The 532,606-nt window shown below is 50.1% G+C and overlaps 13 protein-coding genes and 10 non-coding genes across 43 annotated transcripts; 15 read left to right on the top strand and 8 right to left on the bottom strand.

Moving 5' to 3' along the window:
* Nucleotides 1-2,092: 2,092 nt before the first annotated feature.
* Nucleotides 2,093-8,717, top strand: B4GALT2 (beta-1,4-galactosyltransferase 2). 2 transcript variants are annotated; one of them, XM_038144504.1, is made up of 7 exons: nucleotides 2,093-2,256; nucleotides 4,477-4,863; nucleotides 5,221-5,456; nucleotides 5,528-5,718; nucleotides 5,987-6,109; nucleotides 7,174-7,278; nucleotides 7,412-8,717. In XM_038144504.1, exons 2-7 carry the CDS (start codon nucleotides 4,548-4,550, stop codon nucleotides 7,560-7,562), a joined length of 1,122 nt encoding a protein of 373 aa, XP_038000432.1. In that variant the 5' UTR covers nucleotides 2,093-2,256; nucleotides 4,477-4,547; the 3' UTR covers nucleotides 7,563-8,717. The 2 variants fall into 2 exon arrangements, with proteins under 2 accessions (XP_038000432.1, XP_038000433.1); XM_038144505.1 differs by lacking the exon at nucleotides 2,093-2,256 and adding an exon at nucleotides 2,284-2,379 and having other exon boundaries at nucleotides 7,412-7,562.
* A 495-nt stretch (nucleotides 8,718-9,212) lies between these two features.
* On the bottom strand, nucleotides 9,213-28,304 carry SLC6A9 (solute carrier family 6 member 9). Of its 6 annotated transcripts, XM_038144501.1 has the most exons (15): nucleotides 28,147-28,304; nucleotides 26,583-26,713; nucleotides 24,021-24,167; nucleotides 15,463-15,619; nucleotides 15,174-15,305; nucleotides 13,862-14,114; nucleotides 13,650-13,782; nucleotides 13,084-13,218; nucleotides 12,901-13,004; nucleotides 12,586-12,823; nucleotides 12,363-12,497; nucleotides 11,961-12,060; nucleotides 11,612-11,712; nucleotides 11,251-11,421; nucleotides 10,621-11,038 (listed from the first exon to the last, which is right to left on the bottom strand). In XM_038144501.1, exons 3-15 carry the CDS (start codon nucleotides 24,048-24,050, stop codon nucleotides 10,826-10,828), a joined length of 1,902 nt encoding a protein of 633 aa, XP_038000429.1. In that variant the 5' UTR covers nucleotides 24,051-24,167; nucleotides 26,583-26,713; nucleotides 28,147-28,304; the 3' UTR covers nucleotides 10,621-10,825. The 6 variants fall into 6 exon arrangements, with proteins under 6 accessions (XP_038000425.1, XP_038000429.1, XP_038000428.1 ...); XM_038144500.1 differs by lacking the exon at nucleotides 28,147-28,304 and having other exon boundaries at nucleotides 26,583-26,779; XM_038144502.1 differs by lacking the exons at nucleotides 26,583-26,713; nucleotides 28,147-28,304 and adding an exon at nucleotides 24,462-24,599.
* A 29,903-nt stretch (nucleotides 28,305-58,207) lies between these two features.
* On the top strand, nucleotides 58,208-61,842 carry KLF17 (Kruppel like factor 17). Of its 2 annotated transcripts, none has more exons than XR_005257887.1 (3): nucleotides 58,208-58,452; nucleotides 58,728-59,861; nucleotides 60,480-60,613. XR_005257887.1 is itself a non-coding variant. In XM_038145155.1 (3 exons), exons 1-3 carry the CDS (start codon nucleotides 58,360-58,362, stop codon nucleotides 60,653-60,655), a joined length of 1,245 nt encoding a protein of 414 aa, XP_038001083.1. In that variant the 5' UTR covers nucleotides 58,208-58,359; the 3' UTR covers nucleotides 60,656-61,842. The 2 variants fall into 2 exon arrangements, 1 of the variants encoding a protein (XP_038001083.1); XM_038145155.1 differs by having other exon boundaries at nucleotides 58,728-59,703; nucleotides 60,480-61,842.
* Nucleotides 61,843-67,145: 5,303 nt separating this feature from the next.
* DMAP1 (DNA methyltransferase 1 associated protein 1) lies at nucleotides 67,146-96,688 on the top strand. 3 transcript variants are annotated; one of them, XM_038145152.1, is made up of 10 exons: nucleotides 67,147-67,246; nucleotides 67,619-67,774; nucleotides 70,323-70,414; nucleotides 70,803-70,998; nucleotides 75,293-75,451; nucleotides 76,571-76,738; nucleotides 77,669-77,854; nucleotides 80,747-80,818; nucleotides 91,283-91,355; nucleotides 93,193-96,688. In XM_038145152.1, exons 2-10 carry the CDS (start codon nucleotides 67,673-67,675, stop codon nucleotides 93,537-93,539), a joined length of 1,395 nt encoding a protein of 464 aa, XP_038001080.1. In that variant the 5' UTR covers nucleotides 67,147-67,246; nucleotides 67,619-67,672; the 3' UTR covers nucleotides 93,540-96,688. The 3 variants fall into 3 exon arrangements, with proteins under 3 accessions (XP_038001081.1, XP_038001080.1, XP_038001082.1); XM_038145154.1 differs by lacking the exon at nucleotides 67,147-67,246 and adding an exon at nucleotides 67,253-67,446; XM_038145153.1 differs by lacking the exon at nucleotides 76,571-76,738 and having other exon boundaries at nucleotides 67,146-67,246.
* A 3,307-nt stretch (nucleotides 96,689-99,995) lies between these two features.
* Nucleotides 99,996-229,701, bottom strand: ERI3 (ERI1 exoribonuclease family member 3). 3 transcript variants are annotated; one of them, XM_038145157.1, is made up of 8 exons: nucleotides 229,640-229,701; nucleotides 219,888-220,162; nucleotides 206,108-206,224; nucleotides 199,951-200,010; nucleotides 197,654-197,745; nucleotides 177,928-178,000; nucleotides 136,158-136,257; nucleotides 99,996-101,575 (listed from the first exon to the last, which is right to left on the bottom strand). In XM_038145157.1, the coding sequence occupies exons 2-8, from the start codon at nucleotides 220,137-220,139 to the stop codon at nucleotides 101,493-101,495; spliced, it is 777 nt and encodes a 258-aa protein (XP_038001085.1). In that variant the 5' UTR covers nucleotides 220,140-220,162; nucleotides 229,640-229,701; the 3' UTR covers nucleotides 99,996-101,492. The 3 variants fall into 3 exon arrangements, with proteins under 3 accessions (XP_038001085.1, XP_038001084.1, XP_038001086.1); XM_038145156.1 differs by lacking the exon at nucleotides 229,640-229,701 and adding an exon at nucleotides 229,614-229,636 and having other exon boundaries at nucleotides 101,455-101,575; XM_038145158.1 differs by lacking the exons at nucleotides 99,996-101,575; nucleotides 136,158-136,257 and adding an exon at nucleotides 159,760-166,362.
* Nucleotides 229,702-249,302: 19,601 nt separating this feature from the next.
* On the top strand, nucleotides 249,303-469,871 carry RNF220 (ring finger protein 220). 7 transcript variants are annotated; one of them, XM_038143853.1, is made up of 16 exons: nucleotides 249,303-249,440; nucleotides 255,831-256,571; nucleotides 340,298-340,372; nucleotides 387,791-387,920; nucleotides 401,187-401,232; nucleotides 410,603-410,698; nucleotides 414,790-414,832; nucleotides 422,324-422,445; nucleotides 423,462-423,594; nucleotides 438,734-438,830; nucleotides 439,840-439,926; nucleotides 441,228-441,283; nucleotides 443,008-443,086; nucleotides 457,992-458,100; nucleotides 459,237-459,311; nucleotides 466,864-469,871. In XM_038143853.1, exons 2-16 carry the CDS (start codon nucleotides 255,947-255,949, stop codon nucleotides 466,933-466,935), a joined length of 1,845 nt encoding a protein of 614 aa, XP_037999781.1. In that variant the 5' UTR covers nucleotides 249,303-249,440; nucleotides 255,831-255,946; the 3' UTR covers nucleotides 466,936-469,871. The 7 variants fall into 7 exon arrangements, with proteins under 7 accessions (XP_037999781.1, XP_037999782.1, XP_037999784.1 ...); XM_038143854.1 differs by lacking the exon at nucleotides 249,303-249,440 and adding an exon at nucleotides 250,168-250,479; XM_038143856.1 differs by lacking the exon at nucleotides 249,303-249,440 and adding an exon at nucleotides 251,462-251,606 and having other exon boundaries at nucleotides 422,324-422,367.
* Nucleotides 469,872-474,838: 4,967 nt separating this feature from the next.
* TMEM53 (transmembrane protein 53) lies at nucleotides 474,839-479,100 on the bottom strand. The gene is made up of 3 exons (XM_038144974.1): nucleotides 479,017-479,100; nucleotides 478,428-478,540; nucleotides 474,839-476,599 (listed from the first exon to the last, which is right to left on the bottom strand). The coding sequence occupies exons 1-3, from the start codon at nucleotides 479,072-479,074 to the stop codon at nucleotides 475,937-475,939; spliced, it is 834 nt and encodes a 277-aa protein (XP_038000902.1). The 5' UTR covers nucleotides 479,075-479,100; the 3' UTR covers nucleotides 474,839-475,936.
* Nucleotides 479,101-484,985: 5,885 nt separating this feature from the next.
* Nucleotides 484,986-485,100, top strand: LOC119704284. Its single transcript, XR_005257917.1, has one exon. It is a non-coding gene; the product is annotated as a U5 spliceosomal RNA (small nuclear RNA).
* Nucleotides 485,101-485,182: 82 nt separating this feature from the next.
* LOC119704136 lies at nucleotides 485,183-486,669 on the top strand. The gene has a single exon (XM_038144920.1). It carries the CDS (start codon nucleotides 485,359-485,361, stop codon nucleotides 485,923-485,925), a length of 567 nt encoding a protein of 188 aa, XP_038000848.1. The 5' UTR covers nucleotides 485,183-485,358; the 3' UTR covers nucleotides 485,926-486,669.
* On the top strand, nucleotides 485,989-486,104 carry LOC119704286. The gene has a single exon (XR_005257919.1). It is a non-coding gene; the product is annotated as a U5 spliceosomal RNA (small nuclear RNA).
* On the top strand, nucleotides 486,526-486,640 carry LOC119704285. Its single transcript, XR_005257918.1, has one exon. It is a non-coding gene; the product is annotated as a U5 spliceosomal RNA (small nuclear RNA).
* Nucleotides 486,670-489,021: 2,352 nt separating the features above from the next.
* On the bottom strand, nucleotides 489,022-505,787 carry KIF2C (kinesin family member 2C). Of its 4 annotated transcripts, XM_038144916.1 has the most exons (22): nucleotides 505,579-505,787; nucleotides 505,378-505,472; nucleotides 503,924-504,025; nucleotides 503,649-503,703; nucleotides 501,880-501,921; nucleotides 500,902-501,021; nucleotides 500,032-500,148; nucleotides 499,536-499,636; nucleotides 499,186-499,281; nucleotides 498,241-498,295; nucleotides 497,988-498,150; nucleotides 497,622-497,712; nucleotides 496,067-496,130; nucleotides 494,856-494,947; nucleotides 494,482-494,624; nucleotides 492,879-493,083; nucleotides 492,298-492,408; nucleotides 491,731-491,798; nucleotides 490,408-490,510; nucleotides 490,214-490,330; nucleotides 489,735-489,861; nucleotides 489,022-489,544 (listed from the first exon to the last, which is right to left on the bottom strand). In XM_038144916.1, exons 1-22 carry the CDS (start codon nucleotides 505,640-505,642, stop codon nucleotides 489,468-489,470), a joined length of 2,208 nt encoding a protein of 735 aa, XP_038000844.1. In that variant the 5' UTR covers nucleotides 505,643-505,787; the 3' UTR covers nucleotides 489,022-489,467. The 4 variants fall into 4 exon arrangements, with proteins under 4 accessions (XP_038000844.1, XP_038000845.1, XP_038000846.1 ...); XM_038144917.1 differs by lacking the exon at nucleotides 501,880-501,921 and having other exon boundaries at nucleotides 505,579-505,785; XM_038144918.1 differs by lacking the exons at nucleotides 505,378-505,472; nucleotides 505,579-505,787 and adding an exon at nucleotides 504,253-504,636.
* A 335-nt stretch (nucleotides 505,788-506,122) lies between these two features.
* Nucleotides 506,123-506,237, bottom strand: LOC119704267. The gene has a single exon (XR_005257896.1). It is a non-coding gene; the product is annotated as a U5 spliceosomal RNA (small nuclear RNA).
* Nucleotides 506,238-507,785: 1,548 nt separating this feature from the next.
* On the bottom strand, nucleotides 507,786-507,900 carry LOC119704278. Its single transcript, XR_005257910.1, has one exon. It is a non-coding gene; the product is annotated as a U5 spliceosomal RNA (small nuclear RNA).
* A 621-nt stretch (nucleotides 507,901-508,521) lies between these two features.
* On the top strand, nucleotides 508,522-513,232 carry RPS8 (ribosomal protein S8). The gene is made up of 6 exons (XM_038144316.1): nucleotides 508,522-508,574; nucleotides 509,412-509,518; nucleotides 509,858-509,957; nucleotides 511,325-511,500; nucleotides 512,443-512,572; nucleotides 513,069-513,232. The coding sequence occupies exons 1-6, from the start codon at nucleotides 508,571-508,573 to the stop codon at nucleotides 513,176-513,178; spliced, it is 627 nt and encodes a 208-aa protein (XP_038000244.1). The 5' UTR covers nucleotides 508,522-508,570; the 3' UTR covers nucleotides 513,179-513,232.
* On the top strand, nucleotides 509,259-509,343 carry LOC119704271. The gene has a single exon (XR_005257901.1). It is a non-coding gene; the product is annotated as a small nucleolar RNA SNORD55/SNORD39 (small nucleolar RNA).
* On the top strand, nucleotides 509,675-509,778 carry LOC119704274. The gene has a single exon (XR_005257905.1). It is a non-coding gene; the product is annotated as a small nucleolar RNA SNORD46 (small nucleolar RNA).
* LOC119704272 lies at nucleotides 511,741-511,813 on the top strand. The gene has a single exon (XR_005257902.1). It is a non-coding gene; the product is annotated as a small nucleolar RNA SNORD38 (small nucleolar RNA).
* LOC119704273 lies at nucleotides 512,815-512,886 on the top strand. The gene has a single exon (XR_005257904.1). It is a non-coding gene; the product is annotated as a small nucleolar RNA SNORD38 (small nucleolar RNA).
* A 574-nt stretch (nucleotides 513,233-513,806) lies between the features above and the next one.
* Nucleotides 513,807-513,936, top strand: LOC119704282. The gene has a single exon (XR_005257914.1). It is a non-coding gene; the product is annotated as a small nucleolar RNA SNORA35 (small nucleolar RNA).
* A 2,930-nt stretch (nucleotides 513,937-516,866) lies between these two features.
* LOC119703865 lies at nucleotides 516,867-519,097 on the bottom strand. Its single transcript, XM_038144314.1, has 2 exons — nucleotides 519,040-519,097; nucleotides 516,867-518,759 (listed from the first exon to the last, which is right to left on the bottom strand). The coding sequence occupies exons 1-2, from the start codon at nucleotides 519,056-519,058 to the stop codon at nucleotides 517,552-517,554; spliced, it is 1,227 nt and encodes a 408-aa protein (XP_038000242.1). The 5' UTR covers nucleotides 519,059-519,097; the 3' UTR covers nucleotides 516,867-517,551.
* Nucleotides 519,098-521,640: 2,543 nt separating this feature from the next.
* Nucleotides 521,641-530,129, top strand: PLK3 (polo like kinase 3). The gene is made up of 15 exons (XM_038144312.1): nucleotides 521,641-522,646; nucleotides 523,439-523,546; nucleotides 523,633-523,749; nucleotides 524,173-524,302; nucleotides 524,390-524,477; nucleotides 525,002-525,097; nucleotides 525,773-525,968; nucleotides 526,318-526,444; nucleotides 526,837-526,946; nucleotides 527,025-527,142; nucleotides 527,246-527,329; nucleotides 527,531-527,693; nucleotides 527,804-527,933; nucleotides 528,156-528,266; nucleotides 528,651-530,129. Exons 1-15 carry the CDS (start codon nucleotides 522,482-522,484, stop codon nucleotides 528,843-528,845), a joined length of 1,938 nt encoding a protein of 645 aa, XP_038000240.1. The 5' UTR covers nucleotides 521,641-522,481; the 3' UTR covers nucleotides 528,846-530,129.
* A 233-nt stretch (nucleotides 530,130-530,362) lies between these two features.
* DYNLT4 (dynein light chain Tctex-type 4) lies at nucleotides 530,363-531,768 on the bottom strand. Its single transcript, XM_038144313.1, has 2 exons — nucleotides 531,452-531,768; nucleotides 530,363-531,117 (listed from the first exon to the last, which is right to left on the bottom strand). The coding sequence occupies exon 2, from the start codon at nucleotides 531,106-531,108 to the stop codon at nucleotides 530,464-530,466; it is 645 nt and encodes a 214-aa protein (XP_038000241.1). The 5' UTR covers nucleotides 531,109-531,117; nucleotides 531,452-531,768; the 3' UTR covers nucleotides 530,363-530,463.
* Nucleotides 531,769-532,606: the final 838 nt, after the last annotated feature.

Raw genomic sequence — 532,606 nt, 5'->3', positions numbered from 1 at the left:
GACAAGTGAAACTTTTGCTCCTTCAAAGGACATCCTCCAGCCAGAAGCTCCCTGGTGTGGCTGGTGGCTGCAGGCTGGGGCTCTCCACTCTGCAATGCCCCTCTGTCCAGGTAGAGGTCCCAGGGGTGGGGACACTTTGTGCTGGCTCTCTTCCCTGTCCCTGGCTATGCTGAATAGTGTGGGGAAGCTGGCTGTGGACAGCTGGACCTGCAGCTCATCTGCTGCTTGGGGGAAGGGAAGAACAAGGTCCTTCTGCATGTTCTCTGCAGAGAGCCTGGAGGCTGCTGCATCTGCTGTATCCAGCACAAGGCCCTCACACTGTTCTTCTTACCAGTATACCTTCGTAGAGAAAGCACTGATCTTCCAGTGCCGTGTCAGGGCAGATGCACGCTTAAAGCTGCCCTTCTCTCTTCCCGTGTGGATGCCACAGGCTGGGGCAGCAGTGAGACTGCTGGAGCATGCTGATTCTTGCCCTTGAACTAGGGCAGCTGCCTCTGCATGACCCCTCTGAGATCTGCTGCTCTCCTGCCTCTGTTCCAGATTGTCCTATGAGTTTTGGGGCTGCAGTGAATTTCAGCCCTGTGTGCATAGCAGTTGTGGGGGGAAAACTAAGTCACTGCCTCTGCTAGCTGTGATGAATGTCCCCTGGGGCTGGAGGCTCTCACAGGAGCAATGTGAGACCTGTGTAGTGGCAGGACACAAATTGGGCCCTGCCTGTTTTGAAGAAAGAGTGTCAGGTGTGGGCAGACTTTTGCCTGTTCTGTGTGGGAGCTGCGAGAGCCATTTCATCAGACCCACACCAAGCTCAGGAAGGAGATTCCTGGGGCTGGAGAGGCTGTGCTGTGCTGGATTTAGAGAAACTGCTTTATGGGTTAATCATCTTCCTGGTTAGCAGCTATCTTGAAAGACTCACCCACTTGTTTTTCAGGGATGGGCCTTGCCCTGCCCTGATAGAAATGCATCTACTCCCAATTCTGCCTGTGTATATCACAGCTTTGGCAGGGGAATGGGCTCCAGACTTGCCCACAGGCCCCTTACAAGGATATGAGACTCATCAGGGCTGCTCTCAGGGTGACCCATAGCCAGCAGTGATAAGGTAAGCACGCCCTGTGGTTCTAGGTGTGCACTCTTGGATTCCAGGACTTGGACTAAACAGCTGCTGCTCAAGGAGAGAAAAAAAAGCTTAAACAAAGCTCCAGGATCTTAAACCTAGTCTCATTTGGAAGCAGCAGGAGTTAAAAGATATTTTGGTAACCATGTGTAGGTATTGATGAGAAAAATGCCACCTGCTGAGGAGCCAAACCAAGAGCTGGAGAAGAGTTGGACTGCTTTCAGCAGGGCTTGTTGGCAGGGGTAGAACAGGGCTGGGCTCAGTAGGTGCTATTTGGTCCTCTTCTGAAAGGTTGTCTGCTGAAGGGAGCTTCTGAAGGGAGCTGGAAAGCCCTCGCTTGGGTGAGCAGCCGGGCATGGGAGGAGGAGGGGGCTCGAGGGACAGGGTCGCTCTAAACAGGCACAAGTGCTGGGGAAGGGAGCTGAGCGGGTGGCAGAAGGGAAAGGCTGCAGACAGTGCAAAAACTACTTGTGGGGGGCCAAACTTACGGTGGGACCAAACCACGATCTTTCACAGATACCATTGTGGTAAGGAGAGTGAGATTCCCGGTGTTTCCTAGCAATGAAACGTAGCTAGGAAAGGGCGGTGTGGGGGGGAAGGAGCCGCAAATAGGTTGCAACGGCCGCTGAGCCAGCACCAACGGCCGGGAGCGTGGGAGTCGCCGCAGGTGGGTCCGTGTAAGCGCTGCCTTCCGGCGGCACGGAGCCAGGGAACGAAGAAAGGCCGGGGCGCCCTGTGCCTGTGTCCCGGTGCTCGGCGGGTCCCCGCTGCCGCGCCTGGGGCCAAGGGCTGAGCATCCCGCGGTGGAGTCGGAGGCATCGCGCACCCCCGGGTGTGTCTGCATCCGTGGGCCGCGGTGCCTGCGGGACTGCCCTCCTGGCCCCGCGGCTCCGGGGCGGGCGGCGGCGGCGGCCCCGCCCGGTGCGGCGGCGGCGGGCGGAGCCGGCGTGCGGGCGCGGCCCCGTCTCCCTGCGGCTCTCGGCGGTGCGGCGGCCCGGCCGGCTGGGCCCCCCGCAGCCCCGGGCATGGGAGCCCGCGGGCCGGCGGCCGGGGCTGGAGGAGGAAGAGAAGGAAGAGGAAGAGAAGGAGGCGGCGGCGGGGGCCGCTGACCAGCGCCGGGGCGGCGCGGCAGCCCCGAGGCCGCGGTGAGTGGAGCGGCGCGGGCAGGCCCGGCCGGGCGGGTGAGGCCCGGGATGCGACCCGGGGGATGCGATCCCGGTCACTCATGGGCGGCACCACTCCGGCTCGGGAAAAAGCCTAATTTTGAGGTTGTTTCTCATTTTTAAAATAAGTTTTTGCATGTGTCGGGGACTGGGAAAAATTAGGGGGTGGGGGAGTGTTAGTTGTGCTGAATGCGGCCCCTCGCCCCGCTTTTGGCCGGGAGGTTGCCGCCGTTAGGGCATCGGGGCCATTGGCTCCCACCGTGCCTCCCTTCTCCGAGCCCTGGGATGTCTTGTGGGAAGAAGGATTGAGTGCACGGGGTTGATTATCCCCTGCAAAACGAGCATCGCCAGCCCCATGGCACATACTGGACTGGCTTGAAACCCTGGGGACCAGCTCCCCAGCCCCAGGTTACTTTTGGCCTCTCATCCCCTGTGGTGGCGGGAGATGACATCATATTTCATAACCCCCTCCTTAGCAGTTTAAGCCCACTCATGTTCGTGGTGTCCTGTAGCCACTGCTTGATGGAGTGTTTTGCTTTTGTTCTTGCTGGGTGTCACTCCCTACTTGCCTCATGGACCATTCTACCAAAGGGCCCCTAAAAGCAGCTCTGATTTTTCTCTATTGCATCCCCATCTGGCTGTTGAGGCACCACCACTCCATGCACTGCACAGGTGTTTTGGGAGGGTTTCTGGCAGGTGTTGGGGGCAGGCAGATCCCTGTGTCATGGGCTGTGTGGGGTGACAAGGCACTGTGATTGAGGGGAAAGTCTGAGCAGTAACAGCTGCGCCAGCTTTTCTTCAGAGGGCTGCTTTCCAGAAGAAAAATGGATGTGGGGTTGTGCTGGTGACACATGCCAGGACCCCCCTATCCACAGGGGTACTGCTCTGCATCCTGCAAAGGGAGTGTAGACATGACTGGGGCGTTGGGCTCAGAGCCTTTTCCAGCACCTCTCTGCCTCTGGTGGGTTCCGGGGTCTGCCTGCCAAGGTCAGTCCTGCGACTGGGAGAGGACACTCCAGAGCAGGATTGGGCGAAGGATCCTCCTTCACACCTCGGCTCCGATCCCCGTACCCATCCAGTGTGGCCATCACTGCCGACTCAGTGCCCTGTGGCTCCCTGGGGAGCCTCACTGGACAGGGCTGGCAGCTGCCAGTGACCAGTTGCCAGCACTGTTGGGTGCTCCCTGCAACTCCTGCTGGGGGTCCTGCTTCAGACCCCCAGCCACCAAGGTCCCCCAGGGACCATGCAGCAGCTCTGGCCTGTCCCGAGATCCTCACTTTGTGAACCTCGGTGCCTGTCCCTTGTAATTGCTTTGCCTAGCAGCTTCCCTAAAAACAGGGACTAGCAGGGCAGGGCTCAGGGCAGGAGCTGGGGTTCATGGCTGTGCTGTGGCCTGAGCCCTGGCAGTGGCAGGGCTGGGAAAGGCCGGATGGTTTGACTTCTTTGGGACTCTCTAGTGACTCTCCCAGCTGGCTTCCCAGCAGGGCTCTGGCCCAGCTCCAAGTGTCATGTGGGAGATAAGGGGACCCTGACTTCCAGCAGTCCAGTGTCCCAGGAGGCCTCACCATCAGGAGGAGGGGAAAGGATCTGCACCACTGGCTGTGTGCCAGATCCCCCTGGCTGTGGCTGGGAACCCCCCTGGGGGGGGCTGGGATGTCCTGCTTGGCTCAGCCTGGCATGACTCTCATTGCTGCCCCACTTTGGTGCTGCTGCTGGGGTTTAGCTCTGTGGGGAGGGAGCAGGATGGGGAACAGGGAAGGGGGGTGCCTCAGAAAGGAGTGGTTGGTGGGGACACATGTGGTGCTCTTGTGACATCCCAGGCTGGCCGTGTTGTTGGAGAGCGTAGCCTCTCTAAAAGGCTCAGCCCCCATGGAGGCTCTTTGTGGCATGTCTGGAGGTGTCTGCATATTCTCTCTGGGTGGGAAAAAGGGAAGGGGAGTGGATCTGTCCTGTTCTGGTCTTGGCCTAGGAAAGCGAGGAGGTGATTTGCTATGTGTGGCTGAGGACGTCTCATATCTTCGTGGTTGTGCCTTCAGAGCAGGGATCCAGGTGCAGCATTCCCTCTGGGGTGCTCTCTGGCATGCCAGCCTGCAAGCCCTTCACGTCTGCATCAGGCTTGTGCTGCTGCTGCTGTCCCAGTGTCATTTGGGCTGGGTTGGGGGCTCAGACTCGTGGTGTCCTGAGCATGAGGTGTCTTGGCAGGATCAGGACCGTGGCTGGAGCCGCCCCCCTGCCCCGCCAAGCGCACATGTCCGCCTGCCCGTGCCCAGAAGATGACCAGGCTGCTCTTGGGGGTGACCCTGGAAAGGATTTGCAAGGCCGTGCTGCTGCTCTGCCTGCTCCACTTTGTCATCATCATGATCCTCTATTTTGACGTCTACGCGCAGCACCTGGACTTCTTCAGCCGTTTCAACGCCAGGAACGCCTCGCGCGCCCACCCCTTCTCCAACTCTTCCCGCCCCAACGGCACCGTTCCCAGCTACGGGCCAGCTGGTGCTGAGGCCCCATCCCCCAGCACCAAGCCCAGCACCAACCAGTCTGCCACTGAGAAGCCCTTGCAGCCCTGCCAGGAGACACCTCCTGGTTTAGGTGAGACATGCTGGGTGAGCTTTGGGGATCAGTTTGGGCACTGACTCTGAACATGGGGCTAAGGTGGGTGCTCATGGCTGACATCCCTTTCCCCTGGGCCCTGGTATGGCTTTCCTGTGAAATGGTAGAGAAACCCCAGCCTGGAACTGTATCAGGACAGCTGGTTTCAGGTTTTGTTAGCTCAGTCTCTCTGCCCGGTTTAGGAAAGGTTCTGAGCTCTCTCTGCCCTCAGCAGTGCCGGTCCCCCTTGCAGGTCCCCCTCGCTGTTTGCTTTACCACTCTGGGCAGGAGCGGCAGGTGACCGTGACCCTGACCGTGTCCTGTCCTGTGGGCATTGCCCGGCCCTCCCTCTCACAGTTGGGCGCCTGCTCATCGAGTTCAGCTCTCCCATGAGCATGGAGCGAGTGCAGCGGGAGAACCCTGATGTGCGCCAGGGTGGCAAGTACACCCCCCCAGACTGCCTACCCCGCCAGAAGGTGGCCATCCTCATCCCCTTCCGGCACCGCGAGCACCACCTCAAGTACTGGCTGCACTACCTGCACCCCATCCTGCGCCGGCAGAAGGTGGCTTATGGCATCTACATCATCAACCAGGTGAGGGGGCAGGGGCAAGGGGTGGCAGGGCTGGGGTGGACAAGCAGGCATTGCTGAGCTTTGCCCTGCAGTTTGGTGAAGACACCTTCAACCGGGCCAAGCTGCTCAACGTGGGATTCATGGAGGCACTCAAGGACGACGAGGAGTATGACTGCTTCATTTTCAGCGACGTGGATCTCATCCCCATGGACGATCGCAACCTCTATCGCTGCTACGAGCAGCCACGGCACTTTGCTGTTGGCATGGACAAGTTTGGGTTCAGGTGGGTGCCCTGGGGTGCTGGGGTGTTTCTGCACAGGCAGGGGTGGAATGTCTCTCCGGGATGACATCAGGGCAACCACCCTTGCTTGCCACCTGGGGCAGGCATGAGGTCGATGGCTCGAATTGTGGACCTGAGATGGTAGAGAGCACAGAGCCCTGGGTAGGAGGGTGACACAGGAGAGGGTTGGTACTGGTACTTGGGGGTCCCCATGGGGCTCACCTCCATCTTGCCTCTTCCTGGGGCTGACCCATTTGCTGTCAACCTGCAGGCTGCCCTATGCCGGCTACTTTGGCGGTGTCTCTGGGCTGAGCAAGTCCCAGTTCCTGAAGATCAATGGCTTTCCCAATGAATACTGGGGCTGGGGAGGAGAGGATGATGACATCTTTAATCGGTAGGTGCCCAGCCCCTCACTAGCACTGACTGGTTGGGGTGTACCAGGCTCCCCAGCGAGCACTGAATTAGCACTCTTACAGCACTGGTGTTCTGGTTTTGTGGGGGATGTACATGGGCCGTGCCACATGTCAGGAAGGGATTGAATTACACTCCAGCTTTGGGGTTGATGACCCTCATGGATGGAACTGGCCTTTCCCAGGGTGCTGGGGGGCTGCAGGACACCCCTCTGCCTCTCTTGTGGCTGAAGCCTGCAGCATGGTGTGCCTGTGGGCTCTGCTCGTACAGGGGCTAGACTTGGATGTGTCCAGGGCTGAGATTAAAAACTGGGAAGCATCTCAGTGGTGGCTGTGCAGCAGCCACACAGTCATTCCTGCCAGCAGCCGGCAGGCAGCAGTACAGCTGCAAGCTGAGCAAAGCCCAATCCCCCCACACCGTGTTGGATGCCAGAGCTGGACAGTGGCCACCTCACCTCCCATGAGTTCCCCCATGGTGCTGCCCAGGGAAGTAGTGTGCAGCCAGTGGGGTGTAACCAGCCTGTAATGGCCAGACTAGCAAAACACCCTTGTGGGAGCCCTGGACACGTGGCACGGTTGTGATTTCCACACAAGGTGGGCTCAGGATGGGGGATGAGAAGTGTGTGGAGCTCTGGAAGAGCTTCAGGCGGCACTTGATCTGAGGGGAGGGCTCCAAGGGAAGGGCTAGGCAGCGGCATTCAGAGAATGTAAAGGGCAGGGGCCACAGAGGGAAGGAGGAAGGGAGGGAGGGATGGATGGCTGCACATGGATGGCTGCCTGTGTGCGGCACAGGCTGAATGCAGCTGCCGGTCCCTGGATGGGAGTGGTGCTTTGGGCGCACTGCCGTGGGGCATGTGACACCCTAGGTCACGACACTGGCCTGAGTGGGGCCTGGCTTTGCTTATCTTGGCTTATCTTGGCTTGGCACAGCTTTGTTTAACCAGGGACAGGTTTATTTTGCCTGGGGTCTGACCCTGGAGGTCTCTGGGCTGGGGAATGTCCCACCCTGGTGCCTGCACACTGATCCCACCCTTCTCCTGGCCCCCAGCATATCCCTGAATGGCATGAAGGTGTCGAGGCCCGACATCCGCATTGGGAGGTACCGCATGATTAAGCATGAACGCGACAAACACAATGAGCCCAACCCGCAGAGGTGAGTGAGCCACAGGGCTGGGGCAGTTGGGGCACTGGGTGATCACTTGGCTGCTCACCCCCACAGAGGTCCAGCACTGCTGGCACTACAACAAGACATACCTCCATCCTCATCCTGCTGTTCTTTCCACCAGATTCACCAAGATCCAGAACACCAAAATGACGATGAAGCGGGATGGGATCAGCTCGCTGCAGTACCGGCTGGTGGAGATCTCCCGCCAGCCCATGTACACCAACATCACGGTGGAGATTGGCAGGCCACCGCCCCGCCTGGCCCGCGGCTAGTGCTCCTGTCACTGGGAACCCCTGTGCCTCGCGTTGGCTGGGCATGGCGGGTTTTGCCCCAGCTCAAGAGCCAGGACTGGACAGGGATATTTTCTCCCTACTCTGCTGCCTTCTGGAGACGGCTGCCCCCCAGCCGGCCTTTTGGTCCCTAGGATTTCTCTGTCTCCCCCATCCCCACGAGTGTGTTTGCAGGACCCCTGCCCCATACGTGGTGTGTTGGTGGATGAACCCAGCTGCCCTGCAAGCAGCTCCTGGCACAGAGGGAGGGGGCAACCCCAGGCCTAGCAAGGAGCCCCCAGTCCATGCCAGCTCTTGCCTGCACCCTTGGTGGGGAGGGTGAAATCCCACTGCTCTGTGAGAGCTGGAGGGTCCCCACTAGCGCTGGGAGAAGTGGGGTGCAGGCTTCCCCCTTTACCAGCACTGGAGCCACTGCTGCCCCAGCTGGGGATGGGAGCAGCCTGGGGCCCCCAGGCAGGCAGGATCAGGGCGAGGTTGCTGCCCTGGCCAGGCACTGCCCATGCTGCTGGGCACACAGACGTGGCTTGCTGTCTTCCTCTGCTTTAGTCTGGTGCTTAGAGCCGGGCCCTGTCTCAGCTCTGCCAAACAGAGACCTCTGATTAGTGAATGCCCCTCGCTGTGCCTCAGTTTCCCCAGGGCTGGGGGATGGCAGCTGTATCCTATCCCCCTTCCCCAAAGGCAGGTGCTGTGTGTGTGTGCAGCCCCTGCCTGCGCCTGCCCTCACCTGCCCTCCCCCTTTTGGTGGGGAAATAGGGCTGATTTGAACCCCCCAGCACCTCTTGGTGGGGGCTGGTGCAGCCCCCCTCTAGCAGGGGCGGAATCTTCTCCTTGAGGTCTCCCCTTGTCTGCCTTCCCGCTTCCAGGCCAGGGGCAGGGGGGCTGCAGGCAGGAGAGGCCGGGACCATGCAGGGCAGGAGCCCTGTGCCCCTCCATGGGACTGGGAGCCCCAGCACCCTTGACGCTCCGTGGGAGCTGGGAGCAGTGGGGTTGGGAGCAGGGCAGCTCGCCAGGGCTGGGGGGCACCGGCGACTTTTGTACATTTGAATGTCTGACCCTTTTTTTCAGCGTACGTTGAATGCAGCGTTCGGTCATAGAGACCGGGGGTTTTGTATTTAATAAAAGTTTCAAAAGTTGGCAGGCTTTGTGGGGGTGGGAGAAAACACCATCTGATGAGGAAGTGGGATTGTGGAGTATAAAAGGGAAGGCCTGTCTGCCACCTCCCGCTGCTGGCTGGAAGGCAGAGCCCCTGAGTCACCCCCTCCACCCCTTGGGGGATCCCTCAGCTCACTCAGCAAGCTGGGAGGCCTAACAAGGCGCCCACCTAGGGCAAAGTGTACAGGGCAAAGCCAGCTGCCCTCACTGTGCCATGGGTATTTGCTGCCCTCCCATCCATTTGGGGACAATGCTTTCCCCCAGCAGGGACAAGCTTGTCCTCCATCCTCTGCCTTACCTCCAGCTGGTTTTGTACATCCAGGTAGGTCAAAGGAGAATGCCCCAGGACCTAGCTGGCTGTTGAGTGCCAATACCTGGCATCAGAAGGGAAGTGAGCTGCACCCATTAAGTGTGGTCCCGCACTCTTCAACCCCTCCTCCCCCAACGTGGTTCCCAAAGAAGGGCACAGCAGGACGCAACTTCAGGAATATAAATCTCATTAAAATCTAGGATACTTTAGAACTCTACACCAGGAGAGACACTGGCACAGGCAGCGCTGCCCAGGGACACTGGCACAGGCAGCGCTGCCCAGGGACGCGCGCGTTATTGCTAACAATTAGAGGTGAAGAGTAGCGGCGTGACTCGAGGGGCAGGGCACGGGCACCATGCGGGAACCTGCGCCCCTCGCCGCGGCATGACGGGGGGCTCGGGACGGGGAGCTGGAACATCCTGCTGGGGCTCGCCGCCCACTGCCTCCCGCCACTGTGCCAAGCTGTGCCATGTCCCTGTGCCAGCCTCGGGGCTGCAACATAGGGAGCACAGGGTGCTGGCTGGGAGGGGAGCAAGCGGGGTAGGAAGGGTCTCATCCCATCCACCCCAAATCAAGAGCTCCAAGCCCTTTGGCTGGAGCTGGAAGACAGATTTAAAACCGCCCGGCCTTTGCCAGTGCATCCTGTTCCACTAATACTGACTGGGGACTGAGCATCCCCAGATGGCTCGGAGCGAGTGGGCTGGTACAGCCCTTCGTGTCTCCGCTGGTTCCTCTTGCTAAGCAGCAGCTGGGGGAGGCCGGTCCATCCTGCTCCCCCTTAGCACCATGGAGGGTCCTCCCCTGCCAGTGCTGCGGCTGCCAGGGAGAGCTGGACCTCATCCCTGTCTAGTTACCCCCCGGCCAGGCTTAAGTACTCCCCCAGCCTCCTGCCCCACTGTGGGGCAGGCAGCAGCACCGGGCTGTGCCCACACTGCTTGTGGCTGTGCCCAGCTTTGTAGGCGATGCCTGGCCACCCAGAAGGGCACCCACAGACCCCAGTAGGGCCACAGGGTGGAGGGGTGCATGGAGGGGAGCATCCCAGCTCACTGCCTGCACAGCCCCGGCGTACTGTGCATATGTGCGTGCCCACGTACGCCACATCTGTGCCCATGCTGTGTCTGTGAGGGACACACACGTGTACACACGTGTGCTCTAAGTGCTTGTGTCTAGTGCCATCAGATCCCCCTGCTGGTGCAAGCAACATGCTTGCTCCCATCTCCCTGTGCTGGCCTCGTGCCTGGCAGCACCCCTGGGTATGACCACCTGGGAGACCCAGGAGGCTCTGAGCCACAGTGGGTGTGCACCCAGGCTGGGGTCCCCGCAGTGCCAACCCCTGCCATGATGGCCTTGTGCACACACAGGCCGTAGGAAAACCTGGCATGCCCAGCCCTGGTCCCACCCCACGGGAAGGTCAGGAGGGTGCCCCATGGCAGGGCAGGCTGCCTGGCTTAGGGAAGGGGGGGGTGGGAGCCTGGGAGCATCCCACCCCCCCCATCCTGTGCATACCCCCAGGTCAAGGCTCCTGCAAAGTGCCTCTGGCTCCCAGCCCTCCCGGGGCTGTGCCCCCTCCTCTCTTGTCCCAGCGTCGAGCACAAAGGTTACCGTAAACACGAGGGTTAACAAACGCCACGGGGGCAGGGGTGGGAGGGGTTAACCGGCAGGGAGTGGGTCTCGGGTCTCGGGGATGGGTGCTGAGAGCCCCCATGGTCCGGTGCGCCCGGAGCCAGGCTCCGCCAGCGGAAGGTGCAAGAGGGGTTAGAGGGGGTGCGGGGATTGTGGGGGGTCACAGTCTGGAGTCCTGGCTGTGGGCTGAGCCGTTGCTGCCCTGCACGGGGGATGCAGCCGCTGCCTCACTCTGGCCCTTCTCTGGCTGCAGGGGCTGCACCTCCAGGTGGGACTCGGTGGAAGGGCTGAATGCCGGCGCGTAGCGCCCGCTGCGGTGCTCTGGCAGAGCTGGTCCCCAGTCCTTGCTTGCCTTGGTAGCATTTTTCAAGCGCTAGAAAGGGAGAGGATGAAGACAAGATTAGCATCCATCATGCTCTCCTGCCCCCGTCTGTACCAACATGCCAGCAGCTTCCAGGGGTGCACAAACATGTGGTGCCCTATGCACGCTGCCTGCACACAGGCACTGCTGACAGCTGCAGTGAGGTCAGGGACAGCCTTGATGGCAGCCCCAGGTAGGACACAGTGTAGCCCCTGACCACCCACCTCAAGCAGTGTGTCCCCCTCAGAACGGCACACTTTGTAGATGGCGTAGATGGGAATGCAGATGACGGAAGAGAGCGCCATGAGGAAGCCGATGCTGATGGCCCAGGTGGGGTAGACATACTCATTGTAGGAGATGGGCCGGTACTGGATCACTGTGAAGACCAGGATGAACTGGGAAGGGATAGGCAGGATCAGCCAGTGGGGAGCAGCCAGCTTGCTCTGTGCCCCCACAACTTCCTCGCTCTGCCCTATTGCTGATCTCCTGAGCCCAGCACCCTCTCCTCCAGGGAGTGCCGTGTCCAGTGCCATGCTCCTCACTCCCTCCTCCCACAGCCCAACGCCCCATGGTTGCAATGCTCACAAATATGATGGCAGGCGAGATGAAGCGCCAGCAGATCTGGAAGAAGAGTGGGGGAGGAAAGCCCAGCATCATCTCAATGTCCTTGAAATAGTTGCGGTGTCCTGGGGAGAAAAGTGACCATAAGCCGTGCTGGTGACCTCAGCCCCCTCACCGCCCAGCCGGCTCCAGCCCCAACGCCATCGCGGTGGGACCCACGCACCTCCTCAGGCCGCAGCGCCTGATTGGGCAACAGCCTCCCCCATGTCACACAGAGCAAACTGCTGATTGGCCAGCTGTTACGGCAAGCCCTTCCCCATTGGCTGGCTGGATCAGCCCTACCATCCGATTGGCTGCAGGCAGCTGCACCTACCATAGATGTACATGATGGCCACACACATGATGCAGGAGATGACCACCAGGGAGAAGCTGGCGGCGTAGTTGTCCATTAGCAGGAGCCAGTAGATGCCCGCCTGGAAGACAGATGCATTGGCACAGCTGCTCCTGCGGCACCACTGCTGCTGGCAGGGCACCAGCACACCATGCTGGCTGTGCTGGCAACACGCGGCTCAGATACCACCACCACAGCTGGCACCGCAATGCCTCATGCCAGAGTCAGCATGGAGACACTTGATTCTGGGTACCGTCCCCAGTGTTGGCACGGCAAGACCAGGCCCTGCCTGTCACTACCATCACAGTGGCAACAAAGTGGATGTGGCTGATGAAAGTGGCCGTGGCAATGGCACCCCGTGGCAACACTCCCATGATCACCTACCTGTGTGGTGAGCGGGACGCCCAGCAGGAAGCCAGCCACCGCCACTCCCAGCGTTACGAAGGTCTTTTTGCGGATGATCCACTCGTTGCCCACCTCATCCACAATGGCCGTGACCAGAGTCTCCAGCAGGCAGAACTACAGAGGGGGCAGAGGGGGCAGCATGTCACCACTTTGGCCTCACCACGCCACCCCATCTGAACATGCTGGGCCCACCATGACCTACCTGTGTACCCAGCCCCAGAAGGATGAGCATAAAGAAGAAGAGAATGGACCACAGTGGCGAGATCGGGAGCAAGGTGAGGGCCTCAGGGTAGGCGACAAAGGCCAGGCCTGGCCCATGGTCAGCCACCTTGGAGACATCCACACCCAGGTGGTTGGCCATGAAGCCCAGGATGGAGAAGATGACGAAGCCAGCATAGACGCTGGTAGCACAGTTGGTGATGCTGATGATGATGCTGTCCCTATGGGAAGAGGAGTCAGGGCCAGCAGTGGACACGAAAGATGGGGCAGGGCTGGGGGACTGTGGTCGGGCACTCACCGGTAGCAGTTGTTGTTGAACTTGTTGTAGGAAGCCATGGTGATGAGCCCGCCCCAGGCACAGCCCAGCGAGTAGAAGATCTGTGAGGCCGCGTCACCCCACACCTGTGGCAGTGGGATGGTCAATGCTGTGCCCTCAGCCCCGCTCAGCCCTGGCTGCCTGCCACCCTTCGTCCCTGCTCACCTTGGCATTGAGGATCTTGTCCCACTGGGGCGTCAGGTAGTACATGATGCCAGTGACGGCCCCCTCCAGCGTGATGCCGCGCACGAAGAGGATGGTGAGCACCACATAGGGGAAGGTGGCCGTGAAATACACCACCTGTGGGACAGCACCTCAGTGAAGGGGGGATGGGGGCAGGGGTTGGGACACAGGCAGGTGTGGCTAAGGTTGGCTGTGGACTGGGGTTATGGCCCAGAGTGTGAAGAGACAGACCAGGAGGAGAGGATAGGTTCCAGAGAAGGGACTATCCCAAACCAGGTGAGACCATGGCCACATAGGAGGAACTGTGTCCAGAAGGGATGCGGCCAGGTCACAGGGGTGTGGCCTTCCCCAGAGTGGGAGGAATACATAGACGGCAGGGACAATGCTGAAAGAGGAGGAGTTGTGCCCAAAAGGGATTGAGAACATGTCCACAAGGGGAGGTTCATTCCCAGTAGGGGTGGGGCTATGCCTAGAGGGGACATGACCATCTATCCTGAAGGCATGCCCACACCCTCAGGGAGGGGCCCGGAGAGGGAACACACAGGTACCTTCCCCGAGGATTTCACGCCCTTGATGAGGCAGAGGAAGACAACGACCCAGGAGACACCAAGGCAGCCCAGGAGGGGCAGCCGCACCTCGCCCAGGTTCCCGATGTCATCCGACAGGTTCAGCACATACCTCCTGTATGGGGAGGGGGCAGCAGCGTCAGTGGGGCCCAACCATCATCACCTCCCCCATCCCCGATCCCAGGCTCTGGTACCTCCAGTACTCCTCGCTGGGGCTGGTGCGCTTCTGGGTGGTGTTGAGGAGCTGGGTGATGTTGAGGGCAGCACGGCTGGAGAGGTTCCCGTCCAGCACCCCCACACAGTCGGGCGTGTTCCAGGGGTTGCTGCAGTACGTCCAGGGCAGCACGCGCGTCATGGACACAAAGAAGTAGTAGAAGGCAATACAGATCACCACGTTGTAGTAGATCCCGATGTATGTGGACACCACCATCATCCCGTAGCCCACGCCTGGGAACAGCACCGGGGAGGGGTGAGCGGCAGGGTGCGGCGGCACGGGCACGGCGCACAGCACCAGGGGTTGTGGCATGGGAGAGTGGGTTGCATGCGATGCTGTCAGCAGCCTTGCAGCCCTGCTTGCGCTCAGCACCTGGCTTTGCCACAGGTGTGTGGGATCCTGCGCATGGGATCCTCTACCTCCAAACAATCCTAGTGGTGCTGAGGGTCCCCCGGGACACATGGCAATGTGTACAGGCTGCAGGCAAACCCTTGGGGTCTGCAGCCCGAGAGAACAACTGGGTGGGGGTCACTCCTGGCTACAGTGACTTTAGGCCTGCAGTTATCTGGTGGCATGTGACATGCCACATGAGCACAGTGAAGCGCACCCCAGGCTCAGCATGCCGCTGTGTGTGTCTGAGTGCATGCATGGGCTGCTTGCACTCAGACATGACATTGTGGGCATGTCACCTGGCAGGCAGCCTGCAGGTGTGGGCCAGGGGAGCCAGCAGCATGGGAGCACACCGGTAAGCCAGGAGATGCACCTGGAGCAGGGTCCAGCCATGGCAGGGCAAGCATGTGACAACAGCACCTGCTACCTATGGTCCAGGGAGATGACTGCAGAAGCATGCCCACAGCTGGACATGCCACAGTGTGTTCAGGGCACCCGAGTGGCCTCTGCAAGAGTGATGCGCTGGGGACACGTGTGGCGTATGCAGGGATGTGTGTGTAATGCCTGCAGTGGATGCCAGCGCAGGGCTGGGGTTTGCGCAGGAGATGCGACGCGTGTGCAGGGGCACGTGTAATGCGTGCAAGGGATGCCAGGCAGGCTGTGCAGGGCAGCGTAGCCAGGGAGGGCGTGTGCACAGGGGACCAGTGCAACGCAGACTGTGCTCTATGTGCAGGGCACGTGTGCGCAGGTCTGCACAAACTGCGGGTACCTGCACTGGGCCATGTGATGTGCCAGAGGTGTGCATGCACCCCATGGTGTGAGAGGGTCACACCAGCTGCCAAGCACTGTGACAGCAGGTGTCCCAGGCTGGCCTGTGCCAGTACGGACAGGCAACTCCTTACCTTTGAACATGGGGCTGACCCTCCAGACGCCAAGGCAACCCTGGCTGGCAAACTGCCCAAAGGAGAGCTCCATGAAGAAGAGAGGGATGCCGCAGAACACGAGCATGATGAAGTAGGGGAACATGAAGGCACCTGGTGAGCAGGAACCAGAGGATGAGTGAGCACTAACCCCAAGCACGGCTGTGCTTCCCATGCCCTGCACCACCCCAAGAAATACCATGCGGGGCTGGGGTGCACACCCCCACACCGGCCCCAAGGAACCCCACTCCCCTGGCCCCCCGACACCCACCTCCCCCATTGCGGTAGCAGAGGTATGGGAAGCGCCAGACGTTGCCTAGGCCCACGGCATAGCCCACGCTGGTCAGCACAAACTCGATCTGGTTGCCCCAGTTGCCGCGCTTGACGCTCTTCTCCTGCTTGCCCTGCTCCCCGGGCACAGCGCCATTCTGCAGAGAGATGCCATGGGATGTGTCAATTGGGGACCCCCCTGCTGGCCCCATTGGAAGGGTGACAGCCGCCAAGCGGGGCTGGGAGGTCCCCGGCATCCTTCCACATCCCACCCCCTGCCTGTCCCCGCCGCCCGCCACGCACAGGCAGTGCCAAGGAGGGGGAGGGCAGCGGTGTCGGCCCCCCCACAGTGAATGGCTCTGCCCAGAGCCCGGCTGCAGCAAAGGGAGAGCCTGCAACTCATACAAAGCAGGTCCAGGCGCCAGAGCACAAAGGGGCCTCTGTTCTCGTGCCCCCCCTCCCTGCACCCAGTGAGAGAGGTCCTGCTGGGTGGCCACTGTCCACGACTGGGAGGGAAATTGCGGGACCCCCGGGTTGAAGCAGAAGCCCCTCTCGATGGGAAGTGAGGTGCAGTGACTAGAGCTGGCAGGGCCCTGGGTACCCCCCTGGAAAAAGCACCCTGCTTCAGCCAGGGTCCTGCTGCCAGCTCAGCACTAAGCAAGGGCACCATGCTTGAGGCAGCTCACGGGGGTCCCACACAGTTGGGTCCCTTGGGTGGACAGCCCCAGTGCCCAGCTGTCTCTCACTGCAGGGGATGGGGGGGCAGGGGGGCAGAAGGGGGCAAGAAAGGGTGCTTTGTGCAGACTGCCACACAATGTGAGCTCACACCAAGGAGGACAACAACAAAGGAGATGAGTGCCTGTCACCCCAGCAGGGATGGCACCCATCACCCCATGGCTCTGTCCCAGCACAGCCCTGGGGTCGTACTAATGCCCTGCATGGATGCTGTGGAGCTTTGGCGGGTTACGCTGAGGGTAGACAGCATTTTGCGATGCAGGGGTGCCCCGAGCCCTCCCCACCTGAGGCCAGGTGATGGACGGGTGCATGGGGCGAGGGTGCTGGTTGCCAGTCCACAGTCCCACAGCACCCATGCTCCTACAGGTGCAGCACAGGGGGCAGCAGGCCGAGGAGCCTGTTGGAACTCCACAGTGCTGGTCTCACCACCACGGACACCCCAGTGCCCATGCCCACCTCATGCCTCTCCCCCAGCTGCCCCCCACAATGGCTGAGGCCGGCGGTGAGCGGGCCGCAAATGGGAGCCGTCACTTTGGATCTGCTCACGCCGGCGGGGCGCAGGCAGCAGGCGCGGTGCACCTAACCGTGTCATTTGATTAGGGCCGGCACAGCCGGGACGTGATGCCCAGCGACTCCGGCACCGCGCTGCCAAACAAAGCCATCTGCTGCGAGCGGGGCCCGCACGCGCCGTGGGCTGCGGGGGGGCTGCAGGAGAGGGGCGAGGGGGGATCGGAGGGCACTTTGGGCAGGGCTGTAGGGGCAACATGCTGCCGTGCCCAGCCGGGGAACCGGACTGCCCCCACCTGACTCTGTGAGCCACGGGGCCATCAGAAACAAGCTCAAAGCAGCTCCAGGTGCTGGGGGACCTCCCTCCCAGCAGAGGTTCTTATTGTGGGGTGCTGTGCAAGAGCAGGAGTCAGAGGTCCCCAAAGCGGCAGACAGGACACCGGCAGTGTCCCCATGCCAGGGCACACTGCCCACTCAAGCAGACTGATCTGATCGGGAAGCCTCGGATTAAGCTGCTCGTATAACGAGGTTCCTAATGAGCAGCACAGGCAGCAGGAGTGGGGGCAATGCTCCAGCCTCCCTGACCAAGGGTCTGGTGAGGGGACCAGATACACTATATGGCCCCGGCTCAGCCAGGAGCCCTGGTGCCCATGGGGGACCTCATCCCTGTTCCAAGCCATTGCTCTGCTCATTGCTCTGCCCCTGGCTTCACTCCCAAGTCTCATGGAGCACCCCGAATTTGAGTTGCTTGGCACCAGTGCAATGAAACTGCCAGGCCTGTGCTGCTCCCTCCTCCTTTCCTGCAGCACTGGGCTTTGGTGCGCTTGTCCCCAATAAGGGGGCAGCCACATGTGTGTCCATGCATGCACAAGCGAGCACACGTGCGCAAACACTTGCATGCTCACCCATCAGCTCACTACAACCCCCCCTCCCCAAATCTCAGAAGGTCATCCTGTCCTTTACACTCATTAACCACCCTCCCAACCCCACATGGTAAAAAAAGGAGGTGGATAGAGAGAACCCAGACATCTGGGAAGATGAAACTACCCCTCTTTCCCTGCTATGGGAAGGGGACAGAGCTGGAACAAAAAGGGAGAGCTGCCACCCAGCAACAGTGCAGTCTCTGAAGGGACCGGGTCCTGCTCGCAGACTCCAGATTTTCTGTGCATGTAACCCAATGCAGTTTCAAAGGATGCCTGGCTTGGGTGATAACATCAGGGAGGAGGAAGGATGCCACAGGCACCCCAAATGTCTCCAGAAGGGAAGTTCCAAAAGGGAATGTCCAAAACATCCCAAAAGGGGACGTTCGGGGTGTCCAGGGCATCCTTCCTCCCCCTTCCCCAGGGAAGCCCCCATACATCACGGCCAAAACTTCCCCAGCCCAGCAAAGCAGGCATCATCCATCACCCTGCCTGGCACCAAGGTCTTTCTCATGCTAAGCAGCATCGACTCACACAATGACAGCTTGGCTGGGGTGCCCGGATGCGCCCCACTTCCCTAAGGGGCCCTGATTTATGGCTGCTAAGCTTGTGATGGTGGCAGGGTCGATACTGGAAAGGGATGTCCTCGAGGGAGGCATCTCCAGCATGAACCCTCTCCTCTTTTTTCCCATTCAAACTGTCCACATGGGTATGCCAGCCCAGCTCTTTGTGAGGCACAAACCTTATCCAGCCCCCATGAACCAGTGAGGGACCCCCAATTTCTCAAGAGGGTGCCCTGCAGCCTCAACTTAAGGGCTGTCAGGGCTGCTCCTGCAATGCCAGCAGAGGGTACCAGTAACCCTGATGTCATCAGCCTGATGTCATTGTTCATTGCCATGGCGATGGCAACAAACTCATGGCTGTTTTAGGCAGGGGCTGCTGGAAGATAGAAAAATATGCTAATTAAATCATCTGCCACAACAGTGGCTCTTCCAGGGCAAGAAAGAGGGGTGCAGGATGTTGGAGGCAGATGAACCCCAGCCTGAGGTGGGAGTCCCAAGGGATAGAGGGATGGCATCACTTAGAGAAGGGGTGTCCTGGGTACCCTTGCTGACTGTCAACTGATCCTGGGTGCTGGGGCCCTATAATCAGGCCCTGCACTCCTTGGCCCTGGTACACGGGGTAATGAATCCACAAGGGTCATCCCTGCACCTGAGGTTGCTGTGCCCTGCGCATCCTGACTCCGCCAGCCTCACCAGCACATCCTAACTCTCCCTACCCTCTCTCTTTGCTGCTCAGCCCCATGTTTGCTCCTGTCCCAGTGCAGCAGAGACATGTTGTAGGAGAAAAGGCATCTGGCACGGTGCTGGGGACAGTCCCAGGGCTGGGGTAATGCAGTGATGAGGGGCACGCCCAAACCGCAGGACCTCCCAGGAGTATTACACTGCCTTCACCACCTCTCAGTGCAGAGGGCTGTCCAGCCCCAGGGACAGCCCTGAGCATGCTCTGCCAGCCACCAGTACTGCCCTGGGGTGCCATGGGGGAAACGGGGCAAACTTTGACATTGCTCACCGATGCCCATGAAAGGGAAGAGGGGAGGGGGGGACAAGGAGGATCTTTGCTACACTCTGCCCCTGCAGCACTGAGCTGCAACTCAGGTGCTGTGCACCTCTTCCGCAAAATCAGTAGATTCCAGGGATAACAAACACACAACTGTCAGGCAATCTCTTCTTGCTCCCAACACAACTGAGGCTGTGGAGGGGTTTGGTGCCACACTCTCCCCTCCCTCCCTAGAGCACCCCACATCAAAGGCTGTAGGGCTTGGGGGTACCTCTCCAGCATGCCATGGCACAAATCTACAGCTTCAGCTCCCTCCTGCAGAGCCACCACCCCAAAAACAGCACAAAGGGTTTTGGAGACCCATGAGCGGTGGGGGGACAGCACTGGCATGGCCACCACTCCACTTGGTCCGCCCCCCACTCTGCCCCCCAGACCCTGCTCTCACCTGCCCACTGACCTGCTGAGAGGGTCCGAGGGGGCCTGGCTGCTCGCAGCTGCCATCCGGGGGCCCAGGCTGGACGGCTCCGTGAGTCCCCAGCTTCATTGGCACCTCGGGCTCCGGCGCAGCAGCAGCCACCCGCCCTCCCGCCTTCCCCCGCCCACTGCCTCCAGCGCTTGGCACTGCTCCCCACTTGCCTCCCAGCCAGGCTCGGCCCCCTGTTGCCCGCCCTGATGCAGCACCGGCACCCCACCATGCCACCTGCCCTGGCACCATGCCTGCCCGGCCCACCCCGCAGGCACTGCCGTGCCTCTGCTACCCCCCACGAGCTGCACCCCCGTGAGCCAGGTGCCCTCCCTGGCTCGCATAGGCAGGGCAAGGCAGAGCAGGCTGCACAGCGGGCTCAGCCCTGTCCCACTTAATGAGGCCTCATTAGCGGGGTCCAGCTGCTCACAGCCCTGCACGCTCCAGTGGGCAGCACTGCCCTCCCTGCGGGCACCGCTGCCCGTCTGGTCGGGGCCAGGAGCTGCTCTTGGAGCATAGCAGAAGATGACATTCCCTCAGAGCCCCCTATTTCCATGCCTCAACATCCCAAGCCCCACACATGCATTCCTGCCCCTCTGCCCATCATCCACGCAGCAGCTGGGCCTTGAATGCCCAATCCCAACCCTGGGCATCCCAGGGCTGCAGGAACAGGGCACGGCCCTGCTTGGGGACAGAGGCACAGGGACAAGCCTTTCTGCCGGCACATCCCCAGCCTGGTGCCATGCTACTTCACTCAACCTCATACTATTGGTGACATCATGGGCCTCCATGGCAACCCTCACAAGGTCACTGCCCCGAGGGGGACCATCTGGCTGGCAGGAGGGCTATGCCACGACCCTCTCACTGCCCAGGCACCCCACAGCCTCCCTGCTCACCCCTTTGCTAGCGCGAGGTGGGACCCTGGTGGGGTGGCGCGTCCCATAGGAGGCCGGGCAGAGGGTGCCCTGAAGCCAGGCTCGGGGTGCCCCAGCTGCTCCCAGCCCTGCGTCCCGGCTGGGGAGTGTGGCCAAGGTGCCAGAGTCGCATGATGGTGCACTGAGGGCGGGGGGACAGGCCGGCGCTTTCAGGCGACCATCTGGGGTCTGGGCAGCAATGGCCGAGGGCGCACACGTGAACAGCACACGTGTGTGGGGTGGGCACTCAACCTCTCACATGCCAGCAGCCAGTGCTTGTTCCTGTCCCCTCCTGCAGCAGCCACCCAGTAGCTTGGGACATGTTCCACCCATGGGATGGCAGCATTCAACTGTGCCCCCCAAGATGGGCAAGCCAAGAGCCACCCCATGCTGTGCCAGCCCCAGTGACCCCAGCCCTGCCCTACACGCAGCCAGGCAGCTCTGTGCCCAGACACCCTGCAAGGTGTGTGGGCACCTTGTGGGCATCCCTCCATGATGCAGTTCAGCTGCAAGACTTTGTCTGGGCCACCTGTGTGCCAGCACCATGTTTTGCCCTGGTCATATTGTACCCCCTGCCCCTCAAAGCAGCCTGAGCACACCACAGCAGGACCCACCACCCTGCTCTGAGGATGCCAGACCCTTTGCCAGCCTTGCTCTGCGGGAGCAAAGTGCTGCTTCCCTGGCAGCCCAGCCAGCAGACAGAAGGGACAGCCAGCTGCATGGAGGCACACTGCTAGAAACAAAGGACCCTCACCTACCCTGGCATTCTGATTCCCAACCTGGCTGGCTCGTGGTGCTGAGGCTGAACTAGAGAGACAGGGGTGATGGGCACATGGGGGGTGGTCCACAGGTCTTCCAGCCCCCTGACACGGCTGCAGGGTGATTGGGGTAGGAAAGATGCCCAGGGACCTGTCCCAGTGCCACTATCGCCTAGCTGAGTGCTTCCCGACAGGGCTGCCTTTCTCCGGCCCCATTCTACCAGGGCAGACATGATTCTCCCGGGGCGTTCAGGCAGAAAAATCCCCCGCCAGCCCCCCCATCACTGCCCCTTGGTATTCCGGGAAGGGCTCCCGCAGCCAAAAGCCACTTCCGCAGCTCCTGCCGCTGGTCAGTGGCACCGCGCCGCTGGGGGTGTCTGGAACAGGCAGGGACCCCCCAGCCCTTACCCCCCAGCAGGGCAGTGGGAGCAGCGCCCCAGGGTGTAGTCAGGGTGGTCTGGGGTGACAGCAGGAACCTACCTGAGCTGGGCAAGCTGCAGCCAAAGGCTGCCTGGCCGTGCCAGGAAGGCAGCCCTGGGAGTCAGGAGCCACTGGCATTGTTGGAGTCTGAACAAAGCACCCCAAGGACAACAAAACAAAACGTCCTTAAAGGCCTGGGAGGGAGAGGCAGTCAGACCCTCCCCTCCCCACAGGGAGCCCCTCTGCCCAGCTACACAGGGACTGATCCAGCCCCTGGAGCTGTCCCACACTCCGCTGGGTATCCGCAGTCAGAGCATTCCTGGGGCTTGGGAGAAGTAGGATGGGCACAGCCCCTCCCAATTGCCTCCTGCTCTGGAATAAGCATTCAGAGCTTCACAGAGGCACCCAAAAACACAGATCCTGCAAAAGCAGTACACATCACTTTGTTCTCCAGGCCCCAGGTCACAGGTGGGGAAACTGAGGCACAGCTGCACATCACCCACCTGCTGCCTCCATCACCCCTGTCCCTCCCCAGGTGGGGCACAGCAGGCACTGTGAACTTGTCCAGCCCCAGGCACTGCACACAATGCTGGGCAGGGGTTGCGTGGTGAGAGCCCAGCTGGACTGGGGGTGGTGGGGGTGGGAGCTGCACCTGCAGGCAGGGATGAGAGGACAGGCAGGGACCAAATTTACGAGGTTACTGGCAGGGCCCTGGAGGCAGGCCAAGGAGATTATGTTCCTTTCCCAGGGACTCAGGCAGCTCGGGGGTCAGAACCTGGCCCACTGCAGCTCCTCCTGGTGCTCACAGGACGCGGGAATGGGGATGCTTCAGGAGCAGGGATGCTCTCACAGGAACCTACCCTTCTCCCCACAGACCCCATAGCAGCAATGCCCTGTGCAGTGGTATCCCTGCACCCTGCAACTAGGGGAGGCCCAGGAAGAGGTCTGAGAGCCAGGGTGGCCAACACAGCACGTGTCAGGCCCTGTTGCCTGTGACGCCCTGGCCTTGGGGTGGGCTGGTCAGGTAGTTCTGAGAAGCGAGTTAAAGATTTATGGGGAGTGGGTGGGCACTCCAGTGTCTGGCTCCTGATATGGGTGTCAGGCTCAGCCCTCGCCCCAGTGCGATGCTGACTGCTCTGGTCATAGCAAGAAAACATCAACAGCAGGGAGTCATGGCAAGCGCCATGTGCAGAAGTGCCATGACAGACCCCTGACTGCCCAGATATATCCTCAGCACCTCCCTGTTACCAGCCCAGGGCTTCTCCAGAAGAAATCTGCCTTCCTATCGCACCGGCTGCCCCAACCCCTTCTCTGTTGGGGGCAGGATGGGCGCTGGGCTCCCTGCTGCAGGCACAGCCGGCGGGGCCATGCTGGGACACACAAGCAGAGGAACTGCATGCACGCTGGAAGCACTTGCTGGAGCATGCCGCTCCCCCGGCTCTTGGCTTCCCAGGCAAACCCTGGCTCCCAGCCCTCCAGCTGGAGTGTGCAGCTATTTCAGGAAGCCCCCCGGGAAGGGGAGGGCCCAGTGACCATGTCAATCTCAGCATTCAGCTCCTATCCTTTGGGAAAAAGGGAAACAGCCAAGCCTAGCCTGGGGGCTCACCTGCCCAAGGCAGCACAGCATCCTGTCAAAGGAACCTGAGCTGCCACAAGCATGGGGCTACCACAGGCTTCCAACAAAGACATGCGGTGGGCACATCCCACATCTGCCCGCAACACCAAATCCACCCCTGGCGCAGGCAAGTGCACGGCAGCTCACAGCACCCTGCAACACAGCGCTAAGTGAGGATGGAAGGTCAGGCACTACACTGGTGCCCAGAGAAACCTTTCTCTGCCATTGCACCATCCTACCAGCCCAGTCTCAGAGAGCCCACTGGGTGAAGGCAAGGAGAAGCACCCTCAAAGTGCCCCTCTGGAGGCACCTGGCTCGGAGGAACACCTGCACCCTTTGTTGACAGCAGGCTATAGAATCGCCTGCCTGCAGAGCTGGGGTGGGTGATAAGGCTGGGCAGAGCGCCTGAAAAGAGGCGATAGCATCTCCAGGCACAACGAGACACCACACCCGAAGAGCCCCACAGGCAACAGGCTCATGGAGAGAGAGCATCAGGCCAAAAATCATCATGCTGGGAGAGCACCATGCTGCCACAACCCCAACTGGACAACCCAGGAGGGCACACCAAGTCCTATGACAGCCCCAGTGTCTCGCTCCCTGCGCCAGGCTCTCTAGGTTCTCGAGGCAGTGGTGCACACCAGCCCGCTCCCCACACCCCTGCACTTACCAGCAGCCCCTCGCTGCACTTATCGGCCATTCCTGGAGGCTGGAGCACGGTGCCAGCTGCCCAGCGCAGGGTCCCGCGCCTGCCCGCTCTCTGTCACGCTGGCTGCGGCACCAGCACTAGTGTCCTTCAATCCACCGGCAGAGCAAGCTGGGCAGAGGGGAGAAGACACCAAGAGAGATGTGACTGGTGGGGTGGGCACATCCCCGCCCCGGGCCTCCCCCTCCCTCCAGGAACCGGGGGGCTGTGCCAGGCAAGTCGCTCCCCTCTACCTGCCCACGGGGTAGCAGGACTCCTGGCGGAGGACGCAGAGCCTGGGGCTGGGTGGGTTGGCGGCGGGGTCTCTTTCTGCTGGCTCCCAGCCCCTGCAGCGTCTCTGAACCCCCTGGCACCCACACGAGCAGAGGCTCCCAGGTGTTTCCCAAGAAGCAGTTAAAGATTTACCCGGTGTGGACAGACGACCTTGTGGACAGCTGGCTGCTGGCCCCCCGGCAGGTGGGCGTCAGGGGCCGCGGGCAGGAGCGGGGCCCCTTGAGCTCTCCCCCAGCGAGAGATGAAGCTGAAGTGGCTGCAGCACACGACAGCGCCGGGACTGGGCGCAGAGCGGGGCCAGTGCAGGGCTCAGCTGCCGCGCAGGACACAGATGGGAAACGATTGCCTTCTGCCCCGGTGCATCGCATGCACGTGCAGCGCAGGGGGGGCCGAGCCGCTGGGCTCTGCCGGGTGCCAGGTGCTGCTGGACAGTGCACGGGCACAGGCATCTGTCTCCCCGGCCCTCACCCCGCCCCAGCCTGGGGCTGCTGGAGGCCCCAGGGGAACACTGAAGCCTGACCTCACTGGAAGGGACAGACGCTCTTGCAAAACACCAGTTTGATTGTCTGTGCAACAAGCACTGGTGTTTGCAGATCCCCAACCAGTGCTCAGTACCCTTGTTGGCTGAAGAAGGACCCCTGACCCTCACTGAGGGTTCTCGACCACCACCAGTAGCAGTCAAACACCCCAGGGCCTATCCCTAGGCTGCCATGACTGTGAAGCAATCAGCAGAGACCTTAAGACATAAAGAAGGAGCATGGGCAGTGTAGATAAGAGGCAGGAATCCAGGGGCTGTGGTGTGACCCCCAGCCCCTCCAGCGCAGACAGGCTGCTGCCAGCAGATACCGCAGATGCTGCACCCCATTGCCAATGCCCTCCTCAGCACTGCCTGCATTTCCAGGGAAGCTGAGATGTCATCACCGGCGCAAACCTGGCTCCTCGAATGGCACAGGGACCTCTCAAAGGTGAGAGGTGCAGGCTCAGTGGGCAGACCTCCTCCCCATCACACACCTATCGCCAGCCAGCCAAAAACTGCCCACCCTCCTTCGGCCCTGAATTCACACTGGGAACTAATCCCATGCCCTGGGAAGAGGGAGTACCCAGGGGGCCGGACGGCTGCCACTCCCCTCGGGGTCTGCCAGGTGCTGATAAGCCTACACGAGCACGCAGGTGCCGCTGACATTGGCTCCCAGCCTGACAAGGACCGAGCGCGAAGCCAACGGTGGTGTGGCAATGGAACGGATGCAAGGATGCCCGAGGCTGCATCATCCCCTGGGACAGTCCAGCCGGGACGAGGATGCAAAGCACTGGTGCCACAGGGTGGCTCTCCCACAGCTGCGGGATCCGTGACAGACCAGAGGGCAGTGCAGCTCGTACCTAGAGCCGGAACGAGTGACAGGCACCCTGGAAATGGGGACAACTGGGCACCCACAGGGGCTCCCGTACAGCATGTCACACCTCCGCGCGGGGACGCAGCACACGGCACCCAGCAGAAGGCCACGGATGACCGACCGAAGGATGGAGCCCCCGTCCCTATTCGCCCGGCGGGAGGGCGGCCCGATGCACCGGTGCAGCCGCTGCCACCTGCCAGGCCATTTCTTCCGCCACCATCCGCCGGGCCCACCGCAACCGGGGTTCCCCGGTGCCCGAGGAAGGCGGGAAGCGGGCCGGCCTGCCGTCGCCATGCTCCCCTCCCGCCTCGCGGGGGCGGCTCCGGCGGCGGCCCCGCGGGCAGCGCCCGCCGCGCGTCTCCCCGCCGCCGCCGCCGCCCGGTGCAGTACGGTGGCGGGGGGGGCCCGGTTACATCAGCCGCCACGTGGTGGCTGCTCCGCCGCCCCGCCCCGGCACATGCCCGTGGAAAATTACCGCCAACCCCCCCGGCCCGCCACCGAGCCGGACCGCCCCGGTGCCCGGCTCCCTCCCCGGGAGCGGCGGCGGTGGTCCCCGCGCTGCGCGCCGCGCCTCCGCGCTCCGGCGGCACCGCGCCGCCGCGCCGCAAGAGCAACAGATGCGGGACCGCCCCGCATCCCGTTATCCCGCTCTTCCGCTCCCGACACCATCCTGACGGGTGGCCGCTCCCGGTGCCGCCACCGATGTCCCCGACCCCGCCGCTCCGGAGGCCCTCGCCGCCCTCGTCCCCTTCTCATCCCTCTTCGGCAGCCCACCCACTCCTCCTCCCGTCCCATCCCCACTGCTGCTACGGCTGCTGGACGGGCCGGGCACCCGGTGCCGGCGGAGGTGTGCGCCCCTTACCGTGCCCATGCCGACGCCCGGCCCCTCCCGCCGCGCCGGGTGGGCCCGCGGGGACGCCGCTCCGCCGCGCCCAGCCCGGTGTCGGTGTCAGTGCCGGTGTTCCACCAGGCCCGGAACCGCCGCCGCCGGTGCTGCCGAGTTAATGAAAGTTTGGAGGTCGGTGGGGGCTGGCGCCGCCTCTCGCCCCCGCCGCCGTGCTCCGCCCCCCGCTTCGCCGCGCTCCCCAGCGCCCCGCCTCGCCCCGCCTCGGCACCCGCACCGCGCCTCGCCGCGCCGGGGGCACCGCGGGCACCGCGGAGGGCGAGAGCGCACGCGGTACGGCGGGCAAACGGGCTACCTATGGCGCACACACACACACGCGTGGGCACACGGCTACACGCGGCACACACGGGCATGCTGCACGCATGGACATGCACGGGCACACTCTGCACTTGGCGCACTCGGGCGCGCACATGGCATACTTGGCACCCATAGCCATCGGTATCCCACAGGCATGTGGACGTGGAGGGGCATATGCAGGCTTGCACAGGCATGTGGCGCATGTGAACGTGCATGGGAGGTACGGTCACACAGAGGCTCCCGCCGGGCACACATGTATCCCCGCACACACGCGTCCCTGCCACACGCGTTTTCGCTCACAGAGGACCCGCCACACGCAGCGTGCACGCACTGCCAGGGCACGGTGCCATGGCGATCCCGGGCAGCGGGATGGCCGCAGGCTCCAGCCAAGATGTGTGAGGTCACTCTGTCAGTTGTGCATGTGTGCGTTGTGGGGATGTCTGTTGCACACGTGCGTGTCACACAGGTGTGTGTCAATGTCCATGTCTGGGCATGCTGCAGCAGGTGTGCTTGCTGGCACATGTACACACACATATATGCATGCAAATCTGTACACTCACCCCTGTGTGGCTAGGGGTGTGTACTCATGCAGTTGTATGTGTTTACATCCGTGTGCACACACTTGTCTGGGGGTATCTACGTGTGTGTCCAAACGTTCATGCCTGTGTATGTGTGTCTGTGCATGTACAGGCACATACGTACACACGTACGGGTACATGGGCACACATGAGCATGCATGTACAGAGGTGTGGGTACATGTACTGCAACACACGTACCCATAAATACCCATACCCATGTGCTTGTGCACACATGTGTGTGCAGCCAGTGCACGCCCCCACATCCCAGGCCAGATGTTTCCAGTAATGCATGACGAGTGCACCAGGGGCCACCCCTTGCTTGGCCTCTCGCCGAGGCCTCTCTTCCCTCCCCTCTCCATCCCGATGGGCTTCCCACGTGCTGGGATGTGGGCCCGCTCTCCAGCACCCTGCCCTGCTCCCTGAATGCCTTCCAGTTCCTGCACCTCAGGGCCTTGGCACTGCACCCTGAGTCTTCAGGAAGGAAATGTTTTGGGGAGCTTGGCAGGGGTGCAGCGCAGCACCCCAAGTGCAGCAACAGCACATCCCTTCCAACATCCCACTGAGAATCCTTTCCAGCTCCACAGCCCTGCACACTATCCTGGGGCTGACCTCGCAGTGTTCCAACCAACTTGGGAAGCATCCCTTACCTGTCTCTCCACGGATCCCTGCTCTGTCCCTGTGGGTTGCTTCCTGGTTAGGGAAATCTCTGCAGGGACGGGGCAGAGGTGGGGGCAGTGACAGAGCGGTGCCCCAGGTGTGTCTCTCCAGGCCCCACTGCAGCCGTCTCACCAGCGTGCCGGGCTGCAGGAGGTGAGCACGCTCAGGCACCAACACTGCTTTCGTTTTGTAGCCAGAATGAGGGCTCCCACAGCAGGAAGGGGAAGGCAGCAGTGAAACTGACGGGTGCTCAGGTCCTCCCACACTCTTCCAGCACCTACGCATGGCTGCTCTATACAAGGAGCCAGGTTGCTCACTAGCACCCTCGCTCCCGGCAGCGTAAGGCCTCACACTCCAACCCTGCAGCCCAAATCCTGCACCCAGAACCTGATCCAGCATCCCACACCCCTGCTTCCTGAACCCATCATTCCACACCCAGCGTCCTGTGTCAGAGCCAGAATGTGGCTGCAACCCACACCCCTGCCCCAGGATATGAGCTTTGAAGAGGCGCTGCCAGCTGTGGAGTTGCAGACTTGATCCTTAAGGGATGGATTTCCATGGATGAAACACATGCTTTCAAGCACCCTTCACAGGATCTCTTGCACTTTTTATGCCTCTCCTTTGTGCACTCAACAGGAGCTCAGGGGATGGGGAAAGAGCAGGAGGGGCCCTGCAGCCCCAAGTAGGTCAGCAAGGGGCTGCTCCTTCTCCTCTGCAATCTCTGAGATGCTGCAGTGCCTTCTAGCAACCTACACCTGGGTGCAAACACCTCCTTCCCAGGAGCCTGGCTGTTTCGTGCACCCATGGTCATGGTCCTACCATGCCAGTCAGAAGTTTCCTGGGCTCTCCTGGTGCCCAGATATGCAGCAAGAGCAGAGGCCAAATGTGATCTGTGGGGTGGGAGGCTGCAGTGCCAAAGGGGTTTAGGAGAGGTGCTCCAGCCTGTACTCAGTCCTCTCTCCCCCTCTGGTAGCAATCACGCCCCTATTCCCCATCTTGGCGCACTCGTCTCTTTCCTTCCTCACTATCCCCCGTCATGGCTGACAGGTGTCACAATGTCCCCCAAATCCTTGCAGGGTGGTGGGGCCAGAGCACCTCTACCCTAGTGCTATTCAAATCTGTGAGGCTCGAAGCTTCCGCCTCTGTGGGCAGGTGCAGCAACCTCCTGGCGTCAGTGCCATCTCTGTGGGAGACATGGGTCAATTTGCGGGTGGCACGGCTGCCAAGGCAGCACAGCCTCTCCCCTCCTATCTCCACGGGTGCTGTTGCCTGGGAAACCATGGGCAAATGCGGGCAGGGATCCAGAGGGCTGAAGGGTGGAGAGGAAATGCCAGCTCCCGGCACCTTTGAGAGGGATGGGCTGGTTGAAACACCAGCAATCTCTGAAGATTTCCCATGCACCAGACGGGCAGCACAGGCTTGTGATAATCCCCAAGTGGTTGAAGCCCTGACGTGGTCCAGGGCTTGTCTTTGAGTTCAGGCGTGCATCAAATGCAGCAGGACTTTATGCTGTCCCTGCTGTGTGCCTGACATGGAGGTTGGCTCTCCACCTCCCCAGACAGACCCTGTAGTGGTTTCCCAAGCACTTCCAGAGCACCATGAGCCCCAGGACTGCTGGGTCTGGATCTGGCCTTGAGGCCTCCCTATGGTGGGATGCTGCATGCAGAACTGGGGGCTCCTGACCCACCCCTCCTGGAATGACAGCTCCAGTGCTTGCATGTATCCTGCGGTAGGAGGCAGAGGAAAGTTTAAGTTCAGCTTTGGCGTGATAGTCCATCACCAAAATCAACCAATTTTCTTTTAAATAATCTTCTTAGAGGCAGCTTACAGCTCCCCAGGCTGCAGGTCAGCCCCAAAGGGCATCAGGCTGCCTGAGGAGCTGCAGAGACTGGGAGACCATACACTCTGGAGTGGCTGTGATCTCGCTCCCCCAAATTTCCACCTGTGCACTGGAGCCTGGAAAGGAAGTGAGCTGGTGTGGAACAACCTCTGTCTCCAGGATGGGAGGAATGGGATAGAAATCCCTACACAGGCTGGCTGTGCCCACTCTGGCGATTTCACAGCTAGCCCTGTATTATCAGGAGGGATGCTGCAAGAAGAGCAGCAGAAATAAATACCACAGAAGAGCCACCAGCTTGTGTTTTGTCCTCCCAGCTTTCCCATATTTCTTTTCTCTCTGGCATGTCATCTCCATCCTGCCTGACACATTCAGGGAGACTGAACTGTTCTATGACACCATGTCATCTCCTGCCCCAAAGCACCAATGATATCAAAGCTCTTGGAAAACCCCCCAAATTGTCCCTGATTTGCCAGCAACTCAAAGCCACCTCGTGAGAGCTGCCTTGCTCCCCAGCATTGATCTGGTGTTTGCAACTCTGTGAAGGCAGTGCCGTGACCCTGCTCTGGCACCCCTCTGCATCCTGGCATCCCTCTCCCTGCTGTGCCAAGGGCTGCCCTTCCCCCAGCCCCAGGCTTTACCAGCACCTCACACTCTCTCCAGGTTTCCACTGAGTGCCCACAGCCTGGCTGAGTGCCAGGACAGGCAAGTGACATCGGGAGGAAATACCACAGGCATCATTGCTCGTGGTCACAGGGAGCTGCATCCCCAGCAGCCACAGCTCTTGGGGACTTTCCACTCCCGTGCCTGCGTGCCTGCTAATGACCTAGGAAAATTCCCTCACAGAGTATCCAGACAGCCTGGGAGAAGCCCTGGCTTGGATGGGCAGCGAGATGGGTGTGGATGCCCAGGGGACAGCAGCCACAGGGGTTGAAGCCAGGCTCCTACACTGCCTCATTGTGCCCTCCCTGCAGCTTTGGTGGCACACACAGCACCCAGCTCACAACACAGAGCTTGTGTTTAACACCACGGTTACGTGTGCCTGGTGGGGACAGTCCTGGGTACAGGCAAGGATTTCACTGCTGCGAGCTCACACTTTGACTTCAGTTCCCAAGGCTGTTGTTCCTCCCTCTGCCCTGGTGACACCTGTCTGGGAGGCACAGAGCCATCTGGATGGGTTCAGCATCACCCAGGTCAGCCCTGCACTTGGCTACCTCATCCCTGGAATGTGGCTCTCCCCAGGGCATGGGGGGCAACAGGGTGCTGGGACACTCGTGGGAAGCGTGTCCTCCTCTCCGAGGGCAGTGCCCAGGTCCTTGCCCAGTGCACTGTGCTGCAGAGAGCATGACAGCTGTGGTGCCTTGGGCTGCCTAAAATAGCTGTCCCTGGTCCCCCACTGCCTGGTTGCTGGAAGCTATCCCATGACAGCGCCCCACGGACCTGAAGCCAGCTGGAAGTGATCACTGTAATGCTCAGCCTGCCACCCACGGGCTGCAGAGCACCCTGGGCTGGGACAAGCATCACCACAGGGCCTCTCTCCTTACCGAAACCCGGTGCCCCCTTGGGCACTCTGCCTGGGGAGGGTGTGTGGCTGTAGCCCCGAGCCTTGTCAAACCCACCTTTGCCCCCCAGACAGGGATAGCTGGTGCCTGGAGGTTCAGCAGGGCTTGCAAAAATGCTCCCATCTCCTGTTGCAACTTGGCAGCCAGCCACCTGCTGCAGGGTGCACACCCTCCATCTCCCAACCCCCATCCCCTTCCCCATGCCGTTCCCTTTTTGCCTCAAGCACCTTCCTCTCCCCAGCCTGGCCAGCTGGCTCTTGGGTCCTGGAAAAAGGGGGTGGCATTGCTGCCTTGCCCGGGGCTAGTGCTGAGTCCCTGGGGAGTGGTGGGCAGGCAGGGACCCAGGCATAAATCCCACCTGGCTGCTGAGGCTGGGCTGCGCAGCATCCCTGGGGTAGTGGCACTCCCACAGAGAATGGGTTGAGGGACAAGGGACAATGGCTGCAGCAGCCTGGCCAAGCAGCAGCCAGTACTTGCCCCATATGACATTTGCCTGTGCAAGTCCCTGGAGAGAGGCCCCAAGGCTGTCTCCGTTGCATCCTCAAAGGCAGTGAGCAGGATGAGGTGCTGTCCACCCAGCTTACAATGCAGTCCTCCACCCTGCGTGACACAGGGGTTTCAGTTCCCCTCAGGGCATGAGTTTCTCTTCACCCACCACCCATGACTTCTGCTGAAATTCCCTTCGGGGAAATCAGCCAAGCATCCCCGTGGAGGAGGGACACAATGATATAGTCAGCCCTAGGAAACAGCCCATTCCGCTGCAGCTCTGACAGACTGCAGCCAGGGTGCTGCTGTGGCCCTGGGCAGGAGGAGTTAGTGACCCATGGAACAGCAAGTCTGCACAGGCCCAGACCCATGCTGTGGGCATCCCTTGGCTCCAGGCTAAGCTCATCCAGGTTAGAAACCAGCCTGTAACAGAGGAGTCTGCAGGGAGCTCATAGCTGGTACCTGCCATGTGCGTATCTGTGCCGTTATCTGAAACAACAACAAGAAGTTCTCACATCAGCATCTTTGGTTTTGGCAGTAAAATACTGAAGAGAGCTGTTTTCTTCTGAGTAAATTCTATAATAGCTGAAATGACTGAACTGGCATCACGCTTTCTACTGACAGGGTCTGCAGGGTGTGCTGTGTGTGGACTGGAGGTCTCTTCAATGCTGGGCCACCCGGGGTTCCTGCATGTCAAGGGATCTAAGAGTATATACAGTAGTCACTTTATAATGTGAGCTCTATTAAACAGCATTTTAAATATCACTTAAATAATCCAAATGCCTTTCTCATTGGAATCATGACAATCCAGCACATTCTGGTGCAAAAAGGCCACCAACTGCATTAGGAGTGGAAAATCCCAGAATGTGAGAGGGCTGGAGAGCTCCATGGTTGAAGCCCATGGACCTCAGGACTGGTGATTTTAAATATAATTCCTGGTGCTGGCAGAGATGAGTGGGTTCTATGGCTGTTGCCATCAGGCATGTCCAGACCTGAAGGCTGGGGACCCCCTAAGCGGCTGGTGAGGGAGGATCTCCCCGGCACATATCCAGAGAGATGCAGCCATGGCGCACGGACAGAGCTCAGGTGGGACCCAGCCTTGCTCAGAGGCTCACCTCTCTGCCTTCTTCTCCCCGTTCAGTGCAGGGGACGCCGGGGGATGCTGAGCACTCACACTCACGGGCAGAGGGGGCTGAAGGGAAACTGCCGGCAGGAGGAGGAGGAGGAAGAGGAGGAGGAGGAGAGCCGGGAAGGAGCCGCGCTCCCTCTGCGGACAGCTGCTGCTCACTGCAGCCGCCGGCAAAGCAGCGGGACCCCGGCCCTGCCTGGCTCCTGCGGCTCTCTCAGGGATACTGTCCCCCACAGGCGGTGGGCACAGCCCGCCGTGGGTCCCTTAGCCCTCGCTGCTGGCAGGTGCGAGGGTTGTCTCCCCCTGGGTTGCGTCCTATGCCGGTGTGTGCCGGTGCTGCTGAGCACCCATCACCCCTGGAACCACAAGGGCTCATGTCTCCCTGTGGAGAGCTTGTAGGAGCTGCATGCGTAAAGCTGGAGGGAGGGAGAGCAGATAAAATCAGATATCACAGCAGATAAAATCCAGATATCCCTGCTGAGAGTGTCCCCAAGTCTTAAAGCAAGCTCTGGAATGTCTGAGGACAGGGATAAGCAGCCTCCAGGCAAGGCCAGGCTCTGCCATGCCGAGCTGCCTGTCCTAGGGACACTCGCCCCAACGAGCCCCACCGTGCAGCTTTGCAGCTGTTAATGTGACTTGGCAGCAGTAAGGGAAGCAGGGGACAGAAGGGACAGCTGGAAAAGACTGAGAAGGATGGCCCAGGCCTGGGGCCAGCTGGGTACATGGTCCTCGTGGGGTGGGGTGAGGTGCTGGAGAGATGAGCATGCAGGCAGGCACTGTTCAGGCTGGCCAGCCCTAAGCTCCCACTGCTCAGAGTAATTTAGGACTTCTTTTGATCTGTGAGGCAGGGATTTTAGGACAAGCTGGGGGTAAAACGCTTGGTGTCAGAGTAGAATGAAGAGCAGCACATTTATGGAAAGACACAGGGCTGGCTGTCTTAGCTGTCAAGGACAATCACAGGCTGGTGGGCATTGCATTTGTCCTGGAGAAACAGCAGAGTTTGAGATGGGATCTAATTAATAAAGACTGAGTGGGTAGGAATCCTAATGCACGTTGCCTTTGCCTCGTGTAAACTCAACCTCGCCTGTCCAAAACTATTGAAACCTTCCCCAAGACAAGGAATTAACTTGTTAGAGGCACTGAGTAGACCAGCAAGGAGTCTGGTGAGATGAGCACGGTGGCACGTCCACAGAGCACAGAGCTGCAAGTGCCAAAGGGTGCTTGGCTCAGTGCCCATGGCACCGCACAGAGGGTCCACATGGGACAAGGGGCAGCCAGGTCTGTGGGTGCCTGGACACTGCTCTGTGCTTCACTGCAGAGCAGGGGAAACACCAAACCTCTTCTCTCCAGATGATGCTGTAGCAACCAGGACAGAGCCACGCATGGAACAGCCGGAAACTGTGGGAGCAAAATGCCGCATTTCACCTAAAGCTGGGTGAAGGGGAAGAAGGGAGCAGCGGGCCTGGCTGGCAGGGGACCGTGCTACCTCGGCGCGGAGGGACCGCAAACCCCGCAGCTCCGACAGCCGGGAGCGGCAGCGGGGAGCGCCGGGTGTCCCGCTGCCGGCAGAGGGAGGCAGACACCGCGGCGGCGGCGGGGGATGCTCCGCACGGCGCCAGCGGCCGCAGGGACAGCAGCGCGGGGGCACAGCCGGCTGAGTCGGGGTGGCACAGCGTGCCCCACGGCTCTGGGCTGCCCCGAGCCCGCCCGGCTGAGCTCCGGGCTGTAATTTCGGGATGTAGCGCCAAGATTGTTTCTGACCCAACAAGCAGCCTCACATGGCACTGACCACGGGGATAGGAAGGTGTCAGTCTGTGTCACAGGAGATGTGGATCTGCCCTTGGTGGCACTAGGGTCCTCACTGCACAGAGGGCAGGGATGGGCGTGGAGCCTGTGCCATCGTCTTTGGAAACCCTGTCCCTCTGGGGTGCAGCCTCATCCTGTCTCATGAGAAGTGCTGCTGTCCCCCCAGCCATGCTCCTGTGCCTCACACCCACAGTAGATATCAGTCCGGGAGGTGACAGTTCCAGGGCACATCTGGTGCTGCTGCTGTACCCACTGCCTGAGTCGGTGTGCCAGCTCAGACTGCACCCGGAGCTCCCCACGGCCGTCAGCACTGGATGGTGCCTGGGTGTGTCCCCAGCTAAATTTAAAGGCCTTTGCGGTATAAATATCCTCAGTCATAAATAAACAGAGGCTAGATGTTTATCGGGGCCTTCCTGGCAGCCCCAATCCAACATGCCAGGCACCCCACACAGTCTCTGCGGTCCTCCCCAGGCTGTCCCCTCTGCCAGCAGCACAGCTGGGTCCTGCACAGCCCTACAGGGACACAGTCACAGGATCCTGCCCCACGCCATGGCCCTGCTCTGATCCCACCAGGCCCTCAGCGGTAAAGTTCCAGCAGGCACTTGTTCCTGTGGGGACGCTGATCCCTACAGTTTGCTGGTGGGAGTGGGGATGGTCCCAGACCCTGTGCTGTCACCTGCCACCAGCACTGTTTTCCTGGCTCCCTGAGAACAAGTTTGTGTGGGGACACTGGGGTTGGCATCCTGGCACCTGCTGTTGCTGGTGTGGGCACCACTGTAGGGACCTGTGCCACCAGTGCTGGAGCCCTGGGGACCCTGCGGCCCCCTGGGCCTAGCTCCAGAGCTAGTGCCTGGAGTGTCCCTGGGCTGGGCTGGCACTGCCCCTCGGACACTGACCACCATGGGACCACTGTGGGTCCAGAGCCACTGCCACCATTAGGGGTGAGGCCTGGACCACAGTGGGGGAAGGAACCAGACTGCAATGTGGCGTGGAGTTCGAGGTGTTGTCGGAGAGCCAGGAACACATGAATGGGAGGTGAGGACCAGGCAGAGCGGCAGGAGCCGCTTCTCAGCAGTGGCAGAAGGCTCAGCACCCATGTTTCTCCTAGTTGTTCCTGGACTACCCTTTCCAGCCCCTGTCCTGCATGTCTCAGGATGTCCCGCTGTTCACTTTCATGGCCCTCACCAACCTGCCCAAGCCACACTGCACAGCCTTCCTACCCACAGCTTCTGTCATGAGGCCTCTGAAACCCTCCTGCAGCACACAGGGGCTGGAGCATCCCTCTGCAAGAGCCAGCATCTTCTCTGCACCCCACAGCTGTGCCAGGAACATGGACTGAGCTGAAGAGGGATGCTCTAAAGGAGACGCTGCTCAAATCAAGCCCCATTGTGCTGTACCGTGGGATGGTGTCAAGGTTTAACCCCAGCTGCCAACTAAGTACCACACAACTGCTTGCTCACTTTCCCTTCCCATTCCTCCACCAACAGCATGGGGAAGAGAATCAGGAAAGAAAATAAAATAGAACTTGTGGACTGTGATAAGAACGTCAGCCTGTGGCTATGCTGAGCTGTCAGCAGCTTGGCCGCACCTTGCAGAGGTGTGAGGGGAAACCTCTGGCACATCCGCTCCTGGTAAAAGGTCACTAGAATTTGCCCAGAGCTGGTCTCCAGCACTGTCAAACCATTCCTGGCTAGCTCAGATCCATCCTCCTCACCATCTGCAGCCCAAGGTTAATGAGTACCTCCAGGGTACACAACTGGAGGGTCATTAAACAGCAGTCGAACAAGATGGGGCTGCCAGCAGCACTTGAACAAAGAGGGCTGATTCACTGTTTGCCCTGCAACAATATTTACCATGGCTGGGAGTGAGGGAATGTTTGTGTGGGACAGGACGGCGAGGCGACACGGGGACCAGCAGGGGAGTGTGACAGCACTGGGCAAAGGACGGCTCACGCTGCTGCAGTCCCACCCACTGCAGGCAGGGTGCCTGGCACGGCCACCTCTGCCCTCAGCTCAGCAGGGTGTCCCTGTGTCCTCCTGGTGTGTCTGTCCACCCCGGGGAACAAAAGCCACCTCCATGGGTGCCCAGCCTTCCCCATGGTTGCAGCCTGCTCCAGCATCCTTGCTGGCATGTTGTCCCCATCATCTCAGCTGGTTTCCCAATGAGGCAGAGAGCTGGAGACAAGGACAACAGGGATGGATGTACCCGGCTGAAGGTGGGGAAAATCCTCCCCCAGGAGACCCTGGTGTGAGGCTGCTTGTGGCTCAGGTGTGGCTGAGAGGGATGCTATGGGGGAGCATGTGTCTTCACTGATCCTCATTTGTCTTCTTTGCTGTCCCCAGAAAGCCAATGCTTTCAGGGTGATTTGCTGATCAGCTCACTACCTAATTAGCCCTGACTGAAGATGTGTCACGTGCACAGCCAGAATGTTCATGCTCAAACATATGTGTACACACACACACACACACACACACACACACACACACACACACGTGTCTGTGTGTACTCAGCAGCCTGAAGGCCAGGACACCCTTAGAGGAACACGCTGCCTCTCCTGGGAGATGCTAAGACATGAGAGGTGTTCAGCAAAGACGCTGCTTCATGCCAGGGCCTGCCACACAGCCGGCTTCCCTAACCCAGCAGTGATGGGCTGGGGCATGCAGGCCATATCCTCCCCGTGAGCCCTCCAGCCGCTCTGGCTCCCAGCCTTCTCAGCGCTGCCTGGCACAGCATTTTTCCAAAGTAGTGCATGTACTGCACCTTGCTGGGGGCTCTAAGCAAGCCACCAAGATCCTGCCCCCACCCGTATGCCAGGACGGGAACTGCTGGTTCCAGGCTGTTGGTGGCCAGCAGCTGGTGGGATCAAGAAGCCCCCTCCAGCTCATTCCAGCATGTGCACCCAGCACAGGGACAGTGCTGGCTGTGGTGGGTGTGCATGTTCAGCTGCAGGGTGGGTGAGCAGCTGGCACCAACCCCAGCTTCCTTCCCAGAGTCCCATCAGAGAGTCAGGACTCATGTCGGTGGGGCAGAGGGGACCCTTGCAGATATGGCAGTGCTGCGGGTGCCCTGCCCAGCGCAGGGTGCTGCCTGCCCTGCCTGTCCAGGCTCACAGTGCAGCAGCCCACCTGCACACCCTGCCCCTCTGGGCCCTGCAGCCTCCTGGGCTGAGGGCGGAGGGGGGTAGATTCCTTTCCAGGTGGAAGATTTCTCTCCTTAGGAGCAGTGAATTATCCTCGGCCTGTCGCACACAATCTGTCTGCTTCTCCACTCTCCTGCTTGCCAAGGTGCAGGCACAGCACCTCTCCCATGTGCTGGCTGCACCAGGGTCCCACTGCAGGGTCCTGCCTCTGCACACCATGTCCATCCTGGGTTCCCCACATCCTTGCGGCCTCACAGGGTGCAAGACCCCAGCAAGGCTGAAGTATGACCAAGCACAGGCTGCAACCTTGGTTAAAGTGGGGACCCACATCTCTCTCCCCCAAGGCCTGAGAGCACCCTCAGCATGCACAGGAGTGGGAGTCAGTCCCACTCTTCTCCTGGTTCTGTCCTGACCTCTTCCAAGTACAACACCCAGCTCAGCCCCCACAAGAACCAGATCATGTTCCTGGCTCCCAGCATCCATGGGCTCCCATGTGTCTCCCAAACAGTGCTGGCCCTGCACAGGTGAGCAGCGCAGGGGGCAACTGGCCCAACGTGCCTCTGCAGCCCGTGGCACAGTGGCCCAGGGCTGAAGTGAATTGGAGCCTGCTGTCCAGGCATCTGTCCCATCCTGGGTAAACCCTGGCCACTAGAAATGTGGTGTCCTAAGACAGGACCTGATAGCTGGATGAGTTTCCCAGCTGGGACCAGGATCCTCAGGTCTGAGGATGGCAATGCTGGGATGTCCCCACAGCTGACACACTGGGTCTGGGCAGTTGAACTGGAGCCAGAACTCCTGTGTCCCCAGCCAGGCTCTGGCAGCTGAGGTATTCCCTTAGCAGGACACTACAGAGGAGTGGGAACAGCCAGGACTTGCTGAGTTCAGCCCTTTGGTACCCACTCCTTCCCGGGGCATCCTCATCCCCCTGCCTCTGTTGGGAGCAGGATCAGAGGGGACAAAAGCCTGTCATTATCTGGGCCAGAGAAACCTCCTGTGCCCAGAGTCAGCCCCCTGCCCTGCTAATCACATTCCCCTCATTAGCCAGCCCTCATTCAGTCCTGACGAAGGGGAACAGCAGGGTATCTAATTAGAAACAAAATGACAGGCCAGAGCAGGGATCCTGCTCTACCTGTCCTGGCCCCAGGCAAGCATCACTCATGGGGTGAAGGCTCTGGTGGGACAATGTGGGGGACAACAGGAACATGGTAGGTTTGTTTGCTTCTTAGTGTCCAGCACCTTTGCTCTGGACACTGAACTGATGGTACTAGAGCCAGGAGAGGAGTCACAGGTGCTGCCCACATGCTGCTTCAGGGAATCTGCACATCTTTGCATGTGTGTGCCAGGCATGTACAGCCCTGTGCACAGGTGTGCCAGGCTCTGACACCCTCAGGAATAGGTTCCTCCAGTGATGAAATTGCTGCTGTCCCTTCTGGGGCAATGCACTTGGCTTCCTTACACCACAGCAGGCCCCTGCCTCTGGCTGCAGTGGCAGACCTGCACCCCAGACATGCACTCAGGGGGCAGCCTGGCCCCTAACACAGCCCCATCCCTGCACCTCCACCCTACTGCCTTGTGCAGTCCACAAGGTCCTTTGGGTCTCTCCAAGATGACCTTCCCCCAGGCCATCCCCCAGGATACTGTGGGGCTGGGTGGCACCAAACAAGCTGGGCATATCCTGCCTCTGCTAGGGCACCCAGACTTGTCAATAGCCCTGAAGTCTGGGTTCCCTATGGCTGGTTTATTCTTACCCTCCAGTTGCCAGCCAGGAGAGGATACAGGGCAGGCTGTAGCAGCCCAGGCTGGGAAGGGTTACAGCCACAGAATGACAAGGTTCCAGCACCTTCCCAGCAGGAGCTACAGGGCTCATTAACCAGATGTCTATGGCAGGGGTGGGAAGGAATTCATTAGGGATGGAGAGTGGAGCTCAGTGGCCCAGCCTCTGGGCACTGAGGGGCTCTATCCCACCTAGATCTGGCCTTGCTTGCCAGGGAGGAGACCCTGAGTCAGCAGTGGTGCTGGTCAGCCCCACTCCTCCATCCTTTGGGCTAAGCCAGTGATCCCCATTTAATTTGCTTCCTGCCCCTGGTGTCCTGTGCAGTCGCTGGTGGGACACCACAGCCAAGGGGCTCCTGGAAACACCAGGAATGAAGAAAACTCTTTTTCCCTCCAATGGGGATGCAGCCCTTGGGCCTTGCAGGGTATCAGAGGGGACTTCTAGCCTGGGGCTCCCTCTGGCTCCCTGCAGGGGGATTGTCCCACCAGGACCACGCTCCTGACATGAAGAGCTGTGGATAATTACAGACCCTGGCAGCAATGCTAATCACAGGTTGTGGGAATAAATGGAACAGGTCCGAATGCCTGAGGGCCTGCACTTCCCCTGCCCCAGCCAAGAGCCCGTGTGGCCAGGAGGGCACAGAACCGCAGCTTAGCATGGCTTGAGGGGCATGTGCCCAGGGCTGTCCCCTGGCTGTTGGGGACACTGAAATGGATTTGGCATTACCACAGTACCTGAGCTGCACATTCCAGCTCTCCCCAAAGGATGCTCTTGCAGCGTGTGGGGTTGGGCAGGGCTGATGGCTCAGTGCCCACAGAGTCTCTGGGACTTAACCCAACATGTCTTTTCTGCCACACTCTCTGCTTCACTTTTCCCATGTGCAGAAGGAGGGGTGGGTGAGCAGGCATGTGAGCTGTCCTGCTGCCAGGGTAGGAGTGGTGGCATGGCGCGAATTACCTCGGGCAGGCTGCAGGGACAGCAAGGCACAGCAGGGCTCAGCACAAGAAGCTTCCACGAGCCTGCCTGTGGCCACGGCTACACCCTCTGCTCAAAAGTGCATCCCCTGGCACGGAGCTGTGAGTGGCTCCGGGCAAGGAAGGGATTTTCCATGGGCTGTGTGAGATCTGGCCTTTCCCCAAGGCTGAGCATCCCCATATGGCCGGTACCATCCAGCACAGTGGGAGGGAGAGCCGAGCTCACTGGAGCCGTCCCAGCCCGGCTCTGCCTGCCCAGCTCCCGGCCCCGGGCAGGCCTTGCCCTCCTGCCCAGCCCCGGGCACCTCTCCCCAGGCTCCAGCCCCAGGAGGTGCCCGTGCCCACCAGCGCTGCTCCTCCCGGCACGTCCTGCAGCCACAGCGGCGAACGAGCGGCGCCCGCGCTGCCCGCCCGAGCCCGACTCGCCCAGCCAGTCCGGCCGCCCGAGCGCCCGGCACAGGCGGCAGCTCTGTCCCCGTGCCTCCCGCCCTGCCGTGACTCAGTGCCGCCCGCAGCCAGCGCTCGCAGCCCCGCTGCCTCACCACCCCCCTCAAATCACCCAGGCCGGGAGCTGGCCAGCACTGGGGAGACATTCTGAAGCCAGGGCACGGAGGTGGAAAGGCAGGGCAGGAGCCAAGGAGATGCGTTGCCCCAGCCTGGTGCTCCAGGAACTTGTCCATCCGGATGGGGAAGAGGAAGGTGCCAAGCAACCATCCGGGAAATCGCAGCAAGACCCAACATGACTGGCCTGACAGGCTGGGAAACAGCCGGAAAGAGACAGCCTGGCCCCTGTGTCACGGCTTGGAGCCACCGCTGTGGGGAGAGGCACCAGGAAGGGCTCAGGGCTGTTCCCCAGCCACCTGTTTGCACGAGAGCTCAGTGGTTGCTGGCACCAAATGAGCCAGCGGTGCTCCCTGGAACACTGCTGAGTGCTGGGAGCTGCTGCTGTGGACACTTGCACATGTTTATGTGCAGCACAGGTGGACAGACACACACCTGACATCGTGCGCACCTTGCAGTGCACATGCTGTGTACACACACACACACACCCCCACCACCCAGGAGTGAGGCACATGCCTGGACATAGATCCCACAGGCCTGTACGGGCCTCCCACACTCCTCCAGACATGCTGTGCATACATCAGTATCCCCCCCCTGCATCTGCACCGCACAAATGCCCCCATGGGAATGCACGCGCACCCCTCACACACATACACACCCTGCACATGCATATACATGCCTACACATGCCTACACATGCACATATCACATACACACTCACCATATCCGTGCATGCCTGGATGAGCCCTGACCCCACACCGTGTGTCCCCCCACATTCCCCATGCCCCTCACATGCCAACCCCCATGTGCCCACTCACCAGCCCCCTTCACCTCACTCCTTCCCTGGCCCCCAGCCACATGGGCTCAGTTTGGGCTCACGTGTGCCTGTACATCACACGGGGATATGGACGCACGGCCCACCACCGTGGACAGCCACAGACCACACACATCCCCGCACTCCTGTACATGCAGCACTCACACTGCTTCCCCTCCTGGCTGCTCCCCCGGGGGCTGTGTCACCGTGGGGCTGCTGGGCTGCTATGGTGCGCTGATCATCCTCTCCTTCAGCCATGCAGCCACACTGCCCTGGGCTCAGCCACGGCCTGGCAAAGTCACTGCACACACTGGCACTGGTGTGACCCAAAGGCCCATGGTGGGGTGGAATCACGTCCATGCTGGGGGTCACATCGCTCTGGTGCTGGGTCTCGGCAATCCCTGGCACACTTGAGCCAGGCTCCACAGTGGACTGAAGAGACAGGTGACAGGAGAGGCATGTGCAGTCCTTGCTGACAGTGAGCCATGCCGAGGTGCTGCCAGGGCATTGTGGGTGGGAGCCCCACACATGTCAGCCTCTGCACCCCACCCCCACAGCCAGCACACAGTGCCCCTTGTCAAGCGCTTCCCGTGTGCCTGAGCCCTGGTCGTGGCTACTTTTGCAAATACTAGTCCAGGCCCAGAGCTGGGGGGTGGCACTCACTGCTGGCATGTCTGCATGGGCACATGGGACAGTGCACATGGAGCTGAGCAGGGGCTGGGGCCAGGGCAGGCTGCCTGCCAGCAGGGTGAGGTTGCTGGCAGCACTGCTGCAATCTTCAAAAGAGTCAAGCACCACGGTGAGCTGGGACAGGAGGCAGCAGCAGGTTAGTGATGCAGTGCCTGGAGCTGGGGAGCTGGGGAATGGTGGCAGAGGAAGCTAACCCCTTCCCTGGGATGCTTGGGCCAAAGGGTACAAAGGTGGCTGTTCCCCATGGGGCGCAGGACCTCCAGCACCAAAGCTTCCCCCGGGGAAGGCAGGAGCATGCCTGCAATTCTCCTGGGGCCAAGTGTGGGAAGCTCATCTCTGAGGCAGGGGAGAGCGCCCTGGAGCAAACACACAGGGATAGGTGCCCTCACCTTCCATGGAGCCATGCACGGCCACTGGAGCCAGCCCCTGCCTGCTGGCACAGCCAGGCACAGGTACAGGTTTTGGCAGCAGAGGTGTCGATGACTCAGAGTGGGGCAGAATGTGGAAAATGCAGCCTGGCCGCAATGCCACGTGAGAAGCAGGCAGGGCTGGGCCTGCCAGCGGCCGGGCTCCAGTGCCGCGTGCGCCGCGCCGGGCGATGGCCGCAGGGCCGGGGCAGCGAGGGCACTGCTGACGAGGCACTGCCAGGGCCCTCATTACCCGCGTGGGCCGCGAGGACGGGCTCAGCTCGCCCTCCTCCGCAGTGTTGAGCAAGCCTGCGGGAAGCTGCCATAGTGTGGCTGCCCACACCTCCCGCAGCAGCAACCAGACGGGATGCTCTGGGAGCCCAGGGGCCACCAACACAGCCCCAGCCCACTGCAGCCCTGTGCTGGAGGTGGTGGTGGGTGGCAGCTCCAATGGTGATCACCAGCACGTGGGCTGGGTGAACAGGTGCTGCCTGGCCTTGCAGGGTGGTGAGGTGTGGAGAGTAGGGACCCCAGCTCTATGTTTTTGTCCCCCCGTGTGATGTGCCACTGCCCTGGTGCCCATGGATGCTGTCTGTGGCCACACTACCCTGTGGCACCACAGCCCAGGCCTCCCCAGGTGTATTTGCTCCCAAACACACATCAGGATGCTCGAAGAAGCTGCCCAGGGACACTTTAGTCCTCCCTGGGTGTCATTTGGAGGTGGCATGGGCTGTTCTCTGATCCCAGCTGCCTCCAACCACCCCAGGACAGGCAAAGCATGGCCCTGGAGACCAGCTACTGCTGGCAAGACCAGAAGCACCGGCATTTGCAGGTGATGTTGCCTTCAGCCAGGGATGGTGACAGCAGCAGCTCCTGCGTGGCCAAATTCTTCACCCAGGGTAGAGCTTGCAAGTCCCTCTGGGCAGGGCCAGTGTGTGTGTCCAAAGGGAAGTGGCCAAAGGATTTCATGCCACAGGGAGAGGAAAATGCTGCAGAGAGGTGGATTCCGGACGGCAGCTTTCCTGAAGCATCCCAGGATCACAGGCAGGACTTGGGTTGGCAGCAGGGATAGGAACGAGACCGGCTGCCATCCAATTAACCATGGTGCTCAGTCACTGGGTCAAACGCTGGCTGAGTGAGGCCATTGACTTCGTGGCATGGGTTTCCAGGCTGCAAAGTGTAAGTTGGTCTGTTGGCATCTTCTACTTAAGCCTGTGCTGAAGACCCCATCTTGGACAAGGGACAAGTCCTTGGGATCCCAGTGGGGTGCACATAGTGTCCAGAGACTGGATTTGAGGGGAACAGCCATGTGACACTGCTTCTCCTCTCCTAAGAAGGGACAATTTGAAGAAACCAAGTCCCAGGAGCAAAGGAGTTCAGGAACCAGGGAGCACTCCCAGTGGAGTGGTCTCAAGGTCATGGAGGTGTTTACAGGGAGGACTGGTTTGGGTGTCTGGAAAAGGGGGTGAGAGTCAACAGGTGAAGCTGTAGCAGTTAGGAACATCTAGGGACAGAGAGCACCCTCTGGACCACAGGCAGTGAAAGGCAGAAGGGCAGGAAGCTGTGGGGTCAAAGTGACTCAGGTGCAAGTCATGGCCAAAGAAAAGGTGAGATGCCTGGATAAGAACCGCAGCTGACTCAGAGTTTCCACCTCTTCCAGAGGGTGACCACAGAGAACGGCCAGGGACTATTTGGTACTCCCTTTGCATTGAGGCAGTGTTGGGAGGAGGTCGCTATTGCACCCCAATGCCTTTAGGAACCCAGAGTCCAGATCTATGGTGGGGAGCACCACCCACCGACGCCCCAGGACCTCTATCCAGTGTCAGTTCCCGGGGGAACCCCAGCAGGAGCCCAGCAGCCAGACTGGGAACCTGGGCTGAGAGCCCATACCTTCCTGGACTGCCTAGGCAGAGGCTGTTTGAATTAAATAGGAGAGATTTCCCCCTTATTAGCAGGCTATTAATCACGTTCAGGGTTTTGGTTTTTTTTTTTTTTTTTGGCTTTTTTTTTTTTTTTTTTTAAATTGAGCTGTTGCACAACAGGTTGAGTAACAGCCTAATAACAGGCTGTAAATCTCAGTTTGCTCTTGGGAGATTACAGATGCTAATAGCAGATAATGACCCACAACTCACGAGCTTCTCCACTCCCCCATCTCTTTGATCCCTCTGCTCCTCCCCTCACTGTACGCAGCTTCCCAGCAGGGCTGCAGGGAGACCCCCAAAAATGCAAATCACCCTGTAATCCCCCCCATCAGCAGCACCCAGCAGAGCTGATGTTCAGCTTCCTACTTCTCCCTGCCTACCCCACCAGTTCCCACCAACCACAACGTCTCCGGCAGCTCCCAAACATCACCTGTGCTGTCACCCCACACTTCCCTGGAGCGCTGGTTCAGGGGCTCCTCTTGGGCTTGCTGCCACCCTGGATGTGGCAAGACCAGAGCACATCACACGCTGCAGGAGGCTGTTGCTCTGTAGGGACCCACTTGCTGCCGCAACAGCTGGGCAGGGGAGCCAAACTCTACAGAACCTCCCGGGGAGGGTTCCAAAGCCAGTCCCCTCCCCACCTCCTGCCTACTGCCTCACCCCTTGCCGGGCCCATCTGCCCCTCCCACACCCACAACCCCTCTCCCAAAATGGCAACTTACAATTGGGACACATCCCAACATGACTTTCCGTTCTCCCTGGACGCATGCAAACGTTGCCTGCATCCTTCCCCCAGGATGCACACATTCCCGGCGAGCCCTGGGGCAGCTGGGTGAGGAGTTGGCTGAGGAGGGCTCAGCTCAGCCCCAGGTACTGCCCGGGGGACCAGAACAGTCCCAACAGGAGTCCCCCTCTCCCTGTCCCATGCACTGGTTGGGAGCAGGAGGATGGAGGGACCCTGTGGAAGAGATTGGGGATTCCCCTTGAGAGGGTGGAAAAACAGGGAAAAAGGAGCGGAGGATGACTTTCTTTTTCCCCTGTCCTGAATCTGGCACCATCAAGCCAGGGCACAGGAACAGGGTGTCAATGGTGCAGCCTTGACCATGGGGTGTGGGGTCCCCCAAGCTCAGGGGTTATCCCCCATGGGTGGCAGCCAGCCCGGCCTAAGGATCTGGACCCATGGAGGGTGCAGGGGCTGGCAATAGCAGTGGGATGGGCTGCAGGAGGAGTCACCCAGCAGGCAGGGCTGGTGAGGGTAGTGAGTCACTGCCAGCTTTCCCTGCCAGGGTGGGACTGCCACAGCCACCTGGCATCCCACTGGTTGCACTGGGAGCACCAAACCACCAGCAGGCATGAAAAAACCATGAAAAAACACCACTGTGCCCCAAGAGCTCCCCACCAGCATGGGGGGAGCAGCTCTTGACCATGCCAGGAGCCCATCTCCATCTCCAGCAGGCCAGATCAGACATGGCTCAGGCAGTGGTCAGTGCCCATCCCTTGTACAGGCACTTGAGGGCCCCCACCCTGCTCCTTGCCAAAGGGTGCGGCCATTTGGAGGGTGCTGAGTCCCCCCGAGGCCAGGCAGACCCCAGTGCGAGCGCTCCTGGCACACTGTGTGTACCCAGGCTCTGTGTACACATCAGCACCATATGGCAACAAGCCTCTGGCGCCACGAGCCGGGCATGGAGAAGGATGGGGAAGCAGCTGTGTTTGCCATGAGCCGTGACTGCTGGCCAGAAGCTGCGGGCCAGCGCCCTGGATGGCACCGAGCCAGCACAGCCAGCACCCCTGTGCTTTTGAGTCGGCGTCCTCATGTCCCTCCAGGAGCACTGTGCTGTCCCTTCAGCAGACCTAGACCCTGCTGTAGATTGACCCGAGCAGAGCTGTAGCCAGGAGCCCACCCAGGGAGGGCACGGTCTGCAGTACCTGCCTGTGGCAAGGATTATGCAGCGATGCAAGGGTGCTCTAGGGTCTGCCTGAACAGGAGGAGCAGGGCCACCAGCCCACGGTGTGGGAGTACCCAGTGCATGCCTCTGGATTCAGGGATGGCTCAGGTCTGTCCTGCCTGCAGGTGCAGTGTGATACACCTTGGGCAGTGTCCTCTCTGCTCCCAGGGAAGGTTCTCTGTGGTGACCCTGGGGGTGCAGAGGATGAACAAGGAGGAAAGCACTTTCCCAAGAGGAGGAGATGCTGGCTGGTCTGTAAGCACGCCTTGGGGGATGTAGCAGCTCCGACCAGGGCACCCTGAGGTGCTGGCTGAACCACCCAGCTGAGCCTCCAGCACCCAGCACCCTGTACATGGATGCCAAGCAGCACTCTCCCTGTCAGTACGTGGCACCAGGGCTGCCAGTCCTTTCTCTAGGGACACCTTGCCGTGGGATGAAGATGGTGCCACTCCCTGGTGCAGAGAATGTGGGGCAGGGCTGCCTCAGCCAGTTTCCTTTCGGATGTTATTTGTAACCCCATTAATGAGTCAGTGTTTGTGGGTGCTCCTGTCCTGTGCTGGCCCCATGGTTCCCTCGAGTCACTGGTGGGGGCTGTGGCCCCCTCCCCAGTCTCTCCACGGTCATGTTCCTCCACAACATAAATGGGGACAAAAGAAGTCCTATAGGGAAGGAGACTACAGCAGCAGGGGAGTGACCATGCTGCATGGGGCTTTAAGCAGCCTGGTCTGGTGGAAGGTGTCTCTGCCCATGGCAGGCAGGTTGGGACTAGATGGTCTTTAAGGTCCCTTTCAACCCCAAATCATTTTATGATTCCATGAGAGGGGTTCAGGCAAGGATGCAGCAGTGGCCCCATCCTGCACTCAAGGAGGCCTTTTGGCCCTTAATCATTCCTGGTTCTTGGACTTCCCCCAGCCACGGCTCCCCAGGAGAGGGGTGACAGCCACTCTGGCAGTGATGAAAGGTGGCCGAGGGGAGGTTTGTGGCCGGGAGCCTGCTATAAGGGAGCCGGGGATCTTTGATGTGCAGAGCCCCGGCCCGCTGATTGCATTAACGGGTTTAGTGCCCGAGCAGGCTCCCAGCCCCTATCAGGAGCAGAGGAGCCGCTAAAGGGGCCAGTTCCCATTTTAGATGCAAATGACCCTGCAATTGTGTACTTGGAGGGCAGAAGAACCCCCACACATCACCCTCCGTGGAAGCAGACCCGGCTGGAGACTAAAAGTTCCAGATGGCTGGAGCGGCCCGTAATGGTCCCACTGATGGCTCCGGTCCGGGGTGCCTTCCCGGAATCAGCCTCTTTACGGGAAGTGCAGATTCCCGGAGCAATCTCCGACCATCCCCACCGGCAGCCGGGGCTGCCTGGATGTCCCCCTGCCTGACACTAATGTCCCCAGGGCAGGCGGCCCGTGCTCCTGCCCCGGCTTTGAAGTGCATCAGATTGGGCTAGCGGGAAGGTAGAGCCACCTGATCCACACCGGAGGGCTGGAGGAGCGATTCCCCTTCCCGACGCACAGATGGTGTGGGGGAAGGTAACCAGGCACGGCCGGGTACCCCCAAGTCCCTGTGCCCGTGGTGGCCCCGTGGGCACCAAGTGAATTGGAACAGACCTACTGGGGCAAAACCGGGTTCAAGTAGTTTTAGGGGCATCCTGGCTTCCTAAATCCAACCAAGGGCTAAGAGTGAGGTTGAGCCACTAGGATGTGGCAGCCTTGGGTGGGGGGTGAGCTGCCCACCAACCCATGGATCCTGTCCCCCACCCCTGGGCTGTAAAGTTTGTGAGGGCAGGCTCCACAAAGGGCTAAGTGTTGGGGAAACCCTGGGATGCAGGGCTGGGCTCCCCCCATGTGATCCCTTGCCCACTGACCCAGGAACAGCCCAACAAACAGTCCGGTGGAGTCCCCCAGCTCCATGAAGAGAGCCCTGCAGTGCAACAGAACCTCACTTCAGCCCCTTAGAAACTCCCCCTGCCCCCCAACATCCTCCCCTTCAGAGCAGAGGGAGGGGTGCAGGGTCATGCATGGGGGGCAGCAGTGGGTCCGGGATAGACTTACAGCTCTAAACCCCTGAGATCCCCTCTCCACCCCCTTCAATTCTTCCCATGCTGTAGGCAGAGCAGCCTCCTCACCATCACATGTGCCACAGGTTCAGTCAGGCCTCATTCATTTTACATGTCTGGGAGGGGAGATGGATTTAGGGTAATCACTGGGAAAGGCCCCAGGCTCCCTGCACCTCACAGTATGTAGGATGCTGGGGGAGGCAGGAGGGGCTGAAACAACATGGTGTGGAGCAGGGGACTGCGGTATCCTGCACAGTGCCTCGTGGTCACTGCAATTTTCCAAAACAAGAAGAAAGGCAGGCAGGTGCACAGGACACAACCTCCATGTCCGTTCCTGTAAAATCATATGGTTCTGCTTTGATGTAGGTGGAAAATTCCCTGTTTGGCTGTGAATCTGTGGGGCTGGGGACTCCAACATTGGCTATGCTCAGTGAGGGATTAAAAGGGTGTTTTTTGGGAAAGATTTTTCCACTCTTGATTGGGGAGGTGACATCCGAACTTTATTTTCCTTTCCACGCTGGGACACGTGCCAGTGGGGCCAACAGGTCCCTGGGGAGCCACAGGATGCTGCAGTGAGCTGACATGTGGGAGGCAGTGGCAAAGCGGGACTGAGGCACATCAGGGAAGATGGAGCCAGGGAAAATGGAGGCCACTGGAGGTTGGGTTTGGGCTCGAGGCCGATTGCCCGTAGCCAGAACACGCGCTGAGGTCGGGCAGGGAGCCGGCTTGGCTATGGGTTTTCAAATAGAACCTTGTCTGCCAAGGACCCTCCTACTGTGCCACGGGCTGGGTGGATCCTCGCCCCGCTGTGCACCTTGTGCTGCTGGCGAAGCGCTGCACGCCTGGCCGGCTCCTCTCCAGCTGCAGCTGCGGCGGGGCCGGGAGGCAGGGAGCGGTGTGCTGGCTGTGCCTGCCACACGCCTGGCCGTGGCCGTGCCCCAGCTCGGCTCAGGGACAAGCAGCCTATGGCCACCCCCAGGCACTGTCCAGCCAGGGGACACTTATCCCTGGTCATCCTCTGGGCAGGGTGTAGGGCTTCAGCTGGAGAGGAGCATCCCCATCTCCTGGCATTGTCCCTAGCAGATGAATGTTCCAGGGACCGTTCACTGGAGTGGTCTCTGCTTGGGACCATAACTGTGGGATGTCACTGCCCTTTCTGCCTACTTCCCACAGGGAAGGAGCTTAGGGAAGGAGCAAACAGGGTATGCCATACCAGAGCCACCCAGGGAGCGAGGAGGAGAGTGGGGTGTGAGTGCCAGGTCTGGAAAAGCTCAGGCTTCCCCTAGTCTCTGTCCCAGACACTGGCCCACTATCCCACAGGTTGCAGAAGGCAAATAGGTCCCATCTGGAGCAAAATCTTATGAGAACCAGCCCTCCAAGAACCATGGTGCCCTGCCAGCCCTGTGGAAAGATGGGAGATTGAAGGCTGTAATAAGGACCTTCCTTGGTCTTTTTGGATGTGGGTGCTGCTCTGGGGGGACACCAGCAGTGAGCCACGGGCTGTCCAGGAGTTGGGGTGCTGTGGCCCTCACTTGACTGCCTGTGGCACTGTGTGCACACTCCCCTGTGGATTTTGCAGACTTCCTGGGAATTACGCTCACACCATGAATCTTCAAAACTTCATGGGTACTCCAAGGCAACCCCTCTCTATCCCCAAAAATGGCAGTTGCCCCAGGGAAGGGGAGGGAGGCATTCCAGCTCCGGGTCTGCAGCAATCCTTCTTCATTCTTCTCCTGCCTGAACTGACTTATCTCTATCCATCCTTGGATGAAGAGCACCCAGAGGTCCCCTCCATCCCCACTGTCCCCAGTACACACAGGCACAGCCAGCACTGCCAGGGAAGGTGACGCAGCTGGTTCTCTCTGGGTGACTCATGCTGAAATACATGATGTTCACCATATTTCAGGGCTTTCAGCTTGGATGAGAAAAACATCAGGGCGTAAGAAAGTTTCTTTGCGAACTGCTTTTTAAAACACTGGAGGGACTTCTCCTCCCACTTGCTCACACTCTACGTTTTTGGGGGAGAAATGTAGCCCGTTTAACAAACAAATCTTTTTGATTGTTTATAACATGGAAAATAGATGATTAAGTAACAAGTTTTGCCTTGATTTTTAAAAAAAAACCAAATCCCAAAAGACCATCTGGGTCCATCCTAAACAACTCCTGGCTGCACACAGTAAGCAGCTAGTGCATGGCTCTTCAGCTGGCCATGGTGACCCCACCACCTCCTCCCTTTACCTGGCCCCTTTGGCTGAGCTTTCGTGTAGGGCAAGGGAGCCATGTGGCCACTGTGCCCGCTTGCTGCCAGCCTGCCCACAGGGCCATGCCGTGGCCATACCCAGCAGCGCTGCCCATCCCGGCACAGCTCTCCCAGCAGTTCAGTGTGGTTTCGCTGCTGCGTTTGCTCGCAGGGTTATCTGCTCTGGAACTGGTGTTGGTTTTGGCACACAGCACCGGGACCACACCTAGTATTTAAATACCGCAGTCAAGGGCTTGGGGGGGAAAAAAAAAGGCAAAGAAAGAAAACGAATATGAAATATTTGTTGCGGTTTGGAGATATACACACACATGTACACACAACACAAACACACCAGCCTGGCTCCAGATCGCTGGCAGTCGAGGAAGGAAGACTCTGGCTAAGATTGTCTTCAAAACCACCCTGGCGGCACAGTCTGCTGAAGGGAAACCCTTTGGGCCAAAATTAGTGCCTGCCACATGCCAAGCTGGAGCGTGCATTGGCCTGGGCTGGGGAAGCTGGGGCAGCCCCAGTGGCGCAGCCGGGGCTAGGGAGCCATGCCAGCCCTTCCCGGGTGGCTGCCCTCCTGACAGGCTACAAAAAGCTGGGGAAAGGGTGCAAGAGATGGAAATCCCCAGGGAGGCACTGCTCATGGGGCTGGGAGGGTTTTTCCCCCACAACATCATAGAATCTTGTCCTAGAAATGCCCGGTGGGGTGGCAGCACTTGCAGTGAGTCTGGGAGTGGAGACAGGCAGCACTACAACTTGGTGCTGGCTTGGGATAAATGGGTGCCCAGTAGCTAAGGATGGGCTGGGGCTGGAAACAAGGAGGATAGATGTCCCATGGGAGCAGATGTCCTTACTGGGACAGGTCTAGCTGTACTCTTTCCCCATGTTGGACCTAGTGAGGCAGCTTCTGGCATGAAGCCACAGCAAGGTAGCCCAAGAGGCGCTGAGTGGCTGTGACACACCATGCCATGCTGTGCCACGTTGTGCCATGCAGTGAGGCCTGCCGAGGCGGCTGAGGCAGGTGGATTACTGCACCTTCCTTTCCCCAGGCCCCTTTGTGGAGAAGTTTTCCTGATGATCTCACTGGATGCACATTTCTAAATCGTTTGGTTGATTGTTTCATCATCGGAGGTCAATTAAAAGAAGGCAAGTTCCTGTCACCCTGCTCCGAACCCCTTCACTGCCAGAGCCCCAGAACAAAGGGAGGAATTGGGCTTGGGCTCAGCAGCTTGGATTCCCATTTGATTATTTCCAACAAGGGAGTGAATCTATTTTGGAGACGGTATTCCCAGGGGATGAGCTCACCGGCGCAGAGCATGAGCAAGGCTGGGGATAAAAAAAATGTAATACAGCCTTTTGTAATGTGTTGGAAACATATTTACTACCAGGAGGCTGGGTAATTAAATGCCACTTCCTGGAGCAGAATGAGGCACCCTATGTAATGCCAGTGCAGAGGAGTTTGCTCTTGACACAGGGAGGCCACTGATCCTGCCAGACACCCCACGAGTGTTGCGGGTGGGAGGACGCAGTTTTGTGGGCTGCTTCTGTAAAACCACTGCAGCAGCCACATGTGGCTGACTGTGATTGATTCCAGCATCCTGTGCTATAGTGGTGCCCTTGGTGCAGGGTCCCAGGGGCATGGGATGGTGGCAGGATGAGTTTTCCATGCAGTGTGCAATGGTACGTGATTTACACTGGCGGGGTGGCTCTGGGCAGATAGCTGCATGGGAGGAATAACAAAATCAAATTACCTGGAAAACAGTTTCCACACGGAGTTCTCCAGCTCCCTGCTTGTTCTGCTGTTGCCTGGGCTGTCCCCCACTGCCTCACACCGAGCTGTGTCCTCATGGGTGCCAGTGACTCATGGTGCAGACTGTTCACTCAAACTTATCCCACAGCTCCTGTTGGAAAATTGTTCCCCCACCGGCCCAGCAGTGCCTGGATACTGCAGCCACACCAGTGCCCAGGTTCCAGGGCTAGCCAGGCTTTCTCCAGGCTGGGAAATGGTGTATATCTGAGTGGATCAGGTCTGACCAGCACCGGCCTCAGCATCCACAATTTTCCTGCCTCTGTGCATGGCAAGGGAGGTTTTCCCCACTCACTGAGAATCCAGGTTCATTGGAAACTGAATACCTTAGAGTATAGCTGGGAGGAGGGATGGACACTGCTTGGAAAAGAGTGGCAGAGATGTTTACCTGGGCCATTTGGAACTTTTGTAGACAAATTGCTTTTACATGATGTACAGCTATTAATCTCCAGCGTGTGGGAGAAGGGTTCTAACATGCACGTCCTGTGGGCACTGCAGCCATACCATGATATCCTCTGCAAAACTCCCTGTGCAACTCGCTGTGGCACTCTGTGTTGTGGCTTCTTTTAAAAGATTAAACCAGAAATCTTGGAAAAATATCTTGTGTTCCTCCTCCTTGCAGCTCACAAGGAAAACAGCAATTCCTGCTGTTACTCCTAGAGCTGCTGGGGTGTCACAGGTCTTGTCCAGCACTTTCGTGAGTGGCAAAAGGGAACGGCTCCCATGGCTGTGGTCCAGTCCCAGCTGCTGTGGCTTGGGCCAGAGCTCTTGCCGGGCCAGAGGGAAGGAAGGATGGGCCCCTGGACTGGCACGTGAGCACACGTGTTTGCACGTGAGGCTGCTGCTGCGAGGGCTGTCTGGATGCCTCCAGTGCATCGTACTGCTGATGGAGCCTGTGGTGCGTGCTGTGGGGAGGGACATCTTCTGGCACCATGCTGAGTGCGATGTCCCTTCCGAGCGGGATACCCTGTCTGCTGTGGTGCTGGACCTTGTGGCTCTATGCAGAGCCTGGAGCTTTCAGCTTTCCTGTACCAGTGAAAGTTAAGAAGTGGAGGAAAAACGTTGCTGTATGTTATAGAGGAAGAGAGGTAAAAAGGGCAGGAAATTTGCACCATGTCCATTTCCCCTTGGCCCCCGGCCGCTGCTCATTCCGGATTCGGGATTTGCGTAGGCAGAGTTAAAAATAACAGGGGTATATAAAGAAGGACGGAGAGGGCTGCACTGGCCTCGCAGCCACCAGGGCACAGCCAGGCAGCAGGCAGAGATCAAAGCAGGATGCGGTCCAGGCGATGCAGTGGGGCTGGGAGTGTGCGGGGTCTGGGGGTGCCGCTGGGCTGCTTTGCCAGGGGTGGGATGCCAAGATCTGCCAGCTCGGCAGCCTTCTGGCCAAGCAGCTGGGCAGCACCCACAGAAGATGAGGCCGTGTATATTTCCATAGGCAAAGACATCTCTCAGGGACCCTGTCCCTCTGTAGCCTTCACTCTGTGCTGACATTCACTGGGAGCAACCTCACCCGTCTCCTGTGGCCAGAGAGCTGTGCAGGGAGGCTGGACATGGCCTCCAGCCAAAGCACCCTGTCCTGGGACTGAGCTCCCTGTCGGTGCTGCCGGGGTGCTGCCTCGGGTCTCCCCAAGCCTCTGGCAGCCCCGGTCCTCAGCCGTGCATCCCGGTGCTCCCCAGACCCCAGGGTAGGCAGGGCGGACACAGCAGCTTGCTGGGCCGGTGCAAACGAATCTGCCCTCTGTGCCCTGATAACATTGTGTTTGTTGCGGAGCGGGAAGAGCCTGCCAGCACACGATAAGAGCAGATGACTTTACTCTGGACCCACTCCGGATTGAATTATGCTTTAATTTCATTTTCAGTTCCTCTTTTCTTTTCAGGAGGGGAAGGGGGCTTTGGGGGTACAGGCGGGTCTGGGGGCTCCTGGACCCTTCTCTAGGCAGGACAGTACCATGCAGAGGGGAAGACAGAGAGTAACACCCATCCAGATTAATTTTCTGCTCTCAGGGATGTAACCCTGGAGTGTCACAGTTGTTTAGGGTGTTCTGTGGTATGGCTCTCCCTGGCATCTCTCATGGGGTCCCCTGTGGAGCTTTTGGGACTTGGGTTTTGCCTCACACTGAAGCAGAAGCTCTCTGGGCTGTGATGCTGTAAGTGGTGTTGGGGAGGGGGCACTGGAGATGCTTTGAAGGAGAATCCTTGGGTTTACTCCAGTCTCCCAACTCCAGGTGACGGCACAGAAAAGGATGCAGGGCAGGTGTTTTTCAGTCCCCGATGTTTAGTGGGGAAGGGGACCCCTCTGGGTCCCCTGGGAGCCCTATTGAGGAACCTGGGCACCAATTCCACCTCTGGCGGTGCTGCAGGGCACTGTCCCCCTGCCTGTCCCACCTGTGCTGTGTGTCATTGGGGAGGGTGCCATGGCACTGTGGAAGTGTTGGCAGGGCTGACAATGCTCTTGTTTTGACAGGGCCACCTCTGGCACACCATGCTGGGCAAGCCACTCTCCTCATTCCTCTGCTGCCAGATGTGTCAAAAGCAAGGATAACCATTAACCCTTTCCTCTTTAGCCGTCACCTGGGTGGGTGGCCCTTCCCACTTTCTGTTTGCTCTCTTGCCTGGCTGCTGTTTGATCTCTTGGGATGCCAGCAACTTTACAGTCTGCTGTAGTGGCGCGGGAGATAACCCACGTTTCCTAAATGGGCTTCTGTCAACAGTGGGCTGTGCATGCACTGTCTGCTCCTGCTTGCCTCCCACTCACCTCAGAGGGGGCTTCTGTGGCCAAGGGGCTGACAAGGCTGTGGCAGGGACCCCCTGTGCCCACCCCATGGCTCAGAGCAGGAAAACCCTGCCCGTGACGCACTGCTGGCTCCCTGCACACTCAGCGCTGGCAGTGCTTGTGTTGCTGCGGTGCCTGGCATGCTGCCGCTCCCCGCCACGCCGGCCCTCCCACCAGAGCATCAGTAAAAAGAGTTTCCTGGGGAATATCCCACATTTGCAAGAAATATTGGCCGTAAAAATTAAGCTGATCTGTTGTCAACGCCTCTCAAAATAAGTCAGCGTGGGTCCAAATGCCAAAACTGCCTGGAAAGGGGGAAAACCAAGAGGAATTAGTCTGTCTTCTATGGCATCTTCTCTCACTTATCTGTAAAAGTTTGGGGCAGGAACTGCCTTGCTATTAATTATTATTTGGCCAAGAAACAAGTAATGGGATTAACTGGTGACTTGAATAAACTACTCTGGGAGGCAAGCTAAAATTAATTTCAAGCAATGCCCACAAGCTTCTTTGCCGCTTTGGAGGTGACTTTTTCTGAGGAAGGACTTTGGAGCCCGTGTGTTTTGACCCAATAGATGCCATTAATAAACCTGCTGCCTCGCCAGCAGACAAGAAGATTGGGCCCAGGCAGCAGCCCAACATGTGCTCTGGAAACCAGGGCAGGGATTCTTGGTAAAAGGGGGAAGATCTGAATTGTTGTTGTTCCACTGGATTACTGAAATAATTTATTGCAATGCTCCACCCTTATAATTAAAGCGCGGTGATGAAAGCAACTGGTAGAGTAGCTTTGGATTCAGAAGCGGCATGTGCGTGTGGTGTGTGTGCACACCTCACCTTTGGTGTTTATATTTGTTTTTTTTTAAATTGACTCCTTGCTTCTGAATAGAGCAGGCAGCAGCCTCAGTTCTTAGAAAGGTATCTGGAGATGGACAGCTCCAGAAAGCAGGGAGACAGGCTCCAAGAGATAAGGGACATTGCTTCTTGAGCGCAACAGCAGCAGGGCCATTCCTGGTACTGGTTGGACGGGGGCCAAACGGAGAAGATCTTGCTGTGAGCCGGACAGGGAGGCAGAGAGCCCCTGGGGAGGCCTGCCCAGTGCCCTGGGTCTCTGCGCCATCATCCAACTAGCCAGAATAGGGTGGGTGACTTGAGCGTCTCCTGCAAAGCAGGATAACCTGCTGTCCTTGTGTCCCCTGCCATGGGAAGCCCTCAGGAGGACAGCACTGTCCCAGGGGCTGAGGTGAGACAGCCGGCCCATGCGCTCCTGTGCCAGAGCGGTGGAAGACTCAGCCACAGCACTGGTCCGTAGGGAGGGCAGACGAACGTCTTGTGGGGGCTGTGGGGCGAGATGAGGCGATGCCGGCAGGGTGCCAGCCCCCGACATGGTCGACGAGCAGTTATCTCGGCTCGCACACGCACCCTGCACGCAGCCAGATGCGAGCGGGTACGCTCTGTGCTGCTGATTGCCTCACCGACAGCAGCAGCGCGGGAGGACGCGGCTTCACGGGTGCGCTTACATGAAACGAATCGCGTGGGGGTGTGGGGGCACCGGGGCTCGGCTATCTGGTTCAGCTCCTGTGGTGGCACAAGCACCCCTTTTTGAGACTGCACCTTCGTTCCCTGACGCCGTCGGTGGCCCCCGTGGCGAGTGCAGTGCCCGGCACACTGACTGAAGTGCTTTTTACCTATACCCCTGTGCCAGACCTCTCCGGCACTCTCTGCCTCCACATAGGGTGCCTGTGACAGAGCCATTGCCCTGCCCCACTCGGGACAGGGTGCCGGGGGACCTCCGGCTCTGCCACCTACAGCCCCCCTCCCCTCTCGTAGTGTGGGCAAGGCTTAAGGGCGCCGCTGCCCCGTTCACGTCGCGGGCAGGATTCCGTCCTCCGCGATCCACAACAGCACCCTTGTCTCTTCTGCCCTGTGGGACAGTCTGGCAGGGCAGGGCGAAGCGGAACGCGCAGACCCCGCCGCTCTGCTCTGCCCCGTCCCGAGCGGGCTCCGAGCGCGGTCCGGGCAGCGGCAACCGCCGACCCCCGCCCGCCGGGGCAGCCCCGCCGGAGGGGGTGTGGCTCGGGCCGCAGCAGAGCCAATGGCAAGCGGCGGCGGTGAATATCAATGCAGGCCGGACCAATCGGGGCGCAGCCATGCTGTTAACAGCTTAGGGGCGCGGGGCGGCGCAGAGCAGCGCTGGTGGCACGGGGAGCGGAGCGGCGCCGGGCTCCGCGCACCGCGCTCCCCCAGCCCGCCCCGGCCCCGCTGCCTCGGCCCGGCTCGCCATGGCGGCGGCCGTGGACGAGAGCGCCCTGCCCTCTATCTCCACTTTCGCCAACTTGATGCCGCTAGAGGAGCGGCCCGCCGACATGCTCCACGTAAGCACCTGGCACCGGGGAGAGGGTGGCAGGGTGGGTAGGGGACAGAGCGTTCCGGGCTGGGGCTCAACCCGGCCAGGGAGTGGGGGGCGGGCCGCCTTCTCGCCGTCGGAGGGCGCCTCGAGGGCGGCGCAGCGCAGCCGGAGTGGTGCCGACCCGTCGGACGGGTTGGGGGGAGCCGCCGCCCCGAGCGGGAGGCGCGGGCCGCGGTGTTGGGACGGCGGGAGCCGCCGCAACCGTCTCCCCGCCGATCCTGACGCTTCATTTTCCCGCAGAGGATGCTACAGCAGGACGGCCCCGCTGCCGTCAAGCGGGAGGAGGACGACTTGGGCAAGTTCGTGGACTTGGACTTCATCCTGGCGCACACCAGCAGTGGCGGGCAGGGGCCGACCGGCCCCAACTATCCCCTGCCCGAGACCCCCGAGAGCTGTGGCACCACCTACGACAGCGACGGCTCGTACTCCACGCCGGGCAAGTTCCCGGCGCCTTACCCCGAGGGCCAGGGCCACAGCTACGTGGCTGAGCTGCTCACCCCGGACCTGCCCGGCCACTACGACCCGCAGCGGAGGGAGTACACGGAGCTGCGGGTGCCCGGCGGCCCCCACCACCACCCTCACCCCCATCACCACCCGCCCCTCCACCCAGCCCTAGCCCGCCCACTGCCCCTGGACCCCGCGCAGTCCTTCGGGCCCCGCATCAAGAAGGAGCAGCCGGAGGAGCGCGCCTGCATGCTGGGGATGTCTGCTGCCGAGTACCTGGGACCGGGCGGCGGCGAGCACAAGCCACGCGTGGCGCCGGGTCCCGGGCCGGGACCGGTGCCGGGGCCGCCGCTGCCCTACCCGGGCTTCCCCCACGGCCGCTTGGGGCCCCCTGAGGAGCCGCTGCCTGGCGCCGATCCCCACCTCTTGGCCGACCTGCCGCCCCACTACGCCGTGGCCCCGCACCGCTATGCGCCCCACTTCGCCCCCCAGCCGCCGCCACAGTTTCATGGACATTTCAGTGTTTTCAGGGAGCCCCTGAAGGGGCCGGGCCCGGGCCCGGCGGGGCTGCCCGGGCTGCTGGTCACGCCACCCAACTCCCCGGTGCTGGAGTACTTCCCGACCGGGGCTCCCCCCGAGGACTGCAAGCCCAAGCGCGGCCGCCGCTCGTGGGCGCGCAAGCGAACGGCCACGCACAACTGTGAATACCCGGGCTGCGGCAAGACCTACACCAAGAGCTCCCACCTCAAGGCGCACATGCGGACCCACACGGGTAAGGGCGCGCCGGGGCGGGGACGCGCACCGAGGGTCCCGGGGCGGGCACCGCGGCACGTGGTGAGACCCGCGAGCGTGGTGCCGGGGCTCTGAAGGGGCGTCGCGGGAGGTGACACCGGAGGTGTGGGGATGTGTCCCGTGGGGAAGACCCCTGCGGTATGTCAGGGAGTGCACGGCGGGTCCCCGTGGCGGGGGTGTGTGAGGGTACCAAGAGATAGCCCGCGTGGAGGCGTTCTGCGTGTGGGGCAGGGGGCAATGGGGATGGACCCCCGTGGTGGCGCTGGGTAGGGACACGGGAGGACCTGGCATGTAGCGAGATCACTCTTGTGGCGCCTCCAGTTGCTGGTTTTGGGGCTCGGAGGTGCCTGAGGTGGTAGGACTTAGGGGCATGGAGAAACCCTCCACTTGGGCTAGGGACAAACAGAATAGGGAGACAGACTGGGGGTTGTATGGTGAGACACTCTGGCCGAGCTGGGACAGGGCACATGGTGCCAGCTCACCACAGGGATGAGCAGGGGACCACCCACAGTTTAAAGTGAAGCAGGGACACATAGGAGGGGTGCTGTAATAGGGCAGAGATGCCCAGAAAACAAACCTTTGCACACGGGGGAAGGGCAGAAAAATGGGGGACACAAGGGGAAAGTTGGGCAAGCCGAGGTGCGCAATGGGCCTCCCATCTCCTTGAAAAGGGGGTGCTGGGTAGGGTAGCACAGAACTGAAGTCACAGGGAGGGTGGGAAGCTACAAGCCCACTGACACCCCCTCTCCTCTGCAGGCGAGAAGCCCTACCACTGCACCTGGGAAGGATGTGGCTGGAAATTTGCCCGCTCCGATGAGCTGACCCGCCACTACCGCAAGCACACAGGGCACCGGCCGTTCCAGTGCCACCTCTGCGAGCGGGCTTTCTCCCGCTCAGACCACCTCGCTCTCCACATGAAGCGGCACATGTGAGCAGTGGCTGCGGCCGGACTCGATGTCCCCGGAGCCAGCTCACGGTGTAAATAGCGTCGGGCCAGGGATGGCAGTGGGGAGCAGCCTGGCCACCCAGCCCCCTCCGCTTGTAGTTGATAACTAGTTTTCTCCTCCTGCTCCTGTGAGAGCTGGCCCAGCCAAGTGGTGGGGAAGGGCTGCTTTGGGGATGTACGTGGGGAGCAAAACTGCAAGAAACATCTGCCCAGTCATCACCACTCAGCTCCCCATGCCTGGAAGGTTCCCCCCAGCCAGGCACCCAGTGAGTGGGGGAGCTGGTGCATAAGAGATCTGTCCCCACAACTCTTGGCTTGTATTTGGCATCAGCTTAACCTTCTTCCCCCAGATTCTGGCACCCCCCTGGCTCTAGGGGCTGCGGTGGCTGACTCTGGCTGCTTTTTGGCTGGAGAGCCATGCCAGTTGGGCACGTTGGTTGTGGTGTTGGGAAATGGGTTGCTGGTTGTCTCGGTTGTGATCATCAGAACAAACCTTCTGACCCAAAGCCCAGAGTGGATGGGGTGAGGGTGGGATCTGACTGGCTTATGGCTATAAAGGTTTGCAGGTGTTGGCAGCACAGCGTCACCTTGCACAGAGGACAGGGATGGTCCTGTCATCAGCCTGGGACCTCACTGGGCAGTCCAGCCCTGGCCATTCCCAGTTTTCCACTCAGGAGCCTAAAATGTCTCTCCTGGCTCTTGTCTGCTTTATTTTGTCTTGTTCTTCCCCTCAGGATGACACCAGGTACTGCTGCAGCTGCCTTCCCCATGCTGCTTTTTAAAATATAGTATGTAAAGGACAGTGAGTCCAGCTATGAATGCCCAGGTCTCTGCTATACTTGAAATTTTTGTAGAGGGGGGGGGACAAAAAAGAAAGCTCAAAAGAAAATGAGTCTTTTTATGTGCAGCTTCTGCAAAGCAAGTTGTAAATTAAACAAAGCAGTAATATATAATGTTTCTGGTTTTTTTAATATATTTTCTTCCAGCTGGGAGCACAGATGAGTCTCAGCTTTGGGAAGTGCACTGTTCCCGTCTGTGTATATTGTTAATTAACATTTCTCTGCTTGGGCACGTTAGGTCTCTTGCACTCTGAAATGTTACTTTTCTTTATATGCAAACTGTTGAAATATTGTGATCTGCTGTATAATAAATAAACAAGATGTAAACATGAAAGAGCCAGGAGAGTTTACTTTAAAGGTTTCTTCTAAGAGGAGAGGGTGAGGCTGAGCTTGTTTGTCAGTAAATATTTACATCGATGTTCATTTCTGCTTAAGTTAGCTGCGGAGGATCGATGGGGAACGCCCAAGCCTCGGCATCTGAGTAGCATCTCCTGTGCAACAGCTCTTGAGTCACCTCACTTCCCTGTGCCTCAGTTTCCCTAATCTGCAGATGGGGCAATTGCGGCACTGGGATGGTGTGACTGGTCCTGCGGTGAGTCATCTCCAAGGAGAATGGCAGCCGAAACTCAACTGAGAGCCTTGCTGGTCCTGAATTCTTCCCCAGCAGTCCTGTCCCGCTGTGCCTCACAGTGGGAGCTCTGCAGTACTGGCCTTGTGGTCACAACCAGCAGGTCAGATGGTGTCAGCTGGCTGGTCCTGGGTGCTGTCTCTGCTGTCCTCCTGGGGATGGCCCGGCAGCTTGGCGGGGTTCAGGTGCTGAGGTTTCCCTGCGTTAATAGGTGGTGACTCAGCACAAGCATGCTGGCAGGTCCCGGAGCTCAGCGAGCAGGTCTGGCTCCATCCCTCCCTCCCTCCCACAGCTGATTACCTGTGATGCACGAATCCCTCTGAAGGCAGGAACTTGTCCAGACCTGACACCATGCTGGCAGTGCAGGGAGCACACAAGCTGTATGATGCCCTGGCCCAGGGTGGCGGTGGCAGTGGCTGTCTCTTCCTGCTCATCTCTGCAATCCCCAGTGCCTGGTCAGAGCTGGAGGGTGCCCTGGGGCTGCTTGCCCTGCAAGTGGAAGTGGGATGTAGCTGGGCTGATCCCACTCTTTCCTGCTCAGATGGGAATGGCAGAGCAGGTCTGATGTTGCCCTGAGGAGTGGCTAATATTTTGGTGTTGGGCTCTTTGTTCTGGGACCAGCACCCACCCTTGTGGTCTGCCCTCGAGCAGGTACAAAAGCATGGGTGATTCCAGGCAGGGTGGCAGCAGCTTGGGACATCGTGTTCTGCCTGTAGGCCTGAGATCAGGACCATGGGGCTGCATCCACAGGTGTCACAGATCCATCAGGCTCAATCACTTGTCCTTTCCACTGCTGCCTCCACCCTCTGCTTGCCCCACTTTCTGAGAGGTGCTTGTGCAGGGGTGACTGTGCTGGGACACGCGTGGCCTGTGATGAGGTACTGGGGAGGTCTTGTTCCTGGGACCACCAGAATCCAAGGACAAGGCTACAATGCCAGGGGATAGCTGGGGCAAAACTTCTGCCTCTTCCTTGGAAACTTGTTCAAAACGTCACATGGAGGGAGAGAGAAAGGTGTGGGCTGTTTGAATTAGCGATGAGTCAGGCTGGCAAAGCCAGATGGGGAGAGTGCGTGCCTGCGTGTTTGTGTGCGTATAAGTAATCTCTGGCTTTGTGTTTTTATTATGATTATTATTTTTATTTCCAGGGGAACGATGAATTTCTCCAACCATCCTGTCCCACTGGAAAGGCTGGCTCTGCTGTCCTGTCCTCCCTAAGCATCCTGGGAGCTGGAGTGATGGTTCACGGCTGTTTTGAGGTTCAGCTCTGAGATCAGAGCACAAACCAGTTCTTTCTCGCCTTTCATCATTGCTGTGCCAGGGCAGGAGTGAGGTCCAGGTCTGCTGCCACTACCTACACGGGGAGGCGAGAGCAGGGGAAGGTGCTTTGGCTCCTCCAAACAGAGCTGCTCCGGGTTTGCTCCCCTGTGCCTGGGGCAAGGCACTCCTTCAGGCACATAATGGGCCATGGCAGTCAAATGGACCAGCATGGCTGGGAATCACCGCATGGCTGGGGAGAGTGGCTGTAGTGGAAAAGACAATTACGGTTAATTTGTTGTTAATAAAAAACACCCTCTTCCAATTGCCTGGGCCAAGACACACTCTCTATTGGAGGAGGAAGGCCAGTCCTGTCCCCAGCAAAACCTGCCCTGCAAAGTGATGAGGGCAGCAAGAAAACACCTTTGGCAGCACCGAGGGAGGCACAGCTGGGGTGCAATCCCTGTGCTGCGTGCACCTGCAGTCAGCTGGAGAACCATAAGCTAGGCCATGTCTCACTCCTTTCCTTTTCCACCTTGGTCACTTCCTGTCAAAAAGGACCCTGGGAACTGTGCAGAGCACCCTGAAACTTCTGTAACTCTTGAGCCCCATGGTCTTAGGGTACAGCTGACCTGGTCCAATAAGGAGGCAGGGAAGTAAAGGAAGAAGCAAGGTATGGAGAAACACGTCCCAGCAGAAGTGTGAGTCATGGCCACAGTATGGCCTGGCACCTGCCAGTTGGAGCAGGGCCCTGGGGTCTTCAGAGCTGGAGAGGTGTGAAAGAGAAGCTTGAGTAGGTTTCTGTTGTCTGGGGATGACCCAGCTCATGGGAATCCCCCATAATACAGCCAACAGGTCCCATAGCTGGTCTGGGATTGTTGATCCATAGGGAGGAGTGTTGCAGATTTGAGGGTTCCTTAGCAAGGGCTTGACCTTCGGGATGTTGTGGTCCACGGGGACGGCATGGAGCTGGGGAAGGGACAAAGAGTGCTGTGGGTGGGATGTAGCCTGGGTGCTCCAGTGTGGGAGGATAGTTTGGGGGTGCTTGGACAGGCTGACACAGACCATTCCTCACCATGAGGTCAGAGCTTGGGTCTCAAGGACCAAGGTGTCCCTGCTGAAGTATGCTCCCGGGGCTTGAGTCTCCCACTGAAGAAGCAGTGGGTAGTGCCCTGTCCCTGCCATGGGGGGAGGTCCAGCGACCTGTCCCCGTGTCCATGCTGCTTAGGGTGGGCCAGGTGCCACGATAACGGGGCTGTGGCTGTCACCGCACCCTTAGGAAACATTTGGCTTCAGGCACCTGAACCCACGGGGAAGCGATAACTCCCGGCTCCCTTGCCCTGCCTGGACCCACACCTGGCGCTGGTGTGCCTTAGTCACACACCGAGAGTTTTTCCACTGCCGGGCCCCAGATAACCTTCTCCTGCCCCACTGGCCACAGTGTTTGCACTTGTCCTCCTCCGCTGGTGCCAGGCTGGGAGACACACACACCCTGAGCCCTGGTCAGAAGGCACGCACACCTCTGGCCTGGGGCCACCTTTGGTCATGCCTGGCAGCCAGGGCATGGGTAAAGGGCATCCTTCCCCAGCTGGTGAGGAGCTGGCTTGGAGGGGGCCTTCCTGCCAGGGCTAAATCTGGGGGCACATCTCTCCCCCAGTTGCTTGGTGGCAGATCGCCCAGGCTTGGTACCCTGGACATCCCTGGCATCCAGGATAGCTGGAGGTGGGTGATGGTGTTGCAGTGACAGGACAGTGATGCCAGGGTTTCAGGGCACAGAAACACTGGGCTCCCTGTCGCCAGCGGGCTTTCCCTGATTCCCTGCATTCCCTCCATACTCCCCATGCCCTGGCGAGGCAGGACCCTCGCGGTCAGATCTGGGCACAGTCCCAGTACAGGACTCTCAATGACGGACCAGGTACGTGACTGTGACTCAGCTTTCCAGCCTTTCCAGCCTTTCCCCTTCGCTCTGTGCTAGCTTTGGGATGCAGTGGCCATTAACAATAACTCCAGGCCAGAAACAATAACTGCAGGCCCCCCTGGAGCAGTGCTAATTGCTCTGCTGATGAGCCCATTAGCAGAAGCACCCGGCTAATGTGTTTCACCTCCAGGTCCATACAGCTCCAGGTGGGACACAGCTCCCGGGGCTCACAGAGGTATGGGGGAGGCAGGCCAACAAGTGGGAGATATAATCAAAAACCAGCACTGAATGGCTCCATCTGTCTCAAGGCTTTATTTTTGGAGCTGGTTTTTGTTTTCTTTAAGTGCCGTTTTAACAGGATGAACGGACTGCGAACAACCGAACAAACCGTGGCAAAAAGAGAGGCCCCTTTTTTGGTCGTACAAAGCTCTCCAGGAAGCCGCAGTGCCAGGCTTGCCAGGCAGGCAGAGACTGCAAAAGTTGGGAAAGCCTTGTCTCCTTCTGCAAGGCCGCCTTGGGGGAGTGTGGACCCCACTTCCAGGCCAGCTGTGGCAAGAGAGCAAGGAAATGTGCTAGAAATTATTAGCAATGTCCACACACACTGAGGGGGGAGGACTTTGGTAGATGAGGCAGAGCTGAGAGCAAATAGGGCAGGCAAAACCTCAGGATCAGCTCTGTCCTTGTGGGAAGGGTGCTAAAAGCCATCCCTGGTAGTGTAGAAAGGTGTAGAAAAGGGATTAAATTATTTCTGGGGACAACAGATGGTCCTCTGGGGGTGTCACCAGTTCCCATTGTGGCACACGGGGATTGTTTGGGCCCTGAAACAGAGGTGATGTGCCAATCCTCATGGGAAGGGCTCACCGGCAGGATGGGGAATGGTGGTAACTTCAGCACAGCCTGGCTGGCATTGAGGGATTCTGTGCAAGAGGAAGTGGGGTTCAGCTCATCCCAGGGCTGCAAGGAGAAGAGATTCCCCTCAGAGGCACCCCCTCTCCTGGGCCATCCGAGGCGGCCGGCAGGTCCCAGTGTGTCTCTGTGCCCTGTGCAGAAACCATCTGCTTCAGGAGAACCTCTGCCAGGTGCCCTTGCCCTGCCTCGATCTCGCAGGAAGGTGATTTCTCAAAGTCCCTCCTGGCCCCGCACCACTGTTTTCTCCCCCTTCCTTGTTCCCGTATCTCTTCCCACAGGGAAGAGGAAACAGCACAGTCTTATTACTAAAACTCTCACTCCGGGCTGCCTCATGTGAGCGCTGAAGCTCTGGAGCTGAGAGCACGATGCCGAGGAGCGCACGCTGTGGCACACGGAACCAGGCCGGGCAGCCCGAGCGTGCCGTGAGGTGCGGCTGGCACCGGGCTGGGCCCTGGCACGGCTGGTGGGGAGAACGGGACAGGGCAAAGCCGCCAGCGAGCCTCGGGAAAGGAGACGACAAAACTCCTGATGAGCTCTGCGGGAAACTAGGGTCAGCCCCTGGGACCCCGGGAGAGCAGCGACCCGTCTCAGAGTCCCCGAGGGAACGGGGTCACGGCAGCTGGGGGCACGGTGGGCGCCATGAGCGCGTTCGCGGCGCCCCCTCCCCGCCGCGCGGGCCGGGCTCGGAGGCGCCGGTCGGGCGCGGCGGTGCTGCCACCTCCTGGCGCGGGAGCGAGCCGCGCCTGCGGCGGGCTGCGCACCCTGAGCGGGGCGAGGGGGGGCCGGGACCCGGCTGGGGCCGGGCGCTGCTACGGGGCCGTGGGGACAGCGGCGCCGGCGGCCTCGGGCTGGCCGGCCACGACCAGCCAGGAGCGGGACTCGAACCCGCCATCCTTCGCCCTCACCCCCGCGTGGTGCGTCCCCCAAAGCGCTCCGGACACTTCCGGGCGCCTCTTGGCGGGAGCGGAAGCGGCGCTGCCCGGGCCGCCGTATGCGCCGCACGTCCCGGTGGCCGCGGAGCCGGCGCCGGTGGGTGCGCGGGTCCCGCTCGGAGCGGGGCGGCCGCGGCCGCGCGGGGAGCGCCGCGTCTCGCACGGCCTCCCGCGGGCCTCCCGGGATCCCCCCGCGGGGCCGCGGGCCGCGGGCGCGGCGTGCGGAACCCCCGGGACCCGCCGGGTGCAAGGCCCCGTTGTTGGGCCTGGCGGGGGGATGGGAGGCGGCCGAGGGGGGTGTGTGTCTATGTAGATATAAGTGTGTGAGTGTGCGTGTGCATGTATATGCGTGTGTGTGCGCGGATATACGTGCGTGTATGTGTATACACACGCACCTACGCGTGTTTGTATGAGTCCGGGATACCCCCGCGGGAGTTAACCCCCGACCCCCGGTTTCCCGCCCTCCCAGAGCTGGAGGGGACGGACAGGACGGCGCAGAGAAGGCCAGAGGGCAGGCGGAGACATGGCGACGGGGGCAGATGTACGGGACATCCTGGAGCTGGGAGGCGTGGAGTCAGAGAACACGGGCACCATCAACAAAAAGGACATCATCAACTCGGATAAGGTGAACTGCAGTGCCCTGAGGGGCTGCTGCGCGATTTCTAGGCGCTCACTGGCCTTGCATGTGGTGTTTGGGGTGAATATTGGAAGAAAAAATGGAATTAAGCGTGTACCTTCTTAGTTACCTGTGCCGTGGCATCTGGTGTGGGATTTAAGCTGGAGCTGGGTAAGCCGTGTGCTGCTGAGCTGGGCCAGGCCCTAGGACACTCTCAGCTGTCTCTAAAACTCTCATTTTGTGAAGTATCTAGCCCCAAAGCAAGTGGAAATAATACAATACAGTCTTGTTTTAGATGAAAGAAAATATTGTCTGACTCGACTGAATGACAGAAGTCTTCCAGCCTGTGTGGGGAAGGTGTGTGGCTGTGGTTTGGGACAGCTGGGATGCTTTGCCTGGGGGAATGTGGCGAGTTAGTAAGCTCTGTTAAGGATGTGTGACATGATGTGCTGTGTTCTGTGTGGTAATGTGCTACAGCATCTTGTGTTCTGTGTTTTAAATTTGGGCAAGGTGATGGGTGTCCCATGTTTTGCAAGGTGTTGGGAATGTCAACTTAGGAGCAGTTACGAGATGTGGAAGTGCTTTGAAATGAGCCCAGGGAGCTCTCTGGTACAGAGATGGTCTGATTTGGAGTAAAGCCTGTGTATTTGGGGAAAAAATCAAACCAAAACTGAAATGTTTGTCTCTGAAGAGAAACACTGTGGTTTCCCTGCCTTGCCGGGGCTAGGGCACACAGTATAATTGGTGTAATGGAAAACCAGTGAGTGTCAGTCATTTAAAGGCTGAAATGTTGAAGTTGCTGGTCACGGGCTGTGTTGGTGAGCAGGGTCTGGTGAGCAGCCTGTTGGCTGGATTCAGCCTGAGCGTTGCCACTGGCTGTTTGGAGTTGTGAGTTCTTTGAGTTAAATGTGTTTGTGTGCTAGGCAGCAGGGAGCCAAAGGAGTCCTGGGTGCTGGCTGTCTCTTTGGAACAGGGACCAAGATGGTTTTCTCCTCAAGTTTCCTGTAATGGGAAGAGAGGGGAAGGGAGGGTGCAGTGAAAAGTTTTGGGAGCATGCAGGAGAGATTGAACAAAACATTCTGGATTTCTACAAAGTACAGAAACGAAGCCAAACCAAAGGTGTAAGCTGTTGTCGCATGGAGAGTGCAAAGTTGCTAATAACAGTGCAGTTCTCACTCAGGAAATAGATCTGTTCTCAATTAGAAAAGAAACAGATTGATGTCTTGAAATCACAAGAGAACCATGAAGTACTTTTCAGTCCATTAGTGACTGAGAATGTTAAAATAAAAATTACTAGGCATAAAAACATTTAAATCAGCATGACCAAGTAATTTGTTCTTGATTCCTAAAGAGCTGATCTCTGGCCTGCTGATATTAACTTTTAATAAATCTGGGAACTTTAGGGGAATTCCAGAAGCCTGTGTTCATACAGGGTGTGTGGTGACCTGTGGGTAACTGCCTTGGTTGGCCTTACGTTGCTGCTGGGCAAAGTGATGGACACACGAGGAGAAAGGTGCTCGATTAGGGATGAAAAGGTGCTGATACAATGCATGTCTGTCATGAAGTTTTATGGAAAGTAGTTGTTGTCCAGGATGACAGGGACTTATTTTTTCAGTGGAATCTTGAATTTGCTTGATAAAGGTGACTGTATGGATTTAACACAATTTGTGATGCAATGTTAGTTTTACTGCTGAAAAAATATTCTGATTTAAAATTTGGTAGTGATATAGTAAGGAAGTATGTAATAGTAGTGATTGGGGCAGTAGTTATAAAGATGGTACAGTTTGACCAAATGCTCAGTAAACTTCTCCTTCTTAAATGAAGTGTAACTTCTTAGTGTGGCTGTTACTGTACCTACCCGAATCCCAAGCTGATTACCTGATACAGTTGATTACTGATAAACTTGTGTGTGGGTATGAGTTGGGCTGTGTCTTAGAGACCACAAATTCTGTCAAGGGTTTAGGGGCCAGGTTGAGTTGTGTACATTGAATTCCTCTTATGAAGAAACTGTCAACAATTTTTGTTTGCTGTGTAAATGGGAGAGCAGAATTTTCGGGACCAGAGAACTTTGGTAGGTGACACTGGGGGCTTTGCCAAGGGGCTGCTGCAAGGGTGTAATCACAGGTGATAAAAACTGAAGCTGCTGCAGAACAAAGTGACAAAAACTATAAAAAAAACCTGGGAAGACATTTCTTACTTGAAAATGTAGAGAATCAGGTAACTAAATGTATTAATACCTCTGAGGGAAGACAGTGCTTGCCTAGTAAGAAAAGACTTAGTGCACCAGCCCCTGCAATCTACAGCCAGATGTTCAGCTTGGAATTTAAGTGTGTTATCAGCAAGAGCAAATGTGGATACTGGTGAGCCCTATCACTGAAAGTGGGTACATTTTGTCTGTCAGTGTCTTCCACCAGGAATAGGCACTTTCTTGGAGAAATTCAAGGTGTCTAAAACCAGATAAAAGTAAAAACCATCACAGGGCACCGGGTTATACAGTTTTAATGTTCCCTCAGGAATTTCTGCTTCTGAATCTAAAGTGCAATTTTTTTTGTTTCAGAAAAAATCCAAGAAATCCTCAGAGACATTGACATTTAAGAGGCCAGAAGGAATGCACCGAGAAGTTTATGCACTTCTCTATTCTGACAAAAAGTAAGAGCACATGGTCATCTGTGCAGGTTGTGGGGTGGCCTGGGCTTTTGGTGGCAGGGCAGCATCCTCTTGAAACCAGGGGCAGTCTTGCTTCCCAGATTGATTCCCCTTTGTGCTTGCCCCATGCTTGTGCCCTTCTCTTAGTCATGGACAGTGTCTGTTTTCTCTCTTCTAAATTTGAGGAGTTTGCTTGATACAGAAAGTTAATTAGATACAGGCAAAACAGTCTAATGCAGACAAACCAGTGCTCTTAGCCTTTGTATCGAATTCTTTCTTAATCTCATCTGGAAATAGCACCTGCTTTTATATCTGCAAAAAGAGTTCTGAGCCTGAAATCTCTTTGGGTTTGCTCCTTGCTTCTCATCACCAGCACTTTTCTCCACCACAGGGATGCACCTCCGCTGCTGCCAAGTGATACAACTCAGGGTTATCGAACAGTCAAAGCAAAACTGGGCTCCAAGAAAGTCCGGCCTTGGAAGTGGATGCCTTTCACCAACCCAGCGAGGAAAGATGGAGCAATGTTCTACCACTGGAGGAGGGCAGCGGAGGAAGGGAAGGATTACCCTTTTGCCAGATTTAATAAAGTAAGTGGGAGCACTTTCAAACAAAAGCATATACTGGAAAATACCCTTCAGTCAGTTTCTTGGCTGTCGAGACAGGAAGTTGATTCTTTCAACACTTGAAGGCTGAGTTAGATTTGGTAATTGCATTTTGAATTGCAGCATGACCTGCAGCCATGTGACCATGGACTGATGTCTTCAAATCATTCAGGCAAAGTAGGCTTTGTATGTGGTCAGAGCTTGGTAGACAGCCCAGTGTTCTAGGTGTGCAGCCATGGATTTAGTGAGGAGAACTCGTGATATCTACCTCTGTTCCTGACCAACAACCTCCCCCTGATTACGGGCTCAGGGTAGTAAAAGGTATTCTATTCTGAGACATAAAAGTCAGAAATCTTGCTATTTTGCTCAGTATGAAAAAAACGGCTTGAGCTTCATGACCAAAAAGGTGGCTTGCAACCTCTTGGCCAGATTCCAGCACAGATGCTGAATTACTTTGCGTTCCCTCTGAAATTGCTCTCATGGTATCAGTGTGGTGCAGTCCCCAGTTCTTTGCATCTTACATTAAATTGTCACAATGTGTTGTTGTAATCTCCTGCTGTCTTTTGTCCCAGATGTATCTGCTTTGAGTGGCTGTGCCTTTTATGTGTATGCACAAAGAAAACGACATCAAGATTTATACTTCAAAGTCAGGACCTCCAAAGTTAGGAAGGAGCAGAGTTAGGGTGCTTCCATAATGTAATTTAACTCCCTTCATGATGCAAATATGAAAGAGTGAGAAAACCGTGTGCTAACGTGATTCCACAAAAGCTCTGCTTGTGTGTAACCGTATACAATATTTTAAGTTTGTAACCCACAGAGCATCAGCTCTAACAAAGCTTGGTTTCCTGCAGAGTTAAGTGGTTGGTTGACCTTGTATGTTAGAAGGCTCCAGCTCTGACTGATGCTTTTCCTGTAGCTGGGACATTGGTAAGAGCCTCCTGTGGTATCTCTTCTCTGATGTCTGGGGTGGAAGTCTGAAGTATGACTCACTTAGTCGAGGCACCTACCTAGCTGTCTGAGTGAAACTTTGTGAGGCTAATTGTCTCTAAGACTCCACTGCTGGAGCTGGTTTTGGCTGAGTTCAACCGAGTTTATCAGAGAGGGCCACACATCACATCTGGGTGTTTTAATTATATGATTCTCGTTTCCTTAACTTTATCAGGTACTGTGAGCTGACAGACAGAAGAGCCTTCAGCAAGGCTGCAACCTTTAGATTAGTGGTAGGGACCTCTGCCATCTGAAATGCACAATTACGTAATATCAGGAGCAAGTTGTTATCCTTATGGTGCTGTAGTTGAGAAAGTTGAAGGCACTGATGAAAAGTTTTGCAGATATTTGCTTTATCAGAGGAAATTTACTTAACTTTTCCAGACTCTTTTGAGTGTTTCTTCTCACATACTTGATACCTCTACCTGAATGTTTCTCTCCCCTTGTCACGAGCCTGTTTTCCTGTGTAGTCTGTCCTGGTGGTCATTCAAGCTCTTTAACCAAGCTCCTGGGTCACTGCTCAGTTGCTTTCCCTTTTCTCTGTGCTTCCAGTCTCCAATACAATTCCCTCCTCTTTGCTGTGAGATCCAAAATGTGAACTTGGGTTTCACCACATACACCGAGCCTTGTTTCAGGGTGTGAAATAGGAGTATAAAAGCAGCTTTGCTGGTGTTAGAGCAAAGCCCTCTCTCAGCCAATACTGGGTTTTTTGACTACCATCAGTAAAGGCTTAGTGAAAGAGTATGAGAGTGGGGCAAATATTTATTTTCCTACTTTCTGGTGGTCTTTGGCTTAAGGATTTCTTAATTAGAAATTTGCATTTGATAATTCTTGCTAGGTGCATTCAGGGCAGAAAGCTGCTTTGTGAGTAACCCATGCTAATGAGTTCTTCAGGTTAATTTTGTGTGGTGTGCAAAGGTGCTTTCCTCTGCTCATTTCAAACTGCTGCCTTGAGGTTTAGTCCCTCGGAGATCTTGTGTTACATGATGTAGTAAATTGTCCTTGCTGTGTACTGTGTTCTCTGTAATGTGACATGCCCTCCTGTGCACTCTCTTGTTCTCAAATATCCTTTCTTTTGAAATGTGTGGACTAGGAGTGAGTGTTCTACTTATGAGAGCATGGTGGATTTATGTGGGCTGTTTTTCTCTATTTCCCTCATAATTTTTACTGTTCAGTTTGAATTTTTACCTCTGTTAGGCATTGTACTGATGTTTTCACAGAACTGTCTTCTGGCTCCAGGATCCTGAGCAGTTTCAGCTAATTTAATACTCATAATTTTGTGCATTTATAGTGTGAAATGTTGGACTGGGAGAGGTTTTCTGGGCCATTGAGTCCTCCTCTTGGCTCTTTCAGGTCCTCCCACAATCCAGTCCCTGATCAAGTTCCTTTTGAAAAGCACTTGGCTTTTCTTGCCCCTGTGCTTCCTTGGGAAGCTCTTCTAGACTGTCTTTGCTCCATTTCATTGCCAGGTTAAATTTTCCGTGTTAAATTGGCATTTCTTTGCAAGTCAATTTCTTTGTTCTTATTTCAGTTGTTCTTTTCTTCCCATGAGTATTCCTTTCATTTCATCTAGCATACTTGAAGCCTGCAGTCAGATTCTCCTTCAGACTTCCTTTGCTAGGCTGTGTTCTCTTCCAGTCTGCTGTAGGAAGACAGGCTCGCCACCCCATTACTCATGCTCTTCTCTGTACTTGTTTCCATTTCAGTGCATCTTTCCTGACCAGGGATCAGTAGTGTTGTAGTTGGTATTCCTGCCAGTATTCTTGTTGTGCAGTTGAAACACTGCCAGTTTCTGCTGGAAATCCCTCTCTGGGGATCATATTTGCCTTTTCATGGTTTTGTTGCATTTGAATATATAGTCAGCCAGTGGTTGGCTCAAGCTTTCTGTCTGTTCCCACCTTATGATTTCTCTCAGTGGTTCTCATCTGAGCAGCCATGAATGGGGGCTGAGGAGGTGTTTTGGAAGTGTCTTTGCTCTTGTCACATTCTGTTGTCTGATGAGGCATCTGCCACCTCCCCTTCTATCCACTGCAGAGGGCCCTGCTGGCTCTTCTTGTGTGTGTGTTCCTAGAAATTATTTTGTTTCGTGATGTGCATGGGACATCCTTACAGTGTCTGGTGAGATGGCTTTGCTCCTGGTGGAAGTGGTACTTGAAGGTTGAGGTTCAGTGCATCCCTAAGAGATCTGCTTCACCTTTGCGTTTCTGTGTCGAAGTGATAGAGGAAGGGCAGTAGACCTAAAGAAGCTGTTACTTGGAGGCTCAGAAATGCTCCTGTGAGCTGTAGGGAATTCATGAGGATGACTTTCCTGATGACAGGACACAAAACCACAGAGGTGGTGAAGCACATCTGCTTGCATGCACACTGTTTTCTTCTGGAGGCAGGACCTCCTCAGGCTGAGCAAAGTTTTGCTGCAGGAGGAAGGGAGTGAGAGGCAGTAAGGGAGGAAAGCACAGGCTTATTTACACTTTTGCTTTACCACATGCTAGGATTTCCCCTAATGTAGTAAGTATTTTTGCTGTTTCTTTAGTACTCATGTGACACAACATGTGTTTTGGATAGAGCCCTTGCAGAGCAGTCCCAGGCTGGGGACAGTAGTGTGGGCTTGGTCCTTTAGGCACCTGGGACACTGTGAGAGTTGGACTGTCATTTGGCTCTGTCATTCTGCTGGGGAAAAGATCTATGGGGAAGGGAGGGACAAAGTTATTTGCCAAGTTTATGGCCTTCAGTTGTACAGTACAGAGTCTTTCAGATCTTCATGATACTGTCTGCACCAAACATGAAAGAAGTAGTCTGAGTATCAAAGCAGAAGGTGTGCTAAAGGCTGAGGATTACTGCCCCTTGCCTTTCCTGTTCTTCCTGTACAAGTGAGCGTGTCCCAACCCAAGTAAAGAGTCAACTGTCAGAGCACTTTGTGCCAAGGTATTGGTTTTGCTGTATGGGAGGAATGCAGGGAGTCTGGCTGAATCTTGGTTTCACTGTCATCTTAGCCTGAAATTTTGAAACCCATAGTCAGGATGTGGGTTGCTGACCTCTGCCTGTGTAAGCCATCTGAAATAGGTTTCAGCCTCCTAGGCAGTAGTTCCTGGTAGGCTTCCCTGAATGCCACATTATGGCCTTGGGATCACACATTGCTCCATATCAAGTCCTCTGCCTGCTCATCATGTTTCCTATCAGGACTCATTGCTCAGGGTCCTGGCAGCGCTGTGCTCATGCTCTTGGCTCAGCAATTTCGGCAGTGAGGAGGGCAGTGCTGCAGGAGAGCTACCATGGTTTTCTCTCCTCTCCACAGACAGTGCAGGTTCCTGTCTACTCAGAGCAGGAGTACCAGATGTATCTCCACGACGATGCGTGGACCAAAGCTGAGACAGACCACCTCTTCGACCTGGCTCGGCGCTTTGATCTGCGCTTTGTAGTCATTCATGACCGCTACGATCACCAGCAGTTCAAGGTGAGTCCTGGGGGCCAAGTTGCTGCTAGCAGCCTGCTGCTATGGCATGTGCAGGGTTTTCTGCACTTGAAAGACCAAATTACCCTTTATATCAACTTAATTAGGGGGAAATAATGAATTATTGGCAGCAAGGAATATTGAATTTCCAGCACAAGGCATTGCTGTTTGCTTTGTTTGTAATTAAATCCACTGTGACTTGTTCTCATTCCCTGTTGTGTTTTATTAGAAAGTTAGAAGGTTTGCACCTGCCAGGAGAGCAGCTCGTTGTTGCTTGAAGATAAGGCAGCTGGGGAGTTTATTTGAGCAGGCTAGGTGTTCTGTATTTCAGTCTAGGCCCTTGGAGAAGGATCTGCCAGTGAACCCTGGGGGCTGGGACTTCTCCCTGGTGCTGCTTCTGGCTTGTGGTCTGACATGGTGCAGGTTTCCATCATCTCTACTGTGAAACAGGGACCATCGGTGGTCTGAAACTGCAACCCTGGTGTCATGATTGTTGGTCTACTATACTGGTTCCGTGCCTCCTGGTGACATAGGGAATGATGTGACATATACAGAGCAGCTCCTTGTTATCCTCTGAAATGCTCACATGAAGAGCAAAGTAAAATAACAAGAGTATGCCCAGCTCAGCAGCCCAAACATCTTCTGGGCTCAGGTTAATGGAACACAGCTCAGTTCATGAAATCATGGGCAATGAATTGATGCTGTTGACACCTTGGCTGTGACTTGAATGACTATTGTCTGGAGCAACTCTGGGACCTGCACATTTGTTGCAGTTTCCTGCTTGCAGGCTTTCTCCTCTCAACTCTCCTTGCATCCTTTTATCTTCACTGCTCAGGATGCTCCACTGCTGTATTGTCTGTAAACCCTCAGCACTGCTGGATGTTTTGGTGGGTATTTTTAAAGTGGTAGCTGTGAACCCATGGCAGTTAATTCATGCAGCTCTCTGAGAAACTCCTTCTTCCCTGTCATTCCCCCAGCACCTGCAAGGGTCCTTGCTAGGCCTTCCTCCCAGGCACTGTCTCTTGTACTGTGTGTGACATCCTTGTGATCCTTAGGTGGCTACTTGCACAAGGTTTTGCTTAGTTCTTCCATAATGTTGTCATCCTGTGATGTCTTCCACAGAAAAGGTCAGTGGAGGATCTGAAGGAACGGTATTACCACATTTGTGCCAAGCTGGCAAACATTCGTGCAGCTCCAGGCACAGACCTAAAAATCCCAGTCTTTGATGCTGGCCATGAGAGACGAAGGAAGGAACAGCTGGAAAGGCTTTACAATAGGACACCAGAGCAGGTAACTTGGGGAAGAGAGCATCACTTCTCCAGAAGATTGATAAGTTGAATCAGGAGGTGTATGATGCAGGCCAGAGGTCGGGAAAGGTAAAGAAGGGCTGGACCAGAAAAAAGCAGCACCTGAGTACCGCTTTTGTTGTTGGGTTAATGTCCCTTTAAGGAATTTAAAAGGACAGTTGTTGAGAAATCTGACTCTCCAGGAAAAAGGCCTACATGAGCAGAGTAATGGTCTCTGGTAACTGCCAGGACCTTCTCAGTCCTCTGATAGAAGCAAATTCTCAATGCCATTATGAGTACTGGAGTCTCGTGGAGGGAGAATTATTTATTTGAGAGTAAAAATCTTTCCAGAAATCATCAAAGACTAAATCTACATGCTTAGTTCTTCTCTATGGTGAAGCTATATAATGGTCCTGCAGTTCAGAGATTAAGAAAGTGTGTTCTCCATAGGCTGGGGGAGAGCATTCTTTTTAGTTAGTTCCCTCCAAGGACAAGTTCATATGTGACTTACTCTGCTTCTTCACCCCATTGACAGGCGTCAGTATTAGGCATAGCTGCTCTAGGTTCTATATGCTATGACTGGGGAGGGGAGTTTTTTTCTTTTCACAACCTTGTATTTGCAACTACAGCATATTCGGGCTTTTTAACCCTTCTGTGCTTTTGGTCTCTGGAAGATGGGATTAGTAATTTATGAATTGTTTAAGGGTGCATCATAAATGTTGTGATGCAGTACCTGCCAGATTGTAGAGTGGCTTTGCCGTGGGTGCAGGGTAAGGTTATGGAGTGTAACATGCTCTTCAAATCCAAGAATTTAGGCAGGAGCATAAAATCATTCCCGGGCTGGCCCAGGGCAGAGCTGCTATCGGTAGATGGCCCCCTTGCCTTGCCAGGCTTCTTCTGCTCTCTGACTGCCCTGACATGCTCTGGTCTGCAGGTGGCAGAAGAAGAATACCTCATCCAGGAGCTCCGTAAAATTGAAACCAGGAAGAAAGAAAGAGAAAAGAGAACCCAAGACCTGCAGAAGCTCATCACAGCTGCTGACACCACCACTGAGCAGAGGCGTGCTGAGCGCAAGGCTCCCAAGAAGAAGCTGCCACAGAAGAAGGAGACAGAGAAGCCTGTAAACATTTATCTTTCTTTTTTCCCCCCTTTATCCTGTTTATGCTCTGGCTGGGTAACATTTTCTGCAGCAGTCCTATGGGGATCAGACCCTTTCTGGGTGGTGGGAGTGACTGCTGGCTGCCTTCTGGCAGACGGTTTTTGGTTACATCTTTGAAAGGCAGATTGGTGTAAGGCAGCCATTGTCAGAGTCCCCTGGTGTGCTCTCAGTCTCTCTCCTGTTTGAAAAATGCTGGTTTGAGTCCTGTTTCTCTTTCCCTGCCTGAGAAAAGGGATGAAATAATGCCAATTGTTAATGCATCGTGGCACGAGAAGCATCTGTCTTCCTGCTTCTTCCAAGTGTTTTCTGTTACTGCCGTGTAGGGTTGGCCCATAAACCCATTGTCTTTCACGTGCCTTATTTTTCTAGTTCAAGTTTTCCTTTCCTCCCTGGCTCCTGGATCTCAGCAGCATCTCCCCAAGCTGAGTACATGCCTCTCTCCTGATCCTCAGCTGTGATCAGAGCAGCCCTGCTGTGGGACTCTTGTATTCTGTGAGCTATTGCTGTTTCTCCATGAGCTGAGCTGCAGTCTAAGGAGCTCAGAACACAGCTTTCAGTTCACATTTAGTGCTACCTCAGTTTCCCTTACTGGAAAGGGGAGGACAGCATGGACTGATCTAAATTCAGCACCTTCAGTAGGAAAGGGCTGTTAAAAAAATATCAGATGTTTCCAGTGAGTCCGTGGGAATCCCTGTCCCTCCACCTTGCGAACAGAGAGCACTTGAGTCATTTTTCTCCAAAAGATTCTGTGCAGAGAGTGGGGAGAAGCAGTGAATTCTAGACAGTTATTGCTTGAAGTGTGCCTAATGGCCACCACTTCCCTCGAAACACTCTTTTGGTGTGTCGTGTCCCATGTGTGCCCCTGCTGTGTGATGAGTATAATACCACTGGGCACCTTGTGCACTGAATTCCCTAAAGGGTTGTTCTGGGAAAGCTCAGCCATGTCTGGCATATCTCCCTGTAAAGAAAGCAGTTTGTCACTGGTGGGAATGAAAAAAAAGAGGACTAGAGAATGGGGCTGGAAAGATGCTGAGGATGCCAAGGCAAGGGAGTGCACCCCTAAATGTTGGCTGGGACCTGTCTGCAGGCATGTAGTGCATAGGCACACCACGGTGGGCAGAGAAGCAGTTTCTGTTGTTGCACTAGCATCATTTCATCCATGACAGAGTCCATTAGGAGTCAATTACCAACTATAGCCAGGAAATGTTAAGAAAAAAATTGCATTTTAACTAAGAATTTGAATCGGGAGCTGCATCAGCATCATTTCAACAAAGGAAAATCATTTAGCAAGGAGTCAATTGAGGTTGAAGCGTTTACAGCATGTACAGGCTGTACAGGCACATGAGGCAAAAGAACCCATTTAATTGCTTATTGCTGAATGCAAGTCAGAGTTGGCTTGGCTGAGGCAGTGATGCTGATTTCCCCACACTGCTCGTGTCAGGGCGTTCAGCAACAGGCTGAGGGGCAGAGTTCAGGGAGTTTGGAAGCCAGCCTTCATGCAAAGGAAGCAGAGAGGATTGGTTTTTGATTGCAGCCTTGTTTGTCTCTAATAAGGCAAACAGGGAGGCTGTATCCTACCGAAGATCAAAGTGATCTCTACAAGTTCATTAGCCCTGCTGGTAATTAGAGAATACTTTTTCCTTCATGGTCATGTTAGGAGTCTTTTCCCAGGTCCTCTCTTTATCGGACAGACAGCAGATAATTGAAATAATCTTAATGCGTGGCCATGCAGAGTGGTTTGCAGGGTGCCACCTCAAGACCAAGACCTAGAGATAGCTGATAGGGATGTGAGAGTTATTGGCAGGGAACTTGAGAAATTGAGTCACCGTCCTTCAGCATCTCTTATGATCTTGGGGCAGCCCTGGCTGTCTCAGCCCTGTCTGGAACAAAGAAAGAGCAAGCTGCAGAGCCTCTCTGCAGAGAAATCTGGGAGCAGCCAGGCAAATGCTGTCTCCAAAGAAATGGGGAGATTTGAGGTGACTTGGGTTTGGAAAAACGCAATTACACTTGTGTTTTGCAGATGTTGTGGCTATTCTTAGCTTGAATCATAAATATTGCTGATCTTTTCAGGGGAGCCCAAACCATTCACTGCACAGATAGCCTGGTTTAATAGTTTAAAAGTCTGTTCACCTTTTGCTTTGCTCATCACCATAGATTTTTAAGGGATTGTATTTGTTTTTTTCCATTTCACTGAAATGCAACTATATGCTCTACTGTTAGCAGCAGAAACATGGAAGTTTGCTGCATTTTAATGCTGTGTTTAAAATATGAAGTAAGGAAGAGAACTGTCTAATGAGTGGACAAATGGCAAAACATGTATGAACAGCAGGCCTCCCTGGGAGGGGGCAGTCCTTGCATCCTCATTAGTGGCCTCAGGTCTGTATAGATCAGAGGTTTCTCAGCTCATTCCTTTGAGAGTTTACAGTCAAAAGGCAAGATTTAGGGAAGTCCTGGGCTGTTTTGATCAGTGAAATGGGTCAAAGTCGGATAAGGATGATACTGTGCAAATATGTATAAATACCATGTAGGGTCAGGGTTTCTGTGTGGGGGGATGTAAGTCTCTGTGCAGAGCAGTGCATTTAAACCAACTGACCAAAAATGTTTGAGCTTTCCAAAGCTGCCTTGAACTGGAGTGCCCTACAACACTGGAGTAGTTTTCTCCATGAATTGCTTGGGATTTTCCCACTGAATCCCATTGCCTGGGATTTTCCTCTTGCCTCAGCTCTGACGTGTGGCTGTGGCAGGTGGTTCTCTGTCATAGGAAATGGTGTTTCCCTTTCAGATAGTCTCTATATGAAATGTTGTGTTTCTTGTGTTTCCTCCATCAACACATCCTGTTTCAATCTCTTTCAGGCTGTTCCTGAGACTGCTGGCATCAAGTTTCCTGACTTCAAATCTGCAGGTGTCACGCTGCGGAGCCAGAGGGTAGGCTCTTGTCCTGTTCCCATGGGATCTCTGTTAATGTCTTTCACTTTGCCTGGCTCTCTCCTCATCCTTTTATAGCTAAAGAAAATCAAGTTCTTGCCTCTAAAATAAGAAAGGAATTCCATAAATGTGGAGACTCAGAAGCCTGGAATGCTGGCTCTGTGGAAGCCAACTCATTGCCTTGCAGAGGCACCTGAACTGTCTGGTGTTTGTCTCTAGTGTGCCTGCTCTGGTGTTGGACACCTGTAACAGAACCAAATGGAGCTCTCTAGTCCAAACAGAGCTCACAGCCAGAACTAATGGGCCCCTTGGAGCATGTGTGTTACTAGCTGAGAGGTTCTTTTGGAGTGGTTTGAGCTGGAAAGGACCTTAAAAATCATCTAGTTAAGATGATGAAGAACTGCATGTTCAGGTTGTGTCTTGAAAAAAAACAGAAACACAAACACATAGAATTTTTAAATTTTTAACTTTTCTATTTACATTATCTTAGAAGATATTTTTTGGAAAAGCCCCCGTGTTCAGTCTGTTGCAGATGTACTCCTGAGTAAAGAACTTCCTTGCTGTTTTGTATTGCTTTCTTATATCAGCAAGGTTTGACACCTGCCTCTTTGCCATAGGTTTTGAGATATCAAGTAACATAAACCTGCTTGGTCAACTGAATGTTTTCAGAGAGGTTTTGATATCCAAATCCTGTGTGCCCATACCAAGTCCCTTTTGCTTTTTTCCTAGGCAAAAAAAAAAAAAAAAAAAAAAAAAAAAAAAAAAAAAAAAAAAAAAGATTTTTAATTGCTTTATTATTGCAAAGTTGGATAAGTACATTCTTTTCCTGGCATCCTCACTTGGCATAGTAAATTTAAAAGACTGTTTTTATGGAATGTTCTTTTGATATCAGACCGGTTTCAGATCTTGCTGGCTGTTAATAGAAATGTGTTTGGGATAATGCTGCTTTGATGTACTGGTGCATGTGTGTGTTAGATGTGGGATGCCTCAGCAGGGTCACTGTGTACCAGTGCCACCATCTGCAGAATTCCTGTTGGAGTGAGGGGCCTTGAGGAAATCACAGTCCAGAGACAAGCAGGATTGCAGTGCAGGTGTTGAGATTTATTGAGACGTGGCAGATGTGTTCTCCAGCACTAAGATAAATAGAGTAATTTATAGAGATTGATTTGGATTTTGAAAACTAATAAGTAATGGTTGATCTTTCCTGGTTTTTTTTTACCCCCTCTGGAAGAGAAGCTGAGCAATAATGTATCGGTGATGGAACCATCTGGCAAAGCCAGCAGCCTTTTTGTGCGCCAAACCGGCAATTCAAATCCCAGCCTTCATGAAAGTGGGTGCTACATGCTTTTATCTGTTCCCTTTAATGCTCACAAGATGCAGTGTTAAGCTGAGGCAGTCTGATTCAGCAACTTTTAGCCTGCAGTATCCAAGCTCCTAGAGCAACTTTCTATGTTCTTCTTGAAATTTTTCAGGAGATAAATGCTGTTCTTATAATTGCCAGTGCTTTGTGAATTAAAAAGATGGTTCATCACTGATCTAGGTGAAAAAACAACACCTTGCTGTTTGGAAATGTGAAACCTACCTCTAAGCCAGAAAAATGAATTCATTTGTGACTTTTAGCCAGTCACCTGGCTTCCTTATCCAAGCCTTCCCTGTTTTTAAAATGGGAGCTCTTAGACTCACTTGCTTCAGAGATGCATGATGGGGAGAATTAATTACATGAGGTCAGTACAGGCCTTTTGAACTGGCAAGAGGTGCTGAAGTGCCAAGTGTTATGGAGTTGACAGTCCATGCTAATCCAAATTATTTTACTTGTGGGATTTATATGGCAAACCCTCTGATCTCCAGTGATGTAGAATTAATCAGGGTGGAGGCTGACTAGGACTAAGTGAGGAATGTGAGTGAAGTGCTGGAAATTCATACAGTGGCAACATCCAGCATAAGATGTTGTGCCCTTAGCACATTGAAAAATGATTTCTAAAAGCTTGTGCTGTCCTGCAGTAAGTTCTTTTGCCTGAAGGCCTGAACAGTTCCTCACCTAAAGGCTTCTGTTTTCCTCCTTTATTTCATACTTTGCTACTGTGCTTTATGCCTTTCGTGGTTAGGTGAAGTTGGATTTTGCAGTGAGATCAGGGCTCAACCTCTGTCATGTGTGAAAAATGTACCATATCATCCCCAGGATAATAGCACTTACTCTTTGATTAGAGATTTTTTTTTTCCTGAGGATTTACAATTAGTCTGAAATCTGAGTTAAAATTAATTTATAGAAATGAGTCCTTGAAGAAAAAGTTAGAAATCCATATTCAACTTAATTTGTTCCCAGTAGTTTTTATGACAATAGCCATGGCTCTTCAAATTCCCCGTCATTACAGCTTACACAATCTTATGGACAGGCTGAATTTGAAGACCGTTTTTTTTTTTTCCCCCCTGTGAGGATTAATGGTCACTTACAGCCATTATTCTTCATAACTGAAAGTTTCTCCTTCAGCAGACGCTGAAGAGTAATCTTCTGCAGTGACTTCGACAAGCTGGCTTCTGTCAGACTGGCCTCAGTCTCCCGTTGTTCTCCATGGGACTGTGGCCACAGGCAAAGGAGGCTGCAGCCCCCGTGCCCTTGCCCTGCATGGGATTTCCCTCTGCCTCCTGACAGCACAGACTGCAAGTTTCTCTAAGGCAGTGAGAAGCTGGGCATTATGAAAAGCTTCCTCTTAATTCAAGGCAGTGTATTGCCTTGGTGCCACTGAGAACAGGAGGCTGGAGCAGATGTTTGGAAAGGAGTGAGCCTTCTGAGAGTTTCTTGAAAAGAATTTTAGACCTTTGCATTTGATGTTAGTAAAACAGTGTTATGAAAATAATATTAGAAGTGTATTGTTAATCCTAAGCATTACTTCTGGAAAACTTCTGTTATACCAGCTCTGCTCACTTGGGAGGTCAGACAGCCAAAGAGCCAGAGGAAAAGAGAGATGTGTAGGGGATTTGACCAGCGAATGGTGAAGAAAAGACTAAAAGGAAAGCAGGGAGCTATGAGGAGGGAATGCTTTGCTGTGGATCTGCCTGAAGGAAAGGAAGATGGGAGCTGTTGAACTTGCATCTTTTCCGGGATTCAGACAAGCAAACAGTAACCACATGTTTGTGATCTGGGCATGATGTTGCTTCAGCAGGGCAGAACTGAGTTTGTTCTGATTTCACCACAGTGTTTCTGTACCTTGTATGTTCAGCTTTCTTTTAAATTTAACCTTTGGCTTTGTTGTGTTCAGAGCACTTGACTCTGGCATACTTACCATCTCTGCAGAATGTTTTGAGTTCTCTCTCAGTCCTGTCAGTGGATTTTAACTTACAATTTTGGTAATGCTGTTGAATTGTTGGAGCAGTGCTTTTAAGAAAGAAGATGATGCATGGGAAAGGGTGGATGTTTGTACCCACTCCTGCATGTTGAGGTGCATGTCTGTGTCCTCGCTCAGTTGTCATGGGTTTGGAAGCAAAGGAACTGGAAGAGAGTTGATTTAAGTGGTGTCTCATCTGGAAACAAAACAAAACCTTGTGATGACAAGATGTTTGTAGAATTCTCAGTCTGCAGAAAGGACTGAGGGATGCTCCAGCTTAGTCATTCAAAGCTGGCCTCCTCCCCTCAGAAAGGCTTCCAGCCAGCAGCCTGACTCCATCTGCTTAACTGGGATCTTCTCACCAATTTGCCAGCTGAACGAATTTAGAAAGAAGTAAAGGAAGGAAAATTACAAGTAGAGCTTTAGTACCCATTGATTCAAATATTCACACTCACCCACTTTTAAATGTTTAGTAGCCTTCTGAGCACCTTTTTAGCACTGATTGATGAATAAGAATTTACCGTGGTTGTGTGGGGAAGCATGTGTGTGCGTTCTTCCTTTTTTTTTCTCTTGGAGTGAGAACTAAGTGCTTCCTGCAAGTCTAAGGTGAATGATATTTCTAGAGGAAGATGGGATTGTATGTATGTTTTTAGACATGTTTATTCTCTATATTTGATCTGACCAATAATTACATGGCCAAGCACGCTGGCTGTTTACCCTGCATTGGAGGCTGCTGGCTCTGTTCCTTCCCTGTCATTAATGCAAACCCAGACTCCATTGGTAGTGAACATATGACACATCTGTCTGTCCTCCTGTGATCAATACTGTCCCTTCAGAGGTTCGGCTTTTGAAAGCAGTTCCATAAAATACCAGTTATTCGTATTTGGATTTGATAAATTTAATTACTTGAAGCAATTAATTATTTATTTGCTTTGTATTGATTGCACTCCAAGGCGTTCTGACATCAATCTCATGGAGATCAGCACACCCTTATTAGGTGGGGAAAGTTTATGTTTCCAGGTCTGAACATCCCATGGATTAGTTAGCTGAGATGTGCTTGTTGCTTCTGCTAGCAATTTTTCATTAGTGAAGTTGTATGTTTTGCACTCTTCAAGAGAGTGGCTGGGAGTAATTTCCACAGGGAGTCTGACAGGTGCAGAAGGGAAGTAGTTCTCTCATTTCTGTGAATAAAACTTATGAAGAAATGATGCAGGTTGGATCGAATTCATGCTGTGGCATTGCCATCTATTTGTTGTACTATATGCCCTTTAATTAGGGCCAAGAGAGTGCTGGTGCATTTCCTAATCAAACTCCTGTCTGTAGAAAATGAAAGAAGATGAAAATATCGGTGTATTTATTTTTAGAGAGAACTGCAAAGGATACAAAATCTTGAATGAACTAGAGAAGGTGAATCCAACACGTCTTTTCCTCCATTCTTGTTTCTAGCGAAACCAAAAGGCACTTAATGTTAAATTGCAGAAAGAAAATCCATCCATCACTTTTTTTTTGTGGAGGTCATTGATGTGGGAGAGCATCTGGACCAAAGCTTTAGTTCTCAGGTATAAGGAGAGCACTCTGGGTACAGGAGTGGGATCACTCTGGGTGCAGGAATGGGATCTTTAAAATAAATTGCAGCTCTGGAAAGGACACTCCATGTTGCTGCTTCTGTTGAATCATCCAGTACCAAACAGTGTCCATGCACTATGAGGCCTCAGGGACCTTTGTCAGTCCTGGATTTGAGAAGCTTTTAGTACCTTTGTGTGCCTGTAGTGACACAGTCTGGGGTGTCATTCATCAGCCAGTTTTATTGTGTATAGCATGTGCAGAGCTCCATATATATCACTTTTTTCTTTCATTAGTGTAACCAATATAATGACTGGACTGTAATTAGTCACTGAGGTTGTTTGTATTTGTTTAAGTGGAGATTCAGTTAAATTATTTAAGAGAAAAGCAATATCAGTTGCTTTTCAAAGTCTAGATGCTGGTGTTGCTACACTTTGCTGTGTCTGATGGGGAAGTTTACATAATGTTCTTGTACTGTGATAGTGTGTCCTTGGAATTCCCCGTCCTGTGGCCAGTCTTAGGGTCCTCCCTGCAATCACAGCACACACTGCTGGGCCCTTGGTTTGTTTCTGTCAGATGCAGCTTGGAGGCTGCAGCCATTTCCATTTTGTGCAGGTCTCAGCTTGGTCTTTGTGCCTGTAGTGAGAGGCAGGGGTAGGACTATCTGGGAATCTGCAGATCTGCTTAAAGCAAACTACTGTAGTGTCATTCTGGTACTGTACTTTTAGCATAAAATACCCCCCAGTAAAAATGTCCTGTGCTGTTCTTTCTTCTGCAGCACTTCAGTTCCATGCAGTGAACCACTTCAGAATTTCAGAAATGTGCAAGTTCATATCTAAAACTGAATTTTTCAGCGGAGGTTTTTCAAATTCCAGAGCTCTAAGACTAAAGGACTTAATGTGGTTCTTTCCTTCCTTGGGTCTTAAAACTGTACAGGAGCGGAGGCTCTCTTCTCCTGCAAACTAGAGCCATGCAACTCAGGAGTATTTGACCTTCAGGCAGAAAATGCAAAAAACATTATTCATCTGAAACTTCAGCACTCCTTCCTGGAAGTCCACTAAACCATTCAGTACTCTAAAGATATCCATGAAGAAAGTGCCTAATGAGAAAGTTTTCTTGCTGCTGAAATCCATAAGGAAGGTAGTTTTCAATGTCAGTGAGCTGTATTATAATGCTGAACAATACTGGTGCTGGTGCATAAAACCATAGGTACAGCTGTACAGGCACAGGTCAGATGTGTGGAGATTTTAGGGGTAATGTTTTTAGGACAGTTATATTGTTTAGGGTTGGGGAAGGCTGATTTTAAGAAAAAAAACTTACCTTAAAATTGAATTAAAATGAAGTGCAGCATCAGGGAGGGTACATGTGAAATATTTAAATAACTGCTGATTAATTTTAAAAACCTTGTATTTTGGTGATAGACCAAACAAAAGGTTTCAGTACAAAAGAAGATTTTTTGAGGAGGAGTGGGAATTTGGGAGCATCAGAAAAGGAGCATTTACATAGAAAGTGATGAATTGAGAGCAGGACATTTAAGATGACCACACAAATACAATCACTCAAAAGGCTCTGACTGAATGTATGGATCCTGCAGACCTCTTCCAACCCTACTGCAGATCCCCATGACAGCCTCTACCTGCCAGGTGGTGATACTGGGAGATGTAACAGGACTGTCTTGCAAGCTCTGTTATTATTTAGACTTCATTACTCTACTAAAATAGATTCAAATACATTTACAACTACGCTTAAAAGTATTAGCATAAATCACAAAAACTGAATGGCACACAAAAATAAATGAACCAAGTCTGTTTGGGGAGGCTATATCTTCAGTTATTTCTTATCCTGTTTGTTAATTTAATGAATTTTCACAATTAGCAATTAATTTGCAGTAGGTCTCCTAGTCATTAGTGTGAATTAGCAAGGTTTTGTTGGCGGAATGCCTCGAACATTAAATAAAAACTCTGTATCATGCAAAACCTCAAGGGTACTCCATGGTGAGATCCTGTACAGAAATTGAACTGCAGAGAGTCCACCCCAGTCCCAGCCCTTGCTGTGAAGGTGTGGAGGGTGCTCTGGTCTGGTCTTTTTAGACTGCATGACCCAACTCTGGGCAATGTCCTCGTCCTTCAGGGGAGAGCAGGGCAGGCCAGTGCCCTGTATTCCATGTCTCCCAGACCAAGTGCATTCCAGCAGAGGCTGTGTATCCCAGGCTTCTCTCTGCACAGGCAGGCTCTGGTAGTGTGGCTTTGTGGTGTTGACTCACAGTTTTCTGTAGCTCTTTATTTTTCTCTTGGTACACACAGTTCATGTGTTTAATGCAGGTTGTTTATAGCAAGGACAAAGGATTACAGTCCTTAAATCAAAAGTGATGTTGGTGTAATTATAAGCACAGGCTGGTGTTGCAAAGAGGGCTGTAGGGAGAGGCTGTCAAAGGAGAAGAGCATCCAAAATATAGTAACCTCAAAAATCCCAGCTAATCAGTTTTCTGACGGGAGCAATCTGTTTCCCAGGTATTATTATTATATGGGGACTTTAAAGATAATAAATAACAATAATAGTCTGCTATGAGGAAGGAAAGAAAAGGGCAAATGCCATTCACCTCAGAAGCTGTGGTTGCTCACTGGAGTTCTCTGAGGAACATAATTTTCCTCAGCCTCTATGGAGGCCTCCATCCATGACAACACCAAAACATCCCAGGAGCTGTGGTGTCAGCAGTAAGGTTGCCTGAAGGGGTGTTTTCATTAATGCAGGGATATGGCCCACAGAAACCACATATCCCCGTGCAGACATCATGAGCCAGAGAGCTCTTCTCTGGGCTGCTGGCTGGGACTTGTGGCTCCAGCAGGATTGCTTTGTTCTTTGGGAACGAGGGGCAAGTGAGCACCACTTCCAGCACTGTGCTGCTTCCCTGGATATCTGCTTGAAAGACCAAAACAAATAAGGGCTTCCTGAAGTAAGCTTGGTCTTATCTGAGCTGTACAGAGCATGAAGACTTCTCTCTTGCAACAAGGCAGCCCAGCTAACGGACCTTGGCTAACAGATTATCAGCAGCGTTTGAGTAATAGACTGCTCATTTAGTTTTAATACATTTTGCATAGAGAGCAATCAGCCTTCATCAGTCTTAGAGATGAATTGGCTTAGCCAGCTAAATTCTAAAGATATTAGTCCGACAGCAGCCACATAAATCATAACATTTTCTTAATGATGGTAAAATTAAAATATACTCTTGCTTTGAGAAACCAATGAAGCCTTCCTGTTTGCAGGCCAGATCCTCCTGCCTGAATTAAAAGGAAGCTTAATTGATGTAGTTTTAAACTAAACTCACAGTACCACTCTTCCTCAGCATCTTAAGTGTTCCTTTCTTTGAAGTTAAATTAATTTGTCCTGCCTCTCCCTGCTCCATCTTCTAATCTTCAAGAGTGTCAGTGAAGACCAGACTCCTGTGGGACATGATCCAGATGTGCACAACATCACAGTTGAAGGCTTTGCCAGGTTGTTTGCGTTGCCAGTCGTTGCTCGAGCTAGTGGAGGCCTCCCAGAAGGAAAGTTTGTGCTCTTCCTCTAACCGACAAACCAAGACCTCCTGTCTGTCTACCTAGCCTAGCCAAGGATGAATTTTTCTTGTCCTTTGTTCATGAAGCTAGCTTGGTGCCCCGCGTGCTTTTGCCAGAAAGGAAATTAACAGAAGGGAATCCTGCCTTTGGCTAAAAAGGCTTCAATGTCTGATGTTGGGGCAGGAGTGAGGACACTGTCAGGGCTGTGATAGTCACACAAGTATTGTGTGTCCACAAGCTTTTCAGTGGGGAGATGATGGGCTGGTTGTGTCCCCCAAACTAAGGGTAGTACCTTTTGACTAGGTCAGCCCATACATCCCCAAGCTGAGGCAGAGCTGGGTATGTCACCCATCTAAATGTTCTGTATGATTCCTCATGGCCCAGAATTGTTATTCTTTGGGCTGAATCCTCTTGCTTTCAGGGATATCCTCCTGATGTTCTAGACTGACTACTCAGTCTTCTGCTAAGCTGTGTAAAGTGACCTTTCCTTTCTTGGCTTCCTGCTGCTGGCTGTAGCATGGCACCCATGGAATAAACAAAGCATCTCCTGTCCCAGTGCTCTGGGCTGCTTTATCTTAGGGCTCTACCCTCTTCTTTTCAGCAGAGCCTGTGCAGGTAGTCTGTGCAGCAGAGCTCCTCAGAAGACCTCTTTTAGTGAGGTTCTGCTCAAGTTGAGACTCTGGGCTGAAGATTTGACTGAAGTCCAAATACGTGATTACTTTGACAGCCTTTCTTCTGCTAAAACAATCATTTTGTGGTGAACTGTAAAGAATTGGTTTCTTTACAAGTAGGAAAGAAGTATGGAATTGCCTGCTTTGGGCAACTTCAGCCTGTGGCTTATGGGAAGGAAGGTGACCACAGGCCCTCCCAGTGAGCTCTCCTCAGAGGCCAGTTTTAAGGTGGAGTGAATAATGTTCCTTCCTTCAGGACATTCCCAGCCACGTTGCAGACTCGTGGTTGATGGACTTGCGGCTGAGGTTTGGGCCCTGGTCAGTAAGTGGCGTGTGCAGGATGGCTGCAGGATGCTCTTGCCTCCTGGCTGCTCAGTGGCCTGCCAGGCAACTGGGGTTGGTGATTGGGATCCCCAGGTTGAGGTGTGAGGTCACCTTTCCAGGGTTGGATGCGGAAGGGCAGCCTGTGCCTGTGCAGGAGGGTGTTTGACAATGCAGTATTGAGAGCCATTTCTTTCCTGGTGCGTCTTCTAGCATAACCGAGTGCTTTCATTTTTTCTTGAATATGTCCGCAGGGCTTGGAAACCTGTTCTCCCTGCCATATTGTGCCAGCTGCATTTGTGCTGCTGGCAATCTAATAAATGCTTGGTCTGAGCAGCTAGCACTCCTGCTAGAGCCCAAATGAATGCAGAGGAAGGACCCTGCTAAGTGTGTGCATTCTTCCTCTCCTGGCCAGCTCCAATTCCCTTTCATAGCTCACATCTGATGCTTCCTCTCTCACCTAGCCCCTTAGCTCCGATGTAAATGTGTGTGCACACTTCCGCCAGTCAAGTAACTGTGCTCTCTCTGTCTCTCCCCTTTGTTACAAAGCCTGCTCTGTAAATGAATCCCACAGGTCTGGGGCTCAGCAGGTAAAAGGAGAAGTGAGTCTGTTAGCGCATGAGTCTAATCAGGCCGGCTAAAGCGAATAAAGTAGGGCAGCATTGCACATTAGCCGCTGTGTAAATGAGCCCTTTGATGGGCTGGGCACCGCGGGAGAGGGTTTGAAGCCAAGAAGAACTTTTGTTGTTAATTCAGTGACACATGGAAACTGTAAAACAGCGTGTCTTGCACACACACGAGAGAGAAAATAAAAGCCCTCACGACCGGGCTTTTCAATACCTGCCCTCAGACCTAGTCTGAAAACTTTCAGCCCCTGTCTCCCTCTCTTACCACTTGATTTTCCTTTCTCTCCCTTTCTTTTTTTTGTTCCCCCTGCACTATAAAAAGAAAAGCTCTCTTGCCTTTTGAACTAGACGGCTGTGAGTGAGGGCTATCTCTGAGCTGTGTGGCTCTGTTACCTTTGTGTTCCAGATGAAACTGCCAAGCTCGGTGGGACAGAAGAAGATTAAAGCCCTGGAGCAGATGCTGATGGAACTCGGAGTAGGTGAGTAAAGGGGGCACGCGAGAGAGAAAGAGACACACAGAGCTAGCCTTTGTTCTCGAGATGGGCTATTTTTTCCCCCAGTAATACAGCCAGTTTCTTGAATAACAGTATGTGAATGGTTTTTAAAATATTTTATGTGTTTAAAAAAAAAGAGAGGGTAAAAGCCAGAACAAGATGCACAGGGTTTTTTTTTTTTTTTTTCCTCCCAGTAGAAAAATCTTTTAAAAGAGCCTTTGTTTCTCTCTTGTTTGGGCCTTTTTAACCATCAAGAGAGGCAGCACAGTATTAGGAAGGCAAATCTCAGCCTTGCCGGGAGAGGTACTTCTAAGTGTGTTAGTGACCACGGCACGCACATTGTTCAGGGCTGCCCTGTCTTGCTTTTAAGCTTCATTTCCTCTTAATTTACTGCTCACGGTGGCAAGTCCAAAATGCATCTGGGACTGTTCATCCCCCCTTTATAGGTTGCATGCTGTGTGAAAATCTGGAGCATCTATGCTGAAAGGCGAGTAAACACACATCCCTCACTCTTGAACTCGAGTGTCTTAGCAGCTGAAAGAAGGGTTCACTTAACATGTACAATACCTGCTCGTGGCTAGAGGGGGAGAAGTGCAGCCTATGGCCAGCGGCTGCTCTCCATGCAGCGGGGACAGTTTGCAGGTATTACAGGTCCCAGCATGCAGTGTCTCTTGATTAGACACCTGATGATCCCTTCTTCCCCCCACTGTGGCTGGAGAGACATTTAAAGGTAGGAAAAAGAGAAAAATAGAAAGAAAAATAGAAGCCTTATTAATGATTTACAAGAGATTACTGAGCCTGTTCCCAGCACTGACTTCTGTTAAGTCTTGTTAGTTTTTTGGGCCAATTGGTTTATGGCTTGATATGTTGTCTCAGAGACTGTGCCATTCTGAAGACCTCCTGTGGCTGGTGAAAGTGGCTCAGCCAGGATGGTTTCCTCTCTCTGCTGTAGAACCAAGGGAGTTGCTGTTTGTGCTTGCTAGGGAAGCCTGAGGGAAGCATGAGCTTCTTAGAGCTCACTTTCCATGAGGGTAAGGAGGGGTTCCTGACTCCCCACTCCTGCCTCACAAAACTCACATATCTTGAGGGTCTCTTGGGGCTTTGGCCCTGCTGTACCTTAGAGTGCAGAACCACACCTGGGCTTTGTGGGGGTAAGCACAGTGCCAGCAGGAAAGGGGTCATGTGGGCAGCCCTGCAGACTGGGGCCACTGCTGTGTATCAGGGCAAACACGCAGAGCTTCATCCTTTACTTCTGCAGAACTTGCTGCTCTTCCTGGCTCTGTGTGAGTGCATGGTGGGGTGCAGCAGAATGCAACGTGTGGGGAGGTGATCTGATAGTTGCTGCTACAAACAGGTCTGTAACACAGCAGCAGAGCAATTCTCTGCCTTGGACCTGCCCTGCGAGGAGCAATAAGAGAGGCAACAGAACTCAGCCTGTCCACCTGTTGTTGGTGAAGGTGTAGGGAGCAGCAGGAGCTCTTCTGCCCTTTGCAGCAGTGTGGATCCGATCTCTCTGCAAGACAGAGCTCCCTTCATGTGACCTGGTGGGTGGCAAGATTCAATCATCTGTTCTTCCATCATCCTTCACTTGCTGAGTCCTGGACTTTGCAGGTTCACCCTTAGTCCTTGGTCAGAACCAAAGGACAGCCTGAAAAATAGGAGTGCAGCCCTTAGGGATACCAATTGCTAGTGATCCATGTTATTGGAGCGAGGCTCCTGGCGTACCTTTGTGGGAATGAAAGAGCAGCCGAGACCTTTATAGGGATTTTTCATTGGAGGGTTGTAGGCCTGGGTGTTTACCAGGGGGTGTTTTTCTTCCTAGATCTTAACCCTATGCCCACAGAGGAGATTGTACAGATGTTCAACGAGCTGCGGAGCGACCTGGTGCTGCTGTACGAGCTGAAACAAGCCTTTGCCAACTGCGAGTACGAGCTGCAGATGCTACGGCACCGCTACGAGGCCCTGGCCAAAGCTGGGAGCATCGGCCCTCTCAGCGTGGAAGGTGCCCATCCAGATGGCCAGACAGGGCTCGGCATCGAGGAGGGCAAGGGAGATACCAAGGACCAGATCATTGATGTAGTAGGAGCACCACTGACCCCCAACTCGGTGAGAAGGAAGGTCGGGGGGGCAGAACAGGGCGCACTCAGGTCTCCGACGCAGATGCCCTGACAAGCGCTGGGGATGCTGCCCTGCTCTCCTTCCAGGCATGCGCGTCCGAGGGAGCAGAACACGCCTGTTCCCCCCCAAGTCCCAGTGCTGCTCTCTGGGCTTGTCTCCTGTGCTGGACAGTGTTCTTGGTGCTACAGGTGGGGTCAGCAGGGCTTTCTACATCCTGCATGCAGGCAGATGGCTTGGTGTGGGTGCCACTGTGGACCAAAGCGGTGAGGCTTTGGGTGATGAGAGCTTGTTCTAAGGCAGCAACAGTACAGCTGCAAACCTGAGGCATTTTCCCTCTAGACGCAGCCTCGTAAGGGTTGCTCAGCAGAGGGAAGCAGGTGGGGAAAGCAGTCTTCAGGTGATGAGACATGACCTGCCTGAGACCCTGGAGTCAAGCAGTAGCCCTGCCTGGAGCAGGAGGCTTGGGAAGGACAGAGGTGTTTGAAGAGCAAAGGAGGGTTTTTATACCCTACTTCCAGTGCCAAGAATGAAAAGCCTGGCCTAGGGCTTCTTCCAGTGCAAGCCCTGTGGCAATGTTCTGTGCATGTACCTCTGCAGGATGTGAATCACCGGCCTCTCCTCCCTGCCTCCAGGAGGGCAGGTTGCCCAGCCCCTCACCACTGCCTCAGGGCCAAGGGTAAGCCTGGGGATCAGCTGAGGCTGCTTTCCCCTCTGTGCAGTCCCCTGGCATAGCTGAGCTGAACTGCCTGATGAAAGCTGCCCATCTCCACACCGTGGCATCCCCGACGCCTCCGACGCACTGCCCCTGGTAGCGGCACAGACCTTTACTTTCTAAAATGTTTAATGTATTGCAGGATCTTGAGAACACCTTATCTGTCAACGGCAGAGGCGACACGTTAACCTGGACTTGAGTAATGTCCTATTTGATTGTGACAATGTTGAGTCGTAAGGAAGAGTTCCACTGAGACAGGTTCATGTTTGTAAAGGAGTCTTTTGAATTATTATTTTTTTTCCCTACTGCATTCAATCTGGAATCTCACCCCTCCCTCCCTGCGGTCTGGAGTGTCCTGGTTTGCAAACTCTTTGGGCTGATTTACAGTACAGTTGGTCTCCCTTGAGAACTGGCTTGTTGGGAAGGTGGGAGAGATGGTGGTGGTGGCCATACCTATAGGAGGAGGGAGCCCATGTGTGTGTTTCTGACCACATTGTTCCTCAGTGCCACCTCCTGGAATTGGAAACAAAGGCATGGGCCCAGGCAGCACAGAGAGGGTTAAACTGACCTGGTCTCTGACATATTTGAAAGAAATATAATCAAGTTAATTCACTGCAAGGCAAATTCAGTACCTAAAGGGCCCCCATGTTAAATACAGCACTGACCTTTACCGGCTGATTACACAAAGACGACACAATTAGATTAGTCCAAGACAAAAGGTCAAGCACATTCACACTGTGACCATTTTTTGCTACCTTTGGGGGGGGGGGGGGAGAATTACATCCCAGCTGGAGGGGTATTTTGGAGAGGAAGAGAATGGGGCTGCTGTGCCATGTTCTGCCTGGTTCAGATATGTTTGGAGAGTCAGGCAGGGCCTGGCAGTGTGCTTGCCCTGAGCCTTTCTACGGTTGTTGGGCTATGTGGTGATGGGAGAAAGAGATGAACACCCTGCAGCCCAGAGCCAGCTTTTCCCAAGATAGGCTGAGCTGGGTAGAGGTCATGTCCTGGAGATCCTCCTTGCCCTGCCCAGAGCTGGCAGATGCAGCTCCAGTGCCTCTTGTCCAGCATCATGGCTGAAATTTGCCTCTGGAAGATGGTTTGGCTTGGTCAGTGCTAAGGGGGATGGCTGGTGGGTGCATGCATGTGTCCCCACGCTGCACAGGGATGGCCCCAAGGTGTCCCAGGCCATGGTGGGGACAGCAGGGCCAGGACATGGTGCTGAGGAAGCAGCCTGTGGAAGCACAGCGGAGCTTTTTGATGGCCGTTCCTTCCCTTGCCTCCTGCAGCTGTGGGTGCTTGGCCATGACACCTGCCCTTGTCCTGCTGCAGGGATTTAACCCTGCCATGCCAGCCTTGAACTTCCATGTTCAAGTGTGTGCTTTGCCACTGAGCTGCCAGGGCCTTTGGGGAAATAATTTAATCTCCCTCCTTCAAATTCCTCTGAGTTGGAGAATCCCTTGGTGCTGTCTAGCACTGCCTGTCCATGGCACTCTACATGTTGGATTAAGCATGGATTAGTTCAGCCTCCAAACCAGCTGCTCCCCTGAAGCCAGATTTGTTTCCCTGGAGAGAAGTACCTTGCTCCATATGTTGGAGGGAGTGAGTGGCAAAGCCAGGAATAGGACTAGGAGTCCTGACTCCTGAGCACTGCCTGGCATGTCTGGATTCCTTTCCAGGAATTGGAATGAATGGGCAAAGGCACACCAGGGTCTTTCGAGATACTGGTTTTGTCAGCAGCTGTCTGCCACCACCCTGCTTGGCCAGCAGTGGGGATGGGGGACGTGTCAGCAGGTGCGTTAGCCAGGCTGGGAGAGGCATCTGTCTCAGAGCCCATGGAGCAGTGGGAAGCCTGCTGCTGTCCTGCCCTGCTGTGTCCACCAGTTTTCTTCTACCCTGGTACCTGTCCATGCTCTCCCAGGGACTGCAGTGCCCATTGCTGACCATTAAAGCTGAGCTGGGATCCCCCCAGTGCTGTTTGAGGCTGACCCCAGTAGGGACTTTACTCGGGGCCTTTGGGAGGTGAAAGGTGAGCCGAACTCGGAACAAATTAGTTCCAAGCAGAAGTTCAGCCAGTTACTCCAGATTGGATCCTTTGATTTCCGCAACTCAGACTCCACTCAGTGATCTGTAATGAGTGACTCTCAGAAATCCTCACATTGCAGCACTTTGTTCCTGAGCTCACAAGTCAGCCCATTAATGGGTAAAGGAAAGGACCTTGAGTCTAAGAAGTCTCGGGTTCAGAGTCAGAATTATTTGACTTTTAAGCTTCCTTTATCTGAACTCCTGCTGACTTCTTGTTTTCTGAGCCTGTTTGAAAGCTAGAAGTTACATTGTTAAGATCAAACATTCTCTCTTTCCAGATGGAGTTACAATATCTGTCTTTTATATATATATATTTTAATATATATAGTGTATATATACCAGGGTGTATATATATTCTTCTCTTTTTTTTAATCGTTCTTTCCATTAAAAGAAACTAGACTTGTAAGCTCTTGTAAATTATAATGTAAAACATTTTTTTTAACCAGACAGTTCCCAATTTTGCCCGAGGCAACTGGAATAGCTGTGCCACGGAAGGCAATAGGAAGGTGATTAATATGAATTTGTGACATATTTGAAAGATGGGTCTTTTGCCATATAAAGATTATCAAACACATGTGCTCTTCCCCATTAATTCTGCAGCCCTCCCAGGAAAGCCACAAAGCCCAGCTCCTTTGTTTCCAGGGTGGGTTTTTGTTTTTTTAAATGTACCTTTCGGTCCCCTTGATTACCCTGTATTTGATTTTTATAGGGCATCTGCTCACTCTGCTGTGCGGGTTCTCTGGCCCTTTTATTTCCCCGTTAATCGGATCCCACGAAGGCAGCGGTGCCAGGGCCTCTGATGAAATCCGTGTGTGTGTTGTATTTAACTTTCAGCCGTGCAAATTCCATGCTCTGTTTGCCGTCTGCCCGGCGGGAACCGGGGGCCGCTTCCCGCCAGGGGAGGCAGCGGGGCCTCCCACGACGTGCTGTGCCATGGGGAGCAGACGGGAGCAGGGATGGGCAGGCCCGGCTCCTTCCGGCTCCCCGCTGCCTTGTCCGTCCCCTGGGCGCTCGTGGGCTGGGGCAGTGGCTCTGCAGGCCTCGGGAACAGGGGAGGGCTGCGGGGCTGGGCACAGCAGGCTGCAGTTCCTGTGCCGGTGCAGCGCTGGCCTGTGCCACTGCCTGCCGTGCCCTGTGCCGCGGGGACCCGGGGCTCTGGCACCTCGTGTCCCTGCAGCAGCCCGCACACGGGTACCTGGTAGCTGTGCCGTGCCTGGGGCACCAGGCACAGAGCCCAGCTCCGGGTGCTGGCCCTGCCACGGCTGTGGGCATGGCACAGTCTCACTGCAGTGCAGTGATGGGGCTGGGGAAGGTCCCACTTGGTGACAATGGCCCTGGCTTTCCTAGGGCTGGATGCAGCCCTGAACCTTCTCTGTGGAGTTCCCTGGAGCTTGCCAGCCTCATTTGGGTGTATTGGGGTGCACTGCCCAGAAAAGGGCTGGGTTTTTTGAGGAGCTCTGGGTTTTCTGTCAGCCTCCTGATCTTCCTCTGGGCCACATCACAGCAGGTCTGGATGGCAGAGGAGCATTTCCAGGCTCTGCTCTGTCCCATGTCAAGCATCCCTGGCACAGCTGCCCATAGCACAGAGCTGTTCTGCCCCTCTCTGAGTCCTGCTCCCTAGGGCTTGGTGCATGCTGGCTTGCTTGGTCAGGGCTCCTGGGGCCACTGAGTTCTTGCAGAGCTCAGCCCCTTCCTTCTGACTGTCCTAAAGCCCTGTTCATGTCAGGGAGGTAACATCCCCTGTGAGGGTGCCATCTGACCCCCTTGTCACTGCTGGATTAGCTCTGTCCCTCCTGTCATGCAAAGACCTGGCTCTGCCTTCAGCCAGGCAGTGTAGTCCATTTGGCACTGCCTGGAGTGATGCTGAAGCCCTGGGGCTCCAAGACAGGTGGATGTGTTTGCCACAACCCAGGTGCTCCCACTGCTGTTCCTTTTTTTCTTTCCTGTCTCCCTTTTGGAGCCGAGGAAGTGAAGGGAGTTGGCCTCCAACTCCTTCTCCACCAAGAGGGTGAAGAAGCCATGAGCACTCTGCAGGGTGAGGAGGTGCGGGGGCAGTGCTGGCTGTCCTGGAGCCCCTAGGGACAGCTGGCTGCTTCCAGCCATGGGAGAGGCCAGGGGCCTTGCTGGGACAAACGCTGCAGCGCTCCAGAGAAAAGTGGGAGCTATCCCCTGTCCAGTGCCATTGTCCTGACCCCATCTGACCTCTGGAGCAGTGCAGCCTCCAGGCACTTGTAGCAGGTGCTGGAGAGCTGCCAAAGGGATGTGGAAAGCTCTGCCCGAGGCCACCCATGGCTGCCCTGCGGCCTCTGGCCCTGGTGCATGAAGCTCTCTCGCCCCTGTCCCGGGCAGGCTGGGTGCCACTGGCCCTGTTGGGAGCTGCTGGCTGTCCCTGAGCCCATCTGTCTCAGTCACCAGGTGACAGCTGGAGTCACTGCAGCCCCTGCTGCCTTTGAGGCTACCGTGTCCTGAGCCAGGCTGTCCTGTGCTGCCCACATCAGGCTGGAGAGCTCCTTCCAGCATCCCACCCTTGTGCAGCTGCTCTCTTCCAGTAACTCTTGCGTGCCCAACACCTGCAAGAGCTGCCTTGCCTGCGCAAGGGGCTGCCCCTGCTGGAAACACTTGTGTTGTCCCCAGCTGTCAGTAGAGCTCCTCCTCCTGCTGCCCCGCCCAAGGCTTCAGTCTGTGGTGGGAGGGGTCCCTGGTTCCTGCATCTCACCTTCTGCAGGGCCTTGGAGGGGCTGAGGCATCACAGTGGGAGCCTGGGTTTATGGGCTGCCCACTGTGGGCACTGGTGGCCCTGGCTGTGGGCCCTGCTCTGGGCTGATGCCCATCTGCCCACCCTGTGTCCCCTATGCCTGCCTTCCCAGTGTAACTTGCCATCATCGATCCACCGTGACAATGTCCTCTGAGTCGCATTCTCGCCTGCAGGAGTAGAGGGCAAAGGCCAAGTTCTTAGTTTTCATAAAAAACTAATTAGATGACTCCCATCGAAAAAGGATCAATAAAGCTGATCGGGGGCTGCACGGATGGAACTGGTGAAACCCCTGTGACCTTTGCATGGAGCAAGTGGGCTGGACTGCCCCTGCCCTCTGGGAGCTGCCCACTCGGTGCTGGCTGGATACTTGCATCGCTGTCACCCAGTGGCACTCTGGCACAGGGCAGGTCCCTTGGGCACCTGGATGCAGTGGTGGTTCCTGCACAGCTGGGTATGGCTCCTGCACCCCGTAGCGTTGCACTTGTGGGGCAGAGCAGGTGCCCCAGGGCCCAGCAGAGCCACGCTGGCTCCGTTCTGTAGCCAAGATGCTCCAAATGCAGTGGCACCTGTGTGGGTAGGGTGTGCCAGGCTGCAGAGTGGGGTTACAGGTGCCAGTGGGATGTAGTGGTGGCCGTCACCCTGCACTGGGCAGAAAACTCTGTGGGGTGCACCCGTGGGTAAGGCCCAGCTGTGATGGGCTGGTGGGATCCTCAGGGCAGAGCTGCCTCAGGGCACAAGCAAACCCGAGGTGGTGGTGGTGCTGGAGCCCACCCACAGTGCCCATGCTGGAGAGTGGGGCAGTGCTCCCAGCAGCGGGGAACCTTGACTGTCCTTTCCCAGCCAAAACCCTTGCCTTTTATGGGGAGCATGGATGTGCCATACTCCAGGGAGCACCCTACTCCCACATATCCAGGTGGTACTCCCCTCCCTCTGCCCCCCACACAAACTTGCACATGCATGGGCACAGCCCGGGCTTCTTTACCCCCAAACTTTATTCATGTGGCACATTTACAGCAAGGATTGGAATAACTAGACAATGAAAATGCTGGGGTTGCATTATCGGTTGGTTTAACTGGAACACCACACACCATGCAGTCATGTACCGCCAAGTTCAGTGCCTGTATTGCCCTTCTGGCTGCCGTCACCGGCTTCGCTCCAGGCCATGCATGCACGGCCCTGGGGCTGCAGCCTCCCTGCAGGTCAGTGCCCGGACGAGGGCTCCGTTCAGCAGGGTCCTGGGGCCGGGTGACACTGAGAGGACACGCGCCCTCAGCTCCCCCCACGGCTCCCCCCAACCGCCCTGGCCAGCCGGGAGCCCACCCAGCCGGAGGGGATGTGCTCGGCAACTCTCTCAGGCAACAAGCCAGCTGCTGCTGAGCGTCCGCGGGGACCTGTGAGGGGCGCAGCACGCGGGGGGCTGAGCCTCAGCTCGGAACCGAGGGAGGTTGGTGGGGAGCGCGCTCAGGGGCCTGGGGCAATTTGCAGCTCCCCTGCTCGGGTACCTGTGGGCCGGGGGCCAGCGCGCGCTGGCACGTCCACCACCGGACACGGACGCGGTGCTGTGGCGGGCCTGTCCCCATGGAGCTGGAATTGATCGGCAGGGACGAGGCAGGGCTGGGCATCCCACCCAGCCCCGCAAGAGGCACGAGCAGACGGAACGGGGATGGGACGGGGCTCCGTGCGGACACTGTCACCTCCCTCCTGCCGCCCGCCTGTCCGCTGGGCCCCTGCCTCACTGAAGGGAGCCCTCCGGGACCCTGCAGCCCACGGTGGGACTGCCAGGGGCTCTGCAGCGGAGAATACAGGCACTTCACCTTGAACATAAAGAGACGGATCGCGTTTGTCACATACAGGAGTCAGAGAGGGGTTAGTGTTGACTCAAAAAGGGGAAAAGGCGCTCAGGGGAGAGGCGGGGGGGAGCTGGCGGGGAGGGCGAGGGGCCGTCTCGACACACTGAGCCTCCGTGAGCGCTGCCCGAGTGCAGGCACACGCCGGCATCGCTGCAGCAGCTGTTGAGGCCCGAAAACATAAAACCAGAGAAGAGAAAGAAGAAGGGAAGGTGGGTATGGCCCATGCCAGGGTGGAGACGGGGAATGCTCTGGCTACGGGGTGGGAGAGGGAGGACGGGGTGGGATATGGAGGGAGGGACAGAAATCAGGAGCCAAAGAAAAAGAACGAACTACAAGTCTAAAATGTGGTGCAAGCGCCCTACGCGGCTGTCCGCTAGCATGGCATAATGTCCGGAGCAGCCCAGAGAGGGAGTCACATCAGGTCTACACAGATTTGCCTTCCCATATATACAACCTCTACTGGAGTTAACAGCTGAAATTGAGATTTTTTTTTTGTGTCGGTTCCTCTGGCCTCGGTTGCCGGGGTTTTTTTTAATGCTGGAGCCCGTCCTCCCCGCCTCGCCGGCACCGGGCACATGCAGCCCTTGCCTGGCTTGCCTCGGGGATCAAAAAGGTTTGGAGGTCTGCTTGAAGATGAAGCCTCTATGGGCCAGTGTCTTCATGATGTTGGCAATGTTCTTGCAGTCATCTAAGGAGAAAGCACAGAGATACTGGGTTAGAGGCATGATCCAAACAAGAGCTGCTGGAGCAAGTTCTGAATCCCATGCCGGGCCTGTGTCCTCACCAGTCCAGGCACTCTGTCCCAAGGACCTTGCAGTGATGTGGTGTGATTGCAGCATTCCCAGTCCCAGCATCAGCCACCTGCATCACAGAATGATCCAGTGCTGCGCTCAGATGGATCCATGCCCTGGACCTAAAGGTCGGGGTCATCCACGTCCCCACTGGAGCCAGCACGTGGTGCCTCCCTATGCTCACCGACCAGAGTGTGACAAGTGGCAGGTGGCTGGGATGGCAAGCCACAGCCACTCCTGGTGCCGGGCCATGGCAGAGCAGCAAGATGGGAAAGGGGAAGGCTCTGGTGTTATTTACCTGGGACTAAACTCAGGCACCAGGCACCGTTTGCTAAAATAGAAGCTGGGCTTAAATTGATTCCTAGTGTCTATATTTCATGTTGAAAATTGGCTTGTAAATCCATGTTTTGATCTATGAGGGCCGTCTCCTTAAGAAAAAGCAAGAGTAAATGTGTAATTTCTCCCTTGACAGCACACGGCGCAGAGGCGATCCTTCTTCCCGCTCCCCTCCGTTTCGGGACAGCTCCACTCGTTCCGATTACCACTCTTTCTTCCTCGCCCCACGCCTTGATGTCTCCATTTCATTACTGCCCGCCCATTTATCAAGCTGTTACCGTAAGGGTGACTTTGCCCACTTGCGTGTGGCAGCGGGGCCTGGCTGACACGGGGAGAGGGTGCCCCGGGAGGGGGGTGCAGGCAAGGCCCCCCTCTCCCCGCCGCTGCTCGATGGATGTTGTGGTGGAGGGAAGGCTGCATCATTACTGATGTGTAAATGATAAAGAAGCCTCCACATCCATCTCCCAACTGTAAATCCAGGGAGTGCTTTATAATCAAGCTACAGCGATAATAATGTGAAATTAGGTCTCTCTATCAACGGGAGGAGGCCTTTTAATCACAGCTTAAAGGGTGCAAACGCTGTTTATCATAATTGAACTGTATCCGGGCTAATTGTGGCCATATTTCACTGTCTAGGAGACAGCAGGCTGCCTGCTGACAGTGCCGCGTGCCGGATTGAGGGCCCCCCGCAGCCGGGCAGCACTGTCCTGCTGCCAGGCACCTGCCTGCAGGGACGGGGCTGCCTGGCCTCCTGGATGCTCCCTGCCACACCAGCAGCACCGCCCAGCCCCGCTGTGCCCAGTGACCCGCTGGCAAAGCCATCTCCTGTCCCCCCAGCGTCTGTTGGAGGTTCAGGACTTTCCCCATGCACAGCTCCCCGAGGGGCTGCCATGAGCTGTCGGGGACCCTCCTGGCTGATGGCTGGCAGCGAAAGAGGTAACGTCCCCATCAGTGCCACGTGCCTTTGGAGTGTCCCCTGAGACCCTCTCGTGGCACCCCTTCCTGTCACTCGTGTGCCAGACAGGGGACAGCAGCTGGGCATGAGGACAGCCCAACAAAGGAGGGGTTCCCCAGCCCCCTGGCTGGCATGGGGGCAGAGGTGAGCCCATCTCTCTGTGCCTTTGTCCTCTCTGCTGCCCAAGGTGACACTGATGGCTGCATAAGGCCTCTGGAGGTGACAGGTGTCCTGCCCAGCCATGCCACAATGCCACCTCCTGCTGCTGTCACTTGTTCCCATGCAAGCTATCCCCTCACTGTCCTTAGGATCACCTGCTCCATCTCATCCCCCAGACAACTGAGCCTCTTGGAAAACCCTCAGCCCTTGGAGCCAGCTGCCAGTGGGATCTAACAGGGTAACAGTGGCTTGAAAGCTGGGGAAATGGAGGTAAGAGGAGTGCAACTGCCTGTAGCCAAAGTACCCCTACCCAGCCAGCCCTGGCCTGGTACCCCTAAAAAGTAACAGCAAAGCAAATCCTGGAGCTGTGGTTGGTGGGTGACAAGTGAGCAGTTTGGATGTGAAAGCACAACCCCAGGTGTCCCACTGCCAACCTCACAGCCTTCAGCCTTGCCCCAAGCTGGAGTGGGCACTGGGGCTTGACTTGCTCCATATGGCTGAGGGGGAACTGCACAGAGACCCGGGCAGCTGCCAGACAGGCAGCGAGACCCCATGGCACTTCCTGGGACTCCCAAGCTGGTCCCTGGGGACACCGTCTGTGACTGCTGTCTGCTTCCTGCACCCCATATTTGTCTCCCCAAAACCCCAGTGTGCTCTGTGTGCCAGATGCCAGCGCTGGGAGACACCCTGAACTCTGCCACTGTTGGCTCAATGCCATCCACATGCCCATGCCACCAGTGCTGTCCTTGCTGTCCCAAACGATGCCACGGCCCCTGGCAGTGAGTGTGCCAAGCTCGTCATACATCATTTAGTGAGACTCATTCCAAATCAGCGCTAAGGTAAACACGCTTATTATAATTATCCATGTAAAAAAAAATCAACAACAGCAGAACAACTTTCTAATATGCAATTACAGCCATCTATTGATTTTACAATGTAATCCGCTCCGATTGATTTAATAACACAATTATAGGCTGGCTCTCGGGATATTAGAGTGGGAGATTTTCATAAACTCCAAAGCAAAAAACTAAGCGGCTTTTAAAACAACACAGTCAGATGGCTGTTTGGGGAATTATTAACAATATGAAATCCTCTAAATCTGGCCGTCGTTACCTTGTGAAAGGAATTTCTATTACAAAAATGGCAATTGACAGCCTAAGAGAGCGCGACCGGGATTGCTCTGCTGCTTTTCAGTGCTTAATCCGATGCAGAGGTGACCACGGGGCAGGGGACAAGCAGAGTCCGAGGCTGGCAGGAGGGCACAGGCAGCCCTGCCCACGCTGTAGCCCCCACCCACCCCAGCTCTCCCTGGGGGGCACATGGCTGTGGCGGTGCTGCCCCGGCACCCAGGCTGGCACCCACCAACCTGTCCCGTCTGGTGCCCCCACCTGGGGCCGGGGAGGCTGGCAGGTTGCGGAGCCCCCCCAGCTTGATCCCCATGCTGGCACACTCTGTGTCCCAGCCCCAGACACCTCCAGGGGCCTGAGGGGTGCCCAGCTGTGTCCCAAGGCTGAGCAGGGCGATGGGGTGAAGGTGGTCCCACGCTGATGGCCAGCATGGCTCTGCACAGGCGCACACATGCACGCGCGCCCCCGCTCTCCTCCCGCTCACTCCCTCAATGTATTCCCGACTTTATGGGCACATTTTTCTTGTCAAGCTGACAGGGTTGCTAAGTGGATTTCTCCCTGATATGCGGACGGATTATCACATTACTCCAATGTCCTACACAAACATATTACTTTATATTCAATAGCCCTAATGAATATAAACTGCTTTTTCTTTTTTTTGGGGTGGGGGGTAATCTATAGATTTTTAATGAGGGCACTATTAACTCCCTCCTCTTTAAAACAGACTTAGGTGCAGCCTCTGAGTAGAAAATCAATGGTGTTATTGTAGGAATATTGTATATTGATATTGTAATAATAAGATGCAATTGATTTAGGGGTGTTGTGCTGTGTGTGTGAAAGGGGTGAGCCCGGGGTTATCATGCAAACAGAGCAGTGGCTCTGCCCTGCCTCCCTGCCCCTCACCTTGCTATGCTGCTTCCAAGCATTGCCCTATGTCCCCGTGCAGTGGCCCAGGATGGCTGGGGCTGAGCTTGCCCTGAGGTGCTGGGTTCCAGGGCTGGCTACCTCTGGGACTCTCCTTTGGTCCAGCTGCCAGTGCAGTGTGGGGTAATGTGACACCCCAGCCTCCACTCGCCCTGGCTGGCTTAGCCCACCAGGTTTTAACCCTCCTGCCCCTGTGTTTCACCATTACCCGCTGTGACACCACACTGGCCCAACACCCTCATTTCAGCCCTCTCCATGTCCTGCCAAGCTCTCGCTGCAGTGACAGCCAAGGACAGCGACACGTGCAGGCGCATGGGGCAGCAGGACACTCTCCGAAGTTTAGGCTGGAGTTTGTGGCCGTTCAGCATCACTGGCTGCCTTGTCATTGGAGAGGCACAGACGTTCCCATTGCACTCCTCTGCTGAGATGGAGCCGGAATGCCCCCTGCCCATGGCACCGGGCTGACTGCCTGGTGTGTGCCCTCCCACCAGCCACTGCACGGCAGCACTGCCGTGAACCCAGCACGAGCTCAAGGATTCCATCAGCAGGAGTCTGTGCTGCTGGATCGGGCTGCCAGGAGCAGCAACGCTCACTCCGGGAGAAGATCACCTCCACACCCAGCCCAGGCACTGGGGAGAAGGGTAGGGGCTATGTGTGCTGCCCTGCCAGCATTTCTTCCACCTCTCCCACCTCCCCACAGGAACAAACCACACAGACACCTCCGCCACGGGGGCTCAGCGCTGCTGCAACCGCCGTGCACTGGGCCGAGACGCTTCCGGAGCACGGAGGGAGCTTTTTCATCCCAGCAGCTGCCCCGGGGGGCTGTGGGTGGTCAGGGACTGCAGGGCCCCCCCAAACGTGCTCATTTGGAGGCACCCCCACTGCACCTGTGCTATGGCCGGGAAGACGGATCACCCCCGGCCCGAGCTGAGCAGGTCCATATTTAAACTGTCCCCATGCTTTATGGGCTGTACCAGAACTGATGCTCAGGCGCCGAGGGGCCATTTGTCAATGTTCTAATGGCAGATTACTGTTAATGAATAATATCACCGCTGCCTTTGTATAACAGCTCTCTGCAAAGCGGAAACAGGCCCACCCGGCCACCGCCACCCGGAGCGTCCCCACCGCCACCCCTGGGTGACAGCAGGTGGCCCTGTGAGCTGTGGCAGCTGTACGGACCTCAGAGATCTCATGAAGTCTGGCACTGCTGCTGGCGTCCCCAGCAATCATGACTTGAGCACGGGGTGCTGTGTCCCCGCAGTGGGCTGTGCTGCTCCCTGTGAGCAGGAATGTCGCTGTCAGGGCAGGGAGTGACAGCATTTTCTCAGCACAAAGAGCCAGGCTCTTGTGTCATTCACTGTGTCCACACTGGAGCTGGGGGAAGTTTGTGTCTGATCTGAATCCATCCCCACCGCGACATGCTGGGCAAGATGGGGACACCAGGATGCCCACACAGTGGCGACAAGGATGTGTCAGAACCAAGTGCTCCCGGCTCCCAGGGATCCACAGGGATGCCAGGGATGGTCCTGCCGAGCTGCTCCCAAATTAATGGCCTCATAATCCAGCGCATGGGGCAAGGGGCTGTGCGTGTCCCGCACAGCCGGCAGGTATATTAGGTGGAGCTGACAGCGACGTGCAGAATATTAAGAATAACTTACCTCATTATCTGCAATTACGTTACTGCCACACACCTCATTTCTTCATGAAGAAAAGAAAATTAGTTTTATATTGACTTCATCCCAGTGCCTCCCTGCCTGCCCCACCACAGAGCGCCCGCACAGGCTCTGAAGAGCGGCTGGACACAATTCATACTCATCCTCCCTCAACCTGTGTCTGTCCCAGAGGGACATGATGCCTGTCCCACTCCCTGCACACTGGGGTCAGCAAGACCTCCAAATCCAGTTTACCCCAGCAGGGACACTGGAGCAGGGAGGGCCCATCTCTGGCAGCTCCCAGATCAGTAGGAAGCGCAGCAAAAGGTAACCAGTCTTGACCATCAACCTGCTGCCTTGGGCACTTTCTTTCTGCCACCCAGGCTGGTCACAGTCACCCTGTGGAAGACAGGATGCTTCCTCCCATCCTCTGCACTGGGAACCACTCTTCCCATCATGCACCCACCATGCTGGCCCCCTGCCCGGGCAGAGCTGGGGGGCTGTGGCCTCTGCACGGCAAGACACCCAGCTGCCGAGACACCTTCCTATCCAGTGCCCACAGGCTGCTGGATAGCCTGGCACAGGCGATGTCACGTGGGCAAACCATGACAGCTGGGGCATCCCTGCTGGGGGGAATGGGCCGCAGGGGCTGACCTTGCAATGTTCCCAACAACTCCTGGGGCCCATGAGCCCAAAGGGCACCAATGTTGCTGGGGCCAAGCGTGACCCAGGCTGTGCAGAGACCTCAGCTTGTCCTTCAGCCTCTGTGCCTGTTCCTGCACGTGCAGCATCCCTGGCTGGCAGCCTTCCATGAGCAAACAAAGCGAATGCTGCCATTACCCTGCTCCTGGCTGTGGCCACTCACCGTCCAGGAGAGAAGGGGAGCAGCGTGCACAGCAATACAGGGAAAAAAGCCAATTTCATCTTTATTAGAAGGAGATTTCTCTTTTAGTAATAAGCACACTTCAAATAATTAGCGTGTTTTACGTAATAATGAAATTATGGAAATGCAGGCCACTTATTCAAACAAGTCACCATTACCATATTTTTAAATATTAGACTTAATTAGAGTTTATCACTTCAGAGAAGTACGAGGAGTGGAGATTTTTTTCCTTTACAAAAAAAAATCCTCATAAAGTGTTTATTAAGAGCGGGTAAGAAGGGGATAATGATCTGTTTGGAAATTAAGGCAATCAAACATTTAATGCTCTGCACTCCTGTAGGCAAAAGCATTCAAATGAGTCAATTATACATCCATTATCCAGGCACGATTAAACAAGGCAGGACGGGGAATTTGTCCTCCGCATCATGCGATTGTCGCGAGGACTTATGTCCACTTAAAGGCAGCTAATAAAACACTAAACTTGGGAAGAAGAGGAAAAGACGACTGAGCCAAGGGAAGAAAAGGGAAGAGAGGCGGCGGGTCAGCAGGACTGCAGAGGGGTGAGGGTGGGAGGTGGGCAATGATAGAGCTGTGTCTACATCCCAGCCCTTCATAAATCAAAGTAATTAAGTTAACATGAAAATCAACTTCACCATCCCGTTAAATTACAGCATTTGCATATTAGGACTCAAATGAAGTAGGTAGCAGGCAAGGGGGCTGGGAGGGGAGGAGGAAGTGGGGGGGTCAGGGGAGAAGGATGGGGAGAACAGTGCACCAAAAAGGGAACCATTTATTACGGTGAATAACTAATTTCAGAATTTATAGCGCTGGATTTTCGTTCCCGTGCCATTTATATTACAGAAGGAAATTAAGGGGCGGGCAGGAGGCTGGCTGGACATCTTTCTGCGTTATTGCTTGTCTGCCATTTGCAAATCATTATTAATTGTGGCCCGTGTCGCTGGTGCAGCAGGGCAGGGTGCCTGGACAGCCAGAGCAGACACACATATCTCTTCATCAGGACCCCAGCCGCTAGCCCTGGAGAGCCAATTACCCCTCCCTGATTGGTATCAGATAAGGAGGGAATTTTTACAAATTAGGGAATAAATAGAATTTCCACACGTGAAGCAGGGAGGGCTTGAGAGGCAGTAATGAAAAACGATACATCACCATCAGCCAGACAACCCTATTCATACGCCGATGCATTACACTCACTACTCATAATCCCACCGAGTGACAGACAACCGCCGAGCCGGCCGAGCCGCAGGAGCACATCCCGATGGCCGGCCCGCTCTGGAGCACGGTCTCCAGCCACCAGCGCCCTTGTGGCAGGCCAGGGAGGTTCCCGTTCCACCAGCCCCATGGCACAGCCTGTGCCGTGACCCCGAGGGCAGCCCACAGCCTGCGCGGCATCGCTCAGCTGTGCAGGCAACCGGGACAGACCTCCTGATGCAGGAGCCATCCCTGCTCCGGAGCCCAGCAGGACAAACCTCTAAACTCAGCCCCAAGTTTGGAGGTTAAAGTCACCCAGCTGAATTCAAGCCTCTCACCAGTCTCCCACATCCCTGTTGGGTAAAGCACATCTTCCCCAAAATTATTCAGTCCAAACTGTGACCTGAAGAAGACTGCCCCTCCTTGCTGGCTCATGGCAGCATCCTGTTATTACAGGATCCCTACCTAATTATTGAATTGTACTTGCCTTTTTGTACTCTTCAGTCCCCAGATCAGCCCCTACAGCTCTCAGCTTTGCTGCTCAGCCACTCCTGGGTATCCCAGAGCAGTGAAATCTTTTTGTCACCTTGTGAGCAGCGCTGGGCTCAAAAATGCCACAGGAGCAAAGGATGCGCTCCTATATGGCTCTGTTCCATTAAGAATGGGCTCAGGATAGGATAGAATATCTCCATTTCCCTTAAGCTGCTGAGGCAGCCCCAACACCAGCCTTTGCTCAGGGCAGACCTCAGAGCCACCAGCTGCCCGTGTCCCCCACAGCAGCACACCCACTTCCAGACCATGGCAGCTCCCCGTGGCAGCACAGTCCTTTTCCTGGGCCGTGACAGCGCTGGATGGCCCTGGGAAAACAGCAGGCATCCAGCTAACGGGGCCTGGCATGTGGCTGGCCTCAGAAAGAGCAAATCCTGCAAGTGCAGGGACCCTGCTGACATTGGTGAGCCCAGTTTGCTGTGCGCTCCCCGGCGCCGGAGCTGCGCGCCTCCGCGCCTGTAATTAGCTCTCCCTTATGACAAGCACGTCACTAAACAAAATGCTCGGCAGATCAATCTTGCCTGTAAGTCACGCAGCCTTTAATTTATTCAGCATACAATGTCGCTCCACCGCTGGCTTCCTGTAATTTATACCGTACACTGTCGTGTATTATTTAACTCGTCTGAGTGTTTTACAGCTCCCCTCAAAGTCGCCATGCAAAATAAAGTCACGGTGGGGCACTGGCAAGGTGCAGGCAGGGTGCAAACTGCCCTCTCGCTAATACGGGACCCCTGGCCTGGCTCAGGGACAAGGTGATGGTGACAAGTTGCTGCAGAAGTTGGTGGCTCGGACTCTCCTTGTGGGTGGGAACGAGAATGGAAGATGGAGCCCCAGAGGAGCCCAGTGAAGGGTTCCAATACTGGTGATTCCTTAGAGGAGGAAAGAATGCTGGCAGGGGGGAGAGAGCAGCAGGACTCTTGTCTGGTCCTGAAAGCGGGAGGGAGGTCCTACCCCAAAACTGGGGTTAGACTGGCCTGAGAGGTGGCCAGTAGCTGGTGCAGCTGCTCTGAGCAGTTCAGCAAGAGCTTGTCTTTGGCCGTGCAGCTGAATGGAAACAGTCAGTGATGTAGAGCTGGATATCCTCCGCAGGGAAGGTTAAAACCTCTGTTCAGTGTAAAGTTGCCATATCTAAGCACTTATGATCATGATATTTATGGCCAGTTTATTCCAGGCTGTTAAAGGCAGCAGTAGTTATCCACAGATAAAGGGAATTCGACTCCCTTGACACCTTTTCTCCCTGCAGTGAAGGCATGCCTGGCGGAGCTGGGTGCTCCTGGTGCTGTAACTCAGCTGATGGTCCCTGCCTGAGGCGGCACAGGGCCAGACATGCAGATGCTTGGCATGGCAGGGATGGTGGCTCTGTTTCTCCTGTGTGGGAGCTGTGGGCACAGACATGGGAGATACTGTCTCCCTGCCCCTGACTGATGGTGCTGGGGCCAGGTGGTCCCTGGGCTGCAGGGAGCAGTTTGGTTTGACCTCCACCACTGCTGTTGGCTCTGTTCCACATCCAGCTCCTGACATCCAGTCCCTTCACTGGGATTGGGACCCTAATTAGGGAGAAATTTCAAGGTAGAGATGAGTGAGTTTATAAAGCTGAGTTTCTCCTGCCTGAGTGACATGAGATGTCAGAGAAAGGAAATAAAAGGCAAGAATGCAATTCCAGTGCTGCCAAGAGTGTGTCGCAAGTCCTAATGGAAAGTTCTCCTGCTCTTTAAAGCTTGGTCAGATGGCCTAGTTATAGCTTTAAAAGGACCAAGAATCAAACTGCGATGCTGCACTCGAAGCCTTCAAATAAAGCGAGCTGTGTTTCTGCAAGTCCGGCGAGGCAGAGGCAGGCGATTACACAGAGGAGGGCAGGTCTCTCTATCTTGGAGGGAGACCTACCTATTTTTAAACATTAGCTCTAAATCAGCAGCTCACCTCTTTGTCTAACCCAAACCCTCTCTCGCCTTCTGGAGGAGAAATCAAACACGAGCCCTGCTGCCATTGTTTCTCTCCCAGCGAGATGGATGCGGGACTGTAATCTTCCCACAAAGCCCCACACTTCAAAGGTATCAAAAGTGCTTATTAAAAGTCCTTGGGAAGTAATTTAATAACATCCCAAAAGGCTGGAAAAATCAGCGCTGGCAGCTCAAAATATAACCTGGCAAAGGAGATGGCCCCCTGTTCAACATGACAGTCTGTGGGCAGCTGCACACAGGGCCAGGGTGCTTGGGCACACAGACCTGCTACCTCCCTGGGCTGTGCCTGCTCTGGTGCTGTCTGGTCTCCTGTCAGGGAGACAGCCAGGTGAGCTGGAGTATGGGGGACTCTGTGAGGCCACATGGGACTGTGTCCCCACCAGGGGCTTTGCCGGGCCAGAGATGTCCTCATGTGGTGTGGACAGAGTGCATCTGTCTGCCCCAGCTCTGCTCCCCTTGTTGAGCTGGAGAGCGCTACACTGTCCCAGAGGCAGGATTTCAGGCTTGCCCCTGGAACATAAAAAGTACTCTGTGTGTTTTCCAGCCATCTCAGCAGCCGCTGGAGCAGCAGCTTTGTGCAAGGTTTGCCCAGACTGCTGGGCTGGAGAGAGGCACCTGCAAAGGGGATGTGTGACAGCCCTTACCCGGTGCAGACAGGGATGTCAGCCAGACCTGCAAAGCCACGTAAGAGAGCCGTGTGCTGTGTGAGACAGAGCTGCACATCTCTGCAGGGCTGGAGGTACATGTGCCTTCCCACGAGTGCATACGTGCAGCAGGCACGTGCTCACAGCCACAGCAGCATGAGGGCTGTGCTCCTCTCTATCCCCCCCGAGCCAGTCCCTGCTCCCTACCTCAGGCAACACACAGGACCCTGGGGCTGCGTCCCATCTGAATGGTGCAGGCTCCTGTGGAAAGGGGCAGGGGATGGAAATTAACGCTCCAGCCTCCGTCTCATCCTGCCCATTAGCAGGGCTGTTTTACTCCGGATCATTAAATATGTATATCTTATTACACGCCTTGTTACAGTATTGAGCTCTATTGACTGATAATAAATTCCAAACATCATCCTGGTCATAAATTTATCTGGAGATGATGAAGACTCAATAATCTAGTCATGCAGATAATATGATAGGGCCTTAAAAAAGATCATTACATTATATGCCAAAATTAAAAGTGAAATACACTTTATTAACACTGTTTCCACACTTGGGGCCATTACTTGTTATATCCCCTCTTGCCCTCCCACCCACCTGCATACCATCCCTCAGGTCAGCCGGAAAAGGCGACACAAGGCAGAGCTGCCACAGCTCTACCCTAGCAGGAACCCGGCAGAAGGGTAAGGGGTGGGGCAGCTGGCACAGACAGGACGTCCCAACTTGACTCCAAAGATGCTGGGTCCTGCCTGGTACAGCACTGCTGCCCTGCCCATCGGGCAATGGCTCCTGAGCATCCAGGTATTTCAACAAACCCCTGATGGGGCCTGCAGGCCCTGGCTGCAGCCATTGGGATGAAAGACAGCCTTGTGTCCCACATCTAGAAGGAAAAAACAACTTTCTGCAGCTTCAGGTCTCCTGAGAAAGCTGCCCACTCACTAGGGTTAACCCCACAGCTCCCACCTGGCAGCTCCTCTCCCACAGGGCAAGCTGCAGAGCCGAGACAGGGGTTGCCACTCCTGCCTGGCCACGCTGCAGTGTGGCACAGAGAGGCGCGCAGCAGAAATGGGGATGTGGGTGTGGTGGGTGACCCCTCTGAGAGAGCAGGGCGCCCCGCAGGCTCCCAGCACCCCAGTGCCAGTCTCATCGAGCTGTCCCTTGGTGAGGTGGTGAAGGCTGGGCAGCTCCCAACCACCTGCCCCAGGCCCTGGGGTTGGCCCCCTCCTTCCGCTGGTCTTCCAAAGACATTCCTCTCCTTCAATAAGAAGGTCACAGCCATTTAAACTCCTCTGATGAGGGCAGGTGGCTCGTGCCCTCCTGCCTGGCAGGGCTGGCCTGGCCGTGCTCCCGCCTGCAGATCAATGGCACACAGCAAGTTTAAAGCATCCCCACCCCTGCCCCCCTTCCTTGAGCCACCTTCCTCTCCAGACACGCAAGGTGACAAGCGCTGGGGGGCCCACGGATCAATGCTGCGACACGGATCGGCTGCCGAGAAAAACCAATTGCAGATCAGATGGAAACCGACTTCTTCTTGTATCTGCCCGGCTCTCTCAGGGATAGATTGGCTGGAGAAATCCGATGGTGAGAAGAGACAAAGGGGGAGGTGATGGGGAGAGGAGGAAAGGGCTGATAATGCTCCTGCCGCAGCTCTAATCTGTGACAGCCCGAGGATTTGCTGAAAACCATTATCACACTGCTCTCCCTTCTCTTGTCCCTGATAAAGCCTCGGCTAATCTGTTTGTTGCAGGTATCGAACAATGCATTTAGCGAAACAAGGGGTGTGTGTGCCCGCCGAGCAAGTTTTTCCCCCCTGCACCTCTGGCCTCACTGAGAGGTGAGAGCAGGGATGGTTTTGGGTGCAGAGTTGGTGTGGAGTGTGGGCTGAAGTACCATGCCTGACACAGAGAAACATCTCTGCTGACTGCCCTTAGCGAGTTTTGGAAGCATTCCTCTAGGCACCGCGTTCCCTCGTTAAAACGCAATCGCGGAGGGCGATAGGCAAAGCCCTGACTGTGCAGCAGTGCCCTGACAATCCCAGCAGGAATTCCACCGCACACCCTGCCGCACTCCCACGGGGCACAGCAGCCGAGATGCGGTGACACAGGGAGTCTGTATCCCGGGAACAGCTCCCGGGCCACTCAGCTGCTGGAGTTTGCTCAGCTAGTGCCTGCCTGTCCCAGTGCTGACCTCATCCCTCCCCTTTGTGAGAGGCGCTTTCTCCGGGGAGGAGAGATAATTCAGTGGCTGTGAAAGCCCAGACCTGGGGCTCCCGCAGCCGCCTGTTACAAACAATTCTAGTGGAACATTAATTATAGTAATTTAGCCGTGGAACACTAACTGCAGCCAGTGCAATAGCATTCAGTACATTAGTGGCTATAACCCACTCCTTAAAAAAGACATTTGGTTACTGACAGCTGATAAAATGAGTTGTGAAGCATAACCAAAGGGGAAAAAAAATAACCAGAAGTGCGCTGGGAGCGAGCTGTGGTGCGGAAGGGCGGGGGGCAGCACCCCACAGGGTACTGGGGTCACAGGAGGTGCGGGGCGGCCGCAACAGGCACCGTCCCGCCCGGCCCAGGGGCTCGCCGTGCCTCGGGCGGGGCGAGGCGGGGGCACGGCTGCGACTCGGCAGCATGTCAAACAGAAGGACATTTCCTTCTATCTCCCAGCCGCCGCCCCAGGGCACAATCCACCTACATTCAATCTTTACTCCACTACACGTGTTTCCTTTCCAGCCTCGGATTATTTTTTATCATCAAATTACTGTGGTGATAAGATGGAGTAGATGTGATAGCGAGCGGAGCGTCCGTCCTCCCCTCTTTCCCCCGCCTCCCGCAGCATTCCTCCTTCCTCCACCGCCCCAGCCTCCTGCCCTGAGCAGGCAGAGTGGTATCCAAATGCCAGGGCATGAGGAGAGACCCCCCTGCAGCCGGATTCGCTGGCTGGGACCAACCCGTGGCTGGCGGTGAGTGCCCGGGTGGAGGCAGGCCGCAGGTAGCCATCAAGCTGGCAGGGAAAACTCGCAGGTGCCCTGTCGTGGTGTGGGACCCTGCCAGCAGCCAGAGCCCAGCATCCGCTCCCCAGTGCACCGCTGCAGCACCCTGACTCCCTCAGAGCACCCAGTGCCCCAGCCGGCACCAGAGGTGTGACAGCACGGTGACACGGGGGAGGCAGCGGGCACGCAGGGAGCCCTGATGCAGGGGTGGCCAGGAGAAGTGTGGCCGTGCTGCTGCCAGCCCTAGAAGCGCTGCGAGGCCCCGCTGTGATGAATCCTCCCCTTCTCCTTGTTTACTCCAGTCTGCAACAAATGAGTCCCTGTCTGTCCACGGATAGCTCATCTGGAGGAATGCTCTTTCAGACCTCTCCCTCTAATCCCTATTAATTTAAATAATGCTTTCCCACTCTTCTCAAACTATTTATTATTTATCAGGTTTGTTTATTTGTAGCTAACAGGTAGCGCTCAGCATGCATCCCCGGCACAGGGACAGGGGCTGTTCATCACGCTGGCTCCCCTGCCATCCACCATCCGTCAATTACTCCTGCTTCCTTTAATTAGTAATGAGGACTAATATCTCTGCCTGGGATGGTGGCTGAAGCGGAACTTCCTCCGGTGGCATCTGAGCAGCACAAGGGAGGGGATGAAAAATAAATAACTGCGCCAAGCTGTGGCTGCTGCTCCCGACCGAGTAGGGGTGCTCGCCAAACCCACACAGCCCTTCGCAGAGAGGGTCTGGTTCCCTGTACACCAGAGGCTCCTACCCAGCAGGGCAGGGGAGGTGATGCCTGCCAGGTGCCAATCCACGGGTGCCCTTTCCTGCACAGCAGGGCGACCCCAAACCACGAGGCAGCCCCTGCTGAGTCCCAGATGCTGAACTCTGCATGGGTATCAGCATGGGGAAGCCTAAATTAAATGCCTATTAGAGCCTCTGGCCTTGTCTGGCAGGCCCGGGGAGCTCTGTATCAGAACATGCCATCCAGAGGCAGCCTAATAGCGAAGGCAGCACATGATATAAATGGAGCCCCTTTGATTTATTGACTGGGAGAAGTTTTTACACGATAGCCCATTAAGACGGACGGCTCTGTTTACAGCCAGGCCATCTAGCTATAGGGACCCTGCACTGGATGGTGTGTTTTGCTATTGCTCTTCAGGCAGACATCTCATTAAGGGGAACAGCATATGGAGCTCTTTGGATCTATACTTCACGAGTCCTGAGGGAGGCTTTTACCATTTTTAATAAGCGGGCAAGGTTAGCAAACCTGCAACACAGTGACCTCCCCTCCCTGTGCGATGGATCTCCCTGAAACACAGAGAGCTGGACTCACCGGGTGCATGTGGGACTCCATAAATCACCTCCCCACTCCCGGCCAGGGAAATCAGCTCGGGGGGATGGCAATGGGAGTACGGAGAAGGCGACACCACAGCCAAAACGGGATGGCAGCCATGCATGGCTCAGCCAAACACACTGGGGGCAGGCAGCTTGGTGGACAGTGGTGTGGAGCGTGCACCTGCTGACCGTCCTGGTCAGGTGATGGGCATCACGTGGGTGACTCAGCTGGCAAAGGTGCTTTAAGGAGAGAGTGTTAACATGATAGTCCACAGTGAAGGAAACAAAACCCCCAGCTGGATGTTGAGGGGGGATTATTCCATATTCAGTAACACGACTGTTTAGGAGAACAAGTAATCTCTGACAAAGACCTCTGGCTCTTCTCCGATCTGATAAAGCCTTGCAGCCTACAGGCAAGCTGGTCCCTGCAGGGACTGCCATGGATGAATGCTGTGGGCTGGAGCTGCTAAGGCAGGAGGAAGATTGGGAAGGCAGGCACATGGGGTGAGCCTCCATGGGACGTGATGGACATGCTGCAAACAGCTCACCCAGAAGAACACTTTCCAAAGCAGAAAGGCTTATGCAAGGTTTAGGTGTTACTGCTCAGGCACCTCTTAAACCCCCAAAGCAGTAGCACAGAAACGTGGCCTCAAGGCAGTGGTGACACAAGCTAATATCAGAGCTCTCACCATATACTCCTGGCCTGGATACACAGCTGTGTGCCCACTCACTCCCCAACAACACCTATCTGGCCCATCAGCCAGACCCCAAAACCCTATTTTCCACTCTTGTAGTACCAGCTGAGCACTATAATCATCACCAATCACTGGCATTTAACTTAGACATGCAAAATTCACACCAGAGAAAAACTATCAGAAAAGCAGGGAACTGAGAATGTGGTTATTTCCTTTTGAGAAGTCTGCTTAACTCTGGTTGGGAAAGAGGGAAGGCAAAGAAGGACACACAGACAGACGTGGTGGCATATTTGGGTTGCTTTCCAGCAATTCTCTCACAAACAGTCTGAGCATCTTTGAAATGAAATTTTGTAGGCGATTAGCTCACAATGTGAACTTAATTGCTTTTGGTATTTAAAAAAACCCATTAAATTAAATGGCCGAGATATTGAGGCTTAAGCGATGGCTGCTTCTGATGCACGGTAACTACCAGCCTCATTACAGGGACGCCACATCCAGCGGCACAACGCGCACACCCGTGTGACGTGACCGGTGCCGAGCAAACGCTCCCTCCCTGCTCACACTCTGTGGGCCACAGGATTTCAACAGCAATGAGAGGATGGCTCAGAGCAAGGCAGGGAGCATGCCAAGCTCCTGGTTCACCAAACCTTCCTTGCTGGACAAGACAAGCCAGACCTTGTCTGGAAGCCAAGGGAGTATCAGCCTTCTTCAGCTTGACAAGAGGAGCGGCTGGAGTGGCACAGTGCCACGCTGCAGGACATGTGAGTCCTGCTCCTCCAGGACATGAAGGGAATCTCCACCAATCCCTTTGATTACAGCTCCCTGGGGATCCCACAGCGCTTGCACTGCTCACACTCGGAGTGCGGTGGATGCACAGCTCCTACGGGTGACTATGAAGTGATGGGAGCTTGGTTGGTACCATTTGTCCCCACAGACAGCCCCTAAGCTGCTACCTTGCACCTCTTTATGACAGTGCTGTGTAAAGAAGCTCTCCTTTGCCACAGGACTGGCAGCACTGCCCTGCCTTGCATTTAGTGCCACAACACAGCAGTGCTTTCACCTTACTTTAGTTGTTTGTTTAAATTATTTACACTCCTTAGATGCAAGACTGCTCTCCAAAAGGAGCATCCTTTGGCTGCTGCAGCTTTAAAATGACTTGCATCCATCACTCAATCGCTTTCAGGTCAAACACACGCTCCTGACTTAATGACCACATTTCCGCAGCAACAAATCTGTCACCACTGTTTGTTTAAAGCCAACAATCTGTAGGAGTACTGTGTGCAAGGATTGAATTAACTCAGCATCCGAATGACTGTGGTGCCAGATCATTCAAATGGCACCTTTCCTGAGATCTTCCAGCAATGTTAATTAATGTTCCTTGGGTAATGTGCAACATGCTGCAGTGCACAGGGTTGCTGGAGAGAGCAAAGCCCGACCCCTGTAGGCCTAGAGACATGGGAGCTGCGTTCCTGGCTGCCCCGACCCCAGGAGCACATGGGGGATGTGTGTTGGGAACAAGGAAGGGCTGGTGGCTTGCCCTTGCTCTGATGTAACCTATAGTGATTTTCCCCAAAATTTAGTGATTCAGCTGAGACATTCAATGCTGGATGTTCAATGCTGGATGTTCAACTCACACTGAATTCTTTTCCCAGGAAATTCCAGCCCAAACCATTAATACATTGCCATCAACAAGAACGACAAGAATCTCACTATTTCCCTTAAATTCCAGTTACTTGCCAATGCAAGGTTTTTTTTGTATTTGCCATGATGTTTCAGAACAAAGCCTTGACATCTGTTGGGAAGGTGATTTTTGGAACCCAGAATGTCTTGGATTTCCCATCAGAATCAAGCCAACTTTGGGCAAAGACAGCTGCATGTGGCCCTGGGCAGCTGCACGTGCACTGACACTCATCCCAGTGCTGGCCCCTGCTTCCAGCTGCTGCAACCCCCCTGGCACCCACTCTACACACCTGCGTGGGAAGGGGGGGACCCAGCTTTCCAGGTGCTCGATGACTTCCTCAGGAAGTGCGAGGGAGGAAACTGTTTCATTGAAACACTTGCACCAACAAGAGCTGGAGTCAAGGCACAGACAAGCAGGAGGAAACAGTGATGGGGAGCTAGTGGGGCTGGTGGTGGAAGCAGCTGAGATGATAGCAGGACATGGGGGAAGGGACTGGGACAAGAAAACAAGGACAAAGAGCTGGTATGTGGATGGAGAGGCAGATTGAGCTTGGCAAGATGTGCAGAGAAGGAAGGAGGGAGTGGGATGCAATCCAACACCAAACCACCTAGGTCTTCTGCTACCATCCACAGCCTCCAGCTACTCCAGCCCTTGCCCACCAGCAAGTCCTTGGCACAAAGTCCCCATCCCAAGTCCCTGGCCATGCTCTCTGTTTTGTCTGGGGCATTCACATCTCCATGGACCAGAACTGGGGTCCAATGAGGGGTCCAAACCTGGAGAGCTGGAGGCCTCCCCCAGCTTCCACCTGTCTTGCTGCAGTTAATTGGGCCACTGCTCTAATCTCTACCTGCCATTGATTTAAATTCAGCTCCAATTTTCTTCTTTGACCTTCTCTCCTCCAGACCCTGACTGCAAACAGAACACAAATCCTCAAACACTCTCTTCATTTTTCCGTGCAATATTCCAGCATGCCCCAGTCCCAGGGTGGGGAAGGCGATAACCGGCGCCTGTTTGAGCCTAGACACACACACAGGGATAGGCACACAGCTGCCTGTAGAGACCTTCCCCAGGGCACACTCACCCCAGCTCCAGCAAGGAAATGGAAGTGGCGATCCTCTGATATCATCCAAATGGCAAAAGAAAAGCATGATAAGGGGACTTCCAGATGGTTTCCTAGAAAGGACAGCTGCCTTTTTTCTAGGATCATGTGAATCCAAGGAGGGCATGTGGGAGTGGTCCTGACTGTACCTGGGTCTCAGCTGTTAGTTTTGCATCCAGCACCCATCCAGCTCGAGAGATCTTTGCTCACCTGAAAACTGATCTTTGTGCTGAGCCCCAGCCCTCTGTGGGCTGGGATGCACCAAAGGCTAGTGTAAGGAGATAAGCCAGCCATGAGCTCGGTGAAGATCGTTCCTCTGCTGTGTCTCAGGCACAGAGACCAGGAGCACCTGCTCCCAGCTCTGTTATGCCCCTGGTGCTCTGTGCTGTGATCTGGAAGGGCAGCCAGCCACTCGGAAGCAGTTAAAATCATATTACAGTGTGCTGGTGCAGACAAGCAGGGGAGGTGAGGGTCCAAGACAGTGCCTTGGAGATGTCCCTCGCAGAGAGGCACTGCCAGCACCATGAGGAATGTGGGAGGACCTGCCAGGGGGGTTCAGGATGGGAAAAGCATCCTCCCTTAACACCCACGCCTTCCTGGCCCCCAAATAGGTGGAAAACCTCTGCCAAGGCTCCTTTCTCAAGAAATCCTAGTTGCCAAATTTCAGAGCTCCTGGGGTCCTTCTTTTCCTGGCAACAATTCACTATGTAAAGAGGCTGGATATTTATAATTATGCTCAAAGTGGCTACTTTGAAAATCTATATATCTCTAGGCTCCTTGTACATCATAATGTCAAGTCTGTGAATGGAGGCATCCATCAGAGGCCTCACATCACAGACCTCGGAGCTGTGATAAACACTTGGGAAATGCTCGCTGAACCCCGGTCCCACTGCTGCCTTCTGGGCCAGAGACTTGGTCTTTGGGGGGTGCCCCCATGGTGACTCCTCCAGGAGGGATGCCACTGGGTGCTCCTGAGTCACTGCTCCCAGATGGGGATGGGAGCAAGGTCTGAGTTCCTTTAACCCAAAGCCTTTTCTTCTGACCCTTGCTGTCCTCCAGGAAGGGGGGCTTTCCTTCCGGTGGGACCATCCAAGCCATCACCCCATTTCCACATTGTGGGCACACTGTCTGCAAAAAGTCAGCTTCCAACTCTCTGTCTGGGAAAGCCTCGGTGCTGGGAGGGTGGTGAGCTACAAAAATAAGACAGACCCTTCAAACGCCAGCTCCACTCTCGGTCATCAGATCCCCACCTCTTGGCTCTATCAACCCCAGGATTTCCTAAGTCTGACTGGCAAAGACTAGGTCAGTGACAAATGCAGGGCCCAGACTCAGCAGGGAAAACAATGCAGGGAGCTGAGCTCTCTTCACCAGTGAGATGCCTGCTGGAGAACAGGAATGCCCCTCTCTGCTGACAGTGTGAGAGGACGCACAGCCTTTGCTGACGCTTTGCCCAGGCTGTTTTTAAAAATTTATTACTCTGTTGCAACATGAAAAATAAGACAGAGAAGTAATCATTAGTATAACTATAACTCCCCGTGCAATAGTCCCACTTGTAAATTGAGATTTATGATTGCAGCTGCCGATATTTTAGAGGCCGGAGCAGGCAGCGGTGGCAGTACAGCCCAGCTACGCGCTGCCCCGCCGCAGTTACAGTTTATCACAATCTGCAGAGATTATTGCAATGAATAATACACAACAGGCTGGCAGTGAAGAACTATTCCCGATCAAACGCTTCTGTAAACAACTGAATAAATAATATTGCTCAGCCCCTCTTTAGAGCCCTCGGAGGCCCAGGGAAATCTCTCATTACTCAGCAAGAGAGGCAGCAGGGGGCTTGGAGATGCCATGAGGAAGGGATGCAATGTCTCTGGGCAGGCGCTGGACGTGCCAGGTATGGGCACTTGTCAAGCAGACAACTCACTCTCTCATTTTCTGTCAGAAAAGGAGACCGAGACACTGAAAAGACCTGCTCATGATCCCATGGTTTCACATGCAGCCATGAATAACTTGCTTGGACAGACTAACGCATGCAAGATGAGAGGTATTGCTGTCCTCTCTTCTGCTTGGCAAGGCTTTTGCTCACTTCTGATATTGAGTTGGCAGCAGGTATAGAGCAGGTTGTGGGGCAGCCTGGCCCGCAGGCAGCTGAACCCCATCCACAGCAGGGACGGGACATTTGGGACCGAGCCCACTGGCAGCGGGGCTCCATGTGCTCCCTGAAATGTCACTAAGTAATGCAATGTGATCAGGGTTGTGTGCCAACAGCTGCAGAAAGGGCATTTCTTACACAGCTTGAAAGGATAAAGTTCAGCTCCACAATGCCCCAGGTTCCCCCACCACAGTGAGCTCTGGTTTGGTTGCCACACAGTGCTGCCACAGGTATCAGGTCTGCAGAAACTCTCACCCAGAGGGGGAGGACGGAGGACTCATCCCTTCCCTAGCACCCATCATGCAGAGGTGCTTTATTTACTCTCCAAATGTCTACACTCAAAATACAGTCAGCACAGGAGGAAGGACTTGAAGGGAGCTAACAAAGAGCTATAATCCTCCTTGTGCTATAAAATCTAGCCCTGCAGCAGCTCTTTAATGTTTCAGATCCTTCATACTATGCTTTTCCTGTGGGATGGGTGCCTATGTGCCTCTGCCCAGACACCTGCAGGCAGGGAACATCCCTCTACATCTGTGTCCTGCCTGCTTCAGAACCAGAGTCTCACCTGTGTTGTCCCTACAGGCTCTACCCACAGCTGGGCCGGGGGAAAGGCAAGAGGAGAAAAGCAGGAAAGTTTGCATCCCCACATGCACCGCTCTACAGTGCCTGTATGTGCAGCAATCAGCTCCAATTAATCCCCCCTCAGCTTGGCCCGCCCGCTTCATTACCTCCCCTTGATGAGAACCATCAGTGGGGCCTGTAGGATTTTGCTAATTAGCCTCACTTCGTTTATCATTTCCATTTTCTCCCAGAGACGCTTGGCTTGCTGGGCGACAGCTTCATCTCCTGCTGAAACAATGCGGCCCCTTCTGTGCCTGTCTCACTTAGCGCTGTCACCGCAGCCATTATGAAATTGGGGTTTCATTTACACACTAATTAAACATTACAGCTTGTTCACAATTACAACATGGGGATGAGGAGGTAACTAATTACTTAAGAAATGAGCTAACATTTATCTCTGATTCTTCCCCCCCCCCAGCCCACCGCCCTCCTCTCCAATCAAGATTAGAAATTGTTGTTGGATGGCGGCAGCCCAGCAGGCCCCTGCCCATCTCTGCGTGTGCCTCGTCCCTTTTAGGGAGCTCTACTGAGACCCTGGCCTGGGGACAATCCATCAACCCCTAATTGCAGCCGGGATTATGGGGGGCTGTGACAGTGGTGTGTGGCACTGTGCCAAACGGGCTGCACAGGGACAAACTGCGATGCTAGGGACGCATCCGTCCCACCCAAATCTGCCCAGCAAGGAGGCGTCCCTGGGACAGCCCAGCCACAGTGGTGACAGGGAATGAGGTATTCCCTGGGCATCACCTTCCAGGTTCTTGCCCATTGGGTGAAGGCCTGGCTCTGCACAGATGTTGGGGATGCCAACACACCCTCCATGTCTCTGCTGATGGGCAACTCATCCTGAAAAGACATTTTCTTCAGGGAGGAATTAACATTTAGAACTGAGAACCATTAGAGTAAATAAAGCAGGCTGTCACTCAGATCAAAAGGCAATGCAAAGTGTGGGCTTGGGACAAAACGGGCCCTGGGGAGCAGGCGAGGAGAGAAAGGGGCAGGCATCCCTTCATCCATCCTTCAGGGTAGGGTGGATGAGATGGGAAGACCAGCACCTCATGTTCAGCCCAGCAGGGTTGGGTGCTGTCACCAAGAGAACAAGAGCCTCCTTCCATGGGCAGCACGGGGCTGCCATGTGCTGCTGCTGCAGGCCAGCAGCCTCTTTGGTCCTCCTCTCCCTGCAGTGCATGCAGGTGGCAGAGGCTGTGTGCAGTGAGCAGAGAGCTACACATGGGTTAGAGGACAGTGGAGATGGGTGACAGTGACTAGGATCATCTTGAGATGGATGCATGGCTGCTTGCAAGGCAGCTAGCCTGATGGTGGGAGACAGGCTGGAGAGGCCAGGGATGCTGCTGCAGTGCCTGAACACTACTACAGGCTCTGGGAAAAGGATCCACAGCATTCGAAACACAAGAGGTTCCCCCCACAAACAGCCTTAAGCACTGGAAATGCCTTCAGAAAAAAAATCTAGTTCAGCACCAGACAATTAAGGTTCTTTTGCAACTCTTAACCCATGATTTTGAGACAAAGAATTTGGTGCTGGCATAATTTGAACTGCTAATTGCTTTCCTGATCCGCAGTCAGTGAACTGAGCAGAAGTGGACACAGAAAATCACGCTCCCTGTCTGGGGGAAATTCAGAGCTGCTCTCCAGGGGGAAAGGGATGAGCTCTTCTTCCCTCTGAGCAGCTTAAAATATAATGATCAGGAAACAGTTAAGCAAAAGGGGGGTGAACTGGTGGTTTAAAAAAAAGAAAACTCACACCACTTTATAATAATAGAAACAACTCATTCCCATAGTTTTTATCCTTCCTGTCTTTAGCCCACAAAAAAAAAAAAAAAAAAAAAAAAAAAAAAAAAGAAATCCTGAGCTAAACTACTGACACTGGCTGGGAGCTTAGAACTGCTGCATCAAACAGAGCCCTTGAATCTCCTGAACATAATTGTGCTGCCCTCTAACCTCAACCTTCAATCAGTGCAGTGTAACTATCTCATTTTAGCCTACAGGACACACCCCTCTGCTAACTAGCAGCCATATTCTTCTCATTAGGAGATTGCTCTGGATGGGAGCACGGAGGCAAAGCTGGCGTCTCTCCTTTTCTCTCCCCCTCTGCCTCTCTCGGCTGTTATGTATGTACTTTCAGAGGGGGAGAGCATGAGCAGGGGGTTTTGTGGGTGCTGGAGATGACCCAGCTGCCAAGCCCTAGGACTCCTGGGCATGCACATAGAGCCAAATCAGTGGTTCTTGGCTGAAAGCATACAGCACAGGAGAGGGGACCCAGCCCAGACACCCCCGGCACTTGGCAGTTGGCAGCTAAGGGCTGGAGTGGGCTTCCTGGTAAGGTGGTGCTGCTGTGCCCTCCTTAGGGCAAAGGGCTGGGGGTCCTGCTGTCTGCAGGCTCACCCCATCCACAGAGCCCCGGGGGAAAGACTCCTGAGGTAGCAGTGGCGGGCGCCCTTCCCTCTGGGGCCTGGCTGAGAGGTGGCAGCAGGCAGGGAGATGCATGCCTTGGGAAGCTAAGGCAACCAGCAGCACCAGCGCCACGCCTGGTGCTGAGGTGGGCAGGAGACAAAGGGCAGTGCAGGGTTGGTGCACTGCAGGAGGGTCTGTGCAGAGGCAGCCCCTCCGTCTGCATGGATGCTACCCCTGCACATCACATCCCTGCAAGTAACTAACAGTGAGGCTAATTATAGTGGGAAAAGTGACCCAGGACTACCAGGAACTCTCCATCACTGTGGGGTTTGGATCACATCTCAGGGTAGGGGTATTCCATGGAAAAATCAGCTCTGTGCCATAAGGGGATAAGGGAGGACAGCTCTGCAGCCCACCTGGCATGACAGCCCAGCCAGCTGATTCTGCTGCATCCCTGGGCCATCAACTGGCCAAAAACTCATAGGAGCTCCTTCATCCCTCCTTCATGCCATCTCTTCAGAGACCTCCAAGCACACAGGACAGACACGTCAGACTACAGTACTGAACATGGTATCTTGGTCCCAGCAGCGTGGACTAGTACACCCACCCTTAGAGACCATGACCCTCCCCTCCTGCCTCCCCTCCAGGTCCTGTACACTCGCAGGCCAGTTCAGGGCCCAGGCTGGGAGAAGCTGCTTGGGCTCTTCTGTGTTAGAAGAATGCAGCTTCCAAGCTGGAGCAGGATTGCCCATGACTCTCAGGAACAGATGGAAACACTGTCATCGCAGTGCAGCCCACTGTGGGTCTCTCCTGCAGAATCAGGAACAAGCCAGAACTCGGGTGATTAGTGGCACAGCTGGGATCAACCTGTGCAGCGGCAGCTTCGCCTTTGGGAAGAGTCTCAAGCTATGGAGGATATGAGCAGATCCCCTCTGATCCCACTGCAGACCCACGAAAAGAGCAAGGCCACGCTGGGAAAGGGCAACAGTTTGGCTGGTGCAGCTTTCCCCTCTGGCCAGTGCCCTTTGCCCTGGGATTTCAAAATGTTAGCAACTTGGGAGTGAGGGAATTACAATGGTTTGTGTAAGGACAGGGAAAAACACATAGGTTTTTTATGGATAGACTTTTATGTGTCAATGCCTGTCTTCCCCACCCAGCAGCATCTTCCCCATCCAGGCCTTGTCCCTAGATCCTCTGCTGAGCTGTAGCAGCTATTAACACACTCTGAGTTTGTTATCTTAAACAGGCCGCTCAGGACATGGGGCCACGATGCTGAAACCAATTAATGTGATCCTTTGATATCAGGGGAGAATGAAGAGGGGACTGTCAGCACCACAGCGAGGCAGGAGTTACGGGTCAGAGCCTAACAGCACAGAGGTGCCCCTTAGCTCTTCACAAGAGGTGGGGGTGGAGGGCAGCTGCCAGACCTGGCTTCTGTCAGAGCCCTTCTCTGGCCTGGTGCCACTTCCCAGGCTCGGGGTACAGCAAAGGAAACAAGCACCATGGCACTTAATGGGGGTCCAGATGCCAAAAAAACCACTGCTGCCCTGTGTCTGGGTCAGGGCTTCCAAGAGGAAAGCAGTGGTGGTACCATATCTCAGTGCTCATCCCGACACAGCAGCACATGGCATGGAGGAGGCTCCCCTCTGCCATGGTGGGAATGGCCACGGTGCTGGCACTGCTCAGGCTTAAGGCTCCAGGCACCCTGGAGTGCCAGGGCCAGTATCATCCTGCAGCCCCCAAAACTTCTGTCTTTCTTTCTTTCTTTCTTTCTTTCTTGCTTAGCTGTTTTTTAAAAGCAGAAGTTATCTTAGCGAAATCTTTTGGGGGAGGTGGAAAGAGAGTAGGAAGTCAAAGAGAATCGTCTTGCTAGTCAAAGCCTTTAACAACTATTTTTAATATCAGGCAGAGGAGCAGGATTTTGAAATGAAACAGACAGTGCCTCTTTGATGGGCGAGCTATAGATCTTGAAACAAGGTCCATTCCCTCCTCCTTCACTAACTAACAGCCATATTTCTCTCATTAAAGACAATCTGGCTGTATTTTCAAACTTCTTAACAAGGCGATCACCGTAATTTGAGATTTCTATTATCCATGCTCCTATTACAACAGTCTTTTAAGCAGCCAGCTTTTTTTTTTTTGCTTTCTTTCCCTGACTTTGTCTCTCCCCTCAAACTGCCATTAGTGGTAATGACGTGCAGGAAACGAGTGCCGAGAACCACCTTTTTTTCCCCTCTTCTTTTTGGTACTAGGTTGCGTGGGGGGAGCAATAAGGAACAAAATAAAAAGCAAAATGAAGTTTGGTTATCTCTTATCTGGAGTTTGCCTTTTAATCCACCCAGGAGTGCAAAGGAAGCCAATGCAGTACCTTATCTCCCCTGTCGATCATGGACCCCCCTCCCCAAAGACCCCCATCTCTCTCCCCTTCCCAAAGGTGTCTGGTCCTGGCCCCCTCCCTGCCCCATTAGTCCTTTACTGGGCTCTGCCAGATGGATGCAATTTGCATAATATCACCAGTGGAGGCTGGCAGATCAACTGGGGTCAGGCTCTGACATCTCCAGCACAGTCTATCTCCAAGTGCTAATTTGGACTGCATTGATCTCTCTTTCTGATTTCTTTGTCATTTACGTCTGCCACGGTTTGACAGGAGATACAGAGACAGACAAGAAGGGAAAAGAAGGAGGGGGGGAAGAAGAGGAGAGAAACAAAGATTGTAGTTACAGATGTCTTTAAGCGAAAAAACAGATTAATCCAAGGACTCCTCTGAGGGTCGCAGCTTTGAAACATCCTAATTATCCTATTCTTATGAATTCCTGTACAGACTTCGAGGGGGGTCTTATCAGGGAACTGAGGGGAATGAAAACTTGTTAAATTGCGGTGGAGTCTCTCTGGCTGACTGCTACCCCCTGCCCTCCTGCACCTTGCAATCGGTTCTCATTAGGTGAAGCGGGGCAGCTCCAAACCTGGCATCCCTTGCTGACACAGCCTTCCCTCTGCACCTCTGCTATCACTCTCCTTAAAGGCGGATCCTTACTAAAACTTGGGCAGGAGTCTCTCCTCCTCGCAATGGCAGACCACAGTGCTCACCAGCCCTGGACATTCTAGGGAGGACAGAGAGGGGACAACATAGATGCCCACACTCTGTGGAGACAAGGGCTAACCTGAGAGGGACAACAGCATGCCGGTGATCCCCCAAATGCAGTCATGACAAGGCAGATTTGGGGACATTGCTGTTACAGGGCAGTAGGACATTAAAAGACACCTTCCACCAAAGTCCAGTGTGGAGCAGGGCAGGCAATCCGTGCTCTTAACTGAGAGGTTTATGTTCATTAACAGGAAACTCTCCCCCTCCTCACAGGTAAGGGAAGACACGCCACCATTTAGCCTCGTCTGGGACATATTGCAGAGACACCAAGGCACCAAAAGAATCTACAGGAAATCAAAATGTCACTCGGTGTTTTACGTTGCTACTTTCTACAGAAAAAGCTCTGTAGAAAGTTAATGATCTTCCAGGGCTTCTCACCTAACACATCTCACTGTGTCAGAGGGTGCATCACGGCGCTTGGGAAGTGCTGTCTGTTACAGGGGCAGGAGAACAAATGCCAGCAAAGATGTTCTACCTGCCCTGCACAATATTGGACACGGCTTGGGCAGTGCAAGGGTAGTTCCAGTAGTGTGTGAGGGGGATATTTTGTGAAGCTCAGCCACAGACAACTAAAAATACTGGACAAATAGCCAGGGGTGCGATGGGTACAAGGCAGTGCAAGGGTCACTACAGCACGGATCAGTTCAGGTCTGCACACTCCTGGTTTTGGGACTGGCTGATCACTAAAACAGAGCAGACATAATACAAATACAATACAAACCATCAGCCTCCCACTACAATCGTTGAGAGTGATATGAAAAATGTATTTGAAACGTTTCTCATCTATAACTGGGGACAGAAATTGGGCCAGGTATTGGGCTGAGGATCACAACTGGCATGGGGGAAGGGAGGAAGGGAAGGACAGCCTATCTTGCCAAGGGAGACAGTCCCCACCACTACTCCTAAAACCAGAAGCCAGAGGAAGAGGGCAGAGCCGCTGTTGTGCCAAAGGGCAGCTCTGAGATGATGGCAATGCCATCCTGCTGGGGATCAGCCAGATCTGAGGCTTGAGACAGACTTGCCCCGGTTTGCAGCTGGGCCTCCCAGGCACTGCAGCACAGCAAACAATCCAGAAATCCCTCTTAAATCTTCAGTCTACCGCTGGTGCTGCAAACAACTGCTTCCAGACAGAAGAGAGGGACTCGAACATACCTTCCACACATCCCCAGGGAGCAGACACTGCCACTGCCTGCCTGGGGGCTGGGAGAAGCACATGGAAGCACCCTGACTTTTCTCAGGCAGTAGAAGTCCCTGCAGCCATCACACTTCCTCCAAAGGCTGCTCTCGGGGGACCTCGAGCCCTCAGCCAAGGGCAAGGTGTGACAAGCCCATCACACCCCTGTCAGGCAGTCAGGGGTCAGATGGGCACACGACCAACTTTTGGCAGGGTAGGATGGAGGGGTGAGTGCAGTCAACACAAACACTCAATCATCCTTCCTTTCTTTCTTCTGTGCCTCCTTTGTTAACTGCAGGAAACAGCTGAAAGACCTTGAGTTTCCCATTGTAGCATGTATGGGAACAGAGCTGCAGTGATCAGAACATACCCCCTGCTGCTCCAGGGGAAAAAGGGAGAGCAGAATCCTTTCTAAAAAGGGTTTACGATTAGAAGAGTGTTCTGTCACTCTGGCGCGCAGTAATCCACTGCGCCACCAAGTCCCTTCAGAGAGATGTCGAAAACTTAAATGACTGAAAGCAAAAGAGCCCCGGCTCAGGTTCCCAGGCAGCCAGACATCCTAATTATCTTTAGATCCACTCCCACATGGAGGGGAGAGAGCACACAAGAGTAAAAAAAAAAAAAAATAAAAAAAAGGAGAAAGAAAAGAAAAAGAAAGAGGAAAAAAAAAGACTGTCACATTGCTTTTTTCTTTTTTTAAAAGCTTGTCTCTGCTCACTGCTTTTCCAGCTGTGACACCTCTCACGGTAGTTAATTAGAATCATGTCACCGCGTTAATGTGCTCTGACTGGACTCTGACAGTTGCTTGTCCTCTAACCAGCTGCCCCGGCCAGCCCTCCCTCCCCGCCGCTCCCCAGGGATTTGGGGCCCGGTGCTCGCAGCAGGACCCGTCACCACCCGCCAGCCGCGCTGTCCCTGTGCCCATGGCCCAGCGGGTACCCCGGAGTGGCTGTGCCGGTCCCCGCGCCCTGCCTGGGTACCGGGACACGCCGCCTGGCTGCGACACCCGGCACGCAGCCGCTCCACCTGTTCTGGATCTGCCTGACCTTTATGAGTGCTAATTTAAAATGACACTGCTCATTTGGTGACATTTCTGTTGATTTTTACTTAAGTCTCTTTTAATTATTTTATTCAGAGTCCTTCCCCTTCTGCCTTGAGCAGGGGCCACTGTGTGCAGGGCAGTGCCCCATTCCACAGGAGCGAGCCCCGTTCTCAGCTCTCCCTCTCAGGATCCCTCAGCAGAAGGATGGTGCTGTGCAAGTGTCGCCTCTGCTGAGAAGCAAAGAACTGAAAAAGAATGGGGAATGCCTGCTCTGGGGGAGCACAAGGTTCTCTGGGGCTTGTCCCACACCCCTGGGATGGACCAGGATGGTGGGACTGGCTCTGCCACATGGGGTGAGATGAAATGTAGTCAAAAACATGAAAGGAAGTTTCACAAAATGCTGTCCACCTCCTTGTTCCCCCTGCCCTGATGCAGAGGTGGCAGGTGGGTACCAAAGATGACAGAGGATCCCACAGATACGGGGAGAGGCAGGAAGGATAGGATAGGAAAGGAAAACAGGGAAGAGTGAGAGCAGGTGGAAATAAAGCCAGCAAACTGCCAGGACCACACACCTCCAGCCCCTTGCAGGGTGAGGCACAGCCTCATCCGCCCCTGCCGAGCTCCAGGGGGGAGAGCTGGCGCTGACAGCCCAAGGCCCCATTACGGTGGGTGGCCCGTCACCTGCCACCGCGCTTGGCGAGCGCGGCCCTCGCCACCCTCTCCTGCAGTGTCGGCGCGGGGAGCAGCCCAGCACCAGCGAGACACAGCGGCAGAGCGAGGGATGGCTGCGCCGGGCAGGAGGCACCCTGGCAGGCGCTGCCCCGGCTCCCCACAGCGGTGGCAGCTCGAGGTAGTTAATTAGAATCGTGTCACTAAGTAAATGCGCTCTGACTGGACTCTGACAGACGCTCACCTATGACATTGGGGGCCAGGAGACAATCCACATCAAACTACTGCAGTGTGACCCTTTTAACACAAAGAGTAAACTCACTGCACATCAAGTTGAAGCTCATTAAAACTGTCTACTCTGCGAGCATCCCATTAACCTCACTGTTAAAAACACGCAATTCCTCTTCTTCTTTCTGAGGCCTAATTAATGCTCTGGATCAGGAACAATATCACACCCTAACCTTCCGAGATTTCCAATCAGTAAATGAAAAGAGAGAGATGGAGCCAGGAAGGCACGGTGGCTTGCTGGGTCGCTCACCGCACGGGCTGCTGGCCTGCCCACGCAGGTGGGGCTGTTCTGTTTGGCACAGGCAGAGATTCCCCCAGAGGGAGCATGGCACCGCCCCGGCAAGGGAACTGTGGAACAGAGAAGATGGTGAAGCCGTCTGTGCAGAGGCTCAGAGCTCACAGGGTTATGACAGCTGGTGTAAAACAGCCCAGTGAGGGCACCATGTCAAGACGGGTGCTACTATGGGACCAGATCTCCGGGTGGAGGGTTCACTGGCAAGAGACACAGCAGCCTAGTTACTGTCTTTCCCCTAAAAAGAAAAATAAAAACCAAACAAACCCCAAATCAGATATTTACATCTAAATCTAAAATCACAATAATGTCTGTGCTAAATCCTAAACTTTAAAGATTCAATTACATTCAATTAGATTCAAAAAAGATCAGTAGCAAGGAGTAATGTCATATTTTAAAGACAGACAATGCACTGGAGAGGGAAGCAGAGCTGACAAATGAGAATAAAACTTTCCCAGTAGGAGCTGCTACTTTTGCAGTTTTGGAAATTTTTTGCTGGTTTTGGTGTATTTTCAGTTCAAGAACTGGCTAGTTCAGAGCTGAGAAACAACAAAGGATTGAAAATAAAAAAAGTTTGTCTCTTATTTTTCCATAATAAGTGAAGACAAACAAACCAATGAACTAAGGTGAGAGAGGATGAGATTTACTCATTCTAATACCTTGAAAGGCTGGTTCCAGAAACACTCCTCCAGCTCACTGATCACTTCTTGCTTTGGTTTCATGTACTAAGGTTTATTTTACCTAAAAAGTATTCTGAAATTTACATTTCCTTCTGTAGTGAATATTTGCGAGGGAAAGAGGATTTTCTTAATAAAATCAATTCAAACTACTGCTGAGGTACTTTAGCATGGCATTACAGTTTTCATCCAAAAGAGCAATCATGAGTAATAATTTAATCACCAACACTTCAAGAACAAACAGTAATTCACCGTTTTTCTAATGTAAAAAATATTTAAAAACTAAGACTGAAGGCATATTATGTTACATAATCAATCAAAATAAATGTAGCAAAAATAGAGTATTGGATGAGTAAAAGAATAACCAGATTTAACAACTGGGCAGTAGTAAGGAAAGCTGCACTTGGTTTGAGAGGTGCTGTTCAGTAAAATTTGACCTTTTTTTTCCAGGGAAACACATTAAAAAAAATCAAAACTAGAAGAAAATCAATTACTGAATGTAGGGGATCTGCTGTCTGATTTAAATCACAACTAAAACCTGAGATTTTAATCCTTCTGATTTGTATGAGTCTCTGACTCCCAGCAGAGAGAGCCCAACACAGGTACCCAGCTCCACTGGTGTGGAGCCTGTGAATGCTGGTCTTTGCGTGCAAGTGCCAAGACTCCCATTAAAAGCTGCAGCTTGTTTTTGGCAAGCACCACCTCAAACACATGTGTTAAGAATGGCAATGTCCCCATATATGTAAGACTGAGTAACTTCTTGGCAAGACTCAGCTTCATTTTGCTGAGGGCCAAGAAAACAGCAGACAAAGAGAAGTTTCTCACCCCAAGATTCTACAGCCCACTCTGGAGCTGACACATGTCTAACCTGTGTTAGAGAAGAGATGGAAATTGCATAAAAATATCATCTCTAGTCTCCAGGGACACATTCAGCCTAGAAGGAATCCTTAGAGCTGAAACATCAACCTGGGAAAGGGCATGAAAGAGCAGACTTCATACTCCTTTTACTCCTTTCTGATCTCCCAAGGAATTCCTGCATCCTCACCCTCTGGAGCAGGACTTTTCTATCTCCTTATCCTGATATATTTACATTTTCCCCCTTCCTTTGCCTTTTCCCTCTCAAGAACACAATGGCACCTGACCTGCACCCATCCCACCTGACCTGCACCATCCCACCCAAGGCAGCTGTATTTGCAGTGTATGCAGATACATTTTGGTGTATTTGGGAACACAAATCACTCTTCTAACCCCTCAATAAGCTTTGCAGCTCACTTGCTCATGAATAGAAACCAGACAAAAGCTACAGCATGAGCTCTGTGCAGCAGCTTGCTGTATGTGCAGCTGAGTGTTCCAGGGGATGTAGGGAGACTCCAGTGTGCTCCAGCACGAGCCCATCCTGCCTGTATCCACTGGATGCTAAAGGTGGTTCCCATCCAGAATCTGGCCTTGGCCCTGCAGGGTGTCAAGCACCCTGAACTCTGCAGATATTGAACACGATGAAGGAAAGAAGATGAAGCATAGAGCAGGACTGGTCCCAGAGCATGCTAAGTGCAGGGATTTGGAACCTGCTGAGACAGTGAAACAGAGAGTGATTTGAAAACAAAGCAATACAGAATCCATCAGGCAAGACGGCAAAATTCCTTGCAAATTGTTTGCAAAAACAAGTGGCTATCCACTGCAATTTTTCTGTCAGATTTGAAGGGAAACATCCGTGTTGTGCATTCCTGCGTAAGTGTGATGAGGCTCCCCAGACTGCCAGGAAAGGAGCTGCACAGACACTCTTACACTTCATGCTACCTGTGAAACTGGTGAGACTGGCTATCAAATCTCCTTGCTGCTCCCTTCTCAGTCCTCTTTGGTTTGCAGATTTTTGGCCATCAGTGACCCATGAGGGTCATGAAAATCAGAGGCTGACCTCCCCGTTAGATGACCCAGGAAGCCTCCTCTCAGCTCTCTAACATTCCCGCAACACAGCTGCACCCCAGGGCTGAGCACAAAGAGGAGAGAGGCTCTAGATGGCATGGGACCATCCCCAGATCCACAGCCAGCTCCTTGTTTCACTGTGGGCAGCGAGAGGCTGGCAGTCCTTTATTCAGCTGAGAAGTAGGGCTGTGTTGGGATCAAGGCTTCCCACAGTCAGAGAGGGAGAGGAAGGGCAGCCCTGAGCAGGTAAAGGGATGGATGGCTCCTCCCAACCCTGATGCACGGGCAGTCAAAAACATGAAGAAGAGAGAGGTTAGGGAAAGGCAGGTTCATTGGGATGGAGTGCTGCAAGAAGGGAGCTTGGGTGCTGGGCCTTGCTGGCTCACCCTGTACTGGCAGAACTCCTCCACAGAGGGAGTTTGACTAAACTCTCCTAAAGGACTGGAATGGGGAGGGACATAAACAGCAAATCCCTGAACTCTGTCAGGCAGAGGATTCACACCTGTGCAAGACAACAGTACTGAGATAAAGGGGCAGAAACCAACAGCAGCCAAATGATACTCCAGAGAATGGGGACACTTTGTTGGAGTGAGGGATGACAGCAACAAGAGAGCTCATCACACAAATAAAATGAGGCAGAAACCAACTCTGCATCTACTAGGAAACCCCAGAAAAAGCCCAAGTCCCCAGAGCAAGACATGCACACACAACTCCTGCAGTTCCTGCTCCCTCCCCATGATCCTCCCAACATGGCACACAAACCTGCTCCCAGGCAGGGAAGCAAATTTTAATGCTACCTCTGTCAATAATGCAACCAGATCCATAGTTCAAAAGGACCCTGCTAATTAAAAGCTGGTGAGCTTTAAATAATTCATCTCCTTAACTTGGATTGATTGGAGAGTTTAATGGTTAGAGTCTTGAAACAATATTAAACAGCCTCTTCAAGGCCCAGGTAGCCAGTGACTTTTCCAAGTAAATCTTACCTCCTTGCAAACTTTAATGCTCAAAAGTCACTGTGGATGAAGGGCTGGGAGGCAGAGAAAATACCTGACCACTGGTCTCCAAGAGGTGATCTACTGCTCCACAGAGAAACAAGACAGACAAGAGTGATGCAGCCCTGAGTCACAGCTCTGTCTATAGCCCAGTAAATCTGAGCTCCTGCCTGTACCACAGCCTGCTGCTGTACCAGCTCTGCATCCCCAGTGCTAAGCAGCAGGCAGATATACGGCCTCAGTGTCCTGGGCCAGGTCTCCCTCATATCATTTTGATCCCTGGTGCAGAGGAGTTGGGGGATACATGGAACTCTGCATTTATCTCAGAGCACTGTTGATCACTTTATCTTGGAGCATGCTGCAGGACCACAAAACTCATCATATGTGTTAAAAAAAACAGGACAATGACTCAGTTCTCCAGCTGGGATCATGCATCTTCACTCTGGAGTGTGTTTCCAGCCAGCTCCCAAGCCAGGCAGCACATCCTCCGTTCCAAGGACTGCAGCATCCAGAGCAACTGGAGGACTGGTCTAACAGGGAGAGCATCCCACCCAGCCTGGGGACCCTTGTGCTGTGCTCCAGGCACCTAGTGCTGACCACATCCAACCCTAACCAAGCACTGCTAGTGCAGTCTAGGAGAGAAGCAGCTCCCCAGCCAGAGGGACACGCAGGTATCTCTGGCACACCATCATGTGCAAGGGACAGAGAAGTCATCCGTGTGCCCATTCTGCCCTGACACATCTTCATCTCTTCCACCAGCTGGGGACTCTTCAGCCCTTTGGCTTGTTCTCAGCACCTCAGACTGGACAATCTCTTAGAGCTGAGGCATGTCCCACGCACTCGGAGTGGCGGCTGTGGAGATGGAAATGGCGCGGGGCAGCATCACTCACCTATCCCGCTGTGAGGCCTCCCTATGTGCTGTAGGTTCAGTCCTTTGTTCATGTCTAAGAGCCCGTTCTTTGGCCAACTCCCCATGGCAAAGCTGTACGCCTGGAAGAGAGAAGCAGAGGGTCAGACATAGCCCATGATGCAGGCATGATCTGTACTTGCCCAGGTCTGACTGCTCCTGGGGCTGGAGTGGGTCTGTGTTAAGGGGCTGGTGTGTGTCTGTGCTCACCGTGTTCAGTGTGGACCTGCACATAACCCTCAAAGCTGCTCTTCTGTTATTGCCCACACAAAGTGCTCTCACCCTGCCCTGTCCCACCTGGTTCTCCTTAGAGGTATTCAGAGCCTCTGGTGGTATCCTGTACACATGAAACCCTTGTGATGGAGGGATTTGCATCACCCAAGGCCACCTTTGCCATGCAGTGGGGAGCAAGACAGGGGCTATAAGCTCATCCCCTACGTCCCTTAGTTGCTCCAAAACCATCCACCCACTCCTGCCTTAACAGGGTCACCAACCGGGGTCAGGGGGTTTGGAAAGGGGTGTTCATTCCCAGGCTGGCCTGACCAGCAGGCCCCTTCTCTTCTGGCAAGCATAGCCCTCCCAGCTCCCTCTCCTTTCCACCCCCAAGCCCCATTTGCCTCGGTTCCCTCCATCACTGGGACAAATTCTACTGGGAGCCAGCACTGTTCACCCCACTGCACAGAGCCGGCAGCATGGCCGGAGGGAGCCTGCTTCACACCCACGGCATCCCCTGGCAGGGTTTCCAGAAGGAGCCAAGCAGCTGGGAGCCCAAGCAGCACAAAAACCCACCGGACAAGGCAAACATAAAAGCAGCCAGGCCTCCATGTCACACGCACGGCTGTAATTACAGCCTGACAGCCACGTATCTTCTTCATCTTGAGGAATTAAGCTCAGAATGCATTGTGAGCAGTAAGAAGGGTGCGTGGGCTTAGCGTCGCTCATGCTGGCGCTATCTTTGCTGCCGTGAGGGCCATTGTCCCCAGATGAGATCAGGTCAATCTAGCAGCCCCTATCTCCCTCCTGCAGCGGGGGATCATCGCTAACCTCAGCCACAGTGTGGCAGGCATTGCTGACACCCTCCGCAGGCTGCAAATGCCAGGGAGATGCTCTCTGCAGCAGGAATGGGGACGGACTGGGTGACCAGAGCTGAGAGAGGTGTCCCCCACCAGCCCACCAGCCACCTGCCTGCTGCTGGGACCTCCTGCCAGCCCCTCTTTCCTGCTACCTGCTGCTCTGTTTAGAGCAGGCAGGTCCAGCACCTGCGCAGCCCCTTCTGCTGGCAGACCCCCAGGAGCACGGGGCTTGGGGGAGTTAATTTATTAGTGGCCCATGTAGCCATTCATGCTGCTTTGTTACTCCTGCCTTAGCAAAACAGAGGGCTCCACAGATAATTAATAGACAGCATTGCTAATCCTGTTGGGAGATGATTAGCAATTAAAACTCCTAATTAAGTCTATGCATAATTCACTGAAATTACACTTTGTGTACACAACGGGGAGATTTCCTTCGCCTTCTGAGCTCGACAAACATGCTCTGGTATGTTCCCTGCCACGATCAGGATGCAGGCCAGCCAGCCATGGGGTGGGGGGAGCCCGAGGTTGGGGTGCAGGATGGGACCCTGCCACCCAGCTTCAGGGTGGCAGAAGTGGTTCCACATGTTGTTCCCTCTCCTGGACTCCATCTCACAGAGCAAACCCAGGCAGAGCATAGGAAAGCTCCCATGCTCAGCTCCAGTGGATCGACAGCAGTGGGGGCCATCCCTGGGGAAGCAGTATCCCTGGATGGGGAAGGACCAGAAGTGTCCCTGCCCAGGGAGCTACCATATCACAGGCTGCCTTCCCAGCCCAGACATCCCTTGGACTCTGGCCAAAAGCAACTGAGGTAGCACAGAGGGATGCTGTCAGGATCCCGGGAAAGCCATGGGGACAGCTTTGGAAAGCTCCTGGCAGCTGGGTGCTACTGCCAGGCTCAGCCTGCCTCCCCTGGCTCTGCAGCAGCAGCAGCAGGGAGCTGGCAGCACGTGCCCCAGCCCCCGGATCAGCACCGGGCCCATCTCTGCATCGCGTTCTGCTTTCCTGATCAAGGTCATTCGGTACAGCCGCAATACCTGAGCAAACTACCTAAGCAGCTGGGGTGGAAGTTGGCCTGACCACTGAAGGTCAAGTGTGCACTTATGCATATTCAAAGCTGCCTGCAGGATCGATCGGGTTTTAATTGTTTTTCCTGGGGTTTTGGAAGGAAGTGCCAGGGGCATTGATCAGTCCCAGACAAGGCTGCTCACACTCCGGGGCTGGCAGGGACCATCACTGCTGCAGGCACAGGCAAGTGCAAGCAGCGATGATGAAGGGATGAAGGCAGGGGAGAGGTCAGCCACTGCTGGCCGAGAGGAGGAGCCACTGCTGGGCTGCGCTGGAAAATAAAGTTTTTTAATTAAAAGTGGCAATTCTGAGCCGCCTGCTGGCAGCAGCCACACAATCAAGAGCAAGGAGCTTTGCTGTTTAATATTTAAAGACAACGTTTAATCTTTAAACAGGAAAGTTCTTCCTCTGACTGTTAAAGTGAGGCAGAAAGCGCTGGTGGCACCTCAACACCAGGGGTACTCAGCCTGCAGGGGTGGCTGTGGCTGCTGGCTCACTGGAGCTGCTGGGACACTGGTGTCAACCCCTTTCCTGCCAGCTCTGTGACCACACAGCCACCAGCAGTGGCGCAGACCCCCATCCCTTCAATGCTTATCCCTGTGGCAAATTGTGAGACACAAGTCTGAGATGCCCCTGGTTCACTTGCCAGCCAAAGGATTTTCTAAAAAGCCATGAAACCCTTCCTGTGAGGAAATGGCACTACTTTGAACCTCCCTCTGGCTCAGTCTTTGTGTTGCAGAGACTGGGCTGCTCCCTTTTAGGTCAGATGCTGAAGCAGGGCCAAGACCCTGTGTTTTTAAATTTTTATCTGCATTTTAATTGATAAAAATGCAGGCATCTTTTAGAAAAGCTATTTTTAAATGATTCTGACCAAAATTCCAATTTAGAGAGAAACTCAGTGTTTGTGATCTGCTTAAAAACCACTTAAACAATTTTTACAGAATAATTTTCAAGCAGCCTGAATACAATTTTTTCATTCATACCATCTCCTAGGAAGGTTTTCCTTTTTTCCTGATTTTGTTTGTAATCCTATGAAGGCTACATTTACCTCCCTGCCAATGCTGCTCCGAAGTCAGATGATTATTAATTATATTTATTTACTTATGCAATCCCATAGGCATACACAGCAGTTCACAGACAAATACCGCCCTGGGTCCCTGATGGAGGGATCTCGAATCAAAGGTAAGCAGATATTCCTGTGATAAATGTGAGCTAATAGCAGCAGGAGATTAGGAACATACTGTGTTTCCATGCATAGAGCAAGCACCACGGATAATCCACACCTTGTTAAACAAGTGCTGGTGTGGGGAGGTAGGTCATTAGGTAACCTGCAGCCCACATATCCTGCAGAAAATCCAAAAACCAGAAGTGGGGATAAAACATGGGGCATGGAGATGATGCATGCACAGAATCACAGTATCTGAGGCTGGCTTTATAACAGAGCAAAAAAAGGTCTGAAACCAACCTCCTGTTGTACCAGGTCACAAACCTTCCCAGTAACTATGACACATCTGCCTCAGATGGCAAAGAGACTGAAACAAGAGCTCTGTCCCCTGTTTCTGACAGCACTGGGGTACAAAGATGGTCCCCTGTGCTGGGACAGAGGGCATGCCAGTGAGGCTGGGCAATCCCATGGTGCTGGTTGCTTGTGCAGTTTGGCACCGAGTTTGGCTCACCCGCCCTTGCTGCGATCCCAGTGCACATCAGCGCCCATCCCCTGCAACGCTGGGGCCGGCAAGGCGACAGCACCAACACAGTCGGGTCCTGATGTGCTGCTCTCTGGAGTTTGTCTAGGCTGCACACCATGGATTATAAGCAGCACAGCTGCAGAGAAGATGTTCCAGGGGGTCAGAAAATTCCCAGAACTGGAACCTGTCAAGCTGATGTATTGATCTAAGTGGACTGAATAATGCTCCATCATTTATTTATGGGAAGTGCCCAGCACACTTCACAAAAACTGGTGTTCAGCAGTCAAATTAAGGCAAAATTAAACACCCCACAGCATATAAACAGGCACCTGTTCAGAAGTCAGAATAAGGGAGCCCCACAAATCTTCCCCACATGCAGAGGGAGGAGCAGAGCTGGTCCTCACAGAGCTGCTGGAGCTCTGCTAGGGCAAATCGCTGATGTTGGCAGAGCCAGCCTTGTTCTTTCCACATGTGTCCAGGCTGTGACCTGCTGGCCAGCTCCTGGCCCCTCTGCCCTCCCCTACAGCTGCTGGCATTGCATCACCCTGGATGCTTTAGGGTGGAAGGGCAGGAGGGAAGAGGACCTTTGTGCTTTGCAATGGCATGAGCATGTTCACAAACCATGGCTGCAAGAACTGCCAGGACCGGCACAGTGTCCTGCCCTGACCAGCTGGGAAACTCTGTCATTTTATTTTACATGTCCTACCAAGAGGTTTTAAATGCTATGTTTCATCTGGTAATTGTAATTTTAATATTAATACAGACACTTCCAGGCAGGGAGAAAATATTTCCTTTCAGAAAAAATCCTCCCAGGAGCAAAGGGGCTTAAGCAGTCTGAGAAGATGCTGAAGAGTGGGTACCAAGGAATAAGAAAAGTGGTGGGTTTTGCTAAAAATCTCCATTAAGAATTTCAAAAAGACACATGAAATATACATGGTTTTAAATACACAGAAAGAAGGTGTGAGAACTCCCAGCTGCCCTTAGCTTAGGCAAGCAGCAGGTACCAGCTGTGCTCCCCCAGGATCAGGATGGGCACAGCTGCCTGCTGATTGAAGGTGAACCCCCTGACATTTCTGCAACGGAGAAAATGTCTTTGGAACAGCAAAATCATCTTCCTCCTCCTGTCATGTCAACTGTGCACTGCATCCACCCAAAAAAAGCATTTCCCATCTAACTGCCCTTATTCCACTGCTGCCACAATGAGGTGTCAAGATTTTATATTACCGCATATGGTGGGAAGAAAAAAGAGGTCATGTCTATGACTAAGTGGGCTTTTAAACATGGTTTGAAATGCTTTTAGTGACGGTAAGATTTTGGGGCTGGGACTGTCTTGCAGGACATCCCTGAACAGCACCTAGGACACTGGAGGTTCCAGAGTGTTCCCATTTTAATTGCATGCCAGTCCAGGAATGGCAGGTGGACATTTCTTGCTGGGGTTTCTTGCCATGCAAATTTACCAGCACGATATGAAGCAAATGGAACACCACTGAGGCGCTGACCCCACCGCCAAATCATTTAGTTGGAGGCTCCTGAACAGGGCTGAATGCAATTAAAGAAGAGTCAGGTAATGAATAAGCTCGCCAAGCCACAGCTGACAACAGCAGAACTCCTCTGTCGCAGGGAAGGCACAGACGAAAGCTTGCCTGGCAGGATGGAGGCACGGAGCCTGGGATGGCTCCGGCAGCGCTGGAGCCTGCTACCCTCGCTGGCTGTCAGCAGGCAGGAGCTAAGCCCAGGTGTAACGTGTTCCTTTTAAGCAGTTTAGTCAGAAGTGTTGCCACATTCACAGCTTTTCAAGTATTTTTAAATCACTTACAAAAGCGGGATTAAATGATCAGGAATTCCATTTAATAGGACAAATAAAGAAATAACAATCTACTCCATCAGCCCTGTGAAAGGCAGGTTTGATTTAAGAAGAAAATAAATAAAAAAATAAGTATAAAAGAGGGAGACAAAAAAGGAAAGGGAGGTGGAAAAAAAGGATAATGTGTGTTTACTCAAGCAAAGAAAAAAATATTTAAGTGATGTAGGGGAGAAGATTGCGGTAACTAGTGAAGAATAACATCGTCTGCTTTGCTGTCAAATCACACAAGAATTTCAGTAATAGATTCTCATTCTGACACTCAATTCAATTCGAAGGTGATCCTGCTTTATCCCAACACATCAAATATTAAACACTCGTATTAGCCAGGGTGCCGTCGCCTTTCCCGGCTTAGACGCGGCAGGAAGCTTTTCCCCCTACTTTCTCTCACTCGCTATAATATTCTCAATGTTATCTAAACATGCCTTCATACACTGGGGTTCCTTATCAATCCCATTTGGGGAGGGAGGGGGGGTGTACTTAAAACGGTATTAGTTTGGGGGGCTTTTATTATTATTATTTCCAAAGCTTTTCAATTTTGTGTGGAAAAAGCTTAGAAAAAAGAGGTGGAGGGAGGGGAGGCGGCGAGAGACGGAGAGGGAGCGCGGGAGCGAGAGAAAGTATAAAAAAGGGAAAAGCAGCCAGCAGCTCTTGTTTGACTGATGCCTTTCAACAAGGGCAGTCTAGCTTGTCAAAGCCTGGGCTCGAGATGAATTGGCATATCTATTCAGCCTGCCTCTGGATGTCATGCAATACAGTTTCATATTCCCAGATAAGGCACGATAAGCAATTGCTGCCCTGACACCAACTCCATCCATCCCTGCCTTTCTGTCCACGCACATTAGAGATCTCAGCTGCACCACTAACAAGAGGCATTTAATTTTTACAAACACAGTGGTGAGAGGGGCCTCCAGACTGACCAGGTACAGCATCAACACCACTTATGTTTAATTAGTTTCTCTCAGTGCACTGAGAACACTCATGAGTGGTACAGGGTGCACAAAAACAACTTTTGCCAAATGTAGGACCTGTGAGCCTAAGCCTTGAATTACACATCTGTGCCAATCATTACTGGGTGGGGGTGACAAAAGCATTTTGTCCTTTGCCAAATACATCTGCAGTGCCACTGCAGGACATGGTTTGGCTGGGGTTTGGACATGGGAGGATGCTGGGGAAGAAGTGAGCAGTGCCCTTTCCCAGGGAATATCCCTCTCCAGAGCACAAACCCTCCGAGAGCTGTGGGGGGAAGGAGAGCAGCTGACACACTGAAAAAGAGACACCATGCATGAGGTCTGGCCCCACTTGAGTGGAAGTAAGGGAAAATTGGAAATTCCTGTCAGTGAGAGAATGAGATCTGGACAAAGTCCTCTAAGATGCTGAGGCTTTGCCTGGTACTCTGTCCTCTTCACACAAGGGCTTTCCACAGATCAGTACCACACAGCCAGCTTCCCTTGTGTCCTGGATGCAGGGAGCCTTTGGCAAGCCCAGCTGGTGTTCACTTCAGTCCATTTGCAAAGCTACTTGTTAGAAAAGAAACAACTTTATGCCTCACATCAAGGAGTAAATTAAACAAATAAAATTATGAAGTGTCTGTTTTTTGAAAGGTGAGCACTGACCACACAGGAGCTGCCTGGCTCTGCCCATCTTTGGGAAATGCTTTACAGAGGGTAAGGGGCACCCAGACCGTGGGAGGAGGACAGGTCCATTTTAAGGGAAGGCACAAGATGTCAGAGCAGATGCAGAGGATGCAGCGTAATTGAATGTGCTTTCTCCTCACTAAAATAACCAGTCCATGCTATCAGAGCTCTGTACATAGGACCTGTGCAAAAAGGAAACTGAGGCACGCTGTGATCTCTTGCCTTGCCTATTCCCATTCAAACACATCTGAGCAGCCTCATCCTGCTTGTGTCCTGGCAATATCTCAACTCAGCCACAGCTGTACAAATACACTGCTAAAACTCATCTGAACTTCAGGAGGGGCAGAAGGGACCTTGCAGCCACCAGGAGCCCCTCTCCAGGGTGCATTTGGATGCTGTGGTCCCATCAGGCAGCAGGAAGGTGTCCCTGCTGTTGTGAAGGTTTAGCATGTGCCCTGGCTTAGGCTGCAATAGAAACACGCTGGTGTGCCTGACTCCAGGGTGTCAAAGTGCCAAGCGGTTTAGGCTTCACATTTCCCTGTGTTTGAACAAGAGCAGTCTTTGCCTTGCTCCCAGGCTACGGATTATCCTGGATAAAATGTTCTCTACCGTTGTGTGCTCTGCGGCTGGAGACACACTAGGTTAATGCCGTGGAGATCTGGGTCAGAACCCTAGGTTTGGTCACAAGCAAAACAAAACTACAGGTCTGGGTTCCTGGAGGGCTGGGAAATAGAGCTGCAGTGTGCACAAGCCAGTGCTGGCCCAGGAGAGGGGACAAGCAGAGCCATAAACCACCAAGAAAGCAGCCCAAGGATGGGGGCTGCTAGCATGACCAGAGACCAGGATGACCAGGTCTGGGAGACACATGCCCAGTGTCCTTCCCAGGCACTGAAGTGGCAGGGCTGACTTCTCATGGTGTCCCTGTGTTCCTGGCGGCACTGCACGGTGACAGACCCAAGCTGGGCTATTCTGATGTATGCAACTGGCTCCCAGCACTAAGATACACAAGCAGCTCCCGATTAGTGCCTGAAAGGCAGAGACACATGACAATGGCAGACAGCTTCCAGGGAGTACCTACACGTGGCTGATTTACCCTCCCAGCCCTGGAAGGACAGGCTCACATCCTGCTGTGCTATCCCCTGACCACCCCAGCCCCTGTGGGGCCAATTCAAGCAGGAAAGCAGCACTAAGCCTTTCCCTACCGCAGCTTTGTGGCCAGCAGAGCGGGAAGCTGGGTGTGATACCAAGGAAAACCCACAAGCACACTTCATGGATGATTCACCACAGGCACAGAAGCCTCTCCATACAGACAGGAATGGATCAGTTCAATTCTGGCTGCTCCTGGGGAAACTGGGGGTTCACAGGGAGGGAGAAGATGCCTCTAACTATGCTGGAAAACACAAAAATGTTGTCACTGCCCCATAATCAGACCCAGCCTCAGCCCCTGTATACATGAAGACAGAAATGAGTATGATGGCCCCAGCATATACACCTTGCTACAGAACTGAGATGTCAGGGCAGCTGCAAGGAGGATACATCTCACCCTCCTTGGATTTAACTGGAGATGAACAACCACCAAAGAGAGCTGCATTTTTGCCATGTCACAATACAGGGGGTGATAGTATCCATCCATTACTCTTCTCTTTCCAGGGTCAGACCATGGCTGTGCTGCTCAGACCTCCCCACACACCCCTTTAATCTAACCCCAAGCCTTTCCCAAGCAAAGCTGGCACTGGGCTTGCTGTTAAAACCTTCAAGCCATTCAAGAGGGGGTATTTCCCCCCCTCAATTTCTATCTTTACAGACACACACGCTCGCCTCTCCCTCACTCGCTGTTTAATTTCCGTGTGAGAGGGAAGCAGGTGCCCGTGCTCCCGTGAGCTCTCCCTTCTCTAGGTTTTTTTTCCCTTTTTGGATCCTGCCCCATTAGTTTAGTGCCCAGCCATCTGCGACGTCTCCTGTAATGCTGTCCCCCTTGTGTACCAGGGAGCTTTTCCATTAGCGCCTTTAATATTCTGACACCTTAGCACAGGCTGCTATTACATTCAAACACTGATCGCCCTGTGAAATTACATCGCAGGGCTTGCTAAAATGGAATTGTGTATAATCAGGCTCCTCCATGCACTGTCAGTCCCATCACAAATACAACGTAAAGCAGGCTTATGGATGGGCTTAGCAGCTGCTACAAGTGTATTTTTTTTAATAGATGAAGTATCCCTTATTTAAAGCATTTCCTTAAGAAAAAAAAACAAAAAACAAACCAACAGTGAAAGACAAATCAAGAGCTGCTGCATTATGTTAACCATACCACTGGTCTCTTAAAACATGTTATTTAATAAAGTAGCTATCTGTTTATCTATAACTATATCAAACAGAGAAGGAGGGTGAGATAAAGATAGTTAAACAGACAGCCGAGGAGATATCTGCCACTGGGAAATAATAGCTAAATAAAAAGTACCATTATTTACTCCAGAGCAGGGAGGGGGAAGAACCAGCAATTTCCCCTCAGTGTTCCCAGCTTCTGGCTCATAGGGGCAGCCTGTGCCAGCCTGCACACACCCCAGTTCACCTTGCTCCAGCCCACTCATCTCCCCACTACTGCAAAGATAAATCTGTGGGGAAAAAACTCAACTCAGGACCCATGTACTGAGGGTGCAGTGCAGGAGGGGCAAGAGAGTGCAGGAGAGCCATTCTGCTGCCAGGAGCTGGCCTGGTGGGGCAGCCCCCCACTTCCACACAGACTGAGACCAGCTCAAATTAAGGTAAAAGCAAAGGCTCTGGGTGCATTTCTGTAGGAGAGACTAGCTTTTGTGTGGTCAGCAGACAAGAGACCAACTGCCCAGCTTATTTTATTTATTTTTTTTTTTTTTTAATTCTAGCTAAGGAAGTGATGGATTAGGACAAAGGTATTTCAGGGGGATGCAGGAACCGGCAGGGACACAGATGATGTGTCAGAGAAATGAGCTCTTGAGCTCCCCAGCTCAGAGTTCAAAACGCTGCCTCTTACCATGCCCTAAAGGTTATTCTGTCTGTCTGCTGTGAAATGCGACGGCACATCACCTGAAGGGAGATTTCCAGAGGCGCTGTGACCCTTCTGCTATCTCCTCCGAGAAGCCTCCGCAGGAATGATGAGATTGTAGCTCATTTCCACACACCTTGAAAGAGACGGGCTGGATCAAACGTGCTGAAAGCTGAAGCAACACATCCTTGGCAGGGAGTGTGCTCTTGCTGTAACAGGCTGGGAAACTGCGTCCACCCCACTGAAAGACCAAAGACATTACCTTTGATCCTAAGCCAGGATGGAAAAGCCAAAATATTGGCTCGTTTCACTGTGTGGGAACAGTTCTGCTTGGGAACCACAAAGTAAAAGCCAGTGACAGAACTGCTGCCCTTTGGAAAGGGACAATCTATTCCTGTGCAAAACACTACTTTGACTTTTTGACTCCAGTTTTCCCAGTGCAAAACAAAGCCATTTGTCCAGAGCAGACACACTGCTCCTTTGCACCACACACAGCACGTTTCAGCATATGGTGGTCTGGACATTTTTGGCAAGGATGCCTTTGGTGATGGTTCAGCTGCTGAGCACAAACATGCCAGATGGGGAAAATGGGACCATAGAGGGCAGAGACCCACGGACAGGTTACCAAGAGAAGAGCACAGGGGAGATAATGTACAACTGCACATCCATTCACAGTGCAGGTGCCAAACAACTGTCTGGCAGGTTCAACTGTCTGGTTTCCACTACCTGTCATTGCCAAGGTTAGGTGCTTGCAAGGCGGCAGCAAGGGAGGGATGCTGGGTGACCAGCATGTTCACATCTCAGTTTCATAATCTGTTTGGAAAACCCAGGCCCTGGAGGATGGAAAAGAAATCAGAGTTATCCTGCAAGACCTTCTCACCACTTCTCTCCTGCATGTCTTATCACACACCTCTCCCTCAGCTCACATCCTACAATCCCTTCCATTTTCATGTCCACCAGGTCAGGTCTTCTTGGGACAGATACATGACCTTCTCTAAAACACCACTGGCATAATGCAGAGAAACTGGTCCATAACAGACCAGAGGGGATGGAGATACCTGCCCTGTTCTTTCTTACTTCCTCCTCCCAGACAGCAAACACACAGCAGCAAAACCCAAGTTTTCATTGCAGAGCAACAATCTAACAGTTGTTCCAGTCTCTGAGTGCTGCTGCTGTGCAAGAATTGAAAAAACCAGAGTTTCTCTGCACTCCCACAAGATGCAAACTGCTCAAAGGAGAGGCAGCTGGAAGAACGAGAGAAAAGCAAGAAATACAATGCATGAGACATCAGGGAAAAGATCAATAAAGATTACTAGGGCAGCAGCCCATCCCCTGCCCGCATTGGAGGCTCTCATGGCTGCGGTAAAGGAACACCAAGGAAAGCTAACAAGGTGCTGCTGTGCCAGTGCCTAGGGATGATACCTGTCTAATCAAAGGTAGAGTTTACACTGGATCATCTAAGCATCAGCTCTTCCTCATGATTATTGACTCAGGTCAGGGTTAAGACTGAGGAGGTTAAAGCAGAGGCGACTCTGAGAGCTGTGATGGATGCAAACACCAGGCAAGCAGCCCAGCTAGCAGTGCCTGCTGGGGCACCAGTGACAAAATTGAGGTTTCCCAATTTCAATGGAAGAACAAACAGAAGGAAATGGTCTGAAGGGCTGGGCAACACATCGTGAGAGAATCAAGTTGGAGAGAGGTTACGAAAGCAAAGAATAAAGGGACCTGCAAGGAGAACATGCCAAGGTCCTGAGAAGAGGTTATTAAAGGAGACATGGAGGGGATGAACCACAAAAGCTACAGCCAGGCAGGAGTCTGGGGCAGGAATGGCTAACTGGGCTAGAAAGGGGGCACCAGCATCATGTTATAGTCCTGAGAAGGTGACAGAGAAGATCATGTCACAGTTGACAGAAATGAAGGGCTTTCGGTCCTCAAGAGCTCAACTCATGTCTTCCAAGAGAGCTTAAGGCACCTCCACAGCTCTTTGGTGCCATCAGGCTTCACTGACCTCCAGCCAGGCTGGGCCCCTGCAAGGACACAGGGAGCCACCTGCAGCCAGCCAAGCAGGGTCTCCTTACTGGGCAAGCTGGGACACTCTCTGGCTGTGGCTTTTAACCATGTCTGCAATTCACCTGTAAGGTGCTGGGAAGGGCTGTGACACCCAGACACGTGGATGGCCCTGGGTCCTGCTCCCTGTGAAGGCACCGTCACTGCTTGCCACTGCTGAGGCCCAGATTCTGTAGCATGGCTGGCTCTTTGCGGCCAGCGAGCCTGGGAAACGCTACAAGGATTTGCCTTTCTGCCTGCTGGTGATACAAGACTTGAGGAGCACGCCCCTGGATCTCTGCTCAACGTTACTGGGCATGTGTAGCAGAGGGATGGTCCCCATGCAGCCATGGCGCAGGAACAGAGCTGTGGGGTCATGGAATTCTCCTCCCACCCCCTCAGCACCCTTCAGCTGCCCTCTGAACCCATTCCTAACCTACGTGTGCTGTCTCAGCTCTGGCTGTGGCTGGTGGAAAGATGAGAAGCAAGTAGGACCAAATGTCCCCAGAGAAGAGCTGGTCTGCAGTTGGCTGTTGGAGGGCTGAGATGGGGTGAGTAGGTCCATGGGCTGCCCAGAAAGCACTTGGCTGTGGAACCATGGCAGGCAGCCTGCCCACTGCCAGTGTGCCAGCCAAGACTAAGAAGCTGGTACGAAACAAGGTGTCCCAATTAGTTTACCACTAATCTAATTAGATCTCCATGGGGAGGACTAGAGCTGGCAAAATGACACAGCTGCCTTCTTGACCAGACACTCAACCTCTCCTGCCGGCAGCATTTTATTTTTCAGATTTTTAACCCGCAGTACTGATTTTTGTCTGGCTCAGCAGAACCTGCCCTGCCTTGGGTCCTATTGCTTCTCACCAGCAAAGCACAATTACACGGGTACACAAACTGGCATTCAGTGATCACACACAGCATCCAAGCTCGCTGCTCCAGTGTCAGGAAACAGCTGCTGGGGCTGCAAATCAGAGGTATAAGGAGACATGGGGCACCAGAAGGCAGAGCTGATCAGGAGGACATGGCAGAGTACACCAGGTCCCTCTGACTCCCTCCCTGAATGACAGCAAGCCATGTAAGCCTGCCTGCCCTCCCCACTGCTGCCCCGCACCACCCCAGAGAGCTGGCAAACAAGCTTCAAACCAGACCGCTCCTTGTAATCGGAGTCAGTCAGTGTGTGTGTTACGCTTGAGTTGATGGCTGGTGTTAAATTCAATGCCTTGAGTATTGATTTCCTTGCACATCCCGGACTTTGTTAAAGGGTTAGCTGTGAACTGAGATCAAAGGGAGGTTAACTCGTTTCTTATAAGTGGTAAAGCAGACCTCTAGCAAACCGGGCACCAGGCCTCCTCCGCAGAGGATGCTCCATGCATGTTGTTAGCTACCCCAGCCACCTCAAAAGCCAGATAACGCCACAAAGCTGCCGCAAAGCAGGGAATAAAAATGATCCCAGCGACTCCCCATGGACCCCCAAGCTATTATGAGTGCACACTAGGGACAGACAGCATGGGTTAGCTCTTCTTCTCCCCAGACTGCCCCCCACCACAGGGAGCTGCTCCCCTTTCTTGGCCACAGAATAAAGGGGGGAAGCAAATCTTTGCTAGCTGCACCCCCAAAGAGGCTGCCCCTGGGAGGCTCCAGAGAGGAACAGAGCCCTCCCCAAGAAGACTGGGGTGTCCTAAAGCTATGGGTAGTAGAGAGGGAAGGCAAAGTTGCTGTTCCCCAAAGGACCACCTGGCAGAGACATGGCACCCTCCCTGCCACGGCCAGGTATAGAGGACAACTTGAGCCAACACTGCCATCAGCACCACCTCAACCTGTGTGGCAACATGCCTGCTCCATTTTACTTTACTCTCTTCTTGGCTTTCCCTGCCTCACATAAAGAAATTTTGGCACTGACAGCACCAAAATCAGCAGGTTTTGCCAAGGCAGTAAGAGTTAAGTACACAAATAACATGACACTAACAAGCTTTACCTTTGTAATTTTCAAGGGATGGAGGCAGGGAAAGAGGTGTAGGAGACAATCTGAAATTGTTATCGCTAGTATTAATGAATGCCCAGAGGCACCGAGCAAGAAGCATCCATTTCAGATGAACATCTGTCAACAGTAAGTGGTAAAATTTCAGAAGTAGCTAAGGTACTTCAAAGCCTGGATTGCACCAGCTTCCCAGGAGGCTTAAGCACCCAAGTAATTTCTAACAGTAGGGCCCTGGCCCCTAAGTCATCTGGTTACCAATGTTATTTCTCAACTCCTCTCCTCCAAGATCTACTTGCAGCACAGTACAGCCTTCCAGCAGCCACATTTTATTTCAGACATTCCCTGGGTTCCACTGGCACTGTACCTTCCACCCCAGGGTGGCAGCATGTCCAGTCCTCACCTCTCCCAGTAGCCAGAAAGCTTCAGTTGAAGAAATTACAGTGCAGTTTGCCCCCACACCCTAAAAATCTCAACCCAAAGCACCCAGCAATGCTGGTAGCATAATTCCCCCTGTCCTGCAGCATTGGTAGGGAAGAGGAACCCATCACAGCCCATCTTGGGGGTGAAATCCTCAGTGGGAGCTTCATTCCTCGGCACCTATAGTCACATTTAATTATGAGGTCCTCTGTATAGTGCTAAACAGGTAGTCCCCTGTCCCTTCTCCCCTCTCCCAAACTCCTGCCACCCAGCACTGCCCCAGCAGCCTATTTGTTTTTAAGTGAAAGGTTTATACCAAAGTGCTTAGGGAATATCTGCTCAGTGCCCAGCATACCAAGTGCTGAAGATTTCACTTAAACTCTCAGCATCTGTGTATCTCAACTAAATTAAGCTATTTGCTATAAAAGAGCACAATGACAGTAATGGAATAATAACAGCATTAATAAAACACAACAATCCTCGAATGAGAAGTGGACGCATCAGCTAGCTTCAACCAAGAGAAGAAGGCTATTTTAAAATCACACACAAAAACCATCTGGGGGTGGAGAAAACCAACAAAAGCTCCGAAACACAGAGGTCAGACTGAAATTATGTTTTTAACCTCAAAAGAAAGATGCTTGCCAGAGTCTTCCCAGCCAGAGAGCTCCCATGCCAGTTGGAAATTAATTTCCACAGCTCCTAGCAAAAAAAGGGCTTAGAATGGGTATGCTGGCTACACAAAAGAGGGGTGGGAGCACTTTTTGGGGGGAGGACACAGAATTGAAAGCCCAAAATAGAAGTGATCCCTCAAGCATCAGCAAGGTTTGTTTTTGGGGATAGACATATTGGAATAGGGGGTGATGCTGTGCTGAACGTGTGAATGATGAGCTAGTGACCAGGGCCAGATGCTGCTACATCATTATGCAAACATCCAGATGTCTCAAGCTCACCATACTGCCATTCCCCTCTTGGTGGAAAAGTCGTCTTGACTCTATCCACAAATTCTTCCTTTTTGTTTTGGACGAGGGCAAGATTAAACACATCCCCTTCAGTTTCAAAGTCACCTAAACACTGTCTGTTGCAAGGATAAAATAGCCCTGAGACCTGCAGTAGAGGTGGAAACAGGTGTACCTGAGACAAAATCACATCTCTGCCCCTTTTACAGGATGAGATTTAGTGCATGGTGATAATAAGAGCAATTAAAGAGCATTAAGTATGCTGTGCTGCGTCTCTGAGTTCTTGCCACAGCTCAAATTCTGTCTAAAGCAACATCCCAAACTTGCTTTTTGGGGGACTGGGAGGGTGGGTGACTCTGGGAAGGGGAGAAGATGAAGGAAAATGAGACCTCTGTGTTCACCACCAGCTTCTTATTGACTCCCATCTTGAGAAGTAGCAGGTTTGAGCCAGCAGCAGGCAGTGTCTTTGTGTTTCTCTTGCACATAAATTTCTCCAGCTCGGGCCTTGCCCCACGGGCAGTGAAAGCCCAGTCCCTTCCCTGCCCAGGCTCCCTTGTAGCTGGCTGCCCCTGCAGAGGGTACATGAGAGCTGCTCCTCTCCTCACCCCTGCTGCCCAAAGCCCATGTGCAGATTCCCTCAAGGATAACATGGCAGAGACAGATGTCACCTCTTCTCACTGACATGGAAGGAAACATGACCCAGGTCACAGTTGTGCAGGTGAGCTCACCACTGCCTACCCTCCCTCTGTGGCACAGCCTGAGCCACACACGAGGCAACGGAGTTATCCCTGACTCCAAAAATGGGTTAGGCAGAAGGCGGGGAGTGGCTGGCTGGCTTTCCCACAGCACAGTGAATACCATCTTTGGGTCCACTTGCCGTTTAAAAAGGAGCCCAGCGGGACCAAGAGGTCAGAGGTACAGCGCCCACAGTGCCAGGATTGTGTGCTGCAAGATGGCTGGAAGCCTTCTTCACATAGCACATGTCCTCCTGCCGGTCCCCTGAGCAAACAGGTCCATCTCAATCTCCAGGTGATCCTCCAAACTTGTGCCTTTCTAAATTCCTATGGAGAAAATGCCAAAGCAGCAGCTGCCCCACACTTGAACAGGCTGCAAATTTCTTTGTTTTCATTACAAATTCCAATCCTGATGCCTTTTTATTTTTTTTTAGCCATTTCTGCTCTGGCCCCCGGAGGTGCTGCTGTGATTGAATGAAACACAACCCCAGGCTCCAATAAGTGTATTTCAATTACATCTGTCACCATGTAACAATGTAATGATATATCATGTGATATTAAATCCATGGTAATCATATCAGCGATTTTTTTAATAGTGCACTAATCACATTATTACATCTCAATAATTAACAACAGAAGGCCTAAAAATCCCGGATACAAACCAGAAAGCTCAGAGGGTGCCCAGCTCCTGCCTGGGAGAGCCCTAGAGAAGAGCAGGATGGCAAGGTGCTGCCTGGTGGGCATGGCACGAGGGAGCAAGGGCACAGGAGTCTGGCACCAGCATTGTTGTGCAGAGCATGCAGGTAAGGCCAGATTCTTTCCCAGTCACAGAATAAAGGAGAAGCAAGTATTTTGGAGCTAGGAAGAGACACTTGTACATCCCATCTTGCACAGCATTGCTCCTTTCTCTTCTGCTGCTCCTGCACTGCCACTTTTCCTCCAACAAACCAGCTCCTCTTCTCTGGTAAGTGCCTTGGGAAGGTGTCATCCTGAGGCAGACAAGCACTGCTGGTGCCCCACTGCAGAGGGAAGGACAGTGTCTTGAAAAGGAAGGATGATCCTACCAACACACCCTTACCAGGCTGCTGGAAGAATGACATAATATTACCTCTCCCCTTGTAGCAGCTTGAGACGTGATTGAGAGAACCCCCCCTCACAGAGCCACTTGCAAGGCTTGAAGTGACTCTGATTTATTTAGCAAAACAAATCTGTCAGCTTAAAACTGAAAACTGCTGGGAGCCCTTTGGAGGGACAGTGGTTCTCTGGCTCACCACCTCCACTCAAGCTCTTGCCTGAATGGCTGGGGCAAACTGGGGCTGGGGTCCAAAGCACTGACTGACATTCCTTGTGTGGAAGGGAGTCTCTCAGTTTTGTGTGAGCAAGCTGCTCCCCACAGCTCCTAGCTGTATTTTGCTCCTTGTAGGAGGAGGGCAAAGGCAGCAGCGGGCAGCAGCTGGCAGAGAGTGCCGGAGTGTGGGGAGTCCCGTGCCGTACCGTCCCCGGCTGTGACAGAGCTTTCTTCCAGTTGCAGCCTGGTCAATCTAGCACTTTCCACATCACAAGCTGATCTGAAGAGAGCCTCATTACCTGCCTTAAAGTTCCAGCCAAGCACTTATCTCTTAAAGACAGGATTTAAGAAAAATTTGACTGATCATTTCTCTCCTCATTTAGTTTGGCTGCTCTGAACCAATTCAACCTGTGAAGTTGAAATAGTGAGAACAGGAGGAAAAGTGTGGGCAGGCAGTCACACCAAACACCGCACACAGCGTCCCAGCTCCCCTGCCAGCTCTTCCCAAAGGGTCACATCCTGGCTCAGCCTGATTGACACAGCCTTCTTCAGTGCCAGGAGTGGCCATGGAGCATTTCCCAACACTGATGTGCAGACATCTCTTCCTCCCCACCCACAACAGGACAAGCATTTGGGAGATCATTAAAACCCTGCTATCCAGACCGTACCTTTATGCTTGGAAATGCCAACTGCATCAATCCCAGACCTGGGAGAAAAGGATGAAGAGAGGGATGAGCCAGGACTGACAACACCACCATCCCCACATCTCCAACTGACCCAGGACAGGATAGTCCTGTGTTCTTAATCTCATTGTATGTCTTCCTGCTACCCCACTTTTCAGCCTCACTGTCCCCAAAGCCATGCCACACAGCAGCAGGTATGTGACACCCAGCAATGCCCTGCTCTCTCCCCACTGGGCCCAGAGCCTCAGAGAGGCTGGGGAGAAGGTCACAGGGAGGTGACGGGGCTCTCAGGGCCAAACAGGAGTTGCAGCAGCAAGTAAAGAGGCCGTGCTAGTCATTTAGGGGTGATCCTGCCAAGGGCAGGCAAGACAGATGGATGCACACCTTGCTGGCCAAGGCAGTGCAGTTGGACTTTCTCTCCTTCCCTCATTTCTCTTTTTTATTTTTCCCTTTTAATTTTGTCTTGGAAGCCACGATCCTTTAAAGATGTGCACGTCTCATTAGCTCTACCTTGACAATCATTACTGTTCCTGCCAAGGCAGGAGCAGAGCTCAGCCTGAGCGCGGGGGAGTCCATTACCTTGTAGTTAAAGGGACATTGACAACTCTGGGCTGCCTGGTGGTCTGACTCCCCCTTGGAAGCTAGATTGCTTCCGCACACTGCTGTTCCCCCTCCTCTACTGAGCAATAACCCCCTGCTTAACCCAGGCAAGGTGCAAACCTTGCAGTGATGGGTTGTCCTGCAACCACCAGCAGGCACATGGATGGGGACTTCTAGGGCCAAGTCTATACCCACAGCCTCTGGGGCAGAGGCACTGAAGAACCCAAACCTTCCCAACACACTGCACATGGCCTTCACACAACCACACCTCACTTCAGTAAATGCATGCTCTCGGGTGGGACCACAAGACCCAAGCCCAGCCACGACCAAGCAGTGAACCCAAGACATCCACAGAGGTCATACTAAGGGGGCAGTAAGGACTCCCACGAAGGACCCTGGGACAAGGGCACAGTCCCCACATATGAATGCCTGGTGGCATAACTTCAGCAAGTTCTGTCCTTACTTCAAAGTGCAACATAACCTACACCCATGAGTTTGTCCCTAGCTTTTCTGGCTCTGCAGGGTGCAATGTGGGCCACCACATACCCAAAGGTGGGGCTGAAGAAGGGTTCAAGTGGGTGAGTATGCAGTGATGGGTGATGCCAGAAAAGAACCCTACTCACTAAAGATGCTGTCCAGAGAGTCCTGTTTTGGCCCACAGCTGGGGGCTGTTACTCTCTGTGGCTGCTCCCAGAACCCACTTCACCCCACCCCCAGGTTGATAACAGGGAACCTGGCTCATGTTATGCAAGGGGAGAAGAACCCCTCACTCAGGAGATTTCAGGGCAAAGACTCCAAAGCAACTTTTGATGAAATAGCCCCTGCTTTCTTCAGCTCCACAAGGGCTTTGAAGCCTGGTGCAGTCCTCAGGAGGCAAACACAGCAGGGTGCAGCCCTATGAAGACGATCCTGCTTCTTTGTGCCTTGCAGGATGGGAGCTCTGCTGCAGCCACACTAACTCCTCACTGCTCTCCGCAAAGCCACGGCAGGAGACAATAACGCACGGCCATGGCTCCGAGCCACACTCCAAGGAAGGATCCTACCTCCACACAAGGCTGTCCAAGAACTTGACAGGACTCTGTTTGAAAAAGATGTTGAAAGAAATGATCTCTTTAAGTGCAATGGGAGATATTTGTCTCTGATTTACCCTTGGCTTTTTGCTCTGGTTCAGGTAGGAGCGGTGTGGGATGGCTGGCAGATCTGAGAGCATGGCACGCCCCAGCGGGCAAAGCGAGCAGTGCGGAGGAAGGCGCGAGTCAGTTTGGAGTGCTCCCCATTTATCAAACTCACGCAGCCCGCCAGCAGAGCGAGTCTTTCCATCATTACAGCTCTCAAAATCCGATTCATACCACTAATCCTGCCTTCATTCTCCCAGATTAATAACATCTCTTTCAACCTTCACAGTGTGATAAATAGACAAAGAGAGAACAAAAGGAGAAACAGAAGTGAGAGAAAGAGCCAGAGCAACTCCACATAATAAAGAGAACCAAGAAAGGGGAAAGGAAAAAAAAAAGGGAAAAGAAAAGGGAAAGAAAGGAGCCGGCACACTTGACTCTGCCATTTACTTTAGCAGATTCTCCCCAAGAGCACCCTGCCATCCTTAAAGAATGTAAAACATTGCTCAAAGGAAAGGCTCGTTAGCAACCCTGGCCAGCCCAGGTTTGCTGGAAATCTTTTTACTTCCAACCTCTGCTCAGGTCAGCACTGAAAATGAGTTTGTTGGTTTCTTGTTCTGCTCCTTCCCAGACTCCCACAGAGGCAAAGCCTCCAGCACAGGCTTGTTCTCTCCTTTATTTAAGGCACCAGCTTCTTGGAGGTGAACAGGAGGCCTTGGATGGTGTCTGTTCCAGGGGTGTCCCAGCAGCTCAGCAAGCCCAAAACAGGCTGGCAGAGCAGCAACAGGCTGACACAATAAGGGCTGTTCCAGAAGCCGGGACCATGCATGGAGCTTGGGATGGGGAGGATGACCAAAACCGTGATGACAAGGAGCATCATGCCATCAGTCTGGCTGGAGGGCCAGAGGAAAGGAGACGCCTGCATGAACAGAGCAGAACTGCAGTGGGGGTGTCACAAGCCCAGCTCCCCAGGCTACACTTCTCTGTCCTCTGCCTTGTTCCCTGGGAGGGAGCTCCTAACCCTGCCTGTCTTGCACATCCCAAATCCACATTTGGGCCACTGGAGTCCTGCTGATGATTGTGGAGCTGCAGTCCCCCTGTATGCTCATGCCTGCTCCAAGCAAGGAAATGGCCCTCACAGGTACCCCATCCCCAGCACTCCTCTACTCTTATTTGTTCAGAATCAACTGAGCCCTGGGAAATGCTGATTCTACAGCCCAGGAGCCCAGAAAACCAACCCCACTGGCCCTGAGGCACATGGAGAGAGACATTTAGCTATTTCCCACCCACAGCCTTCACCAGAGCTGTGCTGTTCTGCTTTTTCACTCTGCCACGCTGTATTGAACACTCTATACACTCTCCAAGTTATTTTAATAATTAAATGTTTATTGGCACATTTTTCCCATACTGCTTCCACATTTGCCTGATTTGCATTCCAGTGAGTGACTTCCCTTGGCTCAGTCCTTCCACAGGAAGCACACCTGCAAAACATTTCCTCTGTTTTCCCTATAAGGAGCATCCATCCCCCTTGCAGCCCATCCCTGTGGACTCCTGGCAGGTGCTGTGCATACTGAACTCCATCATGCCAAGCCCAGATGAACAGCTCAGGCACAGCTCTGCATTTCTGGCCAGGATGGCTCTCTATTATGGCACTCTCAGCCCCCGTGCAGAGGCTGGGCTAGGTTGTTTTTTTTCCCCTCTCTTCTTTTATACTGTTCCATATTACTCCAGGCTTTGAAGTACAGAGAAAAGCAACACTCAATGTGCCTTTTTTTTTTCTCCTTAAACCTACCTTTATCATAGCAAATCTTTTCCTTCTCTGCTGTGTCGCTGGAGATAGATATCAAGCAAAAAAAAGTCTCCCCTTCTAACAATGGGTTTCCCTTCCCTTCTGAACTTCAAATAGAAAACTCTTATCTATAGCCACAGTTGACCAGAAGAAGAAAAGAAATGAAAACAGACATATGAACTGAACCCAGGCTCTCTTTCTATTCACTCGGAAAAGCTGTGCTGGTTTCTTCACACAGAGATGCTCTGAACATGTTTATAGCAAGTATTTACTCACTTCACTAGCTATCCACCCACCATGGAAATCCACCTTTCCTCAAGAACAATTGTCCTCTGCTCCATGTACCCTTTTCAATCTCTTCCTTGCCTAGCAAACACCCTGCACCTGGGCCATCCAGCACAACACCACCTACACCAAAGCTGGGGACAGAAAGAGCTCTTCAAACTCAGCTAACAGTGGTGTAGCCACTGGCACACAGAAAGCATCACTTCTGTATAGTACAAGTTCTTTAAATGACAGGATGGATCATGGGTCAGACCTTGCTGGCTGTACTTGCACAAGATGCCTTGCACAGTCTGAGACCAGGCTGCTTCAGCCACCCATGACCTACCCACACACCCCCCATGTGCAGCACCCGTGTGCCATTGCTGGTGCCAGCCAGTTCCTCCATGTGTTTTAACACTCTTTGAATAATCCTCTTGCCTGTGACCAAGCTGTTCCAAGGAGAAACATACAGAACCACAGAACTTCTTTTCCTTCCCCACTTTGGACCCTGGGTACAGACCTCTCCTGTCCTGGCTTTCCTCTCCTTCACTGGCTTGATCTCCGGAGAAGCACTGCCAGGTCCCAAGCTGGGTTGAATACCCACAGACTGGGACTCACTGAGGTCCTGCTGCTGTCAAGCCACCCCTCTGGGCTCTCTGCCCAGTTAACAGAAGTTAAAATGTGAGCACTCTGCTTGATAGATAGTGTTTCTCCCATGTCACAGTGCTAGGACCAATACACACAGCATGAAACACAAGGAGGCAGGCACTACTGCCTTCCCCACCTCCCATTGTGTCCTGCTGGGCTACATGTCCTTCTTGAACCCTTCCTGCTTTCAGCCTTGACAACCTTGTCACACAAGCCTTGGGGAACCTGGCCTTACAGCCCTGGAGCACCTCCTGGATATAGCCACAGAGCTCCTATTTCTTCTTACCCTCTAAAACCCTCCCTGAGTTCAGCCACAAATTCATTCACAGGAGACTGCTGGACAGACAAACTGCTTCCTCACCATCATCATGGGCTTTGCCACCAGAGATGGACACAGCTACTGCCACATGTTGTCCCCCAGCCTGTCAGGGGGACCAGAGTCAAAGAGACTTGTTGCTGGAACTGGAGTCCAATTCCCAAATCAGCTGGGGCAGAGGACTGGAAACTTTCCAGATAATTCTCCATTAAAAGAAGAACTCTCCTTCATCAAAACTCAGACCTCATTCTCATCCAGGGAATTTGGAGCTCCTGGCCAAAGGGAGGATGAAATCCCACCTGAGACATGGGCAGAAATCCTTATCAGTCACACTTGGGGACAACATCCAAGTCCAAGCTCTAACTCATTTGGACTGGAGACAGTTTTGGTAAGTACCTGGCTCAAAGCAGGCCTCAGCCAGGAGAGCCCATCCTGCGGCCCCAGCTGCCCAGCATGCTCTGCTGCAGTACCCCACAGAGCTTCCCAGGCAGCAGCATTATTCCCTTCATGTTAAACTCTGTAAGAGTCCCCAGTGCTCTTCCCATGGGGCAGTCCTGGTGTTGCAGAAGGCTCCTCCCTGTGGGGCTACAATGGGAAGATCCATCAGACAAAGCACCTTCTCTTCAAGCTGCCTGATGACAGATGTTCAGCCAACAGAGCAGTGGGATTGGCAGAGCACTGCAGAAGCGCTTTATAATTCCTGCTCCTCTCCTCCTTCCTCAGCCTCTCCTGGGAGAGAGGCGATGATGAACGGTGACATAACTGACTGTTCCCAATCAAGGTAATGTAAGTAATGACAGCTGACGTGATTCCTGGAACGTGCAGGCGCTACTGGCCCACGTGCCTTGCCTACCACAGGCAGCACCGCCAGAGCTTGTGGAGGGAGAGGAGACCAGAGCATAAAGTCTGGCTGGGGTACAGGGGAGAGAGAGTCCCAAGACAAGAGGCTGTCTCCAAACCAGCTGCAAATAACTCATTACATCAGTCTGCAAACAGAGCAGGAGCCAAGGGGAGGTGGATAGCATCTATGTCATGGATCAAACCCTTCCTGGCCTGTGTACAATGCCTGCCCCATACCTGGACACCACACCAGAGTGACAACTGAGACTGCACCACCCCTAGTCCTTAGGAGGTGGTGTGTGGGGAGTCTTGCTTAGTCTCTCAAGGTTCAACAAGGCTTTTATTGCTCCAGTGCTGCCCCTGCTCCCCCCATCATCCGTGACTATCTGGAAACTGGAACATTACATCAATAACCCAGACCTCACATCCTCATGCAGCTGCTGCACAGGCAGAACTATGTCATCTGAACTCAAAGCAAAGGGGTGCAGCAGATTGCACACACGGGTGTTCAGAGACTCACAGAGGGAAAGAAAATACTGTGCAATCTCATACCCACAGTCCTCTTCCAGAGCCTCGAAATTAGTAGGCAAATTTAACATGCAGAGAAACGACCGATTAATAACCCAGCATTGACTCAAGAAGACCCTGAATAATACATAGTGCTTGTACATGGAAGGGGAAGAAGTCAAGTCCTTCTGCCTGTCAAGTGTTTCTGCCTCCCAAGCACTGACACCTGATGAGAAACCTCCCTGCCAGCCACACACAGTTCTAAGCAGCTCTTCAGAAAGGGCTTTTGTTAAAATGAATGGCAAAACTTTGCACCAAGTTAGGCTGGCACTTGGACAGGTCCAAATATGTTGTTATTTTAAATGTAATTAGTACTGCCTGTTGTTAAAATGCCTTTACACTTGCAGAGGATGCTGCTGAGCATTTGGAGCCTTATCCATGAGGCTGCCCAAACCTCTCCTCCACCCTGTCTGCACTGCAATCCTCCCAGCAGCTCAGCCATGTCAAGAAAAAGTCAGATCCAAATAGACAAAAGACTGGCAGAAGCTCAGTTGCAGGTGCTGGGCTCCACCACACCATAATGACAGCAGATGAAGCTATGAACGAACTATTCCCTTCCACAGCCTGATTCCAGCTTCTGTTGTTTAATGCTGGTTTTGGTGTGAGACACTTGAGCAGTGGCATCAGTATCCCTGTGTGGTGCTGTCTACTTTCCTAAATAATGATGGCTGGAGAAAAATTTGCTCCCTTTTTGAGAATATTCCTGTCCTAGGTTGACTATATGATGCTTTTATCCCTGTTCTGTTTATGGTGAATAATAATTTTGCACCTTTAAGACTTGCTCCAAAGAGTGAAGGGGGGAGAGAAGAAGTGCACAGTTTGTTTTCAGACACTGCTCTCACTCCTCCACATTCCTGCTCCTGGACTGTTGTCTGCGGATGGACAGACAGCGGGACAGAGCTCTCCTTTGTTTTAGTTAGTTTTAGCTAGCTGAGGCAAAGAAGTTCCCTGGACTGTGGTTTTTTCCCTTTTCTTTGGACCTTTTTAAACCTGCTCTGGACTGAACACCCAGAAGAGCAGCGGCAGCTTGCACCTGTGGCCACCGGGCCGGGCCTGGGCCGCGGCATTTCCAGCGCCGGAGGGACTGATAAAGACTAGCAGGAAAATGGTGTTTACCTTGGCAACAGCCATTTTTGTGTAGGGGCTACATACGAAATGCCCATTCTGAAAGGGGTGAAAATGCTGCAGAGCACCAGGGATTTGTGTAGGCAGCATCAGGGAAATACTGTGTATCTCAAGTGCTTTAATTTTTGAGAAGGGGAGAAAAACTGAACAGCTGCTCAGGCAGAGGCTCCCAGCAACTGGTAGTTCTGACTCTTGTGGCTGAGTGACCCTCCTGTGCAGCCAGCCCACGAGGATGCTGCGTGGATTTAATGCCTGCAAAGCAATTTGAAAGTGAAAAGCCTCACAAACAAGCCTTGTGGCTGAAGTCCAGAGGCAGGAGAGATGAGACCTAATTTCTGTTTCAATCTTTGATATGGATTCACAGGAAAATCACCAATCCCCCATGCCTCAGTATCCCCACAATAATATCTGTTGAGTGGTATGAGCCTAAATTCATTCATGTCCTTAAAGAGCTTTAACATCTACTACCTGAAGACTAAAGGACCCTCACTACCAAAACATGAGCTGTGTACAGCACAAGGTCAGAAGGCATTTTTAAAAGAAGCCACCCAGTGCAAAACACAATGGAAAAAAAGTGAGCAGGAAACAAGATTTGCCTTCTTCAGATGTAAATGAGTGCCAGCTAGCAGCAGAGCTCCAAAGACACCCATTTTAGCACCAAAAAGAGTTTCTACAAAGGGACCCAAGAAAATAATTTGATAAACAGGCTCAGTTCTCAGAGTTTGATTCCCAGAGTAATAAGCACAGAAACTGAGCCCAAAGAAAAGATCTGTATTAGAATCCAAATCCAATCATTCTGATAATAAAGAAAAGACATCTGAACTGGTGCAGAACTATTTCCAGAGAGAAGTTTGTCTCCCCATCCCTTTAAGATCCTGCAGTGGCTCAATGGAAAAATACTTAAGAAGTTGCAAGTTTGGTCATAATGTGTAAAAAGCCCCTGAAATGCGACATCATTTACTCTTCTGTGGTATTGCTCAGCAGAGCTAATAAATCTTGCATGAGCAGAGCTGATTCTAATTTTCTAATATGAAAAGGCATTTGGATTGAGAGAGAGGGGAAGATAAAAGTGATTGAATCTCCAATAGCCCAGCGTCAGTGACAAGAAACATCCTGCTATGGACCCCAAGGAAGAATGGCTCCCCCTCCTCCCTGAACCACAGGCACACTCACCTGCTTGCACATCCAATTCTCCCTGCTTTCTGCTCGCCACGTCTCAGTCTCCCCTATTGACAGGACGTGGTTTTAAACACAGTTACACAAGTTATCATTTCTGCCTTTTGATCAATCTGAATTTTCAGGACAATTACCCTCTTAATCAATGATTGCTATCAGCAGCCCCTTGGATTCTTCACCGAGGCAATCGTGCCGCCGGGGCAGACAGCGTGTGCATATGCAATGAAGCTGCGGGGAGGCACAAGTCCATCTTCCCCTGACGTAGTCATCGGCTTAAAGGGTGGAGAACTGTGAAGGCCACTTCAAGGAACATCTGACGTAAAAAATAAGTGGAGGGAATTAAGAGGGACGTTGTGTGAGGTATCTGTGGCACAGCTGGGCTGGGGGGATCAGGGACCTGCCGAACATAACATCGAGTTGAAAAATAAGCCAACTAACCCAAGAGATTTAACATCCACTGAAACCATACATTTAAGAGCTATCTATAGCCAGTACTAACCATTTCTAATGAGGCTAGAAAAGTCAGTTTCCAATTAGGGACTGAAACCCTAGAAGAAGGAAAGGCAGAGAGGCAGCTTTTAAAAACCTCTGAAGATGTGGGATTTGGATATGGGGCTTTCTTTATTTTTTTTTTCCGACAGAAATTACTTAATATCACCAATATGCCCCTAGGATTTACACACACAAAGCAAGCCCCCTGCTGCTGTTCCCTGGCAGAGGATGTGTTTCAGTAATTGATGTTTGCACAGAACCTCAGCTCTTGGAGGATGTGGCTCCTTTGAGGCATCTCTCAGCACCACAGAAACATGGCCCCAGATCTTTAGACACCACAGGAAACCTCAAAGCAGCCAAAACCCAATTGCAGGGGCTGTGGGCTGGCTGGGGGATGAGGCTTGGTATCCCTGCTCTTGCAAGAGCACCACCAGGCCATTGGTAGGTTCATGACACTTGGCTTGTGGTTCCAGATGAGGCAGGACAAAAGAACGCGTGGCTCCCACCCGCACATCTCTCTGGGCTGCTCCCTCAACAACCTTAAGTGCTTCCCCATGGCACGGGACTCCTTAACACGGCATTCTGCCCAAAAATACCTCAGCCAGACCTAGGCACCATTGTGTCTTCCTGAGCAGGTCAGCAGGTAGAGAGGCTGCATCTTTTCCCAGGCTTGGAAAGCATCCTGCACCTCTCACGTGCTGTGTCAGCAGGAGGGAGCTTTGGGATCTAGATGGCAGCAGGAAAATGCTGCTGGAAAACAGTTGAGCTCCTGCAGAAGAAGGCACGGTGGTGGCTTCACCATTTTGACTACCAGATCGGGCTGGCAGAAAGGAACAGAGGCAGTGCCAGGTGAGGCTCGTGGGCCAGCTGCCTTTGCAGGCTGCTGGCTGGAGGAGCTCTCGGAAAGGCACAGTATTTCACTAGCTATTTTGCATGGAGAATTGCCGACCAAAGATATCCCCACTGTGTACTCCAGAGCAATAAAAATAAAAAAAAACCACAAGAAGAATTCTTTAGGCGGGTAATGGGCATTTTATTCCTTTTTATGACACTAAACATAGGCAGCTGGCATAATTACACCACAATAAAGGCATAATGTGCACCTAGCAGAACAAACTCATACTTTTGATAATTAGGCAGAGCAAACACAGTCTGGTATTCAGTCACATGGCTTTACTGTCTCCTGGATGTGTCAGAGCCCCTATTCCCACAGCAAGTCAGCCCCATTCTTACAACTGCATTTAGCTGGGCCCCATAGGGAAGGTTGAGCAAGGAATGTGTCGCTGGAACTCTCCTGCACCAAGAGGAGAGCACCTCCACTGCTTAGAGCAGACAGTCCATGTGCAGCTCCTGGGAGATCGCTGGAAACTGCATGTGGCAGAGTTACCAGTAGAGGATCAGTCACCTCCTGATCAGCATGGACTGTCCCCACAGGGGAAGGAACAGTGCAGCAGAACCAGCTCCATGTGGGCAAAACATACGTGGTACAATGGCAAAGAGAGACCCAAAACACAGGAGAGACTCAGAGCTGCTTCTGGTTCAGCAGCTGTGCCAAGACCAGCTCCTTCCTACCTGGAAGGGCTGAGCAGAGGTGTGGGGACACCCCTCCACTGCAGTGGCCAAATACAGTCAGCGCCAAAAGGCAAGAACAGAATGACATGTCCCAGGGAGGCTGAAAGACCTTCACCTACAGAGATAAAGGTCCAGTCTGGACCTGCTAGAGGCTAGCAATTAGCTCTTTGAAAGTTCTGTGCTATCCTTAGTCCTGGTAGACCTGCCTCGTCCAAAACACACTGTCAGGCAAGAAGCGCACTCCTCTGGCAGCTGCAGCATCCACACAGGACAGCTCTTCCCTGAGTGAGGAGCGCAGCCAAGGCAGAGATCCCAAATAATCTCTCAAATATTTACAGCATCAATCAGGGCCGGGCTGACAGAGGTTACCACACTGGGAGAGCACGGAGAACAGGCTTTCCTGAAACTGGCACAAAACCATACAATAAGTATCTACAGTTTGTTTAAAAACACACCTGCAGGATGCACGCAGGAGGAGCACGGGCAGAACAGTACCTTGACATTTCATCTCCACACAACTAGAACCATTGCGGATGTCAACCAATGCTTGGAGGAGGGGCAACAGCTCAACTACAGTCCATCTTGCATGGCTTAATGTAAGTAATTTGCTTTAAGGTATTTTGAGTGCAGTGTTGAAATGCCAGTGTCCTGGCTCAAAAAAAGGTGAGGTGGATGGAGCTGATCCATCAGCCATAACTGGGACCTACAATTTCAGCTGGATACGATGTCCAGGAAAACATTAAACAACATGATTATGAGGTTTTGCAACACAACATCAAACACAAGGAAGGAAAGGTGCATGTTTGTCAGTAAATAAAAGCATCTTGTCCCACCACACCTACTGACACCCAGAAGGGACTGCTGAGAGCTTGATGGGTACTGAGCAAGCTTGGGAATGGCCATTTGCTCAGGAGCTTTGATGCCTTATAAAGGTGGCAGCAGCACTCCTGTCAGAGCACCCAAGGAGAAGATGGTCCTGGTCTGTAGGAGACAGTGCCTAGGCAACTGGGAAAACCAGGCACTATGGGATAGACCCTGGCTGGGCTCATGCTTCAGAGTGATGAGAACTGCCCTCCTCAGCAGGCTACAAAATAAGAGAAGTTTATGCCCAGACAAGGGCAAAAGATGGGTTGTTTTCTAAACAAAAGTGGATCATATCTGTAGACTTTTCAGCCAGTTCTTAGAAAAGCCACTTTGATAGATTCAATCCTTGGGCTGCAGGCAGAGTTCAAGCACGGAAACCTGCAAGTGGAAAGAGCAAAAGCCAGGATGAAGCCAGAAGTGCTATGCCAGCATGGGGGAAGGGTGACAGGAGACTTTTAATCCTAACTCTGAAATCAACTTCCTTAGTAGCCTTGGGGTTCTAAGGGATTTAATTAATTATTTTAATGAGTGTGAAGTACTGCAAGTTATTAATATACAAATTCCACTACCGTATCTCCCGTCTCGCTGCTCACCATCTCTGGCTCCTTTATACTGAGCCCACAAGAAGCCAAAGCCAAGCCCCGGTATGCTTCTGTGCAATGGGGCAGAGGCTGCACACCCACACTTTCCCAGCCAAGACACCAGTAGCAAAGTCCCAACCCTTTCAGTAGGACAGTGCATCACACACAGCACAGAGGACCAAAAACATCTCATAAAAACAAAACAAAAAAACAAAAAAAACAAAAAAAAAAAAAGAAAAAGAAAAAAAGAAAAAAAAAAAGAGAAAAATAAAAAAAAAAAGAAGTTCTGTTCTTCTCACTTACAGGTAAGCCAATGGTTACCATAAACCAGCCTGCTGCTGCTGGTGGTGATGGCAGCACTCTCCCTTTTGTAGCTATGCTGGCTTGGTTGACCAATGAGGACCAAACCAGGTAGTGTTTTAATCCCCAAAGCTAGAAAATCTGATAGCCCATCATGCCTTCCTGGAGAACTGCAAAAGTCTATTTTCATGCTCCTGCATGGAGCTCCTGTCTTTCAAATAAATGCTGAGAAAACCAGCTCTTTTCCCAGGCACTGGGCAGCTGTGCTGGTACTCAAGTAAAGCTGTAGACGAAGAGCTGGGATGCAAGGATGCTCTGTCCCTTGCCTTTCCCATGGGACTCTAGGAATGGCCATTTTTCATACATTTGTGCCTTCAACTCCCAGCTCCTTCCTCAGCCTGCAAGCAGCAACCAGACCCATGGAACAAAGGTCTGGGCAGTATGTTTAACCTCAGCAGCAGCAGCAGACACACACACAGCCAGATGGAAACCAGGAGGCTCCTCGGTATAGGGGACAGATGTTCAAATCCCCCAGCACAGGGAATGCAGGCACAGTGAGGTGCAGCTGAGCAACATGGCACTCAGCAGGAAGAGTAGCACACAAGGTCTGAGCAGCTGCCTTTTGCCTGCAGCTAAAACAATGTGCATAGAAAAAATCACAAATGCCAACCTGCCTCCAACCACTTGCATAAACAAGGATGTTTTCGGTAAAGTGACTATGGCAGTGTGCTCAGGAAACCACTGCTCAGAATTTCACTTAAAAGGCAAATCTGTTGCCCTGGTTAAAAACAGCTCAAAGGCAACAAATTCTCCTCTCTGCTTTGTCCAGTAGCTGCAGGCTACATGGGGCCAATGAACATAATTGTGCTCCTCAGTTTCTCTTGAATCAATACCTTCTGACCTCACCTGAGAGCCCACTGCATCACATGTGGCTACAGGAGGCCGTGGTTCTTACTTGAAGCCCAAAGGCACTGCCAAATAATAAAGTCTGCCTTGGGATTTTCCCTGCTCAAACATATGGGACTTGGGCAGACAGCATCAGGAGGGGAGTGGAGATTGTATCCTTCTTTCCCTGCTCACATACTCTTGAGTTTCTGTGATGTGTCCCAAGGAAAGCAGACAGCCCAAGTCCCACTGCAAGGGCAAAGGAAGTAGTGTCATAGCACACAGGGCAAGCAGGAGGGGAGAAGTGATGACTGACTATCTGCTTCAAGGCAGGACCAGCTCTACCCAAACCATCCCCATCACATTCTTCTGAACTCACAGGAGCTAGAGGTCCCATATTCCTGCTCTTATCTGTGCACACTGCTTACTGATCTTCCTGCTGCAGGTAAGGATGTGATTGAGAGCCATACACCACAATCAGTCAGAAACTGAGCACTTCTGTTCCTCAAAAATTATTTCTGCTTAGTCTTCTCTAGGCTGAATATCCCAGATCACAGAAGCAATTAGGTTGGAAAAGACCTCTGAGATCATGGAGTCTAACCTATGACCTAACACCACCTTGTCAAGCAGACCATGGCACTGAGTGCCATGTCCAGCCTATCCTCAAACACCTCCAGGGACGGTGACCCCACCACCTCCCTGGCAGCCCATTCCAATATCTAATCACCCTTTCTGTGAAGAAATTCTTCCTAATGTTCAACTTAAATATCCTCTGGTGCAGCTGGAGGCTTTGTCCTCTAAATCCCTCATTCTTCCTTTGGAGGTCATGTCTTCCAGTTCTCTGACCCTTCTGTTCTTCTCTGGGCTTTTCCACCTGTGGCAGGTCCTCCCTGCACTATGTGAAACTCTTTTGTTCCAAAGGCTAAGACCAGGCTGCAAAACACCCTGCCTAGGAAAAGAGATGAACTTCAATGTGCACCTAGCAGATTTTAGTATGCATTGGCAAAAGAGAATGTAGGAGACCCCTGATGGTAATGAAGTTAATGTGTGTGTGAGATGCCATGAGAAAACATGCAGCATAGCTATAAGGACAGAAGGATGGAAGGAAGTTCCAGGAGGAGTTTGTTGTTAATAGGACCAAAATACTAAGGTGTCTGCTTTACCCTGGAGTCGATCTAAGTAGCTTCCACATAACTTACATGAACCCTCAGGGGATCACATCTTTCCTGTCTCTTTGTACAGACACAAGTTCCACAGAAAATTGTTCCTGTGTTTTGATGATGTAATTTACAAAAAAAACCCAACAAAACAACAAAACAAAACAAAAAACCAAAGGAGAGGGAAACACAAAATCATTTGATTTAGGCAAAAATGGATATTCTATTTCTGCCCTCCTGAGATGGGCATGTATGTTATCGTTCAAGTCATCCAAAACCAGTGAAGCCTCCAGGCTGCATCTAGAGCCCCTCTCAGCTGTAGCAAGACCAGCTCCTGAGACTTCAAGGAAAGGAAATGAAATGTGAGGCTGGGATCATTACATTGAAACTATAAGCTCGTGTCACTGAGCCAAAGCCTCTTATATTGACATGGGTTTGTGCCACCCAGCAGCAGACATCATTCTCTATCTCTGCCTGCTCAGTTCTCATCCTCCCAGGACAGCTGGCAGCACAGTCATCCACAATGCTCTGCAAAGTCTAGCTACAGAAAGCTCCCAACACCTTGCCCAGCAGGTTAAGTTATAGGACTGAGCTATTTCCATCACGTTTGGAAGCTGCTGGCAAAGCACAAAGTGTAGAGGAGTAAATAGCAAAAACCTTAAGTTCCCTTCCCTGGTACAGAGAGCCCAGAGGAAGGTGTTGTTTAAAGCCTCCAATGTTTAAAAGTCACTGAATTTGTACCTCTGCTGTCACAGAAGTTACTTCTACTCTGTGTCTCCAGTCACCATCTTAGGCAGGAACTCTGAGGAAGGGAGACAGCCTTGCCTGGCAGTGAGTCCCAGGCTGAGAATGCTGGGGGCACAGCCCTGAACAACAACTACTGTCCATGTAGCCCACATGCCATGCCTGTGCTTTCTTTGTTTTATGTGAAAGAGGATGTCAAAATCAACCCTGATGATTACTCTATATTATGTAAGCACTCAACCTTAGCATGCATTGCCCAACCCCTTGGCCCATTTGGTTACAACTTGTAGGGAAGCTGAGACATCAACCCATGCTGTACATTCTTCTAATGAATCCAGGAAGACAAAAGGAAAAGACTGCCAAGAACTTCCAGAATCCCCTGCTTATTGGTTTTCCTTGGAAGTATGATTTTACCCAGCACTCCTTATTAAGTAAGAAAGGAAGGACAGGTTGCTCTGCAGAAGGACAGAAAGGGCTGCTCCTTTAAGACCTCTCCTGGATGCCCTTTCCCGTTGAGATGACTATCCTCAACTCCCTCCTCATCTCCCTCCCTTTGATTTAAGAGTTCCTCTCCTGGCCCTGACAGTAAGGTATTTCTGTCCCACAGATTATAACTCACTCTGGGCTATTATTCAACTCCCAAGCCCTGGCCCTGCTGCATTTAGTCCAAACATAATATCCTTCATGCATATATTATCTGTCTCCCTATTATCTGGAATCATTTCGGAATTAAATTTCAGTCCCGCAATATTGGCTTGAAGAGCGGCTCGCTTTATGGGCTAGTCAAAGGTTAGAATACCAATCAAAATAACACTGCCGATGCAGAGAGACATTTTAATATTCCAAAACCCGGTAATTGTAAAAGGACATAATATTTTTTCCCTGATTACCCCAAAGGCAACACATGTTAACAAGGCGAGGGAGAGAGTGAAAGAAATTTCAGAGTTCAGACAGCTGCACGACAGATTTAAAGGAGAAGTCGTGGATGGCTGCTGTGCTCCAGCCCCAGAGCAGGAGGGCTCCTCTGACCGTGCCAGAGGTGCCAGGTTCCCCGGGATGCTTCCCTCTCCATTCCCAGCCTTGTGTTGTCCGTGCTGTCTGTGCTGCCCAAGCCAGGAGCCCTCGAGAGTGCACTCACTGCAAGGGAATAGAGCGGCCAGAGCTGTGTGAGACGGACGGGCAAAGATCATCACGGTAGAAGAAACAGCCATGCTCAGCTGGCCTGACCTGCACAGGCCACAGCACTGCCCCAAGTTCCTGTCTGAGCCACAGCTGATGCTTTTAGGAGAAAAGCCTTCCCTCCTGAGCTGGATTATCCACCACAGCCCTCGGTGAGTTGTTCCAATGGTTAATTACCCCACACTGTAAAGATCTGCACCTGAATTACCTTGCTTTGGCTTCCAGGTACTGAACTGCTGATGCTTTTGTCTGCTTCCATGAAGGAACCTCTTGTCACATCTTGGCTGTCCCTTTAGATATTTAGCAACTACAGCCCTTACCCTTCTCTGGTACCCTAAATGGCTCCCAGGGTTGTTACTGCATGGTGAGTGCTCCTCAGGTCTTGCAGTTCTCATCCAGTCTTCAAGTTTCTAAAATTCTTTCTGATGCAGATGGGATCCAACACCCCATACTGGTCAAACGAAACCCAAAAAAAGAAATGATCCAGCCCCTCTGCTCCTCCTTACCATTGCCTGTTTATAAATCCAACAGCAGCCACCATCTAGATGCAGTATCTGCACATGTTATCGAAAATGATTTTTATGTTTTCTTTCAGGGCATTGACAAAAGTGTTAAATACAAGAGGTCTGAGAAATAGATCCCTGTGGGACCCCACTAGGAAGACATGCACTCCATGATGATTATCCATTTACAATTAAATGCTAGGAGCTGTCAGTTTGCTCTTTCTTAATCAATGTAATGTGTGCCATGCTGATTTTGTATCACTCTTGTTTCTTAATCAAAATGTCATAAGGTACCAAGTCAAATGCCTTCTAGAAGTATATTACATTGACACGGTTACCTTTATCAACCAAACATGTATTCTCATAAAAAAAATATCAAGTTAGTTTGAAAAAGATCTAGTTTCCATAAATCCACATTGATTGGCATTATATTACCCTCTTTTCATTCTTTATTAATCAACTATGATATCTGGCTTTTCATTACTTTGCCCAGAATTAATGTCAAGATGATAGGGCTATAATTACTTCATCGGTCATCCCATTTGCCCTTCTAAATTACTGGTACAACATTAGCTTTCTTCCAGTCCTCTAGAACTTCCCCCATGTTCAAAGACTTATTAATAGTCCAGGGCATCTCAGCCAGCTCTTTAAAACTCCTGTAAACCAGCTATGCAGAATGCCAACCAATTCACCACTTGACTTTTATCAGAAAATTGTGTTGTAACAGCAAACCTCTTGCTCAGCAATAAGGCAACCTCTGCCTTTCTGTAAATACAGAGCCAAGTATTTATTAAACACAGTCATTTTGCTGTTATAAGCAATTCCTTTCATTTCCTTCCAACTACGAACCAGTGCCATTCCACAGACACTTTCCTCATCTCTGTGAAAGAGATATCCTTACTTCCCTAGCCCTGGAGTCACACTTCTCCTTGTGTTTCCTTTCACAACTTCTCCCATTTCTGCCATCTGAGACTTTCCAAAGCCAAGAGCTTCACCGATGAGGTGAGGAACCAAGCAAGCCAGGTGCCACTGAAGGAAGGCTTGACAGGGTCTCAGAACAGGCACCCATGCTGCAAGCCAGCAAAGCCCTGGGCACGGTTTTTCGCAGTTAGGAGGCATGTGCTCGATGCTCTGGCCATGAAGCACTTGGCCTGAGGAGCCCTCCTCTGGCATTTCTAACCTTACCAGGCATTTTATATTCCCTGCAGCCAGTAACTCAATAAACAGGAAATTGATAACAATCATTCTAAGTCCTCAAGAAGTTAGAGCTCACAAAAACAACTTCCAAATATATGAGTTAACACATAAACCATTTCTCACCCATTTCAACAATCTTCATCTAAAGCACTCAAGACACTTCAGCACCAAGTGCCTGAGAAGTACTCACAGCCTTGTCTCCCACCCCAAAGGCAGAAGGAATTATTAATTCAGAGGAGAGACAGAAAGCTGTTAGCAAATCTTTGTTTGTTTAAGATATGTTTATTTCTAGTAGCCAAATATTAACAAAAACATCCTATTACATGCTTCCTCTGATAGATTTCACAATGCAAGTAAGTGACCTTAAAACATTTGTGGATGTGTATTAACAGTTCACTTCCAAACAGGAATATCTACAGCTCAGTAAAGGCTAACCCTGGAAAAGGCCAGCTCTGTGCACAGCCACAGCACCCCAGCATGGTCACACTGCACTCCCCAAGGCTCTGTCAAGCCTGTTTCATCATGCCCAGAGAGGGAAAGCTGCATTCCTCCACACACATCATTCAACTCTTGCCTTTCATAAAAACTTCCCTGAGTTTCAGGAGGCTATCAAACTAAGGCCAGTTTTCTCTCACTCCTAAAGCAGCCACTATTACTGTATCTAAAGACGTGCTGCACCCTCTGAACAGAAATCAAAATTGGTCAAAGATGCCAGGATAGCTGTGCAGAGAAAGGGACAGCTCTGCGATAGGTATGAAGATTGTAGTCTTTAAAAAAAAAAAAAAAAAGAAATATAATTTGAGAAACAAGAAATAAAACAAACCCTTAGTGGATACATAAACCTCTCCTTTTATCTTTTAACTGCAAAACATCCAGAGAATAAATGGAAGACCAGGAAGGATAGTGCACACATGTTAAGAATTCCACAAGCCAGTTCTAGAGTTACAGAGCCCACAAGTGCCTTCGTGCAAGCCCTCCAACAAGTTTTGCTGTGCTGGAAAAGACAATTGAGCAAGAATATGACTGAGGCCTCAAATCAAGAGTAACACCATGAAGAAGAACTAGAGATACACGTTCTTTTACACAATGCAAGACCTAGGTCAAAGAAAATGATCTGACAATAGGTTTAAAAGAAACAAAGGGAACTGCATCTTCACACAATGTATGAGTAAACAGAGCATAATTGATGCATAATTAAATAGCAAAAGTCATTGCCGCAGGATGCTGTAGAAACTGAAAGCATGAGCAGATTCAGAAAAGGGTGTACAAGTTTCTGGTAGACAGACATGGTAAAAACAGTGGGTGCTAGATACAGTGGTCCAGGGACAGCTCTCAGTTCTTGAGGAGACAATTGCTGGGAATCAGAGAAAGCTGACTCAAGCCATGCTCTCCCCGTTACACCCGCGAGCATCAGCTACTGGCCTCTGGCATAAAGATCATTTGGGTTACATATTTGGTCTGGCCATTTTGATACCCTCCCCATCTTTCTAACATTCTTCTTGCACAAGGTCATTGTAAGAAAATCTATCTTCACCTCTCTTCTTCCATCTCCTCCCTCCTTTAAACCACTCTTCCCTTCAGTGATATGCTCCCAGCCCAGTGGTGGTGACAACTCCTATTGCCTGCTGGGTTTCCCATTCCCAGGCTCTTGGACACCCTGTGACTGCAGGCATTGTGTCCTCAGCCAAGCACTGGTTCCAGCCTCAGGGGTGAGGATTCATCACGGGACCAACCATGCTGCTAACTCTAGTGGGACCTGGAAAACAAACCACAGAGGTTCCTGAAAGAGCAGAGGGTGCACAAATAGGAGCTGATCCTTGTGTTAGAATAAGCAGTAATGGGTTTATCCAGGCTACCTGAGGATACTCTTGGGGCAGCAGCCTGGTTGTAGCTTGCTAGCTGCAGCAGTTTTCCCTTTTCCATAAATCTTGACCCACGGCCTTCTGCTTTCTGCACACATTACTCCACTGGTGCCCCTCTCTCCTGACATGAAGCCCTCTCTGTTGTTTCCACCCTGAGCATCCAGCTCCAGTGATGTAGCTCAGGTTCTGCACCTCAGTCCTAACCCCCAGGGCCTCTGCAGATCAACATGACAGGTCCCTAAGGAGAACTGGCAGATAGGATGGTGGCTCTCTATTGAGATGGTTTAGGGGGATATCTGAAATGTTGCAGCATTCAAAGAAAGCCTCCTCTGCTTTCTGCTCCCCTCCCACAAGGCTGAGCTAATCGAAGTGAAGAACATGATAAACTCTCTGCCCCGAGTCAGCTCCACACTGACAGTTCACTAGAGATACGAGATCGCTCAGTGACATTAAAAATGTCAGCAAACACCGACCAGGCTTGACAGAAGGGATGCATTAGCAGGCTGGGGGGGACACAGGGCAAGGTAAAACTTCAGCAAACATGGTCAAGTGCACAGGCAGCTTTTCCCCTGCCACCTCCTCCACAGAAGGCGTTTTTACAGATCCCAAAACACTGTGGCCACCACTGCAGCAGTCAGATGTGGAGCTCACCACCACCTGAACGGCCAGATCAATCCAACAAGGTTTGCCTGAGGCAAAGTAATCCTGACAGCTACTGGGGGCAATTCCTGTCTCCAGCTTGCCCGAGAGGCAGGTCTTGGAAATTGTGAAAGCTGCCTGCGGGCACAAAGTTCTCACTTCAACTGCTCCTGCAGTAAAGCAGTGAAAAGGGACGTTTATTGGCAAATGAACTCTGAGAAAAGACTCTCTCACCACTGCAGGAAGAAGATCTGCTGAGCTCTGGAGCATCCCATGCTCTGGCAGAGGGAGTCCAGACAAGGACTGGTTTTTAAAATGAAATGAAACAGAGACAAAGAGGACCTGAAGCTGTGTGTGTCTTGGCAGAGGTATCTGGAACATATTTTGCTACTACTGCAATACACATAGGTACACAAAGTTGTCTGTATGTAATCCTACTTCAGCATTGCCTGGTAGTTGCAGCAGGAGCTCCCTAATTCAGACAGGTCCTCTTGTTATCACTGCTTATAAGCAAAGACTCAAAGAAGATACAGCAGGTGCAGGTGGGGCCACCCTTCAGGAAACTGCTCTCTGTCATATGTGTCTGTTTTCTTGAGATCTGAAACATTCAGGTCTCTGCATTATCCATGACCTAGAAATCATCAGTTTCACACTCAAGCCCTACCCACCCTCCAACACCTTCACTTACTTCATGGATCAGGTCAGAGGCAGATTCATCCTAGGAGGTATTTCTAAGTCAGGAATGTGCCAGAGGGAGGGGAAAAAGGGCCACCTGAGCTATGCAGGACGAATGGAAGGGCAAGTTACCTGTCCACTCTTATCTGTTTCACACTGGGAGTTCATTCAATAGAGACTTTGTCTCCACTGGGTCCATCTGCTTCAAAAGAATGCCTAGTTACCTAGGCAGGCAATTCTCTCTTGTGAAAACAGGCAGTTGCCCTACAAGCACCTGAAAGCAGTGCATGGCATAGAAAGATCACCACCCCAGGGTAAGAGTAAGTCCCAGGAGAAGCAGCTCTTAGCCACAAGATAGGAGAGGCCCCCGTTCTTCTCTGCAACATGGGTCACTTCCCAGAGGGACGCAGGGCCCCTGGAACCATTCTGTGTTCAGAGAGTGTCAGGTATTACAGTGTCAGAAAAGCTTCATTGTTTTTAAGGGACTAGAGGGGCTGGAAGAAGATCAACATTTCTCTCTCACATCCCCTTTCCTGCACAATCTGAAGGAGGTTGAAACTTTACTTTCCAAGTAACACATCTGCAGAGGAGGACAACCCAACCCACATGCCCCATCCTACATGCTTACCATGCGACCCTTTCAGGGAGCTGGATAGGGGAATATTTCACTCTAACAACTTCCCTCCTGCCCCTGCCTTTAGCTCTATGCTTGGGACTTCATGGATGCTTAGCAGCCCTCAGCTTAGTGTCACAATATTTGCTGACATGCAACACATGAATGCTCACCTTGAAGAAGACACACTTCTTTGCACATCTACATAATGAGGAATCCCAGCTCCTAACACACTAAATCCAGAAGCCTTGAACTATGGGAAAGTGCCATAAGTCATTCATCCTGAGGCCCAGAGGAGGAGCATGGCTGGATCAACCTACTTCTTAGCAAACATCACAGTACACAGGGATTTTTTTTTTTTTTTAGTATTATTATTCTGCAGCCATCAACCTGCTGGTTATATAGCTGCTATCCATTCACCGGAAGTTTAGTGAACTTCAAATGGCGATCATTAATGGTCACTGAACTGCAGAATGCCCCAATGTGCTTTCAGATTTCATTTACCAAGGACCAGCAATCAGCCAAAAGATTTGCTCTGACAGCAGGGAAATACAAGACCCTTTGACAAGTTCAGCCAGGAATGTGCTGCCAGCATCCCTTGTTAAGTTCATGTTCTACCCTATTTGACGGAACAGATCATGCAAATTGTCCTTCTGCGGCCGCTCAGCCTGTCACTCACGCTTCCATTTAAAACAATAAACAAATAAAAGAACAAAAGAAAAGCCCGCAAGAACAACGAGCTGTTTATAAGAAAATTCACTTACTGAGACCCTTAATTACCAGGAAAAGGCATAGAAACCCAAATAAAGCACTAAATTGGATGGGGGAAGGGAATCTTACTCATCTAAAGGTTTAATCAGGAGGGCCAACCCAATTTCTCCTGTGCACAGACTGCAGACTCCTCTGTCACCCTGCTCCTGCTTGTAATCACACTTGTTCTTTTCTTCCCACTTTGGTTTGTGACTTATGGCATCACCATGTTTTTCTGTGTAGATGAAGCAGCTGCGCCAGGAGTCCTCGTGGATGCACAGCATGCTGCTCCTTAACCACCCAGTGAAGGTATGCAGCAAAATACAAGGCACCAGACAGGACTCAGTCCAAGGCATTTTGCTTAGCAAACTGATCACTGATCTCTTAGGTGGATGTGCTGCTGAGACAGCTCCCTTTCCCCACGCCACAAAGAGAAATGCTGATTTTTATATTGGAGTATTTCCACATTTATTAACTGGAATTTCATCTGATGGGAACCCTGCTCCTAGGAGCCTTATATGGCTGCAAAACAAAACAAAGTCAGCAATACTGGCGACAACACAACCTTCACTGTAAAGGGGTCTCACAGTGTCCCAATATTATGCAGACATTGCACTGTGCCTGCCACAATGGGATTCTCCCCAGCTGCAGAACACATCCCATCAAGTACAGTAAGACTCTATTAGAGGTGATACAATAGGGAGCTGGAGGACTCGCTCAGCCCAGCTTCTGAGAAAATAACTCATTTCAATGCAAAACAGCAGTAGTTATTAGACACCTCCTTAAAGAGGAAAAGTGAAGGACAAGGGGAGGAGGGAGATAGGGAGATTGGGACCATGGCAGTTTGCACAGAAGTACCTTTTTCAGATTAATCCACTGTTTGAAGTAATCAGCAACCGGCAGCCCTAAGTACTGGCATTGTCCTGGTAACCTGTAAGAGAGAAGAGAGAGCAAGTTTGATTCAATCAGTGCCTTGACAACACAAACTCTGTTTTCTTAAGTGCATTTTGTTCGGAGATGGAAAAGACTCTCAAGTCTGCTGTAGCATCATGCTGCACATCAGAAACACTATAGCTCTTGGCAAAAAAATCTCATGAGAGTACAGCTCGGCTTAAGACCTACATACATCCAGGCACATCCAGGCTGCTGAAACCTTTTAGACTAAACATTTTCAACAGCTGTATACCGAGCAGCACTCAGCCCTTCTCCACAGTGGCTAACACACAAACATAACTGGAGTATCCAGGCTCTCCTTGGCTAAGTTAACTCTTCACAAATCCCTGCAAAACCATCCTGCACTGCCAGCAGCTTACAGGGCAGACAGAAGGACTGACAATTCACCTGTCATGCCCTGGTGCTTCTCCATTTGGCCTTTATGTTAAAACATCAAAAGAGATACGAAGGAGGGAAGGAGGCACCAAATCATTCAGTTTTTGGACAGCAATGCTGTAGGGCTAAGAAAGCAGAGGCTGTTTTCCAAGCAGGTGCTTGGAAGAAGAGAGCAGACACAACTCTTAAGATACAAGGTGGTGCACACTGTCTCACTAGGGATGTGAGCACAGCAGCCAGAGCTGTGAGCACACGTATTGATTCTCCCCCTTTCTACAGCAAGCCGATGGAATAGGGCTCAAAACAAAACAGCATCAGTATGGGAGGTGGGCCGCTTGAAGGGACAGCAGCACCTCAGGAAAGCTGCTTCTCCCATACTGTGCTGATCCCAGTGTGTTTGCAGGGGAGCGAGGATGTGCCCCTCAGCCGGGGAACGCTGAGTCGCAAAGCGTGTGGCCCCAGCCAAGCCCGTGCAGGGACATGAGTTATGTGAGTATTTCCTGGGCACTTTGATCTGATCAAGAGTAATTGATGGATCTTGTTCATTCACATACTGCTGAGCATGCCTGGGGCACTGGTCACAAGATCTTTAAGTGAAGCAAAGGAACATCCCAAATAAATATGTCAACTAAATAAATGACTAAATTAGTGCTGTTTGTGCATGTTAAAAGTCACAACCCCAGAAATCAGCTTTTGCAAACAGAGAGAGTGGGGAATTTCCCAACTTCCTCAGGCACATGGGGGCTGTAGGAGGAGATTGTACGGGAGGAGGAAGAGCTGGAAGTGCCAGCATCAGCTGCTCAAACATCCGAACACAGACCACCATGTCCAGGGCAAAGTCTTCTCCTGCTCTCAAAGGAGGAAAGAGTGAATAGTCCAGACTAGCCTTCAGATTCAAGACTGAAATACAGGAACAAGCTCTGGTGAGAAGTGGATACAAGGTAAACACCCCAATGTGCACCATCAGTATCCCAGGCAGTACCTAGAGTGGTCAGCCCAACTCCAAACCCTTTGGTGAACAGAGAAGCATCTCTCCAGACATTTCCCCAAGTAAAGAGATGAAGGAGCAACACAGATAATGCACTTGCAGATAATGTGAGACCCAGGGTAGTGCACTGCCAGAGCAGTCTGGTTTTGGTGACTCCTCCATCTCGAGGCAAAGGAAAGGAAGGAAGCTAGGAAACATATTCAGGGGAATCTCCTGGGAATATGTTGCCAAGAGAGCCAGCACACACTGGGACCCATCTGTGTATTACCTTTGCCCTGCTTAGGCTAAGAAAGTAATAGACTTCCTATGCCAAAGTCAAATGCCTGGTCCTGAGAAGATGTACATGTGATGATTCAGGACCAATCATTTAAGTCATACAAACATATCTGAATAAGAATGTCCAGAGGAATCTCTTTGAAAGCAGGAAGGCTGTCAAAAGAAGGAGCTTGCAAGGAGCAGGGCTACAGTGATTTGCAGGGCAAGTAGTGCCAAGTCGACAGCACAGTCCCATCCCTGGGCACAGCTGGTCTGACTCCACTGTGCTGAAATAAAGCACCTGGAATCACTCTTCACAACTGCACACTGCCACACGAACAGCAGCCTGGCCCATGCACTTTACAGCCATTACACAGATGTCCATGACGTCCCTTAGTCAAACAGACCCAACCAGCCCCAAGCAGCATGCTGAGAAAGCTCTTTCTCCAGGAAAGCTGCTTTTTGCTGGTGCCCAAATCAAGAATCGCAAGAAAAGGAACCATCTAAAACAAACAATTGGTCTAAATATAGGCACTTGATTAGCTCAACCTCTTCAGTCTATTCACATTTAGCTAGAGAAAATGATAACAGAAGTTAGCAAAAGGTATGTTACAAAAAATTAGTTTCTCCTCCAAACCCAAGAGGCTTTCATTAATACAGGTCTCAGCCTAGCTCCAGTTAGAAAAAAAATTATCTTTTTACCTAACTTCTGGATAGGGTCCAGAAGAAGTGAGAGCAGCATTGTTCTTGTGAGCCACAGGATTGACAGCAAACCACCCACTACAACGAATGGCATCTGAAGCACTGCCATCCCTGTGGGACCAAAAGGCCCAGCAAACTGGACAGTCTGGTTCTATTTTCACCCCGAGACTGATGGCAGTGCGCCCTGGGCGCAGGACAGTGGGTCTTTAATTGGAGAAAATAAATGCTCCAAATAAATATGTCAACTAAATAAATGACACATTTTTGCAAACAAGTAACAACCCCAGAAACTGCCTGTGAAGCTGTGTGACCTCAGGACATTCCCCCTCCCCCTACAAGCTTGTGCTCCCTTCATTTCCTGTCAGCAGCAGAGGGGCTTCAAGTTTTTCAAGCGCCAGGAGACCAACACTCACGTTATAACCCGGGCGAGTTATCACCAGCACAGACCAAAACATAAGTCTATCCCTGAGCTGAAGGATGCAGTCCTGGTGGCTCCAGGCCACTGGGGTCACAGGCACTGAGCAAGGATTAGCAAAGGGTTGCTATATGGGTCTGGTCTAGTCTGAATATACAGCATTCCTGGCACAGGGGAGGAGGAACAGCACTCCAGGAACCAGGTCTTCCGTTAGCTACGGGGAGGAAAATACCCCTGCAAAATCTTTTCCCCAGTCCCAAGACTGTCACCTGCAGTGGTCGCCCCCAGTCATCAGCCTGGTGACCAGGCAGGAGTTTCTCTATCATCTTTACCAGGCTGGACTAAATAAGGCACATCTGTGGCTGTCCTAGGGAACAGAAGTATCATGGGCTGTAAGGAAGTATGTCTATTTATCAGAGCCACCATTCACTTGGGCATTCACTTATTTGAAAAATAAGCTTTTATGCTCAGTCTGGCTTCTTGCTCTTGCCAGAGCCAAACTTGCTCACAGAGGGCAGCCTTGCTTTAGCAGAGAGCTCAGGATTTGGCCCTCCCTCAGGTAAAGGAGAAATGATGGCACATTTTGTTGCGTTCAACATCCCATGATCCTTCCAGTTTTTGAATAAGGTCTAACTGGCTTCCCAAACACTGAAGCTCTCATTCCTTAGGAAAGCTGTCTTTCAAAAACCACCCCATCAGCCAAACTGCATTCAGTATGGAGAAACTTGAAAATGGCTGTGGGATTTTCCAGCCTCCAATGCAGCTCTGATGCTCTATCCTCCCTCCAGAGATGGGAGCACATAACTTCTGCCTGCTCCCAAAATGCAGATCACCTTTGCTCAGAAGAAAAAGTAACATCACGTAGCACACTCTCCTCCACCAGCTAAGCAAGTCTAAGTCCTTCTTAGGCCACGGTCAGCAGGGGCAACTCTGCACCATTTTCAGAGAGCTTCCACCACCTCAGGCTCAGATTTCCATCCAGCCCTACTTCACCATCCTGCAGGGTAAATGGAGCCTGGAGATGAACGAGATGCAAATAGGAGGTGAGGTGACATGGCTGCATTTCTGCTGTTGAAGCCAGCTCACTCTAAGGCAGCAAGAAGCGCACAGCTCGGCGGTGATAAACGGCCTTGCTTTAGTTATCACTTTCCTTAAGTTAAGGAGAGCAGCCTAGTGATGGATGGGCTGGAATTCGGTTATCAGGGAAGGCTGTCAGCCAGAGTTGCCTATCTCCACACACATTTAGCAGGGAGTCATTATGCGATGGCATGGAGTTAAAATATGACCAAGGGTACTGAAAGAAAAAGAACAAGATTAAAAAAAAAAAAAAGGCAAATTGAGCAACAATAAAGGAGCATGAAGCAAGAACGTTATCATACTAGTGACACCTTTTATCTCAGTCTGGTTAGCTAAAGCAGGGCACAAATTGGTCCTTCCTCCACTATTGTATCCTCTTGTACAAACAGAGGCAGATAAAATGTGTCACCAGTGCGATAGCATATCAATTTAACCCTAATTATCTAGAGGGTCAAACGAAGAAATAGGGGTTTCTCGTTTCAACAGGTCCCTCCATCTATGCTCAGAGCCAACACATTAATATGGAAGGGGGAGGGGCAGCCATAATTGATTTCCGTCACTCAGGTGGTTCTGGTGTATAAAAAATTAATGCTCGATTCTCCCAACTAATCAGAGCTGGTTAACGTCCATCTGCTTCTGGGTTCAGGATGTCAGGAGACAAAGAAATTGGGCCACTTGCTACACATAGGGTGTATTGATATCGAGGCAGTTAAAAGAACGAGTTCTTCTATGGGAAGATAAAGGGACATTAAATCTTGGGGTTTACAGACCTGATCTTAACCTTCCAAAAAAATCCATTCCCTAGAGACCTTGCATTGTAAGAGATGCAGAACATTATAATTGTGTCCTGGCCAACACTTGTGCATTGGGCTGCAAAGGAGAGCACTGGCAGGCTCCTGCCCTGGAAATCCTCCACTGATGAAGGAAGCTGCTTGGATGCTGAAGCAACAACAGCACGATGGTGAAAGAGAGGAGCTGTCAAACCACCTCAGCTGGGTCCCTTCATTCAAAGTAAGGCTGGTCAACACTCCAGACCACACAGCTCAGAGGTTCTCCTCTGTTTTGATGTAGAGTGGCATGTCTGCCCAACCAAGAGGAAAGCTTAAGTGTCCTCTCCCAACAGAACAAGCTAGCAAGGGAATAACATCCTATGCTAAGGCACCTGAGCTGATTTAGCACAGAAATGGCACTGCAACAGGCAAAGCTGCACCCGTCTGCACTTAACCTGCACTTACATGAGATGGGGCCAAGCTAGGAATTCAAAGCAGTTTAGGTAGATCCATATACTCCCAAAGAGGCAGCTGCGGACTGCTGAAACCACAGTGCCAAACCAGGAGGCCTCTGCCAGGGTGATGTCACAGCACCCACACACAGCAGAGTGGCCCACACACAAAGAACAGCCCAAGCCACACCACAGCCTACAAAAACTGAAGCATGCTGACATACACCTTCACAAAAATCCCCAAACCCCAACTCCCTCATCCCAGTAATTCAGATTAGACTGGGGCAACTTTCTAGTGAATCCAAAAGCTTCGGCAGGGAGGTGTCTCCTCCTCAGTGCTGGAGTCACTTTGCCACTCAGTGCAAACATGCTTCTGTCCAAAATGAAGTACAAACCCTGTGCCAGACCTCTGGCTCTCCACTCACAACTTCTCAGTCCCACAGACCAGCCAAGAGGCCAGAGGAGCCCACCCTCTCTTGCTTTCTACTAGATTAGCCCTCACCAAGCACACACAGTGCCATCTCTCTCTGCCCCCTCATCAGTGCCAGACAAACCACACCTGCATGGCTGTTCTTAAAATTCACAAGCAGTAGCTGTGGAAAGACAGTACATCTGGAGAGGGTCTGAAAAGCCCTGGGCTTTCACAGAAACCCTGAGACAGGTCCCATCTCCCTCCCTCTTTGCTTTCCTTCCACCCTCTCAGTTCTCTCAACCACCCCCAGACTTGTCACAGTGCAACAAGCCTATGAGCCACACATCAGCTTTAAATATCAGCGTGCATGAAGCAGGGACATGAGAGCAGGGAAGTGGGAACAGACAGAGCAAGCCTCCATCGCCTGTCAGGTAACACTAATGAATTTCAACACCAGCAGCCATTGCCTCAGACGGGCTGGTGAGAGGAGACAGAGTTACAGTGAGAAGCCTTTGCAGGAGCAGCCTGCCTTTTTTCAAAGCCCCCTCTGTTAATAAATGTCATTGTTGAGCAGGCTGCAGCAGTCCTCAAGCCAGGACGGCGTGGGCTGGGGGAGAGACAGGCAACTGACAGCACTCAGGATGCCTGGGCAGCACAGCCTTTTCTTCTACTGCTTCCCCAGACAAGAGCCAGGAAAAGGAAGAAGACGGGTCATTGCTACTGGCATAAAGCTGTCTTCCATTAAGGCCCCAGTACCCAAATAACAAACCACCACAAGGAGCCACAAGTGCAACCCCAACACCCTCCAGTCCTGTTCACTGGGATGGATGGAGGCTCTACAGCAACCAGTCCTGGAATGGGCAGAGGGATGCAGAGACATCCAGACACACTGCCTGCACTCCTGTCAGCAGCAAAGGGTTACAGAGCAGTCGGTCCCTTTGCTAACACAAATGCATTCCCGAGGCAGCACGGGGAGAAGCATCCAGCACAGGGCACTGTACGACAACCGCACCGATGCACAACATGAAGGTCAATGCAAGTCTTCTTTACAAATGTCAACCTGTCATCTCTGGATATTAATGAGGGCTGACCAGCAGCTAAAATGCATCCATGCTCCATTAGTAATAAGAGAGACACAATGCAGGAGAAGAGCACACACCATGGCACACGGAAGCACCAGTGGGTCTGCAGGGCCTGAGGAGGTGTGGTGATGCACAACATAACTTAGGCCACTCCAGATGCCCAGGAAGGAAAGCAGTTCCCACACAAACCCCTTCACTGGAGTGTGCGTTATCTTTTCCTATCAACCTTTAATTGGATTAGTGTAATGAGGCCAAAAACACAGGCTAAGCAGCAAGGCTAATACCTGGCACTTCCAGATCTTTTCTTTTTCTATGATGCCAATTCTGGACAGACCTGCATTCTCCCTCTACCAGACAAATTCCTGCCTAGGAAGCATGAAAGGCAAACTGCAAGCCTTAACACTTGAGACTCATAGCAGCATTGGCTGAAATATCTGAACACTCATCATATGCTAACAGTGTGATCCCTATTCTCTAAATTTTTGCTGGATACTAAGAAACTTGATAGAAGCTCAAGATCCTTGCTTTCCAAGCCGCTAGCTGGTGAATGGAAAAGGGTGTTAGCCTTTTGCAGCCAGAGCAATGTATACACTAGGGACATAATTCTGCCACAAAAAGCACATAGGGCAAGTGGCTCGTTGTGACTCGCTCGTCCTGCAAAGCACTGTGTGCCTTCCACTGCCATCAACCTTAATGAAACATGAAGGCATTTAACACCAAGAGAGATCTGGCCCTTTTATGAGTATCTGTCTGTGCATCAGCAAGATGCTGGCAGAGATGCTATCTCAACATTAAAAGCAAGGCTGTAACACAGCAGGTATTCAGCCTCCAACAGAAGATGTTCATCAACAATTGCACACACATGATGCTACAATAAATCTATGTGCTACTTGTTAACAGCTTCTCTTAAAAAGATTCATAGCTCTATTTACTGGGCCTGATTCCGCTGCTAGGCATGTGGGAGTAAATCTAGAGAAACTCTACCTGGAGTTTGTAAACAGACAGGGATAGTAGGATCAGAACTGAGCTTCCTGATTTTTAAATAAGTACTTAATTACCGTGCAGGAAACCAGAGCTTGCTGGTTCCATGGTTCAGCTGAGATTAGAAGTGCAGCAGGAGGAAGATTTGCACTACTCCAGATTGGTGGAGGGGTAAAGCAAATGCTCTCACCATCCCTTCCAGACATGGAGAACAACTAGATGGACTCCCCTTTGACATCAGAAATGCATGACACTGCTCCCAAGAAAAGCGAAACTGCAAAGTCTCCAAGGCTGAGGTTGCCTCCCCAGCCATCGGAACCTGACCCTATGAAAAACCCCTACAAACAGATTTTTACACACAACCTTGGTGTGAGAGTCTGTCTGCTTACCAAACACGACATTATACAACATCTTATGAAGAGCAGTGTACAAAATTGCATACTGTGTTCTCACTGAATGTCATGCATCATGACCACAGGTTGCAGCAGGTGAATGCCCAATCTGTCATCAGGAAGAACTCTTCACCATGCAGGTAATAAAGGTCTGGAACAGATCGGTGGCAAAATCTCCTCCCCTGGAGACATTCAAACTCATCTGGAGAAGACCCAGAGCAACTCAATCTAAATTTGAAGTTAGCTCTACTTTGAACAGGTGGCTGGATTAGCAATCCCTATTTAAATTATTCTTTGAATCATGCTCCAGCAGATCCTGATTACACATGCATGTGTCCTTTCTCTGTCTATATGGCCTCTTAATAAGCCTTTCATACAGACACTAATGTAGTAATCACCTGGTTCTCTGCATACCAGCTGCTTTAAGAGGGAGCATTCAGACTCCTGCTGCAGAACACTGTAATTATGCACTGAGTAAGGGAATATTTCTGATGAAATCAATGTACCCATCGTGTCTAAACCCCCTTAAAACCAAAATACGCACAAAAACTAAGCTAAAATTAAATATTATTCTCCTTCCACTGTACAAATCCCATTGCCCTAGGAAACCTGAACACATGAGACCTAGAGCCAATGGTGCTCCTGTAAATTAAGAAGACATGTCCTGTCCATGCCTTCCTTAGATCTGCTGTCTGACAGGCAGGAGGAAACCTTGCCTCTTCCAAGCCTTGTCTGTCCGGACCATTTAGTGAATAAACTCTTCAGGACAAGGGCTTCTCTGCTATGAGTCATAAACTGTTTAGTGCCTAATGGTAAAGCCTATAGACGCTTACCATAATACAATCATGTCACTTAAAGGCCATTAGTCTCCAGTCTAAACAGCACTTTTCCAGTCGCAGCGGGGACCTGCCAACCCAGGAAGGCAGGATAAGGGACGTGGGTGGTCAGTCAGGTCACTGGACTTGCAGACACCTGATATGAAGCCCCAAGCAGGACAGAGCCTAGCCAGAAGGCATGGGGGAAAGCCATGGTAGCTCTAGCAATCAAAAGTTTTGTCTTTTGTGCTTTCTTGAATCACTCGAATCAGCTGAAAACCTGTCTGCCAGGTCTGTCTCCACCTTCAGCCATGGCTGTACCACTTGCAAGGGGAAGAGCCCCTCATCCACAGAGGGAGCCTCCAGCCTTCTGCATCACCTCTCTTTCCACTCACTGAAGTAGACCATTTATCTACAAGAAAAGATGCCACTCTGTTTTGTGACTCTGTTTGAACTTCTCTTCTTTCCTGGCATCATCTCTGTCTTCTTCTGGCACCAGATCACCCAGTTCTGTTCTTTCAACTGACTTCTGAGATGGCTTCTTCTTCTCACTCCCCACTAGAGGGAAGAGAGAAATCCTAATAGGAGCCAGTGGGATGGGGTAAACTGCCCCCAGTGCCCTCTGATGATACACAACACAAAACTGCACGCACAGCAGCTTCATGGGCTCTCATGCTGTCAGCACTGGGGAGACTGGCACGCTGGGTAACAGGGTCTGAGCACAGGTTTCTGTGCAAATTACACAGGCACAGGGGAAAACAAGTTTATGTTTTCCTTGTGGGGAAGAGACCGCTCCCACCTCCAAGCACAAGCTGCCATTAGTATTTGCTTCGCTGGAGAGAAGGAGCAGCGAATCCTCCAGAGCAAAGGACAAGTGCAGCAATTAGGATGCAGGGGCTGCGGGAGCTGTTTAACAGCACGACCCAGAGGTCAGTGCCGCCGACTCCCAGCCCTGCATAAATATTGTATGAGTCGGGGAGAGGGGCTGTTACGGCCACCCTCAGCGCCAGCCCTCCCCCATCCATCGCCACTCTGCATCCAGCTAGATACGCCAGCAACATTATTTACAGATGTGACAGTCAGGAAAATCACTTTAGTAACTAAGGGAATGGGAATGAAGACTGCACAGCAGAGCAGGCACCTGGGAGCAGGCTCCCATCCGCACCTTCTGCCTCCCCTTACAGCCCTGCCAAACGGCACAGCCTGTTCTCAAACTGGCGCAGGAAATACCACCAGGAACAAGGAGGGGAGGGGAGGCTGTGAGATCCCTCTCAAAGCTTGCCCAGGGGTTTGATTATCAATGCTGCTGAAGGACACTTCAGCCAGCAGCTGCCTTCCAGTTTCCTATCAGTATCTCTGCTAGACCCACCCTTTGGAGGGAGCTTTATATCAATATAATGAGATGCTTTAGAGGGAGCTTCCCTCAGACGCTGTGCAGACCTGCAGGAGGGCCCCCACTCCAAAACAGCCACCCATGAACAGGGGTTCATCCCTGCAGAAACTCTCCCAGATGCTCTATTTGGTATCAGCCACCTTCCTCACACATGACCTGTTCACCCCTTATTCCCTGAAGGATTGCCTTCACCTGCAGCTTCAGTCGCACTGAATGGCACCACCTCTACTGTATCTTGGAACATCCTCATTCTTCTGCTCACTTTTTTTGCTGGACATGCCAGGTAACTGCACATTTGCTGTGATGCTCTGCACAATTACAAACCTATCTCAGATTCACTGAGACTGAAGGTCCTGAGGACAAGGACATGGGCCATTCTCCAACTGCACCAGCAGCACATGAATTCCTAGGGGCACACTGCTAATAAACATTACTGCCCAGGGCAACACACGAGAGCTGCAAGATGGAAAACACAGCTTGGATGTGCTTCTGTCCATGATACCTCTCCAGAATTTTTCTCATTGTTCTGTGTCTAGTTGCTGAATCCAGGGAAGGCAGAAGCCCTGTCTTACCATTAGCAGCTTTTCTAAACTCACTCTGCAATTAATGGGCTTAATTATTGATGGCAAAGGCAGGGAAGGGAGGAAAGAAAGAGCCAACGAGGAAGGAATGATGTGGGGGTGGCAGGCGCCAAAGGTCTCCGAAGATCTTCCCTCAGCCTAGAGCACAGAAAGAGCCCCTAGCCGCTCTGCTGCTCCCACGGCCCTGCTCTAATGCTCCCTGACATGCCTCTGAAGACAGCGAGCTGTTTGCAGTCACCACCGTGATTTGTTAGTAATTATTTTCACGGTGTCACATTGCTGTCACTCTCTTAACAAAGAGACAGGCAGCCTGAGGCTGCCTGCAAGAAAGAACCAACAGAGAAAAGCAATTGTCAGGCACCCAGGGATCCTCTTTGCTTCCTGGGTTTCACAACCAGAGCCCTTACCAGCTTCTGAAGCAACTTCTGAGGAGAAGTGGCAAGTCAGAACCATCTCCCATCCTGGTCACAGGAAGAGGAATTAATTACTTAGCACCTTCTCAATTTCACCTTACCTGTAAATCCAGTGCAAGACCCAGGAGCTTAGAGCCCCTTAAGCCAGCAATTTGCTTCAGGCCTGCAGCAAACGCAAAACAACTTTGCCAATTGATGACTTTTAGTGCTCTCCTTGCAAGTCCCAATTTCTTTTTATGTGGTCTTGCCATTAGAACGTGCTTCCCAAACACAGCAATCCTGATGACAAACCCCTGCCTAAGTCTATCATCCTCAGACATTAACCCTCCAGACTGTTCACGTGTGCTCTTCCTACACCAGACTCATTAATTCCAACACACTGCTGTGCTCCACATGGCAGTAACATTTCACTTGGCATTTCACAATGCCAGAGGACCTCAGCAGCTTCCTCACACCTGAAATACACAGTCTAATGGCTTGCTGCCTCTGTTTTCTCATACACAGCACAGTGACTTGACAAAGAACTTCCCTGCTCGAATCACCTCCAGTCCATCCATCCATCCAACCTTTGGCTGACCTGTCAGTAAGTCCAAGGTAATCACTCCTTTCCCAGTAAACATGGTGCTTCCTTGGGCCCCCAAGGAATGGAGGCTACTTTGGCACCTGAAGTGTCACACAAAATAAGGATATAGAGATGAAAGACTGAGACACCTGGCCAGACAACCCTTAAAGCACTCTTGAGCTTTGTGGAGAAACAAGTGGACTTCCTCCAGAGCATTTCCAAGTCTGAACTAGTCCCAGAGTAAGTGTTCTTCCTGTGTCTGTTTACTGATGGTGCACAAGGGTCAGTCTCTGCAGCCGTGGGGAAACCTGGGTACTAACTCACCCTCTTAGCATAGGGAGAGTTTGGAAATATTAAGCCTCACAGTCTAAGGAAAACCTTCCTGCAATTAACTGCATGGAAGAGCTCTGACTCAGAGGGCAGCTCCTTTTCAGGGGTCCTTTTAATAACCAAGAAATGGCATATACATGCTGTGAAGAATTAGGATCACCACTGGGAAGCTAAATGGTCCATAAAATGTAAAAGTTCTCTTCAGAGCTGGGAGCATTGTGAGCTGGAGGAGAGGTCTTGGCAACCTCCCACCAGCCTACTCCATCCACCCAGTTTGCAGGGACAGACGTGACTCCAGGCAGGGATGAGGAACTGAACTCAGCTGGTGCCCAGGCACCTTGGGCATGCTGGCCGACAGTCAACACCGAGACCTGGTTCAACATTCACATGGAAAAACTGGAGCAAGGAGATTACAGATGACCAAGAGGCACCTACAGAGGAAAAACAAAGGGTGCCAGGCAGAGAGGAGGAGAAATCCTTGTTCCAAGAGAGGCAAAGCTGGTAGGACCAAGGCAGGATAAAGTCCTGGGCAGTATGAGCTTTCCGGACACAACCCTGCCAGGACATTGCCCTGCTTCCTCTGTCTTCTTCCCACAGACTTCTCTATTCTGCTTTCTTCTACTACCACCTCCATATGCCTCACATCATTGCTAAAACCTGGTCCACATCAATGTCTGAGCACGTGACACTACCTTTGGGGTGCCAGGCTGTGGATGGCAGCACCTGGGCCAAACATGGGAAACGGTGACTCCCACATGAAATGGACTCGGCTCAAAAGGTTGGTCTGCAGCTCTGGTGTCCTCCCAACTCCTGCACGCACCCCATCATCCACTCCTGAGGATACAGAGTGTCACTGGACAAGGCGCAGGAGAATATGCTGGAGGGAAAATACCAGGGATGACCTCAAGATGGCCCAGTAGGTCTTTGCCAGCCAGGAGCTTCAGGAGGAAAGGGACTGAACCCATCCAGGAAAATGGCTCCCAACAGGAAACAAACATCCCAACAAAATAAAACATTTTCAAGAAAGCTATAGACTCACACAGCAGAGCAGGTGAAAGAGGAAGGATGCTGCTCCCAGGCTGGCAGTATTCTTCAAGCAGAGCTCTCTAGGCAAAGATGCCATAAGCACATCTCTCCCAGCCAAGCCACTGAGAGGGCAGCACTGGCGCCAACACGCAACTGCTTTGCTTCAGCTGCAAAGTAAGAAGAGCTGGGATCCAAAGGAAGATAGCTGACATTTCAGACCCAGCATGAAACACTATGGCTGTCTAACACTAGAAAAATTAAGCTATTTTAAGAGAAAACGAACACTTTGTGGAGTTAATCCTGTTTTTCACACACACCACAAACAAAAAAATTCAGATGGCAAACAGCTCTCCAGTGATTGTCCACTGCAGTCCCAAGCCAACCAGCTTTTCAATTCCCCAAGGAACACAATCACCACAATCCTGAACTACTATTAGAGGGCTCTCATACAGACAGAGGCTAGGTACCCGTTTACCAAGTACCCATAATAGATCCATTGATTTTGAAACCATTTTGCCTGAATTCATTAAAACCCTGGACACAGAATTCACCCTAGTGATTCCTGGTGCAGAGGGCATTATGGTTCCCCACTCTGTGAGCAGATGACATTGAGACCATTGATTCACATCCAGTTCAGTGTGACTGTTTTCAAACAGCTTACGTTAAGTTATGCAGGGGTAGAAAATCTACCTTCTCCACTTATTACTCCATCCCAAAGATTCAGTGCTGGAAATAAAGTACAGGATGCAATGCCCATCTCATTCTCCCCTAGACTGCAAATTTATTTGTAAGTTTCTCCAGACTCTTTTCATCGCTGCTTCCAATTTCTTTGGTCTTAATTCCCAGGTAGAAGAGTCCTGCTCCCCAGAGTGCACCAGGGACCACAGCTCAGTAAATCTGCAGCCACTACAGCCCTGATATGACAAATGTCTTTGCTATCATGTGCTAGATAAGGAACAGACCTGAACATGACAGTCCATTGCACGATAATCCCTATGCAAAGATTTAATGTCCAAAGCTTAACCCAAAGACATTCCCAGACATCAAGGACAATGTAACTTGCAGAAGCCCAAGCCACCAATTATTTCAAATAAAGACAAGAACAGGAGTCAGCCAGGGTAACTGGTACATACGGATAACAAAAGTCAAGTCTGGTATATTCATTTTAAGTAAGAGTGTACAGAGGGGGAAATCTTAACATCCAATTTTTTATTTTTTTTTTGCATAAGTGATATCATTTTCTTTAAAAACAAAAGCTGGACTGCAGGGTCGCAGAAGTGAATGGGGTCAGTGCTATTCCCTGTAAGTGCTCACAAGGCTCCCTTGCTTAGCTCTGGCAAAGCACTTTAGGATGTAATTACATGAACAACTCCATCAGCAAAGCTGACTCAAAAGGTTCCTGACCCTGGATATTCAGTCCCATCCCTTCACTGTAGTTCACACCACACTCTTTGTTCAGCCAATGTAACCGTGTGAAGAGATACAGCATAGGCTTGTTCAGCAAAATGATCCCCACTAAAAAAACACCACCAAGCTAATCTAAAGATCTGAGTTGGAAAGGAATTGTTTTATCAGCTTTAAATGCAGATGACTACATTATCTTTCAGTTACCAGATCTTTCTTGTTACTCTCAACTCTGAATATACCTCTTGCCCTGCTGCCACACAGCCAGCCCACCCCACACCTTCTCCTGCCCTTCCTCATGACTACCCAAGCGTTCCCACTCACTCCAGTCAGTGGCCATCTGCAATTTCTCTCTGAGGTAGAGGCTACCAGCCTCCGCCTGGTCCTGTGATAAAGAACGGCATGTACAGAGGACATTAACACCAACAATTCTTTTCCATTCATGACCTAATTCTGATCTCAAAAATGTCGAGGATAGAAGCCCAGAAAGAGCAACCCACTGCCACATTTGGAGCTGGTCTGAGAAGACAAGCATCCTCCCAGTCTGTGTAACTTGCAAGAAAGAATTAAAACAGTAAGACAAAATTAAGCAATGGTATAATTTACTGCTCAGAATTTACTAATATCCAACCTAGGAAGAGCACCAAGGGCTATAAACATTTCAAGACACTTCACTATGTTTTATCACTATATTAGAGAGTACTTGCCTTTTAACACTTATTTAAGAAAATAAAAAACTTCTGAGCAGTAGTTTCCTGTGAAGACATAAATTATCATGTTCTGATCAGCTACACTAAGGGCAGTTAAAGCATATTCATGTCAGAGCTATATAGACCAAAGCCTACATGTACTTTGGGCTATGCTCAGTGCATTTACAGAACAATCCAAATCTGGAAGGAGAAGGATTAACTGATGCTTCTGACATCATGGTGCAGGGCTGAGATTTGGGACATAAGACTTCAGCTCTGTCTCTGCCTGCCTGCACAGCCACAGGCATCTCACTTAACCTCACTGTACTTCAACTCTGTATCTATGCACGCATGGTAAAAATGCCTCTTTCGTTGCCAGGATTAATACACATTGTGTTTAAGAGCCCACAAACTGGTTCCACACACAGGGGAAAGCAATTTGACATTTCAGCAGAGATAAACTACACTAAAGAGCTTATATTACAAGGGCTCAACTCTGGCAGATACTAAGTACCCTCTTTTCCACTAAACCCATCTCCTGCAGTCAGCAGCTCCCTCAGCCCTTCAGAGGCACGTTACCCTCACCACCCAAAGCCACATCAATGCTATTTGCTTAATGACTAGCGTCAGTTCCAACCTAGGTGCAGAATGAGGTCCAAGCACTAAAGCAGACGACATCAGGTATCTGAATCCATCCCTAGAGCTGTTAAACTTGGACTATAGCTCCTTGCAACAGGCTAAAGGAATCCTCCCACTGAGCATGCAGAGGCCTGAGGACCGTGTGTCTAACGAGGCTGTATCCCCACTCATATTTTAGCTTGGCAGGTCTGGTGCTCCTTTCATCTTTTGCTTCAGGTAGCTCTCTTTAATTAATAACATTTCTGAGTCGACACAGGGAACTTTCCACTCAGAATGAATGGCCCTCTCTCATTAGAACCATGACTTGTCATGATGTATTCAAGAGCAGAAGTGTGATTCATTCCCTTGTCTGGGAATGAGGGGTGTTGCTGGGGGGTGGGGGGGGGAAGAGTCTCTGTAATGAGTGACTGATATTTGCTGAAGTTGATATGAGACTCTGTCGGCTTGAACTGCCTTGTCAGGACAAGCCTTCAAGAAAGGTGATGTTCCTACTCAAGAGGTTTTCCTCATTAAAGAAATTGCATCTTAACAAGAGGAAAGGGGAGGGCTGGCAGGAGAGCTGCTGTCTCCCCAACTCCAGCCTGATTCACACACTCCAAGAACTGAAAGCAGGTTGATCCAAGCACAGCCAGTAGAGGATCAGCGCTTCATTTAGGAGCCCTCTCACACAACGGACTCTCTCCAGCAGCAACCAAATCCCTCCAACAGGTGCACCTTCTGATGGTGCACCACACCCATGACAAAGCCTTTGGCAGCATGGCCGAGGACCTTGACTCATGCTCAACCTCCATAAGCCCTTCTCACGTGCTTGGTGTTCTGGGCACCCAGCTCCTTGTGACTAATGCTCCCTTTGTCTGAGGGAAGACAGACAAGCAGCTCTGTGGTCTTCCTAGGAAGCTCCAGTGTTCAAGAGCAATCAAGTCTGTAGCCACACCGTGCCTCATTTTCTGAAGATCCCTGAGCCAAACAGAAACTTTACTGATCCTTTAGCAGCTGAGTTTACATCTTGAATCCTGCAGACTCAGCAGTGCCAGACACCATCAGCAGAGAGCAGCACCCTGACAATCACTATTTCTCTGGTGCTCAAACGAGCCAGGAGAGCTACACACATTGCAACTCCTGGCTTTCCCCACCTTATCCCTACATCCAACATTGACAGGCTTGAAGATTCCTCCTCCTTGTTACAGCCACTTCCCCACATCCAACTTGCTCATCCCACTGTGCCTCCCTGGCACCTACCAGTGGCACCCACTAGAAGCCCTCACAGTAGACAGGCCAGTCTAGAAGACACCATGTCTCAGCTCTAGAACAGCACATGCAGTCAGAAGCCAAACTAAATGCCCAGGTCACTGCTGGAGAAGCCAGGAACAAAGCTGCATAGTTTACCAGCCAAGCTAAGGATAACGGATGGGAACTCCAAACCCCTCAAGATCTGGGTAAGAGGACTGCAGCTATGCAAGCAGCTGTCATTACTAAGGAAGCTGAGAAAAGAAAGAGCAGAGTTAGGAGTAAACCTGTAACAAGTGGTGGCTCCTTAAGCCAGGAAGTGTCGCACTCACCTCAGTGTCCTCAATTCCTCTTGAACCCAGCCAGGTTTCTACCATGCAATGTTCCAACAACACTCCTCCAAAAGTGGACAAACAGCACCACCTCCCTTCCTACTGCCTTTTGTGACCAGCATGTGGTCTCAGCATGGTAGCAAAGGGCATCAGCTACACCACAGGTCTTGTAAGGAAGCATGGAGTGATTCCCTGGAATACCTCATGGATGTTCCATGTCTCTGAGGCTCTGCCTCCCTGTCTGAGCAGCCTTGTTTCAGCTCTCCGCTTTCTCTCTTTAAAAAGAGATGCTCAGTTCTGCTTTGCTAAACCCTATTTGGCAATGTGTCTAAACACACGCAAACTTAATTAGTTCAGGAGGGAGACTCGGCATTTGTGGTGACGGATAAAAAAGTAATGGGAAATGAGACAAGTCAGAGCTGGCAGGGAGTCCTCACTCCAGCCTCATCCACTGGCATGGTGCTAATCAGATGTGACGCTACGCGCTGCAGCACCCAATCGGCGACGGAGCAGCCTGATGTGCTACTCACCAGGCGGCTGCAGCCAGACTCCTGCTATCCATGTGCTTAGAAACACAGAATGCATTTTCTGCTCTGCCCTGAAGATGCTTCAGGATTGAACGCTGAAGTTAATGGTTTAAAAAAAAAAATTAAAAGGAAGAGGGAGAAATGAACCACTCTCAACAACCTCATGGCCAGGAGTGGAGTCTTCTTTTCCAGCTGACTAGTGAGGGACAATCCATGCGAGAGACCACTGCAAACGGTGAATAGTGTATCTCTACTCTAGAACAGCATGTCCCTCTGAGCCAGCCCACCTCACAACCCCTATGGCTCACCACAAATGGGGCTCATCTTTACCTCTATTTGCCCACTGTAGAGCTCTGAAGAAGAAAAAAAAAAGCCACCCAACACATCCAGGTTGCTCTTTCCATATGAGAACCAAGTTAGGATGTCATTACCTGAGAATCTTGTCAGCCCACTGTTAAAGCGATGGAAAGATGGGCTTGGAGCAAAGATAACTGTTTGTCACAACCATCAACAAAGTGGTAAATTGGACTCTCACAACAGCAATACAGGAGTAAAGAACAGAGAAAATAGAATACATGAGAAACAGAAGTTTAGCACAGCAACTGTGCTGGTCTCTAACAGCAGCTTAAATATGATATATAATGAAAAATAACTCACTCCTAATTTAAGCAGCTAACACAGGAGCTCTGGACACAGCCTGAGCAAGGACCAAGATTCTGACTCAAAAATTCAAATATCACCCCTCTGTCTCTGTCTGGAGCCAATTTCTCATCACCACTAGTGCTTGTGCTGAGCTTTGGACCCCATATTTCATGTTTCACTAATTACGCAAAGAAAAGGCAAGGAGCTGCCACTCTGCAAAGACTGCTTGTCAGGGAAGAACTGGTGCTGATTGCTCCTAGACTATGTGCAGTTTATTTAGGCTTCCAGCTTGGGGAAACCAATGTCACAGTGAAAACCAAGTAACACTACTAACGAGTTGTGGCTGTCAGTTTAGGATGGGATGTGTCAAGCCCATGCTTTACTGGTGTGATAACAACAGGAGTCTTTATCCAGCACCAGAGGGAAATGAAAAGCTGAAGCAAGATTATACCAATCCAAGTGAATTCAGCTGTATAGGACACTGATCTGCAAACACTTTGGAGATTGAACTAATTTAATTTTTGGACATTTAGCTCCATTCTTACAATAACAGTTTTAGGTTGTGGCCTAGCTATTTTTCTAACAAAACATGCACATACACTAACATTTGGAGATCCCAGAGTAGGCCCCCACCTGGTACTTGCCAGGTATTCACCCAGCTGATGAAGATGACCTTAACGATAAGAACATCACTGGAGCATGCTAGACCTGCCTCGTATTCTGCTTGTGTTCTGTTCCAAAGACTACTCTGTGATTCACATTGACTTACTGTGGCAAGATGACAGAAAAACCCTTAAATGCAGGAAGTCAGGTAAGGATCATCACTTGATCATCCACGTATGCACTCAGAAATATCCATCCCTTTGGAAAGTATATTGGGTAAAAGGCAAAACATCACAAAGCTCCATTTTAAACTTTTCTTGGGGTTCCGAAAGGCTTCACTCACTACAGGGCAGTGATCTTGCACCATGCCCAGCGCCCATCTGTCTTCTAAAACAACTCTCCTCTCCCAATTATGCATGGCAAACTATTTCCCTAAGAAACAATGACTAGGGACAGTTGGAGGCTTGAAAGGACAAAGACATATGCACTACAAGCAAGCATGGAGCAATAAAGCCCAGAAAAATCTCCCTCCCCTCCCATACTCACATCACTTTCAAATCCCAGTCTCCACAGGTCACAAAAATCGACTTGACGCTGGGATCTAAGAGGCCTTCCTTTGCCATCCACTCGTCAACCCTCTGAAAGGAAAGCAAGAAAAGAGGATGAGTTTTGCAGTGACAGGCCGAGCCACAAGAGTTAAACTCAGATAAGCTGCTTGCAATCAAGAGAGAAGAAAATTGTGATCTTATCCAACCTCCCCCTCTCTCTCTTCTCTCTTTGCTTGCCATCTCAACAACAGCACGTTTGGACCTTTGAAGATTTCTGATAGGAGACATCAGGCAACCAGAGGAGAGATGATCTTATCAGACACCACAGCAGCTCTGCTTGTGGAGGGATGAAAGTTGTGCAGCATTAACGGGACAATACAACTGTGCTGTTACCTGGCATTTCTCCTCTCCCTGTACCAAAGAGGCTCATAGAAACATAACTTTTGTCCCCTCCAGTGAGGAGAAAACACAGGTATATTGAGATGGCATCCATCCCCTACAGCATTTATCACATACACTAATTCACATAGCACCAGAGGGATATGGGAAGGGGAAAAAATTGGAAGGCTTGGGCACACCCAGGCACTGTGTGGCAGTAACAACCAAAGCCAGGTGGCCCCTTCCTCTCCAGGATGGATCCTTCTTTTCTTCTTACACTTCTGAAGAAGTGCTTGTTCAGGGTAGTGTAGATTTAAAGTGGATCCACTATTCTTGATCAACTTCCCACAGATGTTCTGGGTCCTGAGCCATGTTAATCTGGAGGATTCTATCCACCTCAGGGATTAAGGAACCATCCCAGACTAGAAGCCCTGCGTAGACAGAAGCCCTGCATAGACACTTAGTCCAGCTAAAACTAGCAGATGACAGGCCATCAACTTGCAGTGGCAGGCAATCAACTGTTATTATGCAACCTCACTAGCAGCATTTTCAATGCTTCAGCAACAGAAATCCCTTCTCTTTTCCCTGCTTGACACCTTTCACTCCTGAGTAAACTAGCATGCCTCAGAAGCTGCCTGACCTGAATCTCATTTTGACCTAGAAACATGCTGCTGTATGAACACCTCTTCTGTCCAAATTAAAAAAAAATTCTACATAAGTGTTTCCACACTCTAAGAAGCTTCCATAGAAACAGAATGAGTAATTTTCTGGAATACTCCAGTGGCGATCTACATTCACCCATCCAGGCAAAGAGGGCTCTCTCCCTCCTGGGGGCAACAGGCTCATGCATCCATATGTTCACAGACAAGCTAAACAGCTGTATGCTCTCTGGAGCCCTGGGTGTTTGCATGGATGCGAGACATCACCTCTGCAGAGCACCATCTTCAGTCTCATGGCACCGACACAGCCTTTCCTGCCAGGGGTCGATGCTTCTTCCTGTGACTGATTGTACAACATCCCTCTGAGTAAAACTCCCCAGAAAAGCAGCATCCAGCCTCTCAGCCACACTCCCTTTGGCTGACAGCATCTCCTAGCCAGTCTCACATGAGCCTGCCTGGAGTTGGGGACAGCAGTGGTAACCTTTCTAAACTCCCTGATGTGAGTGCCCATCAAGTGCTGTCTCCATGGAGGATTTTAACACCTTTGATTTGATTTCCTCAGATAAACAATTGTTGCAATTATTCTGATTAGGAACAATTAGGTAACACAGCAGTGGAAATCCTGACAGAGATGACGCATCAAACACCAAACTGCAGCCCAAGTAGGCTCTGCTTGAGGAGGTTTCCTCCACTGTCTGACTACCAATGAAAGCTATTGATGGAGAAATACTTCCAAGCTAATTATGCCTTAAATGCTCTAGGAATTCCACATTAAGCAGAAGGTATTATTAGGGCTGCATCTGCATTCACACATCCTTTAGATTAGATTTCAGAGGCATTTTCTTTCTATACTACATGTATTATTGAGCATTTAAATAGGTAGAAAAAATAACTTAATAAAGTGCTGAGGGAGGGGAAAAGAAATGAAAGCAGAATCTCCAGGAGCAGTGGTCTTGAGCAATGTCTTGGTGCTTTAAAACTGGCTCAAGAAAGAATCGCCTCTTCTCCTATCTACTGGCAGGAGTTTGGATATCTTGTCAGCACCCCTGACATGAACAGCTGGAGATGACAGATCAATGGTTCAATAATCTCAGCAATGTGTCACCAGTGTGACAGCAAATGTTATTCTAATGAAGCTGTAATCATAGTCAAATTACGCGGTTCGATTCTCAGCAAGGGGAGGGTGCAGGGAAAGAGATGAAGAGGGGACTGCAAGACCAGAGGTCAGAGTTTGAGAACTAAAGGTTACTCTGCTTACCTCAAGCACTTGCTGGAGGCTCGGCTGCCCATCCACCATGCCTTGAATAATCCCAGTCAGCTGAAACAGGGACAAACGGAAAGCAGTCACCAGAGCAGCACTCAAAAGATCATTAGAGAGGTCTACTCTCCTGTCCACCTTTCTGCAACCAAAACATGCTCCTGTGACCCACATGAGTGTTGATGAGGAACCAGCCACAGCAGAGTGACCCTGGTAGCTCCCCAGCCACAGGCAAGGGCACAGCTCCGTCCCAAACACAGAAATGTAGCAGGGCTCCTACTTACACTACAAAACTGCAAATTCTCAGCATGGCAGGATCCACTTGGGGAGCAGTGTCATGCACCAGCATGATGCCCTTTTTCAACATGCCCTTCAGCAGTTTTGGTGTTGCCTTGATGTACACAGGCAGTGGTAACTACCAAGGTCTCTGGACATTTCTCTGCTGTCACAGTGACACCACAATTTCAGTGTTAGATGACCCAAACAGAAAAGTATTGGCAAGTGAGACCTGGAGTGGACCCAGTCATCCTCTCCTGAGCTGGGCAGACAGCATGTGCCTGTTCCCATAGTACATCACGGCATTCCTCAGCAGTTCAAAACTGTATTCAAAATAATGGAATGAAACCTGAAGAAAAGCACTTTCTTCCAGGGCCCTGTCTAGTCTATTTTCCAGTAGTTTCCTAATAAGAGGTCCTGCCAACAGATACTTCTACTGACTGCTCCTCAACTGCTTGGCTGTTCAAAGCTAAACATGTGCATTAAAAGAGGCAGTCTCACGGGCCTCTGCCTATGTCTGCCCAGGAGAGCTTGAGGCACATGAAAAACAGATAATTTTTCTGTCTGCCTTCCAACTGACAAAACTGTCTTTTAACATATTGAATATCGGAGTTCAGTAGCTTGCCATCAATGCTCCCAAGTAATTAAAAAAATCATTATTAAAACAAGTGCACACTATGGGATTTCACTTCATATGGCACTTTCCTGAAGCTACACATCTCACACGTTTTCATAAAATAAAGGTCAAGCACAACCTAGAAGCATCCATGCCTCTGGAAGCCATAGCATCCAGCTGAGAGATACTGATGGCCACACCATCACCCAGGAGTAACTCTTCCATGCAGACTAGCTCAACCTACTTGTACAACCTAAGTCCTTTCACAAGCCAGAGGGCTCTGCTTTATTAAGTATGTGGCAACTGAAGAAGGCTAAATAGTTTCTATCTTTCAGTTTCTTTGGCTGCTTGGCTTACAGCACTGAACTTGGAGGACAGAAGAAGAAATTATATTAAACTCCAATTAGACTGTAATTACATTTAATGAATACCAAATACCTGACTCACTGAATAAACTGTAAGTGGAAAGATTATTTTCTCATAGTGACTCCCATGAAATGGCAATACATACCTTTTAGGGAAAGTATTTTAATTTTAAGAATGCAGAGTTCCTCTAGGTGTGTTTCTCAAGTTCATCAAGCCATTATGAAGTGGAATTTTAGGAACGTGGAGGGACATAGACACTCTTTTATATTTCAGAAACTGTTTTTATATTAATCCGTATTTTAATTGCATTAACAGTTGCTACCTACAGACTTCCATACTCTGAGAAGCAAATAGATTTGAGGAACTAATGCATGGCTCTTTAGAGCAGTTTTTAAAGCTAACTGGCATGGTTTTTGCTTTTCTTGCCATCTTTCTCTCCATGTATTTTCTGGCAGAGGTGGACAGTTCACCTATTGCAAAGTGCTGGTTTTGCCTTTCAGACAGCAGCTCAACCCAAATCTCTGGAAGTGACTGAAAGGTGTGTTCGAAAAGGAACACAGAATCATAGAATAGTTTGTTTTGGAAGGGACCTTTAAAGTTCATCCAGTCCAACCTCCCTCACAGTGAGCAGGGACATCTTCAACTAGATCAGGTTGCTCACAGCCTCATCCAACCTGACGTTGAATGTTACCTCTCTGGCAACCTGTGCCACTGTTTCACCACTCTCAATGAAAAATCTTCTTTTGTACATTTAGTTGACTAGTTTAAAGTCATTATTCCTTGTCCTGTCACAATGGAGCCAAGCTGAAAAGTCTATCTTATAAGCCCCTTAAGTACTAAAAGATCACAATAAGGTCTATTTGGAGTCTTCTCTTCTCCAAGCTGAACAACCCCAAAGCTCCCAGCCTTTCCTCACAGGAGAGGTGTTTAATCCCTCTGCTCATCTTCATGGCCCGCATCTAAACCTACTCAAGAGGTCCAAGTCTTTTCTGTGCTAAGGATGACAGGCAACCTTTCACTATCCCAGCCAGAACTGATGTAAATGGTTTCTACCATTCCAGGCACCCTTAGGACTGTATCTGTGGAGCACTGCACCCCTCATGCCATGGGAGGACAGGGTACAATGGCCTCATCCAGACATTTCCCACCAGGAGAAAGGAGGGATATGAAGGTGGATGCAGAGGCGCCACCAAGAGTCACCGCTTATTCTTTTGTCCTTCCCTGCCAGGCCAAGCAAAGTACCAGCCTGTCTGTACAAGGACACATTGCCAAGCATATGCACACAAGATTCACGCTGCAGAAATCACACATATGAATACAAAGGAATGTATCTGCTCCAGAGGTACATTTCAGTATGGGTCAGAGTGCTCAGTCTGGACCAGATTTCTACCCTCTCATCCTTTCTGATACTTTTTGTTATCAGTTATGTCCATCTGCAACATCCAACCTAGTGCATTGGATCTCTGCAGCATTATCTGGTCTTGCAGCTTTGAAAAAGTATAAAAACATAAAACTGCACAATTGTAAAATTTCACTGGTTATCCCAAGAAGCTTGAGGTACTTGGGAACATAAGCAAGCTGTAACACCTTTATCTTTTTGTATTTTTACTGTCTATTCCTTCAGGGAAAAAATCAATAAATATTAGTCATAAAAAGAGAGCAAAGTATCGTGAAGAGATCTGTACAAGCACCTTGCGTGTAGAGGGAACCTCTCCTTAAGCTCCTGGCAAGAACTTTCTTGGGCACCAGAAAAATCATTTGCACCTTCCAAAAAGACATGATGAGCTTTATACACCTAGTAACAGCTTTTAACAACTTCTCCACCTAAGCATTCAGCTCACCCCTCACAATAACCAAGGTTCATGACCTGCTGTTTTACAGAAGCAGGTCAGGAGAAAGGGGAGGAGGTGAGGTCTCAGAACGAGCCAGCACTGGAAGACAGCTCCTGGCCATTGATGCAGGGAGTGGGAGAAACATCCTGTAGCCAGGGGGGAACACAGACACCAAAAGGTGAGCGATGTCTCGAGGGAGGCAACAAGCTCTCCACCCTTCCAGGCACCCTTCCCATGATGTGCTGTTGTCTTCAAGAAGGAAGAGGGATGGAAGAGGTAATCCAAACCCAAGGAGTAATGTCAAGCAACCTCAGTAAGCCTTCCACAGAGAGTCTACACTAAGCAGTTCTACTGCTTAGCAAAGGCAGAGGAGAGAGGGGAAATCAGCAGCACAGCAGACAGGCTCCCATGTAATGTCAACACCAGTGCTCTTGCTAGAGAGTTTATCTGGAAAATCATCGTATTTCTACTCCAAGACAGTTTGCTGATTACCTAAGCACTTGTCTCTCGTGTACCATCTGATAATCAGGCCTGGTCTTTCTTTGTAGACAAAGAGGCCAATAAATCTCAACCTTTGTAAGTAGAGGTGCCTAGACAAAGCCCTTTACTGGCATTTAGCAAAATTAGTATTTTTCACAAAACATAAACCAGCAGAAAGTCGATAACAAGTGCTGGAGCAGTTCAGGCAGCAGCTCTGCAAGAGCACATCCTGGCTGTGTCCCTGGGGTCTCAAGCAAACCTACACCAGTGGCACAGGGATGATCTCTGCACCTACCCAGCAGCACCCCACTATTTAGTAAGGTTCACCAGTGGTTCTCAGGGTAGGGTTTCAAACTCAGCCCCACACATGGGCCCCAGGGACAAGCACACCTCCAGCCACAATCCCACTCTTGTACCTCTTGGCAGCCCCCTGCAACAGGTCACGGGACTGCCAAGCCAGGAAGGACAGGGGCCATGCTGGGCACTAAGTAGCAAGGGGTACAATATGGGGGTGACCAGGAGCCAGTGATGTCAAGACTAGGACTAAAACCAGCTTCCTAATCCATGCTGTTAATAACAGAGGACTGGCCAAACCTGGCAGTACAGCCTTTTTGTACCATTGATACACACAGGTGGGGGTTCTGCAATCATTTTGCCTGCTGGCCTCAGTACTGCCTATTTTCACCCAACTCTGGACATGATGCCAGGCTGAGGTTCACGGCAGAGTCTGCAGCAGAATGCTGACCTGGGACACCTGTGCCCATGTGCAAAAGCACAGCCATCACAGACACACTTAGCTTCATTTGCTTCAAGGCTTCACACAGGAGACACAAGCACCTGGTCCAGACCCCCAAGAGGAAGAGAAAACCAAGAAACTATCACTGCAGCACAGGAGCATTAGATGGGCTGACTGTTGGTCACGAGGTCATCATCTAGAGAACCTCTGAATGTCCCTAGATTGCAGCAGGCTGGAGGCTCTGTTCAGCTCACGAAGCTGAACCACAAGCACGCACCAAGCAAGTCATGCAGACTCTTGTGCAAGAACAGAGCTGCAGTCTTTAGAAACAGGGGAAAGAATGCAATAGAAAGATTTCCAGAAAAAGGAGTTTTGGTGGGAGTTAATGAGACAACTTCTCTCCAGAATTCAGGTGACTTGCAAGGCCGACATTTTGGTGTCAGCTCTAGAAGATGACGTTGTCTTTAGCAAAGATCAGGTGCAAGCTGTGAGATTTATCACATTTGCACAAGCATATGTCTAGCAAGTCTCATGGGGATAAGGACAGCCAAAGTAGTTGCCCAGCCTTCTAGCATTAAGGTTGCAAAACCATTTCCATTATAACCCTCTGTTCTCACACATTTATGGGTTTCTGAAAGCTCTTCTCTGGGGAATAATGTTTTCTGTGCTTAGTCTTTTTTTTTAAAGTTTAAATAAAATACCTTCAGACAGTTTTGAGTTACAGCAGAATAAAAATAAGTATTTGTTTTTACAATGTGAAAATATGGAAGGGGTTGGTTGGTTCTGGAGGGGACTCCACCTAACACAGAGGAGTCATTTTTCATCAGGCTAGTACAGGTGGGACAAGCCCTCCATGGGCTTAAGCCTGTAGCCACAGAGGTAGGGGAAAACACACCATGGTGTTGATGATCCTAGACAAAGAGAGACAGAATGAAGAACTTGAATACACTGATTCTCCCAGTCAGTATTTTAGTGATTGAGCTGGCCAAAATTGAACCAATGGACTGACAGGAAAAAAAGCTCAAACCAAAACGAACTTAAAGTTTCTTTTGGTGATTATGGCAAAGAGGGAAAACACACTTGTAAAAACTGTTAACTTTTTAGGTTGAATTAAAAAAAAAAAAACAAACAAAAGAACCACCCCAAATCAACAACAAAACCAAACCCCTGCTCCTCAACTCCTCTGTACCCTCAGGGATCGCATTTACCATCTTCATTCCATATCTGGGGAAAGGTGGCCACAGCTCAAGAGCAGCTGTCCTGGGCAATGAGAGTAAGCAAGTAAAGAGCAATCATTTCTTCTCTAGCAATCATTTCAACGGGCCCACAATTACAACACCAAAAAGAAAGCCTTAAAAATGCAAACATGAATTATCCTACCACTCTGAAGGACTCCCCAGATCATAACATGCAGGCCCTCAGGAGAGTCATTTAGTGCCTCTGAACCACACATCTGCACAGCACTGTCTTTCCTCAGTCCATGTTCTCTTCGACCTTCCCCACCACAGAGGAGAACAGCAAAATTGCAAGAGCTCATAAAGAGGTTACAGGATTTTGAACATCGGCTAACACGAGTGTGTTTATTTGGTGGTCACCCAATTGAGACTTTTTTTAGCTGTAAATACAATTATCTTAGTCAGCAGATCACAGCTAGAGTTATTTATGAATCCAAACTGAGGTCTTTACACATTACTGCGATAACAAAAAATTATTCTCTTTGTCATTAACTCAAGGCTGGCATGACACAGTGCCTTGCAGCTGCACCGTGAAGAGGCGATCTGAGTCCCTGGTGCAATGGAAACCTGCTTCCCAGAGAGACTCTTGGAGCACCAGGGAACCTTTGCACTTTACCTCTGTACAGAAGGGCGTAAGCTGGGGATGCACCACAGGCTGAACATACATGTGAAAGGTGGATTCGATCTCCATCGTCCTGCCATTCAGCTTCAGGATAGGGAATTCGATGATTTCCTGAATAGGGCAAAAAGAAAAGCAGCTGTTCATTTAAAACAAACAAGAAATGAAGCTGGAAATTATCCCATCTGGCAAGGTGGCCTGATAGTCCCAAACAAAATTAAACTCAACACAAAGCTCTGCAGAAGTGGGAAGGTGGTGCCACAGCACAGAGCACATACAACACCACCAGAACAGATGAGGATGGTGCTGATGCTCAACGCAGCCAGGACAGACTGCAAGGAGGTCTCTGTGCTGAGCTGCAGCTGCACACATCACTGCCTAAGCTGAACCTAAGGAAGGTGGTCTCACACCAGTCCCAGTGCTACCCAGGGAATATGAAGCGCTACTCGCAATGGGCTCACAGCTGTTTAGCAAGGACATCGCAGGGGCTGTGCCCTCCCCAAGACCAGTCTCAACCTTTCCAGCCCACCATCCTTTCAGAGGATACCATCAGACAGACAACAAGGACTACTGCACGAAGCACCTCCTTCTCTCGAGAGACTGAGGAAGACTGCCCTCCTACAACAGACTGGGAAGAGGAGCTGAAAGCTCTCCCCAAATCCATCCCCATGGGATACAGCACAGCAGCAAGCCCTGCTTCATTTTCCTCTTTGTAGCCAATTTATGCTGATAGGGAAATAAAAACGTTCCTTCATCAGAAGAATGTTCAATTATTTGAATAATCAGCAATCAAAAATTTACATGAACCTGTTAATAAAAAGTTTAAACAAATCCAGTTGCGATGGATTTCTCAATTATTAAAAAATATACATGAAATTAAAAAAGCCGCCTACTGAATAAAAGCGATAAAATCCTTTGTGTTCACCCCCCTCCTTCTCCACTCCCTTTCTTCCTTCTAGTTTAATGTAAGAGGAGAAGTGACAATTTGTTTGGTGTCTTTAAAGAATAATTTGTCTATGTTATTTAATAGAGATCCATGGCACCAAGGTTCTGGAGTGCAAATGAGCCTGCTGAGTGATATCCATGCAACAAGCCTCTGAAATCACTTCTGGAGAAAAACAGAGAGAGGGAGAGAGAATAAAAAAAATATTGCTTTTTAATATTCAAAAACAGTTTGCAAAATTTAATCAAAGCAGAGCAAAAGCTAACATTTTTACCACTTTGACATTTTTATTAGTGCTTTCATAAATTTTTAAAACATGAATGGAATTAGTTTAACAACAAAAAAAAAAGTGCCTGAAAACATCTGGAAGAGACAAATAAGAAATAATAAAAAATGAAAAAAAAATCCAACTCCTGTGAGTAAAATTAGCATGTGAAAAATGCAGCCGCTGCAGAGGAACTAACACACTTTTTTGGACCGTGGTTGCAACCCTCATGACCTGCAGGCGGAAATTATCGTGAGGTTACACATATGAGCTGATGACATCACCACCCCACCAGACAGCAGGAGGGCAAGAAGCTGGGTGGGTAAATGGAAACAACAGATAATTTAAATAGCCAGAAGAAACACCCAATTTCTATGGTGGGCAGAGACCAGAGACAGAGCAGAGCAGCTCCACAGTGCAGCAGGGGCACAGCCCAGACCAGGGCACATGGAGAGCACGTGCTGCTGAGATGGAAAGTTAGAAAAAAATGTAAAAATCAAATAAAATGTTAACAGTGGGGAAATGCCCAGGTGTAGACATTGAGCAGTGAAGCTGCACAGGACACATGGCTTAAGCATTTCCTCACGGTCCGCTGTGCCACTCCCTGTGTATGCTGTGCTGGATGAGGCAGAGCAGACAGCTGGGCACATCTTTCCCTCCTGCCATACCACCCTACTGGGAGACATCAAGTTTTCCCAGGAAAGAGAGCAAACTTGACCCAGGGGCTCCAAGGGAAGAAGACACATGCCAAACACTTGAGTTTTAGCCAGATTGCCTATTGTGGTGCAGCCAAACTTACCAGCTTCAGCCATCCAAGAGGACCCATGGAAACCCAAAAGAGTAAGAAATGCTGGATACAGCTGATCCTCCCCTCAAAAGGGTCACCACAGACAGGCTATGAAAGCAGCAAACTTATGGGTCTGGGGCATCTCACTGCCCCTTAGGCCTGCATCCCACCCAGAGGGTGATCATGGAAGCAGGCAAGCTCATGGCAAGGCAAGGCAAGGCAAACATTTCCCTTTCCAGAGAGGGACACACACCGACTGGATTTCATAGCAGGGCTGTGTTGCAATGCCGGGATGTGCCCTAAGGGACCACAAACATCCTCAGGGGCCATCAACTGGCTGGATGCAAAACGAGACTGAAGGACAGCCTGCTGCTGATCTGATACACAAAGGCGTCGCTCGCCTTCCAAAACCAAAGGCAAAAACCACTTCCAGGAGGGTCGGATTAAGACAGACGGAGGAAATAAAAAGCCATACTTTAAAAATGTGGAAAATTTAACAATATCCAGAATTACTGTAGGTCTGTGGGAAGTGCATGGCCAGAAGCAGGGGTGGAACCCCAGAGGCAGCTAGAGCGTCTTAGGAGAAAGTGCAGCCACTCTCTTGGGCTTGTTGGGTCAGTTTTTGAAACAAGTGCTAAAGAACCTTTCCCAAAAGGCTGTTTATCTGCACGCTTCCTATAGCGGAGATTTTTCCAGTCTCTGGCAGTGTTTGCTCCACTGGTATCTAAGGCAACAGATACCAGCCCCATGAAATCAGCCCCACTCCTCACTAACGACGTTAGCCAGTCCTGCAATGAAATTTAACCTGTGACACTGCTGTACTTTTCATTTAAACTTTCATTTGGAGAGAAGCAGTGTTTGGAGACCCTGCAGTTTGTCCTGCTAATAAAGACAAGTGTTGGGACCTTTAAAGGTGCCATTCATCTTTTGCCTTTATTAAATTCAATTTTCTTAAGCCCATGATACATCATGAAATTAAGAGTTGACATTCCTGCAGAAACAAAAATATCTATCAAACATAAACAGAAAGGGGGGAGAAAAGAGGCCTCTATTACCAAGAATTTATGGCTTAAAGTAGATCTGTTTCCACTTTTTTTCTCTCTCTCTCTTTTTTTTTTTTAACAAGCATATGGTTTGTTTTAGATATCTGAAATGTTATTACAGATCTAGAATTTCATTAGTAATTATTATGAACGGTGAGCACTTAGACACTCATGCACACAAACCCCAAGAGACTGTGATGCAGGAAGGCAGCCGGGTGCTCGCTCATGTTTCACAGCAGCCCAGTGAGCTCAACATGCTCAGCTCCATCTCCACCACTCAAAGACCCTCACTGCTTCTTCCCAGGCAGGAAAGGTGGAGGAAAGCAGCATGAGGGAGTTAAGGGCAGAGATTCCCTGACACTTCCTTTCTTCTATCAGAGCCTGATCATCCGTAAGTGTTACCTTGAGATTCTCACATATATCCACTCCAACACTGAGTAAATGTTCCAACTTCGGCAGTGATTTGTGCCAGCAGCATTTGGGGCTTCTAAGCCTTCCCTCTGCCCCCACCGCCAGCTTTTCCTTATAGCACAACCAGGAGTTATGGATGTGCTAAAATAATGCTGAGGGTGTCCAGAGGCTGCAAATAGCCGCGAGCTACCAGAAGAACAAATGTACTCATTTGAATTTTGCGAGCACTGCAATTAGGTATTTTATTTAGCACTGCAAAGTAACTTGAAAGGAAATCCAGGATTCAAACCGCCACCAATAAATAAGCGGCTTTTTATTTTCCTTTCATTGTCAGAGAAGTTGAACATGTTTTCTGTTGAGAAATTCTGCACAAGGCTCCCAATTACAGGCATTTGCATTTATATTGTTGGAACACAGAGCTTCTAAAATCAATATTAACACGCTTAAAGAAAAAAACATTGGCACCCTGTCCCTCCCCTCAGCTGTGCCCCCAAACACAGTAACAATAGGAACCTACAGAGCCAGAGGCTTATACAGATCCATTACCAGGTCCACTCTCTTTATAACACTCCTACATTTACTATTTCAAGGTACTCCAAGCAAATCTATGTGACAGCTTCCTCAGAACTTTTGTCCTTCTGAAAAACCAAGTGTTTAAAAAAAAGTTCCAGGTAGAAGTCTCCTGTGCAACCTGGCTGTCCCTAGCCAGTGGGTTGAACAGCAGCAGGGTAACTGTGGAATGGCTAGGGACTTTCTTCTAAGAGGGATTTGAAAAATTCTTAATGGCATGTGAAAGCACTGCTATAAACCCAGCCTTTCCTTACCCAGTTGTCCTGCATGAAACTCCCCTTTAACACCAGAGCAGGGATGCACCAATTCAGCTGTCTTGATCTTCTTGCTAATAAAAGAAACGAACAAGCACAAGACTATACTTGCTAAACAATTTCCAGTCAGAGAAGAAAGCACCTGAAATTACCCTAATTCCCATTGAGGAATCTTATTGCTTATCATTATAGAGAAAGAACAAAGTGCCCAGCAAGAGCTTCCCAGCTCTCAAAACCTTTTAATCCAGATGCCTATGAACAAAGTGGACAGGGCACGCTTCAGGACACAGAGTTATATATTTGAGGAAGACCGTATGGCCCACTCAGTTCAAAAACTACCAGAGAATAATTTATCGCTCACTCTAACCCCCATGTGAAGAAGTTTAATAAACACAAGAATAAAAGATGCCCATAAAAATCAGAGCTGACTGTTCAAAATGCAATAAAAACAAGCAGAGGCTGTTGAAAGAAACGGATTTTGTCTGATAAGGAAAAGCATAAAACTTCTTACCAAAAGAACCGTTTACACCTTCAAAAAAAGTAAGGGCAGAAGAGGCAAGGGAGTGTCTGTGGAGGGACAGAGCTTCAGCACCAGCTCGTTTTGTTCAGGGATGGTTTCCCCCCCTTCTCTTTAAAGAAAAAAAAAGTCATTTTATGCACAAGGAGCTTATTTCTTAAACAAACACTCGTGTTTTTGATTTACACCACGGGCTGCTCCTAAATAATTTATGGCGGGTTAAATTTATTGCACAGCCCTGGCCGGCTGCAAATTCGAATTGCCAAATAATTAGATTTTAGGGCAATGCTTATAAATTATCCGCCGATTTGTCCGGACTTGTTTGTCAGTTGCTTTGTGCTTCGGGTCATCTTTGGCATTTCGCTGTTTGTGTTTTAATTGCTGATTTACACTTTGACAGATGAGAGTTGATGCCTCCAAGATCGGGGAGAGGGTGTGGGGGCGTTGAAGAGCAGAGAGAATCAGAGCTTTTAAAGCCTTGTGATTTTCTTTTTTTTTCCAAGGCAATTAAAATCGAAAAGGGACATAGTAAGGACAGCACTAGCCTAACAGATCTGCCTCCCCAGTTTCCATCCTCTGCCTTAATTATTATTTTAACTAAAGCCATTTCCAAGTGAGCAGCCTTGCACTGGCCCTCAGGGGCAGTAACCAAGATGACCTCATAGGTCTTTTCCCCACTTCTAAATTTTTATTAAACTAACCAAAACAAGTACCATAAAGGCAACACCTCTCCAGTGCAGAACAGCAGGACTTCTGCTGAATCAGGGCTATGCTGGCTTTCCAAAGGATGTCTGCCTGCACACACACTGCGGAGCCTCTCAGCACCTCAGTTCTGGCTACGGTATTCTGTGTACTGATTAAACCTCTCAAAAGGCCTTTGGGGAAGCAGCTGACCTCCAAATTTATTTTTTCCATCACTACACCTAGCTTAAAATACACATAAGCACACACATAACAATTTGATACATTTAAAAGTACTACTATATCCTAGAAAAGCATGAATGGAAATACACATCAAAAACAAAAGTCAAGAGAACTGGAAGGAATATGGGACAATCATGAAACACTGGGATAAAATGACGTGAAGAAAAATTCTGCTGCCTGACCATTGATTATCCAATGTTTCTTCTTCCCCCTGCTCTCAGGTGAAACCCTGCCTACCCCCAACATTCAGGCACTGAAGTCCAATGTCAAAGGCTGGATTTCCTCAAAGATAAATTTTGAGTTGTATTTTGGGTTCTGCACTGACATCAAATGTGGCTCTTGTTTCCCAGTGCTGCCTTACAACTCTGAGGGTGAGGGACCATTTCTCTTTCTTTAATAGAAGCTGAAATCCCCATCTAATCACATGCCTCCAGGAGCTTCAGCTTTAAAAGAGACATCTAGTCCATGCACCTGCCTGAGGGCAGCATCATCACCCCCTAAATAATTTCTGACTTTGTCTAGGCTGTTTTTACCGACTCCAATAAGAGAGACTCACATACTCCCCAGGCACTCACTCTATCCTCCTGTTTCATTAGTCTTATCATTGGAAAGTTTTTCCTAATGTCTAATCTGAATTTCCCTTGCTGTTGTTCAAATTCCCAACTGCTCTTCCTACCCACAGCAGACACAGACTAGAACATTGCCTTTCTCATTTTTGCAACAAAGACCTCATCTTATATCCACCTCTCATCACCACATTTAACACAACCCCAATGCCATCCAGCCTGCACTCACAGCTGTATTCTGCAGGCCCCTGGTCACACTCTTATTCTCTTATTCACTCTCTAGAAATAGTAATTTTTTTTTTCTTCTAAAAAATACGGAATACAAAGTGAAGTACTTCATCAGCTCAAGTCCCTTCTTAGAGGGCCAACAAAAGAAGGGATCCACCTCTTGCAAACGACACTTTTCTAAACTTACCACTGTGGTCCTTGGGAGTTTTTCATGCCTGCCATTGCACCTGAAATCTTGACAGCAGGCTCACAACCCTTGTCCTGCCATCCTTAACAAAACTTTCAGTAATCATTTTCTCCCAGGCTGGTTCCTACCCCTCACCACCAGCATCATCTCTCCCTGCCAAAATCCACTAAGCTATTTTGATCTTTCCAGCAGGACCCAGATATCAAGAATAAGGCAGAATCTCCCTCTTTTCACACATGGGATGAGAAATATAGACCATCAGACACCAACACTTCAATGTGTTTCCTCAAGCACTATTGACATATATTTAACCACCCAGAACATCTCTACTGACACAGCCAACAACAATTTAAGCTTGACAGTTTGGGGGAAGTTTAGCACTCAGACCAAGTTAAAAACAGCACGCACACACATTTCCAAGTATCACCCTTCCACTGCAAGACGGCAACTACACTCTATCCTTTTTTACATCCACTCCTCTCTATGGCAGACAAACAGCCTGTGCAGTCCCTGTTGCAGAATTATCAGATCATTCCAAGTCCCAACCTCTTCACCTGATATTGAGCAGGATAAATGATCAATGTTCCCAACGACACTAAAACATCTGGGATGGGTAGAAAGGGCACATTAGTGCATGTAAATGAATACCCAGGGTTTTACAGACATCACAACTAGCTGCTGATGACAGCACATTTCTGCCTGACAGAAAGGAACTAAATAATGTTATGAAGAGTTATTTTGCCAGCTAACAAGTGCACAGACAAACAAAGACAACAACACAGGGGTGGTTGCACAGCAAGCTTGGCATAAAGGGGAAAAAGCCCACAAGATTTAAGCATGTCCTTCTCACTAAAAGAGCTGAGTTGCATTGCTTCTTTATCAGGAAGGTTTTGTTCAAAGCTAAGACAAGACCACTTTAAGACAGCAAAGACAATTTCCCAGGAACGACAGCAGCCTGAAAAGCACCATCCCCAAGTAGCACTAGCTGGGCACCATGCCATGAAAGAATACTGCCTAGTTTTAAAACATTATGCTGGGAGTGATGCAAAATACGTCCTGTGCCTCAGAGGCTGTGAAAGAGCAGCAGGCACACACTGACCATCAACAACCATACCAGGCCACGCACATGGCAGGACAAGCACAGCAAATATACAAACCTGGGACACCCATCCCCTTCACTTCAGAAATGCACATGATGGGAGTATTTCAAGAAGCACACGTAGCCCTCATCAGTGACTTTATGGAGAGGCAAACAATCCAGCAAGACTTGCACATTCCTGAGCTAGCTTGGATCTTTTCCTTTCAGGGTGACTGCCACTCAACTACTTTCTGCTGTAACAACAAGTCTACTTAACTTTGCAACTTGTCACCTAAACGATGTGTAATGTTTGCACAGCTAAGGATACAGTGTTCAAACAGCACAGGTGGGAAATTGCAGGCCGGGATGCATAACTGATGTGGGGTCTCCGCACACTGTGAGGGAAAGGGCAACATGACTGATTGCTTTAAAGTAGTCATCTCATCAGCCTGTCAATAACCAGCCAAAAGCCGAGCAGGTTAGGTCAGGTTAGGACTGCAGCCATTGGCCACCCGAGTGCCTTGGTATTTTAGACTTGTTGCTATAATAATGCTGGGTTTATATCTTTAAATAAAAAATTGCTTTGATTTTTTTTCGTACATCACTTGTCTTGCCTGGTGGTCTCACAGTTATGCTCTCCAGGAGACTTGGGTTCAATAACTGTTCATGTTCTCTAGCTCATCAGGTTTAAAATAAATACAGCTAATTCTGTTGCCTGAAGTCATAACCCACCCTGTCAGATTGATATGGGTCACAGCAAGGTTGTCCCCCCTTACTGGGAGAATGAGGGAGGTCTCCAAGTGCAGGAATGAGACACCAGGCGCAGTGCAACCCTCTAAAGCTACAAGGCCTAAAGAAGTTTGTTCAAAAAACTCAATGCAATCAGGAAAATTCATTTGAAAGGGCTCTTACATGAACTGTTTCCTGCCACTCTAGGAATTTAAAGCATTCTGATGTAAGAACAATAGCATAATAACAGCCATAACTGGCAAAGAGGTGATAAATATATATATATATATTTACTTACCTGTAGTAAAAAGAAAAAAATACTTTTAAGTCACTATGTTACATGCATTTTTAACTGCATTGTAAGAAGCTGAATGGAGAAGTAGGTAATTAAAACTATGCCCAAGCCTAAGATGCATGAACATAGGTAATTACAGATTAATATTCCACTGTAATACTTATGCTGAGTTAAAGTTGCCATGGGAAACAAGTCTGAATTTCTTTATTTTTCAGCAACCCATGATCATCCTCAATACAGGTTTTGGCAGGTGATTTCTAGTGCATTGAGCTTAACAGCCACACAGAAACAGTGCAAGAAGAAAGCTGCTACGTGGGGATGTCTAGATAGAAAGGCAGGCACAGGCACACACAGGTCCTTTATCTGCCTCTGGGTAGGACTGGGACAATGTCTGTTACTGTGTGAGACACCTGCATTCCCATCCTGGCCTTCAGCTGGGATTGCCTTGATGCAGTCTCCACAGAAAACAACGTGGAAAGCACACAGAAGGTACCTTGCAGCCTGCTCCCCAGCAGATGAGCGATCCCTCCATCGCCTCCTCCTGCAGCAAGGTTGTGATTTCAAGGACATATTCCTCCTACAAAGTACCTTCAGCTATGGCTCCCAAGGCAGCTTCCCTATCCTCTCTCTAGTCACCCTACACAGAGAGCTTGGCAGGGACCGCACATCTGTTGATATGGCCTAAATTTGGTGGAAATCAGCATCCATCCCCATTACAAGGTCACTCTATCAATCACAGCAGCTCAGCAGCAGAGACACACGACTCAGTTGTCTCTGCTGCGGTAACAAGATCGCAGATAGAGCAGGACAGGCAGCTGTACAGATCATCACAGCCACTCCAGCTGTACCTGCCCGTGACTGTGAGCTGGACGTGAGACTGATGTTCAAGGGAAAACACATGTAATGCTCTTCCACAGCAGCACTCAAGGAAATACACACTGAATCTTATATAACCTTCTCCTGCATTTGTACTAAATATTATCTTACAGAAAGACTGGCTCCTATTTGTTAATACACTTTTGGCAATCACAATATGTACTATGATCATCCAGATTTGTTTGAACACCTAAAATAAATTAGTAACTGAACATCTGCTTAGTCTGTGTCAGTGTTTATGGTTTTATGTTGAAAGGGTGAGTGGTTTTACATTTATTAGTATATCCAGTTTCATTTGACAGCAATTATACTAAAAATTCTCCCAAAATAACAATCTAAATGCATGCTAAACAGAGTTGAAGTATCTAGGATACACTAACAAAAACTATCAAGATACTTTTGCATTTAAAAAGTACTGTTTAGGAGGACACAGAAAACCATGTCTGTAAACAATTTATTCTTCTGCTTCTGGTCCTTCTTCAGCAATGAGAAGATCTGAACATTTCGTATTTTCCCTTTACAGAGAGTTTGAAAGAGGCCAATAATTACTTCCCAAATGATTGCCAATTTGAGTGAATCTGAGACAATGAATACCTGGAAAAACTGACATGAAAAAATGCAACTTTATCATTACCAAAAGCTCATTTAGCAGCTCAGCTACTCCTAGATCCAGCTCCCTCTACCAGGTCAGAGATCTGATACTCATTTCTATGCTTCCAGGCAGCAGACATACAAAGCTTGAATTTTATTTGATTTTCATTTAAGTGGCTTTAATAAATGAGAGTAGAGATTAACATCATACATAGAAGGCTAATGTCAAATTCAGCTTTGAACAGATCTGATTTCTATCTTCAGATGTTTTATATTTAAAACAAATCATTTATCTTCATCCAATGAAGTTGAAGGCAAGATACTTGGCTTGCTGACTGAAAGAGGCACACCTTCTTACTGCATTAATAAAGGCAGCGACACATCTGAGTCTGTGGAGCTGCTTAACACAGTCATTGAAAGCACTGACCATCATAAACATGATGTCTACAAGGACAAGAAGGGACAAAAGAGCAAGACTCCCACTCATTAATGCATCTTCTCATGAAGCTAAAGCTCCATATGTACCCAGCTCTATAGGCTGACAGTGTATAAAAGCAGGTACTTATAAACTCTTACCAGACAGTAAAAGAAAAAACTCAGAGCTGAAAAATGAAATACACCATCACTGTTCAGGGTCCATCGACCTCCGCAGAATGACAGCTCCCAACTGACCCCACTGGGCTTCGGATCACATTCCAAAGGCACAAGGTAAGCTTTAAAGAGATGTGAGAGGCCAGCCATAAACATCTCTTACTGCCAACCCCTAATGACCTTTAGCTGGCTAAAACACTACATGACACGGACTGTGCAGTTAAAACCCCCCACACCTTCTTTTCTCTCTGGGATGGTCCCATTATTCATGCATACATCCAGAAAACCAATAAAGCTGAGCTGCTTCAATGTGTATATAAACAAGCACTTTGATGGAGGGGCATATCTTCTGAAAGCAGTCAGAAGTCAGGGCTGCAAGGATGCTCCTGTTCCTTTGTGGGTGTAGGGCAGGGAACATGAAGGACCCTAGATGCCTGACACAGGAGCAAGTGGTAAAGCACAGGGCAGCGGCCACAAGGCACTCAGCCAGCAGTCTCAGCCACCAGAGCCACAACGCAGATGGCTTCCCAGGGGAGTACCATTGTCCTTGACCCTCCTTGATCCCCATTACAGAGGCCATAACACGAGACCTCAGAGAGAGATCGGGCAATGTGAAAAGGAATGGAAATGAAGGGGTCTTCAGGGCTCACGAATGTGCATGAAGGACTTCCCCAGGGATAAAGCCAGCAAGGCTGCCAGTTACAGAGGAGCACGAGTAAATACAACAGGATGGGGGAGCAGATGTGGCAGTCACACATCTTAGTGTACATAAAAAGATAGCTCTTTCAGTAGTTTCTTGTAAGAAGCCAGAATATTTTGAAGAACAGTGGGTGAGAAATGTGAAATGTGCTGTATGGTGGCAAGTGAACTCTTGCAAGATTTTTAGGCTGAACTGGCTAAACTTACAGCTATGCCTATCCACCTAAAGTAACGTAGATCACAGCTTGGCTTAGCTCTGTATACACAGCCTTCTCATCAAATCCACTGCATTTGAATTTCTTTGTATCTAGGCTTCTATTTTGCAGGTATTAAAAGCAAAAAAATTATCAGTATCACAGTGAAGATCAGCACATGACAATTTCTAGCTCCTCAGACCAAACCTCCAAAACCTGTCTATCAATCCAGCACTGAAAAGAGCCTGTCACTAAAACATTGCAGAAAACATCACTGAAATGCAAGGCACAGTTTGCTCACCATGACATACAGCCTAGCAGTGAAGAGGACAAAAGCCATGCTGGTCAGCAACGACATAAGAGGTATGTAAGGGCATCAACTGAAGTCTCATTTTATAATGTTTCCAGATTTTGGCAGGCACCTTCAGCCTTTCTAGCTACATCGAGACCCATGTAGCAAAAGTAATTTCTTTATTTGTCAAACTAATTTGCTGGTGAGGATGTGAGGGACTGACAGCCCTTTCAACACATTATATGATGCAGACAGGCACTGAACACAGCAGACTGGAAAAACAACACTGAAGAACATCTCCACCTTAAAGGTGCTATCTCACCAACAAAATATATAGCAGATCTGCATTGGCCCAGACCATTACTTTCCCTGGCAAGGACTTGGGGACAAAGCTCCTTAAAACAGTAGTAATCATATTCCACTCATGCTCCTTTTTACTGCCAGTTGTAAACTAGCTCCACATGCATCATGGTTTTGCATCAAAATGTGCACAGACCAAGCCCATATCCAAAGGGACAAGGTAGATCCAATTTACAGCTTTGACAGGTCTGTGCACCCGAGGCGGAGCATGCAGGAAATAGCCTGATATCTCACTTGGGGAGCGCTTAAGAGCCTGCTAGTAGAACTGGATGCAGAGCCTCCCACAAAGAGCCAGAAAAAGAGCAGGGAATTTGCTATCCATTTTTCAAGAAACATGAAGAACAGGCAGCAGCCACCAAAGCACTACTGGGGAAGGCAGGAGTCAAATTTGATCCCAGTTTGCAGCAACCCTTTGTTGGGACAAGCTGAAGGGAAACCACAGCAGCACTGGGAAATGCACATGCTGCATTGAGTCACCTCAGTAAGGGGACACCACACTGAAAACTGCTTAAGCCTTTCATAGAGTTGAAACAAAGCAAAAGGAAGTTGTCGTGACCCAATGCAGGTATTACCAACACATGCAGACCAATTACTTGGCAGAGGAGGTAGAGTCCACTTTAGATCCAGAAATTCTGTTTGTTTGCTACCAACCTAATATCAGGGTTTTTTTTCTTTTTAGTACAGTTTTCCAGTTAAAAACCTAGGCCTATCCTGATGACAGCTGAGAATTTTTTTACTAATCTGCTCTACAGTACTGTGGATGAACTGTTTGCAGGTAAGTTCTGTACTTCATCTGGATATCTGTACGTCTCAAGTGGCAGAGCACTGGAAGATCTCTCTGAAGCTGAACTCTTACTGTCTCATTACACTCCAGAGTTAAAACCCAGGCAAGATATCTGAACTTGCTGAAATTATCTAAAAACTGTTTTTCTTCTCTATTAGAAATACCATTATGTTGCACATACTCCCATCATTCAAAATATTCTTTTCCTAAAGCTGTTTGCTACCAACAGTAGAATTTTTCCTTGCAGAATCAAACACGGCTGCCATCTATTAACACAAGTTTCCAGCGAAAAACTTTTAGACCCTTCCCAGTTCAGACAAATGACAAGTATACATGACTTAAAGTTGTTTTCAATAACACATGAAGTGTCACTTCCTGATGGAAATCAGACTCCTTTATTCATTCCCACCAAATAGTCCTGGCATTGCTCCTGAGACAGCAGGTGACTGGCAAGTGCCCTGGGAACCAGCAACAGAAAGGAGGTGGGACAAATCAGAAAAAATTAGCGAGCCAGCACTGTGTTTTTTCCCTTTTACCTCTCAGAAGAGCAGCAGCAACTTGCAAGGCAATAATTAACATGATTAACTATTTACCTGAGGATGAATCTGCGGTTTATCACATGTAGCCTCAAAATCCAGCACTAAGAAGTAGTGATATCTCTGTGGAGGGAAGGATGACATTGCTGCCATGGAAGCTCCAAAGCCGTGGGACGCCAGTTTCCTGCTTACGATGGAGCAGAACCCTTCGAGAACACCAGCTGGGAAGAGGGGGGACACAGCTTGTCTTGACCTTGAAAGTAAGTTTGGGGGAAACTTTGCTGCTCCAGTATGGAGAAGTGCTATCATTGAACATCCAGAGGCATCTGAAACTGAAGAGAGACTCATGTTACTCATGCACACCTACATCTCATCTCTACTGGTATCTGTTCACTGTCTTCCTCTGACAGGGATTCCCTTTGTGCTTCCCAGTGGAGGTTCCAGCATCACAAACCTGAAATAACACAGTAACCTGCTCTAAGCACAACAGATGACATTTGGATTGAGCTTAAGGTGTCCAGAATCACAGGCAACTGAAAATTAATCTCTGCAAACGACTCTAAATTAAGAACTATGAGATACACAACAGTCATGGCTCCAGGCACCAGATCACCCCACTGCTGAACTTCATTATAGCAGAACATAACACAAATCAACTAAAACACAGAATATCCAATCTAAGCCCTGTTTAAATTTCTTAGGCCTTTTATCTTTTCATGTACAATGCAGTTTCTGATACATGGTAAAAATTAAACATAGCAATACACATACCAACACTACAACTTATCCAAACAGCTTGAACCTGAAACACCTGCCAGTTGCACCAAAACATGGCATTTCCATTACAAATCCATGTGGCTGGTGGCTGGAAGGCTCCTCCCCAGGAAAGTTTTCATTTGCTCTGTATACAAGGTTTCTCAGAGATGTGATTTTAGGGCTACACTCCATTTCTAATTTCAGGTATTTCTCTCAGAGGAGGCTATCAGTTCAACTGATCACATGCAGGCACTGCAATAAGTGTAAAATGCAAGCAGGACTCTATAGGCTACAGTCTTACTCCCAAAGAAATACCTCACTCAGCCATCACCTTCTGATACTTTCATCTAACAAACACTATTAAATAAATTGCATTATCCAAGTTGAGACTACCTGGATTTCCCCTCCTGCTACTTTTCTTCTAAAACTTTGCAGGAAAAAGTTGCCAGGATTGTCACTATCCAAGACGGGTCAGCCTCAGGGCTGTTAAGAGATCTACAGGAGGGAGAATTCAAGACTAGTTCTTGGTGTTAGATGGGTGGGTACAGGGACTGATAGCTAAACAAGCAAATTGCACCAACTCAGTCCTCTTGAACAAGGATAGGGGTACCCCCTCTAATTGTGTATGCATATATATATACACACACATCATGCTACATAAGATATTTAAATCTATCCCCACAGCTGGTCCCACTGCTCGTGGAAGAACTCCATCACTTGACATCCACCTGCCCTTTTATGAGCATGGCCCCCCACACCTGTGCTGGCTTTTTGCTCTACCATCAAGGGATAGAAGCACCCACCATGAGACATGGAGACAAAGTGGCCATGGCAGAACAGGAACTTGCTGCTCATTAACAAAGTCACTGTTTGCACAAAAGACAGCATTTGCACTCTCCCATCCGTTAGTCTGTCAGGTAAATAATGCACGTGCCAAAACACACACTTAATGAGGTAAATAATATGCCTTGAATAACAGCTAAATCTGTATTTACCTGCGAGACCAGAGAAACTCGGAAGGACCAGATTAGGAGATAATTGCAGCTAAGCAGGTTGTGTGCTTCGAGTAAACACACATTTGGTAACCTTCTCTTTCCAAGCTTTTGAGTGAAAGGCAAAATCAACGAAGTTGAAATGTTTAAGACCAAGCCAGTGCCCACACTGCCAACTCCACGGCATATATGCATTGCCCCTGCCTCAAGGCTTTCATGTTTTGAAGCTGTTTGCTTTATTAAAGCAGTGTTCCAGACAGCAGGTTCCTTGAAAACTGAAAACTCCAGTTGCAGAACCAAAAATGAAGAGCCCAACATGGCATTTATCTTAAAGGGGCTCAGTTCTACCAATTGCCTTTTCATCTACAGCTTTGGTTGTCATTCATAAACACATTACAGCCAAATAGAAGTTATATTTTCTTCTAACATGTGCCAGATAAAAGATATTTAAGGTATACATGCTTTAAATCTTCTAACTATAATGAGTCTAAAGGCCCATAACAACAAATATAATCTCTCAGAATAAAGCAGCTTGTAAGTTAGTTGCAGGAAAACCTGGTCTTTAGCCTACTCCATCAAATAAAACACACAGCTGGAGTGGGGGAGGCAGACAGGCTTCAACCCCTATATCAGACACAGGCAATAAAACATGTATTATCCACCCACCCACAGCAAGATCTGTTCTCTAATGTATCTTAACTGGCAAGACCAGGGTATCTGACACAGACCCCATGAATCTTCAGGGTGGGTTGCGCTACACACAGTGGTGCAGAGGTTTCCAAGCCACTGAGTCCATGGCAAAGGTAAACCAGCCGCCTTGGCAGGATTCAGGCACGTCCCCACACAGACACAGCAGCACCACGACCTGGCATGGCAGGTCAGGGTCACAGAAGTACCATGTGACATCCCTGGAGGAAATCAACAGCCAACATCCAGTGCCTGTTTACACTAACAGCTTCTGCAGTGGTTCCCGTCTAGCAACAGGATCGGGCTCCCCATGCTAAAAGCAGCCTCCCTCCCCACTCTCCCGTGCAGCAGGGAGCAGTGCTCCGAACAAAGGTGTGTGAGTGGGGTATTGCATGATTTCCCTACACAGGCAGCATACAAACAAGGGCAACCCCACTGCAAACTCTGCACCTTCAGCCAAATGAAGTTTTAACGGTATGTTTACCCAGCCACTGCTCTGGGTGCCCTGGGAAGACCTCACATCATCTTCTTTGGCAAGGTCAGAGTGCCTCAGAGCACAAGATAGCTGGTGAGCAAACACACTTTATTAGATGTCATGTAAAGCATTTATAATGGCTATGACAATGCAAAGCACTAGTAATTATCCTGTACTTTTTTCCAAGAGAAAATGATGCAAGCAATGCAGCTTCAAAAATTAAAAACGCAGCTCTAGCCATATAAATCCACATGTTCAGTGATTCCATTTCCAAACCTACATAAAACACCATATATATATTTCTTATACACACAGGATCAGATTATAATCTCAGACAGTGCAAGCTGTCACATCTGGCAGTCAACCTTACTAGGTTAATATTTCATATCACACAGCTCAAATTCCTCACACAGATATGTATGAAATGTAATGGGACCATGAACTGAGGTTGGACCTCAGGAATTATTTTGACAGATTGTACACAGACCTAGGAAAATGTGACAGCACTTTACATTTGCTACACCCAGCAAGATGGGAAATGGCCGTATGTGGTGGGTTTCAGCTGGAAGATAGTTTGTGTTCTGTGCTGTGTAACACTGTGTGTCCCATATGACAGTACTGGCTAAAATCATCATCTATATTTTAAAAATAAATTAAGAAAAAAATGTTCTCTGGACATCAGCTGCAGGTACCCATACAAGTTCAGGCTGACCATAGCTCTTGCTTCTTTAGCAGTCCAAGCACATGGTACTAAAGCACGAGAGTTTGATCACCAGTAAGGAAGGAAAGCCAAGAGAAAGGCAAGTGTCAGCTGTAGCCATCAGCTTTGCCAGGGGCCCCACTGAGTGTGAAGCGGAGACCCTGCACTGGCGGCTGTTGCACGCCAGGCTTCCCACTGGGAAAGTTGCTTAGGGACAACCAAAGCGGCAAGGAACAAGACAGGGAACTCCTGCCACATGAAGAATGCTGATGACAAGAGCCAGCAGGGCAGTGCAAATGCTGTCCCCCTGCCTGCATGGCAGCCCCGAAGCCACAGAGAGAGATGTGCACCACACAAGCTCCAGAGGAGTCAAATTCATCAATAGCAGGACAAATTAGCCTACTAAGAACTTGAGCTTAATGACTCTTGGCACATAACATAAAATGAACTTTTTACAACTACATCTAATTAAAATTACAGTTTGCCTTCGAGCCCAAAATATTCCCTTTTACTTTCCAGTTTGATAAGCGGAGTAGGGAAGGGGCAGGAAGACAACACCTAACTTCACATTGGCGGGGTGACCCAAGAAATAACATTTTATGAGAGCCTTCACTTACATGTTAAATTACTTCATTATGACAAGACAGCCCTCCACCATATTACAAAACAAACAAACAAGAAAATCCCCCACTCACCTAGACTACAAGAGAAACTGAAATTAAAAAATAAAAGCAAGCAAGCTCTGGGAGTAAAATGCTTCAGTTTATTATTTGTGCAAAACCTGGGTAGGGGCAGCTGTGACTCCTGGCCTGCAACAGACAACTGAACTCAAGGCTAGAACAACAAAAACCAATCAAAAATTTAAGTCAGGTTTGTCTATTTTATTGAATTATGGAGGAAAAAAAGTTAGGGTAATAGATACGCTTTCTGTAGAACAAAATTGCACACATTTAGCGACAGCTGGAACACAGTATAACAAAAAATGCAGGACTTCAATTTTGGTAGCTGTTCAAATGCATACTTAGAGGTCAAATGTGAGCCCATATTTCACTTGTGTGAAAATATAACTGAAGAACAATAGAGATAACTCAGGGTGTTTTTTAATCAACCTTAACCTAAACTCAAATATTTCATTAGATGAACTACAGTACAAGAATGACAGCACCTGGCTAGCCTGTGTGAGGCAGGAAACAAGAGACTAGGAACAAGACCAGCTTATCCACTCTCACCACTCAAACTTGCAAAAAAAAAAAAAAACAACCAACACAAAGTAAAACAAATAACAAAAGACAAAGCTTTTAGAACTGTTTAATAAAGTAACACAATTTTAGACAGGTAGATTTGCTTCTTTCTTTAATTTGTTAACCTCACAGTATCATCACTTGAACATGAGTACAGTACACTTCACGGCTGCACTCCCTTCACCTTTGGCTGGGTTTGTGTCTGGCACTGCTAGACAACCACGCCTGTGTTTTGGAAAATTTGTAATGTCATGGCACATCTATATGCTGCCCCATCATTACTCAGCTCAGATACAACTTGGCATTCATCATTTTGTTTTTACAGTACTCCACAATCACACCCAGGCTCTTTCCACTACAGATGAGGAGGTCCCTGTTCTCAAGAACTTACAGTCTAAAATTAGAAGCAATACAAGTGAGGGGAACAACAGAAAAGAATGAGGGGTACAGGAGGAGAGTTGGGCAACTGCTCATCTGGGAGAAACATGCATCTTGGTAGGTCAACTGAAAAAAATAATTCACCCTATGCAGGTACTGTTTTCCCTCTGTATGGTCATTATGGAAGAGATAAGTGAACATGGAAAAGGCTGACTAAAGGATGGAGGGCACTCTTGGGTTAAGGAAGGTCTCTCCCATTTCTTGAGCTCATTCTTGCCGCTGGGTTCCTTGGCTGATTTGTCAAAGGCACGACCACACATGTCAGAGCACCAGAATCTCTTCCATTGTGACATCACAGACGCGATGGCTTGTGAGATCACAATGTGCAAGGCCGAAGGCGCTGATTACTTAGGGAAGCACTTGCTGGAGCTATGGCACCCTACAAAGCTGGGAAACAAACACATCTCAGTTCACTTGACAACACAGTGAAACCCACATGAGACTCCACACCAGCAGGACACGAATTTGTCTGAACAGACCACCCAGAAGCCGTCCCAAAGATGCACAGTACAATTCCACTCCAATTTTATTAGGCCACCTCTGCTAGGCAACCCACTTTCGTCAGCTCCTTGACTGGTCTCCTAAGACAGGCTTTGCTGTGTATTTTTAAACCTTCTCCAAGAGTAACTGCAGATGAGCAAACGGGTCTAAGCTGGAGTCTGAAGAAGTTCCACACAGCAAAGGACTGGTCACTTAGAAGAAATGTAGAGAAAGGAAAGAACAAAAATTAAAACAAAGAAGCAATAACAGGGACACATACAGCAAAAGCCAAAGAGGAAGAACAGATTTGCTATTAAGGAAAAGAACAGTTGCACAGGATCAGACCAAAAATCCTCTAGTCCAGTCTCCTGCCTCTGCCTGGGAGCCATAAGAAAATGCATCAGTGTGAAACTACACAAAATGAGGTTAACCAAGCCAACAGTCCTGGGAGGCCAAAAGGAGGCAGGCCTGTCCTTCCCTCTCAGTCTTGCTCTCCTGCTGATTACGTTACACCAGTTCCTGAGCTTGTCTGGCCCTTCTGTGAGCCGATTCAACCACAGGAACCTATAAAAGGACTAACACAGCCAGAATAAAACACAATTAAAACAAGATAGTTTCTGGCTGGTTTAGTGAGACAAATTAGCTCAGGGCCAGGCTGGATGAATACCAAAGCTCAAAGAAGAGGATGAGCCCACACTGGCAGAAGCAGCAATGAGATGAGCCATTGGAGCTGTTGGTAAGCTCAGCTGCTCACCAAACCACGTACTCAGACCAGGACAGAGACACCTGGGATGACATGGCACTTTGCAGAGAATGGAAAAGTTATATTGGCTCTAGCAGCATGGACACATTAAACTTGAATTCACAAAGCCCACCAGACCATCTGGTCTCAACCTCATGTAATGCTGGCCCTAAAGTTTCCATTTCTTTAATTGAGCCCAAAGGCTTGAACATCTTTCAGAAAAGTTTCTGGCCTTGAATTGCAGCATGAAGAATGGAGGTTCCCCTCTACCTTCAGACAGCTCGTTCCAATGGTCAATCCATTTGCTGTCAAAAAATAACATGTCTTAGTTTTCATTCAAACTTTCCCAGCCCTGGTCTTTGAGATAAATTCTGAAATTTATGGCACTTCAGTGCTCTCAATCCTCAGCACAGCTCCCAGTGCCAGGAGCTAGAGATTTGCAGCTACTACACATCTAGTCAGTAAAAGCTACTATTGCACATTGGCCTAATTTAGTGGAAAGGAGACATAGTCGGCCACCCTTTGTTTAATGGTATCTGGCACACATAATTACTTCATTTTCATACACATGAATGCCAGTTGTTCAAACCACTTATACAGCTGCACACCTTCGTTATCTGAAAAATGAAGGTTAACACCTGAGAGTGCCAAATGAATCTTAGCCTGGATTCGGGAAACAAGATTTGCATTGCTCAATACACCAGTAACTTTTGATCTTCACAAATGAGCTCCAAAAGTGTTAAAAGAAAGCCAGTAGTCTGGCAAAGCTGTGTCTTGGTACACTGGCAAAGGCTCCAAGCAGGGTAGCAGCTACAGTGGGGCATGGTTTCCACACAACCCAGTCTCAGCCCAGAAAATCTGCCAGGGAAGATGTTGACTCTAATATTCAACCACAGGAAAAAAAAAAGATTGTAACAAATACAGCTGAATTTTTTTTTTTTTGGTTGGAAGAGAATTATCTTTACCTATGCAACACATCTAGGGATAACATAACTTTTCAGCTGGCCTCAGGCCAGCTGAGATCACTTCTCCTATGGAAGGGAAATGGTCCAAATGGTCCCTAGCACAGCCAGCACCTCTGCTCTAGGTTATGTCTTGACAGCCTCAACTTGTCCAGTTCTTCCCTTACTCCTCCTCTTGCCATGGCACCATGCTGGTAGGTTAGCTCATCACTGCTACAGTGAAACACCAGGAGTCTCAGCAGGACCATTTCTAGCAAAAATACCTGCTTCAGATCCAAGAGAGGTTTGTGACAACAGCACCGCTGCTTACAGCCTTCCACGCTCCCCTGTGAGCCCGGGCACAGCGGGCAGTCCTGCACCACTCACCTGGATGTCACCATAGCTGCACTCTACAGCCTTGGGGCCTCCCACTGCAGGCGGCCACAGGACTGACACAGAGACAGGTAAAATGCAAATACTTCACGCATTTAAGGATCTTCCAGAACTCTATCTCCAAAATTTAAGAGGGTTAAAAAAAAAGTCAAATCAAGGCCTACCAAAGTTAACAGAATCAAAACAAGATAAGCACCAAACCAGCTATAATCAGGCCCTCTACAGAAAGCAAACTGAAGTATCTTTTAAGTGCAGAACAGAAACTTTAGGTCCTATCAGTGTTTATTCAATCCAAGGTCTTCTTTATTTAGCATCAGGCACATAGGCATTTTTAAAAGGCTTTAATCACTTTCTTCTTTTGGATTTTGGTACCACTCAAATCTGTCTAGACACACTAACTTTACAAAAAAACCCCAAACCAAACACACTATTCATGTAGAGCAACCCAAAGTTTGAGATGAACAAGAATGCATAAAAGGGCCACAGGGCCACTCTTGGAAACAAAACAAACATTTAGTCCACACTGCAAATTAATGTGAAAATTCAGTTGCAAAGGGCAGAATTCAGTGCTTCAAAATGGAAACAAAAATATCTGAAGTAAAAAACACCATCTGAAATAAAATTTCCCAAGCCTACACAGTGGGGACTAAACAATTAGACTTTTAACATACTACTGAATTTCAGAATAATTCATTCTTGGATAAAACTTCAGATGCCAATTTTAGTATCAAGTGATATGAGATGCTACAATGTTGCAAAAAGACACTACAGGACAAAATCTATTCAAGTTTCCATTAGAAAGAAATCAGGTAAAATCCTCAAACAGCTGTTAACAGCATCTGATGGGACAAGTGCTTTGGAGATGTACCTTCCTGGAGTCCCATATAACTCAACCTTCCTGAGACACAGTGCAAGCATTAACATATTAGAAAACTTGCTGGTCCCCTTGCATCACAGCTGAAAGAATATCAAGCGTTCAGACTAAACAGCAGCTGCCAATCTACCATCTCTGGAACCAAAAGCTCAATAAAGAAACTAGGTAAGTAAAGAGGTAGCAAAACAAATGTCACACTTATTAGCAAACAGGCCTGCAATGACCACGTAAATCCACCAGACACAAGACTTGTAAAAGACAGAACATAAGCAGTAAATGACAACACCTCTTCATACATCTCAGTTCGGAAGAAACACCTGTAACAGCATAGCAGCAAGAAAAGAAAAGGAGAAGAAATTCCTACTGCCACTCAGGAAACAAGTAAACAGACTGTACTCCTAAGCTTTCTCAAGTTTACTTCACTCTCCAGATCTGAGACAGGTGAACTGTTCAATCTCACAGGGTAAAAAATACAGGAAAAAACCAAACCAAAACAAACCTCCTACTCCCTCATTACCTCCACCTATGAACCTCCACATCCCAAAACATTAAAAAAATCCTTGCTGCTGCTGCCTCCAGCTCAGCCCGTGCCCAGCCCCTGGGCAGACGGGCTGTTTTCCCTTCCTCGAGCCCTGAAAGCCATTGATCCCGCTCCAGCTGGGATCTGGGGGGCTCCTGCCACAGGCAGCCTCAAGACCTCCCCTCCGGGCCGCGCCGGGCCCGGCAACCCGGGCGTCGAGCGGACGAGGCGCCGCCACCCCGCGCCCTCCCCTCGGGCCGGGGCCGACCCCGGTCCGCACCGGCACCGGCACCCCCGCCCCGCCCGGGCCCGCAGCCCCACGCCCCCGGTTCGAGCCCCGCCGCCGCGGGGGGCCGGGCCGCGCCGCGCCGGGCCTTCACCCCCCGCCCCGGGCCACGGCGGCCCCGCGTCTCCGCCAGGCCTGCGGAGCCCCCCGCGCCGGCCAGGCCCCGCAGGTCCGGGCCGAGCCGCCGCCCGCCTCCCGCACCACCCCCGCGGCGGAGCCGCCCCGGCCCGGCCGGGCCCCGCGCCCCGCACTCCGCACCACGAGTGCCCGGCACCGCCACTCACCGCCCGCACTCTGACCCCCGACCCCGCGCTGAGCGGCAGCGCCGCCGCCCAACCGCAGCGCCGCCCGCCGCCGCCGGGGGCGGGGCTTCGCACCCGCCGCGCCCCCTCGCGCACGCGCGTGCCTCGCGCCGCCGCGCGGGGCACGCTGGGGGTCGTAGTTCTCTCCGGCCGGCCCCGCCGCGTGGCCGCGCCTCGACGCCGCGCCGGGTCCCCGGTTGCCACCCCCGCGCCCCGCGGAATCTCATCCTCTCCCCGCCGACCTCGTCTGCCCCGGGGCCAGCACTTACCCGCCTTGTGTCCTCAAGGGCCATCCCCCCGTGTCGCCAGGACACCTCCCCCAACTCCTGATGCCTCCGGCTTCTGTGTTGGCTCCTCTCTCGCAGCCGAACCCCGTGTCTGAGCCGTGCCTGGTCCCTGCCTGACTCCCCCGAGCTGTGGCACCTCCTCCCCACTCACACGGCTGGCACCCTGAGCCAGCAGGTGTCACATCTCACTGGCTGTCACACTCTGCAGGGGTTCTGAGCCCCGTGCCTGCCAGCTGGGCAGGGAGCAGCGGCCAGGGCTGCGAGGAACACGGCACGGGCTGCCCGGGGAGGCCATGCACTGTCCCTCCCTGCAGACATTCCAGACCCACCGGGAAGCGTTCCTTTGTCACCTGCCCTGGTGGCCCTGCCTTGGCAAGGGGATTGGACTGGATGAGCTCCAGAGATCCCTTCCAGCCCTAACAATTCTGTGATTCTCTGAACTTACCTGCAGTGATACCTAATCTTTAGCCTACTGATGCATCCATAGCGCTTGGAATCTCAGCTGCAATGACAAGTGTTCTAGCTGGGGCCATTCCCTGCTATTCATTGCTTCCTTCCCCGCTTCTCACATTCACTCACACCTCCACACTTCAAGCCAGCAGCTCCTTTGCCCACCCCTGATACTCCTCATGTGTGTGATGAACAAACTCAGAGCACTGACTCATGCAAATAGGACTGTGAGGGATTCTAGAGGCCGCCTCACCCTTCCTTAGCCTGCAGGCAGGAGCAATCCTACCTGTCATGCTCTCCTCCTCAAATCATTCCCTAAGCCTTTCTCTGGCTCCATGTCTCAGAATACTGGACAAAGGTAAGTACCAGAGTGCAGAGATCACTGACTGATACTCCACGCAAGGTGGGCTGGCTGCCTGACTGAATCTGCCTGGTTCTCCTGCCTTTAAGTGAGTTGCTGGCTCTTCAGGCTGGATTTATCCTTTCCTCTGTTTGTGTGCAGCCTTGAACTTGAGAGGCCTGAACCATGAAAGTATCATGTCAGAACTATAAAAATACCAACAGCAAACCATTTAATAATAGTAAGAGTTCCTTTAAGCCCTCTTAGATTTGGCATCTCTCAGCTTCCCACCCACATAAGCAAGGATAATGTGAAATTTTACTTCTAAGCTTAGCTGTATTCCTGTGATTTGTCAAGTCATTGGTGACTGATGTATGGTTTGCCAGGAGCCCAGGAGGGTGAATTGAAGGCCTTTGCACTGTGATTCCTTCAGCAATCTGTCCCTGGCCCTCCCTTAGCAGGGATGGAACCTTGCTGAAATTACACTGCAGTCCCAAAGCTTGAAATTTAGGGCTCACAGCCTGCCTGTGTTTCTAAGAGGATGAAAGAGAAGAGGCCTTTCCTCTGCTGACCTCTGCATCTTGCAGTAAAACGTAATTCCTTGGTCTAGACAAACGATGAATGGCTCATAGAAGTGTGCATACCCTTTTTTCACTGGCCAAGCCTTGTGCTGTTTCCCAGCTTTGCCAGGCAGTACAGCAGGCGGATTTCCTCCAGCCCAGCTCTTTGGGGAAAACCCCTTTTCCCAGCTGAGTTGTCTGCAGTAAGCAGGGCCACACCTTGGCTTCTGCCAGCCTCTGTGACCCTTGTGAAACCCATACACGTTGTCCACCAAAGACTGCAGGACAGCAATGAGATTTCCTTCAGCAACTGCACTTTCAGAGGGCCTTTTTTTTCTGGCACAACTATCAGCACCCAAACCAGTTCAAAGAGAGCCATGTTTTATGAAATATTGTCACTGTTTCTGTATTGTTCATGCCTGAGCCTGTCTTATGCCTCAAATGAACACCGCAGGCCACTGAAAATGTCACCTACAGATTAATCTGGCTCACTCCAGGCTTCTGGAAAAATAAATGAGGGTGATCAATAGATATCCTGTGGCGTGCCCTTCAATGCACGTGGCCCCTGTAGCATCCTGACTGGGAACAGCTCTGCTCCCCAAGGGACTGTGCCAGTAAAGGCAGTCAATTGCCATGGGGCTCTAGGCAAGGAATGCTGGCAAACTGGGTCATGCAGGTGGGGAACAGTGGTCAAAAGGGCTGATAGTTGCTCATTAGGGCCACCTTATTTACTCCAGGTAGCACAGCCCAGACAGTCCTGTGACCCCATTGCCTCAGGTCCAGCTCCATCTGAGAGCAAGTGAGTGTGTCTCGGGAGTCACTCTGGTGTCTTAATTGCTTGCCCTACTTTACAGATTTTGAGATGGCTAGAAGAAGCCCATAGGAAATAGGGTCCATGCTGGGGCAGTCATTGCTCTGTCCTGATTTACGTGAAAGACTATCTTCAAACCTTGGGTGGAAATCAGCTCAGATTCCAGCTGTGCCCTTCTCTCCTGTGGCTGGATCCTTCTGCTGCTGCCAGCAGATGCAGCAACTTGATCTACAGTTACCTGAAGTTTTATTTGTTGTAAAACCCCAACAGTCTCTTTTTCATTAATTTCATCATTTCATTCAGCACAGATGTTAAGCCACCACTGGGCTGATGGATGGACAGAGCTTGATTAGAAAGCAGCAAACCAGTGGGGCAGGGTAAGGCAGAAAACACAGAATAAACCCCCCCGGCCCCAGTGGCAGCTGCAAGGGATCCTCTGTGTGAAGACAGGGCTGAGCTTATCCTAACCCAAGATCAACTATCAGGCCTCTCTCTGCCTGCTGCTGGGTCAGCACAGAGAAGGAGGGACATTCCCCAGCCCTTCTCCCAGTGCCTCCCTCCCAGGGGTCCGTGGAGCACAGCTCCTTTTAAAGCAATGGGATTTTACATTATTATGGCACAAAGAAACATCAGATCATTTTAAAGGCAACTCTGTTAATACCGTTCAGCTGTGCTGAGTGAAACTTTTAAATGTCTTATAATACACATGACAAGTAGTTTTGTATCACTGTTTTCTACTTAACAAGTTAATAACGTGCCAACCCAAATCCTTCAGTTACTAACGCCACCGGTGGGACTCATTAACCAACGTGAGTACATATTTAAGGGAATACTAATATTCACAATGTACATTTTTATATTCATGTTGTCATTCTTGAAACCACAGCTCAGTTCATGTATTGTTGAAACATTTGTTTGCAGAGGATTTCTCTCTCCCCTTCCCTCCAAACAGAGACACTATCACTGGGGTGTCATTCTGGTGAATGATATTAATGACAGCCTGTCATCATGGAAAGCTATTTCAAGCTGTCAATTAAAGGGTGTTTTGAAAGAAAGCAGCTCATTCAAACCCCGTGGGAGCAAGCGTGTCTCATTGTCTGACAGTGACCCCCTTGATGAATTTGGGAGCAACAGCAGTTGTGTGGGGCTCAGAGCTTTGCAGATGCAGCACCGGGCTCTTGGATGACAATGACAGGAGATTTTAAAGGTGCCGATGTCCTCAGCAAAGAAAAGGCAAAAGAGTGTTTCAGATGATAAAAGCAATCCACAGGTAGGGGTATTGGTCAGGAAAGAAGTCCCAGGGATGCTGAGCCATTCTCCTCCATCTTGTAATATAATTTCCTCTCCAACATCCCAATGTATCAACCTCCACCTTCAAATATGTTATTTTACTTTCCCATGCTAACCCAAGTAGAAGGCTTCTTCAGCTTTTCTCTACCTGGTAGATGGAAAAACCCCTAATTCCCAGATAAAATGTAATTATAGCTAGTTTAATTTATTCTGGAAAAATTATCCTTTGATGTAGCTTGTTGGTTTCTTTCCCTCTCCTGGTGTATTCATAGGCAGCTCTCAGATCCCAGCCATTTTTGCCATCTTTACTTTGCTGGCCTAAACAAGCCATTTTTTCTCATGTCTCCTTAGCATCTTATCTTTCCATTTCCCACTCCATCTTAGTAGACCTCCTCTGCACCTGCTTCAGTTTCAATTAAATTTTCTTGAGCATGAGTGCCCAGACTGGTATGTGGTATTCCTGAGCTGGGCTCCAAGGCCTCGTACAATATATGTCACTTGACCCTATAAATATCACTCATATAAACATACTTGATTTCTACATTTCCCCCCTCAACAGGGTGGTCCACTCTCAGGGCTTTCTCGTTCCTTTTATTTTCCTAAGCACTCCTTGCACAGTAATAAAAATGTACAGACTCAGTGGGGATCTGTTTTAACTTCAAATGTGCTGATTCAGTTCAAAAACCATTAATTCAGCCAGAATCAGGGCCATAGGGTGGAAATCCTTTTCCAGTTAAAACAGAGGTGAGAGGGACAGCCTTTGGCAGGCTAGGAAATAAAGTGCATTGGAAAAACATTGCAGGACATCAGAAAGTGGCTATTGACTATGGGCTCTGTTAACAGAGGACAAGGGAGTCTTGGACATCTCACATCAGGATGGGATGTCTCCATAGGAGATCTGCTTGGATTTGAGCAAACTTCTGGGGTTTGGTGCATGTGAGCATTTTCTTTTTCTAGTCTGTGCTTTGCTGGAATGGTCAGAATGGTCCCTGCTGGACCTTCTATTGGCTGAGCACACAAAGCTAGTCAGACAGGCTGGTCCTGTCTCCAAAAAATGCCACTTTAACCACAAGTGCAAGAGGATGCAGAGAAATGCAAAGCAAACGTAAACGACCATGTTTCCCGGGCTGTAGATCAGTGCTCTTGCCCTCTGCATGGGTCCCAGTGAAAACAGCTTTTGCCCCTCACTCCCATTTTGTACATGGGATGAGCAGAAAAACTACGTGTGTCAGGAAGGCATCAGCACCAAAACACAAAATAAAATGACCCATCGTCAGCAAAGGATTTCCCCAAGGATTTCCCCAAGTTATTTGACCAAAGGAAAAGAGGCTGAACATCAGGAGAAATTTCCTGAGGCTATGATGCATTAAACTGTGGGATCGCCTTCCGAGAGGAGCGGTGGGAACCATGAAACCAGCCACTCACAGCACTGTAAAATGTCCCATTGGTGCCAGCGTGATTTCAGTCCAAGGGAGCTGCACTGAATCATCTACCATGCCTTTTCCAACTCTTGCTCCTAAAAATCAGACCCAAGAAGTACAAAGAAAGGAGGGCAAACAGTGATGTCAATTTGCTAAAGAAACACAAGCTTTTCTACATTATTGTATGCCGTAAAACCCTCATGCTCGCACCGTATACTTAATCTTGATATTTCAATGCCATCCGCAAAGAAATTCAGGCTTAACCCTGGTAAAAAATATTGTGCAGTTGGGTGCAGTTTATTCTTTATATTTTAATAGCTATAGCAAAACTCCACTGCTAACTCGTAAAAAAAAAAAAAAAAAGGAAAAAAGAAAAAAAAAAGAAAAAAAGAGAAAAAGTTGAATGTGTTTTACAGCTATGTTGTCATGGGAAAGCTGTATTTCAAAGTAAGGGCATCAACAGCAGTGAAATGGGAAATTTTAAAACATTTAAAACATTTTTAATGCAATGTTAAAAAAAAACAACAGCTCTTCACCAAAATGTCTTTGCCAGTATTTTGGCTAATAGGGTTGCAGTGTATAAGGGAAGGGTTCTGACGCCTGCTCAGGCCACCCAATACTGAGCTGCTCCTCAAGTGTCTTGAACTCTAAGTGTAAATGGAAAAAACATCTAAAATTAAGCATTTCTCCTGGAGGAACACATTGCTGATAAAGCAAATCTTCCCATAGGACAAGCACACCTGCTGGAAGGTAGAGAGACATTTTTATGTGTGGGATTTTAACTTGAGATAAAATACTTTTCACGGGCAGTCATATGGAAGACAGCTGGCCAAAAATAATAACAGAGGAATTTGTGTCCCTTGGGAAACTCTGAGGTTTCAAAAAATATGATTTTTGACCTAAGTTGGGACAAACAGTTTAGTGCTCAGATTTTTTTTGGTTGTTGTTTAATGACATATTCCCAAATAAAAATGTGTATTTCTTTTCACTTTACCACTTTGACATTTCTTTTGTTTTATTATTACATCATTCTAGAAGCCCAAACCATCCATTACACCACCCTGTTTCCTTTCCTCATACTGTACATTACATTGACAGGCATAATCCCCACCCTTTTTTAAGATTCCTATTAAACCAGCTAAATGTCTTTGTGAAACTGAAGATCAGGAACAACAAGGATCCCTGCCCTAAGCTGGGGCTACAATGGTTTTTAACAATTATTTTTCAAATGTGCCTTTAAAAGATGGACATCAGAGACTAGAGCAGGGGGAGGAGTGCCTGGCACAATGTGAACAACCTCAGGGCACATGACTGTTCCTGAAAAACCTGAACCAGCTCTTGGTCTGATGGCTGGCAGGCAAAGGGCCTGGCACAAACCTGTGATCACTTGTGGTTTGTTTTTTTGCTATGAGCAGGGAAGCAAAACTTCACAAATGAAAAATATTTTACCCAGAGAGCACTTGGAGACCAGCTCAGGAGATCCCATGTTTTAGGCCAAATGCTTGGACCAAATTGGGTATAAATGTAGAACAGGAATAAAATCATACTCTCAGAAGGAGATGAGGAGGGAAAAAAAAGAAACCCCCACGTATTAATATTTTTAATAATTTCTCAGCAAAAGCTTGGATAATGTTGATACACTTTAATAAATATTCCCAGTTACTCCAATCAGTGTTTTCTGGTCAAAAAAAAAAGACAAATTTTCTACCAAAAACCACTGATTTGAGTAACTGGGAACTAGAAAAAAAGTTTACTTACTCTACCATGAAGTCTCTTAGGTTTATTATTTATTTGAGCTCAGTTGTGATGCTTTGTGCTATGGAAAACTTCCACTGCTATGGATTCAACATTCCTCTAAACTGCCCCATTGAAACTAAATAATTACTTGGATAGCTCTACCCCCTGCTGCTCCAAGTGTCCAGAGCTGTGTCTTTGAAGTAGTTCCTAAACTCCTGACCAAAGCAGCTCCTTTCACCAAACTTATGTCTCACCTTTATCTCCAGAAACCCACACCTCCAATGGACAGCTGAATTCACCGGGGGGGGAGTAGAGGGTTGCTGCCTGCTCTGGGAGTCAGACCCTTGCTCTCACATACCTTCTGCCTACACTGCTTTAGTTTCCCCACCATCTCCCCCTCTGTTTATTCTATTTTCTGCCTCTTTGTCTTTCTGCCTCTTTGACTTTGTCACGTCTCCAGTGTTTGCAGACCCTCTTTCCTTTTCCAGCCTCTCTCTTCCTCCCATCATTTCCCCTCGCTCACTCCTTCCTTCCTTTCTTTCTTCTTTCCTTCCTTCTCGGCACTCTCCTGGAATTTCTATTCTCTCTTCTCTCCTCCCTCTCTTCCATCAGGACTTAATGCTGCAGGAGGTTCCTAGTCTGAGAGGGGTAGAGAGGAGAAGGACATGCCATGTCCAGAAAAACCTGAGATGCAGACATCCCACTTCCCAGGGGACCATTCAGAGATCCTGCTTCTCCTGCTGCTTTCGGTCCACAGGTACCAGCTGTGTGGATTGTCACACAGGAGTGGGAACACCTAAGGGGTCCTGGGAGACACAGCATAGAGTTCAAAGGCTGGAGACCTTGACCTGTGTGCTTGCAATTGTCCTTTGAAAGCCAAGAGAAAGAGCCTGTGAAAGTGAGTGGTGCATCCTCCCCCAGCCTCCTCCTTTGTTACAGCCCTGAACGTAACTGACCTTGGAAATATCAAAATTCCTTTCCCCCACCAGAATTCTCACTCGCATTGGCTGCCATCAGAAAGCACAGCTGAGACCACTGAAATCTATCACACCTGTGACCCACACTGGATGGTTGGGAAAGCTCCTCCAGCGGAAGAGGCCAGTGTAGTAATGTGCTACCTTATCTCTAGTGCCACCGACTTCAGTCTATTTAATTTTCCCTTTGATTTTAATATAGATTTATTGAAAACAACAGTTATCAAAACAAACTGCACTGGCAAATTGGTGTTCGTCTGTAGCTGTACAAGCACCTATAAAGCTGCCAGCGAATGAAATAAATGGTGCTATATGGGAGGTCAGTTATTGCAATAGAAGTTCCCCAAGGATTTGCACTGGGCAGTTTAATATTTTTCTTATTACCCTCTTTTCTTTTCTACTATTTATGTCTCTCTGTTTAAATTTAAAGCATACAGCCATCTGCTGAGGCAAGCATCTCTGATAAAATCATCTCTGGTAAACCTTTTCATGAGTGGGCTTCCCTCAGAGTACCAGCAAATACTGTTGTGTCTCACTTAAAATGCAGGCAAATTGAGACAGGGAGGCCAATTTTTCCAAGGGCTTGCCAACTAGGCCAGCTCTTTTTTCCCCCCTCCTTTTGGAAAGGTTTGTCCTTACCTCATGTTCCTTGAAAAAACCCTACTGATTAAAGCCCTGCTTCTTGCCATGTTATTTAACCTCCATTTAAATTCCGTGGCTGTATCCCACCTTGCACACATCATACCTGGTATCTGTGGGCTCCTCCCTACACACGGTTCTAAAAAAATCAAATCCAATCATAGTCCAAACTTGCTCATCAGAAGAGATAAAAGGGTTTCTGTACTGATCTCCACATCAGGAGAACACAAATCAAATAACATAACTGTCAAATGAGGAGACGGGGTGTTTAAATGCCTATAGAAACAGGAACTCTAATTACAGAAACATCTATAATGTAACTAATATTATTTACATTAGAGCAATGCTAATCCAGATGAGGGTTAATGTCCCTGCTCCTAAAACATTACAGTTTAAATAGACACGAGACTGTGAGAGGATGGAGGGAGCATCAGCATGCTCATCCCTGCTTGAAGATCAGGGTTGGAGGCAAACTCCTCACAATAGAAGAGGATGAAAGTGAGCCAAAATGTGCAATAATGAAGATAAGTTTAGTTGCAGCCAAAGAGAGCAAGTGACTTGCTCAGCCTCACACAAGCTGCCTGGGGGGGTGGCAGAAAATGAATAGAAACCATGGATGGCTTATATGAGTCTCTTACTCACAACAACATTACTCAGCAGTGGGCAGTGCTTGGATCTCACTGAGTCTTGCACTAGGCAAACATCCAGTGCCCTGCAAACATCCAGTTCACTGGGAATGAGCACCTACTGCCACTTCTTAAAGTCAGGCTGTGGGTTTTTAGACCAGGCTGCTCTGTGCGGACCTTTTTCTTCATGTGAGAGGCACATGCCATCATTTTGGTGGCTCCAGGGAACAAGGCATCTTGCTTTGGTTGACAGAGATGATGGGGAGCAATAAAACTGCTCCATCCCCTGGACTGATTCACTGATCAGCCTGTCAACATGCAGACAACTCACCACATGCTCAGAATTGAACCATTGGGCCTCTAAGTCTGCACCCTGGAGGAACTCACTCCAGGTCAAAATCCTCCTACTCTTTATCAGTCTGTACCAATTGGGTGCAAAACATGCAAGTGCTTTGTCCTTTATCCACTGGGGTGTCCAGCTCTGGCAGCTGTTTCCCAGCTTCACAGAGTGCTGATGAGAGGACATACTCTCCTTCTCCTCCATCCTGCCCCTTCCCAGTCTCTTCTTAGTGCAAAAGCTCAGTATTCAATACTTGCAGCTGCCAGCAGTTTAAGAGACCACTTGTGGTCCTTCTTGTCTGGCACAAGATACCCCAATACAACCTAGGGCTAGACATTACCTGTTTAGACCATATTCCATTTGATGTGAATTGCTGAAGTGAGGTATAAACAGAAAGAGCAAGTTTGAGCTTCTCTAGATAAAGCTATTGCAATATTAAATATAGCCCTGATCTCTTAAGGGATCTCAAACATTTGTCATCCCTGTCAGAATCTTCCTGTGAGAATAGCAGTCCTACACACCCGAAACGAGACAAAAATCTGCATTTTGGAGGGAAAGGATCCACACGATTTGGCACTGGACCCAGCAGGTTTCCCAGGGCTCTGGTAACAGTTCAGCACAAAAGGGAAAGCCAGCAGGTGAGCATTAACAAGTCTGAATGACACATGCAGCCAGATTGTCTGCTTTGCTGACAATTGATGCCATCCCTACTACTGGAAAATCCTGTAAGCATGCTTCCCTAATGCTCAGCAACTTATTGCTTTGGATAGCCAGTTTCTTGTCATGGCTTACAGCTTCTGTGGGCTGGTGTAAAAAGGCTTGCTGTCCCCAAGTTTACTGGTGGAGGCAGTCACTGCACAGCCAGAAGGTGCCTCTCCAACCATCTTGTATGCTTTGGGAATCTGCAAAGTAGCAAGTGTATTATTAACACTTTGGCACAGCTAGAGAGACTGTCTTCTAGAGTTCACCATTACACCTCACTGCTGAGCATCAAATACCAGACAAGGGAGACAGAATCCCACAAACAGCCGGGGGAATTCTGAACTAGGGGAAGCACAAGAATTTCCACAGATGTTCCTCTAAAGAGGACCACTAGGAGTCCAGTGCTGAGGTATTTAAGTTGGACCATTTATTCTTACCATCTCAAGGAAGAGTAAGTGGGGAGACTGCGGGCAGTGACCACTGGACAGTAGAACTGTGCAGTTTAGCACAGCAGCCTTGGGGCAGGCAGAGGGAGGCTGAAGGAGTGGATCAAGGCAGGCAGGGACTGCAATTAAGGATCTGCTACAGAAACAGTTGACAAACAGAGTGCTAGAGCACTCCCCTTGTTTCTGCTAATATTCCCTCTTCACTCTGGCTCTCCATTTCTTTTCCTTTCACTCCTGAAGTTCTCATAAGGAAGGACACGCAATTTGCCTCTCCTGGGAGAGGAGATATGACACAAGCGTGTGGTTTTACATCTTTACATCTTTCTTACATCCTCCACCTACAGTCACAAGTACCCTGTAGCTGTACTGGGTAGGCAGAGCAGAGATGGCAGTGAGAGGAAGAAACAAGAAGAATTGGAGGCTGAGGCAGAGCATCACTGTGAATCACTGCAATTTCCTCTGATCCTGTTTTATCATTGGGGGTGGGAATGTAAAAGATGCAGAACCTGTGTGAACAAGGTCAAATTAAATCACATTTCCAGGCTGGGGAAATTACTTTTGCCTGCAGCAAGAGAGGTGCACAACACGAATGAAGGAGGGGAGCTTCATGCCACCAGGCATGCTGTATCCAGCTATTGCAAGACAGAAGGAATTTATAATTAGCCCACTGAAATATATCCCTGCAGGATTTCAGTGGAGGGGGGAATCATGCCAGCTGGATGTGTAGCAGAAAGACCAACTGATATCTGATTCCAAACCTTATGGGAGACAGCTCATCCTTATCTCAATGAACATGTGTTTCTGTCTAATGGGATGACATTACTCAACAGGGTCAACTACCCACACACTCTGAAGACATAAGAGAGAGACACTGAACATCTCTAGGACAATTCAAACATGACAGCTTCAAGAACATAACTGGGAGAAAGACCTAGATGCTACTGAAGTTCAGGATTTCCTACAAGAGCACACAAATTGTCAGTTCTGTTTAACACCTCTTGGTCAAACCTTACCGCTGTCTCTCACTGTCACAGCCTGTGGAGGGAGAGCAGTGCTGTGCATGGGTGGCTTGATGAACTGCTAGAAGGGTGGATGCAAAGGAGTCTCCTGAAAACCAGCCTAGAACACAGGACTGGATGAAGTGACCTTTCACATATTTCACATGCAACAGGGAGAAATTACTACGTGCAGCCTGACTGGATGTACATGATGCATTGCAGGCACCTGGGAATCTGGGCATTTGCCTTAAGCAGCTCACTGTCTCACTGCTGACAAAGGAAAGTGGCTGACATGATGAGTGCAGGTGAAGGCTTTCAGCTGTGAGATGCCCAGTTTGGGGTGTTGCCATCACATTTTTGAATTTTGACTAGAGTCAAAAATGAGGGAGTGTGGAGATGTACCAGACCTAGAGTCACCTAATCCATGTCTTCTTACCCCTGGTACCAGAGGCAAGAAACTTTGCAAGGGAAAACTGCACTAGCAGGACAAGACATTCCCTGTGCCAGTTTGCTCTTCACGCCAGCTGCTGGTCCAACCTGTGCTGTAAGGGCTTATGCCTCTTCTGAGTTTAATTGTTGTTATTTGCTCTTAAAATTCAAGCTATTCTTGTTACCTGAATAATTTTCTGAATTACAGTAAGTTCTACCTTACTGATCCCATGGAGGGGTTGAGTCTGCAGGAAAACTGCAGAAGCAATAAGATGTTCCTCCAACAATCGAGGCAGGAATCTGAAGGGCCATGATTTGTAGGGCACTGGGACTGTGTGATGGGATATGAGGCATTTGAACTGGATGGTGGAAAAGGCTAGCTCAAGATAAAGCCGGGCCAAGATAAAGACATTTTGAGTGTATCAGTTTCTGAGCAGGCTCGTGTCTGACAGAAAGCTGGCTTGTTGCATGTATTTGCCTGCTTTAAATAATTTACTGCTAGAGTAATGTGAGCTGGATTAAAGGACGAGAAAGGGGCAAGAAAACAGAATAGGAAATGCATGTGAGGAGTGACTTGTGAGAAAGACTGGTAGAAAGAAGATAGATATTTCTCAGAGGAAGATGGGTACTTTCCTGGGAGGGGAATAGTGAGAGCCAGGCACCAAGTCCTGGAATTCAGAAGCAGGATTTTATTTCTGTATGAAATTTTAAAAAAATTCCAAAATTTGAAGAAGATATTGTGAAAATGGGTGCTGGAGCCAAGTTTGGTGACTGATCTAAGGAAGAGCTGAGGCTCTGAAGCACATCAGCCTCTCAGAAAGAGAAGGGATGATCCTGAGGAGCGATGCTCAGTTGGGTCTGTAGCATCATCACCCCTCAGAGCTGAACTCTCTGCTGGGGCACCACACGTGCTGGGGCAGAGTGCAAGGCAGGTCAGGCAGGTTGGGTGCCCATGGACAGCGTGGCACCCATAGGGATAGGCATTCTTCATGCCATGTCCCTGCTGGGGCCACACTGCCATGGGACCAGGATAGGGGGGATCAGTGTGGAAGTCCCAAGCCTGACTCAAATTCCCAGGGAGGGACTGGTTAGGCAGAAATTCCTGCTCCCCCATCCTGCCACAGGAGGGGTTTGCTTCACTGGAGAGGAAGCTTTGCACAGAGTGTTCTGCACAGCGCAGAGGGGATGGAGAGGGAGAAAGATGTTTTGCTCTGCTCTCATCTGAACAGAGACTGGTTTGTATTTCAGCCAGGATTTTATTCCCTTCAGCTTTAATCTCCAACACCTATTAAACAGACAGATCAATCTAGAGAAAGTATTTATTTATTTGGTTATTATTATTTTTTTCTAGAGAGGAATACCATCTCGTTGGCATGACAACAGTGCTGTGGGCCACCATAAACACTGGATCATTAGCACCAATGCATTGGGCCATTATGTAGGCTTGGCCATCAGCACGGCTAAGGTGTGTGAGTTTATGGTGCAATCCCATTCATGTGACAGCATGGGAATTATCACAGCAGTCACAGTAGTGAGCACTACAGCTGATGCTGAGGTCCAGCCTTATACAGAATTACTTACTGCATTGGCAGAAAGCATTTTTCCTTTGAAAGAAGGCAGGCACAAAGCATAGAATTGAAGTCACCCATGGTATGTGGGCTGCCTCACATTTAATGCAGCTCCTGGGATGGTCCACAAACATCATAATACTCAGCACTTTAAACTCCTAAACAACATCCTTCTGTGTTATGCAGGATCATGAGAAAATGCACAGGCATATAAGACACCAGTGTATTTTCTCCTAAGAACAGGCAGTTCCCACCACTACAGATGTGCAGGGTGGTCAGCATGGCCCTGAATTACATGCACAATCTGTATGTTCTTGGGAAAGAGCAACTTGTCTTCCTTTTTACTGTAAAGCCCCATTTCAGCTTATACATCTGTAGTAGATATTAATAACAATCATGCTGCACTTGGCTGCTGCAAACTCTGACTGATGAGAGCAGCCCTAACTCACACAAGTTTCCAATTGATTTTATCTCATGTTAAGCTCTAACTAATCACACCAGAGAGCTGCCTTAAAAGCTCACTAGATCTGTCCTGCTCAGGTTTGCTTGCCTGGCTAAAAGGGGAGGTGGGTATATGTTCCCATCCTCTGCTGAATTGGGCTTCCCCACTGAACTGGGGAGGAGCCTGGAGCCACGGGTCCAGGCTGTGGAGGTAGTGCTCCCCTGGCCCAGGCTTGTTGGGACCCAAAAACAAACCCAGCGTTTTTCCTGCATTACAGTCACATCAAACACAAATAAATAAAAAGATCAAAGTGTTGCTCACCCCGTGCACCTTCCGTGGGCCAAAGCAGGAGCCACCACTCTGAACTGCTGTCGGACATGGCTCCAGCTTCTCCTGGCTTCTGTGGCACAGTTCAATAGCTCTGCCTTAGTTTTGCTTGATCCCATTAATGATAAAAATGACAAACACATATGCGTTGCCTTTATAGCTATTTCACGCTTTGACATGATCCTGGGCAAGTTACCTATGCTGTCAGCGTGATGGATGGTGCACAGAAGGGGGGTTGGACAGGTGTAGCTCTTCTCACAGGGAAATATTTTTCCACACCATTAGCCTGTGGAACTCCTAGCAACAGGATATTGCTCAGAGAGGGATTAAAAAAAGCCCTGAAAAAAAGAGTGGATGCTTGTACAGAAAACAAGTGTCCAGAGCTGTAAGCAAATTTTTTAACAGTTGATAGAAAAGGGTGTTGCTGCATGCATGTGCTCAAATCACACACTGTGGCTACCAGAGTTTTGGAGAGAACTTTTCTCAGGAGCCCCTGTCCCAGAAGTGCCTCTTTTAGGGCTCTAGCTGCGTTAGGCTTCAGCTGTAGAAATGATAATGTGATTGATGTTCACATAAGAGCAGTCTTCCTGAAACAGTTGATACAGTTACTTGTCTGACATCTGCCATCCAGTGTGCAGCCTCTTTTTTGGAGAAGGAATTTTCCAAAGGGAAGGTTGTTTAGGAAATGATACTACAGGACAATGATATATAAAGAATACATAGTACTTGTTTGCAAAATCCCAGGCGTGGTCTGTGTTCTGCTGTATAGATTTGGTGATGAGCAATGTTTAAAATTATACTGGCATCTTGCAGCATGTTATGAAAAGTAAAACCAAGAGGTTCTTCTGTGTTAGTCAGCAGACTTTTGAAGAGATCTGGGTGATGGTGATGATAGTGATGCTGATAATGACAATGATGATGATGATGATTAACAAGAAGAAGAAAATTAGTTTATCTCTCAGCCATTGAAAAATTTTTGTAGGCTGAAGAAAATTTTCTTGCTCCTAGTCACATGAGTCAACAAGTCATTAAAAGGACTGTTTTCTTATTCTAGGAAGAATAGTCACCGAGATGTGCCAGCTCTAAATTTCAATTTTCTGGCAGATAGGATGATTTCAGCCCTGCCTCTGCCAGTGTCTTCCTGTGAAGAGAGAGGGCTCTGGCACAGGGCAGCCACAGATGGCTCAGAAGATGAAGAGATCCGATATTAGCTCTCCCGAGCTCTGGGACAATCCTTACACCAACCACTAGAGTAAAGCCCAGATCAGCTGCTAAGACCAGAATAATGCTCCCAAACTCATAGGTCAATCTTCATCTCAGATGTCCTTGCTAATAGCATCAGAGTGAGACATGGCTAACTGCAGAGCCTCCAAGCTCCTGTCCTCCTGGAGCGTAGCCACCAGCTTAGGGATGCTTAAACCCGGGCCACAGCTCTGACAAAACCAGGGGATAAAATCATTTGGACAGCAGGGACTTCTGGCACCGGCAGCCCCGGCCAGCACCTCCTCCCCGGAGTGGCCGCTGTCGCTGCGGCCAGGGCAGGGCGGCGGTGGCACGCAGCCGAGACGCGCTGGCTGTAGCCAGCAGAGGGCATGGACATTACACACGGCAGCCAGCCACCCACACCCCGCTGGGAGCGACTGCCGCCTCCGAGACTAATTGCGAGAAGAAGTTCCGTTTTAATTAGTTAAGTAATTCGTTTGCCGTCTTTCCACCTTCCACCCATACTGCAGCTGAAGGGATGCAAGGAATGGTCTGGGTCTAGCTGTAGGTGGTGATGGTGCCAGTGACTTCAGGACGTGGTTCCATAACTGGAGAATTTCAGCACTTTTTTGGGGTGTCACTTTTTGGGGGACCAAATAGGGCGCACAACCCAAAAAACAGGGCAGCTCCCAACAAATGCAACTCCCTGTCACAGGACCCAGTGTGCTGCAGGTACACATGCAACACAGTCTGCCTGTTGCTTTCTGCAGTTGCTGCTGCAGCTTCTCACATTTCTCAATCTTATTTTATGCAATAGCAGCTAGAGGAGATAGTGATGGGTGAGGGGGTCTCTTGTTTTAAGAATGCACATTGGTACTGTAAGAATACAGCAGACTTGCAGTCAAGGCACTGTTCATGGTGGAATTTACATGTGTACTTGACTTTATGTCTTATTTGTAATCCTATTGAAATCTGTATGTATAAAGTTAAGTGCATCCAATCAACACTGTAGGTTCAGGATTGTATATATTAATTTAGACTTCAGGATTTAGAGCAGTGTTTGCAAGGGGAAGGGACAGCACTGTGATAGCCTGTAACAATCTCAAATTTTGTTTTAATATTAAGTGAAGAAAACCCCACAACTGGAGGTGTTACTCCTGTTACTCTTAGAGATGAGCAATACAGTAAAAGTTAAATCAGACGTTCAAAGTTATTTTAAGGTCCAAGTAATCAGTCTAGCATATATATTTCAGTGGAAAATTTTCCTATGGGCCTCTGTGCATATCACAGCTCCATAGTGGTGCAGGAGTCCATGTTTATGGATCCATTTTCAGGATCAAAATCCTCATTAGTAATACAGATTAATGGTAATTACAAATATAAATAACTTGAGTGTATCTTCTTATTTTCCTCTGAAGACATTGCTCACAGAAGCTAGCTAAATGCCAGATTTGTTCCCTGAATCCAAGCTGTATTAAGTTTGTGTGTGACGATGCAGTAACATAAAGTTAAATAAAGCTGCCTTTTTTTTCCAAGCCTCAAAACACGGAGCTTGGTTCTCAGCTAGCATAAATTGGACACTGGCGCAGGATTCAGATCCCTTTTTCCACACTAAGAAACCGAAAGAGTAAAAAAAAATTGCTTTTTGGCTAAGAACAAAAGAAAGAAGTTTAAATCTGAGGGATCATTTTTCATGATGTTGTAAGTACTGAAAATACAGCTTTATAATAAAAGCACCTTCTTTCCCCTGGAATTCTGTAATTTGGATGGTGAATCTGTAGCACAAGCTGGGCTGTGACTGAATGTTTTCTCCAGGATCCCTGGGAGATAAGGGATGGTTTTTAATGTGGCTTCCTGAAGTGTGTCAAACTCTGATGTTATTTAAAATGTGGCTCATCTACACTACCCTGTGGAATATTTACTGAAGTCCTGAACTGTTGATGCTTTTGGTGAGAAGCATGCTGCAGGATGAGTGCCTTGGAAACGTGTGTGGTGCCAATTAATTCAGGGTCCCCAGACAAAATGGCAGGACTCAGGTGTTGAGACATCTCTCTATGCACAGCCTGTGGGGCAGCTGTTTCCAGAGAGGTGTTTTAAATCACCAGTGCAAAAAAATTGTTACTTTGGTCAATCAGAGGGTAACTACAAGGTGTTATTGATGAGCAAAATACATGTACAATAATGTTTGCTCCGATTTGTGCGAGATTTTTACCTGGGCTATCCAAATGCCAGTTTTTACACAAAGCAGAAAAGGAGTTCTGGAATCTGAGTCCATGTTTACCATTGTGCCATGGCTGATCCATGGGAGAAGGCAGTACTTGCTGCCTGCTTTGCCATCCTCCTTGCTCTTGCACATGGTGTGCAGGAAAGCAGCAGTGGAGCAGATGCCTTGAAGGGAAGCAGGCTCTTTTTGGGGGGGATCATCAGCCTCTGAGTGGCTGAGCTGCAGGCAAGAGCAGGGAACAGGGCTTCTGGTGGTTGTGTCAAGAAAGTACATGAAGCTCCTTCACCCAAGTGCTTTCTTCCTGAGTTCAGAAGCCTGAAATTCACATTGTTTTATTTTGAAATTTAAGTGTGAAAATAAGGACATTGTTTTTTGTTATTATTGTTAGTATTATTATTAACATTTCCAAAGATTTTATCGTTCAAAAGTCATGCAAGCACTCTGTATTACACCTGTCTCTGAAATGCTGCAGGAAGGATGGGTGAGTTTCAGTGCAGCAAGAAGCAAACCATCATGATCTGCACTCAGTTAAGGCCTGAGGACACGCTTTGTGTTGTGCCTGTGGACATTTTTATAGGGGCTGGTGCATTCAGTGATCCCGGTGTAACAGGTAAAGCCAGCCCATATACTTTAGTGATGAGTCACTGCTTACACAGAAGTTGTTGGATGACACAAGCATGTGATCCCTCTTGCTGTCATACACAGAAGACAGCCCAAGTGGTTGATGATGCTGACGGAGAGGGCTTCTTTTTTCAGTGTATGTCACATAGCACAATCGTATTTTGAGAATGCCAGTGCAGAGTTAGAGAAGAGACATAAAATGCTGCCCATACTATTTTTAAGAACAACTTGAAATTATTTAGCTGTTGAAGAAAAAAACACGAAACATTTTGCTCTTGAGCAAAATAAATAGGTCTCTTGGATCAATGTTTGGTGTTCTTCACAAGAAACAACGAGACAAGTGTTTCTTTTGAGTCTCCATCTAAAACTGGCTCTTCCCTTTCCTATGACAGGCAGTTTTTGCTCGGGACACTCCTAGGATTGGCAGGGAAGTTGCCTGTGGCCGAGGTGGAGCGTGTGTGCAGAAGGGTTTGTGCAGAGCTGCGACGTGCATCCAGGAAACATTAAAATAGCAGCGTGAGCGCCGTGCGTGCGTGCCGCAGTTGGGAAACACTGGGAGTGTTAAGTCCCTAATTTGCTCTCTGGCTTTGCTGTGGCTGTCTAAGGCAAGTTTGGGGATGATGCCTACCCCTGGAAGTCATGCCCATCCCATGCCAGAAGATGCCGCAGGGTACGTGAGGGAAGGCTGCGTCCCTATGGGCATCCCGAGGGCAGTCGGCCGCCTCAGGGCCGGAAGGGTGCGGGGCTGCCCCGAAGCGGGGAAACTGCTGCCCGGGGGGCCCAGCAGCGTCCCGCTGCAATTTGGGAGGGAGCTGCACGGTGGAAAATATGACCGATGCCAGGCGGGTGGGCGAAGCCAGCACGGCGGGGCTGGGAGGAGAAGCAGCGCCCCTGGGAGAGGAGCAGCTCACGCCGCCCCGTTTGGGCAACTCCGGGGAGCACGGCTGGCGGGCAGCCGGCGGGTGGGCGCCGGTCCTGGACTGCATTTCCCATACTGCCCGAGTGCCCTAATGTATGCAGTGCTCAGCCCGGCTCCGTGTGTGTGAGAGTGCATGTGTGCGTGTGTGTGTGTGCGCGCGTGTGTGCGTGTGTGTGTGCGGCGGGAGCCCCTCGGAGAGTGGAGGCTCATTCACTGATGAGAGCCGGCACTGAGAGGCAGCACTGCTCCTTCCCTCGCACCCCCGCCGCCTCCCGCGCTGCTACATGCGAGCGGCGGGCGGGCAGCGGGGCCAGCACGCCCGGGACTGCCCCGCTCCCCGCACGCCGCCAGCTCCGCGCAGCGCCCGCCGCCAGCCGCACCGTGAGTACCGGCCGCCGCGCCCGCCCGGCCACACGCAAACTTTGCAGGGCAAGTTTCAACCCCCCCCCTCCCACCTCTATCCCGGCCCCCGCGCCCTTTCCCTCTTCCTCCTTCTCCCTCCCGAGCGCCGGGGAAGCCGGGCAGCTCGGCGGCGGCAGGGAGCCGCGCCGGCCGCGGGGAGGGCCGGGTGGGTGGGGATCGGCATGGTAACGCCGAGGGGAAAGGCAGATAAAAGGGGGCCCCCCCCGCACCCTCGGCGAGCCCCGGGCTGCCCGGATCCTCCCCCCCCGGTGGCTTTCCGAGGGGGACCGGTAGCCACCAGGGGGATCAGGTGCCGGGGACCGCCGCGGCAGCCCGGCTGGGGACCGCGCACGGCGAGGGGGAGCCCGGCCGGACCCGGAGACCGGCACAGATCCCTCGCTCCCAAATAGAGAGCATTTTTTAAACTCTTGTTTTTTCCCCTTTTCTTTTTTCTTCCGTATTTTTCAGTGGGGCAAGCCGGGCAGTTATTTCCTCGCTTCCCTCCGCTGCTCCCGGCGCTCGCTCTCTCCGCGGTCGCTCTGGGCAGCGACAATTTCATTTCACAGCAGCTGCAAAACAAAAACTTTTTTCAAAGGAAATAAACAGACCCACGCACCCACACAGGGGTTTGTTGGTTTGGGATTTTTGTTTGTTTGTTTCTTTGTGGTTTTTTTTTCCCTTTTAAAATATACAAATTTAGTATTTTATTTTGCAATAAAAGTATCGGGGAGAAAAAAAATACAAAATACAAAAACCAACCAAAACCCAAAACACCCGCCAGGGTTTCTGTGCGTTCAAGCAATACTGCCCAGACAGTAATTTTATTTACTGCGAAGCTTTCATTTTTGCGATCGCGCAGTCCCCGGGTGAACTTTACTTTTAAGCCGTCCCCAAAATGCGCGATCCCCGCACACAGACCGATAATTTTTTTTTTTTTTTTGAACACTCGTTGTTAAGTCGCACTTAGCTTAATTTTGGACGCGGCTGAAGTTTGTCCAACATCCTCGCCCCTCTTCGGGTCCTTCATCTCTAAAAGATTGCCGCCCTTGCCCCTGGCTGCTTCCAGGTAGGAACCAAGTGCCTGGATCTCACATGCGGTGTTGTTCTGGTTTTATTATTGCAGATAAAACAAAGGTAGAGAGGCGGTTTAAATTGGCAGCGTTATTCAACGAATGAGCTAAAATTACTCCACATATGAATGGCGTAGCTTGGAAAGCCAGAAGAGGTGAAAGGAATTATCCCTGGTTTTGCTTTAGGTTCTTTAGAAAACTTTCTGGATCATCCAGCGATGCGATCGAGAAATTGCAGCATTTTATTTCTTTTAACCAACAACCCCAGCTCTAGACCAGGGAAGTCTGTAAATAGGTTGGAAGCATGGAAAATAATTCTTCACCTTCAGATCTAAATACATAAAAACCATCTGGTTGACCACAATGAAATCATTAGGAACTGTCTACTTAAAGAGTTGTATTGAATGCTTATCCTTCCACACAGGAAATGTGTATGGTAAGTGATTGTTGCAATAAATCCAAACAACTCTGGGCATCTTCGCGTTTGATGATCTTTGCAACTCGGGTTTTAAAAAGGAAGAAAAAGTGGAGGGGTGGAAAGGCGACTTCACGGGCTGTACGGACAGGGCTGGCGGTGCCCCCTCCCGCTGCCCTCCCCGGGAGTGAATAATCCCCGAGGCGGCAGGAGAGGAGCGGCCCCGGCTACGTCCCGATCGCCGCTTCCCGGCGGGACCCGCGGGGCCGGGCGGGAGCGAGCCGAGCCGAGCCGAACCGGGCCGGGCCGGGCCGGGCCCTCCTCCCTGGCCCCGGCAAACACCTGTTTAACGCGCCGGAGGGGAGCGCGGAGCGGCGGGGCTTGGCGGTGGTGGTAGGCTCCAGCGCGGGGCTCATCCCCGACGGGTTTGATTTTATTTGGGTTTATTGAGCAATCTCCCCGGGCGGGGGAGAAACACCGGGGGCGGCGGGCGGGTGCCAGCCCGCTTGGCCGCCCGCGGGGGGCGTGAGGGGCCGTCAGGGGCCGTGAGGGGCCGGTGCCCGGGGCCGGGGCGCGCCCGCCGCCCGCGCTGCCCGGCGGAGCGGGGCTTCCCGGAGCGACGGCGCCCGCGCTTTTCCTTCGGATTTCGCCAAGTCGGGAGCGGGACCGGGAATGCTGGCCGGGGGCGAAGCGGCAGCGGACCCACGGGTAGGCTGTGGGTTGGGATTTTTTTTCCTTCTTTCTCTGTTTTCCTCTTCCCAAGCCCCCCGCGCTTCCTCCCTCCGGCAGCGGCCGCCGCGGGAGCGCCCTCCAGGCCCGGGGGCTTTTCCCCGCGGTTTTTTTTTTTTTTCTTTAAAAAAAAAATAAAATAAAAAGAGGTTTAATTTTTTTCTCTGTAATTTTTGAAGAAGAAGTTTACAGCTAAACAGAAGCGGGGCGCAGTCCAGGGCCAGGACCGGGATCGGGACCGGGGCCACTCCGCCCGGCCCCGCCGCCGCCTCCTCCGCTCACAGCGCTCCTAATTTTTTTCTTTTCCCCCTTAAACCGGTTTTCCTCGGCAGCTGTCCGTGTGTGCGGCTGCAGTTGGCATATTTCACGCGTTGGAAAAAAAAATTAACTGTTTTTCCTTTGTATCTTAATCCGGTGATGAGAGCTCTCCTTTGTTGGCTTTCTAGCTTGCATTTGTTTTATTTATTATAAGGAAATCCAGTTTGGTTCAAATATATAATCCATTTGAGCACTTAAATCCCCAAACAGCTGGCATTATTTTGTTTTATAATCTTTGGCTTTTCTGCGCAGAGCATATTTCTAAATTCCTACTTGACATTTATGGGGAAAAACTTTTTAATGTAAATGGATACTGGGAATTTTTTTTTTTTCTGGGTATTTCCTAATTTACATGCATCATCAATTTTCCTGGATTTCCTAATGTTTTAATCTTTTTTCCTCCCCTATAGCTCGTTAATTAATTTTTTTCCCCAAGAAAACTTTTTTTTTTCCTGGAGGGAGAAAGACGTTAATTTGCCCCATTACTTTAATCTCTGGCATTTGGAAATGGTTGAGAGACCACAAAAATGCAACCTGTTGTAGAAACCAGAGTGGTGTGTTTTATTTATTTTAATCGATAGCAGAGAGGTGATTTAGTAATAGGGACTCTGAGTAACATTTAGTAAAAGATTTGCAGATCTGGTGGCTGTGTACGGGGTGTGCATGTGCTTGCATATGAGCGCGTTTCTTTGCAGGCTGATTAGCAAGTGGGTTTTACACTTACAGCCAGTGGTCACTGCTGTTTTCTCCACTTGGTGGGTGTTTGTGATGCCTGATAAATGCAGCTCTGTCATGGCTTCTCCTACTTTTATCAGACTTCCCTTTTAACTTACACAGCACCATGCTACAGCCTTTGTAAGCAGAGGATTCAAAACTAAGCCAGAGAGAACTGATTACTACTTGTTTTTTGGGGAGAGATTTTTTTTTTTATGGTTCAGAGCTAGAGGCTCTTGATACAATTTGCCTTGGTCGTGGCGTGTTTAGCCTCGTTATTAGGAACATAGACGATTACACAGGTAATTTGTGTACACCTCAAACAGGGTAGCTCTAAGAGCCAATAAGTAGGCATATAGGTAGCCATAAAAAATACTAAAAAAATCATAGTTAGTTTTCAGTATGTCCATCTAACCTTCATACTTGGTAGACAGTTTATATAGCTTCCTAGATTGATCTCCACCCTCCCTCCCTCTACTCCTTGTTTAGTTAATTCAACAAAGACTTTTTGCAATCTGTTTGGAGTTTGTCTGATGCCGTGGAAAAGTAGCTGCTGATTTATTTGGTTGCTTTTCGATTTCTGTCTCTAGCCCGTCTTTTCTCCTCCTTTCAGCGGGGATGTCAGCTGTTATTACTTCCTATTGATCCCTTTGCAAAGTGAGAAGTGAACTAAAATTAATGTCAATTCCACTGCTCAGATCAATAGCTGGAGTTATTTTAATCTGGATTTGCGCGAGGTGCTAAATTAAAAAAAATCAGCATAGAGGCAGAAAAGTAGCAGCTCCTCACTCCACCTGTGCCCACTGCCTTCCCAGCACCCAAATGTTCCCTCCAGCTGATTACCCTGCAATCCATATTTTTTTAATTAAGGAGGTCAGTTAGTTTTCTTATTTTTGGGTTCTGTATTTAAACCTATGACATTTTGACATTAGGAGTGTATTAACGATAGATTTTCATAATGACTGGTCCGCCGCAGCCTAATTTGTCCATGTTCCTGGGGGGTGGGGAGCTGCTGGGCGAGAAGGGAGCAGGAGAGAACGAAAAAGGAAGTGGGAGCTGAAAAAAAATTAAATTTGGCTGGCTGAGATATTGTAATGTGTTGATTTATTCCTGGTGTAATGAAGTTTGCAAACGAATAAACGGCCATAGTGATTCACAGTATCCTACAGGAGTGTCAAGTGTTGCGGCCAGATTACTAATTTATGAAATACATTTAACGTAATGGTGTGAAAGCACAAGTAAAAATAGAAAAGCAGGCAGAGGTGGTTGCCTTTTTTTTTTTCCCCTGGAAATCTGTGTTTTTCTGTGATTGCTCAGTTTTGCTTCCATGTGAATGATCGTTTATTTCTGAGAACAGTGGCTTATTTGCATGCATCTCCTTGAATATATAATCGTGTGTGTATATAAATATATATGTATATATTTATTTATATTTACATGGTAATATAAGCCCCCAAAAACTCTGAATTTGCCCGTGGCTGCAGTTTTCTGACCTCCAGATTTTGATCAGTCTCATGTGGAGCAGCAGAGCAAGTGTACCCAGGACTGCAGTGCTGACCAGGCTGCCCTTGGCATCCCTCACTCTTCCTCTCCCCCTCACTGTCTGTGGCAAGAACTCAGCGAGAAAGTTATTTAAAATTTGGAAGAGAGCAAATCCGTTAATGCGAGATACATAATCTGGTAATTTAGCAATGATGTCTGTAAGGATGAGTGCCAAATGAGGAAGCAGAGAGATGATGTCCACTCATCTTCACAATTCATAACAGTCAGTGGAGCGGCTGGTACAGGATGGGAGAGAGGAAATGCTATCACTGAACTGCATTAAAGCCCCAGACTGGATTTCATACACTTTGTTAACCTAGGCTCCCTCATTCATGGAGTACAAAAGGCACTCCATTAGGGAGACACTCTTTCACTAAGTTTTATTTGAGATGTTTGACCCTCTGGATTTAAGAGGCACAATTTGTAACAGCTTTTTATTATTATATGATTTTTCTGGCCCTTTGAGCTCCAGCGGCTAGTATATTGTTTCAGAGTTACAGTCCTTGTATTTTAAGCTGGGTTGTGGGGCCTGAATGGCAGGCGGCGGAAGCTTAAAAGAAAAGGCATGAGATTGATTGGGGGAGAAAATAACAGCACAAAAAGGCGCTGCGAACTGGGGGAGATAGAGAAAGAAGGATTTTCCCTTCTTTCACCCTGGGAGGGGGGTTGTGACTGGGTGGGTGGTTGCAGCCAACCTGGGAGGCTCAGCAAGATGCGAGGCAGAAATTTTGTTAACATTTTCCTCTAAATGTTAATGGCACATCCAGGGCAGTTTACAAATCTACTTAAGAGTGAGTGCATTAGGAACTAAAATTACTGATCCATCCTCTCTTGTCCCCGACCCGAAAGGCAGATGCTTGCAGAGATCAGATGGCAGAAGCACCCATTATGATTTTAAATATTGTCAGAGACGCCAGGCATTTTACTGGGGAAGTCTCTTCTCCTGTGGCTCTCAGGGACCGTGTGTGCACGTGTGGGTGTTTGTGTGTTACACAAATGCACCGGGACAGCCACATTCCTACATTCCAATGGTGTGCATACATATGTATGATGGTGTTGAGTACTGTGTGTGCAAGCACACATCTACCCATATGTACTGTGAGAGCGAGAGAAAATACCTGTCAGTTACGTACGTCTCAAGCACCGTGTACAGTTCTAACCGTGTGTGCTGTCTGATTTGGGTAACTGGGTACAATGGATATTTTTATGTTGGTTCTACACCCCCAACCCCCAGGCAGATAGCAGGGGGTGTGTATGTGGGGGTTTTCTTAAGTTTATTGCGGTTACGTATACGTGCCACTTGCCATATAAAATTCCACTTATAATTTGGAGTTACTATGTTAATTTTAGACTGAGTATTTTTTATTAGTGCGTTATTAAATCTGTATGTTATTATGTTTGGTTTGCCTTTCATTCATCTGCACTGGATGATACCCTTTAACCTAGAGGGCCAGGGCTGACTCCACTAGTGTGTGAAGTTGTCTATTGATTTTCTTGAATGAGAACAGTGGCGCATCTCCGGCCAGTGGCTTGTAACACATGTGGCCACTCTGCTGCTAGAGCATCCCGGAGAAATGAGTGCAGAAATCTAATTGGTTGTGTTTTCTTTCCCTTTCTGTTTCCTTGCAGTGCTCAAAGGGTGATGATGCTCCAGTAATTTTCCCCGCTCCATTCCTAGGCATCGCTTTGCTTTCCTTCCGGGGAAGATCGTTCTGCTTGTGATCCTGCTGAGGAAAGAGACTCCGATGGACTTACACCGGGCAGCATTCAAGATGGAGAACTCACCCTATCTCCCCAACCCACTGGCCTCCCCAGCGCTGATGGTTCTCGCCTCCACTGCCGAAGCCAGCCGTGATGCTTCCATTCCCTGCCAGCAGCCGAGGCCTTTTGGGGTCCCTGTGTCAGCAGATAAGGACGTGCACATTCCCTTTACCAATGGCTCATATACTTTTGCCTCCATGTATCACCGCCAAGGCGGGGTGCCGGGAGCATTTGCAAACCGTGACTTTCCTCCATCTTTGCTTCACCTTCACCCCCAGTTTGCACCCCCCAACCTGGACTGCACCCCGATCAGTATGTTGAACCACAGCGGCGTCGGGGCTTTCCGCCCCTTTGCATCCACTGAAGACCGGGAGAGCTACCAGTCAGCCTTTACGCCGGCCAAGCGCCTGAAAAACTGCCATGACACTGACTCACCCCATCTGCGCTTCTCGGACACTGATGGGAAGGAGTACGAGTTTGGCACCCAGCTCCCCTCCAGCTCCCCTGGCTCCCTCAAAGTTGATGATACAGGGAAGAAGATATTTGCTGTTTCTGGCCTCATTTCTGACCGTGAGACCTCGTCCAGTCCTGAAGACCGAAGTGACAGATGTAAGTACCTCTGTTGACTTGGTGGTTCTTGAATTGTGCCTTATTGAAATACGCAACAGGTGATCACCCCGCAGTGTTGTGAGACTTGCTGGAGGCAGAGGCAAAGCAGCCTTTCCTGCCTGCTGAGCTCAGCCGTGCAATATTGCCTTGTTCTTCCAAAAGGATATTGGCAGATTTTAAGGTGAGGTGCTCTTGGAGGAAACTCACCTTTCAGCACATAGCTGGAGAGGTGATGTTGACCTTGCAGAAAGCTGTCCATGCACCAGTGTGAGGCTGTAGGTGCTGGTACACGTATATATGTAAACCGGGATGCAGCTGGAATGTGTAGCCAGGAACTTTCCCAAATCTTGCAGCAAGCATGTGCCCTCTTCTTCTTCAGGTGTTTCTTTGTGACCTTTTCTTCATGCGCACCATTTTTAGAGCAAACACATTACCAACCGTCACAATTCATGCCTCACTTTAAGACAAAAGTACTTTTTCCTCTGGTTAACTTTAGAATATTGTTGGCCACTGATCTCCTTCTTTAAGACAAATACAAATTGTTTTTACAATTCAATAAGTTGTTGCATCATGTGCTTTCTCTGAGTGTTTCCCCCATTTTGGTGCCCATTGAAACGTGATATGCTCTTTCACAGGCCAGTTATTGGACTGAAGGAACCCAGTCCACTTGTTCATGACTGTAACTCCCTGTTCCTCCATCACTTTGTCCCTTGTGGAGTTGCCTACACAGAGGGGCAGAGCTGTCTTCATGAAGGGCAGGCTTCCAGGTTTGCAGAGTTGGGAGGTGACCCACGATGGGGAGTGGTCTGGGGTCAACAGTGTGGTACCCCAAGGAAGAGCACTAACTTATGATTAGAGCTTTCCTGTAAACCCAGACATGTAATCAAGGAGTGAGTGGTTTGCTTTTCACATGGGCTCCTTTGTTCTGTTGAATTTTATTAATAGAAAACAATTTTTTTATTGTTATTGTTTTTATTATTACTTTTTTCTTTTAAACAAAAACCTGCTGCACCGTTGCTTCCTCTCCCTTTCAGATGTGATTTTTCTTCTCCCCTTTATGATACCAAGGAGAGTAATAGAGACATTGTGGCTCTCTCTCCCCTGTCGGCGCTGCTTCCTCAGGCTGTCTCCTTGAATTAGGCACTGTGCTAACTTACCGGCGCTAAAAGACATCTGCCTAAACCCAGCGTACCTTTTCAATAAAAGTCATCATAAAATCAACCTGCCTTTTAAATCCATCGCTCTTTGGTTTTGAAATACGCTGCAAGTGTGTCTTTTATTGTCGGCGTTTGTGAGGGTAGGACAATTCCCACTGATGGCAGGAGCCGTGTATTTCTTGCAGTGATCTCCGGTGTGATCTCTTGTGTCTCTCCCGCTTCTCCTTCTGATCCACCCCCGACCATGCTACTTTTTGTGCTGTAAGCTCCTTTCATTGTTCAGAATCTCCTCTCTCTCCTTTTGGGTCTGTAGAAAAAGTGGCTGTAGGTGGGAGCCTATGTGGATGTGTGGAAGCTGGTAATATAATTATCCATGGGGGAGGCAGGTGAGATGGCAAGGCTTAGAGACATCTTTGTTGATGCTCCTTCCCTTGTCGATATAACCTGGCTGGGAAAATGAAGCTTGCTCAAAAGAGTACTCCGAGAGATAGCGGCCGAGGAGAGGGTCTGCTGGCTAAATGAATTTAGAGCGCATCAGCTGCTATGGGTCTTGCTGGCAAAATCCTGTCAGATACACCATTTAAAGAAGTAAATCTGTTAAATGAATTAGACACATGGAGCACAGCTGCGGACAGACAGACGCATCCACATCCATCGCCGTGCCTCGCCTTTGCCAAGAGCGTGTGCTGAACGCGGGTCCGCTCCTTCTGGGAGCAGACGGGGTTTTGCACAGACGCAGGCAGGTTGACACCGAGTGCCAGCGCTGCTGCCAGGGCTGTGGCAGGGGACTTGCCAGGGAAAGGAAGCAGAATAAAAACTTTGCAGGCAGCTTGGAAAACTTGGGCAGAAGTGGAAGGTGTTTTGTTGTATTGTTTTCGTTACCATGTTAAATTTCTTTAAGATGCTATTCTGCACGGTTGAGCAGAGCAAATGCAACATCCCTGATACTTCATCAACATTAAAATTTTTCTGTAACTACCAGGATGATGTACACTAAATACATCTGTTGGCTCTGTATCATATTCCCATCACATACAGATACCCCACGATGGAAACTTTTCTCCGTTAAGATGGCGAGTTTATTTGGTGTGTGCATACACACGTATCGGTGTGTTTGCTGAAGGCTGCGAGGAAGTGTGGAGCTTTTAGAGGATCCTAATGGTCTTTGATGCTGGCCATCAGAAAAGAGAAGCTTCTGAAGTGAAGAATTTGAGATATCTCAGTTTGCAGATAGAATGGTGATCCTCTTTTGCATTTAGCATTTGCGGATACATTTTTGAAGCTTCTAGAAATGTGTACTTTAGGGGTTTGTTGTCTCTGAGGAGTTTTGTGAATTCCTTGTGTAACTGTTACATATGACCCTCTGTAAAAGCTGCCTACCTGTGCTCCTTATGGAGCAGGTAGGTGGCTGTAGCTTCAAGGTAAAAATGTAATTAGGCTTTTCTACGACTTCAAGGAAAAATTGTAAAATTTTCTTAGATCAGCAGCACCTTCCCATGTCTAATGGGTGCTTTTCAGGTTTGCAGAGCTTCACTGTTTTGGTGTATTTTTCAGATTGCTGGAAGGGTTTGTGTTACATAGATGCTGAATTACTCTGATTGCCCTGTGTGGTCTTCTGTTCCACTAGATCATTAAAATATTTGTTTCACCTCATAGCTTAAATGGTGATTTTCTATAGAATCTCCCTCCCCCCATTTTTTTACATAAAATGTAATCACTGAGTTTTAATTTCCTTGAAAAATAGGTTTTTGCTTGGAAGACTTTGCAAGAAAACAAGGATCAAAGTGAGACATTTGCATGTCAAGGAGTGTTTGGAAGGTGCTTATTTAGTCCTCTGCAGTATGGGAGGAAAGTCTCAGCTGCTTTCACCAGTGGAAGAAATTCGTAGAATTCAGTAAATTTATTTGTGATATGTTCCAGAGTATTCCAGATTGGCACTTGGCTCTGTAAGAGATATGTCATGCAGTAGAGGTTGCTCAGCCCTTGGCATAAACCTTTCCTTACTTTTAAAGCAGGATGGTGCTTGGACCCATACCCTGCATCCCACAAGGGGACAACATCTTTAGGGTGCTTTTGGGTGGGACTGCACTCTCTGTTAATCAGCAAACTGGGCTGAGATGTCTGCATTTAGGTAAGTCGTCTTGTGCTGTAAAATGTGAGTATTCAGGACATCCAGAGCGATGGATGTGGAAAAGTGGAGCCTTTCCAGGGATAAGCAGACGTACCTTGTACTGGATGGGCCCATTCCCTTAGGTGCTTACTGAGAAAAATAATGCCATTTGTTAGACTTTAGGAGCTTCTTGTAAAGCATGTGTTAAAGGCACTGGAAGACGTATTTTATGGGTTTGCTTTAATAAGCGTACAATAATTGAGATTCCTAGAAGGAGTGGAAATAAATGGCATGTTCCTTTCTGCAAAAGAGATCTATAGCCCTATTTTAAAATCAGAGGAAAAAAAGAAAGAATCCTGGTTTTTTTACTTCTAATAAAACCTGTCTCAGTGTCCTTCAGTCATAGTACCCAGTTCCTGTGGCGTTGCTTTCCCACAAAGTGGCAGGCAGAAGTCAGTGCCAAAGCTGGGACCTCCTGGCAAAGGGCTGGACCTTGTCAGAGCAGAGACCTCTGCTATCGCTGCAGGGCAGCCCGTGCCCCCAGCCTGCCTGGGACCACAGGAGATGGTTTCCCATTACTGTCTGCTGCTTGGTCTCCATCACGTGTTGTCTGTGACTAGTGGTGTGAAGGTGATCTTCTACATCCTGGACACTGATTCAGTTTCCATCCTCTGGCTATGAGTCTGGCTCTCCAAGTCTCAGTTTCCCTGCTTCTGCTGGTGGCTGTTGCCCAGCTCCTGCTGTGCCCAGGAGATGAACATTTGAGCTGGGAGCAGGCTGGGATCCTTGCTCATCTCTTGGGTCTGCTGAGGGTAGTAGGAGTGATTATATTAACATTATTTTGATTATTATAATTTTTGATAATCATATTTCACCTTGGACATAGTTTGTGCTGCAACTGATTTCTTGTCTGCAGGAAAAGTTGTGTGATGTATTCGTGAGCTCTTTGTTAACACTTTGAGGTTTTAAAGAGCATCTCTAGCATGGAGTTAATTTTCCTTTTGAAACAACTGGTTTGTTATTGATCAAATGTAAATTGCACTTCAGGTGATGGACATCAGAGCTATGATGACCACAGCATGAATTCCTGAATAATGTGGTGCTTTGGAAATCAGACTGGGGGCTGTCTGTGCAGTCACCCACCTGCTCAGACCGTGTTGGGATTTGTGTTATGACCTATGTAGAGAGCTCTGTGTGTCTATGCACATGTGCTGGGGGGAAGAAGGTTTTATTTTTTTGTGGCAGAACAATGGATTGGAGGGGGAATGCACATATCCACACATCCATTGCTTACAGCTCTTCCCTCTGGGATGCTCCACTTCCAAAGCTAGTAAAATTCAGGGTCTAATGTGAAGTGATGCTTTGTTGCTAATCATCTTCAGCCACGGTCATGGGAAATCGCAACTTTAACTCAGCTTGTGAAATAATGAAATAAATAGAGTGAAATGTTTCTTTCTGTCGTGCAGTGCCCTGCGTGATGTAGGAGTGAAGAAGCAACAGTGGAATTTTGGAAGGGCTGGGCAGGAAGATGGGCAGTAGCAGGGATGACAGCCATGCATCCATCCCAGTTGCTCCACGAAATACACACCATCCTTGTGGAGTAAAGTGTGCTGCATGGAGGTCTTGGAGCATGCAGCAATCACCTCCTTTTCCTGCTTTTCTGGCAACAACCTTCCCTCTCCCTCTGCAAACTGTTGCCGAGACTCCTTTCCGTGCTGTTCGGCTTAATTGTCTTGTCGGGATAAAGAAATGTTTGAACAGTTAAAAGTAGGGAAGGGCTGGATGGGAGCAGCCTCTGCCGGCTGCGGGGCCATCTGGCCTCCCTTGGATCTGCCGGTCTCCAGTTTATATTTCTCTTTCTGTTATTTGGGGCTATCTGGCGCCCTCGGAATACCTAATCACCATGGTGAGAGGAGGAATAGGGCTGCCTCCCCCAGCCTCCCCTTCCCATCAATTGTCATGCAGACCCCGGCCGGGTGCTGCTCCTCGCAGCCCTCATTTGCTGTCCTCGCCCGCTCTCGGCAGAAGGATGGCTTTTAATTGATCGTTTGAGGGGGAGGGCTGGGGCTGTTTTCTCCTCCAAAATGTTTCCCCGTGCAGCCGCTGCCATCCGGCCAGCCTTCATGTCATCTCTGCCATGCCAGAGATGCCTCGTGCCCCCTCTCTTCCTTTTTGGACTCCCCGGGAGCTGGTATAGCCACTGTCTTCGGAGCACTGAGCAACACAGAAATGTTATATTTATCCATCTCCTGCTGGAGAGATGGGCACGGATGCAGTAAATATTTATCGCTCCACTTTTGCCCTGTGTGCCTGGATGCTGGCAGGAGGGTACTTACTGTACAATTGCAGTGAAACCCCCCCCCCACCTTTCTCAGTATTTCCCATCAAAACCACGGCCCCCAAACCACTGGCCAAACCTTGCTTTTCGAGAAGGAATGAATCACATTAAATCTTCAGCCCCATCGATCAGGCTCGGCTGCTGTCAGAGGATTGCGGCAGGAGAAGCGCAGGCAGACTTGGTGGCTGCCGTGCTGTGCTGGGGATCGGGAATCCTGACCTCGGGCATGGCTTGGAGTCACGGTTTTCCGATCCCTAAGGCAGGAATAGTGCTGCCTCCCTCACAGCGGAGCGTGCCGCTTTGATATCTTCTGACAGAAGACGCTAGGCAAGGGCAAAGTATTAGTATTATTAATATAGTACAGTTAGTAGAATATTATGAACTATTATAAATCATTACTACCAAACTACAGTTATTAAAGGAAATGACCAAAGTGCACTTTGCGAGCCAGGATCTCTGACAGTTAAAACATTGTTTTATTATTTTACTTGCTAACTTGCAAAATTCGAGAGTTAGCAACAGTTTCCTGGTTGATTGGTGGTGATTGCATAAGGAATTGGGAGAAGCAGGGGGGAAGACGAACACTTTAGGAGGGAGAGAATAAGCATTACGGCCTCTGTGATTTATTTTCCTTTCCTTGATATTTTGAAGGTCTTGAAAGAAAGAGGCATACACAGGCATGGGCCTAATCCTGCTCTGTAGGACTGAAAGTGTTCAAGGCGACAAGGTCTTAATGTTTCTGGAATTCCCCAATGAAAAAAAATAGAAGTGAAGGTGTTAGTGAATTGCTGCTGGTTGTTATTTGTTTGATATCATTTAGACAAGTCCCATTAAATGCTAGCAGCAGATTCATTCTTTTCTCTTTGTTTGCCTTCCAAGGAGTAGAAAACAGGCATAATTATATTTTACGTGAGACTGTAAGATTTCCTCTCATCTCTTCTTTCTGGCTAATATCTGCAGCTATAAAATAAATTCCTTTTGTGCATACATGGTGCTAGACTGAGGTAAATAACTGTCATCTAAAATCTGTCTAACCTTAATCTGCATCAAGAGCACTATAGAGAACTGTACCCATTTGTATAATATTAAGCTTTATTTTTATTATGGATTTCTAATGCAAATTCATAGTGGGAATGAAGTTGTTTCCTTTTAATACCACATTCCAAGAATAGCAGCCATTGATAGCAAATTGTGATGATTTTTATCCTCTGGTTCATGTCACTGGTGGTCTTCTATCATGTCAATGTGCCTGATAGCCTGTGAATGTTTCACCTCTCTTCTTCAGGGTGGAATAGCAGATTTGGAGACTTTTGAGGACATTTTTCAGCTATGCAGAGCAATTGAAATTCTTCAGAAATAATGGATTTCTATTTGGGAAATTTAATATAGGATCGGATTCCTTTACAGCATCCTCTGAAAAAGGGCATGGGCATCTCTGTAAACCCACACATGTAAGCTGTATGTGTGTCTCTCTCCCCTTTCGTGCAACATCACTGCTTGCCTGCTTGGCTTTGCTGGCCTGAGTACAGAAACTCATGGGTGACAGACATTTGGGACAAATTCATCACCACGAATTCAGTTTTTTTATAACTGAATTATTTTCCTGCTGTTGGTTGGGTATTGGGTATTTGCTGGCCAGATTGACCCAGCCCTCAAGTCAATGAAAGCTCTGGCTGAAAAAGTACTGCTGAGTTTGGTACTGTCTGTATCTGTCCATTTCATCTTTGTTCTGTCTTTTAAAAACATGAGGGTGGTCATGATAATCTGAGAGTTCTTCTTAGCCATCACTTTCTTCTCTCCTTTGACCGTTTGTTGGTGTCTTGAATTGCAGCAGTGGCCTGAGCAACAGAAGAGGGGGGGAAACAATGTTGGGGAGGAGCAAAACAAGGAGAGATTTATTGTTGTAAACACAGATAACATGGGAGGGAGTCCTGCTGAGAGCAAAACTGCTTGTGGAGTTCAGGTGTGGGACACTTCCATCGTATTTTTCCTCACTTGAGACATAGTTTCTAATCAGTATTGCTTTAAAACCTTCATTTGTTGCCAACTTCAGGCTGAGAAGAACTTTCTCACTGAACTGCAGAGCAAGAATGTGTTTTGTGTTTTTTCTTGTGAATCCTGGGCTGCTCTGAAGTGGGAAAAGGAAGACACCAAGTGTCTCTGGATACCCCTAAAAGGAAGAGCTGGAAACTGTGTCCTTGGTATCCCCTTGCAGCACTGAATCTTAACTATATCTTGCCAGAGCAACCACATTAAGTTTTCAGTTTAGAAGGACCCAAGAGCTTTTGACATGAGCTTTTCGCAGGTGTAATCCTTTGGTGTTACCTGGGCTTTCTCAATGTGCAGTGCCACAGTCCTGGACAGGGTGAGGCTGGCAGGACACATCCAGCTGCAGCCTCTGGGCTGGCTGGCAGGGCTGGCTCCCCAAGCACAGGCTTGTTCTTTGGGAGGCAGGTGAATGCTTCCTGGCACTTGTAAATCGGAAAGCACCAGGAAAAGCAGCTGGGGTGAAGGTTCCCTCTGACAGCCTCCCCAAAAGCAATTGGTTTTGTAAACAGAGCAACAAGAAAAAGGGCACTGCCCTGAAGGACCCATTTCTTTCTACTGGGATTTTTGGGACTTTGATTTAAAATAAGGTATTTTTAATTAAAAAAGACTCAACCTTTTTATCTGATTTTTATATTGTTTTACTGTGCTTTAGGAAATAACTTGCAAAGTCATTTAGAATGTGAAATTGTCTGTCCTGTAGCATCCCTCGCTATCAAGAGGCATAGGATAATCATCCCTCATTGCAGAGAGCCTGCTTTGGCAGTTGTGCAGGGATGAGAAGAGACCCAGAGACGGGAAGAGACCCTGTACCAGATCACAGCTCTGCCTTGTTCTCCAACCTGGCTTTCAATATTGAAGGTTTCTTTAGGAGTCAGTCCTCTTTGGGGAGATGCTCCACAAAAGTCCCTACCAGAGGCCCCACGCGAGCTCCCCTGTTGTTCAGGAGGTGATGCGAGGGTGTTTGTGAGTGAGAGAGGAGGAGGTGGATGACACCCTGGGTGCTGCACCTCTGGCTGGTGAGTGAAGGCCTTATCAGGGTGGCCTGGCCGTGCTGCAGCAGAGCTGCCCCGCACCCAGCCCAACCTTTGGTCTATGCAGGCGAGAGGGAACCTTGTCTCCCTGTCAGTGTTTGCAGTGTGGGGAATCTCGCAAGGGCCATCTTGTGATGGCTGTGGATGGGTGGAAAGCCTGGGAGCTGGATATCAGTGCAGGTCAGAGGGATCCAAACTCCACAGCACCATCGAGGGGGCTGCAGAAGCTTATTTTCTTCCCTTGTTTATTCTTCTGATTGCAAACCAGCTTCACTTCATATTTCTAGCATTAGAGGTTGGAGATAAGCGTCTAGCAAAGTCCTTAGCCAGGGTGACAGCTTTTACCTCCTGAGCACTTGTCTTCAGCTTCCCTGAGGAGGCAGCTTGACCACTGATGCTTTTTTTTTTTTTTTTTTTTTTTTCCTGGGGAGATGAAAGAGCAATCAGTGACCTGGATAACCCTGTGCTGAAAAGGAACAGAGGAACTTAATGGTTACAATCAAAAAGTTGCCAGCCTGAGTGGATTCATACATCAGGAGGTGCCCCTTAGACAAGAGAAGGGGAGAATGGGCAGTCAAACTCCTACAGCCCTGCTTCTTTGCCCTCAGATTTGCACTTTGCCCAGCATACAGCCTGTACAGGACAGCTGGCATTGCTCCTGGCCAGCTCGGCTCCTCGGGACTGGTTGCTGCCGTCTGCGCTGCTCCTTCTTTTTTGCATATTTAGGTTTGTGCACAAAAGTGTTGCTCTCAAAGAGCTGCTTTGATTTTGGAAGGGGGGAGTTGATGGGCAGCCTGCCTTCACTGGAGATTTGGGACTAACGTGTTCAGGGAAGCTCTGTTGAAGGCTCTGGGACATTCAGTAGTGCAGGGAGCAGGGCATCTGCAGACCAGAAATTTAATGTCAGCTAGAGGTGTTAGAGAGAGTGTGAAGTAGAAAAATGCTACAAGTTATTTTTGTCTTAATTTGGCCAGTGTGTTGTGTCCAGTCCCACATTTGGTTCAGGACTGAAATAAGTATGATGATATTTGGATCAGGACTAGGATATACTGGAAAAAGTAAGCTATGAAAGTCTGCAGATCTCTGTCTCCATTAGCCAGAAGTAATGTTCCCACCATCTCATTATTTTCCCCTCTTAAAATGAAAACAATGAGTTAACTGTGGAAACAGGGGAGGATTGTATTAGAGCAAGACAGAGCTGGGCAGAGAGAACTTGCATTGGCTGTACTCACGCATAACAGAGATGTTGTGGGTGTAGGAGCCTGGGGAAGCTGTGTATGGTGTGATCCGGATCAGCCCCCAGGTCTGTGGCACATCTCAAGGAAGAAAGAAACTTAAGCTAAAAAAAAAAAAAAGCTTCACCTTTGGTCATATCTTTGGGAACACTGTGAGTACCCAATGTGTGTCTCCCACCTGGGCGCCCACCCTGGGGTGTGGGCACGTGCTGGTGAAGGCTGGGGAAGGTTATGATGTCAATGAGAAACATCTGTGTGTGTGTTCTCCCAGATGTTGCCAGTTGTGTCTGGCTTGTTAGCTGCACCTGGGCAAAGAAGAAAAGGAAACCCCCGGGTGGTGTGATGGATTTTGCAGAGTCTGGGAGGAGAAGGCAGTTAGACACCACTTGCTGATAGTCTCTCTGCTATGTACTCAGGTGGCTCACTGACATTTGGGTGATCCAGGACCCACGTTTTTCTGCATCTAAGGAAATGTGTCATCAACTCATTACATACTGATTCTCTCCCTTGTGTTGCTCGTTTCTGGCTTGGCTGGTGGGGGGGTATTGAAGATGAAGGACACAGTTATTGGCAGAGCTGAGCGTGCCTAATCCTTGCAGCCATGCGGAGCAGGAAGAGGGAAGGGCTGCCTGGGCAAAGCCCTGAGCATAGGTTGTGCTTGTGCTGTGGACTCTATTGACCTTGGACAAGCAGAGTAATTTCTCATCGTCTGTCTCTAAAGCAGGGATTATGATATTCTCCAGCTGAGGGTGGTTGTGGTCATGTTTTGTAGTGCCCAGATCCTTGAGCAGCGGTCATAACCATGGTGCCTGGACTGAAAAGGCTGCGTAGGGGGAGGGATGGAGGCTTGTTTAATAAACATGACAAATAGGATTTTTTTTTTCCTGAGGAAACAGTTGCCAATTTTTTTTTTTAATGAAACTTGGATGAACAGCTGAAATCAGTGGCTAGGAATGGTGGAGAAAGAATTTGGGGTAAAAATTTGGAGTAAGGTAGATAAAAGTGAGAGATAAAAGAAATAATGCAGGGAAGGATGAGTAATCAACATTCTTGGAGTGAAGCGCAAGCTCTGGCTTCCTTCCTGAGCAGTAAAATAAAATTAAAAAAAAAGTCTTTAGAACAACAAAACTCTGGACGCGCTGGTTTCCTTCCTGACAGGCCCAGCCTGGTGGTGTTTCGATGAGTCCTCATTGGCAACCAGGGCTGATCTAAAGGCCAAAGGCAGAAAGATGGGGGGGAAGGGAGAGGAATTTAACTCCTTGAGCTCTGCTGGAAAAACAGAGATCTCCTGCTTTGTGTGGGTTCCTTTTGCCGTTGCTGGAGTACAATCAGTGTTCACTGTGGCTCAAAGGTCTGAGAGGTGATGGGGTGACAGGGTGATGGGTACATCTACCCAGGTGCTTGGTCATAGTCAGATTTTACAAAATAAAAGTCAGTATTTTTAATCCTTGTGGACAAAATTCCTAGGTCTGTGAGTGGTACAATATGACACAACAGCACCAGCAAGCAGCAAGGGAGTGGACTGCTCACTCTGCTGTTACCATCTCGAAGATGCTCAGTTTACTTGTGTCACCCAGTTTACAGTAAAGTGTCCTTTTTGTCAGTACATTTCCTCCTGCCTGGGAAGGAGCTGCTGGGTGCAGGATAGCCTGTTGTGCCCCAGAGGCTCTGGGCAGCTTGCAGGGAGCTGGGAGTATGAGAGGGGAGGCTGTGTGTGCACTAGACAGGTTGAATGGCTCAGGCAGAGCTTGTTTTGCAGCTAACTCTCTGAGCCTCGCCGCTCTCTGCAGGGTTCCCCTCTCTGAAAGGTCGAAGCTACTTCTTAATTCTCAGCAGCTGACAAAATATTTATTTTCAGGTACTTAAAATATTATAATTTGAAGTGGAGTCCAGCCCCTGGCTGGAGTTGAGCTTTTGTACTAACAGCTTCAGTGAAATGCCTTTTTCCTCCTACAACTTGCCAACAAATGCTTGGAAAATAATTGTGGGACAGTCATCCTTTTAGTGAGCAGATCAAGAAGATTTGAGACTTGCCAGAGACTTTCAAAGGACAGGCCAAAGGTTCAAGTTGTTGCCAGTTCTATTTGTCTTAGCCTTTATACTTACTTGTGTGTCATTAATTTCATCAAATGTCTGTGGGTAAAAGGCACCCAGCAGGCTGCTGCTTTCGCTGAGCTCTCTGGGTGTACTTGGACACCTCTTGGGAAATAAGCCCACCTTTTTGTCTAGGGAGAGAGATTAATCCCTGCACAGCTGTAGCAGAAAGAGGCTTACCCACTAACCTGACACGGAGACGGCTGAGCTGGGGGGGGCAGGACCCTGCTGTCTTCTCTGCAGCCTTTTTTAACTGGTTGTGGCAGAGACAAGTGAATAGGGATGTGCATGTCAATGATGCTACCTCGGTGGTGCTGTACCTTAGCTCTTACAGAGACCTACAGAAATAAAATGCCATACTTGGATTTTCTGGAAGTTACTGACATGAGGGCTCAGCAAGAAGGAAAAGTGAGCAAAGGCCAGGCAGAAGGGACCTCAGTGTCCTGGGTCTTGTTCCTGGCCCTGCTGTTGGGTCCTTGGGATGATTGTCTATGTTCTGGGCTGCTGGCAGGTTGTTCTCTTGATTTTGGTTACAGGGCATCACTGTTGAGCTCTTTGCAAGGACTGTTGTTGCTAGATTAACAGCTCTGTTGGCACTGTCCTCTCCTGGGGGCTGTACAGCAAAAAAAAGCAGGGAGAAGGCTGTTTTCCCAGCAGGGTCCCTGCAGGCAGAGCTTCCCTGCCCTTCTCTTGTGCCCTTGTGCTGCAAATCTCTTTCCTTGGTGCTCCCATCACTGCCCGCATCCTGACAGCTGCTTTCCTACCCTTTCTGCCCCAGTGCAGACGGCCAGGCACATTAATTTTTCGGCAGAAGTGTTGTAATAATTAGGCAGCTCGTCGGAGGGTTTAGCAGTACTTAACCAGATGTGAGAAGACTCTTCCCATGGTCCCTGCTCTCTCACTGGGCTCCAGCCAGCTGCCTTTTCCCGCCTGCTCAGGTTGCCTAGAAAGGGCTGTAGGACATCTCCCGGCTGCCCTGGCTCCTCTTGCTTCTCTTCTTATGTTAAACACTCATTTGTAAAGGAGAAAGAGGGAGGGTGGAAATCCTTGGGCTGTTTGGGAGAAGAGAAGCAAGGAATTAAAAGCAGACACCTGCAGCGCTTGGATTTGAGACCTCCACCATTAACTCTTCCCCGGGCAACATCCCCCAGGCTTGTGGCCCTTCCTTTGGTGCAGCCAGGGACACATGGTGGGATGCAAGGGCTGGAGTGGGTGGTGCTGCTGTCTGAGGCTCCAGACAGCTCCTTGTTATATATAATCTCCATCAAGTTTTATGTATATATAAATATAATATCTCTTTATACATGTGAAAAATCTCCATATCCCCTGCCTCAGTTTCCCTCCCTGCCCTGTAGGGATGATGCTATTTCTCTGCACTCTGTGCTCTATAACCATTTATACACAAGGCAGTAGTATTATCACTAACGTGGTTTTAAAACTAGCTTGTAGTAAACTGTATTGTCTGCCTAATCCATATTAATGGCAAAAACTGCTGCAGACAGGATATTGGCCTGGATGGCCCTTGGATTAAGTCATTCTGACAATTGTTACATTTCTATGGTAAAGTTTTATAAATACGCACTGACACCATATATTAGGCTTAAGAAAATCCATATACAACCTATAGATTTCTGGTTATAAAAAGAAAAAATGTATTAAATCAGCAAGACCAAGGGAGCAGACAAGATATAAAAATGATACTGTATTATGCTGGAACTTATTGAAAATCCCAGTGCATCTTTTTTATGTAAATGGTAAATTCTTTTCTATGTTCTGAATATGTTTCTTAATGTGTGTCACGTACCAGAATAGTAGCATGAACACAGTTGCAAATACGGTGTGTGTTTTATTGTGAGTATTATACTGCATAGCAGAGTGAGGGTGTTGAATGCTGCAGTCAGTTATATACAGCTGTAAATGGGAGCTACCTGCTGTTCTGTATGCAGCCAGCTGCATATTTATTAGTAAATACCAGTCTAGGTAAAAGAAAAATAAAACAGGAAGTTGTATTAAAGACTTCAAGGCTTAAAACTAGTTCGAGCAAAGCTCCTGGGATCCCACTGCAGGGAACGGTCCAGCATTTTCCAGCATTAAGTCTTTTCCATCTGATTTTTCTAGCTCTGTGAATTTGAAAGCCTCTTCTGAACTCCCCCTGCTCATCAGTTTGTGGAATAATTCATCAGTGTTACAAAGCGAGGTAAAGATTGGGTTTGGGGCTGGAGAAATTACGGGTTGGCTCCTTCCCTGGTGTGCCTCCAGCTGAACATACCGGAGTCATGGAGTCACAGAATCACTTAGGTTGGAAAAGACCTGTAAGATCATCGAGCCCAACAATTTACTCAGCAGCGCCACATCTGCCACTAAAGTATGTCCCCAAGTGCCACATCTCAAGGTGCTTTAAATACATCCAGGGGTCAGAGCCGTTCTGATGGATGAAGTTCTGAGGACTGGTGGCTCTGGGCACGTGGGGGGCACATGTCACGCAGGTGTGTTTGTCACACACATAGCACGGGTGGCCAGTGCCCGTGGCAGGAAGGCCATGTTGCAAGGGGAAAGCAAACCACAAATTTTCTGGGGTGCCCATGGGCTTTCTGACTGACGGGCACTTCTCCAGAGAAAGGTATCAGGTCCGAGCATGGGATCCCAAACGAACGATGGCTCTGAAATACCCGAGTGTTTGACCTAGAGGGAGCTCTCTTACATGAAGAATGAGACTTGGCACTGCCTGCCTGAACAGCTTTTAGCGTCTGTATTTTCAGCAAGCTTCTGCTTCCTGCATTCTGAGCTCACACTGCCAGGTACCGTATTTCCCTGAGTGATGTAAAGAGGCTTGGAGAAGTCCTGTGTGTAACTTGTGGTCCCAGCTCTGCAGGGGCTAGAGTCAGAGCCTCAGTTGTTCTTCAGCGTTTGCTTCTTGTGGAAGTTGATGGAGATTTCTTCTGGCAATAGAAGTTGCCTCTAACTTTCCTTCTCCCATTAGCACCATCACACCTCACAGATAAGTCATGGCTCTTGAGGTGCCAGGCACCCACTCCCTGCTCTGGTGAGAGGAGGAAGGGCTCCTTGGTGAGGAAGAGTCTTTTGCTGGCAGCCTGAATCCAGCAACTGGAGATACTTATGTCACAGCCCAGTGTGGCTCAGTTTTTCCCTTTGGGTCTCTCCTTTTAAATGCTTCATATCCCCTCACTCTCCTCGGTGTAGGTTCATCTGCCTGAATACAAATCCATGATGGTTTGGATTTAGATGAACTGGTATTTCCTTCCCTGGAAGCTGGGAGATGCTGGAGGTGACACAGGTGGATGATGCTTGGGTGCTTCCCCAGTGCACTGGCAGATCTGGCTCTGATGAGTTGCAAATCCTCTAAATCCTACCAGTCCTGCTCTCAGTGGATGCAGGAGCTCCAAGCTCCAAGACAGCCTGTCTCCAGACACTGCAGAACATCAGTGAGCAGCATGATTGAGCTGAGCCCACAGACTGCTGTACCCACTGCAGCCGGACAGAGGGGTCGTGGCTTTCCAGAGGCAGCAGGTGTAGCTCTGCACCTCTAGGCCTCCCACTGACTTAACAGAGTGAAAGAAAAACTCGCTGAAGTGCTGGGGCAGAGGTCTTAGAGAGCCCACAGTGCCTGACAACTCTTAAAAAAGAGGACTGAATTAAAGCAGGATGGTGCCATTCTTTCTTGGGTCCAGAAAGCTGCTGTCTGGGAATGGGGGGCCCAAAAGAGCAGCTTCATGGTACAAAGGTCAAGCTGGAGGGATTGAAAGTGGTGATGTTGCCCTATTCCTCCATCCCATTCCTAAGCAGTGCAGGTCCCAATTAGGCTGGGTTCAACCATTCCAAAGCCTGGCTTGTGATCCTTCTGCAGCCCCACTGTCTGGTGGCTGGGCTGCTTTAAAAGAGGGTTGCAAAGAAGTGAATCTGTGAGGGAAATTAAGGACAGATGGGGTGAGATAGCACCATTTTTCTGTGGGTGCTTTTCTATTTTTTCTTTTCTTTTCTTTTTTTTTTTTTGTTCTGTTGAACAAAGGAGTTTGGGGAAGGAAAGGGTGTGTGAGGGTAGGGAGCTAAATGGGGAAGGTAGCTGAAGGGAAGAAATTGAAAACTAAACCACCTTTTACATCTAAATTTTAAAGAAAGGTTTTGCATTAACATTTTGTGGGTTTTCAGTTTGTAGTCTGGTCTGTGTTTTTTCTAGAGCAGGCAAGAAGTGTGAGCAGCAGAGGCAGGAGAAGTTACTTTGGTTCATACCCCCAATTTGACTTGAAAAATGCCAGAAGAAAGTGATCAGGATTAGAATAAGTACTTTTCTTGAGGGTGACTTCTTATCTCTGTGTCTCAGATGATGGCCATTCCTGCCCCATCTTGCTGTCCTTGCTTTGCTAGCCAGCAAACCATACCTGAGCCTCCATGTGCCCTTCTCTGAGTTGGCACAAAGAGGTTATGGGAAGCTGTTACCTGCAAGGCTGTCTCCCTTGGATCTAACAAGATTAGGGGATGCTGCAGAAGAGTGAGCCAGGTGAGTCAGCACAGCCAACTTTGGGACCTCAGCAAATGTATTTGCACTGTCAGTAGCCCAGGCCCCTCCCCATCCTATTTCTGCCTTCAACAGGAGGAAGCCACTCAGCTGAGTACAGCTCCCACAAAATTCCGCTTTCTAACCCCAGCCCTCAGAAATCCTGAAGTAGCAGCTATTAGATATAAACTCTTGCAAGAACCTTGGTGAAATGCCTGAGGTACCAGCTATGGATGTCCCCAAGTAGCAGAAACACTTCTCTTCCTTTCTCCCATGTGGTCGTAGGTTCATGGCTCAGCTGGGTTGTTGGAGGGCCTGGCTAGAGCAGTCTTTTTATTCTACATGTAAATTTATTGAAAGTGAGTTCACTGTAGGTCTCTGTACTTTGCTTAGTCAGTTTTATGTTTACAAGCATGAGGGCAGGTGGGTGGCTCTTCTGGGAGTAGAGCAGGTCCTGTGTCCTGGGCAGGGTGATGCAGAGACAGCTTTAGGGGTGCTGGTTTCTCATCAGTAGTTCCCACCAGCTGCCAGCTGTTTGGAATGGAAAGCTTTTTCTCCTGAGAAATTTGTGGGAATCCCAAGGGGTTAAAAACACCTGGTCAGAAACAATCCTGGAACTTGGATGCCTCAGAGTAAGTACTGAGAATCATGCACATGATTCTGTGTGTCCCTAATAAAAATATACCTCAAAATGTGGGGGCAGGTAGGGAGGGGAGGCTGAGAGTGTCCTGAACATGCAGAGAAAGGGGAGCAGAAGAACAGCTGTTTTCTCCCTCTAGGTGCAGTCTGACTTAGAGCAGGCAGTGAGGTGATGCTCTGCTGCACAGTGGAGAAGCAAGGATGCTGCTAGCTGCTGCCCACGTCCTGGGATGCCCAGTATGTGAGAGGAGGACCAAAGCATCCTCAGCAAATGATTTTGAAAAGGCCTATCTTTATATTGATGTGTTTTCAGCTCTTACCCAGACTTTACACATAAGAGGTTCTTGCTTGCTAAGTCAGGAGAGATGCAACTTCAACTGGCAAATTTCAGGCTTGATTTAAACAAGGACAGCACTTTAAAAATAAATTCTTCTTCTCCTGATGCCCTAAAATACATCCAGATAGGGTGTGCTCACTTCTGGCTTAATGCTCCAGTTTAAATGATAATTTTGGCCAAAGCCACCCTTCTGTAGTTGCCTATAATTAGCAATTAAAATATAAAAAATATTTCCATCGAGTGGCACCTAAATAAATGCTTGTCACTGCTGATCAGAGTTGGTTTATTTCCATGTGTGTTTTTCTTCCTTCTTTTTTTGTATAACTTACAGCCCTGTAAATGCTCAGCAGCTGTTAATATGATTCTGTCGATAAGTTTACCATGGTGATTTGGCTATATTTGGTGAGCGTGTGAAGAAATCACTCACCGGTTAGAAGAAGGAAAGACAAGCTGTCGATATCAAGGGAGAAATGCTAATAACCCCGGTGACAAATCATTCCTGGGAATCTCAAAGGGTTAAAAAAAAAGCAGCAGCACTTCCCGGAGAGAGGGGCCTTGGCGAGTGAAGGTGACTCATCCGGAGCTGCAGACACCAGCTGTCATCTCCAGCTCCTCCTGTGCTTAATCACTTCACTTTTCTAAAGAAATATTTTGTTCTAATTCAAACAGACCTGGGCTTGTTTGTCTTTTATGAATTATTTACTGGTGAGGAGAACCTCTTGAGGTATCCATCTTCACTCAGAAATAAGTGGACTCTGAGAGCCTGCTGAAGCACTTTAAAGCACACAGTCCCCTTCTTGATGAGCCTTTCCCTTTTTTTTTTTTTTTTAACAACCACTTAAAATCAAGAATAAACCCTAGAAAGTCAGCTCTGGGCTTCAGACTATACTGAAGAAAATGCATATGGACTTGGGCCTCATCTGGTTGCTTTTTGAAAGGCATCCCTGCCCTTAGGTATGGGGTGGTGATGCTCCAAGTGACCCCTGGGACTGCCACCAGTTTCCCGGCATGGAGGTGGAGATCTGCCCCCATACCTGATTTGCTTCTAGATGCATTCCCATAGGAATTATGAACTCACTGTGCATGGAGCAAGTGCATGAAGGAGCCTGTGTGTGCCCTGATCCTTGTCTGGGCACTGACACCCTTCAGCTTTAGGAGATGTTTCTGTTACTTAATAAACCCACAGCCAGATTCCACCTGGCTGTTCCCGACTTCAGCTCTTTGCACATTTATAGCACTTCCAGTGGAAAGAGAAGCTTGTATGATATTTTGCAGTCCCAGAAGGTCTGATCCAGTAGCCATGGAAGTAAATAAATGTAAAAATTTGCACTGACTGGACTGGGCATCAGATTAGTCCCTAAATGTTAGTTGATCTGCTTTGGGGTTATGACAGACAAATATTTCCCCAAGGTTACTGCTACAGGAATAATCGATCTACCTGTCTTGGATATGTCTGGGCTGCCTATCATCACTGTAGTGTCTAAGTGAGTGTTACCTCCCAGGAAGTCTGTGCCTGACCAAATAAGTTGCCTTTTCTTTGTGTGGTTTGAGACCAGAGAGTGCAGTTTTCAGTATTTAAGATCATTGCTATTTGGCACTTACCTGCTCCACAGGATATTGGTAGTTGACTGCAACAACCTCCTTGCCTCTGTCTTACATTTATTTTAAAATTCTGGTTTTAAATTAATTTTTTCCTAAATAAATAGCATGATCTGTAAATAAATTACTTGATCCTGAAAATAATTTAGACAGACAGGGTGTCTTGAGTGTGATTTAGCTTGAGTGGTGTAAGTCGCATGCTTATACAAGCTTCAAAATGACAGGAAAGATAATCCCATCAGGCAGTCTGTAAAACAGAACAAGCCTGGAGAGGATTTTTCTTGTATACAATTACACTTAGAGACACAGGATGAGAAAGGATTCAGGACCTGGAGAGGCTGAAAGAGGCAGATAGTTGTGTCCTTGGCACTTATTTGCACTAAGGTCCCTCATGCAAGCCTCCACAGCCTGTGGAAGCTGGAAGGGAGATGAGCACATGGAAAGTAGCTCATACCTGCATGGGTTGGGTTTTGCACCAATGCCAGCTGCAGTGCTGATGTACTGCAGACCTGGGAATGCCATAGGCATGTGCTGCAGCATTTTCTCCATCCCATAGGTTATGTGCAATGGGGTGTATTTGAGCCTCATCTCAGGGCTGCTCTTGTGTGAGCCAGAAGCCCACAGCCTGCCAGCTGCCCCTGAGCACAAGAGACAAAAGCTCCTGAAATTCTCCTTTGTGCCCCATTTCTGTTCAGAGAATGGGAACATCTCCTGGAAAGTAAGACACGTGAAAGCGATACCCTTCCCAAAGTTCAACAGTGTGTTTGCTTTTGATTCCTCCCTTTTTTTTCCTTTTTCCTTGCAGAAGGCCCTTTAAGCAACACTTTTTTTAAGGGGCACTTTTGACACCCAGGCCTCTCCTTCTTGCCTTCATCCACCTCCTCCTCCCTCCAGCCCACACAATCTGCCAGATTCCCTTGCTGCTCCCTTCCTGGTGCAAAGACAAGACATTTGGAGTGAGAAGTTTGTGCCATACTCGTTAGTTATGTGTGAGTTAGCAGAACTTTTGGTGGATTTTTGCCACTTTCTATGAACTGTGGGATCCCACTGTTTACAAAGCAGTGTCTGGTAGAAGGCACAAGGTAAAATATTTGAGGTTCATTTCCGATCCAGTTTCTTGCCTTTCTTCTTGTGTGAAAAGTTCCTGACTCCATGTTGATTTTCTTGAGATCATGTTTATTTAAATCAGGATAATAATCTTCCAAATATACCCTAAAATTTTATAGCCATATAAATCCTGTCATAATATATTCAGTAAAACTGTCAGGTGATCATTCTTAATGTAAAATGAGACCTTTTCATTTTCATCCAGTCAGTTAGCACTAAATTAACTCCTTGGAGCAGGCTCAGAGTCATTCATTTGAGTAAATACCCCAGTTATTTATTGAATATACAGCATTGCTGTCTATCTTGGGGCTGGGAGCGAGGGGCTCCTGTCCATATCCCAGCTCTGGCACCAATCAGTCAAGAGAGGAGGCTTGAAAACTTCAATAATACCCACAAAAACATTCATTTTGTTCCTAATCTCAGTGCAGCCATGAGATGATTCCCAATGACAGGTTCAAGCTGTGAGCTAGGCTACAGGGTGGACTCCCGACAGCCTGGGAGCAGGAATTGCCCCAAGCTGGCTCAAGCACTTGAGGATGTGGGCAGGAACCGTGTCTTGTCCATGCAGCTGAGGATGCTCTGCCAGTGGGCTCCTCAGAGGCGGACTCTGACACCCCAGGTCTGTTCTCCTGGGTCCCCTCACCTCAGAGCATCTCTTCTGAATGGGTATTTTTCCCAAAATATTTGGTGTCCAGCTAGGACAAGTCTTCCAAACTTCCAGTCAGGAGCTGGTCTGGGCACATCAGGACCTGTGTCTCCTCTTGGGATGGAAAGCTGCCAGCAGGCGTGGAAGAGATTTGCTGTGGAATTTACCATGCATAGCTGTTTGGACGAAGCATTCAGACTGATGCTGGAGTCCCAGAAGGACTGTCACTGAGATAAAGACTTTCAAAGAGCTTCCTCTCATACTTCAGTAGGATGGGTTTGAGGTGTTACAGCCTCCTTTCAGTCCTCAGAAGGTGAAGTCCCCTTGTCATCCCTCCTCTGGCTGCCAGGCCAGCTGGGAGCATGAAAGGTCAGCAGAAGCCTGTTCCAGAGCCTGCCACAAAACAAGTTGGAAACTGAAGTGCTCCCTGCAGGGGAGGACTCAAATACCTTATCAGCATACTCTGTTTAGATGTCTAGTCTCATGATGGAGCAGGAGGGAGAGATGAGCTTATTTCCTTGCATTCTTGAGCAGACAGTGGAAGTATCTCGAGAGAAGTGCTGGCATCCAGCCCATAGCCTGGAAAGTACAGATTCAGCCAGGTTCAGGGAAGCACCTTCCTTCTCTTGGACCTCAGGATAAGAGCCCTGTATTCAGCTTGCCAAACACAAAAGCCAAATAAAAACAAACGAATCGATGAATCAAATCCTGACTGTCCGGAACCGGGCTGCCAGGAGACACACTCATCCTGCTCTTCTGGGAGATCAAATTCACTACACAGATCAAAGAAAGAGAGGAAAAGCTCTTCAAAAGTCAGGAAACAAAATCTCCTCAGCCTTCCTTTAAAGAAGGAAAGTTACTGGACTGCAGCCTGAAAGATCCAGAGGAGAAAGCATCAAAGGGAAGCTCTTAGTCACACGTGGCTCTGTCAAAGGTGAGGTCTGCCAGGTACCAGATGTCCAGTTTGAACTGACAAACTTCAGCTCCCAAAGAGCAGTCTCTTATCCTGCCTGCAGGAGATGCACACCTCCTTTTCCTAGAAAAAAAAAAAGTGACTATTAGAGTAAAGGAAAAAAGAAATTAAAAGGTTTGTCCCTAAATTCTTGGTAGTCTTACAGAAAATGGAGGGCAGTTCGCATACTTCTTCTTGATGCCCATTTCAGCTGTAGCCTGCCTAAAACAAAGTTGGTGAGGGTGGTCAGGCCTCTCCTTGGGAGAATGGAAAAGAAATCCACCCTCATTTAAGATTGTGTGGCAAGTGGGCATTGCAGGTTGAGGAGTAGGAAGATGTGCCAACTGCAGATAAGGCCTGAAATTCAGAGCCTAAACCAAATCCCTTCTGTCAGCTGTTATGTTCTAGCATGGAGGTGACAGATCAGTGCAGTAGACTGCCTAGGCAGTGGGGAGCACTGATAAGTTTAAGGAGCAAATGAAGCAGAATTATTTCAGGAATGCATTAAATTTAGCTGTTTCTGTTTTGGATAGGAAGAAAGAGATAACCTCATGTTCATCCTTCTACTTCTGCATGATTTTGTGACTGTCCAGGTATCAGATTCCCACTATTTGGCAGACACAAGGTGTGGAGCATCACATGTTCTCTCAGAATTGCACTTCAGTTTCTGTGTGACCTCAATTCTGAGGTAGCCTGGTGGCTTGGAGAGATACACAAGAGACACAGCAGGTAAAGTGCAGGATCAGCAGCTGGCAGCAAAAATGGTTCCATGTAAGTTTCTCAGCACATGGTCAACCAGACGAAGGGAAAATGCAGTTCCACCTGCCAGAAGAAAAAGAAAGGAGATGCAAAGGGGAAAAATGTGAACAAATTGTACAGGGATTGGAAGCAGGGAGCAGAGGTAGAAAGATAACCCCTTACATCTTTCAAATCTAGGAGCTGCAGGAGTACAGTGACCTCAACCATCTAGTTGGGTCACTTGTCCAAAGAACTCATAAACATCAAGATGCTGTGCGTAGCTGCCTGAGGAGGACCACTCATTCATAGGTACCAACATCTCAGCAGAGAAAACTACAGGGCTCAGTATGGCAGGATGCTTCAGTCTGTTATCTCTGTTATCTCTGTTTTTTTAATCTGGCTGACCCAGGGTGATTTTGACACCTAACTGGGATTTCATGCAGTTTGTTTTAGTTTTGTATGACATTGTTTAGTGTTCAAAGGTTAGCTGTGTTAAAACTTTTACTGCTATATTGATTGACTGGTCTTTTCCTTGTTGCTGAATATGAGAATGAATTGAAAAAATGTTCCTAATTCCCCCACCAAACTGGAACACTCTTTGCTATGGATAGCTGGCAGATTTCTTCTAGCATTTTTTACTCTGCTGCCATCTTGCTATGTGTAAACATGCTTACAAGGCATGGGCTTCTTCCAGGATTGCATGATATACTTGCAACTCACATTTGCACACTTGTGCACATTTGCACATTTGTGTATTGCTGCCAGTGCAACTTCTGCTTCTGGATATGTGCAGCAAGGTTTTAAAAAGTCCATCAAAATCAACCAGCATGCTCTTCTTGAGCAAGGTGTTTGTGCAGGGAAAGCAGGTCAGAGACCACAGGGGGATGCTCTGCTTTACTGTAGCCTAAGCAGGGTCTTGCCAGCAGTACCTCTGCTGCAGAGAGCAGAGCTGTGTTAGTGGACAGACCATGCACGTTCACCCCCTGGAAGGAAGTGTCCTTTGGAGGACTGCTGTAAGCCAGTTCTGTCACAGCATCTGTTGCAGATCTGGTCCTTTTCTACCCTTTGAATAAGTGGGGGGTTCCTCACTGCCCCAAGTGCTTTCCACTGGGGTTGGTGTGTGTGATCCTGCTGAGGAGGATGCACTGGTCCCACAAAGCATGTCTGGGATGCTATCATATCTCCTCTGTCCCCTTTACTGTGTTTATTGATATCCACATCCCTTCATTTTAGTGCTTTAGCAATCATGGTGATAAACAATGCCATAACAATGTCCTGTGGGCATCTCTATCCCTGTGCTGAAAGGTGCTGCTTCAGTACCTGTGCTGTAGAGTATCTCCATATGGGAGCTGGTCTGGGGGCTGTACCCCAGCACGGGGCACCTCTGGAGGTCATGGTCCAAGGAGGCAGGTGGGCAGGAGGCATGAAGTTCTGCCTCTCATCTTTCACTCTACCCACAGAGTGCTGGAAAGCACACATTCTGTTGAGATTAAGTTATAATTTAAGGCAGTGAACATGTGCTCTGCTGGCAGCTATAAAGATTCAAATCATAAAGTTTTACAGTGGAATGGTTTCTGTAAAAGCATCGTTAGAAAGGCGGAATCGTGCCTTTAATTCTTACGACTTATGGGGCTGCCTGGTTTGTTTTGGTTTTAGTGGTGCTTAGTGGGACATGAGGTAGGGTCCCAACCCCATCTTTCCATTTAAAGTCAGGCCTTTCTTCCTCAGGGCCCTGCTGTTCCAGTTCCTTGAGAAGGACTGGAGATGGTGTAGAGTTTTCTGTGTTCACCCCATCCATGTGAGATTTGGGACCCCTAATATGTGCAGAGCTTTTGAACTAACAGGAAGAAAGATGATCTGCATCATCAGGTGTGTGCTGCATAGTTGTGGTGTGGAGCTTGGGGAAATCCAGGCTGGGATATGAGTATCTTGAGCATGTTGAATGTTCCCAGCTGAACTGTCCTTGTAAGGTTAGGGTTTGGTTAGCCAGCCTGAGGGCTGTGAGGCTGCAGAAACATAGAATCATAGAAAGGTTTGGGTTGGAAGGCACCTTAAAGATCATCTAGTTCCAGCCCTCCATGGGCAGGGACACTTTCCACTAGACCAGGTTACTTAATGCCCTGTCCAACCTGGCCTTGAACACTTCCAGGGAGAGGGCATCCACAATTTCTCTGGAATATTCTTCCAAAGGACAGGTTAGCTTCCTCCTTCTTTCAGACTTTGAAAGTTAGGTAGACTTAGTCATGTCCCATAACATTAGTTAGCATCCAAGGAGGCACACATTGCCTTGAGCTTTTGCAACATGTAGGGTGATGTTCTCCACCTATAATGCCTTTGCTCTGGTAGCACTGGAGTGGAGACCAAATTGCTTTCAGCAAATGAGGGCTCCAGGGTGTGGACTTCGGAAGTGGTCTGACACAGATGGTGGAAATCTGCAGCAGCTGCATGAAAGGCAAATGAATTAAATCATAATATGAATAATACAGTCAATACAGCAGCCATGAGTTGTTTATTTTTATGTTAAATTCAATGCATTTTTGTCGCCCTCATATTTTTAGTGATCAATAGGCCAAAGATTTTCATATTAACAATACTCAGCTGCATTGTAGAAGCGGGGGGAAGTGGGAGGATTTGGCAGCTGGATAGACACGTAACGTTTTTGTCACCTCTTTGGGACATGTGGAAAGTAGTTTGAGATTATGAATAAGCATCATATAGATATATATTTGCTGAAAAATCAGCAGTGAAATTGTTGGAGGTATTCCCATTTCAATGGTTATCTCCAGCTCCCAGATTTAGCACCCCACTGGGGTGAGTTTGCTCCGGCAGCCCTTGCTGTGCAGTTATAGTGAGATGTTTGCTGGGGAAGGAACACACCACTAGTGTGACTACATTTGGTTCATCTTTCATTTTATTTGTAAATTAAAGCACAGGGAAATATTCTTCATGAAAATTAAGGGTTTTGGTGCAGGTGGTGTGTGTGTGTGTAATATTTAGAGCTTTAACCTTGTGTTCTGCTGAACTTTGCAGCTGGACCACTGGGTGAAACTGAGAGGGGAATTACGCTCAGCTGTAAGTCAGCTGGGTTTGAAATGGGGAAGTTTTACAGTCCCAAGTCTTGGGATTTTATGAGATTCTGACAAAGAGCTTGAATAGGGCACATGGAGATAGGCATTTCCCAGCCTTCGTATTTAAAATGGAGGAGCAGACAGTTAGCTGAGGTGCTGTTGGTATCTTATGGATGGAAAGGAGGCATTTAATCTCTTTCACTGGGTGGTGGAAGTGACTTTGCAGCCTTGGCTGGCAGCTGGTGGCTGGCAGTATTGCCTTTAAAGCTGAGTGTCATGGGATTAAATTGAGTCTTGTGGCATTATGGCCAAGCCTTGTCCTGCTTTTGAATCGTGCCTTTGCCGAGCCCATAGATCAGCTCGGCTCAGGCTGTGCGGTGGCAGTAACCCGGCATTATTGAACCTGTCCTCCTCACTCTCCCAGGCAGTCACACGAGCGTCTGGCCAGATTTGCAGGACTCAGCAATGGACAGCCCGGGCCCCACTTACTCAGAGGAGCAGATCGATAACAGAGGCGGGTGATAGATGAGCAGAGTTAGGGATGGATAATCTGCTGAATTTACATGACCCAGGGTGGTCCAGGGAAGGCTTGCAGCTTTGCTGGGAGACTTTCAATAGGAGACAGAAGTTGCCTTAGTTTCCAGCTGCTGACTGCATTTGAAAAACATCGCGGGGTCTGTTTGGGTGGGTGGAGGAAGCTGCCAATTGTGAGCAGAAAATAAAGCGGCGTGTCCGCTCCTACCTCCTGGGCTGCATCTCCCGGTCCTGCCCAGAGCAGCCAGAGCACTGTGGGAAAGGAAGCATGCAGTGCCATGCACCCATCTGCCTGTGCCATCAGGCTCCATCTCATGGTGGAGGTCCAGGAAAGAAAATACTGCCAGGATGGGCAGGATGAGTTTTGAGATATTGTTCAGATACTGATTGGATACCTGTGTCAAATTGGCAGTGCTGACTCACTTTGTAAGAAGCAGAAAGTTTCAGGCCCAAAGCTCTGTATTTCCACTGCCTGGTTAGCAAACACGTCATAAAAACAAGTACCAGTAGGTAAAAAAGAGAGGCAAAAAGCTTTGATTTTAAATAATGATAATAATATTAACAGAAAAGATGCCACCTTTCCAGTCCCATTGATACCCATTGATAAAAGTCCCAAGAGTGGAGTTTTAGGGCTTAATCCTATAAGGTGCTGTTAATGCCTTCTGCCATTACCACAGAGCATATGCCAGTGGCCAGCTTTTGGGGAGGAAACTTCCCTTGAATTGGGGCTGCCCTGTAACTGTTTACAGTGGTGTTGTCCTTTTGTTGTACTTTGTTTGATCTTTCACAGAAGCATCTGGTCTGGCCTTTGCTGAAGACACCACACTGGGCTGGAAGGACCACAGGTCACTTCTGCTACCCACAAATGACATCTCTGGTGCCCATAAAACTATAACCTTCCTGCTGGCTGGAGTGCACTGCTGACAGACCAGCACTCTTGGATTTAAGTGGTTTAGCTTTTTCTGTAATGTGTCTATGTCATTTGGTCTCAGGTTCAGTTTTTGGCAAGAAAAAATGTTTACAAAACCTGTGAAGGAAATAAAAAAACAAAACAAACAGTTATTTGAAATTAAGATGTACACAAATTCTTTAAAAGCCAACCTTCCCTCCTTTCCTTTTATCTGTTCATCTTAGAGTTCAGGCCTTGCAGTATGGACAAAATGCTAAAAGACAAGGCACTGCGGAGGAACTGGAAGCAAAAGTGAGGACAATAAAACTGTTTTCAATATGCAAACTGATAAAAGAGCCCAAATTCTGGGTAGTCGAAAATAAAATAGATTTTCATGATTATTCCCAGTGCAACAATCACAGAAGTTTCTAAAAAAAATTGTTTTTTAAAAAATACATATGATTTCAATCAAAGTATCTTTCTTTATTATTTTACTGAATTAGAACCCAGTCCTACAGTTAGATCCATTTTGGATGGAGCTGATTGAAAATCATCTTACTTCCTCTGATATGAGGAGGCTTTGCTGTCTGTAGAGTCTGTTCCTCTGTATATACAGCTGCAAAGCTGATGTCTTGAGATGAAATGGTCCTCTTCTGCTTGCAAATGCCCATCTGCAGGTAGAATTAATGTTCCAGAGTCCAGGATCTTCTGGGGGGAGCAGTGCTGGTAAAAAAGCAGGACAGTAAGAGCTGCTTTGTGTATAAGTGTATGGTGCTGATGTGGATATAAAATTCCTTATCAGCTTTTTTCTCTTATTTTCCTGGATATTGTAAGTAACCAGAGGTTGACCATGGCTAAGGAAGAGTGGTTTTCATACCAAAGGTCAGATGCTGTCAGGAGGGCAGCAAGCTGTCTTCACACCACGCAAAAATTGCTTTTCTAATGCAAAAAGTCCTTAAAGGAACTGATTTTAAAGGCTTTTTCCCTTCCCTTCCCTTCCCTTCCCTTCCCTTCCCTTCCCTTCCCTTCCCTTCCCTTCCCTTCCCTTCCCTTCCCTTCCCTTCCCTTCCCTTCCCTTCCCTTCCCTTCCCTTCCCTTCCCTTCCCTTCCCTTCCCTTCCCTTCCCTTCCCTTCCCTTCCCTTCCCTTCCCTTCCCTTCCCTTCCCTTCCCTTCCCTTCCCTTCCCTTCCCTTCCCTTCCCTTCCCTTCCCTTTTCCCTTTATGGTAGTAAATATGACTAAATGTTCAGGTTTTGGCCCCAGGTCAGGCTGTCCTGCTGGGAAGGGAGGCACTGAGCAGGGATACCTGGGCTGATGGGCTGCAAGGAAGACTGTGGGTATGGGGAGCTCTTGGCTGGAGGAGCCCTGCAGCTCTGTAAATCATCTGTTTGGGTGGCTGTGCTGGGTGCCACAGCACCCCAGGTGATTGGAAGTGATTGAAAGGAGTATCCTGGAGAGGGAAAACTACCTGTGCAAGTGCAGGGAGCCCACAGGAGAGCAGTGGGTAAGGGGTACTTGTATAATGGTGTTGGTAAAATATGTGCCCTCCAAAGAAAGCACTTGCATTGCTACTCTCTATAGGTAAGGTTTGTACCTAAATTCTCTTCAGCACCTTTGGCTGCCCTGGCCTTCTTTTAAGGAAGCAGAAGGAGCATTGCTGGGAGCCTGGCATGGGGGCATGAGCCTGTACCTGTGAGCGTGGGCATAAGAAGCAAGGGCAGCCCAGCAGATGTGCTCATGCCATAGCAAACCAGTGCAGTGCTGGTGCTGGGGGCAGCTCCAGAGAGGAACGGGCTGTTCTACTGGACAAGCTGTATTTAAAGCAGAGAAGTCTTGAGAAGGCAAAACTTAGTGTTTTGAACAGTTCTGTACAGCAGTGAAGAAGAGATGCTGTTGCACAGCTGGGTCAAACAGTTCTGTACAGCAGTGAAGAAGAGATGCTCTTGCACAGCTGGGTCGAACAGTTCTATATAGCAGTGAAGAAGAGATGCTCTTGCACAGCTGGGTCTCTGGGCATGCTATGTATATGTACATTGGCATATATATCTGCATACAAATACAGCGTACGTGTCTTCCAAAAAAATCACAGGCATGGATGTATCTCTACACATGTACATTCATCCAGAACAGAGCCTTTATACATTTGTATTTATCGAGTGGGCTTTATACAGGGCAAAGTTCCCTTTGCTTTCTGCTTCCTGACATTTCAGGGAGAAAAATGTCCTGTTGTAGCCTCAGGAAAATAACTGAGTGAATAACTTAAAGGAAGAAAAAAATAACCAGGATTGCTGCAGTTAAGGAATTAGCCTGCTTTGCTTTTGCAATAAAGCTCCTCTCCCTCTCCCTGTCAGCCCTGGGCACCCTCCTTGCTCGAGTTTTAATTCTAGTCTCTAATCTCAGCCGCTCCTGTGATAAATTAATTGTAATGATAGAGGCCCCAGTTACGAGGTCTGCACCGTTTGCTTGTAATCTGAGCGACAGGTTTAGGGCCTGCTTTATTTAAGATGCGAGGGTAATTACATGGGAGTTAGCATATGCAGGCAGGGAGATATGATTCATTCTCCCAGCGACGGCCATGACACAGCTGTTTGTCGGATAAAATAGAGGAACCGTGTTGTTACAAAATGTTCCCCTTATTATACCTCATTAAAAACAAGGCTGCGATAAGTCAGACCTGGCAATGAATAAAATGTATTGCCCCCTGTAAAAGCTGATAGGAGAGAAAGAGGGTCTTCCGAGCAGGCTTGGGTCATTTATTTATTTTTTGTTCTCTTTCATGCTCCCTCTTCTTTCTTTCCCTCTGGTTTTCTGCCTCTCACTGGCTACTGGAGGGAAGAAAAATGAATGTTTTCTCTTGCTTTCTCTTCTTTCTTTTCTTCTTTCTTCCTTTCTTTGAACCTGCCTGTGCCCTCCCCTTCTGGGAGCGATCGCCGATAAGGCAGGGTCGGGCCAACGGCAATTAGCGAAGCCTTTGGCAGGGAACAAAAGGGGAGATTTGTTCCCATCGGCCTAACACGAGCTGTGCCTCTTCACCTTGCCTGAATGCAACAGGCTGAGAGGGATAGCGAGCTCCCTCTCCAGCCCAGGGGCCTGGGCCTTCCCAGGCAGGTTATAAAAAAAAATAAATTAATCAAAATAACACCTAAACTTTCCTTTCAGGAGAGGAAAGATTTTTTTTTTCCCTTTTCTTTCCCTTTCTTTCAAAATAACCCAAGGAATGCAAGGTGATTCTCCCTTTTCCTCTGCAGGAAAACAGGGAAAGTTTAAACAATAGAAGCCAAAAGTGTGGGAGAAGGCCACAAGTGACTCTGAGAGCCCATCAGGGTGAGATGGATAGAAAAGGTCCCTCTGAACTGGCATGCCGGAGCAGAAGCATAAATCCGTCGCCTCTGAGAGTACTGGGGCACGGGAGTTCAAAGGATGGCTTTCACTCTCTCACCAGTGCTTTTTTCTTTGTGCACACTTTAAGCTGTCAGACTTGGTGGGTTGCAAACATTCCTGCTTATTTATTTATTATTTTGGTGTCCTAAGGATACAATGCTGACTTTTGTCTTGAATTTTTTTTATTATTATTCTGGGGAAGATAGAGTAGTTTTAAAGTAGTAGGAGTAGTGAGAGGTCTTGCCCGCTCTGGAGGGCTGTCAGTGGGGAGAGAGGCACCCACCAACTCCAGCAGAGCTCGAGCAGGCAGCTGTGGCCTTTTGGAGCTGTTTGTATGGGTTGCATTAAACCAAATGACGTGTGTCTGGGTTTTTCTAACTTTTTTTTTTTTTTTAAACTCTGATCAATACGTTCAGCTGCCTCTTCGCAGACCATTTGATTCTCTCTTGCGTATGTTCTTTTCTTCCCACAATAGCTGAGATGAATGAATAAGGCTGATTGATAGATTGGCTGGTTTATTTTTAACTTTAGCTATTGAGGAAGATTTTTTAAAGTATCATGATTTCTCTGGATGGATATTTAAGTTATAAATACCGTAACATTTGGCTAACAAGATATTGAACTGCATTTGATTTAAAAATTAGATGTAATACCTTACAAATAACTGTAAGTCCCAGACACAGCAAGTTAGTCCCATTTTAGATTTGTTCCCTTGGGAATGAGTCCTGTTTGTAAAAATGCATATCTGGTTTGCATTCAAAACTCCAGGTTATTGGAAGGGTAAGTCATTGCTTGCTTGGATTATTGGTCTCTGTGCTGTACCCCAGTCCTGTGCTGCCATGTGGCAGGTGGTGGGTGTTAGCAGTGGTCTCAGGAGTGACAGTGATAGCGGAAGGCATTGCAGTACCGTGGGTCATCATCATGCTGTTACACCAGTTAGGGAGTTATGATGGTAGAGCTGGTGTCCTGGGCAAAGAAGAGCAGATTCCAGGGTGTAAGCTGTGTGGATGTCCCATTGGTGCTCACGGCTTCTCCCATGCCAGCCAAAGGAGGCACAAGTACTTCCAAGTCTTGTCTCTGTCTGGTGGTAGCACTCTGGTGGAAACAGTGATTTCCAGGTTAGGGGGAATATCAACTCATGGCAGTCACAGCGGTACTGGCACTGTGCACCTGCTGGACTTTACAAGCCCCTTTTAGCTTAGGGAGATCAGTGCTGTGCACTCGTGAAGAGCATGTTCACATTTGCTTGGTCCAAGAACATGGTGTACAATGATGAAAAGGCCTCCCAAGGCAAAACATCCCAGGCCCCTGTACAAGAGCCTACAGCATTGCCATGGATGGCAGGAGTGCTGCAAGTGTCAGGATGAGACGGAAGGCTGATGTTGGAGTGATGGGGAGAAGTCAAATGCAGGATAGGCAGCTCTTGGACAGTTTTTTCTAAATCCCTGTGTTAACCACACTTTCCCAGATTGGATTGCTTGTCCCCTCACCTCCTCTTCCCACTTCTGTATTGATCCTCTGCACCAGTTCTCCTTTCTGAGTAGATCTTGTTTACAGAGATGTAATGAAGTGTCTTATTTCCAAATAAAATCCTGAACAAGCAGGAGTAATGGTTCACAGATTCGACCACTCCCACACTGGTAATTTACTAAAATTAAAACTTAATTAAGTCAGGCTCACTCAAAGGTTTTGCATAATTTAGTAGTCTGTCTTGGATAGCCACGGAGCTGTGCAGGCAGGCAGCTGAGTCAGGAGCCAGGTCTGTCATCCAGCTCTGGAGTCAGAGCTATTACTTGGCATTTTGTACACCTATTTCTTCTCACTGGGAAGATCTTAGAGCAGCTTAAAGGAGTGAGCTGGAATCACTGCCTCCCTTCTACTGAGGGGGAAAATGAGATCCCGAGAAAAGCATAGTGAATAGTAGTAAAGAACCTGATGTCTGCACTCCCTCTTTCCTGTTCATGCATCCCATCAGCCATTCTCAAGATGTTTTAAAATGGATTATCACACAGTAGCAGCATCTGAACTGGATATGTCTGCTGAGGAATGCAGCTTGCATTTTAAGGTCACATCATGTGGGAATATGTCACCTTTGAGCACAAGACCACTTAGTGTCACTTAGGGATGACAGCTTGGGACTGTGCAGCCAGGTTGTGACGAGGGTATTCATAGAACTTGCTGTTATGGATTAGGGCTCCTGTGCAGGAGAGCATGGAGCAGGGAGGAGAGCTGCTTCCAAAGATCTTACGGTCTAGGGAGGGAAGACCAGCAACAGGAGCAGTATTGAAGGAAAAATGGAAAGGCTTGAGGTGTCTTAATGGAGCAGAAGTGCTGAGAAGCATGTAGGAACAAAGACCAAATCGATGGGCTTCTATCAGTGTGTGCTAGGCTGTACTGTCTCCCCGCCCCAGGAGATGCCCTGTCAGAGCCTGCTGTTGAACACAGAAGAAATCTTTGTACCCACAGTTACATGGTTTCTTTTTTTATTCCATAATGGAAAGGGACAATTTTTATCACTGCAACCTGCTGCCTCTGAGAGAGCTTTGGAGAGTCTTGTGAGTTGAAATGCCGAGACTCTCTGATGCTGTGAAATGGCGTTGGTGGAAGCACCATTGTGGGAGGTGAGTAATGTCTGAAACCCATGGCTCAGTCAATGCAGTTTGGCTCTTCTGCTGTGTGCAGGTACCCAAATGCATCAGGTACACCTGAGCACCCCTGGGGAGCACTAAAGCCTGTCTATCTCAGTTGTCCCACTGGCAACATGGGGACAGTGGATGGGCACGGCCCAGGTGGGCCAGCCCAACAGGCCATAGGAGTGCTGGTGCCTTTCCTAAAGCCTTTCAGAGATGTTGGCTTGGCTGCAAAGGACGGATGAGCTAGTGGAGTTGGCTTCCTGCATAACCTTGCGTGAGTGCGGCTTACAGAGAAGACATATCTTCTCTGCAGTGGGAATGTGGAACTCAGGAAGATGTTTGAGAAGGAAACAGAGCAGCTGTTTAGCTGAAGATGCGTAGAAGGGAGCTCACCTCATAAAGAGAACCCTGAAATGTCCATCCCAAAGGTAAGGGAGCTGCAGAACTCAGTGCCTGAACCATGAGCACTGAATGAGACACCCAGCGCTCATACGGAGGGGAGGGACACCAGCGAACTGCGAGGTTAAGGATCACCCAGAAGATGCCGGCTCAAGAGAAGGGGGGGGGGACAGCAACAAAAGCCGTATGTGTGTGTGTGTAAAACCAAAGACCGGCCCTCCCCTCCCCCTTGCCCCATAGAAACCCACCGGGGGCCGGAGAGGCAGGTGAGTAAATCACCCATCCGGCTCCATCAGCGCCGGTCTCTTCTTTGTGTGCCGCACAAAGGCAGGGAGCGGGTTATTTTGGGTGCGTGCGGGTGTGTTGTGACGCTCGGGACCCCCCCGGCCGAGGACGAGCGGGGCGCGGGCAGCGGGAGCGGGGCCCCCGCCGGGCTGGGTGCCCCTTGTCGCTGGCCCGAACCCGCCCCGGCCAGACAATGCCGAGGGTGGGCTGGGGGAGGCTTTTGTCTCCCAGTTTTATGCACTCTCTTTTCAAGGTGGGGAGGAGGGAGAGGAGCTGAAAAAGTTTTTGAATTTCAATCAGGTTGGGCTTTGAAAGCCTTTCGCTTTTGTTGCGGGGAGAGGAGGGGAGGTTTACATTTCAGCTGAGCCTGGTGGCCGGGCGCTGGGGAGGCGAGGGGGAGGGGGGGAGAGGGGGGGCAGCCTCTTAAATGACATCAGTTTGGCTTTGGATGTTGGGGCTAGGCATCCAAAATAAGTGTCATCCCAAAGCCTGCGGATTTGGCAGGCACAGGGAGAGGGTGTCGCACGGGGACTGTGAGACACTGCTGTGGTGGCTTTCTCAGTAGCTCCGGGACAGGCATGTCCCCCCGAAGAGCTGGGTGTGACACACAAGCCCGCCTGGAATGGCCTGTCCTCGCGGAGCCATGGCCACCCCCGCCCGGCTCGTCCCTCCACATCGGTGGTAGCTTTGACTTGCGTAAGCTGGTGAAGAATGGACCCACCGATGCCTGGAAATCCGCCTCCTCCCTCCTTCCCTTCCCACCCCTTCTCCCCATTTCTGAGAGGTGTAATGGAGCAGATCTCACAGGGAGCAGCTGCCTCTGCCCCCGTGCCTGCCTGCCCCGCGCTCTGCTTCATAACCTTGGGGTGAAAGGGGGGCACGGGGTGACACGATGGCTCGGGTCCCCTTTCTTGTGCAGTGCCACAGCTGTCACCGCAGCACAGGCTTTGGAAAGGCTTGTTCAGCTGGATGCCGAGGCACCCCTCCGTTGGGCACCGTGCAATTTCCAATCTCGCAGCACCGTGATGGGGTGAGAGCAGCATGCTGCGACCTCCGTGAGCTGGTTCATCTGCCTCTGCGCCCCGCGCTCCCCCTCCACAGTGCAGAGGCAGCAGGGGATTACCCTCTCTGCATGGCCAGCCCTGGGGGACAGCAGCATCACTCCTGCCAGCCTGTCATCATCTCCAGTAATGTGTGCTGATGCTGTTCTTGCCTCCCATCTGCCCAGTGGTAGAGGGGTACCTGTAGCAGCTCCCTGGTTGAATCAGATGGTGCAGATGGCCCTTCCTCTTTTGTGTGTGGCACATTTGACTCCCATTGAGCTGCAGAGGAGCTCGTTTTCCTTTGTTTTGGGTAGATGTGAGAAAAGCACAAACCCACACTTCCAAGAGCAGATCTCAGCTCTCCTAAGGGACCATTCAGGTACACACCTCTGATATTAAAAATCAAACACTGCCCTCTTCTTCTAGTTGCTGCAGTTCCTTGTAGGACAAACTTGGAGTAAAAAGTATGGAAGCTCTCATGAAATGAGGAGTATGGTTTTATTTTTGAGGAAAATCCTTAATCCTGGGACATAGATCCCAAATCTCAGGTCATAGAAAGACTGGGATATTTCTGGTTTAAATAAAATAAACTCAACAACCTTTGGATTTTCATCAGAAGCATTTAGTGTCTCAGAAGTGTGCGTGCTGCCAGACCAGTGTGCCCTTGGCAGTGAAATAATTTCTTCCTCTTTTTCATCAATCAGAAGCAGCAGAGCAAGGGGGACAAAGGTTGCCAGGACCAGGTCTTAGCTCTTATAAAAGGAGGTCTCCTACTCTACAAATATAAATAACCCATTTCTGTTCCTCAGAAGTCAGAAGATCCAGAGCTTCCATTTGCCCCAGGGGCAACAACTTTTTCCAAGCCTTATTTCAATATAATTTGGGAGAAATTTCCGCAATACAAAGAATGGTTTGGAATGAGTCTCATTTAATCCTGAATCTTTCTTTTAAAGTTTAGTCTATTAACAAATATGGGCAGCCAAATGAAACCGCAGCAGAGAAGTGCCTGGGAGAGCTCACCAGCTGCAGGGGCTCTGTGAGGGTCAGGTGTCCTCCATTGCTCCACATTGTGTTTGTGCATTTTCAAGAATACATTAGCTTTACCCCTGAACAGTACTTACTAGGCAGAAATGCAAAATATAAATCACGTTTCTTAGAGCAGTCTTGTTGTATGCCCTTTCTACCTGGTGTGGAGTTTCCTTTGTCTTTAAAACAGTATGAAAATTCACATTGATTGCCTTGAGAGTTATAAAGCAGCTTCACAGAATCACTGTGATGCTTGGCATTGAAGGACATTCCTGAATTATTCCTGCTTTCTATCTCTGGTGCAAGGCCAGCAACTTTAGTGGGTGGCTGGTATGGTGGTATCCCTGTTCACAATCTCCACGTCGAGCTGTAAGGGTCTGTTTTAGAATCAGCTAGAAGAAAGTGTTCGTGGACAATGAAGACTGGCCATCCCTTTCAGGAACATCACAGTAACCCAAAGGTGTGCCTGCTGTTGACCCCTACGCTGGGCAAACATTGCCAGCAGCTGCAGGTGCTTTATATCCCTCATCATCAGGAGCTCTAGCAGTGACCTGAGGTTCTGTGGAAGACAACGTGCAGTGTCCTGCTTCCTATCTGTGTGTCTAGGTACCTGTACCTGCCCAGGCTGCTGGGCTTGACCAGGGTGGCACAGCACCCAGAGTGTGACCCAGCATTGTCAGGAGAGGGAGAGGTTCAGAAGAGAAACAGGTTTGGGGAAGAGCAGCTAGACCTTGAAAACAGAGGTGTTGAAATGTTTGTGTCTGAAACTAGCAGCAGAGCTCGAAGGGCAGATGTTTCCTAGTGGGCTTGTGTGGATGCACAGTGAGAGGTGGAGATCAAGTAGGGTAAATGCCCTTTGTACATTAACCTGATCCACAGCTGTGGGAAATCCTGCCATGACCTGTATTTGTGTCCATATTTTATTTTTATCTATTTACCTCTCAATTTAAGCAAGATGGGACTGGATGTCTCCTCATAGAGGACTCATGTCTGATCTCAGCTGCGTCCTGCGAGTGTTCAGGAGCTCCTGGTTCCAGCAGCATTACACAAGGATTTATGCTGGCAAGGTGAAAGTCAGAATCTGGCCCTGCCACCCCTCCTTCTTCTTGTAGAAACCTTTTTGGTTTGTAGCTTGCCCATGAGTCCATGCAACTCCATTTTGCTTCTCTCTTCTTTGAAAAAATCTCCACAATCTAATTTTTACTCTGACCCCCGGGCCTAAGGTGCCACCCCAAAATAAAAATGTATCCTCCCTTCCCCAGGTCCCGGGAAGTTGTTTTCCTCTGCCTTCTGCAGTGCAGGTTAAGCCAATGCCAGCTCTGGTCTCAGGAGATTCCCTGCAACCCCCACTTGCCTCGCTCCGTCGCCGGCAGCTTTTTCATTATTTATTTAATGTCTTGTACCGTAAATAATGGTGACTTTATGGTTATTAGGAACGGGTTAAGGTACATGCGGGCAGCACCAGGCTGCCTTCAAAAGGAACAGGCCCGGCATAAAATGTTGCGATAATTGCTTTACTGCTGAGTGCTTGGTCTTTATTTTGTGTCCGATTTGTCTCTTAAGCCAGCGTAACATTCTCCCCGCTGCAGGAGAATGCAGAGAGCAAATTGAAGGTCTGAGCGTGAACAATGCAACATGGTGCACTGCTGGGTTTTTCTTTTCTTTCCTCTTTCTTCGTTCCTCTCTCGACCTCCCTCCAGTCATCTCTGCTCCCCCTCCCCCTCCAGCCTCGTCTCCCTCTCTGCTGCTCTGACTCTTCCACCTCTTGGCACCCTCTTTATGGCAGGTGAGATGGGAGGTGGGAAGCTGGCAGGTCTTCTTCAAAAGCAAAGGAAAAAAATATAACAGTGGAAAGTACCTTCTTATACAAAGCCAGCCATGTCCTTCAGCTTGAAGTATATGTCCCAACCCAAAAACAATGATGACTTTTCCACGGTGCTAAGAATACCCACGGGCACAGCAGCTAAGGATACTCCTGGGTGCCCACACCTGCAGGGCAGCTGCACATGCACCAGGTGTGCCAAGGAAGAGACAGAAGGGAACAGGTCACAGAAGCAGGTGGGCTTTTAAAACACAGCTCTCAAGGTACTGGGGCCTGGAGTATGTTTGTGTCGTCCTGTTGTACAGGATTACTACCCTGTTAGAATAATTGCACGTGATGTTGTGGTTTCATTTGTGATTTTTTAAGGTGAAGCTGTGCTTTCCCTCCTCTTAACCACGAAAGGCCACTGTGGTTGCACTGCTGACAATGGGAGCTTTCTGGAGTAGGGCAGCCGTGGTTGGTGCATCAGCCATCCCGAGGATGATGCAGCTCTTTTCCCACCTGTATGCTCTTTCCTGGCCTGAAACCATCAGAATTGCTTTCCACTAAGATATGTTTTTGGCAGAGGGCTAAACCAAGTGCCAGCCTTGTTCCAGCGTGGCACTGCAAGTTGGCTTTGGGCTGCTCCTGTGACCTTGACAAAGCTGCTTAGTTTTCCTTCACCTCAGTTATCCTGGCTGTGAAATGCCATCACTGGCCCAAATTTGCCTGATTCTGAGTCTCTGTTTAATAACTGTCCAGAAAGTGCTGTACCAGAGGGATAGAGATCTGTCAGAGGCAGGTGGAAGTGAAGAATGCAGTTTCTTATCTAATCTCTGGTTGAAGAAAAATCATTGCTTATTGACATGGCCTTGTGGACTCCTCTGGAGTGCCTGAGTCTCCATAATGGAGAAACCTTCTCTGGTTGGGAAGTCAGCAGTTTCCTGGTTATGCAGTATGTGCTGGCAGGATGGGATAGGGTGATGGGAGCTGGCCTGATACAGAGCAGTTGAACAGTCCTTTTTTCACACCTTCCTAGCAGTGCTGGGGACAGTGAAATACTTGCTTTACTAGGAGGAAACAGAGAAATGGGGTTCAATTGTAAATGAGTCCACAGCCTTCTCCTGAATGCTTGATCAGGAGTTTTCTGAGATGTTCAGAATCTGTCTCATTTGTGATTGAACCTTTTTGCCTTATATACCATATCTCTGGTATGGAGAATTTAAACCAAAATATATCCTACAGGCAGATTTAATCTTTGAAAAACCTTCAGTGTGAATTTTGCTCTGGATTTAAGATTTGTCTGTTACCCCAAGGGCAACAGCTACCTGCTGAGAAGTTCGTGTGGGTGAAAATTCAACTTTTTGATTTGCGCTCTCTTCATGCCTTAGCTAGGGATGGCATGCTTACCTGAAATTTAAATTGAAGGAGTTTTACCTTTGCTGGGCCTCTGGATAATATGATTAACAGAGCAAATTATTGCATGAAAAAAAAAAAAAAAGCTGTTGGGTTTTTTTTTCTTCACAAGGATCCAGGAATTATTTCATTCAGAAAGTGCTAATCATCAATTTAAGCTTAAGAATCAATGGGTTGTAGCTGTGGCAAAAGCCAAATCAATGCTGAAAATCTGACCCATGGATAGGTTTGGTCCCCTTTCTCACACTCCCCACCTGCCTTCCTTCCCCCACCCTCTGTCCCCTAGAGCAGTGATAGAGGAATTAATAAGGCATAAGGGGAAATATGAATGAATTGGGCTAAGCAAGAGAAGGAAGAGCAGGAGGAAGGATTTGCTCTTTGTATCTGAACAGCTTTAATTAGCTGGTTTTTACTCTCTTTGGTTTGGTTGCTTGTAAGGGTAATCCAGTTAAAGAGAGTGCCTTTCATCTCTGCTAGACTTTTCTCAGTAGAGAGGGATGGGTGAGCTGTGCTGGAGCACAGGGTGCTTCGGGCAGGTGGGAGCCAAAGCCACCCCAAACCCCAAATGTGATTGTTCCTACAGGGCTGCCGCCTTTAAAAACAACTAAAATAACCCAGCTCTGGTGCAGCCTTCTAGCTAGCCACGAAAGTCAGCAGTAAAATGGCCAATGTGCTTCTCTGAGCTTAATGTGTCCTGTTTTCTGACCCCGAAACGTTTTCTTTATGAAAGGATCAAGTTGGGAGCATTGTCCCAGCGCCTTGAAAAGAGCTGCACAGAATGCTCTTTTGTGTTAAGTTGCTTTTTTTTTTTTTTTTTTTTTTTTTTTGCCACTGCCTGCTGTGTTTTTTTCCTCCCCCTCCCTCCTGCCTGATGGGGGGAGAGGCTGGGACGGACAGTGATACAGACAGAGACTGTCTTGATGAACCATCTGTGCCACAGTGTAATCCAGTGGAGCTGAAAAATTAAACAGCAGTTTCAATTAACTTTGTCTCTCTGGCTCTTTTTTCTTCTTCTTCTTCTTGGGCAGAAGTTTTATTTTAACCCCTTGGAAGCTATTGGTATGGAGAGGATATCAGTGTGGGCAGGGCACATGTGAAAACACACACCTGAAATCAGGACAGTGTCCCTGAAACCCAGCATCCTGTCTGGTGCAGGACTCGCTGGTTGCGGTAGAGGATGCTTCAGCAGGGCATGTAATTTTGGAATAAATGGACCACAGGGGAACTTTTTCTTACTTGGTTGAAAGTGTGTGTACTCCTTTAAAAAATGACACTGACAGTTTTTGTTTACTCTTGTTGCTATAACCCAGGATGTTTCCATTATCCTGTTTAAGTGGGGTTTTTTCCTCTCTTGGATTGTAGCCTCAGCCTTGCAGCAAGGAATCGCAGGGATTAACTATGTGTTGTCTATAACTATTGCCTTTTTATCAATTGTGAGGGGGTTTTGCCATTCATATTTTTTATTTATTTCCCTTCTTCCTTTACCAGAGGAATAGCGTAGTAGGTGTTATTAAAACTACTCCTGCTCCCTCTTTCATATGCCCTTTGTGACCATTTCTACTTCTCTTCTACAGAAAAGATAATTTCATTCTTTTTGAGAAAAGATTACTCCCAACTTTGGATGGTGGCTATGGTTCATGTGAACATTTCTGTTTGCAGCAGACTTGGCATCCCTGTTACTGGTGCATGTGCGGGTCACTCAGCTTGTGGTTACCATGGCTTTTTGGGGAGAATCCTGCTTTCTTCCTGCTGATGACTCTGGCTGTCTTATGTGCATTTAGAAAGCCCAAAAAAGTTGTCAGCCAGTCATTGAGCTGAGAGTATTTGCCTTTGGAGGGGGCTTCCTGTGAGGGATTTCTTAAATCGTGACCATCTGAACACAGTCCTTAGTTTGGGAACTGTTTCTAGCAAGTTGTTGGACACTGAAATGGGGCTTTGCTCATCTGTAATCCCATGGCCGTCTTTTGGCCTCTTTAAGAGATGTAACCAATGTTTTGCCCTCCAATCCTCTGGCACAGCAGTTGTGATAATCCTCATTCTATTTTGTTCTTACAAGCTCCCTTTAAATCCAAAGGACTGTCAATACTTCACTAGGAAGATGAACCTTATTAGTATTTTATTTTGAAGGAGAAATAAAGCACAAGGCAGCCAAAAGACGCCAGAGTAACCAGATAACCAGCATCATGGCAGAGTCTGGTCCATAAGCTGGAAATCGAGGGTGCTCCCTGTTTTCAGAGGAGCTGAGGAGGAATATGTCACTCCCACATTCCCTCACTTTCATATCTTCTGGGCCTGGGAACTTGAATTCTTTTAACCTGTGTGCTGTGCACACATAGAGGCAGTCTCCCAGCACCTTGCTCCTCCAGCTCATCTCTTGCCTCCTCCTTCAAGCATGCAGCAACTTCCCAGAGCCCTGTCAGCTCTACACCCTCCTCCTCCTCCTCAGCCCTCATCCCAAGCAAGTTCTTCTGTACTTGTAGCACAGCAGCAGCAACTTCTCCCCAGCAGTGTTCTTAGGGAAAGACCCATGAGGATGGCCCCATGCCTGCTTCCCCTCCCAGAGCTCACACTGGGGGCATGGAGGTGCCAGAGGGGTGGGGTGCAGAACCTGGGCCCGGTTGTTGTCTTTGACTATTGAACACTCCAGGATCCCATCCACAGCTTTGTCAGCTGAAGGACAGGGAGGGAGGGAGGACCTTTGCTTCACACCAGAATGAATTCAGGTGGTTCCTGGACCCAGGCTGCTCTGTCCCACCCTGTGGGGGCTACGACAAGGGGACTGTGGGTGACAGCAGAGCCATAGCTCTGCAGCCTGTGCACCTCTGCCTCAGGCCTGCATCGTGCAGCTGGGCAGGCCCAGACAAAGCAAAAAAATATACTCCTCCCCCAGCCAATGTCCTCAATCCACTGACTTCTGCAGCCGGAAGGGAGGAGGTTGCTGAGGATTGTGGATCTCCTTGAGTCCCCCATTGCAGCTAGAGTTTGTCCCTTCCGAGGCTGGCTGACAAGCAGGGAATGCAGCCACGGGCAGCAGCGCCCCAGTGCCCACTTGCCCTGCGCCCTTCACCCTGCGCCCTCTCCAGCAAGCCAGCCAGAGGGTCTCCCCCTCCATGTGGGCAGCTTCCCGGTTACCAGGGGCTGCTGCTGGCATGACAGGGGGGAAGAATACTCAGCAAATTGCTTTGCTGCACATCTTAAAGCGACTCTTGATTTGATTTAAACAAAAACAAAAGGGGGCTGGTGGAAAGCGGGGCAATTGGCGGGCGCAGCCCTTCTTCTGTGTCTCACACACACAGACTCGCATAAGTGACAGCTCAGTGGGCTGCTGTTGAGCGCTTTCATTGCACTGGCTCAGCCTTTAGCTCAGGAAAGCCAAAGTGTCTGTCACTATGTCCCTCTCCAGCCCCCCCACGCCTTTTCTTTTGCTTTTCCCTTTCTTTCCCTCCCCCTCTCCGCAGAGGAATGGGCGAGACCTTTGCATTCAGAAGGAGGATGGCTCTGTGAGGTCTCACTGAGGGTGGAAATCGCTTTAGCAGAGTTGATGTTTCTTTGTTTAGGGGTAAATTGTGCCCCTTCTCTGTGGCTCCAAGAGTTGCCAGATGCTGTCATCTGCAGGGGGTCCCCAGAGAGGGGTGCGGGAGCCACAGGAGGAGAGGAAGGACTCTGGTTTTGGAGGGGAGGTGTTGCCTTTTCAGTGGATGCAGTAGCAAGGATACAAGGGGTAACAGAGGAAGGTTTGGGAGATTTGTTATCAGTGTCTGGGGAACTGCATGTGAGCAAGGGCCCAGAGAAGTGCCGCTGGTTGGAAAGGATGTGTGCTCCTTCCTCACATCTTGGGGCTGTGAGCTCCATGCTGTTTGAGTACAGACTCTCTCTGGATGCTTTGGTTGGAGTTCCTGCTGTTATTTGATACCACATCAGATTCCCATGTTGCTTCTACCTCCAGCCTTGACCAAAATGGAGCCCTAGGACTGAATTAACTGGCACTGAGGGAGATGGATTGGGTATTGCATTTCAGTGTCTGTAGTTCATTTTATTGGAGCTGACCATATCCAACTCTCATAGCAAACTAGCGTAGATCCATTCCTTGGTTTTCACATGAAATTCAGGGAGCATGCAGGATAGTGGATTCAATAAAAATCAGCGAACAGCATCAAGGAACACACAGGGTGTTTGGCGATGTGATGATGGGTGTGATGGAGCAGACCCTCTTACTGCTCACCCTGGAATCACCCACTGCAGACAGCTGCAGACACTGCTCTCCCTCTCTCAGCATCCTAGGGAGGAGCTGGACTCGAAAGCACCAGCAGAGTTTTGAGAACATGCCTAGTAGCCCTCCTCTGATGTCCAGGCATGTGGTCTTGTCCAGTTGTGGCCAAGTGTGAATGTGTTTGGGATGATACAGTCTCCTGAGCTCCTGGACCCGGGCTGCTCCTACTTTGACAAGTGAGCAGCCCCCTCAAGTGCCTGTCCCTCACCATCCTTCGTGAGCTGACACCCTTGCTGAGCTCTCCTCTCAGATGTGAGCACGATCTCGTGTACTCTCATCTCTGAGGAGCCAGAGCATGGTCACCTCAGCTCTCCTCAGCTAGTCATCCTTCTTGGGCATGATCCTGCAGGCTCTGCCTTGATGGCAGCAGATGTCAGATCAGTGTGCCTCCAAGGATGTTCTCAGATCACTTCCAGGCTCAATGCCAGCACTTTGGGTGAAGAGGCTGGTCGGTATTTGGAAGCAGATGGGGTGGCTGCTTCGGCAGCAAATTGCTGTAAACCGTGGCATGGGGAGTGTGATGTGGAACATGAATTTCGTTTTGTGTGCTGCTCGCAACAGTCATTCTCTGTGTTCTCCATTCCCAGAGGCAATGTCAGGCTCACCACAGGTCTGCTTTGGCAGAAGTAAAGGGAAGAAAATATTTCCCCTGTGAGGGTTAAGGAGAGTGACTTGTGGGGTGATCCTGCAGAGTACTCCTGCCAGCCCCCAATTCGTATGCCTTGGTAGTGCTGAACTCTTTCTCTTGGTTCTTTTGGCAACCTCACAGTTAAAAACTTTACCAGTTTCTTTCTCTTTTTCCCTTCCTTCCTTTTCAGAGCTGACAGGGGCAAAATAAAGGCTTTATTTTTTTTTAAACAATTTTGTTCCTTCTGGGAGTGATGGAGCGAGAGTGAGTGAAGATTATAGCTCTGTGTGCCGAAGACCTTCATAATGGGGGGAGAAGCAGTGACATAATGGGAACCTAATGGCAGTAATTGGCCCTGGTTTTGACAGGGCCTATATCACAGCTCAGGAAAAAAAGAGATGTTTAAAGTAAAAATTTACACAAAATTATACGGTTTGGGGGGTGAAAACGGCTGTTTGGTTTTTATCTCTCCTTTTTTCCCATTCCTCTGGGGACATTGCCTTGCACTGTGTTTGTGTGTCTGTGTGTTTTCATGTCCATCACTTAATCAAAGTCAGAATGCGGGTCCCTGAACAAGAGAGCCCTCTGCGCGGCGCCCAGGTTTTTAAAGCTCTGGGTCAGATGCTGAAAGCCAGCACAGCCGTAGTCTCCTTCAGGAGAAGTGGGACATGGGGACCCCACTGAGATTTCTCTGAGGCTCGGCCATGCCAAGGCTGGTGGCACAGAAAGCAGGGAGCATGGTGGGGCACAGATGCCAGAGCAGAAAAGAGGAGCTATGGGCAGGGGTGTCTTTCTTGTCACCTTGCACACCATGGAGTGAGATCCCTTCTACCTTTCTCTACCTCGTCTTGTAGGGTCTTGAAGAGCTCCTAAAATCCTTGCTGTCTTGTAAAAGCCTGCACAAGCAGAGGATGGTGAAAAAGATACACATCCAGCAAGAAGGATAGATGTGTAAAGGATGTACAGTGAAAAAGAATGTACATCCAGGGAAGGGCAGCCCTGTGTCCAGAAGCTGCTCTGCCATCTTCTTGGCCTCAGCTCACTGTGCTTCCTTTAGTGTTCACTCTGGTATGCAGACAGCAGAGGTCCACAGTATCTCACCCAGCCTCAGACCCTTTGAACCTCCTTCCCTGAATGTAGCCACAGTTTTCCCAGCCCTAGACAGCTCCTTGATTATCTCCCAGGATCTCTTGCTGCTTCAGTCCAGGTCATCTCTTCCTCTCTCCAGCACTGTAGTACTTGTGGACAGTGTCCTTTCTCCAACATGGCCATGTCAGCACCAGCCAAAGTAAAATGCTGGTTCAAGCTCTGATCCCTTTGCGGGTTTGGACCACACTGCATGGTTTTTGTTGCCATTCACAGTGCAAGCTGAAGTCCAGCTCGATGTCTTCTACCATGCTCCAGCTTGATGTTCCCCAGCATCACCCAGGTCTTCTCTGCTGTTACAACTTCCATGTACATTTTCTTGCTCAACACATCTTAGTCAGCTTTTCCCTTGGAATAGCAAAGGAATAGTGTGTGCTGATGAAAGACTCTATACCAGGGTATTGCACACTTAGCCAGAAAGGGGCCACAGGACCAGAGCTGTGACTGCAAACAGAAGATTGGAAGTGTGGCATGAAAAGCATTTGTGTGTTTCTGTGAAATTTCATATTCACTGCTTGGGACAGGGACTCAGACTTGTACAAGACTCTGCAGACACCTTCAAGAAGTGAGCGCACCACACGTGGTTGTGCCAGCTCAGTCACAAAGTGCCTTACTGCAATTTGGATCACAAAGCTATTCTAGAAGATACAGAGATGTTTCTTGAGAGCATTGAGTGACAAATTCCTCTGTCCTTAAGCTGGATTTAGCACAAAGGGCTGCTGGTCTTATGAACAAAAGATTTCAGTTGAGATGCAGGTCTGCAAGTTCGTTTGTTTGTTGAAAAGGTCCCGATTCTTTCACTCTCCTGTCTTTAGGACCTCAAAGTGTATGTAGTAAATCATCTCAAGGCATACCATGTCCATCACCCAACAGAAATTGGACAATATTCTTCAAGGACTGACCCAAAGGAAGCAGGCTGGATGCACAGCAGGTACATTTATCCCATGGGAATGGCCAAAGAGAGCTTGTACACCTCTTGCCCCCATTCTGACCAAAATGAAACCAGTAGTTTTGCAGTAGTACAATTTGAAAGAGACAAAGAGTTTAAAATGTGATCTCTCAGTAAAAATGCCTTAGGGCTGTTGTTACGCCACTATGTTAAGGAATCAATAGTCATTTGGACCAGATTGAGCAGAGAAAAAACTAATCTCAGCAAGCACCATTCCCTTCGTAGCTGGGTTGGAAGTGGTGTGCCATGGTCCTGGAGAGTAACCCGGGCTCACTGGGCACTTGGTGAATTTGCAGGCCTCAGGTGGCCCACTCTGGTGTGACGTTTTCAGAATAAATAAATTCATCTATCCTCTAAGATGTGGGCAGTTGTCTGTTCTTCACTGAAGTCATATTAGTCATGACACAGAAGCTCTGTGCTGATCCACCATGTCCACACAGATCACCCACTGCCGTGGTCTGCCTGGGGAAGGTCTTACCTTGGCTCAACTCCTGCAGTCATCTCAGCTCCCCACATCTTCCAGGGAGGACAGAGAATTTGCTTAACTCCAGTTGAGAAATGGCAGTGCAAAGTCCCAGCACCTGTACTGCTGGCTGGTTGCAGGGAAGAGAAGTCCTTTTAACACTAAAGGCTGAGCATAGCTGTAACTGTTCCCAGTGCTTGCTTTGCATTAGTCTGGGGTACCTCTCTGCTCACCCCACTGTCGAGCTCCTGTGTGTGAGAATGTGTGTGCCTGTGCGCATGCACCTGACTGACCTTAAACAAGTGTGCAAAACTCGTTTGCCTTCCCAGCTCAAAGGCTGCAGAGCTGTTAGAGACCTTGGAGGGCAGGGGGAAGGCAACATCTGTTCAAAACAAAACAGTGCCTCCTGCTAAATGGCCTAGAAAGCTCTTGCGAGTGGGGTGCTGGGTGGAGACTCCAAAGCTGGGAATGTTTTGTCTGGAGGAGCTGGGATCAGAGGTGGGTGTCCATAGGGGCTCCCACATCCTGAGAATGAGCCACATCTGGGGAAGTCGTTTGGCTGGTGCTGATGGTTCCCCAAGCGCTCTTGGCTTTAATGACTCGTGATGCCGCAAGAAGTGGTCCTGTAATGGCCATTCCATGCTTGGCCGAGGGGCACGTGCTCTGCCCCCACACCGGTGTGTTTTCTCATTCCCACAGGGGACCAGGCACCTTCCGCTCTCCAACTGCCCCAGGCAGGGCCACCTGGAGACCCTAGTGCCTTCAGAAAGGGTCTGGGGGATTTGCAGGTTGCAGTAAGGTGTGCTGTTGGTGGTCATCCAGGTATTTGTTCTGGCTCTGCACTACCCTCACCGGTGCTGGACCAGTGTTAATTGTCCCTGCATGCAGAAGGTTCAGAGGTGCTGGCTAAGCCAGGGTGTGGACACAGACCCAGGAGCTTAAGTCTGATCATAAATCTGCTGCTAGTACTGGTAGGGAGGAAGGCAGCACCCTGACCTGGAGCAACAATCTTGCTGTTCCACTGCCTGGGAGCTAAATTTTCAGTGAAGATGTTATCTATGTGTCATTGCCTATAGGAGGGCTGACCAAGCCTCAAGACACCAGCACCATGCTTGCCTTCTGGAACTTGTATGCGACCAAGCACCCCAAACATGGCCCTGTCATCACATAGCTCTTCTTACTGTGCAGCTGAGAGGTGGTGATGGCACTTGTCCTCCTTGTCCCTGCCAGACTTCCACAGATTTCCATTCAGAAAAGTCCCTGGCTTGGACCTTGCACCCTTCACATAGCCTGTAGAAATCCACACGATCCTGTCAGCCCAGCAGCTGGCCAGGCCTACTCCCGTGGCCATTTTCAGCTCTTCTCAGAAAGGAGAATTGCTGTGGGATTTGTCCTGCTGGGAAGCAAATTAGCAATCTGTTTAATCCAGCACCTTGCCTGCAATGGTGAGCAGAGCTCAGTACTCCAGCAAGTCTGAGTGCTCTGCAGTTAACAGTTTGGGGTTATTCCCCTCCAGCCCTTGTGCCCCTCACTAACAGGCTTCAGCTGAAATCCCCTGGCTGCATGGCAAAACCTAAGGTAAAGTTCCCTGAACCAGAAGCTGCCTGCTTCTGCCTTGTCCAGTGGTGCTCCTGTCACTTTTCTACTGTCCAAGTACCATCATTATTCCTCCTTGGGAGGGTTTTGGTGTAGTTTCCAGTGGTATGTGCACATGGGGAGTGGGACTCTGCCTTCCTCCGGTCAGCCTTGGCACAGAAGCTGAAGCCCAAGAAGAGCCAAGGATAATGGAGCTGGCGTTACACAAAGCGTGCATCCCAGCTCTCCTGCAGCCTCTGAGGATGCTGCTGACCTTGCCAGGTGTATGGGGCTGCAGTGGGCTGACCCTGTCTCACTGCTTCAGTCTCTCTTAACCCCAGAGTGCCATGGTTGAGTACCCACAAGTCACTCTGTGTGCAGGCACAATGTTCTTCAGGTTCCAGCTGTGGTGAAGGACAGAGAGGCAGGGTCATTGCCTGGTGCCTTCTGTGGTGCTTCCATGGACTTTCTCCTTGTTTGCACTGGTTTGAGAGTCTGCTGCAGCCCGTTCCCACCTTTGCTGTCTCGACAATGTCCAGAACTGTTTCTGGAGCAGTCAAGCTGCACTATTGACTGTTTCCTTCTTCCATGCCTCCTGCCCCTGGTGTGGGTCACCTTCCTTTGGTGGCTTCTCCTCCTTCCCACCCAGACCCTGGCAGAAGGTTTGTTTTCATGAAAAACCAAATGCAAAGCCAGGACATTACTATCAATGAGCTTCACGTGTGCATTTAGGCCACTTGCAGGGTTCAAGACCCTGCTTAGCCCCAGGTTGCAGCATCCGGTATCCCATCCTGGCAGGAGCCTGTCCGCTGTGCCAGTGGGGAGCAGGGAATTCCCTCCTTCTGGCTGCCTTGCGCAGCAAGCGCTCATAAAGCCGCAGGTGTGGGATGTTTGTTATTTAGTCTACAGCCTGGTATGTGACAGTTTCTTTTCTACTCAGAGTGGTTTCAGATAATTAGTACATTATGATTCTACCACCTTGAGTGGGGGAGAGAGGAGGGGGCAGCCCACCCTCAGACTACTTGTAATTTCACATCCTGTGTTTTATGGACCCGAACTGTTCGGGGCGGGGAGTTGGATGGGGGGTGATCAGAGAGCAAACAGCAAATCCTTCCCCCGCCTTCACCATCTACCAAACCCCTGGGTTGTTAGGGTGGCCAAATGTTATTTTGCAGAGTAGTAACCGGCTTAATTCAAAGATGTTTGTTTGCGCTTTTTCTTCCCTCTTTTTTTTTTTTTTCTTTCTTCCGTTTTAAGGCCTGAATGCCTTAAAAAAGCAAGAATGAAAAACAAGATGCTCTTTCTCCCGGCCTGTCCATGCTCCCCTCTCCCTTTTTATTACACGCTTATCGCTTCTTTCCCTCCTGCTTTTGAAATTGATTTCCTTTCCTTTCTCCCCTATTCAGGGCCTAAACGCTGAATGTTCGATATTTCATTTGAGGCCGCTAATCGCATTACCACCCTTGACGTTTTACAGATATCATATTATGGGCGCAAATTTGGCAAATTATTAGCGTTGTAATGTATAGCTTGTCAAAGGTATTTAAGACACTAAGAGCCCTGGGCTTATCAGGGTTCGCAGAGAGCTCTCGTTGAGCTTTTGAAATGCAGAGAGCCGGTTATAAAACACACTGTGACTCTCTTTTCAGCTTGTAAAAAAGAGAGTGTGAGAGAGGGAAAGGAGGGGGAAAAATATCATCCGTCTATCAGGGTCTTCTAGGGCTGATAACAAGCAAAATTCTTCTCTGTGGGTTTCACTGGAAATGTGAGAAGCTTTTAAAACATTTCACAAGCTGTCTGGGAAAGAGGAAAAAATCTTTATTGAAAGGATGTAGCAATCTTTTTACTGAGGTCTATTTATCTCCTGGGAACAGGCTGTAAGTAGGAGTTCCCCTCCCCACGACTGGAGTGGTTTGGGGAGGGAGTTTGGGGTCCTTCAGTGCTTCGGTGGTGACTCCTCCTGGCCCAGCCCTGGATGCTGGGGTTGGAAATGGGTCCCAGCAGCCCTCCTTCACCCTGATCTGCCGAGATGCTTGTTCCACAACCTGCGTGCCAGGCTCAGGAGAGAGGATGAGGGAAACTACTCCTTCCTGGGTGCCCCAGAGCAGCTTTGGGGTAGGCAGAGCAGGACAGAGACAGTGCTGGCATTTGCTCAGTGACCCTCTCCCAAGGGGAGGTGTTTCCTCTACGATCAGTTTATTAAAATGGTTTTAAGTCCTTTTAAAGCCCTGTGGGGGATTTGTGCCTTTCCTTGGTGTCGAGATGCGAGCGTGTGTGTTCCCCCTTCTCTTTTCAGACCGAGGGAGGAGGGGGCATGACAGCGCTGGGTCACATTTTGCTCCCAATATTGTGATGCTAACAAGCTGTGGAGTTCGCCAAGGCGAAGCGGGGTGACAGGGTTGGCGTGATTCACTCCCCGCTGGCAGCAGAATGGATATCATGTGTCTTATTACGGAGTTAGACAGACAGAGCCCCACCACTGAGAGCTGTCAGTCCTGCCTCCGCCTGACAAAAACAAGCCATAAATAAGCAAATGCTTCACAGCAAGGGGGCGTGTTTTTGTGTGTGTGTGTGTGTGTGTGTGTGTGTGTGTGTGTGTGTGTGTGTGTGAAAGAGAGGAAGAATGGCTCCGTGTGAAATACCCATGGGTATTACCCAGGGTTTGGAACCCCTGTTTGTAAGAGGAAAAATGGGTGGGATTTATGCCACTGGGTCTCCACAGAAGAGAATGTCTGTCTTCCAGTTGCCTTGTGTAAGTGTTTGGAAACATCCCTGGGTACACCAGGCAGTGCACATCTGGGTCAGAGCATGCCAGCACAGGGGGTGTGCAAGCAGGGTCACAACTGTTTGTTTGGGAGGCAGTGTCAGCAGGAGGGGTAGTGGGAGGGTTCCTGTTGCAGAAGTATTTCACTGTGAGGACATAGTGGGATGCTGATGTTGGTAGAAGTTTAAAAGTACCTGTTGCACACTCATGTGGGCCTATCTGCAATGCTGGTGTTGCGGGACGATGCAAAGCAGTCAGGGAGCATAGAGCATCTCTGGAAAGAGCTGACCGTGGATGCATGGATGAAGTGCCCATCATGTTCAGCAAGCTCTGCCAGTACCTATTAAGATAGGAGAACGTGCATCTCTCAAGGGCAGGGAGCCTGTCTTGTCTGGGGCAGGAAGGGTCCATGGTCTTGTCAGAGATATTCTAAGACAGCATAAGTGAAGGACCCTGAGTCCATGCTCCTTCATGTGCCCTGTGATGGCTGCAGCCATGTCGCCCATTCCTCCCGGGATGGAAACAGGGGTTAGCACTCGGTGCCCTGTCTCTTCTGGGGAGGGCAGCAGGGTTTCCTGGCAGCCCTGTGCAGCCCCCTTCCACTGCGGGTGCTCTGCTATTCACACCCTCCCAGCAGCTTTCATCCTCTTCCCGTTTTGTGGTGCCCCAGGGATTTTCAGTGAAGGTGCAGAGCCCAGATTCAGAGCACTGTTTGATCCTCAGTTTGCTTTTCTTGTTCAGCATTCCTGGGTAGCTGAGAAGTAATCCATGGACCCCCGGGGGCCACAGACCAAGGGCTGCAAATCCCTGCGCTCCGTTTAAACCTGTCAGATTTTGTAACTGCCCCTATGCCTGTGGGAGGGCAGGGGATGCTGTCCTCTGACCAACCAGGTAAAGCAGTGAACCATAAGATTTCCATGACTTTCAGTGCCATACAGAGCTGGTCAGTAGTCCTGTGCCATGAAGCAGTTTTGGGGCAGTGGTATGGGTTGGAAAGGCAGAAACATCAGCCACAGGGCAGGCAGCAGTGCACAGTCCAGAGAGGTGCTGGGAGCTGTGGTTTGTCAATTCTTGCAGACTGCTGGTGCTGTAATGGGAAAGAGAAGCAGGATTTGGGCAGGGATTCTGGGATGGCTCCTCTGAGAAATTTCCCTCATCACTGGCAAATGTGCCAGGCAAGCCCTTTCCGCATCAAATGGAGCTACTTTTCTCTGGTCTTGGTCCTTCTACCTTAGAAGAAGGCAGTAGGAAAATGATATTGCCCTGTCCTCGGTTGGTTTCTGCTGGGTTGAAGTCCATCCTCAGGGCTCTGGTCCCATTTCCCTAACAGACAGAAGTTTGTTTGATTTGAATGTGGAGCCCTGGGCTCCCTTCCCGTCTCAGCCTCCTAAGGATGCAGCATTCCCCCTCTCTCTCATATGAAATGGCGCATCGGTAAGTGCTACTTAAGAAAACACATGTTTTCCCCCTTGAAAGCAGCCCCCCCAATCCCCCCTCACACCAACACCTTTCTTTATTCGACCCAAACCTCACCAAGGGGAATTTGCAACAACTGCGGTGATAAATCCGCCCGCAGATAATTGGCAAGAAAACAACACTTGTGCAGTATATAACGTTTTATGGTTGTTTCATGTACTTTATTATAATACTAATGAGCAGTTATATATCAGGAGCTAACTGCACGCCGGATTAGCTTGTTAGCATGATATGAAACGGCAGAGCAAATAGTCCAGTCCCCCTCACCCGCACGCCCTCCCCCTACCCCTCGTTCCCATTTGCACTGAGTAATTAGTATGCAAATTAGACCCCGGGACCACACAAGTTCTAGTATATTACAAGGGCTTTATTATGCTCTTGTGAGTAGATGATGGAAGCGGCCCATGACAGTGTTTATCTCGCTACCTCTCTCTCTTTTTTTCTCTCACATACATTGGCAGAGAGTAAACACACACTGAGCCGGGCCCCGAACCATTATGACTCCCTGAAGATGCCACCAGCTTGCCTTTATCCCGATGACCAGAGTTAAGAGCTTCCTCTGGAAACACCATAACAATGATGTTAATAATAATAATAACAACCCTGATGATGGTGATGCTAAGAGCAGCCTTGGCTCTGGCAGTCATGGTGATGATTGCAGGAGCAAGAAGAAGGATCAGAGTGAGCCAGAATGAGCTCTTTTTTACCTGGATCTTGCTGCGGAGGAGCAAGGGTTGGCCTCAGTTTCCAGGCCTGCAGGGATATCCTGCTTTCTTGAGCACAGCATTATGGTGTGTTAACTGCTCTTGATGTGTGATGCTCAGAGCAGAGCATCTTTATAGTCTTTGGTCATTTCTAACCTACTGAGCAATAGATCTCAGCTGAAATATGCTCCTGGGCTCCTCTCCCCTTATGTTTTCTATACAGCATTCTTGGTGTACCACTTTCTCTTTTTCCCTTTATTTCTCACTGAGGTGGTCTCCAACCATATATCTGGTGATGGATAGACCTCCCTGAATATAAGTGCCTTCCATTTAAATTAGACTGGAAGGCACCAGCAGCATCCTCTGTCTCTGCTACCAGCATGACTCATGTCACTGAGGCACAGACTGAAGCCGGTGTCGATGATCCATGGGTGCTGTGCTGAGAGATTGAACATGGTGCCATGGGGCTGTACTCCTGCCCCTAGGAGCTGAACCTACTAGCTTGGGTGCCCAGCACTTTGTTGAGCTATAAGTTATAATTTTTGGTTGTCATAACCAGGGCTGATGCCAGTCTGGTCACCTGGGTGTAAATGCACACAGTGTCTTTCCCACCCCTGACCCAAACTGCTCTCTTCAGGTCTGAGATCTGGTGTCTCACTTACTTGGGGGTTGAAGCAGTGAGTATTGAGGAGCTGGAAGGGGTGAAGGAATGGAAGGAGTCTCAGTTAAACCTCATCCCTACTTACTGGACCCTTGTGGCTTGCAGTCACCTCCACACGCGTGTTGGGCTCCATTTCAGAAGCAAGCAGGTTTTTGCCCAGAGAATTCCCTGAGGAAAGCCTGGCTGTGAAGCTCTTGGTCTTTGAGTTAAAGACGATGTATGAGTAGGCATATGTGCTCTGTGGAAATGGAACCTGCTGTGGTCACCATAGTGCTTCTGCAGGTGCCTAGGACTTCATGAAGGTGTGGTGGAGTCAGGTCCTGGGCCTAGGGTAGAGGGGGGCATGGAGGTCTGGATCTGTACCAAACTCTGTGCTGGGCTGCACATGGGGCAGAGCAACTGTGGCAGACATCAGGTGTTAAACCATTTCCGGGGAGCTGCCTTTTTGAGGATCACTGCCAGCATTCACTTTGGTTTGTTCCCATTCCATAGGGTTTTTTTCTCATTCTGGGAGCTGACCATCCTGGATGTTTGCTGTTCTGGGGGACAAAGAGAAAAACAGAGGGAAGGTTTGCTTTTCTGGGAGGTGTCTTCTGGGAGCTTAATGCTAAAGAACTTGGCGCAAAAGGAGAGAGAGCCTGAAATCCCAGAGCAAAAAAAAAAATTGGCCACATTTGTCCTGAGCAGAAGCGAAGGGCAGGGGAGGATCTGTAGAGGCGGCAGTTTTTGTAAAGCTCTGAAGTGCCCCACACATCATACCCTGACAGGCCCTGATGTTAGCTCCCGGAATGGATCACAAGAGACTCATTAGAAAAAACAAATATTATCACACGCTGAAATGATTTATGGAGAAAAATGAAAAATTTTGTGTTGTTGCGTCCTCACTCCCTGGCTCTCCTTTGCTTTCGCTCAGGGAAGTTATTTATGGCAGCGGGCCCTTAACAAGAGCAAGGCAAAGCGCCGAGCCGCTCGCTCCTGCAAACTGCCTGCATTTGATTTTTATTAGCGAGTTAAAACTTCCTTCTTTTCACCTCCCCCCTTCCCCTCGCGCGCCTTTATTATCCCGGACTAACCGAAATGCATTTTAATGCCTACTACTTGTGTTTTTAATAGTGATTCTATCGCCACCCCAGCAGCAAATAAAGTGACACTGACAGGGGGAGGAAGGCCGGACAGACAGCCGGGCAGACAGGAAGGAGTTACAGCCCGCGTGCTCTCGCTCCTCGGCTGCCCGGCGCCGATACCTTCCCAGTAACCCGAGAGCTGTTTTATTGTCAGACCAGCAAATGCACACCCAACCGGTTGCCGCCGATGTGTTCACAGCCCTGGCAGCTGCTGCTGTTGAGGCCGGCAGCGGGCAGTGCCCCGGCGCGTGGCACTGGGTCTGTGAGAGGTGTCTGGTCCTGTCCTCCCATCATGACTGGAGGTGGTGGGTGGGAGGCACCACAGTTTCTGTGGTAATGGCAGACCCTTTGCATCATATCTGTGACCAGAGGTGGTGGGCAGATCTGGAGCTTCCCCCCAGCTTTGCAAGTGTCCCTGGGTGGGGGTCTCCATGCCCTAAGCTCTGCTAACTAGTGGGAGCAGCCCTATGACTACTAAATCAGAGCCCTTGGCTCCCATCCTCACACAGAATGCTTCCTCAGTTGGAGGGTGAAGAGGGGCTGGTGCCTTTCCCCTCTGGGACATGTGCTGGCCACTGGAGCATTTTTCCTGGCCTCAACTGTGCCAGATTACCACCCTGAACTGTGCCCAGTAGGAGAACCCTGGCAGGGGCCAAAGGCAGCCTCCAAGCTGCCGTCCCCTCCACTCAGTTGCTAAGTATCTCCAGGGACACGGTGACTATGCCAGGCCTTGGTCCCCCCAGGAACTGTCTGGGTGACTGGACAGATCTGTTCTTCCTTGTCCAAGCGTCCTCAAAGTGGCAGGATAAACTTTCCGGAGCGATGGTTATCATTTGGCCCTTCTCTCCTCTCCCTCTTTGTGCGGATCTTTTCACATGAGTCCAGTCTGGGCGTCCTCCCAGTCAAGGGGTCCTCCCAGCCTTGGCCGCAGCCCTTGACTGTTGCCTTCTTCATGGTGTCCAGGGCTTTCAAGGGAGCTGGGATCCCTGCACTGGTTAATGCCTGCTGACACCTGCAGCTCCTCAGCTGGTGCTGCTGGCTGAGGGAGGGTGCAGGGAGGGGGGATCGTTGGTGGCATTATTATGAAGAGCTCAGCAGGCCTGGGGCCGTCCATTGTCCGGGTGGCAAATAAATAAATAGAAGAAAGCAAGTCTTTCCTATGGCTCGGCAACGGGAGGTTAACAGCTGGACATGACATGACAAATTGAGCATTTTTTTTTTTCTGCAGGGGCTGATCCCAGCAGCCTGGTGTGAGGAGGAGGGATGAGAGAGAGCAGCTGAAGGAGGGGAGGGAGAAATTGGCTGGGTGAGGGTCCCACTGCTTTGTGGAGAGGCTTTGTCCCAAGACAGCCACCCCCCTCCCCACCAAGCCAGGGCCCCAGGACAAGTCTCTAGAAAACATGTTACGGGGGAACTGTCCTCCAGAAGGGAATCCCCATCCCCGAAACACCCACCTTACACTTGTGCACCTGATTCACACCATGACAGGTCCCTGCAGCCAGCCCCCAGGTTGTGTCCCCCCTCTGGCACAGCTCCGCACCAAAATCAGGCAGCACAGTGCCTTTTAACGGCCAATAAAACCCAGAATTCTCCAGCAGGAAAAGCAGGGAAATTAATCAAATCGTGGATCTGCTGTGAATTACGTGCTCACCTCCCATCTGCCTGTTCAGCCGGCTCACCTTCCCCTCCCTGCCTGCAGCCCCTTCGGCTTGCGGCAGGAGGGAGCCTTTATGGCTGTGCCTGGAGCCCTTGCCATTTGTCGTGGGCTTAATAGAAAATGTGTTAAACATACAGGAAATGGCCCAAATGTTACCAACACATTTAGTTAACTTGATTTGTTTCTTCTTTTCACGAGTGGCAGGGAGTGGTTAGTTTAATTTGGAAAATTGTGGGATCCAATGGCAGCTGGCTTTGTCCCCAAGATGGTCTTTCCTGAAAGCCTCTGCTGAGAAGGTGTCCTGGCTAAGTGTGCTGCTGGTAGCAATGATGCCTGTCATGCCAAATGCCGTCCCTGGCACTTTCATGAGCTGTGAGCTTTTTTGATGCTTCTCCTCCCGGCATTTCCACCAAACCCAGTCTCTCTCCTCTTTGAGGAGCTGCTGCCCTGCATGTCCATTGATGAGGTCCATGGGCCCCTCCTTATGCTTTACAGCATGTGGGCACCTTGGGCCTAGCCAGCCTCCATGACTTTTATTCCCACCCTTGTGCCTCCCAGGGCCTGCCAGGGACCTTGGTGCCTCCAGGAGGGACAGCTGCCGCTCTTTGGAGGGCCTCCATGTCCAAACACTATTTTGTCCAGAGTTGCTGTGCAGCCCTTTCTTTATGGTCACTCTTTGCAGTGCATTGTCTTGCTGAAAGCTTTGGGAGAGCTGGAGTCTGCTCTGTGCCACCTGTGAAAGCCAGAAGCAGTTAGGGACTTGATGTCACTCAAATTCAGGCTTTACTTTGTTCCTTTCACTGCATGGATGTGGCTGGAGAGGAACTGCAAGCTCTCATCCATCCCACTGATGTGTCTGGGACCCAAAGAAAGTCCTCTAAGGCAGCAAACGTGACCCAGGCTACCCAGCAGAAGCAGCCAGGATGATTTTTTTCTGTGTGGTGGACACCAGTGGAGTCATTGCTGTGACTGTGGTGTGGACAGGCCCAAGGGAGCTGCAGCCATGGTGGGTGGTCAGGAGGGAGACTCTATAAACCCCATCAATCTCCTCCTCTGGCTCCCATACATCTGCTTGCAAAGGGAGGGGGAGGCAATAACCTTGCTATCCGCTCACCAATGGCGCTTTGGGAGGTGGAAGGGGGAGGAAGGGGGGAAACGCCAGCCCCGATCCCTTGGCAACTGTGGGCTGAAATATTAACTGGAAGAATGTGCCCAAGACTTGGCCCCCACACTGGCCTGCTCCAGCACTGCCTCCTGGGGGGGAGCAGGGAGGGGGCAGCCTGTTTGCACAGTCCAAGTGTCAACTAATTAATAGGAGTTTATAGGAACATTTCCAGGGCAGCTGGCTGAGGAGCAGTGGGGGAAGCACCCCACGTTTCCTGAATCCCAGCTGTCACCCAGTGCTTTTTGATGCATCTTGGAGGGACAGTAGCTGATTGGGTGTGCTTGGGGGTCTGTAGGACCAAAGCATCTCAGGTGGTCACTGCATTGCTCCTTCCTGCCTGTGCTACCACCATGCAAAGGGGTGCCCATGGCTTGTTCTGCAGACCTCTTCATTGCATGGACACTCTTCTCTTCCCAGAGCTCTAAAGTCTCTGTCGTATGACCCAAATGAGTAAATTTGTTGATACCGTACAGTAGTTCCCTGGGCATCCATGCTTAATTGAGGAGCAGCAAGTTTCACATCACGCTCTCTGTCCTCCAAGGTATGGGTGTGGATGTGTCCATTCCAGACCGAATTTCTCATGTTTTCACAAGCAACATGAAAGATGCTTCCTGGGAGGTGAATATGCTCCCAACAGTGTATGTGCTGGATGGTTCCCTCAGAGCACAGGTGTGCCTTCCTCTTGTGTTGATATCAGTGAGAGGCTTTGCTTGTATATCTGTCCCAATGCATAACATGTTCCTTGGGACAGCTTCCTTCCTGTGCTTTGCCTGGTCATGATGTAGGGATCTTACAGAGGCAGTCAGAATGGAGCTATCCTGAGGTAGGGAAGGGCACAAGCTGGGGGAGCACCCTGAGGTGCCCCACAGAGAACGAGGCTGGAGACCCATGCTCCGAGCATCCCTGAATTTAAGGCCTACCTGGCTGTGATCTTTGAACAAACCAATAAATGAAGTGTAATAACCAAAACAGTGATTGTTTTCCTCACAGTAGCTGTGGAAATCTCTCCCGGGGGAGCATAAAGCTGCCAGCCTCAGGTTTTAGATCACAATCCCACTAACCTTCCTGTCCCCTGGGCAATAGTGTACTGCTGCTGCCCTCAGAGCTAGGCTCTATTTATTATATATACTGCCCTCTGTGTGTGGCGGTGTGTTCGTAAAGCCTGATTGAGCTGTAAGGAAAAGTGCACTCAAGGGGAAGGAGGAGACAAATGCCTGATTTGGCCTGCCCTAAATATGGGCTGATAACCTCTGCGGGTGCTGCCAGAGGGTTCAAGTTGGTCATCCAGATGCAGCTCCCGCTGCCCAAAGGTGTTCTTTGATAGCCGTCTCCCACAGAGGACCACATTTGTCCCTGCCATTGTAACCACCCCTGAGGTGCCCGAAGGTCTGCAGAAGCACAGCAAGACTTGAATAACTTTCTCTGAGCTGGTGGCTTGCCCTTTGCAAGGCTCTGCAAAGTCCATCTTGGAGAAATCAAGACTCCTGACCATGCAGGTGCAGTTTGGAGCAGCCAGCAGATGGGACCCCAGCACTTCTGGGGATGCTGAGTCCAGAGCTTGCAAGGTGGTGTAGCCACTGGATGGTAATGAACCATTTTGGGTGTGTCTGAAATGACAGTTACATGGAGCCTGGACCAAAATCACCTGCAGGTGTTCACCTTCAGGTGATGCATGGGAAACCAAGTCAGCATAGGAATGACAGTGTTTTGATCTCCTGACTGTGAAGATCTTTAGCCCTGGGTTTGGAAAAACCACATTAGGGAGGCTGATATTAGCAGGGACCCCCGTCCCATGCTGTTCAGCATCACTTGCGTGTGCTGGAGACCTTTACAGTTACTGTGCTGAAGGGTGAGGATCCACAGAGAAAACTTGGCCAAAGAGGGAAGAGGGAATTCTACAGAGGTGCTGTAGTGGCTTGTGGGGGTTGTGTATCTGTGCACAAGTGTACACAAACGTGCCCAGCAGTGTTCAGTTGTGTGTTACAGATCTGGTATTGCTGAACTCTCGCAGCAAATCTTCTGTACCAGTGCCAGTAGCCATCTGGTGTGGATGGCTGAGGGTCACAGCACTGCTGCTCTATCCGGTGAGTCACCATAGAGCTCAGCAGAGCCTTGACTGGACATTCCCATTTCACTTTGCCCAGTTTATCTTGTTTTATACAAATGCAGACTGAGGCTGTGATAAAACAGGAGACAAGATAGACAGGGCCCAGTCAACCTGCTGGGGGATGGCATGACCCAGCAAAGCCCCAAAGGACAAGCAACACACTGTTCTCCCCTCCAAAACCCTACTGTGAGTTGAGCGTTGGCTGTAATTACTTCCAGCTTCTGGAAGCATTTACTCCTGGATCAGGGCTTGGTATTTCAGAGCCATCTTCAGACCGACATCTCAAAGGTCACCCTCCTGGTATGGCTGGCAGCAGGAATGCACTCCAGCAAACAGAGTGGCTGGCAGTTGCTGGAGTCATCAGCGTTTCCCTGCTTGTCTTGCTGTGGTTTCTAGTGCAATGTCTTTGCTAGGTGAGAGCCCAGTACAGATTGACGGGGCAGCTGGCGGACTGGGAATGACAAGGCTGCCCCAGCCAGTCAAGAAGGGGCACGGTGGTACAGCACAGACATAGTTACTCTTCACTGGGGTAATAGAGAGCTAAAAGATCTTTCATTTTCCAGGAATCTGCTCCCTCCCCCTACATTTAGCTTTCCTATATAATATTCCATGCTGTAGCCTATAAATGCTGCTCTGAGCCCACAGCCTGATTGAATTTGGAAGCCTTTGTTTACAGATGTCTGGCTGTACAGGGGTATTTATTGAATTTTCCATGAAATGTTGCTCCTCTAATGCTGTAAAGCACAAGCTGCCCACATCAGAGGAGCTGCGTGTTAAGGGATCGGGTTTCGCAGAGATGCATTGCTCTCCCCATTGCTCTGCCTCAGCATCCTTTCCCTGCCAGGGAAGGAAGGTGGGTGCTAGAGTCCATGTGCAGCAGGGATTTAAGGGGGACTCTCGCCCTTGAGAAGAGGAGAATTGTCTGTCTTGTGCTCCAGGGATGGATGGTGCATTTGGTCCTGCGAGGCAGCAACTCCAGCCACATGCAGTGCAGCCCGGCCAGTGCTGAGGGCAGAGCAACTCTCTGCAGGGCACAGCAGCAGGCAGGTCTGCTGGAGGGACTGCAGGTGGGTCTGACTTTGGGCTATTACAAGAACTGTACTGGTTATTGCTGGCTCTAAAGAGACCTTGGTGGCAGACAAATGTCCTCAGGACTTTTTTGTGCCTTCTTTTGAGGCCTAAATTTTGGGAAACGTCAAAATAGTGAATAATTTATTAAGATGCCTCTTTGGTCACTGTCCCTTCAGTCCATCTTTCCTTGCTCATCTGATCCACTGGTGCCCCACAAGAAGAAGGCTATTATCAGGAAAAGAAACAGGATTTTCTGACTGGGAGAGCTTTGTGGAGCCCCTCGGAGCATCCTCTGACCTCAGTGTGTCATTTTTAACCTTTGTCTTGGGAGGGAAATGAGGGAGAGCCTGGTCTGTGAAGGACACATCCGGGACCTGCCATTCTTGCAGTGGTAGCTGGAGGAATGTGTCTTCCTTCCTCATCAGGGAAAGTACAAAACCATCTTGCAAAACTCTGGGTCAGGAGCCCCAGGATCCCTGATGTAAAATAAATGATTCTCGGGAGAGAGCATGTGTTCACCATGTTAGAAAAACAAGCCCCCTGCAAACAGCACATACCAAACTCTGCCCGGAGTAAAGGACTTCAAGGGTGGACAGAGGGAGCGGTCTGAGCATCAGAGCACAGCCTGCCCCCCTCTCCCAGGCTGGATCTTCACACTGGTCTGAGGAGGAGGCAGGAGGGATGGGGGCTTGTTTTCTCAGATTTGATTGGTTTATTTATGTTTGGTCCAGGCTCCCATCTGGTCCAACTTCAAACAGGGGCTGCCGCGAAGTGTGGAAGCCACCAAGAGAGAATCTGCAAACAACAGTGGTGCAAAGTATATAAATATTTCTGGACATAAAAATGACCGTGTCTGAGGAGGGATCACATTGAGCTGTGGTGGAGGGCTCCCTGTCCTGCTTGAGATAAATCCTGGAGAGTGGCTGGAGGAAAGAGAAATATGTGCTTATCTACAGTTTACATGTGCATGTGCAAGGGCAGAACCAGGCCTGCTGAGTGCTGCTACGCTGGTGACTGCAAGGCAAGGAGAGGACAATGAGGAAGTCTGTCTGTGTGTTCTGGACATAATAGTCAGCGTGCAAAAATTTCCACTGGTTGGGGGGCCAGAATTGGATTTCGAGCTTGTAACTTGTTGAAAAATCCAGCATGGTCTGTCTCAGCTTCCAAAATATAGCAGCTGCATTTGAAAAGTTTGATGTAGATGCTGGATGTGAACCTTTAATTGAAGATAGGGAGAAAATCCAGTTCTGTTCACAATGGCATTTTGTGCTTTTTGAACAGGAATGAGTACATGGGCCTGCATCCTTGTGCATCCTCAAGCAATGCAACTGGGGACTTCAGAACTGGCTGATGGATTGTAAATCAGATCAGCTCAAAGATAATAGTTTGGATGGCATTTCTTCAGGGAAAAACAGGCAGTGGCTGGCGTTAGAACTGGCCTAAGACAATGTCTGAGTTTGTGATGCTGATCAGGATAAGAAGGCTATGCAGAGGAATTTGTAACTTGTGCTGCAATGGACGGAACTGCAAAGACCACCGAGGGCAAAGAAATAGTGTCAGCATAGAGAGCACAGTGTGGGCTAGGAGGGGATGCTCAGGAGTAGGAGCAGCACATGGCATTCCCAGATTGCACTTTCAGTATCCAGGTAATGGTCCTTCCTTGTGTGAGGTAATGTGTATTTCTTTCTGGGTTGAGGAGAGGGGCAAGGAGAGCACAGCCACCTCTGTGGACTCACTGATACATTTGGGAACATTTGGGGGTGATGGGCCTCGTGGGGTTCACAAGGAGTGTTCCAGTCCCAGACAAGGCATTCTCTGTGCTGCAGCTCCCCTGAGGCTCAGCTGTCCATTGACTTCTGACCACAAGGATTGGAATCAAACCACATGAGAGAAATCCAACCGGGCTGTTCATTCTCAGATGAGACGAAACAGAGCCCAAAAGCAGTTATTTCTTTAGTTGGGTCCCGGCTGGGGGATACTGGCTGTTCCAGATCAGTGAATTGAAATCAGAATGGTTTATGTTCCTAGGATTCAAAGGTTTTAATCTCTAAGATATCTCTTAACATTAGCACACCCAGATGTGCCATAGGCAGAAGCATGCATTTGTCCCTTCCTCAGGGAGAGCCAGGTGCCAACTGCTAACCATGGACAGGAGTGACATGATGAGTGGTTGGATGCTGTCCTTTCCTCTGCTACAGAGCTGCCTGGTTGATGTCCCAGCCTTGCTTCAAGAGGAACATGGCAGCCAGAGCACAGACTCAGCCAAGGAAAGGCACGCAGCTCTGCCCAGGCTTGGGGATTGTTACAAACTACTTCAGGCAAGAGAGTCAGCAGCAAGGCAAAGCTAGGAGGCCCCTTAGGAGCAGAGACGGTATGCTGTGATTCCCAATTTGCCCCTTTTCCTCTTAGCAGGGACCAGGATCAATCCCATGTGAGCGCTAAACCCCACCACCCTGTGGTACAGGTCTGCTTCTCCAGGAGCCATGCCTCTCCTGCTGTGCAGGCACCACCAGCTTCCCACACTGGGGCTCCCCCAAACTGGCAAAGACCTGGGGAAGTAAGCTGGGAATATCTCAGAGTGGAATTCAGCTGTTTGAGATGGAGAGAGTCTAAAATACGTCCTGCCCACGCAGAGCCCTGGCCCAGCCGCCGGCAGCCGTTCTCTGCAGCGGCCCTCAGTTAAACCTGATCCCTTGCTTTAAGGGGCTGCCTGGTACTTAGTGGAGACCATAAATAGCAATTTATAAACGATCTTCACGCCGATTCCTCTGCTGCTGCTCAGACATCAAAGTCTATAATTCACGCCCTCCCGCGTCCTGAGTCTTGCAAAACTGGAGCCTTTGATGTGAGCCCCCCTCGGTACCTGCGTGCAGGGCCGGGCCTGGCTGGGCTGCGGGCATGTGCGCTGCGTGCAGCAAGGCGCCAGGCCCGCTCAGCCAGGCATTTTATAAGGTGTCTGCTGTCACTCAGCTTGTTCCTGAGCCTGTTATCCCCTTTGGCAGGGCCGCGTGGGACGGCTCTGGAACAATGGGAAAGGACCGGGGGGAGATTGCTGGGGGCAGCATCCAGAAAGCACCTGGCCTCTCCTTCCCCCCTTCCCCCCAGCACCTGCAAATTAATGGAAACTTCTCCTTCCAGTAGTGCTGCCTGTGCTGTTTAACAAGTCTAACTGCATGCTCTCAGGGCTAGAAACCAGCCTCACTTCTCAGGGTGCAGATGGCCCCCAAGATCCTTGCCCAGCCCAACTGTTCTTCAGGCAGAGGCAAACACTGGTATGAGAAGAGTGTGGTGTGAACAGTCAGTGATTATATGTAAGGTGAGGGTAAAAAGGAGTTTCTTTAAGATGAACAGTTTTCTCTTCCTCATACATGTGAAACTGCAAAATGGAGGCTCCGTGCTGTGGTCAGGCTGAGGTCCAAGTGAGCTTTGTGGGACAGGTGTCCCTGGGCACGTGTCACCAGCCTGGCAATCTCTTCCTCTTTCTTCTGCCTCTTTCTACCTCTGTTTTTTAGTTCATGGAACATGTTTTTTAGTTCATGTGGAGAGTAATTTCAAGATGTGAAACCAGTGCAGACTCTGGAGAAAGCACACATCTGTGGTCACATCCCTCTTAAATCAAAGGATTGTTTAAGTGCAGTGTGTTTGACTGTGGTACCAAAGTGCTTTGAGAAGGAAGAGAGAGGGGCATTAGGTCTGTATCCCTGATCACCTTCATCACTGCCAGTTTAGCCTCTTGGACCCCACATGAGGGCCTTCAGGGTCAGGCACCAGAGCTGGATAAGTCACATGTAAAGCACAAATGAAACTCTGTCCATTAAAAAAGCTGCCTGGTGTGGTGTGAAATACTTTGTCTTACAAGCCAGATACTGCAAAGTTGATAGAGTCATTTGGGGTGTTGGGAGGATTTCAATGTATTATGTAGCTGGGATGGTTGAGGCTTTTCTAACTGTAAAAACATATTGATAGAGTCTTGTGTATGCTGTAGGCTGGAAGTGGAAAAGAAAGGGCGTGAATCATGTCGCTCAGCTCTGCATTTAATCATATCAAACTGGTTTGGTTCTCCAACAAGTCAACATATATTATCTGTGTAAAAAAGGCATTTTACAGGACTAGAAGTCTAAATATCATTTATAAATATTTAATTCTACAAGTGATCTTTGCAAAAGAAGAATAGCTCTTCATTATGATACCTGTGTCTATTGAAATATCACCATTATTTATCATCCACTGTTGGTGCAGTGTCCCACTTGGACCTGGAAGAGTTATTTTCTACCAAGGGAGGCTACCACAGGAGTGGTCTCATCCTTCTCCCCTTGAAATGGGACACACAACCTTGGCATGAGTCCTCTCTGCCCTGGCCCCCCGCTGCACCAGCACAGCAGCAGGAAGGTCACTCTGTGGAGGTGTTCAGTGACGCAGTGTCTAAGCTTGGGAGAACCTCATGTCATCAGGCTCCTTAACCTTAGCAGAGCTGCTGAAAACCCTCTTGGTCAAAGAGCTTTCCTGGAGCACTGGTCACTCATCTAGCTGTGAGAGTGCTCTACTCTGCTGCAGTTGGACTGCTCCCATGGTTGCCAAAGTGAACCATAAAAAGCAATGGCCTCCCCGCTCATCCTGTCCTCATCCCCATCCCTGTGGCTTTCTGCCTGTTTAATCTCTCTGACATTCAGCCCAGCTTTGCCCTGCTCTGTTTTGACTCCTGACAAGCCTTTCAATTTGCTCTCCTCTCTGAAGAGCTGAGAAGCCATTGATAGCTCTCCCCCTGAATTATTGAACCTCAGTGTCGGGTTTCAGGCCCTAGGGAGCAGCCCCACACACCATCGATCTGTAGGGCTCAGGTTCATCCTGCGGCTGGCATGTGCCTGTCCCTGGATCCCCAGGCAGACATGGCTCCTGCATGCATGGCTTCTTGCTCTGCTATGGGAGGAGACGCCTATCTTTTAGGGACAGGGCTTTAAAAGATGGCCCTTCTGAGGTGTGCATCCTGCACCATCCTCCTCCCTCTATTGGACAAGGGTGGGAGAAGACAGACTTGTTCATGACCATCTTCCAATTTGCAACCAGCCTGACAGCTCAGGAATCTTGAGCCCTTTGTGTCCCCTCCTGTGAAACAGATGTGTGCCGTCGAGGTAGCACCAAGATCTTCTGTTGGAGCAGAAGGCCAGGAAGGGATGAAGGATTAGTCTGGTTAGAGTAGGAGAACCTCTGACTTTGCTCTTCTCGGATGTGACAGTGCAGAGCGACACAGGGTCCCCAGGCAGTGCGAAGGAGAGCTGCTTTATTGCAAAAAACAGGCTTTTAAAGCAGTTAGCCAGTTATCAGTTTACATAGTTTTAAGGCGCAACTAGCCCAAGTCAACCAGCCACCCTACACCACTATGTGCACGTGCAGCAGTCATGCAGCTCATCTCTCACACGTCTCTACCCCATCCCAACTGAGTCACTCTCCCATAGTTTCCTTATACTTAGCCTCAGTAGCAGGCCTGAGCCATGATTTTACAAGGGCAACAAGGCCCTTATTTTATAAGGCTTTACCTATATGCAACACTTGGAGAAACAATCCCCCCTGGAGAAGACACAGTGTCAGGGAGTATCTCATTTAAACCCCACTGGTGTCTTGCCCCAACTGCCCAGGACTTTCTTCTTGTCACTGCTGTGCAGGCTGATCAGAAAGCAGACACCCAGTGGCACCAGAAATATCCTCAGTGTTTTCATACACTGTAGTGAATTGTCTCCAAAGACCAGGGGAATGTTTCTTGACAGGCTACAGAAGACTGACAGCAATTTTCACCGTATTTTCAACAGGAACATCATTCATCCCCTTTTTTCGCTGCCATCCTTAGAGCCGCTGCATCGTGAAAGGAAGCAGGGAGCAGGTAGCCCTCACACACCAGCCTGTGTCACCATGGCATATGTGTCCCCTGGCACTTCTGGGCTGTGCTGATTACCCAGGAAAGATACAGATTTCCCACACTCCATCCCTCCCTTGCCTAGACAGGGCATTTTTAGCCCCTGGCTGCTCCATGGTGCTTCTCCCAGAGGCTGGCAGGATGCAGGGGCATGGCAGAGCCAGAGTGCAAATGCATTTCAGTAGAGGGGGAAGAGGAAGGGCAAGTGTGGATTTTATTAAGTGATAACACATCTTCAAATCAGATTATGGGAAATTTTCGGGGGCACCTCAGCATTGATTGGCTAGGCCAGCATTGGCAAGGCTGTTGGGAGCACGTCGGAGCATGTGCAATCGGATCCCTTCCATTAGCCTGATCGATAGCCACCGTGTGGGGGGAGTGGGCAGGAGTGTGGACAAAACTGCATAAATATATACGCAGGAGCCAAGAAATCACATTACAGCCAAAGAATCTGAGCACAACATGGGTAACCCTTTCACCCCAGGCCAGGGGGAGCATTATCACTTTCAGGGCAGCCCTCTGGCTCCGATGCTGGTCGGAGAATGACCAAGTTGTGGCTTGGTGTAACAGTAGGAAGCAGTAAGGCATCGTTTCCCTGTGCCTGGCTTGCTGGAGGCCAGGTGTGTTTCTTTGGCTGCAAGGGGTCTGATGGCACACACTCTGATACGCGTGATGCTCTTAGGCACCAGGAGCTTGAGCAGCCAGTGCATGGTGTCTCCTCCAATGATGTCCCCTCCAGCAGTGTCTCCACTGCTCTCAGAAATTGAGTGCTTAGGGATTAGTATCAGACACCACATCTGTGTGATGCACAAGGAGGAGGAGCTGCCAAAGTGCTCGAGAGTCAGCACAGAGCTGAGCCAAGCCCAGCCTGCAGGCCACATATTCCTCCATCACTTCTCACCACCAATTTGCTGTGCAGCCTCAGGAAAGTGGGAGTTATGGGTCTCCCTTCTGTATCATCCATGCAGGCAGGCAGAGGTTGGTGCACGCAGTCCAAGGCAGCCTGAGAGCAATGAGGGAGAGGAAGGAAGGAGGAACAGCACTTACCATGGGACAGAGAGTAAAATTGGATGAGGGGGATCTCAGAGAGAGAAAGACAGAGAGATGACATTGGAGAGACAAATAGCACATTTATAAAATCTTCTCTGCTTCTTACAATCCTAAGAATTCTTAGGAAATATAACAGAACTTGTTGTCCTCTGAGTCCACATCCTTTACATCTCATATTTAGGATTTCTGAACAAAAAAGTGCCAAAGAGCAAGGCAGCTGTGGGAGCCTTCCCACTTTCACCGGCAGTGTGGTCTGGAGACCCAGGATTTCAGCTCCCCCTCCACCAAGCCCCACTTATCACATTTCCAGGCCCTCTCCAGCCATGCCTGCCTTTCCAGTCCTGTTTTGACACTTCTAATTAGCAGACATTTAACACCTTGTTTTGCTTGGACTCTGCCTTCAGCCAGACAACACATCGATGGCCTTTGACTTCTCCCCTGACCTCGGCAAACCTGGCAGTGCAGAGCTCTTGGCACGGCTCTGAACACATCCTGTCCAATTTCCTCCTGCTGCCCTCTGCTCCCCAGTCCCCACGGCCCTCCCCAGCCGTGCCGGGGCGAAAGCACGGCAAGATGTGACGTGCAGCCTTTCCCTTCGTAAGCGCTTTCCTGAACATGATTTAAAGCACTGAAGCAAGAAGAGGGGGGGGGGAAAAAGACCTGTAATAAAGTCAGCACTCTGCTTATTAAGGGGAAAAGGCTGTGCTTTACTTACACTAACATTAATTAGATAGATATATAGGGAGCAAAGAGGCATCTAGGAGATTTATACAGGGCTCTAAAGATGGATGTGAGGATTGACAGACAGCAGCTCCCTTAGAGTGCCAGGAACGAGGTAACTGGGAAGCAGTGATGGGGAGCCAAATGGCAGTGGTCTCAGTGATGCTTAAGTACAGCAAGTATGAGGGTAGATGAGGATGTTTGGACCTGCCAAAAACACCTGCGGGTGCCATGAAGCTGTAAGGAGATGCAGATGGGGAGTTCCAGGGAAGTTTCTGAGAGCATCCTCAGAGAGGAGCATGTCTCCCTCTCCTGTTCCCCTCTGCTGTACAAGCAGGCAGGAAGGTGTACTGGTAGCTGAAGTCTTTAAAGCAATACTTTGTCATTCATTCTCCGGAAACCTGTAGTCATCTGGATTCCATTACCAAATAGAGGAGACACTCAAAGCTGTTTATTTTCATTGTGAGACTTTTCTCTCTCTGCCTCCTTCTTCACTGCATCGATAAAATACTTTCCTACTATTCCCAGCATTGGACAGACAGCAGAGCAGCAAACCCATCATGGCCTTTTCATGATCCCCTGCAGAAGGGTGCTCTGATAGCATCTGATCAGAGTTGGTCCCATTCTTCTCAGTGCATCACGTCCAGGTGGAAGAGCCGTCCCTGCCCCAGCTCCCATCCACACACAGTGGGACAGAGCCATGTGCATGCTGCTAGCACAGAAGAACAGGTGACCATCTTCTTGATTCTTCTGGGCCTGCCTTTATGGCCATCTGGATCATCCTTTTCTTGTGTTTCTGTCTGGGGAGGTGACCACAATCTGTGGGTCCAGCAGGGGTAGCTGAGCCCATACCACCTGTATGCTCTATTCTTTCACCTACCTTCCTCCTTCCTCATGTGTCACGTTGCAGATAGCAGAACTCCTCACTGGCCCTTTCCCAGAGGTGCTTCAGCAAGGACATATCTGCTCCCTGTGGGACCTTTGCAACTGTTGAACTTTCTGCTTTGCCAAGACAGTTAGCATCCTTGGGCTTTCTTCACTCTTCTGCAACCATTTCTTTTACCTGCAAGGACAAAATCTGACTGAAACAGGAAAGGAAGCTTAACTATGTGTCCTTGCAGCCCCAGTGGAGAGGTCTCACTCATCCTAGGACTGCCAGGCTCTTGCACACCAATGAGAGCCTTCCCCAGCCTGCAGAGCTGATGGTCTTGTTAAATCTCTGTTCTCATCTGCTTTGCACAGGAGCTTCCACATAGGGTAGAGCCCAGGGCTACATGGGGAGGCTGCAACAGAGGTGGGAGTTCAGCTGAGTCTCTTTGATCTGTAGCCTTGTGCTTCACCATGAGTCCATCCTGTTCTTGAATTAGGGCTTGTAAAAGGTTTGTGGCTGCTGATGATGAGCAGGGGCTGAAGGCTCTGGGGTTTTTATTTGCAATTGTTGAAGCAGGCCCTTGTCTGTGTCCGTGAGCTATATCAGGGCTACTCATCAGCCTGTCCTGCCTTTGCTTTCTGAACTGGGTATCTCCATCCTGCCCAGGCAGTGTCCCCTCCCCTCTTCCCCCCAGCCTGGGTTAAATATAGCAGCTAACTTTGGTGGTGATTAGTAATAAAATTTTAACAAGCATCCATATGAACGTCGTTCTGTCACTTTTACGAGGCCATTTACAGCAGGGAGATATAAGAGCACCTTAAATTTCCCCCTAACAGGAGGGGTCATGTCAGAAGGGTGAGAAGCAGAGGGCCCAATGTCCCATGTCACCTTCCTGGTGGCGCTAAAGGTACCCCCTGTCCCCACGGTGGCTCAGGTGGCTCCCCTCTGTGGAGATGGTTTTGGCTTAACCAGTCTCTTTCTGTACCAGGGGGTGCGAAAGCACAGAGATGCTGTAGGCTGCTGGTGCCCACAGGCACTGCCCATCTGCAGAGGAGCACAGCACAGGGATTTTTCTGGAGCTGGAGATGGGCACAGTGGCATGAGGTTAGCTCAGGCCCTCTGGCAGGGCAGAGGCCTCAGTTGCATTTAAAGGCGTTGCATTTAAAAAAATAAACTCCAGTAGGAAAAAGTGTTCACATCAACCATTTTCTATTTGTCTCCCAAGCAAGCTAACTGCAAAATGTGGAATGAATGGCTCCTGTCTCTTTGCCCAAGCCTAAATTTGAGGCCTGTCAACACTGACACTCTGACACTCTGACACTGCCCACCTTTTAAAAGAAAGGCTTGTAAAAGCCATACACCCTTCCTTGTTTCTGATCCATTTGGCTGCACGCCAAGGGCAGGGTTTGCTCCTGCTTCCAGTGGTGTGGATTTACCCCATCCTCAGCCACATCACAGCCTGCGTAAGCAGGACTGGATTCAGTCCCTGCTCAGCAATATGTGTGTGAGCAGCTGAAGGGATTCTTTCCAGGAGAACAGTAGAGGAAATAAGCCTTTGTGTTTCCCATGTAGTTACCATACCAACTCTGCTATTATTTGTTGGCCTAATTTGGGTCCCTGAAAACTTTCTGCCACTGGTGTTGCTCAGGATGGCAGCTGTATCAGGTTAGGACAGGTCCCAGGTCTGGCCAGGCTCTGGGCAGAGCACCAGGGACAAGCACACTTTCTGAGCAGTGATCCAGCCAGCAAATTCAGGATGTGAGATGGCACAGCTGGTATTTCATGCTGGAAAGCTTCTTGTTCCCCAGGTGGGAGGCAGCAGCAAATTTCTGCACCTATTGAAATCTCCATGTATCCAGAGGAGGGCAGAGGGGATCCAGGACAGGGAGGGATGCTGTGCCTTTCCCAGGGTCACAGAACCCTTTGAGTGATGGCAAGCCTCAAAATAGACCCCTTCTGTCCTGATAGCCATCAAACCACGTGGCTTCACAACTGCTCTGCGACACTTTTCGTGTGGGTGCTCAGCTTCCTGTGCCAGCAGCACCAGGTCAAACACAGCTTCACCAAAAGTTTTAATATTAAGAAAAACACAGAGACTTGTGGTCTGAGTTACGAGTGGAAGTTTAGGTTTGTTCCTTTTTCTAGTTTTGTTTCTTCAAAAAAAAGGAAACACACCTTTGAGCAGTGAAATCAGAAAATAAGGAAGCAAAGTGTTTCCAAAAGAAGGTCTTGCTTGTTGTGAGCGTTGCCTGGTCATTATTATTTTTTAGTGTAAATAGTTATGTCTATACATATACATTAGTTATGTAAAGACACCTGATATATACTAGCCAAGCACTAACTGTACAAAGCAAGTATGAAAACCACCTGTGCAAAGGCGAGGGAGCAGAGCAGGGAGCAGATGCCTTGTTCTGAGTTGAGAGCTGGAGCTACAATTTGCTGATACTAACCTGCTTCTTTCCAAGGAGGTGAGATAGAGCATCCAGCAGTCCAACCTCTTTTTTTACATAATGATGAAATTATATCAGTAATATCATGGCCAAAGATAAAAGTAAGAGGAAAAGGTCAGCGTATATTATTATGATTTTCTGGTGGGGAGGGCAGAAGTCAAGAGGTGGCTAAATCAGACTGGTTTTTTTTTCTCAGAAAAGGTGAGTTTTTCATGTTCAAAAATTTCATTCTGGAGATTTATAGGATATAGTGGCCCTCTGGTTTTGACTAAGCGGGAAAGTGATTCCACTCTGGTGCTGTTTCCTATGAAAAGCAAGGCTGTGTGAGCCAGCAGCCCAAGCAGACAGCATCTTCCAGACTCTCCCTGTATTGCTTGCAGGCCACGGGGTGAAGCAGGGATAAGAGCACAAGACAGCTGCTGGCAGCTTTTGGGTGAGAGGAGGCAGTGGCTGCTGCCAAGCCAAGATGATGTTGGCACTGCCTGTGCTTGGCAGCAGCAGGATAACCCCATGTCTTGCTCCCACACCGCTCTGTTGAGTTTCACTTGGAGCCCAGGCTCCCTCTAGGCTGGTATTTGGGTGTTTTTCCTGATTGCTTCTTTGGGTCAGATGAGACATGTGTATCCCTGGGAGAAGAAGGACCTAATGCTCCCTTTGTGCATCACTTCACATTGCTAGTGAGACAGCCTTGGTACCCCAGATGAGGTTATTGAGCCGGGATGTCCCGCACATCCTTGGTGCTGTAAATCACATTCTCCATCCTCTGCACACTCACGCATGTGCCACATGTTTACTGTGCATGTCAGTGCAGTCACTGATAAAGACTGGGATCCTGGGATCACCACAGTGACCTGCTTTCAGGGGCAAGTTGCCTGAGCTTGGCAGAAGAAGGTACCTCAAGGCCCCTAGTAGATCTGGGAGGCAGGAGATGATGCTGAGGGAAAACAAGCCTGTGGATGGCGGGATGCAGGGGTAGCCCTGCTCCATGGGGTTAGAACCTACTCCAGCAGGAGGTCAAAAAGGCAAAGTTTCTTGGGAGGTGAATTATCAGTGGGAGCAATATCGTCAGGTCAAGCACATCGGTGCTGGGGTAATACAGTTAAGGTGCAGAGCCTTGGAGGGAGCCCGGCCGAGGAGTGCAGCATTAAAGCAATGAGCCCAGCTTAATCTGCCCCAAGTGAGGGCAGTGGGGTCTTTAATATTGTGTCAGGCTCGCAGGCCCTTGTTGGCGGGTTATTCTTCACGGCAGCTAATGCCACTGGGCTAACTGAATTAGCCCCTCCTTCCGCGGGGTGAGTGTGGGGTTGCCGGGAGGGCGATCGTGCCTCGCAGCTGCAGGGAGAGCAAGTGATGGCCTGGAAATTCAATCAGGTGAGGAGCCATTGCCATCCCCGAAGGACAGGGAGCAGGCCGGCTGGGGAGGAGAGCCCGGATGGGAATGCCAGTGACTGGCTCCATGTGGTCCCTGGGCAGGGTAGTCCCTCCAGGGATTGCTCTGTGCTGTGGATGGCATGGAGAGCTGTCCTGCAGTCTGCTGCTCTGCATCCATCAACCTTCTGGGGGTGCCTCAGTGGAGAGCTCATCCATACCTCTGTGCTCATTTCCAGCCTGTTCATCGCTGGGGGCCATATTGCCTTGCACATCTATAGGAGAAGCATGGCACAGGGATATGCTGGGTGGGACATGCACTGTGTCTCCATTCAAGATGGGCATCCCTGGGGTCCATCCTCCAGCAAATTTGAAGCATTTTTATTTTACTGGAGGTGAGGGTTGACCAGATGGCCTGGCCCAAGGAACTGGCAAGCGGGCCTTCTTTCTGGCTTTGCTGTTGGGATGAGGTGCTCCCCAAATGTGCCTCAATGAGTGATTACATGATCCTCTTTGTAAAGCCCTGAGGGAAGTGCACCTAAGGAGGACAGCTAAGGGCTTGGGTAAAGCAGTGGCCTATCAGGAGTCCCCCAACAGGACTAATTTTCTGTCCTTAACAGATAGAAGAGAAAAAGAAACTGAACCTTGTAGGCATTTGCTTATTGTCCTCCAAACCAGTCACTGCTTTTTTTCTCTCCCCGTCCCAGCAATGGCTTTCTTCTTCACCTGTAATTGCAAGCACACTCCTGGGGATTCCTGCAGCACACCCAAAGTGAGTGATGGTGGCACTGTCCAGCAACCCAAAGTGAGTGATGGTGGCACTGTCCAGCACTGCCTAGATGGTGCTGAGCTCACCTGTGTGCCTGGGGTCCAGGACAGCTTGCACCCAGGTGGTGGCACTTTGTCAGCCCCAAAGACATGAGTGACTGGCAGAGGCCACAGAGAATGCTGTGGCCTCAGGGTCTGGGACAGCAGAACCATGGCAGAGGGTTGGTCCCTTGCCATAGGACATAGTGTCTCGCCCCATCACACCAACCCTTTCTGCACTGAAGCCCCATCCCTTTGCCCCTGCCACCAAGGCAGACAGAGTCTCCTTTGCTTTCCCAGGTGCCCCTTTGATCTTCAAACCTGCCCCATCTCTCTCTATCCCCCCCTCCTTCCCTCACATTTTTATAAATGGAATCTTTGGCTGCCTTTAAATAGTGATATCTCTCAGACAAGCTCATGTCAGCCATAAATTTTACAGTAATGATGATTTTCTAAGTGGGTTGACTGGAGCTATTTCCGCTTCAGCCTCAAGTTACTGCACATGTCCCCCCCAGGGTCTGGCAGCCTCATTTGTTGTCCCCCTAATTGTCATTTCTCCCATATTCACTTGGGCAGAAGCTGGAAGGAAAACTGACTCTGCTGCTGGCCCTGGCCTTCTTGGTTTTCCCACCTGGGAGGGGGTTTTGGAGGAGGGGAGGGAGCTGCAGGGGTGAGATGGCACTGGCTGCCTCTAACACAGGCAGGGGAAATGGCTGCAGAATCCCACCATATGGATGCCCTTACTTCTCGCTGCTCTCCCCCAGCCGAGTGAAACCAGCCCCGATGTGTGAAAGCTGTAATTGCAGGTAATCCCTCTGCACTGTGCATGGTTTGAATTTGGCAGAGAAGGAATGTAGAAGGGAGAAGGGGAATTACTGCCCGAACATGCTGCAGGGCCAACATCTGCACGAGTCATCAGTGCACATCTGGCTGCAGCAGCCTGCGCTTGCAGCCCAGCCAGTCACTTTTTAGCACATCAAGCTCCCACTTAAGGGCAGGATATGGACACGGTGGTACTGGAAACCTTAGATTGTTGGAGGAATTACTCCCTTCACCTGCTATTGCTGCTGATGTTAAGTAGTCACCCACACTTAGTGACTTAGTTGTTCTATTTGTAAAATAGATTTAGGCTGTCTGAAGTGCCATACTCAAGGTTACCCATCTCTAGCTCTTCTGGAGAGAAGAGTGCCTGTGCACACTCTTTCAGGTTTGCCTAAGGCCGTCACTGCTTGACAACACCTCCAGTGAGATTCCGGAGCAAAGGGAGAGATTCCTGCCTCCACATACAGCTGAGATCAATGAGGTGAGGGCCCCTGCTTACTTCTTGCTTCTCTTGAGCATGATCCCAAGAGACAGCAAGCTTTCCGAAGCATTTCTGCCCTGCAGAATCTGGCCTTTGAGAAGGAAGAAGCAAAGAAGGATGGGCAAAGTAGGACTCAAACGTTGTCAATACCAGAGGGTCTTTGTTGTCTCCAGGTGCCCTGGACCCCAGTGATCTGTTTACGATGGATAAGGATGGAAAGCCTCCATCACACTGACAATATGTACTCTTGGTAATTCCTTGCATTTTTTGCCTGTGGCTGGCAAGCTTGTCCTGCAGTCTAGGAAGTTGCTGGGACCGAGGAGGAAGCAAAAGGCTGGGGGACATGGAATGGCTCAGGGCACAAACAGAGGCTGAGGTCTTGGCGAGGGGAAGCTATTTTATCCAATGCCTGTTTTCTGTGGCTGGGCTTGATGTGATCTCCAGTGAGAGGGAGGTTAGAGAGACAGGCGAGCAGCTGAAGATCCACCCATGGCTGTTCTCTGGGTGAGGGCTGGCCCTGGAGAACACTCTGCCTGTCTCATCCTGATTGTCTCAAGCCTGCTGTCTCCTTGACAGAAAAGACCTGCTGAACTTTCTCATCCCGACCTTTCATCTCTGAAGTTTTGTTGGGAATGTGCGTTGTCAGGGAGTAAATCCTTGCTGCCTGTGAGCCACAATGCACTGGGGGGCTTTAAGCAGCAGGTGTGTGTTGTGCATCTCCTCACAAATATGGCTGAGCACCCTCCCTCATAAGGAGCCTGCTTTGGACTGACCCAGAAGCAACAACACCTTTTGTTCAGTTGCTTACACCCCTCCCAGTCTCCCAGCCCTCAGGAAAGCAGCCTGACCTCGTTCAGTGAGACAGCAAACACAACCTCCTCCCAGGCAGCACGGATTCCCAGATAACCCCTCGGCTTTCTGGGGGCAGTGCAGGCTTCAGAAGCATTGTCTCTTTGGAAATTAATTTTCCTGTCGATTTCCTTATTTCTCTTAATTGATGAGGGGCAAGTCTTAGGCGTGTTGCCAGCGGCACCAGCCACAGCCTCCCGTAGGTATCAGTAGAGCCAAAAGCACTAGCGCCGAGGGTTGGGGAGTGTAATGAACTCTCAGAGGACTCGTTGCAGCTCAGCCCATGCTCTAGATTAGCTGAGGAATCATCTGGCCCAGCTATTAACTGTCCCATTTAACATCATAAATTATTAACCTAATTTTGAGGAGGGTTGGTGACGGATCACGCTGATTTTGTCTGCTTTTCTGCAGCCTCTCACACAGCCTGCTGGTGTAGCGTAAGCCATGGGCAGGGCCTGAGGGTCTGTGCCTCCAGAGAAGGGAAGAGACAGGGCAGCATAGTCAGCTGGCTGCAGAAGAACCAGCTCTAGCTCTTCTTCCAGAGCTCAGGGAGAAGCCTCAGCAGGGGGAATCCCCCACCGTGTAAGAGCTGCCCTGGGGAGGTGCAAAGCCACCCACTCCTCAACACATCTGCACTCAGGTGGGGCACATCTGCACCCCTGTGCATGTGTGTCCAGGACCTCTACCCCTTGCTGGGTACTAGTATGTGCTGGCCACTCTCAGTGAAGGTCCTTACCAGAGACATTTTTTCGCTACCTGAAGCTCTTTAGTTCCCCTGGCAAAGGCCTGGAGTCAGGAGCTTTTCTTCCTGTGCTTGTTGTAGACTAGAACTTGTTTGAGAAGTTTCCTTCCTGGGAAAAGTTTTAAAATAAAATTGTGGGGGAAAGTGGATTCTTTACTATGAAAGTTTTAAACCTTTCAGAAGGATTTTTAAAGCAAATTGAAGTGTAATGAAAATTTAAGGATACCATCCTTTACCTTTAAGGGAGACTATACCTTTGTCTTTCTTTGAAAAGAGAGATGTGTGCCGGAGGAAGGGGCTAAGAATTGCACTCAAACCAGCATTTCTTTTATTTGAGTGGAAAAATTTTGAAATCATTTGGTCTGTTGAAAAAAACCATACAAACCTGAAGGAAAGCAAGCTCTGAAATCCTTGTAAAATGCCTCTTTCATTCTGGCATCACCAAAAGGACTTTTTGTTTTCCCACAAGCAGCTGTGCTGCTGGGTGCTGCCTGTCCGTGGTGTGCGAGCGCATGGCCCTGGGCCGGCCTTGTGTGTGTCCCCAGGCTCTGTCCCACAAAGGGGAGGGGGGTGGCATTTGGAAGTCAGCATTGCCCCCAGTCCCACCCCGCTTCAAGGCTGCACAGGATTCAGTGGCTGTAGGACCAAGCATCACTGCCACACATCTCCACACATGGAGGAGCTTGGGGTCAGGATTAGCATGCTGAATGGATGGTAAAACACACCCCAAAAAAAACTCCAAACAAAAGCACAAAGAAAGTGCTTTTGCTTATGGGAGAACATGGAAAAGTGTCAGAGTCTGTATTAAATTCACAAGAGCCTGTACTACTAACCTGCTCATCCCTGAGTACCCACCTACTAACCACAATTCCCTGTGACTCATCGTGTGCTTCCTGCCACTCTTTCCCTTAAAGAGTGAAACAAGGAGTCCTGAATTTGCAGACTCACAGCGTTGGTGCTCTCATACTCCCTGTACTTGATGTCAGGCTTTACACACATAGAACAGAGAAGGAAATTGCCTTTGCCAGAGGCCCAAACCTCATGCACGTGCAGTACAGACCCACACAGGACTGATGGCCAGCACACTGATATAAAATACAGTGCCCTGCCATAAAACATGCACTGCTAGTCTATATATTTTGCAATTCCTTTAAAGATTTTTTTTCTTTAAACCCCTCACCCTAGCTCCCTCCCCATTCTCCCCCCAAAAAAATTATTATAAAGAATTATTGCCATTAGTACGTCTTTCCCAGTGAAAGGAGAAAATCGCCTCATTCATAATTTATACCCTCAATTACTATTAATAAAGAAATATTTCAGCAGAAAATCGCCTGGGAAAATTACACGTAACATTGCATTAACATTCTATTTGAACATTTTCATCACATTTGTTATAGAGTTAATAAGAGGGATATGCTCCCCTGACTTCTTCATGAAATTATGGGCTGCCTATGATAGTTTAATCTTTTAGACTTTATATAATATATTCACTTTACTAATTGAGCTATCCAAGGAGCAGTTAGGGATGTTCTTAAACGTAGAAGACAAAGTAATCAGGGCCGTGACTTCCTGACAAGAAGATCTTCTTCCGGAGATGAGGATCTGCACATGTGAGGGGCACAGATGTATGTGTTTGTGTGCAGATGTGCCACTCCATTAGCCCTTCCCTTAAAGTCCTGCCTGTATTTGGAAGTGAACATGAATGAAGGGTGGGAGTGATTTTCTGACTTTTGAAATATTCCCCAAAACTTCCATTTGTATTTCAGAGTGAAAAGGGGTCTGGTGAACTTGAGCAAAGAAAGTGTTATTTTGAGAACAGGAAATGCCCAGCATGGGGAGCTTCTCAGGAGCAGCAGTTCATGTAGACAAGCCTTTATGCTCAAATTCACCCCCACCCACAGTCATGCACAGATGGTCTCCAAAACTCTGGACAGGGAGGTGGGCTGGAATGTGCAACCCCTCTTCTGCTCTTCCTGGAGCTTCTGCTTCACCATGTGATGCCATTCAGGACACACAGTGCAGAAAGGTTTCCCCCCACCCAGGCTACAAACAAACCCAAAAGTGGGCTGTAGGCAAGAAGTGAGGTGTGAGCAGTGAGAGATAAGGAGGCGCTTGGAAGATGGACACCATGACAGTGCCACCACGGGCATTGCTCTGGACAATCTGTCTCCAGAAAGTGTAGTAACAGGAAGGTTTTGGAAACTTGCTCTTCTGCTCCTGTGCCTGCAGCAACCGGAGCCTTGGTCCAGGCTCAGCTGCTCTTGGACCCTTCCTTGCACAGATGCAGCATTGGGCACAGAGATTTGAGCCCCTCATCCAGTTTGGGAGCTGAACCCACGTCAGGGTCCCTGTGTGAGATCCTCCTTTCCGCTCCGTAGGCACACAAGGGGCCCAGTATCACAACATGTGGTCCAGGACTCTTGGCTTCAAGCAAGAGGCTTCCCAGGGCAACAGCAGGAAGTGTTTTCTACCAGGTCTATGTGAGAAAAGGCTGCATCATCAGAGTGCTGAAGGTTGCTCAGTCATTAAGCCTAAGTGGATGTAGCCCCTAGCAGATACAAAATCCATCACTGCAGAGCAGGGGCCCTGCCACTGGCGATGAGGTGATCCTCTGTTCACTGCCCTGATGAAAGAGGCTGCAGTAGCACAAGATAAGCTGCTTCATTTCATATCCATGGGGATCTCACATTCCCTCTGCATCCATTGAGACCAGGTATGGACATGGAAAGGGTGACAGGGCAGCATGTGGCACACAGGCTCCAAGGTGAGAGTTTTCAGTCACCCCTGAAACCACTCTTGTGACTCCCAACCTCTCCCAACTTGTGGCGAATGCTGACAGCAAGCCAGGGTTTAATGAAAACCTTTTGTGTGTTGGGATTCATTAGCTGGAGCTCATTAAACAGCAAATAAGAGCCTGGATGTTGCCAACTGAGTCCTGCCAAAAAGAGCTCCTGCAGGTGAGGCAGCCTCGGATGGCAGGAGACCCCCATACTGGAGGGCAGGCTGGTGAGGTCCCATCACTCTGCAGCAGAGCAAGGCCAGTGCATACCAGCAGAGATGGGAATCAGTGTGGGAAGAGTGCAAGTGGGACTTGGCAGTAAGCACCCCTCCTCCAGCTCCCCAGGGTTAGCCTGTTCACAAAGCCTTGAACCCATCACGTCCGTCCAGGCTCAGCCATTCAGACTCCTGGACTGACACCCAGTTCTGTCATCCAGAAGAGGAGCTAAGCTCCTGCCAGCTTTGCTCTCCCAGCCCATGTGAGCCCATCAGGAAGAGGGGGATGGATGACTGACTGCAAGAAAAAAAGTGACTGCAATGTAAGGTATGGAGAGCAGAGCATCCATGCATGGCTGCATGAGCCGTGCAGCTCCTCTAATGCTTTCATGGTGGAGCATGGCTGTTCCCAGCTGGCTTCACATGGAATGCACTGCACCCCCACTGCTGAGCTTGCAAACAAGGGTGGTTTGCCACCAGACAGCGCTGATGGAGGCTGTAGCCACCTGGACCACCACAGAACTATGCTGGACAAGCAGCAGCCCATGCAAGCCCATATCTCCTCATTGCTTCCCAGATGGGCAGGGGGCCGCAGAGCTGCCATGTGTGCTAGTGCATGGGGAGTGTGGGGAGTTGGGCATCTTTCCAGGGACCACATGGGCAGCCTAGGAACAGCAGAGGCCAAGGAAGGTGAGGCTTGAACTGTCCACCCCAGAGATGGCCACTGCCTGGCCCTGGGCAGGATGGACCATGCTGTAAACAGGACAAGGCTTGTAAACAGGGCTCCAGCTGGGACAAATTTAGCCCTTTGGGGTTGCAGCCCTGGCGCAGCAGGACACAGTGTCAGGGTATTGTCGATAGGAGAGAGGGAGAAAGAAGCTGAATAAACAAACACAGCTTGTCTTTTTTTTTTTTTTTTTTTTTTTTGTCCTAGCCGGACAATTGTTGTTTCAGCCGGACAATTGCCCTGCAGATTGAGGGAACAGGCTGGAGTTCAAGTGAATTTGGCTTCCAGTGCCTTCCTTTTCACATTGTGCTTTCACATCAGAATGTATCCTGGCATATATGGAGAGAGTGTCCATACCTGTGTGTATGGGTAACTCCATGGATGCTCTGCTCACATCTTTGGGCTGGCTTACGGGGATGGGGGCTGCTTTGCATCCCAGGTGAGGCTGAGCAAGTTGGCATTGTCTGTCATGCAGGACTTGGCTTGTCTCCTTATGCACCAGACTAACACTTGTGGTGTCAGGCAAGGTGATCTGTGCTCCACATGCATCTGTATGTGCCTCCATGGGTAGAGCAGCTCTGCAGGTGTCCCTCCACAGCAGAGGAACACTGTAGAGTTGAAAGTCTTTGCAGAACTTTAGAAACAGAGACCAGGCCTTGAGTTTCTTTTCTCTTTTTCTGTCATAGGGTTTGGACAAGTCGTATTCCCTTGACAAAATCATCTGTGATCTCTGGAGCAAAAGGCATGGATCTTTTCTTCCAGTCCTGCTCTGTGAGGATCCAAGTCTTTTTCTAAAGGCCATGTTTGGACACAGCCTAATTTTCACATCTTAATTTTATTTTTCTCACATCTTTCTCTGACACACACATACACACACATGCTTCTATTGGAAAAACGATTTTAATACCCATGGCACATTGTCCTGGTGTGATATAAAATCCAATGACATGTGGCATTTGGAAAAGGTCACTTCCCCCATCAGGATTCATTATCCTACCTCATCCTGGGAAGCCATGGGGTTGCCCCCTCCTCTGCAGACCCCTTGCCCCCTCCCTGGCTACAGGACTCAAGCAGGGAGAGGGGATGAGGCGTTGGGTGGCCGTGCCATGGACCTTGGCAGTGTCAGGCAGTTTCTGCAGCAAGGGCTCTTGTTTCTCGTTTGATGTCCCTGTACTTCCCGGTGCCTTAATTTTCCTCCTGCCACACAGCAAGAAGACTTACAGGGATGTGTTGGTGGGAAGGCTCTGTGGGGTGCACAGCACGGGGTTTGGCTTTTGTTTGCCTCCCCCTGCTCACTGCTCCCTGTCTGTTCCCTGTCGAGTCAAAGCTGGCTCTTGTGGAGCCTTTGCTCTGCTCAGTTTCATAAGGGAAACACTCCCCTTCCCTGTTTCACTTGTCCAAATTTTTGGCTGGGCTGGCTGAGAAGTGCCTGTCCGTGTCTGTGCTCACTGCCCCCTAGACAGAACTGAGAAGAGAAACTGGAGAACACATGTAAAGCCCAGCTCCTCACCAGCTTCCACACCAAGCATGGGGATGGTTACAACAGGGTGGAAGTCACAAGCTCTCCTGGTGTTCTTGCATGGTCTTTCCCAGGACCATCTTTGTCCAAGCTGTTTCCAGCCCAGCCTAGAGCTGTTCCCTGGAGGGTGGAAGGGTGAAGGTCAAACTTGCTGTGGAGGTTGTCTAGGGGTTCTCAGGGGATGCAGTCCCTTGCAGAGCTGAGCATGGACTGCTCCCCATGGGCTGTTCCATGGGAAAGGAACTGAGAGCCAGGACTTTTCCACTTGTTCACTAACTTCACCTTGGGGCACCTTGGCCAAGTTGTAACCCTGTTCCCCACCTAGAAGGGAGGGGAGAGGTGAGGGTGTGTGCACTGAGCATGCAATGGGCTCCAGGCTTAGTGGGAAGGGCAGGAGGAGGGCAACAGGAGCAGTTTTTACTGGGGGCAGTAGGATTGTAGTTGCAGCAGGGAGTGGGGTTTAATGCTTGATGAAGATGGCTTCTCAGAGTGCTGAGAGTGATGGTGACTGGAGCCCCTTCCTACCATATAAACACCAATGAGTTATGGGTACCCCAGCCTCTAATTACGCAGTCAGCCCCAAATAGGCTGTGTCTAACGAGGCTGACAGACTAATATCTCAAGAGCCCTTAATGTGTTATCATCTCTTGCTGTATGACCTCATATTTATAACTGCTCTGGTGGGAGGTTGAGAAATGTCCTTCTCTTCCCCAAACCCCCTCCCCAACTTTCCCCCCCCCCCCAAACCAGCAGCTCTTCAGCCTCATCTGTTAGGATCAGGAGGAGAGAGGCGACTTCTTTCCATCCATCATCAGAGGAGTTCACGCTATTAGATGATTAAAGACATTTTTTATAATATTTGGAAGAGGCTTTGAAATGTCTCTCAAACAGTGTGATTAATGCCTGCTTAACCCTTGCCTGGCTGGCATGGCATGGTGGGGAGGCAGGTGCATCCCAGGGCAGGACTCCCCGGGCATCTCAGAGGTCACCCAGCCGTTGGGCACCCCAGGCCCTGACAAGGTGTGATTCATGAGCGTGGGGCACCTGCAGGAAGCTCCGGCCTCCAGGCAGTTCCTAATGCACCCGGGGACTTTGTGGTTTCTGAGGCTGCAACGGTTGGGGCAGAAGGAAGCCCTGTCTGCCCCCTGTACAGCACTTCCACAAGAGGCCCCAGGGCTGTGCCAGTCCAGATCTGCAAGCTGAACCATTCCACACTGATGCTGTGGGTTTCAAGGAAGGGCAAGGAGAGGGGGTCAACAACCCGTGCCCATTCCCAACTGGCCTGAGCTGGTGGAGTGCTTGCTTTCCTAATTTCCTGTTCTTTTTACTCTGTTGCTCCAGATGAAGTCTCTCACAAGAAATCGTTGGCATCTTAGATGCTCCAGTAGGATCCACCTTTAGGGTGTTGCAACCTTGCTCCAAGTTTGCCATAAAGACCCATGGGGCTGGTGGACACATTCACAGTAAAATTGGTGTCAGCATTGTCTCGTACCCCCTGAAGGCCAAATTACTGGTGTTCCCTGATGTTAGTTCCCATGGGGGAGTGGAGATTTGGCCTCAGATGGGGGAAGTATGCCCACCTGCTTTGATCATAGGCACAATGTTTCATAATCTCAATTTCTTGTCAATTGATTGCCAGATAGAAGCGACAACCAAAGAGGGCCCCAGGCGTCTGCAACTGCCACTCATCGTATGATTTTAACTCTCCCCCTCTGTAAGTTTACATTATTTTCTTCTTCTTGTTGTTGTTATCTAAAGAAATCTCCTCTCTCTCCCCCTCCAAAAAGCCTCCTAGAAATTTGAACACCCTTGTTGATTTGGTATTCAGTGTATAAATAGCTAAGAAGGGTTAATGCATGATTAATAGGTGTTTTATTAAAATGGTTACTCTGTCATTATAGAGTCAAAAGGATCAATAGATTTCTTATAATCATGGCTTAAAATCATCTTTAGCACCAATGCTTATGGGCTTAAAACCCAGGACAGGGCATTTAGAGGACCTGGGGGGGTGTCTCCTGTTAACTCCTTCCAACTCTTTTGTCACCTGAAGTGTGACTGTTCAGATGGAGAAAAGTCAACATGGGGCTGCACATTCTGTTACAGTTAGCATCCACCTTATTATTGATAGGTATTAAAATTGTCACACCTGAGTGACAGAAAGGGGAAATGGAAAACAGGAGAAACTGGGGATGCAGCTAGATAAATGATCTTTGTTACAACAGTCAGCAGCACCTGAGTGGAGCAAGGCTGGGGCATGGCCAGGCTGTCTCTGATCCATTAGGTGCCTCTGCAAAGCAGCAAACATTGGCCAAGCATTGCCCATCACAGCCTGGCTCCTTCTCTGAGTTGCACTGCCTCTACACCAGGGTAATGTGGGGGGATTCCAGCCTTGCACAGAGGTGAAGTCATGTGCCTGGTGTGAGGCAGTGAGGCAGTGGCCAGGGAGGACTTGCCCAATGCCACCTGAGTCACCTCAGCCCCAGGGGCTGCTTTTCCAGCAGCTGGATGATGGTGGGTCTGGTTGGCCCAATCCTTTGGGATGTCTGTTCCAAGCTGCTCCAGGAATACTGTGATAAATCCCAGAGACTCTGAGCTGCCGACCCCCAGCGCGAGGGCTCTGCAGGAGGAGGTGCTGTTTAGACAGGCTGATATGGGAGCATCTGAGCCAGCCCAGGCAGCGGGAGTGCAGTGCCCCTCTGCCCCCTCACTGCCCCACACAGCATCCTCTCCTCCAGCAGAGGAGAGATCCAGAGGTCATGCAGGGCATCTGTGGTGCAGCCTGGACAGCAATGCAGAGTACTGCAAGAGCAACTGGCGCTGTTTCCTGAGTGATCCCCGAGTGTATCCTGAGTGATTTTGGCAGCCTCAGCTGTGGATGTTGGCTACACCACTCATGGAATGGAGAGCTAGACCTGCTGCCTAGGGAGCAAAGCAGATGTTGGTGTGCTGGGACCGGTCCTGGTCCCTGAAACCCCTCCCCGTGCCTCCATTTCTCCCTCCCAGGTGCGTTTGTGCCACTTCTGTGCAGCCCCTGGCACTACAAGCCTGCCCAGGGTTGGAGACTCTCACTCAGAGGCTGCTGGGATCTGGTGCTCTCTGATGATTTGGCCATGCAGAGTGACTCTGCTGCAGCCCCCCTCCCTCACTCCCTTGCCCTGCATTGAGGATTCAGCCCCACTCCCCACCAGCTCTGCCCCTTGCCCAGTCCCCCAGCCCAGGCCAGCCAGCTGGATTCAAACCAGTCAAGGTGACATAAAGGCAAGGTCATCCTGTTACTTTCTCTTTCTCTTCCCTGCCTCTCCTGCACTCAGCTGCTTCAGGCTGGCTTGGACAACTCCTGCCTCACAAGAAATCCCAAGTTTACCCCATCCAGCTGGCAGGTGTGTACCTGGCACAGGGATCTCAGCCCGCTGGGAGGATATCGCTGCCTCCACCTCCAGTGCTCTGCATGGGGTTGGGCAGAGATTTTCCAGACTCCCTGCATCCAGCCCTCTGCATCCCTGTCTCATTGCTTATTTCTGGGCTATTATGTTCAACAGGGAGAATTTGTTTCTGTCCGGAGCAGATCTCCGGACAGTGTCAAACCTCTGAGGATTTATCACCTTGAGCTTTTGTTTGTGGGTCTCCAGGACCCTTTGCCCCACAGCCAAGCCCAGATGTTTCTCTGTCTCCTCCATGGAGCCTGGTGGCCCTCAGGAGCACTGACCCTTCTCTTCCCCAATGGATGTAAAGTCATGCAGCTTCCCCACACCCTGGTCACATACATGCATGCAAAGGCTGCTGCTGGGGGCAGGATGCTGCAGTCACAGAAGCAGGGGACATGTCTGTCTTCCCTACCAGGAAGGTGATGGCTGTGGCTCTTCCTGGCTTTGCTTTCCAGGGCTGCCAAGGGAGGTGGCCCAAGGCAGAACACACTGGGCTTCTAGCAGAGGAATCTCCTGGGATACTGAGATCATGTTCAGCCCACTCTGGGACTGGTGGGGGAAATCTGGGCTTGTCCCCTTGCAGCCCCCAAATTGCATCCCTGCTCGCCTCCCTGCTCCACAGCAGCTAAGCAGCTGGGAGGGCTGGGCACAAGCAAGGTGTGACTCCCTCTGCTTGTCTCAGGGGCCAGCAGGGACGTACCCTCATGTCTAGTACAGCTGAAACAACAGCAGCCGCCTGTTCTGAGTGACAAAAGGGTGACAGTGGGGCAGCTCTACATCTAAGCAGATGTTAAGCATCCCTGTGACCAGGGTGGGGAGTTTGGGGTCCCTCCCAACAGGTTCAGGTCTATTAGGACAGAGCTATTGACTAGCATAGTTAGCAACTGGGGTTGTGTTTCCAAATCTCCACCACTGCTGTGTTAGATGGGACCCCGCTTGTCACCAGCCCCCTGCTCACTTTCATCCTGTCGCAGAGGCCTCTGTGTCAGTGACAGAAAGCTGATCTGGAGGGCAGTGGAGTGTGACCGAGAAGGAAAGGGGTGCATGGCTGCTCCACCAAAGCACCGCCCCTGCAGCCCCATCCCCTCCCTGGCTGCCCACATTCCTCTGCAGCAGCGCCAGGAAGGGGGGGACCAACCTTTGGCATGTTTATTGACACTCCCTGAGTTCATACTGTGACTCTACAATCTTTCCCTGAGATTATTAAGAATTAATTGATCACTTTTATATTCCCCCCGATACCCGGTGCTGCTTTGCGACAGGCGGCAGGAGGAGGGAAGGGAGGCGGGAGGAGGGTGGGGTGTGTGTAAAAAACACACTGATAAATGTTAATTACTCTTTTACAGCCCTTGTCAAATTCCAGAGCAAGTCGTAAATTCATTAAACTCTAACGGATTAAGCACATGCAGCTTATTTAGTCGCCATAAACAAGATCATTTGGATGTTGATTTTCCCCTTTTTATTGCTGCAGCAGAAAAGAGGAAAAAATCAGATGAGGGAAGCAGTTGGTGGTTACGAGGGAGTCAGAAAAGTTTGGATTTATTTCATATCTTGTTTTCTTGATCTGTGGCAGCTCTTTGTAGCATATCAGCCCTTGGGTTGTGCCTGGGCAGCGTCTTTCTGGGGAGTCTGGCCATCCCAGGAGCCGTGTCCATACCCCAAGCAGCATGGACAGTCTTGGGATGGGAGGGCCATGTTGTACAAAGAGTGTCCATGTCCTCTCCATACTCCAGCAATGCCTTTATAATGCTGAGGCTCTTAAAGACCCTAGCAAGACCTGGATGAGCAGAGATAGGATGCTTGAAGACCTTGCAGTGATGTTTTAGGTTGTGATTGCTGCTCTGCTCTCCGTCATGCTGGGAGGTCTCCAAGACTAAGTTGTCTCCAGCAAGGCTCATCCAAGCCTCTGGGATGCAGGAGTCTGCTCTCAGCCACTCTGCAAAGGACTGTGCAGACCAAGTTAGCATAGAAGCAGCTCTGCTCATTCTGGGATGTTTCAGCTCATTGAATGCTATCCCCAAAGTGCCGACTGTGCCCAAGTGAGATGACCCCTGTCAAACTCAGCCAAGAGAGAGAGAGGACACAGGAAAGGGAAGTCATGCTGTTAGGCAGGGACATGGTGCTTTTGGCTGCTCTGTACTCAGGAACGTGACCCAAGGTCTGCCAACCCACCCGGTGAGCTTGCCATCCTCTGCTTGCCTGTATTAATAATCCAGGCTGGCCTCCTGAGCTGTGGGAGCAATGGAAGGAGGGTCATGGAGATTATTTAATACTCAGGACTCTAATTACAAGTTTCTTCAACACAGGACTTTGAATGAGGAACAGGCTCTGAGGCAGCCCTGAGTCCTGCTGCCCCTCAACTGGTCCTGCTGAAATACCTCCTGCTGCCTTGCAGGAGGGGTTTTACTGGGACAGGGATAGCAAGCGGGGGATAGCTGTTGCCTGGGCACCAGCCTCTCCCATGCAGCTCCAGGACTCCAAGCTGTGTGTCCAACAAGTTGCCACAATGCTGCATAAATCTGTCCATGCCTTGGGCTGGGTGTTGGAGACCGGCTGCCATCCTTAGCATGCCCAGCTCCCTGCCTTGGTCCGGTGGGACAAGAGCAGGAGGTAGCCTAGGGGACCAGAGGTCCTTGGAGGGTGTCACAGGCTGGCTCTGTGCAGAGGAGGGTGCTCCGCATGTGTGGTGCTGGCAGGAGCCGTGGCAGTGCTGGTTCTGTGGTGCTGATCACCCATCTCCAGCAGTGCTGGCCTGGGGACACAGCTCTGCTTCTCCGGCCTCTCGCAGCCTCCAGCAAGGCTGTGCTCACCAGGAGCTGCAAGCAGCCATGCACTGCAGGCAGCAGAGGGAACTCTAAACACCTCACTGGAGCGTGCTGCCTGGCTGATGCCAGAAAAATTTTGGGCTTTTACTATGGAGTCCTCAGCAGCTCTTCACCTAAAGGCAGTGACCTGGGCACTGGAGGGGTGCTGACTTCCTCCCACCCCATCTTAGCCCATCTCTGAAATGGGTGCACACCCAGAAGTTCTGAGCTGTGAGTACATGCCTAACTGCCCCAGCCCTGCTCCCCTCCACATTTGCCTCTTGAGGGGCAGAGGGAAGGAGAGGAGCTGCCAAAGCACTCAAATAGGACAGCAAGGAGCTGCCAGCATTCCTAGCCCCATTCCTAGCAAGCATTTCCCTCTCTCAGCCTTTGCATCAAGTACAGTGTGCACAGATGCCAGCAGAAGCATCCCTGCCCATCAGATCCCTCTGTGCTTTCCTGCTGTGCGGAGATGCCCTCCAGAGATCTCCCTGGGGTTCTGAGCGCAGGCGGGGCATCCAGGGGTTAACGGAAGGAGCATGTCCCATGCTAAGCAGTAGCTAACAGCCACCAGCTAATAACTTTATGGCTTCAAAGCAGGGCATTTATCATGCTGAAGTTTGTTTATGCACAAGTTATATAGCACATTATACCAGCACTGTGTTTGGCTGATAAATTCTCTGTGACAAGCAAGGCTACCAATGGGGACTCACCAAGTCCAAAAGACCAGTAGCTTTTTCCTGAACTCTGCTTTCTGAGATAAGGGTGTTTTTTCCCTCTTTTGTTTTGCAAGGAGGAAAGCAAAAAAATTTAGACAACCTGTAAACTTGGGGAAAAAAAAAAGGTGGAGACTTGTATTGGATAAGTTGTCCACTGCCATGATGCCCCAGTGGGGGCATAGGAGAAGGTTTTGATCCTAGTGAGAACCAGCTGAGCTGTGTTGGCAAGTGATACTTATGGGTCTGTGGCCTCATTGGGCATATATTGAGTGAGCCCTGACAGGCTCTGGGTGTCTCCAGGAACAGCCTATCTCAGTCCTGTTTGTATTCATGGAGGGTATTTTTTTTTTTTTTTCAGAAGTGTTAGAAGGTGTTCTGGCAGCTCCCTGGTTCGGCACAGTGTTTCTAAAATGAGCCATAATCGTAGCATTCATCCCTGCTTTGAGGTTACGCATGTGTGCGATTTGTTACTGCTTCGACACAAGTGCTGTGTTCCCCTGTACCCCTTGCTCTGGGTTCAACTGCTTTAATCCCACTAATAATAATGACCTTCACATTTCTGGCTTGCTCTATCACAGGAGCCAAACCCACTTCGCAAACATTAACAAGCTCAGCCTCCCAACTCCATGCAAACATGATAGGTCAGGATTATTTTTCCTGCTGCAGTGGTGGGGAAACTGAGGCATAAAGCCAGGAGCGTGCTGACCAGAACCCACTCTGAGGAGCACCCTTTGCTTTGACCAGTAGACCTCACTCTGCTCCAGTTTGGACCAGCGTAGGCTTTTGTAGGTCTCACCTCTGGAGCAAGACCTGGGGCTGGTGGGATGCAGTGGGACAAATCCTGATGCCAGGACCTACCTCTGGAGTGCCACTGAGGGTTCTTAAGGCAGCAGATGTTCCTCCTGCTGGGGAGTGGGGGACACACTGTAGCGGTTGTGGTTTGCCAGCTCCTCCTGGCCTTTTCCTGTGGTGCCATGCCCACAGTGCTTGTGCCCCTGCCCTGCTGCAGCAAGCGGAAAGCCCCCACCATGGTCCCGTGTCCAATGCCCAGGCAGGGGGCATGTGGGTGCCCAGCTCCCTGCATGAAACATGCTCTGATGTGTGTCTGCAGGGGCTGCCCGCTGAGGGCATCCTAGTGCATTTACCTGTGCGCACACAGGCGTGCGTAAGCACGGATCGATGGGTGCACTGGGTGCATTTCCATCTCCAGTGCCGTGTTAGGGCCCATCCCTGGCTGCCCATCCACATGGCCGTTCCCAGACATGTGGCCATCCCAGCCTGTGCACCTCTGGCTGCATCGCTGTTGCATCCCCAGCTGTGTACCTGTGCCGGCGTGCGCGGCCGGCCGTGGATCTGCATCGGTGGCTGCGTGCAATGGCCCCTGCAGGCTGTAAATACTGGCAGTGTGGCGGGGAGGTTGAGCGGTTTATGGCTCAAGGTCAGGCCCGTGAATCATAAAAAGGTGTCGGAAGGAGCATTAACTCCTAGCCTTCGCTTGGTCTCTGTGTGGTTTCAGGCGGGGCCCCGAAGGCAGTGATTAAAGGGTGCACCTTCCCCTTTCAGTTTTACGGTAAAAGGAAAGCAGTAAATTAGAAGCCCACAGGCTGGGGCAGGCCGGGTCCCAGCAGCACAACAGCTAAGCAAGTACCTGCCGTGCGCCCCGAGACTCCGCCGCTGGCTCTGCACACCCCCCCAGCACTGCCCCCACACAGCCCCTTCCCATGGCAGTCCCTTTCCAAGGAGCAGTGTCCTGCCATGTGGTGGGCATGGCAAGGGACATCCCTCCATCCTTGCCCAGCAACAGTTTGGGGTGGCCAGGGCTGTTCAGTCCCGCTCACCCCACAGAACAGCAGCGCCTCTTGCTCTGCACCTTTTTATGACTCCGGCTGGAACTAACTCCAGTAATAAATTTTTTAAAATCTAAATAGATATAATTAACATTTAGTGCCCCTGTTTTCTTGTGAATTGTCAGGACTACTCAGAGCTGAGTATTGATTGAAGAGGCATATGTTTCTGCTGCTGAGGTGGGACTGCTGAGACAGGGGCAGAGAGCCCTGATAAAATGGTCAGGTCCTGTCCCGCATGTGGATCTCAGGACAGTGAGTTAAGGCTGGGGAGAGCTGGGGCAACATCCAGCACTGCAGGGCTGATCCTGGCCCAGGGAAGCAGGGAAGAAGAGATGAAGGTTGTCTTATTTTTTCCCACCACTCAGCTATAGGTGCCCTCCAGCAATGTGGCCTTTGGTGAGCACTCAGTCATGGGGCATTGCTGCCAGCATATGCTCTAAACTCGCTGTCTCCTGGAGAAGGGCTTTCAGGACAGAGGTGTGAATACACCTTGTTTCCATTCTCAAACCAGATCCTGCAGCTGACCCGGCTTGCAACTGCCCTGGCACCCTGTCTCGTAACCACCGCCATCTGCCATGAGACATAGGAAACAACACCTTCCCTGAGCTGCTGCTGTTGCAGCCAGGCCTGATAAGGCACTGTATGAAGGGCTGGGCCACTGCCAGACTGAATTCTCCCAGCTCCTGACAGGGCCAGTGCACATCAGCCCCAGGATCCCTGCAGGTACTGCAGCCCTTCTGGCCCTGCTTTCCAGGGGGAAGACTGGGGCTGGGCAGAATGAAGAATGCAGTCACATGCTGTGCCCCTGTCCCTGGGCTGGATTGAGCATTAGATGTCTCTGAGGAGGAGAGGAAGGGAGCCTTGCAGCGTGCCAGGAGAGAAAATACTCCTCCTTTCCCTTAAAAAAAAAAAAGTGCTTTTTCCCCTGGGGAATGGCATTGCAGAGCCCTGGAATTGATGCAGCTGCCAGAGGTGATGGATGGTGCCAGCTGATGGAGCAAAGCGGGTCAGCAGAGCAGAAACCAGCAGGCACAAAGAGAGAGCATCCCTGCTAACCAAGGCAGGCGGTGACACCCTGTGCCGGGGCTGGGCCCACAACAGCCCCCTCTCTGTTGGGCTGGAGAGTTGGCACAGCTGGAGTACCTGGGGTGCCATCCTGCGATGCCCTCGGCCTCACCCAACTGCACTGGCCAACAAGAAGGGCCTTTCTTCATCTCCACACAAGCCCTGATTGTTCAGATGCTTCCCCCGCTGCTGCCTTGTTCCTTTGCCCTTCCCAGAGATGGTTCTGGGAGGAAATGGAGGATTTGCAACATCTGCATGACCAAAGCTGCTGGGACTACAAGGTTTCAAAAGGAACTGAGACTTCTCATGTGAGTCCAGACCAGGTTGTCTTGGTCCCCTCAGCAGCCCTGTTCCAGGACATCTCAGTTCCCTCAGCAGCTGTGCTGTGTGGCTGTGCAAGCCACAAGCCACTCTATCTCAGTTTCCCCACCAGTGGCTGAGGTCCTGCTTCACCTTTGCAGGTGTGCAGCAAAGAGTGGGTGCATGCATTTGAGCCAAGGCACCCCCAAAAATTGGGGAGCTGCAGTGCCAGCTGCCCAGGGCAGTTGTGCTGCCAGGTCCTCTGCCTTCCCTCCTGGGCAGACAGGACTGTGCTGATATCTCACAGATGAGAAGGGGGAAACTGAAATGTGGAAGCCTGGGCTGCTGTATCAGAGGGCTCTCCAAGAAGGGATCTGGCCACCCTTTGACACTGGTGGGAGGGACTAAGTTTCTCTAAACGGTGGAAGCAGTGGCTGCAGACAGAGATCAAAAGACAAGCAGCTGTGTTAAATCAGCCCAAACATCGCTGAAACTTGTGTGCAGTCTCTGTTTGCTCTGAGAGGCACATAGAAAGCCTCTGGGCAAGGGATGGGACAGCAGCTTGCAGTGATGCCAAGGGGATGCTGGCAATTTTGCTGTTACTGGGCTTACAGACACCCACTCCAGCCTAGAAGCCTCTTGCTCTGCCAGCAGGAAATGTCTTCTTCCCAAACCTTGTCCCCATTAGCAACTCACGGGAGGGCAGGATATGTCCCCCTCAGGCGTGGGTGTGTGGATAGGGTCAGGAGGAGATCCAAACAAAGGCAGGCCACACTCAGCTGTAGAAAGGAAGAGCTCTTTGGAAGGCAGGAGTAAAACAGCATGCAGTGAGCCCCAGGCTTGAGACTCAAGACTGCCCTGTCTCTCTTGTGGGGTCAGCAGGATCTTCACCTTCCTTTCACCCAAGCATAAGGAAGAGAAGAAGCTCCTGCCTCAGCTGGGAGGCCATACTTTTTGCCCAGATCCCGTTGGACAGAGGCTTACAATGTCCTCCAGAGATGCAGAGCTGCATTGTCCCTCCTGCAGGCTGGGGACACTGAGCAGGTCTCCCCCAGATGTGTGTCAGGAAGGAGCCCAGGCATCCTGGCTCCAATCCCATGCTCTGTTTCCAGCTGAGGGACGTGTGCTAGCTGGAGCTGCTAGGCTGAGGGATGTATCTCTGGAGGGATCTGAACCCTGAACTGTCATCTTTGCAGCAAACCCAGCTGCTGAGTCCCTGTGCAGCGCCGACTGCTGCTCCAGCAGGTGTGAAGAGGAGGAGGAGGAGTGCAGGAAAGGGTTCAGCTTCAAATCGATTCTGAGCACTGTGATAAGAATCTCTTATCACCCTTGTCATTGTAATGGCTGGGACTGAAAGGCTGGGCTGAGTAAAAGTCAGGTTTTTGCAGACCAGAGGTGAGGAGACAGGGCGCAACAGGGAGCAATTGTGGCTTTGGAATGAGGTTTCAAGGCTTTGTGTCCCTGCTTGCTCTCCAGTGACACTCTAAACCAGCTTTTTTTTCCCAGCCTTGGACCTGCCCCCAGCTTTTTTCTCCAGCTCCTTCCAAAGAAGAAGAGCTCCCAGTGACACAGATGAAACACAGTGAAGGAATGGGTCCAGCACATCCAGACCATGCATGGTGGTAAGGAGCACACAGAAGAGCAGTCCTGGGGGCTGAATATCGCCAGGAGAGACCAAGAGTGAAAGGAAGAACTGAGAATTGCATGCTCCCATGTCTACAGCTTCCTCCAGCCTCTTCCCACCTTCCCCCGAGTTGGGCTCAGCTCCATCCCTTTAAGGGGTGCAGCACAGGAACCGAGGTTCCCAGGAGCCAATGGAGCTGACAGGGATCTGGCAGGGACTTCAGGTCTTTGCGAATTTCCTCTGTTCCCACTGCTATCCATAAGCAGTGGGTAAGGGAAAGGGATCTGCTAAGGTGGTATTATATGCTGCAGGTGGTATTAGACTACATAGTGACAGCACTGAGTACTCTCATCTGTGAGAGGCTCCCCCGGTGCCCTGCTGATGTTCTGCCTTTAACCTCTCAAACTTCTTCCCTGCATTTATTAACAACTGTTGATTGGGATTCCAAGGCCAAGCCTTGCAGAGGTGCAGATAAAATCTAAAGCTGCTGCAGTTCCCTGCATCTCCAGCCCCACCAATCCCCTTGTCTATCTACAATCTCTCTCCTCCTGCTAAGCTTTTCTCTGGCAGACAAGCCCCAGAAGGTTAAAAAGCAGCAAGGCCTCTTCTCTGTCCTCCTCCAACGACTGTGCAGCTGGGGGATGTGCCAGCTTTCCACCTGTCACCCCATTCCCCTTTGCAGTGGCTGAGTGGGATGCCCTGCTGCCCGGTGGGGATGGCCAGGCAGGGAGCTCGGTACTGAGGAGGGCAGCATTGTTCCAAAAGGCTTGCCGAGGGTCTGCAGCTGCCTGGGAGGTTTTTCTGCTGGTTCCACAGTACTGGTGTCAAAAAAGCTTTCTTGAAAGATCCCATGAGCCCCCTGCACATGGGTGCCCTGTCGTCGGGAGCTCTTAGCCAGGGTGAGGTGCCCCAGTGCATGGCAGAGCTGGGGACTTGCACAGCAGGGGCTTTGTTGGGCTCAGCAATTTTTCTGCTGGAGAGGACGACTCTGAGCAATGGACTAGTTTTTCCTATCATGGACCAGATCCAGGTTTCATGGCTGTTTGGTGGTCAGAGAAATGGCCCACCACTCTCAAGAGACACTTCAGGACTTGCCCCTTTAATTCCAGCAGGAACAGTGTCACATTGAGAGAAATTGGCCCCACCAGAGGATTTATTCATTTCTCCTTCCCTCTGCCCTCTGACAGGGGCTGTGCTGAGATCCTCAGAGTCATCTCACTAAAGCTGAGGGGAGCTTAGTGTTTAAATGGTTTTCATGCCACAGCGAAGTTTAGTGCTTGTCAACAAGTCCGAGGTCTTGCTGAAAAGCCTCAGCAAAACACAGCAGCAGGGAGAGAAGGAGAGTAGGCACCAGCGCTGGGAAGGGGGAGCGCATGAGCCACATCTCCAAAGCACCTGCAGACATGGGAACATCGCATATCCAGCTCTAGGTATCCCCACTAGAAAATTTGGCTGCCCCACTCTCCAGCAATTGTTGTATTTGGCCCAGCTCTTAAGTTTAAACCTCATGGAAAAACCTTCTTTAAACCTCACTAATGTGGAAAAATAGAGCTGGCCTGTAGCTTTCAAGCCCTTGCTTTTGTAGGCTCTTGCAGAAATAGATGTACACAAATATTTTGTGTGCTGTATTCACCAGGATGCATTTCCTGCTGAGGCAAGCCTGGAGCTGGGGGGGCTGAACACTGTTGCAGTAACGTGCTGGCTCTGCAGATGGGGATAGCAGAGCTCAGAAACTAAACCCAGCTCCGGATGCTACTGAAAAAGCTTGCCCTGCCTGGGGAGGACAAGGAAGACACCCTCACCTGCTCAGGCATCTCAGCTGCCCCGCTGGGAGGAGAAAACCTTAAAGTAATTTTCTTTCCTTTTGGGAAGCTGGATTTCCTGGGTGTGAATTAGTTTGAGCATGGGATAGCTCAGTTCAAGCTCTGGGATGCAGATCTGATACAGGGCAGATCTGCAAGGCACGTGTCACAGGCGAGCTGGCAGTGCCAAGGTCTGGAGGCCACTCATTCTGTGGATTCCTGAGAAGCCACCCCACACTTTGGTGGCAACACAAGGAGCAAGGAAGTACAGACATCAGGGCAGGCTGTCCCCACCATGAGCATGCTGCCTCCACCATGGGCATGCTGCAGCAAGAGCAGCCCCCAAGCCACCTGCTCCTATGGGATCTGTGGGTGCCAGTGGGTCACTTGAGTCAAACGTTTGAGCAGGTTTTGGAGGAGGGCTGGGTTGCTTTATGGGCAGTAATACTATTTACAGCCCTGCTGACTGAGGCATTGATCCTCAGGGAAGGGAGACCTCTTCTCAGAAAAAAAAAAAAAAAAAAAAAAAAAAAGAAAAGCAGCAGTATCTGGTCTCCAGCCTTCCCAAAGGCAGGATTGGCCCCATCCTTTTATTGAAGCGTCCTTGGTGCATTGATGCCCCATGAATCTTTGGGTCAATCCCACCTGGCACAGGGAGCATTCCTGTGCTGGTGAGGTATAAACTCACCTGGTGTAAACTCATACTTCTCCATGGATTAATGAAGCCTTTAATTTTCATAGGAAGTGTCAGAGATTTCCTTTCCTCACCCCACTCCATGGCTTTACCCTGACATCTACAGTGGCTGCCATCCTTGGCAGCTCCCCTGCCTGATAGGCAGGGATGGCAGGCAGCCCTGCACACACCCCATGCTGTTTTCCCATCACCTGCCATGGGGCCCGTATGTTTTCATTTAGTCAACATAGGGAAAAGCTGTAAAACATATGTCTGCTTCCCAATGAGAGGGGAGAAAAATGACTCCAACAGCTTGGTCCAGTTAACAGCTTGGGCTCTTGACTCCGCAGTTGGTTTTGCAGGCACTTTGTTTCGTGCTCCACATTAGCTGGCCCCCATCTCTGGCTGTGCCAAGGTGTGCATCTGTGGGGAGGGATATTTGGGGGCAAGGATGCTTGTGGGGAGAAGGATGCCCCCAGGATCTTGGGGAGCATGGTGGGGCTGTGCTGCCCCCTGAGAGCAGGCAGGCAGGAACCCTTTCCACCCCACCCTTTGCGGGCTCCTGCCAGCACAGCTCCCCATCCATCCCATACATTTACCTAACGCTAATGAGACGTATTGATTGGAATGATGGGATTTGTAAAGGTCGCAGGGTTAAAGTACATAAAACCAGCCTTTCTGGAGCTGCAATATCAGGGCCGATGGGTCTGGTGGGAGAGATTAAAGGCCTCGTGCTGCAAGAATGGAGAGAGCTGACAGCAATTACATTTCAGATGTGTGCATAGTTATAACCCCCTCTCCTTGCAAGACAGGCAACCACATCCCCACCACTGTGGAGCAGGTCTCCAACATCCTCCGTCTTCCTTTAAAAATCAAGATTTCAACAGAGCAAATCAGGGAATGAAAGAATGAGAGAAAACATGAAAGGGAGAGAGAAAGATTGAAGACCCCATTGGAGAGGTCATGCCCAGCCCTGTCCCTCTGGTTTTTGTGCCTGTTTTGGGCTTCCCAGCTGAGGAGTTGTGGCACTGCTGTATGCTGAAGTTGATGAAATGTAAACTCTAAAAACACCATGGTCCCTTTTGTTAGGGCAGGACTCCCACTACTGGTAATGAGATCATCTGGCAGGTCATTAGAGATTTCTGTCCCCTGGAAAGGTTGATGTTCAAGAGCTGGAGGAGTCCAGATCCCCAGAAGCACAAGTACAGTCAGCTAGAGGTTTGTCAGGGTTAACAGGTCTTGGAATAAGAAACAAATAAATCTGGACAACACTTTTTCTAGAGGTGTTTCTCAGCCATATGGGAGACACACAGGAGCTCTGTCTATTGTGTTTTGCTCTGGGATGTGCCCATAAAAGTTTATTCCTGAATCCTCAGAGCCAGCCCAGCTCCGATGGAGCCATCTTACTCCATCATCCCTCCTTGCAGTCCCCTCTCTACACCACATGTTTGTTTCTTGGGCCAAAATGGGGAGGAGCGTGGCCAGGAGAGTTGTACCCCCTGAAGGGGGTGCGCTTTTAGCATCGCAGGTTCTTGGCAGTGGTTATGAGGTGCAGGGGAGTAAAATGTGCATCAGGGTCTTTCCTGGCTCTCCAGAGGAAGCACATAGACAGAGACACAAGCTAGGCTAAGGGATGTGCTGTGTTAAGGATCACTGTTGACAATATCACTACACCCAGAAACAGCTGAATTATCTCCATGAGTGACCTTCATTAGCCCAGCTCCAGACAGGAGGAAGCTCAGCTCAGGGACCTTTCAGCCCCAGCTCAGCTTGACTTCACATCACCCACCATTCCTCTCGCAGCAGGATTAACACCAGAGGCACCTGGGATTCAGGAAACCTGGCTCCATCTGGCATCACACCAAGCCAAAAACACGAGCAGGGGCTGCATTCCCCCAGGGTTGAATCCTAGAAGGGAAAAGAAGCTATTTACCATGCAAGGAAAAAGGCACATTGCTCTCTGGTAACTGCAACTCTCAGGCTCACAGCCTTTGCCCAGTGCCAAGGCAGGACTTAGCACATGGAGTGAAGAGCCAGTGATCTTCACAACTCCTGCAGGGCACTTCTGCACAGCAACATTCCCCTGCTGCCCACCCACACGTGCTGGAGATTTAAATCCTTCCCCGGAGCGCTGCCAAAAGGCCTGCCCTGGGCAGCAGGGACTTCCCCGGTGCTGCAGCTCATCACCAGGCACTCACCCATGCAGCTTGGTCTTTATTTATCCCTCCCGCGCACTCTCGTTCCCTCTCAGATGGTAATGAGTGGTTTGCACTGGGAACTAAATGAAGTTGATTGCCCACTGGTGTCTGCCATTAGTGGTAATTAGTTAAAACATCAGAGTATAAACAGTAAATTGGCTCTAATAATTAATACTAGCACTCAAGCATATGAGAGACACAGAGACTGGGAGAGAATCAGTGGCAAGCTTGTAAAATCAGCTGGGGCTGCCTTAATTAAAAAAGAAGGAATGTAAGCAACACAGTATTGGAAAAAGGACAAAAGCCATCAGGATCTTGCTTGTTAGGAGTGTGGTCGTGTCTCCTCTGGAGTGCAGCGGGGCTGAGGACTCACCTCAAGCCTCGGGTACCTCCAGTGCAGAGGTTGCTCTATCCCTGAAATGCTGGGGTGCCACTTCTGTGATGAGTTGCCAGTAACCTGGGGCAATAAGGAGGACTGTAACATGTGGATGTGCTCCTACAGATGTGAGGATGAGGCAGACAGGTGAGATAATCCCATGGGATTTTTCAGGGGAGATCTGCTTGGATCAGAGGGGCTGGCTTATTCGGCTGCTCTCTGCTTATTAAAGAGAGTTCTCATTTGACTGCTCTCTGCCCTTCTCTTTCCTTCAGTGACAGATTTGGCCTGAGGTACCCTTTGGGGAGCAAGGGGTGGTGGATATGTCCTGGCAGGGAAGGTTTGGTTTACTCTTAGAATATTTTTTTCCCCCACAGGTTTTGCTAACCTGCATCCTGCCCCTTCTTCCAGCCCCCTTCTTGCCCCTGTGCACCTTCCCCTTGCCCTTGGAAGGCAGGGGCTTCCCATAGGTCTCCCTTGGCAGAAACACCTTTGGCCCTGAGTGCCTTCAACACTTCATCTTAACCAAAAAAAAAGACAACAAGAAGAAATCAACAAAAAAATCCCCAAACAACAACTACAAAAACCCAGCATAAAGCAGTGATACTGGTGTTTCTGGGGTGGTGCTGAGCACTGGGGGCTCCTGTGAGGGGTTACAATGTGGCCCTCCCTGAGAAGGCAGGTGAGCTGGCCATGCCCTTCACAGCCCCTGGCTCAGGCAGAGGTGGCCGAGCAGCGTTTGGGACAGACGGGGAGGCTGCATGTGTATTGCTATTAATCATCCCCACGTACGTTAACCATGCTAATGTCCTAAGTGACAATAGCCCATCTCAGCTCATGATTTAGGGTCTGTGAACGGAAGCTGGGCTCCTGGGAGTAAATGCGTGAATCCTGCGCTGGTACTAAACCTTCTAATAAATCTAACGCACACCAAAAAGCCCTGGGCACTAAATCCCAGAATCCGGTAATTGAAACCCTTACAGCTCTCAGAAAAAGGTAACCGGTGAGTGGAAGTGAGTGTATGTTTTTACAGAATGTATATCCTATCTGCACCTGATTATCTCCGGCAGAGACAAAGGAAACCTGCTGCCTCCTCATAAAGCACCTTGTTCCACAGACTTTAGATAATACCTTTGAAAATAAGAACCAAGCAGCCCCGTGCTGCAGGACTGATGCCGTGCTCTGCAGACATGAGTGGGCAGGAACAAGGAGCTGTGGCTCTTCGCTGGATCCCACCACTGCCCCAGCTGTTGGCAAATGCCACTGGGACTATGGGAATCCATCTGCCTGCTCCCTGGACTGCCATACCTTGGTATCATGGGGGACGCTGGGCTGGCAGGCCTGGGGACAGTCACCCACCCAGCCTGGTTCAGGCGTGCAGTAGGCTGTTAGTACTGACAGAGGAACATTCCTCAGCTGTCTCTCCCCTTCGGGTTGTAGGGGCAGAGGAAGGGCAGGACTGTGGGGCTCAGCGTCCCAGCTGATGTGGGGTGGTGCAGGGTGAGTGGAGATTTTACCCCACCAGCTGGGTCTCCAGTGCAGGTCTGACCCCACCTCTGGGAGCAGAGGCACTAGTATGTCCCTGTTGTGGCAGCAATGAATTTGGCATCCCTCCCGTGGCTGGTGTGTTTCTGATAGCCAGTGCTGAGGCTGTTTATTGTTTTGTTTACTAGAGAAGAGATCATGTTGGTGTTTTATTCTGCTTTTAATCTCTGTTACAGACCACTCTGTAATGCCTTGGCAGGGGACTTAATAAATGTAGTCATTTGGATAATGAATGGTGATGATAAAGGCAAGCCGGAGGGAGGGCGCAGAGGAGAGATGCTGCACTGGGCACCTGGTGGTTTTTGGGGGCAGGAGGATCATGTCCTCCTGGGATCAGTCCTCTGCAAGGTCCCACAGCCCCAGCTGGTGACTGGGATACAGGGGGTGCCCAGTGCTTTCCCAGCTCAGCATCTTTTTTTGTGTGAGGAGGGCTGAGACTGGCAGGGATGAATGCAGACCCCAGCGTCTGCCTGGCAGGAACCCTGGGCCTGTCACCCACTGGGGGTGGGGATGTCTTGTGCCCCTGAACCCCGAGGAGCTGGGAGCTGTTTCTGCATGCTGCAGCACCATTTCATGCAGCAGTTCTGTACTGTGACTTTCTGTGGGACATTCTCAGAAATTAGAAGATTGGGACTTTTATTCACACTCTCTCTACCTTTCACTTTACTGCTGCCTGGCTGTCCCTCTGTATTACTGTGCATTATCCTTGCAGCCCCTCTTGCCAGCTCCCACCCATCAGAATCCTGCATCATTCTGGCAATGCCTCTGCGCACCAGTGCAGCCGTTTTTGAGTGAACCAGTGCTCGGCTGCAAATGAGCTGGGCTGGCAGCCCACCCACATCTCCCATCCCAGGGCACTGGGACTGTCCCCTTGGGACAAAAACAGGACCGCCATTGCCTCTCCCCTTCCTCCCTACCAAACCTGTGGGGAGCCTGAGCACCCTCATTTCTCAGGTCACTGCTTGGCTAATGGTCTATTAATTTGTTCAGTTGTCCCCTGTGAGGCAAACTCAATTTCTGGCTGAGATTCCTCCCTGGCTGTCGACACAGTGATGGATAGGATGAGTGGCTGTCACCGCCATCCCCGGCGCCCGCCCGGCACACTGGGCACCCGCTCGGCTCTGCCTGCACCCTGGCGTGGCTCCAGTGGGACCAATCCGCCGCTTCGCGCCCAAGGACCTGTCTCTGGCAATGAAAAATGACAGAAATATTTAAGGACAAATAAGGTTTACAAACCCAATTGAAAATTATTATGGAAGGCCCTGGCTGCAGATGGGCCCAAGCTGATTCGTGGTGGCAATCAAATCGAATTTCCTTATCGTTGTATTATTTTAGGGCGTTATCTGGCCCCATAATGCAGTTATAAATTCAATTTCATCTGCGAGCATTCATTGTTTACTGTCGCCTGTTTGCTGGGGAAAATGTAAACACTTTGCAGCCCTCGGCTGCAAAATTAATTTCTGGCGGAAAGCAGGAAAGAGGGAAAAAAGTGGAAGTGCCCAAATAAAAAGAGAAAACAAGAAAGGTGGTGGCAAAAGTGCTGCCAGGCATGGCACAAGAGCTGGTAAGGGCACCAGAACCATCTGAGCTGCTTGTACCAGTCAGCTGCCATGCCTGGCTACCACCTTGCTCCATGCTTGGGATGGCAGTGGATGGGAATGCCAAGGGGATGGACAGGGATGGGCAAGGACTGATGGGACAGGTATCTGGGTGGCACTGGCAGCTCTCAGTTCTTCTCCCTGCTGCCACATTTCTCCTCTGTGCAAAAGGAGGAAGAAAATACTCAGTGACCTGATGGGGCTGCCAAGGGAAAGTTGAAGGTCTCCCATTAATTCCAGACTAAAAATGACAAATTCATCTTCTACGACAATTAAATGAAGTCAGTAATTGATGCTAATTGATCTTCAGCCGAGAGGGCTCTTACTGCTTTGCTGTGCTCTCCCTGATGCTCTGGCACTTTCCTCTCTTCCTCACTTCCTCCTGCAGCCCCCCTGGCCCTGGGGGTGTCTCCAGGGCCCCAACAGCTGCTCCTGCACTTGCCCAGCTCGGCCAGCCCTATGCATCTTTTCTGGCTGTTCACTTCTTGGAGTTTGCATTTATTTTCTCTTTTTGTTTTTTGGGTTTTTTTGGTTGTTTTTTTTTTTGGAGGCAGGTACCAGGCCTGGCTGTGTTAGCGACAAAGGATTTATAGCCTACAGCTGTGTAGGTTTCCACTTAATTTTTATAAGCCCAGCATAAGAGCCAGCGGGGGGTAAAGCACACTTGGATTTTCTCTACTTAAAATATTACAATGTTAGCACTTTTGCTTGAGCCCTGAAAAGGGGGCAGTGGGGGGGCTGGATATGTGTGTGTGTGTGTGTGTTTGGAGTTTTTTGGTGTTGTTTTTTTCTTCTTTTTTTCCTTTTTTATGAGAGCCCTTTAATCTCGAGCCAATATGTCAAAATCAAATTAAGCCTTGGAAGGGGAGCGGGCTCAGCGTGCCAAGCTCGCTCGCTGGGTTGTAAATGTACAATTGTTTCTGGGAGCTGTTATTAAAGCGAGGTGACTGCTGCCTGTTCAGGGACCCTCACGTCACATCCTCCAGCCGTGCTTGGGAGGCAGCACTGGGAGGAGGGGGACAGGGTTCGGCCACGTGGTGACCACAGGGAGGGGATGAAACCATGGTGTCCCCTGGAGCGGAGCAGAGGGAGGGTGGCACCAGCCCCTGCGTGGATGGGCTCATGGTGGCCCTGGCAGAGGAACCCCTGGCGATTCTTAGGGACCCTTGGGGACGTGGCTTGTGTTTCCACACAGAAGAGCAGGTTGAGAACTCCGTAAGGAACCATCAGAAGGAGTGGGTTTGGGGCTTACAGGAGGGTGTGGGTTTTGGAGGTAGAAGCGTTTACTCAACCAGAACATCCCATGGCCCTTCTGGAGAAGCAAAAGGGGCAAATCAGAGGGTTTTTTTTAGTTTCCTGACTAAAAGTTCCTGATGTGCTTTGGTTGAGAGGTCCAGTTCCAGCCCAACTTAAACCCTTTCAGCAGGATAGGGGGGCTGGCCAAGGGCTTCACCTGCAGAACCCCTTGCAAGGTATGGTAGAGTGTCACTAATTTGAGGGGAGCCAGGCCTCTGTGGGACCTTGGTTAGGGGCAGAGGGGGCAAGCCTTACCTCCTTGACGTGGAAGTAGGATTTGGGGTACTCTGCTGTGGGGTTCACACTCTGCAAGGAGGTCATGAGCCACTTTCAGAGGGTCTTACTGTGGTGATGCTGCCATCAACACCGCCATGAGGGTTTTGAACCCACATTTCTGCTCAGCTTTGCTGCAAGCCAAGTAGCAGCAATGAAAATACTGTAAAGTATCACTGTTCTTCACCTGAGACAGTTTGTAATTATCCATAATGCTGGTATTTGACATTATATTTACACTGTGCAGGTCTTTAAGGTCGTCACCACTTTATTTCATGCAGGGGAACTGAAGCAGGCTGGAGAAGCATGGGAGGGCAGTGAGGAGGTGTGTTGGCACACAGATCTGTTCACTGCCCTCTCCCTCTGACCTGTCTTCAACTTCTGCAGATGCCAAGGCAGGTGGTCCCTGCTCCATATCCCCAAATCCCTGCTTTGTGTGCATTGTTTGGCATGGGCAGCTTCATGGGAAGCCAGAGGGGATTGGATGCTGTGGTCCCCACAGTTTTACCATCAACACTGGGATGAAGACCCAGCACAAGGACAGCAAGCAGACCTCACACCTTCTCTTGGCCATGCCACATTGGGCAGGAGAGGCTAACTAACGTTCAGAATAATTAGTCCTGGTTTGAGGCAGTGGTAATGAGCCGGCGCGAAGCGCTGTGCTGACGGGGCTGTCTGGCCATGAGCCAGGAGCTCCACGCAGTGCTGGGCTGTCCTGGGTGGACACATGAGCTCATCAGGAGCAAACTGAGAGACACCAAACAGGATGCTGTGGCAGGGTGTCAGGCACTGTGGTGAGTGTTCCCTGGGGCTCCAAGGCCAGCAGCAGCAGTTCTGCATCGGCCAGCAATGCGGCAGAGAAGGCATGTGCCCACTGCAGGCCACTCTCACTGGTCTTGCTGGGTCACCCTTGGGAGCCAACTGTTCTCAGGTCCTTATAGGTCCCACTAAATCCTATGTAATATGCTGTAAATAAAAGTTTATGGCTGAAATTGGTGTTTTACTGGGAAAAACTAAAGTCCAGCTACAAAGTTACAGAGAAGTGAACTGTATGCAAAGGGGTGATGGCACCAGCACCTCCTACTGAGCCCCACCCTGTTTTCTGGCCATGTTTCACTGGGTCTTAGGGAGAATGTCGCTCGCACCAGCTGCCTCTGGCTCTGGTGCTGCTCATCAGCTATGCATGGCTCCCAGCTCTTTGCCATAAGTAATTGAGACCAAAAGTCACTTGCAAAGTGAAAATAAATTACTTCTGCAAGGCACACGGGAAATCATCACTGAGGGCTGAGGTAAATGTAATGCATAGGGAAACTGAGGCAAGGACTTGTGCTTCAGTGGTCTGTGAGAGCCAGGAGGAAGACTGGGAGCCTTTGTGTCACCTGCCTTGTGTCTCTGTGGTTGGTGTTTGACATATCACGTGGGGATTCAACCCTGTGCATGGGGCCAGTGGAAGCCCCCCGTGTGTCAGAGGCGCCCAGAATATCCCCATCACCCCTTTTCCAACAGCTCTGCAGCTGGACCAGCGGGCAGGACTGCACCTGCAAGAGCACACGGGTTGCTCAGCGATTCCCAGATGTGCTGTGCTCGCTGTTTTCCGGGAACCCAGCGGCCTGAGCAGAGATAAATAAGTGATACAGACATCTCTGCACTAAACACACATGACGCGCTCCCTCCCGCTCCCCCACCCCACGCACACAGTTCTATTAATCCTGACAAATTATGACGTACAGACGTGTAATGCAAACTGATTCATCATACATTCAAATCTGCTGTGTGGGAGCAGCGGGAGGGCAGAGGCAGACAAGTGTATTACACGGATAATGTATTTGACGTATTAATAAAACCAGCCGCATTGCTCAATCTGGAGAGAGGGAGGGATGCCGATACATCATGACAGATCACATATTGATGGAATCCAGATGTTGGGAATCATAGTCTTGGGGCCTTTCTTGTATTGACTAAAGGTAAAAAATGCAGGCTGTCAGCACATTAAATCTCTGCTCTGCTCACGGAGGCTGGGGGATAACTATTTATTTGTGGAGGACAGGGAAACTGCTCCTTGCGGCCCCTGTCCCGGTAGCCCAGCCATCTGCAACTGAAGGTCAGGTAAAGAATTTTTAACCCTCTTGGTATTTTGTTACCTATGGACTGCAGTGACCAGCTGGAGTACATGTTACTGTTGTCCCATCCTCTTGAAATCCTTGGTCCAGCTGATAGAAATCAGTGTCACAATGATCCCAGCTGAGCACCTGGTCTTGGATTTTCAGCCAGTGGAACACTCAAAAACCTCCTCCCCTAGCTTTGCCTGCAGTGCTGCTGCTTCCTGTGTTTTGCTCCTGTTGGACAGGGATGCACATTCTGAGTGGTTTTGGGGAAGCATTACATTTATGGTTATACACACATACATATGTGTATCCATAAAATATTTTCAGTATTTTTCAGGGAAAGATATTCTGTTACTCACACTTTCATGGGTAAAGGTCATTGTGCCAATTAGAACTCCTACTTTAATTTAACTTTGCTGAGTCCTTTTAAAATGAAACTGTCTTGTTTCAGATCTGTTTGGGTTGGACACCCTTTAAGGGCTGCTTGTGTTGGTGAAGCCTGATTGACTTTGGCTTGTGTGTGACAAGGCGTTAAGCACATGGTAACGTTATCTATTAGGGGACACAAATGCCTGAGCGTCCTGCTTTGGCTTTGTGCTCCTCCAGGGGAATAGTGCCTTACCCTCAAGCATCTTTTTGTTGCCGTGGGTTAAACCTGCTGCTGGTGCCTGGCCAGCACAGCAGGATGAAATGACACTGAGAAGATGACAGAGCTTTGTGCTAATGCTCTTTCCAGGGTTATTGCCAGCCTGGAGAAGGTGCTGTGCTGTGTATTTTGGGGCTCTGCCCCTGCATGCTCATTTTACCTGCAGACAGGAAGGACCAGGAGGTGACTGGGACACAATGGACATTACCTGGAAGGCCAGGGCAGCTCAAAGGAGAGGTGTGGATTTCAAAAGTAAAGAATGTGCGGGAAAGAAGGGGAGATATTTGAGCATTAGGAAGTGTTGAAATTATTGGGGCATAGTTTTCTTGGATGTAAATCACTGGGACTTACATATAAGAGCCTATAGAACCAATAAATAGACTCAGAGAGAGAGCAAGAGAGAAGAACGCTATATTTGAATGATAGAACTATATACATATATTTAACTAGATATATAAAATAGAGAAATACTGTATTATATAGAGCTAATATTTGGAGCCTATAGAATTACTTGCATGGTATTTCTCTCCTACCAGAACGGATCAAAAATCAAGAATAACGAAACTTAGGGAAATACAAAAGCAGACATTGACATATTGGTGTTTTCCCCAGGGAAGCCCAGTGAGTACCTGCCATGGGCCTGTGCCCATCGGAGGGGAATGCTGGGACTTCTGTGGTGTGCAGATGCCCAGAGCCACTCTGGCAGCCTTGGTACCCTGCAGAGCACTCCTCAAATCCTCTGCTCTGGGGAGGCTAGCCCAAATTGCAGCCATGTTGAGGGATTAGCCTCACTGAGCCTTCCTAAACATGTCCCCAGCCTCCCCGATTGTCTGGCAGTGGGGCAGTGGGTTTGCTGTGTGGGAGCAAGCCTGTCTCATACTCTCGGTCAGGGCTCCACCACCATCTCTCCACAGCTTTGCAGTCTCAGCTGACTGAGCATGAGCCAGCGCTGCCCAGGGACAGCAGTGGCCCTGTTGGCTGTCCCCAGAGCAAGCGAGACCTGTCCAGCCCTGTCTTTGAGTGTGCACTGCGGGGCTGCTGCCCTCGGACACGGCCGGGGCACGGGGCTGGCAGCGGGGCTAATCTCTGTCCCCTGCTCAGCCATCGACTCCCTCTTGAGCTGTGGGTGATCTACACCATGCAGGCCTGTCAAAAGCAAGGACACAAGTCCCACCGAGTCCCAAAGTACCTTTAAAACTCATTCTTTAACCTCTGGAAATGGTTTCCTTGCATGTGAAATGGAGACAATAAACACCTGAGATGAAAGGGCAGCTTTACTCTGCTAAGATAAAGGGGTTGCTCTTTCCCTGGACTCATTGGGTACAAGTGGATGTGCTGGCAGGGAGAGCTCACCAGCCCCAGAAAGTAGCAAGGTCCTTTTTCAAGTTGGAGAAAAGCAGCTTAGAGGAAATATAAATTGAATGAGAAGGACTTGAAAGCAGGGAGGGCTTCTCAGATGGGGAGCCAGAGAAAATGATGGAAGGAACGTAAGAATGACAAAGCATGTCGTTCCAGTGGAGTGCAAGATGATTTGCTTTAGCTCATTAAATACTGCAATAAAATATTAATAGTTATTGTCCCTCTATTTTTTGTAATTATCCTTGCAAAGAAGGATCTGCTGCAAGTCACTAATGTATTCCCAGCAGCGGGTTGCTTTTTAATACGGTGATGGCAGTCAGGGGTGAGAAGGGGGGGGGAATGAAAGCGTTTATGTGTGGCCAGAAAATAGTTGTATGATCAGGGTCATTAAAGAACCAGCACTGTCTACAGAGGGAGGGACAGAACAAGGGGAAGAGGAGGCTGCAGGGAAAGGAAGAGGGTGCAGGTCAACCCAGGAGCACTCAAGAAAGGATGAGATTTGTGGACAGTCTAGTGTCTGCATCCCACCTAATCTCAAGGAAGAAATCTGTGCAGCCCAGTATGCCTGGATGTTTGCTGGTGAATGTGGTGATTTCTCCACCCCATCAGGCTGATGCAGCTATGAAGGACCCTGGGAGTGCCGGAGTCCTGCTCCAGGTGCTGAGGTGCTTTGTGAGGTCAGCCCGGGCTCATGGGAGGAAGACCTCAGGGTGCTGCATGACCTTGGAGGGTCCCCTCCACCACAGCCCTCTGCAAGGCAGATCTGGTGCATAGCAGCTGTGCCCCTACCTGTCAGTGTCCCTTTTCCTGTGCCTGTCCCTGAGGCTGTCCTTGCTCTGGTCAGTGCCACAGCTTGTGCTGTCACCTCCAGGTTCTTGGGCCTCAGGATCTCTCAGTGGTCAGAGGACACTTTGCAGGAGTTTCATCTGAGCAAACATCCTGTGAAAGGTCCCCAGGGAGGCTGAGGACCAAGATGATGACTGGTGGGTCAGACACCATCTGTGGAGCTAACAGGCTCTGGCAGAAAGCTTTTAAAAGTGAGGTGGAATGTGTCCTGCCAGCAGCAAAGAGCCCCTCTAGGGCTTGAAGCTTCTGCAGCAGCACCAACATCCCATCCCACTGTGCTCAGGCCAGGAGAGACCTGACTGTGTTTCCATCTCTGGTTCCTGCTGCATGAGCACAGTGGGATGCAGTGAGGCTCTTTGCTGAGCCTGGGCAAAGCTATGGGCTTAAACATATCACATGGTGCAGATGAAACTTTTCCAGCTGGGGACAGCCCGTGGTGTCTGAAGTGGGTGAGCAAAGGCTGAGTCCCAGCAAAGGGCTGCTGGCATGTTAGACCAGGCTTGTGATCGTAGTGATGAGGCTTGGAAATCTGTGGCTGGAGGAGACAGAACATTCTCTGCCATCAGATGTGGTGAGAGCAGGAATTGGGCAGCCTCGGGCTCCTGGCCCTAGCATGGAAAGCTCAGGAACGCAGATGCTGGTTGGTAGCATGAGCAGCAGCAGCAGGACAGTGCCATGAGCCCACCTCAGGGAGCAAAGCCTGTCCTGGAGATCCACCCATCTGTGTGTCCAGGCAAACTGAGGGCTGGGCAGCCACATCCATGATGCTCCTGCTTCCCGAGCTGGAGGAGAGACCAGGTCTTCGGCCCCTCTCACATCCCATCAGCTGACCCTTGGAAGAGAAACGGTGCTGACAGGTATCTAAGCGAGGCAGAATTAAGGGAAATGATAATAAATGTAGATGGTCAGGCGGGGGAATGAAATGATCCATCTTTTGCATGTTAGTCAAGAGGTGCTCGCAGGCTCCCCCCTCCCTGCTCCCATTCAATCAGGGCCTGTCAGACCTCCAGCAGGTTGGCATTTTTGTGAAGAATCTCTCGGCTAAAAATTGTTGTCATTCCTATTTCCTTGTTATCAGTTGGCGGCACCTCGGCGGAGCCCGGAGATTAACGCAGAATCGCCGGGCGAGCATCCATTCCCAAAGAGCCCTATCCATTACGGCGAGCTCGGCGGGTCCCTCCCGCCTCACCTCCCACATTCATCATCTTTAACGCTGACAGCCCGGCGCAGGCCTTTCAAATTTATCTCGCCGCGTCCCGGGCAGGCTCTATCCGTCAAACTGCACGAGAGGGAGCGAGCGGAGCGCCATCTCCTCTCCCCTGTACATCGGGGAGGGAGGGGGGGAAAACAACCTGCCCGTGTGAGGGACTCGGTAAAAGATTGGTCCGAGATACACAATTAATCATGGCTCGCATCAATTTGCTTGATTTACTCCCTGGAGGGAGAAGGGGCGTAAACACGGCGTGTGCAGAGGCAGTGTGGAAACATAATGTGTCTGTCTATAGGAAAAACATTAACACATCATCCCCGTTGTGGGTGATTGATGGGGGAGCGGGACAGGGACAGCCCGGAGCTGGCAGGGTGACAGAGAGCCAGGAGCTTGCCAGAAAGATGGACCCAATGGAGATGAACCTCAGGGGCCACCGGTCAGGGCAGGTGGCACTTGGCACACCTGACCCACCTTTCAGTGCTCTTCACGAGGTGGCAGCCCATTCCAGGTATCTCCCCCCACACTGCGAGCCTCTGGGTGGGGAAGGGAGGTGGGAAGGGAAGCTTCCAGCCATTCTCTGTGTACTAGGCAGGTGCTTCAAGGTACAGATGTGTGAAATGTCCCCATCTTCAGGGTGATGCAGAATCCCAAGCAAAACTGCTTTTTCACATAAAAATCTCCAAGGCATATTTTGTGTTCGCTACCATGTCCTAAATAGGTGTCCATGCAGCTCACTCTGCCTTAACCCCCATGAATTCTTCCTGTAAATAATGGTTTTTGCCTGTCCCTGGAGGTGGGTGCGTTTCAGGATGAGATCCAAATGTGCAGAGCATGCTTGTGAAGCCCTTCAGTAGCCTTCAGGGCGGGAGATGCCGTAGCAATGAAAGATGCTGTTATTATTAGATCCCAAGCACTGGGTTGTGCCATCCCTTGATGGCTCTGGCGACGAGGCTGACTTTTATGGAGAAAGTTACTGCTGTATTTACAATCCAAACCTCCTTGTAACCAGCTGCAGGGTGGAGGAGGAAATGCAGAGAGAGTGTGTGATGATTTAGTGTGTCCTTCTTGCGTGCCTTTCAGCCAAGGAGCCTTTTCCCTCCTTCACCAGCCCACACTTGGCAGGGCTGTGGCTCTGTGATCACACCCCTATGGACAAGGGGAGTGGGAGGAGAGGTTTAACCAAGGTCAGAATGGGAGACCAAGAGCCTGGGGACTCAAGTCCCAGACTTGTGTCTTCCTTGGTGAAATCTTTGTGTAAATCAATGGTACCCTGACCTCATTGGGGCAGGTACTGCATTTCCCACTAGCTTTCAGGAATGTTACCATGTTCGGAGGTGAACATGGGGGTTCATGAGAGCTCGCTGCCACAAAGGAAATCTGATATACCTGATGTGTATAGGGAATAACCAAGGTGATAGGAATACAGGAATATTGAGAGAGCATCCCTCAGTGTGAGGGTTGTGCAGGATGAGCTGATGCAGTTTACCAGCTCTTAACACCCAGACAGACATGTCTCCCCAGGCAATTTGCAGACCATGGGCCATTCCTATACTCAGCACCCTTCCTGCTATGACCTGCAAATCCTTCCACATTTTCTCCCTGGTTAGCTAGCAGTGGTGTTGGACAGGTTCAGTCCTCCCCAGCCATGTGTGGCCCTTAGTTGGGACATCCCTGCAGATGCATCTGTCATTTGGGATCTGAACACGCATCAATTTCCACTTATGTGTTTCTTAACATGCCTAGGGTGGGGTTTAAAAGCTGGTCTTCCAGCTCTTCCACTGCCTTCCTGCATGGGGTTTCCTTTAGCTGCACTCCAGAATCTCCACCTGGGAGGAAGAGATGGTAACACAGAGAGATCTGTCACCCACAGACCACTGGACAGCGCTTTGTAAGTCAAAAATGGGTGAAACAGCTGTAGTCTGCCTGAAATGAAACATGGAGCTCTGTGGAATTATTTGAGTATCCAAATAGACTGTCCATTAATTGCCCTCCTGTTTGCAGGTCCTTAGGAGAAAAGCCTACCTTGCTACCATCTTGTCTGTCAGTCCAGCTATCAGTACAGTGCTTCAGGCTGTTCCTGTTTCTGATTCATGAAGTATGAATTAAATTCGGAAAATTAACGCTCCTACTGGGGGCTACTCCCGCCCTCAGGCAAATTCCCATCCCTGCTCTTTGATGTGCAGCACCACCCACACCTGTGTGCCTGATACACCCAGGAGCATCCCTCCTAGGAGCAGTTGCTGTCCCCAAAGCAGCCAGGCTGAGCTCAGGCAGGACCAGCTCCATGACCCACATTTCTGGGGTTGCTTGTGGCTTAAATTTATCAGTTTAATTTAGTTTTGTTCTCCTCTGATTTAGTTGCATCTGAAGAGGGGTTTTGTTTCATTTTATCTTGTGGAAATTACTCATAATTTTGTAGTGGCTGTTTAATATATATGTGTGTATATATATATGTATATGCTGAGTTTTACAGCCCATTTTTATCACCTTTTTATTATCTCGGGTCAAAAGCTTTACTGGGTTGCATTCAGGGAATTATGCAAACTAAGAGAAAATACCATAGCAAAACTATAGATTTTCTCATTAAACTCTGCTTGGACATGTAGTTATTGTAGTAAAACTCTAGTAACTATTACAGGCCCTAATATAAAATTATAGTTTGACACCTCAGCGTGATTGGCCTTGCACTGCAGTTAAATTAACCCTTTCCATCCATTGCCTGCTCACACTAAAGGCTTTTGCTGGAAGCTGGCAAGCTGGACTCAGTGGGCAAGCTGGGGTGGCTGTCTGAGGGCTTAGCCCGGGGCTGCAGCCACGACCCCTCTGTGGTCCAGTTCCAGCAGCTCCAGAGTGGCTTTGTCTGAGCTATCAGAAAACCTCGCTCCAGCAAGAATTGAGAGAGAAGTGATGGTTGAATAAAGGAGGATCCTGCAAGTCCAGGTGGATAAGGTCCAGCAAGGTAGGAATTTGCTGAAGTTTGCAGCAGTTTCTCACCCCAGAAATTGCTTTGTTCCTACCGCCCAAGGACTGTGCAATTCTCCCTGCTCCGTGCACAGTGGATTTAAGGAGCCATAAGCATATTCAGCAACTTAATTATCTCAGACGAGATTTTCTTCTCAATTACACTCAAGTAAATCTGAAGTGATTCCATTCAAGTGGACGATCTTAGGCCACCCTTGTAAAAAGTAAAATCAGATAAAACATTGTCCATGCATGTTAGCAAATCTCCACGCCTTTGCTGTATCACTGCAGCAATGGTGGGAGGTTTTGGGACCATCTGACGCAGTGACAGTCTGTGTTTAAAACAACTTGGATGGTCCAGCAGGGATGGGGACTATTTCCTTCTGATTGCCTGATTAACATTTTAAAACCATGTTGATAATAACCTGGGGTAGTGTGACAGTTCAGCAACTTCATTCGGGGGAAACACTTAATCATATTTATTATGTAAACACAGCTTGCCATGCCCCCATTAAATTATTAATAGTACCATTAACATATTTACATATAAATCTTATAGCAATTGATGGAAATGGCTCCAAGAACCTTGCGTTAGCTCTCTTTTATAATGGATTCTCTCTTGCAAATACCCATTTATTAAAGAGACAAAATATTAATTTTTTGTTAAATGTTCATGTCAAAAATGTCACCTTTGCAGTTTTGCAAATTGCCATTTATGCAAAACCTACTGGTTGGTATTTTCCTGTCTTAAAAATGGCCTGTTTAAAAATATTGCTTCAATAGGAGCAGTTAAGGAGAAAAAGAACAAAGATATTTCAGTGATCTGGGCAAGTTTTTTGCATTTTCATTAGTGATGAAATTGATAAGTTGAGTAAGACAAAACCAGGGCTTTGTTCCATCACTCCACACCTGGTGGTACTCTAAAATGCCCTCAATCCCAAAGCTGCCTGGGGCTTAACCACTGAGCAAAATATACACAGTTCCTCCAGTACCCTGAAGGAAATAGCATGAGGGAAACAGAAGAAAGAGTGTAGATGGTATGAAGGATTTACTGGACAGGCTAAGGAGAAGAGGTTGGAGGGTAGGTTAGTCCTTCTCTGGTTTCTCCTCCAAATTCTGCATCTTTCTTATTAAGCCCTGCTCTGCTAATATGCCTAATTAGGCTATATACTGTAATTCCTTAATACTTTCCAGGTAGCAGTATCCAAGGGTGATTCATTCTCAGGACTGCCAATTTTCACAAGTTTATCACAAGACTCTCAGGATTTTTTTTTTTAATTTTGCTTCTTAAAGGTTCAGCCTCTGCAATGAAATGATGGTATAAGAATCTCAGTTTTCTTTTAAATAAATGGAAAATGCACACTTTGCGCCCTGCAGTCGGGGCAGAAAGCTTGAGTATGTGCTCTGAGCCTGATCCTTAAAGAATAGAAACCAGAGAGCACAGGTAAAGATAACTGCAGGGTGGTGGAGTTGTAGGATAACTTAGGTTGTAAGAGGCCTAAGGAGGTCACAGTACACTTAATTTCTGGTGCATGTCATACTTAAATGGCATTTTCCATTAGCATTTTTAGTATTAAAAATAGTGAGGCATAGCTCCCAGTTATGTGTGAACTGTGTGTTCCATGCAGCTCCATATGGTGAAGTACAAACCTCCATCGAGAGCCAGCTGCCCCTTGCCCCTCCGCTGCTCCCACAGACATCCCACACGGGCAGGTCTGAGCTGAGCAGGGAGGGATAAAACCAGTTTGCTGGGAAGGAGCCATAACTGGGACCTGCAGGGGACCTGGCGAGGGGCTCCTGTCCCAGCTCTGCTCAGGACACCTGACCTTGGCAAGTTGTGTCTCCCTCCCACACCACCCTTCTCACCACCTGAGTACAGGGCTGAGCAAGGCGCTTTCCCTTCTGGGGAATTATTGGAGAATTAGACCTTATTATGGTAATGCAGGAGCCAAAGAAAGACGGAAGAAGCATTACAAAGGATTTTTTTCCCTTTCTCAATTAAATGAATGTTCTCCTAACCCATTGTGCCCAGCCCTCGTGTGTGCTGTTACAATTGTCTCTAAAAACTCTGTCTGATTTTTCAAGCAATTTCTCACGAAACAGGCACTTTCAGAAAAATCATAAGAAAGCAATCGTTTCAAATTGGTCATTTGGGACTCAAATTACTAATCTAATACATTTTTTATTGAGGGTTCCTGAAAGGTTCCATAAAACACAGTCTTTGAAGCTGCCCAAACTTGCCAGCCTCCCAGTTTGACAAATCGAATCCAACAATCCACTTTGCAGCTCAGGTTTAGGGCTCAGGAAGCTGCCACCGAAATAGCAGCATTTATATTTCTCTATCAATAGTGCCTATCTGGTCAGATTTTTAAATTCCCTGGGGTGTTGTGTTGATTTTCTTTTGCCTGTGCTGAATTTTTGTGTCTGTGTCCAAGCTTCAGTGCTCATATTGGGGATTTTGATGGGGGAGGTTGACCTGGAATCTGCTCCTGAGCATCGTGTCTGGTCCAGCTCAGAAGAGCAAGCAGGACAGAAGTTGACCCAGGCAAGGAGAGAACTGGGAGCCAGAGACTGACTTTTTTTTCCTTTTTTTTTTTAATGTATAGAATTTGCATTATTTATTATATTTTGGGGGGTTTATTATTTATAATGTTATCTATGTTTTTCTTGAGGCTTAGATGGGACCGCTTTAGCAGCAGAGCACTGTGCACAGTCCTATTAAGCTTAAAGGCTGAACAGAGAAGGAAGCTAAAACATGGGACATAGATGGAATTCTGATTTTCTTTCTAGGAATGAGGGCTTAAAGCACAGGAAGATTAATGAGATCAAACAGGCAGTCTCTGGTCCTGAGTTCCTGTGTCATGTCATGGCCACAAGACCGTACTGCCCTCTTTGTATCAGTTTTAGGGAAAGAGGGGTAGTGCTGACCCACTTCCCAGTGGCCATTCATGGTTACAAAGTGTCAGCCTCCTCACACACAAGGCACTAATCAAATGTATGTTAATTATTGTTTTGGCAGATGCTGAGGGGCGTCTGAGTGCCGCCTTGAGGTACACCCCCAAAGAAAGCGCCTCTCTGATCAGGTCTAATAAAATCCAAAATAAAACTCTATGGGTTGAGAGCCAGCTCCTTCTTTAAGCTGGAGAGACAGCATCCAGCAAGGAAAATCCAGCAATTCGAGGCCAACACCAGCTCAGCCTGCCAAGAGCCCAACCAAAATTGCTTTTCCCCTTGAAGGTCTGGTGGCAGTTTTTCTTTTGCAAGATCTGCCAGTTGGGAGCAAGGCAGAAATGTGGTTTTGGGGAGGATTTTCAAGCAGCGTCTGCTTCTTGGTTCAGCCAGCAGAAGGGAGAGGGAAGGAGTGGGGAAGCTCAAGAGAGAGACAGAAAAAGCTGCTTGGCTTCAGACGGAGATGGGGATGGAGAGTTTGGGAAGTGAGGTATTACCTCTGCCTGCAGCTCAGCACCCACAGAAGCACAAGGCTCATGGAGCAGGGGGTGGTACAGCACTGATATTCAGACCTGGCAGCTTGCTCTGAATTTCCGCCTCTGAGAGGAGCCATGCAAGCAGGAAAGGGGACTTCCCTGCCAATGCCACTGCAGGCAGACTACTCCTTGCCTTGCAGCCGATAGCATACTCTGGCTGTGTGGCTCCCTTGGTGCTGATGTGGCCATCTCACTGCTGACACACTCCCCTCTAATGCCTCCAAGGGGGGCTGTTACTATTTATTGGGTTAGCATATAGTTTTCTGCTGCCATTTCAGTTTTACTGTGGGGATAATGCACAATGTGTAGTCAAAAAGTAAAGCAGGGGTTGCTTTCAAGCCAAATGTTTTGGGTATTAACTGGGACTGCATTGCATGGGAGGCTGTTTTCAGCTGATTATTCCTGTGGTGGTCACCCATGGGTGAGGGTTGCCCGTCCAGCCCATCCTTGTCTGCAGCTTCCTGAGGAGTTCAGCACCAGGATCCTGCTCTCATGCAGGATCCTGGTGCTCCCAGTGCATTTCCTTTTGTTCTGCTCAACCTGTTTTTAGGCTTGTGTGAGCAGCAAGATGCCACATGTTTCCATCAGAGGGGCTGCATCACTGTCACGGTTTTAAGCCCAGCTGGAGATGAAACACCATGCACCACCCTCCCCCTGCCACCCTGGTGGAATGGGGAGGAGAGTCAAAGTAAAACTTGGGTGTTGAGACAAGAACAGTTCAATAATTGAAAATAAAGTAAAATGCAATAATAATGGTAAATAATAATGATAATAATAAAAGGGGAAAAAACAAGCGATACAAAATGCATTTGCTCACTGCCCACTGACCAATGCCAGACTCCTCTTCCCAAATCCAGATCAGCCCCATTTCTAGGTAACTCCCCCCAGTTTATATACTGGGCATGGCATTCTATGGTGTGGATTATCCCTTTGGTCAGTTCAGGTCACCTGTCCCAGTTATTCATCCTTCCAGTTTCTTTTGTGTACCCCTTCACTGGCAGAGCATGAGACAAGAGGGAATATAGTCCTTGGCTTAGGATAAACCCAACTCTGCAAAAAACCAAAACATCAGTATGTTATCAACACTATTCTCATTCCTAATCCAAAACACAGCACTGTAACAGCTATAAGAGCAGAAATTAGCTCTACCCTAGCTGAAACCAGGACAATGACCCATGGAGATGCATTTCCTAAGCTCAAATCTATCTTTTCCCTGTGCATCTACACATTAATCAGCACAGGACAGGTCCATCTCCCTCAAAACCTTCATGCACCAGCCTGCTCTGCCTCTGTCCCTGCTGGGTAGGAAAGCTACCAGGACCAGGCGTGGGGAGGTGTCAGGCTGTGTCTTGGCACAAAGTCCCTGCACGGAGACACATAGGGTCCCTGGGAAGTCAGGACCATCACTCCTTGCTGTGCCAAGCTGCAGGTACAGCTCTGCTGACCCTCTGATCCTTCCCACCACCCTTCCCTGAATTCCCTCCAGCTGCTGGATGGCTTTGCAGGGTGCGTGTGCTCCGTGTCCTCCCTGTCCTCAGGATTCTCTCCTGTCCCAAGCACTGTGTGCCATGGCTGCCTGCCACAGTGCAGGCACGGTGTCTGCTTGCTGTAGCTGGGGGGAAGAGGCAGCCACGGGCAGGAGCAGCAGGCAGCTGTGACGGAATGTCTCCCGGCCCACTGCTCCACAGACTTGGATGTCGAGAGGAGCGGAGGTGCCAAGTGCTGATCTGGCTTTTGTACTTTGGAAGTCCATCATGCTGCGTTGCATTTACACCCATGGAAGCAGGATGGGAAATTGGCCTGGGTCTCAATGATGTTGTAAAGCTGAGGGAGCCTTCAGACCCACCACCAGGCCTTTAATTGGAGTGGGAGATGCAGTGGAGGAGAGGAAGGATGAGGATCAGGGCAAAGGGAGGACAGTGCTGGTCTTGGCAACCTCCAGGAGAATAAGTGACAGCTACAGTGACTGCCTGTCTTGGGAGGGAACAGCGAGAGTCTGAGCAGGTCAGGACTCAGAAAGAACAAGAAACCTGGACTTTCAATACCTTTCCCATTCTCCTCCACATCCCCTCAACCTAGCAAAGACATTTTCTCATGCATCAGCCAAGGCAGTCTGGGGTATGGGGATGAGGTTGTCCCTGTGCCCAAAAGCTGTGCCTGTGCAGGTCAGGACTGGGTGTGAAACACCAGATCCCAGCAACAGATTAAGAGGCTGAAGCATCAGGATGCATCCCACTTTGTGCTGAGCATCTCTCTCTGGGGAGGGAAGGCTCTTAGGGCAGATTTCACCTTGTGCTGAGGGGTCAGCAAAAGACTCCCATGCCACTTAAATCCCACTTAAGTACTTTGCACTGGGGTGAAATTAACTCTCTCCACAGAATAAGCCATCAAGAAAAACTGATCTAAAAATCTGCGCTGGGCCACAACCGAGCCACGCTTCTATTAGCAGGTAAAAAAATATTTCCCATCCTTAGAGTTAAATGAGCCAATAGTTCAATCACAGAGCGAAAAGCAGCAATAGAGACAGGGATGCTGAGTGCCTCAGGTATTGGGAATCTATGCTAGGAATCACAATAAGGAGGACTCGCCTGTGTTCTCTGTGTTTAGCAGCAGTGCTATTCAACAACCTATTTGCAAGTGCCATCTTCCAAAGTCCTTTTTTCCCCCCTTGTTAAAGTTGCAGCGATAATAGGGCAATTACAGTGCAATAAGCTAAACGCAATCCATTAGTGGCATCACAGCCATTTTTAGATCTTGGGGAAAAAAAATCAAAGCTGTTTAAGTTTTCTTATTATGCACATTAAAAGGCAGGCAGCAGGGTCTGATCAAAGACACCACCACCCCTGTGCTCCCCCACCCACCTCCTGTCCCTGCGTCTTGCCCCCCCTCTGTTCATTAGTGGTCACAGCTGTGCAGTCGGCCAATTACTTGGGAATAATAAGTACATTTTGCAGTAAATTAAATATTAATTAGTCCTTGGCAGGTTGTTTTGGGGTTTTTTTTTTCTTTATGTCCTTCTCTCCACCTGAAAACAGTGGAAGGGATGTGACACTGCTATCGCCTGTGTTGGCATGTGGATGAGTGGATGAGAGTGGGGCAGGCTCTCCTCTATCCCTGTGCTCCTTCTCCTACAAGCTACCTTGTAGCAAAGGCTTCCCTGCTCTTCCTAGAGTGTTCACTGCTGCTGGGCCAGGACTTGCAAACACATCCTCAGCTTGGACAGTACCTTCTTCCAGCCTGGGCATATCCCGTCTCTGCCTGGCTTCCCATCCTGCATGCTCCACTTGGGCACTTAGCTCTCCCGGCAGAGCAGTGTCCCTGATTGCTTGTGATGTGTATGTGAGGCCTCATCCTGCCCCGCTCCTGCACAGGACCCCAACCCAGACAGTGTGTGTTGTGCCAAGTCATAAGGAAGAAGAGTAGCCCCTGGCCAGGGGTTCAGAGGGTCTGCCCGGGAGTCTGGGGACAGAATGACCTAGCTTGGATTTCTCTAATCCCCTGGAAGTCAGACTGCCTTGAACAAGTGCAGACCCTGGGAAAAAAAGCCCTGCAGACACTAGTCAGGTGAAGCCCAGATCAGATCCCAAGCATAGATCTGCTGGGACAAGTGATTCCTGAAAATGAGCCAGGTGAGCTAATTTTGATGTTATCAACATATCAGCGTGTATTACAGTTTAAAGAATGAATACAGCGGAAAGAAAAAGTGGATGAAAAGAGCAGCTAAGCTTTGCATAGGAGAGATGAGAGCCTGACGTGGAGGGAAGACCTGTCCTTGCTCTGGAGCGCCCCAGGAGTGCTGCAGAGGCTGGCACAGGAGTCCCTGGGAACTCTCAGCAGTCAGGACAGGAGGGGCAGGTGCTCTGGTGGCTCACCCATTCCCTGCTGGCATGTTCCAATTGGAGCTGCTGTCCCTGTCATCTGGCCTGTGCCTCCCTAAAGTGCAGCATTACTTTTGCTGCCTGTGGCCAGACAGGAGGCTGGAAACAAGGAGATGGAGTCTTAGCATCCGACTCACCACCCATCCTTCCTCCTTGCTATCAATGTCAGTGTGAGCAGAGAAGAGGGCATTTTGTGCTCCTTTTCCTTACAAATCCATTACCAAGAGTTTCTGGAGCAGAATGAGCTGTGCTAGCAAAGGCAGAGTAATCTGTGCCTGTTGGCAGATCCCAAGGTAAAAGGTTCCACTTGTTCAGCTCTTGGATTTACACTTTACTAAACAGCTCTGTGGGCTGCCTTGTGATGTACCGTGCACGACTTCGCCCCTTGGTGCTCTTGAGTGCAATTAAGTTGTGGACTTTTTTTAAATGTAGCTTGACAATATGCAGGTTAGGTTTGTATTTTATTTACAGCTTTTACTTAGGGACCAATAAAACCCCAGCTGGCTAATGTGAGAGCTAAAACTTGCATCTCACTCTTTGCCTTGGATATCTTTTCTATGGTAAACTATTTATTTGTGTTTCATCTTGCACGAGCTCCTCTTTCCATGCTGAGAAGCCAAGAGCTCCAGGGGCTCTTTGAAGGCTATTTGCTATAGGATAGCAACTGGAATTCTCTTTAAACATCCGTGCCTGCTTTGTCCTATAACTGGCCTCTTGGTGTCAACACACAGTTTTGTGCAAGTTTCCTGTGCAAAGCTAACATTTGCACGTTCCCCTGGCAATTGTGCTTCCAGATCCCTCTTGTTCAAGCATATCCCATAATTTATTCTTGCAGGAATGAGCAGCAGTTACTCCACGTGCCAAATCAGAGGCAGCACCAAGGCCTCTTTAAAAAGGAAGATTTGACTGGGTTGGGAATGACCGTGGTGCTGCTCGGGTAGGAGGAACATGATGTGTGACCTATGCGTCCAGTCAAAATGGTCCACATTTGGATTGCAAGTATGTGGTCCCCCTATCACTGAGCTCCAGGTTTTCATCACACAGTTAAAGCGCAACAAAATCTTCTTGCAAAATCCCGGTGCATTTCACTGTCAGGCCATCAGACATTTCCACCCATGAGCATCCCCCAGACAGTGACCCTGGCACACCAGCAGAACACATGCCAAGGGTGAGATGGCACCAGGCTAGTGACACAAATCATGCTAAAAATGCCAAATAGCTGTGTTTACATGCATTCACAACCCAAGGGTCGTGCTCTTGCCATGAAAAGGGAGATGAACTCTGGTGAGATGGGAGTGATGCTCCCAAGGATGCCTCTGGGAGGGAAAGATCAAGAACTGTTGCTCATAATGGCACTGGCTGCTAAAACAGTCAAAATAATCAGGGGGTGGGGAGGATGCTGAGGGGACAGATGCAGCTGGGTTATGAGTGCCCATCATTTGCTGGTGCATCTTCCCAGTGGCACCCCAACGTGCCCATTCTCCCTGAGGTGTTAGAGGGCTTCAGTGCACATACTCCTACATCCAGCCCCTCTTTAAACCCCAGCAGTGGTCGCTGTTACATGGATCAAAAAGGCCAGCGCGAGCTCTATGAAGACACAGAAGGGAAAATATTTTCTTTCTCTCCAGTGTTATTTTTCACTCCTTCTCTTTCCCTTTCTGCCATCTCATGACTCTCTAAATTCATGGGAGCTCTTCCTCAAGGTGAAATGAAGGCTCTGCGCTGCATTTGGTAGTGCCGACAGCAGGGGATGAGGGTCAGGGAGGGTTAAGCAGGGAGGGGGCAGTGCAACAAGGCGGCCTGATCTAGTGATTAAACAAAGGGATTCAGCCAACATGTGTAAAATTAAGTGATCAAGAGTTGATTACAGAGTGCATTGATTGTGTACTGATGGATTAAACAGAGTCGTGCTCGGGATGCGATTTTCCGAGCCGGGCACGAAAAGCACAGGCAATTGACGTGTTGGCCAGAAGGACCCGCTTCTCCCAATCCCTGGCTTTTATACATTCTCCGGATAAATCTGCAGAGAGGCCCGTGGAATTATAATCGATTATCCATTTCTCAAAGTCACTTAAGGGCCCTGAGCTACAAGCTAAAGTGCCGGTGCTGCGAAGAGGCATTGGGTATGCGCCGGCATGTGCAGGTGCTGGCGCGAGGGGAAAATGTGGCAATGACCCTGTGTGCTGCAAGCTGATGAATCTATTTTCTTGTAGGAAATAGTTTTGACAGTTCAATATCTGTGTTTTCGATATGTGCCCCACACATCCCCAAGGGTGGAGAGGAGAGGAGAGGAACTGGAACGTGGCAGGGAGAGAGTGGGTGGGAGGTAGGGGAAGACTCTGCCACATCACCCCTTCGAATTATAGGTGTATCAGTATATCACCAACTTAACAGACTGCCCTCCAAGTCAAGGGCATTGGAACAGCATGGCTGCTTGCAAGTGTCTTCTGCAGGGCTGGAGCCTCTCTTGGGGTACCTCCCTGGGCTGTGGGGGGACCCTCAGCATGCCCCAGCCTACTGGCAGTGGTGTAGTTCCTAGGCTCTTGTTTCACTGCCAGTGGTGAAGGCAAAGATTCATTTCCAGACTGATCCTCGCTCAGGATGCAGTCGGGTCCTTTGCTGAGAACTCAGAGGAGCAGGCAGGTGGGGCTGAGACAGCTGAGCAGCTGCAGCCTGGTGCAGGATCATCCTGAATGTTTTACAGGGAAATGGATGTGATGGTGGAATGAAGCTGGGGGGAGAAACCCCTGCAGGTCTTCCCCAGTCCCAGTTGCAGGGCTGTTGCTCCCACTGTCAACTGTATCCCTGTTTCTGCTACAGATTAAGCAATCAAGGCAAAAAACACTCCCCAAATGCAACCAGACCTCAGACCCCAGCTCTTGTACAGTCTCCCAGCCAGATACGAGAATGTTTCTGTGAAACTCACACCTTTTCTAGTTCCCACTGCCATTGTTTTTTGGCATTTAAAGAAGATGCTTTGCTCCAGGTCTTTCCATCCCAATAGTTGATGCAGAGCATGGATAGTTAAGGCACACTTTGGCAATGTAGCTACACAGCTCCTTCTCTCCACCCTCTCCCACCAGGCCACCAGAAACTCCAATTTGGGTAACTTGTCCAACCAGCAACAAGAAGTGGCCCATGTAACAGCAAACAGGGCTGGAGGCCAGGCACATTGGTGAATGTTGCCCAGCTGCCAGCCCTGGGTACAGTCGCAGGCATTCCAGGTGGCTGAGGAGGAGGAGGAGGAGGAGGGATGGTGAAGAGGCAGAATCATTCTCACACGCTATCCAGCCATGGCACAGGACTGAGAGAGCCCTGGGGTCTTCTGTCTCACTGCCTGTGTGCTGGGAAGTGTGCTCTGTCCCAGTGCCTCATTTTGCAAGTCCCACTGAGGAAGGATTGGCCATGGGCCATGGAGTCTGCTGAACTGCAGACATGATCTCGGGGTCCCAGGGGCTCTGGGTGGTTTGTCCATAGCCTGGCCAGTCTTGGGTGCCTGGTATAAAAAGACCCTCAGGATGGAGGGCAGTTCAAGGATGGGGGGAACGAGGTGCATCGTGCCCCAGGAGATCCCCCAGGATGGAAGGCAGAGCTGTTGGATTCCCTCAGCAGTGTTTCTGCCGTGCCATGTTTGCTGAAGTCAGGGACCCTGACTGACGCAGGGGAGATCCAGCTGCTCGCCAGGACTTGTATGTCTGGGAGATGAACCAGGGTTGAAGGAGATTCCAGTTTCATTCCAAGAGCAGAAGATAGACGGCAGCAAGAAGATCCAAATCCATGGCTGTGAGCTTTTCCAGACTCATACTGGCACCCGACAGAGAATCTGGAGCAGAGAAGGGATCATCTCTGTCCTTGGCCCCTGCTGATCTCATTTGGTCAATCTCCAGCCCAGTGAGGGGCGTGGCTGGGCACCGTAGTGCTTCCTTGGGAGAAGCCTGTATGGGCAGGCTGCCCAGCTGTGAGCTGGAAGAGAGGAGGACAGGGAAGGAGGCAGTGCAACACCTTCCTTCACTTGTTCTTGGCGTTTCTCTATTTTCCTCTTGTGAAACCCAGGGGAGTGTTTCTGCTCAGTTCGGCATCCCCGCATGGAGCAGCACCATCAGCCTGTCCCAGTCCTCCTCTTCCCCTCTCCCTTCCAGGTCCCTGTCATGCTCTCCCTTTCCAGCTCTCCCGGCAGCCTGCGTCCCTCTCATCGGGGATTCATTGTCTTGTCAGCCTCTAGTTAGCCGGCATGCGTACGAATCATAAATTACCCCGCCCGGGCCTCTGCTATGCTTCAGCACAGACAAAAAAATTGCACTCCATCACCGTGTCTCCCGGCTTTTAGTGGTATTGATCAATGCTGCTCCCTTCCCGCCCCCCCCCTTTTCATTTTAACCGAGCCGGTTAAGTGCAGTATCTTATTTTGTGCTGGGACAAATGAAAAGAATATTAGCAAGGGCTGAAATATATCTCTTTTTTATCTCTCTGCTACTTTTTTATTGAATCTTTCTGAGTAGGTGGCTTTCCGCAGGATGACAGCCTCATGACAGGCTCCTCATTAGAGCTGAGACAGTAATTGTGATGCATTTCCCTGCGCGGCCTTTTCACTTCTCCCCCCTCTCCTGCCTTTCCTCCTCTCTCCCTTTCCCCTGATTTGTAAAGTGATTGGATGTACAGACTCACGCCGTTTCTTAAATTATTGCCCAGCTCAATCCATCTTCCACTGCCCCACACCGGGCAGCCATGATCTCCACAGATGGAGAGCCAGGGTTGGATCACAAGGGGTTCCTCACCTCTCCTGCTGCGGGGCTGCCACTGGCCATGAGAAACATGGTGCTGGACCCAAGGGACCTGCAGCAGCCTCTGAAGAGCCCAGGATGCTGTTCAAATATGCATTTTTACTGAGTGACCCACGGGACCACCCTCAGCTGGGGTTAACTGCACGGCAGCAGCGCTGCACCAGCTTACACCAGTCCTCTCCAGGATCCAGCTTGTCTGGACAGGCAGCTACAAGAACAACTCTTTCTTTGGAGGGAAATCAATATTTTAGCAAGCTTTTCTGCCTCAGATCCCTCTCTAGTTTTTACTCTCAGGAGAAGCAAGTGTATTTTCTAAGCTGCTTGGCAGTCTGGGCACCTTAGCAGGGAGCAGTGTCAGGGATCAGGCTCTTGGTGGAGATGCAGCAGTCTGAGTACAGGTCTTCTCTGTGACCCAGTTTGTTCATGGGGTTGCAGAGGTTCCCCTGTCCATCTGTGTCTCTATGTGTTTTATACACCCTAGGTGTATAAAACCAGCTGTCACTCATCCTGGGCCTCTCTTTGCTGGATTCAAGGCAGGACTGGCTCTGTGCTGTGCCAAGCACAATCCAAGTCCAGCTTCTGCTGGTGCTCTGCAGCATCTTTGCACTGTGATGCAGGAGTGATTCCTCAAAAATATTTCCTTACCTGAATAGCCATTTTTTCAGACCTCTGCCACCTTCCTGCCTGCAGTGACCTCCAAAAGGCACATGCTCCAAGGGTGCTCAATGCTGGGTGATTCCTCAGTGGTCTGGATGTGTTTGCTGCTCTGTGGGGTGTTTGCAGAGTTAAGTCATGCTGTGGATGCAGTCATGGCTAGACACTGAACCCAGCCACAGCACTCAAACTTAGAGTCACCTCACTGCCTGTCACTGTCTCTGGCACCAGGATCTCCACTGCCCTGTGCAGAGCAGCTGCAGCAGGGGCCAGATCTGGGGCACCCCATCCTGGGCAGCCAGTTCAGGTCTGCATCCCCGAGCCAGCAGGAGCCTGAGGGATGGGAAGGCCCTGATGGAAGGACTGGGAGGTGCCCTGACCTCACCTGCAGGTTTTTGGGTGCCTATACCTTTTGGTACCAACCAGCAGGATCCAAGGCAGTGCCCAGCAGGCAGGATTCCACTCCATGGGGACAGCACTGGGACCACACCAGTAAATAACAGGGAGATGGAAGAGCAATGATCAACATTATTCCTGCTCCCTCACTTTATTACCATATATTTTTTGCCTCTACTGTAATCCTGGAGTGCTCTGCACTAACACATGGACCATCTTTGCCTTGAGCCACTGTTGTCATCTCGCCTCTTTGGCTGCCACTTACCACCAGGGCTCTGTGAGCCTCATCAGTAGTGGCGTGGGCTCACCAGGAGAAGAGAGAGTGTTTTGCTATTTCCAAGCTAATATGGGGCTTTCTTTGAATTATTGTTTTTTGAGCTGGAAGGAAAGGAGGCTTGTCACACAAGATACCTGCTATCAGTACACAAATAACAGCAAGCCCATCATCGAATGGAAAATAATCGCTGTGGAAAGCAAGTTGCAGAGCAGCCAGAGGGATTATTACAGGCGCTGGCAGTGGCAATGCTGTCAAGGAGCCTGTGTCAGCACTTCCATTACACCCACCTATTTCAGCACAGCCCCCAAAGCAGGGCACGGGGCCACGGGGCCCCAGCGTTGGGTCATTTCTATTCAGAAGAGTTTCAGATCAACTGGCTTTGATTTGGTTTAAATGATGGAGTGTTTAAGAGGGAGAGAGCAGAAATAGGAAGGTGAGATGGAGTGAGACATCTCAAAGAGGGTGGGTTTGGTGCTTAGAGAAGTGGAAAAGAGTTTGAGGTAGGAGAAATCAGGAGTTGGGACTGAAGAGCTGGTCCTCACAGGAGCAAGGTTCAGCTGGTCACAAGGAAGGACAGCATGGGGAGCCACAGGTGGCACTGCCTATGCCACCCACAGCAGCAGTTCCTGGGGAGGCACCTGACTGTCCATCAGTACAGATGAGCAGTGGAGTTATGGACAATTTATTTCTTTCATTTGGCAACTTGCTGCGCTCCTGTGCAGAGGGAGCCCTCATGCCTTGTAAACTTTGCTCACTGAGTGATGGGAGCATTGTTTACTCTGGGCTGAGTAGTGGTGAGGGGCTGTACACACCCTGTGCTGTCAGCACTGTTGGTGGGCTGGGTTCCTTGGGGTTTTTTTTACATATATGCTCTCCAAAACAGTAGTTCACATTCTGCTTGTGAGGGAAAGTTCTGCCTTCCAAGTGACACACTGCCACCCTGCAGTGCTGTCAGGGCACAGGTGCAGGGCAGGAGCAGGGGTCACTTCATGGCTCCATGCCTATACAATATCATGCTTGTGTCCCCAGAACCTGAGCCCAGCTCCCGGCCTGGAGCCCAGGTCCCATTACCAGCTGCTTTGCAGTGAATCAGACCTTTCCCAAAGGAATTATCTTGGATCCATATCAGTGTCACTGAATGAAGGATCCAGCCTTCTATCCCCAGCAGGATCAGGAGGGTTTGGACCAGTCCCTGCCTGGGCTGGGATCCATTTGCAGATGCCCTCCGAAAGAGCCTGTGGACAAATTCCTCCACACAGGGTGCATCTGTGAGCACTCTGCTTTCAGAGCAGGAAATATTCGGTTTCAACACTTGGAGTTAAACATTTCCGCGGAGCCCAGGAGACTGTGCAAACAGCGGGAGCACCAAAGCTCTGCCTTTTCATCTCTCTGGCACTGGCGAGCGGGGGGTCGGCAGCAAGGGAAGCACGGCAGAGCTGCGGAGGGTAAACACTGGAGCCGAGCCTACCGAGTAACCAGAGAATGAAGGGGAGAGAGAGGGGCAAAGAAAACAAAAACACAGCTGCCAAAAAACAAAAGCCTGAAAAGAGCCATTCAGTGTCTCCCAGGAGCGGGTTTGGCACAGGGCAGGGAAGGATAAGCAGGGAGCAGGCGTGGGTGCCTCCTGCTCAGGGATATGGGCCTTTTGTTTTGCCCTGGGCAAATCAATGCCCTCTACTCCGTCCAGAGGGATAAGCACTTACACCCCAGCTCGATCCAGCCACATACATGATGGAGCATCCTTTGTTTGCTCCTGCATATCAGGATGTCCCTGCTCTGCAGAGAAGAGGTGGGATGTATGCATCTCTCTCCACCCTGGCGTTCACAAACAAAGCCTGAGGACTTGCCGTGCCCATCCTCTCTCTCTCCTCACAACCCAGCATCCTACACCATGGAGATGGGTACCACTGCCTGGAGCAAGTCACCACAGCGTGGGTGTGTGCCAGGCCCCGGGCATGCTGCAGATGTGGATGCTGCTGATTTGGGGAGACGCATTCCAGGAGAAGCCTCTGTTGCACTGCAGGCATGCAGCGGGTCCCACAGACCTGGGCAGGCTTGCGTAGGTGTCCTCCTGGCACGGGAAAGGATCTTTCCTTTCTGCCTGTCAGTTGCACTTAGCCCTGCTCCTGTGAAAGCGCAGCTGTCAGCCCCCTGGGCCAGGAGCCGGGGCTGCTTCTGTCTCCTGCTTTGCAATCTGTACATGAGGGACTTGGCTGTATGTCCGAGTTCCTGTTCTCCTGCCCCTCTGGAAGCCCTTGTTTCAGTGCAAGCACCAGCCTCCCGCACTCACCGGAGCAAGGGGATCTTCCCTGGCTGTCATGGGGATGTGGAGTGACAGCTGTCACATCCTTCCTTGGCACAAATTCATCACCGTTATCATTGGTGTAGCTGGTGGTTATGGCCACTGCTGCTCATTTCTCCTGCTGGCCTGGGCTGGGGTTGGGAGCAGCCATGGAAGACAGCAAGGCTTCTTCCCATGGCCTGAGATCCCTCCTGGTTGCCCCAGCCATTGAAATCCAAAGTTGCCTCTGCTTAGGAATATGCAACCCCTGGAAGAATACCAGAGAACAAGAAGAGCGTGACGGCTTGGGTGTGCAGGAGGTTAAACATCCCACCAGTCTGGTGTACCAGCTGGTCCCCAGCAGGGGACCCTGACTATGCATCCTGACCCAAGGCTGCCAGTCCCAGTTCTGTGGTCTGGGACAGTCCATCACCTCCTCCAGCAAAGGAACATCTCTGGGCTTCCCGTAGAGCAGAGACACCGGGATGCTCAACCTCTGTTCCACCCTTTGGTGCTGCTGAGAGCATCCCAGCCCCAGCAGCCACAGCTGTGGATGGTGATGGGGCCTCGTGGGCCCCATGGCAGTGGCCCAGGCCAGGAGTGGGGATGCAGTGCAGCAGGGCGGAGGGCAGCCTGTTTACCCATCCATCTGTACACCCCACAGCGGGGATCCAGCAGGATTTCCCGTCCGCTCAAAGGCTGCCTGTTTATTTTGGGAGGGAGACTCAGACAGCTCCATTGTTTTGCTGTGAAGTTGGGGTTATAAATAGCAGGTGGTCGGGGACGCTCCTGGGCTATTTTGGGCCCCCACTAGACAAAAGTGGAAAAGCTCCAAGAGGAAAATGGAATTACTGAAATGCCGACCTTTCCCTCAAGGGTCAGCAGGAGCTGGATGTTTGGGTTTGGGCTGGATTCTGGGCATTATTTAAGCATGAGGGAAGGAGGATAGAGGAAGATGTTCCAAGTTGCATGGGCTGCATGCTTCCAAAAAACAGTGTGTCCTCCCTGGCAGAAGTGGTGGAAATGAGGGTCCAAGGCACCTGGGATCTGCCTGGGAGCCTCTGGGAGTGGCCCAAGTCCTGAGGAGAGACCAGTCATGTTTTCCTCCTGGCTCTGCAACTGGGAGAATTCCCAGTGGAAAGGGAAGCTGGGAAGGTAGGGAATGCACCCTAGCACTGGCCTCCCCCAACTTGCCCCTTAGGCCTCAGTTTCTTCCATCAGCTATAGAGGTGCTGAAGGAAAGGGCAAGTAATATTCCAGTGATAGCCCTTCTTCCACCATGCACTTACACCTTGTCCTGCTGAAGGGCAAAGATAAGCCAAGGTGACTCTCAAACTTACTTCAGACCCTTCCTCTTGCTAAATGCTTGTGCCAGGCAGTTATACAGGGAGAAGCAGGGACCCAGTAAAGCTGCTCACACCAATGTTTTGTCCTTTAAGAAGGTCTATTCCTTTAATGGGGCTTCATTTAGCTGGGCTCTGCCATCATTAGGAGCCATAAAATGGCACCTTTTGGCTCCTGATTGGAAGGCCACATTGCACGCAGCCCCCTCGTATCCAGCACCGGCTGCTTTATTGTGCATTACTGCCTCTCACTCAGATTTAACCAATTTGATCCATGTCTAATACATAAATAAATAATCCAGCAGGAGGGTTCATGCTGGATGACAACAGGCAGCTATAAAGCACGTTTCTCCCTGCCAGAGCCATCTGAGCCAGGCTCCGCACGCCCTCTCATGAGCGGAGCTGCTAGTACAGCTGGGAGAGGGGGCCTGGGGACCTGAGGGCTTCCCTCTTTTATAGGAACTTCATTGTTTGCTTTAGAGTTTTATTTTATGTTAAATAGATGCTGTATATTCCTTACAGAGGGGGCAATAAAGTTTCTGAGCTGGAAGAAATTGGCTTCAGATCAGGGAGTGAACCAGGGAGATGTGGCTGGGCAGAGAAGCAGAAGACAGGATTGAGAGTAAGGAGGGTTCGAGGAAATGCGTCGCTTGCAGATCTGCCCCAGAGACTCAACCCAGCTAGGGATTAGGGTACACAGGCAGCCCCAAATCTCACCCAGGGGTGATACAGCCCAGGGGACCCAGAACTCCAGCAGCTGTGGGGTCAGGAGCTGCTGGTGGTGCAGGGGGGACAAGGGGCCCCAGCCCAGCCCTGGGAAAGGGTGGGCAATCCTGGGTGAGCATCCAGACCTGCTCCCTAGTGCATCTCCACAGCCTCACACCATGGGTTTTCCTCTGCCTCCCAACATTGTGTGCCCATGGAGATTTACTGTGCCCTTCATAGGGAGGATCATCCCGACCCACCCAACTTCAGGAGTGTCAAGGAGGATAAGGATGGCTCTTTATAGTGAGTTAACAGGAGCAGTGAGCAGTGTTGAGTCATCCATCTACTCCAAGTCATATCACCTGAACCTCAGATGGGAAGCTGGGTCTGCACTGGGGCACTTCCAGAATGTGGCTCTCGCTGTAAGACTGGAGGGCCCACAGCCAGGCTTGGGATGCTCTCATGTCAGTTGCTGTGCCACTGCAGAAGAGAGCAAATCCTGCCACAGGGATTGTAGGATGGGGAGAGAAATAGGGCTATACCATGAGAAAATCCATGGATTTCAGTCCTGTGCTAGGACAGGAACCAAAGCAGGGCACGGACAATGCTGATGGCAGCTGATCTGAGCTAAAGCTTTTTCCCTTCTTTTCCTTTTCACAGGCAAAAAGAAAGCAACTTTGTTTGACAGCCAGGCTCCAATCTGCCCCATCTGCCAGGTCCTTCTTCGTCCTGGGGAGTTGCAGGAGCACATGGAGCAGGAGCTGGAGAAGCTCACGCAGCTGAACATCAGGTAAGCAGCTCCCTGGGGTCCATCAGCATCCCTGGTGACCTGGCTGGGGCACTTGCGTGGGGCAGAGAAGATGGTGATACCCACAGCTACAAGATGTGGGGGATCTAGTGCTAGCCAGTGGGGCAGAAACATTTCCCTGGGGTTCACTGCAATGGTAAAGGCAGGCAGAATTCCTCCCGGAGGTCCCAGATATCCCTTTCCCTGGAGACATGTGTGTAGTGAGCAGTTCTCATTTTGCTGACATCCCGTGATGGAGCAACCCTGCAGCATTGGTGCACGCTGCTTCTCAGCTGCCTTCAGCTCCCTTCTGCTACCCTCAGTGCAAAAAAGTCACCTATTAAAAAAAAAAATTGCCTTTTAACTGCTAGCAGTTATTTAGGAAATGGCTGCAGCCAAGGGTTGGCAAATCCCTGCCCCTGCCTTAGTAAAAGTCAGCAGCCTTGGGAAAGAGCATGTTTATTTCAATTATTAATGAATTCTCCGGTCATTAAAAGGTGAGGAAAGGAATCAAACTGCCTACTAGAAGCAAAGTTACATCAGCAGGTGGTAGGAGAGGAGGGACAGCATGTGTGTCAGTGTGTGTGTGTGTGTGTGTGTGTGCCAGGGTGAGGGGTGCACATGGCTGTGCACAGTGTGGAGGATGCAGAATCCATCCCTGCTTGGCTTGGATCTTCTTGGATTCAGCGATAGCTGTTGCAGATGGAGGGAGCAGGAGGGAGCTTTACTCAGAGAAGGAGACACCTCCCAGAATGGATCTGGATTGAGATATCCCAAATTCAGCACCTGCACCCTCAGGCTGACACCCACGTTCCCTATGTGTTGCTCAGGAAGATAGGGAAGGGGGAAGCAGGGAACAGGCAGCCCATTTATCCCCCGCGACACCCAGTCCCCTTGCAAGAGTAATTTATGGTGTAATTTGGGCCACATCCAACTTAATAAAGGGCCACTGCAAATTAGTGAACAGGTTTAAATGAACAGAAGCAATTAGTGCTCGGAGGAGCCCATCAAAGAAGTTGGGCCAATATCAGAGTGAAACTGAAACTGCAAGCCAGGAGCAGAGGCTGGCTGGCGCGAAGTGGTGATGGGAAGGTGGCGTTTAATGGGAAAGGAAAGGAAACCCTAAATCATAAAGCGTGACAAGGGCCATTGTGGGCCAGCTGACAAATGAAAAAGAATGGCATTATTCCTTTAAATAACAGCAGCAGTTAGAGAGGAGACAGCTCTCCCTGGCTTGCCCTCGCTTCCCTGGCCCGCTCCACTCGGCCACGCAGGCGGCGAGGAAGAATCAGAGGTCTTTATTAATTATTAAATAACGACTCCCTCCGTACTGTGATAGATAACGTTCAATCTAGGCGATGGATTCAGGCGATGGAGGCTAATCTGTAACACAGCAGCTCCCCATAGGGATGGTCTCTCCCAGTCCTGGAGGAAACCGAGGCAGGCACAGGGCAGCAGCAGACAAGAAAGGCAGGAATTGTGGGCAGGATTTGCAGGGGGGTGTGATGGAGTTAAGTCCCCTGCACTGCCCAGCCCCAGCAGGCAGCTCGCTAGAGTGGGTAGCTCCGTTTTCCAACCCCACCTTTCCTGCCTGGAGAAGCCAGGAGCAAGAACACATCAACAAGAGAAGAGAGAAACTAATAATGATCTCAAATAACCCAATAAACATAAAAATAAAATGTAGGCCTATAAACGCGATGGGCACTGGCAGCCCTGGCCGCTCCCTGCCAATACCGACTTGTTACCGAAATGGCCGAGCAGCTGTTACTTATCAGTCTGATGGGGAGAGGCAAACCAGGGGGCTGCTTTCCAAGGGCTGCTTTTTTTTTTCTAATTTAAAGAGGATGCAGCCAATCATGGCTTGTGGTGTTAAGTTTTAATAAACCTTAATGATTTGCAACAAAATCATAGTTTCCTGTGCTTGGGGTTAGGAAGTCAGATCCTCTCCTGCCCGCTGAGTTTGCAGCACTGGAGGCTTGGTGGGCACTGGAGCAACTCTAGAAAAGGGATTTCTCCAGGAGCTTCTAGGGGCTGAAATACAAGGAAGCTGTAGACACCACCTGGATGATGCTACCCATGTCCCAGATCACCGCAAGCAACTCACCCACTCCAACAAACCCCTTTCTCAGCTGGTGGAAATGGGGTTTGCTATCCCCCAGAGACAGGGACAGTGCTTTTTCCCTCCATGGGCAGTACTGGTGTGACCATCCTGGTGTCAGGACAGGGACATCTCAAGGTCAACCCAGCTCGAGCGTCATGCAGCAAGGCAGGAGGAACCATGCTAGCATGGGCAGCACCCACCCATACCTCAGCAGTCCTGTGCATGTACCAGGGACAAATACCAGCTTTTGGACCTGTGATGAACATTACTCAGGAGGATCCAACCCTGGTGCAGGGTCCAGCTTCCCCTTGAAAAAGCTACCTTGAGTGGGAATGAGGTACCTGGGTTTCTAGCTCTGCTGCTTTCTTGGTGTGTCCAGTCTCCCAAAGCATAGGGAGAGACCTGCCTGTGCTCACCCCACGGCTTCTCCACGCTGTGTGGGTCCAACCGAGCCTTGTGCACAGCTCCACGCAGCGAAGCAGGGCTCTCTGAATGCAAATTTCATTTCTGAGCCACTGGCGCTGTTTCAAGAGCCGGCAGCCTCCGAGCCCTTTTTGGTGTTACATATGTAACAGCCTCATTGAACTTGACATGTCAAATTCAGGCCATTTGTGCAAAATCTCCCTTTAATAATACCGTTTCATTTCGCTCAAATGAGACTTGAATGCATGTAAAATGGAAAAGGATATTTAAGCGCTAACATTAGGCAGATGTCTTGCCAGAGGCCGATTGAATATATGAGATTTTGAAGTGCTTAACACGTTTTCGGTGCTCCCTCTTAGAATATGTCACCTGGCTTTCTTTTTTCTCCCCCTCTTTCCCTCCCCACCTGCCCCCCCTTTAAGTGAAGGGTATAAATTGAAAGAAAACAAAACTACAAGCCTTGGTTTTATGGGGTTTAACTCTTGCCAGGCAAGACTGTTGGTATTCCTCCTCCAAAGAGAAATTGCCTTGGAGCTCACCTTTGCAGAGCACAGGCTCAAAGCAGCAGAGAGTGGGAGGCGGGTGAGGGGTGGCCCCATGATGCAGGGCAGAAGGGATGCTCTCCTTGCTCTGCCTGTACAGTCAGGGAGCAAAAGGTGCCCATCTAAGCAGCTAAGTGCCACCCAAGGTAAAAATAAGAAATAATAACAGCGACCCTTTGTGTGTGTCTATGCCCTGTGCCTCAGCCAGGCTGGTCAGTGCTGAATGCATGAATATTCCTGGTTTGCGTGCATGAAGCTGATCTGGATGTGAGTCTCCTATCCTCACTCAATGTATATTCACTTGTTTTACACCTTATCCATGTTAAAGGCAAAGCACACTGAAATGTGAGACTCTTTCTGGAGCTGTCACTGGTCCCAGCTCCAAGCTTCAGCAGGTGCTCTGGCTGCAGCTGCATTTCCCCAGCCTAGAACTACCTAGGCAGTGCAGGTGGGCACTCTAGAGCATTCTAGAGCAGCAGCCAGGGGTGTCCCTCAGGACACACACACACATATCCCCATGTGCATTGCTGTGTGTCACTGCAGGTAAATACTGTGAGCAGGGGTGGCAGTGGGCAGCAGCACCCTTAATCCCTGCCTACTTTCTCCAGGCAGCGACTGCAGAGCATTGCTGATGGAGGGGAGGCTGGGTGGAGAAGGGCAGGTTTGGGTCTCTGATTTCAGTTCAGGGTGGGAGGAAAGATGAATTTGAGGATAGAAGTAAAAGAGGAAGTAAGAGCTGTAGAACCAGCCTCAGCTGATGCTCCACAATGATTCTTTCTAGAGTTTGGGGAAGAGACATTTATTGGCCATTTAAAAAACCTTAGGAAGTCACATTACAAATATTACAGTTGCTGAGTTCAGCAGTTTGAAGGTTGGGAATGTGCCTTTGGATGCAGCGGTTTTAATAGCATAACATTCTGTTCTTGAATATGCAATGCTCCTTTTAAAAAATATTTGGCAGGGGGTGTTTTTATTTCACCTTTTGACAGCTGACAGATTCTCCCCTGCATTAGCAGCAGCAAGCCTATGCTTCAGAGCTGGGATTTCACCTCCCCAAAATGGATGAGGGTGTGTCAGTATAGCTGGGCAGTGACCCAGAGGGTGGAGCACTGAGGGTGATGACGTTTTCAAAGTGCCCCATGGCTGTGCAAACTCTCCCCTCCTTCACTTTTCTTTCTTTTTTCCTTTGCAATCAGTACTTATTCCGAGCATGTTTGTATTACAAAGCCTGTGCCCACCTGTTGCCTGCTCCCAGCCCGGGCCAGCAGCTCTCATTGCTCCTTGCCATTCTGCTGGGGGCGTGGGGACACATCCCTGCACATCCAGCATCTCAGGAGCTACTGATTTCCCCTAATGACCTTTCTGTGTGACCAGGAATAATTTCTCTTCTGCTTCTGTGATTACGAAGCATTTCCTGGAGCACAGAGGGCAGCGGGGTCTCACACCTTGGTGCAGATGGAAAGTGCTGCAGGCTGTTTTCTGTGACCTCAAAGATGCTGTCACAAAGAACCAAATAGTGTCAGGCAAAGGAGGGCAGAGTAAGATGTAGTGGCAATGCCTGTGTCAAAGAGGGTGAAGTGCCCAGATGGGAGATTCAGCTTGACTTTTGGAGCCAGCTTTGATTCATGTCAGAGGAAAAGAGCCAACCCCAGGACTATGGTGCTCCAGCTCCTGTAGCAGCATTCAGTGCACCTCTGCCCAGGCTTAAATCTTCCTTTGGGTTCCATCTGAAGCTTCCTCTCCCTTGTTTGCACACATGCTCTTTTCCTCTCACTCTTCTTAATCCTCTCTTCTTTTGCGGCTGGGGTAGAAGCAGAAAGTGCTTCCTCAGTTCCTGGCACTGCACAGAGCATCCTCACCCTGCTGTGAGGAGCTTCAGCTCCAGGTTTCTTTATATAGAGAGGTACAGTAGTAGCTCTTCTCAGGGGAGAGAAGCAACTCTGGGTCCAGTGGGATAAGAAATATAGAGGAAACTGGCAAGATAGCTGAAACACAAAGGCTGTGGGGCCTTGGGCGATAAACTGGTCACAAGGTAAATTGACCGTTCTTGAGAAATGTCTCCAGACCTATGGAAATGCGTCCTACTTTTCACATCTTTCACAGGAGTCTTTCCCAGTGTTTCATGGTCTTTCTGATTAAAGTCATCCCATGCTAGCCCCTCAGAGTCTGCACTGGAGACTCCTGCTAATGGACAAGTTGGTAAGCACATCATCCCTGTGGTCCTTGTGTGCCCAAGTGACAGGGGCTTGGTCTGTTGCTCCTGGTCACAATAAGGACCCAGAGGAAGTTATGAGATGTGGCTCACACCCCTCTCCTGCTCAGGGAACCCTCTGTTTAAATACAGCTGCTCCTTTCCTTGCACTGCCCCAGGGCAGTGTTTGCTTCATTTCTGTGGGATCTGCCGAGCACAGTGCTGTCCCAAAGGACCTTTGGAGGACCTTCCCAGGGCCAGCGTGGGCGGCTGCTGGGGAAGGACAAGTGGCTGTGCTGCCAGGCCCAGCAGGATAAATAGGGTGTGTAAAACCTGAATTAGCTCTGTTGTCATGTGTCACATCAGGGTCATGGCTCTCGCCTCAGGTCTCCTTGATTTATGCCTGGGGACTTTAACTTGATGACCAGGTGCTTCCCCAGACTTCTTGTGCAGCAAATGCTGCAGGTCCCCCAGCCTCTCAATGAGAGAGGTTAGAAATGGTTTTGAGTGAAGGGTTTTTTTCCAATGCTCTGTTGGAGTACATGATTCCCTTCCTTGCATGCAGTAGACACCTGCGGGCTCTCCAGAGAGAGGAAGGAGCCCTGACCAACAAGTGAGATTGCAAGCAGGCACTGCTCCTCAACTTATCCCTGTCTCTTTCTTCCTTCTTTTTCCCTCTTCTTTTTCTTCTTTTCTTTTCTTCCCTTTCTCCCCCTCTATCTTCCCCCTCCCTCCATCTCTCCCCACCCCCCGGTATCAAGGCGACATCTCCAAGCCAAGTACTTTTAATTTCGCCCGTGGCCCTTGCTGACACGGTGGATATGCACAGCAAGTTAAATTCCCGCCTGATCAATAAAGCAGAAGCAGTGTGTCCGACTGGTCGATATTTTTTTATCTGTCTTCAGCCCAGTCCTGCTGATGACAGCCCCCTGCGCTTCAGCAAAGGCACTCAAGGGCATCGGGCTTTGGCAACACAGCTCTTTTTTTTATTTAAATTTTAAAAAAACCCAGATGCCTACAAAAAAAAAAAAAAGTTCATAGAGTTTGGCCTTTGCTTAATAACGTTTTATGATTTATCTTAATTTTTAATTGAAAAAAATTTGCGAATTAATTGATTTCTGGGACTTGCCAATTAACATTGTAATTGGGTGCATGATAAATTTCAAGGGAGCATCATTTTTCTCCCTCTCCCCCTTGTCACTGAGAAGGGGAACTGCGAGGGCAGCTGCTTCCTATCCATACGACCCCCGTTCTTTCCCGAGGTGCTTCTGCCCTCCTCCCCCCTTGCTACTGTATCTTAAAGAAGGAACAAGAAAGCTAATAAAGTCATGTTATTAGAGTCTCGCCAGAGGTGACCCCTCAAGGCATAAATCCAGGCCAGGGAGATGCTGGGGACAGGTGCTATTAAGTGCCTGAGCGTGCTTTGCAGGTGGGACTGGGTACCTCTCCTGCAGCACCCTCTCCCTGGCTGTGCACTCCCGGGGGCTTTTCCAAAGGGCTCTGCTATCCCCCAAGGTGTGTGATCAAGCAGTTAATTGCGTGTGATGTCTCCTCAGTGCTCCTCCTGGGTGTGAGTCCTCCTCAATTGCCCTGCAGCCAGTGTTCACCAGCGAAACCAGGCTGCGGGGACCGGCTGGTGTTTGGGAGCTGCTCCAGGGACACAGAACGGGTTTTCACATCCCTGCCCTGATTTCCTCGGGGAGAGAGTCCTGCCCCACAGCAGCAGTGGGGCATCCCATGTCACCCACAGGAGAGGTGTTCAGCACAGAACCTCAGCCCTGCAGTCAGGGGTGTCCAGTTTCAGGTCAGATGCATCTCCAGCTGGGTGGTATCACCTGAAGCTTTCTCCAGCAGTTTGACTCCTGTCCAATTTAAATTAAGCTTGCCTGGAAGTGTCAGCTTCCTGGTGATCCCTGAGCAGGGCCAGGACCACCTGCCACCATAAGGCAGCTAACAGGGTCACATCCCTGTGTGGGGTGTGGCGAAGTGAGTGAGCTGGCTGCTACCAAAATGAGGAGCGAGGACACAGTGTGGTGTTGGGGCAGTGAGAACAAGCTGCCCTGGGGCACTGAGACAGAGAATGAAACTACCAAGTAAATTGAAGTGTGCTTTGTGTCTCTAGTGCTTCTCCCATCCACTCCACATGCTGGTATGGATCACCTCACCACAGTCACCTCAGGTGTCCCTAGCATCCTCTAAACCCCAGTGAGCTTGGATGGGGCTCCATTGTGCCATCCTGGTGCTCCTGCTGCACCCCAGTCTGGGCAGGGAGTGAAGGATGCTAGCCAAGGTGGAGGGTCCCAGGTTCCCTGGCAAAGCCACAGCTCTTCCTACCAGCCAGGACATCAGAAAGGCCAGGAGCAGTCCAGCTCCAGGTCTGCCAGTGTTGATGGTGGGGAAACATGCAGGAATGGAGAGAAATTTATGAGGAGAGGAGTCTGTTTATTATCTAGCCAATGTGGTGCTGCTGATACCATGGATTTATCCTCTTTCATTCCTCCTCTGATTTGTGTCCCTGCCCCTCACTGTGGCAGATTAATCATGGACAGAACTGGAAGAGAGACTCTCCAGCTTCCTCCTGTGCATTTAGAGGGTGGCAATGACAGCAGCTTGGACCCTTCACCCACAGCTTTTCCTACAGAGAGAGCACAAGCCAGGCAGCTGCCTGCCCTGCTTAGAGATGCCCTGTTCCCCTCCTCCATGGCAGACCCCAGGGAAGGCAGAGGCTGCTGTCCATAATCTGTAGGTGAGAAGCACTTCTCATGGGTCAGAGCTTCCAGGGTAGCACAGCAAGTGAAAAAAAATGTGGGTCACGTTTTCCCTTGCTCATGCAGTGCCCTAAAAGGGCTATGAACACTCCACTCCTTAAATTGCCTTCAGACCTGTGGTACCTGCAGTCCATTCCCTGATTCCAGGATATGGATTTGAAGGCTGAGGTTTGGAACTCTGGAGGGCAAAGCCTTCCTCTGCTGCTGACTGAGGGCAGCAAGAGGCCTGGGAGGGGGTGTGTGGAAACCCAAGGGTGAGAAATAAATCTCCGGTCAGTTATTTGCCCTGGAGCGATGCATGTCTTCTGCAGAGCCTCTTCTGAACTGCCACATGAGCTGGGAATAATTAAACAGTCATTATAGCCACGGTAGCAAAGAGCCCCCCAAATCAATCTAATGCATGACCTTTCCCTCCAATTTTCCTTTTTATTTTTCCAGCCACCTCCTTTTCAAATAGTGGGAGAGAAATGAAACTACCCCCCATTCAGGTCTCCTGTTTGGCCTTGCACACATGGACCATCACATCCTCACCCAGAAATCTGTTATCCACTCTGAGTGGGGACATGGGGTACCAGAGGTTGATAAAGGGAAACCCAGCAGGGCAGAAAGAGTTGGGGATGTGAATAGAACAGAGCAAACAGGGGATTTCAGCGTGGTCAGGTCATGCCACAGTGTTTTATGATTCTGCTGCATTTCATCTCTTTGGGGGAGGTGGGTGACTGCCCTGTGGATCAGATTTGTCACAACTGACTGTGTTGGTCACTGAGGTCTCACAAATACTGACGGGGGGAGCATGTGGGAAGCACTTCTGGCACTGTAGGCGTAGAACATTTCTAGCCCTGACTGCAGCCTCTTTGGCAATTTTTTTGCATCACTCAACCCCTTTTCCTATCATGGGATGCAGGTGCCACTGGGGGAGCCACAGCAGGGTAAAAACCCCAGTGTGCTTCCTGTGATGGCACAGATTTCACCTAGCCATGCTGAGGGCTGTGACCTGCAGGTATAAAAACAAACTCCCATTTCCTTATTTAAGCATCAAGTGACACTTCCACTTATTTAAACTGGCATTCACAAAAATCCAATTCCCTCTCTACCCAGAGACTGCTCCATTACAGCTGGAGTTGCCATCTACGGCTCTGCCAGAGGCTTTCTCTGCTGCTGGGGCTCCCATCCCAAGGCTGCATGTTCAAGCCATGAGTCCTACAGCTAAAAATAAATTGTTTCCAATTGTTTTTTGGTTGGGTTTTTCGGTTTTCTGGATTTGGGGATTTTTTTTGGTTTTGGGGGGTGTTGGTTTTTTTTATGAAATACATCCATTGGTTGCAGCCTGTAGAAATATTTTGGTTTTGCAGGATCTCATGTAGGAGCTGCACAGGCCTGTCAAACAGGGGGCTGCTGAGAAGGGGTTCTATGGAAAAGTGGCAGAGCTGGAAGACTCCAGCCGCATGGCAGCAGGTCTCCTACCTGCTCCTTACTGGTTCAGTGTCCTTCAGGGATAAGCAGGAGCAACTGCAGCTGCCCCAGCTCAGGGAACTTACCCTCCAGCTAACGACATGATTTTTCCCTGTGGGCAGAAGCAGCAGCTTTCATTCATGGAGGTGATAAGGGACCATTCCTTGTGTGTTGCCTTTTTATTTCCCATGGCAAGCACACCCCAAAAGCCACGACCGTAACGAAGTAAATAGGCTTGAAAGTCATTGTGTGTAATAGCAACCATGGCAGGGGTGGAGGAAACCCCAAGACTGTGGATAAGGAGGGCACATTCTTATATTGCTGAGCTGCCCTTTGGGAAATCATGACAGAAGCATTGGGCCTGAACAGCCCCTTGAAGCTCACTCAGGGACATGCCAGGGATTCCCAGTTGCACCTGGGGATGCTCCTAACCAAATGTGTGCCTAGCATTAAAGGACATCTGCATGTCTCTGGTGTAGCCTGAGTTTTGAGTTTGTTGTGAAGAGCCTTGCTGAGAGGAAAGGCTCCTCTTAAAGCTCATGGTCCCCAATCTAAAGGACAGTGTCCTGGAGCACATGGGGATCTGTCTGTGCTGCTCCCATAACAGGTGATGCAGTTGCAGCACTGGATAAAGCCCTCGGGCAGCACCAGGACAGGGGCCTTATTTTGTCCCCACGGGGACATCCAAACACACGAGGTGCATGAACGCACTGACAGAACTGGTGTCTCAGCCCCATGAAAGGAAGCCAGTGAGGAAGCAGCCTTCTATCACTTGGAAGTGCAGCCTTCAGGGGAGAGAGAAGGAGGCTGCCAAAATCACTGAGTCTTCCCAGGGTGTTCCTTGCTCTTCTTTGGTACTTTGAGGGGGTTGCCTAAAAGGTAAAGAAGTTGTTTTGCTGTAATGAACTAAATAAACAATTCCCCAAATAGATTAAAACTAACTGTAACTTAGAAAAGCGGGTAGTAATTATATTTTATTAGCTAGCAAAACACCATTTTTTTATTTCGTAAGATAATTCTGTGTAAATCACCTTAATTAGAAGTGTCAGATGAGCCCGTGAATATCGTACTTAGTAACTAATTTCCTATGTACAGGTTATAATTTAAAACACATGGATCACTCGCTGAGTGGAAATATGCTAGCCATGAAATAATGTGGGGAGTGTTGGGGTTATTACTATGTAAATGTGTAATCATTTCAGACCACTGCAGCCTGGCTGGGTGATTAAAGAGAATCCCAAGGTCTCCAAAGATTGTGCTGTCTGCAAGGGCCTAGAGCAAAAAAACTTTAAAAGGCACCGAAAAGTGTTTGAACTTTAAAGGTCTTGATTTCCCTTTTACCATTTTTAATTTGTCTGCGGTGTTTATGGAGAGGAAGGTTTCTCTTTGCTGACAGCCCTTCGATCCTGAGCCAGCTGCCAGCATTCTTAAGAGGTGCAGGGGGCTGCAGCCCTTATAATTCAGGGGGCTCTTTGGTGGGATCGGGAAAAGCACACTTAAATTGCCAAGGTCTGGGTGCTTGGATAACCTGGGCTTATGCCTATGCCTAACCCACCTCTGGTACTAAAAAAAAACCCAAATTTCAAACTCTTATTAGTGATAGAGTAGAGCTACATTGAAAGAAAAGGGGTGAGTATTAATAATCCTCCAGATGAAGAATAAAATAAAGTCTGCCAAGTTATCTAAACCAGTCCCCTTCCTTATCGGTCCCAACAGCAGAGGCTTGATCTTTTGACTGACCAGAGAGACTCTCATTCTGAAAACTTCATTTTCCTGGCCCTAACACCATTTCTAGGAGGAATTAATTACATTCTTCCTCTTTCCCTTGAAAACGAATAATTTTAAACACCTTTAACAAGAAAAGGGAGGAAACGGGTTTGTTTTTTTAACAAGGCATTTGGATTATAAAAGGAAAAAAAAGTTGTTTCACACTTCATGTGATTGAGAAATTCAGGGTAGCGCTGGAGGTGGAGAGGGGATGGAAACTTTTCCCATCGTGCTTGTTCTTGCACAGGCTTGAGGTGGTGCCAGGGCTGTGTCTCAGTGAGCAGCAGGAACTAATTCTACTCTGTGACACCTCCTGAGGGTAGAGAGAGCAGAGCTGGGGGACAGGACACAGGGGGTATCCTGTACCCTTGGGGAGCATCCCGCAGCACATTCCCTCAGGGAAGTGGGGCTGTGCGAGAGGTGATGCCCCAGCCCATCCATTTGTGGTCCCCAGGAACCAGAGCTGGGAGCAGAGCTGTGGCATTGGGAGTGACCTGATGGCAGTGGATAACTGCGTGTTTCCACCATTTCAGGGCAGGGGGCAAAAGGCAGTGGCACTGCAAGAGGAGGGGGGCCATAGCCCCAGGAGAAAACACCTTCCTCCATCCCTGCTCATTTCATAACATCCAGCCATCTGCCAAATCAAGGCAGATTAAAGCCAGCCAAATTCAATTTTTCCCTGCTGGCACTGCAGCTCGGCATCTGGGGCTAAAGTGTCCCCGACAAAGCGAACATGACAGGCACATTGCTTTTTTGTCACATCTAGTACCGTGTTGATCTTCTAAAAGTCTCATAAAAATTTATTGATGTCTCCCATATTGCTGTGATTGAGAAGAAAGGAGCGCGGGTGTGCGCAGCCGGGTGCGCGCGCGCGGGCGAGCGTGTGTGCGTGTGTATATTAATGTTTCTGAAGTAGATCTGATTTGATATGTCTTGTTCTATTGTCAGCATCTGTTTAGCGAGGCTTTTTAATACTTTCTGGCTGCCGATCACTCATCCTTAGCCTGGGATGCAGGCTTGCATACAAATTTTGTTATTAAACACAATTCCATTCCCCCCCTTTCCCCAGCCCCCGCCTCCCCCCACTACCCTCCCCCCCTCCACCCACCCACCCACCCATCCATCATCTCCCCGGGGCTATGGGGAGCTGGGAGCCAGCCACCCCACCAGCGTGTGCTTACAAGCACAGGCACTGGGCTTGGCAACATATTTCAAGAGCCTTTTGCCTGCTGCAGGTGCTTTGCATTGACAAATCGAATCATGGGGAAATAATTTATTTCCTAATGCTGTTTGCAGCATGTTAGCAGGAGAATTTACATGAGAGAGATTACTTTAATAACCAAAAAATTACAGTGCAGGCCTCCCCGCCATGTCGTCTTTGATATGTAATTGTTTCAAGTTTAACCTGTCTGGAGGGGGGAAGGTGTTATTAAATCTATAGCATCTCCCGCTGGCGAGGGCAGGCGAGGAGGAGCACCGGGTAGGGACCTCCTTCCCTGCTAAACGGAGAACAAGCTGAATTAACAAATCACTCCAGCCTCCAGCAGAGCTGCTGCTTCCCCAGTGTGCCTGGAGCTGAGGAAATCTTTTTTCCTTTGCTCTTACACCGATTTAATCTCCTCCTATTTCCTATTCCTCTTTTTTCATTGTGCCTGACCCTTCACAGAGCTCACCACCTCTGCTGTCCTCTCCCTGGCTTTCTTCCCTATGCCCCTGCAGACTTGCTCCCTGCTTTTTCCCGGTGTTGGGAGAGGAGCTTTGCGAGCCCCAGGCAGGGGGAGAGTCGGTGTTTGACTCATGTGGCTGGTTTGGGGACTTCCACTCGTATGACCACTTTGTTACAGCTGGAGAAATAGTTGGCACTGCCCTCCTTCCCACATCCCTCCAGGCAGGGTGAGGAGGCTCTTGTTGGTCCAGGGAAGAGTAACAATGTGCTTTGCTATTTGACCTTATGAGATCTCTCGAAGAGCTCACCTCCTTGCCTGCCAGTTTTGTGACTGACCTCGTTCTCTTCTCTCTTGGCAGCAAGAGCTCCATCCTGAAGGATGCCATGGCAGCAGGCACCCCCAAGGTAAGTGAGCAAACCTCAGCATATTTTCCCCCAAGGGATGCTCTTTACACCCCTTCACCTTCCCAGCCCACTCCCTGTCCTGCTACTTGATGTATCCCAGGGAGGTGGCTGCACTTTGAGGGCCGGCGGCACTGGGGAAAGCTGCTGTCCCCACTCAGCCCCTGCTCAGGGCTCTGCATTCCTTGTGCAGCCAAGAACAGAGGAGCTGAAGGACCTGCTGGGCTCTGGGACTCCAGATTGTGTCTAATGACAGCTAATGAAAGCTGATCACACGCAGCCTGAGCTCAGCCTGGGAAATCACGTGTGGGAGTTCCTGGAGCCAGAGCCATATGCCAGCTTTGGAAGGGGAGAGTGGGCCTGCCTCAAGGGAGTGAAGCACACCCAAGGAGGAGCCCAAATCACTAAAAGATGCCATCTTAGTCTCAACCCCCTCCCCAGGACCCACTTCCCATCCCCTTGGCTCACAATGCAGACATAGAAAACTCACAGAGCTTCATGGCATCACTGCAAAGGGCATCATTTACTGATTTGCTGTCAGCTGGACTTCATGTGGCACAGGGGTGGGAAAGACCAGAGCTTGGGCAGGTGATCATGAGGCAGGGAGCACTGCAGGGCATTGCACAGCCTCTGAAAACCATGCTGTCCTCTCCAAGGGGGGAAGGGCAAGTGCTCCAGGTTCTTCTACACTTCTGATGACACAGTCCAAGTGAGGGAGGCTCCTGGCTTCCAGACAACTGCAGGGCATCTCTCACAGGAGATGTCTTCATGCTTGTTTTATTAGAATTAACTTCCAGTCTCATTTCCCATTGGTTTTTCTGGAAGCTTATGGTGAGTTTTTTGGCATGTGATGTCAGAAGCAAAGACTGACATTTCAGTTCTAGATTTTCTCCTTGGGGCTGGATATCTTGCCAAATACATCAACACCTTGTCAGCCCCACCAAGGGAGAGGCCTGGGAGCCACTGTGCTGACCTGAGCTCCTGGCAGGTAGGGATGACTCCCAAATAACCCCAACAATTTCCCAAATCCTTCAAGGGAAAAAAGAAATTGCAATGATATCCATAGTGCTCCACACCTTTGTCTCCTGCATGACTATACTTTGCTCCTGTGCCCTGGAGCAAAGTATAGTCATGCAGGAGATTAAAGACCTGACTCTTTCTCCCATGAACAAAACAAGAAGAGCAGAGAGGAATCCCCAAACCCACCACTGCTGATAATCCACAGAGTGTGAGGCTGCCTTGGGATGTCGTGAAGGAGCTGGAAAGGGCACCAGCAAAATGAAAGCATCTGGACTGCAATCTTCCCATTCCTTCCCCATCAGGACTCCATGTAGATAACTCAGCAGTCCCAAACACATCGCCTGTGAGGGAGAAGGACGGCTAGGAAGACAGATTAGCTGTTTGGAGGCAAACACAGTGAGTGACTGACAGAGACCAGATAAAGAAGAAGGTCCATCTCACGGCAGGGCCAGGCTTTTGAAGTTTCCATTGACAAAGAATCCCATTTGCCTTGAGCGAGGGGATTAAACTGGGACTGGAGCGTCGTTCTATGTAAAAGAGATCAATCGTCCCCTGTCACCACATGGATCTTTTCCCTTTGCCCGTCACGTCTGGGACTAAGAACATTAACTTCAAGAAGCTGGGAGAGCAGGGAGGGAGAGGGTGAAATCAGGAAATCTTTCATTCCCTTCTCAGAGAGCTTGAAAGCTTCTCAGCCCAGGAGGATTCATTATTTCTATGTGGCTTTTGCTGGGAGACAAGTCCTGTGTGGCATGGGAAGGCACAGTGCTGTCACCTTCACCTGAGATTGGTATTAAAGGCCTCTTTGTAACCAGGTGGGATTGAGGAGGAGGGTGGTGGGGAGATGAAGGCTGCTCTTTTCCTTTGTGCCCACTGCATGTTTGCAACATGGGCTATGAATAGCTCATCAGGTTGTGAAATCCCTCTGATACAGTCCCAGGCAGTGGGATGGGGTACAGACCCCGGGGGGAGAGCTTGCAGTCCATGTCCAGGCACCCAGGCATCACTGGAGGTTTGGCAGGCACCTCCAGGGAAGATCTGTACCACTCTGAACTGGTGGCAGGGGACTGCTGCAATGTTTCCTGGCCAGTCCTTTTCCCGGTGCCAGCAAAAAGGCCAGCAGCTCCAGCAGCCCAGCAACGGGAGAAGGCGCTGCACCTCCCCATCCCTGAGGAGCTTCCAATAGCAAAACAAACAAGGGCAGGCTGGTTTCTCTCTGGGACATGGAAACTGGAATGGCTGCAGGCTGGTAGTTACTTCTGTGGTCACCAGTGGCTCTAACTCCACTTTTGGGCTCATTTAGGACCTTTGCCCATAGCATCACTGCCATTGCCACTTCTGTGCTGGCCTGAGGCTCTTCCTGGGGGGCAGCTGGAACTGGGGATTTAATCTTCTCATGCTCTGTGGCCTAGCTCTGCTCCCACTCCTTCTCCACAGTTGCCCCAGCAAACGTCTCTCTGGGCAATAAAAGCCCACATGTAAATGCATGTTCCTCTCTCACTGCTCCCCTGCCCCTGAAGAGCTGTCACTCACTGCACTGGGTCAATTTTCATGGCAATATGTCAAAGAAAATCCAATCACTCAACATGGGATGTGATGAATGCAGGATTATTGTATCAGATTCTTCTATTATCAGAGCTGACTGAGGCAGTGACAGCCAAGCAAGGGCTGCAAGCTGGGGCTTCAGCCAGCATCACTGCTTGGTGCCTGGGCTGGCTCTCTGCAAAGGCAGCTCAAAGGGCAGTGCTGAGCACCACAGATCTGCAGTGTTCAGGATCCTCATCTGCCCTTAGAGACCAAACCTAATAGATGGTGATACACCAGGGTGGACAAGGCACTTGGACAAGCATATTGACACTCAGAAGGTCCCTTTCCGAAGGTCTGTCCAAGCCAGCCATGCCCCAGATCTCTGTGAGGCCTGAGCTTCCCTGCAGCACTCCCCAGCATGGCCTGAGCCTGGGTGTCGGGCAGAGAAGGCAGCAGGAATGTCTCACAGAGGCACATGGAGAACACCACAGACTCCGTTTGGACTGGTGGCTGCCCTGGAGTCTGTAGACAGCTGTCAGCAGTGAGAGGTTCCTTTGGGTGTCCTTCCCAGACTTCATGCTCTCCCCTTGCCTTTCTCCCCTTGCCTCAGCTGCCTCTTGCAAGGCAGGAGAGGAGCACACATTGGGTTGAAGCCATGTTGGTGAGGTGTAAATCCAACTGTTCCCACTCTTCCTTGAGCAGCTGGTGCTAACTGGAGAGTCAGCATCCCCAAGTCCTCCTCGCTACCTAAGAGCACCTAAGAGCACTGCCTGTATTTCAGGGTATTAGCTGCAGACTGTTACCTGTCACCTAACAGGTAAACTTATAATCCCTGTGGAAGAGCCGGTACTGATCACTGAAGGGGAAGACACTGGGTTCATGAAGCATCCCAGCTCTTGTGGTGGGTTCAGCATTCATTTTCCACTGCTGCTTCCTAATACATGGCTGCAATCGCCTTTCCCACTCCCAGTCCTGGCTGTGCTCTTGCTGCACACACTGACGTGAGTGGCCACGAGCAAAATCCATCCCACGCACCCAGCAGATGCCTGTGGCTGGTTTGTTTAGGTGTGCACCCAGCTCCACAGAGGGTGCCCGCAGGCAGGCAGCCAGCACTCTGCTCCCAGACCTCCGGCAGAGCTGGGAAACAAGCCACAGTGCCAGAGCTCTTTGCTTCCCCCACCCACCCCTGTGATTTTACAGCTTCACCGAGCAGTTTGAGAGAGAATTACAACATCAAGTGGGAAATTTGACCACTAAAGCCCTCCAAGGAAAAAGAGCTTTGAAGCAAGCAAGATTTGGAGCCTTAAACCTTGACAGAATGTCTGTATATTTAGCCCTTCCCAGCTGCCTCACTTGAGATGAAATTTCTAGCACAATCATTTAACTTCTTCGTATCATGTCCATGGTGGTAGGAATGGGGGACGGGTGTCAGTGCCCTGGGGTTTTAACTCCTTCTCTTGTGTCACTGGCAGACTGGGAGGTTGGCAAAGTCATTCCCCATATCTGTGCTCCCTCCCTCTGTAACTGTGATTTACAAGGAAAGATTTAAAAGCTAAACCTGAGTATTGTGGCAAAGCTATTGCTAAGGTGGGGACATGAGAATGGCCCACAGATATGTGAAGGAGAGGAAATTACGTAGGATGAGTGTTAGCTGGCTGTGCTTCCTGCAGTTTGGGGTGATGAATACCAGAGTCACTCCAAACCCAAGTATCTGCCAGGTTTTATTCCATTAAACAAATTGCCCCATGACCAAACAAAGTCCTTCACTCCCCTTGGGCCAAACAGCTGTACCCTCCCGTTAGACCAGGGCAGACCACTGCATTTGGCAGAAGGAGCAGAGAGGGGCAGACCTGGGCCAGACCTCTTTCCCCCTCCATCTCCAGAGTGCTGATGGCAGTTCTGATGGAAGGGGCCCCTTTTTCCTCCATGTAGCTGGTGTCTCTTCCAAGAGGATGCAGAGCTCTATTGCAATCCCAGGTGTCACTGTAACATGCACAGAAATTAATTAGTAGCTTCTCATTTCTGTAAGCTTATTCTGCTTGGGAACCACTGGAATTTTTCAGTGAAGGCCAGAAGCTGCTGCTACCATTATTTCTATTCACCATTCACACCCTTCTCACATTTAAGCCTTTCATCCCCAGCTCCATCCCACCTTTATCTCTGCCAGCTAAAAGCCACTAGATAATTTTACCTCTAACTTTTCCCAGGAGCAAATGTGGACCCTCCAAAAGCTTCTAGGAAACTCAGCTCTAATAGTAGCATCTTTGTGTCGGGGATCCTCCAGCAATAACATAAAAAACGGCTAGCAGAGTTAAGGGGGGAAATCACAGCAAGGCCTAGTATCACTTATTGCTTTCGGGTTACAGTTCCCAAGTGATAACAGCTATTAGCAACACTTTGACGTCTTCCCTACCGTGGAGGGGAGGGCAGGAGACAGAAAACATGTCAAGCCATCACCTCCATGTTAAGTGATAAGTACCTATTTAGACGGCAGAGTTAAGGCTGAATGCATCAAGCAGGGAACACTTTGTGCCAAAAAAAAAAAAAAAAAAAAAAAAAAAAAAAAAAAAAAAAGATAAAAAAAGAAAAAAATTTAAAAGGCCATATAGATACATAAAAAGCAGGGTTAGAGTATTTGTTCTGCTGACAGCAGCTGTGATGGATTGTTTAAGAAAAATAGACTCCTTATGTTTTTCCAGGGCTCTCAGAAAGAGGAGTCCAGCACTTTAATACTCTCAAATGACTGGCCTTGAGAGGCAGCAGAATGTCAGAGCCGCAGGCTGGGCTGTCCCGACGCTGACACCTGCCCCGGCTGCCGGCGAGAGGCCGCGCTTCGGGCTGGGGGCGGCGTGTGCCGGCAATTTCCATCCATTTCCCCGCGCCGGCGGCTGCTCCCTGACACCCGGCCGTCCCCTGTGCTGCCCGGGGCCCAGGCCCGGCCAGCCCGCGGGTCAGGAGCCGCTGGAGCGCCGGCACGTGTGTCCTTGGCGACATTGGCGCCAAGGCGCTGCCCACGGCTCCTCCGCCCGGCAGGGAGCAGCGGGTCTGGGGACCGATGGCCTGCGGTGGCAGCGGCCGGCACAGCGCCGCGGGATGCACGTTTGACTCGAACCAAACCTGCCCCTGTGTTTATTTATGTAAACTGGGTGTTGCTCCTAGTTTCGGCGAGCTGCTGAAACGTTCCCAGCTGATCTCTGCAGGATCGCAGCGCGTCGGGAGCCACCAAGGGGAGCCTGGCAGCATGGGCGAGCCTGATGAGCCCTCGGGATCCGGGGACATCCTGACACGTCTCTTCTCGTGGCACGGCACAGCTGGGCTGCGAGGGGCAGGAAGGAATCACTGAGCAGGGTTGCCCGGCATGGCAGGAGGGGCAGGAGGAAGGAGGGAGTACGGGGCTTGGACAAGATTGATGGCCTCGTTGCCATTAAGAAAAAAATTAGCCGGTGGCGGCTATCATATTAAAGGGTGAAGAAGCCGTGAATTATTTTCTTAAAGATCTTATCACTTACAATGATAATTTTACCTTCCAAAAGGCCACTTTTAATGAGGCAAGGCAGGCAAAAAGTCATGATTTAATGCCAGATTTTTTTTTTCAAACACATTTTACTGCTTTTTTGTCCATGTTTAAAAAGCGCCGGTGACCTTTTTTTATTTAGCTTGCCCCAGGTGTAATGCTCAGTCTGATCCTCTCAGGGTTTATAACCTCCACAGAGAGTGCCTCTACCCAATGGAGAGATGATTTAAAGGGGAGGGAGAAATACGAAGCTGCACCACCACTCGCATACAGCCCTTGCTCCAGCTTTGATGGTGGGAGTTGTGGAGGGGAGACCAGGGAGGGAGGAGGGTCCTCTCCCCCCAATATCCTCACTCAGACACACTCTGAATGGCAGCTGGGATGTACTGGCAGTCAGTGGCAGCCAGGCACAGATGAGCTGGCTGGTGGCCTTAGCCCAAGGGAAAGGGGACATCTCAGCATCAAGGCTTGTTCCCACCACTGAAGAACCTGGTCCTGTGGTAGAGAGCATCTCCACATCAGGCCTGTCTGCACACAGGGAGCCCAGCACGCCATGTTTTCAGGCTGGGATGCCAGAATTTGGGTCTGCCATGCAGCATGGGCATGCATGAGGGCTGGGAGAGCACCTTTTCCCTCCACAGCCATCTTCCCAGAACACAGCTGACAGAGGAATGGGGATTGTATCGCTACCCTTCCTCTGCTTGCCAGGAGCAGTGGGAATGAGCAGAGTGGTGCAGGGAACAGCAAATCTTTGGCTTGGTGTGCTGTGGTCAGGAATCCTCACTGCTCAGCCATTGGAAAATAGCCTCAACATGACAGTCTGGGGTAAAAGAAGCCAAAATTGGGACTGTTGAGGCTGGCCTCCTGCAGGATTGAAAGTCACCCTGGTGGCGAGTGCCTTTTCTAATCCCTTAGCCTCTGAGCCTGCATCCCTGCCTGCCCCCATGGCTGCCCGAGAGGCAAAGTGTGGCACAGCACAGGGAAACGAGAAAAACAAATGAAGTCAAGTTTCCTAAGAGTGAAGGGGAAGTGTGACTTGGCATCTCTAACGCTGTGTTTAACATGCCGGCAAGGTATTTAAAATTGAAGTGCTTGCACACAATTTAAAAATAGACAGTTTATTAATCTAAACTGCAAGTGTATGTAGAAGAGGCCTCGAGATTGACATCTTTGGGATTAGTTTAGCCCTGCGTTTTTCCAGAGGTCATTGCCATGGTGCTCAGGAGGTTTGTGGAATAAATGGGGCCAGCATTCTTCCTAGGACCACACGCTAAAAACTAATACATAACGTTTAATTTACTGTCTCCATAGCTAGCCCAACCATTTTTCACATAATAATATTGGATTAGAGCTACCAGAAGCTGAAGGGGGGGAGCGGGAGGCGGGCAGGGTTTGTCTGTCTGTCGTCGAGGAATGGGGAGATGGGTATTTTTTCCCCTTTTCTAGAATACATTGAAAGACAAAACAGATTTAACCCTCCCAGCTCCAGGATGCTTGGCTTATTAGGGCATTAACTGTTATTCTGTTACTCCGAGTCACAACTGAAGGCTTTGTGCCTCATCCCCATGTTTTTTAGGACATGTGCAATCCTGCTTATTCAAAAATGGTCCTCACTCTCTATTTAGAAAATAAAGAAACTAAACAACAGCAGGAGCTTTGGGACTGCACTCTACAGAAATTCTGCAGAGGGCTTTTCCAGAAATAAATGAGCTGTTCACAAAAGCCCATTAGCAGTTGGGTTTAGCCAACACATGAAGCCAGAGAGCCTTCCTGCTCTGCCCATCTGTCCCCTGGAAAGTGGAGGCTGGGCTCTTGAGGAAGCCTTAGATGGGTGCCCCCAGCCCCGTGGGTTCCCACTGCGCCTCCCAGTGCCTGGCATCCCCGTTGGGCTGAGCTGAGGAGCAAGCCAGCCCCAGGATGTGTCAGCACAGCCCTCAGTTGACAGAAGTGGTTTTGTCCAAGGAAATAACGGAGCACCCCAGCAGGCAGCTCCTCTGTGAGCCCTTTCAGGACATCACATGTCCCCGCAGCCGTAGAGCCGTGCCTTATGGCAGAGATGTGCACTGTACTCTGGGACATGCCTTTTACCCTCATGGCAGGGCTGGCAGCTCACACCCATGGGGCTGAACTCGGTACCCAAACTCTCCTCCTCCACCACCACCCCAAGCCTGCCTTCCCTCCATGCCCGTGCTGGCTGCACTGCTGTGCTGTTCTCGTGGAGAGCTGTCCAAGCCTGGGGGATTGCTTGTTGCTGACTGAACCGATTTGTATGCTGAGTCATTTTTCCACTTTCCAATATCTTTCCAAAAAAATGCACATTTTTTCATGTTTCATTTCAGCCCAGAGGCAAATATTTCTGGAATACTTGCCTTTCTCCAAGGTATTATGCTTTTTAATAATGTTGTCACCACACTTGACCTGTCCAATTCAGATGATATCTACACTTTCCTTCACAAACACACACATCTCCAAGCAGTCATTTATTGTCAAATCTTGCCAGCTGATTCTCAGAAACAAACATCTGCAGAGCTGCAGTGGACTGTACAGTGCACTGTACATTTTTTCACAATGTAGGGGGCTATATTTAGCCTAGTCTAGCTAATTTAGAATTTTAATTAGAATTTTAAATTGCATTTTTCCCCTCAAAGTACTCTAATCATAAAGTTCAATTGCAACTCAGTGTACATTTCTTCAGATGCTGTCAAACTCCCATAGTAATTTTCCTGCTAAAGTTCACTGTATGTGGAATTTAGACTTACCTACTATGGACTTGAAGTTTAGCAGTGATCTCTTAGGTCTCAAATATCACAGAGCTTTTTAACCTTCTAAAAGGCCCTTTTTTTCCTGTGCTACTTATTAAAATAAATAGCATAATTACTGAAGGAAGAGGTAGTTGCACTGCAAAGGTGCTGAGAGCTTTAGTGCAGTTTACAAAGCTATTGAGAGATTTAGTGGCACTTAAAAAGGGCAGATGAGGACATGTAAGCACTGCTCCACCTCAGCACTCCTGTGCCTTCTCATGAGAATTTCTGGTGTGGTCCTCACATATCATTTCCAGCAGGGCCTGACTCTGCCCCAGCCACCAGACCTGGGGTGGCTGTCCCATTCATTTGTACTTTCCTAGACCCAGCAGTCTGGTCCCCTCATGGGGCAGAGTCCATTGCAAAGAGCAGACTCAGTCCCACAGCCCAGTATTCCATCCCAGCACAGTTCCACAGCTCAGCAGACGCTGTCCATGGCTTTGAGGACAGCTCAGAGACAGGCAGAGAGCTCGACAACGCTCACAACATGAATTTCTCCTTTCTCTTGCAGTCAATTTTGTTGTCGGCCTCAATCAAGCGGGAAGGAGATTCTCCGACAGCATCACCCCACTCCTCAGATGACATCCATCACTCAGACAGATACCAGGTAAGCAGGTAGATGCTGTTGCTGGTCTCAGCTTTGGGCAGGGAGCCAGCACACCCCAGTGCCCACAGCTCTCTCTGTGTGACAGCCTTGCCCTTGGCTACGCAATCACTGCCCTGTTTCTCCTGCCGACACCATGGGGACATGAACACTTGGCCCCTCACAGGACTGAGAAGGTGGGCTTTTGTCTGCAAAGTCCTCCCAGCTCCAACTAGAACGACTGTGGTATTTTAAAATGTTTTAAAATCTTTGTAGAGGTTTCTGTTGCATTATATTCACCATTTTGGTCTCATTTCCATGACTACGGTTGTCATTACCCACCCTGTGCCCATTGAGAAGCTTTCAGAGAAGTGACCTTTTTTACTCATGACTCCCATCAAAGATAGAGATGAGTGGACAATCCACAGCCATGCCAGCCTGTTTTATAAAACACTCTCTTCCCAAAGGAGCAGCAAGTCTTGACTTTGGTGATGCAATGAGTAAAACTTGAGGGAGATGGAGCAAGAAATGAAAAGGGCAGCAGCACAAGTATAGCTTGGCTGGTTGTAAGTCTGTCTGTAATTTTGGGGCAGGCTGGCACACTTGACTCCAACTCAACACACACCCAACTGTTTGGCTGCAAGTCTGTTCTCAGCCACTGGCTTCAAGTGGGCCCTGAAAGACAGCAGGTAAATTAATGTTGGTCATCAGCACAGAGCCAAGCTTGTGTCCACCTGCTGTGCAGACAGGCTGGGTGGGCTGAGGCTGTACCAGAGGCCTATCAGCCTCTGTTCTGTGGTGGTCTGCAGCCATACCCTGTGCCCAGGGTCAGGCAGGCACTTATATCTTCCTGCATCAGCTGCTTTGCACGTGCCAAGTCTGTGTTTGAGCCTGCAGAGAGAGGCTGATGACCACTGCTGAGGCTCTTACTGAGCAGACCCAGTTATAATGTGTTCCTGAAGATCCTGTTAGTAGCAGATTTGAGCATTTTTTGCCCATTTTTCCATCCTCTGTCCTATTTATTGGTTATTTAATCAGTTGTGGATCATATTCCCACGTGGCTTTGAGGTATAACTTGGTGTCACATCACAGCCGCTTTACTTTCCCATGAACAATAAAAGTTGGAGCAAAGTAAGAGAAGCAAAACCTTGCAGAAGATACAGAAATGCCTGTTTCAGGTAATCCTGCTCTCTTTCCTGCCTGTTTATTAAGGCTAATAAATAAATTATGTGAATTTCAAAAGAGCATGGAAGAGATTTTTGCTATGGCTCCTTTGTTGGACAACCCCCCTTCCTTCCCACTCTGCCAGACATCAGTCTCTGTGAGACTGGTGGCCCCTTGCAGCCCTCTGTTCCTGTACATTTTTTATTATGTCATACTGAAAGACAAATATTCTTAGCAGAAGCCCCTCTATGTGCTGAGTCCAGCTACTCTCTAATGTGCTTTAAGTTTGTGAGCATATTTTATGGAGGGTTGCAGCCCTTAATGCAAATGTGTAATGGGAGTTGTACGTCTGCACTGCAGGGAGAAAACACCTCTAGGGCCTGATTTTCATTTATGCTTCTGCTGGCTGAGTTACGCTGCACTGGTAGTGTAAAGGGACCTCAGAGTGGGTGCCAAGGGTGTGTAAAGCCTCTGTGTATTCTTAATAAAGCCACAATATGAATGAGAATTCAGTCTGCCTGGCTTACCAAGGGAAAAAGCCCAGGAAGCAGAGCAGAAGACTCTCACGGTGGTGATTTTAAGGGCTGCAAAATTCAGATTTCCATATGCAGAGGTGTGCTGGAATTATGACTGTCCCTTGTGTTGTGATCTAATCATGATTATACACTGTATTAGTAACATGCTGGAACGTGAGTTATTGGCGTTTGGGTTTTCAGAATTCCTGTGGCTCAGTTTTCTCAGTCTTTGTGCTCATATACCAATGGGGATACTTAGGGAAGGAGATTAATGAACAGGAGTGCTACGGAAATAGGGGCTTGCACAGCACTTGGGCTGCTTGCATTGCACCCCATGCTGAGAGGGGACTGCAGTGAAGGCAGTGGGGTGGCTCCTGGATGTGGGGAGGAGGCATCCTCCTGCCTCCCCTGTGCCAAGCCCGGTTGCTGGAGTTTGGTACATAGAGACTGATCAGACCGAGGTAGGGGCAGCCAATGGATTTGGTCAGTAGGGGCTACTCCTCTTCAAGTATGTTCTGTCAGATGGAGCTTTGAGTGAAAACAAAGCCGTTTAAGTTACATTTAGATAAAACCCTGAATACCCAGTGGAGAAATCAACAGCAAATTACAAGTGATACATTGTACTGCAAAGATTTCAGGCTTGGAGGGAGCCCACAGAATATTTGTGACTGAATAGCAAGTGTAGTGTAAGCAAAAGCCTAAAATCCTTGTCCAGGGAAGGCTCACCTCCCTCCCCCCAAGCGCAGGTAAGCGCGCCTCCCAAAAGACAGCTCGATTCATTAAAAGGGTAAAGCCAACAATCAGCAGCTGTGATTTTGTAAGCCGTGTATGAAATCCAGCTGCGTGTTCAGCAGGCAGGCAGAGCTGGGATGTAGGGACAGACTGTGCAAAGCTCACCAGGCAGCACCTGAACTGTCCAGCTGCCATCATCATCTGGGGCAGCAAAATGTATATCAGGGTGGTTTTTGTTTTCCATCTGAAAAAGAAGCGACAGACTGTCAGGGGCCAGAGAGGAGACCCAAAATGTAGGTTTGATTACAGGAAACAAAGTCTGAGGAGTCTGCAGAGAGGGGAACAGATGGGATTTGTGTGTATAGGAGCCACTGCTGCCCAATTTGCAGCCCCCAGCTCTGTCCCAACCTCAGCCAGTCTGCTGGGGCCATCCACCACAACTGTGCGGCAGACATGGGAGGGAAACCCATGAGACAGTTATGACCGCCCAGGCTTGCTGAACCGTGGAAAGGAAAAGAGGGAGGAGCGCCTGGAAAGCGCAGGCTCTGCCTGTAGCCAAGGTGTCGCCGTGGTAGGGGCCGTTTCTGGGCAGGGCAGGCAGGTGACAGAGCCCTGGAGCTGAGGTTGGTGGCTGATGCAGAGGGTGTCAGCAGAGGGAAGGATGGGGCTCCACTTCCCAGGGCTCCACTTCCCAGGGCTCTACTTCCCAGGGCTTGACTCCCCCTGCCAGGGCAAGCCCTGGGGGCTTCAGGACAAGGCCAGGGAGAGGCAAGAACCACAGAAGGGCCCATTGGCCTCCAGCCTTTGGGTCTTATTACCCCTAGATTCTGATTGGCCAAGACCCCTTGGGCCCCAGTCTCTGATTGGGCAGAGGAAGTTGGAGAGTGACACTCTAGTGCCTGATTGGTTAGTGCCTTTGGGTTACTTTTAGGGCTAAGGCTCTGATTGGCCAGTGACGTTGGGCCTGAAGGGTGCTCAATCACTATTGGACAAGGGAATCTTGTTGGACAAGGAAATCAGGAAAACTGCTTCCCAGTTGCTCCCAGGCTCCGATTGGTCAACTGCCCCGGGGCAGCAACCTGCCTTTGGGGTCTGAGTAATCATGGCCCCTTGGGTTCCGGGGGGTCCTGATTCCTGATGACCGGGCACTCCAGGGTCCCAGTAACCCCTGATTTCTGATTGGCCAGGCGCCCCAGCGCCCCAGTAATCTCTGATTTCTGATTGGTCAGATACACGGGGTTCACCCCGTAACCCCTGAATTTTGATTGGCCAGATCCTCCGAGTTCCAGCCGCCTCGGGGCTCTGATTGGCCGGGCTCGCCGGGCGCTGCCGCCCCCTGTCGGTTGTCATGGGAACTGCCTGCTGAACTCTCACCCGCGCGCCGCGGGTCACATGACCGGGGCCAACATGGCGGCGGCCGCCGGGGGCTGATCGGCGGCGCCCGCCGGGCCGCGCCGCATCCACCCGCATCCCGGGCCCGCCGCCCGCTGCCCGCCCGCGGCGCCCGCGGCTATGCAGAGCGGCAAGAGGGGGCCCGGCGGCGGGGGCCGGGAAGAGGTGGGTGCTGCGGTGGGGGGGAGGCCCGCGGACGGTGCGTTGTCCCGGGGATGCGCGGGGAGTGGGGGGACCGGGCCGGGCCTTGTGTACGGGCGAGGGGAGAGTTGTTTACATCCGCGCCCTGACGCTCTTGTCTCCCCTCTGCAGACCTTCCTGCGGGTGCGAGCGAATCGGCAGACCCGGCTGAACGGTGAGTGCGGCCCCCATCGCGCCTGCCCCTCCGGAGAAGTTTCCAGAGTTGGGCCGAGTTGTGCGGCACCCCCGTGTTCCCCACGCCGCAGGCCGGGAGCCGCCACCAGCCTCGCCGGGGCCTCGATTTGCCGGGAGGGCGCAGGGGCCGCTCGGGTGAAGCTCTCCGCGCTCAGCCGCGGCTTCCCAGGAACGCGGCTCCCCCGGCCGGGATCCCCCAGGCGGTGTAAAACAGGCCCCAAACCCGTGGTGTCTGAGTGGGGCTCGGCGGCTGGGCTTTCACAGCCCGCATGGCTGAATCTTGCTGTAAACTTTTAAGAAGCCCTGAGCGTCATCTGACGTCATGGTTTGTTTTGAGTTTTTTTTCTCTCAAACCCACAGATGCTGGTGAGGTACTTTTATTGTTGTATCTGTGGGTGCTCCTAACAAGTAAACAACTATTTCTAGTGGACAGCGGCCTGGTATGAAAAAACAAATCAGACATCATTTCAGAGAGAGGAAGCCCATCTCTCTGCTTTGAAATTGGAAAGAAAAGCTGAAAGGAAACTTTTTTTTATTAGAGCTGAAGAAGTTGAAACTTTTCTCAAAGTTCAGAGGTCAGAATTTACCATGTACACAGTAACAATGTTCTGTCATCTGGTTTTGTACTGTTTGTAGCTACTTTAGGATGTAATATTTAGTCAGAATTTGGTTATTCAGGTTAATAGGAGGTTCATTAATCTCGAGCTTCCTGGTGTGGTAGTTCACTATAACACCTCTGATGAGCATTTGGAGTTCATTTAGAAGAAAATCTGCTTGAACAAAAGAGCAGAAGGGTTTAGAGTGTGCTGATAGCAAAACAGTTTGCTTGAATTTGAAGCGCTCCATGTTTAGTGTAGTCTAAAGCAAATAGAAGCTACTGATCCAAATCTTTGATAAATTAGATGTAGGTGAATTCAGACCTAGCCGTAGGATTTTTAAATATCAACCCAGAGGGCCAAAAAACTGCAAACTCCAGAAAGACTGTTAAGCCATAGAACAAAAAAAAGGAATTACCTTGCCCCAGTGACAGGTAACTGCTGGCAGGTGCTCACTCTGCACTCCAGGATGAGTGCAGGGAGCTGCCAGTGCTGGCAGGCAGACACAGACTTCAGATGGCCCAGATACTCGAGGTGCTGCTCTGTGGTGACTTGTTTTGTGTGACCGAGGTCTCTGGAGTCAAGGATGTCAAACTGTTCCTTTATCATAGTTGGATAGCTAGGGCTAAGCTCTCTCCTTCCACCTTTTTTCAGGTCAACAATTAAGGTGCAGTCACCTTATTTTAAACATTTTTCTAAAGTCTGAGCCAGACTTGTGAAATTCTTGGTGTTGTGGAGTCCTTCGGTGTGAGACGAAGCTCTCGGTGAGAGCGTGCTCTGCTGAACCGGCTCCGTTTGCTTCGTGCTTTTGTCTCTATCCCAAAGCAGGGCTGCAGCACAGTCTGGGTAGACTGTGATCTCCTTTTGGGAGCTCTTCTTGGCCTGTGTTGTTGGATGTTTTTGTGAACCTGCGCTCATCTGAAGGGAGGCAGGCGGTTTTGTACAACATTTGCTTTGTTTTTGCTGGACTTTTTACCCTTTTTATGTACCTTTTGTGGTACAGCCATATTCTAAATGAAAGAATATATGTGCTGCCCTAATAATGCTGGGGTTTCATGTCTGTTCTCTTCTTCACCCTGGGATGAAGAGGGTCCAGATGTCAGGGAGCCAGATGCAGAAATTCAGGTGGATGCTTTGGGGCCCAAAGAAGGTCAGATTAGATCAGAACTGGTTCCTTCTGACCTTAGCTTTTTGTGACTGCTTACTGCTGTTCCCAGCACATACCTGTGGTGATGTCTGGTCCAGTCTGCACCCAGGCACCCATGGTTGGGTGGGTTCTACTGCTCCTTTCTCTGCCTGTGTCTTTATATTTGTACTTCTGAACGCTGGCTGCTTTCTAGTTTCTTCCACATTTGTTTGTACTGAAATAATTGCAGTATTTGTAAGCTATGCCACCTTATTGTTGAGTAATTTGAGCAGTAATGCTTTAGATGGAGATCACTGGAGTGCTTTAGAAAAAAAAAAAAAAGCCTTATTTATCTATATCTCATATTTTAATGAGCTTCTAATCAATCATGCAACTTTAGTTTCCTAATCCTGATTATTTTACATGAACAGAATTTGTGTAGGACTTGTCCAAGGACAACTGGCTCTTTGTTTCATATTCTTATTGACACACTGCAGAAACTTATGATATAGCAAATGCAGTCTGTCAAATAAAAATCTATTTCATTTGTTTTATTATGCTTTAGTTGTACTTTTTAATATTGTTGTAACCAGTTTATCTTGGTGTTTCTGTCAAGCATTTATGAGCTGAGTTCTAGAAGCACTGCTGGAAACTCCTCCCATAAAAAGGGCTCACAGTGTTTGCTCTTCTTCCACATTGTCCTTGACTCTAATCTTGGCTACCCAGGCTGTTTGTGACTCAGTCTTGTTTGGACCTTGATGTTTTCCATCCTGTTGTGTTCATTTGGGAATGTGCAGAAAGAGGTAAGGGAAGAGAAGGTATAGAGGGAAATGTCTTCTCTGAGCTTCTGGTGGCCTGGCCACAACATGATTTGGTCCTGATAGTAGCATGGTTCACATGTACCTGACTGGCCAGAATTTTAATTCTGTAAGTCAAACCTGTGACTTCAATTGAGCTGTAAGTAAGGCAAATGCATTTTCAAGCTCAGGAGCAGGAGATTAATGTTCTGTCTGTTAGGCTCTTGGTTGAGTGTTTGTATCACAACGTCCCTGTCAGCCTCAGTGAGTTAATCCTGCACCTCTCACCTGTGCTAAACTCACTTTCCAGAGGTTGTGTCCTTGCGAACCCAGGCATATGAGGTGCTGATTCCTGATGAACCCGTGTGACAAAGGAAGCATTTCTTTCATTTGCCTTATTTCCAGTGTTGCCAAACTGGTAACTAAGCCACCTTGTAAATTGATGCTTGTGGAGTTTAGCAGTGCAGAGCAGGTTAGATCGTCTTTCAAAATTAGAGGCACAAAGTTTGGCTTAGTGTATCAGAACATGGGTTCAGCAGGTTAAGTAGGTGCCAACCTCAGAGAATAGTGTCAGATTGAAGGTTGCTGAAAATCATGTGTGGAACTTTGACCATGCAAATCTGAAAGCTGCACTGAAACCCTTTTGTGAATCTGGCCCTTAGTGTTCTTTTTTGGGCAGATGAGCAGCAAATTGTACTTAAGGTCTGAAACTGATTCCTTCTTGACCATCTCTTTTCTTGCTTTTGCTTCATCTTGAGATGGCTTTTTGTGCTCTGCCACTACTGCCGTTGTTCCCCTTGCATCAGATGCTGTGGATGAGTTTGATCATTCACAAAAGTTTTCTGTCACAGATCTAACAAAAGTAGGAATAGCCACTCCTTAGGACTCGTGTAGTAGATTTGCAGGGAGCAGGTGTTAGCTCTTGTGCTTGAATATCTTTGACTTAAGTTTAGGGTTATTTCCAAAGTTTCCAGAGTTCTCTGGTGAGTTGTGAAGTAGGTCCTTACAAAGCTCAATTTACACCTCCCTGAGAAGTTGAGTTCAGTTTTGGTGCTTACCCCGAGCCTGTCTCTCCGAACAGACTGTGCAGTTTGTTGAACCACCAGCACCATGTGCTTTTGTAGCTGATGGGTGGGGGAGGAATAAAGCTGGATGATTTTCACTGGAAAGGAGACAAAAATGCTTCCACTTAATTTGATTGGCCTGGCATTGCAGGAGCTGCTAATGATGTCTGCATAGGACTCAGGGGACCACTCAAACTGGTGGAGGGAACGATAAGAGATATTGCTAGTAACTTAATCATGGCCTTTGATGCTGCAGGAGAGGTTGGTGCAATGTCCACTGCTAGATGCCGTGTAAGAGCACTTCTGAGGTAATTAGCGCTGTGTCCTGAAGGTGAATTTTTGCTTGGGGAGGGGAGTACCGGTGAAAACTAAAATCCATTAGCTTTTCTCACAGGAAGTTTGGCTGGACTAGGGAGTAACATGATCTTTTGGCCTTAATAAGGTTCAGCCTCAATGAGGAGAGCCCATTGTTAGAAAACAACCTCGGTCTCTTCTGCCAGTAGGGCAGCAGGGGTGGCTTGGGTCCTTGTTTCTGTGTGCCCTCAGCAGCAGAGGCTTTGTCGAGTGCAGTGTGGCTGCTTCTCTAGTGCAAACAGCCTCTCACCTTGCACAGCCCCAGATTAGAGAACTACATATCAGTGAAGGGAAGAGCAATTCCCTAGCCAGCACAGTTCCTAGGTTAAGTCAGAGACCGTAACTGAGACCCCCTGCCCTTGCAGAGGATCCCAGTTCTTGCTCCCCTCTGTGTGCTACTTTCTCATTCATCTGCTATGGTGACTTAAACTCCCCAGGTGCCTGATGGTTTCGTGTAATCTGAAGGAGAACATGCACTTGCAGCAGGAGCCATGTATAGGGTAATGTACATCTTTAAAAGTGAGGCCTCAGAGGTGCTGGAAGCCCTCTGATAGCCTAATAATAATTATTAATGCTAATAAAAACTAGTGAACTTCTCACCTCCTGGCAGAAGGTTGGACTAATAACTATGGAATCTTTGTTCAGTCGGAGCTAAGAATGGGTGAGGCTTGTGCAAAAACCTTCCCTGAGTTCTGTCCTTTTTGTACATCCAGTCCTCAACTGGCTGCATTTTTATCTTCCTGAATTACGGTAGGGAGGGAATGACTTTTTTTTTTTTTTCCCCTCTTCATGCTCCTGCGACAGGAGCAAGGGAGAGAGGGATTAGTGAGCTAATTAGAAATGATCGCATCTATCAACACTAATTAGCAATCCCGTGGTCTCACTTGCGTGTTCTTTTGAGCTGCTCCCCTTCGGGACAGCGCCACAATCAGCCCCTGCCTTTGGGGCCGCTCCGTCCCTGCCGCGCTGATTGGAAGTGATGGCCGGGCTGCGTGTGTCGGGCAGGGACAGCGCCGCTCGGATGTGCTTTCCAGGCTGCTCCTTTCCATTCCTCCTGTCACCAGGGGCACCCTTGGCCTCCCTGGGCACGACGCTGCCACTGCTAATGACCAGAGAATGAAAATGGCAGGGGGATTTGTTTTCAACACCTCTTTCCTCCAGTGACTTTTTCACTTGTGGCACTGCAACTCAAAGGGATGCTTCTCTGCGGAGCTAAATGAGCCAAGATAGGGGCTGGCTGCTGGGTCTGGTGTAGAGCTGGAGCAGAGTGAGGTTCTGTTCTCAGCTCTGCACTAACTTTTCAGCAGCAGATCAGGTGCTTGTTCCTGCAAAATGGTCCCAAGAATTTATCTGTAGAAGATCCAAAATAAGTTGTCTTCCTTTTGTCACTGCTACAGTGCATGGATTGGAGGATGGCAGTAAAAAAACCCTAAAAATACTAATAAATTCGCCAGGCAGACTGCTCTAACTGAATTGTTTGGCCATGGGGAGTCCTACCAGAATAATTAAACTGCTCCTTCCCTGCATTTCCCTGTTAAAAACATGACGAGGTGAGAGAAATTTGTGTCTGTGATCAGGGTAGAGAAAGCTTTGTTTCTGTGTTTCTCTCCAGACGGGTGTTTGCTGAGGAATGCTCAAGTCATGTCTGATTCCAGCCTCCTTCCATATTTTTTTGCTGGCTCTACAGAGCTAGTGAGGCAAGGAAGAGCATCCTAAACTTAAATGAAAGAGCCATGCTGAAGGATATAGGTATGCAATAAACCAGAACTTCAGGAATCTCTTGGGCACTAAAGTACAAGCCAGAGTGTGGCTTAACTCTGCCTAAATGAGAGAGTTGTGGAACTGTCATTGTGGTGTACCCAACACAAGAGAGAGTCGTGGAGCTTCAGCAAATAAAATTTGGACAAATGATGAAAGCTGTGTTTATTGGGGTTCTGTGTTGTTCAAAGTGCCAGACATCAAAAACATTTTTGTTTTGGTCTCAAGTTGCTGTCTCTTACTCTAGGAATGTCACATTTACAGAATCCTTTCCAGCATGTGAGGAGTGGAGATGTATTTTTCAAGGAGTTTTCACACACATGTATTTCAATGAGGAAAAACAATGCCCACTGAATAATTTGAAGCTTTTAGTGCTGGAGCATGAGAGAGGATAGGGGATGATGAAGACTCCCAGTTCCAGATTGTTGGAAAGTATATTCTAACCCAGAGAGTCCTGAGTCCAGGGAAGCCAGCAGGAGAGTCTTGAAGGAGGCTTTCTGGTGTGTACTGATGTGTTCAGCTGAAACTTTATAATTCACTTGATGTGTGTGCTCTAAACTGATGCACTTGAGAAAACAATCAACAGAAACTTGCCTGTAAACTGGTCCTTCCCATCCTGGCATTCCAGAAGCTTTCTGTGGCTCGTTGGCTGCAGGGAGCTGTTGATCCCACCGTGTTCAGGCATGAAGGCTTTCAGAGCATGCTGCAGTGCTCACAATGTCAGTAACGATTTCTGGCTAATGCAGCTTTTTGGTGGTGTCATCTCTCATTATCACATGGGCTTTCCTTGGGCTTTTTCTTGTCTCTCATTCAGAATTTTGACCTTCCTTATTAATTAAACAGTGACTTTCCTGCAGCCAGTGATTGAGTTATTCAGTAATACCTGCCTAAAGCCATCATAATAAAAGACAGAAGTTCTTTTTAATGCAAATGATTTGGTTCCAGATGTTTTGATCACATTAAACGATGGCTCAAATTAACCAGCTATTGGATTAAGCAACAGGCTACCTTGGCTGCTTTTTCTAATCATCGTGATTCCTAACATGTTTGTTTCCCAGAGCGTGCTCTCGAGAAGGCAGTGTAGCCCCTAGTTTTTATGAAATAAAAACAGTAGAGAGGCAAAAGCTATCTAGCATAGGTCCTGTGTCTTTTAGAGCAAATCTCTTTCCTTTCCATAAATATTGCCTGCTACCAAGATGGTGCTCTGACTTGTTTGTAGTGGTCTGAGAAGGGAGTTTTTCAGGGCGTACAGGAGGCTTTGTGGTCCTGGAAGTGATTGTTAAATACCTTGTCCAAGGCTATCAGGTACTACATCATCCTTCCACATTCGAAGCAAGTTCTTTTAGAGGGAATAGATGTGTTAGTGGAAGGGCCTCAGACTTGAAAGGCAAAATCCAAAACAGGATTTAGTGGCTTGATCACTCAACTTTGAAAACAACTTCAGGTTTCCAAGGGAAAGATTTTAGCCATTCTAATAACTTACCATGGGATGTGTAGCAGATATCCTTCTCCTAGTTGTGAAATTGTGAATAGCTGCCTCTGTGGAACCAGAGTGCTCAGCTACATGTTACAGATTTCCTCTGAAAAGTGCCAAGTAACAATCTGTCTACTGTTCATAGAGGTTAGACTTGGGAGTTACAGGTGGATTTTCTGGTGTGAAATCTTACATTTTTGCCAAGGGTTTATTATTTGGAGCTGAACAACTAAAGACTGGATCTACAAACTTGACATGTCTTCCTTTTTTGTTTGTTTTCTTTCCCTGGTTTCTCCATGCAGCTCGGATTGGAAAAATGAAACGGAGGAAGCAAGACGAAGGGCAGGTATGTCCCCTCTGCAGCCGACCTCTGTCAGGATCCGAGGAGGAGATGAGTAGGCATGTGGAACAATGCCTTGCAAAGGTAGAGGCGCAACAGGATCACCAGCTGCCATTCCCTTCTCCCTACTCCCAGCTCTGTCTGTAGTTGACCTAATGTGGGGCAAAAACTAACATTGCTGAGCTTGCAGGCAATGCTAACTCTCTCCCTAAGATCTGCAATCACTTCTTTATCTGGGAAGATGGATTCTTCTGGATTTTTTCTGTTCTGTTGCATTAGCAACTTTTTACTTCCTGCACCGTTTTGCTGTTATGGAAGTCTAATTTGTAGATTTTAAAGGTGGAGCTACTGAAACTTAGGAACCTTTTGTAGGACTTCAGGCATCCTATGTAGCACAGGAAGAACAGTTCTTTCTGATCTGTGCCTTTGACAACATTAGAATTATTGTTTGTTGGGTTCTTTTGTAGCAGACTGGGATTTTTAAAGGTTGCATGACCATCTTACTCCAGGGAGGTGCATTTAAGCAGAACCGTTCTCTTGCTGTTCATCCCAAAGACAGCAAGGAAGGAGAAACAAGCCCTGGGGGAGGGAGAGAGTTTTGTCATAGGGCTTTTTGTTTGTGTTTCTGAGGAAAAACCTTCAATAGAGGACTTGTTGCCTCAAGAGGTGTATAGTATAAAGAGAGGTATATTTTGATCAGTATGCCCTGAAACTATGTTACAGGAGAACACTTCTGCTAGGGGTCAGAGGAATCTGTGGTATCATGTTCCTCCATGATAGAGGAATTTTGCATGCAAGGCAGGGGAATGCATATTGAAATGAATACCAGCATTGTTGTAGGGACCAGACCTTACATTTCCTTGAGTAAAAATTATGAAACCTCAACTTGTTTTAATCTTAGGTTGCCAAGTTCTTCCAGTACATATTTACTTCTAGGTTAGGTTGGTAGGAACAGGGATGGGAATAGAGGCTGCTGTATGCTCTATATTTAGCTGTCTTGGGAGCAGCCCAGCTTTTCTTCCCCATCCCACCATGAGTTATGAACCCCAAAGAGCCATTTTGTGCATCTCGACACTCTGCCCCTGCTTTACCCCATGCAGAGAGAAGGTTCGTGCATGACTGAGGATGACTCTGTGGACATCGAGAACGAGAACGGCAACCGCTTTGAAGAGTACGAGTGGTGCGGGCAGAAGAGGATACGGGCCACTACTCTCCTGGAGGGAGGATTTCGAGGTGCGCCAGTGTTTCAGGGGCACTTGTAAATCATTCTGCTGTGCAAGTTGATCATTACCTATCTTTAAAGGGAGGGACATGGGGATTTCCCTTCCACGCAAGGCAGAATCATCAGCCTTTTCCAGAATGTAAAGTGACTTCAGTTTTTTGTCGCTCTTGAACGATGAGAGTCAAAATTTGTGCAAATCTTGAACAAAGCATGGGGTTATTTCTTTGTCAAGGAATGTGGCTGAAGAGGGAATGGGTAGACCATATGGGGAAAATAATGTTTTATATCTCACACGTAGTAAGAAATACATGGAAATATGTGAAGAGAGGGAAATAGAAATGAAATTGTAAAAATTCCCAGCCTGGAGTGACGAAAGCTGGTGTATCAGCCTCTGGTGATGTATTGGAGGTGACAGCTAAGTCGCTTTAGCACCTGCATAAAATATTAAAGGGCCAGTTGTGCATTTATCACTCCATCCCTTTTAAGGTTGATAAATGAGAATCCAGGAACCTGCTCTGCACCTCCAGCACTGCAAGCCCTTAGGGCTCTCAGACAAACACATTTTATTTTTCCTCCTTCTTTTGCTCCTTCCCTAGTGATGGGGAAATCAGTTACCAAGGAGAGAGTGAGTTATGGCAAAATTTGACCTCTTGTGAGCTTTATTGGTGAATGTAATTTTAGCTAGAAACCTGGCCCCTTTCTTACATTCAGCCCTTTGGCCTCAAAGAGGAGGATTTACTAAACTGTTCATTGGCATGAACCTCAGGCACTCACGAGAGTTTCTCACAAGCAATCCACGTAGCGCATGCTTAATGAGAGGAGGAACGCTGGCTCCCTTCGTTCAATAAAGAGGATGGGATGTGATCTCTTCCTATATCAGCTTGGATTTTAATTTAAAATATCTCAGGGGGAAAGGCTACTGCATAAGGGAGTTGGACTTAAAAGCCAGCGTGTGCTCAGCTACAACCAGGCACTCCTGATCTGCTCTTGCTTTCCTCTGAAATGAAATTGTAGCTGGGTTATAGCAGAGCAGATGATAAGGAGCAGCTTCTTGGGGCTTTAAAGGACCCCCAGTGAACATGCTGTGTCAGTAGCCTAACCTTTTTTGTGACTGCTTGGAGAGTTGTGTCTGTGCATGATTCCATGTAGACACCTGATGAGACTGTGCAGGATCTTAGACTATATTCATGTAGCATAGACACTACAGTCTGTAGCGAGGAAGCATGGGATGTCTGTGTGCCTCTGTGGTTGTCATCACTGCTAGTCCTGGTTAGATAAAGGTGTTAAGTTCATTTCTTACCCTTTTTTGTGCATGAGTGGTTTCTTCCTTCATCCCCACCAAACACCTGCATTTGAGGAGAGCACACTCTTCCACTTCCTTTGATGTGGACATGGTGCTGTCTTCACCTGGTAAATGTTTCCAGTTGCTTTTGAGTTAACTCACTGAAGTGTGATCTGAATCTTCCACATTACCTTGGTCATATGGAGACCCTCTTTCAAATGAGGCTTCGGGGGGACAATATGTGTGTAATTGATGTAGTTAGGCTGGGTAAATGTTTTTCCTAACAACTTTCTACCTAGTATTTTGGGATAATCAGACAATATGTACGGGGTACCTACCTACTCTGTGCAAGAAGTTGCAAAATTTGGAAAGCCGGAGCAAAGCCAGAGTGATCTACAGCTGGCTGATTGCATTTATTTTTAATTAAGTTACACTTTTTCGTGCTCTCTTTTGTGGCTCTCCTATTGTCTCTGACTGCTGCATTCATGGGTCTCCATCACTCAGGACTGCTATGTGCACTCTCAGGTAACCTTAAGGTGACTGTCTTTCTTCTTTTGCTGCCAGTGTTGGCTCTTGCCAGACAGAATTCTTAATTTACAGCCTTGAAGTACAGCACAACGTTTTGTAGATGCTTTCTAATGCTTAAAACTGCTTTGTCTGGAGTTGGCAAGGCCCTCGTTAACCCCTGTCACCTGAGGCTTTGCATTTGGCTCTGTTCCCTTTGCTGAGAAGTAGCAGTGATGTGGAAATCAAATGTCTTTTATAATGCCAGACAGCCTTTACCAGGCTACGGGGATGTCACCAATGTCTAAAGAGATGACATGGGGAAATACATAAAACCGGAGGGGAAAATAGATGGCCATGTGTCTCATTAATTTCGGTTTTAATGGTGTGTTGCTTTGAGGAGATGTCACAGCTGGGTGAAGGGGGAGCAGGACACTGTGGCCAGTGTGTGTTGCACGTAAGTCCACTGGGCAGCATTACAGCAGTGTCTCGAACTTAACACAGATCCTGGCTTTTTTTATCATTTTTGGTTTGGGGACAAGGTTCATATCACTCTCCGCATGAGGAAAATTCTTTGCCAATTACATAGAAAATGCTTACAGATTCTCAGTTGGAGTAAGGTTGAGAGACCTTAGGGTTTTTCTTCCTAAAAACAGAAACATCAGGGAAATGAACAGCCCTGTTTGGGTTTTCTGGAAGATGGTCTAAAACACAGAAGCAGCCACAGGCTGAAACTCGTAACTTGTTAAGTTCCTAGGATGACACTTGCCTGCTTCCAAAGCACTTGCAGGGAAAACTTTCTCTTCTGACCTGAGGAGCTGTCTGAGAAGCAGGAAATTATTTGTCTTCTCTGTTGGTGTTACAGCTGCAAGCCCCCAGTCAGGTGTAGTGTGGCCAAAGCCCACCTACTTGGCTGCCACAGCTTGGCATACCTGAGGCAGCAGGCGGAAAGAACAGGCTGTAGCAGCAAGTAGGAATATAACCTGAGAAGTGCAGGGATCAGTGTGTTGTCTCTGAAGCTGTTGGGTTTGGTGAAGGATTTCAGTCAAGAAATATTTAGTACTTCCAGCTGTCCTCCTGGCTTCTTAAAATTTGCTATCGTTCAATTTGCTTTCCAAAACTGGAAGTACGTATGGTGTAAATTAGGATTATTGGCAATTATATAGGGTTTGGAACCACGTTGTTTCAGCAGAGGTCCTGCTTTGAAGCAGGGGTTTGTAGGCGAGTTTGTGGTTCTTTTTGGGAGTAGGTGCAAAATAATACCAACATGAAATACCAAACTCCGTTTACCTCAAGCGTGTACTTCAAAGTGTAAAACTGTACAGATAAAATAATCAGATATTCCCCTGCCTCAGTACAGTGTCACAAGACTAAAATTTCTCTTTAAATACCTGAACATTCAGTAACTATCTCTCCCCATGGCTCTGAATCCTCTCTCTCTGAAGCTCTTTGTTGCGCGGAATTATTTCATGCCACCTTTAATGAGTTTCTGTCTTTAGGATGCCAACAAGGCTTCGCAAGTGAAGGCGTCAAGTGGCTTGGTCTCTGATGTGGGGTTTGTTGGAGTTTTTTTAATGCTCAACATATTTGTAGCAATTCTTCTATTCCAGTCTAGAATGGATGCACATTACCCTCAGTGTTTACACTGTAAGGTTATCCCTTTAAAGAATTCCTGAGGGAAGTTCAAAAGGTTTTTTTTTTCTTTGAAAGATTCAGTGTCTCTTTTTGTGTGTATGTTTCTTACTTGAAAGAAGGGAAGGGAGGGGGGAAGTGGAAAAAAAGTGCTTTATCTGAAAAGAATCACATCAGCTTCACACTGATAGAAGCTGCTGTCATCTCTTAAACGGCTTAGCACAGTCAAAAGGCAAGAGGACTTAAAACAGTGTCTTACACAGGGATCGATGGGTGGAACACATAACTCGTAACTGCAAAAAAAAAAAGCAGCTTGGGGGGAGAGATAACGGTAATGATTGCATTGAGGGAAGCTTGAGGGAGGCTTGTTCTTTGTAACACAGCTTCAAAGGTGTCTGGACTGGTGCCTAAGCAAACTGTCCTGTGAAGTTGCTGCCTCTGTAGGTCTAGGGAAGGCGGGGGGTTGGGGATGCTCGCACCCTTCTGTTTCTTAACAGATGGGACAAAGATTAGTAAATGCCAGGTTAGCGGTTCCCTTCTGCTGCCTCAGATTTGAGGAGAGGATTTTGTCACTGGGTCCCTCTCCGTCCGTTCCGGGAGGCAGCTTGCCCAGGAGAGGGGATGGAGGAGAGCAGCGCTGGGGCGGCTGGGGAGCTGGGTGTTGGGCGGGATGTCAGTTTATCGATCGCACCTCAGTCAGGAGAGCTGCGGGCGCAGTGCTCTGAGCACGAGCGGCAGCGTGCTTAATGTGATTGAAAGGCAGTTAAAATGGCGGTGACCTTTTCAGGGGGAATTAGATTGCCTGCCAAGAGTGGTTAGAGGGAGTGATAACGCCAGCTTGAGGAAGCTGTCCAGTCTGCTTCAAAGGGAGAGAGACAGGAAAAGCAAGCTGGCAGCAAGTACCATTTAAAGCACGAACCGTGCGGTCTGATAGAACAGAGATTGCTGTCCTCTTTAGATATGAAAGAATTGAAGAATTGTAGCTAAGTTCTCTCCACCCGCCCCGTCCTTCTCTTCTCCTCTCCAGCTCCCCCGCCAAAAAGCCTTCCTCTAGGTGCAGTAGCAAGCTACTCACCACTGCTCTTCTCAGTTTCTTTTGCTTCAGCAGATCAGTTGCATCAAAAATAACACAGAAGAGAGAAAGACTTTAAAAATGTTAAAATGGCAAGCAGGGCATTTTCAGGGAAGGATACTTTCTAAGAAAGATCAACATGACAAGGATCTGTCTGATAGATTGTGATACTCTTGAAGAAGGAGAAACACACAGGGATTACTTAACTCTGAAGTTTCTCTTTATTTTTCTGGTATTTCTTTTTATTTCTCCATGCAGCCCTTCTCCCAAGCTAGCAAAGGGCTTGGCTCTATTTGCTAATGTCTTACCAAGGGAAAAGAACAGCACAGCAAAGTGTATGCACAGAGGGACTTGGTAAAGCCTTTATAGGCTGTAACAAACTACAGTTATCCTTGGGGGTCCATTTGCATTGGATCTCATGTCGTGTACAATTAGGGCAGCTGCCTGGAAAGTAGGACTGTATTAAAATGCTTATAAGTTTCTAGCAAATGGCTGAAGTCCTCCCACTGCCAGCTTTCTATTGACACAGAATCAAGATATGTTTCGGTTTGAGCAGCAGGTGTTGTAGGCCAGCCTTTGTCCAGTGTGGGTTAGTTGTCCCTGAAAAAGCATTGGGACAGTAGCTGTATTGTCCTCCAGCTTGTTCTCCTTCTGAATCCATGCAGCATTAGAATCATTCTTTCTTGTGTGAGGTCCTGACCTCAGAATCTAAGGAGATACTTTTTAGTTCTCCTACCTCAACAACAGGTTTTTGTGACTGCAGTGACTTCTTGGGTCTGGTAACTGCCTGGCAGAAAGCTCCAAATAGAGAGGGAAAACTCACTTGTGCTTATCTGTGCAATTTCATGAAAATGGAACTCTACAACAAAACTCTTAAAATCTGTGTTTGACAAGTATGTGGAAACTGAAGCATGGAGAAGCATCTTCTCTAGTGTTAAAAAGATAGTAGTAGAGCTGGCAATAAACCTTTGAAGTCTTGCTCTAGAATCTCACCTAGTAGACAGCTGTGCCCTCTTTTTCAGATAAAATATAATGAGACGTACAGGGAAGCTTCAAGAGGCAAGGAGACTTCCTTTTTTTTCATGTTAGGAGATTCAGGCTGCATTTAAGGTTATGGTGGTAAGAGGGTATAAACTGATCTATTCAAATGCAGCAACAGCATTTGAGCTGAACAGTAAATGTGTGACTTCTCTTAAGAGACTGTGTGGGAAATGGAAGGTGTCACTGGCATATTTAGGCCTTTTGGAAGAGTGGTCTAGTAACTAGAATCATCGTTGCTGCTGCTGTATAGATGAGCCAGAATTCATTCCTTTTACCCTGGTAAGCTGAAGCAAACTTCAGCTTGGATGCAGGAGCAGTCTGTGTTAAGAGTACAGGGAATCTTTGCTGAAATGAAATTCTTAATCTTCCTCCCATTTAGCATGAGCTCAATTTACTGTATTTTTCTGCCATGTTTCCAGTGTCAGCATCTCTCTCTAAGGTGAATATGTCTGTGTATCTGAGCATCTTTCCCAGCCTCTCAGCCCTTGAATTTCAGCCCTCCTGTGTTCTTGGGTTGCTGCCTTCTGCTGGTCACTTCTACCTGCTGTAAACTTCCAAGTGGGCAAGATGTATAAATTCCATGTTTCTCAAGTCCTTAGTCTGTGCCTTATGCCCCTTATAGAGGGCTGCTGAGCCCCAGAGCACTTGTGTCCCTTACCTCAGCCCTTGTGTAAAAGTGGTAATCCTGGTAATCCCTCCATTGCAGAAGTACAGTAATTTGGACTGGTCTGATGAAGTAGCCCAACCACTTCTTAATATTTGCACCTCTCTCCTTTGAGGGCAAGTACTTGCTCATAAGGTAAAACTTGACCTAAAAATGCTAACAAAGTCTGTTTGCCTAGTGTTAGATACAGTAATCACATGGGCTGCACCTGATTCTTTCTCTGTAGTTTGTGTCTGCGTATAGAATTTGAAGGATTCTGTGGTTAATAAATATCTCCTACGTATTTTCCTGTATATTAATATAAGTTGACTCTAGTGAGCCAGAAAAACAGATTAGAATAGTATGTGATTTAAGAAGAAAAAACCTCTTACGTACAGAAGCCAGCATGACCTGCCATGTAACTGGTGTCCAATGTCATGTGTGTTTGAAGTTCACCTAATTCTTCAAGGAACACCATTTTCTTCATTTTGGAACACAAAGTAATCAGTGGGACTTAGCAAAGTAAAAATAATTTTTACTGGGAAAAAAGAAATTTATCATTGCTGATTGTACATTTTTGTTAACTTGAATGCATACAAAAATAAAAGAATCTAATTTTTATGTTTCAACTGATAGAATGCATTAGCTGAAAGGAGCACAATCAAGTAAACCTTGGTGGTTGATTTATGTAACACCGACAGCCGCTCTAACCAGGAAAAGATTTTCTGCAGAAAGAAGTGGAATTCTTTCCCTTGTTGTTGGGGGATGAAAAGGGATGTCTGTCAACCCCTTCCTAGAGGAAGGAAGGGGGGAAAAAAAGAAAACAGAAAATGCAGTTGTAACACTATGAAAATTAGCAGGGGGAGTACAGGAGCAGGTAGAGCACCTGAAACTGCTCCTTTTTAGAAGAAAACTGAGTTTCACTCGACAGTTCCTTTAAACTTCAGGTTTTGTAGATCTCAGACATTAGTTCCTCTGAAATCCAGTTTTCTACTAGTCTTTTAGATGTAGTTTTGAAAATCCCAGGCTTTAGAATAGTAATCTGATAAATTTTTAATTTTTTTTCCCTCAAGGGTCTGCAGTTTTTTGCTGGAACTGCAGCCTACTTCTTGGACACTCGGGTCAAACTTGAGCTTTAAGCACACAATAGTTGATTGACGTGATTTTAATAGCATTTTAGAATACAGTTGTTAAGTCAGGGGCAGTGAGATGTTCCTGAAGGAAGAAGGGAGCACAGGTCTCAATGGCTGTAAACAGCTCCTGTCTCCGCGTGTCGTCCCCTCCACGCGGCAGTGAAACACATTATCGAGTAGTGTCCGGAAAGTGGCTAACTGCGTTTGACACACGCCAACTCCCTGCCTCCACACTGGATAATTGCATTGTCAACTGTTCAGCAAAGTGGCAGGTGACACTGCAGCCGGATTGATTGTCCTACTATGGAGGCTCCCAAGACTGTCAGCCACCCAATCGATAGAGTTTACACAAGACACTGTGACTGCATCTGTAACTAATTTCAGTTTGAACCTCGCAAGATGCGGCCGTCCCTGTTTCCTGGCCTCTCTTCTCTGCTTGCATCTTCTCTCTGGACGAGGAAGTTGTTTTTCCATGAAAGCCCGGTTTTATTTCTTGTTTTGGAGCTGGAAGTGAAGAAATCAATGGTGTGTTTTGTGGTTTCAGAGTTGAGGGCATTACAGCACATGGCTAACTAGCAGCTCCAGTTTTGCAATCAATAGACTGATCAATTGATTAAATTAGCACTGATTTTTCTTTCTTCTTTCCAGCCTAGAAAAGAATTGCTTTGGGAGGAAAAGCACATGTGTTTGGCCTATGAAATTTAGCCCTTGGTTTTTCCAGTCCTTGGTTGCCTTTCCCCTGTGAATACAATCTCTGTGCTCATCATTATTTAAAGCAAGCTGCATTGAGCCCCGCCACTGGCAGCAGCCTGCTGTAAGCCAGGGTGTCACATTCAGCTGTTCACCAGCCTTGCAGCTTCATGCTCGGCTGCCTTAGAAAAGTCATCCTCCGAGCTCTGCTGTGCTGCTTTATTATTGGCAAAGTTGCGACATTCCTGTGATCCCTGTCAGTGGTGCTTATTGATCCAGTGATGTGAATCTGCTTAGTGATTCAAGATTACTTTAATTCTCCCTCTTCCTTTTTTGTTTGTTTCCACCCTCTCCCCAGGGGAAAAAACCTTTCAGATCCACCTTTCCCTAACTGTGGAAAACGAGCTGTAGCTGCAAAGACCATGGCTGTTGCTGCTGCTTTTGTACTTCAGCTCCGGGTTTTGAAGAGCAGCCTTTGAGATAGACACGAGGCTGTTCTCACCTTCCTGTATCACATCAGCACGAGGCTCTAGGAGGCAGCCATGAATTGTTAAACCAGATCAGACCATTGGTCCGGTCCAAGTGTGTTCTCCCCTCTGCAGCCATGGGTACCTGATGGGTTACAGGAGGCACAAAGGACATCTCTGGAATACTCCTCAATGCTGCAAGGGGTGGGGAAGCCTCTTCCTGAGCCTTGCAGCAGCTGGTTCTTGCTCTCTACAGCAGTGCTTGCCTGGCCTTTGTTCAGCATGCTGCTGCAAAATTATGGTAATGGTCGTAAAATTATATGGCCCCTTTCCTTAAAGGCAGCTGTTTCTGTGATCTCTTAGCAAAGATCCCTGTAAGCATCCACACTGGTAAGCAGTCAGGTCTCTGACAGCCCATTTGTGCCCCTGTGGGAGCTGATAGACAGCATCAGATGGATGCATCTGCTGTTTCAGGTGTGTGCTGTAACAACACAGTTGGGTGTCAGTTTTCCAGGTAAATCACCATTTAGCTTTAAATGGATCTGGCTCCAGAGAAATAAAACTCTTGTTTTGTAAGCAGCTTTTCTTGGCTTTTAAATGTCATTTTTTTCTGCAACAGGCTGGGAACATCAGCAGAACGATTCTATCCCTCCTGGTGCTAGGAAAAAATGGGGGAACAATTTCACTGTTGAAAATAAAGCTGGGGAGGCATTATGGATCTGTAGAAAGACCTGTGTTCAACATGGCCTCATCTTTGCTTTCCTCTCATTTTCAAGAATTTTTAGTGGCTTTCTCTGTCTTCCCAGATGTCTCTTACAATAAAATGGTATCTATGCCACCCTGTCCTCTCAGTATTAGTTTGGGATACTTCAGCAGATGATGGAATAAACCCAGTTTAGAGCCATTCTTGGAAGTATGTGAGGCCTGGCCGTGAGTCTGCATAAACTACTTTTATTGCCTTCATTGTTTTTACTCTCCAAGAAGGCAACGAGTGCCATTTCGATAAGAAAATAGAGTGAACGTGCTGGAAAGGGAGGTTGTACAGAAGGGGGTCACTGCAAGGAGAGTAATTAGCAAAGGCTGCAGTTCTGGAGATTTATGGGAGGCTTTTCTTCTTTCCTGAGCACATGTATGCTACCTGCAAACAGAATGAATGCCTCTTCCCAGCCAAAATAGGCCCCAGTAGAGCTCTAGGCCTCTAAGATGGATTTGAATTTAGACCCATTTTTGGAATTTACACAAAATTTGGGATTTCTAGAATATTTCCAGTATAGATTTTTTACACATACACACATACATTCCCATTCCTTGGGGGCCAAACTGGAGAAATACTAGTCATCCAGATGAGTTTGATCCTCTGCATGAGCAGTATCTCACAGCTGCATTCACAGTAGTGGTGCAAATAATAATACTGCCATCTTAGTTTTCTTCCCTGGCTTTCTTTGGAGCGATAATGAAATACAAACATATAATTAAATATATACAGAACAGCTGGTCACCAGAACTGATCTGCCTAGATAGGAGTTGAGGAGCAGAGGTGAGGCACGGCAGGTCTGTGTTTTCCTACCTGTGCTCACGAAATTAGGCTGGGGTTGTTTGGGTCTGCAGTGGTCTGGTTGTGTTACCGTTCTGCCCCTAAGACTGCCAGTCTCCCTGTGAGCTCGTGCCCGTGCAGGAGCAGTGCTGTCAGCACCTGAAGCAGCATATGTTGTCACTTGGACCATCTGCTACTGAGTGTGATGGAGAAAAGGAGGTACTTGAATGTGAAGTCCTTTTATCTGTCCTGTGAATCTGCTTATATATCACGTTAATAACTCTTGATCTTAACCTGGGCCACCATCCACTGGAGAGTTGATCAGGTGACCACTCATCAGGGGGACTGTATAAAGGAAGTGAGATTGGAGAAGCAGTGCCGAGGTCAGAGAGGATGCTTAGGCATAGGGGACAACTTAAGAGAAAGAAAAGTGCTTTTATTTTATTTGCTTCCCCTAAGAAGGGGAAGGAAAGGATTTCTGGTGAGATTTATCTACAGACATTATTAATAGGTACATGGAAAGAATGGAAGTGTTTTTACCTTCAAGCTCAGCTGATTCCTGTAGCCTGCCAGTGCTTGAAGCTGGCAGCAGTTACAAGGCATGTGAATTTTTCCTGCTTTTCTGATCTCTGAGTCAGTATTTCAGAAACACTGTTGCTTGTGTAGAGTACCTAAATTTTTCAGAAAGTAACAAGAATTGGTGCTCAGGCAGACTGCTCTGAGACCAGTCCAAGCAAAGAAAGCTGTGTACACAGTGCTAGGTAAGTGATGTTGATAGGTACATTCTGATTGATGGGCGAGTTTGTCTCCCAAACTGTCACAGGGTTTATAGAGGTGCCACTCAATACCAGTGCTGGAATTGCTTGTCAGAGCACCTGGCTACAAGAGCAATGGGGATTGGAGACAGAGCTGTAACTTTGTTTTTTCTCTGCTTAATGGCCTCAGCGTCTGACCTGCCTGTTCACTCCTGTTTGTCTGGTCCTTAAGGAGGCTGCTGGGATTAAGACTGTCAGAGAATTGTGCTGCTTTAGCATCAGGAGGCTAATTGTATTGGGGCTGGCAGCATATGGCAAGGGGTTGCCTCCTACCAAATGCACAGCAAGAGCAAAAGATTCTCAACAAGGGACAAGAAAAGTATGGAAGAGTCTGCACTGGATTTGTTCTTTTTTCATCTAAAAGCAGCATTTTCAAATTCACATATGGAATTACATTCCTCAGGCCTTGGATGACTCCTAAGAGTCAGAGCTGCTTCTGTGAATAACAGATCACATCTCTTATGAATTCCTAGGTCAAACTCACAAGTTAACATTCAGTTGTGGGATTTCACTTTGTTAACACGTGGGAATAAAGTTCTGGTCCCGAGCATTGACCTCTGGATAACACACTGGCTTTAGAGGTCTCTACTCTGGGCAGTGTTGCTGATGGCTGTGAATTATTGTGTGACCTTCAGAAGCAGAGCCTTGCTGGAGGAGCACTTCCCTGTTCTCAATGCACACTATTGAATTGCAAATCACCCGAGTGGAGTTGGTAGAGGGTCTTCTGGAAGCTCGTGTCCTCTGCACTCCATTTCACGTTTTCCTTTCTTCTGGATGGCAGTGTACACCACCAGGAGCTGGAAGTTGTGAGCCCTCTTTACATTTGGGCTGAGTTAGTGAAAAGCAGGTGTGATCCTTTTGGGCCTTCCTTGCATTTAGTGGTCTTCTTAATCCATTTATAACAGCACTTGTCCAGAAATCTGGTTTGAATGAGCCTGAGATGAATGAATAATGTCAAGCAGTTCAGACGTCAAATATTTGAACAGCTGCAGGGGTGTTTTCACTGGCTTTGTGCATGGAAGCAACCCCAGGAAGTTAGACAAGGAGGGTCAGGTTGAAATTGTGGCACCAAACCCGATCCCACTGGAGCAGGCCTCAAAATGAAAGGCCTGCTGCAGAATGAAAAGGTATTACATGATGCTGGTGTCAAGCCGTTCATTCCCCAGGTGATGCTGGGCCAAGCTTCGCATCCCATTTTTTAGTATTTTGTTGTGTGCAGGAGCGGTACTGAGATTTATAGATCTTTTGATTTGCATCAGAAACATGTTTTGTGGCTTTTTTGTTTTTTTTTCTTTTTTTTTAAAGCAGCTTCTGAAGTCCTAAAACTGATAGCACAACTTATATTCAGAACATTTTTTGGATTCATGGAGGTTACTTTGTTTAGCATACAGTTGCTAAATCATTCGTTTTTACCATGTTGCAATGGACACATAAAAAAATTCCATATTAAGTGAAAAACTGAGAGTTGGATCGCCTGATTGCACCTTCCTTTAGGTGTCGGTCTGGGAGCTCTTGTTTGATAAGAAAAGAAAATTTACCTTTCTCCTGCCCCTCGTTTTAACCTATGAACTTCTCTGCAGTGCACTCTCTGACTGAAAGGCTCTCTCAGATCATCCCAGTGTGTATTTGCCATCATAACACATACTATCCAAACTTTCCCCTTGTACACTCCCTGTTTAGGAAGTATAGTAGTCTGCTGGCAGTGCAGCTAGGCAATAGAGCTAGATTCAGCCAAAGCTCTGGAATATTTTCCTTCCAGACTTAAAAAGGATTTTCTTAAATACAAAGGTCTTGAGAGCAAGGACACAAGGATTCTGAAGACAAGGTGCCTTAATATTTGTAAACTGTATTGTAGTAAGCAGATCTTCTCATCTTAAGCTCTAGCCATAAACCACCATTTGGCTTGAGTCACTTGGAAACAAAATTGATGGAAAGGTGCATGTCTGCTGTGTGCTTGGCATCCTTGCAGAGATAGTAACAAGGGGGGTGGTCCCACTTATGTTCACTCATTTGGCCACCTTCCCCCCCACCAAGGCACTTGCTCCGAGTATTCATTGTCTGGCTAATGTTCAGGTCACCCCCTGGGACTGGCCAAGTCACAGCTCCAGCTTTGCATGATTTGTGTCTCCCACAGCTACAAGAAAAATGAAGACCTGTGTGTCCAAAGTTTATGGCCTTTGAGAAGTGATGGGCTAAAGTAATGCCAGGTGCAGGGGATGGTGTTACTGCAGGTTAAATGCCATGCCTATAAATTACCACCCCATCGCCCACTCTTGACTTTTAAAGCAGCTTTGAAAGACTATGCAGCTTCTTTGACAGGTCTCTCTTGCCCCTCTAAATCTTCTCCCAAACATTGTGATGAACTGAATGAGTCAAGATTTACTGGATGAGCCATTGCAGCAAGAGGAGGCAGCTTGTGACACGTGTTGGCTGGTAGCGTGCAGCCAGTATGTGAAACACTCTGAAAGGGGTCTGCTGGAAAAGGGCTGCCCCAGTGACACCATGGGGCTGACCTGCAGGCATGGCTCCCACAGCACCTGGCACAGACATGGGTGCTGCGTGGTTGGTGCTAGTTGTGTTACCTCTGCTAAAAATTAAGGCTGGGAATTACTTTGAAGTAAAAGGTAGTTTATGCTTCTAGGGAAAGGTTAGTCTTCAAATCATTGTCATGCTACAGTTGTCACTCGTTAAGGACCTTCTTGATATTCAGGGAAGAGAAATATCAAATCCATATAAACAAATTTTATTGGGAGCTTAATGAATCAGTGAGAGCATCCGTTCCTTGAGAGCGACAGTAAAGAGCTGTGTCTGCATGGTGTCCTTGGAAATGAGACCTTTGCTTTGCCCCGTTGTCTGCACAGATGCAGACCATTAGAAATACGGTTCACTCTTCTGGGCTTATGTTAAGTGCTGGTGAGAACCCAGTGGGATGAACAGACTTGGACATCTGAGGGCCTGAAAAGGCTGTCCTAAAGCTTTGGAATATCCTCATTCTTCAGACATGCATATAATACTCAGTGCTTCTAAATGCAGAATACAGGCTAACATTATTATAGAACCATAGTTGCAATACAGCACCAGAGCCCTTTTGGGGCATTGGTGCAAGGCCAAGGCGATATCTACCTTACCCTTTCAATCTTTGTAGTTGGGATGTGTTCCCTGGTCCACCACAGACTTAGGTCACCAGCCTCTGGATGTGCCAGGTCCTTCAGGCTGCAGCAGGTACCTCTATCTGAGCCAGGTGTCCAGCTCTGCTGTCTGGACAGGGGTGTTAAGTGAAGGAGCATACTGGAGGCAGCTGCAGTGAGTACATTTCTATCTGCACAGCTAATGTACCCAAACAGCTTAGATCTGCTGCAAAATTGAACACAAATGGGGACCTTGCAGCCAACACCTTAGAGTTCAGGAGGTCTTTGCTTAATATCCCGTCTTACAGGAGAGAGCATATTCACTGTTAGCTCTCATCAAGAGTAAATATGCCTTCTGTAGTTTTCCCTTCTGTTAATAAACCCTTGGCAGAAAATACCATGTGAAGATTCATCTTTGTAGGCGTTTGTGCAGATTCAATTAAAGGAAGCCTGGTTGCAGTTTACAAAATGCTTGGGACCAAAGTAAATGTAGAAATAGTTAGAAAGTGGGAATTGATGCACAGTCAGCCTCAGGTGGAACTGTAAGTGGTTGCTTCCTGATGGAGTTGGGACTGGATGTGTGCCTGACACCCCCCTGTGCTGGAAGAGCAGAGCTCTTGATGAGTTGCATTGCAGTTTGCTCATCCAAGAGCTTGTAAGGAGCTGTTAATGACAGAAGTCTGATTTTCTTCCCCTTTTGTGGGAGTAGGTTTGCTGTTCTCAAATGTTTTAAATTTTAAAAATCTAAGCCACGACTAAATGTGTTTTAAAATTGAAAAGCTGTTTCTAATTGTATTTTAGCCTCTGCCTGCCCTCTGCATCTGAATTAAGAAGTAATTCAGAACATCCTTGTGGCCTTCTCTTACCTGCTAGAAGTGTGGATTTTGCATTAACTACTTCAGTGAAAAATCAGTCTTTCCTATTCACCTTCCTTGCTTTTTCTGCCTTTGAGAGAGACCCTTACAGTGACTTCAATTCTAAAATAATTCATATGGAGGGCTAAAAGTCGAGAATGTTCCATTTTCAATGGTGGGGGCATTTAGAGCATAAAATCTAAGAAGTTAGAGCATTTCTGTGAGTGTTCTTGTGCTGTCTTTGGAGAGGGCACCTTTTATGAGGCTGTTAGTAAAGAACAGCCTGCAAACTGGGAGATCTGGTACACTTCATTTCCAATTCAAGTGCTCATCGGTGTGTTTTATTTTCTTTCAGGTTCTGGGTTTATCATGTGCAGCGGGAAGGAGAATCCAGACAGCGACGCTGACCTGGATGTGGATGGAGACGACACACTCGAATACGGGAAACCACAGTATCGTTTTTGAAAGGCTCTTACCAAGAGGGAACCCAGAGGTGCATCTGCCCTAGGAATTAGTGGGCAATCTTTGTCCAGCCCTACTGGAAATGACACGACCTTCTCCAGTTGCCATGTTATTTGAACTAGGAGGGGTTCCCCATTACTCCCTTTGAGATCCTGCTGTTGATACTGCACTACCCTAGACCTCGTTGAAGTCTATAGCAGACATTGCAAGGGATCAGTTAGAGTTTCTCTATTGTGTTTCATAAACAATCTGTTGCCTCTATCCAGGTTTGTTCTATATGGATAGCTTTTCCAGCTTCAAGGGTAGGAATTGAGTTTATTTTTCACAAGACACCCTTTTGTTTTCAAGGGGTTTATGCAGTAAGAACTATTCACCTTCCACTCTGTGACATTTGATTTTTTTTTTTTCCCTCTTTCATTAGACTGTTCATGGGCAGAACTATCATTAAAGGCAGATTTTGGGAACTTCTCCATCTGGGAGCAGGCTCTTTGGGCACAGCTCTGGGAGAGCTGTGACCAGACTTCTGCCCCACAGCAGTTGTAAGAGGCATTAAGGAAAAATTCCTGCAAGGCATTAAACAGACACTGCCTTAGCTGTGATAAGGGGCAATGTACAGCTATAGAATTAGGTTTTATTGAAATCTGTATCAGCCTTTAGGATTGAAGCTCCAGCCCTCCACTGGTAAAAGAACTCTGTACTTCAAACAGAATTTGTGAAATTCTGCAGGTTAAGTTTGGATGGGTTCAGGAACTAGTTTTCCCTTTCCAAGAAGCTGTGGAATCATGTTACTATCAAAAGATTTCTGTTTCTGTCCAGCTAAAACAAAACTTTAATCCAGAATTTAAAAGCAGACCCCTTCATGGATACCAACCCCTCCGTTTTTAAGGTGTTTCCAGTTGGAATTAATTTGTTTTATATCCCAGACAGTGTCCTAACCATCTCAAAGGCCTTTCCACTGTCTGCAGCAGGGCTGTATATTCCTTAACCCTTTGTGCTCAGGTACACAGAGGCAGACATTATCCCTTGCACTGGAGAAGAGCCAGGTGAAGCCAAAGAAAGGGAAGCGCTGCGAGGTGCTGTTTTAAAGTGAGTATCATGTCTTTCTAAATTATTGCATTCATTACTTTTGGGGAGTCTCAATTTGTGGAAAATACCCTGTTCACTTGAGCACAAGGGTTGCAACAAGAGACTTACAAAGAAGCATAGTCCAGCAAGTGGGTCTCTGTTTCTGCCTGTGCAGCCTCAGTAAAGCCTCAAAGCCTCCCTGTACGCTCACCCTCTCTGAGCCACCCCACTGCCCTGCCAGTGCCATCTTTGTCCTGAACAGTGCTGGACAGAGGATGAATTCTGGCAGTGAGGAAACTGTGCTGGACTAAGGCCTTATGCATCGTCTTGCTTCATGATGAAATGTGGCTCTTAGCAGTACAGTGTGATGCTGTTGGAATCTTGGTTGGCACAGTAAGAGTCTGGCATCCCATGTGTGACTTCATTGCATCCAATTACATGTTGTGGGGCATGCAAACTGATCCTTCTGTATTCAGCTGTGGGTTGGGGCAGGATGTGTGCTCTGCCCACATACATACGTGGAGAATGTAGGCAGCCAGCATTCAGGGCACTCAGGGAAGCACTCCAGGCAAATAAAATGAGTCTTAACAGGGAGCTAGGATTGCTTTCTAAGCCCCCTGCCCTGCATAAAACAGGACTTAAATTACCCCTCTATCTCTTTCACTGAGCAATCCTGTGGGGTCAAGGTTGAAGTGATTGATAGAGTAGTGAAATGAAATTTTCTTACTGCTTAGCCTGTCAAAACACTAGTTCAAAATTAGGTTTCACTCCATAGAAAAGTGGCATTTGCCACACTGGATCCAAACCATTGGTCCAGTCAATACTTTGCTAACCATGCTAGTCCAAAAGCAGGGCTGCAAAGATGCTGAAGCTCCTTCACAGCTAGAACTCTGGTGTTGTAGCAGGAGGATTCTTGGTTATCAGTGGCTGGGGACACTTTGTGCTTGGTGAGAGAACTGGGTGCATGTGGCCAGGAGATCCAGTCTCTTCATGTGTCTTGCACCTAGCACATTGTTTTGCTGTTTGGATAAGGTCCTTCCTTGCACATTTCCTGGACTTGTTTGCCCATCTGTACAACACAAGAAGTGATGCTGCTTGTAAAAGCACTTTGAAATTCTGTTGAGTTTCTGTAGAAATGCAGTAGTGTCACTGATGCCATGAAGCATGAACATTTTTTTTGGCTGGCCATCTGCTAACTTTTTGAAACTTAGTCTGATGGATAGAAGTATTAAGAGAGAAGTGGTTGGTGGAAGGGATGGCTTTTCCTGGGCAGCAAAATTTTTCGTATTCAACCTTTAGCATATTGTCCTTTTCTCTTTTAGTGGTGGCACACCAAGTACTCGAATAACGCCAGAGTTTTCTAAATGGGCCAGTGACGGTGAGTGTTGCAATTGTAAATTGTTAATTTATATCCTGCAGGAGGGCAGATACATAGTCCATGCTTCTGCTTTCCAGTACTTAGGAGAGGTAGTTACTAATGCTCTTGCAGAGTGTCATCAGATACATATGCACGTAAAACCACACAATCTTTTTGAAACTTTACAACACAATTAAATGTCAATAATGGCAGCTGAGGAAGTTCCCAAAAATGCCACCTTAACTGGTATAGTGATGAGAGATAGGGTTTGCATTGACTTGATGTCATGTCACTGAAAGGTAAACTGCTGTATTACAGAGTGAACCAGCAGAGCCTGACAATGTGATCATGGTGTTCACCTGCTGGGTGTTTAAACTACACCAGTGCATTTATTACTGGGTTTTTTCCAAATGCTTTTTCTTCCCTTCTTTGAGACGATATGCTAAAGACTTGTATCTTTTGGGTAGATCTTGTCCTTGCTGGCCTTTGCATGGCAAGAAAAGCCTACCACTCTGAAGCCTTCAACTTTGGAGTGGAAACGCTAGGATCTGTAATATTTCATGACCTGTAGTTGAGACTCCAGAGCAAAAGAGTTAATGTGAATATGTACCTTTGCATACAGTACTTGAAAGATCATTAGATTGAGAAGGAAGGGGGAAGTGTTAAACCCATTCGACTGCTGGGGTTTTTTATTCGATGCCAGCAGCACTGTAAGTGTAAGCAGCAACCTAGTGGAAATATGAGAATAATAAAACCTGGCGCTTTCCAGCTGTAGATGCCAAATCCATTTCCAGAGCTGGGCAGTGCTGCTCCAGCTCCCTTAGGAAGGAAACTGAAGCTCAGCGACCTGAAGAGACATGTCCCAATGATTTTGTTCCCTGTTCTGTTCCTGTCATGCTTGGGGCATTTGATTCCCAGCCTTGAAAGTACCTACAAGATATAACTACTTGCCGATGGGAGTGGGGGAAGGGAGCAGAACCAGTTTTGCCAGGGGCATGATGGTTAAATGGAGAACAGAGGATATCTATCGCAGGCATTTCCTTCTGTGGGATAGACAATCACATTTATTTTCTCTGATGTAGAAGCACTTGCTTGTAGGTATTATCAGCTTTAGTAGCTACAGCCATGAAGGTGATGAGGAGGCAGTCTTGATGACATTTTGCTATGAGCTGTTTTCTTCATACCTTTTACCTGAATCCCCAGTGATGAACCTACAACCCTGGGGCTGGTTCATCTTCTCATCTCCACCTGGTGTCTCACACCCTCTCCTCTGCTGGGAGCAGCCATGATGAGCAGACTGTTCTGTCATTCTGGTTACCTGGTTTATATATCTCTTGCTTGTGTCTGTGAGGTCTCAGCAAATGGGAGAGGCTGAGAGCAGGGTCTGGGCTGGGTGGATTTGCTCCAAATCCACCTTTCTGGAAGAGCACTTTGATGTGGCAGCTGCGTCAACCCTTCTGAATTAAATCCTGGCTTAAACAACAGGTACATCAGTGGGGGTCAGGTCACTGTGAAGTGGGGGCAGAGCAGGGGTTGTATTTTGAGCCCTGAATCATAGAAATGCACTGTCCAGAGAGGTTGTCCCTGCCAGACAGGGACACTTAGCATCAGTCACTTCTCTGTCTCTTCCCAAGAACTGTCAGGAAAGTGACTCATTGGGGTCCTCTGAAACTGTGACTGGCTCAATTATTTCATTGCAATGATTTAATGTTTTCTTACTAATTTTTCTGTTCTTCCCTCCACAGAAATGCCCTCAACAAGTAATGGTGAAAGCAGTAAACAGGAGACCATGCAGAAGACCTGTAAGAACAGTGACATTGAAAAGTGAGTGTGAAGTGGGTAGCTTCCCTTTTTCTTGTTTTAAAGAACCATAGTGTCCTATCTTGTGCTCCCAGCAGCAGTGGTGAACTGAAGGTAGGCAGATTTGAAGCTTTTACCACTGAGAAGGGAAGTTGTGCTGCAACACAAAACCTGAACTTGGAGCACTCACCACTGCTGTGTTAACAGAAGGCTTGTGGGGAGTTCTCCAGGCATCTGTGAGGGCAGGTACCCAGTGACATGGAATTGGGCACAGTTTCCAAAGGGCTTCTCCACTGCAAATTACCTTCTTTTAAATTATGTAAATAGATAGATCCATGCTTGCTCTCTCTATCTTTCATCTCTCCACAAAAGAGAATCTCCCCCTAGCAGCACTGTTACTTGGAAGAAGTCTCACAGAGGGGTTTTCTTTTTCTTTAAGATCTATATTGAGCCTTTGCATGGTTCCTAACAGAAATAATGTCTCAATTTCTGAGTTTTTTGCCTACAACCCTTTCAGTGATTCAGAAGTTTCAGTCCCAGTGTTTTAATATACAGTAGTGGAGGGACTGCTGGGCATCTCCTTTCCTGTCCCTTTCTGCTCACTGAATGTGCTGCAGTCTAGCCTGAAATAGAAATAAATGGATTGATCTGCACTGCTCATTTGAGTAACAACCTTTGTCCTAAACCTTATTCCACATGCTGCTAGGATAACTTACTGCTTGGACAGATTTGATAGTCCAAGCCTAAAACTACAGGCTGTTCTCTGCTGCTGTGGACTGCATTAGCTGGGATGGGACAGTGTTTTAAGTTGATTATTGCCTGATAGAAAACACTGCCCCAAGATCAAGTGAGAGACCAAACAACTTGAATGGGTTGGAAGCAATGATGTGATGTTGGGTTTTAAATACTACATTTTGGGGTGACATCCACTGATAGTTTGGGATGGGGAAAAATATAGTGGTGTAGCACTAAGCTGACTTTACAGAAAGTTGTCATTTTTCTGATGTAGTTCATTCTCCTCCTGCCCCTGGTCCCGACATGAGACGTTGTGTCCCTGGCACATTTTTGGGTCTCTGACATTTCAGGCAGCCTGGCAGAGTATATGTTCACAATCAGAGTTAACTGGGGAAACTCTCTGCTGTAGAGGGAACTTTAACACTGCTTTGCTGTCTCGGCACTTTCCTTTCTACAAGCCCTTTTTGTTAGCATGTCCCAAATGTTGGCTGTCTGCCATTCGATGCTTCTCAGTCAGCAGACTTTGGCTGAGGACCACTGAGTCTGGGAGCCTGCAGGTCAATGCAGAACCAGCTTTGTCCTTAGAGTGAGCCAACCATTGCATGCTGTCTTGGTGCAAGGGACTCATCCCTTCTGCCCTAATCTGTCAGCCTCTGTCTCAGCTGCTGCTTGCCTTCCCTTTGGGCCTCCTGCCTGTCAGTGCAGCAGCCCTCCATCCTCCCAGATCCACTCCTATTGAAAATCTTTAAACTGTAGGAGCTGAAAGGATTTGACATTTTCCAGAACACTTGAGCTCAAGTGATAAAATTGACATAGCTTTAATAATCTGATCAAAGAGGCTTTAGCTAGCACCTTTTGAAGGGTCCCAGAATCCTTTCCAAACAACTCTCGCGCTAACGCTGCTGTGACGTGCGGAGAGCGAGCGTGTGTGTGTGTCTGTGCACACACACCTTGCTCTGCAATAACCTTGCCTGCTGAAGCTTCAGTGCTGCTAAAAGTCAGTGAAACCCAAAAGAAATTGTAGGAAATTCCTCAAATGTCTTGTTCAGTCTTTCCAATAATGTTAATTTTTGAAAGTAGCAGAGGGACCTTTTCGTTTAAGTAGTTTATTTCACCGAGGTTCAGAAAACAAGACAGTGTTTCAGGTGGAGAATTCCTAGCTATCTTTTTTTTTCTTCTCTCTCCTTTCCTTTGAGATTCATGTGTGATAAATAGTTTCTGTCCTGCCATTTAAGGAGTCTGAATGCTCTGTGTGCTTGTCTGTGTAGAGGGGTTCTGTTAAATTAATTGATAACAGGGATCAGAGCTAGAAGCCTACAGAAAAGGAGGGGGAAGGGTTTCTCGTTGTCTCGCTGCTTCCCACTCTGCTGCTGAGCCATGATATATGGCGACCTAGCCCAACAGGCTAAATTGATTCATCTCTAGTTCCTGTTTCTTAATCTGGAGCTAAATTGGTTTCATTTTTCTTGTTTTGGGTGGTGCTTACAGGAAGTTTTTGGCAGCATCACTTTACGCCATTGTTTGTAACTTCAGTTTTTTGCCTTTAAATCTGAACATTATTGATTGGCATGTTAAACCTTGTGCAGCGTCTGATTAGCATTTTTAAAATTGTCTAGAAGCACATGGCTTAGCACCTGTGTCAGCCGTGCTCTCTGTTTAGAGCAGGGGCTAATAGAGTTAGCAGTGATCTGCCTATTGATCCTTCTCTCATAAGAATGACTTTCCTTCCTCCCCTCTTCCAAAAATAAGTCCAGGCAAAGAGTGTAGTGTAGTTTTGTTTGGTTTTTAATCCATTAATACAGTACACTGAGCAGTTCTCCTTTTGGCATGCAGCTGAATTTCTTCACTTGAGCAGGTTTAAATTAATCTAAACATGGGGTTTTGTGGGAGAGTTTCTTGCATGTAGAACAGCTGGGTGGGGTTTGGGGTAAGTCTGTGTTTTTTCCTCTGCTTCTTGTGCTGTGCCAGATCATCAGTAACTTGGACAAGTTGATCTCATTTGTGTAGTGTTGAACTTTAGGTGGCAGCCAGGAGTAGTAGGAGACATGCTGCTGGTCCCAGCTCTCCTTCCCAACACTGTGAGGTGTCTCAGTGCTGAGCTTTTTTAATCTCGCCAATGTGAGATGTCTGGAAGAGACACTGGGGTGCCCAAGGCTCTTGGGGAGAGATGAAGGAGCATCACACTGTGTGAGCCCTGCCTGTCTGCTGAAGACCCCAGCCATTGCCAAGGCAAAGCTCAGCCAGTGCAATGCTTTACCTCAGCTCGAGATGCAGCTTTGCTCAGAGAGCAGCTGGTCCCTAATTGCCCAGGCACCCTCCCTGATGGCCTCCACTGACATCGGACTCTCAGCAGAAGTGCTGCTCACAGAGAGCTGCAAAAAGCACCTTCCTCACAAAAAGGCTTTCTCCCTGCCTTGTGAGGGTCTGGTGCCATTTTGAAACCGAGGTTCCCTGGGGTTAAAAGCCAGCATCTTAATTCAGAGTGCCAATGTTCAATTTTGCTTTCTGCTACAAGACTAGATTGCAGGCCAGCAAGAGAGTCTGGGTTAGTGGCCCACTGGGTCACCTCCCATTTGTTTTCCTCAATTTTGTGTTGTCATAAATTCATTCCAGCCCGTTGTGGTTGATCAGTTTATCTCCGCCGGGGCAGGGAGCGCTGCGAGCATGATGTATGGCACAGAGCATTGTAGCCAGCCTCTCCATGAATCACTCCAGCTGTTTGGTGTCAGCCCCAAAGCAAACAGGGCCCGGCCGCTGAGCATTGACTACGATGAGCTCAGTATGGGAAGAGACATGACGTATGAATGTTTATTTAATAATTCTCTAATATTTCCAACGGAGTGTGGCTGTGCCTTCTGGGAGGGGTGAAAGGGGGGGAGGTTGAAGAGGGAAACTCTAATCTGTAGGGGTGGGTCATAAATCAGGCAGACAACATCATTAATCAGGGATGGGACAGAAGTGGAAGGAGGTGGGACTGAAACTGCCATCCTCACTGGGAAGGGGGCTGTGCTTTTTTTTTTTTTTTTGCTTTTTTTTTTTTTTTTTCAAAAACAAATCTTGTTTCTGATTCTCCTTGGCCCCAGCCACACTGCCCGCATAATAGCAAACCCGGACACAGGGCTGTTTAAGTGAGTATGCTACCTCTGCTCTGAACCTTGCAATACAAGGCTGCCAAGCATTAAATCCCTTTATAATTATCTTCTTTATATAACACTTCATGCTTATCATGCTTCATTGGATGAGACGCTTGTTGGGTTAAAAAGAGGGTTTTAGAGACAAAAAGCAATTGTATTTGTTTTATTTCTCCTGTCTCTTCTTTCTTTCCCTTTCCCCCCCCACCGCACCAGTTTCCAATCCAGCTGTTTTGAAACGTTGGCTGTGGAGGAGCTCTGGCACAGCAACACAAGGAGGAGCATCAGTTAAAATTAAACAAAGTTTAGATTTAGATCTCCTTGTGCAAAGAGACAGGCATGTGAGAGCAGTCAGGGGGGTAGCAGTGTCTTTGGGGAGCCCCTGCTCCCAGGCAGACCCATCCAGGCAGGAGCAGAGTGTGAAGCCAGAGGATTAGCAGAGGCCTGAAAGGGAAGGAGCCCTTTCACACCAGCTGAAGCTGGTATGTCGGAGAAAACAGAAACTGTTGAGAATTCACACCATAGGATAAGCGCTACCCAGCCCTTCGCCACAGTGTCACACCATTAATAGGCTTTGGTGGGAGACAAGAACATCTCATAGCAAAGACAGAATTAAAAAATTAACTTGAGTCATAAAATGAACTGACTCTTTGTGCTCTGCTAAGCCGAGAGCATGGTGCTTCTGGTGGGTTGGTACTAGAACAGCCCATGTGAACTTGGGAAAGGATTCAGGACACTGAACTGAAGTGTGGGATTGCCAAAGGCTGAGAAAGAGCTGCTGGGCTGTGCTGCTTGTGTCCAGATTTTTATCTTTATTAGGTTTTATTCCTTTTCAGTAATTCAGTAGTATGTAATACTGTATTTGTACTGCGTACTGGTGTTCAGTGCTGAAGGGGTGTGGAGAAAGATGCTTCATTTCTTTATGAAGTGAGGCTTTGGCATTACTTCTTCCTCTGGGATGTGACAGTGGGGAGCAGAGTGCTTGGCTGTGTTTCTTTATTCTGCTCCCTCTTTTAGCTGTTGGAGAGAAGTTGCATGTACCAATACTGGTCTCAAACATTATAACCACTGCGCAAACTGAAATTGTATCACTGTCCAGTTCTTCACTGGCCAGTGGTTAACAAACAAAGCTCGGCGAGGCAGGCTGCGACTGTACAAGCTCAGACCTGGGGGTAAGTGGTATCTGTTTAGTGTAGTGTTGTCCAGAGGTTTGGTCTAATTTCATGCCTTGAGGCAGTTTTCTATAGATTTTGACATCTTCATAAAGGAAGGGACTCTTATTTCTGTTGAACCTATGATGTTTTAAAGCTAAGCATCTGCAAACCCAAGGGGTCTGCTGGCTTCAGGGGCAGTAGGTTCTGCATCCCTGCATAACTGGTGAAAAATCCTGGATGGAATTTTATTCCTACGTTGGGGGTGTGGTTTAGGCATCTTGCAATTTATGTCTCTTTGCCTGCCCCTTCTTTTCTTTTTTCTTTTCGTAGTTTCAGAAATGCTGTTAACTTTAATTTGTAGAGTTGCTTCCTGGGAATGAAAAATCGATGGGGGGCTATCGCAGTGTGAAATTCGACTGTCACTATTGAGCTATAGAGTTACCAAGATGTCTTAGAAGGTAAAAAATAAATCGTGGCCCAGCAAGTGCTCAGCTGTGCTATTTCAAAGGGGATATGAGGCTGATGGTCTGTTAGAGGGTACTTCAGTTAGATGGATGATGATTCCCTGTGAAATATTGGAGTTATTCCATAGGTAAGAGAAACTTTAGCTTATAAAACACAAACAGCTGCCTTCTAGCAGATGAATTCTGCCCTTAGATGTGTGAGCAACTTGTCAGAGAGAGGACTTGTCTCTAAAATTAGCCTGTTTTGTTTAACATTGTCTCTGATGGAGCACTGTGAATCTTGCTATGTTCCTTCTGAAAATACTTTGAGGATGTTACTTTATTCACATCCTTTAGCTATGCTGCTAGAATTAAGAGGCGGGGACTTATAATAGAGGCAGGGACACTATTTTTTTTAGGAAATGTTTGTGTAATGCCCAGATGCTCTCAAGAGAAAAGTAACAATTATTTAGTAACAGCTTTATTTAGGCTGCGCTCCCTGTTTGGATGAAAATGTTCCTTTGAAGAGCAGAAAAGGGATCATGTTGTGCCCTATCCTCTGCTGGTTTGCAGTGTCTCTCCTGCATCTGCTGAAGGGCAGCCCTAGCTGCACAAGCCGGCTGTTTGCTGATGGTGACAGGGCTACTGCTTTCCTTGGCACTCACTGACTGTTGTGGCAGGACTCAGTAAGTGTTTGTGCTGTGCCAGCTGCTGTATGACAACAGGATGGTTGTAATTACAGCTCTTGGTAGTTTATGCGTTTCTTAGGCTACAGTTAGTAAGTATAAATACAAAATAGTACTTTAAAAAGGACCAGTTTTGTTAGTTCTCATTAAACCATGTCTGGGACAACTGTAGAGTGGGTAATTATTTCTCTTACACTTGAATACACAGTTGCAGGACCACTGAGGGGTGCTTACTGCTGCAAGGAAGAGTGTTCAGTCACATTTAGTTGGAGCTTGGTGAAGATTTCCCAAGGAATTCAATGACAGAAGAGTTCATTGTGCTTTCATATCTCCTTTGCCTCTGTAACACAGAACCCAGCACTGCCTTTACAGAAGCAAAGTAATAGCAGTAATATAATTAAAGTAGTTTAATATCAATGTTGATTTTTTGTCCTCACTTCAGTGTCAGTGCTTTTCCTAACCTTACACCCCACTGCTACAGGCACTTCATCCTATTTCTCCATTATTTTCTCTCTTCATTTTTGATGATTTTGTCTGCAGAAAGCTGTTGTTTCCCACACAGTTGCATAAGTACTCCTGCTTCTCCCTCAGATAGCCAGCTCATGACCTGGCCTTCCACTGCACTGCTGGTTTCCTTTTCTAGCTCTGGGACCACAATTGGTTATGTGATACTAATGTGCCCTGGCCTCCTTTAATAGCCTCGTGTTTCTTTTTGAAGGCACAGTTACCTTAAATGATGCTAATTCTGATCCTTTCTTTCCCTGTAAAGGAAGCAGCAACAGTGTAAAAGTTCTAGGGCGGCAGCAGCAGTTGTAGGAAGCTGTCTGGAGGATGTGTTATCACACTGCCCTTGGGTGCCTCCAATCAGCAGTCATGAATGAAGGTTCTGGAAAGCATATCACCTCCACAGTAAAGCCCTTAAAAGGCTATAGATGAATCCAAGTGCTGCTGTAGTAGCATAGATATTTCCTGTTTATTTCAGGCATTTGGATGGGGGCCATGGGAGTAGAAGACATTTATTTAATTGCTCACAGAGGCTGGCTGCGAGACTCAGCTGCATGTCCAACGTTCTGAGCAACTTTCAGCCCTAGGAATTTGCTATTTCTCTTCCATTTCATGGATATTTTATAATTTTGTGCCCTGATCGTCCAGCCAAAGCTACCAATAATCCCAGACCAGCTCCAGGCCACAGTAAGATGACAAGTTACAGCTGCCATAAGTCTTCCAGTAGAAAAATAGACCTGCCTAGCTATACATGGAGCTTGGTCGTAATCCAAACATGTTTACTTGTGGATGGAGGCAAGTGTCCGTAGGCTGGAACCTTTGGCCTGCGTGCCTTAGCAAGGAGAGGAGCTGCATTTTCCATTTCCACCTCCTGTCTTTTGTGGCCCTGGCTTGTATTAAGATAGAGACCACAATGCACTTTCACAGATTTGTTAGAAATACAGTTGGGGTCTCCAGGATGAAGGATATGCTTGTAAAGTGAATCGAGATATTAACACATTAGATGAGTCATTATTTCTCTTTAGGAACATTGTTTAGAGAATCATTTTCTGATTCAGCCTGTGCTGCCTCTACAAAACCTTGCTGCAGCAAACCACTTTTCCATAGCATGGCTTTTTTCTTTATCACCAAAGCTGCTCCAGTAAAGCAATGGGATTGCATTTATTTTCTCTTTGGAACAGGGAACATAGTCTCTAAATCTAATCAGAATGACCTATGCATTCTTTCTCCCAGCTTTCATGTCGAACCATAATTGCTCAAATGGCACATTTAAAATTTTGGCGCAAGCTCAGACTTTCACTCGCCGCCTTTTTAAATCAGTCCCAGTGGCCAGTGGATACTGCATGGCCCTACAAATGCATCTAAACATGCTGACTCCGAGGCTCCTTCTATTCTGAATGATCAGCGGTGCCATCTGTCTCTGTTTTGATTGGGGCTGGGCACATGTGTCCCAGCAAAACATGGGCCAAAAAAAGGGAAGAGAAAGAGCCAGCGCCTGAATTTACTTCCCGCTTCTGTACAGACATTGTTGGGCTCTGTGTTATGGAGGCGGGGAGATGTGAAAGCAAAATTCATTCTTCTGTCATTAAATTCTTCAGGGAATCTTTACCCCAGTCCCTACTAAATGCAGCTTAAAATGCCTTCTTGCAGTGGTAAGCTCCCCTCAGTGGTATTGCGACGGTGCGTGCAAGTGTAAGAGAAATAATTCCTCTGTGGGGAAAAAAAGAGACAACATTTTTGGTTTGCATCAAGATGAAATTAGTCAGAAGCAAACTCTGAATTTGGCAAGCAAATGCCAGTATTAACAAGTTGTGCAAGCAAGTATAAAATAGAGGCGCCCGTGACTGAGAGCGCCTCAGAGTCGTGTGTGTGTGCCCTTGCATGCACCCTGCTCCAAATTCACAACTTAGAACACGGAAATTAGAATGGGGAACATTGCATTATTCATAACTTGGCAACCAGAAGCCAGGGCACTTTGCCAGAGTAAACTATTCTCTATAATCACAGGTGAAGCAACATTCTTTAATATCTTACAATACAAAAACATACATTAATCAAGGAAAGAGGGCTTTTTTTTCCTAGAGGACAATAAATTAGCATCCTTGCCAATTTCCTCAATACATGTGACAACGTTTTACAGGATTATAAGTCAGCCTCTTTAAAGGAGGTTAGTCTAAAAACAAATAAACCCAATAAATGAGATTTTTAGCTAAATAAAGGGGAAGCCAACTCCTAAAACGTTGATGTCTTGCCAGGAGATTTGCTTTTAGCATTGGCAGTCTTGCAGACCCTTTAGAGGGTCTAAACTTCACTTGGTGTGATTTGACGTGGCTTTTCTGTAAGCAGCTTTGCTGGGCAGTTTTCTACATCAAGGCATGCAAACACCTTCTGCTATAACCAGCTCATCTAGTGAAATAAAATCTCAGTACGTTGTGCCAGTCTGGTAGCCCACATGTTGTGGGGTGATTCACAGTCAATCTGCCACTAGTGCCTGATGCTGGGCTTCTTCCAGAGACTTAAGATACTGAAAATGCCTGAGCTGTAGCTGTTTTCTTTTAAAGCCACCTGTCACTTTTCTTTTTAAAAACTTGCGTGTCAGTTTAAGTGTTTTGCTTGTTCGTAGCAAAGGGGCTTTTTAGCTTTATGTTATGTTCTTGCACTCCAGTAAGTGTAAAAGTCCTTTCAGTCTGTGGATCTCCCACTGACTTCAGTGCTGCTCTCCCACATCTGCCAAAATAAACTCCCTGTATCTTTAGCTCTCATACTTGCTGCAGATGATGCTTGCTAAATTGAAAGTGGGAGCAGATTATTCCATCAGGTTGAAAATGAAGGCAGTTCTTATCCCAAGAAACATAGGGGTGTTTATAGTTAGTGCTTGAAACTCAGGTAGTGAGGGAGTTGTGTGTAAGACATTGTGTGAGTGAGAGTTGAGACAGCATTACTGTGCTCTGCCATTCTGCAGTGCTCCTGGGTGTCACAGAGCTGTGCACAGCATGTTACAGGCTAATAAAACAGGGTCTCTCCTCTGAAAGAGTTGCCCTCTCACCCAGGTGTAAATTGGCTATGAGAGAAGGCTTGCAATTGCATGATTGGGCACTGATGTTGGGGTCATTTTATCAAGTCTTGAAGATTTGTGCCCCACAAAGCAGGGACTGCACCAGGCTTTCTCTCCTGTATAGTAGTGGTTATTATAATTGTCATCTACAGCTGAGGTCGGATGTGGCCTGGGGCAATTTCTCTGCTCCTGGAATCTTACTTTAGCTTGACTTTGCCTTCAAAGCATCGACCAGTGTGTTTCTAATATTTATGATATGTAAGCTGCTAGTGACATGACCTCTGCCCTTGGTGCAGGGAGGTGGCATGTATGTTCTGCTGGGTTCTCCACTTTGGACAAGGGAGGATAAAAGCTTTGTTTAAAAATAAATACATCACTTTCAGGTATGTCAGTGGTACTGTAAGTTTTCCTCTCTGACAGTCTGTGTTTACAGGCAGAGGAAAGCAAAAATAAATGTATGAGGAAGAGAGAAGGTCAAAATATCAAGTGTCAAAAGTAGCCCATGAAATTTTATTGGTGGTGCATTTAATCAGTGCTAAGTGTTTTTTACAAGGTACATACAAACAGTGGAATTGTAAAAATTTATGGAATGCTGTGTACAGTGTAGCCATTTATGAAGAAAGGGAAATTTATATCCAGTTGAAATAAACCAAGGGGGAATGTTTTATGGAGACTCCTCAACAGCAGGATACATCAAATGCGATCTGGATAAGATGTGGATAGGGTATTTGCAGGGGCTTCTTTGAGGTGTTTTCCTGCTTCTTCAGCCGCTAACAGTTTGCATCTTTCTGTGGCTCCCAAATAGGCAGGATGCTGGATGCAAGGGACAGTGTGGTGCTTGTGTTTTTATGTACAGTGGAAAGGAAACACAAATGAACAGCTGCTACTGGTATCTGTGGTACAAGGCTCTCACTCTTGGGCTTGCTCCAGTACAACAGTTTCTTGAGCAGCCCTTAATACCAGCTGAGAAGGGTTAACCAAGGCCAATCACACTGACATCAGCATTTTTTTGTTTCCTTTTTGGTCCAGTATTTTGTTGATGATAAAGCACAGACTTAGTCAATTGAGAGATTCCAGAGCTGCAGAATCAGAGATAATTTAATTAACGGAATTGCTTGTGATTGCCCACTGGGACAGCGGGTAGGAATTGCTCGATTTAATTTGGAGAAACAAAGATCACATGCATGCTAATGTTTAACAAATAACCAGTGTTTGGGTTTCAGTTTTTTAGCAAAGAGGGGGGTGGCCATTTCCCAGGGGAGATTTCTCAGGAGGCGATTGCTGCTCAAAGCTACAGATAGGTCCTTTTTCCTCTACCATTGTGTTTCTGTGCACTTCTTCTGGCCTCGTACCTGAACAAAGCAAGGATTTTCTCAGAGAAAGAAAGTGTTCTTATTTTCATTGCTGAGGGGAAAATGCTGTGAGTAGTGGAAAAATATGCATTGGGCACAAAGACTGAAAATTATCACATGCTATCTGCCTAGTCTCACAGACTTGCTTCCTGATACCCAGCATCCTCAGCTGTGACTGCCAAGGTGTGGAAAATTTAACCACAAAGTCCAGGGAGAAATACTGGACCCAGCTTCTTCCACAAGGAGCGCTCCCTTCCTGTTTTTGCTCTTGTATAAACATTCTCACTCAGGCTCCCCTGTGTGTCTTGGTGTCACAGCGAGTCTCTACTCCACGATGGAGGTGCCCTCTTGATACATCCTCAGCCAGGGAGGACAGTTCACGTATCGGGGAGGCCTCTCACACCTGCTGGAGAAGCATGAGCCCTGGGGCTCAAGGTATAGCTCTTGGCAGCAGTTGTGCTCAGCAGGTCTCCCTGGAGGCTGATAAATGACGTTATCCAAACACGTCAAATCAGAGCGCTGAGGCGCAAAATTGTTAAGAGTCCTCCTGCATCCAACATGAGGTCAAGGCAAAGCAGAGAGCCAATTCCTTCTCCGTAATTCCCTCTGCCTCACTTGGCAGGGTAGCTTGTACACAGCCTTCCCCTGTCCATGGCACTTGGCTTTCTGACCCTCGCTCCACCCTGGCGTTACCCTGTAAAAATTCTGCCCAAGGCTGCTCCCAGCTGTGTCCAGGCAAGCACACACAAGGTGCACACACCGGAGGGAATCCTGAGGGAGTTCCCAAGATTGCTGCTGCAGGAAGAGTTGCTCCTAAGCGATGCTTATCTTTAGGATACAAGCGGCAGGTTGACGGTAAAATGACACTAAATGGAATGGCATGTGTCCCAAGTGCGTGGCCACCACGGGAGCCAGACACATGGGAAGTGACTCTCGTCTTTATTCCATCCCTGGAGGTAGTTTCAGTTTCCTTTATTTACTAATGTTCTCCCTATTTCCCTTGACCTCATTTCCTCCAGCTTTTCCGAAGCAGCCATGCAATTATCGCTCACTTTGGGTTGACCCTTGGCTGCCACGTCCCTTGTTGCTGCTGCTCCGAGAGGTTTTCCTGAAATCTCAAGTGCAGAATGTTCACTTGCGGCCAAAACTCCTATCTCTCATGTGAAGTGGGAGCTGTGTCTTCAGCACTATGCTGCGCGTCAGGATTTGTCCTGTGAACTTGCTTGGCAGGGAGAACATGGAGTTTAAATTCGGTCATAGCTGAGCTTTGATCCGTGCTGGGAGGTATCGCAGTGGCTAAAGCTCCTTCTCTTACCAATGCACCCCAGTCTTGTTAATAAATGTATATTTAACAATGTCTGGAGCGTATGAAGTGATAATAACTAAATCAATACCTCCCACATTGATTGTCCAGGATCCCTACAGCGTGACGCACGCAGCGGTGTGGTAATTTTCCAGCTAACTAGCACCCTGATCTACAGCCCTCCTATTGATTGGCCATTGTATCAGGCAGCCTCTGAGCATTATTGCTTATACCTCTATTCAGCCTCCTTTTCTGATTCATTCGTTTATTACTGGACAGGTGCGATTATCTCAGAGACTTTCCGAAATTGGCCAATGGGGGTCAGCTGTTTAGATTTCTATAAACAAACCATTTTCTATCTTCTCTAGTTGTTGCAGTGGTGAATTTTTCCTGTTCAAGTTTTGACTGTTAACTGGGGTGGAACTGGGGATGAATGGGCATTTGTTTGTATCTGCTCAAGAAATCAACTTTCCCCTTTCCTTTTTGAGTTGCCCACTCATCTGAGGAGGACAGGTAGCTCCACAGATGGTGAAAGGAGAATTTAGCAAGGGTTGAGGTTCTACTTGCCACCTGCTTTGGGCGGGAGTCACACTCGCTGCTGTTACGCTTCCGGTTCCCTTGTGCATGCAGGAAGGAGAAGTGGACTCCATGAAGTCAAATTCAACTGCAGTGTTCAGCCAGCATCAGTTCAACAGTGGGCCAGACTGGAAGAGAAACAATTTTCTCGGCCAACAATAATCTTCAAGCTATAAATAAATAAGTCTGTTTCTTCCTTGGACAAAACTAACACCTTTCTAGACTTTCTTTGAAAATGCTAGCAACTCTTTCTTGAGGGTGAGAACTCAAGCTGGGATATGGTAATAATTTATACCAACGAGCAGGAGCAAGTGGGTGTTTGCACAGCAGGGAGGACTGTCTCCTACTGAAACTCTTTCATCTTGCTCCAAAGAATATTTATGGATTCCAAGACTTAAATCCACAGTGTCCCTGTCCCCAGACAGTCCTCACCCACTAGGCTATCATGGGACATTTGTATTTCTTTACCTTTTTGCAGTTTTAAAATTGTTACCATTTGCTGGAAGCTGTCACTTTCAATGAATCTCCTTCTGATGAAGATCTCAGCTCATGCAGAGCGTGTCTCATCAGTACAAAGGCAGGAGTGAAGTTAAAGGAGCTTTATAACACTGGTAGTTAACCATATACATTCCAGCAGCTTAACTTTCTTCTGAAGTGTCATAATTAGGAAAATCACCCAAGATCTCTTTGACTAGTTCCGTTATCAAAGCCTTGGGAAAAGCCATCAGAATCAGCTTGTGGGAGATAACCCCAAGTCCCTCCCTACGTGCTAGAGACAAGTGACTAATGAACAAAGGAATGAGTGCCTGCCTGCAGCGAGAGTGCTGAGATTGCAGCTCACTGTACTGGTTGTAGTAATTCCACTAGACTGTGCTTTAGCCACCTGTTGATGAATCATCCTCTCAAAAGGTAGAAGACATAGGTGCCGCTGTGGGTTATCTTGTGATTGATGATGCAGCTTCTGGTGTCGAGGTGCTCTTCAGATTCTTCTGAGCTGGAGTCTGCTTGGAGATGCCAGAAATTCACTAACACACGAGAAAATTGTTGGGTTTTGTTTTTATTCAAGAAAGTGAGAGCTTTTATGTTAATTCTCTAAATCTTTTCTGGGGAATACTTGAGAACCCCTCCCTATGGCTGCACTGTGTAGAAATCGGATTTTGCAGCGTGCTGGAGTGACGCATCCTTGTGTGTAATGCTCCCTGTATTTCATTTGCTAAGCATTGCTGTCTGCCCTTGCTTTTAGGTTGGCAAGTTGCTCTTTTCACCAGCCTTGCAGAACCATGAAAATACACTTTCCTGGCCTCAGCACAGTGCCTCTGTGACAAAAGAGATAATGCTGCCCATCAAAAATGACCCTAGGAAATGGGAAAGCTGAGATTGTAAAGCTGCTTTTATAGCCACCCTGTTGGCACCGTGTCCAGTGCTTTTGGTTTCTCCGTTCTTTCAGTATTAGAATCAAAAAGCTGGGGCTTTCATTAATATAAGCCATTGTGTTGATCCTGTGTAATGAGCTGATTTTGCATTTCACGAGGCTGATGGCCAGCAAAGGCCTCCACTCTCTAAGGGGAAGAACAGCTCCTATTGCCCACAAAAAGTTATATCAGCAGCTTTAAAGCAACGTACAGAAAACTTTGTCTCAAGCATGTGGTCCTAAGTAATCTCTTAAGGGAGACAAGAAAAAAGACAGAAAAACAAACAAAAAACCCCAACAGAAATATCTATTCTTTAAATGTCTGTGTCTTGCTCTGTATGAAGCTGGCAACCCCAGCACTGGTTGTGTTCTTTTGTGATGTGTTTGGAAGTGTTTGGAAAGACACTTTAAAGAATTCACACTAGGCTTTTCAGGAGCTCTTTTTTAACCCAAGTTGGATGTATTGGTTTGAAATATGATGCCGTTTCCTGTGCAGTACCTGTTGTGGGATCCTTTTCCCCCCCAAACTCCTCCAGTCTCGTGTGCTCAGTGGTGTTCACTCTTCATCATCTTTTGCAGAATTACAGAAGACTCCGCAGTGACAACATTTGAAGCGTTAAAGGCTCGTGTCCGTGAGTTAGAAAGGCAGCTTTCCCGTGGGGACCGCTATAAATGTCTCATTTGCATGGTGAGTAGCACTCCACTTGTGGCAATGAATCAGAAATGTCTTGGTATCTTTGCTGAGGAGGGGAGAAGCTTTTCTCCTTTTTCAGGCGGACTGGGGGAACTCATCACCAATTAGCTTTCCAAATTAAGGTCTTAATAACTGAAATTTCTGTATGAATTACGTTGTTTCACTGGTATTTGTAGCTGTCACTCTATATCAGCATCAAGAAAGGCCCAACTTCAAAAGACTTTCTGCCTTCCTGTAGAAAACTCCCAGGTACCACCATCCTTTTCCTGGATGTGCCAATTTAGGTACATAGGAGAGAGCAGAATCTGTGATCAGAGGCTCACCTTGTCTGATTTGGGAGCAGGGATGCTGCCTGAGCATATAAAAGTTGCCAGTGTCCTGCGTGCTCTCTGGTGATGCTGTGGCCTTCCTCAGGAAGGGCAGCAGCTCCCTCTGATGGTCCAAGCCTGCAGGGCTCTACGTCTCCTGTTGGGTTTGTGTTCTGCTGAGGACGAAACATTCTGCTTGGTGGAGGGCTCCCTCTGCAACTTCAGCTTGACGCACAGGCTTCTCTCTCCCAGCCAGCTCACAGCTCGGAGGTGTGGGAGTGCAGTCCTTGTCACTCATCCCACAGAAGGGACAACAGCTAGCTGCTGATTTCCAGAGGTTTGTTAGCAACGATAGAAGATAGATACTTGAGAAATCACGTCTGCTGAAATAGCAGCAGCGGTCTTGGGATGTAGTTACGCTGTTCCTGCAGAACTGAGTTGTGATAAGGGTTGATCTTACCCTGTCACTGGTTTTCATATGATCTGGTGACCTTTCTGATGAGAATAATGGCAGGTGGCCAGAGCAACTTCAGATGCTTTTGTGGTAACTGTGCTGAGCTAGGTCATCACTTGAGTGGATTATGGGCTTCCAACAGGAGTTCTGGGAAGCCAAGAAAAGGGATTGAAGGAGACTTTCTGCCACTTCTATACAAACATTACAAAAATACAACTTATATGTTAGACAAGTTGGTTCTTTTAAACAACTTCTTTAACAAAATACAAGACAGTGTTACCCACAAAGAAAGGCATTGTGATGGGGTTGAGAGTGAAGAATCCCTAGATCACTGCTATGGAAATAATACGTTTGCTTCTTTTCCTCAGGACTCGTACACAATGCCCCTGACTTCTATTCAGTGCTGGCATGTGCACTGTGAAGAATGCTGGCTGCGGACTCTGGTGAGGCTCTTGTCTGCTTTCTTGTTGTCTTACAGCCCTTTTCCACTCTTCTCAGATACTTTATTCTAGATTGCCACAGGGGAGGGTGCTTTTTGCTTTATTTTAAACAATCTGAGTGCTGTGCTTGCAGATTTCCCAAGCCTGGCTGTTTGACACCCCACTCTAGCTTTGACATGATTGTTTGAGTCATTGTGACCCAAGCTCTGTCTTGCCCCTTGCTTTTTCCTCTGCTGCTGTGGGAAGAGCTCTGTGCCAGGGACTACCTTGCCTTTCAGTAATTTTCTGTGGGGCATCCATGCAGAGAGGTAAAGCTGTGAGAATGGAGGCCAAATCCACTGAGATTTCATGGAATGGGTAGCTTCTGAGAAATATAATATTCCCCTGAAGCAAAGGGAATCATCTTCAGGAGAGAGGATATGGAAGGGAGCTTTTATAATGTGAATCTATATTTTTTAGATTATTTGGAATAGCACTGTGTGGTTTTCAAGCATATGCCATTCTGTTTACAAGATTGGGAACTACCTTGAACATTGAATAGGTGACCCAGTAGTGTTTTCTTTTCCTGTGTTAAAACTGTGGGCTTTATAATCAGCCTTTAACGTCCCCTCTGCAGCTGATTTTCAATTTTCATTTTGTTCACGCTGGGGAGTGGGAAATAGTCAATTGTGCTTTCTAGTTCTCCTGTTAGCAAGATGATACAGTGTTGGGTTGCAAAAAATCTAACGGAATGGCACTTCTAAAAACTTGTTCCTGGAAGGCATTACTCTACTTTATAAAACACATTGTGTGCTTGGAATTACGATTAAGCTGACCATGCTCCTTTAAATCCTGCCTTTTAAAAGTCTTGTCCAAGAAAAGTTACCAGGATGGTGAAGTGCCTGTGGGCTTGAGTACTAATAGCAACTCAATAACTTGGCTATCCCTTGGGCTGTATTTTATAGCTCTTCAGCTACACCTCGTCACTATTTACGTTATACAAGCTTTTGTAAACATTTTAGCAGCATCTCATAAAAGACACATATGTGGATATGTTGCTGTGAGGTGTCTGGATGGATATGTGCTCTGCCACTTTTGCTGAGTGAGGAGTAATCTTGTCTTTCAGTGGTGCTACAAGCACAGGATAAAACACTAATTTCCTCTTCATTTTCTTTACTCTGAAGTCTTTGTCCTCTCCTCTTCCCACCAGCCTCGAGTCATGTTCTAAATCTGTGGCACTAATTTCAGGCTGTTCTTAGGCTCAGCAGCAACTTAGTTCAACTTCAGCCAGGTCCCTTTTTGTCATGTTCAGCAGTCACAGCCTCTCATGAGAACAGGGAAAGTCACTCCAGGTGCTGAGGGATTGACATTTCCCTTGCAGAGGGGAAGCCATCTCCCCCCAGAGCTCTGTGAGAAAGGTGGTGATGAATCTGGCTGTGTGTGATCTGCACATGGCTCTTCTGCTGACCAGGCAGGCGGGATGGGAGTAGTCCAGCAAGATATCATGTTAGGACTTGGCACTTGTATAGGGGAAGCAATTAATAAATGACTACTCATGTGTTCCCCAGTCCTAGCCTCTCCCTGCAGCCCCCAATTTATTAAACCAGGCCTTTTCACAAGGCATGCTTGCACTCCCTTTCCCATCTCAAAAAAATCTCCCAGCCTGTGTTCGCATGTTTCTAATGTAACCATTAAAATGTAGCCTGAAGACAGCAATAAAAACCCTGGAACGCCTTGGTGCTTTTGTGTCTTGATCAAAGTCAATGTGTGTAATCTCGTTAAGACTGCCCTCCTTCCCCCCTCCCTTTTTATGAATTTAATGGCATACAGCAGCTGGGCTCAGTGTTTAATGCTTACCAACCTGCATTGTTCTAATTAAGGTATCTCCTTTTATTTCGGGCACAAAAGAGACTCTTGTTTTTTTTAACAAGCGAGGAGCTGTGGGATAGTGTGTGTAATAATCGCTGCTGTTACCTTTCCCTGGGTATAAAGCTGGCTCCCCAGTGGGCTGCAAGGAGGGAGCCTGCGCGTGCAGCACACATGGAAAGACTTGGCTGGGGGAGAGGGGCAGCGTTTTTCTTCTGTTGTGCAATAAACAATTTGTTGGAATTAATAGGAGTTGGAGCAGGCGGGTTGTGTCAGGCTTCCGGCCCCTTTTGAACAGTCTGGAGATCTGCCATCCGTGCTGGTGAAAAGTCTCCTTTCTCCTCTGTGCCTGTGCCTACATGCCCAGCCAAGATCTAATATTAACTTAGAGTGAGTGTGCCTGCGAGAGCAAGGATCGTGTACTGAACAAGGCCCTGGAACTGAAGGCTCAGAGTGCCTGGGAGCAATTCTAAACCTCTGCAGGGTATTGAAGACAGAGTGAAATGTGATGCTCACATGTGTCTATGGACCTAAGGTTTAAACATTTTCTAGGATACAATAATACAGTGATCTGAGCATCTGACTTGATATTGTTTAGGGCACTGATGAGGATTGGATCTTACTTAGACTTCGTGAAAATAAAATTTTTGGTATTTTGGCTCTTGATGTTCAATTCCAAATTACACTGTTCTATTGGTAAGGGCAAGAAAGAGACTTTTAATCACTAACTCTACAAATGATTGCTGGACTCTCTAACTTAGGTATAATTATACTGGAGCTCAGCACATCAACAGGTTGCAAGTTCTGGGGTTGAAACATTGACCAGAGGAGACTCCATCTCTGAAGCAAAGACTGGGGTTGCAGAAAGGGCCCCTGGAGATGCCTTAAGAGAACCAAAATCATGGCTGTGATCACTTTTGGAAACCCTGAAAACATGCAGGTTCTTCAATGGTAGGAGAGGAAATGGTGTTGCAGGAGCCAGACTTAGCTTGGGCAGTAGCAGGTGGAGTTCCTTTCCCTGAATGTTGACAATCCCCATGGTGGGTGACCAGTCTCAGCTGGTTGTTGGACTGCAGCCCAAGTCATGGGGTGGTATGGGATGAATCTCCCTCTGTAAGAGTCTGCCCAGTCTCCACCCTTCTCCATTAACTGAGAGGGACCCTACAGCTAATAGAGGGTGAGATTTGTATTTTCCCTCTCCTGAGGAGAGTTCTCTAGCAGAAGATTTGCCATCTGCTGTAGTGATCTGCTGGAGAGGTTTGGAGCCTCCATCCTTGGAAGTTTGTGAGAGCAGGGTTGATGTGTGTCTGTCAGCAGTAATTCAGGTGAGGTGATCTTGCCCAGGGAATGGGTCAGCAAGTTCTTGATGTCCCTCTGAGCTGTAGTTGTGTGATCTCCCAATCCCTTGTATCCTTCTTTACAAAGTAAATGGAGCTGGAAACTAAGTCAGGCTGTTGTTGTTGTTGTTTGGTGCAAGGGCTGAAAGAGGACAGGTTTATTTGAACAAATGCAGTTTACTGAGCTTCCCCCATCACCTGTACAAGTCAGATCCAGCATTTCCCACATGTATTTGCTGACTTCAGGCTTGTGCCTGCCTGTCTTAGGCTTATTTGAAAATGACAACTACAAGAGCAGGAAAAAATCACTTCTAAAAAGCCTTCTTCATCACGAAATGCTTCCAGGGGATCCATCGATATATACGTGTGCTCTGCAGTTGACACATTTATATCTTTGGTAATTACTACATCCTTAGCCTTGCCACTCTTTCTAGGCTCTAGTACCATATATGCCATGTGGGCTGGAGTGGTTTTGTACAAAACAGCACAGATACAGAGCAGCCCTTCTGGGTGATTGCTCAGTGCTCCAGCAACATGTAGGGACCTCCTGAGTCAGCAGCTGCGTGGATGCTGCACTTGAGCCTTCATGATGTTCTCATCTCTCTGGTTATTAATTAGCATTCTTCAGTTCTGGGCTCCAGCGGCCTGTGGGGGTGAGTTCCACCCTTTGAGGAGGTTTGGTGAAAGAAGTTGTTCTCCTGGTGGTTTAACCCCGTTACCTGACAGCTGGAGGGTACCCCACAATGGCAGTGGAGGACAGCTGTTCCCCTGGGAATTAGCATCTGCAGAGAAGAAGCTCCACACTTGTGTGGAGGCATGGGTGGGAGAGGAGGCTGACACCTTGGTTGAGAATGGGATCTTGGCATTCAGTTCCTTTTCTGGCAAGAAGCTGGCTCTTGGTTTGGGTCCTTCCTGTCATCTCTGTGTTTCGATTTTACTTTCTTTGCCCACTCTGTTTCTTTGCCTCTTTATTCTCTGTGCCTGGTAGCATATTCCTCTTGGAAATTGCCCAGTTTTAGACTTACGGGACAGCAGGAAGTGCCTAAATCCTTCCTTGTGAGTTTCCTTGCTTTAGCCAATTTATAGCAGACATCATACTATTTTTTAAGAGTCAATTTTAAGACAAACTAGTCCAATCCTTCCTGGCACCATGTAAGTCCTAACGACTTTTCAACATCTCAGCTCTCGTTAATGCATTTTTCAAACTACTACCCCAAGTGATTAGCCTGTATTGTGGATCAATCACTTGCCAAATTTTAATTAAGAAAGGAGGAGAAAAAATAAACTCCATCCTTGTTCCAGCCCCATTTCTTTGCTTTGTAGCAGCCCTGGAGCAAACTTCTTGCAGCAGAGTTTTATAAACCCCTCAAAACTGGGGTTTATAATGGAAAAGCTGAGGTGGCCTTTACTCCAGCACACACAGCTATAACACATCAAGGCTTTTCCATGTAGCTATGATGAAAGGAGCAGAAGGACCTGGAAAAAAAGAAAAAGAAATGGCCGACAGGTGGGACTTATTATTCCACAGCATTTTTATTTCAAGGGAAAAGTTTAGTAACCCCAGCTGGCAGGTGAGCAGTGGGGGAGCAAACGCTTTTTCATTGTGCCTGTGCCAGCATGTGTGTGTGTACAAGCTTATGTGCCTCTCCACAAGAGAGGAGAGCTTAATCACTGGTCCAGATAAATGTTGTACAGCTACACCGAAAAGTCAGATGTAAGGAACAAGGTTCTGAGCAACTTCAATCCAAAAAGTAAAAAATTAGGACTTAGTTCTGAATTTACCACACATACTTACTTGTGCAGAGGAGAGCATTTTCATATAATATGAAAGAAAAATGCATCCCCAAGTGTCCAAAGTATTAGGAGACCCAGAGCACTGGGCCCAGCATGCAACGTGCAGCCTGCACCACATTCAGGCCAGGCTGCTGAAGGTTTCCAGGATGCCGTTGTTCCCTTCAACGTACTCACACTTTAGAGCTCGAGGATGAGCCGTGCCTCCCCACGTGCAGGTGAAGCAGTATCCACCACTGCCCTAAATCAATCTGTGATCATGAGCTTTTGCAGAAAATAGGTCAAGCTCCATGTAGTTGGGTTCTGCTTTGTGACATGGTTGAAATCTTGTCCCTGGCTATGCATGTGCAGCTCTCAGCCTTAAGTGGGAGAGTGAATCCCCCTAAAGCCATCAGTATGTGGTGCAGAAAACATCTCTGGGACAGAGATCCCAAGGTCTGGCAAGATAAATCCCGCCATCTTCCCTTTCCCTGTAGTGTGAGGGAACTGCATATCTGACCTTGCTTTGCTATGGAAGAGAGCAGCAAAGATGCACTTGGTTTCATGGGGCTTATTCTGCCATCCCTGTGGGCTCAGTGCAGAGGGCTGGTGCTTAAAGTGAGCACCTGCAGCCTTTGGTTCAGTGCCTTGCTGCCTCTTGCCAGTAAGCCTGTCTTAGGAAGGAGAGCATGGACACAGATGTGGGCACTAGTCACATCTGGAATGCCTGCACGCTTACTTCTGCTTTTCAGGGCACACAAGAAAGCTTGAACAGGCAGCTGCCAGCTGCTGTCCCTTGGACAACGTGCTGTGAATTAATTCCTCAGCACCTCCCTGCCACTTCCTTTGGGACCCCCTCCAGCTACAAAGTCGATGCTAAGAGGGCAGCTAGATGCAAGTGCTTCCAAGGAAAGGGGAAATACATGAAACTGAGCAGAGACTCAATTGAAACAGGATATTTTGTGGCATTTGCATCCAGATTAGTGAGCCCCTTGGGAGTGTTGCTATGTCAGCACAGTGGCAAAAGGGGCAGATGTTCAGATTTTTCTCTCATGTTTTCACCACTGCAGCAAGTTTTTACTGGGACGTGCAGAGTAGAGCTTGCCGTTTCGAATTCTGGAAAGCCAAAGCTGAGGCATTGAGCATAAGCAAAGAGGCGTGTTAAATGAACAGGCTGTGCTAAAGTCCAGTGCACTCAAGTTTCCATTTCATCAGCATTTTAAGCCTTTCCTTTGAGTTACAGGTTGCACTTGCTCCTCCCAGAATCCAGCATGCCAAGTCCGCTCTGTGAAGTCCGGTGCACAGGGTGCATGATGCGTTGCACAGGATGGATTGGGATGGTCCCTGCCCTGGCAGGCTGAAAATCTAAACAGACACAGTGGTTGTCCCAGACAGCTGGAAGGATGTGCCCACAGGCATCAGTGTTAGGCACACCATCCAGAGCACCAGTGGTCTGTCCTTCTTCAGACTGCCAGCCTGTCACTGACCCCGAGAGTGTCACTCACCCTGAGGTGTGCCCAGGCTGTTTTGGGTGTCTTTTACATACACTTCACTCAACTCTAGCTCAGCAGGACTTTGTGTGTGACTGGTTTAGATCAGGTGCAGGTGCCCGTGGTCCCTTCAGGTGTTCTGTCAACAGCTGAGCCGCTGGCAGCAAGGGCTGTCAAATGGGAATGTCCAGAAGTGCAAAGCTCAGGGAATGGCAGATGTGTCAAGTCCATGACTGCAAGGAATAGTGTGCAGTGGGAGCAGGGAGGGCCATCCCAATTTCCACGCTGTTGGTGCTGTAGTTGGGAGGCTGCCTTGCAGCAGAGCCATCTTTCTGTCATTTTTCCCATCAATTGTTTTCCACATCTGCCAATCTAATGATGACCAACTTAGGTTGACCCCGATTCTAAGGCTTATTAACACCCTCTTGCTGTCAGGCTCAGTGATAGATGGCACATCAGCCTTTGTTTTATTTCATGCAGTGTTCCTGTCGGCCCATTCCCCACCCCAGCTCACATCAGTTTGCTGTTTCCACCTCACCTTGGCAGAAAAGACTCATCTCTGCAGTATCTGTGTGAGCTGGGGAGGACGGGACTGCGGGTTCCTTCATGCCAGCAGCTCTTAGGCTTTTGCAGGATGGACGAGGCAGTGTCCCATTGGACCTCCCTGAAGGGGATGGTCCAAGCCCCGCATGAGCCAGCTCAGTCATCCCTGCTGAAAGCTTCACTTGTTCCAGCTGGGTTGATTTCCTGCCTGTTTAGTGACCTGAACTCGTTCATCGAGGGCTGCAGGTGAGCAAGGGAAACAAAAAGGAGCAGATCTCCTTGGAAACCAGTGGTGATGATGGTGCTGAGTTGGATGATGCAGCTTGGCTCTGGGTTTCAGCCCTCTGCAGAGCTCCTGCTTGTCCAGCTGCCTCATGCCAGGGACAGGAGAAGGACAAGGGGCTTGCAGGACAGGCAAGGAAGGCATTGGGATTCCCCCTTCACACATCTTGTTCTTGCTGTTGGAGGCCATGGCCCTGCCTTGAGGGCCTTACTGCTCCTGCAATCCCAGGCCAAGGGCAGGGATGTCCTTCACACTCTCATACTGTGCATCTCATCTGCTGGTTGCAGGGTGCCAAGAAGCTCTGTCCTCAGTGTAACACCATCACGTCTCCTGGAGACCTTCGGCGCATCTACTTATGAAGGACCCAGCAGGAGGGCAGGACCCAGCTACTCGGCTCAGCTCATCACACCCAGGGGGAGAAGAACGACCACAACAAAAAAAAGACGTTTTAAAATTTAAAGAAAAAACAAACCAGAGACTCCAGACGTGGACTTGAGGATACAGGAGCAGTGGGGAGCCTCGGCTGCCAGGTCCCGCAGTTTGAGACCTCCTTCAGCATCTGCAGCGGGCAAAACCAAATCCTTTGTTGTGAAGCCCCCTTTTTTAAAACCAGTGTTCCCCATCACCCATTCCCTGGAGCTGGCTTTGCATTGCGGATGGCTCGTGAGCCCTCCTTTGGACTGTGTTGTTGACCACTCTACCCCCAGGAGACTGGGGAAGGGACCCTTCACAGAAAGATGTTAAATAACCTGTAACTTGTGTTCCTTGATCAGTTTTTGTTTTTATTTGTTTTGGTTTGATTTTTTTTTGTTTGGTTCTGTTTTGGTTTTTTGTGGTGTTCTAGTGATGACTAAAAGGTTTAAAGAAAAAAAAAAAAACACACCCAGGCAGAAATGAAGCACATGTAATATAGATTATATATGTTTACAATGTTGTGTATAAATGGGATAGACTCAAACATTACATACTAATAAGTTTCCCTTTCTTTTCTTTGGGTTGTATTTTTTTTAAAGAAGAAAAAAAAATGAGCAGAGAACATTAAACCCATATTTTTCTTGGTTCAGCAAAGTTTTGGCATTAAAGTCATTAGTTTAAAAAAAGTATATATATACATATATATAATATAAATGGTTTAATGTTCTGTGGTGTATATTTCCTCATTCAGATATGAAGTTAACAGCTTTTAGTAATGGCTGTAGCATTGCCCATAACTTACAGAACTTATGGGGAGTAGAGGAGGTGGATTTTTGTCATTAGTTGTAGCTAATGGGGCTATTTATAATAGAATCGTTATCCCCGGAAAGACACAGCTTTTAACTCCTCACCGGGGGGCCAGGCAGGACAGGGGGAATCTGGCTCAGCCCCCTTTATCTTTCCCAGCTGGGGAAGGAGCAATTGGTGAGGAGCTGGAAGGAGGGAGTCTGAGAGCACTGCCCTCTCCCCTGGCTGGGAGTGCCTGCTCGAGGGTCCGGCTGATGCCTGTGCTCCTCCAGGCCAGAGCCCCTTCCCCTGCCCTGCCTGGCTTTGCTTTGCTCCTCTGGGCAGCGTTTCCTGGCTGAGGATGCCTGGGCTGCTCAGGACGGTGCTGAGGCAGGACGCGGGGTTGGCAGGGGACGGGATGGTCCTGCTGCTGGCTTTGCCCAGAGACACTCAGCCAGTTCCCTTGTGGGGCTGCCTGGCAGAGCCGTGCAAGCCCTGCAGAGCCAGCCCTGCCCTGCTCTCGCTTCCCCCAGCTCCCACTCTCCTGCAGCCTGCATTTTTCCCGAGAGGTTTTGGCACTAGGGCAGAGAGCCAAGCCAGCCTTGTCTCGTCCCCGCTGCCACTCCCCGGGTCCAGCAGAGACACTCTCAGCTGGACCCAGAGTCCTGCGCAGCCCCTGCAGTCCCTCATGCTTGTCCCTGTCTCCCGTATCCTCAGCCTTAACCAAAGCTACCATCTGGCCTGGTTTTTTTGTTGTTCTTTCTTTTATTGTCAGGATCCAAGAAACAAATACTGACCCATTTCCCAAGGCCTTGGGACTTCTCCCAGCTCTACACTGTCTACCCCTGCCACGGCTTCCTCGGCAGTTGTGGAGTGCCAGCTCCCCACAGCCAGAAGACAGGGAGATGGGAAAGCTCATCTGCCCCACTCCTTTCCAAGCAGATCCCAGCTGGCAGCACAACACAGCTGAGGCATTTTAAGACAGTCTGGAAAAGGCAGTGGATGAGGGGTTGGGAGTTGGGGCCCCAGTGCTGCTGGGCTGCTGGGGTGTTTCCAGAGAGGGAAGGGCTGGGAAAGCAGGATGTGTGGGGAGTGTGACAGTCCCACTACTGCTTCCCTACCCTGAGCTCTTTTGCAGAGAGCAGCTGCAGCCTTGGCATCTCCTGACTGATTTCATAAGGATCCCACTGCACCCAAAAAAACCCCAAATGAAATTAAAGGGGCTGTTATTTCATAAACATCTCATCAAAAGGTGACGATTCCTAATTGGGAGTTTCCCTTGTGTCCAAGCTCCTATCTGTGTGTGGCTTCTGAGACCAGAGAGCTGCAGCCTCCTCTGCTCTGTGCCAGCAGAGCTCTGGGGAGCCAGAGGAAGCCGGGGCACCCCAGAGGGTCTTGCCTTCACAGGGGGAACTGCTGGCAGGGGCTGTCACTGCAGGGTAGCCCTGCAGCCAGCAGCACAAGGCAGGGGAAGGGCAGGCGTGCACAGCTCAGGCTGGATTTGTAAAGGGAGAAAAACTCGCAGGGCATATGGCTCAGCTGGCAGTGTGCTGGTGTCAAGGTCTCAGAGATGGAGGGGGTGCAGCCAGGTGGGTTTGAGGGATAGCCAGGAAGGGCAAGAGAGTAGGAGGTCCCTACCCAGCCCTTCCTTGGAAATAGCCTAGCTCCCTCCCAGGGCCTTTCTGGCAGGTGTTGTGGACCAGCCGTGTGCTTTATGTACATATGTGTAAAACCATATGTAACTAGTCATTGGTTCTTTGCTTTGGGGTTTATTTTTGGTAATTTTTTTTTGTTTAAATTGTAAAGCCATCCCCTGTTTTCAAGGGGGAAGCTGCAGGGGGAAGGCTGGGGAGAGAGGCATCCCAGTTCGTAACAGGCATCCGCCACTTCCCCTCTTCTGTAATGAGCTTAAATGATTAAAAAAAAAAAAAAGTGAAATATCAGAGTTACCTATCTTTGCCCAAAGAATCCCAGTTGCACAAAGCGATATTCCGGTGTGTCAATGATTGTGTGTCAGTGTATACTATACAAAGAGGTACTTGTCACTCCCGTTTGTAAACTACATTTGACATTAATTAAACAATTATAAATCTTCTCGGGCGCTTTCTGCTTCTCTGTGTTTCCTTTTGCAGGCGAGAGGCAGCAGAGACACCCCCCACATGCCGCAGCCCCTGGATGTGAGTAATGTCCCAGAGGGGAGTCCTGGTCCTGTTTGGGATGCAGGGACAGATGCAGGGGGATGCTGGGACATGCGCCAGACCCCAGCACGGGTAGGTTCCCCCAACTGGTCCCCCCACAGAGCCAGAAGGGCAGGGCGAAGGGCACCCCTCAGGGGACACCCCCATAATGAAGTCTCATCGGCTGCGTTAGGTGGGGGCAGGAGATGCCCAGCCCCAACAGATCTATACATCCTGCATTAGGGGCCTCCGGCGCAGTGTAGGGTTACCCCGAGGCAGGGACTGGGAGGCTGCGGGGCTCTGGGGGGCAGAGGTCGGGTTCCCCCCGGCACACGGCTGGCGCCGACGCTTTCGGTTTACAAACATTTTGCAGATGGGTCAATGGGCTGTTTTCAAACCCCTCCTCACGGCTGTGTCCCCTAGGGATGGGGTGCTGGGGGTCCCCAGCCTGGTGGGAGGAGGCAGTAAGGATGTCAGGGACCTCTTCCATCTGCTGTGGCCAGGACAGGGAAAGGCTGGGATCTGGCCACTTTTTTGGCTGGCGAGGAGCAGTGAAGCATCTCAGCCCCTCTCCTTCCAGCCCAAAGGTGGCCTGAGGCCAGGGCGAAGGGCAGAAACCCTCCCTCCCTCTCCACCTACCCCACAGCAGGCTGCTAATATTTTATTTAAAATATCTTTAGGAAGCGCAGGACCGTGATGTATCGGATATATTGAGAAAATGCTAATGTGTAATAGCGTGTGTCAGGGGCCTCGTTCATCACCCCGCGCCGCCTTCTGGGGGATCCATATCTAATTAACAGTAATGAATGAGGGAGCCCACCTAATGACAGCCCGCCAGTTTGTTATGGAAATGAGGCAATCCCATTAGGCAAAACACTTAATTAAACAAACTGCTTGGAGTGTAGGCCAGTGCAAGATGGGCACAGGCCCTTTAGGGAACAAGGGGGGCCCTGGTGCCCAGCCCTCCGCATGCCAGGTTGGGGGCATAGAGGCTGCTGTAGCCGCTAGAGCTGGGTGCCCACAGTCAACTCCAGCAGCAGGGGGCTGGGGAAGCTGAGAGGAATCCACCTGGGGGCTCCCGTTGGGGAGGGGGCAGCAGGGCAGTTTGCATCTCCCTCTCGTCTCTCTCCTTCCATGGGCTCAGAGGCAGCAGAGGCCAAACACAGATTTCCAATCAAACGTGTGTACTTGGCTCCTGCTCTATTGACACTGAAGCAAGAAGGGCTCAAGGTTAATTCCTTATCAATACCCTATTGTCAGCTCATCCATCATTCCAAGGGGGCAGGGCTGCCCAAGCTGTCCCTGCCCCAGCCCCCATAGGTTTGGGAGGGTGACCAAAGGATGCTGTGCCCACACAGCCTGTCTCTGATGGTGCTGGGGTGCACTTCCAGCCCTTTGAGGATGCAGAAATGAGCTGATGGGAGGGTCAAATTCAAAGGGAAGGGGATTAAGGAATGCTCATGCCCCAGGCTGGGTGAAGGAGCTCTTCGGGTGTGCTGGACAAGGGGGAGTTAGGAGACAGATCAGGTAGTGGCTGTGGGCCCCCATTTGTGCTGTCCTGTTTCCTAATTGCATCTTGAGCCCCCAGCCCTGTGTGCTGGGAGGTCCCACCAGCCTTTTCAGAAGGGCAGCACTAAGCTCAGCTCCTTTCCCAGGGTGTGGGGGCTACAGGGAACCCAAGGGAGCTCCAGAATCCTGATACGTGGAGCTCCCAGAAGTTGAACCATGGTCTGCTTGATCATACTATTACAGAGATTGATTTAAAAAACAGATAGCCTTCCCTGGGTGATGGAGAGGGAAGTGCTATGACCTGGTCTGCTGAGGTGAGAAGGGCAGGAAAGCTTTTCCTGCTGCTAGACTTTTGGTTTTAACAATCAGTTAAAGCTGAGGAATGGGATCTAGTACAAATTCCAGAGGCAGGCAGCCCTAGGGAGAGATGCTGTTCTGTACTAACTCACAGTCTCTAGTTCTTGTCGTTGGAGTTAGTTCTTGCTGGTCTTTTTCCTTGCCCCAAGAGGAGACCTTTTGCAGGAGATGCTCTCAGGCACTCAGAAGCGCTGGGCTGAGCTGTGCAGTTGGGCTCTCCGCCAGGATGCGCTCAGCTGTCTCCTAGACTAGAAATCTCTCCATGCGGGAAAGAGGGGCCCTGCTGCCATCTCGTGGAGCTGTTCCCGCCCGGCACGGGGCTCCCGCGGGGTCTGCACAGCCGCCCAATGCCAGCTCCTCCACGGGCAATGGAGACCAGCCTCCCTCCTTCACTTTTTGGGATGCAGCACGGGCTTGGATTGCTTGGTTCCATCCCGTCCATTCCCACTTTTCCATCAGTGGCAGAGCTCCATGTATATGCCTGCAGCATCCCAACATGCATGAAAATGGGACGTCAGCCCACACACCTTTAAAACACCTTTATGAGGTGTGGGCACAGGTCAGTCTCCACCCAGGAGCCTAATTTGAATTACTCACGCTGCAAGATGTTCCCCCAGCTCGTAACGTGAACCCTGGCTGGCTGGATCCTGCCCCTGGCTTGCCCAGTTCCCCACCACAGCTTCCCCCAGTGCCGCAGGGAGTTCTGGCTGCACACCCTCCCAGCCCTGTCAGGAGCAGCTGAGAGCTCCAGCCCAGCCACACAGACCACCCTGACCACTAAGTGGCTTTTTTTTGTTTTTCAAAACCATCCTATAACATCACCGCTGCCTGGGGTGAGAAGGCGGCACAGGGGAGCCAGCCAGGAGTCAGTTCCCTCACAGGAAACACTTAAATAGATTTTGTCACTGGGGGAAAGTTAATTTTGCTTTACCACAACTGTGGCAGCCAGCTGTGAGCATCCTCCTCTCCCACCACTGTTGGTGTTCCACCCACACTATTTCACAGTCTGCACATGAGGGCTGGACTGCAGGAAAACAGGCTCTGGTCCACATCCCACTCCCTACCCTCGAGGCAAACCCAGGGATGCTGCATTTTTTCCTCCCAATGAACAGAACTGCAGTGCCCCTCCTCCCCGTAGCTCATCTCAGAGATTTACCTGGATTTGCCAAGATATCACAACCTTTGGGCTTTCAGTGTTCAGGCTGAAGCTCTTTAGGAACACCGGCTGCGCCAAACCGTGACAGTTTAGCAAGGATTAAGGGTCTGAGGCTGGGTTTTTGTAAATCCAGTAGTGCTTGGATCAGTTCTCAGCCATGTGCCTTCAGGCTCCAAGTTATTAACCTCCTGTTTCAAATAAGCCACAGGAATACGGAGGGCAGGAAGGTGGGGGCACACGCAGTACAGGAAAGCAGAGGCCAGCATATCACACAGCACTCACAATCGGAGTTAAAACTTGCTGGGACTCGGAAAACAAAACCACTCGGAAGACTGGTGCTGTAAATCACTGGCTTGCCCGAGATCATCCCGCCCTCAGAGAGCTGTGTACGCAAATCACCTCCGAATTTCGAGTCACTTTTGCGGCAGTGGAAAGGCCTGGGAGCACATTCCTGTTGGCAAAGCTCAGGACACCTCTGACTGCACAGCTCCAGCAGGCAGCACCCGCTCCCTGCCTGCTGCCCTGGAAAGTGGGGAAGTAGGGCGGAGCTGGGGAAGTGGCAACACCGTGGTGGGGAGGTGGAAGTGAGGAAGGAAGGTGCAGCTGACATGGGAGGCTTTTCCCAGAGGAAGCCTCACCATCCTCTCAGGCAGGGGCGGAGGGTTTAGCTCCAGCTCCTGCCAGCCATATTCTGTAACAGCCCGAGTCCTTAAACAGGAGAAGTTCAACACCCCCAGCAATAAACAGGAACAGCAGATTCCCAGGAACAATTGTATTAATTCAGAGGCGTATATTATGGAGTGTTTAACGGATCTGTAAATACTGAACCTGTAGAAACCAGCATGAGGGCAAGTGCTGGTTGAATAATTTTTATCACCACTGTTCCCCAAGAGTGTTCACAGTGCCACAAACAGGCTGGATGCTGAGAAGCCCCAGCCCAGATCTCTGGAAAGGCAGATGAACACATCAAAGCTCAGGAGTTACAGCACTGATAGCACAAACCAGGGGCGTGCTTTAAAAAGCTGGGAGGTCTCTGATGGGCTCTCTGGAGATAGGGGACCATGCCTGGATTTTACAGGTCCAAACTCCAGAAACAATAATTTCTCCGTGAAAAGGGGAAGGCTGAAGGCTCTTACCACAGAGTAGCCCCCACACCCCATTGTCACAGTGGGAGTGGAACTGGGATCACACCTACAGAAGACTGAATCCTGAGCAACAAGCTCCTGTGCCTGGAGACAGTTTTCACTTTCAAAAAATAAAAGACAAACCAGGTCATCAGGCCCTTTTCAGTTAATTCTCACTTATCCCATATACAGCCCAACCCTCCCTCTAAAACCATGCCCATCAGGGGGTTATTCTGCTGCAAATGAGCACTGTCACAATAGTCTGCTACAAACCAGCCGTGTGGTCACCACTGCCACTCACCCTGTGCTTTCACTTCTGTGAGGTGTTACAGTTCTTTGTGTTAAACTTCCAAATTATTTTAGTGCTTCCCCAGGACTTCTCCCTCTGCATTTCAATCCGGAACAGCGTGAGTTTTGTAATTGTGGATGACAGCACCCCAAGGGTGGGCAGGAGCAGCACAGCCACCCACTGGCAGAACTTTTGCAAAACTCCTCCTGCTTTTTAAGTGCCTACCTCTCTAGGGCAGTTTCTTGTTCAGGCAGGCCCATGTCACAGCCCTCCAGAGCTTCCTCCTGGCAATTTAATGTTGGCTAAATTTGTTCACCATGTGATTAATTAGCTTGCTATGCTGTGACATAGCATAAACATACCAGCAGGCTCTCCTCTGTCTTTATCTCCACTTCTCCCCCAAATAAACAATAAAACTTAAACCCAAACATGAAGCACAGTGCAATGAGCTACTTTTTCACTAGGTGGAAGGAACTAATTTCTTGTACACGTTGCATGGACTGCAAAGACTGATCATCTGAAGAGAACATTACAGACAAAACATCGTGTTTCATGGTCATTTGTAGGGTGGAGGTGATTTAAGAAATACCCAGTATAAAGCATAGCTCCAAGAGACAGTTCCATTTTCTTCTGCAATTCCACCTTTCTGTTTCTGCAGTCTGGCACAGCTGTAATCCAAAAATTTCCCTGAATATCCAGATGCAAAATATAGGCTGCTTCAAGACATACAATTAACAAATAAGTAGCTCTCCAAGGAAGCAAAACTACTCAGTAGAACACACAAAAGACTGGAAGGAAGAGAAACAAAACACTAGACACATTCAAAAATGTTAGCTTAAACCTCTGGGTTGAAGAACACAAAAGTTATCACAAACATTTGAGCTCCCACCAAGGATCAGAGAGCTCTGACTGTTTTATCTCAGCTATTTAATGGAACCAGATGACAGTCTGGTCACACTGCCCTACACACAGCTTTTCCTGGTGTTACACTTGGTTTCAGGGCCTGATCTCCAGCAAGGAGAGTACAACAAGAGCTGGGATGCACTGAGAAAAGCAGAAGTCCTGCAGACATGGCTCTGTTTGCTCATTGCAAGATAAAAGAAATGGCAGAGAGAAAAAAAACCAACAAAACAACAAAGACGTGGAAGAGCTGTATTGTAAAATTAATACAAGCAACAGAACATGGACCTTGGACATCAGGGACAAGGAGACAACATGGACAGCAGAGAACAAGAGACAGGAAGAAACAAATAATACTCAGTGTGAGAGTCTGGTCTGTGACACCTTGGTAGAGCACATCAACATGAACCATGACAGAATTTCACCTTCAGGACTTTAAATTAACCCATATCTACGTTCTGCTCTAACATGGCCGGTCCAAAGGCCAGGCTGGAGGCTTTCACACTTGGAGACGGTCAGGGGGAAAAAACCAAACAAACCAAACAAGAAGCCTCTACTTTCCTCACTTCTAAGACACAAAAGCAAAGGAGGTGACATTTCCCAGAGGAGCTGAGCAAGGAGAGGCAAACACTGGAGGTCATTAGAGCACTAAGGAGGGGAGGCCCCGACACAGTCAGACAGGAAAGTCGTGCAGAGGCTGCGGTAATGGGTGGGGTACACCCGCATGTGGCTGACGTGAGGCGAATCTGAGAAGTCCACGGCTTTCACAGGAACACCGAGCTGCTGCCGGGCATCGGCCATGAGCTGAACCTCGCTGGCCTTGATGATGAGGTCGGCCTGGGAATAGAGGTAGAGCTCGGGCCAGCGCGAGGGCGCTTCCAGCAGCGCGTCGTAGTGGCTCTGGTGGATGAAGCGGGTCAGGGGGTACAGCAGGATCCGCAGCACGATGGCCGTGCTGGCAAAGGTGAGCAGCAGGAAATACTTGAGCAGCACATTCATGGAGACCAGGACAGTCGCCAGGGCACGAAGGGCTCCTCGCAAGTTTCTTCTGCCAGGGGCGCTGTCGAAAATGGTGCCGGCTACTCTGAGGCTCTGAAACGGCGTGTGGGTGTGGAGCGCCTCGATGATGTAACGGTACAGCATGGCACCACCATTGCTGAAAACGTGGAAAAGAACCGGTCTGTTTTCAACTCTGTAGTCAAAGAGCAGCTCCAGGAGTTGCCTGGCTGGGGTCTGCAGGGATCTGATGCCAAAGGTCTCGGAGAAGAATATCATCCTCCATGGAGCTGTGTAACGGATGACCGTGCACCCCTGAGGACAACAGAAAGAGACCCCACACACATTTCAGCTGTGCTGCAAATACAGAGAGTAGGCAAGCAGCAGTACAGAGAACATGAAAATTTGGGACAGGTTTCCAACAGAAACCACAGGGCCAGAAGAAAGTCTTTAGTGTCAGCAGCAAGGCACTGACACAAATACAAATTACATTAATCATCATAGCACACAGTATTACGGAAAGGCCTCTGGAGTGGCAGAAGCCTGGCTTTGGTCATGTCTGAGATCCTTTCAAATCTTGTGCTAACTGGCACAACCCCTGGGGATGCTGCCATCCATTTTTAGGAGTGTTAATGCTCACCCAGGAGAAGAAAACCATCTCCCTGATTCACAGACCTTCAGCATCAGCCATTTTGGTAAGACGAGCCTGCTCTGGTACATATCCAGCTCGTCACACTGAAGCAAATATAAGAAGAAAGAGGAACTCCTCCTCTCCTTGGGTGCACTTGTTTGCAGCTGTCTCTAAGACTCACCAACAACAAACACCAACGTCATTTTTGTAGATGTTCCTGAAACTCTCCAGCTGTGCAAAGAAAGAGATCTGGCTCAAGGACTCAGAACTCCTGAGCAACTGCCTTCACTCCTGAGCAACTGCCTTACATTTAGGTATAGATTTGGAAACAGGATCTTGGAGGAGCTTCAAAACAGAGCAGATGGAATTACATTTATAAATGCTTTAGACCTTTTCTATCACCTGAGCTCACTGACATTACACACTGACAAGGACAAAGCAAAGTCACCAAAACAACCCCCCCCACCCAGAGCCCCCTAAACAGTGAGTGAGTTAGAAGAGGACACCAAGTTCTCAAATCAAAGCCTTCTCTACTATCTCGCCATGGTTACAGCCACTCTAAGTGAGCTAAAAAAACCCATCCTCTCCTTTCCCATTTCTATGATCTTTCTGAGGGAAAAGCATTTTCCAAGAAGTTGTCACGCTGCTCTGTAACGTGCTCCTCATCCACTCAGCAGCATCTTAAAGCCACTTAGCAACTAATTCTTCACTAGATCAAGCCAATTAGTGACTCCTGCACTGGATTACACATTAGCAATAGACTTGTTAATGTACAAACTTTACCACCTATAGTTGGAACAGATTTGGATAAATACAATATTCCCTGTATGCTGACCAAGGGAAAAAAAATCTAATGGTTCACTGGGTCCCCATGCTACAAGCTAGGGTCATTCCAGTAAAATTCAGTATTAGAAAGGAAAATATCATAACTTAGGGAACTGGCAGTAGGACAGATCTCTCTAGTTCAAACACAAGGAATTCCTAGTGAGCAGCTATGACTATCACAGGATGCCTGTTTCACAGAAAGGATAAAATTAATTTGGCTTACAACATTTAGATGAATCATTTTCACAGGAAGGAAGAGCCAAAGGCATGACAGATGCCAATGTGCTCTGTCAGTTCCCACCCCAGCCTCGCCACATCTGTGCTGTGCAGTAAACAGAGAATCTTTCCCTGCACGTTTACCGGTTTGGAAAACTAACACAGTTCACGTCATTCCTGAATAATCCCACAACTTTAAAAGCCTTAAGATACTTCAGTGAGTCACACAGCAGCTGAAAGTTTCTCCAAGTAAGTATTTCTGCCTTAGCTGCACACACAGAGGTGACATCAGCAGCTGTTAGGTAACACTGCCCGGGCTGTGAGAGACAAGGAGCTTTCAATGACAAGAGAACTCTCACTCACTCCCCATGAGCGAGACCAAGAGAGGCTTCAGAGAGACTTTACCAACACGCAGAAATAAGGCTGTTTCACAGTATGACAGCGTCATGAAGATACAGACAGGCCACTCACCTTCTGGCTGTAGACTGCGCTGTATTTGGCCAGGTATTTGTCCTGGCAGCCGGCCCAGCCCAGCAGGATGACCACAGGCTGGCCCTCGGCAGGCTCTCTGTCCGTGCTGCCTTCTGCAACAGATCACAAGAGTTACAGCAGCTGCCCTCCAGCCTGCCCGAGGCAGAACTTACAGCAGCTTGCCTGGTTACTAAAGCTTAAAGGCAATAGCGAAGCAAGTATGAGCTCGACCGCTCGGTCAGTCGCGAGTATTGCCTCACGCCGCTTTCTCTACGTGGGTGCACTGCACAGCCCGGCACAGCTCCGGCCCCTGCAGCTCCCACCGCCCTCCAGTGCCGCAAAGCCGGCACCGAACCGACCCCTGCGGCGGCGAGACCGCTCCTCCCGCCTCCCGGCGAGACAGGAGCAGCTGCCGCCGCTTCCACGGGGAAAAGGGAAGCGTCCCGCCCTGTCCTCCAGGGACTGCCAGACACCTGCTGGAGCACCAGTGCCCCGTGACTCCTCCTCCCGCACCCCAGCGCGCTCGCCCCTTCTCCACCCGCCCCGTCCCTGCTGTCCCTGCAGTCCCCGGTCCCGCTGGCCTCCGCACCGCGGGCCTGTCCCGGCTCCAGCTCCACCACGGCCTCCCTCAGCCCGCGGGCGCCCATGGCCGCGCACCGGCCGCGCTTCCGCCCCCCCGGAAGCCCCGCCCACCCCCCTCCCCGCAGCCAATGGAAAGGGAGAATGCCCACCCCGCCTCATCATCCGCCCCGCCCCCTGCCCGCCTCCCACTTCCTTAGCAACGCGCCCTTAGCAACCGGCCCCGCGCCCCGCCCGCTGGCCACCCATTGGGCAGGGGGAGGAAAGTCTAACAGCGATTGGCTCAGCCGCGTGTCAGTCATTCTGCGGGGTAACCGCCCCCTCGGGGCAGGGCCGCGGGGGTTGGGGCTGAGGCGGGCGGGGGCCGCAGGGCCGGCATGAGGCGAATTGTAGCGCCCGGAGCGGGGACTGCAGCCAGCGGGGCCGCAGGGCCCGCATGAGGGGAATTGTAGCGCCCGGAGCGGGGACTGCAGCCAGGGGGGCCGCAGGGCCGGGATGAGGGGAATTGTAGCGCCCGGAGCGGGGACTGCAGCCAGGGGGGCCGCAGGGCCCGCATGAGGGGAATTGTAGCGCCCGGAGCGGGGACTGCAGCCAGGGGGGCCGGAGGATACGGCGGGCATGAGGGGTGAGAGGCGTTGTTGGCCCTGATCTGGGTGTTGGGTCAGGAGGGGCTGTGGGATGGTGGCGCGGGGCAGGGAATGCTGAGGTTGCAGTGGATCAGACGGGGCAGGGATGGATGCAGGGGGCAGTGCAGGGCCTGGCTGGGTGAGGCAGTGCAGGGCTGGGTTTGGGGCTGCGGCTGTGGGGCCACAGGCAGGACATGCGGGTCAGAGAGGGGCCGGCAGGACTGTGGCTGAGGGGCTGGGGACGTTGGAGTACACTGAGGAAGGTGCACTGTGCATGGGAGGACTTGAGGCATGCCAGGAAAGGGGAAACCTGCCAAGGAAACAAGCCCTAAGTTCTGCCTGAGGCTGGGCACAACCTTGATGTTGTAAGATGCAAAGGTAACACCAAATCACTGCCACTCTGTCCTTCCGTGAGTCCAAGGCCATCATTCCCTGGCACCTCACACTTGGTGTGAGGCTGAAGCAGCAGCACTGTGCCTTTTGATCTCAATGTGATGATCAAGCAGTACCCTGGATGTAAAGAACTGCTGAATTGCCAAAGACAGTTCCTAAATCACTGGGTTTTTTTCTTGGCAGGAATAAAGCCCTGCCCTGACCCAGCCTTGTTTTGATTATTAGGTCCAGTGGCCTGGGTGGCAGCCCAGCACTGTTGACAGTAGAGTTTGAAGCCAACAACCAGGAGCTACATGTTGATGCTAGCACTGACAAATGATTCAGGCAAGTCATTTAACTTCCCTGTGTCTGTATGTTCCCATATGTAAAACGGTCATAATAAAAACATTAATGTACATTTTCAGGGTACTTTGCAATGTTGGTTTAAAGACTCCTATGTCAGCAAATGCTGTTACTACAGCAGCCAGAGACAGACACCACTGCATCCTCTGAAGCCCTGTCATCATTGTTTCAAAAGTTCTTTTTTTTTTTCATTGATTCATAGGCAAGCCCTTTGTATCACTACAATCCTCACGTCCAGAGGCTGGTGCTAGTATTTCTGAGTAGTGGGGGGGCTTACTGCAGCATTACACCACCAGCATCTTAAACATAAATACAGAAACGTTAATTTACAATCAATTTTGGGATGTTTCAGCCTGTAAAGTTCTTTTAACAAGATCTCTGTTGAGGACAGAGGAGCACTTTATGGGACTGTAAATTTCATGCAAACAGTCTCTGTGAAATACAGATTCCCCCTACACAAGAGCTGTTCTCTCAAAATCAATCATATGCCTTGCAAGTAATGTTTCACAAATATTCTGTAAATCACAGGAAAATGCTTGCAATAATGTGAAATATGACTTTCACTTGACTGTTTCAGCAGAGGCCCCTAACAGGCCATTCTCCTGTCAGCACTAACATTTGTTATGGCTAATAACATTTTCAATCACAACTATTTTGGGAAAATGGATTTATTTTAAAGCTGCTTCCCTGCAAAGGAGGTCCTGAAAACGCCCTGCCAAGGACACAGATGCCTTACAGAACACAGACCGTTAATTCCCAGGTGAAATTTCATCTCATCCTAATTCTCAAGCGCCGTTTCTTAGCCAGCTTTTTGAAGACTTTACTTGTTTGTTTTTAGGCGCTGAGATACATGTTCATGTCTTAGTGGTTGTTTTCAGCCTGGTTCAGATCACAGGAGTAGAAAGTTACTTCTGAGCAGGTGTCTTGGGTATTTTGGAACCGATTTGAAATTTTGCTCCAGATACTAGGAGAAAGGGCTTAAGAATTTTGAAAATAGGAGACTGGTAATCTTGATGATTTGTATTACATTGAAAGAAACTTCTTATTCTGAAACACAAAGATTTGTGTTATTTTAACTCTTTTTCTCAAGAAACCACGATTAAATAAAACCTAAAATGGTGCTTCTGTTAGGTAGGAAGCCCAAGTGCATTACACAAAGTGTGAATTCCTTTCTTATCCTTAGGCACGTTGATCCAGCTTGGTGGAGGAGAAGGCACCTGTGTTAATGCCACTGTTTGTGACCTTATCCCTCTTTCTGCGTCTGTGTGTGGGCACAGATCCTGGTGTTTAACTGTGAGGCTCCTTGAGACTGGTCAGTGTCCTCCAGCCAGAAGCAGAGCTGTGGGATCGCCACACAAAAGGAAAGCTTAGTCCCTGACATTGCATCTCCCTTACTAAGTGCACCTTCACATTAGTCAAGCTGCACCAGGGGATACCACACCAAAAGTGTGCCAAAGAGCTTGGAAAAATGTAGATTTCTTTATTTAACACCTGTATGAAGAAATAGAAGGAATTGCAGACAAGAGATATTTCTGGAACTTCTGTCTTCTTGCTTATAGCTCTTATCATTTTAGCTTTTCTTAGATTGTTTAAAAACATGCCAGAAAAATTAAATAGGGAAAAAATAGAGCAAATGTCTGTCATGCTACAGGGTGCCAAAGCACCTTCCCACTGCCAAGGCCAGGCACATGTTCCTGGGGTGGATGTCCAAATGGCTGTGGTTCCAGCACATGAGTGAGGGCTGTGCTGCTGTGCTAACAGGCATTTATAGCCCCCTTGACCCTGTCACTCCCCATAAATCCATACCTATTTCTGCTCTCATTTCACTCTATTTATTCCCTGGCAGGTCAGATATGAGACGCAGTGTTCATATCATGAGGCTAGTGAGAAACAGGGCTGGGGTAATGGGTAACATCAAAACGACTTTATTAGCAGAGCAGAAAAAAGAACTGTGGTGAAACCACCTGCCCAGGAAAATAATCTCAAGTCTGTCACAGATTCATTGTGCAGCTTCAGACATATCAGGAACTCTCCTTTTGCTAGTTGTCCTATCTATGAAATAAGAGAAAATGAGATTAAATGGTTACTAATTGCTTTAATACTATTTGACAGAGATTTAAAATGTGATTCTAGTGATAATTCATTTGTACAGCCTTTTTTCACAGACCTTTTTAAACTTCGTTCTCATTTTTCTCTAGGCAGAAGAGATCATGACATCTGTCAAAGAGCAGGAAGCCATTAGCCATCATGGTTTTCTTGCAGGAACGGGATAGTGCCCACAAAGTTACTCAAACAACTGTTGCATCCTCAACAGATTCATTAAAACAAGACAGAACCAGAGCTGGAGCTGGAGTTCCCAGAGAGCCAGATTGTTTCTGGCTCACCCAACAGTGTGGCTCAGGATGCTGCATCTGTTTCCTCGGACAGCTGGAGGTGCTGTGTGGTAGTGAGATGGAGAGGATGGGCAAGGTCTCTACTGAAAATTTGTTTAAAGAATAAGCTTTTGTACAGAGACATCCACATCCAGCCACATTCTACAGGCTTAAAAAACAACCTGGTTATCAAAAGATGGAACTGAAGGGAAAGCCATGTAACCCATCTCTCAGTAATCTAGAATCAGTGTTTTTCTCACATTTGGATGAGAAATGCTTCTGCCTGCCTGTAAGAGGACGGTCCATGCTCTTCTGCAGAGACAGTATCCAGTTCAGACCTCTGCCCACTGCAGTGAGATGGGAGGTGATGGCTCCCAGGACATGGCATGCTGGCAGAGGAAGATGGGCTCCAAGGCAAGTGACATTTCTGGCCTCATTCCCCTTATTCTTACAGCCTTGCAGCCGCAGATACCTTACTGAATTTCTGGAGATTGGAGGTGTCTCCTTTCCTCCGGAAATACTGAGGCTGAACCACCTGAAAGAAGAGGACAAAAGAGGGTTTGTAAAGCTGCTGTTGCTCACTGGAGACACTGGCAGGGAGCATAAGGAGCTCATTTGTGAAAGCTGTGGTACGCAGCATGTCCATTTGTGCTTTGTCCTGATTCAGGCAAGGATGTTCTCCCTGACCTCTGGCCCCTGGGGCTGCTTGCTGCACTGAGCCATTCCCTTCCCTCTGCCTGCTGATGGCAGATCCAGCAGTGCTGCTCTGGCTGGAAGGAGTTCGGAGTCTCAGCTATTTTTAACAAGCTCACTTTCTTCACAATCAATTTGGTGCGATATTGCTGCCTTGCTGGTTGCAATTCCTCCTGTTAAAACCACAACACAGTTTCTATCCTTACCTGCAGCATTCGCCTACTGCAAACTTTCCCAGAGTTCCTCTCTGGGGTGGGAGAGTTTTGTAGCTTGCATCTTTTAATAGCATTACAACTTTTTTTCCTGTTTTTCCTCCTGGGTAGTGGAAGCCAAAACCTGTTAGTTTTGTAGTTCAGAGGACGTTCTTAGAGGCCATGGGGTGATACATGCTGTCACAGCTTCCTCCAAGAGAGACAAAGCAGCAGGCTCAGTAGTGAGATCTGTAGCAACTCTGTTGGTGTGCCAGTTCCAGACTCTGTTTCTGTAAATGGCTGCAGAAGGGCCTTCCTTGGCCACTTACTCCAGCTGAAAATTTTGCTAACTGTATTTTAGCTGTGGCTCCTGACAAGGACGGAGAAATTTTGGCCTGGCTGTTTGAGCCACACTTCAAGCGGGACGTGGTACTGGGTTTTCTCAGAGTGACAGTGAAACAGCTGAGACAGCTCATCCAGGCACACAAGTTGGCATCTCTTTCTCTGCACAAGGGTGCAAGCCCAGACCAAGTTCTTAAATGCCTCCAACTCAGCAGAAGGTCAAAAGGATGCACAGGTTCTGCTGGACTCTTTGGGCCACAGCAATCCCAAGTACCAGAGCCAAGATCCCAAAACCTTGAAGCTGTGCTGTTGTGTACCTCCCCCCAAGCCCAGCGCGGGGCTGTGCAGACACTCAGGGTCACGCAGGTGAGGAGTGGGCCTTGCTGGGGACAACGAGCAGTGTTACCACCTGTGTCCATCCCTGCTCAGGCAGAAGCTGTGCCTGTCTCCTTGGCATTCTGTCTGCACTGGGTAGCCCTACTGCCTGGAAGAGAACAGTGTGGAGAACTGTGTAAGACTGTCCCTGTCAGTCTGCCCTTTTCCCCCAGGATATGATAGGAGATGTGCCCTGTCGGTTCATGGAGCCCAGGTTGGGTGTGCTCTGCTCAGTACACCTGGAGGTCCAGTACAAAGGTAAGATGTCTCTACGCACCCTTGTCGGTGTGGGGTAGCCTGGGCAAGGGTGCCGGGGGCGAAGGCCAGGCACAGGGGTCTCTCTCGAGCATCCCCGGGCCCCGATCCTGCCGGGCTGCGACCGACACGGGCTGGGCGGGGCGGGGAGGCCTATTACCATTCAGGATAATTTGCATACCCAGAGTGCACCGCGCGGAGCTGCCGCAGACACGGTAAAGTTCGGCCCGCTGCTCCCCGGTACCGCTGGTCCGGTGCAAAGCCGAGCTCTGATCGCTGCCGGGAGAACAGGCCGAGCCAGCAGAGGCTCCAACTTGGGGGCGATCGGCGTCGCCGTATCTTCAGAGGGGCAGCCGCGAATGGGTACTGGCCCAGGGCCGGCACCAGAGCATACTCTGGTTTCTCTTCAGATCGTATAAATCTTTCGCCTTTTACTAAAGATTTCCGTGGAGAGGAACAGGCACGAGTGTCGAGGAATTTTTTGAGGCTCCATTTCGGTGGAGCTACCCCTACTCTGGTGAAAAACAGAATAAACTTCGAGGCTGAGTTACTTCCAGGGCTAAGTGTTAGTTTAGATTGAGATACATGCGGTGTTCCAGGGCTGAAAGCGCAACCTGCTCAGGTTCCTCTCTCGTTAGCCCCGACCCCGCGTTCACGGTTCCATCCGCGCCGCCCCCGCCCTGGCGGCCGCCTCTCTGCCCCGGGCGGGTCAGCAGAAGCGCGTCACGGGGCGCGCTCGGAACCGCTGCTCCCGGTGCGGGCGATGCGGCGGAGCCGCTGCGTGCCGCCGCTTCGGACTCCGGGACAAGCGACAGCCGGGGACCTGCCCGGCAGTCACGGGCACTCCAGCCCTCCCAGGAGGATAAGGGGTGGTGTTGGCGCCCGCTCGGAGCTCAGCACCTTGCGTGGGATCCCAGCAAGACCCCCTCGCTGTCTAGCTCCGATCCGGGCGGCCTTTCCCGGAGCCGACTTTTTGCCTCTGCGCGGCGTCTCCTTGCCGTGGCGACGATGCGACCAGAGCCGAGCGGCGCGGGGTCCTTGTCCCCTCTCGGCTCGCTTTGTCCCCAGCTGCCCCGCTTCGCTCCCCCCGCCCCGGCAGGAGGGCAGGAAGCACCGGGCTTGGTCGGGGCGGGCCGCCTCCTCCGCCTGGTGTGATCAGCATCCCCGGGCTGCAGAGCAGGCAGCACCGGGCCGGCCCCGCCGAGCATCGCCGCTCCGAACCGGCGTGGCTCCGGGCTCGGGCCAGCCGGGCTGTGCTACCGGCCGGGGGCTGGTGCCGAGCCGGGTGAGGCGCCGGAAGGAGTGGGAAGTAGGAAAAGGAACTGAGTGAAGGTCGCCGTGTCTTGTGGGGCGGCGGCAGGGAGTGAGCGTATGTGCGGGGCGCAGCATGGCTATTCTCCGGTTTCTCTTCTGATCGCATTAATCTTTCGCCCTTTACTGAACATTTCCGTGGAGGGAAAACAAGTACGAGTCTTACGAAAATTTTAGTGGCTCCATTGCGGTGGAGCTAACCATTTACGGCTAAAGAAAGAGCGAATGCTGAGCTCATTGGGGTGGGTTGTCGGTAATTAATTGCGGCAATGGGGAATATAAGCGATCCCTAGCGGTTCGGGCCGTGCGGAAAATGGATTTGCTGCGGCACCGCAGTCAGCAACACCACCTCGCCCCTCCCATCCGCGCCGCCGGCTCCGCCTCCCGTTGCGGCCGCCCCGGACGGGGCTGATTTGCATGCCCAGGGTGCTCCGCGGCCCCGCGGTGCCCGGCGCTGCGGCCGCTGCCCCTCCCGGGCCCTGGGGGCTGCCCGGTGTGTGCGTCCCGCGGGGCCCGGCCGGGCGGGGATGCGGGGCCGGGGCCCGCGGGCGGGCTGGCGTCGCCCTCACCTATGGGGGGTGGAGCAGATGGTGGCTATGTCGGACAGGTATATCGGATCATACTCTGGTTTCTCTTCAGATCGTATAAATCTTTCGCCTTTTACTAAAGATTTCCGTGGAGAGGAACAGGCACGAGTGTCGAGGAATTTTTTGAGGCTCTGCTTCGGCGGAGCTACATTTTATGCGGTTAATAAAAGACTTCACAATGTTTTAGTGATGTTATGGTCAACCAGGTTATCTACCTGCTGCGTGTGACCCAGCGCTGTGCATTTCCTGCCCGTGCTCAGCAGCGCAGGCCGCAGTGGCCCAGAGTGTCTGCGCTGCGGCAGGTGCGTAGATTATTTGTACCTACAGTGCTTCCTGAAAAATTACATCCGTCCTCCTTTCATGCTACCAGCGTAACTCCAGTGCTTCAAAGCATCATTCTTTCTTAATGGTCCACATACACACACAGCCAGACTTTGGCTGAGAGAGTATGTATGTGTAACAGGCAGCTGCCACAAAAGCCATTGGGTGAGACACAGGAGCAGAATCTACAGGACCAGAATCTACAGGACCATAAAAAGAACCTTAGAGAAGTGGCATCCTTTCAGTAACGAAAAGACTGGGACATGTTCCTCCCAGGAAAGATTCACCCATTCACCTCTGGCACTCCTCTCTGCCGAGTATCCCAGCTCTGTCAAGTCTCCAGCCCTAAGCTGGTTAGAGATGGTGTGTTTGGGAATGAGGCAGAGTCACTGCCTGCAGATGGAAGTGCTCAGACCCTCCCTGCTCCTGCCATTAGAACTGGCTTGAAATTTTATTTATAGGGAGATGTGAAATCTGACTGGCCTTGTGTATTGGCACCCTGGTGACTGGGCCTGGAAGCAAAGTATGTTCTGCACAGGGCTGAAGGGTGCTGCATTGCTCATAGCCACTGTATTCTGCACACAGCTGGCAGCCACAGCCAGCAGCGAGACACCCCTTTATAAGATCAGCCTAGTGCCTATGGTTTACTGCATAATCCTCAATGAAATTCAGCTATTTGCACTAAAATTGGTTTATTCAGTATGAATTTCCTGCAGTGTCCACAAGATAGTGCTGTTAGAACACCTTTTCTGCAAAAGCAGATGACAGAATATGCTTGGTAGGTAGGGAGGCAAAGCTGAGTTTTCCAGTGACATCCTCACAGAGTAAGGGTGGTGATGTTTGAGGCCTCAGGTTTTTATGGTGACACAAGAAACTTGCCAGACTTTAATATACACCTGGAAGCTCCCACTGATCATTAAACAGTTGGTTCTCAGGAAGCCCCAGTTTTGAATGATTGTCAAACCATGCACAGCTGAACATTTCTTGTTTATTTTAGGACTCTGGTATCTGTTGGTGCTACTAGGGCAGGACAGGAACACAGCATTTTCCATTGGGACTGCACAAGAGGCACAGACTCAAGCCATTGGATAGCTCTTCCCCCATCCAGGGTAGGAGCTGATGGCCTGCAGATCAGGTCTCTAACTCCTAAGGCAGGCATAGGGAAAATAAGCAATGTTAGGGCCACAGAGGGAAGAAGTGGGCAATACTTTGTTCCTCACACAGGGAAAAGCTGGGTAATCCACAAGTACTAACACCTGAAATGGAACGGGATTGTCTTGCTTTTGTCCAGACTTAGTAGGGCATAGCAGCCCTTCTGCTCTGGCTGTGCCATCCTAGTATGATGCTGGCAGAGCCCAGGTCCAAGTCAGCTTTCACCGTTCAGAAACCCTCAGAGTGCTCAGCCCCACTCTGCTCCCAGACCCTAAACTGTTGAGCACAAAGTGCCCAAGCTGTGGAGGAGGATCATGCCTGGATTGAAGTACTCCTTTAAGTGCTCGTGACTAATGTTTGCTCACATCCCTCAAAGATCCCTAACTCTTTTGCTGTCTTTTCCAGGCCAGCCCTGAAACACTGCACACAATTGCTCCAGTCCAGGCTGAATAACTGGCCTCCAATATAGTTGGCATCTCCAGACACAGCAAGGATGCAGTCCACAGATGGCAGGTGCAGAGCAGGGGGTGGCCTTGTCACTTAAATTACACCCTTGACTTTCAGAGGGAGAAGGTAGCTCTAAGAAAAGGAGTAACAGTAGAAGGGTATGATGTTTGCATAGCTGCATCCTGTGTGGCTGAACCTAGAGCTCACACAACTATTTTGTGCTTTTGAAGACAAATGCTGAACTGAGCTGAATAAGTAAAAGAGAAGGCACTAGCACATGCCCTACAACTGTTCCTCCCCTAACCTGCTCTCTCTCAGAGGAAGGATCTGCAGGGCAATCTAGACCCAGCCTGCACACAAGGGCCATGGCAGCAGATAGCTACACCTAAGCCACCATCCCCCCTGTTAGGGGATCCCAGCAGCATCTCAAAATTGAGAGACAAAATGTATTTTCAGTGATTTTTATGTAAACATTACAAGTATAAGGACTTTGAAAAGAAACTTCATCCAATAAATCAGCCTCCCTACCAACAACCAGCCAGTCTTTAGGAGCTGTTAAACTTTACCATAATCAGCAAGAAATACTTTTTATAGGACAGATAAGATAGTGAGATCCAAGAACATTTATTTATTAAACTTCTTAAAATACTGGTTTTTACAAACACATAGTCCATTCTCTTTCCTTCCAGAAAAGCAAAACTTGTAACAGTTTTGCAATGTTTCAAGCACATCTGGAAGAGGTAATGTACTATACATGTGTAGTTAGTTCCCTAAGGGGAGACCACTGTCACCAGCAAAGGGCTAGCTATCTCAGGCAGAGACTGCAGACTCTCAGGCCCCCTACCCAAGCCTTGCAGTGGGTGCATTTTAGCACTTTGCTGAGTACCCTGATACAGGCCATGAAGAAAAAGGCTGCTGTGTTCACTGCCCTTGGGCATGTGACCTGCAGACACCCTACCACATTTAAAACAGGAGTGATACAAACCACTGACAAACATGCAAGACAAGACAAGCGCATGAAAGATTGCTTGTGAACCAGGTTTTGCTGTAATGATTAAGGCCTCCGCCAGCTAATCTGCTTGCTGGCTTGCTCTTCCAGTTGCATGGCAGTCCCCAGGGCATCCAGCGTTTCTGTAAAAAAAAGGTAAGAGCAACAGGGTGACTGATCAGAAAGCTGAACTCTCCAGAACAGCTGTCAGTCTCAGCAGACCTCAGCTATGCAGGACTGGGTGCTCAAACCCCCACAGGTATGCTGGTGTTACTTTCAGGTCTTTGGAAAAGTATTAGTGACAGTGCTAGTCAGTTACAGGCTCTAACATACCTCTGACACTAAGGAAATTTCTTGAGCTGTCCTCTACGAAGTACTTAGCTCTGCTCACAAAGGTCTCAAGATCATAATCTGGTTTCTCTGTGATTTGCAAGAGGCAGTCAAGTTCAGTAGCCATTTTCTGTATTTACAAGGATAACAGTGATGAGAAATGTACTTTCTAGAAATTCAATTAGTTTCTTCAAATCTGGCAGTCTAATCAACATAGCTGAACTTCTACAGACCAGGAGCCATCAGTGCCCATTAGCAGCAAGTAGAGGTTGCTATTTGGAGGGGAAAGGGAATTGGCAAAAGCACTGAAATGCCCCAGTTTAACCAGCTAGGCCAGAAAAAAAGTTGGCAGTGAGGAAAAAGTATCACCAGTAGTACAGCACCTTGCATTGGTGCCTCCCCAGCAGCACTTGGCCCAGATAAAGCAAGTTGCTATCAACATACAGAAGGTGGCCTGGGCTGGGTTTGCTGCTTCCTCGTACCTGTCTCAGTTCTCTGAGCTGCTCTACAACCTTCTCCTCCCGTTCACTAATTTGAGTCATAACCTCTCGATAGTTGAACATGTGTGGAGAGAGTTCTTCCTCATCATCCTTGGAGAACTGCAAGAAACAGCCCAGGTAAGAACAGCACATTGTTCCCAGCTTTGAGTTCTGGTTAGCCTACTGCATACACATACATTGAGTTGAAAAACTGAGCCTTCGGTACTGGTCTCAGCCTCCTCAGTCTCCATCTGACACTGAGTTTCACCACCTCCATCATGAGGGCTGAGCTCTTTCACTCTGCAACAAGAAGATTTGTCACTCAAATTCATTCTTCATCAGTTTCTTGGCTACAGCATCACAAAGCAGCTGCTGCAATTAATCAGTCAGCACTCAGCAATAAACAATCAGTTGCACTTCAAAAGTTACACAGTTACCATCCCCAGAACAGGCTTATATGGGCATGAAATCCTGAATATTGTGGGAAGGAAAGCCAGGAGATGTTTGTCTTTAGGAAACTTTCCTGTCTGGGCATCCAGGAGCCACTCTGGCAGTTACACTCGCATCAGTTGAGCTGGGACCAAAATCCCTTCACAGCAGGTGGTACATACCCCTTGTATTTAGACCCTTAGGTCTGTGTGTGACTATGCCACAGCAAATACACTATGAAGGTTACAGTCTTAGATTAGTATGTTAAGTATTTGTAAGTAAGTTAGGCCTGTGAGTGTTTGGCTTGTAGTAAATCAAATAGAATCTTATGTTAAATTATTTAAATGAGGCTATGGATTAGGTGCAGTTAAAATCTTTAGGCCTAAACCATTGGTCAAGTCCAGGGCTATGTTTGACAAAGGGGTCACACGAAACTTGTAACTCAAGGGGAGGGTCTCCTTCAGTCCTTTTCATCTTTACCATTTCTTTTTCTAACCTTACCCCTTTTTCCATTCCTCAGGCTCCCAGGTAGATAATTTTAAGTTCATTTTAATTTTAGATTGATTCTAGTCAATTTTCTCCTCTGTGTGCTTTAACCACCTAGTCAGTAGTAGAGTGAAACTTGCCAACAAACTGTCTTTCATTTCATTTTGAACTTGCTTTTGCTGCTACCTTTACCCGTGATTCTTTGAGTGAACTAAAACACTCATTCATTACACACATTCTTGGCACACCCTTACAGATGGGTCACAAAGCACTACAAAAAATAAAAGGCATGGAGATAACCATTCAGGACAGGGTAAAGTCCCTACAAGAACCAGGGCAGTCTGAAGTCTAGCATGAGAGGAGATTCCTTTGAGGAAGAGACATTACTCATGGTTTTACATCATCTCTATTATGTCTCACATTCAACACTCAGGTTGGTTTCATATGACAGCTCTTTAAGTTAAGATACTTTGCTCTTAACAACCATCCTCCAGGTTGCCAATACAAACAATACAAGAGAACTTGAGGTTCCAAGGGTCAGAGTAAAAGCAGCTAAAACACCTTTTACAATAAGATTAGAATCCCCAGGTCAGAAAGGCCATTACCTGTCAGCATATCTCAGCGTGTTTAAGGTGTACTCACACGAACTCATGCCTGGAGAAATCATTGCTATCTGCAAACACAAAAGAAACCGTAGTGACTCCTATCTGACTTTTGCTCATTAATGCTCCTACAGATCTCACCACACAGCTGGGACATTTGAGGAGAAAGGGCTGGAGTTGAGACAGCCAAGTCCATTTTTCTTTATGGATTCAGTAGAACATGCCAGCATCCCTGTATCCAACATTCCACTGTCCTTGTGTGCACCTGCTGTGCTTCACCATCCACAGAAAGCAAAGCCCTTTGAGACCACACTGAGCTCTCTTGCAGATTCACTGTATTAAAAAGACTTCCACAGCCCTGCTTCTACGAGAGCTGGGCACCACTCACAAATTTATTATCTCACTCACCATGGGCAAGTTTCCATGAGGAAAATATTTGGGTTTTGGGGCTTTTTTGTTTGTTTAACAAGATCTAAAGCTTTCTGACTTAAAAACCCCCTTGCTGTAGAGGAACATGCAGCTATTTGAATTATAGAACCCAAGCATTGTGTTTGACACGTGCATACTCACCATGCAGGTCCTTGAGTTTGCTCCTATGAAAGAGTCCCTTAGCACCTGTGTCAGCTTGCTCTCCCGAAAAGGGGTATGAGACTTGTTCTGCCCTAAAGCTCGGATGCACTCCTACAAAAAGAGCAGTCTTGTGAATGCAGTATTGGCACCTCTCTTCAAACAGCTCTGCAAGCTATCAACCACCAATTGCTGGTAAACCCAACAGGCTGAAGAATGGTCGCATGTATTGCTCCAAGTTCTTCACAGTCTTTAAAATATACTCCAGGTATGTGACAGGTACAGGACAGTAGGTATAGCCACCATGTATCACAAATCCCACCCCAGACTAAAAAAGATCAACTTGAATGAAGCTTGAAATAACTATACCAGTGTCTGTCCTGATAAGATGGCACTACTTTCCTGGAAACATTCTAAATGGAAGTATACTCTATTTTCAGGTTGCTCACATCCTAAACTAGTACTTTTTTTTTGGTTTTTTTTCTTGCACTGGAATGAAACAGAACAGAGTTCTGTTCTGATTCTAACCCTAGAGTTAGAATCCACATGTGGATTATCACTCTGGTCCAGGAGCTATAGCTCACCTTCAAAGCCAGCAAGCTCTTATTGATTTCAGCACCTTCCATCCGTGTCTGCCGATCAGCATTAGATGTGTCTGCACCCCTTTCATTTCCTGCTAGATCCACTAAGGAAAATTTGCCAATCATTTGTCCTCTTCGGCGCAGTATGATTTGGAAGCAGGCGTGTGACCGTGAAGAGCTAGCATTTGCAAAAGTCTGCCCAGATGTCCTAAGCAGAGATGCAAACAAGCCTTAGAAATGTGTAATGCAACAGGTCCTGACAGCACTAGATAAGACCTGTAGCCATTCAATTAACCTCCTAAGGTTTATCCCACACATTAATACTTTAATGTTTGTGTGAACTATAGAATTGCTTCTGCTATAAGAGCACAGAATTACTTGTGAAAAATACCAACTGGCACCCTGCTTACAGGAATTCAAGGCTATTTAAGCTGTCTGGCTCAACTCAGCCAGCCTACATTGGAATGCCTTTCTGAGTGCTAAAGCCTCACATGCACTTGAGCTGGAAGTCACACCTTCAGCACACCACATGTCATTTTCCTAATGCATCTGCCATTATACAGTAAGCTCAGCCAAGCTCCCCACTAAACAGCATTAGCTGTGCTAGCACATTACAATCATGTTAAATCCCTTTCTCCAGCCAAGCTGGCTTGGCACTTCACCTCTGCTGTGCAGCTGCACCTGCCCCATCACTGCAAGGCACACAGTGACATCTTTTAATTTAAATCTCCCTGTGACCTCCTTTATCATTTATTCCCTGAGAATGCTGGCAGGTTCGCTGTTCCACCATCATCCCTGCTACTGGGGAAAAAGGAGGGAGTAGCCTGAAATGTAAAAACAGTTCATGACTAAATTACTAGCCAAAAAAGGCTGCACAGAATGCTGAACAAGCTTTTAGGATGTGCATGTTTGCCCACATAGTAGAGTACAGAAGCCAAGAAGCTCTCATTTGCCTACAAACATTTCCACAGCAGTTGCAACTTAACTGAAACAGATAACACTCGGTAATACAGATCTTAGCTCCCAATTAAAGATACCAGTATGATGGCAGAGCTGCCCCTACCACAGCCTTTCCTGCCAGGATGATGTGCCAAGCCTACAGCTGTCCCTTGGCACCTGCTTTCAAGGACTCTTTAGACAAGATTCCTGAACAACATGCAGTATTTTTGTTGCCATTGGAATAGCTCATCTGGCCTGCAGTTAAGCCAAACCATTTTTGCAATTATGGTTCATACCAGCTGCCGTTCCTTGATCTTACAAGCCCACAGGGAGCTACTTGTATTCCTGTAGACTAGCTGATACTAGAAAGCACCAAGGCAGCCATCTCCTCATGTGAATGGTTTCTCTTATTGGAGTTCCATGAGGATATATGAACAAGGAGCTCTGACACTTTCTATGGGAGGCAGGCTGAACCCACCCCTTCTACTCCATGGCTGTGTAACCACTTCCTGGCATTCATGCAGAGGTGCTGCTCAGTGCCTTTACTGGGAACAACAAGCTTCTGTTTAAATCTCAAACCACCAGCTACAGGCATCATACATGCTTTTCTAAACATGGAGATGCAACAGGACACAACTCCTCTTTGATAGGTTTTATGTCATCAAACCTGCAGGCACTGCCCATCGAGATCATTTTGATGACATCCTCAGCACAGCCAACTGGTTTTTCTTGGAGACCAACAACCTGGACCTGTTGCTTGCCATCCTCCAGGACTCGAAGTTTGGCCTTCTTATTCAAGAGGTCAAACACCTATATTTAGGCAAAAAGATTGAGGCAAAAAGACTCCTTGTAAGTATTTTTCCCTGTCTATAAAGCTATATAGAAACAGCATCCTTAACATAGACTTCAAATTCAAATGAAAACACACCAATATAAACAGAATACATAGAACTATAGAAAGTATGAAGTTTGACTCAGTTACTTATGAAATAGTCAACCAAAGAAATCAGGGCAAGATTTAAAAATAAAAAAAGGTCTTACTTTTCCATTGTATATTTCAAAGAAAGTCACATAGACTTCCAGATTCTGATTCCTGTACCTGGGCTGGTTTAGGAGGAGAAAGACATCTTGTGCTAGTGAGGAAAGACAGAAGTTTAGTTAACTGGTTTAAAACACATTCTAGTTGCTACTTGATCTACTGTCAAACACTGCACAGCTATGAGGCAGTGTCTAGCACTGAGTGACAGTCGTCCAAACAAACGCTAACAATCAGTGCTGTGCTACCATCTGGAGAACAGATTGAGCAGCATCCTTACCCAGGGACTGAAAACAGAAAAATACAGGAATTTCAACTGCTAATGCCACCCACAGACAACACTCTTTACTGCTCTGAGGGAACACTGGGATTCTCTATTGTTTTGGGCAGGCCTGAAAAAGCCATATGTTTGTGTTTCAAGTACATCTTGCAGAAAGTCTAGAAAACATGCAACCCTGAACATCTGCATTGCTGAAATTTGGAGACAATATACCAGCTTAGTTGACCCTGTGGCTGGATCCAGTGCAGCTTTGCACAATTAGGCTCCAGATTTTGAAGCTGAGCTGAAAAGTAAAGACTCCTTCAGGGCCAGTTGTAACTATTTTTCAGAGATCAGCCAACAGTTGTTCCTGGTTCAGCAGCCATGCTGCTAACTAAGTTCACACAGTGTCTTTCTAAAGGGAAGGTAAAGGTCAGGTTTTGTAGTACTTTCCAGACATTATATCAAGGAAGGGCTTCTAAGCATCTGTTTTCTGAAATAATTTTGGACATGCTAGGGTTTTTTTTGCATTTAAGGCTTATGGAAAGAAACACAATACATACACCCTTTTGCCAAAAAAGTTTTATATCACAAATGGGTAGAGTTGTGTTGTACTCGGATACGTCTGAGACACAAGCAAGGCAGAAGAATCAAAATTAAATGGTTCTGCCCAGCAAATGCCCAATTAGAAAATGCATCAGAAACAAGTAGCTTCTGGTGAGTTCAGTAGGGATGTAGACACAGGCTAGAGGAAAGATATTTTCTGAAATGAATGAAAAAAATAATCATTTAACACAAATTACCTCCTGCAATCATCAGCACTTATTATTGAAAACACAAATACTTTATGTATCTTCTACTGGACATGTTTAAAATAACCCTAAAAACCAGATCTTAACTAGATAAGATAAACAAGCATTAATCTGGATTTTTGTATGTATAGAAGAATCAACTCACAGGCAAAAGCATATATGCCCCTCGAGGCATTCTGGCCTCTCCCACAGAAGTCTCCGCCCATAGTCTGTGAAGAGAAAAGGCCAGAGGTCAGGCATAGCACCAACAAGTCAGCCTACCTGATCTTAGTCCCAAAAACAGACCAGGAAGTTACCATAGATAAGCCCCAATGCCAGCAGGATTACTGGAATGCAGTGCCAAATTAGTTTGCAGCTTCCCTATCAGTTCAAAAAGAAGATCTGACCTACACAAAGCAGTGCACCTGTAAGGCTCTGGGGTGCAGAGTCAAAGCAGTTGTTCCTCCAAGGAAACTCCTTTGACAGCACAACCAAACTGCCTCTAGTCAGAAGAGAAAGCTTCATTTGTTAGGATCTAGGTCAAATAACATTTTCACAACTACTTGCAAAAGTTAACATGAAAATACAAATTTAGAGCAGACAATACCTTTAACTCCTTTGACCAAAGTATCTTTAATCACACAAAAAAATTTCAGTTAGTGCTATCCTAGTGACTTGCTCTACCACTGTTATTTAAAACACAGCTCAATCTGCCAGAGTTTAATGTGCAACACTCCAGTCTCCAGGTACAGCTGTTGGCCCTGCACTGGTTTTGCCCTAGGACTGGGAAGGGAAAGTAACCTCACCTATGATTTTAGTGCATCACAGCTGTATTCCTGTAAGGAGGCTCAGGTAAGCTGGTTTCTCTGCCCTTTCCAGTGCAGTGAAAGGTAGCCTGTGTTCAAACTTGTATAAAGCTCCAGCTTTTTGTCTGGATTACTGGAAAAGATCTACAGCTCACTACACAACACTAAGGGTAGGAGGTCCTAGCCTAAAACTTGCCTCTAACACTGAGCAACAGCAATGACTGTCTGATTACTCAAAGCAGTGCATTAGCCCAGTCCAGTGCAGACCACTGTGGTTTGAGGGAAATGCTTCTTGCAGAACAAGAACAGGACAGCACATTTGACTCCACTATCATGCTGTGGCTGGAAGGAGTGGTTAGAAAGCAAACACACTAACTCACCCACTTCACAAACAATGCCAGATCACTTAAATAATTATGTGCATCATGAGGCTTATTTTTGTGTAATTGCTGAATTATTTGGAATACCTCCAAGCTCAAAGCACAGGAGAGACTAGCCTATGTCTCAGACACAGGCTAAAAGCCCCTCCACATAGACAGGAGTTAAACAGCAACAGGCATTTGAGGCAAGGAATAGCCATGACTAAAACTGACATATCAATACATCCTAAATCTTTGAAAAGCCAGATTTTTTTTTTAAGAGAAAAAAAAATCTTTTTATATTTCTTTTTTTTTTTCTAAAAAGATTTTTTCTAAATCTTTTCAAAAGCCAGTACAATTTTCCACACAACCTCAAAGGAAACCCACTGGTACATAAAGCTACAGAAAAAGAGTTAATATCTTACAAAGTATTAGCTTTAAGACAATAAAACCAAGATCGAAAATTCTTACACAATCCTACTCATACTCAAGTATCAGGAAGCTTTGAAATACTTTATCAAAGCTAGAAAATTTGAGACCTTGGAGAAAAACTTACATGTGTCTTGCCACTGCCTGTCTGGCCATATGCAAAGCATGTCGCCTTCCCACCTTCAAAGATGGTCTCTACAAGAGGTCTAGCAGTGAATCTGAATATTCAAAACATAAAATAGTTACAGCAAATATTTCATACACTGCTTCATCATCATCAGTTTTAACAAGAAACAAAACTAAAGAAAAAAAGCAAATCCTTTGGCAATCAGCAAGGCTATGCCAGAAATAAGCCTTAGACTTTTCAGTCCTTCAGCTTCCTCCAAAAAGGATTCTAATACTTATTTCAAGTAAGTTTCTTAAGCTTAGATGCCACTGGCCACAGCTCCCTGCCTTTATCAGAAAGTCATTTCCAGTAAGCAGCAAGCATTACCTGTATACCATTTCATTCGAAGAAGTTTCATCAAATGAAAAGTCAAATCTAAATGTTTGGGTTTCGAGGTATTTTGTCAGGTCCACTTTCTGCTTTGGCTCATGCACCATCAGGACACACTTGCTCGGAACAGTAACCACATCACATTCCTTCTTTTGAAGTTCTGTTGACAGAAAAGACCCTCAGTTTTAACAAAAACAGTTAGAACAAAGTCAAACTGTTCAAGACAGAGCTGTTTGGTTAGTACACTCACCTTGCTTATTGAGAGGGCGCTTTCTCACACAGACACAAATCCTGTGCTCTTCTATCTAAAAGAAAAGTAAGAAAAGAAGTAATTACTGCCCAATTGCATTCCTTCTTTATTACAGGGAGATCCAGTGCTCCCTCACATCCATTTTTCTTTATGCTGATCAGAGTTGCTTCTGAGCCGTCCCACTCATGCAGGGATGTCAGCCTTAAAGTGCATTCAGCGCAAAAGCAACACTACAAATAATTTACCTTTATGCAGCATTCTCCAACATGTAAGGTGGAAATGCTTTCCAGCAAAATTTGATATCAATACTGCAGCTATGGTCAAATAATTATTCAGGCAATTAATATTTTCATTTGCCCCGGAGGCTTTTGGTAACCTGGAGTTCTTTACTGATGCAGCAAGTTGAGCTATTTGTGCAGCACAGCTACACATCAGATGAGCTGGGAAGGGCATATGCCATTGGGTGAGACAGAAGGGAAAGGTAACGAGCTCTTCTTCTGTCACACACAGCAATAGCTACACAGGGTTTTTTATGGCTGAAGGTACTGACCAAGTTAGGGTTCTCTAGTTTTCAACCTCTACTTTTGCTCCTCCACTTTTTGACATATTTAAAAATTGATCAACATCTTCTGTAATAGATCAACAGACCATTTTAAATTGTACCTATTCCTACAACAATGGCTGTGCAACTGATGGTCACACATCATTGCATGATAATTCTTGAACCACAGACTCTTCACTAGTGACAAAGTAAAACAAGACAGCTTAACCCTAAACAGGGAAGGCAAATGACCTTACAGATACCCCCAACTTCCTCAAGCTCACAGTACACTCAGAGGATTTCCAAGGTGCAGCAATGCACCAACTGCTTGATGCCAACATTTTCAGTACAAAATAGAGAAGTTTGTCTACAGGTTGCAGTTAGTAGCCTCAGTATTTACTTACTGGATCATTTATAGATATTGGCTGGCAGTTTAAAGTTGCTCTGAATGCCTGGATCATACGTGCAAACTCCCAGTTTGGATAGGTGCTGTCAAACTCCTGCATGGAAAAACATGGATGTGAATGCGATTGATCTGTTACAGCAAAAAAAGGCCACAGAGACTATCAAACAAGCAGGTGTATGCAATTCAAAGCATTTTACAAGATTCACAACTTCCTAAAATCAGAATCAATCCATCCTTATGTAAAGCTTTCTAAGAACAAAGCCCGTCCAAAATATGTTTTGGTTTCAACTACGGTAGTACAGGGTCCTATAGAATTTCCCCTTACAGGGGTATTGCAGAGTACTCCACCTGTGCTCGTTTTATCCTGATTTCACTATTTTGAGCTCTCTTTTCTTCTCTCTTGGTTCTCATTTTCTCCATCTCTTTCACAATGTTAGATCTTCTTCGAACTAAATAAAATGAAAGCAGTTCCTTGGGTTAAAATTTCATACTAGGTTTTAAGCATAAGACAAATAGTTCAACTTTTCCAGGTTGCTGACAGACTAGCTCATACAGGAAACAATCTTCAGGATGGCCATTAATTTTGCAGCACTTCCTTCCCAAATCAGATCTAACTATCGCAGAAACTACCTCAGAAGTCACACTACCACCCTAAAGCAAAGGCAGCCTTTCTGAGGCAATACCACTATAACAGAATTACACATCTGTAATAAATAGTGATCAAGATATTCTGTCTTGCCGCCGAAGTCACCTTTTCAAAGCTTTAGTCTGAGTACACAAAGCAGCAATCAGAGTGATTCACTGCTGACTGATGAGTCAGTCTTTACCCACTGCTCCCTGGTACCTGGGCTCATTGAGCAGCTCGCTCTAGCAGCAGGCAGATGATTCTCTGTGTCTCCATTTACACTTGCCAGTGAAGCTTCTGGAACACAAGCCAGCCCGCTAGGCCTGGTTCGGCCAGCTGCAGAAAGAAGCAAAGAAGCCAGACCAAAACCAATAATTAGATTGCAAAGATCAAGAAAAATTTTGTAATTTGTAAAGCCTCATAGACCACAGGCATTTCTCAACTCCTGCAGCAAGAGAGTGAACTATCTAAAACCTGTGGTAAATGTGCAAGTAAACTTTTAAATCCTTTGCCAAAAACCAATTTTCATGCAATGCTGCAAATCAAGGCCAAACCAACTAGACAAGAATTTAGTATCAAGCCTCTTATTTCAGTGTTTTTGTTGAATTTAACATGCAAGGCATGCCCTCAGCTATTCTTAGGGTAGCCTAGCAAAATAAATAACTACAATTTTGTAATGCAAGGAGGCTCAAGTTCTTGCTCTACTCAGCCAGTATAGGTAAAACCACTACCAATATGGTTAGAGGGTGTGTTGTTACTAGTGTTTAGGCACTTCTCTTCCCACTCTAGCACCAGGAATACCATTTTGTGTCATTAAGCAGATAGCACATCCACCCAATTTGCCCAACCACAGCTCTCTGGCTAAGAAAGTACATCATTATTGCACAACATTGTTTCCAAACTCCTTTGGAAAACACTTCAGGCAGCAGCCCTGGATATTTGCATTGGGGCAGACCTCTAGGTCGCTCATTTTATTTGTGAAAAAGTTCAGGTTGCTCTCCCACTGGGATTTGCAGCTTGAATAATTAAATGCACTCAAAGTGAAAATTGTTTCACATTAAGAATTCACTAGACTGTTTCTCCACTTACCAGCAACTGTCAAATATTTTCTGGTTTGCCCAGAAGTGGAGGGATCTACTGCCATTTCTTCTTCCTGGAAGCCACACTGGGGTTCTGTGATAGCAGACATCCTGGAACGGCCACGCACAGCTTTGGAAACAGGAATCCAGGGACACTCAGACACATGCAATTAATCAGTTGTTCACAAAGGACAGAGCAATGGAGAAGGTGTGATTAAAAGGATCTTTGCCATTAGCAAGTGCAGGACAAAGCAATGTGTGTGGGTGAAAAGTGGTCAATAAACCCACCACCACAGAAAAGCAAACAGTTCATGCCAGATTTGCAATTCCAGTGAATTTCTTTCAGATCCCACTAAGGATTCTCATGAGGATATGGCAGTTCCAGTACCCTAAAAATACCTAGGAAGGAGGAAGTTTCAAGTCAGAAAACCACTAAATCCTCTGAAGCTTCACACTTGCAGGGCTGCATGAATTAACTCTTTGATGGTGACACGAGTACGGCAGCCTGGCAAGTGGCCATGGGCAGCACTGTGCCCACCTACCCTGAGGGCACCCACACACAGGCTGAGTGTGGTGCACAGCAGGCTGGGAGCTCCATGGCACTACATTCAGCTAAAAAACCCTGTATAACCACAACAGCAAATCTTTGAAAAAGGTCCCTTTGTAGGCAGTCTCCATTTTCACATGCCAAGGTATTTCTTTCACTGTGATCAAGTCCTTTACAAAGCTTCCTAGGACAAGGATTGGAATGTTTACCTCAATAGATTTGTTTAAAAAAAAAAAAGCAAACCTGATATGAAAAAGAAAGTGTGATGTGCAAGCTAGAACTCCCTTCACCTCTCATGGCCAGCAATTATTAGAATTTATCCAGAATTAATCAGTTATTTCAAAGGACACCAGATCTGTTGGAGACCAAGGGTTCTTTTCAATTCTGAATCAAATTCCTTAGACCCATACACAAAATTCATTGTCCCTGTTAACTCTTTACCTTGAATCTGCTGCTCATGTGCAGAGACATTAGATGTGACTGCTGCAATTTTAGAAACAAAAAGCATCAGTTCCATTATACTCAGAAAGGGCATTTTATTCCATTTTCTCTTGTCCCACATGCCCAGACCTGATCTCATCTCACACTCAACAGCACTGTTGCTATAAATGCTGGTGCTCCTGGACAGGCAGATTAACTGGAGGATTCACTCCATCTAAATGGGTTTGAGTCAAGTGATTCTTGTATGTGAGGATATTCAGCATCCTCAAAAATTCCTATTGATTCATGGGACTGAGGCAACACCTATTCCTTAATTAATTCTGAGAGCACTGCTTCTGCTTCTCTCCTTTCCTGAATAAGAGAGACAGACACCTGCTGATCTTCTTTAATTTGTTTAGTCTAAGAACGTGAGTGAAGCCAATGTTAGCTTTCTAAATAGTGCAGTGCAGAGTTGCAACAGGACAGATACTCTGACACTCCCGGGGTTTAGCTAGTTTTAACAATAGAAATTATTTGATGAATACTGACAGCACTGCTGCTCTAAGCTCTGAGCAGGGCCAAGACTGTGCCACTAGGACAGGCAGCAGATAGTTTAGTTATGCAATTAGATTCTATACTTCAGGAGAGCTGTGACCTCTGCAAGGACACGTTTCCATCAAGCAGTGACTGGATTCACACACAATGTGTTTTCCAGCTGGCTATCCAGTTCTATTAACAGACAGTCATGACTTTACCACATCATTTTGCTTGTCAGTTCATAAAATTTATGGAGTTCTCTGAATTTGAGGAAGATCAGGATACTCCAGTACAGTACAACTTCTTACACATTAGGATTCTTGGATAACTCCTGCCTCTCTGATGCCAGGGAATTTGTACTGTTGTCTTCTGGGACCAGCTTCCCTGTCTCACATTGCATGCAACAGAAGAGGCCAAACCCGCACAGATGTTTTGTTTACAGCTCAGCTGAATGGAGAAGCACAAGTTTAATCTGGACAAGTTTTGGCTAACTATGCACTCTAAGAGAATCATTAAATCAGTAATCATTCAACCTCAGCATCATACAGTGTATTACAAATAGACCTGTAATGCTGCCATTTGCAATTCAAAAAGCCTAAAGAGTCAGCTAAAAAAGCTAAGAGAAGGTAGAAAATAGGCATTTTCTAACTCCTGACACCTCAGGAAGAACAATTTCTTAGCAATCCCACACTGACATCTCTATCTACCCTTCTGGCTTTGCTCAACACATTGTACTGACATGCAATCAGGGAGCTGGGCACACCAGCTGGCACTTTGGCTGCCTGCTCTGAAAAGTCTCCAAGCATAAAGCTCTACTTACTGTCCAGGGAGACTGCTTGATGAGGAGACATACATTTGTCACCACTATTTCTTTCTTGTCCTGTCTACTCTCATTCTGACACTTTTAATCTTAATAATTGCCACTTAACTTCTATTGCTTGTGGCGCTTGCAAAGCTCCATACAGAAATTTAAAACTACAACAGCAACTGCCTAGTGACATTTAAAGCAGGGAATAACTACAGCAATACTGCAGAAAAGAACACATCAACAAACCCCAGCTCACAGGAGCAGGACAGCAACCTGTTAGGAGAGTTCCTGCCCTCAGGAGTCCAAAACATTGGTATGAGATATTTGTTAGCATTGCCCAAATGAGCATTCTTATGATGCACTGAAGTACAATAATATCACTCCAGTGAAAACCTGCACGTTCCACAAGGGTATAGCAGAGGAAAAAAACCAAACTTTTTCTCACCTTCCCGAGGAGGAGGAGCAGGAATTCTTGAAAGGGTTGTTCTACGCTTCGGTCTCTGAAAAACAAGGAATGCTGTAAGCAATTGGAGCAAGCAGCAAACACCTAGCACTGCTCTTCAGGGCAACATCAATACAACAAGAATTTCTCACCAAAGCCTAACTATGAGACAGAAAAGACAAGTTAGAGATCTCAAACTTTAAGGCTGAGAGCATTATATAGAACAAGACCTATGCGTTAGTACCTCAGAAAAAACTCAACTACTTGAAAGCACTTACCTGGACAGTTACATTGTCTTGCACAGGAACATTCTCTTTCACATCAGCAGGAGGTATTTCTAATAATTCAGGATTGATTGCAAGCACATCATTAATATCAACCTGCAAGAGCAAAGGCAGGATTTTACATGGTAGAACACTGCTGCTTGCACTTAGGGACTGTTATCTTTCTAATCTGGACTTTCAGTGAAGGCAAACAAACTTGACCCACCACCTGCCAAATGTTACATTAAAATTGCTTGGAAGAGCAAAACAGTAGTTCCTATTCCATTTGAGCAATCTGGTACATCTAAATACACCAGACAAAATATGCTAGTTAAGCCCTTTACCCTCATCTGCCAAACACCACACAGCTCTGCAGGTGCCATAGAGCTCTTCTGCAGAGAAGGGCAAAGCCCATTTGGCATCCCCTGCTCTAATCTCCCACTGCTAATCTTAGTAAATCTCAGCAGCTCTGTAACTTCTGTGCTAGGAGAGCATTAAGTGTTTACTGTGTGATTGTGCTTACCGAAATAAACGTCAAAGAGCTGCTTAGACTCTGGGAAATGAAGGATTCAGCATTTAATCCATAACTTAATTCACCTGCATCTTCATTTGCTACTGCAAACAACTTCACCTGGGACCAGCTATTCCTGACTGACCCCCATGTGAAATCATAATTCTGCCTTCACCTCATCACATGCACAGCATATAAGAAAATAGATGGATTTTGAAGTATCTTCCAAAAGATTTAACATCTTAGCACATGAATGTAATTTAGTCAATAATTATATCAAAATCTGTGTATTTTTTATATTAGAATGCAGCAGGCACATGCACAGAGTAAGATTTGGTTTCTAACAACCAGCCAAGGGCAACTTTTAATATTTTCACTGAAATTCAGAGTCTACACATTACTAGAGACTCTAGAAAGACAAGTACATTTGCTTAGTATCAGACTTAAGTGTCAGAATTTCAGCCATATAGCCTTCAACTGTCCCAGACTCCCCTCTCTCCCATCCCATCTCACACTGTATTTATTTCATATTGGTGCAGAAATTCAGGAAATCAAACCCAGCCCTGTCAACACGGCACCTTGTTGGTAACAGAGTTTAAGGAAAGTCTAAAGGCCATAGTATAAGACATAGAAAGCCAACAAACAGAGCTGGAAAACTGGAATATTAGGAGCATTGGGACAGTCGACAGTGCGAGAGGCCCAACACCTCCCTGATCCCTCTGAAAGGCAAAGGGTGTAGCTTTGGCACTGCAGCTCTCACGCTTTACCTTGGCACATCTAGGGCACTGCTTTCATTACGTGTAAAGCCAGGAGAGCACGGAGCGAGCTGCAGCAGCGCAGCCCAGCCCGCCCAGCGGGGCAGGAGCGCTGGGCCGCTCCGGACGAGCCTCGGGCTGCCCAGGGCCCGGCGGCATCGGAGCGCCCGCGGGGGAAGAGGCCACGAGCAGCCCTCACTCACCTCCTTGCCTTTAGTGGCACCGCTCTCAGACCACTCCACGGTTACGCAGGAGTGCTCCTCGTTCACTACCTTCACCGTGGCCTTGTGGATTAAGCCTGGAAAAAGCCAGCATTAAGCCCAAACCTGCCCGCCCCACACCGCCGGGCTCCTGCGGGCGGCAGGGGCCGGGACGCTGCAGACACCCCATTCCCCACTCCTCACCACTGCTCCGCTTGATGTTAATAACGACGCCGGGATAGACGTTGCGGCAGAGGCGGGAGTCCATGGCTCGGGGGCAGGAGCCGCGTCCCGCCCCAGCAGCGAGACGCCCGCACAGCAACCGCCGCCCGTTTAAACCCCGCGCGCCGGCGTGCCGCGCGGCCTGCCGGGAGCGCCGCGGGACTACATCTCCCGGCAGCCCAGGCGGCGGAGTGCGGCTCTCGGGGGGGAGGAGGGGGAATGGGGATGGGGGCCTGGCGGGCCGCTGCCGGGGAGGGAGGCTGGGGCGATCAGCTTTGCCGCGTGAGTGCGGCTCGGGGCGGCCGGAGGCTCCGCTCCCGGGCAGGGCCGCGGGGTGCTCCAGCCGCGGTCGGGCAGCACAAGCTCGGGGCCAGCGGAATATCGAGGTGCGGCTGCATACCCCGCAGAGATTGGGCAAATGGGACGACTGTCAGCGTAGGAGCACAGCATAATACTAGAATCCACCTCAGACGTATAAAATGCTTCCACTTTAAAGATTGATCTGTTTTTGAACCAGAGTAGGGGTAGCTCCACCGAAATGGAGCCTCTAAAAATTTCTCGACACTCGTGCCTGTTCCTCTCCACGGAAATCTTTAGTAAAAGGCGAAAGATTTATACGATCTGAAGAGAAACCAGAGTATGCTTCCGCTCTCCGCCCCGACATTGCCGCTGTCCGCTCCACTCCGCCTCAATCAGGGTGACACACGGCCGCCTCCTGCGCCGCTCCCGGCTCCGCATCCCCGGCCCAGCCCCGGAGGGGCACGCACCGGAGAGCCCCCACAGCCCGGGGCAGCGCCGGACACCGGCGGGCCCGGACAGCGGCGGGCCGCGGGGCACTCTGGGTATGCAAATCAGGCCGGTTCCGGGGCGGGGCCGGCGAGTCCCCGTCGCGGTGTGAGCCCCCCGCCGACTGACCCGCCCCGCGGAGGGACAGAAGGGAGAAACTCATGGCTTGAGACTAAGGAGTTTAATCATTAAAGCAAAGTAATATTAAATTTAAAATTGTAAGGAAAATAAAATCACAGGATGGTGTAGGTTGGGCGGGACCTTAGAGATCATCTGGTTCCCATCCCTGTGCCATGAGTAGGCGCACCTCCTACTAGACCAGATCGCTCAGAGCTCAGAGAGTATCCAACCTGATCTTGAGCACTTCCTGGGGTAGGGCAGCCACAACTTCCCTGAGCAACCTGTTCCAGTGCCTCACTACCCTCACAGTAAAGAATTCTTTTCTAATACTCAACCTAAATCTCTCCTCTTTTAAAGTGTTCTCTCTTGCCCTATCACTACATGCCTTTGTAAAAAGTCATTCTCTTTTTTTTTATAGGCCCCTTTTAAGTATTGGAAGGTCTCCATAAGATCTCTCCAAAACTTTTTCTCTTCCAGGCTCAACAACCCCAGGTGTCTCAGCCTGCCTTCACAGGAGAGGGGTTCCAGCCCTCGGATCATTTTCATAGCCTCCTCTGGATCTGCTCCAACACATCCATATCTTTCCTGTATTGGGGACCAGAGAGCTGGATTCAGCAGTAAAGGGCAGAATTGCCTCCTCTGACCTGCTGCCCAGGATGCAGTTGGCTTTCTGGGCTGTGACTGCTCACTCCTGGTTCACATCCAGCTTTTCACCCATAGGAACCCCACTTCTTTCTCATCAGACCTAGTCTCAGTGAGTTTGTTTTGAACTGTGTTCTCCAGTTCTTGTGTCTGGCATTGTCCAGACCCAGAGGGCACTTGGACTTGTCGAACTTCATAAGGTTCATGTGGGCCCAGGTTTGTGCAGGTCCCCCTAGATGGCACCCTGTCCTTCAGGTGTGTCACCCACACCGCTCAGCCTGCAAACTGGCTGCGGGTGCACTCACTCCCACTGCCTCTGTCATTGATAAAGACATGAAAAGCCCCAGCCAGCCCCAAGACACAGCCCTGAGGGACAGCGTTTGCCACCTGTCTCCACCCGGGTGTAACGTCAATGCTCACAGCACCCGGAGCACACCCATCCAACTAATTCCTATAACCTGTGTCCGTGCAATCAGGACACAGAGCGTGGGGGAAGATTCACTTGACCCTTTTGTTAGTACGTGCACTAGGGGTCGGATCACAACTATCCCTCGCCGCTTCCACCGCCCACGTGTATTGTTTAGGATTTCTTTCCGATAGGAATAATAGTCAATTCGTCTGTTATTAACCAGAGTAGGGGTAGCTCCACCGAAATGGAGCCTCAAAAAATTCCTCGACACTCGTGCCTGTTCCTCTCCACGGAAATCTTTAGTAAAAGGCGAAAGATTTATACGATCTGAAGAGAAACCAGAGTATACCATGAGTACCCCTCGCGCACACACCGTCCCTCGGCTGTCCCTCTCCAGGACACGGCGACCTGCGGGCGCTCTGCCCGGCTCTGCCGCCGCCCCGGTCTGTTCCCGTGGCACAGACACGGACCCAGCCCGCGCCCGGACGCAGCGGTACCGGGGGCAGCGGCGGAAAACGCGACCGGGGCCGCCCCGCCGGCGCGCGATGCATCCTGGGTAAGAAAATAAATCTGAATACTAATACGGGATATGCTAATGAACCCCGTTCTGCACACCGGGCATGCAAATTCTTCAGAATAGGAATTTGCATATGCTAATGACGCTAACACGACCCGCAGCCCGCGTACGCAAAGGCTGTTGCACTCGCTCAGCCCCGCCGCGGGACGCCGGGCCCTGGGCCCTTCCTGGAGGCGTTCGCACGGTGACCCGCCGCACAGGAAGGACGGGCCTGCGGCGGACAGAGCCCTGACAATGCCCGCTCCGTGCCGGGTCCGCGGGCAGAGCCGGCCCCGCGAGCTGCCGCCATTGTCCGCCGGCTCCCCCCGGCGCCGCCGCGTCTCCAGGCAACGGCGCGCGCCTCGCTCTGGCTGCCCGGTGACGTCACCGCATCGCGAGAGCTCGTCCCGCCAAGCCGCCCCGCGAGCTTCCGCCCCGCCTCTTTGCGCCGGTGCCGCACCATGGGTGAGTGAAGGGGCCCGGGGCCTGCCGACATCCGCCGCCATCCGCCCGCTGCGCCACCGCATCCGCCCCGGTCCCCCACCGGGTGGCACGCGGGGGCTACCGCGGGCCTGCACCGTCCGCCATCGGGGGCGCCTGCGGTAGTGCCGAGCTGCTGGCGGGGGGAGGGTGAGCGGGCCCAACATGGCGGCTGGTGGATGATGAGGGTGGGTGGCCTCGTCTCGCTGCGCCCTAATTTCCTGCAGATCCTGAGCGCTGGTCTCGCTCCCGGTGTCTGCTGCAGATGAGCAGATGCGGGTGAGGTGGAACAGCGTTCAGCGGAGCCATGGGGGTTGCGGGGTGGCGTTGTGGAGCACTGCGCAAGTTGGCAGCTTGGGCCCTTGCGGGAGCTGGCGTGTTCTGCAGAGATGGTCCCCGTTGGGGACCCAGCAGGCTGAGTTGATCCGGGGTGTCTCTCGTAGGGGCTCAGCGGACAGGTGGGATGGGGGTCCCTTCCAATAGCGGACCTACCGCATCCTGCCAATAGCGTAGGATGATTGCTGTAGTGTGCCTGTCAGATCGGCATCGGGCGCTTCCCAGAGAGTGCCCAGCACGCGAGGTACGTTGGGAGGCAGCTTCCCAAAGAGAGCACGGAAGAGGGGGTCTGTCTGTGCAGCTCTGCTGGGAGGGATGTGCTCGGGGCAGGTCTGAGTATCAATGATGAAGCTTCTCTAACTGCTGCATAAGGCTGAGTGCACTGTGCGGATACCAACCTTGGAGAGCTGAGGACTCAGAGCCGCGCCCTGCTGCTGCAGCCGGCTGGGCTCGTGGCACCGTCTGACCACACTGCTCTCCATTCAGGTATCTCCCGGGACAACTGGCATAAGCGTCGCAAGACTGGGGGCAAGAGGAAGCCCTACCATAAGAAGAGGAAGTATGAGTTGGGGCGACCTCCCGCCAACACTAAGGTGAGCGTTTTCCAACTCGAGTTGCTGCTTCTGTGCTGTCAGAGGTTTAAATTCCTGCTGTTCAGTGTGGACTTGAATATCTGATCCTGCTTCTCTAAAAGGTGGTATTTGCCCCTCTGCCGATGAAAGCAGAGGTACATTTTTGCAATAAGAGGCAATTGGAGTGATGAAACTTTCACCTTAGGTAGATGCAACAGGCCGTTCTGGTCATTTCCTGTATCTGCCGATGCTGGGGTTTGTCATAGTTACACTGACCACATTGCCCTCGGGGCTGGGGCTGTGCTGGGCTCCTGTGGGGGCCGTGCAACGTTCCAGCCCGGTGTCTGCTTCTGGCTGCAGATTGGCCCACGCCGGATTCACACCGTCAGGGTTCGAGGGGGAAATAAGAAGTACCGAGCCCTTCGCTTGGACGTCGGCAACTTCTCCTGGGGGTCAGAGTGTAAGTATGTGCTGAGCCTGCGGCGTGGAAGGGAAACCTCTGCTGGTCTGCTCTGCTGCAGAGTGGAAGGATGCAAGCATGGATTTGTGGGCTTGCACGGAGCATCCTGGAGCTGGCAGCTGAAGCAGCATGCATGGTGATGATGATAACTTTGACCTTACGTGGCCTTAGGGGACTTGGATTTCCACTAAGTTCACAGTGATAGGAGTGTCATAGTTACACTGAGTGACATGCTTACCTTAACTTCTTATGGGAAAGGGGGACTAAAAAGGGGCTGAAGTCCTATATATGAGTAGTTCTTCAGAAACATGAGTTTCGTTGTCAGTGAATATGGTTACTAAAAGTTAAGTGAGGATGAGCAGCAGAGAAAGGTGCTGAGGATGCTTGTGAGAAGGCCTGACCCTAGGACTGTGGTACATTAGCATGTGCAATTTCATATTTCTGCTTTGCTAAGCAAAAGTGGGAAGCCCAAAAGCAGGAGGGGGATTCTGTCATATTTCCCCTGAGCAAGGTTGGTTTTGTTTGGTTTACAAGCTGACAACAGTATCACTTGAGCCTGGGCCCAGTCAGTGTTGAGTGCTGAGAAGGGTGGTGAAACAGCAGTGAGGAAGGTGGTGGGTTAGTGACCTGCATGGTGTGAGGGGACAGGACGTGCTTTCAGCTATCTCAGAGCATTGTCTGTGCAGTGAAAAGTGCCACTACAGTCAGCATGGCACATGTGAAGAGGCTGAGTGTACCTTGCAACATGGACAAGGTATGTGAGTGAAGGAAGAAAACCCACCTTGTGCATGATCTGTGTATGTGGAGGGCTGTTTTCAGGGCAGGTGACTGCTGAACAGCCAAATCTAGTAGCTAAGACTGCTTCAGGTGGGTCTCACAAGGGTGGGAACACTAGCTTCCCTTCTCAGTTTACTCACAGACCCTCATCCTGTAGAAATGGTTTCTGAACTGTGTTGCAGGGCAGTCCCACTCAGTATGGCTCAGGTCAGTAGTTGTAGCAAGTGCATGCAGCGTTGAGCCCTGTGTGCAGGGTTAGTTGGCATCTGCTGATCTTGCTAGTCTGGAAAGTTATTTTCTAGGATTGCTTAGATACTTTAGAGATGAGTTCCAGCAAGGCTACTGATCCTAATTTTTGCTGTAGGAGGGATTTCATTTCCAGGTGTAGATTTCTGTCCTAACTACAGAAAGTTTGACTGATGAAAGATAGATGCATCTTCTTGTTAAATTTAATTCAGTATTGGGCAGGCTGGATGATACGGGTGGGGGTGTGAGTGCAAAGTTATTTCAAGGGTTTGTGTGAGATGCTGTGAGTGCATACTCAGCTGTCTGATCCCTGTAGGTCTGAACTCATGCTCTTCTCTTGAAAGGCTGCACTCGCAAGACCAGAATTATTGATGTTGTGTACAACGCTTCCAACAACGAGCTGGTGCGGACCAAGACCCTGGTGAAGAACTGCATCGTGCTCATCGACAGCACCCCGTACCGGCAGTGGTACGAGGCCCACTATGCCCTGCCCCTCGGGCGCAAGAAGGGCGCCAAACTGGTACGCTGGGCTGCTCCTTTGGCTCCTGGCACTGCACGCTGCCCTGCCACGCGGTCACCCATCCTGAACAGACAGTGCCTGCCAGAATAGGGTTGGGTACCCAGCAGTGCTTATCCGAGTTGTGTTCCCATAGATTCCCAGGATAAGTCTGGCTCTCTTAATGGAGCGCTCAGTAGCAGGAGCTCTCCTGGAAGCATTACGCCCAGTTGTGCACAAGGACCTGCCTGTCCAGATCTTTGTCTTCTAATGATGATACCTTTGTCCAGTTCTGCTACTGAAGGGAGAGCGATGACAATTTAGGATGCTGAGGAAGACTTTGTAGGTTGTGTTCTTGTGCTGGGCAGTGATTGCTTTGGTGAGAAGCTCGGGAATTGCTCATGGAACTTCAGCATGTTTTTAACTGTCTTGAAACTACACTGAGCCGTTAATCTAAGAATCAAACCCTGGACTGCTAGAAGGTATTTAAAACCCCACATGTAGCATTCAGATTCATCCTTGCATTTAAAAGCAAAGTAGTTCTTGTTGAAGTGCTGTGTAGTGCAGAAGCAGGGGGAGAGCTCGTCTGCCTGGACTTGCACCACACCCAAGAGCTTTCATTATTTCTGCAGAGGGAAAGAGTATTCCCTGCTTTTTGTAGGAGGAGTGGTTCACCAGGGAAACCTTTGGAGTTTCATTGATTTGAAGACAGCCTTCCCTAGGGCAATGTGCTCAGTTGTCAGCAGTGACTCTGGTTAGCAGTGTTGCATTTCTTGGTCTCAATAGTGAAATGCAGCACCTGGTTCTGTGAGATCAAAGTATTTGTACCTCAGCCAGGTATGACTTTGAATACAGCACAGTGTTGAGAATATAAGGGCTTCCTTCATGGTAGTGGAAAACACCTGTGTTAGTGGAAGGTGACCATTTGTTAAACATTTTTTTTTTTGCTTTTGGTCTTGGGTTTAGACTCCTGAAGAGGAGGAAATACTGAACAAGAAGCGTTCAAAGAAGATCCAGAAAAAATATGATGAGCGAAAGAAGAATGCCAAGATAGCAAGTATTCTTGAGGAGCAGTTCCAGCAAGGAAAGCTACTTGGTGAGTCCCTGGCAGCATTAATGTAACTTGTTCTTTTATCTTCTCCAGAGATACCCCACTTCTGGCAGGATGGGGAAGTCTGGCTAGCCAGGCTGCTGCAGTTGATTATTCTGGTTGGGGCTTTGAGAAAGAAAGGGGCTCAAGACTAGCAAAATGAGCAAGCGTGTGTCAGAAAAATGTGCCGCAGGCATCTAAGAGCTTTGATGTTTCAAGCTCTGGGAAACAGTTGAGTGTTCTGAAGTCTTCTGGTGATGAGACCTTTGTCCAGTTCTGCTACTGAACCCGAGCGATGACAGTTTGGAGATCTGAGGAGGACTTCATTAGGGACTGCAGCAGCGCAGCGTCCAGAGCACGCTGCCTCAGGCAGAGGCACCCGGCCTGGTGACTCGGTTGCTGATGAGCTGCTGCTCCGTGCCGCTGCAGAGAGGCTGCGTGCAGCGTGTGTGCACTGGGGTGGGGAATTGCCAGACTTTAACTGGATGACTTCTCCTTGCAGCCTGCATTGCCTCCAGACCTGGACAGTGTGGCCGAGCAGATGGCTACGTGTTGGAAGGCAAGGAATTAGAGTTCTACTTGAGGAAGATCAAGGCCAGAAAAGGCAAATGAATAAAAACTATTGTAGTAAGAGAACGAATAAACCAAGAGTCTTCTACCCTAACAGGTTGTGTGCTCATTTGTGTGTGCAGTGCGGAGAGGGCTTCTGTAGCTCCACCTGCTTTGTAAAACATGAAGGAAGATGGAACTCTAGGAATCCCTGAGCCCTTTAACGTCTTCAGGCAAAACTTGACCCTGCATGTGCTCAACTAAAACATCTCCGTGGGTTCTAAGTGACTTGCAGGACCAAGTGTGTGTGAAAAGAGCTGTCAGATTTGGCAGAAGTGGGGAATGCCCAATATTGGAAATCTGTGAGCAGGAGGTAGATGCAAGTATGCACCCCCATAAAAAGTTCCGGGTTCCTGGGAGCTCCTGAGATCTGGGCACGCTTCCCCCCTGTGTGCTGTGTTAGGTCAGCATGTGCTGCAGTTGGGGTGTTGAACAGGTCAGTGGGGAAATGGGCTAAGTCTGGCTGAAAGCTTGGCTATTACACCTTCAGCCTCTGCAGCTGGTAACTCGTGCCTCTGCCTTCCACATCACGCGAGCTCCCATCCCCTGGTTGGGCCAGCAGCCCCTTTAGGTGTTTCCTGCCTGGCTGTACAATTCCCTGCAGGATCCAGTATCTTTAAACCAAACTAGGTGGCACTGCTCAGTGACCAGCTGGTCTTTCCCTGACCTCCTTGGTCTCATTCCAGTGCAAGATCAATTCCTTCTAGCAGAAGGGCCAGGCTCACATCATGGTCTGTCCCTTTCGAAAGCTGGATACAAACTCCAGCTTTGCACCGTCACTTGAGGTGGAATTGGAAAAAGCTGTGGTGAACAAAAGCTTTTCTGGGTGTTTTGGTGATCTCTTTCCTGGAGGCTCCTGTCCTTAAATCTCTGAAAATAGTTGCTCTTTGTGCAGGTATTGGGGGAAGTCAGGAGCCCATCTGAGGGCTGATCCTGTGCCATGGGGCAGGCCAGGCTCACACGCCTTGTGCCTGTCAGGTGAACACACTGCACACTTAATCCCATTTGTGTATTTTCACAAAAGCCTCATTTATCCATTGCATCACTGCTGCAAATCAGGCTTCCTGCAGCCCCAGCATCACGATTATTAGCTCTGGACTGAAGGGAGGTGGTCCATGATCATCTTGCCCCAAGGACAGTTGTGGTGAGACCTAAGTCTCATGCTTCAAAAATGCAACTCTGTCCCACCAAATAATTTTGTGGGAAGGAGTTTAAGGTTTTTTCCTGTGATGGTGTGCCATGTTTGCCGAGTGTAACAGCAGGAGGTGCCCTGGGGAGTTGAAGTGGGTTCGTGCTGTGCTGCTGGCAGGGAGGTGGGTGTTGCAGATCGGGGCCTGTTCTGATGACTGTGGCAGCAGGTTGTGCCGTGGGTGTGCACTGGCCGTCTCTCACAGACTGGGGCAGTGCTCGTGGGCACTGTGAGCAGAGCTGAGCCCAGCTGGGTGCTACTCAGTCCAGGAGTCCCTGGCAGTGGGACCTGGGCTGGGTGGGATGTTTTCACAAGCACATTCCTTCTCCATAGTGATCCGGTGTAAACTTTCCTGCTCTCCAGCAACGCCTGCTTTCCAGAGAGGTGGAGTGGAGGCGATAAGCGCACTTGGCAGGGATGTGTCACGGCTGCTTCCTCTGAGTGCGTTTGTTTCTTCTCTCCCGTCATCCTCCGTAGAGTGCCAACAGCATTCAGCGTGTTTCTGGGGAACTTTGTACAGGTGGAGAAACTCAGACTTTTAGGAGCAAAGGCCAGCTTGGTGTCAGAGCAGGATTATGGCTCATCAATGTCTGCTGTTTACTACTCAAGAGAAACACAGCTGCCAAGGGCAACTGCCCATGGGAACAAAAGTGGCACCCAGAGCTGCCCTGGAGGTGTGACATGGGAACAGAGCGGTGGCAGCTGGCCAGGGTGTGTGGCACTTCACTCCCAAAGTGATGCAGGCTGTGGAATGCACGCCCTAGGGATGGCACAGGGATTTACCTGCCTGGGATTGGGCAAACCTGCTATGTGCTGAGCCAGGAAGTGATGGGCAGGGGCTGAGCACAGCTTTAGCCTGGCTAGACTTCAGAACTACAAAAGCCTAGGCTGAGGACCTTGCCCACTTCTGACAGGTGGAGGGTCTGAATTTAAAGAGAGTTGCTTTCATAGGATGATCAGCTGCAGCATAAGCCAGGTGAAGTCACTTGTTTTGTGTCCTGCTCTTTGGTGTTGAGTGGCTCTCTCAGCTCCACACAGTATTAAGTTTGGGGTATTTTCACAGGACAGGATCCAACCCAGGAAATGACCTTGTGGTTACACTTCAATAGGTCCAGCAGTGACCTGGAAGGCAGTGGAGGAGAAGCAGGGCTGGCTTGTTGAGGGAATTCAGGAGCTTTAAAGGAAGGGGGACTTGCAGGAAAGGGAACTTCAACTAATTTTCTTAGGGAAAACGTGTCTGAGTGTTCCAGGGCTGTCACAGACAAAGGACAGGGAGCCCTGGGTTTGGTCACACGTCCCTGCCATCTGTCAGAGATTGAGATTTGGGCAGGGGCTGCAGGTACCAGAGCAAGGGCTGGACAAGACCCAGTGGGGTGATTTGGGTCACTCCCTTTGCATCAGCTGTGGCATCTGAATTTGGGCTTCATGAGAAAGAGGGAAAGGACAGGATGTTTAATCATTCCCAGCAGCCCTGGGAATGGGACCCCAGGGTACATGAGCAGAGGGGACACCCATGGAAGGGCTGTGGACATTTCTGGAGCACAGGTGAAAAGTGCAGCTGTTGTTAGCCCTAGTCAAAATCTGCAGCCTTGGAATGGGCTGCAGCTCCTGAAGACAGCTGCCAACCTCGCCTGTCCTGCTGTAGCCCTGTGGCAGCTTCTGGTCCCTCTGCCCCTGTGGGGATGTGGGGGTGGCATGAGCCAGGGTGTGCTGTAGTACTTGGCAGAGAGTGATGGAGGAATATTAAAGGCTGGGATACTTTCCCAGGGCCCAGGAGGGAGCAGGGAAAGAAGTCCAGATGGATATAAAACAGGGGGAAACATCCATGAGTGGCAGGAGACATAAAGGGAAATCATCCCGTCCTTGTCCCCGGGCCATGTGGGGCTGGGACTGAGCAGTTCCACCATGGGCTGCTGGAAGCCCCACAGCACTCTGCAGGAAACACCACTTCCTTTGCCGGCCGGAGCACCGCGTCCTGCCCTGCCCAGCTCCCTCCCTTCCTGCCTGGGCACCAGGCCCAGCACAGCTCCAGAGCAGACAGGGTGGCCCATGCAGCTTCCAGCCTGGACAATGTCCCCCTGGGCAGGAGGAGCAGGGCTCAAGGGTGTCCCCCCCATCTGCAGAAAAGGGTTGGAGACTTGCCGGGGTGCCTGTATTGGGCAGTGATTTACAGCACCCCCAGCCTTTGCCCTGTTCCCAGGAGCCCCACAAATTCTTGCTTGCTTCAGGATCTGTGGCATTTACAGCAGGCTGACACCTTCCCCACCCCTGTTGTAAATCCTGATACAAGGCAAGCACTCTGCTGGCATTTAGGCAGTGCCCAGCTCTGCTCTGCCAGAGTGACAAGGAGGCTCCAGGGATGCTGGGCGAGACCCTCACTGGGCCATCACCCAGGGCAGGGGAGGGTCGATGGGGTAGGAGTGAAGTCCACCATCCCTGCACTCCCCACATCACACATGTTGGCTCCCCACTACCCCAAAGCACAAAGGGATGGAGCCACACTGCCAAGAGTAAAATGATATATTTCTTTCTGAGAGCTGGATCCTACAGGGCTGTCTGCAAGGGGCCCCCTCTGATGCCGCCCTGTTTGTGTGTGCACTTCACCCACCTGCTCCCACAAGCGTGCACACGCCATGAAGCAGCACACATGCATTGACTATTTCATGTCCCTGTGGGGTGGGCAGCAGGCAGAGCCGCCACAGGCTTCCCCTGACAGGCCCAGGGCACAAATGCGACACTCCCTGCAGACCACACAGGCAGGGCCAGCCCTGCTTCATGTCTCCAGACCGTGTTCCCTGCAGGTTGGAGAGCAGCAGGTCTGTGCCAGATACCATCTGGCTCCAACGAGAGAGGAAGCTCTGGTCAGTGTGTCTGCCACTCACAGCATCATCACTTGATCCCCAACACCGGCCCCCACCTTCCCTCCACGTCCTTCCTCAGGCACCACCAGCCTGTGGTAGGGTCCCCAGAGCCTGAAGCACCCTTGCAGCCTTGCCCAGCTGCAGCACATGGCAAGCGAGGGCTTCACACAGTAGCACAGGGGAAGGGGTGGGTATTTGTGGGTGCAGCTTTGCAAACGGACACTGTCAGCCACGGCAGGACAATTCATGCCTCTCCTGCTGTGGTGGCTTTCACTGCTGCCCAGCCCCTGCCATCCTGCTGTGTCTGCACAGCCCAAGTCCTGGCATCAGTGCAGGTCAATGGTCTCATACTCCAGGTTGTCTGAGTCGTCCAGCTCGATACCAGGTACCAGGTTGTAATAGCTGGTTGTCTGACTCATGTAGATCTTCTCCCGGTCAGCAGAGTCCTTCAGGACTTCACTCACGCTGACAGTGTCCACCTCTGGCTCACTGCCCAGCTCCTCTGCCCTTGGTGCTGGGGTCCCCAGCTGTCCTTCATGGGATGGCACCTGGGAACTGCTGGGGGATCCCACCTGGATCTCCACCTCCTCATAGAGGTCTCTGCTACTCTCCAGTGGATCCACAAAGGGCTGGAGCATGACCTGTTTCCCCAGCAGCACTTTCTTCTCAGTCTTGGAGGGAGCAGCAGGCAGCTCGTACGGGATGTAGTGGTGGGGCTCTGCGGACACTGGCGCGTTGCTCCTCTCTGCCACGGCCCGCTGGCTCTGGGACCTGCTGTGGAGGCTGTAGTTGGTCTTTTTCTTCTGCCGGCAGAAGCACCAAGTGACGCTGGTGAGGATGAGGAGAGGGGGCAGGCAGATGAAGAGGGCGGTGAGGCCGTGCGAGCGGCACAGCTCATCCCGGGGGATGCTCTGAAGACCCACTCCGTGGTAGTGCTCTGGTGTGTGGCAGATTACCTCAGCAGCCTGGCTGGACCAACCCTCCAAGTTGGTTAGCAAAGCACAGCTGCAGTCCCAGCTGTTGTTGGAGAGCTGAAGTTGGAGCAGAGATGGCTTCAGGAGGCTTGCAGGAAGAAAGGTGAGGGCATTGAAGCCCAGGTAGACCTCCTGGACCTGCGAAGATGCTTTCAGGAAGAACCTGGGTAGCTCCTGAAGCTGATTGCTGTCCAGATAAAGAACCCTCAAATTAGGGGCATTTTCTAGAAAGCTTCCAGGGAGACTTTCCAGCAGGTTGTGGCTTAAGTGTAGGATTTCCAAGGCAGGAGGGGCTCCCTGTGCGTTGCTGATGGCCGTGATGCCGCAGTGGGAGAGGTAGAGCTCCCGCAGCCCCTGCACCCCCACCAGTGCTCCCCAGTCTAGGTGGGTGATGTTGGAGCTGGTGAAGTTGAGGCAGCAGCTCTCAGGGAGCGGAGCCTCCCGGAAAGCCTGGTAGTCCATGGGCTCCGAGCAGTTGCAGATAGGCGGTGCTGGGTCGAGGGCAAGGCCGGCAGCGAGCAGGAGGCTGCCCCAGAGGGACAGAGTGCCCAGCCCGGCGCCTGCGGGGACAGCAGAGGGGACGGTGACTCCCTGTGCCACCTGCCCTCCCGCTCCCTCTCTCCAGCCTTCCCGGCGGGGGAAAGTGAGCCCCGCTTCTCCTCCCCTCCACGAACGACCCGCTCTCCGCAGGTCCTGCCGGGGCCGTCCTCCAGTGCCACCGTCCCCCGCCCGCCCGGGGCTGCCTCTCCCGCGACGTCCCGCTGCTCCGGCCGGGTGCCCGCGGGCAGCGAGCGACCCCCGGAGCGACGGCCGCGCCCCCCGTGCCCTGCCCGGCCTCACCTGCCGCCGCTCGCCCCATCCTCCGGGGCCGCTCCGCGTCCCGCCGCGCTCCCACCGGGCGCGGCCGCCGGCTCCGCCTCGCCGCGGGGCGGCCCCGCCACATCCCGGCCCCGCCGCCGTCCGGCCCGGCCCATGGTCGCCCTTCAGCCCCCCTGTGCCCTGACCCCTCGCAGGGGTCCCGCCAGCCGTGGGCCCTCCAGCCTCCCTGTGCAGCGGTACCCCCAAATCGCGCTTGACCCAGCTCCCCTGCAGTCAAAGAACCCGGGGTCCTCCCTTATTCTGCCCCTCCTTCATAAGCCATAGTACCCGTTCCTTCATCATCCTTCCCCTCTCCATTCCCCAGAAAGAATGTCCCGTCCCAGCCTCTCCCTCTCCACCCACTCTGCCCCGCCAGAATCCATGTGTCCCTCCAGCCCTGTCCATACTCCGTCATCAGCCCCCCAGGCTCCTGGAGAAGGGCTGAGCTGGGCTCTGCTGAGTTTGTCTCTCCTGGAGAAGGGCTGAGCTGGGCTCTGCTGAGTTTGTCTCTCTCCTGGGATGGGCAGAGGGCTCTGTCCTTCTGGGTGCAACTGCCAGCTCCACTGGGGAAAGGATGCAGAGTGCACATTCTTGTCGGAGGGGGACCAAAGGGCTCCATCGCGCTCCATCGCCGGGCCCCTGATGAATTCCTTCATCCCACACAAGTCCCAGGCCGGTAAGGAGGAGCAGAGTCAGACATGAGCACTACATCCCTCAGAAATGCAATGCTGGAGAGGGGAGCTCTGTTTTCACACCCTGAAGGTGCATGTGTGCTCACTACAGGGTGAATTGGGTAAACTGAGGCACAGAGTGTACCCACAGCTCTTTGCTTGGGTACTGGGGGAAGTGGCCTGGAATGGTTCCTGGGCTGAGTGTGGGCAGTACTGTGGTGCCTTGTGCCCCAGTTCCTGGGGTGCCTTGGCCCTGCTGGTGCTGGTTCTTCTTTCCCCAGCTCACCCAAGGGACCAACCACCCTCTCCATCCTCCTTGGCAGCCCCATGCTTTGCAGAGCTGTGCTGAGGGACAGGAAAACCCCACTCCTGAGGGGGTCAGGGCTGTCACCCCAACCTTGGGCAGCTTGTCTGCACCCCGATGCTTGGCTGGTGTTGCTCTTGCAGCCCAGGCACTGCATGCAGGGCACACAGCAGGGCCCTGCAGCTGCCCTGGGAAGGCAGCCCTGGTGCAGATGTGAGCTGGCAGCTGGGTTCAGCTCCCCTGCTCCTGATGTTGCTGAGCATCACTGAATGCCATGAGGGTGGGGGGACCAAGCCAGGGCTGAGTATCATGGAGAACAGAGATCCCGCAACATCTCTGGGCTCCTGTGATATTTTACCACATGCACAAGGGGAAAAAGGTTTCCTAATATGTAGATGGAATTTCCCTTGATGCAGCTTGCATTGTGTGCCTTTCATGATTTTACTGTACACGTCCCCAAAGAGCCTGCCTCCCTTTTCCTATAACTCCAGCTAACTAGCTGCAGGCAGTCAGGAGTTCACCCCAGAGCCTCCCCTTCCCCAGGCCCAACAGGCTGGTGATCCTAAACCACAGCTCCTCCCACTGCCCCAGATCAGTGATGGGAAAACCCGTGACTGAGATGGGACCCCACAGGGGACCCCAGCTGCAGGTGGCAGGGTCTGCTCCAGGCTCCATCCCTCTTGGAGAGGAGGTGCCTCAGCCTTGGCAGGACGTGGGCTGTGGGCTCCATCTGTGCCCCTTGCCCAAGAGCTCACCCAGAGGCAGCGGGGAGCAGGAGCAGAGATGGCAGCTCTCAGTCCTCCAAGGTCCCCACTGTCCCTCTGTGGGGAATCCCGGGACAGCCCCTGTCTGTCACATCGTCCCCAGACAGGTCCCCCGGGGCCTCCCTGCGCTGCTGTGTGCCTCCACCCACACTTTGCCTTCAGACGCTGACTCAGCTCCGGCAGCCCCGAGCTGGGGCCTCCATCGGAAAACCTGTGATGCCACCAGACCTGTGATGCCACCAAACCTGTGATGCCACCGGCGCCCCGGGGAGCCCCGGGGCCATGATGGAAACAGGCAGCTTCCCTCAGGGGCCGCAGCATCCCGGCCTGCTCCTGGCACCTCCATGCTTGCTGATGGGCAGTGGGATTCGTGTGTGCTTCCCCTACAAAAGCTGGAAACACAAGAAAAAAAACCAGTCAGATCTGTATTTTTTCCTCTTTCTCTTCAGGCAGGTTTTCTCAGTTTTTCTGCAGAAAAAAATGCGGCGTTGACTCGTCCCCAGTACCCTAGGGAGAAAGGGGGTGTGCTGGGAAGAACGGGGCTGTTTGCCAGAGGTGCTCATGCAAAACCCTCAGCACATTCAGGAGCGCAGTGAGCATCAGTGCCGAGAGCCCTGAGCAGCAGTGGGGAGAAACTGAGGCACAGAGCACGGCAGGGTCACAGAGTCACCCTGTGTGTGGTGTGAGCAAGGGGGGGACAGCAGCAAGATCGGGGGGCTCTTGCAACACCGCTGCTTCAGACTCGCAGGGGTTGTGGGTTTGCAGCCGCCTCTGCCAGCTCCCACGCCCGTGGGGAGGGAGAGGTGCCAAGCTCCCTTCCCGGGTGACAGAGGCGTGTGCTCGGCACGGCCATCGGGGAGCAGCACCGCTGTGGCGCCGCTGCGCACCCCACCGAGCAGAGCAGAGCAGAGCCCAGGCACCGAGGGGCCAGGATGGTGGATCCCATCATCCCCGCATCTTCCGCTGTTCCCGGTGCGCCCAGCGCCCCACCCGTGACCCCCTTTGCCGGGCCCTGGCACAGAGGGAACGGCCCGTGGGGAGTGTGCGCCTGCATCCAAGTTTGTCATGAGGGAGGGAGGGCAGGTCACGCCCGCAGGGGCTGTGAGAGCTCTGCCTGGGCCACAAGCTTCCCATGGGAAGGAGGCCAGGTGAGGAACCCAGGTGGTCGTGTGACACACACTGGTAACACCTGTGAGGGGAAACACGCCGTGAGTGGGTGTTTTGTGTGTGTGTGTGTATGTACAGATGTGCACGGCAGGGGGCTGTGGATGTCCCGGGAGACAGGCGAGGCAGCTCTGCCTGTTTGTGGGGTCTCGGCGTGACCGTAGGAAAACCCTGAGTCAAGAGCAGGTTGTCCCTGTCCCTAGAAGGGAGATGCAGCTACTGGGGGGACATCGCTGCGTGTGCAGGGCGGGGCCCCTGTGCCGGGGCTTCACCCGCGGTGTCCCGGCTGACAGAAGGCTGCCGGCGCATTCCCGGAATCCCGAAACCCCGCCCCCTCCCCGTGCTGCGGCCCCTTTAAGGGCGGCACGGGGCCGCCCGGGGGCGGAGCTCCGCGGGTGACGTCACCGCGGCCCTTGATAAAGGCGGCGGGATTCCCGGGGCGGCAGCGGCGGCGCGCGCCGGCGGGGCCACGTGCGCGGGGCGCGGCGGAGCCCCGGAGCCTGCTCGCCTCCCGCGCCGCCATGGAGCCCGCCGGCCTCTTCCCTCCTTTCCCCGCCGCCGCCGCCGCCCTCCCCGCGCGGCCCCCGCCCGCCCCGGCGCCACCGCCCCGCGCGGCCGAGACCACCCGCATCATCACCGACCCGGTCTCCGGCCGCTCCTACTGCAAGGGCCGCCTGCTGGGAAAGGTACCGGGAATGGGGATCGGGGGCTGGGCCGTCGCGGAGGGCAGCGGCTGCGCCGGGGTGAGCCGGTGCGGGCGAGGGGCGGGACGGGGGCTGCGCCTGTTCGCCCCCAGCCCGGGCGGCCCGGGGCTGGATGCGGCCCCTCGGCTGCCGCCCGCCGCCCCCACCCTCCCCGCCTCGCCCGGCGGGCCCGCAGCAGCGCTGGAAGCCGTGAATCACCCGGGCTGGCTGCGTGCCTCGGCGGCTATCGGAGCCGCATCGGTTTCGGGGCGCCCCGCGGGGTGTGCGTGGGCCGGTGGGTGCCCCGGTTCCCAGGGGTGCCGGCCCGCGCCGCTCCGCCGCACGCAACTTTTCCTCCGGCTGACAGCAGCGTGTGTAGGAGGAGGATGCCGGTTCCCAGCCCGGCCCGAGTGGGCTCAGCGGCTGAGTGTGCAGATTGGAGGGTGACATCACGGCAGGAAAAACCTGTCTCCATGGGGCTGCCTTTCGATGGCCTCCGGTCCCCGGGCTTCCTGCCCTGCGCAGGACTTTCCAGGTTGATCTATCATGTGGAAAGATGCGAAGTCCGGCCATAGTGGGAGGGAAAATGCCCTGGAGGTTTTACAAGAAATGGGTGAAGAAAATGTCTGGTTGAGAGCATCATAGTTCAGATCTTAGTGGGCGACGCAGCGGGAGGGAGCGTGTGACGCTCGCCGGGCTGTGCTGCCAGGGAAGGCAGGAGGAGGAGGAGGCTTGTAAGCAGGCAGGGGTAAGGAGCTGTCTCTCACCCATCCGTAACCACCTCTTCCCTTGCAGGGTGGGTTTGCACGATGCTATGAAATGACAGACCTCTCCAGCAACAAAACCTATGCCGTGAAGGTCATTCCTCACAGCAGGGTGGCTAAGCCTCACCAGCGTGAGAAGGTGGGTGCCATGTGGCTGCTGGGGTGCTGGGCTGGCGGGGGGCAGCAGCTCACCTGTGCTCACCTGACACTGCTGCTTTCTTACAGATCACCAATGAGATCGAGCTGCATCGGGACTTGCACCATAAGCACATTGTCAAGTTCTCCCACTACTTTGAGGACTCGGAGAGCATTTACATCTTCCTGGAGCACTGCAGTAGGAAGGTCAGTGCTGCTGTGGCCTCCTTGTCCAAGGATCTCCCAAACAGCCAGAGCTGGTTGGAGCAGGCCTTACCAAGATGTTTTGTTAGCAGTCCCCTTCTCCTGAGCTGTCAGCTGTCACACCCTCTGAGCTCACCGTGAGCATAGTGGTTTTGCTCAGCACTGGGCACTCCAGCAGCTGTCTGTCTTTCTTGGACTGCCTGCTCATGGTGTGGCCACCATAAATCCAGAGGTTCCCATGGCTCTGATGAGCAGCCTCAGCCTCATGTGGGGAAGTCTGCTGAGGTCATGGCTGTGAAAGAAGGATTATTTGTGAATGTGCAACTTCTGGAAGAACTGGCTTTGACCCTGCCTACCCTGTGCCTAGTCAGCAGGGCTGCCTGTTCTCCCTGCCTGCATCACAAGCTGTCTTCTCTCCCGTTGCAGTCCCTGGCCCACATCTGGAAGGCCCGTCATACTCTGCTGGAGCCCGAAGTGCGTTATTACCTCAAACAGATCATCTCAGGCTTGAAATACCTTCACCTCAAGGGCATCCTGCATAGAGACCTCAAGCTTGGTGAGTGCTGTGGTTGGCACATGGTGTTGTGTGGGGAGCGAGCTGGCCCCAAGGGACTTGGGGTGACGCATCGCCTTTGACTTGCAGGCAACTTCTTCATCAATGAAAACATGGAGCTGAAAGTGGGGGACTTCGGGCTGGCTGCTTGCCAGGATGTCTCTGACCAGAAGAAAAAGTAAGTTTGAGATTTTCCTTTTCCAGAATCCTCCAGGGTTTCACTCTTCTTCCTGTGGCTTCCCAGGAGAGTGGAGGGGCAAGGGGTCCTGCCTGGTCTTGGGAGAGGAAGCCTTAGGGCCCCTTCCTGGGGTGAGGGAGCCATTCCTTCCCCAGCTGCAGGCAAGGCGAGGGGGCTGGGGGCTTTGTGGCTCCTCCAGGAGTGAGCTTGCAGCCGTCGGGGAGAACAATGTGTTGACTATTGCTATTGTGCCTGCCCGGCTGCCGTGCTGGCTGCACAGGCTGGGACACAAAGGCTCTGTTCCTCCCCAGCTCCGGGACAGGCTCTTCCCCAAGAGCAGCTGCTGCTGACCTCCCTGAGCTGGAGAGGGGGGAGTCTGTATGGGACTCCTTGTAGATGGAGGGGGGCCACAAAGAGCAAAATGGACCGGGGAGGACAAGGGTAAATCGGTAAATCCCAGGGCTTGGAGCAGGGGGAGGCGAGGGGATGAAGAGCACGCACTGATCTGGTGCTCTGCCCCACAGGACAATATGTGGGACCCCCAACTACCTGGCCCCAGAAGTGCTGCTGAGACAGGGCCACGGGCCAGAGTCAGACGTGTGGTCTCTGGGCTGTGTCATGTAAGTCTGTGCTGCTGGGTGGGGAGGGGTCCAGGCGCCCTGCCTGGGGTGGGGGTCAGCTGCTCTGTGGGCAGCGTGATGAGGAAGTCTTCTTGCGCTGTGCCTTGTGGCTCTGCAGCGGTTGCTGAGAGGCAGGGGGAGGGGAGCGACTGGCTGGATCCTGCCCAGCCTTACTTTGGAGCAGGTGCTGCCTGCTGCCATCCTGGGATGCTGTGTGGGCACTGTGCAAGCAGGACCTGCACGGGGTGGGTGTGCTCATGCCGTGCTCAGCTCCGGTTCAGAGCAGGCTTGACCACGCTGTGAACCTGATAAACAACGGAAAATCTCCGTGGCTGCCGCGCTGTTTGCTCAGGGAGCGATCGCTGTTTCGGCACATCCAGCACCGCGCCCGGCCGCTGCCTGCAAGCTTCCTGCTCCATTTCCACCCTGATGGCCACGCGGGTGGGAGCAGCGGGTGGCCTTTGCTGCCAGCTCTTTGTCCTTCCTCAAGGCTCCTTGCCTGTTGCTCCAAACAGTTGCTGGGAGGAAGCATGGCCGGATGTGAGCGTGGCTGTCGGGGCTGGAAGTGCTGCTCTCAGCCAGGTGTGGCCAGCCAAATGCCAATAACTTCCTTGCTTTAAGTGCTGCTGAGTCACTAGCCTGGTGGGGATCTGACAGTGGCATGTTCCCTCCCAGGTACACCCTGCTGTGTGGGAACCCTCCCTTTGAGACCTCTGACCTCAAGGAGACCTACAGGTGTATCAAGCAAGTGGAATACACCCTCCCCGTCTTCCTCTCCCTGCCTGCCAAGCACCTCATCACTGGCATCCTCAGACGCAACCCCCAGGACCGCCTCACCCTCGATGAGATTTTGGACCACGAGTTCTTCAAGGTGGGTGGGGGCCTGGGTCAAGGGACCCTTCTCCAGGTGGGATGAGGTTTTTTGGGCGGTGCAGGGTGCTGTCCTTGTCCTGTACGAAGTGTGAGTCCTTCAAAGGAAGCAGCCGCTGTCCTGCCCAAATGCCAGCCAGAGGAACTGAGGGAGCTGGTGTGCTTCTGCTGCCTTGTTGCTATAGCAAGGGGTTGTTTCCTGTGCTGATATCAGTCATGGTTCTGAGGCTTGACGGAAACACAAGCTGGCTGTCAGGAGGGATGTGAATGACTGTGGTCAGCCCAGGGCAGCTGCTCTGCCTGAGCATGTGGCCTATGGAAACCAAACCTCTCCCTTGACCTCTCTGCAGGGCTACACGCCTGAGAAACTCCCTCCCAGCAGCTGTGTGATGGCTCCAGAGCTGAGTCCCCCAAATCCTGCAAAAACTCTGTTTGCTAAAGTCACCAAGACGCTCTTTGGGAAGAAGAAACCCAAGGGTGAGTTTGTGCATTGCCAAGAAACCTCTGGGTGACTCTTCATTCAGGAAGAAGTGGATCCTGTTTTCTGGAGAGACCTCCTGATGGATCTCTCTGGACCCCCTGCCTGGGGACAGCACAAACTGGGTGTGCCCCTGCCCTTCTTGTGCTGGTGGCCTGGCATGGGTGTGTGCCTTGAGAGCAGATACTGTGCCACAGCCCTTGGGGCAGTTCCTCCTGAAAGCCCTGTGTTGCATGAGAACTGGGAAGTGAAAGTGGGAGACAGCTGTCTGACACTGTCCTTGCCACCATGGGCATGGGAATAGATAATGAGAGCTGAGCTACTGGGAAGGGTGGCCTGGATGTTCCCAGCCTGTGCTCAGCAGTGTACTCATCTCTTGCTCTCTCCTCAGCCAAGAGGGGCTCTTCAGAGGACAAGGATGACATCTCCAAGCTGGTTACTGGGCTGATGAAGACCTCAATCTGTCGGCAGATCAGCTATAAAACCGTGGAAGGGAATGAGGTGAGAACATTTCTGAGGCCATGCATGCCTTTCTTTGGCGGAGCAGGCAGACCATGATGAAGCCTGGTCTCTCCACAGGCCACTCCTGCATCGTGCCGCAGTGCCAGCTCCAGCCCCGTGGAGACAGTGGTGGAGGAGACATCTCACAAGTCTGCGTCTCCCTCCATCCGGGGAACAATGGCCAGCAGCTGTGAAGGTGAGCAATCCCTGTACCAGCCACCCCAGCCTGCCCTAAGCTTCCTGTCATGCCTGGACTGATAGTGGGGTGGCTGACTCAGCCTGTCATCTTCTCCCCGAAGCCTTTGAAGATTGCGTCACTGCCTCTGCCATTATCGAGTCAGCTGTCCGGCTCCTGAGGACCTGCCTCTCCTCCATGCCTCCAGGTAAACTGGTTGGACTGCTCTGGGATGGGACAGGGGGCTGTGCATCCCCTTCCCCCTGGGATGAAGGCATGGCTGCTACTTGAGGTACAAATAGCACCCTAAATGGTGCTGGAGCCTGCTGTAGGGATCTGCTCTCCCTGGGCAGGTGAGGCGGACAGGGGCTGGCTGGCTGCACCGCTCACCTCCTCTCTTCTCCAACAGCGGAGAAAAACCCAGCTTCGCTGGCCCGCCACGAGCACTTTGTCTGGGTGAGCAAGTGGGTGGATTATTCCAACAAGTATGGCTTCGGCTACCAGCTCTCCAACCGCAGCATTGGGGTCCTCTTCAACAATGGCACGCACATGACGCTTTCACCCAACCACAGGTGAGTGGTGGGAACGGGGCTGATCTCTGTCTCTGGAGAAGCTCCTTGGGTGGGAAGGGGAGTCTGTACCAGGGTGGACATCCCCAAAACTCGTGCTCTGCTCCCTCCAGGACTGTACATTACAACCCGACCAACAGCAAACACCTGGTGTTCTCTGTGTCTGCCATCCCCGAGCAGCTGCAGGGACAGATGAGTGTCCTGCGCTACTTTGCGTCCTACATGGAGCAGCATCTCATGAAGGTGAGTGCTGGGGCCCGGGGCTGGACTTTGGGTCATGGCTTGGCCACACCACTTGAGCTGGTTGGACTCCCTGCTTGCAGCTGTGGCCAGTGGACACACACAGGGTTGTGCCCTGGGAGTGGGGACTCCACTCAGGGCGTACCCAGCTGTGGTGGTGTGCGTGCTGCTGGAAGAGCTCCCATGTGTTTGGACCAGTGGCTTATGCAGACCCTTCTCTCAAAGGGAGGTGACCTGCCCAGCATAGATGACCTTGGGCAGCCAGCCCTGCTCCTCCTGCAGTGGGTGAAGACTGACCAAGCCTTGCTCATGCTCTTCAGCAGTGGCACCCTCCAGGTATGTGTGGGGCATAGTGGAGATGTCCAGACCCTTGTGAAGATGAGGCCAGACGGTGATCTTCTGGTCTGTGTTGGATCTTGTCTGCCACAGCCCAAATGGAAAATCCAGCTGTGAAAACAGCTGTGGGTGCAGGATGCTGCTCCAGTGCCTGGAGCTGCTGGTTGCAGCTTCCCCTGCCCATGGAGAGACATAGCACTTCAGCTGGATGCTTCTGTCTGCCCCTGTGCTAGGGCTGGCTCATTCCTGCCATGGGCCATGGGCAGGGATGCTCCCAGGCAGGTTGGGGAGGAGGAACGGGTTGAGGCAGGAAATGTGGCTCCATCCTGGCTCCCAGCATGCTGTGGGAAGCATGGCTTAAACCAAGCCCAACCTGTCTCCTAGGTGAATTTCTACAATGACCACACCAAGGTGATCATTAGCAAGCCTGACCACTCCTGCCTTGTCACCTACATCAACCGGGAGCGCAACTCTTACACTTACAAGCTGTGCAGCATCCAGGAGCTGGGCTGCTCTCCTGAGCTCCATCACCGCCTCAGATACATCCTCAAGCTTCTCCAAGAATGGGCTGAGGCCTAGCCTGGGACCTTGGGGGATGCTGTCTGGACTTGGAGGTTTCCCCCTGCCCTCCCATGGGATGGGAGGGATGATGTGGTGCTGGCTATCCCCCTGGGCACTGTGTATCCTGGTGCTCAGCTGGACTCTGGACTAAGACATGTGGATGTGGTTACAGCAGTGGATCTGGAGATCCTTGCTGCTCCCTGGCTCTGGGCAATCGCTGTCTTCCCACTGGCAGCTCCTGCGCTGATGGTGCTGGTCCTGATGGAATGGACTGGGGTGTTACAAGGAGGTGGTGGTGGGTGAGTGTCCTGCAGCTGGGTTTGGGGCTGGCTGGGCCTTGTTTGAGGCTGGCAACTACTTGTGGTGGAGGCTCAGGCTCCCCTGCCCCAGCTGATGCATCAATTGCATAGACCCTCTGCATGGCCTGGAGCTGGCTGCCACAGCCTTGATCTCAAACTTTAGGTGCTGTAGGATAGGAAAACCCCTTCCCAGGAGTGGGCAGGGGTGAAGGGTGCTGCCTGCCCTGCCAGGGGCTCTGTGGGCTGGTGTGTTGCCACTCCACAACTGTTACACTAAGGAGGGAGCTGTGCTGGGCCCAGCTGTGCCCAGTCTTTTCCCAAATTGTGAATTGTCTGGTACAACCTGAGGTTTGATAAAGGGTGGGGGATGGGATCTGAGGACTTGCCTGGAGAAGCCCTCATTTTGTTGGGACCCAGGGTTGTTTCTTATTTCAAGGCAGTTTCTGCCACGTGGGACTATTTATGTATCTTATTTATATGGAATTATTTATTTTCTTGTTGGTCTGTCCATGTGCAGTTCCCCTCTCCCTGCCTCACCTCAATAAAAACTTATTTGTGTAAGGGCAAACTATGTCTGCCTTATTTGAAACTGGAGTGAAAAGGAGCTTTCAGCATCATTCTCGCTTCAGAGCTGCTTCTGCCTGTTGGGGATGACCTTTCTTGCCACTGACTGCTGCTGGAGGATAAGGTCAGGGAGGCAGGATGGCTATGAAGAGCCCCTGTGGTCCTCCAGTGCTTTCATGGGACTGGCACAAAGGGCAGAGTTAGCTCTTGCTTATGCTGGTGGAGCCTTGGAGCTGCCTCAACTTCTCCTTGCTGCTGCCAAATGCATTCCCAGTCCTTTCTGCACTTGGACCCAACCCAGCTGCTCTCCTGACTCTGCTGAGCTGCAGAAGGCAGGAGCTATGACCCAGGTGGTGGAGGGGTTGCCTGGGCCCTTGCACTGACATCTTGTGCGATGGGATATGAGCTGGGCATGAAGCCAGGAAAGCGCTCTGTGAGCTTGCTTTGAAGGTGATCTGTGTAATCAATCTGCCCGGGAGCAGCTTGTGCTGTGGGAAGCAGCCTGGGCTGCTCCAACAGCCTTGGGCAGTTGCCTGTTCCAGGGAAATCCAGCCTTCAGTTGTGTTTGCTGCTGCTTGGGTCTTTTTGCAAACCATAGTACTGGGAACTGCAGCGTGGGTGTGAGCTGAGGCTGGAGTGAGCATCCATATCTTGCTCCCTGCACACACCCTGGCCCAAGACTCCAGGTATGACACACATCTGGACAAAACCTCTTTATTTCAGCTGCTCTCTCCCTACAGCTCTACAAAACTGGGTGGACAGAGAGGCATGTGCTACTCAAAGTAAACCCCGTACACTGTGGCCACGGCAAAGAGGGAGGCGTTGGAGAAGGTGGCAGAGGCAAAGCTGTCAGTCTCAGGGTTCCATAGTCCCCGGCTGGCCACCAAGAGGCTCTGCTGGCCCTGCTGGCCCAGCACCACGTGGCAGACCAGCTTGTAGCGGGGCGGCACCACCTCCTTGGCCTGGTTCTGCAGCAGCTCAGTCAGGCTCTGGGCTAGTGGGGCACTGCCCTGGGCACTGTATACAGTGCTCCCCAAGGCGCAGGCCAGCGTCCCCTCCAGCACCCGCTGCACCCGCTCCGCATCAAACTTGCAGCCTTTGTCCGGCCCCATCCTGTAAGTGTTTTCAAGGCGGGTCTTGAGGACGGGTTGGAAAATCGGGAGCCCAGAGAAGCTAACACGTCTGTGGAGCATCCAGGAGGGACGCCTGCTCCCTGGGCCCATCCCGAATGAGCTGCGGCGGCTGAGGATGGAGTTGCGGCGGGAGAGCAGCGGGGGCGGTTTGCTGTCCTCAGTGCCCCGGGCTGGGGCTGCGGGCTGGGAGCCACGGCGTGCAGCGCGGAGTGAAGGGGCTTCAGTGTTGGCTGCAGCCAGCACCTGGGCTAGCAGGCCTATCTCTGGGACGGGCTGCTCAGCCATAGGGGTGGTCTGCAAAGGAGATGTACCTGAGTGTTAGGTGAGGCAGGTGTCCTGTAGCCTCTCCATTCCTCTGCCTCTCTGCCTCACTTCTCCCTGCCCTCTGCAACTCCCATGCCTTCTGGCATGTGAGTCTCCGTGAGACAAGATGCAGAGGGGCTGGGAGATCCATGGCAGCTGTCTTCCCTTCTCCAGTGCCTCTGTGCCCATCAGACTCGGGCAGCTGGGGCTGATCCAGTGCAGTAATGCATGGTCCACGCAGCCCTCTGCTCTCCTATCCCCAGCCCTTCCCCTGGCACAGGTGAGTGACTCTTTCCCCAGTGTTTGGTCTCCATCCCACACTTACCCTAAGTTCCACTCCTGTCCTTCCAGAGTAAACCTAGGGGACTTGTCTCTGGCAGATGTCACTGCCCAAGACCAATCTTTATCCTGCAAGTTGCTGTGAGCGGGGCCAAACCTGCTGCGTTCCTGGTACAACTTGTGTGCTCCTGGAAGGTGAAGTGTTGCTACGTGACACTGTAGGTCTCTAGGGCTGTTCTGGGGCATGGCTTCTGTAACTCCTTGTTTCCTGGTCCCTGGGCAGCCCTGTTCCTCTTCACTCCTGCCCTCTCTGCATTTTCAGCTGTGTCAGCACAGGGGTGTGGTTACTCCAGGCATGTGCCCTCCAATCTCAGCTCTCTGCCGGCCCTGAAATAGGCAAGCTGGTGTTGGATGTGCAAGAGAAGAGCAGGGGGTGGAGAGTAGCCACTGTGATCACTACTTTGTGCCCTGACTATGGGCTGCACCAGGGCTGGGCCCTCCAACAGCTTGATTTTGCTCAGACATTTGCATCCTTAGGCTACTTGTGCCCCACTGCACCAAGGGAGAGTGTGCGTGGGTGGGCACCCACTGAATCATATAATCACATAGTGGGTTGTGTTGGAAATGACCTTAGAGACCATCTAGTTCCAAATCACCTGCAATGGGCAGGGATGCCACCCCTAGACCAGATTGCTCAGAGCCCTATCCAACCCAGTATTGAACGCTTCCAGGGACTGGATGGAGCACAGCCCTGGTGTGTGCCAGGGACCCTGCTGCTGTAATGCCTGGGGGGTGAGCAATTCCCGGGGGCTCCTGACCCCGGCTGGAGTTTCTCTCTGCCAGTGGAGCCCAGCCCAGCTGGTATGACACGGCTGTCCCATCAATGTGCCTTTGTCTGGCCTGGCTGCTGAGCTATTTGAGGAAAGTGGAGACGGCATTTGTGTTTCTATCTCCAGTCAGAGGTATTTATAGCCTGCCTCTGACTAGCGCTGCCAAGCACACTGCCAGCTGGACCCCATTCCCTTGGGTGCTGCCTCAGCTCCGAGCCCCATTCCTGCCTCTCCCTCACACCACCCACTGCCAAGCAAGGGTGGATCCCTCCAGGGGCAATCCCCTCCTTGGGCTGCTTGAGGCCAGCCAAGGGTCAGGGAATGGCACAGCACTTGGTTTGGGCTTAGGTGAGCGGTTGATCTAGTGGGTG

This window comes from Motacilla alba, chromosome 8 (genome assembly GCF_015832195.1).
Source record: "Motacilla alba alba isolate MOTALB_02 chromosome 8, Motacilla_alba_V1.0_pri, whole genome shotgun sequence".
In the NCBI taxonomy this organism is placed as follows: Eukaryota; Metazoa; Chordata; class Aves; order Passeriformes; family Motacillidae; genus Motacilla; species Motacilla alba.
This window is presented reverse-complemented; position numbering and strand designations above follow the sequence as displayed.

What these genes read in the sequence shown, in the direction of transcription:
- B4GALT2 (XM_038144504.1), top strand. Translation starts at nt 4,548, where the DNA reads ATGACCAGGCTGCTCTTGGGGGTGACCCTGGAAAGGATTTGCAAGGCC. An exon ending in ATGGACAAGTTTGGGTTCAG is followed by an intron (nt 5,719 to 5,986) that starts GTGGGTGCCCTG and finishes GTCAACCTGCAG; the next exon opens with GCTGCCCTATGCCGGCTACT. An exon ending in GATGATGACATCTTTAATCG is followed by an intron (nt 6,110 to 7,173) that starts GTAGGTGCCCAG and finishes CCTGGCCCCCAG; the next exon opens with CATATCCCTGAATGGCATGA.
- SLC6A9 (XM_038144497.1), bottom strand. Translation starts at nt 19,727, where the DNA reads ATGAAGCTGGGGACTCACGGAGCCGTCCAGCCTGGGCCCCCGGATGGC. An exon ending in GGCCATCATGTACATCTATG is followed by an intron (nt 11,713 to 11,960) that starts GTAGGTGCAGCT and finishes TTTTCTCCCCAG; the next exon opens with GACACCGCAACTATTTCAAG. An exon ending in TCTCGCCTGCCATCATATTT is followed by an intron (nt 11,422 to 11,611) that starts GTGAGCATTGCA and finishes ATCCCTTCCCAG; the next exon opens with TTCATCCTGGTCTTCACAGT.
- KLF17 (XM_038145155.1), top strand. Translation starts at nt 58,360, where the DNA reads ATGGCGGCGGCCGTGGACGAGAGCGCCCTGCCCTCTATCTCCACTTTC. An exon ending in GGCCCGCCGACATGCTCCAC is followed by an intron (nt 58,453 to 58,727) that starts GTAAGCACCTGG and finishes ATTTTCCCGCAG; the next exon opens with AGGATGCTACAGCAGGACGG. An exon ending in GCACATGCGGACCCACACGG is followed by an intron (nt 59,704 to 60,479) that starts GTAAGGGCGCGC and finishes TCTCCTCTGCAG; the next exon opens with GCGAGAAGCCCTACCACTGC.
- DMAP1 (XM_038145152.1), top strand. Translation starts at nt 67,673, where the DNA reads ATGGCGACGGGGGCAGATGTACGGGACATCCTGGAGCTGGGAGGCGTG. An exon ending in CTTCTCTATTCTGACAAAAA is followed by an intron (nt 70,415 to 70,802) that starts GTAAGAGCACAT and finishes TCTCCACCACAG; the next exon opens with GGATGCACCTCCGCTGCTGC. An exon ending in ACGATCACCAGCAGTTCAAG is followed by an intron (nt 75,452 to 76,570) that starts GTGAGTCCTGGG and finishes TGTCTTCCACAG; the next exon opens with AAAAGGTCAGTGGAGGATCT.
- ERI3 (XM_038145157.1), bottom strand. Translation starts at nt 220,139, where the DNA reads ATGATAGCACTTCTCCATACTGGAGCAGCAAAGTTTCCCCCAAACTTA. An exon ending in TTACGCCCTTCTGTACAGAG is followed by an intron (nt 200,011 to 206,107) that starts GTAAAGTGCAAA and finishes TCCCTGTTTCAG; the next exon opens with CTGACTGGGATTATTCAAGG. An exon ending in GCCTCCAGCAAGTGCTTGAG is followed by an intron (nt 197,746 to 199,950) that starts GTAAGCAGAGTA and finishes CTTTCCTTTCAG; the next exon opens with AGGGTTGACGAGTGGATGGC.
- RNF220 (XM_038143853.1), top strand. Translation starts at nt 255,947, where the DNA reads ATGGACTTACACCGGGCAGCATTCAAGATGGAGAACTCACCCTATCTC. An exon ending in CTCACGCAGCTGAACATCAG is followed by an intron (nt 387,921 to 401,186) that starts GTAAGCAGCTCC and finishes CTCTCTTGGCAG; the next exon opens with CAAGAGCTCCATCCTGAAGG. An exon ending in TTCTAAATGGGCCAGTGACG is followed by an intron (nt 441,284 to 443,007) that starts GTGAGTGTTGCA and finishes TTCCCTCCACAG; the next exon opens with AAATGCCCTCAACAAGTAAT.
- TMEM53 (XM_038144974.1), bottom strand. Translation starts at nt 479,074, where the DNA reads ATGGGCGCCCGCGGGCTGAGGGAGGCCGTGGTGGAGCTGGAGCCGGGA. An exon ending in GGAGCCGGGACAGGCCCGCG is followed by an intron (nt 478,541 to 479,016) that starts GTGCGGAGGCCA and finishes GATCTGTTGCAG; the next exon opens with AAGGCAGCACGGACAGAGAG. An exon ending in GCGCAGTCTACAGCCAGAAG is followed by an intron (nt 476,600 to 478,427) that starts GTGAGTGGCCTG and finishes TGTTGTCCTCAG; the next exon opens with GGGTGCACGGTCATCCGTTA.
- LOC119704136 (XM_038144920.1), top strand. Translation starts at nt 485,359, where the DNA reads ATGCGGCGGAGCCGCTGCGTGCCGCCGCTTCGGACTCCGGGACAAGCG.
- KIF2C (XM_038144916.1), bottom strand. Translation starts at nt 505,642, where the DNA reads ATGGACTCCCGCCTCTGCCGCAACGTCTATCCCGGCGTCGTTATTAAC. An exon ending in AAGACAATGTAACTGTCCAG is followed by an intron (nt 503,704 to 503,923) that starts GTAAGTGCTTTC and finishes CTTGTTTTTCAG; the next exon opens with AGACCGAAGCGTAGAACAAC. An exon ending in GCGCCCTCTCAATAAGCAAG is followed by an intron (nt 498,151 to 498,240) that starts GTGAGTGTACTA and finishes TTCTGTCAACAG; the next exon opens with AACTTCAAAAGAAGGAATGT.
- RPS8 (XM_038144316.1), top strand. An exon ending in GACCTCCCGCCAACACTAAG is followed by an intron (nt 509,519 to 509,857) that starts GTGAGCGTTTTC and finishes TTCTGGCTGCAG; the next exon opens with ATTGGCCCACGCCGGATTCA. An exon ending in GCAAGAAGGGCGCCAAACTG is followed by an intron (nt 511,501 to 512,442) that starts GTACGCTGGGCT and finishes TCTTGGGTTTAG; the next exon opens with ACTCCTGAAGAGGAGGAAAT.
- PLK3 (XM_038144312.1), top strand. Translation starts at nt 522,482, where the DNA reads ATGGAGCCCGCCGGCCTCTTCCCTCCTTTCCCCGCCGCCGCCGCCGCC. An exon ending in TGGACCACGAGTTCTTCAAG is followed by an intron (nt 525,969 to 526,317) that starts GTGGGTGGGGGC and finishes ACCTCTCTGCAG; the next exon opens with GGCTACACGCCTGAGAAACT. An exon ending in TGGGAAGAAGAAACCCAAGG is followed by an intron (nt 526,445 to 526,836) that starts GTGAGTTTGTGC and finishes CTCTCTCCTCAG; the next exon opens with CCAAGAGGGGCTCTTCAGAG.
- DYNLT4 (XM_038144313.1), bottom strand. Translation starts at nt 531,108, where the DNA reads ATGGCTGAGCAGCCCGTCCCAGAGATAGGCCTGCTAGCCCAGGTGCTG.